This window comes from Falco punctatus, assembly GCF_963210335.1.
Source record: "Falco punctatus genome assembly, chromosome: 4".
Classification (NCBI taxonomy): Eukaryota; Metazoa; Chordata; class Aves; order Falconiformes; family Falconidae; genus Falco; species Falco punctatus.
The window spans coordinates 88,989,368-89,520,363 of NC_137583.1; the positions used below are offsets into that span (position 1 = coordinate 88,989,368).

Here is a 530,996-nt window from a genome sequence, read left to right on the forward strand (position 1 = left end):
CCTAGTCTTCCAAGTGGAAACTATTGACTTCCCTCAGTTTCTCATGCCCCCATATGTTGAACTCTAGTATATTAGTTCTTCACTCTTTCTCACTCTTGTAAAAGCTTGGAAACATTTGTGCCACTGTAGTTATGGTTACTTTCTCAATTAGGAAAAAAGATACGTTCAAGTCACAGCATGTTATTTACATGGACAGAACAAATGTCATTAGTTTTTCGCCCAATTCCAACCACACCTTTCAATGCTAATATTAAAAGTAACTTTTTAGTTCCTACTGTGACTCCTAAAACATACAGGTGATGGTAACAGCAGAAATCAGGTCCAGAAAACTTGATCTATTCTTCTTCATTCTTTTTTCCTAAGAGAAAAATATAAATTCTCCCTTGCACAGGTAAGTTGGAGGATATATATAAGTCTTTGATACAATATTCTTTTTAATATGGTTTGACTCAAAACAAATACATAAGAATTACTTCTGATGAAATCCTATACTGGAATTTTTGCAAATTTTGGAACAACTTCTCCTTATTTTCAATAATTTCTGTAAGCTATGGTTTCTTATTAATTCCTTGTCTTGTTTTATTAGCAGCTTAGCTTACTATTCATTACTACAGAAGTTTTTAAGCTATGGTTTCTTTCTTTTAGAGCTGCAGACAATTTTCTTACATCCATTAAGTAAGCATCAAGTCATGTTACATTGCCATAAGTCCACCAGACCATTATTTTTAAATTGCACTGTGCTTATTCTCAAATATTTTGTATAATCAGGTATCAAAAAATGAAATTAGAGCACTCCAAGAATAATTCTGAAGTCTGTAATTAGTGGTCAGATTCAGCACAAAAATTTACAATGACCTGGACAAATAGACATGACTCAACAATATCCTGCTTGCAGTAATATGAAAAGAATTCAGGGGAAGCCAAGTTTGTGATCCCCTCTGCAGTCACACTTGAGACACGTATGTATGCTTTATCCATTTGGTCGATTCCAAAACCTGCAAATCAATTATTTTACCTCTCATTTCCTTCTAGACAGTGACATTTCCTTCTATACAGTGAATCATGACAGGTTCCACTGTACAGAGCATCATAAAAACCTCCAGCAAAAACAAGAAAGTCACATTCTCTATACTGCTCTGTTTAACAAGCTCATATATGTGTTAAACAATATGGGGTTAAAAATTGAATTAAGCAGTAAACCTCATTTAAACATGCAAGAAGCTAGAATGGAGAAACAAGGTCTGTAAAAAAAGGCCATTTAGATGGAATATGATTATGTATAACCACAGGTCAGTTAGAATGGCATTATACATTTTTTCATAAGGAATAACATTACCTTTCTTTTAAATTTGTAGTTGGGGCAGGGGAATCATCCCACATGATTCAGAACAGAAAAGAAAGGCTCTCACAGACTTTCTAACAGAAGACAAGCCCAGACGAACTTCCTCTGCCAGCTTCTGCTCATTTAGTCCTGTGTCAGTTCTGCAGATCTGCACTAAACTGCCCACTATACCATATTCTGGGAAAAAAATGAAACTGACAGTATCATCTGGCCCCACTCTTTTAACTGAATACCTGCTTTTATGAAGCTGTCTTCATAAGTGCAGTACAGTGATATTTGTGTTAATAAAGACAGATGACAACCATTTCTGTACAAGCTTCTGGGAATCTGAGTTTAAAAAACTCTATCCTACGTTCTCAGGAAGTTTAAAAAAATAAAACTACTAAAGTTAAACAGCTGAAGATGTTAGAATTGTTCTTATGATAATTTTAAGATCTTTTAAAGAGCTTGAAATTTCAAAAACCAGAATAAAATGCCGAAGAAGTTCGATAAGGTGGGAAAGGCTTAGAAAGGAAGACTACAGTCTTAGGTCTAGATTTGTGTCAACATCCCTTAACAGTGGACAACACAAAATGGACAATGGCCCTAGAACAAGCATCCACACCTGCACTAGCTAGAGTATTTATGCCATTTGTGCCATTAATGTATGCCATTTCAAATGTGTACCACATCAAATACTATAAGCTAACTGGTATTGTGAATAAAAACAATAAAGCCGGCACTCCACCTGTTCTTTTTCTCTTGGATGGCCAGCTACTTTTATTGAGAAGCCTTTGAGGTACAGTCCATGTCATGTCCAGATTCAGTGCTTAAAGGAAACACAAGATTGAAGGGAGGTCCATATTTTAAAACAGTTATTTAAGAGATGATACATGATCTACATCAATAATCTCTCTGGAAATGCGGTCACTGTTTAATATGTTGAAAAAGTAGGATGATCAAGACTTCAAGGGTAATGTGTGAAACCAGGTTGCTTTCTCCAAACACCTGGTATTGGAAATTGCTTTCCAAAATCCTGGTATGTTTTAACAGAAAAGTTACATGTGAACCACTAAAACCTCAACTGTGTTACCAAAGCCCATGACAATATAAAGAACCACTATAAAATCTACTTGGAAAAGCATGATTGATGCCATTTTTGTTTATTGTTACCCATTAATTTTATCTAGATTCAAGTATTAAATAGACTTTTCACACAAAATATATTAAATGCAACTGGTAGATGGAAAGTAATATCCACATGTTTCAAATTGCAGCTCTGACCTTGCCAAATGCCAGTCTTACGTCGGATGATGAGAGAAGGTAGGTGAAGGTGAAGAGAGATTTTGATCACACTAAAGTAATTCTGGAACAACCAAAGTCAATGCAGTTATACTGACACATCTGGACGCACAATACATTTGCTTTAAAGGTTTATAAACACTTACTTTGATACAATATAAATTCAGATGTTGCAAACTTTTACTCTTGCATTTCACTGTAAGATCAACATATGTATAATGTGAAGACTGAAGAAATAATTTGCTGCTGTGGGATGTTCAACATTTCATGCTCTACCTTTCACAAAACTCTGTAACTTAAATCAGCTGTTTTGTAAAACCCATCTGCATCCTAGGATAGTGGAGAACTAAAAAACTAAGCTGCAGACTGCTTTGATGGACCAGTTGCAGGCCTTTCAACGTCCTTATAGCAGACACATGGTAGCTCACTGATGAACAGACTGAATATGCTGTGGAATCTTTGTGTTGCTGTTTCAGACTTTGGGGCTATAGGGTTACCTAGCTGCAACATGGCAATGTAATGCTTTCCTTCCCAGGGGTGTTGCAAACTGCATGATATCATTCAGATACAGGCTGATACTCCTGGCTAAGACCATCTGTTTACAAAGTGGGTCGGAAGGTCAAATCTGCTTCTAATATCCTGCTGATTAAATTGTGTTCAAAATGGGAGTTAAATATATTTAGTGCCAACTCTTTATAAGAAAATAGTGTCACCACTTAAATAAAATGTATTCTTTCAATGTTAATACCTTTCACTAATTTTTTCTTAAGTCATTTAGTCTTTAGGAATCAAATATGCTTTTTAAAACAACTCATTACACATTCTGTTAAGAAAATAATAGAAAAAACGCCAAACCGCAACCCTCAAAAAGTCATATATAATTGTATATTCAACGCGAACAGTCAATCAAACCAATGAATGAAAAGACAAACAATACATAAGAAGCACTGGAAGTAGTATTACAATGGATATTCCTTTCTATTCAGAAAGTGAGCAATCAGAATATAGTAAAAGCAACACTAGTCATTTTTAATCATCCCTATTAATTGTAAACTGCTAAGATTTAATTCCTAGGCAAAGTAGTGAACTGAGAATTAACTTTACTACCTCACTATGCATAAGAGCTGTTCTATTTTTGGACTGCCTACTCACATAAAGATATAATCTTTAAAATAATCTCTGACATTTTTATAAGGGAAGAAAGGTGTTTGTATTGGATATTCCCCACTACACGATTTTTTCACACATATAATCTCTATTATAACATCCATGGGGTTTTGTAACTAATTAGGTTCAAAAATTTTCTTTTGTGCTTTCCTAAAAAGTCTCAATTTCAAAGGTATCTATTAGCTCTACCAATTTCAGTGGAAACTGATCTAGCATTCATCTTTTTTTGTTGCTGTTGTTAAATCGGACAAGTGTTTTCAAATAACTAAATGCAGACTGAGAGCCATGTCTTATAAAAAGCCTTATCAAATAGAACAGAATTTTTTTGTTTCCAGTTTCTTTCTGCAACAATGAAGCTTGTAGTCATTCCCCTATTTCCCCTATTTCACTAAAGGCCCACCAACTGCAAACATCGTTAATTTAGGAACATTCCCCAGAACCATTCATAGGTCTACACCTTCAATTAAGGCAGAAGGAAAAATGAAGGCAGCAAAGGAAGGGTGTGTGGAAAGAGGAGGAAAGGGAGAGAAAAAAGGAAGGAAGGGGAAGAAAGCGGGGGGACGGGGACAGGAGATAGGGGCAAAAAGGGAAAGAGAGAAGAACAAAGGGAAAGAGAGAAGAACAAAGAAAAAGCAAAAAGAAACCCAAAAAAAGAAGCTGAGGAAGGCACCAGAAATAACACAGCATTCAGGACATACTGTCCCTGCAATTTACTCTGCCATAAAATGGAGACAATACAACCTGTGTATTCGATGGGACCTTCTGAGGCTCAGTGAGTTAAATGTCTGTCAAGTATCTTTCAGATGTTCAACAAAAGATTCTGTATGGATGAAAAAAGCAGTAACCCACTCGCTGGGTTCACACCATTCCAATCCCTGCTGTTACCTCAGGTGAGCCACTCCTTTCCCAGTTTAGACCTTTGCCTGGCATTACTCCATTCCTGGTGCAGAATCTGGCATTAGAACTTGTTAAGTTTCATGCCATTAATGATTGCCCAATGCTCCAACCTAACTAGATCCGCCTGCAAGGCCACTTGTTGCTCCATAAAGTCAACAGCACTTCCCAGTTTAGTACCATCAGCAAACTTGCTAACGGTGCATTCAGCTTCTGCACTCAGAACATAGATACAAATCTTGAACAGAACTGGCACTAGAACTGAGCCCTGAGGAACAGTGCCGGTGACTGGTCACCAGCTCATTCACTACAACCCTTTGAGCTCTGCCCTTTAGCCAGTTCTTCACCCAGTGCACCACCTGTTCATCTCACAGTTGGACAACTTGTCCAGAAGGATGCTGGGAGGAAAAATATCAAAAGCCTTACCAAAATCCAGAAGTAAATCCAATGCCTTCCCTTCATCCATGAGACAGGTGACCTTATCATAGAAGGATATCAAATCAGTTAAACAGGACTTTCCATTTGTAAACGCGTGTTGACTGTGTCTGATTGTTCTTTAAATGTCTCTCAATAGCACCCAGTATGATTTTCTCCCAAACTATTCCAGATACTGAAGTTAGACTATCAGCTTTGTAGTTTCTTGGGTCTTCCCTCACACCCTTCTTGTTGAAATGCACTATGACAGAAGCTTTTACTTCATTATTAGGATCAAAAATAGCAAACAGTACACTTCTTTAAAAACTTGTTCAAAAGCTGGTTTAAAAATTCTATTCCACATTTGGTCTGTAATTTCTGAGGCTTGTGCTCCTTGCTGAAAAGGGACCCTGGTTTGCCTTTTGCCATGGCCCAGGCATGACTGGATGTCTATTACTGTTAAGATGTCCTTGACACAAATGTTGTGTTTGGAAAACTTGCACATCCGCCAAGTCTGCCTGCCATTGTGTATCTACCTCTGCCACAATCACCTTGTTCCTTTAAAGTGCTTTCTTCCAGCCGTGTATAAGCTGAAAGCACCCTGGCTTGCAAGCCATGGTGCCACATGGTTTCTTGGCAGGCTTTTCCCCACCCCACTTCTTTCCAGTATACTTGTCCCTTGCCAAGAATTTTTCCATATTCATGTGCAAAAGGCAAATTAAATGAAATTATCAAATGCATGCTCAGCCTAAGCAGCTAATTTTATGCACCTTGAAATTTTCACAAGAACTTCAGAGGTTTGTGAATATTCTGGAAATTTTGTTGCAATTTTCCAGATTTGTATTTTGCACGGCTTAGTGAAGCTTCCAGTTACAACTCAGGCCAACTTCCCATCTGACAGCACGCATGGTTGGGCAAGAGCTGTCAGTTATGTGGTTCTAATTCTGCTGTTGTTGTTGTTATTATTGTTGTCAAGAAAACTTTGGAAATTTATACAGAACACATTTCTAGTGTTTTGTTTAATATTCATTCCTCTTTTTTTTTTCTTTTTTGAAGCACAGTCTCTTAAATCATTAGATGATGTTTTCTTAAATCTTCCTGTCAAAGTTAGAAGTTAATATTCAGATATATGAGAGTCAATGTTGTTGTTGGCTGCTGGTTTGCCATCTGGCAACCAGAAAATAGACAAATTTTCCTGAGGATGAAGATCTGATGGAGGCATTCCCACAGTTCAGAACAGAAATAACACAGAATGAAAGATAACCTGTAAAATACGATACAATTTAGTGGAGACAAACTGTTCTGAGTTTATTCTTCCTCAACACCTCCTGGATGCTTTCTCCAGGCACTCCCAGCCACACACTCCACCCCATCAGGAGGACTCCAGGATAACATGGGGCAAAGGGACCAGAATATGTGTCTTTCCTTTTACGTAATTCATAAATACCTAGCCTCCAAATGAGTATATAAAGCTTGTGTTGCATAAATGGAGTATACAGATACCAGCTGGAGTGGGGTATTGAGCACAAGTTACCCCAACTCATTCATTATGAAAACTGTTGAACGCCTTACTAACAAAAAATAATAATAAGAAGAAAAATCATTATATTGAGACACACAAGTAAACAAAGCATGACTGAATGTGATCTTGCTCCAAAAGTAACAACTAAATATTTTGTATACACTAACATTCATAAAGGATGGAATTACTCTGTAACATGCACATTATACATTTAAGTCTTTTACGATTGCCAAAGAAGAAACTTTGCACTGGAAAAATCTTCATTAAACCAAGTTATGCCATTTTTTTCTTTTGTGGCATAAAGAACAGGACAAAATGAGAGCTAGTACTTAACCTTCCCTTAATTAAAACACCATTTTAACTTCCACAATACTGTATCCTCTCGGTGAAGACTACCAACTACCTACATGTTTTGCAACTCCTAGACGATGATAACCCACAGACAATGATGGAAGAGCCACACCTGATGTAGGTTAGCCAACATTAAAAAAAAACCAACCAAAACACAGCAAAAACAGCTGAGATCCACCACAGAAAACTCTTTATCTAAGGTCATCTGCAGCAAATAACCACACTATCATAGCGTCAATGAAAGGTGAGTGAAATTCCAAGTGATTTGTGATTTTGTCCATCGTATTCTATATCAATTACCTGACATTGTAATTACAATAGCAAAAACATCTACTTGGCATAAAGATTTGACAGTTATTAAAGAAGTATTTCAGTGGGACAGCATTGCTTCAGCCTTAAGCCTTACATACAGCCTGTCTGCTTGCCACTTCTTCATTCCTGCTCAGGTGTCAAACAGATCCCTTGTTCTACCATACCTATAATATGTCAGGCCATATTAGTAATTAATCTACAACAAGATATGGAAATCAATTTCTATTTAAAAATAAATAAAAACCTTCAGTTTACAGGTACCAGATACAGCCTGAGAAAGTGCCACAGTGCTGGAAGGACTGGTGTGTGCAAAAAGCTGTTACCATTGACAGAGCTTTGCTCCTTAACCTATCTGTTTACCTGTATGGACATTGCTCCATAACCCAGGTAAATACTATCTTAAAAAAGAACAATCCGTTGTTGGGTTGGCAACTTTCCACAGGCTTGATTAAAACTAAAATCCCCATCTTCCAATCCTTTGCAAATCTAGTTCTCTTAAGTTTAGTGCCCTAATTTATTTGACAGTTTAAGTAATTAATCTCCATCTTTCCACAGACTGTGGAAAAATAAAAGTTCTTTCGTGGAAGAATCTTTACATACCCAACTCCTTAACAGTAATTAAACGAAATTATTTTTTTCAGAATCCAACAGAAAGGTGACTTTCACAATGGACATTATTAAGTATAGAAGTTCCTTTTAAATTAATGTTTCATTTCTAAATATAAAAAAAGTGTTTTTCAAGTTGAAAGAATACTTTTTTACCCTGTATTTTTCCCTGTGCCACCTCTAGCATGGCCCACTGACTATGGAAGATTGCCTAGGATTCAAATTCAGGCACCTAATTTAGAGAATTCTAACATTAAGTAATGTAAATATCACCCTGAAAAATTATCTTTGAGAGAGAATAAGGGTGGGTATTTTGGATATTTCCAAAATATACAGAACTAGATTTTACTTTCCTACCAAGCCACCTACGTAAGAATTGTAATAGGTTCCCTTTTCAATATCAGGAAGGTGCCAGAAATATGTAGTCAGTTTAAAAATCACCACTACAAGTATTTTCATAATTTTTAAGGGAAAAAAATCCTCACTGGAAAATCTGATAGAAGATGTCTAACAATAGCTTTGGAACTAACCGATGAGCCAACGTATTGTTTCAAGGTGCTATAGGGGTATAATCACTAAAGCTGCTTATAGACTTAGATTATCTTCTGAAGAGTAAACAACAGAAACTTCTTTTCTTCACTAATTGTCAATTTACAGCAAGACCTAATTTTGTCATCATCCTAATGGCAAGCCTCAAAAAAGGAAGACATGCCAGTGAAAGTCAGTGAAGCAACATGATGGAAAAGACAGCATATGTGAAAAGCAGATATATATTTTCATAATCCAAGCTGTGTGAAGGTATTAGAAGGTTAGTGCCAATGATTTTGACATCACTGTGTAACCGGGTAATTTTCACCGAAATCAGGTGCATCATAATAACGATTTTACAAACATTCAGAAAAAAAATACATAGAATAATTTTGTCTCCAAATGAAAAAACCAAAATCCTAAAATCAACAGCCATTCTGAATTTATCACCATCTTTATCACAAAATATTTTGATGAATTCTTCAGATAAACTGTATTAAATCCTTTACCTGGTATGAAGTATGGTCAGATTTAATTCTGTTGCCTAAGACAGACAGCACACTAGCATACACATTGTGATAAGGATCACAAGAGAAAATTATTCCAGAACAGATCATCCTTAATATAAAATATTTTTAAAATGCATCTAATTCAACAAGTATTGCTAATAAGAGAACAGAAACCAACCAAAAACATTATGCTGTCTGAAGTTTACCCTCCAGCCTCCAAAACTGCAAAGAATGAAATATTACATTACAACTAACAAGGTTTGCTATAACTATTAATACAGACTGATAATTACAGACTTGTATGATGAACTTTCTTAGGCCGATCTGACAAAGATATCTGTATGTGCCTAAAGACAAGACAGGCTTCCTACAAATAGAAGTATGTATATGTTTTTGCAAGATGTATAAATTTTCTTTTGTTTGGGAGTAGATTTGTGTGGATAACTGGCTAGCTGAAAAAGTTCACGTAGACATAGTCCAGCTGGCTGGACAAAAATGCACATCGCTCTCAGCTTATCTGAAGTAAAGCAAAAATACACTGTCTTTGGCTGTTCTTGTTACACAATAACAGGAAGACCGCGGTGGGAAAAGAATGTTACAGGTGGGAACAGATAAATACAGAAGAGAAACTAGGGGCAGGCTTGGTATTTAGGCGACTAACCAATAATGAGCTTAACTTTTGTAATATGTATGAGCTAATTATAACAAGGCATAAAAGGTGACTGTAAGGTACAATAAACGAAGTCTGCTGATCACTCATATTGAGTGACTGTGTCTTCCCTCCGTCGCAACAGATTTGCACTGTATGAAAGACCAGAAAGGAAAGATTACGTTTAGAAAACAGGGGAAAATTGTTCTCGAAACCATAATAATTGGCTAGTAAATTTAGGATTAAGTATTATTACTGAAAACTAATTCTGACTTAGGAAAAAAAAAAAAAGTCTGGTTCTTAATTTGACCTCATGTCATGTAAATTTTCAGCAATAGATATTTAAATAAAACTTCATGTAAATATTTTCTGCTTAAATTCAGACAAAGCTGAAAACATTCTACTAAGATTATTGTGGGAAGAATCTATTTTAAAACATCTTATTTTAATTAAACAGATTTCTTTTGTGGTTTGAATGGTTTTGTTCCTTCATGAAAGCTAATTAAACAAATCCTAAACAGAAGAAACAAACTGTAGATAACAATTTGCGAAGGAAATCACTATCAGATACCTTCTTCCATAAATATTGCTCATTTTTCTCCACAGAATATAAACCATACCTGAGCAGCCCAAATATTCAATGCCTAGACCTTCTGCCTTATAAAACCAACTTTAAAAGAACAGACATCACTGCTCACATCCATTGAATTTTACTTTCTTGGTCAAAATCAAATGCTTTTCAGAGTAAGGGACTGGGGATGAGAATGTTCTCCAGGAAGAAAAAAAGTGGAGGGGGTGGGGGGTAGGGGAGGGAAGAGAAAGCAAAATATTACTTTATGGGGTTCTTGCAGTTCATGTATTCCCTCAAAACTAAGACAGATTACTTTATTCATTACCTTTACAGAAGAAAACTAAGAATCAAGCAGTATTGCTGACGCAGTAGCGCTCAGCCTATGAGACATTCATACACTGTTGTAAGAAAGGAGTTTATTACATCAAAACTTTCCTTGTATTTTCAGTCACTTGTAGTAAGGCCAATGCTTTACAATATTTATTGGTACATTGCAGAAAAAAAGCCACTCAGAAAACATAGTTGCGACAGCCACCAGTAAATTACTATTTTGTATCATAAAAAAAGAATTATGGAGCAGATGTAGCTATTTATAGTTCAGGGTTTTCTTAAATATTCCAAAGCATTGAGTATCAACTGATCCCAAATTAAAGCCAAAGCATATAGTTACCTGCCTAGATAAGCACTGAACATTTTAAAGTCCACTTCCTATAACCTGCTGCTTAAAATATACTTGCACTACTACAACTCTTCCAGGAAGCTGATGGAATCAGGAATTTCTCACACTAACTGGCTAAGCTGAACATGTCAGACATAGTATTTGAACAAAGGTGAAGATACCTTTTTCAGTGTTTTCCCCATTCGTATTAGAGTGTACATATATAGAGACACACGCATACACACATATATGTTGTCACTTTTATTTTTCCTATTCTTTCTCAAAGTATGAAGGATTAATTTAATTTTCAGAAACAGATTTCAAGTCAAATCAGCCTCAGTCTTAATTCTAGAAACATTTTAAACCCAAACCAGTTTATTTTTCTAACAATTCAATTCCTTCTTTAATGTAATCACGAAAATTGATTTTTCCTCAAGTGTTTTTCACCAAAAGGTTCCAATTTTTCACATAGGCAACTGACACATGGTAAATACTTCAAAACGTCTAACCTTTTATATGCTGGCGGAGTATTAAGACATTTTCAAAATGTTTTCTCCTTCAAGTCCTTTTCCATATCTTCTGTTGAACTTGAACATCCTTAAAAAATAACAAATACAAAACACATGAGAAGTTGGATTGTGAATTTTAACTGAAGTAAAAATGGTTCATTTGAGCAACATCAAAGTTAAATTCTTCACAGCACGGCAGACATCCCTAAATAATAAATGTTGCCCTGGTTTTTAAATCCTCTCTTTCAAGATGTCTTTGGGAAACACTAGCGAAATGTCACAAGTTTTATGGTGATTAAAAATAAACAAAATTGAGCATATACATTATCTGACCACTGTGAGGATTGAGGCTCGTAGATGATGAAATATTCTGGCATCTCACCAGTTTGGGGGTTCAAAACCAGGGGGGAAAAAATCTTCCCAGGTTAGCTTTTGTGCTTAAATAATTTTATGAATACACAGGTATCACTCTTCTAAATTCTTGGTTATGACCTAATATGACCATGTGGAGACCGCTTTGAACACTGGCCTTGCAGCTTAATTCCAAAAGAAGAAATAGATACTAGATTGCTTGCCTATTGCAGTTGGAAAACTTCCGTGCATTGGGCCCAGTACTTCCCTCTTTAGGCCAATGAGGGCTGGCAATACTGAAGAGGTCCAAGACAGAGGCAGGAGTGACTTAGATTCAAGTGAAGAGTGAATCCACTTGGCCTCTGCTAACCATCTCCAGCCATTTGCAGGGGGGCACTGGAAAGCTCTGAAGACAGACCACCTATTTATTACATACGGAAGCCAAAAAAACATTATTTGTCCTTTGGGGGAGAGGGGGCGGGAGGGAGAGGGGGTGGCAAAGCCAAGGACTTTGCAGACAGAGAGAAACTCTGTCAGGGGCCCAGGTCAAAAACAAAAACTCAGAAACACACCCTTTCTATGGTGCCTAGGTTTATTTTACTAATTCAGCCAAAAGAACACACCCCAAAAAGTTTACACAAGCATTCCTCCTACATTTAGATACCTAGCTTCAAAAAGAAAACAAGAGGACAAAACAAAGTAATTTTTGTTGTTGATGCTTATGGGACTTGCCTAGGCTGGCTGCTGCAGAACATATAGCTTTGGTTTCTCACCAAAAGCAAGGGTAGTGTATATTTAAGGTTTTGAGACTAACCATGCCACATTTGTATCTAATTAATTCTTCTCAGGAAAATTCTTCCAATTACTACTCCAAAAATCCTTCTAGATTTAACTCAAACCAGATATAATCTTACATTCTTCTTGTTTGGTGAAAACTACATGTCCTTGTATGTCCCCAGTCTTTTACAGCAATAGCACTGTTCCTCATGATTGTAAGGGGCACAGAAAAACACCACCACTTTGGATGGGAGAAAGAAATGCAGGATTCCAAGGGATGTCCCCCCAAACCTGTCCTCAACACACAGTTTTATACAAAGATGATTACATGTACAATGCCATTCTGGACACATGTTCAGTGTAGCATGAATCTGACATAAAGCTTGATGCAGAAGTTTAAAAACTTTTAAGGATTGTGGCATAATTTGGCAGTATTTGCTTTCACCACAGAATATTTTTAAGGAAGGATCTATTTTTAAATATAGTCTGTGATGTGACATTTGAGGAATACAGGTGAACTCCTTTGATATGCATTAAAACAGCAATAGGCAAAGAAACATAATGAGTAAAACTCATGTTTGCTTTGCTGTGTGGTATTTCTCCCCCTCAAAAATCTTAGTGTATATTTGATAGCAAATTTTTGACTGTGTTTAAAAGATGAAGAATGCTGACAGGATTTTATTAGTTTGGTAAACATGAATGTAGAACAAAAGTGTGTGCTATATTCATTACTGAGAGCGATGTCACTTTTTTAATGGATAATTTTAGTACCTATTGCACCTGGTAAAGGTGTTGACATTCAGAGGCAAGATCCAATGGAAAGAGGCATGTGTCTGTCCTTGCGAAGTTTTTTTTTCCCTACAACGTGTATTTAAGCTGTCCATAAATTGCTTTACTTATGATACTTACCCTGCAGGGTTCTGAAAACTAACACTTTATATAATTAAAATCAACTTTGCACCGACGTTAGCAAATTGCTTCAAGGCAGAATTTTGGTAACATCCAGAATTTAGGAGACGCAAGGACTTTTCTGAAGTATGTGAAAAATAAAGAAGTACGGCATAATTTTTTTCTTACTAATATTCAATTTGAAATATTCCTCAAATTTAGTGAAAATAAATTCTGAAATGCCCCAGTGCATTCACCAATCATGCATGTAAGAAACTTAAGTCATTTGAACTTCCCAGACTAATTCTTTACCCTTCAAAGTGAGGTTATTAATCTGGAAAGATAGAGAAGTTGTAAGGAAATTCTGAATCTTCAGGTTCACACCCCTAACATTCAGGTCAGGTCATACCTTCCCATGGAACACTGACTTAAGCCCCATGTTAAATACAGACAGGTTTAAGAGAGGGCTTAGATGTTTGTGCTTGTGTGGTGAACATTAAAAACTTGCCTCTACTGTATGTATTTGTAGAACTGTTTGAAAAGCCCAGTTCTTAGCTGATAGAAATGTTTCTCCTAACTTTCAAACAGAAAGAAATTACAGTGTTTATGGAAAGTCAACATCTTTTAGTCCCTTGTGAAGCACATTTTCTATTCTCCCATTTATCCATCTCTGCAATAGCTTCAATTTGATATGGTAGATTACACCCAAGTGAGACTTGATCAGTAGGTTTTGAAATGACACCTACCTTCCAGCCCTTACTGGAAATACCTCATGAAATACGTTTGAAGATTTCTGTCTTTTTCATTGTGTGAACAACAGTGAAGTGTGCCATATAGTCAAGTCTTTCCAAGTTATTTCCAATTAATGATCCCTCATCTTACCGTGAACATTCCTGATTCTGTCTACATACATGACTTTTTATGTAAATGCCTCTCAGCTTTGTGAAAAATTGCATTTCAACAGCATACTTCATTTTTTTCTTCAAGATCATTAAAAGAAACAAGCCAAAATGGTTACAAATACCACTCAGTGGAGAACTGCATCATAGATTTCATTAAGCATTCAAAAAAATCTCAATAAACACAGCAAAGCAAATATAATGCAGAATATACCACCAACTTTGCATTCATTCAAGCCTGTTTCAGTGTGTTTAGTAAATTTACAACATTGATGGACCAGCACAAAATGTATGTAAATATATGGAGTAGTAACTATAGTAATCACATGTAATACTTGAAAATGCACTTTTTACCACTTCAGGATCCATTTTTATTATAGGTCATGAAAAAAGAATTCTTGAAAACAAATATCATCAATTGTGTTATGTGTTAGGTCATGTTCTTAAATTTATGCCAACTGAGACAGATACTTTCAAGGACGTGATGGTCAATCCTTTACTCCTTTCCAGGCACAAAGTGTTTGAAAGCTTTGATCCAAGTCAAGTAAGGACAAGTACAGAGAAACAAATGTTACTTTCATAATATATTAAAATCAAATAGCTAATATTCAGCTCTTTTTAGCCTTGTAAGATTATCATGCAAGCTTTCATTGAACCATAAATGTCAGTGTGTTTTACTTTTTTTTTTTTTTTTCATGTCTTCCAGTTATGTAAATTACAGGAAAGGTAAATATCTCAGTCCCAGGTGAACTTTACTAGAAACTTATGAACAAAAAGCAAAAAGATCATTTAACTGGTACAGCTTAGCACGCTGGACTCAGAAGACTAACTTACTATGAAATTTAAAATTTACTGATTATTAAATAAATGGAAATACTAACTGAACATCCTGTACAGTCAAGAAAATGTCATACACAGACTGTCTCCAGGCACTTAAGAGATCTACAGGAAGCCTCTGTAATATTCAGACAGTACTCTAGTCGCATTACAGAATTCTGAACCTAAAAGATTTGAGATTTTTGCCCTAGACCTTCCTAAAGCATTTCTGTAAAAAAATACCAACACTTAATTACAACGAGACAGAGTTATTGCTCAAAATAATTCATCTCTTGCTGGAATTTCTGGCATTATGCCTCTCTCTTTCACAGACTGAACTTTTTTAAAAGGCCTGTTAAGATAAATACATAATCTTAAAAAAAAAAATTTTAAAAAAGTCTTGTCAAACAAACAGCAAGATATATGTCGAATAGTGCAGAAAAATAGACCCATCTCCTACATCCCTTCCCCAACACAGCAGTCTGCGAGCAGCCAAGGATGAGCACAGTTAGTTCATAAGGCTTCCAAACTCCACTCACCCAGCCGAAGGCACATGGGCAAAGACAGAAAGGGGGAGGAGAAGCTGTGTAGAAATAGATAACACTGGGTCTCCTGGTGGGGGGGATGTAAAGCACCCCAAACCAGAACAAATGTAACCTGATAAACAGTAGGAATACTTCTAGATGTTTCCCGTGTGAAAAGGCAGACATCAGTTGAAAGCAGCCTTAGCATTAGGACACAGCAAGCTACTCTGCACCAGTCCTCTTGGCTCAGCTGACAGCGAGCAGCAGCCTACTGACTCCCTTCTTCCTTGTACAGCCTTGTTTTATGATCATTTTACAGAACAGTCCCAAAATATAAGCTCACTCTGATTCTGTCCTGAACTGGGCTGGGAGACTAAAAAAACACGGTTGTCCTTTGGGGCACCCACATCCAACTCCCCTCCCTGGAGAGCCACCATCACCTCACCGTGCCTGCTGCCACGGGGCTGGAGCGCTCTACCCAGGTGCTCCGCTTTACTTATGCTCCCTGCTGCAATTTCAGTACTCGTGATTGTTTAACCTGTCAGTGAGAAGTGCTGGGCTCCAGCTTGGCCATGAAGTTGCTACAGACATAAGCAGTAAGCCTAAGTTACAGACATAGCCAGTTACAATATCTGTAACCAGCATAACCCATTGCATATACAGACAGTATTACAGGCAACCAGAAAGATGTTCTGACCTTACCAACTCACTGCAAACCAACACCACAACAATGAAAACAAAATATTTAAAAAAAACAGAATTCTACATAAAACTATATCTGAAAAATGTTTCACAAGTGTCAGAGTGCAAATGCCTGTGGTCCTGTAACATACAGGCCAAATGGTTTAAAATGGCCTATTGCTAGAAAGAACAAATACCTTGTATCAAAATGCTGCAGTATTCCTCTGTAACTCAATTCTCAAAAGTATTTATTAGCAATAAGTCTAGAAATTACGACAAAAGATCTGTTTAGTGGATGATGTGCATTATAGATGAGCTTACAGACAATATCTTACTCAGAGGAAATCGTTTATAGAAAAACCCACCAAAACAATAAATTAGGTGATTAATCAAATTCAAAAATAGTTATCCTTCCTATCTACTACACAGAACAGTGGAATATATAATATGTACTAGTACTGACTAGAAATATCACTTAACTAAAAAACGATGTTCAAATGGGTCAAATATACCAGTATCCAAGCTTTTTTTTACAAATAGTAAAAAAATTAAAATTACTAATTGAAAGAACTTACTTAGGTCACAAACCAAAGGAAAAATTCTGAATTCTGCTTAGATTAAGTAAAATCAAAGAGAAAGTTCAGCTTCATTAATCAAAAATCAAGCCCAGACTTGCACACAATAACCTATTCAATTAATGTGAGTTATACATATGTGAGGGTACACACACTCATTTACAGTCTTGCCCCTTCTCCAAATATTAAGAAAATGGATTTGAGGAAGATTCTGAGATTAGAAAATTTCTGCAAAGGACATTTAAATTGTGGACCTGCTTTGAATTAATGCAAAAAACTGTGCTGCGGTCTTCTGTCGTAATTTAGTTTGCGCATTAGTGCGGCTGTTTAGTGGTATGTCAAGAGCTGTCAAGACATATGGCAACATATCCTTTTTACTGATTTGGTAAGCCCAAATAAATATTCAATGACCTTCCAATGAATAACTGGTAGCTAAAACTCGATAGATTCATAAATTTGGATAAATCCTGAACATTTTTTGTTTGTTTCTTTTTCAAATCTCTACATCTGGAAACATGGCTGACAACATTTCACAAGAGCTGGTCTTCTCCTGGGATTTCCAGTTCTTTGTGGTTTCCCCAAGCCAAAAATAGACTAAAGAATAACATTTCTGCAAATATTTCAGTATTTCCATTTCCAGGCCTTGTTCAAACCAGGAAGGGCAGAGCTACAAGAAGTTAAATACAATAAACAAATAAAATACAAATGAACTTTTTCAACCATAGAAAAGGTTCAATTTCAGGTTTACGCAAAGGTATAAATTCATTCTGAATCTCCAGTGCTAATTTTCTTATGTCTCCCCGAAAAAGCATGCACCATGCACAAGGTCTACGTTAAGAACTGTGGATGGTTTTTCCACAGCATCAGGTGTTGACTGCACGTTAAATGACGAAGTCGGTTTAAAAATCCTCTAGGCATCTTTCTGCATTTTTTCCCACTCGAAACTAATAAAAATAACACTAAAATCCAAACATAAGTTGCGTTCAAAATGTACATTAGAAATACTGTGAATATATACTGAACAAAAATAAGGGCACTAGAGAACATGTTCTAATGACCAGACGCCTGAAACCTGCAAGAGGAAAAAATACTAAATATGCAAATCCAAAGGAATCAACATCAATAAATTTGCTTACGTCTTTAACACACTAAGAGTTCTGTGCTACAGAGAGGCTTATTTTCTTCCTGAACTCTTAGACTGAAGGAAATATATTTCCTGTTTGGTCTTAGTGGAATATAACAAAAAGTGCTGGCAAGAACTAAGTTATGCCAGGAATTACATCTGTTTAACAGGGCTTTAAGAAGTTGCAGATGCTGAAGCATTTAGTTATTGTATAGCTAGATCTTGGCAGGGGTGTTAAACTTAAGAGGTAAATAAAAACGTAAACTGTGTTAAATTAGCATTTCCTTCACTACCTGATGTATAGGACAGCATTCTATACTTTGCTTTAAAGTCATTTTCCCCAACAGTTTGGAATGTGCTGCAAAGTTTCCTTTCATTCTGATATATTTCTGAAAGGAAGATATGAACGAAAAAAGGTCACTCATGACAAGGTGATATACCAGCAGACCTTTTAAACAAAGGCAGCAATTTTATGTATAGAATTGTGAAGGCCTGGGCTTTTTTGCATTCGTGTCCTTCCCCGACCCACCCACCCCCCAAACAGTCATCTAGATTCACCCCTGTTTTTGGTGAATTTTAGTACTTCATGACATTTCTTCATATGCAGCGACTTCCTCAGTTGTCTTTTTACAAAAAACAAGTCAGTTCAAGCCCTACTTCTGCAAACATCTGTACACACACTTAACTTCAAATGCATCAGTTTCTAAACAGACTCATTCAAATCACTTGGACTCGTCTCAGGCTCGTGGGGAAGTACTTACATAAGTGCTTGCAGGAGCAGAGCTTTATACACTGAAGCATTCTGCACTCTCTTGTGACACATTGTAAATGCAGCCCTGAAAGGAGTTTTGCATGTTGGTTATCTATATGCAAGGACATTTTTCAACACATTAACAAAAGAATTTTAGGAAAAAATACAGATTTATAACTTCATACAACACAGCATATTAATCATAAATATGTAGTAATAATATATTCACAATTAAAATTTTAACATGTCTCTTAAGTTAAGTAGTTGCTGTTTCCTAAAATGTATTTGTAAGTGGTAAAGAAATGAATGAATTAGTCTTTGAGAGAGAACACATCAATTTTCCAGCTAAAATCTGAAATTAGAGACAACATGAATGTTTGGGGGTTTGTTTGTTTTGCGTGTGTGTGTTCCTTTCAGTCAATGAAAGGTGATAAAAATACACAACACACAATAGCTCTGGTATGAAAGCTATTAATCCTGCAGCTGGTACGCAGGGTAGTGTTACATATTATATATTCTCTATTAAGCCGCATGTATTACAACACACCAATGTTACAGTATTCTGGGAAATGCTGGCATAATATGCTAAAGCTCATGTAAATTTCTGTCTACATACAGTACTGTAATTCTGTAATTAATTCTGTACACGTGCACAGAAAATACTACAATAAAAACGAGTGGGTTGTTAACCTACACTGAAGAGAATCACAGTCTATTTGAGAATCGAAAACCTACAGCCTTGACCATCCAAATACCTGTGCTTAGTTAAGGTATTCTAAGGTATTCTACCGTATTTCTTGATTATCAAGTAAAATAAATGGATATCTTCATAAAATGGAGATATAAAGAAACAGACAGTATAGCAAAGATTCATCAGTAACAAAAATGGCACTGTTTCTTTCTATTTGATATAAACATATATACATCTACATTAGATGTTCACAGTAGGAAAAAATGTGATTTCTGGCTGTTTACAACATTGGAAGCTAGGTTTCTGGAGAGGAGAGATAAGATTATTTTTCATATTAACTTTAGGTTTTTTACACTGATCTAAAATACTTTAGACATTACTGTTACTTGTAAAACTAAGTATGCTTCTACAGTCATACCCTGGCAGCATGGAAGACCAACAGCACAATGGGCTGTACGGAGAGGAATGCAGTGAGTAGACTGAAGAAATTGTTTCACTTTACTTAGCACTCAGAATACCTCATCCAGTTTTGCTTCTCCCACTCCCTGTGAAAAGAAGGACGTGATAAACTAGGCCGAGTTCTGCAGAGGACCACCAGGATGGTTGGGGCTGGAGTACTTGCGCTGTGAGAAGATGAGGGACCAGAGCTTGCTCAGCCTGGAGAAGAGACAGCTTCAGGGGAACTTGATCACAGTCCCCCAGTACCTATGGGTAGGTCATCAATGAGACAGGCCCAGGCTCTTTCTGAAGGTGTATCGTAGGAGGATCAAAAACAGAATGGGAAGTTCCTATGTGACACAAGTAGGAATTCACACCATAAAGAGGGTTGCACAGTGAGTAGGTTGCCCAGCAAAGCTGTGCAGTCTCCATCCCTGGAGTTTTAATTTGAGAAAGAAAGTAGACTAGAGACCACCTGAATTATTCTCTAATTCTAAGATATTTGCAGAATATAAAAATCTTAAATTATGCAAGTCTGCATTGTTGAGTAAATGGCTGCAGAAATATAGCAGCAATGATAGTTCAGTAGGGATTTGTCATCAGTATCTATTTACCTATGTAGAGGCAAGTGTCTCACATTTTCAGAGAAAATTATTTACCTCCTCACTTTTTCTGTTCCGGACCAGAATACTTACGGGATTTGGTTCTGTACAGTTAATTTTAATTTGTCATTTCGAAGTCGAAAATACACTTAAAAATCCAGAAATATTGAAGAGGTATAAACTCATTATGAAAAAAAGGACCACAAAGCTGGAGGGGAAGGGAATGAAGAAGGAAAAAAAAATAAAATTTCCAGGGAAAATACAATTTAAAATCTTTTTTTTAATTCAGAACTTTCATCTCTAAAAATATTTATCACTTAGTTACTAGAAGAAACATTTAGAGACTTACATGTTCATTTGCTTATATAATTTGAAAGTTGCTTAAGGGATTGTTTCTTTACTGTTTGTGTTTAAGTAAAATGTTCCCCTCTAGAAGCCTTACGAACCAGCTACAGTTCCTACAAAACATTTTCAGTTGACCACACAATAAAATAGAAGAGTATGTCTTAAGACAGTACAACACAAAAAAAGGGGGGAAGGAAGAGCGACACATCGATGTAACGTCTGTGGAAACACTACATCACTCTCCCGTTTCTGAAAACAGGCTACCTCACACATTGTAAAACTCATCTTAGAGAATTATAATTCAAGCAGAGAGATACAAGATCTTTAAAATATAAAACAGAAGCAACAAAGTGGGGCGGGGCACGGAGTGATGGACACAACAAACAAAGATAGCAGAGATAAGGCAGCATCCTCCACTGCATACAGCTTCGTGCAATGACAAAACGGAAGCAGTCTGAGGAATTTCTTGGGAAAACTAAAGGTCCCATTCCCAGCTGAAATGAAAGCAGGTAGCTCATTGTAGCCAACAGTCCTTTTAACAAGTATCCGAGCCATATATTTGTCTATTTTATAGCACTTTGACATTGCCAAGAAATACCATTGAGTATACTCTGCCACAACAAAGTATGAGTTTTATTAAAGACTGAAGGCTTCACTGCAGAACCTTTCTAAGGTTGTACTTTAACTATATCAAAAAGTGCTTCATTACAGAAGCATCCCAGATGCCACCAAATAAGTCCCCAGCCCCAGCCTGAGCTTCTTCTGTGAGAACTGTCAAAGAACCATCCAGATGTGGCTTTGATTACAGTCCTATATTAAAGTGCATCATTTGGATATGATGAGATCCCAAGCTGAAATTAGATGTTAAGAGTCAGTGTCTGCCTCCACCTTTCTCTAATCCTAGCCAGGACTAAGACCACACTTCCTACAGGATTTGTGACTGTTATTGCACGTCATTCACACTTCCTATTCTATTGAGTATTCCAAATTGTAATGTTCTAGTTTAGTCAATCTCACTGCAGTCCTGGGCAGTTTTCACAGCTGGTCATTCATCCTTAAAATTAACTTCTGTATTAACTGTAGCAAAAGAACCAAATAGTCCTTCCAGAGGATAATTTAAGCCCATGGTGTTAAAAAGGTGGACACTTTGCATTGTGATCGGTTTCTCAGTAGACTATTTTGAAAGCTGATAAACTGTAGTTTTCAACAGGCTCTACAACTCAATAACCATTTCTGCAAATAAAGCACTATAATTTTAAATTTGTTTTAGGAACCAAGTGCTTTACTGCCTAGTTTTGTTACTGTCACTATTACTGCAGACTACAGCCTTGCACAAAAACATGTATGTACCAGGGGTTAGATCATATCCCTTTGCCACAGAAGCACTCCAATTTCAGCCTTACACTTGTGAGCCCTGAAGCAATTAGTGCTCATAAAAGCTTCACACTTCTCTCAGTTAACAAGGTCTTTTCCTACTACTATCAACTTCAAGTCTATTTCTTTGCAGAACTGTGTAATATCCCAACACAATGGGGTGTTTTTTTCCTTTTCAGAGCGTATCACGAACACTTCAGAACACCCAAACAGACCTAGGTAGGCAAAGGGAATTAGGGGAAATAGGCTGGTGTTGTCCCATTCCAAAGCCCACATTTACACACCTGGGATCTCTACACATAAGATGTGGGATACCTGATACAGTCAATTAATATCAGTCAACAGAGAAAGAAATGTGCCTGAAATCATGCCTTTGCAAGGATTATTAATGCCTGTTTACATTCAAAATTCATAATCCTGAATTCATTCCTTAAGGTAGACTCCTAAACCCATGGAAAATTCCTCTATGGAAAACATATATAAAGGAATTCTACTAACCCAATTATTCTCATCCAGTCCTTAAAGGTAGGACCCATTCAAGATCTGGAAGACAACATTCAATTTTCTTATCTGTGTGGCATGTTTTGTTAATGCAAAAGAAAGGAAAAGGCAGGAGATTGTTACATTTAAAATGTCACCTAAAACTAATCCTTAAATCTGAAATTTCACCAGCGTTAGGGAACACTTCAACTCAATTCACATTTTGAACTTAATTTCCTACAGCACAGCTTAGGTGACAGTTAAAGACCTAGGTCTTTGTACTCAACACTCAGATTCTTCTCCAAGGGATATATAATTTTGGGTTTAGTTTATATTAGCTGTTCAATGACTTAGATATGGTGTTAAATACACTCTTAGACAAAATGCAAATACAGACATATTTTGCGGAATGTGTGATGCTAGTAAACCATGATCACTTTCACACTGTGTTATCCTGTATTTTTGTTGTGCATAAAGTCTTCTATTTGCTACTCGTATAAATACTGACATTTTTCTTCAGAATGTTTTTACACTACGTTACCATGTTTGTTTTCCCTTTGTTTCCAATTACAGAAGATTACCAAAGATTACAGAGATACTCTGTCTCACATTTTCTGATTCTTGGACATGTTATCTGTCTCTCAAACATTCCACTTATTCCAGGTCAACAAGATAAACACAATTTCAATGTAATACAGCCAATAAAGTATCTGACTCTAAAATTGTAAAGATCAAACCAGCAGAAAGAGTTTTTGAAGACTCTTATGAAGGCTTTACTAAAACTCAAGTCCAGAGTTGTAAAGGTACCTAGATATCCCAGTTCCCAAAGATGTAGCAACATCAGCATATATTCAGATACCATAACTTAGAAGCCCTGCACAGTCTAAACCAATACGTCTAGTAAATTACCCAGCTGATTTACTTAATGGAAAATACAGGTACAGAAAACACTAAAAAAGTCTAGTGATCTGAAATAATGAGACATCATGTAACAAAAAAACCCCACTTTTAAAAACATGGGTATTAATTTTTTCTTTAAGCCGCATGTGTCGTGTCACATTTAGGGTCACAGTCATGGATTTTCAGATTTTCAGATGATGAAGAGATGCCTCAGTACAATCTGCTTTTTTTTTTTTTTCTTTCTTTTGTATAAAGATGGTTCTAACTTTTTCATAGGGCATGAAATAAATTAATTGAAATTTTTCAGACTCAAGAAATCATGTGTTGAACATTCCCCAAAAGGAATTATAGACAGCCTAATTCAATAAGGGAACGGCATGCCTTAAGACATTTCCTAAAGATCTGAAACAAGCTTTTTTAAATTCCAGGGGAAGCAACTGTGACATTTAAGACCACGGAAAATTATGTCATGCTTTTCTTAGCACCTCAAAGCTAAGGTTTAGTATCTTATACCTAGCTGCCCGACTCCTTTTGCCAGTAACTACAGGTAGTGATGGCCTCCTAAAAGGTTAGAATCTGTGCTGTAAATGAATAAATAAACAGGAATTAGAACTTCTACCATGAGGCTCTGAACCATGTTTAAGCAATTTACTACCCAACTACTAATAACATCTAGCATGGTATCACATGATATGGCTGAATGGCCAGGCCCAACCAGTCATGGTCAGTGGCACAAAGTCTGATAGGAAGCAAGTCACTAGTGGTGTACCTCAGTGATCAGCACTGGGGCCACTAGTGTTTAACATCTTTATTAACGAGCTGGTTGAAGGGACAGAGCACACCCTCAGCAAGTTTGCAGATGACACAAAAGCAGGAAGAGTGGCTGATACACCAAATGGCTGTGGTACCATCCAAAGGGATCTGGACAGGCTGAAGAACTGGGCTGAGAGAAATCTCATGAAGTTCAACAAAGAGAAATGCAAAGTCCCACACCTGAGGAGGAGCAATCCCAGACACCAGCACATGTTGGGGGCTGAACGCTGGAAAGCAGCTCTGCAGAGAAAGTACCTGAGGTTCTGGTGACCTCACGCTGACCATGAGGCAGCAATGCAACATCACGGCCAAGAAGGCCAACAACCTCCTGGTCTGCATTAGGAAAAGCATTCTTTTCCAGGAATGAGAGCTACATTCAGTTAATTAATGAAGATATATCACAGGTACTATTTTGTGGTAGTACTGGCAAGTATTAGAGTAGTGCAATTACCCTCAGTAAAAAGATCAGATATCCAATCTACATAAGGTGATAAAATGCTCCTGAAATCCAACTTTGCAAAGTCATGAATAATCACTTGGAAAACCTTGTGTTTACATGTAACAATAAAACAGAATCCAGAAGTACAAAAGCAACATTTTTAAACCAGTTTCTTTTAATACGTTTTGTAATTTAGAATATTGGTATTACAGTCTAGAATCTAACGCCAACCCTTACTCACACTGGGAAGAGCATTTCCTCTGAATAATGCCAGGAGTCTCTGAAGAACCTTTCAGAAGACAGCTTCTGGAGTACGGTGCTATAGCAGTTAGCACTTGTACCTCAAGGCAGAAGCTTATTTCAAGACTGACAAAACATCTGCAATTATCTCTAATTTTAATTGAATAATTTTCACAATGCCTTTCTTAGGTGCTGCCAAATACTTTGAAATCCAACACACCTCAGTATAAATAGGTTAATTTTCCCCTCGGGAGCCAACAAGCTAATCAACAGAGTAATTCATGAAAAACAGCTGGAAGTCTATATTGGACTTGAATGTTTAAAATAAATTTTGAAACACAGACAAGCCTGATCCAAAAATAATCTTTTAATAATAAAGAATATTTTGTTTGCTACAGTCTACTGACTTTTACCAGAGCTGGGCCTGAGATTGTACATTGTGGTACTCTTGAAAGCTTTACACTGGCTTCCCAAGGACCTCAAAAGAAGAAGTTACTCTGTAGTTATTCCAAGAAGAAATATCCTCCTCGATTTTTTCTTATTCTAAATTAAATTAGTGACATACAACATCATGTTTTCTACCATGCAGCCTACTTTAGTTGGTTTGGACTCCCATGTGACTTCTAAGATTTTCAAATGATGGAAAGCTCTAGAGCAAGTGTCACTGAGTTTCTTTCATATTCCTTGGTCCTACAAATACTCCAGCATAAAGACATTGATTGCACCAATGCCACTTCTGTTTCACCAAAAAATAACAAATGATATTTTAAGAGTACAGCATTCAGAATTTTATTAAGTTGAAAAGATATATGTAAGAAGTCAAACAATAGAATTCAGTAGTGTTAACTACAAATAAAGGCTTATTACTTGCACATCACACAAATACCTCTGTACACCACAGAACATACGTTGCATAGCACACGTTACCTGTATCAACAGTACATTACGGTGCATTGGCAGAAAACGTATTGGAATTTCAAGCAGACAGGGACCTACTTTTTCCAAGCAAATCATGTCTTCCTTTCTCTTATGCAGAATGACCATGGGAGAACAAAGGCTCTGTTAATCTACCAGCCTTTCACACTCACTCTCACAGAAACTTAAGCTCTTTTCTAAAATTAAAAAAGTAAAGGAATGGACTATATATAGGAAAATATCTCCATCCATTTTCTCTCTGATCAGGTTTAAAGTACAACCTAATCCCCTTTTTAGACTAAATAACACCCCTGCAGGTGGACAGCACAATGTCCAGTATCAAAATATACTTAAGAAGAAGTATACAAACTAATGTCCCAAAACCAAACTGTTTTAATTTCAGAAGACAAAAGGAAAGACCAGATGAGCAAAAAAGCTTCATTAAGAAGCTATGCTTCCTGAAACTGTAGCTTGCACTGTGTCAATTCATATATATTTTCTACTTTATAAAAATCCCACCCTTTCTATTCTTCTTCAGTCCTCAACATGCAAATAACTTACCCTTTCAACATATTTCTGCATATAATAGGATAAGGAAGCGTCTCTATGTTTGATACTATACAGACATGCAGGTAATTAGGGAATTTGGTCTCCGAGTACCCCAGACAGAATTATAAGTATCATGCAATGAGTGTACAGAATACTGTATAGTACTGAGAAGGTACGCCATGCTTCCCTTAGCTAATGTGACAGTTTCTTTAAGCAGCCCAACAAGGTTTTGTGTTTGTGGCTATGGCTCTCACAGGGAGCTGTGTGAATACCAGGGATGCTTCTTCAGAACTGATATTCAGACTGATATTTACAATGTAAATGATACTTAACTAATCTACTCCAGTCAGTACCCACCACCTCTGTTCCACTGAGAAAGTGAACTCCCAGCCTACTAAGCTTCTTATATCACCATATGTTATGACTACTCAGCCAAGAGATTATGCTGATAGTATCATATATAACAAATTTCAGATAATTGTGGTAGTATTCCCATATAAATTCTCTGTTTACCTTTACTTCCTCACAACTTCTTCAGCTGCCCTTCCAAAATAATCAAGTTTCTAACTTGGCTGTAGAGAATTTATATGTATTTTTTTAAAACTTCTTGGGTTTTTTTAAGAGAAAGGAGGAGAGTTACCTGGAGAACTGCTATGAATGTAATATACTAGGCTGTAGGTGCTGATTACCTGTAATGAGCGTATCACATTACAGGTTACTAGTATTTTATCCTTTTAACAAAAAATAAATAATATTTTCCTATAAGAAACTGACATTAGTATGGTGGCTAAATAACCATGCTGAGTAACTTAACTGTACAGGAACCTGGAAAACTGCAAAAGCTTGTCTAAGAGGAGAATTTGATTTTGCATCTCCTACACGTTGTAAAACATCAGTTAATCTTCTGGACTCTGAGAAAAGGTGTTCTCATAATATTTCCACTAAGAGCAGATGCACAAAGCCTCATAAATCTTGAGAGTTTATGTTTGTGCCCTTTTTGGCACGAATTTTGAGACCCAAGATAAGCTTTGTGTAAGCATGTAACACTTGTGAGAGCTTATCCAGACTGAACTTCTGAAGCTTATCCATTTCTAATTGTCTCATCAACCCCTTGCTTAAAGGATCAATAAGAGCACAGGATACAGCAACAGCTGCACTCTGAGTATCAGCTGTGTCAGCAGCTTGTTGTTACTATTGTACGGTTTTGATGCAAAGGCTCTGAATATCACAGGGTAAATTTCTCGCCCGTATTGAACTTACTCCCTTGCAGTTTTTTGCATTTCAGTAGCTGAGATGAATTGCAAAAAAATAATTTTAAAAAATGTTATAACTTTTAAGTAGAATAGTCTCTTAAATGATATATAAAAGAAAATACCTACAAAAGTTAAATTAATCCTAGATGATGGTAATGTGCAGGTAAATAGAATACATATGGAGAACTTATGTTTTTCTTCTTTTCTGACATTCCCATCTTCTAATTTTTCTTCATGTCGCTAATCATAAAACCATCCAGGTAGATAACAAGAAGGTCTCTTCCAAACAAAAGAAACCTCACAAAAATAAGGCAATGCAAGATGGTTTCACAGAGTCTAACTTTATCCTGTGGAGGCTGTTTATGTGAAGTCTATGGTCAGTTAAATAACAAAGGCTCCTCCAGAGGGCAAGTGAGATCTCATGTCTGACTTGAGACAGCTGGAAAGCTCTGCTGCTTTGCCAAGCTTCAGCTGCAATGATGAGCTCACAAAGTTCACTGAAAACTCTAGAAGAGTCTAGCTTTTAAAAGTCAGGCTTGCATATGACCCAAATATATGAAGTCTGAATTTTGAAGTGGCACAACTGACTACAATCTTATATGAAGGTGCCATTTACTCTCAAGATTTATGAGGCTTCTCGCATGTTTCTCTTCTATCCTCCCTCAGGCTGCTTAAGAAATAGAAAAATACCTTGCTCTGTAAATTTTCTGTTCTGCTCTCAGGGTAATTCAAGAAGTGAAAATAAAAATTATAAAGGACCGTATGTGTATTAGTTAGTCAAACTGGGTTTTAAAGCTTCAGGGTTCAGATCATGTTTGGGGTGAGAGAGTGAAGATGGGAGTTCTTGTGCCCTGCAAGCAATCTGCCCACCACTAAGTTTTAGCCCTTACTTAATTTGTTTTCTATTTTACTTAACAGTTTTCTTCAATGCAGTTCTTACACAGACTTCCATGAGGAATGGCTGACACCTATAGATTATTTCAAGTCCATTAGGAGTCTTAAAGTAGGATCAGACAGGTGAAATTACACTGTCTGCAACTCCAGAATTTTCCTGAATATTATTAACTGTTTGTTTCATGTTTAGTGCTGAGCAGCCACATCAGAAAGAAACAAATAGGGAAGGGAACTGTTGGGGAATTTTCATGGCACCCCTCAAGGCAAAGTAAGCGTGTTTGTGCTTAAACATAAAAATAAAAAAAAAAAAAAAAAAGAATCAAAGAACAATGAATAGGGCAGAGTCCTACCACAGTATGCAGTTCTACATGGAGCCTGCAAAGATGCATCACAAGCAGATTCCCTATATACACATGCACTACCATCAGTCCCAAGAGCAGCTGCACAGGGCAAGGCAGCCTGGCCCTGGTACCATCCCCCAGCCCAGCTCTGCTGCCCAAAGGTGATCACGGAGCCTGGGCCCCTGAGTGTTCCCATTCCAAGATGGTCTACAAGACAACACAGGGACTGTTTTTTAGCTCACCACCAAGGAAAACATCACTATCTTGCAAGGAGTCTGTTCTGTCCTGGACATTCCTGCTTCCAGCCAGTTTAACCCCTTCTTCCAGTTGGACCTAGTTGTCCTACATGCCACATCATTTCTCTATCACAAATTACCACTGCTAAGCAATTACAGTTAGAATTTCCCCTTGAGAAGTAAATGTTAACCAAGATCTTTTCCTGAACTGAATACACTGTGCACTTCTGGGCTGGGTCTGCCCCTCTTTCTCCCATTCTTTCCCAGTTTTCCCAGTTGCCACCATCCTCCAGTGCCTCTAACCTAGCAGGAATTTGCATTGATTTGCAAGTGTTTTACTTTTCCCCATTTTCCACAAACAAGAGCAAGAAAAAAAAAGCGAGCAAGCCCTCTCTCTAGGCTGCCTGCTCTCCACAAAAGGGGTTAAGCTAATGTGCTGCATATGCTTTTTTTTCCCAAGAGGGGGCTCAAGTACTGAGAACACACAGCTAAAAATTTCACACATCTATCAGTCAGGCTGCAGTGGATCAACTGCTACAATGTCCAATTCATGCCCAGACAGGTGCTGAGTGGTGGCAGGTTTTTAAGCCAGAGAAATGTTTTCCTTGGCACTTAGCCCCACATTCCTAATTCCATCCAGCGTGTTTTCATTTGGGACAGAACAATAACACATTGCACCAAGAAGCCAGACAAGTTAGCCATGAAGGCCTGGCATTTACTAGAAAAGCAAAACAGCTTTATCACATAACCCTGCTAGCAGATCCAGAATGTGGGGGGCAGGGAGGGAAATCTTCTAGCCTGGCTTTGCGTTGACCAGCTTTTTCTAACTACAGAGCCATTGCCTCATTTGTCCTTGCAACGGGTATTTGGGGAGGATAATCAGTACTTATTTCCTCCCATCAGCACACAAACTGCAACATCAACTCAAGTAGCAAGATGTGGAAGAAACATTCGCTGTAGTGAGCCTGCCAAATAGCAGCCAGATGCTGGAAAAGACCTAATTAATTAGTACAGTTGCCCACCCTCTGCTGTGAAGGCAGTATGTACATTCAAAGTGGGTTGTTAACAGAGGTGAGAGAATTACTGGATTCACTGAAATGAAACTTGTCCGCTGGCCTATTCCATGTGCATTAATCTTATCTGTGCTTACAGTTGTGCTTTAAAAAAATCATATAGTCCACAGCGGAAAAACTGTTTAATCACTGCCAGAGCCATGATTAATCTCAACATTTCCAGTTCCCTGTCTTGCGTTTGGTGGTAGGCTTCCTCTCCTGTTTGTGTGAGTTTTCCATTAAAGTTACATCAACATGCAAATACTATGATCCCTCCTGCACACTGTTGAGGCTGGAGAAGACAGAGCTCCTGGAAACAGAACTGGAAACAAATCAAAATCCTGAAGCCTCATTGTCAGTGTGAAGACCATACAGCAGGTTCACCACTAAGGGCTCCTGAATCTAACCCTCATGGCAAAGGCGTTGGCCCACTTGAAGGGAAAGAACTCTTCTGCTTTGCATATGTGCCACCAACTCTATTACTTGTTTCAGCTGCCTAAGGGGCAAGCCTCACCCCCTCCCAAAAAAAGGCACATTCATGACAGCATTTCAGGAGACTCAGGCAAGACAGACATCATGTCTGAAATAAAAAGTTTCTAGTCTATGCTGTTGCCATAGCTCGCTAGTGGAAATTCATTAAGTCTGACTACTTTTATTGTATGCCAGGGTGCAGGAAACAGCACCAAGTTTTAAAAACGACCTCATATACTTTCTGAAAAGAAAGGCTCAAAATTGGAGAATACGCGCTAGTGACACAAAAACAATTAACTTCAGAGTCGATGAGGTTTATTAAACATGCATAGCAGCATTTTAATTAACAAAAGAAGTTAAAATCAAAACATTGAAGAACAAACTGCAGTGTAACCTAATATCTGTAATCTACAGGAAGGAAGCAGAATAAAGGTGTGGGGAGGAAATGGAAAATGGCTTTGCGTTCAGCACAGAGAGGTGCCAAGTAATCAAATGAAGATCTTTTGTCTTAAAAAAATCTATAAAACTGAAGAATATGAACTCAAACTGGTACAATTTTGCCTCTTAGACTGATGTCAAGAAAGAACAGCAAGCCCAGTGCTGCCTCTCACTGGGCAAGCAACATCAGTTCTGTACCATTCTGTGAACTATAGCAGTGACCCAGAATCTTGCTCACTTGCTCTGTTGCCTTCCATCCCACCACAGAAGTGATATTTACTGTGACATTTCAAAGCCTGCATTCTCTTTTCTCAAACTAGTGCCAGTACAGCTCCCACTTGTTACTGCAGAGTGCTTCTCCTTGACATGCCTTTCCTATGGAGTTAATCTGTTGAACTCTTTGCTTTATCTGTGCCAAAAATATTCTACAACACAACAAAACAGCACCTTCTAAGTATTGCAAAAACATTTGTCTGTCAAAAGAGCATAGCATAACTGCCTGGGAATTAATGCAATAGGCTGAAAATATTTTTCCACTCATAGGAATCTTTTCCAGCCCAAGCATCAATATAAAAGACTACTTCCTTCTCTTCCACTCTCCGCCTGTCCCAAAAAAAGCATCTGATCAAATCTGGACTAGAAAATATAAATGTCCCATAGGTTTACTGAGCCCATAACCAGTTTCTGCAGCTAACTATGAAGCCACCAAAATGTTTCTGAAAATCTGTTAGATGAACAACTTCATCTTGAATCAAGGGCCTTGTCTGATACACAGTTAGCATCCAGCTTAGTCCTACCTGCAGCAAATGCTCATCTCCGTGGTCATGCTAAATACAGAATAAAAGCAGTAAGAACTTCACTGCGTTAATATTGCTTAGTCATGGAATGAAATACAACTTGCTTGCTCTCAATGTAAAGGCCTTTTAAGAAAACGAACAGTGAGCATACAGGAAAGAAGGAACTAACAGTGTCTTTAGGAGGTTATACAGAATCATAAAATTATTGAGACATTTCAGTTGAAAAAGACCTTTAAGATCATTGAATTCAACTGTAAAACTAACACTGCCATGTCCCTAAGTGCCACATCTACACATCTTTTAAATGTCTCATGGGATGGTGACTCAAACACTTCCCTAGGCAGTCTGTTCCAGTGCTTGATCACCTGTTCAGTGATGACTTTTTCTAATATCCAATCTAAATATCTCCTGGTGCAACTTGAGGCCATTTCCTCTCATCCTATCTATTGCTACTTGGGAAAAAAAGATGGACACCCACCCTGTTATAGCCTCCTTTCAGGTAGTTTTAGAGAATGAAAAGGTCTCCCCTGAGTCTCCTTTTCTCCAGACTAAGTAACCCCAGTTCCCTCAGCCATTCCTCATCAGACTTGTGCTCTAGTCTAGACTCTTCCCCAACTTTGTTGCCTGTTTCTGGACACACTCCAGCACCTCAATTTCCATCCTGTAGTGAGGGGCCCAAAACTGAACAAAGGATTCAAGGTGCAGCCTCACGAGCACCAAGTCCTACCGGCCACACCATTTCTGATACAAGCCAGGATGCTGTTGGCTGCCTTGGCCACCTAGGCATACTGCTGGCTCATGTTCAGCCGACCATCAACCAGGATCCCCAGGTCCTTTCCCACCAGGCAGCTTTCCAGCTGCTCTTCCTCAAGCCTGTAGTGTTGCATGGTGTCATTGTGACCAAGGGCAGGACCTGGATATTTTCCTTTCCATAGCCCACACCTTTCTTCATAAAGTATTACAAACTTAGCCTTTACTGCATCATGTATGCAACACATACGCTAAAAATATAGGTCCAAATCATACGTTTTATACACCAATTTCAAATTTTCTAGCTTGCATCTAGGGATTTGAGATCATCTATAATCAGAAAACTGTGTCTTATTATGAAGCCACTTTTCAGGATAACCAAAAGGAAAAAAAAAAATCATTTCCACAGCAACTCTGGATGATTTTCAACTACAGAGAGCCAAAAAAAGCTTTGGGTCAGAAAGTTCTTGCAAGCAGCAACAAGGGCCAGAAAAAAGTTCAAAAAGGCTGAAAAAAATTTGGAAAATTAGCTGACAGTTTTAAAGAGATTCAGCAGGACCAAATGTTTGGATTTAAGGCTCAAAATACAAATAAATTATTTTCTGTTTAAAAGATCAGTCTTGGAAGAAAACTCTTTAGAAGTTTAGGTTCTACTATATCTTTTATGGTTCAATATATCATTCTGCTAGAGGCAGAATTCATACTGCAGACTATATCATGATTTCCAACAGCATAACTAGCAAGACTTCCATATGACTTCTCTCAGACTTTTCTTCCAGAGACATAAATGGACCCCACTACGCCCTAGACATAATTTCCATTAAACAGCTCTTTTAAATCCTGGAGGAACGTCAAGACTTTAAGACTTCCAGCCTCCTGCACTTAAGGCAACTTATTTCTCCCTTTGACTCTTTTTTAAATCAGTATTAAAAAGGAAATCAAATTATTTCTCTTTCTCTGTAAGCAACACTTCTGCAATGAGGTCTCAATGCCAAAGTATGAAGCACCAGGAGGGCACCGGACAACTTTTATGTATTGGGAGAAAAAGCTCTACTTTCTGTCCATCCCTCCACAATCCAGAATGGGCAAACAGTAAATGGGCTGGGGAAAGTGACAAACAGAAAAGCACAACAGCAGAAGGTGCTGAGCAGGGCTGGCTCATGTATTTTGCAACCGACTTTGAGTTTTGAATTGTGTTCTCCACTGAAGCAGAAAAAACTTTTGAATGTTTTCACCAAGAGAATTGCATCAAATGTTTATGTTATGACAAAATAACGTTCTTTGATTGAAGTACATTTTGCCAGAAATGTTTCTATTGGCTCAATATGAATTGGTATTGGCAGTAAGAGAAAATAACAACATAAATTATTTTTCTTCAGGAGCAAGCAAGGAGCAGGGCAAAAACTATCACTCTCTGAATCATGAAATTCACCCCTCAGGGCTCCTTCTGGGAAATTTAACTAATAGAGGAAGTAAAGATTCAATTTACTTCCACATGTACAAAATTTCAGAGTTATATGTTATCCTCAGAGTTACACATTATCCAAATTAAAACATAATCATCACACCATTTATGTCCCAAATGTTTGCATTCATAAGACCTTAATACATCTCACAGTCACCTACTAATAAGACTTTCACTACAAAAGGGAATCGTTGGGTTAATTTAGGTTATTGAATAGGTCAAAAATGTCAGTTGAATCTGCAGTTAGCACCCTAAGCCTTAAAAATCTTTATTTCTTTTGATGTTGGAACATACAGCAATTTGACGCCAGCGTCTGAAAATATCCTATTTGCAAAACACATCTTCCCTTAAAAACAAAGAATATGAAGTGTTTAGTCCTAATGGTCAGATTACTTGTGCAATGGGTTGAGTGATATGATAGTACTTTATAAAAAATTGTCACTTCAACTTAAAATAAATAGAGTCAAGCCTAGAACATTATTACATAACTAAGTTTACTCAGCTTCTAGCAAAAAATTACAGATACACTGGCAGCCTCCCTAATAATGAGTATATTTTCTCTATTTCCATTTACATCTAAGGAAAGGCAGAGGGATCATCCCACAGAAGGAAAGGATGTTTGAGAACTATCAAATTATTTGGGAAAATATATTATTTCAGGACTCAATAACATTTACATTAGAATAAGGAATAATGAACTCAAATATTCTATTCTTTGTGAAGCTATTTTGTATTAATCTAATTGGAAAAAAAAAAAAAAAAGGAATTAAGCCTTCCTGCTGGAAAGTAACAAAGCTATGCAATTTACTCACAACAGTTTCCCAACTAAACTTCAAATTTTTTGCCCAAAGCTATCTAAGAGCGCAAACAGTAACAGCATGTCTCAAACTAAATTCCCATCCTTCCTATGTGAAAGAGATGTCAAGACATAATTTTATCATTCATAGCCAGACAGCATGAGGCGTTGTAGGAAACAGCGCTTTTGTGGTAGGACATTCATTGTCTATCAGCAAGCAGGAAATACATCAGGAGTTTCCTTTCTGCTGATACTTTAAAATGAACTAAATAGAAAAAAGTGGTAAGTTTAATTCCCACAGAACTTTGCCAAGTCTTCCCAACAGGACGCAATTCATACATATGAGTTCTGCCTCTTGGGCTCTTTGGCAGCTTGCTGCATCTCAGTTGTGATGCCTCAACTGTCCCCATGCCCCACCCTGGCTGTGGCTTTGTGCTATTTGGGGAGCTCCTACCAACTATATGGAGCCTCAGGGGCTGGGAAAAGGTACATATGGTTTCCCTTTGCCCTCAAATTCTTTTTCTGGCACATGCAACTTCATGCTTTAGTCTGTGTGACAGAGAGGACCTTGCTAAACCTCTACCACTAGCAAGCCTACTGTTGAATTTACAAGATGCAGTTATTTATGATGGCAAACACGAGAATGCAATGACATAACTGAAGGCACAGAGTGGAGAGCTGGAGCTCATAGGTAACTAAAACAACATAGAAACTCATCTACTATTAGTGAATGGTTTTGTGCTTGTAGCTTACTTTGGGCAAGAGGTCTATAGTGACTTAACAACATAAAAATGCACGTGTTTCTATAAGAGGATTTTTCAAATGTCCTTCAACAGATTAGGCATATAGTTTCCACTGAAATTAAAGTGAATTAGATTCCTAACCTTGTTTGGTACTTCTGAATCCCATACACGACTAGCTGGTACTTACCAGTTTTGAAAATACGAGCATGGAGAATAGTTTGAATTCCCCTGTGGTTCTCCTTTAAATCAACAGCTACTCCATTGCCCTACTTAGCTTTTTCTTCAGTAACATACAACAAATCATAGTATCTTTGTTATTCTACATTTCCAGCTTGAAATTGGAAGAGCATAGCCATAGAAAGAAAGGCTTACTTAGAAGTTTCTGGCACCCTTGCAATGATTATAGTACTTATTTCACATGTATTTCTTTAAGGTGCATGCAATTTTATTTTTTTTCCCAGAAGAAAACTGTTCAGAGTCACTTTTTTTCTTATGAATGACAGGAAAAATGTTGTATATTGGCTTTCTTATTAGCTTTAATTTTCTTATTATGCAAAAACAACACTCTCAAACAAGTCCTATTTTGTAATTCTTTTAATCAATATATGTTTCTGAAAGACACGCAGTTAAGACCAAGCATTTCTTTACCATTTTTCTAGTGCCATTAAGCTACTTATTACCCTATTGAAATAACAAAAATATTTCTGCATTAAGTGCTGAATTTTTATTCCTCCTAGATCAATCAGCATGTATGCTGGAGAAAAAAAATAACAAAACAATAACATTTACTTGTCATTTGATAGTTTTAGTTCAATGTAACAACCACACAAGTGAGAGATAAGTTAAGAATTGAGCCATGCTATTGATCTGAGGCAGTTTAAGATACGTACAGAGTGAAGGGAAGAAAAAAATGAGAGAGAGACTGACTGACTGTTCCTGGAATTGTGGGAGTACTGTAGTATTGTCTCAGGCTGATTTAAATTTATCCAGAATTCTACAGTAATTAATATCAGATTAATTATTCTTATTCATAGACTGTTTATTGAACAGTGAGTAGATATGACATTATCATATAGGAAGTGGCTTCCTTTCAGATGATGCTCTTAATATTTTGTTTTACAGTGCTGCCACAGTCTATTTGGATCTCTGCAATTCACAGGACAATGCACTCTGTGATTTCAACTTTACTTCATGAGTTCATTAAGAAATACAACAAACACATGATAGACAGGGGGTCTTTGCATGTGAATTCACCTATGCACCATTCAAGTCAAAGTTTTGTAACTTGTAACATGTAACTCTTCATATCATGCACTTTCACCATTCAAGTCATAGGGTTTCATAACTTGTAACCCATAACTCTTAGTATTGAGCACTCATGAGGGAAACAAAAAAAGAATTATTTACCTAGCCAATGGTTACAGTGCTGCCTTCCACCTCTGCCATGGTGCAAGTGTCCCCTCAGTCGCACCAGGAAGCATGAAAGCCTCAGGAGTCCAGCTGATGTTGGAGCTGCTTCAACAAATGTAAGCTGGCATTTTATACCTTCCAGCTTGGAGGAATGGTCTGTACCATTTCCATAAATTAGTGGATTCTGACAAAACTGCCAGAGAAAACATAATTTCTGCAGGAGGCAACTGCCTAATGGCCCTTCAGCTCTGCTGGTCACCTGTCCCGTCTGTGTGGGGCTCTGGCTTTGACCTAGTGGCACTGGCCCCAGCATACATCAGCCCTTAGCACGAGCTGTGCTGGCCAAAATGTGAGCAGGAATTGAGTGAACAGTCACAAGCACTCAACAGCTTTGCGTTCAGGCCATGCAGTCACTGTGGGGAAGGAGCAAGCCAACTGGAAATACCTTATAACCAGGCAGAAAACTTTACTACAAAGAGCAACTGAATCAGCAAGGTGGTAGAGTAGACTTTAAATGTTTGGTATCCTGCTTTACCTTCTTGTTGGGTCTAAAGGGCAAAAAGGAACCCAGCCCTTTTCTGGGGAGAGAAGGGGGTTTGAATAGTATTTAATCCAGCTTTTGCTTCATTGCTTTTGTGAAACATGCAAGCTATAATTCCTCACAGACTCCACAGAAGAACCTAAAATGAATGTATTCTCAGATTTTCAGTTAGCAGCTTTAAGGAATAGATCATTGAGCTCTAAGGGTTTTCTTACAAGTAAAAGTTGTAGTGGTTCTAAAAAATAAAGGAAGTTTAACTTGGTTAAAAAATTTGTCTCCTTGTCTTTCATTTTCTCTAAACAGCAGGAAGATTTCAGTCAGACCTAGTAATTACAGGAGAATCAGGATGTTAAAATTAGAATGCTGTAATAAAGGAAACACATGAAACACTATCTATATATATGTAGTGTAATATGTCTTTTAAAGCAGGAATTAGAATCAATTACTTCTGTGATGGATGTGGTTACTACTAGGATGAATATGCTTCATTAAAGCACCCAAACAGCAAGTAAATTCCATATTTTGCTGTATTCAAATGTACAGTTTCTGATTGCATAACCACAGAGCCCACTACTAGACATGTACATAGTAGTTGTGTAAGTTGGGTATACTGTAACCAGTTACAAACCTTACATCCTTGTCAAATGTTGCATGGTAGCACATCTAAATTTGGGGCAATCCAGTTCAGCTGTAGCCAATTCTCAGCTATCCTACAGAAACACTGACAACACAACTGTAGGACCAAGAATCTGTGTTCCAACATACTAAGGCATTTTTCTGGGAAAAGTCTTTGTCTTCTCCATTTGTTCCATGGCTTCCTCAACTTCTATTCTCGTAACTACCAAGACATCCCACACATTATATAGCTAAGCACCTTCCCTTGCTCAGTTTTAAACAAATATGTCCGATCAGAAGTTTGGACAAAATATTGTTATTAAAATACACATGGTGAAAGACTGGTGTTAATCATGTCTACCACATCCATTTAGGATTTGAGCTTGTATACATAATTCCATAAATCTATGCCTTGATAGCCCTGTTTCTGAAACAGGCTTCAAAATGTTTTTTCCTAGGTCAGATCCTAGTACCTGGATTCAATCTAGATAATACTTACTCAAGCTCAGCCTCATTTGGCCTGTTTTGGGACAAATCCAGAAAAGAATGTGAGATTCTGGCTTTTAATTTTAAGTCATCTAACAGTCGTCAAGGTTTGGTTTTTCAAAATAGTGTAAAATTCCATAAAAGGAACAATCACTTATTGGAATTTAGGCACATAATTCTCTTTGGCTTCTCTGGAAGTCAGGGCCTTGAACATATTTTAATTATTTTTAAAATAATAACAATAAATATGGCTGCAATTATTTCTTCATTAATACCTGGCTTAAGCCAGAATCTACATGTTACTCACATATGGTAAAGTAAACAAGAAAATCTTTTCAACGGGCTTTTTTTCTTGTTTAAATATGCTAACCAAATAGCTTAGTTTTGTCAACTTGGAATAATCTATTGTAGTAAAACTATTGTTTTCATGAATCACAACTGCTCTAAACACAGATCTGTGTTTTTGTTATAAAATTAATTAGACAGAAAGCCAAATACCTGGAAAATACATAAACTATGTGACCTCTGTTCCCTGTGACCCACTGTCCCACGTACCTAATGCACAAACAGCTCCATGCTGTTGAGGCATTTGCCTTAACTACTCACACTTCATACAGCAATACAAGCAGTCACATGACATAACATGTGGTCATGTGGCATGGTCCAATGCAGCAATTAAGCTGGAAATATGTTCAATTAAATCTCTGAAAACTTTCTGCGCAGTGCTTTCATTCACAGGATGAGAGAAACACAGCACAGTGAAGCTTTGACTGAAAGTCAAAGCTAACTGGAGCCACAGCAAACCCACAACTCACAGAGCAGTTCTGCATTGAAACATGGTCACCAAACAATAGGACTTTCTTGGCCAGCAGATCAAGCTGATCACTCTATAGATGAAAGCATATTAGTAAATTCTGTAGCCAAAAAGAAATACATGCACACTTTCAATTCTGCATATAGGCAGAGCACATGTACTTGATCCCTTTGAACACAGAAGGAAAATTGATGGGTGAATCAGGTGACATGCTTGGAATAGTAAGTACTTTCGATACTATTGAAAACTGTGCTAAATTCCCCGTTCTGCCTCAGCTGTTCACTGTGACCTCCAAACAAGTTACTTTGATTATTTCTACCTGTGAGATTAAAAGCAGAAGAAAGTGTGCTATGCATGGCATGAAGAGTTCACTTCCCACTCATTCTGCTTGTTGTGCTCCGCAAAAACAGGGTATCTGTGTGCACCCAGCACTGCTGGCTTCCACACAGCCCTCTGCCCAGCCTTTGCAGTGGGAGCAGGCCTGTAAATATGGTCCTTAAATTTCCAAAAGTCTTCCTGAATATAGTGCATGCCTGTATGGAAATGATCCAGGGGACAGACTGGCCTGTCAAAATCAAAATTCTTCATAACAGGCTCAGACCCATTGGCCCAAATCATTCTGTACAAATACCTTTTGGCTTTTTACATTTCAGGCCCAGCATAAGTGAAATATTCCCACATAGTCATGAAAAATATTTTTTTTTCCTCCTCAGGATGTACACAGGTTGTTATTCCGCCTCACCAATGACCGACAGAATTCTGGACTAAGTTTCTGTGGTGGAATCTGCACTATATGTGGTGTAGCACAAGCCAGGAAGACTGCTGCTTAGATTCTAAGACTTGATGTACATGGAATGTCATTAGGGAAAAAAAAGATCCTTTCTTTTTACAGAAGAATCACAGAATTCTACAGTAGCATTCTTTAGAGAGTTACCTCTCAGAATTCAGCTACTGTGGGAGAGCCCCTGAAAAACATCATCTACTATAATGCAAATATTGGCATGAGATATATGGGGAAGAATTTTAGGTGGGAAAATGCCTACAGGCCTGACAGGGGTGAAAAAAATAAACAAAATATTCTGAGGCAGAAGAAAAGTGTTTGAGCACTGATTTGTCCAAATTAAGGGCTGTCCTGTGCTTAGTCCTGCATGGAGACACATGGAGGGAGGGGTACTGGAAGGACCAGCTTTCCCTGTTAAGAGGGGTTTGATTAGTATTCTTTAGTAGTGTTTAGCAATATTAATTGGAATATTTTATATGTTTAATATTACTTAGTAATTAAAAAATACCACAGACATCAGGGTGGTCTAGCATCAAAAGTGGCTCCAATACACCAGGATTACAGCTGCAGCCCCTGCCTGTCCTGTTTCTATACAGGCCAGCATGGCCTACTGGGCAAACCAGAGACAGGCCTCTGCTCCAGTGGAGGAGTACCACTCCGGTACTCTAATCACCCAGCGGCATTCGGAATTTGCAGACTAGAGTGTCCTTATGGCTCTACAGCACACCAGTGTTAGAGGCTTCCAGCTCCTTATTCAGCGTGGTAAAGCAGAGAGAATGCCGGCACAACAGTCTAGCCAATTTGTATATTTTTTATCTTGCTGATTCGTCATTTTTTTAAAAATTAAGTTCCTTAAGGGAAATTAAGAAAAAAGATTTTTTTGGGAATTTAATTTTAAATAGACCTCAAAAGCACAGGCTACATCTGCCTTATTACTGGCTTCTGAAGCTGAGAAGGAAAAAAAAACCCAAACAACTTACAACCTGAACCTACTAAGCACCCCATAAATCTTTGAAAATATTTGCATGAAAATTTTCTCTAAAACTTTGTATAGGTCTGATTTCTATAAATTTTAACCAATTTGGTTGATTTTTAGTACAAACAGATTCAGAAATATAAAGCTGTATTTTCAATCAAAACGGGTGTGACCTGACAAACCAGAAAAATCCAAGCAGACAAAGGATATGCTTTTTCCATTAGAAATATTCAAAGTCTGGTCTGATTAACTTGTAACTGTGTTTGCTAAAAAACTTCATAGTCAGCCTAGCTGGATCCATCTGATGAGCCTGTAAATTGAAATGCTGGAGAAGGCCACATACATTTCTGATTTCACAGTGAATACTGGGTAGGAGTCTACAGAAATCACACACACACAAAAAACAGATGAAAAAATGTAAAGGGAATAAAGATAAGTCTTCAATAACTGGCATTTCCTTTAGGATAGGGAAGTAGTAGTGTTATTAAGGTAGAAATTCAATACTGTTACAAGCAATGTATTCTAAAATCCAGCAATGTGGAAAACAATGTATTGTTGCATTTTCTTTTTTTTTAATATATTTTTATATGAAGGGAAGTGAGAGAAAATACTATGGTTGCTCATGTCACGTTTTGTGAATCATTTAAAAAAATGCTCTGAAATATCAGGCTGTGACAACATTTTGATACCTAAGTAAGCACAGTAGGTTTTGGCTTTGATAAATAGAAAAAATGCTTTCATGTTTAGAATAGAATACAGCAGCTCTTATTAGTCATTAAAATTTCCTTGAGGTTGTGTAGGAAGTAAGGTCTTAAATGTGATATTCAGAATATTTCTAACATGAGGAAGGTACAGCATCAGTATTCAGGAGTTCAGCTTTATATTTCCTGGAATTCTTAAAAGTCCAGCACAGAACAGTTGTGCAATGACTCAGTGTACTAGGAACTAGAACAGAGAAAATACGACACATGATTATACATCTGGGACTATATTTCACACCAGTGAAAGGCTAAGAAAATGTGTACTTCCAGATACTAGCATGCTAAGCAAGTAAAGTAGGCAACATTCACACAGAAAGTAAACTGTGAGTTGGGTAAAGATGACTCACTTGGCAGAATCCTGGATAACGTCGCTTCAGAATAATTCTGAAGATAGAGGTATCTTTCTATCACATGGAATATCTAAAACAGTGAAGCAGATATGTAAAAGAAGTCTCCTCAAAATGTTAACACTGTAAAAAAGAAATCTCTGCATATTAATGTGATGCTGGTGAGACATTTTAGCAGAAGTTATTTGTCCATGTAAGTTTTAGATATACAGAATAAATCCCTACATTTCTAGGATTCTTAAGCTATTCAAATGATAACATGAACTTTCTCATTTTGCAATGAAAAACACAAGTACTAGAAACTGTAAGCTGGGGTGTAACAAAATTACTTTCCTTTCCATTCTGCCTCAACCAGTGGCTTTGAAAGTATTCACAAATATTAAGCCCAGGGCTTAACTTCAATAAACCATGTAGCTCTTTGTTTTGCTATATCAGAATTTCAGTGAAGTAAGGCAGATTTGTCAAAAACGCTTAAGGATACACAAACCCCATTGATTTTGGCACTTGGAAGTTATGTACTAAAATCCTTTAGATGCTTTTGAAATCCATACCTTCAAGGCAACAGACTTCTGTTCCTTCTGTCCTCCCTTCCCTTAATATATCCATCAAAGCCAAAAGTAAGCTATTTCTAATGTGCTGCAGTGGGTGGGAGACATTCTAATATAAATGTCTGACAGCTTTTACCTCATTCCATCATTTCAATGAAGTTTCTTTAATACACAGGTAGAAAAATTTATTTTAAAACATATTACTTTTTTATCTTGGCAGGTATCTGAACCACACACAAAAATAAAATACTGGCAATTGTTCTGGAAGAAACAGCACTATGGGATGAGATGTCTACTACCTACAGGAGCTGCCATCATAATTTTCAGCTCACTTTATGTGAGTTTTCAGCAAGGTAAAAATGAAGGATTTTTAAGCATCATTCCCCTTTAGTAGCAGCGTAAATGTAGAGTGAATTTGCTAGCCTTTTAAAACTTCCCATTCACTTATTGCTAACAAATGTTATTTTTTCCTTTCCTATTATTTTAACTTGATTACAGTTATTCCAAACTTACAATAATGTGATTGAGTGTAGAAGCTGATGACCACAGAACACGGCCAATTTGCTAACCAAGATGTATCCAACTGTAGTTTACACCACACTTTCTGTCTATGCTCATCTCAGCTGAGCAAGAGCAGACATTGTGCGAGGTTGGATTTGGCACAGAATCACATAGCTTTTTTTGCTTGAGGAGGCAACAGAGTGGCATAAATTGTAAAAACTAGCCATGGTGTGGAAGCACTGACTTCGATCGCAGAAATTCCAGTCTTCTGTTACAGACTTCATATGAAGCATTGGGAAGTTCATATGATCTCTTTTAAGTCTTTCCTCTGAAATCAAATTAAACAGGTCTTAAAATCCACGAGTCCTCTGCTTTCTTCCATACCACTCCAGGAAAAAAGAAAATCAGCCAGAGCCTGGGGACAATGAAACTGGAACTACCTTAAAGCTTTCCCTTATCCTTTACCAGTAGTACAAAAGTTCTTAAGTTCAGAGGTTGAGCATTGTCACAGCACAAACAAAACTAGCAGGCTGCAACAAGGCTTTACTGTGGGTCAGATTTTACTATCCATACTGTCTCTCCTTCCTACAGAAACCAGATCACACACCTTTCTAGGCTAGATCCAGCTTCTTCACTCTCCAGGCTTCTCCTCCATCCAACCTCCCTCTCCCACACTCAGTGCTCACTTAACCACTTAGCAGGAACAAGCTACAGCTGCACATCATCCATGACAATCAACCCACTGCCTCCAAAGCAAGACCACAGGCTGCATATTATCAATGTCAATCAACCCACTGCCTTCACTCCTCTACAGAGCACTTTTTTTTTTTTTTTATTTTTAATAGTGTATTTTAGATTTTCCATTTCAGCCAGAAAGGAATATCTGAATACCACAAGAAAGGCTATTCTTGTATAAGTTTCCAACTCAGTTAAAGCTAGGGAATACTGAAAGGCTCATGACAAATCTTTTTGTCCATAAATTTCCTACACAATTTCCATATCAAAAAAAATCTAATGAGTTTGCTTTAATTTAGAATTAATAGCCCTACTTGTCTAAAAGAATCTCCAACCCTCCAGGCAACTCAAAGTAAGCCAGAGCTTAAAAGGTAGACTTGTACTATCACTAACTAGCTAATTAACAACTTCCTGTACATCCCTGTTGGATGTTGACCTCACAAACAGATGTTTATCTTTTTTATAGAAAGACTGCAGAAGTTAGCATGATGTCCTGTTCCCTACTACCGTTTTTTGGGGGTCTTCAAAGTAATGTGCTGTTTCCTCTTTCTTCAAAACTTTAACAAGGTATTCCCCAACTGTTCCAGTAGCCAAACTTTCTGAACAGTTTAGCTTCAATACTTTGTTTTCCTGTAAGCACAGTACACAGGTGGGCAAAGTTAAAAATAAAAAATTGAAACAGCCAGCTAAATCTGAAGTGGATTAACAGGACCTTGAAAAGCCCTGCAGAAAGAACTGATCAAATTACCTTGGCTGGATGGAGCATCAAGGTAAAAATGTGTGTGTGTACACATACACACACCTGGGAACAGGAGAAATTATTTATTCCAAGTATAGAGGGAGTATCCTGTAGCAGATTCAATTAATTTACTTAATAGGCCTGATAGTGTTGGCAATTTATAGCACTTGGCACGTATCATTCTGGGATCAATACTGCAAGTCATGTGTAGCCCAGCTGCATTTCCTTAAATTTTATCCCTTCTATGAGCTTTTCTATCACTATGAAACCTGTCCTCCAACTGGTTAAGAAGGCAATATGACAGCCGATTGCAAAAGCAACCAGATATTTTATTGTCCGTCTGGAAAAGGAAAGATCAGAAGCTTTTCAAAAGGTGTGTGTACTAATGGGCGCATCTACTTTACTCTGCTGCCATTCTAGTTTAGAGAAAAAAATCTTGTTCCAAAGCTTTATCAATTTTATCATCTGTTCAGAATGTGGTTCCTATAATTCCTGTAGCATCTAATTATATCTGCAATGTATTTTGTTTCTTTTGCATAAAAGCTGGTGTACTGCAAATGCATTAACTGGTAAGATTTTATTTTTAACGAATTTCCCAACACCTCCAAGCTCTTATCCTAAAATATCTTGCTATCTAAATCCTCAGATTTCCATTTATTTTGTTCTTGGAAAAAAGAAATACTTTTTAAAAACCTAACAAGACTGTAAGTACAGAAAAGAAATAAAATGTATCAGAGACCACGGAGAAGTAGGGCCATGCAAACAAGTAGGAAATAGACACTCACTATAAAGAAATTAAAAGAATATGGTCAGTGTACTGAGAACTTTTGTTGAAATCCTGTATGTACATTATCACAGATATTATATCTTTGGGTCCATCTACTGGCCTTCTGTCTTATTACAACTTTAGACTGGAGTATCTTACAGGATGGCAAATGATTTTTTAGTCAATGAGTATGTATGTTAGTGATCTCAGAACAAGGCGATGTAGTTGAACCATCGTTTCTGGGTTGCCTTTGAGAGACGTCCTGACACAAACTCCAGTTCACACAAGTACTACATATATAAGATTTCTTGAAAACATTCTCTAAATGGAGTGTACTGAATTAACTTTGTCATAAATATCCTTGCAGTTACTGTTCTATGCTACTAGGATCTGACAGTGGCACTGCAGCCCATTATCCCTATCTCACTTTTTCCTTAAATATATGAACCTCCGTAGGTTTTATGCCCATCCATTTAAGTCTATCCTAAACACATAAAGCATTACGATTTTCAACCCATTCACAATTTATGAATGCTTCCTAATCTTCTAATGGAAGCACAGACTCTTTTATAATAAACAAAAGCTGACTGACAAGCAACCGTCTGTTGTCTGTCATGTTAGAACTCAGAAGTTCTAGAGAGATCCATTCACTACCAGGTGAAAACCAGAACTTCTGTCTTACATGGAGACGAAGCAACACAGGCCACGGAAACAACTGCTACAGACCACCTACCCTTGACTAGAACTAAAGAAATTAGCTGACCCTATCTTATCCCTCTTATTGTTTGAACTTTTCAGAACAGTCAGCTTTTCTGAAATGGAAGTGCCTATTTAAATACGCATACATATGTTTTAAACTAGCTAATACATGTAATAACTGTAGTGGTGGTGTTCCACACTGTATTGGGTTTACATGCAAGATTTTGGTAGAGGGGAGGCTGCAGGGGCAAAACCTGTGAGAAGATGCCAGAAGCTGCTCCTGTCTTGGAGGGAGCCAGTTCTAGCCAGCGCCAAGGTGGACCCACAGCTGGCCAAAGCTGAGTCAGTCAGTGATGCTGACAGTGATAACATATTTAAGAAAGAGCAGAAAAGCTGCCAACAGCAGTTGATGGAGAAAGGAATGAGACTGTGTGAGAGCAGCAGCCCTGCAGCCCCCCAGGTCAGTGCAGGAGTGGGCAGGAGGGGCTCCAGGTGCTGGAGCAGAGATTCCCCGGCAGCCCGTTGGGAAGCCTGTGGTGAGGCAGGCTGTGCCCCCAGCCCACGGAGGTCTACAGCAGAGCAGATATCCAGCTGCAGCCTGGAGAGCACCCCACACCAGAGTAGGTGGTCATGCCCTGAAGGAAGCTGCAGCCCATAGAGAACCCACACTGGGGCAAGCTCCTGGGAGGAGCTGCATCCCATGGACAGGAGCCCACACAGAAGCAGGTTTCCTGGCAGGACGTGTGGCCCCATGGGGTAGTTCATGCCTGAAGGACTCTACCCCATGCAAAAGACCATGCTAGATAAGTTCTTGAAGAACTGCAGCCCATGGGAGGACCAACATTGGAGAACTTGATTAAGGACTCCACACTGTAGCAGAGGAAGAACATGAGGAGGAAGGAGCGGTAGAGACAAAACTTTACGAACTGACCACAACCCCCAGTTCCACTCCTCTGCACCACCTGGGGCGGTGGGGATAGAGAAGTGAGGAGTGAATTTCAGCCTGGAAAAAGGGGGGGAAGGTGTTCTTGGGTTTGTTCCTCTATCTCATTACCTTACTCTGGCAATAAATTAAATTAATTTCCCCAAGTCGAGTCTCCTTTGCCCATGACAGTAGTTGTTAAGTGATCTCCCTGTCCTTATCTTGACCCATGAGCGTTCATTGCATTTTCTCCCCCTGTCCTCTCGAGGAGGTGGAGTAGTAAACTGGGCAGCTGGCAGCTAGCCACACTTACCCGGCCACACACAGCTTCCAGCCTGGCCCAATAACCAGATTAAAAACCAAATGAGGACTGCAATTGCGTGCTTTTTGCTGAACCTCTTAAGCTGAATCTAAAGCTAATTAAAGGTAAATTATGTCCAGTGGCTATGTATTCCACATCTCAGCCACACCTTTGATTTAGTAGGTAGACAAATAGCAGAAAACCAGCATGTACTGCAAACCATGCGGCAGGGATGCAGAAATAGCAAAACATCAATTGAGAATGTCCACCTGGTAGGAAGGGAAGCCAAGAGCTCTTGCAATGGTGACTTTGGCAACAACGTCTTCATAAGGACTGCTGAGCTTCTGCATCAGACATGTGACATTATTAAATTGCAATTTCTAATTGATACACAGTACTTAATATATCATGGCTCTAGTTTTGACGTATAAAATTTACCACCTAGAGAAATGTATCATCACTCTTGAATTCATGGGAGTCAAACAAGTATGAGTATTCCTGCACTGGCATTATCTTGTGCCAGGAGCTTTATGGCTTGTGTCATAAAGTGAGTGGCAAAAGCTGGATGCTGCCATTTTGAGTGCAGGCATGTAGTTACAAGAACTCACCCTTCAAGAGGAAATCAGAATACCTTCCTAATTACCAGTCAGCACATTTAATGGAAAACCTTTTAAATGAACTATTTATGCATAATTTGGGACATTCCTAGCAGTCATAACCTTGTTATATAAAGCATAATGAAAATTTTCTCTACATATTTCAGGGCACAAACAGAAAGCAACGTTTTTCCTCCACCATTTTGGCCAATTAAAGTATGTTATTCTAAGAAGCAGGCCAAGTTCTCTCAAGATTTTATATTTTAAGCATAAAAACCTGAATGGTTTTTTTCCATTTTTTTTTCTCCTCTAAGTTTTAGTCATCAAAAGAAAAAATCCTAATGACTAATGACAAGTCTTTCTCTGCAGGAACATGATAAATAAAGATATTCTCTTGAAAAGCAATACTTAGTTTAGAAAACACAAGAGTACTGTTTAGAAACACTTTTACAACACTACTTGGTGATGCAGGAAACTGTTAAGATATCACAAGATTCTAGACAACCGTTTAAAATGTAGACCAGTGTCTTTTGTCCTTGTAACAAGTTCTTTCCAGTCTATACATCTAAATCTGTACGATGGCAATGGTAGTAGATATTCTGTGTGGTTTGAAAGTCACATATGACGATGCAGTACAAAATGTCCCAGCAGCTCCAGCTCAGACCATCTGCAAAAGTCAACGAGAGGAACTCAAGCACTAAAACTGGGGTACTGGTTATCATTGTGATGGAGTTAGTTTTCTTCATAGTAGCTCATATGGTGCTGTGTTCTGGATTTGTGACCAAAACAGTGTTAATAACACATGCGTGTTTTAGTTACTGCTGAGAAGTGCTTACAGAGCATCCAGGACTTTGTTTCTCACAGTGCCCTGCCAGCGAGTAGGCTGGGTGTACACAAGAGGTTGGAAAGGGACACAGGACAGCTGACCCCAACTGACCAAAGGGATATCCCATACCATATGGTGTTGTGCTCAGCAATAAAAGCTGGGGGGAAATAAGAAGGAAGGGGGGGATATTTGGAGTTATGGAGTCTGTCTTCCCGAGTAACCATTACGCATGATGAAGCCCTGCTTTCCTAGCAATGGCTAAATACCTGGCTGTTGATGGGAAGTACTGAATTAACTGCTTAGCTTGTTCTGCTTGCACATGCAGCTTTTGCTTTACCTATTAGGATGTCTTTATCTCAAGTCATAGTGTTTCCCCACTTTTACATTTCTGATTCTCTCCCTTATCCCACTGCAGGGGAGGGAGGGAGCAGCTGTGTGGGGCTTAACTGCCTGCTGGGGTTAACCCGTAACAGCTAGGCCAGCAACGTGGAACACCCAAACCAATGCATGTTGTGCCTCAGGCATGTACTCTAATAAGTTTATTATACACAGTCCTGAAACAATGTACCATTTCTCTAGTTTGGATGTTCTGGGACTCCATTACCTTGTGTAAGTATAAGCGTGCTCGAAGAGATGAAACAATATCACGAAGATGCAGATTTGCTGTATCTTACATGCCTAACACATTTTGATGCTTAATTCTCATGCTTAACTCTCAGTGGGAGTTAAGAAGCTTTTGTAGATCTGGGCCTAGAGGATCAGGAGCTATACATAATGGCAAAACAGGCTCAACTGAGGTATGCTGAAAAAGCAGTCTAAAATTTACACTATTTCTTTTACTGTATGGTCATAGAGATAGATCTTCAGTCTTTAAGGCTATAAATCAGCTTTCATAGTCACTGATCATCCTAAAAAAAAAAGAATACACTAATATCTACCTGTCAATAGACCATATTTATTTGATTCTATTCTTCCTAAATATTCAAGGCAGAGAAGTCCATGTGGAACCAGTATGTAAACATTAATGACATTAATGAGAATAATTGTAAATTTAAAAATCATGGATAAACTCTTTCCTCCCTTTCTGTTTGTTATCCTGCATGAAGGCAAAGTCCTATTTCCTACTAGATACTGCAAATTTAAATATTCACACAGTAAATGCTTCCCCTCCCAAATATACAGTACACATAGTCTGAGTGAAAGGTCCCTTGGTAATGATGACATTCTGTGACATTCCAACAGGGAATTAGGCTTTCCATGTACAGCCTAAGGCATCATTTGTGTGCATTTTGTGCTATACATGGATCCTAATTTAATACATGTTTGCCTAAATTAGGTGTTGTAGTCTGCAACTTAGACTCTAATAGCGTTCAGGCTAAAGCAGCATTCTTGTTTTCTGATCAAAAATTCCTGCTCTTTTTCCAAGAAATCTCACATAGTAGAAGGTTCTTCCAGCTACATGCCATTAATGTAACTTGACTACTCACCTAACCCAGTTAAAGCGTAATGTCCAAAGGCAGGCAAAACAGAAACAGTCTCTAGCAAAGATACTGTATAATTTTCTTCTATTCTATGTGTATCTTCTATGATTATTAAGAAACCTGTATACAATACATACCTCTCCTTGCTTCCTTCCTGCTTGCTGGCTGTTAGCTACTACGCTTCTACTCTGTGGGTCAGAATAAACAAGCCAGTCAAGATTTATCCATTTTATCCTGCCAGTCACCCTACAGGCTTTCAAATGCACCTGTATCTGATGCAGGTGGCAAGATGTTGGCAGCAGGAGGGCTGCTAGGGTCTGCCCTGGGTCACGGCCAGCTCCAGCCAGACCCACCATGGGCCAAAGCTGAATCCACCAGCAAAGTTTGTGGCACATCTGTAAAAATATATGTAAGAAAAGACAGAAAACACCACAGAGAGAGAGGAAGAGGGAACAAAAAAGGAAGAGTGAGAAACAGTAGAGGGTACGGCAAGGTCAGAGAGAGAGGAGCAGGAGGAAGAGGTACTCCAGGTGCCAGAACAGTGCCCTGTGGACCATGGAGGACCTGCACCAGCGCAGCTAGTCACCGCAGTCTGTGGACAACCCCGTGCTAGAGCAGAGGGGTATTCCTGAAGGAATCACAGCTGTGTAGAGCCCACACTACAGCAGACTTTCCAGACAGGAACTGCAGCCTGTGGAACTGTTATGGACCTACTGCAACCCCTCATTCCTCATCCCCCTGTGCCACTTGTGATGGGGGGTAGTGGGAGACTAGACTGAAAAAGCAAACTTGCATTAGGGAAATGGGGAAGAAGAGGTGTTATTTTCATGCCTGTCTTTGTTTCCCACTATCAAATTAGTGATTACATGTTTATTATGGCACCAATTAATTTAATTACTGCCCAGGACAAGCCTGTTTTGCCCACAGCCGTTGCTGGTTAGCAATCTCCCTGTCTTTACCTCAACCTACAAGCTTTCTTGCTCCTGCTTGTCCTATTTGCTCCCCCCACCCTGAGGAATCAGGGATGAGCAAGCAGCTGGGTGGGAGTTTGGCTGTTAGCTGAGGCTACACCACAACATGCAGTTATAAGCATAGTTAGCTTCACTGTGATGTTTACAAACCATCTTCCGCTGCTCCTAGTAAGAGGGAGTCACACTGGGCTAATCTGTACTAAAGGTTTCCATCTTTAGTCATCATTATACTCACATCTCTGAAATATAAATAAATAACTAAATAAACCCCACAACAAGAATAGTCTACCCAGCCTGAACGTGAGGCTCCTTTGCATGCACTGGTGGTGCTACGTGGATACAACAGCTCACAGTCTGATACCTAGAAATTGTTAGCTAAAGCGACAGAAAGATGTTTTTCCCTCTCTCAGTTCACCAGCTTAAAATCCAGTACCTTCCCAGCTAAGATGTGCAAAAGCTGTAAAATTCTTTTAGCCCAAGTATTTTGCTGTCCTACTCTTTTTTTATATATTTTTCCCCCCCATGGCATCACAGTCTTTATCAGCATTAGCAAGTAATACAGCACAGTAACAGCAGGTTTGTACAGCACTGTAGTTAGTGCTGAGGACTCCCTGTCCACAGCGCATGATTTTAGGGGATTTACTGTGGAGTAGCTTTAGTTTGGCCACCTAGACTGAGCACCAGTCAGGGTTAGAGTACATTAGGTGCGCTTCTGGAGCACATTTTCTGATATAGCTTTACAGGGCAGGGTGGGGTTGGGTGGGGAAGAGTGGGGGAGCAGTAGTTCATATACTCCAAAACAGTTTCAGGATATAAACCAAAATATTTTAAGTGGTGGCAACTGGGAGATGAATTGCATTCTTGATGCAAACTTAAACACTAGTGTGGATGTTAGTTATTCAAACTGAAAAGGAGTTCCAAGAAAAGAAAAGAAAAAAAGAAAGAAAAAAACCAAACAAAAAAAAAACCTGCAGCAAAATAGGAATGCTGCTCTATTTCTTTTTATGCAATTCCACCAAAGTTAACTTTATGAAATATGTAATATAAGGTACATTAACAAATCCTTTCTTTTTCATTCTTTACCACATGCGCTACATCATACTGGATGCTCAAAGTCACAAAGCCCAGTGTGTGTTGTAGTTTCGGTCCCTTCTATTCCCTGGCATAACCAAGCTCCCCAAGATGGGTAAGTAGTTATCTGGGTAACATGATGTCTCAAAAATAACTATTTTTCTACGATAGGCAATTAAGGCAAATGTTAAAATATCATCTCTATTATTTAAATAATTATTATATGTTTTAAAGGATATATAAGATTTGTCTTTGGATTTCTTTCTGGATGGCTTATTCCTCCTATAACCTAGTATTACTGATTTCACTAAATATTTTCCAACCACAGTCATTCAGGCAAAGAAAAAATAAATACCTATATTATGCAGTAAGCTGAAATAATGGACATCCTGTACTCAAAGTAAAGGGGACACTTAGGAGCACAACTGTTTCTTCTTTCAGAAAAATTTACCATTTCATTGCTTACAGAAGATTAGTATAGCCATTATACACCAAAATATACTATAGTATCCATAATTTGCGTGTGTCAACAGATGTGTTACACAAAAGCCTGCAAAGATAATTAGTGTATTTCCGAAAACATCTTACCTTGGAGTCACTGGCAGGCCTGGGAACCATAGCTTTAAACAAATGTGAACTACATTTGTGGAGTTTAAATAACAAATCATTTTATTTTTGGCTTTTGCAACATAGCCACTAAGTAAAATTTAGCATCTGTAAATGGCCTCTGTGTCCTAGTGAATGGACTCAAGTTAAGGAGGGGAGCTTTATGGTTGGCCCCTCTCCAGAGTCTGAGGCTTCAGGATACATTCCTGGGATTTGCTGTCCGTGAACTCTTTTTTGCTCTGACTAGGTAGTTCTCTGTTAGAATTCATGGCAGCAAATCAATGTCCTTTTCATATTACTTGCTCTGCTTTCTTAACCTCTTAGAGCTCAAAACCCAGAGAGGCCATATTTCATTCCAGCTATATATCATACTGGTAATTTCCCGTTGATTAACAAATATGCTATTAATGTTTACTAGTGGTCCTACCCTAATCCTTATATGCATTCCTGACTTCCTGCCTGGCAGAGATGGCAGTGTGATCTGTCCAGGGAGTAGACCAGACATGTGCTCCTGGGTCAGCTAACTTGGCAACTTTAAGGCATAAATACAGGAAGGTAAAAATAGCATCATGCTGGGAAAACTCTAAGAAAAATGTTTTAACACACCTTCTTTAGGAATTGGTTGGAGAAGAGAAAGGATGAGGGCAGAGGAATTATGATGAACCTTTCTTACTTTTCCTTCTCTGGTCTTTCAGCAGAATATGAGGTGTCAACCACAAATTCAGCAACACGGTGGTAGTGCTGCACCTAGGTTTTGTCCTCTGAAATAACACGTACAAATGTGTGACTCGACCACCTGAACAACAAGCTGTATTGCTGTTGTCAGCGCTGCTTGACACTTGGTTGGGAGACTGCAGACCTTGAAACTGTTAGGACTCGATTCTAATGAGTGCGTTATGAACCCTCCATGCCTTAATCACACAGGGGAGCGTGGCAGACACAATTCCTGCTAAAAGGCCTCCACTTGCCCTGCAGAAGCTAATGCTTTTGCTGCAGAAATCCCAGTTCCCAGCAGGTCAGCCAAGGTGGCAGCCATGCACACTCATCTCTGTAGGCACCCATGCACTATTACTTAACACAGAATATGAAGATCACTGAAGAATCAGGGGTTTATGCTGCCCAAGTTGCTTTCAGAATGAGAAATATGAAGCCACAAAGCAGCATGTAAACTTTTAAACTGACTAAAAGCATGAATAACTGGCAGAGCAAAAAAACAAAGCAGCAGTTCAGGATGGCTTCCTAAAATTATGTGAGATCTTGTCACTCTTTGTTAGTTCAAACACTTCTAGTCATTCTAAATTAAGACTGTGTCTCAGATTACTGATGTGACAAGTGGCTGCATTTTGAAGTCAATTTGAAACACTAACACACCAGGGCCACTTAAAAAAAAGTTCAAGTTTATGTACCCGATAGCATAAGATCCTCCTGGCTGACAGTGGGAAAAAAAGGGTCTGAACTCCCACTCACATGAAAATGATAGGGCTGGCTCTTGACATAGAACAAATTACAGAGTTTTGATAAAATGCATGTATGTGTGAAAATGTAAGGGCTAGAATAATCCAAGGAAGTTTAGATTACTTTTTTGAGTTACTGTTTGTAATTTGCACCTAGTGTCCGTGTTTAAAAAAAGTTCATAGCAACTCAGTCTTTATACTGTCTTGAGGAGACTTTGTAATTCATTTTTCTTTTGCACACCCAAATTTTCAAGGAGCAAGAGAAAATATTCATATTGTGGAGAATGTAGCATGAACTTTTCCAGTATTTAATTATGTGATTAAAACAAACAAACAAAAAAATCACTGATGCATTCAAACATACAGAATTGGAAGTTAATCAAAACATTACCATGAGTAGAGCAATCAGTTGAAGCATTCAGTCAAAACCTACAAATTAACACTCACCCAGAGCCTTCCTGCAGCATGCAAATGCTAAATAAGGAAACCAAAGTCATGCAGACCTTTCAGTCTTTGTATTCTATGGAGCATCATGTACTAAGTCTCACAGAGGCAAAGGAAAGCACTCTCCCTAGGTTAAGTTACATGAGGTGGAAGAGCAAGACAAGAAGGCAGCAAGTAGGAGGCTGCTGCCTCCCACAGAGCCTCACCAGGCATTCTTAATTGCAACTCATTCCTGTACTTTTCTCCAGAAAACAAAAAAGTTGCAGCACAGATACCCAGACCGGAGAGAACATGAAAGCTGAAGGTGATGCTGCTAGGAAAAAAAAAAAAAAAAAAAAAACCAAATACTGGGAAAATGAGGTTCATGCACTACATGTGAAACTTAAAAGATTTTACTTAGGATTCACTAACAGAAAACCTTGCATATCCATGTTTGTGCTGCTCTATCTAGCCTAGCGTACAAGTACTGTAAGAAGTTAATTTTTTTTTCTACGTATTACAGCCTTTCTTCTGGATGAGTTGAGCAAGACAGAGGTTTAAAGGAAGGAACACAGATGTTTTAACATGTCACAGTAGCATGAGAATATGGCATACATTATTTTTCCACAAGATACAGCTGCATAGCTTCATAACCTCCCAATTAAATTAGGGGTCAACCAGCCTCTAAGAGCTATGACTTCCAGAAGCTTGAAAAAGATTACAATGCTCAATAGACAAAGTCAGTGCAACTAAAATATTGTCAGCTGCTTCTTTAACAAAAGACTGATAGAAGACCATGATTTGAAGCATGTACTACTCAGCTGTGATCTGCCATTCAGAGTAGCAGTGATTTGTCTAAAGACACTTAGTTTTCAAGTGCTATATAAGGAATTCCAGGTATTTGCTGTTATTCCAGTTAATTTGCCTTCCCCAAATCAATAAGCCACAGGTTTGGATTACTGTACTGTGGAAACAGCTAAAAGGAGAATGGATCGTTATCACAATGGTTTTGTGGGGCTGTTGCAAACAAGTGTTCAGTAAGGAACAGCACCTCTGACAGACAAGATAAAATCTAGATGAAGCAAAGACCATTTTCCTCTGACTCATTGACTGTTGCTTTTTTCTGTTGTGCCCCATGCTCCTAGCTGCTCTCTTGTGGCTTGCCAATATCAGTACAGTCACTTTTCCTGATTTTCCAGTTGTTTTTGAATGGGGGAGGGAGGTGGAGGTGCACTTGTTGTGGCTTCCAGGTCAGAGTAAACAGGCTTCCTCTTTCACTTTCTGCATTAGAAGTCACAGAGCTAGTTCTCTTTTGATTTTGAAAGCAATTAGTTCCCCGCTTATTCTTGTTGCTTTCACCATAATGAAGTTTTGGTGTTTTGTTTGTAATCAAAGCTGCATCCCTTATTAACCTGCTCTAAACTGGGTTAGCTATTCACATCTGAAAGTAAAAGTATTCACATCTACCTCCATCATGTATCACCATCTATCAGCAATATGCCAGCTTTCTCTACATCTCATCACAGCTTCCTTATTTTAATGTGAGGTGATCACAAAGGAAAAAGTGATTTTTCAGCTAAATGGTGCTAGTCTCTGAAGCAGAACCTCAAACAAATCTGTACATTACAGCCAACATAAGAAAATGGAAGAGCAGATCTTTGGGTCATAAGTTCTACAGATGGCTTCTTCTGTTACGAGCTGCAGCTTTTCAACATGTATTAGGTTTCCTGGCTCTACACCACTGGAATTATCATATATGAAAATGCCTCAATAGGACATAAGTTCACCAAAACATTCCCCTCCACACCCAGCTAGCATCGCACCCATCTAGGATAGGTTTGTCCATAGGCAACCATTAAGACAAGCACTAAGAGTGCTTTTGGCCTGGAGGGAACATAGTGTTCTTGCCCTCTGCGTCTTTCAGTGTTTCTATCCAGTTTCTGCCCCTCCTGTAGTTTCATGCAGATAATGGGGGAATTCTTGCATCCATGGGATTCTCTGATTTTGAAAGCCTAAGCCATTTCAAATTCCAGGTATGTAAAGGAAATTTCCACTACAGTGATGTAGTGCTTTGTTACCATCAAAGGCACCAGCCCATACCACCTTAGCTCCATCTGGACACTCAAAAGCAAAGGCTGAAACATCCTTGCAGTGTGCTGTCCCTGTGCGTTATTGGAAACCGGTTGATTAGAAGTTACTTGAATCAAGCAGATGTAGCTTAAAGATGTAAATACACCAATTAAAACATAGCACCCAAACATCACCAGTCTTCTAAAGTTATTCTCAGAAACCATAGCTTCCCATATATCATAGACGCTTCTCAGCTTGTTATCGTCATCAGGGCATTTGTGGTTCATTTATGTTTTTCTTCCTGCACTTAACAGTAAAAATTCATAGCTTTCAGCTTCTAAATTCAGAAAGTAAAAAACAATTGCAAAGGCAACTGAGTGCACTTTAGCAAGCACGGCTCCTTTTTCCGTCCTTTAATGTTTTTGCCATAAGCACAGGTGCCTCAGGTACCCAACAACATACTGCCTCTGCTTCATACACTGTCAAACCTTCACCTACTTTCTCCAGCACCAACTAGAAACGTTAAAGATGGCTGAGGTAAAATAAATAATAATTTTTCTATAGGACACTGACCAGACAAGGTTTTTGTTTAAAAAAGAAAGGAAGCATATACAAAAATAGTTTAAAAGCTATTGTCAGGTGACCATTCATCAAAGCGACCTTGCTCAAACTGGTTCATCTCAGAATGGTTTCATGGCTGTGAATCACCACCCATGCCCCTTCCAGATTAAGAACTGCCTCTTCTTTCTACAATGCTTTCCATCTTTCTGAAGGCTTTTTCTTCACTTATGTAAGGATTGACACTGGAAAAATCCTTGTAAGATTCTTTATGAATGAGTGACACCTGCTGGATAAAATAGGCTTTAAAAAAAATTATCTCTGGAATTCCATAATCTTACTACTCTAGAAAACTGAACTTAAGAACAGCCACAACTTCCTTTAATAAACAAAAAAACTCAAACAAACCATTGTATCCACCTTCAAAGTCTTCAGTCAAACCAAGCTAAGTTTGTGTGAAAAATAAATGAGCCACCACAACAGTGATATTCTTGGTTTTCTGTCTGGAAGAGTATTCTACAGAAAACTGAGCAAAGACAGGAATTACATTTCCTGCAGAAGTTCAAAGTCTTCAAATACAGTTTCATTTCAGTTTTAGACTTTTTTTCAAATTACTGTTGGAGAGCCTTATCTCAAGTGCATGGTGGGGTGGGGTGGGATACCATGGAAGAGAGGCAGTAGTGAGAGAGGCAGTAGTGGCTTTCAGCTAGGGTCTGCTTACTTGAATTTATTTTAAAGGAGTGCACATATCCAATCAGGAAAAAAGGAAAAAAAAGGAAAAAAAGGAAAAAAAGGAAAAAAAAAGGAAAAAAAGGAAAAAGAAAAGGAAAAGGAAAAGGAAAAGAGATAAAACACAGAGGGAGAAGAAAGGAAGAAAGAAAAAGGCAGCAGTTCAATTCTGCAAAGAACTTCCCACCAGTGCCTACGGTCGTGGGAAGTCAGCAAAGTCTTTCTGAACTCCACCAAGTTCCATTGGAACCCCCCTCAAATCAGTCTGAACTTCTTTCTGGAAATTACTTCCAGAATCAGGATGCTCCCACAGCAATAACACACATCAAAAGAGGGTTTTATTAATATGACATCCATATGTCTAGCCCAAAGCAGTAGATGTACCCTTTACACAACTCTTATTAGTAGATGCTAATAGTGATACTACAACTGGTAAGCAACAAAGCTGTTCTCTGGAAAGTTTAGATAAAGGTTAAAAAAAATTAATTCTCTTTATTTCCTTTTAATTGCCAAAGTAAGCCAGAAGAAACAGAGTCAGACAGCTAGTGCCAAGAAATACCAATTAGAAACATAAAATGGAATTAACCGCAAGGAGCAGCTAGATCACCAACTATAGAATATATGGATAAAGTCTTTAGCTGGAATAAATCTGTTATTACTTCTGTAAACATTACTTCTACTCCCGTCTGCCTTCGTTACACCTTCTCACACTAGAACAAGTTGGAGAGTGGTGTGATAATATTCAGTCCCCCAGGAAGATACACAGCATATTCATACCATGCCTCAAGCCATTTGATGGCTGCTTTACACAGAAATTCCTAACCTTTGTTTGAGTGCATCAGGGCTTTTGTAGTACTTATACAGTCCTTCCTAGTAATGTCACGAGTAAACCACATCTTTCAAGTAATTTATTCCTGGAAAAATATGACAATCCTTGCAAGCAGAATTGTATGGGACTAGGCATATCAATAAAACAAATCAGTCCAATCACACAGTAACTATAGTTGATTGTCTGAAGCTCTTTGATTGATGCTCAGAAAAAAATCCATGTATATAATATACACTATGTCATTATTCATGAGGCACAGTACAAACTCTTGTGTACCAAAGCAAATCTAAAAATCGTTATGACTGAGTTCTGTTATGCACATTAAATGTTTCTTTATCTCTATGGCTTTTTATTAGTATTAAGTTGTACTTTTTGGAGCTATTACTTGGCCCTGCTATGTTCACTAAGATGCAGCTGCAGTTTAAGCATTTCTCAGTGAACACTGGGAGAGGGAACAGAAAGAGAGAACAAATGAGGAGGTCACCCCTCCACTCCTGCACAGCATGTTTCAAGATCAGCCCAGTGCCTCTAGTTCAGCTGCTTTGCATGCAAGAATTGAGTGAAGCTGCACTAACAGCTGGGTAAGTGAGGCTAGCTGCAGGCAACCCACCCTGAAAGTAACAAAAACAGCAAGTGGGTCTCCAACCTAAAGCTCAGAGCTCAAACCCAGATTTAATATATAACACTGCACAAAGTATAAATTGAGAAGGTTACACACATTTTAAGTAACTAAAAAAAATTGAACATAAATTCTTTCAAAGTTTTCACTTCTATTTCTTTGTAACATGACCAGAGTTAAATAAACCAAAGTTTATTTTCACATTAGTCTTGAACATCGTTTAAAAAAATGACAGTAATGACAACTGTACTGATGAAACCTTCCAATACATTTACACTAGTTGTTAATCACAGTCAGTATATTAGCAAGATACCAAGGGTGTAATACTTCAGACATCTTCACCAGTATCACCCAGTAAGGGTCTAAGAGATAATGTGTTTGGATGCATTCATTGAAAATAACTTCCTTCAGGTATTTTTCAGAATCACACAATTATGAAGGTTGGAAGGGATATCTAGAGGTCACTTAAACTCATGTCCTGCTCGAAGCAGGTTGCTCAAGGCCCTGTTCTATCGATTTTTTATTACCTCCAAAGATGAAGATACTACAGCCTCACTGGGCAACCTGCTACAGTGTTAGACCACCATCATGGTGATTTTTTTTTTCTTTCTGATTGAAATTGTCCATGATGCAGCTTGTATCTGCTGTTTCTTGTACTATCAACATCCACCTTTGAGAATAATCTGGCTTTATTTTCTCTACATGATTCAACAGGGAGGTATAGACGCCAATAAAATCTACCTTTAGCCTTCTCTTCTAAAGGCTGAAGGGACTCTGATCTCTCAACCTCTGCTCTTACGCCCCTCCACCACATGCTGGCATCCATCCAGTGGGCTTGCTCCAGTATGTCACTGCCTGTCTTGTGGCCCAGCTTTCGGAGAAGCACTTCCCTCAAGTCAAGGGCACATCACTGGCTCGTTCAACTTGTTTTCCACCAATATCCCCAGTCCTCAAAGCCTCTTTCCAGCTGCCTGCTCTGTACTAGCATATAGGATTACTCCATCCCAGGCACAGGACTTTGTTCTCCTTTACTGAAAAAACTCAAATCTGTGTTAGCTGTCTCTCTTTGCTTCATCGAGCAAGTAGTAATGTCATTCTGTATCCCCATAGTAACAAAATAACTATCTTTATAAAGCATACTTTGCTGTCCTAACTTCTTTAATGAACATGGTGGTGGGAACTTCAACGAGAAGAAAAATATCTTTCTATTACCACTTCAGAAAGGGTCTTTTAATCACTATCATTTGGTAAGATTCTGGGAATAGACTCTTTCACTGCCCAACACCATCTAAAGTGGTAATAGTCATGAAAAGATACACCTGTAATGAGAAGCCACATTTATTTTCTATTAAATCATGACAATGCTACAGTTAAAATACATAAGCCCAGCCATAGAGCTGTTCATACAAGGAGACAACAACCCTTTTTCTAGGTCTCTGGTCTACAACCCTGAGAATTTACCACGGAGGACTATTTGCCAAACTACTGGACTGAACCTCCACACCCATGTTAGAAAACAATCAAAACCCAGCCACACCACATACTACATGAAGAAGGCAAAAACTTGTGAGGCATAAGCCAAAGTGCCCTTTCAAGACCCCCTACACTTTGAGTGAGAACACATTCACCTTACAATGCAGAGAGAGAAGGAAACAAACTTGCAGTACTTTGGTGTCCAGGTCCAAAGTAAATATGTAAGACCCAAAAGAGGAAGATCTGGAAAAATATAGCCTCTAACAGGCATTGATTTTGTTTAATCCATCTCCCATATGGGGTGCAGTTAAGAAGTCAGCTCTTGCACCTATATGCAACGTGGCAGTAATCTAACTACTAGTTTTACATCTGGAGCTGGGAACTTCCCTACCAAAGTACTATACAGGAATACAGTTCTCGTTAAGAGTCACACAGCAACCAATATTTAAGATGTTGATGGTAACTTTACTTAAATAAAATTATAGTCTAACTAATTAGAAATAAAGCTATATAAAGTCTTCTCTCTGTACTTTTCATTTCTCAGCAGAAAGACATGCTAGAACTAATTCAGTTACAATCACGGAACATTCATTCATGAGAACAAGTCACAAAGAACATTCTCTTTCTCAGAAAACAGCCTTCCCCAGTGAGTCAGTACACTTCTTTCATCCCCTCCCTTTTGTTTCCCCCACCACACACACAAAAGCCAGGTTGACATTCAGCAGTTTCGTGCTTCATCTTGTGGCTACCCAAAACCAGTGGTATTTCCTACACCACCACCACCCCATGCCCCTTATCTAATCCAGTGAAGAAATCAGCAGTCTCTTAACAATTTCAGACCAACATAATCTGCCAGTAGTTGCATTCTATATAAAGTTATAACAGTCAAAACTTTAGAGCATTTGCTTCTAAACAGGGTCAGTTCAGTCTTACTCCTGCCTCGAGTCAACTGATACAAACACTTGGAAATGCTTCAGGCTACAGTGTTCATTCCTTTTTCTAATAGCAGAAAATACTGGTTTAGAGTTTTAAACTATAATGATGTTATAGTATGTCAAACTTAACTAATGGTTAAATCCAAACACCATGCAAGACAATAAAAAACCAACAACGAACCAAAAAATGAAAGGCAGTTTTCCAGTCTTTCCATGTGTACTCTAAAAAGTTTTCACAACAGAAAGCTGAGTTACAACGTTCTCACACATGTTTCATAAGCTGCATTTATTTTTAAAAAATAGATTAAAAAAAAACAACAAAAAACCACACCAAAAGAATTCCTCACATAAAAATCCCCCACCCAACAACCCAAACACCTTCTGCTGATCATAAAATATCAGGTCAGATCCCAGGATTGAATACCTCACAGAGGTATTCAAATTATTTAAACCATAATCCAAGGTTCCAACACCTGCACCAACTTTGCCTTTAAAGCCACAAGGACCTTGAACCACACGCAACAGCCAGGTCAACCCTGCTAAACACCATGAGTGGGATGAAACTCTGCCACAGCTCAACATTCATCCTGCAGGGTCTAGAGAAAAAGGGACAAAGCAAAACTGCTCCTTCCCCAGGCTGTTCCTGTGCTTCCCTGGCCAATGAGGAATTCCACCAGGCAGGAATCCTCCCCTCCTTTGTCAATCTAACACCTGAGCCCAGAAGCTCAAAGGAGGAAGGCAGCTTGCTCCATTAGCTTAAAAAAAAAAAAAAAAAAAAAAAGTGTTGGGCAGAAGCTTGGAGATCACACAGACAATTGCTGTGTGATGCTGATGAGCCCAGCATCCCCAAATACCATTCCTTGGCATGACAAGTTCTAGGATTCTGTAGTATGACCATGTAGCCCAAAGCCGTAACTATACGCTACTAGAGCAAGAGAGCAGGAAAAAAATCAAGAGAACCAATGTTTTCCTTACTGCTCTGACAATGAACTGCAAAGGCATATCTCTTAGCATGTCACTTTTCCCTCCCATGAACCATTTCAAGTAGAAATATACATACGAAGAAACGGAGAAAACCTACTCTGCATCTAAAATCTGAATCAAAACTTCTGGTCTCAAATATTCTAGGATTCTAAACCGTGTCACTAGAATGGATATACCCCTTTCCTTATCCATTTTTCCTTATCTATGTGTTTTGTAATTCCACCTGTAATGGAATTAAACCAAGAATATAGTAGAGGACATTTCAAAAAAATCCTGTTTTCATACCATTTGCAGTATGAACTGTCACTTGCAGAGTTCAAGTTGCATATAAAAGGTGTTTGGAGGCTCATACAAAGCATCAGACTTTTAGGGGGATCAAGGATTAATAAAACCTGATCATGCATTAATAAAACAGTTGTTAATACTCGATATTTTCCGAAATTCACTCACAGAAAATTACTACTAAGCAATTTGATTCAGAATATCTGAAGACATCTATTTTTAAGAGTAAGTACTGTTTGTATTGGCTATTTTAAAACTTGCAAACCTTTAATTAGTCTTGTTAAATTAGTGCTTATTTGTTTGCAGATACTAAAATTAAACTTTATGCTTTTTTTTGAAACAAAGCCCTTCACAACATCGGTTCTAAGCCAAACAGATAAACAAAAAAGTTCTCTGGTGGGGTTTTTCAGAAAAAAATACAAAGTATTAAACTTCTTAATTCACATTTAGGCATACGGCTGTCTTCAGTGGAGATTACTGCCTTCTCACTGCTGGCTGGAAGATGTTTACAAAAGTTCTTCCCTCTGTCCACAGGCTATTATGCAGGTTTTTAATGTACAAATCATTCATACATAACATTGCAAATCTTCATTGATTATACTATTCAAAAAATGTCATGATGCCAGTTGATCAGAGTTCATGTCCAAAGCAGACAAGTAATATTACAGTATTTTGCATAAATGAAAGATGTTAACAGGAAAAATATTATGCAATAGCTGTTTTTTCACATAACTTTCCATAGCCTCCTCTCTTGTTTCTAGAAGGGTATAGTACGGCTAGAAAGGCGGCAAGTACGACCCAAACCTTCCACATTAGAGACTGAACTCTGACTTTAAAAAGAGGTGACAAAAGGAGTAAAGTAAATCTGTAAAGTATGAATAGTAGACATGTTTAGACAAGTGTTTTCTCCATCCTTCACGTCTAAGGTTTGTTGATTAAAACTATCAGATACCAGTTACACAGCATCAAAAGACTATTTTCCATTTTTTAAGTGAGTAACTAAACTGCTAAATTTACTGCCTCTGGATATTGTGTGTCACAGGCATTTAGAGACGGTTTAAACAAAAATATTAAATACAAATTCACCGTTAAACCCATCAAAGACCATTGAGCACAAAGGTACAGGTGGAAACTCTGGCACTGAGATGTCCTCCACCACAGTGCAGAATGCTGACAGGCCATACTAGGGATTATTATTCTACTTGAATGTTACGCTTTCCCTAAGTATCTACTACTAGTCACAGTCAGAGGCAGAATCCTGGGTTATACAGACATTTCTTCTGAGCCAGAGGCATTTTTTTTAAGTAGCAGATTTCCCCCAGATCAGATATTTCAGAAAAGCTGAAATAACTTTTTACCTGTTTTTTTCCCCCTTCCTTTCCTAATTTCAGACTGGTTCTATTTAAGTTATATCATTGCAACAGAACTTTGCTTTTCAGGACAGATGTGTAATCCCTAGTAAATGCGTGGGGGTCTTGGAGTCAACCAGGGAGTTCTGTCTGCTCATCAAATAATTCCAAGACATAGGAACAATCCCACCCTACTCATTGTGAATGTCAAAGCTGATACAGTAACACAGCTCTGCACACAGCTCAGCTGAAGATCCTGGCTTTAGGGATATCTTAGGTTTCAACTGCATCCACGACATTTCTGATGACAAACTTCAAAGGCTCAGTACTACAGCAAGCACAGTAAACATACCAAATGGGCTGGCCTCTTCTTGTCTGTGTTACTTCACTTCTTATTCATCTCAGAGCTTAGATGGCAGGAAAAGTGATCAAATCTAATTATTTTTTTTGGGGGGGTGGGGGTAATTGCCTAAAAGAAAGTGTGAACTCCTTGTTCCCCAAATATGGTGGAGATCAGCTCCCAAATCTCTGTTCTGCATTGACTTTCCTCAAGAGCAGGGGCGGCTGCTACAGTCATAAAGGGAAAAAGTACATCTCCTGTACAGGCACTTCCTGCAGTTCCTTCTGGAAGAAATATGTGCCGTTATTAAACCACGTACAGCACGCTAGGTTTTTCCAAAGACCAAACCTAACCCCAGTTGGCTTCAAGGAGCTTCAGAGGTAAAACAGCTTCAGCTTTTGGGAGCTGATAAAGATGGCACCGATGACACATAACAAGCACACCAAATCACATCTGCAATACCGATCTCTCCTAAAAGGCAGTGACATCACATTTTGTGTCAATTTTTCAGTGGAATTAGTTCTGACAAGAAGACAAATGGTAAAGGTTCTACCACAACAATATAATCTATACAAGAAACTCTCATCATTGGAAAAAAGAAATCACCCTGAGATAACAAATTTTATCCCTGGCCTATTTCTAATGAGGAACAAGCATAAGAATTATCTATAACTAAAGATCAGCAAAAGACAGCATGAGGCTACCCATCCTGTTAGTTGTTAAGACACAATGCACACTTTTTGGAATCTACAAAATAGCCAAAAGGCAACAGGGCTGTTTGTTCTGCCCGCTAGCTGGGAAGGAGAGGCTTGACAGCTAAGCAGCAAAAACATAGCTCCGAGGCAGCTGACTGTCCACCATTTGGGCAAGTGTCCAGACCAGAACTGCTTTCCCTGTCAATGGAACAGAATTAAAGTTGTTTTAGAAAATACAGAGATTTTCTTGGAGGGAGAAGTAGAAGAGAGATGTCAGAGGGTTGGGGGGATCAGGAGAGGTGAAGCCTGATACCAGTAAATTGAAATCTTTAGAAGTATGATCCTTTGCTTCTAGTAGGCTCCAGCTGCCTGCCACCCGCCGTAAAATGGAAATTGAAGAAAGCCATGACATTTGCAAGCAGACAAAATCAGAGTGATATTTGTGACAAAAAAAAAAAAATTACCAAAATTAACCATGAAGTGATTAATCACAAATGAGTTAACCTTACAGCAGGATTTTCATTGCTACATTCTAACTATTTCTACGCCTCCAACATTAAAGTAATTGATCATTTCTGTTTCAAACATTTCATGTCAGATAATAAACAAAAATATTACTCATTTTATGTAAAAGAATTCCTAAAGAATGTGAAGTGACATCTCCTTTGATGTTAAGAGATAAATTTTAATGCTGCAGGTTTTTTCAAAAGTCGAGGGACTTTTACTAAACCAAGTCCCTCAAAAATCTGCTGGATACCAGCTGTAGAACTACACTTTATGGTCAAATCACCAAAGAAGAGCAACGGGTGGTACAGGAGAGGGTTTATCCCAGTCCCATTCCATATAACCAAAGGCAATGGCAGCTGCATCCAGCAATCTCTTCCACCTTCACCCCAGCAACTCTTTAAGAGATCATCCTATTATTTTTAGCCATGTGAACTGTGCTGTATGCATACAACCCTTTAAACTTTGTAGAAGTTTAGAACAGCTGCCTTGAAATTGAAGCTTTTTTATGATGTCTTCTATTTATAGATAGTCTGTGAATGTTTATGCAATGGATTTTGACAGTCTGTTTTGTCAAACAGCCACCACAGGAATATTCCTTGCTGCTGGAATGATAGCCAAACACTGAAAGGAGCAACAGGAGCAACACAGATATTGCAATCTCTTTGCTGATTTGTGTACCTTCCCAAATCTGTCACATTATTTCTATCCTTGAGCTTTTCCTATTTCTCTTCTTCCATGAAATTAAAATGTCATCTAGTTCCAACAACTTACTTGGACTCACTTAGTTGTGTGCTACATCTGACAGAAAAGATCCACTATAATATTTGACCAATTCTAGCTCATCTTCTGAGTTTGTTTAAAAAGGATCATCATAAAAAATGCGTAGCTTTTAGAAAGAATGGAGCATTTCAATAGTTTCAATTGGAAAATGTGGAATGGAAAAAGATGAATTACTGTAGCTTTCACCTTTAAGCAAGTTGAGACCAACTGTTTTATATGGCAATGATTCATCTGCTGCTAACACAGCATCTATGTAGGTGAATTTATGCAGAAAATAAAAATACCTCAACCAGCCATAAGCACTTATTTGTAAGCTCTTTATCATTCACATTTAGATTACTTAACCAGTTTCTTCAAGGAAGAGAAAGGGCATCTTTGATGTTCATTTTCAGCTGTCTGGCCTGAACAGATGTGGAAAGGGTTTCCTAAGCTAAGTTTTGACCATTTACTAATGGTCTTTGAACCTGCTGGGGAAAAAAAAAAAAAAAAGAAAAAGCAAGAGGGTTATTAAAATGAGCAGATGTATAACACGTCTAACAGATTTAAGCCACCAAGCTGACAGATGCTGTAGCTGCATCCCTGAGACCACTAACATCTCAGAGTCGGTTTGAAGTTTGGAGATTTGCCAGAGCTTCTTGCTTTGGCTTAGGACCTGCAGCCTGAATAGTTCAAAGCAAAGTGTTCATCAGCCTGTTACTTTTAGAATAACTATACCTAGAAGAGTGTCTTTCACAGAGTAGTTTACAGCAACCCGAGACTATAAAATTGGAGGGGAGGGGAAGAGGGCAGGAGAACTGAGAAAAAGATGTGCTGTAATACTGAAGCAAAGTTCAGCTTCTATGAAAACCACCCTCCTGCTGCAGTTTGCTTCTGCTTACGTTTCCTTTCTGTTCTGCACATACACACCAACCACGTGGCAGTAATCAGAGATGTGCGAACCCTAAAACTTACTCCTTACCTAATCCTTACCAAAGGACTCAATGTTCTTCTTTAATTGGGTCAAATTACATTTGCTAGCCATCTTCTCATCACAGAAATACTATGCAGAAGGGATCTGGAGGTAAATCTTGCAGCCTTAGCAAGAGAAACAAAGTCCTGGAGGATACCCAAATAGGATACCCAAGAGGAGAGGGCTTTGGAAACAGTTCTTTGATAGTGAATATGAACCGGGCATAGCCCAGGTGGATTCAAAGTAGATTATAGACAAAGATCATTTTTTTCTAATTATAGAAAGAGGGAAAAAAGACTATCTAAGGCCATCAAAGTCTCCAGAACATAGAAAGACCCAAAGTAAGCAAAGGAAGTGGGAAAGGGGGTAGGAGAGAAGGATTTTACCCCACCACCGCTGTGCTTCTCCCCCCTACTGATGGGAGGGTAGGGGGAATTGAATGTAATAGGAAAATGAATGATATAAATTTAATACAATTTTTCAAATAAACAAGATATATGGACAAAATTATATGATGTTGTCCATTTCACTGTTGGGGTGAACCCTGAATTTTTTTTCTATATGTTAAGTAGCTTTGTAAAGCTCTGACCAGTAAAAGGGCACAGGAACCACAAAAACCAGAAAGCTTTGCTATCCCCTAGGCTCAGCTCCCAGAGTGTTATCAAAGGAAGAAGCAAACTTGTTTCTAACTCTTTGTAACCAGGGTTATTATCACTGCAGACAAGGTTAGGGTTAACTGGTCTAAGAAGAAGGCATTGTCTTTTGTATATTGACAGACTGTAGCAAATGGTATGGTCAAACTTTCCTGTATATCCCTGGGTTTTGTGTCTTTGGGTGAAATTGCCTGATTATAATGTGAAAACGACACCTTCACACACAACCTAAGCTACCCCCCTCCTCTTGAAACCCCCTACACAGGGAGCATGGGTACACAGATTATGAAGTACTGTAGCTTTAAATGAAGGTGAGAATGCAATTAACCAATGAATTTAATGAGATTAGTGAAGGGGCCTGTACTAGTGTAGTTTGAAGTGTATAAACATGTTGTAAATTTGTAATCAGTGTACTAGCTTTGTAGACTATCACTTAGCACCCTTTTCCACGCAAAACTGGAATAAACAAATATCTGGACTCAGTGTGTTGATTGGCTTATTGCACACCAGGTACAGAACCCTGACCTCAGAGACAACAAAAGGACAGTACATTTGGTACAAGCCAGGAGAGGAATAAAAAGAGGTCATAACTATAGATCTCGCACAGCCCACTGCCTCTTTGCAGAGCAAGACCTTCCAGGTACACTCTCCATGTAACAACTCAACAACTTTTATTAGAGTCACAGCAAACCCTGCACTGCCTTCCCTTGGTCTCTAGGTTGAAGGTCTTCCCTTCCAGCAAGTTACTGGTTACTTTTGCTGCTCCCAGTTCACCACAGCCCTCCCAGGCCCCTGGATCCCTGACGACTATGGTCACCCTTGCTGGCGCCAACTCAAACTCATGAAGGAACTCAGTTCCCCTTCAAACTGCTCTCAGGCACAACCTTCCCAGACCATCCAGACAACAACCAGAGCACAGCAAAGAGGCAGCTCTCTTCCTGACTGCCCACCCCACCTCCCAGAGAGAGACCACAAAACAGACCCATGAACAGAACAAACCTCCATCTGTCCTATCCACATATACAGCATTAACAGCCAATTAACCTTTGTGGAGTAAAAGTAGTTTATCAGTAGAACACACTGGCTCATTAACCCTAAGCTGCCAATGAACATGCTCATGCATAACCCAATACCTTCAGTACAAGCCGAGACAGATAAGATTTCTTCCCTAAAAGACTGACCACCTGTCAATGAGCCTCAGTGTAAACCTTAAATTCTTATCTGAACCTTTTTTTTTTTTTAATATTTCCCTCACAATTTTTACCCATGTAACTATAAACTTCTTATCATTGCCATTTTATCTGTGCTATGTAATGAATGAACATGGAACAATGAACATGAAACTGGTGAGTTACTAAACAAATACAAAAGCCTTATTTCTGTAGGGCTAGTTCCTTGAACTCTCTCATCTCATGTCGTGTCTGAAGACTCAATGTACAATGAAAACTCTTAACACACCAGTAGCCAGTGATTATGGTCAGTTCTTACTTCTTAGCCTTGCAGAATGCCATCTCAGACAAGGGAGGAGAAGGACATAAAGTTTGACAAGTAGTGTCATCTGAAGTGTGTCCACAGTATGAGGAAGCATACTGAAGCCCATAAATACACTTAGGAAAACTTAAGATATCTTAACACAAGTTACTGAATGAAGGCTACAGCTTCAAGCTATGCAGGGAACAAATCCAACTCACTGCTACTAAACCGGGGTGGGAAAGTCCTGCTCACACTGCCCATTCTCACCTATCTCAGTCATCTAGGCATTCCCCACTCCCTCCAAAGTGCTGCTCATTGCATCTCTCCCTATGTTGCTAATGTAGCAAGGATTACCGCTCCAATTACATAGGAAATTACCTGGTTAGTAACACTGGAATCAAGACCAGCCAGCAGGAGAGAGCAATTAGGCAGGAGTAGGATGTCTGTGAATCCGAATTCATAATAATAGCAGCAAGCCATGACTTGCATACTGTTCTGGAAGCTATTTCTACTGCTACCCATATAAACACAGGCTCAAATAGCCCCATATACACTGTGCTTACACTTTTGGATAACACCACAGGCATGCCCTTGGGCTTCCCACGTTGGTGTGGAGTGAGTGATGTTTCCTCACAAGAGTTCCTACAGGTGGAAGTCACCCAGTTCTGGACCCAAATGAACTTTAAAGTATAAGTCTGCAGACAGCTCTTTGCTTTATGCCTTTCTTACCTTTTTCCCCAGGCTGATATATACATCAGTTTACCCTCCCAAAATGTACTGGAATTTATCCAACAAGTGGCTTTAACTGCCACTTGTTACTTATGCCACAAGCAGGTCACAAACAAAGGAAGCTTCTCTTGAATCAGTCCATCATACACAAATGCTTGAGTGACAGGAGAACAATGTACCACTTGTAGGGTAATTAAATCAAGATTTGTGTTTACTTGTTTTATAAGTCATATAAACGCTTTCATTAAAATTTATTTTGGCCAAGCATTAAAGTTTGACAAAGCTACCGTGTCTTTTAAACAGCATTAATGTGAATTACAGCTACATAATTGCTGAAGCTGGCTCAAACTCAGTTTGAATTTCAGCTTCAGAACTCCAAAAGAAGCTTGCTGTCCACAAAACCCTGAGCAATCTTGATGTTCATATAGCATTCTATATGCCAATATTTAGTGAATTTTTACTCATAAATTTCCTGTGAAACCCAAGGGTCCTCCTTTACCATTACATGGGGGATGGAGGCTAACAGATACAGTATGAAAAGATGCACCAGGCTAAAATATGATATAAAATCTGGGAGATGTGCTCTCCTCTTCACTGAAGGCAGCAGAAACACCAGAGATATTGCCAGCTCATTAACTACATTGACAACACGATGGAGCCCCCAGTCAGCTGAAGCTTCAAGGCAGACCTGCTTGGGCCTTTCCTACAGCAAGCTGCTGAAAAAGGACTAGACAGTTTATAATCTAAAAAAAACCCCATGCTCCATTAGTATATCAAATAGGTGTTTTGGTTTAAATGAGGAAGAATAAAACCTCAGTGTTTAAGACAATAAGATATATGAAAGGCTTAAACATAACTCAATTATCTTCCTATAGTTGCAGTCAACAAAGCATGGTACTATGTGACCCCTAGAAAGGTGTTTCTAGGTACAAGTCCTGACTATTCACTCTTCTCTTTACAGCAGACTGTCAGGTTTTCCACATAAGTAGGGGGCTGGAGCTCCCTCCTGTAAATCTTGAGCACTCTACATCATGCAGGCTTGTGAACCTCCTCTCCCAGAGCATGGCCTCCCAAGACAGAACAACGAGCTCCATTTTCCTCCGGGAAAGTCTGCCTAACCTCCTTCTTCTGCAGAAATACTGCCCAAATGGAGAACCAAGCAAAGCCAACGTACAGCTCATTGAACTATAATTTACCATTCTTGGTGGTGCAAGTGGCTACACAACTAAGTGTCAGAATGTCATTGCAGGCCTTCAGGGCCTTACTCCATATGAAAGAAGATTTTATAGTCATTGAAATGTAATAAACACAGGTTCTTAGACTGCATTTAGGATCTGGATAAAATCTGTGTCAGAGATTCCCAAACCATGTTTGTTTCACAATAAGATGACTAAGGCAGTAGTTGTGGTTCCCACCTTTCTCTCAAACCTCTTGTGATACAACAAACTGTATACCATAATATTCCTATAATTAACCACACTAAGGAAATCCTACTCTTTGCATCAATGAACGCTTTCTGGTCCTAAAAAAAATTATAAATTCACGTTTCCTCAGAATCATAGACAACTTGATTGTTGCAATATTTCTCAAATGACACGTATATTTGAACTGAAGAGAAATAGATTCATTTGTTCAATGCAAATATTCATACAGACATCATTTTAAGAAAAACAGTTACTATTTTGAAACTAAGCAAACAAAAAAGTCTTTCATCTATCCTGGCTGTTTTTGAGATGTGTGGACAGTCTTATATTCAATTAAAAAGGTAGGAAAATATGGACATTTCCTACCTGTATTGAGTAGAATCAAAAGTCATCTAGAAAAGTTTATATCAACAGAAGATACAGAGGGAAAAAAAACCCTGTAGTTCTATACATAAGAAAACAACTAGCAACAGCAAAATTATTACTGACGGTGCTGCTACATGTGCAGGGGCTTCTCAGCTAGATGAAGACTGTCAACACAGTCAGCTGATGGCAACTGAAATGTTAAAAGAAAACCTGAATGTTGTTTACAAAAGAAAAAGGGTTACTTCAGAAGTCAGTGGATATTACTCCATGCTGGGAAAAAAGAAATGGCCAGAATTTTAAACATGATAACTGCTTCGCTCTAGCTCCAGTGCTGGTTCTGGCCAAATCATTTGAGGAACCCCTGGGAGTGAAAAATAAGGTATTAAGACACGTTGAAAAAATTTGGGGCATGACCTTGAAGGGTGGAAACTCAGCTGGGTTGTTGCTTTTACTACCATCAGGGTTCAGTAGGATTTGCATATACTTCAGGATGTTTGCAGACATTATTTACAAGGACTTATGTAAGCTGTGTTGTGGTATTAATCACACAGATAATTTGTGTGAAGCAACTATCAAATATATTTATGCATTTAGTTAACCTTTGTTCCTGTGAAGTCAATAAGTCACAGACTTCAATAGGAACAGTTACATCATGAAATAGTTTTTTTAATCATTTAAGAGATCTATTTTAAATGGAATATCATGACGGTATTAAGAAAGTAAAGTAACCATTGTTTACTTCTTTTTCTTCTATCCTAACAACCTGAAAACAGGTATGGGGAAAAAAAAAACCAAACCAGTCTGTAGTATATGAATGCATCTGTTCTCAGTTATGATGGTTTGCATGTCCTGATGGAGACATTACGACTGCATTTTTATAGTGTGAACATGTCACTGCTGTTGTGTAGCTTTGCACAATAACAGCAACATTTACCACTTTCCTAAATAAATTTGCCATGGCGTGTTAGCACACTCCAGTGAGATAGTGACTTTACAATTTTACAATTACTTGTAAAACCATTTATTTGTAGACACAGACAATGGATGCAGACAGTCCCAGCCCATGCCCTTGGACTTGACCCAGGCATTAGGCCCCATTTGTGACATTACGATTTGATGCTGAGAATTCTGTAAACACTTCCATCAACTAGCTGATGCGCCAGAGGAGATTTGGGCAAAACATGATTCAATTTTGCCTTCAGCTGGAGTTTATTCTCTTTCGCAGATACCACTAAATCATACAGACATATTTGCCCTTAGAAACTAGCAAAAATACATTGCTTGAGGAATCAAAAATTCTCAGCCACTCCTTCCTCTGCAGAAAACTGCATGAATTTAACACTGCTAAGCATGCTTCTACTCAACAATTACACAGTCACACGTAGAATCATAGAATCATTTAGGTTGGAAAAGACCCTTAAGACCATCAAGTCCAACCAACTAACCTAACGCTACCAAGGCCACCACTAAACCATGTCCTTAAGTGCCACATTTACACATATTTCAAATACCTCCAGGGATGGTGACCTAACCACTTCCCTGGGCAGCCTGTTGCAATGCTTGACATTCACAAGAACTTCTTTACCATACAAAATGATCTGCCAAATAATACCTGTTCTGAGAAAGTCTCTTTAATTGAAGCAAAAAATTTATCTGCATCACAGAACATGACACCGTACTAGGATTCCCAAATGAATGCCAGTTAAGTAGCCATTAAAAACAAGGTTAATAAGCCCAGTAATATATCACATTGACATGTTTATTTACCTACTAAAATCCAGGCTGGCATCTCTGCCTTGCACAGCACTGTGCCTCACAGAAATATCAGGTGTTTTGCCACCTTCTCTAACATCTCTACCACAGTGCTGCAAGACAGCTGAAAATAGAGGTGATACAGGGCAAAGGTGGGAAACATTTCCTGAGGCAGCAAAGGAAAGAGAAACCTTTAACTGCCACCGACACAGGCAGAACAAGCTCTCACAAAAATGTCTTTTTTTCAACCTTTTCCAAAACTAAGCAGTTGCTGTTACACATACCTAAGCTAAAATCCACAGGCTGGCTCTGGAGCAGGTTGCTCCTGCCAGATGTACTCCTGCTGCAGCAGAAGCACAGGTAGAGGAAAAGATAAGAATGGAGGGAATTTGCTGAGGAGGAAAGATGGAGGTGTAATTCTTTGGGGTCTAGAGACAGGGAAATGATACGGGTGTTGGGAGCTGCGGGAGTAAAAGCATTTAGGAAAAAGTGTTACTGGCTCCTTGGCTGCAAGAGACACTGACAGGCTGTGCTTACAAGGGAACATTCCCTAAATAAATTACAGATGCATATGTTATTCCTAGTTCTGTAATATTGTAAATTTAGCTGCCCTTACATTTGAAAAATACACAGATGGTATTTGACTGTGTGTCAGAAATCATTTTCATGAGTTTATAAAAATTGCAGGTGTTCCCAGGCATGTGAGGTAGGGAGAATATAGCGCAGAGGAGAGCAGACATCTTCCCTTGGAAGCACCTTTCCCTTTGTTTCTTGGGAAAGAAATAGAAAACTAAAATTCAAAAGGGATCAGTAAGGCAGTAAAGAGCATTGGTTATCCCTGTTTAGAAGACAGGGGAGAGTAGCTAGCAGCTGAACCCCAAAAGCAGAGGAAAGGAATATCCTAAGAGTAGATTTACACTCATTTGGAGAAAAGTATCATGGAATTTTATGCAGGTTATGAATTCCTTAGTCCAGTTTATGGCTTTACTCTAATTTCCATTTTCAAGTTTTCCCACATACCTAACCTGAATCTTCCTTGCTGCAATTTCATTCTACTAGTAGTCGTCCAATTCACCATGGTCTTGAAATTCCTTTCTCTTTGCACAAGATCTTTGCATGCATTAAGACTATTTTTCACTCCTGTGAATGCTTCAGTAAACCGGTGGTCATCCTTGTTGCTCTTCTCAGAACTGTTACCAACAGGGTAAGGGCTGCACCCTTCTTGAAACATGGGAAGTCAAAGCAGAAACAAACTGGAACCAAGAGATAGGAATTATCTAATTATAATGGGATATTTTTTTCAGATATTTTCAGATATAAAAATATTCAGATAAAAATATTTTAATGGTTACTTGCAGTAGCCCTGAATGTTAGATTTTTGTTACAGATCTTTATCTCCACATTTTACCGGATTAGTCTTCATTCCATCAATAGTACCCTCAGCAAAACTGTAAACATTCATAATTTTAGCTCTAACACCAAAGAAAAGACTGGTGTTCACTGTGGGGAAAAACTCCTATGTTTTACTTTTTATAAGGCTCCCTAAAGGACTGTTACATCTGAGTACTGTTTGCTAATCCAGCACCATCTTTCCAATTCAAGAATTCAAAAAACTTTCTAATTCCAGACTTCAAATCTTAACATGTACAAAGGTTGCTATCATAACTCAGCTGGTCTAGTATTATTAATTCTTGCAGTACAGCCTGCAAACAGAACAAGTCAGTGGATTTATATAAACATGCTTGAAAACAGGGAGGTTGGAAACCTATAAATCAATTAGTTAATGATCGTGAGTAAATTGTTCCCAACATGCAGTGAATTTTGAGCTGTTTCATCTTAACTACCACGTTGCCAAGTAGAGATGCCAACACAAGGGTCTTGGCATAGCTTTCACACAATTATTGGTCCTCATTTTGGCCTTAGAGCCAGTAAAGATCTATTAAAGTCTTTTTTTTTCCATCCCTTTTTTCACTACCCACACATCAAGAAAATCACCATATTTCCTGGACTTACTGTACACTAACATTCTCATTTCTTACCAAATACTCCATTTCATATCCATTTTTTAAGAATCATGCAACGTATGGAATCTCTTCTCGTAGCTATTGTTTGTCATAACTATTGAACAAAAAATGCAGCTCTTCATTTCTTCAACACACTTCAATTGCTCAATCCTGTTGAAACTTACTTAATGTCAGAATCTAACTGTGTAAGTACAATAAACTGCTAGCTGGAAAGCATTTACACTGTCTTTATCCCACCTAGAAGTGTCATTGATACCTTCACACCTCTCTTTTCCTAAATAAGCTTACAGTACACTCAGCTGCAGAGCTAACTGAAATAAGAGACTCCGCTACAACTGGAATACAAGTTATGAATGTTATTCTGGTAGGACTGCTACTATTAGGTATATGAATACCCAGGGGGCTCCAACCAATTAATGAGATGCCATTAGGATAGCCACAGTAGAAAATCATAGAAGATTCAATGGGTTTATTATTCATATATATAAGGCCAGCAAAGAGTGAGAAGTCAAATGTCAGAGGTTATAAATAACGTCAGCGGTGTTGCCAGAAATAAAAAACAGACTCCTGCCTACACTGTAACCTGCACTGAATCCTTTAAAAAACATATGAATCGCAATACAAGGTTGGATTTGGGAAAAGATTGATCTAGTATCTCATAATTATAAAATGATCGTATCATGTGTTTCAAAAGGAAGGTTTGCTAAAGAAGTTTGAATTGAGTTTTCTAACGAAGCCATCCACACCAAAGTATCATCACCTTTCATGTCATTACAATTATCACAATCTACAGGGAACATTTATACTATTGAACTTGGGTGACTAAATTAACATCTTCAAAAAAGGCTGCGCTGTATTTATTCAGACCAAAAAATGTATTCTACTCAGGAGTAATTTAAGTACCAAAATGGAAATATTTCCTAAGGCTTTTCCTCTCTTCATCTATGTAAAAGCATGCGTTTCCTGAGCTTTAACAACAGTTACCAGAAGGTAGTGCTCAAATTACAAGTTCTCTCTTTATAGAAATAATACATAAATCAGTAAACAGCTATTTCTGCATTTTCCTTGAAAAAAAAAATAATACTGGTGTATCTTTTTTAAGGAGTAACAATGCTGTTTCAGAGTCTTCTACTACCAAATGGACATCAGTCAGTAAAAACCCATTTCTACAAGGTCAATTGCCCCAAAAATTCATCTGTGAAAATTAAACTGAAAATAGGCAGCATCTTTTAGCAATGATTTTTAGATATTATACTCCTAAAAAATACAGCTCTGTATAAAATCAGCACAAGACTCTTTACAACTACAATACTTTGGGTAGAGGAGAAGTTGAGTTAAGATTTTATGAGGATACCTGGGACATCTTCACACAGCATGGTTTTTTAAATGCTTGCCAGTTTGTACAAGGTCATTCCAAAGGGAAAAAGAAGAAATGCTCCCAAGTATTTTTAGAAACCTTTAGGGATCAGTTGTATCTGTCACAGGGAGTTTAGTTCTGTCCAGGTGGGAGAACTCCAGAAGACAGAGTAATCATTTCTACTCCCTTGTTTCAATTAGATGAAGGAATTTTACTGTGAAAGCCCAAGAACTGTGTTCAGCTCATCACACTGCCTCACAGGAGCGTGCTACAAGCAAGTGCAAGAGCAACTTGGGCTCCATTCTTTCTCAAGCAACCCATTGACACCAGAATCAAGCATCTCCTTTCATTTACATTTACCTCAGATAAATTTGCCTAAATGTAAATGAAATAAAGCTACATCAAAGTAAGCCTAATTTGAAGCCAAAGCTAATACAAATGGTAAGAGTTACAAGCAAAACAGAAAACACAGATTTCTTAATCACATTTTACATTTTACAATGTGTCTCCAAGTCATCTAATATGCCCAGTGACTTATCATTCAGATTCCTTTCTTCAGTAATACATTATACATAAAATAGGGCTTTGATTTGAAGGTGACTGGACAAGGACTGATTTTTTGGTTAAAGTACTTAATTAGGGCTAAGAAGATGACCATTTGTTTTCAACTCCTCAGAAAACTGTGGGCAAGTCATGTAACTTCTAAAAACTCATATAATAACAACTTTACATCAAGATAGACTCACTGGAAAAGATCAATATTTTGGCCGGTGTTCCAGTAAATCATTCATTCTAGTCTAATTTTTTTTGGTTGTGTACTCAGAAACTCAGTCCTGTCCAGAAATTTCAATTACATCCAAGGCCAGAGGTCTGGACCCTGTGATCCCTCACAAAGGGCATCTTGAGTCAAAAAATATGTGCCGATGTCAAAAAAATTACTATGTGAAACCCCGTTTTCTACTGGAATCCCACTAGTGGCTATGTGTAAGTAAACAACTTGTGAAGGAGAGCAGGAGAAAAGCAATAGAGGCACAGAGGCTTCAAGGACTTCTCAGTAGCCCAGAAAGTCAATCACAGCCTGTATAGAAGTGATGGGTGAATTTGCATCTGCTTTCAGTACGATTACAGCTCCACTGTCTGCCTCATGACTTGCAATTCTACTGAATGACTCTGTATCTTTGAGGGAAGCCCAAAGGTACGTGCACAGAGCGGCACCAGAGGTCCAAAGCTTCTTTTTCCGAATACCTCATTTACAGTATGCAATTATTTAGCTTCCAAGCTACTCTAAGATTAACCGATCACTACCACTTTAACAACAGTTGCTTAATAATATAGCATCTGTTGAAGCTAGCACAAAGCATGCAGGTTTTAGAATATTTTTTTTCTTTTCAATCTAACATTTGGTGGGTTCCTAGGTTTGTTTTGTACACTGTAAACCAGGTTGCACCTCAGTTTGAAATGCAACAGAGAAAGGACATTTACTGATACTGATAGTTTGAATGAGATTCACATGTACCAGATTTATCTCAGTGCTCCATGTCATCTCTCACCTGATGTGAGCAAAATGGTTATTTCTTCAGCCATATTTACCTTGGTTTGCAAGCTCCCCACTCCCTGCTGCTCATCAGATCACCAGCAAAAGAAGAAAGCATCTCCACATATCATAACTGCCTCTGCTTCTTGCTATTTCCATGCCTATCATTGCACTTGAAATCCAATGACAGCACGTAGAGACTTCTGGACAAAGGTTTTAATTATCAACATCCTAAAACAATTGCAGACTCAATCCAATGCAACAGGGCATTCTGAGAATTCAAAAAAATAAACTGTAGTAGCATTTTTACATCTAACAATGACATTAATCTGTCATTCAGCACTTTCACACCTAACAATGACATTAACCTACAAGTCAGCATTTTCCCTGTCCTTCAAAGCCTATTAGTGAACAAGTCACTTTCTTCTCTCAGGTAAAGTCAGACTTCTTCAAATTTGCAGGTGGGAGTGTGTCACTGCAGAACAAGTTCCAAGTATGTGGAATTGCTGTCTCTACAAAGCTGCAGTCATGAGGAAATACTATTTTCTCTCTAGGCTTGCATAGTTTTTGGCAGTCAGAGTCATCAGCACACCCGGGGGTGGGGGGGGTGGGGGTGAAGTAGATATCAATTTGATACAAGAAAGAAGTTAAATAGTGTTTTGGCATCGGTGAAGCCATGTGCTAGTGAGTCTGTTCATTATAAAACAGAGAATATTTCCCCATGGGTGAAAGGAAATTAAAAATAATGTAGAAAAATTCCTCAGCAGCAAGCAAAAAATATGTACTTCATTACTCTGCAGCTTCTTGAAGGAATCTCTACTTCAAGCTACTTAACCTTGCTACAAATACCCTGGCTTTCAAATACAGCTTGACGCTTAGCTCCTCTTCAAATCGAGATGAAACTCTAAGTCTCAGCTTCAGTTCTCATCTCTGTCTACACTAACCCCACATGTCTCTTATTTCAGTATTCTGCCAATATTTTATAGTATTAAATAAAGCGATCAGACACAACAGTTATTCTGTCCCAGTGAGTCGAAAATATGTCTGTACTGAAGACCACAGTATAATGTGAATCATCCGATATAACTTTAAAGAAGTCAGTACAGGTAGCAATCCTAATTCATCCTATATAAAAGTTTATTTGCCACAGTCAGGCTTCTTTTAATATGTAGGGTTAGCTCTAAATGAGCCAAGTCAGATACACCCACTCCAAGCTGCCACGTACATTAAAGACTCAGTTTTGCTGCGTTCCAGCAGCCCCAGTGTGGCGCACAGCCAAGCCCCCAGGTCCAGCACAGAGGGAAAAATGCTGCCCGGCAGTGAGGGGGGAGGAAATAGTGTGAGAAAAAGCCCTTAAATTAGTTTTCCCAAAGTCAAGTCTGTTTTGCCCCATGATGGTACTTGGTATGTGATCTCCTGGTCTCCACCTAGACCTGCAGGCTTTTTTATCTGATTTTCCCTCATGTCCTGTTGACGAGGGTGAGCTTAAGAGCAGCTGGGTGGGGGGTTAGCAGCCAGTCCGTGTCAACTCACCACAAATACCCATTGGAAGGCTTAAGCATCTAATAAAGTGATTATTTATTAAAAAGCCAGTGCTAGAATGACATACAAATAGAAACAGACCAACAGGTATAAATAACATGATGCCAGGGTTGCTAACAGAACTATTTGTTTTTTAAATGACAGCTTTTAAAACAAAAGTAGCAAAAGGTAGAAACTATTGAAGTAAAAGGAAAGGGAAGCGTGCTATCAGTCTTCAGACTAAGAGGAGGACTGATGCCAACAATTACCAAATCATAAGATTAATTGGGGAACCCATATTAGAAAGGAAAGTCATTCTTTTGTACCATGCTCCACAGAGACACAGGTGCAACTATATCCACACTCAGTCAGATTAGAAGAAAAATGCCTTATGTGACACTAATGTCTTCCAGGTTCCTGACAACATAGCTGTTACATTTGTGCTTCAAGAACTGTGATCAGGAAGAATATATGTACAAGATTGTAGAGAAAAAAAGGTGGTGTGACAAAAGATAACTGATTTTCTTTTAAAATTCAGTATCTGAGGCAAGATCACACTGTGTAACTTGTCGAACTAATTCATATCGGCTTGGATATAAATGCTAACAACCAAACACATTGCAAACTAACTGAAGCAAAGCAAGAAAGCTCCGGATCTGTAGAAGTGCAGTACACAGGTAGCTACTAGCCAGCCCTATTGCACTTGTTCTGTAATAACCAGGAGGAAGAGTTAACTATCATATTCTTAAATGAAGCTGCTGTGCAGACAAGCAAACATTGCAAAACCAGAATGAAGAAATCACCTGTGGTAAAAATGGGCAGAAAATAATCCACTTATATGGAAACACAAATTACTTCTTCTGGGAAGGGAAAATGATACAGTTTTAATTGGGAAGAAGAAACCTGAAAAGGGAAGTGACAGGGCAGGGGCGGGGGGAACCAACAGAAAAACACAGAGCTGAATTATGTGAAGAGCATCCCTAAGCCTCTGGTCAAAAGTGACAACTTAAATGTCCTATGCGCCATGCAGATGAGTACAGAAAGACCAGTTCCAGCCCCAGGAGGTTTGCAGTTGATTTGTCAGGCAGGCAGATGGGCATAAACAAAGAAATGTCAGTGAGCTGGGAAAACTATGTAATAATAAGAGTTTAGCGTAAAAACAGCTACATCTGTATTAGATCTGCTTGGTAGAGGAGATGTGAAGTGCCAACAATAAACAATCCATTTTGGGGATGCCTGCTCCACTTTAGGTCACAGAGCAGGTCAGCAGGTAGTCCCACTGTATATCTCAACTGAAAAAGTAATTTGCCGAACAATAGGAAAGGACAAGTAAACCCCAATAGCTAAAATGTTTTCACTTCCTAGCATTTTGGAAGGAAACAATAAACATCCCCCAGCTAAGATTTATAGCAGACACTTCATACACTATTAAAAAAGAAATGTGATTCATTCTTCGCTGGCAACAGGGTAGATGTGAAGTCCCATAGCAATTTATATTAACTTTATTGCATATTTCCACTTTTTTAGAGTGGAAATGTTGTTTACTACTAATACATTTATTCTCTTCCACTAGTGTTTTTTTTGGTGTACTATTTTACTGGAGGTACCACAAATTAAAAATTAAAAACACATTACTCTCTGTATAGCCTAATGAATTTTCCTCCTCCTTTCCAAAACAGCAGAAACTCCTTCACCATTAGTTCTTCTGATCACTCTGAATTATTTGTTCATGACTTCACTAGTGCCTGTTGGCACTTGCTGTTTTAATCGCTACAAACGAGGCTGCCAGTGTTCTATCCCAGGGAACATTAGCCTTTATATGTGCAGCTACTGACCCTTCAATGCGAGGTCAAGTCTCAGATTCATGTATCAAAAACAAGCCAGTGCTGGCCTAGTCTCACCCTTATTTTTGCAACAGGAGATCACTGACTTCTGACTCATTTATCAGCTGCTGAAGCTTTGTTTGTTTGTTTTTCCTTTTATTGTACCAAATGCTTCTTAGATGTCTGCAAACTTTGTTTTTGTTTTGCTTATGTTTTTCTGGAAATGTGTTTTCCTACAGAGGTTTCTGAAGCTGTTGTCATCTCTTCTTTCCCAGACCTTCGTGTTTTGGGACACAAAATTCAAGTAGTGACCTGTCTACTGCCAGAGGTAGGATATCACGTTATGTGTAGCACAGGCGAAAAATATCTCAAGAACCACAGATTTCTAAGAACTCCAGTCACTTATTCCAGGAATAATATTGCTGGTGTACACCATGCTGAAGCCGTGACTGCTGGGTGTGATATTTGTTCACATATGCTCACAGCATGGACAGCAGTTCCACAAGTTGTACTTCATTAGATCCAGCCAGTTTGCCCACTTACTAAGTCATATTTTATGGATTGTATCTGGCATAACTACCCCTTGAAAAGCCACTGTCCCACATTTGTTTCATGCCTGAAGTCAGTTAGACCTGAAGACAGCTCTCTGTAACATCCCAGTGTACCAACTAGTACTCACTAACAAAAGGCTCTTCTACAGGAGAAAAGGAATGGTGGCTCAGTGACCCCAACAAAGACAGAAGTAGATTTAAAAGAAAAAATATCAGATATTCACTTGCTTAGTGTTACAAAAGCAGTGACTGAAAATTGGTTTGTTAACTCATGAATCAACAGTATCACCATGCAAGACACACTTGTGTGATGGATTGATTCAAATGCATACTGATCCCAGAGAAGGGGAAAGCTGTAATCTCTTCTTTCTGTTCTGTGATCCTTGTTCCTCCCAACTATGCCTTATACTCTGGGAACATCTGCACGATATAGCTGTGTTTTCTGAAGTGCTAAGCAATACGTTATGGACTTTATCTCCCTTAGGCTGATCCCTGAGATTAACCATTCCAAACTTACAAAGTCTGCCACCGTACCTGATAACCAAAGCCCTCTAAATAATGCAGTGATCTTATTTTCATGACAGACTTTTATAATAAACAAAATTTGATTATTTCTTAAATTCGTGGACAGGGGAAGGAAACCCAAGGAGAGTGCTGTGTTACCCAGGAAGTTTATGGCAGAGCTTAAAGTTTAAGCCCGGCTTTCTGCCAAGCCGCTGTTCTGAGCCTGAACCCCATAGGCATCCTTTCAGCTTCCCATTTATAGTCAAAAATATAGTCTATTTACATACTTAGCATTTATAATAGTTGAGCTTGATTCCAGCCACAGTTCTCTCCTGCTATGCTGCCATGACCACACAAACAGGGACAAAATGTTTCTGTTAGATTAAGCCAAATTAAGGAACGCTCAAGTATCAGTGACTGTGCTTCTGGCTTGCTCCAGTGGACTCTGGCTGTGTGGCAAGGTGAAACCACATCTGCTCGATTTTCTTCAGCACACAAACGCCTCCCCCACCTGTTCTGAAGAGACAGAAAGTGACACGTGCTCATCAGGTACAATGTGCTCTAATGCCTTATTGTGCAATTGGAGATTTCTAAAAAGGTTGCCACAACTCTTTTCCTGTCCTATTCATTTATTCACACAGGATTGTAGATGATCCTTGTGGCAAAGCATTCTTTAAACACTAATTTAAAGCAGCAGCAGCCAGGTCTGTTCAGCTACCTGAGGTATGAGTAGGGGAAAAGTATGGAGTAGTATTTACTGAAGAAAATAAGGCAAAAAGCCAAATGACTCAGGACTGGAATTACACAAGGCAGGCAAGGCACTTCATGCTACGTAGCAGTCCACCACCAAGAACAGAGAACACTATGACCACGTGGGAGGTAAAACTACACGTTGCAGTATGGTGGTTGGGGAGTACCTAACCCTGACAAACACCTCAAGATTTCTACTTTTTTGCACTTTCAGAATATCCTCATAAATGAAATGAAACGTAACACATGTCTTTAGGAACAGAAACTGTCCCTTCCCTCTCTGAAACTGAGAGCTTGCTCCCACATTTGAAAGGAAAAAGTGAACTATGAGAAATCTTTCTGATAATGGGGAAAATCCCTCATTTCCAAATTGCTTTTTCCCTGTAACCAAATTCCACATAGAGGCCATCATAGGAATAACATGACAGCCAATTGCTCGCATGAGAGAACTCTTTGCAGGAGTTTTGCCTGGACTCAGAAGTTCCCATGTCTTTCATCTACTGCCATTGATCTGATTAGCTCTTTCTTTTTATCTCAAATTCGAATGCTATCAAACCCATGGAAGCAAGTAGTAAGAAAGGTAGGGGCGGTTGCGGGGAGAGGGTTGCCTTCTTGGGTTCATTTAAAATATTCCTTATTGTTTTCAAAATATTTTTATAAGGGTAACTTTCTAGAGAATCATCTGTAAAAAAACCACTACTGCTCTCCTAAGTGCTTCAGACTGCTAACTGCCAGAAAGTGAGGGTGGAACAAGAGGAGTTCAGCTGGCAGAAATATGTGCCATGGAAAAAAACATTTTCAGGAAAACACTAAACTTACGGGGTTTTTTTAAGTTTAGTTCACTTTTTGATTTTTGGAAAAGTAGTCAGCACTATTTTTCATTCTTTGACCCATTTGTAGCACCCTGGAAAGATATATTCTGTGTGCTCAACCAGACTTTTGGAAAAATGAAGAAGCTGATCCCTCAAAAATCTACACCCAGTTGAGATTGCTTATATTAAAATAAAAGACTTCAGATGTTTTCAGCTCACATTGGCCTATACACTGGTAGCAGCCGCATGCATGTAACGGAAGGGGTAACCTGGAGGGCAGAGCCCCGCACACACGTTCAAGACGCCAGAAGTTTGTTTACACTGAAACGCTACAAAGGGACACCAGGAATTAATTTTGGGATCCCTAGCTGCTTCACCACGGTGCTGTATGTGGATATTCTCAGGCCTTTGACAAATATTTGCCAGTGAATTAAAATGGCTGGCTAAATCTCTTATTGATGGCAGGTACCTGTCAGGCCCCGGACTGTTGTCAAACCCAAAAACACTTCAGCACAAAGCATTAAGCCTACCCAGCAGTTAAGACATTACCCTGGTTAGCTGGGCTCCTCCAGTCCAGGAGTGGGGCTGCAAAGGGGTGGGATGTCTGTGACTTTGGGGCAGCAAAGTGCAGTGGCAGATGGGATCTGTGGGAGGTCAAGAGCAGTAGTAACTTCAGGGGATTAGCGAGCATGCTGATAACTCACCCTCTGACCTACTGAAGTAACTTCCCAGCATCGACAGCACAAAAATTCCACCTATGACAGAACCAAACCTGCTTCATGCCTCAGCTAACCCTCTGTTGAAAAGAGAGAATGTGATTCTAACTTAGTAGGATACTCTAAGGATAATTCCAGTAATATTTGGGTAAATCTATGATAAGTGATCAAGAACCAGTGGATAAATCTGGAAGGGACCTCAGGAGGTCATGTAGCTAACTTAAGCCATGGGATAGGTAATCTTAGTGCATAGGTAATTTAATGACCTGACTTTAAGAGCATGCAGCTATGAGCCTAAGATGGCAATATGACAAGTTAACTTACTTCTGAATTCTGACACAGTCATTAAAAACTTCTAAAAGCTCAGTAGTATGTATTGCCTTCTAATTTCAAACTTGGTTTCATCACTTGACAAAAAGCAGAGTGAAACATAGGCTGCACTCACAGGAACAATGGGAAGCTTCTAGTAACTTCATAGTTAGCATCAGGAAACCACCTACCTTAAATCTCACTTTTCCTGACTTCCCACAAGTTATTAAAAAAAAAAAGAAAAAAAAAAAAAGACTCTTATCTGAAATACTGCATGCGTGGAATTCTGAAAACAAAACCAAAAAAAAACCACAACAAAAAGAGAAAGAAAAAAATAAAACTAAACTGCCTGTCTCAAGGGAAGTAAATTATACAGCCTTCACTCTGAAATCCTTGACATCTCTTAAAAGACATTTTGGAAGAACTGGGAGAAGATTCAAGGTATGTTCTTGATAGGTGCAAGTAACTCAAGGACTTTTTTCTGCCTGACCTAATCAGCTTTCTCTTTAACATGGGGGTCTAGTGCTTGCAATCAGTCATCATTAATGTAATATTTTTAGGCATCTACAGAATACTTTATTTAAAACATACTCTAAATAATTATAGTGCTCACAGCATCACTTAAGTTAGTATTTGACACTTCTGCCTAGTGATAGCCTCCAACCTCATACAAAGGATAAGAAGACTGAATCATCTCTGGCATGGTATAAATTATTTTGTGTCTGTATGGGGAAGAGTATTAACTTTGAAAAATAACCTAACCTTGACAATTCAAAGTGCCTTCTAGGACAGCTAGATACTATGTTCTCCATATAAAACTGTATTCAAGAAATACAGTTTTTTAGACCTATGGGAATATTATAAATCTCTGAAAGACCAAATTCCTAAAGAAAGACTCAGTGGGACTTGCTGAAGCAAGGTCAGGATAAAATACAAACCTTCATCCTGTAAGAACATTACTTCAGTGACCTCAGTCAAGATATTCTTCGTCCTAAGACTTTCCATTTAAGACCAGCTATACCACACAGTCAAAAGTAAAGCATCAGTACTGCAAAATGCTGGGCTTCATGCCAGGTATGTGAAAAAATAAGGACTATATGGACCTATTGCTAACACACAGAAAGAAATTTTATTTGTATACAAGAATTTGAATTACTAGCATCTACAGAGTCTTTTATGTGCATTAGTTCTCATGCTGCACTAAAAGAGAAAGCTATGAAAAACAATGAAAAGAACAGACTGAAGAAAAAAGAAAAGAGAAGGTAGGTTCAACAGAGCACAGTGCATGAGAAAACAAGCATTTCTCTCATCTAACAGATCTTGGAAATGCATTAAACTGGTCCAATTTGGTAGTTCTCTCTTTTTTTCCTCCAGTCCTTTTACATTTGCAAGCAATCAGAAATAAATCAAAGATTTCCCTTTGGTTATGATTATCTTCTTTGATAAATTTTTTGAGAGAAAAAAGCAGAACCGCTGTGGAGGAGAATGTTTGTAATATAGATGTGCCTTTGCACATGGAATGAAGATGAGCAGGTCCAGATTTTCAAAAGCATGTAGGTGTCTGTGTATAGGCTGACATCTCTTCAAAGCCATCTAAAGAGTCAAAAATTTATGACATGATTTTATATAAAGAGCTATGAAAGATAACTTTTTGGCAGGTAAGTTTCAGACTTGTTGTTTCCTTTCTCTCCTCCCTCTCTGCACTCCCCCACCTTTGTCCCCCCTTATCTGAACACGCAATCTTTTCTAGAGCTGGCTTTAGGCTATGGCTGACTCTGAATGGCATACATGGTATCATGTTAGACTCGTGAAAGACACAGCCAATGACAAAAATTAAAATTAATTTCATTATATTTCAAAATAGCAACCTGAAGATAGACATTTCTGTTTTCACATGCACCCACTTACATGCTTTTCAGGACAGAATATTATTGTTTCATTGAATATTTTTTAACAATTTTTCAACTGGCTGTTGGCCAGAGATAAATCTGGAATAAATAAGTTTATTGTATTTTATACTTATTAGCCAAACAATTTGTGATCCCCATAAATAATGACACCTCTGTTTTACATTATGAAATCAGTATTTCAATTACAAGATTTGGTTTTTCTGGAAGAGAAAATATAAAACTGTATTCAGCTTTGTCTGAGATTTTCAAATATGAAAATATCTGAAATGTTATTAATCGTAGTGAAGATCTTATTTTCTTTACCTACTTAAAACTACTTTCATCAGAATTTCATAATTGCAGCAAACAGAACCTAAAAGATTTATCTGATTAAATCTATCAACTTGTAGTCCCTCAAAAGCAGTATTTTTATGGTTTTAAATACTCTAGAGAGACTAAATTATATTCCCTTAAATTTAAGAAATAATATCTTAAAAGTCTCTAAATTAAGTTTAACTCCACAAAACCAAAATTAAAGTTTGGACTTATTTGGAGTCACTGGATCAAACCCTTGGGACAAAATTTATCTGTGCTGGAGTTCATACATGAATGAATTACATTATCAGAATAAGTTCATTCTACTCAAACTCCATAGCTTCTCCTAACCTGATCATCAACATTTGGCTAATGCTAAAAGACCTAAATCTCTGCCTTTGCAGTAATTCTCAAGAGCTTTTCTAATTTTAAAATAATAATAATAATAGAATCAATAAAAACATTTTTACTTGTGTGACAGCAGCGCATTTGTAACCATTAGTGAAAAAGTACATAGAGTTACTGCCTCATCTGAGGAAATATAGCTGTTATCTCACAATCTATCCTAGAAAACCCTGAGCACCCTTCCACTTCTGTTTGTACTTTAGACCCAGTTTATGGCATTCGTAGGATAAATTAAGTTCTTCTGAGCATTATAAGCAGACCTCCTTCATTGTCAAGAGTTTCCTTTACCCTAACTAAAAACTCAAGTTAAACATCTAACATTTACTTTCTGTAGTCCATATCACCATAACATCTCTGATATATCTGAAACTCACTCTCTTCCATTTTCTTGCTTCTTCCTTTTTCTTTAGCAATATAATCATACAGTATGATACAGCCTCTCCTTTTCCAAGGAAATTCACATTTAATGTGACTTATTCAAAACCTTCTTCTTACTCATTCCTAAAGTCACAGAGAGTATATATCCACTGATACTATTTTTCCAGTTTATTTGTGTACTTCTCATATTTTACTTTCTATCACCTACAGTAAGCTAAAAACACTCTTAAAATCTTGCCGGACTCCTTACAATATAGTTGTTTCTTCAGCTTTAGCATAGGTGACAACCACTCTCATTGTCTTGAAAACCTTGTCCTACCTTGATTTTTGGCTGCTCTCATTATCTCTTTCTTTCATGCGATCTTTGCAGGATTTTCTCATTCACCTTCATCTTCTCACCCAGACTTCAAGAGAATGCCATTAGTTCAATTCTATCGCCTTTCCAGATCGCAGCCCTAAAAGGATCCATATTAGTTCATTGATTTCTGTGACATCTCCAACAACAGCTGAACACAGAAAATAAATAAATAATAGGATAAAGGAGAATAATAAAGAACAAAGAAGGATATTTTAACCAGTTTCTCTTCAGCCATTTGCAACTTAAGGAGCTAGACATCTTTCCTGTGCATTTAGTAGCCTTCAGTGGATTTCTGTGGTGTATAATCATCTTGACGCCCATATAACCTTTAGACATAGGACACTGTCTATGTGTGTCACTGTGAGTGCAAGAATTTCCACAGCTTAACTGTATATTGCCCCAAGAATTACCACCTTCTCTTTGCCTTGAACCTGCCACCTCCTAGTGTCCTGTTATGCCTGAATTCTTGATTACAGCCTCATCCAACACAATCAATCCCTTTCCAAGCCACTAGTGATTTTTTAACATGTCTATCCTATCCTTTCTCATGTGTTTTCCAGGATGAAGCATACTAACTCAGTTGTCTCTTTAAAAGGAAAGTACCCATAGTGACTTACTGGCATAAGCAAATAATTGTCATTTTACTACTCACCTGCTTTTCTAGGTGATTTTTAAGCACACTGTAGAAAAGAGGTTCCTATAGAAGTGTACTGTCATTTTGACCTTGCTAATAAACTTCGGTAAAAATTATTAAATGTGCACAATCTGCACATAACTCTCCTCTAACCATCAGGCTGGTGAAGACTGTCATCTTGCACCACTACATTGTACCACTCTATTCTCCAGCCTTGACAAAAACAGGCTTACACAGCTTAAATTCACTTAGACATTGACTCTCAGAGTCCACATTCTTCCCTGGCCATCCCTTATTCTTTCTCCTTCCCTGCTGTACCAAAGAGAAGCCATCCTTCACTACCCATATCATCTCTCATTCCATTACAGTGGGTTAATTCCCTGGTCGGGGAGGCCAGTGAAGCCTTCATCACTTTTTCTGGGCGAAGCAGCTGCAAATAAACACAGTAAACCAATCTTAAACATTTTCTTTTTCCTTTATACCTTGAAAAATAACCTACAGCCAACCTTCAACATAAATTGTGAACCAACAGTCTAGATCTCACAGCCTATTATGTTGTCTATGATCTTGCTCTATTGGTTTCCTGCTTTACCCCGTGAACCCCTTTACATCTGCTCTCGCATACTCTTGGACAATTGTTTTGCAAAATGCAAAGCCTAGATAACAGGTTCCTAATCCACAGCTGAAATTCCTTGGCACCAGAAGCCCTATCCACAAAGATATTTATAAACCTAACTTTCCAGTGACATCAGAGGGGAGAAAGGCAACTAAGTATTTTTATGTTCTGAACTCATTGAAATAACATTAAAAGAAGCAGTTTAATATTTTTTTTGTATCATTGAAGTACTTTCAGCCCTATTTAATAAAGACAGATTGAGTTTACATATCAAAATACAGCTTGTTTTTATTGTTTGCCAGTATGTGCACGACACACAAATCTTTATATATCATTTACAATTTTGGCTATGTTAATATCAACCAGCTGATGAACCTTAAGCAGGGACAACATTTAAAATCTGTGTTCTGCCAAATACCCACATGAATTGCACACAGCATAAATACATAAAACAGCTGAACCATCTGAAGAGAGTTCAAAGTTCTCCAGAGGACCCCTATTGCCCTCCATCAGTCTCAAGACCCTGCTGTTTAGAAACACGAAGTGCTGGCGCTCATTGTGATGTTTGGTTTTAAAGATTTTATCTGTTTGACTCACTGACAGTGCCTGGTCGGTGCTGTCATCCCCAGCCACGAGGGACTTAGACCAAAGGATAACCATATATATCTTTTAAAGCGGTCTTGGATTTTTCTCCACTTTACAGATTTTTGTGTCTAGTCCTAAAGTTTAAACTCTATTATTTGTATCACTTGAAAAGCTTGCCTAGCCAACCTACTTTTGCTTCATTTCCTTGGTGTTCTCCATCCTGCACATAACAGCAGCTAAGCAGTGAAACATGCTATTTTACCTCTGCCATATTTTGCTGCATGTCAGAGGTCATGAACTCAAATACTTGCACTGTTTGGAACTAACATAAGTCTTCTTCCACCCACTCATACTAATATACCCACCAGTATTTACTGTCCTTCATGTCTCGTTCTTCCCCTTTTAAAGGATATTGCATTGTTTATTTTTATTATCTTTGGAGCTACAACTTTGTAATGAACTCATGGACTTGGACAGCATGCTAGATTAACAGTATTGATAGTATTTTTCACAGAAACAGGAAATTCTAGCTTTGGTGATTTGTAAGTTTTCTTAACTGGCATCAGAAGTAACTCCTCTTAACAAAAGTACTTTCACTTCATAATTAATCATTTGCAAGCTGGTTTTGGGTTTGGTTTTTTTGTTTGGTTGGTTGGTTTTTTGCTAATATATTGCTACAGTTCATACTTTGACAGTAAGTAACCACATCTGCAACAAGTTTTTCACAACAGGATTTATTCTTCCTCTGAAGAACTTCACTTTTGAAAGGCTGTGTTTTCAATCTCTCAGGTTTATCCAGAAGCATTTATCAGATCTGTTTTCTATCTTTGTCTGCTTCAGACCTGTTTTTTTATCTTTGCCATATTTCATTTATGTGGTTCTATTACTGTTCAGTCGATCCTGTTTATAAAATGTAACTTCATTCTTTGGGTCCTTACCTTGAAATGCACATATTGCAACAAGTCATCAAATTTTCTTCTTAGCTTCTTCATAAACGCAGTGGAAAGATAAGGAGTAACTGAACTCCAGGGGCAAAGCAAATAATATTGTATTACCTGCCACATGCACTGACCAGCCAAATTAGGACAAGAGATAAGCAAACCTTTTTATTACATGACGTAAACAGCAAGAGAGGAGACACACAGGTGAAGCCCCAGAAAACTCCAACTTGTACTTGGCATGGTGGGGGGTAAGCCAGCCTTTCCTTGGGGCTGCGCCTGAGGCTTTTTCTTCCTGCTCTGGCACATCAAGAAGAACGAGTATATTTTCTGTAATTTTTATATCTTTTAAATGAATCACAGCTGGATATGCCCTACAACACACAAGTCTTTAAAATATATACACATCACCTCAATAACTGTAAGTTAGTACGTACTTCATAGAATCCCTTCTATTGATGCTTTTCATTGCTGTGTCCAAAACACACGACCATTTAGTTTTTCTCACCATGCACGTACAATGCTTGTTTCTCCCAAGCTAACTTTGTATTAACAGCATCTGAGTGATAACCCTGAGTTTAAAGACTTCTTTTGAAGCAATCAGATGGGAAACAGGTTGTTTCCCTTTCCAGTACATCTTCTACTGCCACCATCATGTGCTAAATATCTTGGGGTATTTATTTACAACACAGCCAGGACCAATTTTTATTCAAATGTTTAACAAGGAATATGGCAAAACATATCCTAATGTCACCTCAGGAAAAAAAAATAAATATCTGTGTTGCTGCGGTCTTGACTTAGAGAAGTATCAGGTAGTTTGTTAAGAAGTGCTGAGCTCCCAGGAGAGCTAAAGCCTGTCTCAGCCCTCAGCAAGCCTCAGCCACAACATTCCCCTCTGTACACACAGGCCAAGGAATATTGCAGTGGAGTAGGCTGCAACCTATTTTTTCACATTGTTCTTCCTAAAAGCAGGAGTATACAGCAAGGTTCAGGATCATCAGTTCCACACTGTGCAAAGGCACCATCAGTCAGCACCAGCTCTGACCTAATTAATTCAGAGTAGCTGTGGATGACAGCCATACAGAAAAGGAACTGAGTCTTCAAGCTCTATTCTTAAAGGTACTTAGACACCAAAAGATATAGATACAGGCTCAAGTAAATATCTAGATACCGTTAAAAAATATTTTATACTTAAATAACACTTCAATTTTGTCTGTTTCTCAGTATGTTCTTATCCTTCCTCTTCTCCCTTCCCTATCACACACTTCCACACCCACTTACCTGTGGTGACTGAGGCACAGACTTTGCAAAGATTGTGAAGCAAAGACATTTATTGTTAGTTAGTTACAACTTTTCTAAGTTCATACTCTGTACGGGCACTACTAAAAGCCTTATTATTGGTCAAACTCTGCTGTCCACATGCCCAGCCGCTGTTCACTATAGGCTACTCTCAGCTGTTCACTCTGTTCCCTTATCTTCTAAAGGTGAGATCACATGCCTCCTTAGTTTCTGTCTCATCCAGGTCTCTTCTCATACTTCCCTCAAAGTTACATACCCTTGCTGCAGGATCACAGCCACACATCATCAAAGCAAGGCCACAGCTACACATTATCAATGTCAAAACAACTCACTGTCTCCGTTCCCTACACTTATCTTCGGTGCACTGCCCTTAGGATGCATGCTCATGTGGCTGGCATGCACAGTTTAAGTAGATTTAGAGGCATCTGAGGGGCACAGAGGGAAGACACCCCAGGTGCAGCCTGTACATGTGTTGGCATCTTTCCTCCTGCACAAAATCATTTCACCTGATTTCTGTTCTCACCTGACCGCCCACTGCCTTCCTACTTCTCATTCACCTTTCTCCATAGAAGCTTAACTCCCTTTTTAAACAAATCCACTCATCATCCCTAGCCCTTTACATGTTATGGTGGTACACCTGCTGCTTTACAGGGTAGGTTGTGTCTGCCTGTCAGAGTGCATGTGTGGTTGCCTTCTCCTGTACCACACAGAGGAAAGGGTAAAATGCCTCCTCTGCTTCACCCAAGTTATAGTGAGTTTGTAGGCTGGTTATGAGGCCAGGCTCACTAATCAGGGGTAGCACTTTGCACAATGTAGCCCTCTTTTGACTGTCCCTGCACAGTCCTGTGATAAAATTACATCATTTTTCACACTGTTGTATGCCCCAGATTTTTCCTATGCACAAACCTGGGACAAGACACATATTGCTGGTTGTGAGGGCACCAGAAACACGCTCCACGTACTCACACAAGCACCATGTTCCCTGGGGCAGGTTAGCAAAGAGTGTTGCCGCCCAGTGCTCTCTGCTGCTGGAGGTGAGGTGCAGGGGGAGGGTCTCCAGGTGGTGGGGCATGGGACTCAGTGCTGTGACAGCAACTGGGAGAGAAAGGGAAGCATCAGCAGTCACCACAGCAGTGACATGTCATCTGCTCCCAAAGTTTTCCACTGCTATGCCTCCCCAAACCTAGACTTCTGGTAGGGAACAAACAGCCAGAAATAACTCCTTCCCCGCCCTTCCCTGGTGTCGCTGCCAGCCAAGTGAGGCAGCAGAGCCCTTGTCTGGGCCTGCAGGCAGCCCTTATGCTAACACGTATGTGAGCTGTTTAAATCAACAATTAGAAGGCACAGGCAATATGGAGCAATGCAATAGGCTTTCATGTCCTGCAGAGACTTGCCTTTTGTGTCCACCATGAGGAAACTGGAAATTCAATTGAACAGACTACTATAAGAGCCTACATCCACCATAGAAATTAGTTTCTTTAATAGATTGTAAAAGACTAAACCCCCGAAGATAAAATGAAAATATCTCTTAATTTCCTCCAAAGGGTTTCTCACATCTTTCACTGGAGCATTACGCTTCAGTCAGGCATGAGGGTGCATTTAGATAGGTAGGGAACATAAAGGAGCTTATTTAATCCAGTATCACAGGTCTTCATGTCCTTCTGGATTTTTCTTGGATATATGTAACTGGTAACAAAGTTTAAATAAAATATTGCAATATTGTAAGCATCGTCTGAGATGAAATTATGATCCGTACTATGTTAATAATGCAACGGGATGGTGAACATGATGTTACAGCATGGGTGGTGCTGTCCAGAAATCACTGTGTTTCCACTACTCGTCTGCTCAGTGGCAGTGGCAATGCCAGCGTGGTGGCAGCGAGACCATCCCAGGCCACAAGTGACCGGGTCAAGGTGCCATCCCTGTGGTTGTGTTCCATCTCCGAAGGGAAAACATTGCTAACAGAAAGACAAAAGCTCATTTTGCTCACACGTCATGAAGGGGTGGGTGGGGGGAAGGAATTTAGCCTTTTACAGGGTAGAAGGGGTGCCCATAATGAAATGGGGGTGGTATTTGGTTTTTATGGGGTACTTTTGCCTCACTGGTAGAAGCAAGCAGATGCACAAGATTTTGGTTATCAGTGTGGGGAAAAAACAGGTACCTGCTCTGCCATAGTCACCTGAGACAAGGAAGGAAGTGGGCGGGTGGGACTGGGCCGTAGGCATGTTCATTAAGGATGGAGCTGGCATTCTCCATCACAAAAGGGTAATAAAGCCATTCTGCTCACGGGGTAACCAGACTGAACAGGAAGGAGACTCACTCTTGATATCACATCATTTCAGCTTTCAACAGACATGGGGCATGAGGGTAGTAAACTCGGAGAAGCTCGTCGTGGTTTAACCCCAGCTGGCAACCCAGCACCATGCAGCTGCTTGCTCACTCACCCTCACCCAGAGGAATGCGGAGAAGAATCAGAAAGGAATGCAAAATTTAAGGGTTGAGATAAGAACAATTTAAAAGGTAAAGCAAGAGCTGCGAACCCAAGCAAAGCAAAGCAAGGAATTCATTCACTGCTTCCCATGGGCAGGCAGGTGTTCGGCCAAACCCAGGAAAGCAGGGCTCCATCACACGTAATGGTTACTCAGGAAGACAAGTGCCATATAATGCCAAATATCACCTCCTTCCTTCTTCTTCCCCCAGTTTATATACTCAGCATGACGTCATACGGTATAGAATATCCCTTTGGCTAGTTTGGGTCACCTGTCCTGTCTGTGTCCCCTCTGTTTCCCGTGCCCCTGCAGCCCTCTGGCTGGCAGGGCCCAAGGAACCGAAAAGCCATTGACTTAAAATAAACTTTACCCAGCAACAACTAAAAGCATGTGTGCTATCAACGTTGTTCTCACACCAAATCCAAAACACAGCACTGCACCAGCTACCAAGAAGAAAATTACCTCTATCCCAGCTGAAACCAGGACAAAGCTGCAGAAGGAAATTCATGCCATTTTGTCTGAGCTGGATTACATATCTTATGAACACCAGTGGGTCTTGCTTAGTATTTGTGTATAAAGCCAAAAGCATGAAAAGGCCAACATGGATGAGATGGAAAAAGTCCATGACTACATGGGTCTCCCAAACTGGAAATCTGGTATTTCTATTGAAGCTGTAATGCACTAGCACCAAAATTTAATTCTCCAACAGTAACTGTGCAACTGAAAATCTCTCCCACCATACATTAGCAGAGACTGGTAAGTATGATAGTGAAAGCTAGAGGGGTGGATGCAGGACAAAGGTAGATAATAAGAGACTGTTATATAAAAGTTTTATATAAATCAGCTCACTACTTTGAAACAAAAAACTCAGAAATTAAGGTTTTTATGAAAATTTGAAGCACAGCCCTAGCCACGTATGAGTTGGGCACCTGGGGAGCTGTTGTTTAGTCTTTGTATGTTAAGGCAAACCCACTATTTTCACCGTGACTGCAGCCAACCCTGAGCACTCAGTGGCTATTTTTCAACTGAAATCATTACAAAAGACCCATGTCACAGACTTGTCCCTGTCACATACTGCATCAGTAGAAGTATTTGTATCTGAAACCAAGGTTATTTGGGTCCTGATATCTTCACGGGCTCCTAGGTCAGCTCTCCATGAGTTACTTCACCTCCTCCTTGACATTTACCTTGCAGCCTGAACACTGCTTTCAGAAACACTGTGTTGGCTTTATTGCTGTCTTGCTTCTGATATATGTCCCTAAAATTGATGTTCATACAGACAAGAATGTTTCAACACACAGCTAAGAACAAATTGTATCTTTCCCAGGCCATTGTGGAAGAAACAATGAAAGTGAGATATTTCCCCCCCTGGCAATTCTAATTAATTTATTACACTGACATGCCACATTTACCATTCTTCTTTAATTACAAAGTTGACATAAACATCCCATGACGCCACATCTGTGCTGATATATACTGTATATTGTATGCAATTCTTTCTTTGTGCAAATAAGAGGGAGAAGGAATTAATCACTGTGACAAATTGTCAGAATAGCATTTTCAAAAAGATGAAGTAGTTACCTTGCATGTGTGTGTGTGTGAATCCACTTCAAAAGTTTGCCAAGCAAAGACAAAGCTGAGCAGCTTTAATTAAAGTACCTTTTATTGGCTTCCCCGTGGTAATGCCCGGAAGCCCTTGTCTGGGGCTGCTCTCCACCCTCCCAGCACTGCACTCATTTCTAATGAGGTGCTCCCACACCACAGCCCATGTTCTCACAGCTGCTTCCAAGCGACCTTGGAAGGAGCCAGAAGGTCCTAGTGCCACTGTGCATACAGCATCGGGGGCACACAACCCTTGCAAAACCAACGTTGCTCTTTCAGAGAAATTATTGTAATGAACTTTTGTTATTACGGCCAACTTAATCAGCTGCAAGACTGTTAGAGCAGTGGAGGAGATTGGCATTGGAAAGTAATATAACAGGACATGTGACTTTGTTGCAGGGTGTTGCTTGTTTCTTTGCTTGTTTGTACTTTGCTATTATTATAAGCAGTTCATCTGTTCTGGTGTCTGATAAATTACACCTGATATGCAATCCTGGGGAAGAGCATCATTCAAAGAATGCATTCAGCATTACTTTAGCTAAATCAAATGTTCTAGGCCAAACCTGCATACTCGCAGATCTTCAGTGGATCTCAGCCAGTTTATATGCACCTGAGTATTTGACCCAGTTAAAAGCTGGATTGATACCATATTCAGTGTTCTTGGCCCAGTGCAAAGCACATTTGCACAGAACTATCACTTATCTTGTAAAACAGTATTTCTGGGGAAAAGAGAGGATGCAACTAAATTAATTTTAAGAAGCTAGGAGGCATTATACCTTCTGTTTACAAGTAACCAGAAAGACCAACTCTGTTACTTAAAAAAAAGAAACCTTTGACAATCATAATACTAGCCATAAATAATGCCGACCCAGTTCATACTAAAAGATGAAAGCTGATATTCCTCACAATTGCATTTTACTCGCTGTTGTACAACTGTAAAACCTTCTCTCGGAAACATTATATGTTTGTGTGAGTCCTCTAGACCCTTCACTTTATCACAGAATTCCTTCCTCTGTATACAGGAAGGGGAAATTCAAGCAAAAAAGCAAAATATAAAGTATCACTTGTGCAATGTTTTATAAAACAAAACTACTCATTATCAAAATATAATTTTGAATGACAACAATCTTCCTATTATTTAGTGCTTTTCTCTTACACCTCTTAGTCACCTCTTTGGGAAAAAAAGCAAGGGCAGGATTTTCGTATCTGTTGTCATCTCACTGCCTTTTTATTGAAACTCCTCAGCTTCTGCTATATCCCTTTGAAAATTAGATTTTCAGCTCCATATTCAAGATGGAACAGCCAACTCTCTAATTCCGTAAGGGCTGTATAATTCCTTCTTCGCACTGCTTTACAGACTGCCATTTCTGATTGCCGTTGTACATTGAGCAGCGCCTTCCCCTGACCTGCCTGCAGTGTGCCACAACTGTGAGCGCTCCAACAACATTTGCTGCCTGCCCAAAACTGGTCAGCTAAAACTTTCCTCTGGAGGTTGTTACAACTTCATTTCTGCATTGAATTTAACCTACTACTGGAGAAAACACTGCAGGCTAATGGCTGTAACCCCGTCCTTCCATTAGGCACACATGAGTGAAAACTCAATATGAAAAGTAAATATGATCATTTTCCATTATTTTCTTTGCCATTGCATTGTAACTAATTTCACAAACTGGATGGTATTTATGTAAACCCTTAACATTTCCTAGAAAAATGTACAAATTAAGTAGATCATTTTCTTGTGGCTTACACTCCCAATATATTTGATTTTAGCTCCCTTTCAAGAGAAAGAGTTTAATAAACATACATATATGTTGATACCACTTCTAAGCTGAAATGGACAGTTGGTTTTGAGATTATTAACTCTTAACTTTTAGACAGAATAGGAAAAGAAAAATACTTTGTTACCGATAAGAACCAGTTCAGGCTGCTTGATGCAGCTCATAATCTTTTAGTCAAGTCTTCACAAAGAAATGTCCATACTGTTGCAAAAAATGATTGTTTAATAACTTTGAAGACATATTTTTTAAAGCTCTCAAGAAAAAGAACTATTAAATCAGTCCAAGTAGTTTTCATCATCTTCAAAACAGTCTACTAATATACACCTTTTAAAAAGCAGCCCAGTTAGCAGATAGATGTCTTTTCTATAAGCAAGCTGCACCAAAGAATTTACTTAATGTACATAAGAGAAGAGTGATGCTCAGTAGCAATGTTACAAAACAGAAACCTTTTACACCAAAATTTTCCTGCAAATACATATATGTGCTGCTGTAGCCTTTTTGTTATTTGTTAAGGTATGATCCATTGTCCCCTGAAGGGAAGGGAAATACTTCCACCGCAGTCCGAACTGGAAAGCAGGGTTTGGGAAAAACGCCTGCCACCACACGGAATGGGAAACACTGGAACAGTTCCAGCTGCAGAAGCTGCACAGCCTGGCTGTCAAAGGAGCATCCGCTGATTATCCCACCACTGGGCAAGTTTTCTGGGGCAGAAACAACAGGGCTATTCAAGCAGCAATTAGATGCACTTCCCCAGAAAGGTCTAGAAGAAAAGGGATGTAATCACTAAGGTGGCAGCTTGCCAAATTGCCTTTTGGATCCCAACGCTTGTTCCTATGCTGCTTCTGGAAGAAAAAGCAAGGCACTTAGGGATGGGCCTATGCAGAATACAGAGACGATCTTTTGTTTCACTATCTAGAGCAAGCATTAGAATTGTGCATTTGATCCTCATAGGATATATAAAAAAGCACAAACATTAGCAAAGTTGGCCATCAGCAGGTAAATGTCCTTTTCTCGTCGGGAAGGCTGAACTGCACATAATGCAAGAAAGGTTGGATGGAGGAAAATGAACCCTGGGTGAAGGGTATGAGTCTCTCAAAGGGGCAAAGTATTTCAAGAAAAAGGTCGCATCCAGTGCCAGCAGACCTGTGTCAATCTGCCAAGCTGCTGCAGGCCAGAGGACCACACTAAGTGCTTTTTAAACTCTATTGACCTCCATTCTAGAACAAACCCAAGTCAGCCAAAGTTTCCTGGTAGGGACACCAGCTGTAACATCTCATCTAAACACCCGGATCACTGGCTATGGCTTCCAGCCATGTGTGGTCTTTTTATAAAGTTTTATTGGCATAAAAAACTTCTAGTAATAGTGCATTGGCCTGTACAGTCTTTGGAAATTATTTATTAAACTATTCTAAAAGTTATACAAAATACTATTTCTAGCTTCTTGTAGCTGATGACATGATGTCGAGACTCAGGCTTCTACACAGGGCTGAGTAACTATAGAAGAAAGCCATGTGGCTTCATGGAGCTGCCTGGCAGATGAGTAGCTCATCCAGCAAACTACAGTAATTCTCCTCCAACTGGGAGCTCAGCACAGGATGAAGAAAACAAAGTTCAAATCCAGGAGAGGATTAGGAAAATATCCTCTACAGATATTTCCATGTGTTTAATAGAAAAGGAGAACAAAACGAGGCAGGCTTGAAGTGGATCCGTAAGGGTCTATTACAAAGATTAATAGAAGCTAAGTTATTTTAACTTAAAACATGTGTATGGCAGTGTAAATATATAAAAATGAATCCAGCTTATGAGGCACTGTTGGACAGCTGCAGCTGAGGAGAGTTTTTAGATGTGCATTGTGCAGCAATGCACTGAGCAAAGTAAATTCTCTCCTGGTGCAACTGCCCTCCTGTATCGCTGCTCCTGGGTGAACGGAGGGCCGCAAGGGTCTGGCTAACACGCTCTCGCCTGCAGGCAAATAATCAGTTGCAAGTACTCACTTGCAACCAGGACATCTGACAGCTTTTCATAAGGGTATCTCCAGATCATGTATTTCCCAGGTTTGGCCTTTGCAAGATTCAGAGAGTTACGAAATGGCTGCCGCAAGCGCTGTCAGCAGTGACAGGAGCACGTACTGCTAGGAAATAAGGTCGTTTAGGCTTCTGACAGAGTTCATATTTTTCAATTAGACTTGCAGTAAGAATTGATCAGAATGAATTCTAGGACAGTTCAAAGTGTAGGATTTAAGTGACATTGATCGTTCTGATCATCAAATCTGATTACCTGCTGTGCTCTGTCGGGGACTTGCAGCATCTGCAAAATTTCTTTTGGAGAGGTCAGTAAGAAACGTTACGTAGTAACTGCACTGGTTTTCTCCTTAAATTTAAATCACAGATTGTACAGACATCTTCCATGAGAGAGCCATAAAAATTGTAGGGATGTGGCTCAGGCTACATTGCCCTGCTAGAGTTTTCTAGACGTGACAAAGCTGGAAAGGCTCCACTCGTGCACCTACATTTACGCTCTGCATCTCTCTCCACAGATGAAAGGAATTAGTGACAGTAATTACAGTGCTGAGGACTCACTGTTGAGATACTGTCTCCCTATTTCTTTTGAGAAAAGCAGCAAAAGTAAGGCAGATGTTGGATTCTTCACAGAGCATTTCTCTGCTTTTCACAAGCTTGCTGTACAGGGCAGAGGTGAGGAAGAAAAATGTCTATGCTAGCCACAAGCAATTTTCTACATTTGTAAATTCAATGAAATTCGAATAAATCAAAATATTCACTCTGGCCCATGTAGGTAGGAACAACACACATTAGCAGGGAGCAATCCAACCTCAAAAGCCTTGAGCAGATGCCAGCTTTATAAATTTCCCACCTATTTCTCTAATTGCTGTATTTAGATGCCACCATTGTAAACTCATTGGAAGTGGTAACTGATAAAAGAAAGAAGCTGTATGCAAGTATAGTCAAAGTTTCCAGTTTGACACATAAGAAGAGACAACTCTAAAACATGAGAGTTCGAACAGGTGGTTATAAAGGCCTACTCACAGGACTGGGAGCGGCCCTTGCACCTCCTTCATTTCGGCATGAATGTACTAAGAAGGTCTTCTATTTCTCTTCATAATCCAAGAGTCTTATCGGTTTGGGATGTTCTTATGGAAAAGAAATAAAACCAAAACCAAAACAGACAAACAAAAAACCCCAACAAACCATGCCACAAAATCCTTAAGGGACAAAGCAAAAAACCCTTGCCTAGGGAACACCCATTAACAGCCCATTTGACTCCATCTCACCTAAGCCTTAGGGCCCTGTAGTTTTGATCCTCCAAACAGTGTTGAAAACAAACAAACAAACAAACATGGTTTTTTCCATTTTAATTACACATGGAATATGCAAGTTAATAATCGGCCTCTAATAGTACAACAGAACACAATTTTCCTTCAAACACTATGAGGCACTTCAGAATGACAGCACAGAATCACAGAATAGCTCAAGGTGGAAGGGACCCATAAGGATCATCGAGTCCAACTCCTTGCTCCTTGAAGGAATAGATTACCTCTGAAAGAGAAAAACCTGTGCACAAATTCTGCTAGAAATTCACTTACTAGGTCTTATTTACTAAATGACTGTAAAATCCATTCCAAAATGAGGTATACCAACATCTTTCAGGAAAAAAAACATCTATATATCAGGGTGTGCTGACAAAGAATCAGTTGCAGTCCAGGGTAGAGGCAAGTAATACAGCAGGAAAGAGCGTTATCCTCCCTCACCCAACGTTCTTCACATTCCCCTGTGGGAACTTCTAGGTTTGACTTTGAGGAGCTGGAAGGAGGTGCAGTGAGCTAGCACAGGGGCCACAGTGGGAGCGTGGGGGTACAACCTCCAGGAGAAGGGCACCAAGAGCTCAGGGTCCTCTCCAGTAGGTTTCTACACCCCATTTAGACACTCTTCATCGCCCACCAAAACCACCTCTGTCATTTCCTGCATTTTCAAAACCAAGTGGCAGCATTCAGTTTAAACACAATGGCTTCAATTTTAGAATACAAGAATGCTGAACAACTTATGCTCCTCAAAAGGACCGTCTCCTCCGAGGATACTTGCAGACACAACATGCCCCTGTTTTCTGTGGAAAAAGAAGCGTAGGAATCATTGCGCAATTACTGTGTGCAATCTTAACTAGCTGAACGGCACCTAGAAAAGTCTTGTTTAAAGAGAATTACAGCTTTACACCCCCAAGCAGTCTCAGGCACTGTGCAATCGTGCCATCTGCTGGGCAGAAATTTGTAGCTACCAGCAAAAACTTCTGAAGAACCTGGGCAATACGTTGGAAAGCAAACTGCAGCCCTGCAACTGAATTGTTACAACTGCCACTGCTGGAAATGGAGGTGAAAGGGTGAGACTGCTGGTCCCTAAGAGACACCCAGTCAACCAGCCTGAGCCTGCTGCCGAGCCTTTCTTCATGGCTGGTTAATTCCAAAGGCTAAGAGAGGGCCCCTAAACAACAATCACTGGTTTTAAAACGCCTAACTACAATTCCAAGTACAGCTGAGCATAAATAGTAAATTAAATGCAAAAATTTTCCCAAGAAAGGTTCAGTTTCCACCCCAGCCATCCTCTTCCTACCGTGTTCTCTCAGCAACAATAAAAACAGATTCTCCTGAGGAAATGAGCTGAAATAAACTTGGGCACAGAAGTAATTTGATGGCCATTGGGACTGTCAAGGGCTCTGAAGTTAAGGTTTGGGTTTGGCTCTGTCATCACCTTGTGTAGCCAGACTCCTTAAATTTTCTAGGCTTTTATTTCCCTACATTTTAGTATACACAAAAATATACTACAGCTCATACATGTGTATATACAAAAAATACAACACAATTAGTCCATGCATGACAACTTCCATTCTGGAAGTCTTTGGTTAGCATTTTGGTCATATATGAAAATCAAACTCTGTATACAAGTTAGGTAAAATGACTTCCACTCTCTTCAGAGATCTGGTTAAATGACACCAACCTTTTCCCTACAATCAGAAATCATCACATCAGTCAGCAAGAAACACGCGGGAGGTAACAGCACCCACTGGCTTTCCATTCTCCTGAAGCTCCTGGCCATTCTCCCCGCTACCCAGGCTCTCCACTGAAAAGACCAGCACTCACCACTTAACTCCTGAATCTCCGTTTTGCTTGCATTAAAACACGCAGTTTCTGACACTCAAGCTCCTGTGAGTTAGTATGCTGTGTCATTTCTATAAGAGCAGAAGTTCTGCTCAGAAACGATAAATTCTAATGAAAAGGACGAAGCGATTACAGCAAAAATGACAAACTGAGCTGGACTATCAGATACCTGATGTGTTCTTGTCTGTGAGAATGCAGGAAAATAAATTAATCACATCCTCTAAGATCTCCTCTTTACAAAAAATTTTTTCTCTATGTCACATGTCCCTGAAACAGCAGCTCCTCTCTATTCTCACCCCTTTTCTTCTACCAAGCTGTAACAAAAATTCTCCATTCCTCTGGAAAACTTATAGCTGTCACCCAGTAGTGGTACCCTCAGTGTCGCATTGCTACGCACCAATGAGCATGGCACTGATGGAGGATCTAAAGTACAATCAGCTACTGACTGCAGCGAGGAAGTTTAAGTGTAGTTTTGAATGAGACATTGGAATCTGCCCACAGCAGAAATAAGCTTACTAGGCAATGCGTATGGTGCTTAACAGGTAAGTATACAGACATCCATATCCGTATATAGATTTAATATTACTATGTGCCTATAAGATTGCTGATATGGCAGCAAAGTGATACATTAAAATGGATTCTCCTTGGCATTGTGAAACTTCTATAAAAGATATATACACACACACATATAAGTAAAACTATGTTAATGTATATGCACATGTATTAAAGGCATTCAGCTGTCTTTCCATTATATATTCAAGCAAGCCAACAAAATTTATATCTATACCTTTACCACACAAATGCTTTCTACAGGGTTACATGCATCTCTCATGCAGGGAACCTCTACTTTACATTGGCAATAAGAGATACCAGGAATGGCAACAGAGATGCCTGTAGCATGCCTTCAAAGAGCTGACAGTCAGACAAATAGAGATAAGCAGATTTGGTTATAGAAAATAAAAGCAATCTATTTCCTGGTTTATATACACATTAGCTTTCTTGCTCCACAACAAAAGAATCACAGAGGAGATGATTGCAAAGCTATGACGGCGTTTAAGTTCACACCTTTGCCTAGGCCAACGTAACCATTCAGTAGAGGGGACTCCAAGGAAGACGCAAGTGAACTTCACAGTTTTAGAACTGGGAATCATAGAACAGCCCAGGTTGGAAGGGGCCTTGAAAGATCATCTGGTCCAACCTTTTGTGGGAAAGGAAGCCTATATGAGATTGTCAGGTACCCTGTCCAATCCATCTTGAAACTCTACCACATCCCTGGGAAAGTTGTTCTGGTTTACTCCCTTCCCAGATAGGAATAAGAAAAAAATTTATTTAATTTATTTTTCTAAAAAATAGGCATGTGTTTATGCCAGCCTAGCAATGCCTAAAGCATAGCCATCCCATCCACCGCCACAGCAGTCTACAGCCCTAGCATTGGGGTTCACCTTATGCTACAAGCAACCTCGACGCAAACAGGAATCATGCAGTCTTGTGAGCCTCTCCTGAGCATGGAAAAACCCCAAAGGACTAAAATGTTTCCATTTCTCCAAACTGTGCATCATTCGAAAGCAATCTTGTCCCCAGTTCACACAGCATCCTGAGTGCCGTGACGAACTAATGCAGGCTGCTTAGGATGGGAGGGGGGGGGAAAGATTAATTCCTTCATTTGTTTTCTTCCCTTTTCTTGCAGGTACTTACTAGCAACCTCTTAGTCCTCTAATTTCTAGCCCAACCTAGGCAGTCCATCCCAATAGCCTCTCTCTTCCTGAATTTAATAGGCAACCTTTCTGCAGGAGGGAGACAGGTCAGCTCCCTCTGCCCCAAACAGGCAAGGTGACCAACAGCAAACCACCTTTAAGGGTTTAGCTAGGTCCTCCTCCTCATCCCTTGCCTCTTGCAGTTATCTGGGTTTTTTTTACTCTCCCTGCCTCACTCAGGTACCCAGGGCCTGCAGCTTTACAGCTCCCTAGTTCCAAAACACTTCCCTAGCTCTCCTGATGGCAAGAAGTATGTCCCACAGCCAGCAGGGTTGGCCACCACTGCTGGAGCCCTTGGGACCACTGCACCGCCACATTACTGAGGGCCTTTTGCTGAACAAACAACTTGGCATTACCTGTTGCCTTCCACCTGGCAGGCAGTGGCAGGACACGCTGTCTTTCGTGCCTCCCCACGCGGGCTGGAGGCTGATTTGGTGGGTGTGGGAAGGCAGGCAAGGCAGGCAAGGCGCAGATCCTGTCCCATTCTGCACAGCAGCTAGCTGCCCTGCACAGTGGCTGAGCATGCAGCAACACGCAGCACACGGGGACAGTGCTCTCACTGTTGGACAACACCATAGTACCGATAAATGATACCCTTCTCCTAAAATGGCCCGTCCCCCTGAACAAGCTCTGCCTTCAAACAAGAACTGTCGTGCTGACGGTGCAAGGCTGTGCTCTGGGGGCTGCCCAGCACCTCCCCCTCTCTGCCACCCAGTGATGTGCTTACATGAGGGCTGCACGCCCAGGTCCCCTCTCTCCCAGGTGCCAGCCCAAGCACTGGTGGGGTCCTTGCCTGAATGGCAAGGGGGGCAGCATGAATGCTAGGATGCAAGTTAGTAAACTTCCAAGGGCAGACAGAGCCGACAGCCCCTGGGGACAGCCTCAGAAACACACAGTGTCACCCAGCCTGACTCCGGCACTGTGTTTATCCAAACTATCCAAAACTGCATTGCGAAAGAACATGTGGACATCCCATAAACACGTTTGCGTACAGCCAGGCAAGAATGTAAGTGACACCGTGTTAGATTATCAGAGGTATAACGCAGCACATTGATCTATCTGGTATAATTAACTACCTGCATATTTCTAAATACGTCCCATGAGCTGTGCATTTGCCATTGACAATTCCTACTGATTGTAAAAGTCAGATGATTCTTTCAGTGTTATCTAATACAGGAACTGATTCAGCAAAGCAATTAAATTTGCTTATTATTGATGATTCTCTCTCCACACAGCAAAGCACTGAATCAGATGCTTCACAGCATTACCAATCCATGCATAGAACTTAACATGAACAAGGTTGTAGAATTGTTGGTATTTTAATTTAAAACCCAGCTGCTGGACTCTTGTATTTATGAAGAACTACTCTGGTTTTGTTTTTCCCCACGTAAGTGTATTTCCAGACTTCATAATCAGAGATAAGTAAACATTAAATGCTAATATTCCAAAGGCAATTGTTTGGGTTTTTTTTTAAGAAGTGTGATCTCAAAAGAAATCTGACAATAGTAGTTCTAAGAAAATGCTTTTTCTGTTCTTAAACATTAAGATATACAGCTAAGCACGACAGATCTCCTCATAGCAGATCTCCAGACTTTGATACAGTCTGAAGCTTAGCAGAGAAAGAAGCCCCAACCTTTCAGTGCCTCTAACAATCAGATTTGGAAAGAGGACATACCAGCAGTCATTGGTTTGGCTAAATAGTCTTTTTGTAATACCCAATTTCACTGTGTGTCCAGCATTTAAAAATTATCAAGGTTCAAATACTGATCAGTTTTAAAAAAAAATCATTACAGAGTACCTTTAGATATGTTTTATGCATATGCTGTTGCTGGATCCTGTAGTGCTGGTACCAAGAGGTTTTTCACTGAAAATCAGAAAGCTACAACACTTCTTTTGAACAAGAGGGAAAAGTAAACTACTAACAATTCCAGGTCTTGAAGCCTTAAAAAACACCACAACCAACAAATGACGGGCAACTCTTCAGATAACTCCGAGAGGCTCAGGAGCACTAAGGCTTTGCTGTGGAGAAATGTGAGTTTTCAGCAGTGTAACGGCATTTATGTGGCTTACTTGTGGTCAGCAGAATCTGGCCCATTCTGATGGCACCCAGGTGGCAAAGCACTTTACAACAGACTGGGTATCTCACCAGCACTTCGGGTTTTGAAGGTGTAGCGTGGCGGGGAGGGTTGAGTTCTCTTTTTGTTGGTAAGTTACACTATGAAAAATAAAACAGCTGACTGGAGAGCGAACACAATAGCTGCTGCATTCCAACCGCAGAAGTCCTGCAGTGTACTACAGCTCAATAACCAGCTACATGCTGTATGGAACGTTCACCGGCAGATGGAAGTGAAGTGCATCTTTTGATTCATTGCTTACAGCCAAATTCCAAGAGAACTGAAAGGTCTTTTATGCTGTTCTGGAAAAGTGGAAGGAAAAAATGAATTATAAAAAAAAAAAAACAAAACAAAACAGACTCCCATCATCATGTGAAATGCTGTGAAGGAGAAAATACTACTTTATCAACAAAAAATGTATATAAATATGAACTCTGAGGTCATCAAAGCACTTTTGAGTTCTAGCCACAAAAGAGGAACAACAAGGCAATATTCAATCCTGAACAGGCAAAATATGATCATGTTCCAATTTTTTACTTGCATATTTCATGCATATATGGGAATGGAATATTTCATTTGGAAGACACCTACAGCAATCATCTAGTCCAAGTGCCTGACCACTTCAGGGCTGACCACTAGTTAAAGCACACTGTTAAGGACACTGTCCAAATGCCTGTTAAACACGAACCAGCATGGGGCATCAACCTCCTCTCCAGGAAGCCTGTTCCAGCATTTGACCAGCCTCTCAGTAAAGAAATGCTTCCTAACTTCAAGTCTGAAACTCCCATGACTCAGCCTTGAGCCATTCCCACACACCCTGGCGCTGGGTACCGGCAGGAGGAGCTCAGCCCCTCCCTCTCCATGTCCCCTCCTCAGGGAGCTGTAGAGAGTGATGGGATCGCCCCTCAGCCTCCTCTTCTCCAAACTAGACAAACAATCCTTAGCTGCTCCTCATAGGACATGCCTTCCAGGCCTTTCACCAGCTTTATTGCCCTCCTCTGCACACATTCAAGGACCTTCACAACCTTCTTCAATGGCAGGACCCAGAACTGCACAGAATAATCAAGGTAAGGCCACCCAACACTGAATACAGCGGGATAATCACCTCTTTTGACGGGCTGGTGTGGCTGTCAGATGCACCCCGGGATGCAGTTTGCCCTCTTGGCTGCCAGGGCTCACTGCTGAACCATACTGAGCCTGCTGCCAACCAGCACCCCCAGATTCCTTGCTGCAGGGCTGCTCTCCAGCCACTCCTCTCCCAGTCTACCCTTGACTCCAACAGTATTTCATCCCAGGTGCAGAATCCAGCATTTGGACTTATTAAATTTCAGCTCTTTAATCACTGCCCAATGCTCCCATCTATCCAGATCCCTCTGCAAGGCATCTTGTCCCTCAAAAGAGTCAACAGCACCTCCCAGTTTGGTGTCACCAGCAAACTTGCTAACAGCACATTCAACTCCTTGATCCAGATCATTGGTAACTACATCGAAAAGAACCAGCCCTGGAACTGAACCATGGGGAACAGTGCTGGTGACCACAGCCAGATGTAGCCCCAATTGCTACAACCCCCTGAGTGCTTTCCTCCAGCCCCCACCCCCAGCACATCACAAACCTGCTTCTCCCATGTCTGGCCAACTTGTTCGGAAGGATGCTGGGAGGGACAGTAACAAAAGCTTTTCTAAAATCCAGAAAAATTACAATTACATTCACTGCCTCCCCTTCACCCACCAGGCAGGGGACCTCACCACAGAAAGATACCAAATAAGTCAGGTTCACAGAGGGCAAGCCCTGGCTATGTTGGCTGTGCCTGGTGATCTCATTATTCTTTAAATGCCTTTCAGTAGGACCCAGTATAACCTTCTCCCTAATATTTCCAGGAACTGAGGTTAGACTCGCAGGGCTGTAGTTCCCTGGGTCTTCCTCATAGTCTTCTTGTAAACTGGAATGACAGTGACTGGCTGCCAGCAGGGACCTCCCCACACTCCCAAGGCCTTCGGTAGATGATGGAGAGGTGTCCTGTCATAACATCTGCCAGCTCCTCAGTGCTCGGGGATGAATCCCATCTAACCCCACAGACTTGTGAACATTCAGCTGATACAGCTGGTCCATTACAGTTTCAGTGTCCACAAAGGGAAAGTCACTGTTACCACACCCATGGTCCTCCAAATCAGGGGACCAGGCAGTCCAAGGTCTGTCAGTATTATTAAAGCCTGAGGCAAAAAAAAGGTGTTGAATGCCTCTGCTTTTTCTTCAACCCTATTAGTCAGGTGACCATCTTCAACAAGTTTTCTTTGGACCTTCTTTTGTTATTAACACACTTCAAAAAACCCTTCTTGTTATCTGACACAACACTGGACAGTTTCAACTCCAAGCTCTGACCTTTCATGTCTCCCTGCAAATGCACACCACAGCTCTGGAAGCTTCCTGAGAAGCCTGATCTTGCTTCCAGAGATCATACACTTGTTTTTTCCTCTTGATGTCCGCAAGGAGTTCCCTGTTCAGCCAAGCTCATCTCCTGCCCTGCTCTACAACACAATGGAATTGTCTGCCTCTTTGCTTCTAGAGGGTGGTTCTTAAAGATAGACCAGCACTTGTGGACTCCTAAAGCCTTCAAAAGCAGAGTCTCAGGATACTCTGCTAAATAGCTCCCTGAATAGCTTGAAGTTTGCTTTCCTGAAGTCCAGCAGCTCTGCTGTCCTTTTTTCTCATTACACTGAAAATTTTAAACTCAGCCATGTCATGATCACTGTGGCCAAGACAGCCACCTACCATCACATCTCCCACAAATCCTTCTCTGTTCACACACATAGCAAGACTAGGAGGGCACCTTTCCTAGTTGGCTCGCTGGGCACTTGTGGCAAGAAGTTATCTCCTACAGACTTCAAGAATTTCTGAGACCTGCTTGTCACAGCAGTGACATTGATGTCTGGGAAGCTGAAATCTCCCATAAGAGCAAGAGCTGCTGATCCATAAATTTCTCCTAATCTCCTATAGAATAATTAATCACTGCTTACGTCCTGGCTGGGTGATCAGTAGTAGACATCCACTACAACATCTCCTTTATTTTCCATCCCCCTAATCCTCACCCAGAGGCTCTCAACCATATCATCACTAACTGTAAGGGTTGTACAACCAAGTTTCTCCCTTACATATAGCATGACACCTCCACCTCGCCTGCCCTGCCTATCACTCCTGAACAACGTGTAGCCCTCCATCCTGGCACTCCAATCATGGGACTCATTCCACCAAGTCTCACTAATAACAATGATATCACAGCTCTGGGAACAAAACACTCCTAGTTCATCCTGTTGCTTTCTCATGCTGTGTGTGTTGGTGCACAAGCATTTCAGTTACTCTTCTGAGCCTTCCATGCCTCCTGGAGCAGTGTAAATGTTCCCACCAGCATTGCCACCCTCAGGCCCTGCCAATCCTTGTCTTGCCTGCAATCCTGTTGGTATCTCCCTCCCTCACAGATTGTAGTTTAAAGCTCTCTCAATCCGTATTGCCAGCCTATACCCAAAGACGCATTTTCCCCAGCAGGATAGATTGATCCCATCAGGCCCCAGCATACCTTGTGTCTGGAAAGCTCTTCCATGGTTTAAAATCCCAAAGTTTTGGTGGAGGCACCAATCCTGGAGCCAGGTCTCGATACCCTGGACTCACCTTGTTTCTTCCAAAGTCTCTCCCCAATACTGGAAGGATTGAGGAAAACACTACCTGTGCTCCCAAATTTTTTAGCATTCTTCCCAGGGTGCTGAAATAACTTTTCACCGACCTCAGACTTTTGTTGCAACATCATTAGTACTGACCTAAGAGAGCAGGAGTGGACAGCAGTCTGAAGGTTGTACTAGGCTCTTCAGTCTTGTGGTAACGTCCCTAATTCAGCCCCAGGGAAGCAGCAAACCTCCTGAAAAGAAGGTCCGGTCTGCAAATGGGTGTTTCCATTCTGCACAGGAGGGAATGGCCAAAGACTGTAACTCACTGTTGTTTCTTCTGGGTGCTGGTCATAATGCAGGTTTTGTTGCAAGGGGCTGGTGTCTCTGACCGACCTTGGCAAAACTACTTGCACAGGTTCCTCCTCTTTCTCATTGTGCTGTTCACCTCCCATGCTCAGGCCTCATACACCAGTTCTGTAAGGGTATCTTAGAGGGTAAGGAGGTGTTCCTCTTAATGCTCCATGCTGTGACCTTCTTCTACTCCTCCTTATCCACTGTGGCGCTGCCTCCCTCCTGGGACAGAGCAGACCCAGGACCTGCCTCTATAGTGGCCATGCTGCGTGGGCTTGCACTCATACATAGCAGAGCACAGCTCCAACCCACCACTCTCTCTCTCAGAGTCTCTAATACCCCCCAGCCTGCCCACCCCCTCCTGTGCTCAGCCACCCAGCAGAGCAATTCATCAGCCTCACCACACCTCCCACAGGCTTGCTTACAATCACTTCCCACCTCTAGGAATATCCCTTTGCACATCCCACAGATGGAAACTTGGGTGGCCGCATGCCTGAACAGGAGCTCTGCCGGTGTGGCTCCATTGGCTGTACCAGGTGCTAGAAGCTCAGGTGAAGCAGAGGACACTGTTTTTTTGCTGGGTTATTAACTGAGAAGCAGAAAAACTGAGTAGCAGCTCCCCAGCAGCTGCTCAGGCATCCTTCTCCATGGGTTGCATCACTACAGCTCTTTGGCTGCACCACTCCAGCAGCTGACGGTAAGTCAGATCAGGAGACAACAAGAAAAAAAAAATAAAATCAGCGCTGCTTCTGTTGAGTTTTCTTGATTGTAAATATTTGACATAAGAGCATGCAGAATGGGAATTCCTTGTCATCATGAGCAGAAATCCCAGGGACAGCTTGAAATTCAGAGTGATCCCCCCAGATACTCTCCAGGAACACTCAGGCCCAGGGCAGAGTTTACAGAGATGTGAAGCAGAAACAAACCAAGTTCCTTTATATTTAATACAGCCCTATAAACAATGCTACTGACTCCTCACAATGTTATCAAAGGTCTCACAGCACCTTGCCTTGTGTTCCCATAAAGGTCCCAGAGTTGGCTAATTACATGAGAACCTAAGCTATCAGTTTTAAAAATAAGCATGTTTCTAACCCTGAAGGGCTCCTGAAGATCCAATGCCAAAAAACAAAACAAAACAAAACAAAAAACAAAACACCTGAACAAACACCACAAAGCAACTTCTGGAACATCTTCCTCATTTCTTGCAGCTTTGTAGTTTTCCAGTTCTCAAGGTCAGCGGTTTTTGTCAACAATGGAAGTCTAATGTTTTCCTTAATGATCTGTTTGTATCTAGATCTTTCACAGTCTTTTCAAAAGTATTTTCAATTTATTCCTATATTACTGCTATTATGTCAACCTAAATGTAAAGCAAATGCAAGCTTTAAGCCACCCATACTTTTACTAGGGTAGAAATAAGAACCAGCCATGTTGATGGTAATAAAAAAAAAAAAAATAGTTAAATCCCACCTTCCTTTTCACCACCGCTCACTTTCCAAAACCCCTGTGCCTAGTTCTGTAGCCTCCTCCTTTCCAAGGCTCAAGTTCACCTGTTTTTCCACAGCATATCGTACTGCCACCTCCCTCCCTAAGCATGTTGCTCCTTCTCGCTCAGCACAGCCAAAAGGACCTGGTGGATAGTGGCCGAGGTTCTACACAGGTTTAAGGGCACAAAGCCCCATAAGCCCACCCACTCAACACCACTGGTGGCAGCTTGGTTTCAAAGCAGGGTGCTCAGGACTCTGGCAAGCCTCAGGAAGAAGACCAAGACCTTCCCTGGTGAAGCTTTGAGCCATTGGTGGTGCCCAGACTTGCTTGTGTCTGTATCCTTTCAGGGTGGGTGCTCAGCCAGGGTATCCAACACTGATGCAGAGCCTAGTCTTGGGAAAAGCCTGGACCTCAACTGAAAGATCAGATGTGTGTGGAGGGTGTGTTGATCATGGACACAATGCTGCAGTATTAGTGCTCTGGGCTACTGCCTCTCTAATGCCTCACTCCCTCTGCTCTGGCATTAATGCAGCAGGAAACCCAAGCTCCTTGTCTCTCCCTTTTTCCTTTTTGTCATGAAAGAGCCTTCTGCTTTTTAGCATCCTCCTGCACTGGGTCAGGGAGCCTGTATGTCCCTGCCCAACACCCATTGCTGCATAGCCCTTCTTAGCCAGCTCCAACCACCCGAGAGTCCTGCCAGGCCTCAGAAAGGGCAAAAACCAGCAAATCCATTTTCCTGGATTTCCATTCATGGAAATGTATCTGGAAATACTGTGCAAGCTGGATTTTTCAGAAAGAAAGTTTAAATAAACTGTTTCTCCTATTCCTGAGCCAAGCAGCATACACACACATGTTCACTTGGACTGTTATGAGTGAACTTTAAGAGTGTTAAAACCATGACTGTTTAAATCCCATCATCCTTAAACAGCTCTGGAATCTACCCAGCACGTACAAACAGAAGCACGAACGGCTCCAGAAATACCAAGTCAGCCTCCGCTACCACCACTAAGCATAGGAGGAATGGCTAAAGACAGACTAAGGTCCTGATTTTTCAGACGCACACCCCCTACAACTTTACGACCACCTCAGAAATTACGAGAACAATTCATACATTTAACACAGAATGAATGTTTACAGGCCTGCTACTCAAGGCATTTGCCAACAACACCTAGCATGTCTAGTTTATAGACAAGAACTTGGGACTGGATTTTTCCATGCAGGAATCTACAGTTTTATACACGATTACTCATGTCCCCTAAAAATAAAATAATAAAATCACCAGTCTTGGAGACACTACGTGGTTTCTTTTTTACAGTGACTCTAGACATTTCAAACTCACGTGGGATTTTTCTCTCTCCAGCATTTTCTAAAAGTCTTACCTAAGACATCTCAGCAACACATTGCTTTAGTCTGAAAGCACACGCGCACATACACAAACCCACCGAGAACACAGTCCTTGCAAAAGACCTTTGTGCGTACAGGAGAACATACACGTGGACTGCACATCACTCAGCCAACTGGATGGAGGTTCAGGCATGAACCTAAAGGTATCCCAAATCTAACAAATTTATGGGGCAGGCAAAATTCTGAGCTCTTCAATGAGTTATTCTAACAAAATGAGGCACAGGAATCCTAAATTATTGTGAGATGTGACTAAATATTACCATGGCAGAGACACAAACCATGTTTGTTCCAGTTCTGAGGAACAGATACGGGTGGTTCTAAGTAACCCAGAACCATTAAAATCAAATAGAAAATCTGGATGTTCTCCAACTAACTAGACAATGCGAGATCAAATATATATTTGACAGGAACAAATTCACGTCCACAAGTCTCAGTGCACATCTATACCCTGCACTGCCGGTCACTACACGGTCAATGCCACCTTTTGGGGACTTTTAGGCAACTGCCTTCTGAGGAAACAGACTGCGACATGTTAAGCCAGGTTTCCTCATAGAAATCCTTCACTATGAAAGCCAGACTTCCAAGTGCTATTTCAAATGCCTGGCACTTGTGATGGAAAGAGACTAAAGTGCTCAAAAGCTGTCCAGGTGCTCCCACAAAGACACTTACTGGGCTCCCATCCAGCAGTTACTTTCGGGGTGGTTGTCCTTTGCCACGTGGAGTAAAAGCGTGCTGGTATCTGAGAGTATGGCTGTGGGTTTGCTGCAGCACTCAGTTATAACAATGCATTATAACCATTTTCTTACGCAGGGAGAAGTTTGTGTGCTGGGAAGCTTCCCGCTGAGGTCCGAGGGCCTCCTCTCATCACTGGCATGCCCTAGGTACGAACAGATATCACCCGCTTCTGTGGGACGTTCATGTCAGCTTGTGAACCAAAAGGCTGGGAACCTTCAGTGTACAAATCAACATAGTCCTCTTTATTTTTACAGCTGGATTATTCTACTGCAGTAAATACAAGCATACAAATTTCCTGGACCAATTCCACCCTACATTTTGATTCCCCATCCATAGTTTAGTTCCCTGTCTAAGTTTGCTTCCTTGTATTTTCTTTCACACCTGCCTTACAAAGGAATCACGACTCTATAGAATACAGGTGGCAACAGGAGTAAGCCCAGAAGTCAGATTTAATTAGGTGGGATTTGAATAGCTGTAGATTAAGAAAAATATTTGAGGACAGTAGGTACACAATAAGAAGAAAAAAGTCATTGTGACGTAAAAAGCTAATTCTGCTTTCTCAAGAACTCTTGAACAAAATGTTAGAAGATTTTTACAATGATTGAAATGTACTTTAATGTTTTTAAAGGCTTTTTTTTTTTAAAGGTTGTGCAGGAATTTGGGGTGAATCCATTTTCAAGACTGCTTACATTACTGGGAGGGCACAAGCAGTTGGTTACAACCTAGAGCAGTTTCCACGTAACACTGCCAAAATTGCATACCCAAGAAATCTTTATGGGGCAAAGCATCAGTTGTTTGTGGATCATAGAACCATGGAATCGTTTGGGTTGGAAGGGACCTTAAAGATCATTTGTTCCCACCCCCCCTGCCATGGGCAGGGACACCTCCCACTTAACCAGGTTGCTCCAAGCCCCATCCAACTTGGAACACTTTCAGGGATGGGGCATCCACAGCTTCTCTGCGCAACCTGGTCAGTGTCTCACCACCCTTCCCATAAGAAGTTTCTTCCTTATATCCAACCTAAATCAGAAGTGCAAAATCCTGCACCTGGTGAGGAACAACCCTACACTCCAGTGTATGCTCGAGGCCACCCAGCTGGAAAGCAGCTTTGGAGATGACCTGGGGGTCCTGGTGGGCACCCGGTTGAACATGAGCCAGCTATGTGCACTTGCAGCAGAGAAGCCTACCAGTATCCCAGGCTGTGTTAAACCAAGTATTGCCAGCAGGTCAAAGGAGATGATCCTTGCACTCAACCCAGCACTGGTGAGGCTGCACCTGGAGTGCTGTGTCTGGATTTGGGCTCCCCAGCGCAAGAGAGACATGGACACACTGGCGACAGTTCAGTGAAGGACCAAAAGATGATGAAGGGACTGGAGCATCTTCTCCGTTGAGGAAAGGCTGAGAGTGCTGGGACTGCTCAACGTGGAGAAGGCTCAGGGGCATCATACCAGTGTCTGTAAACAGCTGAAGGGAGGGTGCAAAGAGGACAGAGCCAGGCTCCTTTCAGTGGTGCCCAGGGCCAGGACCAGAGGCAGTGGGCATAAACAGAAACACAGGAGGCTCCCACCAAATGTCAGTGCTGTGTTTTTTCACCATGAGGGTGATGGAGCGCCAGCACAGGCTGCCCTGGGAGACTGTGGAGTCTCCACCCTTGGAGGTACTCAGAAGCCGTCCAGAATTGGTCCTGGGCAACTGGCTCTAGGTGGCCCTGCCCGAGCAGGGAGGCTGGACCAGATGAGCTCCAGAGGCCCCTTCAACCTCAACCACTCTGTGATTCCGCAAATATTAAAACATTAAAACTTTTACAAATATTTGTGCTGCATACAAGACCCTGAACATCTTTTCAAAGGAAGGAAACAGGCCTGGTTTGCTCCCCCTTGCAGCAACACGTAATGCAAATCCCTTCTCGGTAATTCAGAAAGATCCTTAAATTCCCTCACAGCTCCCCTCTGCCCTCTTGGTTGCCTGCCAGCCTTGCTAGGTCTCCTGCAACCTTCCTGTTTCTGATTTCAGCTTTTGAGAACTTCTTCAGCTACTTGCCCTTGTGACTTCCTCTGCGCACACCACCCGATGTAGTTTACACTGTCGTAACCCTTGTGCTAGGTGTCAGCAGCAGCAGAGAAGGGATTTACTCTGCCTATCTAGCGTGCCAAATTGTCTTGTTCCAAGTTTTCTAACATAAATATTTAAAAAAAACCACAAGGCAGCAGCTTGTACCCCTTTTAAAGAGCCTGGCTGTTCACTTCAGGGTCCCTCCAAAGAAATGATTTCATTGACAAAGAGTAAAAAAGAACAGGCCTCCGCAGCCTTTCAAAGACAAAAACGTAAGGGCTGAGTGCCGACTTGTTTAGCCTTGCCAAAGGAAGACTGAAGGACACAAGGGGGGGTCAGATCTCTTGCTATAAATACCTCAGGGAGAAAACAGTTATTCACGCTCAGAGACAATGCTGGCATAAGAACAACTGCATATAAACTAGCTATGAATGCGTTTAGGATGAATACTGAAAGCAGATCTTAATCCAGCAGAGCAGAGACCCCAGAGCAGCCTTTGAAGGCGCGCAGCAGCAGCGGCACACATGCGTGCAGTGGCATCCCCGCTCAGAGGCAAGAGTTTAACAGGAGTCTTGACTCCAACACAGAAGATCCATTTTACTGTTGCACCCTTGTCATCTGTTCTGCATTGTAATTCATTCCAATAAAAGATGAATGCTTCCCGTGAGTAACTCCACTGCGTGTTACGCCCAAGCATAAAGCTCACGGTGGCCTGTAGTGATGAATGACAGTCAAGCACACTGACTGAAAAACTCCCGCCAGCCTACGCCTCATAGAAAAGGCATCAGCATGACGTACCAGAGTTTATCAGCCTTGGGAATAATCCTGATAAAAGCATGTATATAACTCAACCTTTAAAACGTGGCTGACGCACAGCTCTTGTGCTTGGCGAGCTATTTCAGCTGGGGGTTAGATTTTTCACCCCCCTCATGCTCCTCTGGAAGTTTTCCCAATGTAGTCACAGTGGAGGCACAGTTAAATGGGTACAGACATCTCAGAAGATGACATCATGTATTCTCCCTTTTTACACTGAAATACGCAATGCAGGTCAAAGGCACTTCTCCACCATCGTAAGTGCAAACGAACTACAAAAATCATATGCTGTAACTACACTTGAACCACTAACAGGGACTCGTGATGTCAAGCTCTTGAAAGAAATCTTTAGGAAACAAAACTAAGACCCTGTTTCAGTACGCAACCCCTTCTTACTTCACCAAGAATGTTTTACTCATCAGCTGGTTTCGGATGTCAGCAGGTAACCTTCTTTCAGAACAGACTGCCCCGTAACATGGTGCTTTGAAATTTCACATTCATAATTTTATTAAAATCTGAATAGAGGCGATATCTGAAAAGCAGAGAAAATGACTATACAAAGAATTTATAGAACATTCATTTACACACTGGAGACCTTTTGACGCTTCTTTACAGTTTCAAGAAAAAGGCAAAAATATTCACTAGTAGGTAAACCCAAGGAGGAAACATTAAATTTTTAATGATACTGCTGGATACACAGAAACCATTTAATTAAAAACATGGCTTTTAGCATTTTTGTAGTTTAACACTGTACGATTATAGTAGTACATTTACTAAGCAAGTTAATAGGAGTGTGGCTAAATACAGGTGTCAATTTGCTGTCATTAGTTATGAAATTGCATATACACATCTACCAAAAACCTTGAAAGTGCTGTATTAACTATTTAGTCTTGTATTTGCCATGAATGCAAGTTACGCGAATATCTTTGCTACATACACTACATAATAGTACATACCGAACTATTTCGCTTTGTGCATTTTTTAATCCATTAAAAAGCAAAAGCACGTGGCAATATACCATCCAAAGGAATGCATAATAGAAAACCTCCCTTAGAAACAGGGCAACTTCTTTTTTCCCCACTTACCAAGTACAGCTACACTCCCCGGAAACACCACCGGGAGCATCAGCGTGGAATTCCTTATGCTCTTGAATTCAGCAGGCCTTGAGAAAGCACAAGGAATAAAAAATAAGGCCCTCAATGGAAATGATAATACACAGGGAAAAAAACCCACTTTATTTTCAGCCCAAAGGCTAACACTTGGTGTCTAACAAGACACACTTAAATTTAAGTATCATCTACAGAAGTGAAAAAATAGAGTAAAAAAATTCCTCCTCGTTTCAATGTTTACAAGGCATCAGATTTAAATCTAATTGAGAATTAAATCTAGCTGAGCTGTCAGCTGAAGAAGTTCACTAGGCCCCAACTGGCTGACTAGATTAGGCAACTGGGTCCTTGGTGTACCAAAGTAGTATGAAAAGGAAACTTGTCCTTTCAAAAGGATCAAAGCTCCTGAAAGTGAAGAACTGCATTCTTTTTTGGATGGTACATAAACACCATTTAAGTAGCACACCTTTGTGTCAGAAGAACAGAATTATTTGGTACAGATCAGAGGCACTTGCCTTTGTTGCTTCAACGGTAGCTACGACACTTTGGATTGCTTCACCCTTCTACACACATCCCATGCCCACCACTACTAACACACCACCTCCTGGTTCAAACAAATTAAACTTCAAATCTTTCTTCTCTCCCCCTCCTTCCCTCCGCCTTCCTTTTAAAAAGCATAAAGTCATTTATACAAAATTCAGTTACACAAATAATTTGGTAGTGCTTTGGCTATGCACTGATCAAGGCTTCTATGGTCCTACTACTTGAGGAAATAGGAAGAGAGCTATTAAGAAAAAACAGATCATAATTTACACAGGACAAATGTTGTACAAATTGGCGGAACCTTCTGCCCATATAGCCAAACCACAGTTTCCCACTGCATTTAACCATTATTTAGTAAAAGTGGATAAAAGGATTAAATCCTACAAGTGGGTACAGTTAATCGAGTGCCGCACGCATCAACATGCCAAATGCAGCCTGTCATTTCATTCTTCAGGGTATTAATATAATGATGACAGTCACACATCAAAGAAACAGAGGCAATGAAACTTTTCAGCACCATCACGCTGAAGTTGCTTTATTACCCTCAGCTCTGATGCGGGGCTCCGGTACTGCTCTTTTTGGAGTGCACCGGAATTACACAGCAGACCTCAGTGGTTTACTGTCCTCGTGAAAGTTCCCACTGTCACCTACTTTATCAATTTTCTGTAAAGCTAACTAGCACTTTGTTACGCAATTAAAATACTCACGTGTTTAGAAAGATACAGCAATATGTACAAAAGTGACGACTGTAGAAATCATGACATAAATGCTTTCAAGAAATGGGACAGAATAACAAAATAAATTCCATTCCCTTTTGGATCTCCTGACTCGAAGAATTATTAAAAAATAACATTATAAACCAAGAATAGTTCCTAGAGATAAAAAATAGCCAAAAATTCCCCCCAAAATCCAATAAAATGGGGGCCAAAAGAATCCACAAATACAATTATGTATTAGGTAGGGGAACAAATGTAACTACCAAAGCAGTATTGCAGAGATGGGAAATGGGAAGTTATCTTGGTGCTGTAAGACAAAAGTCAAAACATGAGACTCTATTGTCTATAGCAAGGCACAGGGTATACACATTTTTACTTAGGCAAAACAGTACCAAAGAGGCAAAGCTCAACAATGGTCTAGTTTAAGAATATCCGTATGACATATCAAGATCTGAGATCCACTATAAATAATCTGGTGCAGGTAAAAATATATAAATTATAAAATTTTCTTCTTTGCTTTTCCCTCATTTTTATCCTGTAATTACTAAAATACAGATTCTTCCCTGCTTAGTTCTCTGTATAAAAAAATAGTAATACAAAAAACCCCAGTTACAGAACAGACTTCCACACAGCCTTTTTTGTTCTGCCACCTCTCCCATTTTTTACACTAAAACAGCCCAGCCCTCTTAACGCTAAATACAGAGCAATCTCCCTGAATATTCCACATTGCCACTCCTTTCTTATCAGAAATCAACTTGCACAAACCTTCTCTTCACATACATCTTCCCCTTCCTCCACTCAGCTCCCATCACCGATCACATGAAGATGAAGGGAAGAGCAAATAGTCTTCCTCAGACCATCGTTCTCTTAAGAGCATGTTTGCAAGGCCTACAGCTACCATTGATGCAACTACAGCAAGTGTCTTTGCAGAGGTTATACAAAACATTTTCTGCACAAAAAAGTAGCGCAGCCTATTGAGTATTTCTGCTCCAATAAATGATGAGAAACAGCATGTGAAAATATATTAGAAACCTTCAGGAGAAAAGTTTTCCATTTATGCTTCATTCAGGTACGAGCTACATGGGTTTGGGTGGCATCCAGCTGCTTTCCCTTTGTCCTTTGATGTAAAACCCAAAGAAATAATGCTTTGTGAAGTCAGAGGCATCTTCAAAGAAAAGGCTGAACTCTTCCAAACACAATGTGGGTCGCCCGTCCTCTGCTTTCCTTCTTGGGAACGACAAGGTTCAGACCCTGCTGCTGAATAGGCTTTCTGCCTCTCACAGTGCCTTCCTTCAGTGAGGAGCTCCGAGCCAAGGATGGAAAGGCATCAGATCTTCTTCTGGGAACCGATCATGACCTTTGATACAAAGTTCACAATGGCGCTGGCAGGCTGCTCCGGATCGTGCTCTGCGAACAGGTGGCACACGTTGTCTGTGGCACTGCCTTGCTTCCTGGCCACAAACCCGAACACTCTGCAAAGGCAACAATCGCAGCAGATCAGAGAACAGACAACACATGCATTGCCTCGGTGCATAAAGCGAACAAAGACACTGCAGAAACCCAAAGCACAAACTGTCAGGCTTCATCTGTCCTGACGGACAAAGGTCCTGCAGGACCGCTGCAGGCAGCGGTCCAGAGGCAGCAACCAGCTCCAGGGCTCCCAAGTGGCTCAGGACAGTCAGAATCAGGGCAGGGGACCATCGCCTTCCTCCTGCTCTTGTCCAGACTGCATCCTGCGCTGGCGGTCAGAGACATGCTGCTGATGCTGGGGGTGTATTTAATCTGCTTCAGTGCTGCTGTTCTCTTACCTGCCCTGGCAAAGGGGGTGGTGTGAAGGGACAGAGCACTGCAAACAGGACTTAAGCCATCTATTGCTGCTCCTTTCCAGAAACCAGTGCCTGGGCTGTCTGTTTAGCTTTTTTTTTTTCTTTTGGTGAAAGTGGGACAACAATGTTTGCCTTCAACAGAAAATGCTTTGCAACCCACTGGTAATTACGTATTTTTGCCACACACTACCACACACCAGCATGACTAGGAGTGTTTTCACTTACGTGCCGTGTGAGGGAATTCTGGGGTTTTTTTTAGATCTATCAGTCTAAGTGAGACAAATAAGCTTGTGTTAGTGTTACTGGACAAGCAGAACAACAAAACTGAGTAGCAAATGGCTCTGTTTTCAGCTCTGTCTTTAGTCAAATCCCAGACCTGCAAACGAAATAAACCACACTAGCTCTGGCTCCAGACATCCCACCATCGCAGAGTCAGGCCCTGACTTAGAGGTGCACGTGAAGTAACCAAATTCTAATTACAGTGGGCAGAGAGACTTTTGTCTCTGGACAGCTGCTTTCCCTCCTACATCTCTGACAAAGATCATTTAGAACACTAAGAAAGTGATCACTGCAATGATATTCCTAAAACATTCAGTTAAAAGAGACCCAGACAGGTGTCCACTTACTTTGCAGAAAGGCCATCTTTCATCCACCTTGTCGTCCATTAAGAAAGCAGTTAAAAAAAAAAAAAAAAAAAAAGGCAGGGGAGAACATGACACGGGACGGGGGGGACAGAGAAATAAAAATGAAACCTATGTTAGTATTTTTTGTAGAACAACAATGCAAACAACATATTAGAAATACTGTTTGTCTTCCTTACTTTCTGTCCTGTGGATCCAAAGCACAGAAAATAACCGTGTTGACTGGATAATGTCGCCGAAAAAAGAGTCTGAATAGGAAGAAACGTTAAAACAAGTTTTAGGTACAGTTAACACGCTTAAAATTTTAAACAATAAACAGATCTGAAAAAGAAAATATATTTCTTCTAAATTAAAAAATAAAGATACGTATTTTTTGCTGTCTCCAAATGACTTTGAAAGCCACCTGAACCGCTCCAACCAAATAAAATCTATAATTAGAATAGCAACGTCAAGTTTTTGATCCAAAAGAAAACTGACCCTTGAGCTAAGAAAAAGACCGACAAATACAAAATGTACTTTTGCTAAAAACTGGCCTTCTGATTAGATACTACATGTGAGCGGGAAGTGCAACTTCTTGGAAACTTGCGAATAATCTGATTGTATCGTTTCAAAATATAAGCACTCCTAGGCATTATAATTTAAGGTTTTGCCCTTGATCTGCTATAAATGCTTGTAGATCCCACAGAATTAAAACGTCAGTCACTTTTTTTTTTTTTTTAACCTATAATGACTTCCCGTTGTTCTTCCTTTGTTATTGTCAGTTTTCATATCTAAAGACTTTGTGGCAGCCTTAAAAGCATTCAGTACAAAGTAAATATAAAATAACTTTTTATCACAGCATTTTACAGGTTATCCAAAGCACTATTTCAAATGCCAGAGATACACAGTGGTTACTGAGGTCAGCTCTCTTCAGTGGTACTGGTGAAAGAGACTGTGAAGGCAAATTATTTCACTGAATAGGTTGCACATCAAATGCTGGCAAAGCCATTCCTTTCCCTTTTTTATGAGAAATAACAACAATGAAAAAAATGCCATGGCAAGGTGACCTCCCCCAGGTCAAAGCTGCCATGCGGAAGTGATGTCCACACCTTAGAACCTTCATTCTCCAGCACTGCAGACAGCTGACCCTGCCACCATCATTCTTTACAGACAATTGCATTGACCTCAGAGACAGAGGCTGCAGAATCTCACCAGGAAAATCAAATCAACCACAGCCAAGACTTGTTGGGGACACAGCCGGATAGTCTCTTCCCACCCCTCTTTTGCTTACTTTCTTTGGTTATCTGTCAACGTGATTCCCTGTGCAGACACCTTGAAATGGACAACGGTTGAGATGGGGGAAGGATCCTGCATCAGCGTCAGGCTCAAGGCTTTCTGTACCGCCTGGTAGCCCGTGAGGGACTCCATCTCCACCGAATTCAGGTACCACACGTTACACGCTGTAATGGAAGAGCGGAAAGACTTTCACAGATCATTACCCGACAGCAAGCAAAGGGGTATCTTCTGAACAAAACCAAGTAAAACGTAGATTTTCCACCTTTGTAAAGCAAACAGGGAATACTGCCAGCAAACTACCAAACCTTCTACGTGTGCCCCACCTTGTCCCACTGCTGCTTCATAGTTTGGAATTTTGGAGGTCATAGGCCTTCTGCCATCTCTTTGCTTTTAACACCTTTGTATTTAAGCCACTGTCTGTATTTATCCATTACCTACAGATCCTGAAATTTAAATAAAGAGAAGACAGCAGCAGAAAGACAGGCCGCTCATAGGTACTACTACAGCAGAGGCATTCCCGAGGGGAAGGAATGAGGACATCTTGCTTTTAAGTTCAATTACAGCAGCCAGTAAGAAAATACACATTTTTTGCAGCTTATGTTCACACATTCTACACTTCCAAATGGTATTTAAACTATATTCAAAGGAAACCATTCACTTGTTTGGCACACCAAGAACATTTTCACCCTGCAAAGAATTGAGGGATGCTGCAAAGCTCAGTTCTCATTAATTCCATAGTGTTTTGTATGTTCAGTGATTTTAGGGCAAGCAAAACAACTTCCACATTGAAAAAAATTACTGACTTGTGTATTTTTAGGTCTGTTCTTTACCATGCACTTATTTCTAAAAGCCCTACTTCTCTCCTAGAGATACCAGTAACTTCTGAAGTACGTCCATTAAAATAAAAGCTCATTGGTTTCTAAAGCTACCAAACAGTTGAATGTTTTCACCTGGTCTCATATCAAATCTGCAGCGAGCACTAGGAAAAGAAATACTAATATTATACAGCGTTATATAGTAGCACTATAGCACTGTATGCTACTACTACATGGAAACAGTGCCATGTAACATTATACAGTATTAATTACTATTATTATATAGTATTAATAGAATTATTCACATGCTTAAATACTTTTGGACTGTGGTACAAAGTCAAATTTACCAGCAGATCAAGAACGTTTTTGAAAAGCCCTCTTAAGTCTTATTCTACAGCACAGGCAAGAATGATTAAACACATCCGTAGAGAAACACTGGTACCAACAGACTTTGTGTTTTGGTAAAAACATTTGTGTAGCTATCCAGGACAGAATTTACAATTCTGGCAGTTGACACATGCAGATTACCATGCTAATATTTCATTTCTTTAGCAGTTTAGCTTGGCTTGCCAACCTTGCTATAAAAGCAAAGATTAAACTAAATCTAAGAGCTTCTCTTTTCACACGGCTGTTCTGTACTCTGACTAAAGCTTTCTCCTATGACTGTCTACATAAAACGCTCAGCTAGACATCAGCATTTTCAAACCAACGAAGTGATCATACCGTTAAAGACTGCATAAGCCTAAAATTGATTCCCGCATGATGGTCAGCCCAGTAATTTCAGGCTCTGAAGTCTGTCAGTGAAAGAAGGGATCCAGAGGTCCGATTTGCTTGATTTCTAAGCGTAAAATTTCCCAAACATATTGGCTCATTGGTGTGATATAAGCTCTGTTTGAATCAATTACTATACAATCCATGCAGAGAGGGACTTAAGACTACCAATGGCAAGTTCAACGAGGCCCTTCATTGCTCAACAGCTTTCTGTCATGTCTATTCCAAATTGTAAATAACATTCCCAACTGTAAGCTCTCCTCTTCTCACACCATTGCTGGGTATGCTTGGTACAGACCCAAAGCTCTTCATGCCTGCCATATTTCAGTCACACTCCTCGCCACTTCTGAGACCCAGATGAAGGGTTTCCCTCCCTCCTCTGCCACATGTTGCACTGGTGTCGACACACCACGCTCAGGCTTTGTTTCCCAACACAACAGCCAAGCAGTTTGCCTAGACTGCCCTCAACGTGACAGTTCAAAAGCAAGGCACCAAATACAGTAGATCCTCTTTCTTCTGTAGCACAAAAAATAATAAACGGAACCTTTTTCAAGAAGTGCTGGAAAGTGCAAAAATGCCAGCTTAAAAAGGAGATTACAGGAAAAAGGAAACTGAGAATGGCTGAAAGATTTCTCATTTAAGAACATCATGCATGGTCTGATGGGGTAGCAAATGACAGCGATGCCACAGAAACACAGTCAAGGCTAGAACAAAAGGAGAACATCTGTGCCCCGTGCAGTGCAGCTGCCCTGTCTTCCACAGGTGGCACTTGGTAGTCACATCCACGCTCCCACCAACACCTACACAACGTGGCCACTGAGTAAATCCTGCTGCTTTTAGCCTGGCAATGTGCTCTGTTCAGGATGCTTAGTTCCTTGGCTGTATTATTGGAAACAGACAGGAAGAACCAGGATTTATTTTGGGCAGAAAGTTTTGCCACCAAGCAGAAGAGTTAACAAAGCAAGGTTTCTTCTAGGGAAAAGCCACTTATCTGTATTGTTTCTAGTCTTCAGTTGTCACTCTCTAGGAAGCAAAGAATTTCTGGGCAGCTTGTGCATTTAGATTTGACTGGAAACGCACATTAGGTTTTTCAGACAGCTATAAAAACAATAATTCCAGGAAAAGACAGCCTCATTTTTTTGCTTGTGCAGTAGGATAAGGGTAGGGTAAAGCAGGGCAGCGAAAAAGTGCATCTGCTTTAACTAAACTGCTGGCACTCACATAAGCTCAGATAGTTGGCAAAGAAACAATTTACATGCTTCAGGTCTGCACTTCAGTGTTGAACTCCACAACCTGAATGTCTCTATGACCTTGCTTAAAACCAAAACCCACAAGAATAACAAAAGGAGAAAACAAAAAAACTACTAAGATCCCCAAATGATCCATGATGTGACAGCTCCCACAAGGAGTTAACTGACTACTGCCCCAGCTGAATTAAGCATTCTTTTTCTTTGAAAAGCACTGCCTGAGCAAGGAGAAACCCAGAAAAGATATCACATGCCCCTTTTGCTGGGTTTTCAAGAGGGTAAGTTCTAAAAAAATTCATTCTCCTTCTTTGGGTTCCCCCCCCCATTGGGCACAACCACCACCAGCACGGGCAGACAGAAAGGCCAACACTGCGCTCACTCCTGGCACAGCCTCACAGAGGCTTGCCAATGCCTCAGCCACACATGCCTGCTTGATTACAGCACTCAAAGTGGTACTTCAGATTCCTTTTTTTGCTGCACAAGCAAGAGGCAACACTCTCTCTCCTCCACAGCTGCTCAGCTTGGCAGCTGCCCCCTTCACAAATGCCCCCAAACGGGTGAGGGCAACGAGGCAGCATCCTCCCAAAGGTGCGCTTGGCCACAACCCTGGTGCTTGTGGCTCCAGCGACAGGCTGAACTCAAAGAGTGAAATGCAGTGCAGGCAGAGAGATCCTGGGGAGAATTCACAGCGCAGCCTGAAGCCCAGGCACCACAGACAGGATCCCCCGGGAACGCCCACTGCACAGGGGAATGACACAGCAGCTGCATTTCTGCTAAGCCCAGCCTTAAGATTACGAAGGGGTACTCGGCGCTCCACGGCCAGTAACGGTGGGTTGGGACACCAGCACGGTTTTTCAGACAGGCTGTTTCACTAGCTGTCTCTGGGTCAGCTGCACATAAACAAAGCAGAAGAGAAGCAGAACACGTCTCTACACCTGCACGGGTACTGCAGTATGCATAAGAACCCATAAACCAGCATCCAATGTAAAAGACACTCGTCATTTCCTAACAACATGTAGCATGAAGTGAAGCACAGGGCAATGTTCTTTAATGTTTGGGTTTGGGGTTTTTTTTCAGATCAATGGGACAGTAAGCATTTTCCAGCGGTATTGTTGACCCCTACACTGAGAATGTACCCCTACGGAACACTTCCCTTAGTTGCCTTTTGCAGACCTCGGAAATCGTTCACGAACCTCTGCAACCACAGTTTGAAAATATCTTCTTTAAGTCCATCAGTTCTGAAAGCAACGTCACAGCTCAAAAATTGCTGTGTTTGCAGCAACCTATGCATACGTCACATTCTCACTGCAGACACAACAGGAAAGCAAACACAAGGTTGTGGAACTTAGAAGCTGGTTGCAGAAAACAGAAAGAACTTGGTACGTATCCTCACAGTGCCCTTTACACTTCTACACAGCACTGTAAATTTAAACTGCTCCCTTTAAACATCCTTCAGTCCAGTCTAAGCTTCAGCTTCATCCTGCCTGTAAGGTACAAAATTCGGTGGCAGTCAAATACAAAGAAAAAGTTTAACAGACCTGCACCCTGTTTGAGAAGCTCCGCTGCCGAGTTTGCAGCAGTTTGTGGGGAAGTTTCTGCTATCTCCTCCAAGGGATCTGTAAACAGAAAACACTGTCCATGTCTTGTTTGGACTTGAACTGACAAATCAATGCACATTGTCAAGCATGAGCTTAGCTTTTGTAATTGCGATCTCATCTACTGGACAACCCTTAGCCAGAAACACTGAACAACCCTGTATCTGCAACTATAGTAATTCATGTGAGTTTTGTGCTGCATCAGTTTTTTGGCTGCCAGCATGGCAGGAGGGATGCTCAGCCTTTATTTACTGACAGTAAAGGACATAACTACATAGCATAGGCTGCAGGGACACACGTGATGTGACATTAAAATAATACCAATAGCTATATTCCCTCATCACAGCCTCAAAATTTTTTAAATAGTGCGATTTTAATTATCTCATTTAATTTGCATAATTAAAACTAATTTAGTCACAAAGACTCTGTGTTTCTACGATAAAATGAATTAATTGTATTTTGATTCAGAAGGTGACAACATAATCCTTCTTTCCTCATGTAGGAAATGAACATCTGAACTATTAAGACAGCAGCGGAATGTTTGCCCCCCAGTCTTCTGTTAAAACTAGTGAGAAATCTCTCCGTTGGTATGTTATTTCAGTTATATAAATGCACATAAAAAGATGTCACTTACTGCTCTGTTTAACGCAATGCATGCTGTCTTTGAATACACTTGAATGAGGAAGAGAGCAGTCACATGGCTCGTGACACCATTCACACATTTAGAGTTATCCATACACTTTAAATACTCCACCCACTGCATCCAGAATCATTAACCACAGAAGAGAAGATCACCTTAAAATGTGTGATGGTACCGGATGAAAAACATAAATCCAAAATAAAATTTCACTGTGGTATGTTTATTTAGGACCTGGCAAATGTTTCAGCCCTGCACCTCTGCCAGAACAGAAGGAGCTTTCCATTTTAGGTGAGGAGGATAAGGAGAACAAGCCCACCTACCACCCTGTTTTCCCATATAAAGATATCCCTGGTCACATCCACCATAGCATGTTTTGGGGCTAAAATGGTTTCATTAATGTATTTGTGTAATTCAAATGCTATGTCTGAACACTGACATATGGCCTTTAACAAAAGTTTAAAGAGTTCAGTAGAAAACCACAAGAATGTTTAACATTTCAATAATACATCTGATGTTAACTTCATGTGGGAGAACAACAGACGACTGAACTACGGAGCAAGCATAGTTGCGTTTGCTGTTGTCTTGCGAGTGGTTCATTAAATCACCATAACCAAAATTAGAATTACAGTCCCACAACACAACACAGGCTGTTTCATCGTTTACTTCAACGTTTTGACCTGTGCAAGCTGCTATTTCCTTGCTGCCCGTGTCACGCTCAGGGCACCTTCTGTTCTTTACCTACTTGCCTTCCCTAAAGCCCTTCTGCAACCCAGACCTGAACATGCAGTTACATCTAACGACACATCACATCTGAGAAGTACTTTTGTCTTCCTACATGCTAGATTACCGCGCAGATTTCCGTGACACATACATGTTTATGACTGGAATATCACAGTACTAGGCTGCTCGCAACTACCCCTTGGGTAAGAGCTGTCGGCAGTACTGAAGAACCACTTTTAAAAGACAGCTTCCTTCCCTGTGTGTTGGCTTAGATCTCAACTTGTGACGTGTTCACCTGCCTTTGGACACTGGCACTCTGGAGCAGAGCTTGACTGCATTCTATCTCTACTGTACTTTAACAGCATACCTCTGTCTGGGATGAGGAGCTTGCAGGGTAGTGCCAGTGGGGTGATGGAATGCTGATACACCAGAGCTGTCAAACTCCCTGTGGTCAGGAGAAGAACAAGACACGCACAATTAACTTGGTGGACAACAAGAATGCTTAACAGTTATGTTGGCTCCAACTATTTTGCAGAATAAGAGGCCTCCCCGTCCTGCCCTTTAAAAACAAACAAACAAACAAAAAAAAAAAACCCCAAAACTCTTGGCACCTAAGACAAGACTCTCTTCAGTCAATTTTAGCATATTCATGTTTCCCAGCACTGTCTCAGTTGGAGGTACTTGAACTCATTAATCACAGTCATACGCTCCCTTTCCTGGCTTAAACCCTAACCTAAATGGCTTTGCTTCAAATGGGAGAAAAGCACAAAAATGACAAGAACAGTAATACATGGAAGTCAGTAAATTTCTTTCAATGCTCTTATCTTATGCTACATTAGATGTAGTAAAATCTTACGAAGATGGTAACAGTACAAGGGGTCAATGCTATGTAATGAGGCAGAGAAAGAGTGAGTTCTGCCTCTTAGACACCTAGTCTCCACTCTCCACTGCTTTGCCTACATACACCTCTATTTTGTGAAAGTATAAATGATGGTCTAGAAAAAACCTCCTCCACTCAATGTAGCAGTGATATATGTAGCATCCTCTATTAAATTTTTCTTCTTTTCTATTCAAAGCCACTTTTGTCATTCGGACTTGGCTTAATTAAAATAATTAAACACTAGTCATCCTTGACATTAGCATGAGAGACTATACTCTAAGGAGTGAGAGGAAGGCGCAACGTTCATCAGTCTGTCCGTACAAAAAGCCATTCTTTGGTCCCCTTTACTAATATTGAACATCACAAGCCCATGCTTGAAAAAAAATTACAGTTCAACCAAAACCACCTCATTTTTACAGCCCACCAAAAATTTCTCTGGAATGGCAAGATGACCCAATTCTGCAAGGGTCTTACAGAAACTCCAAATCTGATACTATTAGTCCCTCACTATCTTACCCCCCCAAGTGTGACAGTGCCTGCCCACCCACTTTGTGAAGCAGTTTTGAGGCTGTACACATTGAAAGATTAAGAGATGCTCAAACTAAAGATTACTAGGGCTATGTATGTGCTGTAAACAGGTACTTCAAGATCAAGGTAGGACTGGGCTAAAAATTCTGATTTGCAATAGGTCTCATGTCAAATGGACAAAATTCAATCCACCTTCAAATAGGATTTGTCCTTTCCCACTTGTTTATTTCATGGTAGCTGTCCCTTTCCTCGGTGTGTTGGGTGCCAGGCACCGCCCGCTCCAGCAGCCCCACTGAGCTACAGGTGGGATGCCTCCGGGAAAGCCTAAGAAAGGGCAAAAAAGGCTGCACAAGGACAAGGAGGGAACAAAAAGGGTGAGACCCAGCAAAGGACACACCACAGTCAGGAAGAGTCTGGGGGGAAGCAGTGAAGTTGAGCTTGGGAAAAGGGGAAGGAAAAGTGTTATTTTAGTGTTTGTCTCTCACTACCTGAATATCGATTCTAATCGGCAAAAAATTAAATTAATTTTCCTGAAGTTGAGTCTCTTTTGCCCATGGCAGTAACAGCTTAGCAACCTCCCTGTCTTTATCTTAACTCAAGGCTTTTCCCATCCTGTTTGCCCCTCCTGCCCCACTGAAGAGGGAAAATGAGTGAGCAGCTAGGTAGGTGTCTGGCTGCTTGCCCCAACAGGTAATGTGCTTTCACCCTAGCACATCAGGGTGGCTACTGCCACATAAAGTACTTTGTGAACTTCCCATCCCAGTGTCATTTTAGCCATTGTACATACACTTGGTCACTGCATCTGTGCCAGAGTGCCCTACACATATACTTAAGGTAAACGTGTACAAAGCTCCTGTAACCTCAGAATGGGTTCCTACAGAAATCATCAGCACTTGAGCAAAGCATTCCCTCATTTGCACTCCATCCAAGTCTATAAAACAGCTCTGGCAAACGCATTTTCCGTGTCCCTGTGATGCACAGTACTTACCAAAATACGGTTCATTTGGGCATCCTTTCAAGCGTACCCCCTTGTGAGTGCACTCAATCAGAAAATGCCTTACAAGTTCATTTGACAAATCTCCAACTGTGTTGAAAAAGAAAAAGAAAGCTCATGAAGAGAAGCAATAAACAGACAATAGTCTCACAAATTAGCAGGTCTTTATGAAGCAGTTTTCCACATTACCACCAAATGTTTTATATACAGCACGCAAAGAATACATTAGATCTGCTCTGCTGCAAGGTTACAAGCTGCAGTAAAAAGGCCATTTTGCAAAAAACCTCCACAAGAATATAGCTTGCTTTAGACAACCATAGGAAAAGGTTTTGTAATCATAAGGGACTGATATCCAAATATACACTTGTGTCCTAAAGGTCTAAGCATGGTCCCAATGACAGACAGGAACAGAAATTTGGAAAAGAAATGGTCAGAAATTCTGATGCACTTGCCCATGAGTAGAACTTGTATCCAATGTGACAAGGAAGTAAAAGTATGATAAAATACTCAGATTCCTAGTGACAGCTCTGCTCACAGTCCAGATTAAACCAATGGAAGATATAGCCACACAAAGGTAATGATGCCAAGTCTCTCAATAAATTTGTAAGTTTTAAAATGTTTGCAGTTTTAACTAAGTCTTTGCTCCATAACAATTACATGAAACACTCAGGTTTCACTAGACTTTTAAAGCCAGTTTTTATCTCTTAGGAGTCTAGGACACACTGAAATTGTTAAATTGGATGGAATGAGGAAATTCAAATTTCAAGAGGCATATAAAAATCCCCTTGAGATTTAGCATTCTTCTACACATATACATATATATAATTACACATATGCACACATATAATTAAGACAACTTCATTACTTCTTGATAGACTGGTTCACAGTATTTCACACCTGTCTACAAACTTAATCTCTCTCCAAGTAATTAAAGGGTTATTTCATAGCGAGGGGACAAAGCTACCCAACCATTCAAACCTGAACAAAAGAGCCACAAACACAAATGCTCCCTTTGATCCATCAGTCACAGTCCAGCAAACACGAGACATCAAGGGTTGACTTTCAGGCTCACACAGAGGAGCACATTACTCTGGACAGCAGAAACTTCTCTGCAAGCGTATATTGCAAAGATCACCTTTTCAAACAGCTCACTGTTGGCCACTATGCTCTCACAGTACTAAAAATAAACGACTACAATGCATGTGGGAAGGGGAAGCCAGGAACAAGAAATCCTGCAGGAGACTGAACAAATTTGTGCCTTCTGGGATGAAACGATAGGAACTAAAAAAGCTAAATATCACACAGCGAGACACTAAGGAATGCAACAGTCCCTTACTACAAATTTCTCTTGACTACTACCTGCCTGTGATACAGCTAACGTGAACTGGCTGTTAAAGGCTAGCAGAGCTTGAACTTACATGTCTTCCTGGACTTCACTGGTCTGGTGACAAAAAAAAAATTACTAAAAACACCTACAGCCACTCTCCATTTACCCCTTCGTTGCTGCTATCACCACTCCAGTGCACCCTGGTCTTCATTAAATCAGACATTGCATTGGTTCTGCTGATGTTTCTTGGCAAGAAAAAGATGGATTACATGGCAAAGTTTTATTAGAAATTTTCTCAAGATACAAGGTTAAGCATATAGAATTTGAGAGTGTTACTGTAGTCAAGGTGGACTGCTAATCTTGCCCCAGAGTAAGCATGAAATCTTAAAAAAAAACCAAAACCACCACAAACATACAGCAGCCGACCAACCAACCAACCCCGCAGAGACCCACACTTCCATAGCCATGCCACCGGGAATCACAGCTTTCCTGCCATCTCAGTGGCTTACCTCGCCAGCCAGCAAGTACTAATGAAATATAATAAGCTTTGTAAAAGGAAAACAGCAGCAATGGAAACCACCCCGCCACCCTTGCAGTGGCACAAATGGAGCCAAGAACACCAGAGATACTGGCTGCTGAGTTTCCACACATTGATGAATGCTTTCTGTTCTTCCCATTTTACCTTTCACAACGACCAGGCACCAGTTATAAACACGGAACCACTGGAGCTGGGAGAGAGATGTATTCCATCACTTCTTTTAAACAGCTATCATCTTACCTTAGGCAACCACCTCAGATTTACATCTAAAACGTAGAACTGTCTCAAAACAAAACCTTGGAGCCAAAAACATTCAACCTTCCAGCCATGCTTTACATGGTGGTATGTGGATCAGATGCAGACTTGTGATTGCTAGGGAAGACTCATTACTGAGGCGGCACTGGTATTCTATTAGGTTAATAAGGTCGAATACACACACAGCCATAATGAGCGCACATTTACAAGCCATGGAGAACCCATAAAGTACAAGGGACACCCAGTCTCATTTAACAAGGTATGAAAAGGACCCTGTATCTCAAGTTCCACTTACTGGAAGAGGGGAGGTTCCTTCAGATTACTACCCAGTAAATAAGGACTTCCTACTACATACAGCTTGGCAAGTAATAGACAGAAGGCATACAGTACCTTTCTTGTTTAACTGTAGCACAGAAGGAGGTGGTGTAGCAACTTTCATGGCCAGTCCATAGGCTCCGCGGAAAGAATGGCTGTCTCGAACAATGAATGACCCAGGTTCCTTGTCCTTGAGAACAGCAATGGCTGCAAGGGATTCAGGGGGAGAGAGAGAAACACAGTTCCAGAGCAATGCACGCACCCAGAAAGTACAGAAGTGCAAATCTATAAGCAATAGGAGACTAAAGGAAATGAAATCTTTTTCTCTGTCCCCACTGACATAGAACAGAATACAATCAAGCATATTTGGGGGATGTGAGTGGACACATCTTGTGCAAATCTTGCAGATACTTATCAATGAGAAGCCTGAAGTACAGATCCCCACTGATTTTCACACTGAGAACGGGGTGCAGGTCCCACCAGGTTTCCTACAGCCAACGCAAGACCAAGCTGATTCTTGCTTACATTTTGTCAAGTTGTCAGAAGCATGACAGAAAGCACAGCCCTCTGTAATTCCCAGGCTCACTAGACAGCACTGTTTTTCTTTTCCTATGCAGCTTCAACAGGCGGAGCAGATCCATTTTCATCCACCACCAAGTTTCTGACCCTGCAACGCAGTCTTACTCCCTTACTAGTTTTAAAGGAAGGCAAGGAATGTAAGAGAATATTTGCTCTTACACAATCCAAGCACTGGAAATACTTTACATTCAATAATTTACATATTCTTTGATGTCTCCTGGAAGTGTGACCTGAAGTCCTCCACAGGAGGAACCACTTGCAGGGAAAATGCTTTTGCTCTGCATGAGGCTGCTACAGACTTTGAAATCTAGTAGCCCAAAATCTTAAACTCACATTAAAAGAAGACAAAATGTTAATCTAATGACATATCTTAATAAAATCCTATTACTTTGCTTAGCCCTCACTCCACTCCCCACCCCCCAATTTTTTGGAAATACTTGTGTTTGTTTCCAGGATTTCTAACAACCAGCAAGACTTCCGAGAAACCCTGGAAAAAGCCCAGATTTGATCCTTCAGTCCTTAGCTGTCTGTATATATAGAACATGGGAATTATGCATATGGGGCATGAAGCCATAATTTGCAAGGCCTGACCAATGATTACATTGTAAACACATACACACACGTTTTTTTCCATGAAATTAAAAAAAACCCTAGTAGTAACAGAATATCAGGAAAATGCAGACGTGTCTCTTCTGTTTAAGTGAGTAAAGCAAATGTGTATATATTCTGTTCCGTTCATGTGTCAGATGGTGAAAACTATTTTCACAATAAATTGTCATGTGCTGTGAGAATGAATACATTAACCCCTGCAATTCAGCAATACTCACGCAACACTTCTAAATCCATAGGGGGACAGTAATCATATGCTACAGGAGCAGACCATTAAGCACAGGAAAAAAGAACAAGTGCTCCCCCTCCTCAGCAACAGTATCTTAAAACACTTTATTCAAAAGGAATTTTATGAGGTAGGGTGAAAAGAGACATACTAAAAGGTTGGGAAGACTTTCTTTCCATTTGTTCAGGCAGCTTCCTTTACAATCCACTCCCCTCTCTGGACTCGCATCAAGTCAGGAAATTATTTTTTGCACATTTAAAGACTCAGTTCTCATTATGGCTGGGGGGCAGACAAGGAAAAGGGGACTGGCCTGAACGGATCAGTAAAACATCATCCAGAGATGAATTAATGATCTGTTTTCTTTATCCCCTGGGCTCATATTTATCACTACACTGTAAGAGGCATCCTCCGCATTTGAGGAACTATGAACTAGACAGATATAGCAATTCATCATCTGCCAACAGCAGAAGGTTGTTTTGCTTTAGTGTCAACTTCCTTCCCAATGAAGAACTAATTTGTCATTTTTCCTTTTTGACAACCGCATTTTAAGAATCCTGGTTTCATATCCTGCCATAACTCATTAAATATAATTCAGTATAGCTGAATATGACAATACGGACACAAGGACCATCAGACCAATCACATTTGCAAAGCGCCCAGTGTGCTTTATTTACACATCGTTGCAGGGGCAAGGTTTAAGTTCGCATGTACTGTTCACACATACATGGTAAAACCTTTCTCCATCTCATTTAATAACAAGTCTATGTACAGATGTACTACATCTGTATTGTACATCATAAAGACGTTGCTCCATGGGAGTGTTATTTCCTGACCTGTAAGACATAATGTATGTCACTTGCAGCTGAAAATAAAATTCAGGCTATAGCAAGACTGGCAGATGATGATGCTTTTATAATGGCTTCTAGCTAATGAAGTATTGTCTGATACTTAGCATCACTCAGCCTATCGCATTGCAGTGAAACACGCGTGGCTGAGATCATGCCAGAGCAGCACACTTGTACTCAAAAACATTTCTGAGAGCACAGATGTTTGGTATCACATCACGCCTATTTGTCATTCCAAAACCTGGAGCTTTTCAGTAAAGTACATTTGCTGCAACTACCACTGGCAGATTTAAATTACTTTGTAGTTAGTTCACTTAGGATAGCAATTTGTCTAATTAACAGAGTATTTTTTAAGGACAACTTGACTGCCCTCCACTCTCAAATTCAGCCTTTGGACAAAAGAAATTAAGTGAGGTTGTCTGTAGCCCTTCCAGGTTTTATATTTCTTCTTGTACATCTTTTAGATATACAGTATGCATCAAAAAAATTGAAGGAAAATTCACCAAACCAACCAGCCATTCTGTGAACAGATATGCCAGAGTATCAGTTGAGTTGATGTACCTTGTTCTCTTGAAATATCTGGCTTATACCAGAACTTGGATGTGTCCTGGACAAATTTTACTGTCACATGTTTATCAGCTGTGTTTTCTGTGAAATGAAAGCGGAAAAAAATAGGTCAAGAAAGTTCTTAAATACAAAAGCATTTATTTTCTTTCCGACTTCCTATCACCTTAATTATTCAAAAACTCATGATTAGAACAACCTAAGAGACACTCTGAGGCGTTTTTAGAACCAGCAAATACAATACTGTACACGAAGATTCTGAAAGCATTCTTGAAGTTGCATTTTGCAAAACTCATAAAATATGAAAAACTCTTTACATTTATAAAGGCATATTAATAACAAACGTCTCAGTGGGGTCCAGTGAATACACATCTACCTTTTTAACTATTCTTGACACAAGTCTAGAAAGGTCCAGAAAGAAGCCAGCCCTTATTAAAAGAACTCAGACCTCAGACTCCGCAGGGCTCCCTTGTGGTCTGGCAGTTCAGAAGGGAGGCTACCCTCAGCTGGCACCTGCGGGAGCGCAGAAAGGATTCTGCAGCCTCGCTCTCCCAGTAACACACCCAAAGCCAGTGAAACTGGCGCCACTTACTGCAAACATTCAAGTCCTCTCTGCCATTTTCACTCCATTGCATTTCCCCTCCCCTCCCCACTTTTAAAATCCCCTGAATGCTTTTTATAAACTCATATAAAATCTGACGTATTTTGCATTTCTCTGATGCAGAACCCACCTGGCGCTGGAGAAGCACTTAACATTTTTGAGAAATCTGGGAGGACGTTTGGGAAGGGGATGCTGATGGTGCTCCCGCTGTGGGGGCTCGAGAAGCCGCTCGAAGAAGGTGACACGGAGGCAAAGGAACGGTCTCCTTCGGAGGACCGCTTTTTCTCTGGGAGAGGTGGCTGAGCATGCAGGTGCTGCTGAACCACACTGTTCTGGCTATTGTGTCCAGAGGCCACCGTAAGAAAGTTCTGCGTCAAAAAGCCATTGTCCTCAGCATGTGCCACTGATGAGCCCGCGGTTTTAGGAGAGATTCTAGCATTGGCAGGGAAAGCAGCTTGTTTCTCCTCTCGGGGGGAGCTACTGCCCCTGCTGCTCCCGCTGTTGCTCAGGTAGACCCGGGCATTGCTGCTCACAGCGGGTTCTTGCTGTGGCTCTGCTGGTGAATTCTCCAGGCTGCTCAGGGTGACGACTTGCAGTCCTGGAGTTTGGAAATGAGACAAGAGAGAGACATCTTGCACGGCGTTTGAAAATTCAGAGGGCACAAGGTAACCTCCCGGCGGCCTGCTGTTTCCTATGGAAAGCTGGAGCGATGGGGAAGCTTTAGGGCTGCTCTCGAGCCAAGGGCGTTCCGTTGCAGAAGAGCTGTCAAAAAGTCAAAAAAATGGAACACAACAATAAAACAACAGCCACATCGTTCCCTTCACACGTCACTGTACAAGCCCTACGACAGCGATCACGGAAAGCAAGGGATCACCTCACCCAGGACAATCCCCAAGGTGTGTGACCACAGGCTGGAGCTGGTGAAAGCTGGGCCAAGGGGTCACCAGCCCCACCTTCAGCACAGGTCAATACCGTCTGCTTCATCACCCCCCACCCAGCCATGCTGATCAGACAGCTTCTGAGTTTTGTACTGTAAACCCAGCCACCAAATTAATCACAGCTGTTAAATACCCCTCCTTCCCCCTGTCTGAGGAGGGTTACTGTGAGTATGAATCAACTCAGTGAGGCTGTTCATGGCCCTGCCGCACGTACAGTGGTCCTGCAGGTCTCTACATGCTGAGCTCAAGTGCTACCTGGAAAAGAGCAGCAGGAGGCAAGAATCTCTGAAGGCAAGGCTGCCACCAAAGGCAGAGGTTTATGGAAGAAAACTGACACTGCCACGGTGGTCCCTACGATGCAGCCTCTTAAAAGAAATGGGCTAAGCAGTAGTTGCGCATGGTTGCACAAGAAATTAGTAATTACGTTGCGAACACACAGTTCGCAAGACCCAACTCCTGGACCAGGTAAGTCCATTTAAATACAATTTATATTAAAAAAGGAAGGAGGCAGTTAATTTATTTGATGACAGAATCGTTCTGATTGATAGAACTAAATAATTCGACAGCTAACATTAGATTTTTCTACTAGCCATTCCACCTGCTCAAGTGAAGAGTAACAAATACCCTTCCAACAAGATAAACTAAGCTTCTGATGAAACAATCCAAGAAAAAATTAAATTGTTTCCTTGCTTCTAAAAGTGAAACACCCTCAGACTGTAGCTGAAAAACACGACCAGCAATATCAGATGTAGAGAGAACAAACTCATTGTGAGATGCAAAGGAAGAACTGATATAAGATACATAAAAAGAAGAAAGCATTTTTATTTAAAAGGGAACCATGGAAATGGATACCAGTAAATTTGGACAGATCAAAGTAGAAGGACCATAAAGAAATGGAAGGGAAACAAACGGAAGACTGACATCATCGCAAGAAAAAAAAACTACAGCTGTAGGTATCTGCTAGATTAAATAAAAAATGACGACAACAACCAAAAAATTTAAAAATAAGTGAACAGAATTTTCTAGATAAAGTTTAAAGTAGGAATGCAAACTTGGTAATGACTGGATTGCCTGACAAGCTTTTAATTCATATCCACTTACAATGAAATGTTAAACTTGCCTCCTCCTCAGAAAATACTAACATACTTTGTTCAGTCTCATGATTCACAAAACGAAAACATTTTTTCACAGTCCAAGTACTGGTTGAAAATGAGATCAATTAGATGGGAAGATAAATAAAAGATAAATAGGTATCAACATACTCAAAGTCCTCACTGAGAGTCTGACACACCAACCAACAGCCTTCCAAACACTCACTGTGAAAAAGGAGCCAACTATCCCAGGATAAGAACAGGATAAACAGCTACAAAGGAACGTTGTTGCAGAGTGATGGAGAGGGAAACCTCATCAGCTGTTAACACATCACCTCCTATCGATTACGTATTTACAGGGCACAGCTAATGGCTGACCATTCCCTGTCATGGCCTTCTGACCCTTCTGACAGTAACCTGAGGCTCCTTGGTGGTTTGCTGTGTTTCCTGCTATTTCTCACCTTATACTGTAAGCTCCTTTGGACCGTTTTGTAAATTTACACTATTCAAGCTCTGGTCCAGAGCCCTATGTGTTTGCCACAATAAAAACATGAAATAATAAAATCTCTCAGCCTGCTGAGCAGTTGAAAGCAAGTCAACTAAAGTCAACTATTCACTACCAAAAAGAAATCTTCCGGCATTTTACTGACCAGAAACACACGTACAGCAGCGAGAAGAGTGCTCCCTCCCTTTCATATACAACTTCCTCCAATTTGAAATGTCATGAAATGCTTTTCAGTAAGGCATCAGAGAAGCTGGTAAAGCACACAGGGAAATACATATGAGCTTGTGCTAGTATGTAGTAAAGTAACCAAACTATAAATTCCTATTTATTTTTGTATTCCTGTTTATCTTCCAAGCTAATTGTGTCCCTGACATATAAATAACATCTGTCTACGCAGCAAATTCCAGCTGGTGGACAACAACATCATTTTAAGTCACAACCAAACTCAAGGTCCTTGGACAAATGCTCTGCAATGAAGATGCAGGCGTAACATCTTGGCTGGAAACTGTGGTTACGAGAAGTACGCAGCAAGGTAAGAGAATTTTTTCCTACCTTTCTCCCCCTGGGATAGGGCTGTTACTTGTCACAGTACACGAAGATGCAAAACAGCGCTGAAAGGAAGGATCCGCCTGCATGCTGGCCCTCAGCAAAGCCGGGTTAGTGCCCACAGCACTGTCAGACATCACCATGGAGTGGTTAATGGCTTCCGTGTAACTTCGAGACTCTACAGCAAAGGAAACAAAGTAAAAGGCAAGTTAAAAAAAACAATTCACATTTTTGCAGACTTTGTACTGAAAGAGATGTTTGTAAAACAATCTGGTTTTCTCTTAATAGGACTATAAAGAGCAAGTTTTATTTGTTTGAGCAGTAACATTTCATTTCACAACATCACGCTGACTGCTGAAAACATCCAGCAGCACAAACGGCAGAGGGAATAAAGATTACAGAATTGCACCACTCAGGCTGTTTGATCAGCTCTCCAGGGCACATTCTCTAGCCCTAAGGATGCGAACAGACCCGTCCGTTCCAAGTCGTTTTGCATTCCACAGTCCACAGCGTTAATTGGATACATCCAGTCAAGTGTCCTATGTGACCATACACACCAGCAGCATGCCCACAAGCACCAAAGTAACAGCAACTGCAGTATTAATTCAGCCCACTGCTGAATGGGGCAGGGAACCTGGTGGAAAATGATGTGGAAAACACTGACTTACTCAGAACCTTCCTCAGAACCTTCTTCACCTCAGTCTTTACCAGTAAGACAGGCCTTTGCAATCTCAAGCCTCTGAGACCACAGGAAAAATCTGGATCAAGGAAGTCTTAACCTCCGTGGAGGAGGACCAAGCAAAGGAGCACCTAAACAAACTGGACATATGTAAGTCCATTGGGGCTTGACAGGTTGCACCCACAAGAGCCTAGGGAGCTGGCTGATACCACTGCCAGGCCCCTCTTGATAATCTTTAAAAGGTCACAGTGACTGGGAGAGATGGCTGAAGACTGGGAAGCTGCAAGCATCACCCCTACCTTCAAAAAAACATTAAGTGTGATTTGGGGACCTGCTGGCTTGCCTAGCCCAACCTCAGTCTCTGGGAAGGCGATGGAGCAACTAACCCTGGAAAGCATTTCCAAACACATGAAGATGACTGAGCATTGTCAGCATGGATTTACAAAGGGGAAATCACACATATCTGCCCTGATAGCCTTCTTCAGTGAACCGACTAGCTTGGTGGCTAAGGGAAGAGCAGTGGATGTTGCTTATCTTGACTTTAGTAAGGCTTTTACCATGATCTCCCGTAACATCCTCATAAACAAGCTGACAAAGCATGGGTTAGATAAGCAAACAGAGAGGTGGACACAAAACTGGCTGAAATGAGGCTTGTGATGAGCTGCACCAAGCCCACTAAGACGCATGTCACCAGCATTATAGCCCAGCGGCTGGTACTGGGGCCAATACTGTTCAACACCTTCATTAGCAACCTGGATCATGGGATAAAGTTTCATCAGCATGTTTGCAGAAAACTGAGGAGCGAGTGCTAAACTAGATGATGGTGCTGCCATTTAGAAGTGGGAGAAATGCACCAAGAGGAACCTCAAGAAGTTCAACAAGGGGAAATGCAAACTCCTGCACCTGGGAAGGAGTCATTCCAGGCACTGACTGGCTGGAAGACAACTCTGTAGACAAGGACCTGGGGGTCCTGGGGAACAGCAAGCTGCCCATGAGCCAGCAACGCACCCTCATGTCAAAGGCAGTCAACAGTATCCCAGGCTGCATCAGAATGAATGTTACGAGCAGATCAAGGGAGATGAGCCTTCCTCTCCGCTTAGCACTAGTGAGGCCACATAGGGAGCTCCGTGCCCATTCCTGGTCTCCCCAGTACAGGAGATACATGGACTCGCTTAAGCAAGGCCAGCACAAGGCCATGAAGATGCCTAGAGTATCACTGGGACCGGAGCATCTTTCCTAGAAGCAGGGGCTGAGAGCGCTGGGACTGTTCAGCCTGGAGAAGAGAAGGCTCAGGGGGATGTTACCACTGTGAATAAAAACCCGATGGGAGGGAAGGAAGATGAGTGAGCCTGTCTTCTCTCACTCTTCTGCTCACATGAGGAGAAAAGGACAGACCTGGGGCTGAAAGGCAGCTGAGCAGCACGGGCTTTAGTTTACCAGTGCAGCTACAGATTTCAAGTGTGACTTTGTTCACACTGATACAAGAATTATTTACTTTTAAAAAAAGAGGGGGTAAAATAAAAGTAAATATTTATAGGGAAAAACAAGAAAGAATTTGAAAACCAGAGGATGTTAGCTAAATCCTTACAAAAAGTTAACAAAACATGGCCTTGGGAGAAGGAATAGACAACCTAAGGTTATGAGACAAACAGAAAATTACCTGAACTCTGTGTGAACTATCCTAATTAGCACACTAAAAGACCCACTCTCCAGCAAAGAGAGCCCCCTACTAACAAAGCCCCCTCCCCACAGAACATGCAAGGTGAAAAAAATACCTTTAAATGAAAAAAAGTACCGTTCAATGGAGATGAGGCTTCTAAGAACCGGTGAGAATTCAGTGTGTCTAAAGGTAATGGTAAACAACTGTTCAAAGTGTATGAGAAGTTTCCCCGTGTGCTAAGAGGGGTGTGGATTTACCACCTAGCACCCAGCTCAGGCGGGCTTGCGATCAATGGCATCAGTGGATCTGGGGTGGAACCCAGATTTGGGATCACACCAAGGCACAGAGAAAGAAGTAAAGCAACTGTAAACTTTTCTAATAGCTTGCAAATAGCAGCAGATGGTTTCTACATTGATTCAGGTCTGACCTATGTTCAGCTTAACTATACTGGACATAAGTAGTATGGGATATAGTTCAAACGGATGCGTTTGGGTGAGGAATAATGTTGATGATATTACTGAAGAGCTTTACACAGGAACAGTTTTAATCCCCTTCTTTACAGGTACATTTTAATAACCAGTCAAGCTCTAATGAGGATTACATTTAATTATTCTGGTATAGTCTAAAACGATTCACATATGCCCAGGTTCAAGGGCACCATTCTCAGTGGCCACAGGGCACATGCCGGCGCCCCTGACCCGCTTTGGACACCCAAACAGTTCCACTGACCTCAACACTTGCAGGACTGCAACCCAGTAAGACGGTCACAGATGAAACAATCTCTAGTTACTGTCTCCTGAGTAGATGTACTTCAGAAGGTTGTGGGAAAAAAAAAAGCACAAGAAAGTTCCAGAACAATTCCAGTCCTACAAAGAGTTAGGATCACGTTGATGCATCTTTTCCATATGGAAATCTTTCTAATGTAAAAAGGAGGAAGCTTCCCTACTCCTCCTGTTGAGTGTCACTGAAACAAGTCTAAATAAATCTCTTCAACTCAGGGCAGAGTCTAGCTCTGTTGTTATTTGGATGAGGAGGGTGCAAGGTACTTAAAAGAAATGCCTGAGATAAGAAAATCTGCAAATCAGTGCCCTGCCCTGACTGAAAACCATCTGAATTCCTCACATAGCACACATACTGCACAGAGCAAACACCTAACTGGATGAGGGAAACACTTCTAGAAAACTGCAAGACTGTGTTTTAACTATCCCCATTACTTTTAATGGCAGCCACCCCAGTCATAAAAGAACTTGAAGGAAATACTGCAGAAACATGTGCAGTGTGGAAGAGCTTGAGAAATCTGAAATCTGATATGTATGTAACAGATCAGATTTATTGCAGTCATTCTCATACTGGTGCAAACACAGTCAAGAACAAGCTGGCTGCATAAAGCCATATTCCTACTGAAGCCAGTGGTGCTGTTCAAGCAAATATTGACTGCTTACCTAAGCGTTACAAAGACTGATGTCAAGCCTTGAGCAATTATTTCAATATTCAATATAGTAGTATTACCTTGATTTACTGAGAAAAAGCTGATGAGTTGAAGGTGGGTTGGTCAAACTGATGTTGTACCTCTAAAGATTACCAGAGCACCCCCCAGACACACAGCCTTCACCAGGCTAGAAGCAGATGAATCTACCGAGAGTAGCATCTGTATGACAAAATATCCCAAGTGCAACAGACATCTCACTTGTGCACATCAACCTGCAGGTGCTTCCCAATGATACCACAGGCTGAGATGGCTGCTGCTGTATGTGAGAGATTAACGTGCTCCCTGCAGGCACAGGAATGACAACCACAAACTTAACTCCATATGCTTGCTTGGTTTTGTGCCTCTGTGCCTGCTTCCCCTGATACTGACTCTATATAGAGGAGTCACCGGACTCCAGTTAGCAAGAACCTGGGGGCTGGAAGGGGAGTGGCACTCCTCCCAGAAAGATTCTTCTCCCACTCTAATGGGATCTCAGCTACACACATAAGAGCTGATTTAAAGCTTTTACACACCAGTCAGTTCTCCTTCTCCCACCAGTAACAGCACTTGCTTGAAGAAATGGACCAAGCCATGATCCTTGCCCATTTCAGGCCTCGGACTATGCTGTCACCTTTAAAGCACCAAACGCTGCCTGGAGAAGGACCGCTGGCCATGCTCACAGATACAGCATTTCTTTTTACACCCAATTTTCACAGGTGTAAATACTGAACTAAGAGTGAAAAGATGTTGGCAGCCAGGCAGGTAACCTGCAGAAAGAACACAAACTCTCTACAACTCTTCCCAGGCTGGAAACAAGTATATCTGAAGGGCACTTCCCATGAAAGCAGCTTTGTTTATATTTCAATTAAAAACAAGCTTGCTGAATATTTCAGCTATGTCCTCTCTATTGTCTGATGCAGAGCCCACACTCACGGGTCAGCTGTTAACCCTTTATCGCACAGAATCATTAGTTCAGTGCAATCTCACAGCTTCTACAGGATTTTTGTAGGCATGGTACAAACCCCCCCGGGCACGTTTGCTGGGAAGCATCAGTGCTGCGTGATGTGATGTGCTGCGGCCCCTCCGACATCTACACCATTGTGTCTGTAAGAGCACTGACAACGTAACAAGCGCAGCTCCCTAACAAAACCAGGGTCACTCACATTCATGTCTCTTCACACATCCAGGTCAGACCTGCAGATCTACATTTACTATCACTGATCATCAGCTTCACAGGCAGAAGCTAACAGAGGAAATGGACTTTGCTCAACACACTACTGAAAAGTGACATTTAGAAAAAACCCCAAACATTACTGTGCCCACATGCAAGGCAGAAAAATACCCAGTTCACTCTTCTGCTGTCCCACTTGGCAGCAAAAGGACAAATACTTGTAAGAGTTGCAAGCTTCTTTCAGATGTAAGCAGAAGCTCCTGGATGTGTCCAGGACACAGCCACACAAAGGAAGATGTTATAGATTAACCTGTATTCTAATCCACTAAATCTGTTAAAGCCAAAAAGGAACCCTGAAAAACAATCCACTGTTTGGAGACAACGGTCCAACAATGATGGCAGGGAAATGAAAGGAGCAGCTGTGCCACTATCATACCTTACATTTTAGCAGCTTCTCATACATTTCCATCTTTGCAGTCCTTTTTGCGAGGTGATAGCTAACCTGCCCTGCACAAGCTTGAGAAGTCCTGTCCAGACCCTCAGTTACATCTTTTGGGGAAAGGGAGCTCTCAGTCACCGTCCCGCTCCCACAGCCCTCAGCTGAGCACCCCCAAAACTATCTCAAGGCAGCCTAAAAGCTGGATGGACCCAGAAAAGCATCCTGCTCTAAAGTAACCCAAAGTAACCAAGCCACGGCCAGCCCTAAAGAGCAGCAGAAGGATCAGAAGCTTTGTGCAATACTTTTACATTTTAGTCTGTTCCTTGATCCATCCTTTGACGGCTTCAGCAATGATGAAAAAAAACAGCCTAACGAAAGACCTGCAAGAATAGTGGCTGTGAAACACCCCTCGACCCAACACTCTCATTCAGGGGTCCCTCTGCTTCACCTCTCGCTGTTCACACCAACAGCTGATGAGCCCATTCCTTTACACAGATTTCCTGACAAACTCATCTACAAAGAGAGAACTGAAGGCACCTGGGAATGTAATGAATGAGCATTCGGTATCTTCCATACACCACGGAAGTATTTTATTTGTTTTGGATGGTTGCACTCCACTAAGGACTTGATACTTCTCATTCTCCCAGAGCTCCCCTTGCACCCGTCCTACCAGACAAGCACTCTCAAGACCTTCCTCCCTTTGAAACGTCTCTGTAGAAAGGCACGCAGTACTCCACAGCATCCACCAGAAACTCCACGGCACTTTGCAGCTTGGCATCCGGCTGGCTCCAGCCACCATCTGGAGTGTCCATTGCTGCCAACGTGAACTCCACCACAGCCCCGAGTTGTTCATCTCTCCCTCCCACACCTAGGGAACTGTAGAAGTTTCTAGGACAATAGTCTTTGCTGATACAACTTTATATTATCTGGGAGACCAAGGGTCAAAAGATGGCCACTTCCCTTTTCCAGTATTAAATTTCATTAGTCATTAAGCAAGTTACTCCGCCACTGACCTGCAGGTCTTGCAGAAGATTTAGGCTCAACTCAGAGCTGAGACATTACATGTACAAGGAAATGCAGAGCAAGGACCGAAGAAAACTCTAGCCTTCAGTATTACGCATTAGAACAACCTATCTAGAGACACAGTGGATGGCTCCATGGCTTGAAGTGTATCAATAAGACAGAAAGTACCAGATTAAGATCTTATGCACATTTTATGAGAGAGGTTTGTTTAGGTATGTTTCTTTCCATATCTTAAAATCTACAAAAGGCAAAAAGTGAGGAAAGCTTTATCAGGGGAACAATCAATGAAAGCAAAACCAGTGACAAGCAAAGTACACAGCTAATGACACTAAGCTGGCACAATTTTAGTTCTTCTAAGACATTTTGCCAATATTTCAGCAATGGAAATGTTGACAGATTAGTTGGGAAACCACAATTTCTAAGAAAAAACTGGAGCAAGGAAGAGAGCTTCAGTGGAAGAGAGGTACTGGTGTGCAGCATCTAGCAGCAGCCAACGGGACCGGATGAAGTGCGAAGGTGTGCACCATTCCCACGGCACAGAGCAAGCACAGAGCAGCCCAGGCTTCTGCTACTATGTAGAGCCAGAAACCCTGGAAACAGCGAATTCATGACAAAAGGATTTGGCTTGCTGGAAAGAGAGTCCCTCCAGCAGCTGACAGAGTGCCAACAACAGAATTAGCACTGGCGAAGCTAAGGAGCTCCTTAGCAACCTCCACAGAGCTGGCTGGGCAGGCCAGGACTCAGACCCCTGCGTGGGGAGAATGGAGACAGCCAGGCGGCTTGCTTGAACGCTTCACAAACCAACACCTCTCCAAGCCCATCAGCACTGCGAGGTTCTCATGGCGAAGCCGGCTTCCCCCACACTCGCTCTTCTGCTCTTCCAAACACTAAGGTGCCAAAATTAGTAAGAGAGACTGAGATCATGCCAAAACCCTCTCTCGTTTTCATCAGTCTGCAAACTACTGACTTTACTGAAACTTTGACCTTTTATACTTGCTGTATTTGGCTTTCAAATTCACAAAAATACAGCCAACCAAGTGACGCCCTTCCATGAAACCCATCACCTTTGGTCCCGCTGTTCCCTTCCATAGAATATGTGGAAACCAATGAAAGATGCTTAAGGTCTTGGCTTTTTTTCATCTCAGCTGCCAGGGAAGGGGGTAATTTTATTCTCTCTTGCACAGCAGATGCTAGCCTTTCCAGCGCAAGTCATTCCACCTCGCACTCAGGGCTAAATTCCCCCAAACTGTTGCTGCTAGCCAGCCTGCACCACTATTCCTTAATTTCTCAAAGAGCTCTGAGAACAACAGTCCATTCATTGTATTGCTGTTCCTTTTGGCTGAGAAGAGTTAAAACACAGGTAAGCTGACCCAAGCCATACACACTGAAAGCAAAACCCCTAACACCACCAGGCAGCAAAAAAAAAACACCTTCCTGTGCACTGTCCTCAAAAAAAAAATTAATTGCTTCAAGCTTTTCACATTTCTTGTAAGATATTTTAGAAAACAGGTATTCCAAGTGACAGCTTGTAGATGGAGACAACAACCATCATCGTTTGCTTGCTGTCATTCCAGCAATCTCCCAAAAAAAACCCTGCAGCAACCCAATGCTAAACCAGCACCCTGTCATTCGCCCCCCCCCCCCCCCCCGCAGTCACCCAGCTGTATGAAGTCTCCACTGCCACAGAGCTCTGAGGAAGCATGAAAATCTGCACCAATTTATTTACAAGTATATTTTATAAATAAATAGGATTTTATACTCTAAGATTAGCCAGCTATTTTTACTGGCTTTCGTTACAGCAACGGAAGCTCTGCTTTTCCCAGCATTTCTTCAGAACTCTAATTTATTTAGCAAAAATAAATAATCCTAAAATACTAACACAGTTTTACTAACACAGTCTTTATCTTCTTTTCATGATTTTGCTTTTTACTTCACTTTAAACAGCAAAACGAAGGTATGCCAACTAAAGACCCTGTTTTGCTCAGGTTAACTCTTCCTCCCTCAACTGGGTATTACCAATTCGTAAGAAAATTTTCTTAAGAAAATATGAGAACTTAAAATAATGGTTTATGTCCATACAAATGATTCTGCTTCACTGAACCACACTGAAACCTTACCAGACATTTCTCACTAGAAATCAAAAAGAGCCTCGTCACTGCAGGCAGTGCAATACAAAGAGGTTAACCAGGGCTGTGGTGGAACCTCCATCAGGAGGGGGCTTCCCAACGCAGGCAGAGCAAGGTCCATTACTTGTCACAGTCCTGAGTCACAGGCTGGGCTGCACACCCCCAGAGCTGCTTCCCAAACACCATTTCCATCTTTCCATGCTAACACTAATTTCATCACACAGAAGCGTCTAAGACAGCAACCTCTAAACTTTCTTCGTTGCATAGCCCATCAGTAAGAAATTTTTGAACACGTGTCCCCCATACATGTGTATTTAAGTTATAATGGTTTCTTCCCACATGTCAATGGACTATCCTGTGCACCACCTGGGGTGCATACATCCCACTTGGGTGACCACTAGTCTAACACACTGACAGAAAAAAGGGCATGCAGCTAAGGGGTAAAAAGAGGGGGGTTTAATTTTGGCATTTTTTTGTTAGGTTTTCTTTCTATAGATGGAACAGGCAGTTTACCTGTTGGCCTGGAATCTGCTGTTTTATGCACATCCACAAACTCTTCTCCACAACTGCCTACCTTCTTTCAGAAAGAGAACCGTGTCATAAGCCAAAATCATGTACCATCAACACGGGGCACCCGCCATCCCACCAACAGTGAACAGGTGTAACAGTTTTTTTTTCACGCTTGTGAAGAAAAGGACAAAATTCCTATTGCTCAGAGATTCTGCTAATGCCTGTTTCAGTGGATCAGCTCTCTTTGCAAGTAACCACGTAGTCGGGCTGAAGCTGGAGAAGCTGTGAGGACGATGACTCTAGCATCCTCACACTGACCTAGGAAGGTCAGCTTCAGCGGCTTCATTACAGAACACCAGGAAGGGTCTTGGTAGAGTATGCATAACGTGCTTGGCTCTTCCAGAAAACACAACAACCTGGTGGCTGAGGAGCCGGGAAATAAAACGACGGATCTGAAGAGGTGGTAAAGCACTTCTCAGAGGTGTTTATTTGGTAGAAGAAATAACACATTCAATAGTCAGAACCCAAACTGCTAGCAAATAACAGTCAACTGCACTGCAGTACTGAAGGTTTCTAACTTCATGTGGTTACTGTGTGCATTCAGAAAGCATTTGCTGTGTTTTGGGAACCTCTCAAATGTATTTAGGATTTAAAAAAATAAAAAATTTTCTTGCCTTATGCCTAAATAGGGCTGTAAATGATCCATGTAGCCCCTTGAGGAAACACCCCAGGCACAGCAGCCCTCCCCAGCAAAGCACTGGGTGTGCAAGGCAGGCGCTCCACCGTTCCCATGGGAGATTCCTGCTGGCAAGATGCATGACAAGAGTGGGCGCACACTGGGACATTGCTGTGTTCCGGCAACTTCTAGCTCCTGTAACAGCCCACAGAGGCTCCTGCCAGTTAAAAACAAATGCAGCCTCTGAAGCTATGCCAGGGGTCAGCTTATCCCCAGGCAACCCTAGGATCAGGGAATTAATTGCACTTACCCTCTGCCCCCGTCTGCACAGGGATAAGCATCAAAAGGATGATTTACAAGACCACACTTTCCTCCATCCACAGCCCCTGCCCTGAAGATCTTACTATCTGGCTTCTTTTCTACTGAGGAAATACCCGTCCCACTGACTGAGCCTTACGCCATTTCACAGATGCCTGGTATCACACACTCATTCAAAACGACCAAAACACAACTAAGTCATATTTGCTGAATAGGATTTGCAATACAGCATCTTCAAAGCAGTAAAATCCTTATCACGCCTTTCTGAAGGGCTTCCTTATACCGATTTGTTTTATTTTCCCAAATAATACCAGGGAAAAAAACAACAAAGAAACTTCCCCAGGGATTGGAGCAATGAGTTGCACATGTCTTCTCATGTATTTTAAAAGATCTTGCAGATGCTCTGCTATTGACTTTAAGCATAGCTTTGCTGTCTTAGGAATGCAAATCAGCTGCGGAGGCATCTCCTCAAGCCATCCGGGTCACATGCAAACATAAAATGTAACATTTATTAAAACATTCTTTTAGAAGAGAGCCACTGTCGGTCTGTAACGCATCAACAAGAGCACTACTGTTCAGTCTTTCAGTACAGCAGATCATTCAGTGATGAACAAAACCAAATCCAACAAAACAATTATAATCTAATTATTAACATGCCCACAACCAGGTTTTCACAACAAATTAGTTAAGTGGCTTTAGAGACAACCAATTCCATTTTTATTGTGGTTTATCTCATCCTGGAATTTCATATATTCCCACTGCTGAATACAACAATTTTCACCAAGTTATAAACTAAACTGCAATAGTTTTAGAGGGGGGAAAAAAGCCACTGGGAATCAGAAGTGTGTAAATTAGTACCTTCAAAATGAACGGTAATACTTTTTCAGGCAGAATGCCCTGAAACACCAAGCACCTTTGGAGAAAGGAAATTTTCTCTCTCAAAAAGAGGACGGAACGTCCGCCCTTCACGCTGCTTGGTATTGCAACTGCTTGAGCATGGGAGATGCAGGTCCAAGTTGCCTGTCCCAAACTGGAAAATGCAACTCACGTCTCCTGACAGTTCCACTGCAAAGCCAAAGCCACGGGGGCAAGGGGGGCAAGCTGGAGCAAATCCTGAGCAAACGAAGGCAGCACTGAGCCCGGGGCTGACGTTCCAGCAGTCATGGACAGCAAGCACTCAGGACTCCCAAGTGAAATCTCCAACGTCATGGTATGATCCCATCTACTTTTCCCAGAGTGAGCAGAGCAGCCTGAGCTCTCTTGCCCTGCCTCAGCTCAGTTCCCAGGTGCCGGCAGGGTGGCGGGGAGGCCCAGCTGCCGGCATGCAGGAGGGCTGGAAGCCACCAAGGCAGTGCTTGGGCTGCCACTGACCAATCTCACTTCCACCTCACTTCGGTCTGGCCCTCCAACTGCCAGACCCCCCGCCCAAACGTGACCCTCGTGCCAGACTGGCGCTGTGGCTGCGAGCGGCACCGCTGCTACTGCCAGGCCAGGCACGGAGCTTTGCTCTTAACCACCTGGAATTAAACCAGGTAAACCCAAACGCAGCTCCGTTTATCTTCAGCGTTGTTCAGCATCACGCAGCCAGCCTGCGGAGCGCAGCTACGGCGTGTTCTTCATCTGTCTCTTGGGAATCATGACCCGGCGGGTCCCTGCTTCGGGCTGTGGCTCCCAGACCAGCACCCGCTGCCGGCACCGGGCTGCGCACTGCGCCCTGCCCCGGCTGCGCCTGCCTGCGCCCGATTTTGGTGCAAAATTCAGATCTGAAGTAAGAAAGCGAGAATAGGTGACCGGACGGGAGCCGCTCTCCGGCACCAGGGCCGCAGCCACCGCTCGGCTCACCAGTGAGCAAGCAGGGAAACGACGCGATATTCCTCCCTCAGGGAAGGCCGAGTGTTTGACGAAGTCTGTTTGTCACGCTTTGGGAAGGAGGTGTGACGCCTGCCTCGCATCCCCCACAGCTCCTCGCGGGAGGAGAGCGCAGCAGCCCCGGCACAGCCCGCGGCACCACCCGCCGAAAGCCGCGGCTCCCCCTCGGCGGAACCGGGCCTGCCCCGGCCCCGCTGTCCCGCCGGCCCGCTGCCCCCGCCGCCCCGGCGCCGACCGCAAAAAGTACCAACAGCGGGCAGCCGCGGGCCGGCACAGGCGCCCGCCCGGCATCGCCCCGCCCTCGCCTTCCCCGCTCCTCGCCGCGCAGCCGGACGCGCGCAAACGGCGCGCAGCCACTCAAGCGCAAGATCCGCGAAACAATTACAGAAAACGCACAAAAAAAAAACCGAAAAAACAGCGCGAGCGGGCGCGCAGGCCTCCGGGAGCCTACCTATGGACGCCTACCTACGGAAGCCATACGGGCACCTCGCTCCTGCAGCGCGGCCTGAGAGAAATCTTTGTTGGCTCCGGGCGCCGCGCACGGAAGCCCAGCAGCCCCGCGGGCCGCCCCGGGGCTCGGCACCGGCCCTCCCGCCGCACAGCCCCCCGCAGCCCCAGCCCCGCCCACTCGCAGCCCCAGCCCCCCCGAAGCCCCGCCTCCCCTCGCAGTCCCGGCCCCGCCCTCCCCGCAGCCCCGCCTCCCCCTGCAGCCGCAGCCCCTGCCCCGGCCCCGCCCCCGCCCGGCGCCTGCCACTCGTCTCCAGCGCGGCAGCCGCAGCGCTGGGGTGGCGATTTTTGTTGTGGGGTTTTTTTTTTGTTTGTTTGGGTGGGAAGTTCTTTGTGGTTTGGGGTGGGATTTTTTTGTTTGTTTTTGTTTTGTTTTGGGTTTGGGTTTTCTTGCTGTGTTTTTTGGGGGGCTTTTTTGTAGGTTTTTTTTGTGGGTTTGTTTTTTTTTTGTTTTGTGCTTTCTGGGGCTTCTTTTGCTTTTTTTGTTTGGTTTGGTTTTCTTTGCTTTTTTCGTGGTGTTTTTTTTTGCTTTCATTTACGTTTTTTCTTGAGTTTTTGTTTGCTTTCATTTTTGTTCTTTCTTGGTTTTTTGTTTGTTTTCAGTTTTGTTTATTTGTTTGTTTGTTTGGGGTTTTGTTTTTTTGCTTTGTTCTTTTGGTATTTTTTGGTTTGCTTTGTTGTGGGGTTTTTTTTTGGGGGGGTGAGTGTTTTGTTAGAGGATTTTAGGGGGTTTTGTTTCTTTGGGGTTGTTTGGGTTTGAAGCAGACGCAGCGCCGTTTCTGCCGGCGCCTTCCAGGACACCGAACCAAGAGGTGACTGAAGCGATTTCTGCACCGTGGCCAAAAGCCCAGCGGCCCCGCGGGCGCAGCGCTCCGGGCCGGGGCTGACTCGCTCCCCGGCTCCTTCCCCCACGTGTGAGCCGCTCCGGCCCCGCCCCGGCCCCGCTCAGCGCGGCTCGGCAAGGCGAGCGGAGCCGCCGGGGCGCGCAGCGCGCTCTCCCCTCAGACCGTCCCCCGCGCCCCAGGGCACCGGGCTCTCCCCGCCGGTGGCTGCAGGAAATGGCTCGATGCGGCCAGAAACCAACGGGCCCGTTTAACTCTTTCCTGTCAGACTGTCAGAGTCCCAGCGGCAAACTGCCGCAGTCCGGAACGCGTCCGGTAGCGCTCAGCTACACCGAGCGGAGGACTGGCAAACGGACCAGAATTTCGCTTTCTCCACAGAACAAAAGCTAAACTAAATCATACTATTCCTCAATAACAATATTCGCTCCTGCCACCGGTTCTCGCCATAGCCGCTGCTCCCACCGAGCCGTTCCACAGCGGCTGCGCCCAGAGCGCCCCCGCCGCGATGCACCGCGGCCCTCCGGTGAGCCCAGGGGACAGCCCGGCCCCGCGGCGCGACAGCCAGCGCTGCCACCGCGGGCTCCCGTGCGTTTACTGCACAGTCACACTTTCCCTTTGCTTTGGGTGCTTCCTGGCAGAGACACATGCAGTCGAACCCGGTCTTCAAATGCCTATAAACAACAGTTATTAGAGAAAATTGCTCGGCACAGAAAGCGCTCCTGGCTTGGTATAAAAAGCACTGTAATCACAGGAAAGCTTTGGATGTCCTGTTTCCTTCCTGACTTCCAAGTGCTGAGAGCTTCCTTGTTCGGCCACTGATGCCTGCTAAATGTGAAGAGGCCAACGAGTGCAACACTGAACACAGGTCTGCAGTACCACGGGCAGGCTGGGTTCCACGGGAAAGGGCTCATTTCCAAAATAACGTATGAATGTAATGCAAGCAGAAACCAGGCAACAAAAATCTTCGATATACTTGAGAGGTTTGTCAACGCTTTATCAGATTCACCCTTTGTTAAGAGAGTTGTTATTTCCTCCCTGAAGCTTTCTAACAATCAGGTTCGATTTTACTCAGGGGGCCGTTCGCCATGACATCTCTCTGCCACCAACACTTGTAATGACAAAACAAAAGGTGCTTGACAGAAAAACTTGCCTTTTGTCAGTTCTGTCACAAGCTCAAAGTTTCAACCAGCTGAGATGAGATCCAGGGAAGGAAAATAAAATAAAACTACAAAAACCTGAAACTATAAAGCCAGGAGATATAAAGGGCTAGACTGAAATGTTCCTGCATAGCAAAATCCAGGAGTAAGAAGTTAGGAAGGGGAGGGGGGTGTTGGATGCCTCAGGTGAGGAGCTGGTTGGGGTTAGGTGAATGCAATTTGTGAGCTAATGCCACCCCCAAAGAGAAGGTCTGTTATCTGGGAAGGAGAATGGGTTTCATGGCTGTGCCAGGCATGGCACAGAGGCAAGGACCAGATCCTCCATCCCCGCCTGGGTGGTCGTATTCCCTCACATTGCCAGACCTGTGTGCAGCTCTCCTAGACCAAGTGCACAAGATTCCCACTTTCAGTAGAACCATCACATGATGTCTCATCAAAGTAGCTTAAAATGCAGGGCTTGAATCATAGCATGCATCCTCCTCCAACAGCAAACCCTGTGGGAGGGTGCCTAGCCGAGGCCCTCAGGAGCAAATTCAGCAAACCCCACAATCCACAAAGGCATGGCATACAGCGCCCTGCTTCCCCCACGCGTGACAACAATGTGAGAGTCAACCTCAAGTGACGGTGTGTTTGAGATTTTCTCTACTAGGTGCCTGAATACGAATGGCTTCATGAGAGAACATGCCCAACACAGGTTTAGAAAAACACAAGACTAATTTTAGTTTTCTGTTTTTCTGAAAGAAGGAATAAACATGAAGAGAATTAACAGAGGGGAGAACAGCATGTTGAAAGAAAACCACAGACCAATATGGCCTTTGGACTGTAAACACCACAGTGGGACTGAATACCTATCTCCTCTACGTCCTTACTCATCATCGGCAGGTCCATAATTCTGAAATTACAGGACATCTTTGACTTGTGGATGCAGCAGACACCCAGGCACCCAAACCCAGGATCATTTTAAGACTTTAAGTTTTGAAAAGCTGTGCTCCCAGCTGTACTTCAGTTTTTTGGAGCTTTCTTCTCCATCAGCCTTCCATCAGACTACATGGATTACCCTGTCACATCACAGGCATTAAGGTTGTTTCATGTAACCATAGCAAGGGAAGTAGTTGTTCCCATGAATTTTTGGTAATTTAAGGTTTTCCAGACAAAAAGACGAGTAGCATCTCAAAAATGCATGCTGCCCACGTGCACTGCTAACTAGCATCAACAGGTACATGCAAGAACAGCCCCCACCTGCCAGGCTGCTCACCCAGTCCGGTGCTTCTGTTCAACTGCCAATGACGTTCTGCCACTGGCCTACCTGTTCCATCTTCAGAACAAACAACAATTAGTCTTACGCACACTAAGACTGCTTCTCAGCTTCAGGTTCTCTTTTTAATACATATGCAACATATTACTCATATACACTTCAATGAATACATGCATAGTTATTTGGCCAAACAGCAGATTCATGTGGGGAAACGCATGACTTTTTTTTCCCCCACTGAAAGGGAAAAATAGAAACCAAACTCTCTAAAACTTAGTGCTTCAGAAACTCTCAAGTAATCAGTTTTTCACTGGTTCTTAAAGAGGGGGAAAAAAAAAGAAAAAAAAACAACCAAAATCAACGCCCTCCCAGCGTATTACCAGGGTGTATTTCAAGTTTAACTGAAGAGGCACATCTGCTATTGGACCATGATTGAAAGTTACAACACTGAAGGTTTATAAAAACACAGGTTCTCCTGTGTAATCATTTGATTGTATAAATAATTTTTTTTCTCATTTACAAGCTCAGAATTACACTGTTTATTGCCTGAATTTTAGAAATTATAAGCTCTCATGGATAAGCAGTGAAAATAACAAAAAACTGTGTTCAGCACCATTGGAAATGCCATCATCTTTCCAGCTACAAGGCATATATTCCAAATACAATCAGTTATCTTGGCAGGTCAATATAAAACCCCCTTAAATAAATAAATACAACGTAGTGCTACTGCTTTCTCTCAAGAAAGAAAGCCTTGGGACTGGAGCTGCAGTGAGGCTGGAGCTACAGAGTGGCACTTGCAGATGTGCTGCTGCCAGACAGAATGCACAGCCTCGGGGCACTAGCCTGGATTTGCCATGGAATGGATGGGAAATGCAAGCTTAGGAAGAATCACCTTCATTTGGTCACCTAAGGCTAGGTTACAAACACCACACAAGGGGTGCTTTATGCTAACATGACAATTCCAGACCAGAGGAGTATTTTTACAGAAGTTTCACACCTACAGACCTGCAGTATTCTAACAGAGCTCGCCTGTTACCCTGCACCCTGTTCACGAGACTTCCTCCAAATCAGGCTTCAGATCTGCGTACAAGTTTTCCTCCTGTGAGAAGCCTGCTCTACCCATGATTCCAACTTCTATCACATAGTAACGTGTATGAACTAAGCAAAAAAAAAAGAAATTTGGCTCAAAAGCACCACAGTTTTCAAACTTGCATAGGAAAGCCCGGCTCAAGCCCTGCTGATAATCACACAGGAGAGGGAGATGACCTTGGACCTCTCCCGTAACATATGGGTACTCTCAGTGGCTATTAAATTCACATGGAAAAAGCTCTTCCTCCTGCTAAATGTGATTTACAAAACACCCAGGTTCAGCTGGTGCAAAATGGAGAAGAGAATCGTGCTTACAAATGCCACTGGCTTTAACAGCGTGACTGTGCAGACCTGGCAAGACCTGAGAGGTCACACGTAATGTCACTGCACTAAAGTCACAATATTTACTTTGCTGGCTGCAATGCTGAACTGAACAGCCCTCAGCATGGGCAGGAGGAGGACAGGAGGATTCCTCAGCCTGTAAAGTGCCGGAGATGGGACCGTCAGTGCTAACACTCCCTTGCTCTGGTACTCTCTCCCAGCGACCCCTGGGCCTTTTACCCTGACCTGCTTCTCCTCTCAGACTAGCTCAACAAGTTTCCAAAATGCATTAATTTCCTGAGTGACACCTGGAAACAGTTCTTTGACAGGCAGGTTTTTACGAGTCTCACAGTGCATCTATGTGGTGAGCTGACTCTGGTGCTTAGCAATGATCCAAACAGACTGGCTAGTGTGCTCCCTGACAGAGCAAAAATTGCAATGAAATTTCTAGAACCAATACTGCATACAGAGGACATATTTTGAACATATTCAGCATTCCTTGTTTTGTTTTCTTAAACTTTGTCTTCTTTTTCAAACATCCTTTATAATAAATTCATTGCCAGAATATTTGTAGCAATTGAACACAGGCAGGCAGAGTTTTCAAATTGCTAGGCTGCTACTCAGACAGAAATAAATGGCAAGGTAAAAGAAATGAGATCTAAGCACAGCAGAAACATTTTCTTTAACATTATACTTTGCTGTTTCATACGATGTTGGAGCTTGACCTCATAACTTGAAGGGACGTGTGCAGTATGAGGTCCCTCTTACTTACACAGGTCCCAGCTTCCATGAAAATGGGCAGTTTATGTATATGTTATGCATAGCCTAGAGGTTTTATCAAGGCTCTGAGTATGTCATCTTTCAACTAGGCAACAAATCAGTCTGCAGAAAATTACAACCAGCAGGGACCCTTTAGAAGCCCTGAACTGAAAGGTATGAATAATAGACTCTCTTTTGACCTGATATGAAAGCATTGAAATAACAACAATGAAAAAAGCAAGCCACAACTGATGTGTATTCTCAAGTTATTTTTAAAATACTCCCACTGTTCTCCAGAACAATAAGTATTTTGCTAATTTTTGGCTAACATTTCGCTGTGACCAAGTGTGGAATGAAGCTATAATCTAATGCAACCCACCTTAGGAAACTAGGAGCTGCATCTGTTCTCTATGCTCCATTCAGAGGGGTCCTTGAGTGCTCAGGAAAAACAAACCTTTTCAGTTTTTTGACATCATTTATACCAATTTTTGCATTAAAACATTTAAAAAAAAATTAACACAATATAAACTTTAGGGTCATTTATAGGATTCAACTTTCTGATACTGGTGGGTAAATGTATGCAAATGAAAGCTCAGCTTGGCTCCAGTAATTAAAGACATCTGAATGAATGTTCCCTTAACCCTCTTCTCAATTTCATTAAACTTGTTCCCTACTTACCTTCAAAGAAAAAACAATGTAAACAAAAATCTGAATATAATAAAAGATTAATAAGAATTCACAAAGTTTTTCAGGCTTTTTGAAAGTGATAAAACTTGCATGGTACAATTTCATCTTCTCAGAAAGAAGTCCATATAATCTTTCTATTATAATTTTTATTTCCCAGAGTTTATCTGGTACACAGATCAATTCAAGGATCCCAACGACTATCCCACAGATCCAGAACATCTCACCTACAGCATTACCTTATCTTCATGGTTGTTTTATAACCTCCCAACAAATAATTTCATTTTCATTTACTTTATTCTTGAAGCTCTCTGGACAAATCCTCGAAACAGTGTGAGAGCACTGACACAAGCTGAGAATATTCAGAAAAACCAGTGACAACTGTGGGCACAAACTAGCAGTGCGCCTGAAATACTCAAGATTGCTTCACATTGCTTTTCATTAAATGCTATAGATGCAGTACTTGTCAGACTTCATTTTATTTACACACTGTTTAGAGTTTGTGCTTTTAACACAGTGTTTGATGAAGGACTGGGGAAAAAAAAAAAACCAACAACCAACCCAAAATCCAAGAATCTATCCTGCTTTCTTTACTAGTTCTTCTTAACATACCTTCATCACATCCCCCAGCGCCAGCCACAGCAACTCCACTCCTCCCCAGCTTCCTTCCTGCTGTTTCTCCCCCAACACACACACACACACACACACACAGAGACAGAGACAGACACACACGCACGCCGAGGTTTTCTCCTCTCCAGGAATTCTCTCCAAGTACTAAGTTGGTGCCAAACCTCCTGGGAATGGAGGGGAAGAAATTCAGCATACCTGCAGCCCCTCAGGAATCCTAAAGTCACTTGGGAAAAAAGTATACACATACAAGAGAAAACTCATGTATCAGGTTTTCAGAGCAGGGCATGGTGGAAGAGGGCAGAAGGCAAAATGAAACAAAAGCAAACTGACGGTTCCAAAGGCTATTAAAGGATTTGTGTGATTTTTCAAGGCTTTTTGAAAATAAGTAAGCCATGTGCAGACAATAAGGGTTAATGTTAAATCCAATACTTATATAAGAATTGTTAATTGTTTATTGTAAGCGTCTGTTGGGTTAAATACCTATGTGGTTCAACAAATACAACAAAATGAAGCACCATTTCATCTATGTACAGAGGAAACTATCAATGAGCATCTCCCAGAACACACAATTGTTTTTGCGAAATGTTGAACAGAGAGAAAAAGGGAGAAAGCACACAAGCGAGCACTCACCATACAAACTGGGTGCAATTTACTATGACAGCAAGTATCTTAAGCAAAACTTCATTTTTGCCGAGAACAGGAATATACTGAAAGTGATACTCCAAAAACTTGGTACCCATCACTTGATAAACATCTCCACTTCTCAGAATGAACCAAGTGACTCTGCATTCCCTAGCATACTGATTTTTTTGCTTTCTGAAATGTCAGAAAAGCAGGGGGCCACTTATTTTATCCAAGTTGTTACTGTAACTCATCAGTACATTTAGTACATCTATTAGTAGCTTATTTGTGTGCTTCAGTTGTGAACGCTGACAGTGCACAGCAAACACAGATTAACACGTCACAAGCTTTTTTGTGTCATTTTGAAACGTTGCTAAATTCTCAAATTGCCCACATATTTCTAACAGCTATTTCCAATTACAAGAGTTCACTGGTCCATCTCATGTTTATTTTGCAGTCACCACTGAAGCATTTCATAACATAAATGTGTTAAGACAAAATGCACAAAGCTCAGGACCTACCCCTGCAATTTTCTCTTATATTTTGGGGGGTTTTCCCCTTCAAATGTTTTGTTATGCAGGAAAACCACACAGACGCAGTGTGCTTTATAATTTGTTGAAAGTGCCACAAGGTTTGAGGTCATTCTGTCATACACTGTGAGTAAATTCTACGCTTGTGGGCCACCTGTTAAAAAGCATCTGTCCTAAATATGAAGCCTTACTTTGGTGGCAGGCGCTTCCATCGCTGCAGTACAGCCCCGCCACGTCGGGCACTCAAGGCTACTGATGGCCAGGCAGGCTTTGGAGAGCTCAGGAGCCCCTGCAATGTGGGCTTTGAAAACAGAATCAAAGCCTTAATATTGTGTGGCCGTCAACTGCCAAGATACGCAGCGAGGAGCTTCCAGTGGACCGTAAGGCAAAGCACAAAGGTGTTGCTGCTCGTTCCAGGCTTTCTCAGTTAATAACTCTTTCGAACAAAGGCAGTCATCTCATTTTAAGTTCACAGTGTTTTAAAAAGTGAGTCAAGTCCAGACGAAGAGTAGACAGCCTGGATCAAAGTGAGGTGCCCCAAAATAAGGGGATGAAGTCTACAGGGTGAGTCTTCTTGAAGGAGAACCTACCAGCAATTAATTGCTTTAATGGTGTTAGTGTGGGATCGAGGAGCAGTCGGATCTGTTGAGCTACCATTGATGGAAGACTTGTAACATATAAGAGACTTTAATGTCCAGAGCTAAAAACTTTATTGCACATGAATTCCTACAGGACAGCATTTTCTTCGCAAGATCTACCATTCTTTTAACATAGTTCAACATCTGACTTGAGGATAAAATGAGTCGTTTCTACATTTAGGGTCCTCACCACTCATTCTCCTGTGAGAAAAGTTAATTCACGTCTGGTATTTTATGCAGAAGGCTCCACACTAACTGTTCAGCAGTGTCTTGGTTCAAGCGGATAATGCAGACAGCGCTAACTGGCCTCGGAGAGGGCTGTTACCTTCCCCTTTTTAGAGGGACAGGCTCAATTCTTGTATTTCCTTATCAGTCAGCACTTTCCCCGCACAGAATGAAAAGTCATCCAGTAAAACCAAGAAAAAAAAAGATCAACATGAATACTTTCAGAGGAGGTGAAACACACGGCATAAACCAGAAGTTTTTTCAAATCAGTAAGTGATTCATTCTCCAATGCAGTTTTAACGGGGCGGGACACAGCTTAAAGCTCACCCTGATCAGCAGTCGCAGTGTTTCCACCCAGATGGAAATCCTGCTCCAAAAGTGAATGTGGGAAGAAAAGGAGACAGTGACTAACTTCACTGAACATCTCTTCAATGTAACAGCTAAAGCACCTAACCATCCTTTTTTTTTTTTTTTTTTTTTAGATCCCACAGAATTACAGAGCAGATGCACACAGAATTGCATGTGCACTAGAACATGTGTTCTGCTAGTTCCTGAAGTCAACATATTTTCCATGCCCATCTGTAGCACGTGAATTTGTCTCGTGCTCAACCTGTAGGTCACACCAAACTGTGCCCCTTGCAGAAATTTAGCTCATGGGGCCTTAGGAACATTTTACCATGAAATACCTTTGTCTTGCCATAAGCACCGGATTAAAAAAAAATTTGATTCTGTCATCAGATATGACATTGGCTACAAATCAAAATATATTCATGTTCTGGAATATTTTGCCAGACTACAATATCCAAAACCAATGCAAGACAGGGTATACTATAGACAATGAGCTTTCTTACGAAAACTCAGTAACAAGAATGGCATCTTTTACCAGCTTCAACATATCAGCCAAAGATATCAGCAAAACCACTGCTTCTTCATCACATACCAGCTTCCATGGACTTGGCACTCCCTAGCTTTTTATATTCAGGTATGTATATTTGTATTCTTTACTCCTTTGAATCAATAGCATGTTCGAGTTTTTAATGAGTGGCTAAAATATATACGGATTTTGTGAAATTTTATGTAGAAATATGTAACATGGCTATAAAGAAAAATGGTCGACATTTAGCTAGCTAAATAGATTAATCTTGAAATAATTTCATTCTTATTTCTAAGCCAGAGAATAAAGCTTTCGTAAGTTAATCCATGTGCACTGGGAGAATACCTCTCTTGAAAATCTTAGCCAAACTGAGCGGGGGAGCTCAATTAAAGCTGATTAACAAACAGCTCAGTGGTAGACACTTAAACTGCAAGTATTTTGGTTGGCATCTCTCACTAAAATCAGGCATAATCTACAAGTATTTCAATGTATTTTCAGTTTCAGTTTGGTTCTTCTGTTACAACATACTTTCCACCATTCGGATTGATGAAAATTAAATTGAACCGTTAATCTATTCGGCACGCAAGATGGAACATTATTACCTGTGCTGTGAATTTGGATTACCAGACCGAAATCGCTGATAGCAAGCGTTGCTTCTTTCTCTGCTGGCCAGACAAGATACAAATTTTCCACATTTGTATTTTAAAGGAATGTTAAGAACTGTTTTGTTATCAGTGGCGCAAAAGGGAACGAGGTCTGTGACAGTAACAACCTGAAAATACATCCTGTCATTTCCAAATTCTGTGCAGTAAAAAGTTTGTATATAAAGGTGAGTTTTACTGAGCTGAATGTGTCAATAACAGTAACCCAGAAAGAAAAAGCCTGGCACATTATATTGAGTTCAGTGTTTACAATGGCCAAGAAGTGGCCTCCGAACATTTAGGGCTCTGTTCTACCGCATTCCACATGCTCCTTCTGGAAGCCTGACTAAGTTCACATCAGTCAACTCCCAACAGTAGAACTGAGCCCTGTTCTACTCGTGCCTGAAGCCCATTACTGAGGCTTCATACACACTAGTAAATTGTGTGTTTTCTCATAACTAAGAAACACTATCTGTTTCATCATAAAATATTGTAGAGACGAGCAGTGCCTTTAGCCACAAGATGAACGTGTGAAAGTCAGTTTCAAGACTATGAAAAACATAACACAAGCCATATCTAGGTGCCTTGTAGTAAACATCATACATTTCTGGTCTCTATTTGTATATTTTTATTGCTTATTTATAGTGCCAAAGTTTAAAACAAGCAAACAAAAAACCACAAAACTAACAAAAGAAAAACAAAGCAACCGCAAAACAACTCAGACCCAAAATCACAACAGCAGCAAAAACCAAAATGCCCCCTTGTTTCCAGGAGGACAGAGCTTGTGATAACCATTGACCAAAGTGGATGCACTGATGTTCTAAGCAAATACCCTGAGATGCCTGGAAAATGTCCATACCTATCTCTTGCTTTGGATATGTATACCTTATACAAAGAGTTAAGGGGAGAAGAGAAAGGCAGGTATAAATAAATATTGTATGAAAATTTCTCATACTGTGGAGAAAATTTTTGCACATCATACACTGGTAATTTTTCAGTCTCACAAATCAGTATCCCTTTTATTCTCTACACTACTAACCCTCCCGATACACAGAAAGCATTTTCAGTTCAGAACCTTGACTATTTTTATCGTACAATTAAGCAGTATGTTTCATTTCCCTTGCAACTCAGTGACTGGAAAAAATTACAATCCTGGAACAAATACGCAATTACAACAGTATAAAATTATGATCAGTAATAGAATTATGCAGTAATGAGACTATCTGTTAGGCTGTCCTTTTGCCTTTGGAGAGACTTATGAAACACTCATTGCCCTTCCTGGGAGCTGTAACAGAGTCAGCCTGTTAGTCAGGGGGGGGGGGGATGTAGGACTACAATGTGCCCGCCACATAAAAACAGAGCCTGCAGGAGAAACACCATGGAAATAACGCCACTGTCTGATCTTGAAGAGTTCCATGACAGCACGAGGAGAAAAGACAACCTTCTTACAACATTTAGAAAAGATGCAACTCGTACACAACACAAGCTTGCCCATGGAGTGTGGTATCTAGGCTGAGCCCCACGGTGGGTATGAAAAGACAAGCCCTTATGCAGGCTTGAAGGCTCTGCGATCCCTCACACAACAGCAGTGGTGTCATCCCGCCGTACGTGCTGCTTGACCTACGCAAGTTTACTCAGGCTGGTCAGAAAAGATGGAAAATCAGGGCACCATGTCTTCTCTTTGCCAGTACATGGATAAAGGATTACAGACAATCTTCCCTTGTTCCAAGGACCCCTGCCTTCTGCTGCAAGACAGCGCCTGTCTGTGAAGTCAGGTCCTCTGCAAAGCTCCGTTTATGCCCTGGCCAGAGCTGAAGATGGGGCAAGTCCTTGCGTCCAGCCCGAGGGGGAGAGTGGCTGCCATGGTCAGCCAGAGTTCAGTCCTCTCGCAAAGAGCTCCCGATGGTTTCTTTGTTCCTTCCATATACAAAGGGAATTCAAGTAGTTGTATGCAGTCTAAGACAAGAGAGCCTTTATAAGCTTCAAAATGGCCTACAAATAGTGCTTCTGTTCCTTGGCTGATGCGTGGGACTCTCCTGCAGGACATACAACGGCTATTGTGTTACCCTGAGAACCAAAATACAGCTCTATCTGGAGCCTGCTTTTTGGTGGCTATTTGTAAAACTAGCCAATTTACAGACTGCTCAAGCTTGTCTTAAGAAACAAGGTGTCTTTCAAAAGATAATTCAGAATGAACTCTGTGGGTGATGTGTTACTTGAAAGCGATGTTAACGCAAGAAGGGCAATGAAACCACAGCAGCCAGCAGTCACTGGAGCAGCAGTGCTGATGCAGCAGTGCTGGATGCCTGAACACAGGCTCAGGAAACTTGCTCCCACCTGAGAAAGAACAAGGTTCTGGAAGGGAATCCTGCTTTTCCTAGTTGGCATAGACAGGACGTCTTAAAAGAAACATATGGGGAGAAAGAAGAGGCATGGCATAGCTAATGCAGACAGATACATGGACTATTTTCCATAACAAAGTGGTTTCATCTGGAATGAAAATCTAAGATTTCCAGGGCTAGCAAGAGCACCATTTTACACAGGGTTTCGTCAGGCTTCAGTGAAGATAGTGCCTTTCACATCAATAAAGAAAGAATCAGAATTGGATGCATTCAAGATACAAGGTACAGAGTTTACAACAAGAGTAACTTACAAAAGAACAGATAATTTTATCATTTCATACATAAAGACTGGATGACATTGTAATTCTTGAACACAGAATACACAAAACCATATTGTTCTTTTAAGATTTATACTTTATAGAACATTACAGTAGTTCTGCCTTGATATGATAAGGGGTAACTGTGCTTAAAGCTATTCCCTACAGAAGAGTGGGGGCGCAAGGATAAGGCAGTAATTATCGTGGTAACTGGTAGCTCTGTGTTACAGCATCCTAACTGCTAACCTGGAATGCCGAAAAGCAGCAAAGCTGAGATGCAGAACAAACCAATTTTGAATTCATGGGTGATCTGAACTGAGACAAAAGGCACAATATCTTAATGGCAGAAATTAAGACTCCAGAGTCCATGACTCCAAAGGCCTCAATTTGTTGAGAATCTCTGGCTCAGTCAGTACGTTTCCGTACTTTTATGAAAATAAAACCCATGAAAGCACTTAAAGGAAGAGCAAAGCTGCAAAGAAAACTACTAAAAATTGGGGATGTAGTATTTTTTTGCAAATAAGACTCGCCTTTGTCGCACGTGCATTAGAGCAGCCTCAGCCACGGGGACAGCTACTTCTGCTCGCTTCGGATTCTTGGCCTCATTCAACACAGAAAACACCATGCTCTTGCTCTGGCCGTGAGTTAGGGATTGGCAGCAAAAGTAATGAGAAGACTTCTTGCCAAAGTCAGAAGACACAGAAGCAAGTAAATACGGCAGACAGATACTTATTGTAGATGCAGGCAATAAATAAAGTAGAATAGTGAAGGGGAAAAAAGAGAAAATAAAAAAAAACGCACATACCAAGTAGGATTCTAATACTGTCTCTGGCAATAGAAGTTTCTGTGCTCTGGTGAGAAAGTGACCCAGCTAACATTTCTTAGAGATGCTCACTAATGGGGCATTGCATGTTCTCTAGCTGACCCACCTCATACACCTTTAACCTTCATGTCAAAGCACATTATGTTTGCAGCTAAAAACAAATCCATGGGGAGCTGAGCACTCAACCTGTAGCCTTCAGTAGACCCTGAGCATCATTTTTAAAGGGGCATTCAAAGGGCAAATCACCTGGTTTGGTCTAAGCTAGAGTATTATTTTCAGTGTCTCATTAACTGAGTATCTAAACCCATTATTTGAGAGATGACAGCATTTGGAATTAAGCAGGAGAATCACCGACAAAACAGAGAGAAATACACCAAAAGCCAAAAAACTTTCCAGGGCAAGTCCTAACTCTTAGCAACAGGTATAGAAGCCATTTAACAACAAAGCATTCAGTAGATTAACTCAATGTAAGCAACTCGTAATTGATTTGCTGAGGCTGCCCTCAGGAGGATATCTACCGCTAATTGTTTAAGAGTTGAGAGAGTAAAGGGCAAAGCCACAGCAACTGAACCATAAAGAGATGTCTTGACCTGGGTAGAAGATTGCTTTATTACTAAAGATAATTTTATTCTGTGTTGATTGCTTTTGGTAACTGCTAAATGAGGTAAATTAAATGGGAAGAGTGTTTTTCCAAGTTAAAAATACAGCACACTAGCTATTGCATCAAAATCCACCGTCAAATTTATTGGAAACTACTATCAAGATCCTGCCTAAGACAATGATAGCCTAAGCAATAAAACTATATATATGCACATAAATTAATGCCTGAATATCCTCTAATGTGTACAATTTAAATGAAAGTCTGTGATTTTTATTTGGGTTGTAAATAAACTATGTTGGCTTCCTTTTATGTCCAGCATTTTCTGAGGCAGTCAAGCAAAACACCTTTTTTTTTTTTTTAATTTAATGTTTTAAAATAATTTTGCACAGAAAAAGTGACATCTAACAATACTTCACTGCTATTTTTAGCAGCAAAGAGTTACGGCCTCAAAGAAGAATCCTTTATTAATAAAATTTATAGCTAGATCACTTTAAATCTTTAACCATGTAATCATCTATTACCAACTACTCTTCCACAGTTCTGCATTTACATACTGTATTGTGGCAAAAAACCCTTCCAGAACATTTCACTCCTTTGATTAAGAATCTCCTTGACTTGAGCATAGCTACTGCCCAGCTCTACTGTCAGCTTCACTTGCCTGGAAAGAACGGCAACATGCACATCACCTTTCTTCCCTCTGATGAAGGTAAAACCTACTAAAAATAATAAGGAACTCAATTCTCCTGACAGTACTATTTTGATATTATCAAATACCAGCAGCAAGATCATGGAACACTGAAACCATGCACACACACATGCAGACAGCGTGACCAGGATAGCCTCAAACACCGAATTGCATTTCCTCTTACTGCAGTGACGCAACTGCCTCATTGCTCCGCACCAGTTCTGGACACTGAACATGAACACGAGGTGCCCTGTTGGCAACTAATGGCATTAGATCTTTCTTGGATAATTCTTCATTGTTTACTACTTTTTGATACAACTAAAGCAGTACTGCTAAACTCTATTTCTCCAACTTGCACAAGTCTAAATTCATCAGGTATATGTCCTGTTTATAAACGAATAACCATGTTGGTGTTAGCTGCCTTCGTACACAGATCAGTTTCAAATTATTTAAGAAGCAGAGTTATCTTACCAGGACTGGTTCTGTATAGCTCAGGTGGGCTGCTGACCTTTTGGCTGGAAGGAATCCGCTGATGGTATAGTGGAGGTGTTTTTACTAAGAGAGAAGGAAAAGCACAATTCCTCTTCAGTAACAGCTAAGATGTTAATAGTGCTATTAAAATAAATAAATAGAGACAGGCCTTACCATATGATGTCTCTGGTGACAGGGGAAAAGCTGGTGTAGACGGAACAGCTTCATTTCCATTTTTTGTGGGGGAGAAGATTCCTCCATCTATTTCATCTTGGTAACGTGCAACAGTCATCTAGAAAGGGCACAAAAAAGCAAAATTACAGTGAGATAATTCCCACTTCACCCTACAACACGGTGGGATATTTTTCATCAGACTACAGAAGGTTTCATATAATCTGATCCACTGTTCCAGCAGAAAGATCTTGGAACACTGAAAACATGCAAACATGCAAGAGAGGACAAGAGCAGGACAACCTTAAACATGGAGCTGCGTTTCTGAGGTGACTACAGTCATTTGTTCTTATTGCCACGATGCAACTGTTCAGTGGCTTCACATTGATCTTGGACACTTAACATGGGCTCCTTGCTGGCCATTCACTTCAATAAATAGTTCCTGAAAAAAATCTTCATTGTTTACCTCCTTCATCTCTCCCGCAGGAATGGGTGATGCTGGATTTACAGCTTGGTCAGCAGCAGGGGACTTCATCCATCCACACCTGCCGTACGACGCCTGCCCAGGGACATCGTTGTCGTACTGCCCGACACTTAACTTTCTGATCCTTCCCCCCGCTGCATCCTCACCTTGCGTACCTGTTGCTGAAAACAAACAAGGTAAACTGATTAATAAACATTATTATTTTTTTTTAGTTAGAGCTGTTAAAACAAGCTTATCTCTTTTGCCTTCAGTGATTCCCTTCAAGAATGCTCATGAAACAACGGGTTTCATAACCGATTTACAAAGCCAGGCAGGGGAACCAGTTATATGTAGTCAGTCTCGCTGGCCCAAGCTGGACCGGACCCGCGGGACACCAGGTGCCAGCCTGCTGATGCTGGGTTTGGCTGAGCTCGCCCCGTGCCAGCGGCGCAGCCTGTCGGCAGGGGGCGCTGCGGGCAGCCAGATGGAACTCATCCCCATCCCCATCGCACAGCAGCTCGGCTCCAAACCCACTGCTGCTCTCCAGGGCTGCATTTCCCCCCCAAAGCCAGCTTCTTTAGAGCTAACACTGACCCCGGCCCTTATAAACCCAGCTGAATACTGTACACCTCCTGTGACACACATGGCAATCACACTTAATCACAAAAATCGGGTTATTAGATACACACAGGAACTGTAATCTTTTGGAGGAACAGAGCACAAGAGTAAGCTGAGCTAGCAGAAAAAAACGGGATATTCAAGGGCATAAAGTACTATTTCTTTCCAAAGTCACTCTTAAGACAGTATCATTAATACAGCTTTAGAATTAGCAAGACTTTACACTTTTTGCCATCCACTCCCACCAGCAGGCACTTGCAAAACATTCCTGAGCAATTGCTTTTTCCACCCTTCTTCATATGTCAACAACCAGGATCCCTGAGTAGTCCTTACTGTGCAGCCACAGGACACTACAAGAACAGCCGTACACATGTAGCAACTTTTCAGATACTCCTCTGAGAGTTTTTACTGTCTATACATGCAAAAAGATCTTTGAGAATTAGCTATTTCTCTTAAAAGACCTGAGGATTTCTAAAAGCACTTATTTTTCTGGCTTGGTGTCATTTAAACACTTACTAATCATTTCGAACTGTTAAGCACGTGTTTTCTACACACCCTAATGCCAGAGCCGTAACAGCAGGAGTCCAATCCGTGCCCTTCATCTAAACCAGCAGGTGAGCTGACCCAGATCCCCTGGATGCTGAAGGCAACGGTGTGCGCCTCCCGCACACGTCCCCTGCCCAGCCCAGGTTGCTGGCAGGACCCCAGCTGTACCATCTGGCCTGCAGCCCACACGTCTGTATTACATGTAAAACAGACATGGCACCTTGGTTATGTAGCTGAATTACCAAGCGTCAATGCATAAACAGGTTTCTGTATAGCAGAACAGGTTTTTTTCCCAGGATTAAAACAGACAGGGATTTCAGACTAAAATCCATGGCGATTTTACATTGACATACATATGCAGCAACCTGAACAACTTGCCAGGAGGTAGTGGCTGATTCTAAAAATATTAATAAGCCTCTTAACCAAACTACAGAATTAGACACTTTAAAAAATCCAGCTCTGCTACTATCAAAGCCAGTGTGACAGTAACTACTACTAAAGCCAGTAAGTAAATAAAACCCTGCTAGTTTTTTAATTTTGAAATTTTGAAAATTCCATCATCAGGGTAAAACTTCAGGGTCCAAATTTAGCTAGTTATTTATTTTCAAGTCAATATAAATATACCTAGCATATCTTCAAAAAGACACAGCTGAGATTCTGGGTTTATGGTACAACTTTGAAAACTAAAATACTTTTGAAGCACCCATATTTTAAACACTTACTTAACCTTCTTTCTCCTGACTAGAAACTTTATGTGTGGTATTTCAGGTGGAAAGAGTATCTTCTGACATTACCACAAGCAAACTATATGCATCAAACAAGATCTTCGAATCCAGAAAAGGCCATGAAATCACAAACATCTTCGAAAACTCTGAAGTGATGCTAAAAAGTCATGAAGATTTCTACTGAAATGGAAAGACACTTAGGAAGGCAGGCAAGAGTTCACACTAGTCCAGAATTTACCGATTTTTTGCATTGGAATTCTTTTTTATTTCTCATTTCTGTAAAGAAAAATGAGTGGGAATCACCACGCAGAGCCCCAGCCTTCGAAAAGACCGTGTGAGTTCGGGCACTGGTGGTCCCACCGCTCCTGGCAGCAGGAGCCAGGGCACCACGGGAGAATTTCACTCCATTTCCAGCCAGGTCATTAAGGCACGGGCAGTTCCCTTCGGAACACGCCTCTCCTAACACAGCCACACAGACCACTGCATGAGAGAGATGCCCACCCTTCAGATGAGTCAAAACAGGCCTGAAAATTTAGCACAGTTTTTACTCATCACGCTAATGAGAGGGCCTTGTCATCAGTGAAGTCCTTTTTGGTAGGGCACGTAGCGATAGGATGAGGGGGAATGGCTTTACAGTGAAAGAGGGCAGATTTAGATCAGGTATTAGGAAGAATTTACTTCCCTGTGAGGGCGGTGAGGCGCTGGCACAGGCTGCCCAGAGCAGCTGTGGGTGCCCCATCCCTGGCAGTGCCCAAGGCCAGGCTGGACGGGGCTGGGAGCAGCCTGGGCTGGTGGGAGGTGTCCCTGCCCGGGGCAGGGGGGGCAGGAACTAGGCTATCTTTAAGGTCCCTTCCACACAAACTATTCTATGACATTGATACACTCCATGTCATTAGCGTTCATACACTCGTGAAGCTTGTAACTTCCACAGAGTTAATATAGTCCTCAGAAAGCTGCAAGCAGGTACCTCCGGGCAACTGGACACCTTCCTCAGACTGGAAGTGCTTTACCTACCAGATTCCCAGCAGATGCTGGATGGCAGTGGGGAGAAGTTGAGCTGATATACTGCAGTAAAGCTTAAAGCAAATCACTTGAATCTCAGAGATTAAAACTAAGTGAAGAAGTCAGCAACAGACAACTTTTACTTAGTTTATTAGTTTTGCGAATGTACTTCAGAGGTGCCTCACAATGTAACAGATGTTTATAGTTATTAATTTAAAACAGGGGTCCTCAAACTTTTTAACCCGGGGGCCGGCGCGCGGATGAAGTGTCAGGCAGTCACCTGCGGCTGCTTGGCCTCCCCCCCCCCCCCAACCCCTGGCAGGGGTGTCTGTAAACACCAGGGGCCAGATTGAGGACCCTGGGGGGCCGTATCTGGCCCGCGGGCCGTAGTTTGAGGACCCCTGATTTAAAAGGTGCCTTTTACAGTTAGGAGCCAAGACTTCTTAGATGTCACATCATTTATTTTGTTCTTGTAGTGTAACTTAAAGTTTTGGCAGAGCTTTATAAACATCTCGCACATTTATTTCTTCCAAAGCATTTTTTGCATGCTCTTATTTCTCTCTTTTCCCTTGTGAATCACATTATTTTTTTTTTCCCCTGAAGAAGAAATAGCAACGTTTCAGCAGATTGGCATCAGAAGAGCATCAGGCATTCATCTCGTCAGATGGTTATCACCATGCCAATGCTACAGCTAACAGAAGCACGACCAGCAGCTAAAGGTTAATCTCTGGTTTCTTTAGCTGCTTAGCTTTCCTGGAGTACTACTGAGAGGTATTTGTAACTATTAGAAAGAAAACAACACTAAGCTAAAAATCCTGTCTGCAGTGGCATGTCAACAGCAGTGCTCCATCTTGTACCTTAGTGGTCCCGGCTCAACTTCAAACACTATTACGTTAACTCCTCACATGTTACACATGTTTGTATTTACCAAGTGCATCAGGCACACTACTAGAAAGGTCCACGGTTACTTTCAGTTACCACAACAAGTAGTGTGATGATGCTTATGTGTTTCCACTGGACTCACAGCTTGTGGGCTAGCCTCAAAACCAGCTTTACATGAGAGCGGGGCAAGCACAGAGTACGTGGCTGGACTCTCTGGGAAGAACTTTTCTGGTGAAAAGCTGGACCGACAGCCATTCTGCCCATTATGGAAGTCCTTATCACTTGGAAATTAGAATAACTGGTCTTTTCCAAAACGCAGCACAGTCCATTGAAGACTTTCCCTTAACTTCTACCTAGTTTGTATCACAGCCAACCGCACAAATTACAGTCAAACTAGAAAACCCTTACAACAGGTATTTATAAAACCAAGTTTTTAAGAAAGTTTCACCATCTTGTTGTTTACTCCTCTGTAAGAGGTTCTATATCCCATTATAACTTTATGCTTGAAGAGGTGCAGTCACCTTTGAAGGTTTCAATATTCCTTCAGGCCACTTAACTGCCCTTCTACTCCTCCGCATTGTTTTTCATGCTAGAGGGTTTTTTTTCTTTTTAAACAAATGCAATGTATTATAGAAAAGACTTACAGAAACCCTCTAAATAAACTTATTCACACTAGTTTGGGGGGGGGGGGGGGGGGATTATAATGCATTAAATCACAACAGTAAAAAAATGCTTCAGAGTCTCTAGACTCACAGGTTATCCTTATCACTACCAACAAGAGTAAAAACCATAAGTTATTTATCCCTTGAATAACCTGCAGGCTCCATAATGTACTTCAAATTACCAAAGCTGAATAGAATAGAACGGAATAGACTATTTCAGTTGGAAGAGACCGACAGCAATCATCTAGTCCAAATGCCTGACCACTTCTTTAAATGCCTTTCAGTAGGACCCAGTATAACCTTCTCCCTAATATTTCCAGGAACTGAGGTTAGACTCGCAGGGCTGTAGTTCCCTGGGTCTTCCTCATAGTCTTGTAGACTGGAATGACAGTGACTGGCTGGGGTCCTGTCATAACATCTGCCAGCTCCTCAGTGCTCTGGGATGAATCCTGCTTTTTCTTCATCCCTATTAGTCAGGTGACCATCTTTAAATATCGGTGCAATGAGAGACTAGGCCTATTATACCCATTTCTATAAATGAGCTTAAGGACTTAATTTACAAGGACTTGGTTTACCTTTACAAAACTGCATGGTTTTCTGCTTCGAAATGCATCTAAATGGTATTTCAAAATAATCTATACATTTCAGAATACCGATATCATTAGACTAGTTTGAAACTCTAAAAAGTAAAATTAACTTTGCATTTATCCTTACAACCCAAAAGGCATGGCAGCTAAGGAGGGCATGAACAGGAAAAATGCAGGAACCTTACAGTAAGTGATAAAAATCTTTTTTATGGTTGTCTCTGTGGAATGAACAAACAGTTCACATTAAGGGGGGGGGGGGGAAGGTAAGAAACTCCCTTGTATTCCTATTCCATCAGAAACAAAGCCATCATAAGCCAAGGTTTTACAGTTTAGGTAACTCTCCTTGATTTGCAGTGGCCACTCACTAGTCAAATGCCTTTAAATTCAGTCTCAAGAAAACAAAGGCATGTTGGGTCCCTAATTTTCCCAAATTTCTATCTTTTTTAACTTCTTCTTTAACAGCACTTACCCTATACATTGCACAACTAGAAGCCACTCTTCACAACAGTGATACCATTGATAATATAGCCAAAATGATAATACCCAAAAGATCATCTCTGTAAAAAATATTTTTTAGAAATGAATTGTTCAAGCAGTACCTGATTTTATGTTTCATCTAATCCATCTATACACAGTTCACCACTACATTAAGCTCACTGGTTCATAATTTCAGGTCATCCCACCTTCAGAGGGCTAAAAGGTAGTTGTCATTTCAGAAAGTGAATCTCCTAACAGGATCGAAGACACTGAGCTTCACAACATGGAAGAAGACTGATGTGAAAAAACACAGCCTGAGCCACGCATTTCAGAAGCTCCACCACCTCCTTTGTTTTCAAGTGGTCATCTTAGATTTGGTTACTGAAAGATAATGGTCCAGTTTGCCTTTCAACAAAAATCTATACATGACTTCTCAGCTAGTCTGAAAGGTCATTGGAATGCCCAGTATTGCCAGCAATCCTGAATCGAAATGCCTTACTGTTTTGAAGCGTGAGCTCCACCAAAGCTACACGCAAGGACCTTCACATCCTTCTTCACTGGTGGGACCCAGAACTGCACTTGATACTCAAGGCGAGGCTGCACCAGTGCTAAACACAGCAGGATAACAACCTCATAAAGCAGTGTTATTTGACAACAGTGCCTTCAGTCAACTGCAGAGCAGTTTAGACAATGCCAGATGATAACAAATCACCAAGACTTAACAAACTAGAGCCATTAATTGTAATTTTTTCACATTTGAATGTAAGATCAAACACATTTTCATTTAGAGTATGTTTTGGAAATGAGCACAGATCTACATCAGTTTCAATGCTTAATGAAAATGTGTTAGACTGTCAGATTTTATTTGTAATTTTGTAACTAAATGGGTAATAAAAGCTTGTGCATATATGACATTTTGCTTTTCTAATCAAAAGGTGTTATCAAGCTTTGAATCTAATACTATTAACATCACATTGGGCATAACAAGTTTGAAAAATACTACCACATTGAAACTCTGGAAAGCAAGAACTGCTGCCATCAAAAGGGAAGAAATCAATTATTCAGATTTTGAAAGATACTAATCTTAAAAAGTCCTGTGCTGAAATTTTCTGACAGGTTGCAAACAGAGGGAATTGTTATGGCATGGCAATACGGTTGTCAGAAACTGTAAAACTAATTTTAACCACTTCAATCATCAACAGTTACAGTTAAGATCATCTTCTCCGGATAAAGCTTAAGCAACATTAGCTATTATTTCACAAATAGCTTCTCATTTAGTTATCTTCATTTATTCCCCAGCAGGATTTTTGGCACGCTGAATTCATTTCAACACTATCCCCTTCACAAGAGACAAAACGTAGCATTTATATATTCAAGAAAATCTGACAAGTATCTACGCAAGCCACATGTATATGGTTTCTTCAAACCACCTGTGGTTTGCAAGGAAAACTTACTAGGATGTATGTTTAATCAATCGACCGACCAACAGAACTTAACAGACACTGTAATTAAGAAGATAATACCTACAACAAGTAACAGACTCTGCAGACAGACAATTGGGAACTCATCGCTGTGTACAAGCACGTTACACAGTGGAGTGCAGAGGGGAACAGAGCATATGTACTGCAAGCGAGCTTCTCGCCGTAGCTTCCACCTTGGGAAAAAGCCAGCACAATGCAAGAGGCTCTACCAATTCAACCCACCGAGCGACACAACTCCGGGTTCCCTTGAGAAGGGTGCAGCGAGAGCTCCCCGGGGCTGTTTTTCCAGTGCCCCTTTCACAGCACCCAGCACAGCCATGAAGGCTCAAACAAGGCTCTGGGGAGAATCGGGTCAACATTGCAGAAGCTCCCAGTGCCGCTGCCTACACAGCTGTTGACAAAGACCTGCGTAACCCTGAGTACCCGTTTCTGTGAAAAACGGGGATTCAATCTGACAGGAACCTTAACAATTCGTCAAGAAAAAAAATATCCGTAAGCTAACTTCTAAAAGAAAAGCCTTCACGGACTGCCCCACGTACTAAAATGTTACCACAACACTATCCAAATCAAAAGTGACTCTCTCCTCTGGCACCATTTATCTTCTAGAAAGTTCAAGATTTTTGCAGAAGGCATTTAACCATCAAGCTTGCAAGACAGCTTTATGCTTAAACAAAAGCAAATCTGTTTTAAGAATTTAGAATCAGTGTTACAATCACAAATTTAAAGGAAAAATAACATCTTCCAAGATAGCAAGACAAAACTTGAGCTAAACATAGTTGTGGTGGGAAAAGGACAAACAAACGTATACCCGGACAAAACAAAATTATGTGTTTCTGATGCAAGTGCTAACAGAGTATCTTGTTAGGCTCAAATGTTGAGATTCACAGCGCTACAGGAACACTGGCCCAAAGGGATTAATCAGAACAGAAGCCAACTGAGCTGTGTCTGCAATACCTTCAGTGCCTCAGTCTTTCTGAAAGGTAGTAGTGCAATTGCAGCCTGAAAAATCAATTTGTTCTTGAAAAAAAATGCCCCACGTTTAGCAGTGGTTCACCTGCAAACTATTCTTTTTTCCCCCATCTAGAATGGCCAGCAGACGAGCAGTCCAAACTCCTTATAACCCATAAGCCTAACAAGCAAACGAAAAGGTCTAAACTCTACCCCCAAACCCAAGCAGGCCATTAAACTCGTCCACATAGGACACGGCAGCTCTGCAGGCCTGGCCGCGTTGGCTGCTTAGGCTTTTCACACCGTGCCAGCCCTGGGCAGCAAGCCCGTGGCAAAACACAGAGGGGTATCTCCAAACATGTACCGAGGTGTCCTAAGGATGCTACACTCACGCCCCCATCCTGGCAGTCACAGGACTGAAAAAAATCTGTACATGACAAATTGATTAAAAGTTATTGCACTGCTAAATGTTAACTAAAATTCCATTTTTAACTTTACCTTAAAAACTAATGTAACTACATTTAGCTTTGTTTAAAAGACAGACTCTAATTAAAACTCTCCTAACATCAAAAGCTCAGTTTTTAACTTTAGTTTAGCTGAAAACTCCATTTAAATTTACTGTTAACCACTGTAAAATTAACTCCAAGTCAGGTACTGAAATCTTCCTGTGTGACGGAAACAACGACAGGTTTTGTAGTGTACTGTTACTACGTGCAAGTAAGGCACATGAGGACTTGGGCAAGCTTTGCTCTCCCTCCCGTCACTTTACAACTTATTTCAGACAGACTGGGTTTGCTGTCCCACAGAACACCACAGAGTGAATGGGAACATCTGGAACAGTTCAATGCTTTTAAAAATTACTATTTAATAAAGGTATGCAAAAAGGATTTCTTCCTCTTCTCCCTTGTCTGCGGATACACTGTAGCATGATTTATGATACTGTAATTTGGATCATCTTCAAAGATTTATTTTCGATAGAGGATAGATCTCTGAAGATGTTCCAGACACTTGTAATCAGATGTTTAGCCACCTCATTTTTATTCATTTTACAGGTTGGGATTTTTTTGAGGGAGGGAAGATGGCTTTGTTTAATGCTTAATTCTTCACTGCACTGATAAAACTGTATGAACTCCACACAAAACATAAGGCTGTGGGAGTCATGTGTCTGTGTTCTCTCCACCACATCAGGTGGCCTAAGGATGTTTTAAGACAATATTTTCAAATACAGTAACTCATGCATGAAGAAGAATTATAATTAGCTGAAAGCAACAATATAATTTTAACCTTATGGAAAATACAGAACCTCTGTAAATGCTGGCCTGTTCGGACAGACACACACCTCTTGGTCACAGCGATGGGAACAGGCTGCACCAAATGTCGAATACACGTGTGCATGTGCTTTGCCTTAGTTTGACTGCTTCATTCTTCAACTGCTTCTAACATTTTTCTGAAAATGTAAACTTCAACACTTTAAGAGTGAAAAGGTGAGGAGCGGGGATGAGACATGGCTGACAGTAAGACAGTAATAGTAGGTCTTACTCAAAGTGGGTAGAAGTCTTTCTATCCTCTATGTTTATTAACAGATTCTCGCTTTTACTGTTTTCCAAGTAAAAGCAAAACATGGTTTTAGCTTTCCTTCTCTACCCAATAAGCATAGGCTTTGTGATAAAAGATGGCTGGTTTGAGGAAATACGTCTTACAAATGATCTTTGCTAGTAAACCCAGGTTATGTGTTATTAAGCCTGAAAGAACAGACGTAGAGGGAAGTAAAGGGGGAACATAAAGCTGCAGAGAAAAGCCTGCATACACATGAAAATCTCAAGCTACAAACTTTCCTGTATTTAAAATCAAGCGCTACTGCAGCACTGTGTTATCAGTAAATGGCAGCTTCATCTGCTACCAGCAAAAGAATGGGAAATCTTAATATACTGTGCACCGATTCACCTCCGACAGGCAACACACATAGTGCTGAAGGAGAAAAGACATTGTCAGCCACTGTGCTACATGGTCCATATAACACAACCTAGAGCAAAAAGGAATTCAAGGCTCACTGTCTGCTTCTTCCTGTTCTCCAAAACACTGAGCACTTAACCCAAGGCATAATTTTGGACAGAACCTAGAACTCTATTGCATGGGCAGTCAGTGCTTTGTGCCATGTTAGCCTACGTCGAGTGTACACGTGTGTGAAATCCCCTAGGAAGAAGTGTGACAGGAGAGGTAGGTGCCTACCCGTCCATTGGTGCAGAAACACAAGCAAAGAGAGGTAAGAACCACCACAGCGTACATCCCAGCCAGGACACACAGCTTTCGTTCTTACACTCGTTCTTTCAGCTTTGCAGGGCACTGGGAACACGTGCCTGCCTTCTTAAGGCAAGGCCTTCCGCCCACGCAGGCAGGTTACCAGGTAAGCCCACCACCCGCCCCTCACCTCGCAGCCAGGCACAGGCACAAGTGCACCACGGCAATCCCACTCATCCCCAGCACCGTGTGCACGCTCGCCCTGAGTACCCCTGCCGTCCCTCCAGCCCCGAGCCCCTCAGCCCTGCTCTGCCAGCCCCTCCATCGCCAGCCAGGTCACCCTCCTGACATACGTGTTGCCTCATGGAGTGTTGAAGTCACCGGGTGCAGAGCTCCCCCTAAAACCTGCCTGTGTGAGACCAACCATTGCTCACCAGTGAAGGACCCCTGCTTTGGTTATCCCTTACCCATGGCCACCTCCTCAGCCCCACAACAACCGGCACTGGTCTGCCTATAGGTTCCACCTCTCACGCTGCATAGTTCCAACAGCTCATTAACTGCCTTGGAGAATCTCCTGCTTATCCTCATTCTACGAGCCTACTCCAGGGTAAACCGCACCAGCAGGCCGGTGCTCTGTTACCACAAACTGACAATGAACGATGACACACTGTTGTTCTTTTAAGGGATTATTTAGCTTATATTATAAGGTTTTCTTTTCTTTCTAATACAGCATGTATTTTAGCCTTTCACTGCAAGTATGCTGAGTACTTCAGCTTTACTACACATGTACACGCTTGTGCAGGGGAATGGAGACAAACTGAACTGATGCTTCAGCTGTGCACTGTGGAGAGAAAGCAACATTAACGTCTGAAGAGGAACTTTCCATGACATTACACATAATTCGTTCCCACACCTGTAGGGAATAGGCTTTTGACTTTAACAAACCACAATGAGTTATGTTTTTATCCAATTTACTGTTTAACGCTTAACCCCAGTGAGTACAGAGGGTATTTGTTGCTAGTTATTAATCCCAGTACTGACTCACTAATTCGCAATAGGAGTATGAAGACAACAGACTTTTTAAGCGCTTGGGTCTGTTCACTGACACTCTGAGCATCTGACAGACCTGCATACCCCTAGGGCCGCTTTCTCCACCTCTCCCCACACAGACACCGCACACCTATGGTCCCCAAAGGCAAGCAAACCGTCAACAATGTTTGAAAAAAGAAGGGAACTAACAAAGAGTATTTCCTTATTTCTTGAACTTTAGGCTTGCTGCTTCTTTTCCCAACCACAGTCAACATAGACTAATTCTGCTGTTTCAATTTATCTACATATGTTCTCATACAGCTGAGGCCTGGGAAATGGTAGGGGCTTTGCAAACAGCAGGTTACTTTGCCAGTGTTCTGTTACCTGCCCTAGCAGAGTATCATAATGTTTGGACTACGCTTCTGGATTTACTCCTTTGAAGTGCCAGGCAGAGTTTGAAAGAACCTGTATCAGAACATCTGCGTTTTATGCTCAGAACTATGACCATCATCTGGATTCAGATGAGACATGAAACGATACTCCTACTCCTGTTGCTTCCATCTGACCATCCCAATTCCCAATCTTTCCTCGCAGCTAGAATGCTCCCTTTCCAACAGATGATGTAGAGGGGAAAACATTCCAGGTCTTCCTCATTCTTAACATTCATTCAGTCAAACTGCTTTTTCCCCTTGTTCTCTGTGCACACCACGCGTAAATGATTCTGTATACTGTAGCAGCGCAAGTCTAGATATGTAAATAAATAAACCCTGCAGCATTTGGAACATCAGTATGTGCTGGTGACCTCCTAATCTCAAGCAGGGGTGGCAGCACGCCACATATACGTATTGTTTTACCTTTGGAACCACGGGTTTAAAACCACAGTTTTAAAATCAAGCTCTTACTAGTTCTCTGGGACCAGTCTGCTGCATTTGAATTGCATTAGACTCAACATAAAATTGCACTGTTAATCACAATTAACATACCCAAAGGGTTCAAAGGGCAGGCAAGGAGCTCAACACATCTAAACTTGCTGCTTATCACTCAAGAGCAAGGCACATGACCTTCACACAAAGGAAACTTCTCAAGACACTATCTACATTAACCACAAGTAGTGTTTTCTCTAAAGACCTTTAGGGCACTCAAATGTACTCAGATGCCTAAAGGTCCTGACTAAATTAAAATACCTAAATCCTTACTATTCCAGCTCTCTGCATCTTCTACCAGAAGGTGCCATCCTCTGAAGTAGTAGTTGCTGAAAATGATGGTGCTTTAGCTTACACCCCCAGAAGTGTAAACTAATAATGCCTCCCCACACCCCACCAAATGACCCATTCAGTTTTGCTGCCTTTGATGCAATGGACTGTAACTTCTCAACAAGAACCACCACAAACAGATTCCAGCTGGGAATGTCCAACACAGTTTTATACTAGCACCCTGTTTCAAAGAGACTACTAAGGCTAGAAGATGCTAACAAGCTAAACAACACTGGCAGCACAAGGCCCTGAAAAATGGATGGTAATATGAAGAGAAAGCACTTTAAGGGCTAGACTTTTAAAGGATATTTTCCTAAACATAAATATCCTAAGTCACTAGAAATATTATTAGAATGAGGCCCATAAATCTCAATGGCATAAGCCAAGACTAGAGGCCAACATAAGCCTCCAGTCATGCATCCTATATTCTGGATTCCACATGTTTTAGGGTCTCTACAGTGCTTAAATTCTAGACACAGTTCATTCATTTTGGGCCTTAAAAAAGCAAGGGTAACTCTTTACTCGCCACCTTCCTCCTCAAGTCTCATGCCAATGAAAGGCTCTGGGAGAACTTCAAAAGAATCTGGCTTCAGGACAGTAAAAGTGTGAATGGAGTAAGTACTTCCTCCAAGAAAAAAATTAAGAAAAGACTTAAAAGACCCAAACACCAGTTGATTCATTCCCTGACTCTCCCTTAAATAATCAGCTTTCTTGCCAGACAAGGTATGCCCAGTATGCCGAAATAAAATGTTTACAAAGTATCAGATGGCACTCCTGCTGCAAGCTCCTGATTAAAATGAAAAGCGTGTTGGGGATCTCACCAATATCCGTAAACAGCTGAAGGGAGGGCGAAGAGGACAGAGCCAGGCTCTCTTCAGTGGTGCCCAGTGCCAGGACCACAGGCAGTGGGCACAAACTGAAACACAGGAGGTTCCTTCCGAACATCAGCAAACAACTTTGTTGCTGCGAGGGTGACTGAGCACTGGCACAGGTTGCCCAGACTGGTGGCTGTAGATAGGAGATAGTCAAAAGCCATCTGGACATGGATCTGGGCAACTGGCTGCAGGTGGCCCTGCCTGAGCAGGGGCGCTGGATCAGATAACCCTCAGAGATCCTTTCCAACCTCAACCACTCTGTGATTTCAGTAGAAATGTGAGTGTTGCTTTGGAGCAGAGGGAGAGGATATGCGGAAAAAAATCAAACGTCAGAAACAGAGATGCTGTTGATCCCAATTAGCACTTTCAGCATAAAAATTGTGCTCACCACCTCCCTTTCAGAGACATAGACCTTTATGTCTAAACACATCCATTGAAGAGGTCTTTTACAGACTTGAATTGGAAGTGAATTCAGAATCAGTACACAAAGTTGTGTTTGAAGTTCAGTATGATATAAACATCCTGTAAGGATGTTCAGTATTTCTGAGAGAGAGGTTTAGAAAATAAATGGAAAAAATATCAACCCTACTTTTCCCTTGCGCAGGCTGATGAAGCACTGCCTTGCCACAGGCAAGGGCATCACAACAAGTGAAGGAGCTTCCTGACTTTTAAACTCTTCCCTCTTTCATACTGTGCCCTGTCGCCTCCCTAGAATTACCCAGGATTCTAAATGCTGATTGTATATTCATATTTAATTCCAAATTAATCACTTTCTTCAAAACAAATCCTCTTCCAGAACACGCCCCAAGGACTGATATTCCCACCAGCTGTCATCAGGGCAGGAAGCTTACCTGCGTTACCAGACGTTACAAATGGAAGGGAACTGACAGCGACTCCTACTTCCTTTGGGAGATGACCAGAATTTGTGAGAAAAATTCAAACATCTCTTTTCACATTCACACGTTTAAATACAGAATTGTAAAACATGCCTTATTCTAAACAACAATTTTATCACTTTCACTAGCTTTACTGTATACCAAAGAGAAGAGTTCTCTCCTGCTGGAAAAATCTCATTTTCAATTTGTTCATCAACTAATCATTTGGAAAGAATTGAGAGAATTACAAACTAATGCATTTAATCCTGTAAGAGCCATGAAACATGAAACCATGTATTAAAAACAGACAGTGAGGCAGCTCACATATATTCATCATGGATTTCTGGATTTCTTTAGTCCTCAGTTACCCTCCTCAACACATAATGGTGATTTCACCTTCTCTGTAAGAATCACCATCCTCAGTCACGTTAAGCCAGCACATTAATGGAAACCACACACTAGTTAGGCACAGTCGTCATCAAAGGGCTTGGCACACCCAACTGGGCTGGAGCTGAAGCAGCTCTTTTGTGTCCCCTGAGGCAACAGACACGCGTGCTGGCATGCTGGCCGACACAGGCTCAAATCCTGGAGACGCGAGCAAGTCTTTCACCGGACCAAGACTGGAGGCAGGGAAAAGAAAGAGAGGAAGAGGGAAGGGAGGGAAGGAAGGGAAAGGGATACATTCTGCCAGAGGAATTAGACCACACAGAATTTTCAAACATGACAGAATAGCAAGAGCTTGTTTTCCACAAATTTTAGCTACAGCATTAATGAAAGGTTTCAGTGGACTTGGGAAAAGACAGACTACTAACCCTTTTGCAAAGCTGCTAGTTCTAGTAGCATTACTCAGGCAATACAGTCAGCAAGTGTTTGCTGCTTATTTAATTGATTTCTGCAATCACATCAAAGCCAGAGATAAGAGGCAAGCACTGTGAGTTCTGAATTTTTAACCAGAAAAATAGTTTCAGAAAGAGTATGTTTGAAAATACTTTGCCGGCAAAGCTCACATTATTTATGAGCATGCTGCACAGAAACGTAATGCTGGTAGCATTACACTAAGTTTGAAGATAAAATTGCAGAGCTTTTTCTCCTACTTTTAAGTGGTAACCATGAAAATTAAATTGTAACAATAAAAAGCATATAATCATAAATCGCAAGTCATTTCACTACAGATGCCTTCTAAAAATGTCTCAATGTAGGAATTTTGTTCCCTTAACATGCGAACTTACAACAGCCAAAAATCCCAACTGATGATCTGTAACAGGTAAGAATTTGCTGAACAGTACATTTTTCAAGCAAAAAAACAAGTGCCTGCAAAATTTACTTATTTTACATTAGTTGGATTCCATAATTTCTTGGACGGTTATGTAATGAGGGTATCACAAACTAATCCCTTGATGATCATCCTGGAAGTGGTAAGTCATGGCCTGAGGTCCTGCTGTACCATACGCAGAATACACAAGTGCTAGGAAAAGCATTATTTCAGAAAGCATTACAGCAGCTTACCATGCCAGGCAGGATTCCTCTTTGTGACCTCCAATTTGTCATGGAAGCCAGGACTCCTGCCATGCCCTTCCACTTCTACATCAAGGCTGGTGAAGCCATTTACTTGATTTCTGTCCCTGGTGACAGCGTTAATGCGGGTCGGGATAGGTTCAAATGTAGGGTCTAACTCCAAGATCAGCCTGTTCAGTTGTTCAATGGACTGATCTATATCCAACGTTGGAGAAGCTGCCAAGTCTCCCACATTCTGTCCTTGATCCAGACTGTTTGTGTCCCTCTGAGGCACTGGCCTTGACTGAAAACCCTCCGCACTGGTAAGTTCTGCTGCTTCTGCAGCACCTGACACGCTTCCTAGACCTCTCTGCACAGCATCTCTGCTGCTGGAGCCACGTGTTGGTGTGTCCGGGACTCGGGACTGGCTCTGGACACTGCCTGAATTCTCCACAGTGTTATGAATGCCAACCCTCATTTCATTCTCTGGGGTAAAACCATACTGGTGAGCAGTGACCATCTGCTGCTGGCGTACCCAGGTCTGAGTAGAGTAGTTACTTGGGCCGTAGGCTTGAGGCTGGGATGAGACAGAAGGATTCCGCTGCAATTGCCGAGCTGACTTTGCCTCAGTGCTTCCAAACGATCTCTCGTAGAGGGGATCCACACCAATGCCCAGGTCTGGGGCAAAAGTGTTGTGATGCTCTTCCCCAGCATTACTTCCAAAGCCGTCTGAAAGAAGCGAGTTCTGACTGCTCTTGTGGCAGCTGAAGTTCCCCAGGTGGGTGGAATGCTGCCCTTCTGAGGAAGACAAAGTCCCAATGCTGTCCACGCTGTGAAGGTCATGATTAGGCATTTCGTCATCCAAAATATCAGTCTCCCTGTCTTTCAGTTTGGTGTCTCCATTCACATGAACTTGAGCTGGCACGATGTGGTGAGTCCCACTGTACTTGGTTCGAGCATCAGTCATATCCTTGGTGGTGTTGACAGAATCCTCCAGACCGAAGCCACTAAGTAGCTGGTCCAGTTCTGCCTTCTCCTGGGGGCTCAGAGCCCGTTTGACTCCTGGCACAAGGCGCTCCTCAGTCTTGTCTGTCCTGATGGAAGCTGTCGAGTGGCCTGAATCACTGCTGACAGACAGAGTGTGATCACTGTGATCAGGACTGCCGGTCATGGGAACACCCTGAGCAACACCAGGGATACTGCTGTCTGAATAGCTCTTCTTCCTCACTTTCGCATACAGACTGCCATCAATGGGACCTTGGGTGTGCAGCACTGTGAAGAGATAAGTAACAAGGAAAGGGAGAGAAAAGGGCAAGGCATTATATAAGGTGGCGTTGTCCCACACGACAGAAATACTGCTATCAGTAATGGTATTATCTCAGCAAAACTAAATTGGCTCTACAAACACAGCACCAACCAATGGCATTACCTTCTTCCGTTCTGCATTTCAATTTATAATTTTCTTGATGGAAATATCACACGCCATTCATAGCTCAAGACCAAATACCCTTCCTCTCTTTTTATGCTGTTTCAAATGCATGTTTATGACTCCATGAACTCTTCATACTAATTCGAACACTTACACTATTACAATGCTAGACATTTGAGAGGCTGCCACCACGCATTTCATCCCGAGCAAGAACAGTAGGAACCTACCAGCAATACTCGCCTTGAACACCTATTGCGCAATCAGTTCATCCATTTCTACTTGATGGGCTCTAACTACACTGCAAAGAATCATTTACTCCTTTTTTTGGTGGTACAAGATACAAAACAGACTTTCAATCAGAGCTGCAGTCCTTGGAACATAAGTAAGGCCTCCTCACAAAAGACACGCATGAGGAAATGTTAAGACTATGAAATTTCTGCATCTGTGTGGAGGATCTGGTATGCGCTTTGCTTTTCAGTTTTAATAAGCAAGGTCATAATCCCTTACAAATCAGAATGTAACTCCTTCAAGAATCAGAATGTAACTCCTTCCCCAGCAGTGATGGGAAGATCCTAACTATTTCTGATCCCTGAGGTACTGACTCAACTAAAGTTTATGAATAACCATTCATAATAAATATGGGCTAGAACTTTCTGTTTGGAACATCTTTGGAAAATACCACACTTCCGCAGGAAAACGCAACTTCTAAGTTTACTAAGGCTGGGTGTTGAGAACATACACGCTCCTGCTGCCAGCCGCACGAGCACAGCTTGCCACGCATCACTGACACCAGCTACGCGCGGAGGAGCTGGGTGAGCCCAGCTTTACCTTCCCACAGCCCCGTGAACTCCCGTGGGGGGCTTCACTGAGATGAATGTATCGCTTTTGATCACAGAACTGTTACTGGCATCCATGAACCTTCTCGCCATCTTGAGGCAAGCATCCTGTATTTTTTAACCTGATACACTGATTTTCTTTCATGCTGCAGCCACCAGCTCATCTTAGTTACTTCTTTTCAATAACCAACAAAAGTGAATGTGAAGCATGCAGCAGAGAGAAGAGATCATAGCTAGAGACTAAAATCTCTGCCTTGGAACTGTCTCCTCCGTACATACCTCTACCTGTTTTATCACATATGTAATATTTTAGACATTATGCTTTACTGCTAACAGGAACACATAAAATATATACTGAACAGTTACACATACAAAATACATATATAAAGGATAACTGTTGAAAAAAAAAAAAAATCTCTTTTTTGCTGACCAGAAAAAAAACCACAACTTGAGCAGATTTTGTTTTTTTAACATATGATCAGGAAGTAAAAAATCCATTTCAGTTAAAAGTTCTACAGCGAGAATAATCTCTTTCCTGTTATTTCATACTACCAACACTAGCAATGGATAAAATCACAAAACACTGTATACGCTGATATCTCCCTGGAACATTTTAAAAGCTCAAGAGTTTATTCAAATCCAGCTTGTTTTACCCAAACCACTTTTTCCTCCCTCTGCATGTCAGGGCTTTCTAAAGCTCTCCTTGACACTACAGACCAAGGAGAAAAAAACGAAGCTGAGAGAGGCACATTCTTACTCTTTATTAGACTTGTTCATCCAACTACACCCCACACCACACAGTTTACACCAGCCTGAGGCAGAGCGTGGCTGCTGGGCTCATACCCAGTGCTGAAGATGAAAATAATTATTTGTTTCTTATGAAAAGCTTTAGGAGTAAAGCTTGCCAAGCCAAGACAGTAAGGTGAGTGGTTCTACTTTCACAAGATGCAATGCTCATTTACCAAAACATTTATATTAAGCAGAAGTTTCTGAACAACTTTCCCTACCCATAGTTTGAGAATTGTTTGATAATAAGAAAAGTAGACCACAACAATTTAGGAACACGCAGATTTTTGTCAAAGGTAACCAACAGCTTAGCCTACACCTGTGGCAGTTCCAGAGCCGAAAGAACCATGGAGAGCCCAACACATTTCGACGTCAACTCTACCACACATTTTAAAAAGATACTTAAAATGGCATCGTGATCATGAAGCTTCTGAACTAGAAAGCTTTCCTAGGCTTTAGAAAAAACATTATTCAGAAGTTGTACTCATGATGGCAATGAATTCATCGGTTTATAATGGCAAGAAAAGTGGTCTGGCTGGAAAAAGCCTTCATTATGGGACACACTGCCAAGTTTCCATCAGTTAAAATACTTACACACTGGAGGTTATATGATAGGTTTAATAGATTTTAGCTGCTAATTAAAGGACAACTTTTTACCTTTTAAGGCCTAGGTACTATTACTTTTCTGATGTTGATTTTGAAAACAGCACATGCAAAAGACCAAAATACTCCTTTTCAGAACAAGCAATCAGGCTAGGGAAAAAAGAAAGCAGTTCCCCTTGCCGTAGAATTTCTCTGTGGGCAAACTGTTAGAAGTCTGTTGAGGTTTATGAGGTGTAAACCCCATGGTGAAAAGAGCTGCTATGCATGAGGGTTGAAAGTCTGTGTACAGTTATTAAAAAAGAGTATTCATGAAAAAAATACCATATCTAAGGAAAATACAGCCAATTGACAGCATCTCAACCTCCTCCATGCTGCGATTTCTCCTAAGCTCTCATTACTGCTAGGACAATGAAGCACGCTTGGCACTTCATGTGGAATTATGAATACAGTTACCACAATAAATTGCAAAATAAAAATAAAAGTAAAAAAAAAAAACAAAACCCAAAAACCAAACAAAATCCCAAACATCACAGAGTAACTATTAGGTTTTTTGGGTTTTTTACTTTTCTGTGTGCTTAATTTGCAGTTTAGAAACTAGACAAGAAAACAATACAAAACTGCTTTGTTTGGAATAGTTGAACATCCTGATACAAAATACGCTTGAAGAGGTTATAGGTCTGAGCTGGAACGCAGTGAAGTCAACACAGGACTAGTGCACTTAACCATGAGGAAGTGTTCGTGCTGCCTTTCCTGTTACCCAGAGCCAGGTGCCATGATCCGCCAGACATGCCAGCCAGCCATCACTACCTCACACCAGGTGAAACACCCTAGTATGCAGATTTGGTTTGCCATACAGAAACAAGAAGTACAAAAGCTGTCAAATTCTCAAGTGCAGCCACAGGAGCAATGGAAAGCCTGTGTGTATCTCGCCCCAGCAGCCCCCCTGCACCAGCACACAGGGCTGCCCAAGCACCGCGGCCAGAGCATGGCCAGGACAGTGGGCAGGCTGCCAGCAGGCTGCCGACCCCAGGGTCTCACACGTCTGCGCTCTGTAAGCTCCAGAGATAACCCTGTGCAACACTTCTCCCACTAATAGAAAATTATCCAATTTATTCTGCGCTTCCCAGAATTCTGAGCAACTGCACACCATCTGGGGGTCTCCCATCTGTGAGCTGTACAGCTTCTATTCTGAATAAGAGACACAAGTTCAGCTTACCAGCAGCATCCCTACTTAACAAAACAGAAAAAAACCACCCAGAAAATGAAATTTAAACAAGAAACCTACAGTCACATAAGTGGATTATGAATCTCAAGAATTGTTCATCTCCCCTCTTTATGTTTCCACTCAAAACAACGAAAGCTTTTCTAGAAAGGTGTTGGGGTTGGGGGGGGTTAAGTATCTGTATACACTATTTCTACATGCAAATTGGAGAACATGCAAAGAGAATTCCTTAATATATATTTAATGGTGTTAAGAATTAGCACCATTGGATATAAATACAAAACCAGCTTTCAGCAGGAAAAGGATGGGGTTTTGGTTGCTTATGACTTTTGTTTGCTGTTTACCTATGAAGTATGCAAAGCAGAGCACACAAATGCTTCCTTCCCTTGGACTTTGGATTGGCTACAACAGCTTTACAACATTCAGGAGATTGTTGGGGTTTTGTTTTGTGTTTTTCAAATTCGGAACAACTGACATTTCTTAGAGACTGTTCCTTTTCACACTGCATTTACCTGTTGGTACAAATCTTGGACTTAAACTACATCAGGATTCTGAAATATCTTTTGAAGTATATTAAAAGAATCTTTTTTTCTGAAAAATGCAGAAGTTGAATAGCTGTCTCAACTCTCAAATGATCCCATTGCTGGCTAAGACATTTAATTAATCACTACCAAATCCCAGTTTCCATCTGAGCTACAGCTACTAGTGAACACTAAGAAGAGATTGTAGAAAGCTTCATGTTTCTCTGAAGAGTTGGTGTTAACTGGTAAGCATCAAGGAAGGGTGTAGGAATGTTTTAGACAAGTAAAGGCTAGAGGAATTTCTTCCTCCCCTAACTTGTCATGTAGGTGAATGAAAATGTCTTTTTTGCAAACAGAGCTTTTCAAAAATCCTTAAAAATACAGATCTCTATTACACTGAAGAATGGCACCTGTACTCAGTAGAAGCCTGATTGATAAATACTACTGGGAACAACAGTCCTTCTGGGACTTCTCATAGGGTTTGGCTCAGGGTGGCCCAACACAAAATTCGGCTAGAACAGAGGCAGCAAATTTGAGACAGAAAGGTGTGTGGCTAGGAGAGGAAAGCTTACCACCCCCACAAGTCTCTGCACAGAAACATCTCGTTCTCACGGGGAAACTCAGCAAATCCACTCTGAACCTTCGGCAGGAGTAACCATGGCTTTGCTATAGTATGGCCCCTGTTAAAAATAAAATCTCTGAAATCTGAGATTCTCCTACAATGACTAGAACTACTTTGTATAAGCAACTGACTGTGAGCTTTCTGGGCTTCCCAGTTACTACCTGTGCTAACGAACGGCACAGCCCTGTCAAAACTGAACACTGCGGCAGAAGGGATGATGTCCACCTGCTAGCACCTCTGTGAAATATTTTGGCACCATAAAACTGGCAGCTAGGTTTTGTGGCATTCCATGTTTCACCCTGTTACCTGAGAATTGCTGGTATGTGGAATACCAGTGGACTAAAAAGCCTGAACAACCCTGGACATAAGCACAGTCTTATTCAGCATCAGCCTAACTGTTCATACAACAAGCCTAGGAACACCACCTATTAACAGGAACTTCAAAATGAAAGGAACTAACAGCTTGATATATTTTATACCCCTGGCAATATTATCTGATAAATGGAGATTATGAAAATCAGAAGGAAATGCATATACCTGAGAGGAGAACCAAGTACTCAACTGGACTACATAAGCAAACAATTTACCAGGAGTCCCAGTCCTGCACAAACTCTTTGGAAAAAAAAAAAAAAAAAAAAAAAAAAAAAAGTTAGCACCAAGCTATATAAAAAAGGCATTTAAGCTGCACCAAGAGAATGTAATCATAAAGCATGGGATCTAGATGTCCTACTGAAGTACCCATAGCTGAAAATACAGTCCGCTGGCAAGCTTCACAAATCCCTAAGGCAATTTCTGAAAGCACCGGCGACCCAAACAGAGGTCGTGGCGGTCACAAGGAGGCTGGTGAGCCCAACAGACACTACTTGGGATATTTATGCTAGAACTGGGGAATCGTATTATGTTATCTGTCTATGAGTGAAGCAAGAACCGGAAATGTCTGGGACCCGCTGACTTTTGGCTGTGAACTTCACGGTCAGTACACCACCGCTCAACCTCACAAGAAAGCACCTGCCACTGGGGGATGAAACCATTTACTTGCATCTAGACCATTTTGCTCCAGTAAGCAACTGCATGTTTAGAAACCTCAGAGTCACCAAAAAAATTACCATTCTGCATCATAAACAGCTAGAAAAGTATGAGACTCACAGCTAAAAAAAAATGCACCTGCTCCTGAGGAACCTGCATATTTCAACTTCCAGCTCCTGATCATAAAAAACCCAATTTATACTGCACATAGCAAACAAATTATTTTCAAATTTGCACAGTTGTAGCAAAGCATTCTTAGGTTAATTTTTTTCAAATTTTTATTTAATTATGACAAGCACCTACATGTAATTATCCAGTAACAATTTAAAAAATATTCTGATGTGTGATGCTGAATAGCATTAGGAATTCAGTTTTACCTCAGACTTGCATAAGATTCGTCACTGCAAATCCAGTGGAAAGAATACAACTTAGTTGATGTGAAAAAAAAAAATAAATCAACTCTACCTAGAATTTTTTCCCCTCCTAACTTGGTTTAAAAAGAATATGAAATGCAGTATGAGGCAAAAATCACAATTTTATTTTAAAATATAGCATTTCTGCCAGGGGAGAACTAAATACACAGCATCACACTCTGCAGACAGTCAGTCCTTACAGAGCACATGTATACATCACGCAGTTTCACACAAATGTTACACTGGGCAGCCTGAGATACGTTTCTGAACCACAGTAACCCAGAGGATACTTTAGATATGACTTATTTTAAATGGAAACACCCACCACAAATAGATCTCCAATGACTCAATGATATCATAGTTAGAGAACACGCAAACAGTCAAAAGAAATATAAAGTACATGTATGTACACTATGTTTTTATATATAAGCTCTCTATATAACTATACATATATGAAAACTGTATACATAAAAACCCACCTATGTAGATGTGGTTTATTTGTTCTTAAAACCAGGACAAATTAACAACTCAAATGCTATAAACCTTCCAAACACATGGTTTCAAAGTTGTTGTTCTCATTTTAGGTACCATCTTAATTTCATATTCTGCGTTTTTCACACTCACATATTTGGAACACCTCTGCGCTAGGACTTTTGGACTTCACTTTGCTCTTTCCCACATTTCCTCCCCAAATGCGATAACCAGCTTCACTGCGAAAGCGAAGCTACGCATACAGACAAGGGGACATTTTTGATCGAAGAAAATGAGAAAACTTATTAGAAATGCAAAACGTTATTCTGTGCACCCTGCTAAGGAACTGTACTGCAGAGGTCTCCTGCGCTCCATACCCCACCCCGATGTGCAGCTCCGTCCTGCTGTCACTTTTTCCGAGGAAGCAACACTCTCTAAAAGGCGGGAGTAACGCAGCTGTCAAAAGCCCAGGGAAGCTCGCAACAGGGGAGACCAAAGTAATGCTGGAATTTAGTTATCCAGAGGGCAGGGGCCCGATTTCTTTCAGCCTGACCTCCCTTCCCAGGATCTGTTCCAGCTCCCCAAGCTGCCCAGGCTGAAGCCCAACAGAATTCCCACCCTGAATCTGAATTACGCACTCCCCCCACTACCAGGGGCTCTCTTACAAAGGAAAGCCTCAGAGCAAAGGCTATGCATGTATTTTCGCTCCCATACATAATACACAAAGAGGAACTTATATAAAAATTTCCAGCTGAAATACCAGCACATACCAAATTCAGTGGCTTCCTTCCAAGTCGCTGTTTCCTGGCACTTCCCTCCTCGAAATCCAAACACCCAAAGGCAGGCTCGAGAGTTAAAAAGAGGTTTCAGTCTTTCAGCCTTTTGACTTGTCCCCACAGCTACTCCCTGTCCATTCACCGCTTGTGAAAACACATACAAATGCAAGCCAGCTAGGTAAACACCAACACACCGATCCAGCAAGAGCCGTCCTGACCCACTCCACCTGAACAAAAAGGAGGTTGCAAATACACAAACCTTTGCACACTGTACCCTTGTTCATGTTACAGCAGGAAACATTACAGGAGATGTGGATTATTTTTGTTCAACCTCATAAATAAATATTTCTACCTTCAGGCAAACCTGGACAAGTCCAGAGCTGCATTCCTTCAAAGTTAAATCTTTTTATGTGTGCTTCTCTTTTCCTTTCTCCCTCTCTGACAAATACAGGCCCTCATTCCTTGCGAACTCTTCCCACAGAATTCCTATAAAATCCATACCAAGATATATGTGGTTTGTATTTCCAGCTCTTGAACCACTACAAAGCTTCTTACCTCTTTATTAAGCACAATCAGGAACTTTCTGCAATAGTCAATCACTGGCTCATTTAAATCAACTAATGTTCTTTAAGCAAAGCCCTGCACACAGGAAAGCCCGAGTTTGGGCAAACACCCCAGCTTCAACAGGCAAGAAATGTCCCTGCTGCTGTTTGAGCTGCTCCGGCTCCTGGAGGTAAATGGGCTTCCCAAAGGAGCACCAGCCTGACAGCCAGAAAAAGCAAATGAAAATGTAAACAGGAGGGAGGAGCCTGCGGGGACAATCAGGTTCAATGAAACCTGAACTCCTGGAGCCAAGAAGGAGTGGAAATGTGTTGGCTGAAGTAGGTAATTCAGTCTACAAGGTATTTCTTTACAGTGGGTCTTTCTCAGTCTGTTTCAATATCCAAATGGAGCCAAGCAAGCTCCTGCTCCCACATTGCTCAGCCACATGCTGACAATCGCTTGCTTTTGCCATCTTTTTCCCAAAACAACCAGCCTTTAGAAAATTGTGTTCTGGCACACCGATCAGGTCAGACATTTGCATCCACGCTGTCAAGAATTTGTACGTATCGGAGTTCTCAGGGAAGGAAAGCCGCCTGGAAATCTTGAGGCAATAACACTTACTTTTACGTAGCAGCTGCTGCTTGCAAGCTCCCACAGCCCAGCAGGGTCGGAGTCCTCTGCTCTGGCATGAATCAGCCCGGAGGGGGACTAAGCCTGTCAGTTCCTCCTTCAGTAACAGCTGTATCCCACCCCACGGCAGCCCGCAAAGTTCTGCTCTAAACATTATTGCAAGCATACGCAGGCATCACCCCCAGCCAGCCACATCCCGAGATAACAGCCATTTTCTGTTTCAGGAGCTGTCAACACTTCAACGACTTCTCAGCTGAACAAAGGATAAAAGCAGCTCTTGCATCGCAAAATACATGTACCTGGTTGTTGGTTATGAAAGAGTTGGATGTTAGGTTCAAACCCAGTTCAGAAGGTACACACTCTTCTGTTAAGAGTGTCACTGCTCTTGCAAATCAGTAACTGGCTGCATGTGAAACCAGGCAGGACTTGGAGAAAAGACGCCAACCACACAGCACATGCTATGCCGGCAGTACCTTCCCAGAGGCAGAGAACTGGCTTTCTCCTCTGGGACCATGCAGAATTGCTTCTGAGCTGGAAACTTCCAGCATCTGCCTCCAAGATATGGAAAAAACCAACAAGATATATTCAAAATTCTTGATGCAAACCGATGAGTCTCACTGAAGATGCAAATTTAGGTTTGGCCTCCCTATGTTTTGGTTCTCAGTGAGTTAAAAATGCCAGCTGTGTTCCTTGCCTCAAATTACAGGCTGCTTCTGCTCCTTCACAAGCCCGCCTGCACACGCATTCCGGGGGTCTGCGACTGTAAGCGCTAGGCATGCTTGAACACAGGCTGAGGCTCAACCCTGATGCCTGCACTAGCTAAATTACCAGAAGACACCCAGACAAGGTAATAGCAGCTCTGCATAAGTTAACTTACCCTATGGATATTTTACCTGCAACAGATTCATTCTGACAGATCTCCATGATTAAAATTTTATTGTTCTACATAGCCTTAGTGGTGCTTCACACAATCATTGCAAGAATGCTTTGGGAACTCAAGCAAGATGAGTGTAACCACTGGTTAAACCCATCCATGGATGGGGTTAGAAAGATGTTCTTAAGCCGTGTCACTCAACCAGTTTTGCTGACGCTCCCGCTGCTATCAGTTCCTGGCTTTCAGGGACACTCCATCCTGCAGCGCCGGGAACTCCTGGTTGCGCGCACATTCACACAGCTGAAGACCATCGGCTGACTGGGTGTGCGAACCTGGTCCAGGTCAGGCATGGATCACCTAAATTCTGTAAGCTACGCTACTATACATACCCCTTCAAAGCTTCTGTGCTGACTGTTGTGAGTACAGATGAAATCTGGTCTAGCACAGAGCGGCAGAGAAGGGTCACCCAAATGAACTGATCACAATGAAGCGATCACAAGTTTTGGAGAGAAGATACGGCCCTGCACTGTGAATCCGCATCATCTCAGACTTCTTCATTGCCCAACTGCAGTGCTTTCTACAATTTGGAGACCTCAAACTGCATTTAGTGCAACTCCCAAACTGTGATATAAAAAGTAGGTCCTGATTTGGTAAATTGTTTCAAGGCCGCAAGATTGATTCCTAGTTCATAAACATTTATGTGGCAATCCTTTAGTACATTTTTAGAGGGTTTTCAGAGATTTATAATTTGAGGATAACAAAATGGACTGGAAAGAAAGGAGAAAGGTATGAAGTCATCTTCTACCACTGTTTTTCCTTCCCTAACTATCCAAGACATTCAAGCAGCTGCTGATGTTCATGGATGTATTCCATTTTAAAGAACCAGTTTTCCAACATGAAATAGCAGTAGCTAAGCCATCAGGAAGCAGTTCTGTTTGCTATGCTGCTCTGCATAGAGTCTCTGACTCCAACTGAAAAATAAAAGAGGCTGAAGAAAACAAGGCATGTATCACAAAACCAGAAAGCAGACAAGCACTGAAAGGAAAGCAGCTGGAGGTGGGGGTGCTGTTAGCAACATGCTGTATGAGCAAGACCCTCAGGCTCACATGAGGTCCTTAAACCTCAAATCTTTTGAGAAGCAAAAGAGAGGGCATGCAAGACCCCACAGGATCTTTATGCTGTGCAAATGCTGATGTGTATTTCCCAGCCATTCAAATGGATCACATGTGTAGTTCAATGATTTTACAAGTACTCTGGAGTAAGAAAAACATGCTTCCAAAAGCACAGCTGTCCTGCACGGAACACAGGCAGAGCCAGCCAGCACAAACTCACGTTTAGAACACTACTGTAATATACTGTCCCACTTTTGCCCACCTGCAATCAAAAGAAAAGCACCGTGATCCCAGCACAAAGAATTGATGCTTCCAGCAAGAATTTTTTACGGTCATTAAATGGGAAGCAGCAGAAAAACACTGATGACTCTACGTGGTTGCTGAAAACCGTATAGGACCATGATAAAAAAAGAAAGGGCTTAAAAGGGCTGCATGAAAGGTCAACATAATGAATTTACTCTTTCTGTTGAGTATGGAATGTGTAATTTAACAGTATTACCATTATTAATAAAATTGCTCTGCCACTCAGTGGCACTTTCACTAAACTGATCAGCAAGTATTTCTAAACAAGCCCACGTATTGGAGAGGGAAGCTAAGGGACAGGTACACTTAGCAGAGTGCTTTCATTTCCTAACTTACTAATTAAACTTCAAAAGTTTTGCACAAGGATTCAAGAGACTTGTGGCTTATTTTCAGGTATTAGAGCAATAGAAGTAATGTATTGTAACCTTATAGGATAATAATTAAAGAATTTACCTTACTCAAAAAGAGTATTTGAAGATAATCAACACTCGCTCAACACAAGCATATACTAACATAATAAAGTATGTAGTTCTGTGTAGAGTAATGAAGCTGGGTTAATTAACATTGATAATACACAGCTGTGGGCTGGCTGCAGGGGGAATGAGCTGGCTGATGTGGGTGAGGTGCAGGTGTGGCTGGTTCTGTTAAGGGGTTGGGCAGCCAATGAAGAGAGAGGAGGGAGAAGCAGAGAGAAGAGATAGTGTGCCCTGGATGAGGAGAGACATGGAGAAGGCAGCAGAGGGACTGTATGAAGAGTATGTTGGTATGAGATGGTAAAAAGACCTTGTTGCAGCTTGATAGTTTGGAGAGTGCTGTGACAATTGGTGCCCTGTGTGAGGCCCTTCAGATTATGAGACTGAGCGTAATGAGCGGTGACAGCAGTGATGGCTGTGCTGGGGGATGTTTGAAGTTTTGAACAGTGATGGCAGTGCTCAATGTAGCGAAGACAGGCGGGGATAGCCTGCGATCCAGATCACGTTGAGATAGGCGGGAAGAGCCTGGGGGATCTGGATCAGACACTGGTAAAGGTGAGCGGTTGGGATCAAAGAGAAGGAAGCCTGACTGCCGTGGAGTTAAAGAGACTGAGGGTAATAATGGGCGATAGCGGCAAAGTACATGGCCAGACGTGGCAGCAGCCCGCAGCGGTGGTGGGTTCGGCTGGACAGCAGTGATGGCTGTGCCGGGTGAAGGTGCGGGAGCAGTGCGGTGCTGCAGACGGCTCCCGCCATTGCTGCTGCTGCTCGGCCTGGTGGTATTCTTGCCGGCGTTTCTGTGCTCGTTGAAGGTGTCTCCACTTGTAGAAGAAATGGGCGACCACAAGGATGTTAAGAAGTTTTTCAGGACACTGGATGATGTGTTAGTGCTGTATTCTAGATCTGCCGCTGCTGAAAGCTCATACAAGTTACTGTCCAGCGTGACCCAAGAGGTGAAAGGACGAGGTACTATAAGTGCATCAGAACCCCCCTTCTGAGGAAAAAAAAAATCCCAGATGCTAAGAAAGAAGAAAAGATGATCAACCTGCAGAAGATGAAAAGCCCAAGATAAAAGTGAAGAAAGAATATGAGTATGAGTTCAGGGACAAGTTGTCTGAACTGTATGAAAAGTTTATTTGTAACAAGTTTGTGATGGTTGGTAAAAACATGAGGTATGAAATGTTAAAAAGAGGGAAATTGTAGAGGAATTATAGAGGACTGTATGAAAAGTTTATTTGTAAAAAGGTTGTAATGATTGTTAAAAACATAAGGTATGAAATGTTTATTTTTTTAAAAAAGGGGGAATTGTAGAGGAATTAAGCTGGGTTAATTAGCATCATAATATACAACTGTGGGGGGCTGGCTGCAGGGGGAATGAGCTGGCTGATGTAGATAAGGTGCAGCTGTGGCTGGTTCTGTTAAGGGGTTGGGCAGCCAAAGAAGAAAGAGGAGGGAGAAGCAGAGAGAAGAGAGGGAACCCATGCCCTGGATGAGGAGAGACGAGGAGAAGGCAGCAGAGGGACTGGCATGAAGATTATGTTGGTATGAGATGGTAAAAAGACCTTGTTGCAGCTTGATAGTTTGGAGAGTGCTGCAACACACAATGAGACCTTGAAATCAGAAGTTGTGGGAGTCAGCAGGGCCCGTCTTTCATTCTGCCCTTTTCTGAAGTCAAGGGAAAAAAAACCCACCAGGCACATCTATGAAGTGGTTGTGTAAGTATTAACACCACTTTGGAAACATGGAAGGCAGGGGAAACCCTCTCACTTTATCTTCCTATGGTCCACTAAAGAAAACCACTATTTGTAGAAGATGCTTGCTGCAGAAACCTTCCCAGGAAGACACCTCACTGCCTCAGTACCTCTGTACGTGGCAAAAACTAACACGTTTCATTAACCAGTGTGCCAGACTCAACCAGACAGCTGCAGGACCACCTCCACAGTAAGGCATGCCCAACTTGCTGGAACAGCTCTCCTTCAAAAACTAACACTGATTATGGAACAAGGCATTCCCAACCAAAACCATAATGTTTTGCACAAGCTGTTAGCAGAAACCCATCAGGCCCTCCTGACCCACAGGACACACCTGCCAAGGGGGAGGGGAGGGTGAACACTGTACCATGGCATCATCAGTCTTCTTGTGATGGGAGTGGTAGTGGCTACCTGAACAGGGACCGGAAGAGAGTCACTGACAAGGCACCTAGCTGAAAAAGGCAAGGTGCATGATGTTAAAGGACCAGCAAAATGGGCAGTAATTACACTCAAACTCAGGAAAAGTCAGAACACTCTGATTACTTCAGGCATTTACCAGAAGAAGGATTGCTACTGCTTCATGGTGGCCTAAAAACCCCAAGAAACTCCAACCACTCTCATATGAGGCCTGTCTTTTGTTTTGTAAGTCTTCCCAGAGATTTGCCATTTAGGGGTTATAATGAATTTGGTATCATGAATCACCAGTTTATTCATGCAAATGCATTCATTTAAGAGACAGCACGAACCCTCACACCAGGTGCAAATGGCACCATGACTGGTGATGCTCTCTGTGCCCATTTTCACTGGCTGCTGGACTGAACCCTCCTACAGAGAGCGTGGAGCACGAGGCAGCTCTTTGTATGTGTGCTCAGGGGCCAGCACAGAGAGTGGACTTAAACCCTTCTCTTTCTGGTCTTGGGCAAGTCGCAGAAGAAACAAGCACCAGATCCCAACTTACACTAAGGCTTTTTTAGTTTGTTTCTTCCAGTTACACTTTCAATCTCTGATGCCGCCATGCTAATTTTACTCCCAAGCAAGTCAGGTGTTACAGGAATAAAAGCTCTCCAACACCCACAGCATCATGAAGGGGTTTTTTTCCATATCTAATGAAGCTAAACAGGTGGGATACCCTATGGCCTTCACAAGAGGGACGAAGAGTTGTTCAAGAGGCAGGTGCAGGGAAGGCACACTGGAGGAGGTTTGCCTTTCATACCAAGGCCATGAGCAGACTGTAAAATTAGGCAAAGAGGCTTCTCCTGTGCTATGTGCATGTGGAAGGAGATACCGATTTGGATGTTAGTGTTTAAAATAACAATGTTAACAACCATAGGCTGTAGCTGACACGACTGAGAAACAGGCACATGCTCAAAGGTTAATGCAAGCCTGCTCAGGAACCCAAATGAGCTGAGCGAAGAAGACTGGCTTGAAAAAGCATTACATGGCCTGAAGTAACGGCCCCCAGGCAATATGAAAAGAACGTGGGAAGGAAAAGAGAGAACGCTAGCCATGGTCACATCTGTTACCTTCCTCTGAGTTTCTACTGTCGGAATCCTTCTGTGCTGAAGAAAGAGGGTTTTTGCACATCTCATAAAAACAGAACCGCAAAAGATACCTGAATGTACCCTGAAAGTCTACTAAACCCTTCAAATTCCACCCTGTGGTCTCTGGGTACAAAAGTGTAATGAAGGCCTTTGACAAAGGGCTGGTGAATAACAGCACTGCCTGTTACTGAGACAGGACAGAAAGCAATTGGAGGACATTAAAAAGGTCTTGGGGCTTCGGGTTTTGCTTGGGTTTTTTGGGGAAAGCAAATAACTGCCTCTGCAACAGCTTTTAAAGTATTTGACATGTGCAACCTGTGCTTCCAATAAACCTGGGCACTGTTAGAGACCCTGATGATAGGGTGAATGGAGGCCAGTGTGGCCAGGAAGGGAAACAACAGGCAGTCAGAGGCAGGAGGCTAATGGAAAAAAACAGAGGCCATGGGACAGAGTAAATGCCTAGGGAATCCTGCTTCTAACCTGTTCTTGTTTTCAGATGTAAGGCTTCCAATATTTATCTTAGGTATAACCATGTCTCACTGGCACTTAGCATTTTGATTTTTTTCTGGTTTTATCTGAGATAAATATAAACTCAGCAGAACTGACAAATGGGACCTAGCAGAATCAATGTCCCAATGCACTGAGTAAAATGCACATCATTCTTCAATTCAGACACTGCTTCATTGATACACCCCTGTGTTTGGGTAAAAGGAAAAAAAATATTTTTCAATAGAACACAGCAGGCCAAGTTCTGGAGCTGAGCTTAGCACTTAAGTAAACACTCAAGACTCTCAAAAAGGTGTTCAGTGTATCTTAAAGGATGGTCTTTAAAAGTGAGCCAAAAAAAGGTCACTTTGAATCAGTAAATCCTTTGAAAGTCTTGGCCCCTGACTGCACTTCACTGTTGGCTCCTAACTGACCTATCCAAAAATACTCGAATACTTTTTCTTTGGATAACAAAAAAGACACCAAACCACAAACCAACCCCCAAAAAACCACCAACCCCACCACCACCAAACCAAACCAACACACACACACCCCCAAAAAAAAAAAAACCACAAAGCCAAACATGAAAATACAAGATTACAGTCCAGAGCAGTATTAGCTAATCAAGAACTATCTTGAAAACACCTGCATAAACTTATTATTTAGTCCCTAACATATTGAGTTAAAGAAAAATATTTAAGCCACATTTAATGCTGTGTTAAATTAATTAATGCTGTATTAAAGGAGGAGGAGAGAGAGAATTACCTATTGCTGCACAAGTAGAAATGAAACCTTGTAATCCTGTGCTTGCATTCAATATTACTGACATACAAAAGAAACCATTTTATTTTAATTCTTCCTCCAGCTCATTGTGAGCCTCATGATTAGGAAGTCCAACCAGATTAAAATTTTATATATATATATATATATATATATATATTAAAAAAAGAACATACAAAATTTCAAGAAATAGAAGGCATAACTTTCCTCAGAGAAAACCAGTTCAAAGCTGACACTCCAAGGCATTTCAGATACTGTTTCAAGCTGGCAGCATTTTACAGGGTAAATTTCTCTATCTTCTGTAGATGTCTCTATTTTCATTGTCAGAGAGAAAGAAGGGAAATTCTTTCAGGACACCTTGTCATCCCTACCTTCTAACAAATCTCTCTTTGTCTCGAAGAGTACTGCATCCAGCTGGTGACTAAAAGCTGCAATTACCATTTATTCGCTACCAATTTATCCTTCAGCTTCACTCACCAGAAATGGCATCAGACCTGCTGTTTTCTTTGGTAGGCATCTGCATTCCTGTTAAGGTACCAAAGCCAAGTAGTTTTGCCTCAGCCCTTGAGTTTTGCAATACTGAAGGGGCCCTCTGGGAAAAAAAGTGTTTAACTACATGAGGGGGCACCTCCCTATTGAATAGCTATTTACTTTGGGTTGAAGAGGAGAAAAAATTTCAATAAAAGTCAAACATCCCATCTAATCACATGACATGGGTGCATACCAGAATGTTGGTTATTGCCTACCTGGAAACATTTCTCAGATACTTTCCTTTATGAAAAGAAAAAGAGCAGGAGCAAACCAGTTTATAAATATTTAGCAATTTTTGACTGATTGGTGTTGATTACAGTTACAAAAGACTAGAAAATTTGTAAAGCAACCCTCTCGAGATACAGGAATTTGGATTCATTCAGCTCTATCCCTATTTGGTTTGAATTAAAAACATCCTTTTGTTTCCCAGGTTACTACTTTTCTAATTAACAAACACTGTTAAGCAAGCAAATGCACACTTTGCTAGAAAACAAACAGCAAGGTGCTGTTGAGAAAGATTAAGTTCCTGCCTTGTAAAGACTTGCTGAAAGTCCTTCTTTTGCTATTTCAACCAATTTCTAACATGTGCACATGTTCTTTGCTTTCCACAGATTGTAGCGCTGGCAGACAAAAGACTACAGAGGGATTTAGTGGTTGTTAACAGAAGTGAAATGTCTTAAAATGGAACACTGAACAAGAACCAGGTGCATTTCTGTTGCCAATCCACTGAATTCAGTAAAACTACAAGTGCCATTTTAGCCAACTATAACCTTTGATGTTTACCAGTTGTCTTTGTTAAAAAAAAACAACCATGCACAACAAAACCAATCCTGTATCTCGGCTAACTGAATGCTATACACACAAATGGCAGCACAGCATCCCAGTCACACACATCCCATACTCATTGTCTTAAGATAGAGTTGTTCCTTCATGATAGATTCACCATCTCTCTGGAAGAATCTTAGTGTGCTATCAGGATATTGAGAATAAAACTGAGATGAAGCAGTTATAGGCATTGCAAAAGGAACAGCAACATTCATCTTTTCCTCCAGTTATTCACGTTCTTCTATCAAAATGTTTCTACTCTTTGGCAGTACATTTAATTTTTATTTTAATATCTCTGATTTTATTTGCAGAACACCTGAGAGCCCAGGCTTGTACCAGGATCCACCGGTGGGTTCCACGCAAACGGATGGTTCCTATCCAAAAGGAGACTTGAATTTTTCAGCAGGAGGGAAGCATTCATTTACAATAGTATCTCTTACTGTGCCAAGTAATCATCCTGAAAATTGTCGAGAACCAAAAAACACCACCTCAACAAAAGACAAGTCAACCCTTTTCCACTTACCTCTCTTCCCTCAGGGGGAGCATGGGCGTGTGGGGTGTCAAAACTTTGTCATTTGGTATTTGAGAGAGAGAAAAATTAGTAAGTATAAAGCATATGAAAAGTTTTTCAGGAAGTGGGAAGGGATTACTTCTTTCTTTCAACTTTATGATCCCATAGAAAATACTTTATCCTTATTTATCACTACTCCCTATCTCCCTGCCCTAAATGCCATAATTACAAGCAGTAATTGTTTTTACTAGTTTTTAAGGATAATAATAGCTAAACCCAGCATTAGTTTACTCCATCACTTAATTTCAACTACTCCCAAAATACCATGATGAACAATCCCAATCCCCAAATCAGTCCAAACACAAAGGAGAGGTATATGATCTTAGCAATCAAAAGGAAGAGAGTGAAGCCCAGCTGAAGTATGTGAGCTACAATATCCAAGTTTTAAATTGAGACACACAATTATCAAGAGGAATTGGGACACATTTAAATCTCTTCACATAACAGAAGATACCACACATTTGTGGCCACAGGTGGTATCTCTTTGTGGCCAACTTGCTATTTTGCAGCAAATTAGCAACCTTTTGTAAATCCATACACATCTATTGTATGGTAAGTGATGCCTGAAGGCAAAAAACCACCAACAACACAGTACTCAGCAAGATCAAAAGTCATTTCTGTTCCTTCCTGCCCACAAAACACACACACAAGACTCGAAGAGTACCATGACTTCAAAACCACAAGAAAACCAATGGGAACCATCTCAGACTTCTACATGGCAGGAGGAAGACCTTCTCATTCTTGTGGTTCCGAATCCCACGCCTGAATGCATACTTCTAATCCAGAGTAACAGAAGTCCCTCTGCTAATGCACTGCTCAAGGCGGAGGAGGTCTGATACAAACTTAGAATTAGAAACTTAATAAAGTCTTCAGACTATTATGGGGGACTGTTAGTGCAGTCTACAAGAGACACTTCCCAAGGGATCTGAAGAGAAACATCATTGATGAGAAGAAATTAAAATAATTTATTGCTTTCCAATTGTCAAAATTCCTATATTGTTAAGATTGAGGGATAAAGAACTAAATCCAGAGAGCAAACCATCCAAAGCCTGGCTATAATCAACACAAATGTGTACGACCTTACTACCATCAAAGGGCTCAAGATCATTTAAAAGGCAACTGCTGCTGTCTGTAATGCTCTATCATGCCAACAAACCAAGATACTTTGGGTACATCTTTCTTCTATCGTGCCCTTTCATCTTTTGTTCTTTTGGTAACAAGGCCAAATAGGTGTAGGATTTCAAAAGGGACATACTGTTCTCTTGTTCATTTCTAATTTTTCATTTTAACACATCAGCTTGGAAACAGCCATTCCCCACACATATACCTACAAAGCAAATCCTGTTCTCTTCACAAAGCTCTGCCATAGCCTTCCTGGCCACCTTCATCTGCAGTTTCACAGGCACACATTTTTGAAATGAACAAAACAGTGTATAACTGGAATACAAGAATCATGTGTCACTCTCACGTCTCATATTATTCCTACTGAAATTCCTGTGGGAAAACAGGTACAAGTAAAACTGTGAAGATCAGTCCCTACATAAAGCTAGGAGTTTACCTTCACATGGAGTGGGTCTGAAACAGGCACCCTGTCTGAGACCTCCCGGCATCTTAAACATACCATCACTGTTATGCAGACTTCCAAATGCACCCCATTTTGTAGCTTAATCTTTTCTGAGGTACAGAAAAGATTCTCTCACTGCCTTCAGGACTGTAGCTAAAGGCTTCAGAAACCAAGGTTTCTGACTTTGCTCACTTTCTGGATGTGAAATCAGCATCTCCTCTTAGTGGTCTCTCACCTATGGTCAAAACTAGGACTCAACACATCTTTGTAATGTAAAAGCACAACACTGAAACGCTGTACAGACTATAAGAGAAGTCCATCCTGCTGTTTATAAATCCTACATAAATGAAGACCTACGCAAATTATGTTTACCTCAGGCAGCATACTAAGCTTACCTTTGTGTTCAGTACAGATCTCACCCTTAGGAGAAAAATGTAGCTGTCCCCTGTGTATGTGCTTTAGCCCCTCCTGACCTTTTGTCCAACCTACGCAGGAGCAAATGCTCTGCCTGCAGGTCAGTTGTTGGGCATCACAGGGTAAAACCCTGCCTCCTAAATGTTTGCTTCAGAAAAGAATATCTGGATACATCGCACGTTCTTATGGTATATTCCCTAGCTTCAGCTCTAGGGATTTCTCTGCAGATGAACAATAAACTTCTCAAGGGCTATCCTAATCATATTTATGTTGTATCTCAGGTACTTAAAATATACCATGCACGCAAATTACACACATAAACTCTTATTTAGTCTCACAATTGAAGCCCTGAACATCAGGAGAACATGCTTGTGAGTGGTTTGCGATCAAGTCTTCTACAAGACGTGAGCAGTGAACAGTGCTGTGTCTGCCAACAGTGTGTTGTCCACACATTTATATCAGCTTTCAATTTCCCATATTGATTCAGTTACCTACAGTGTGACACATTACAATGGGAAGGTCAAATCCACCTATCCAATCAATCTCAGCAATTAAAAACATTTGATATCAATGCATTGCTTGCTGAAGGTTATGTATATACAAAGGACAGGGAAAAGGATGGGGGGGGGGAAGGAAAGGAAGCAAATGATATGGAAACATTCTGGGTAGAAACTGAGATCTTCTTCAGCCAAGATTCAGTCTCACAGATGTTATTCCTTCTAAAAGACACTGTACAGTCTCATGCAACTATAAAACCTCTGATGACTCCCTTCGGAGTGCTCTAACTGCCCCATGTAAACGAGCCAAATGACTGTTCTCTTTCCACCTTCTATTTTCCCCTAGTTTTCTGCAGATTGGAGTCTGCTGTGGATGAGAAAATACTCACAAGAGTGATGCAGTGGAAAAAAAGTCAAGCTCCCACTATGCCTCTGCCCCTAAAACCCTCACCAATGTAGTCATTAGATGGTCAATGCCAAATTCAGATTATAAAAATCAATGGAAACTGAGCCTAGAGAGTGGCTAATTAAGTACCCTAGCTCTGCCTCTCTCTCATTTCGTAACAGGAGAGTTGTAAAAACAAGAACTTTGGCATCCATTCAGTACCTTCTCTCATGTTTTTACTTGCAACAACGTCAGGCTTGCATGCGCACCAAGGTGTACAGACACAGGTGTGACATTCTCAGTCCTCACAGGAAAACTACACACATTAAAAGCACAACATTCACTCAAGCAAAGAATTTGAAGACAGCTACTGGAGGCTTTCACCCTGTGCACGTATCAGCAGATTACAGAAGAGAAAAGTCTAAGAAATAAAGAGCAAGTCGGAAACAAGTACATTTATGAGGAGAAACAGGCAAATACACACATTCTTTGCTGTTTGTTTATCTGTAACTTCGCAGCCTGGTGCGCCTCCTGCAACACTCCAGATAACATAGTAATAAGTACTGAAGGCTACAAACTCACCACATCATTTTGTTGATCTTAAAATTATTTATTAGTATTCCAACTAAAAGCCTTAGTGAAAAAAAAAAAACCCAAACCACTAAAATGTAACTCGTATCAACCAGTTGCATCTCTGTCTAATTCAGTGCATTGACAAGAATCTCTCTCAAATGCAGCTTTCTTGCCAATAGAGCCACTGAAGTTAAACAGGGAAAGGTTGACAGCCACTTAACACAGCAACAAAGTGGCATTAGGTTCAAACAAATGAGGTCTCCTTCCTCCCTTTTGAACACTGTGACACAGATGCAAAATGTTTTGCCGTGGTCTTGTGTAAGGGGAACTACTCACCTTCCCCATCAGGGCTCACATTTTCATAGGAATCCCAGCGTATTAGTGGGTCTGAGGTATTGTAGTCAACTGTCACTCTATGGTCATTCTGAAGGTGTTCACATCCTAAAAAAATAAACGTCTGTTTGAGACCAAACATTATCATAGCCACATTGGTAATGGTATACGCACACATATGTACGTGGCCTTCTGACAGAAGCTTGCTCCCCAGACTACAACACCATATTCTGAAGTGGAAGCAGCAGCAAAAGGGGAAGAAAGATTATATAAATCAGCTAAAAAAAAGCTTAATCTATGTTTCATGACAGAAGGTACAAGCAGAGAATTTGATCTTGAGCTTCGTGGTTATGCCGTGGCTCTGGAAACGGATCAGCCCCCAGGCACAGCTCCGGCAGCTGATCCCCACTCAGCCCCGTAGGCGGGCACGATAAAACAGATAGCTGTTCAGAATGAAACCACAAGGATCTACACTGAGATGGTACAAAAGGAATGCTAAAAGAAGAGTTTGCTACAGATTATCATTCCGATACCAGCACAATTTATCACTGAAGATGAAAGGAGAGCTGAAAACCACCACTCTGTGTCCCTCCCAGTTCCCCCAGGTGCCAAGGGTGCCGTGCCAGCCATTCTCCAGCTCCTGGCAGAACCCCCGCTGGGCACCTTGCCTTCTACATGTTTGCCCGCGCTTCAGCAGGCTCTGCCAAAGACACCTGGAACTTTCAGCAGTAACCCACGATTTTCTGTCCTTAATGAGGTGTAAGATAATATTCAGCTTTTAAATGTATACCATGAGCAATTTAGGTGTGGTTCGGTGATTCAAAAGCGCAAAGCACAGGCATCAAGGACTCATGACCTTGGACTTGGCTTTGACACCAACACAAATTGGCTATCTGCCTTTGCTCTTCTCTCTGGACTAGGCAACAGAGAATCCTCAATTATCAACTCTTTGGCTGTGTCTGGAGAAGCAAGTCCTCTTGCAAACTGGTGTCAAGCAGCAGAACATTATGCACATGCTGTGACTTTTAAAACAAGGATAGTTAAAATTAGAAGGACAAGAATGCTATGGTCCTGTACCTTTATATGCTGGCAGAAAAAACACCACCTGTAGAGACTTTCTGTGATGTCATTTGTCACAAGGCAGATTCATAAAGTTTGTTACCTAAACTTTTAGGTGTCTCATCACCTCCAGCAAGTGCATTCTTTCCTAAAATCTGTATCAAAAGTTGCTTATTTTCTAGAATACTGTGTCCAGTTTTGAGCTACATAATACAAGAAAGATATGAATCAAGTGAAGCAAGTTCAGGGCAGGGTGACCAGGGTGGTTGAGATGGGAGGACTTGCCCTTTGAGGGAAGACTGAGGGACCAGGGCTTCTTCATCCTGGGGGGAGCTGGCAGCAGGTCCCCAAAGGCCACGGAGGAGACAGAGCCAGGTGGGGAAGCAGGGTAGAAGGACAACAAGGAACAGGCATGAACTGTATCTAGAGAAGTTTAGAGTCAATCTAAGAAAAAAATAAATGCACTGCGAGGGCAGTCAGGCACGGGAACAGCCCGCCCATAGGGGCTGGGAAGTCGCCAGCCGTGGAGGATTTCAAGATTTGAATGGACAAAGCTCTGGACAAGCTGAGCTGAGCTCATGGCCCGCCCTGCCTTCAGCAGGGGGATGACTAGAGATACTCCGCAGCTCTTCTATGATTCTATAATACTTTCAGATGCGGGAAAATAATTTTGCAGAAATTGTAAATAAATACTTCAAGGTGAACTCTTTTTCCTAGCCCGTTAATCCCTTAGATAGCAATTCAATACAAACTTCCAATCACTTAGAACTGCTAAAAACACCCCTCTGATTTGCCATCTAAGGAAGGGAAACTTGAAACAATTTTGATCCTTTTTCAGACATGTCAGCTGGCCTCTCTTCAAGCATTTCCTATCCAGAAATGTTTAGAACAAGCTGGACAAATTTATTTATAAAATCTTTTTTCTTAAATGGCCTTCCAACAGGCTAAGTGAGATCTTCATGTTTAGCTGGACAGAATCCAGCTGCTCACTGGCTGCTACTACAAGTTTCTAAGTGATCAAACTGGTGAGGAAAAAAACCCAAGGAAAACACACAATTCGCAGGACACTGGAAGTATGTATGAGAAAGACAGTTAACAGTATTTGGTTTTCATTCAGTCTCATGCAGAATCCATACTTTTTGGGACACTGTAAAATGAGTAAGAACCCATGTATTAACAGAATCAAACTACAATATTAAGCACAACCTTAAGTTCTTATTGCAGGTTGTGATTACCTATGATCTTAGCCACATTACCACAGAATTCTAGAGGCATACAGGATATACCTTACAAGGCAACTTCAAAGAAGACTCATTTCCAACAAAACTATAAATGTGCTAAACTGAAGACAGTCCAGACTTCACCACTGCAAATATCATCAGTTATGGACAACATTGAAAAAAGGTTATGGGATAGGCCACTGCTGCCACTTGTGCCAGACCAAGCTACCTATACTATGCATTGTTTTACACAGATGCTTTCTACTAGTCATCACCAACTGTTCCGATATAGTTTTAAACTGAAATCTGATCACTCCTCTGCTCCTGTAAATACAGCCTTCGTTCAATTTTTCAAAGTGAAACCAGTAACTTTATTACATTTTGAACAGTAAAGTTGGATTTCTGATCTACAAGAGAAGTGGAATGAAAGAGGAAAATAGGATATATTTTTTTAAAAAATTTACATTTCAGTGCATCTTATTTTCAAACTAAGAGCATTTTTTCTTCTGTATACTCACCTTGAATTTTCTCTGGTGTTCCTGAAAACACTAATTCCACTTTGCCATAATCAGGGAAACGGTCATCTGAAAACGAAGGATAGTATTTCAGCAAGCTATCTCCCAGGAGAGCAGTTCAAAGGCACTCAGAAATCAGGATTCTCTACAACTATTAATACATGTACCCTCCTCACTCTTCTCACTTGTGGTTTAGCGATTTGCTTCTAAAAGAGCCACATCCTTTGCCCCACACATCTCCAGAAAAGACCACATAAGCATCAGCTGGAGGTCTTTTACTTCCAAGAACAGTCCAAAGCAGAAAAGACATACAGTTCCCAAACCTCTCTCTAGACAGACATGGCTGGCTTTGGCTTTTAAGAAAAACACACCTAGGAGCAAACTACAATTGTTCTCTATTTAGGCTGAATTGCAGTACTTTGACCACAAAACTTTTGTGTAGCCATATGTTGCAGGAAAATATGTTTGATTTTAGTTTGCCAGTAACATAAGGTGAAGGAGTTACAATCCTGCATACAAACATCAAAATAAAACTGAATCAATAATTTGGAAAATACAAAGATTAGCCCAGCACATTTTCAAATGTGTCTGAAAACTTTGCCTCTATTTTTGTACATTCTGAGGCATATTAAATGATCTCCATACCCAGGCAGACTAGGTCACAAACACAATATCAGACTTTATGACTGTTTTCCTTAGCCAAAAAAGGGATCCACTCAGCCCACCTTATTTCCTGTGATGGTGACTAATAGAGTCACCATTTCAAATAAGAATCTGTTGTTTTTACAAATGTGAGAGGATGCAATAAGGACTACATAGGAGTATCTGAGTGATTTTGACAAATTAACTCACTTGAAGAGCTTTTCTTCTCCTTAGGGGTTTACCTATGTTACGTGATATGAGTTAACTAACACAAAGCAGTGTCCCTTTCCCTGAAAATAAGGATAGAAAAAAACCAATCAAGAATCCTTTTCAAAATGGGTCCTGAAGATGATCATCGCATGCACGGGCACACACATACACCCCCGCACACAGCCGCATCCAGCCAGCTACAAAGGCAAGTACCTTTGTTGGCATTGTCCAAATCCTCTTTGCCAAAAACCAGGCCATGTCCTTGAATGGCTCCAGTGTGAAACTGAAGGCGAAAAACCACGTCACGAGTAGCTGACCGGTATTTTTTGTGATAACACTTGAGCTAGAAAGACAGAGAAACACATCAGGAAGTAATTTCTCACAAATCTGAACAAATGCGTCTGTATGCATGAGTTAGTAAGTAAAGCAGCCACAGTGCAATTTGCTGCAGACATCCCTGATGTTGTAACAGGCAGGGTATGTATTATTCAACCCTTTAAAACTATACAGGCCCAAGGCAAGATAGTTCTGGATGTGTAAAAATAGTAATTACTATTTTCATCGCTGTCAGTCACCAATCAGTAGATTATGATTCAGAAGTGCAACATCTGCCAGTACAACGTTGGAATGCTGACTTGTGTCCGTAATTCTTCATGGTACCAAATTAATGTAAAACTGAATTATAGCACATCCATTTCAAAATAACTGAAGAATATGCAGAGCCTTTAGAAGCCAGCCTGCAAAGCTGATTATACCTACTTTAGGACTTTTTAAAAACCTACTCTAGTGATGATAGAATCTTGGTTTATGCTACTGTGGGCAGTTGGTAGTAGTTTTTATACCACAGCTAGAACAACACAGAACTCTCTGAAATTAACATCTAGTCCTACTTTCTAATACCATCTTCCCTTAGGCTAGACCTAAAGATATTCTACCTGTTAATTCTCTGAGTCTGCTGTAATACAACGTCACTCAGCATTCTTAGAGGAACACATAAAAATATTGGTAACACCTTAGTCACAGGGCTGAAAATGTTATGATATTATCCTGATGATATCGGGATTTTATGATAAAGCAGATGTTACTGAAATGCATTAAGACGACAACAAATACCACCTTTTTTCTTAAGACAGATGAAGAAAAGTGTCTTAGAAAAGACTGAATAACTGAACAGCAAATAGTTATTCAAACTGAATACAATAAAGACATAGGGGTTTAAGAGGGATGCTTATGAAAACTGGGATTAAAACAGTTACGAAATTCTTCTCACTACAGGATTTGAAAAAACTAACATAAGCTGTTGCTGTCTACCTTTCGTTACAGGAGTAACTCCTCAATGCCTTAAATTCCTAAGTTAATCAGCGCTGACACATGGCACATAGGACAATTTCTGAAATACTTCAGCCCATATATAAGAGATGTTTTTTTTCACGTATTCTCTACGCAAACCTTATATTTCTAACCCTTTATAAAGGCTAGGAGATTCACTATGCAAGTAAGCATTATTTTATCTGCAAGTGAGGATTTGGGGTTGGTTGGTTGTTTTTCAGAAGAGAATTCCCTACAGCACAGTGGTAATACCAAGTGAAATACTATTTGCTTCTTATTTTAAACAACGCTTTACACTCACTAAAATTAACATAGCATACAAAACCCTGCCTACTAGCAGGAGCTATCTCCTTTTAGTCCAACACAACTATCAGCGTCATTCTGCTAGAACCACGGCCATAAGTTAGTCCCTTAGGTTACCAAAACAAAGGTAGGAGAAACAGTTAAGACTGCTTGAATCAAGAATAAATAAATGCTCGTTCTCCACTATGTCCAGCAACCCTATGTAAAGGCAAAACATCATCATAAAGGATGAAAACTTCAAGTTTGCCCAGGAATGAAAAATGGACAGAAATGGGATTAAGAGAACCCCTGATGAGAGATATTAGAACTAACCTGCTCCAAAACCTATACTTGGCCTGAAAGTAACTGTTTACATTTAATTATATTATTTGAGCAAAAAGAAGCTCAAAAAGAATTAAGAGCTTCTTTAAGGTTATGTACATTCCTCCACAATTTAATGTTAAAACATTAACTTTAGCTGTTTTAAACAATCACGTCATTTTTACATGTGGCTCAAACATGAGAGTTTCTGAAGATGCAGAAGACTAAATCCCTGAACAACACTTTTTATCCTCCAACTTTGGCAACAGTTCTGGCTTTGCACAGTTGCTGGATTTACACAGAATCTACTGTCTTTTGCATAATTGTGTTTATAAAACCAGTGTATCTGGGTCAGTTCAGAAAACTACATAGCACCTGCTTCTTTCCACTTTGCAATTCAAAGTAACAGCCTTGAATAATTTTAACTCAGCGTATCATAAACAACTTACACAAAATTGTCATTGTTTATTAAAATCTGGCCAATACCCAGAATACTGAAAACATCTCTCAGTGCCCAGTACACATAACAAGCTTTCAAGGAAGCCTTAGCTTAATTTTGAATTCAGTCTCCACTACGTTCTGATGCCATACCCAAGAATTACTGCAAGCCACTGTAATGTGCTGGGCAATACTCTGTGCATTTACAGATCTCAATGCAGCTTTTCAAGGGCTGTGGCTGTGCTCCATCACCACGTGTTACTCACATTGTGTTAACAAATTCTCTGAACTTCAGACAAGCAAGTCTTTTAAGTCTGTCTTTTTTTTAAACCCATGCACTTTAAGGGGTTAAACTTCATGGAGTTGGAGGTGGAGCATTCTACATATTTTTCTTTTTCCTGAAACCACTGATGTTTTTACTTAGACATATGTTAAAAGACAATATACTTTGAATTAAGAAATTCAAAGTGCTGAAGCTGCTAACTAGCAGCACCAGGCCTCAGCCCTTGTACAGCCCTAACCCAAGGCTGGTTTAAAACCCAGTCCAGTTAATCAGCTGGAGAATAGAGAAGCAATGGATGATCGATTTATATACACAGATGCTCTCAGAAACACAGATGGCTTTAGAAAAATTAATATAGATGAATAGGAACTGCTTGTTCAAAAAGTACATGTGCTTGAAGGATTATGTGAGTTCAAGCAAGTGGAAAGAAGACCACAATCCGAAGGGGACCTTGAAACTGAGGCAGAGACTGGAACCAGAATGGATGAATCAACTGGGACAGGGTCAGGTGATGGATTTGCAGAATTGACAAGAATTTAGGAGGAAACTCCTAAAAACTTTGGACATTGACTAATGATTTGGTAAGTGTATACAAGCTGTGCTGCATCCTTTTGTTCTCGGCCACTCACTGAGGTGGTGGCCCTACTCTGAGCTGTGATTAAAGCAAGCCTAGTGGTACCCACAACTGTGTGAATTTCTCCTTTAACACATAGTAAAAAATTATTCCAAACTGAAGTCTTTTGTTTAGGAAACATTACCATGCTGAATAAGATGCTGGCTTGCTCAGAAGAATTACCTCCAATAATAGCTTGGGATTAATGAAGTTGATCTCTTTTTAAATGATGCAAGTATTACTGAAAAGCTATGTGTCCATTTTTCATCTTAAACACACATTTGAGATACCGAATTGGTCTCAGACTGATTTCTTTTCTGAGCTATTCCACTTCCTTAGGCACCATCAGTCCTCTGATGAGCTAACAAATCTTCCTGAATCTGAAACTGTCCCAAGCATCCAAAGTATACCAATTTCTAACAGTATATTTAGCAAAAAAATTCTCCATTTTTCAGTGAAAGAAAGAACGAACAACACACTAAACTGAATGGAAAGGGGAAGTAGGAAAGGCAGAAGAAGGATAATAAAAAAGATTATTTCAGAAGGTAGAAAAAACCAGAACCCTGACACCAAGAACCTCTTACACTGAGGTCCAACATTTCTCAAAGTAGTACATAAAAGAAAAAAGCATCACGAAACCTAGTAGCAACAGACCAGGGATATTTTCTGACAGTACTTCTCCCCACCATTCATTCCACACGTTCTTCTGTTCCCTTAGTTTAACAAATTGAAAGGCACACCAACTATCTTTCTTTACCTTTTCTGTGCATAACAGTGCATGACAAGAGAGAAAGCTGAGGTATTTAAAATGCTAGTGCAGCAATTCAACCAGAGTCATGCTCTGCACACAGAGAATTACATGCCCTGTATTAACACATATAAACTGCTTTCTAAATACTGCATGTGCTTGTAGAATCAAAAAGCTTTCATTTGGTATCACGCCTTTTTGAGTTCCAAACCAATTCAGAATTAGTTAGGTATTTTCTTTACAGCATATAGTTTTACGATTGTACACGTTGCCTGCCAAATTATAGGACACTGGTATTTTAATGCCAAGTTACAAATACTCCCCAAAGCAATTTTCTTAAAGAAAACAGCGCCACAGGCCTTACCGCACTTGGTGATGCTACGAAATGAGAATGCTGACAGCAATTGTTTCAGCTCCTAAAAACCTTCTAGTTTGATGAGAGGATGACTAAATTAACTTAATAACCTGTTTTGGAGTACATCTGCAACCATTTGCTCAATGTATTTTTTTTACAAGAACACAAAACAGGTCAGAGACTATAAACTAAATGGCACAGTACTCTATTTTCATTCCATACAATTAAACTTACCATAATATCTCCCTTCAAAAGCTGGGCAGGGTCTATAGCAATGCAGATTCGGCTTTGATTTTCTGGCCCTACGCTACTTAACAGGAGAGAAAAGAAAAATAAAATATATGGTTTAAAGAAACAAAAAGCAAAAAAAGACTATGAAATTCTGCAATTATGAGAATTAAAACCTGGATTCAAACAAAACTGAAAATGCTCATGACTTACTATATTCCAGATGTATAAACTGGTTGCATAGCCTGGTATAACTTCAGGAAAGGCCGGCAAGCTGAAAAGAAGTCAACAGAAAAGAACATTTTGGAATTATTTTCCTTTATCTGAATAATACAACTAGGAAGCTTAATGCACTGAGCAAAGTGGCACAATGTTGGCTGTCAAAATATCCTTCCAAGTAAAACTGGTTTTGACAGATTCATTTTCCCCCCCAAAAAAAAGTATCTGATTATATTTTATGAAAATGTCACTTTTCCCTGATCTTCAGACTACTAGTGAATTGGACAGGAGGGGATTTGAAAGTATTCCGGTAATGAAAGAAAAAGGGAACCCTTTGCTCCTTATTAAATGTCTGTCTTCCTTCCTTCCCACTTTTTCTGCAGGAAAACAAAATTATTAAGGGAAGACAGACAATAGCCAAAACAAAACAAAAAACCCCACCCCAAACCAAGACAAAAAGCATTTTCAAAATTAAATAGAATATTTGATCTATGGTTTTGTTTCAAAACTAGTAAGTCCCTTAAATTTCCTGCTAGGCAAACAATACTTTGTCCTTACAGAAATAGTTATTTTACACATAAAACCAAACTAAACACCAATGACAATGGAGCACTCCAAATCCATGACAATGACATTTCTAAAGACAGGTGCTATTGAATTATCGGATTATAAAAATTCAGTTATACTCCTTTACTATGCTCTAGCACGGTATCTTGGTTTAGCATTTAAATCCTAAAGCCACTTATTATAGCAGGCCACCCTAGAAGCTCAACATATCCAAATGGCTTTCCTACAGGAAATCCAATCAGGAAACAGAAAAGAGATTAAGTTTATGATTATGTTTCCTAAACAAGAAGGAAATGACTGTGAGATCTCACCACGTTCCCAGCTCCTTTTCAGGGACCAGGACCACAGCTGTTCAGAAACTAGACAGACCTGAATAGCACCAATGCCTCATTTAACAAAGTATTTCACCTGCTGTAATTTTTACTTTTAGGATATTTCTCTTCTCCTGATTCTTCTACTGGGAATATTTAGACCGGTATCAAGGAGCACTAACTCTACTTTGAGATTCATGGAGGCTTTCTAGAAAGCTCCAAAATGAAGACTTTGAGCCTACACTTGGATAGGAAAAGTTAGGTAATTTACCTCCACCAGCATCGAAGCTTGGGATGCCGTGAAGGATAACATAGTGCAGAAAAAGAGGGGTTGCATTCATTTTCACAGATCCAGATAGAAGGCCACTTAAGAATTGCACGTATCTAAAAACACAAAATTTAACTGAATTAAATAAAAACAGTAATATCAGGGAAAAAACAACCATATCGGGGAAATACATTCTTTACACATTAATACTTCTAGGTCACGGGTAAGTGAATAGCATTGCGACATTACACGTAACTCCAAAAGAAGAGTCTTCAAAAAACAGCATGAAAAGACACTTCAGTTTACCACTTTATTAAATCCATGGCTGCTACATTGCTATCATTACCTTAGTTATTTACATCACTATTCTAATAAAGACAGGAACCAGAAGAGACAGTAATGTCAGTTGTTCCGACATACATTCCCAGTTGCTCCTGAACGTCTCCATTGGCTTTCACAGCTGCGTGACGTGGGTCCCACTGCCTTACAGCAAGTTGCATGTCATTAAAACAAGAGCAAGAAGTGCCCTTGTCAAAATCTTAGCATTAAGGCCTGCGCAGGCAAGTAACATCTTCACAATGAAAAGTTACCTCATTCAGCACCAAACAGAGGAAAACTACTATAGCAACATGAAAATCATTTTATTTCTGCTATTTCATCCCTGGTCTGGTCACAAGCTGATGAGTAAATGCATGCAAGGGAACATCACTGCAGTGTGTGTTAAACAAATTCCTCCTGTCTCCTTAAAGAAGCTGGGGAAAACATCCTCCTTTAGTTTTTCTGCTGGTTTTGAGTCCCTTTTCTTCCACACTCATGACATGTCCTTCATTTAAGTTCACTCTCTGGAATGTACAGAAAGAAGAATATCACCTCTTTTTCCCCCTTTACACGGGGGCTCACTGACCCACCCCTGACTGCATGCCCCCAGTAACACCACAACTAAAGGCATCCTGCCCAAGAACGGCAGCTTTACTGCACCAGACAGAGGCTGTAGTGGCTTAAAATAGGTTTCATTTTTGTAGGCAGCTAGCAAAGCTCACTTTATTTTGAAACGCTAAGAAAAGACATCTGCTCTTTGGTTTCCTCCTTCCATTTTTCTGAAAATATTTGGTACATCAGAAGCACAAAGATACACATTGTCCCACCTACGTGACAAAACAGTGTGGTAAAACACTTTGTCAGTGACCTCTCAGGCTGAACAATTTCTCTCTATCACTACCTGTTTTTAATTACTCCAAAAATCTGGCTGAAGTTTGGAACCCCTTTCTCCAGGCAGTGCATTTAAGAGGCTTATAGGCAGCTGGCTTATTTTTGAGAAGCGCGTTCAAAGACTTCAAATCCTGAAGGTTTATGAGAAATTTTTAACAATGAAGGGTATCTGCACTTCTTACTCATGCAAACCTTCTCAAATAAGCAGTTGAAGAATTTTCCATTCTAAGTATTGTCAGAATGGATTCAGAATGGCAGATCTGGTCTCTAGTTGCTTTTCTTGCCGCTCTTCCAGCATCCAGCTGGCAATGGGGAAAAGCTAAGCGATATTTTCAGGATTGATGCATTTAATGGCCTCCATTTCTTTTTTTTTTTCCTGGACAAAACTTAGTGGAGAAAAAATTTCAAAATACAAGTAAATGGGTTTATTTTCAAATTTTATCATTCTGATATTTACCTAAACTGGATTTTAACAAGGACATCACTACTTAATTATCCAAGAGTAGATTCAGAGGGAAAGCACATTAAAAAGGTGTTCAGGCCACCAGCTGATCAAAATGGCATCAAAAAAGGATTATAAACTTGCCCATAAATATTACAGAGTTGGTTCTCCTTTCTCTACAATAGGATTAGTAGCCACTGCCAGGCCAGGCAAAGGTAGGAAAGGCCAGGCTCAGGAGAACGGTTCTGACAGACAGTTGGAAAACCTCCTCTGTCCTCACGGGGAGTGACACTCCCAAGCCCCTGTGTGCAGGCGGGTCTGGAAGACGGTACGGGCAGCTCAAGTTCAAGTCCTGCTGAGCAATGGCGCTAACTCCATCAGTCAGGAGGTGAACTGCATCTCCGAGGCTTCCCCTGCGCCCCACCTCCCAGAAGAATGAAGCAAGTCTCCATCCAGAGGGTAGGAAAGCCGGATACCACCATTTACACCTACTTCATCTCCAGCTTTAGGGCTCACGTGCAGATCACCTAAGTGAGTAGCTGCTGAAGCTTCTGTCAACACGGCTGTAAAAACTGCCCTGATGCACAGGCCCAGGGGCTGCAGCGAGTGTCCCTGGCTCACATGGGCCTATGCTGGCTGCATAAGGCTACTGCACAGGAGGGCTCAGAGCTTCTATTTCCTTTTGATCCTGTGCTTCACACTTCTCTCTCTGGCAGGCATCACTCTCAAATCGTTATAATAAAAGTGCAATACACACATGCAGGCATAAAACTGAAATAAAAAGAGAGGTCAGTAAAGTTCTAGTTATGAAAAGTTTATTTCAAGTCTAATGAAATGCTGTGTTACTATTTTTCAAGTGAAAGAGAGGTGTGAAGGTCACCAAATGGGTTCAAGAAGTAACCAAAAAGGGTTTGTTATTTAGAGATTAACAGAGCCAAATGCCTTATTGCTCATTGCTACTACATATTTTTCTAGTTTAATTACTAGCAAAACCTTATCCTTTAAACAACTTCCTAAAAACCTACTGTAATTAAAGCCAATTAAGCTGAAAACAAACAGTAATTATTAGATCTAACCCTGTTGATATTTTTTGTTTCTAAAAGAAGATTCACCTCTATCACAATTACTTGTCTGATGGGTATCAATCTCTTTTAGTACTGAATCTTTCATTACCTCTCATCAAAATGAGGTAAATAGCAACCCCCAGGACTATTCATTTTCCAAACTGCTTACTTGAGTCCCAACTCAACCTTATGCATGCAGACAGACGGCAAAGGTAAGAAATCCAGAGAGCCAGAATGAGTAATGCATGCTTCGACAAACACGTACTCTCAGGGATGTGGGGCAGACACATAACCTGTAGTTCCTCCAACCAGGTGGTAATATGTTCTTTATCGCACACTAATCAACACACATTCCATACACATCACTTATGCCACAAAAAAAATGAGTTTATTACTATTGGAACAATCAAGAAATAGATTGTGACATCTCTTTTTGTTAACAAACAATGCAGTAAGAACACACATCTGTAACAGTGCGGTACAAAAGGCCTTATCTATCTTGGGCTACGTGCAGGAACTGAAGGAGAGATCCCATCAATCAAGGAACATTAATATAGGATAAAGTGCTGAGAGTTCAGGAATCACTGGAGATTCTTGTGGGAAGAGCCTTCACATAACAGAGGAGGGAGTAAGGGATAGGGGCAGATGATAACAATGACATTTCTTATTGGCATGAATTAGGAACAAATTAAATACCTTCTTTGGGATGGCTGCATTAAAGCCGAAACTTTATCATCAAAGAATTTCTTCATAGCAAATCTGTCTAGAGCTTGATCAGCACTGTCAAAACAGAGACACAGATACCATGTTATTCCAGTTCAGGGTTATCTTGGAAATTCAGCAGGTTACTGCTTGAAATATGCCAAAATATTTGGAAGGAAAAAGAAGGAAAGGAAGAAAAAGAAAATAAAGGAGCACCTAACTAGGAACTCTGGCACTTACAAGTCAGACAAGAACTTTTTTTCCACTGATACCTTCTCATTCCACACCTTGAGGCAGTTTCCTTCCTGAGGCAAAGCACCTACTCCCTTATTCAATTAAATGAATTGCGTATTTCCAATGTGAATATCTCAAAGTCGTAATGCAATAAACTTTAGCAAAGCCAAGCAGCTCAGGCTCCAAAAGAAGGACACTTGCCATAATTTCCTGAGAGTGCCACTGGGGAGCTATCTCTGTGAAATACAAATGTATTCTCTTTTTAAGAAGGAAGCAGCAACATTACGGAGATAAAAGCCACTGCCAAGCTCTAACCATAGTACAGTACATGAGGTGCAAAGGATGCCGGACCGGAGGATCATTTAAGCAGTCAAACAATACACTTAGCCTTTGTTTCTTGTACCCTGAGCCACCAAAGGAGAGAATGTTTAAAATAAAAGTGTCAATCTTTTGAAAAAGAAACATTTTGCATCAGACAACCACAAACTCAGCAAATGCACAATTGAGAGCAACATATTCAGAAAAATACATTTCCTTCCATTCTCTATCCAGAATGGCTCTGATTAGGTTTTCTGCCTGTGTGCGAAGAAAGGCAAGAGGGTACAGAAAAAAGAAAGGGCCAAAAATCAGTATCAATTTAATCACATATGCCAAGTAACATGCTATGCTGGTTCTGTTGTATCTGTACCAGATAAAACAATGTGTCTCTAACAGATGTAGCTGACTGTGTTAATTAACATCAGGACAGAAAAAAAACATAAGTTTCAAATGAATGACACTCTGGAATCTCTATTTTTAAAGTCCACTTTTAGTTCAGCCTAAGTGAGTTCCGAGGCAAAAAAGCCTTGCGAAGTAAAGATATGCATATCAGGCTAAAAAAGGAATTTATACCTATTCCAAAAATGAATCAGGAGTTACTGATTGTCTTGACAGGGTGCCAGACAAGGCTAAGTCACAGCTTTCCTTCATGGATGTTAAAGATCACATCATGTGTGCTTAGAATATCCTCAATGCAAAAATTCTCTTCTTCACCTAATCTTTCATATGTCTTCACACATCTTCCCCACACTACCACCCCGAATTTAGGCAACCCACTTGTAGCTGGCCAAAGACTGCTAGTACTTTACTTGTTAAAACAGAGTTTGCCAACTATTACAAAGAGCTCTGTTTTCCCTCGTTAAATTTAATGCCACATTATTCCTTCCCAGATGAGAAACACAGATACTTATAACAAATAACTAAAAGGGAATTGCATCATAAGGCTTTTTCACTAAGCCTAGGTTTTTTGGCATGTGCATACAGACAATTAGGAACTTTATTGAGCATGAACATCCTCGAAGTCTTCCCAGTCCCATTTCTGACACGGCCGCCAGCACCCTCAACAGCAGCACCTGCAGTAATTTCTGCTCCTAAGAAGTTGCCATGCACCACTTCCAGAGTCTTGATAATGCCAAGAATACAGAAAACCTCGCTGGAAAACTTCCCCAACCTCATTCTTACACAGAAAAGGTCAGGTTTGGATAGGAGCTGACAGATACCCAGAAGTTTAAAGGAGGCCTTCCAAACTCAGTCCTCCCCTGCAACCTCACTATAGGAATCCTGAATGTGTTTGGGGGAAAAGATGACACCTTTCATCATCACTGGGCTTTACAGTCACACCCAGGTGTTGTTCTATTATGGTATTACTACAATGCATTTACAGCCAGGTACCACCTTTAAGGATGACACAAAATTGCAACATTGAAATCACAACACAGTGCTGTACTATCCTCACATGACAGGTTTTTGTCATTCACAATACTTCTTAACAAAATATAAAATTGTGGCAATCGCTTTTCCAATTACTACTTGAAGACAGATGTATTTATTTTTTCAGCACACATTGGGGTGTATTATGCACTTGATTTCCTACTCTACAATTACCTGTCCACCACGCTTACCAGAGCAAACATCAGATTATTTTCGGAGATTCTGGTTTTACTGAAATCCATGAGTAACTTGCCACCAGCCTATAGGGATTGCAGACTTCATCCACTACTAGTATTCAATCAAATCTATTACTGACAGACTGGTGTGAATTCAGAACCAAATTTGATTTAACTATGACCTTTACAGTGAATTCTTATTTTAATACATTTATATATGTATATATAAAAGAGATCAAGGGAAAATAATCTGATTAAAAACCAAACCCCCCAAAATCTATCACATTTCATTCCTTTGAGACCATTTATCAAATTTTATCTTTGTTGAAAAATGGTCAATTGTCATAATTTGAGCACTCTAAAACAATTAAAACCAAGTAATCAGACACCTATTGTTAGAACAGACTTCAAGATAAAGTCTAGATTATTTCTTCAACTGCATTCTGTACCTGGATCAATGTCTATGAATTCCCTATTCAGATATTACTTCCAGATTCTAATACCTATTTTCCTTAAGTACTTTTGAATCAATGAGAAACTATTCCTGAAGGATGTGGCAGACAAATGGGTTTAATAGAATAAAGATGGTACCATTATATACAAATGTTTTCTTGCACACTTCTTCATTCACTTCAGAAGACCCTTTAGAGATTTTTCCTGCAGAATCATTGAATATCTCAGATGAGAAGGGACCTTAGGGTGTCTTCCCCCTAGTCCAACCTCCTGCTGAAAGCAGGACTACAGGAAAACTGTCATGAAAGCCATGTGTTTTAAGACATGCTTCCAGGCTCATTGAGAAGAAAACCTGAAAAATCTTAACTGACAAACAGTACTGCAATTAAAATGCATCTTTTTCTGATGCTTCCTTAATTGTAAAAGGACACCTAATACGCATTATTCACAACTTACCTTGCAGAAACATTGGTGAAGTGCATATATGACGATATGACAACGCCTATCCTTCCTTTTCCTCCCTGTATTAGCAAAAAGGAGATGATAACTTATCTATTTGTTACATTATTAGGCATTATATTGACCCATACTAAACAGAACTTATAAGACAAGATATTCAGAGATTCCTTTTGCTCATGCATCTCCTGTGCTGTTGGAAAGGTGGTAATGAGGGGAAGCAGCTTCTCTGTCTATACAAGCTGGCTGACAAGTGACATAAAAAACACTAGGTAGGATTTCTATGTTGCGTGCCTGTCAAGTCGTACTGACCGAGAGGAAATTATTTTAAAACAAAAATAAAAATCTTGATCAGTAGTAGAAATATTATATCAACTATTATAATTTTACATTATTTCTTCCAGAGATCGTTCACAGTAAGTCTAAACGATGTTGCAATTCTTGGCACAAAATGCTATAAAATACCTATTTTAGAAAGCATATGAGTTTCCAACAGGTTCAGGCATTTTTACCTCCCCAGCACTTGAGACTTATAACAACTCTTTTTCTACGGATAATCTAAAAAATGTTCCAAAGTCTTATTAAATATCTACATGACACAGATTTGGTACAATTTACCAAGCAGTAGTTCTCACAGATTTCAAAACCGTTTCAGTGTCTCAGCTGATATAAGTTGCTCTATTTATATTTGTGGTTGGAAACTTTAAAGTAGTTATTGAAAGGCATTAATCAACAATATGCCTTACCAATTTGTATATAGAATACCTAGGAATACTTTGCCACCTTTTCTTTTGTCCCATGTATGGGTCATTCTCCTGGCTGCAGTCCTGCAGCTGCTAAGAACTCAGCCCTGTCTCACACGAGCACGGCATTTTGCCTGCGAGCAGTTCAGGAGTGCGGACTACACAATCTGACTCAAAGACAAGTTTTGGTCCCATTATCACCCTCATTCTGTTTAGAGTAGCGTCTGCCAGCAATACAGATTTGCCGCAAGTGTCACCAGCACAGCTACCAACTCTGTTCTACATTCGTTTTGTCTGTGTCTAATTAAGGCTTGTCCTTACTTCTTTTTATCACGAGCAAGCAAGGAGAAGTAACACTGGGCAACGGCAGCTTTGCTGGAAGGCACTGCAACACTGCTGGTGGGCAGGACCTGCCAGTAGCACCCAGGAGGTACCCAACACCCTCATTTCCTACAACCACACAACAGTCTAAATGGATGATCCATGAGATGTCGCATATCCTTATCCAACAACAAAACCCATGAATGTCACAGAACATGAAAAGCTTCTACAGAGTTTGTTATTGAGCTGGAAAAACCTCAATACGCTTACAGAAGTAGGACTGACCTTCAGAGGAAGCGAACTAATGTCACTGCACGTGATACCCAGAGCAGAGGCTAGAACCTTGCGTACCATAAAAAGCAATCTGTAACAAGCATGCAAGGTCAGCGGATTTAAGCTTACTTAAATCAACTGCAGATTTGGCACGCTGTTTCCATCACCGAAAACAGATCAAACTTCAGTTGTTTTTATTTTTTAAAATGAGTAAGAATAAAGGACAAGGTTTTTGAGAATGAACACAAACGGATAGGTGATGTGCATGCACAGAGCTCACTTACTCTGCAGTGGATCACCACCACGTGCTGAAGGTCACTGTTCAGCCAGGACTCCATAGCCTTGCAGATGGTGCACACCTTATTGAGAGGTGGAGCATGGAGATCAGGCCACCCCACATCCATAATCTGCAATTAAATAAATAACATTCACAAGAGATGCCTCGACTCTAATACATCATCTTAAAATTTGGCTTCAAATAATTGTGATGGTGAAGAGCCTCCACGTTTTTTTTCTAACCCCAGAAAATCATGTCATTCAAATGCCATCATGTAACTAAACTATGCTTAAGGGGAAAGAAGGGGATTTATATGTTGGGTTTTTTTAAAGATACTGGTACTTTTATAAAAACAAACAACTCCCTCTGCAAGTGACATCATTTCTGAAGATCCTGATTTCTTGAAGAATTTTCTATTGGAAATTCAGGTATTTTATAATGGTAAAATATTCAGAATGTCAAAATTAGGACAAAGAATGTTAGCTGGTCTGGTCCAGTATTTTGTGGTTGTTTTTATTTAATGTACAATTTATTTCTTTCATGTGCCACAGATCGACATTTCAAAATTTTGTTATTATTTTCTGTGCAACTTTAGTCGCTATATAATAATGTTTACTCAACCTATTACTATTATAGGCGTACTTAACCCTAACAAAACCACTAACCATGAACAACTTAAACCTTTCATGATCAATAAAGAATTCAAAAGGTCAAAATTAAGAGTTCTTTTAATACTTCCCTCAGATAGAGTATATCTCTGCTGCTATAAATATACATCTGTGCTACCCTGGCCTTATAATAGCTGCTGAAGAGTACCTGCATATCATTTTTTAAAACAAACGAACACAAGAGCTGGTGAGGAAGAACAAAAGACAGACATCACCAGCGCCCGTCCTTAGGTCTCTGCTGTGCAGGGAAGCAACAATGGCACATAGAACAAAAGGAGAGTCCAGATCTGAACTGAGTTCACCAGCTTCAGCTACCAGACTGCACGTTACAGCACGTAACCCCTAGCATCCTCCAACTGCACAAAGAAAGTACACTTGGAGTAAAATTCGCATCACTCAAAGGGAGTTTTCCAGTGGTCACGACAGGCTTCAGGTTCTGGGTGCAAAGTCTAAGAAAACAAAGGAGCAGTGACATAAAGCGCTGACCTAATGGACACAACACAGTGCTGGGGAAGGAAAAAAGAAAAAGGGATGCGCATGGGATTTTCTGTTGTCTTCCAGAAGTTGCTCCCTTACTCTGTCTATCTCACACACATAGCTTCAGGGCTTATCAGGCCATTTAAGTTGAACTTAACACTGGAGAGGCACGCTATGGAAGACAACCAGTACCTTTGGGTTAAGCTTGGCGAGGTCATATCTCTTTTCAGAGAGGTTTAACACCTGTTCAGAAAGAAAGAAAAAATACCAACCATCAAGACTTCATAATTTATGTAGTAAATAGCTGTATTTGAAACACATGAAAATTAGCAGAAACTACAGTGTTGAGACTTCAGGATTGCCTACTGTTTTAGTAAACTAAATTAACGTGAAGTCAAGTAGCACTAGCAAATGTATTTTAGGTATTCAGTTAATACATGCTAAAACTGAAGATGAAACTAAATGCACATTTTGAAAAAGGACAATTAAAATTCTGCTGTGTTTCATTTATTTCACATGGCTTTATTTTAGTCGGAGGTATACTGAGAGACCTGGGCACACGCAAAATAACTGCACAGCATGAGATTTAATACAGAAAAGTCTGGGAGGGTGCTACGGTCTGAAATGTTTGAATTTGAGTGCCTGGTGAGAAAACATTGGTCTTTCCAAACTTCACAGGGTAGATATGGCATAACTGTTTAACTACAGCTTAGCCTGTGAGATCTTGAGCTCTTCTGTCAACCCAGCAGTTGGCGATCACGCACTCAGTGCTTCACAAGGAACAGTTAAAGAGACAGACTGCTAAATGAACATAAATAAAAATAAAGCAGCCTATACAAGTATATCTGACTTCCATTAGTAAGTACTTCAAATCGGTAGCAATCAATAACAAAAAGGTGAAATATCAATGCTCAACAACTGAAGCGATGCTATTGAGGCAGATTCTCTTTCATGGCCTGGCTATTTCACACCACAATGAGTGTATAGATGTGTATAGATGACATTCACAATCATTTTAACCATCTCACTGCACTGCCAGAACGAGATAAACAGACTGTAAATATGAGAGAGAGGTCAAGAGGTCCATTATACAGTTTACTACTACCCAAGGTCAATTTAAGAACCCTTTTCTGAGGTGTATCATCATGTTTGGCAGTATTCAGCACTCTCAGCAGCAGCCAAGACACGAACAGGCTGAAGAAACAACATCATTTTGCTTCTACAAGCTGGTGCCGGCTGCTCACTGATGTGTTACTTAAGTTGAATATGAAACCCCAACACAGCGGAAGCAGGAAGACATTATAGCATGTTTAGGAAAAAGTACATTTTCTGAACAAGAAATTCATCCAAAGGAGGAAGAAATCCCCGAATTAACAAAGTACCCAAGAAACAGGTTCTGTTTCAAGCTGCCTAAGGTTCTGGAATCACACATGACATCAAGCATAAAGGATGTACACCACTCATTAACCTCAAAACCCCAAAGAAAGCATAGAACATCTTTATATGATTAGGAACATGGTCTTTACTCCAAGATATTGTTTGCATTTTAAATAGATTACTGATGAAAAGCTAAAGAGCAATCAAAAATTCATGTGTGCGATGACTGTATTATTTGGGATCAGAAAGATATATCAACATTTCCAATTAAGACTACAGTCATCCTTCCAGAAATACCAACTGTAATTTAACAGGAATGAAACCACAAGTGTTTTATACAACTGACTCACAAAAAATTCTGTAATTTTCTATCAGTCTTAATATTTACAAAACATTTTAGTGGATAGTTGTATTTCTCAGTACAGGATTCTTAAAATCAGTGTTAAAAATATGTTAAGAGATCAATTACCTAAAATTTTACACACACACAAAAGTGCTATTTGGTGAGAAGTCTTTTTTATTCATCTTTCTTCTTGTATTTGTATGTAAGATTAGTTTAAAATTCCAGTGTCCCCAGACAGAGCCCTGTTCATGACAGGTATTTGTCACTGCTGGATCACATACTGAACTCAAAGGCGCTGCTGCACCCAAGCCCCTGTCAAGCTACAGAGACCAAACTGAGATACCCCAGGAGTCCTATCAGCTCAGAATACACACCAGAAGGTACAGAAACCAACATTTCACATACAACAACAAAACAAGAGGTCACCAAAGTCTTTGAAGAGAAGTGAAGCATATACTATGAACAGATGTCACTGTGCGTTGGTTGTGGCTGGGACAGTGTTAATTTTCCTCGCAGCAGCTACTACGGGGCTATGTTTTGGATCTGTGCTGGGAACAGCGTTGATAAGGCAGAGATGTTTTCATTACTGCTGAGGGTGCCTGCACAGAGCCGAGGGCTGTTCTGCCTCTCACCCCACCCGCAGCGAGCAGGCTGGGGGGCACAAGGGGCTGGGAGGGGCACGGCTGGGACAGCTGCCCCCAGCAGACCCATGCATAGGGTCTGTTGCATAGGACACCATGCTCAGCACAAAGCTGGGGGAAGAAGAGGGAAGGGGGTGACATTCAGAGTGATGGCGTTTGCCTTCCCAAGCCCCCGCTGGGCATGCGGGAGCCCTGCTGCCCGGGGGTCTGAGCCCCTCGTGCCCATGGGAGGCGGTGGGTGAACCCCCCCTTTTGCCGTGCTGTGCGCGCGGCTCTTGCTTTACCCATTAAACTGTCTTTATCTCAGCCCACGGGTTTTCCCACCTTTACTCTTCTGATTCTCTCCCCATCCCACTGGGGGGGAGAGAGCGAGTGGCTGCGTGGGGCTTAGCTGCCAGCTGGGGTTAACCCATGACACAGGTGAAGATTAACTCCATCCTTTTTAGCCCCTTTTTGGCATATCCTAACCTACCCATTCTGGTACAAGAAAGGCGCATTACCCTTTAGTTCTATGAAACTTAAAATGATTTTGCCCTAAATTTTACAGCTTCATCTAATGAATAAAAATGAACTAAGCTAAGCGGGGAAAAAGAAACACTTCCCCCTCATACAGAGCAGAGAAAAAACGTCCCCCTTCCCATATGATTTAATACTGAACTGGGAAGTAGCTTTTACTATTAAGATAATATTAGTTCTCTCACTCTGCTGAATGTTAAGCAACACCATAGAACAAAAATAAGGAGACCTTTTAACTGGAGAAAGAAACTCTTGTGAAGGTACTAAAGGGTCTTGGATTTGGTCGGCTTCTTCGTCAGATGACCAGAAATAGAAAATCCCATACCAAAGAACAGAAACAAATAGCATGTAGCTGACAATTTTGGAAAGCAAAACATGAACTGTGCTCACACAACAGAAAGTACTGACTGGGAATGATTCACCAGTCTACAGCCCATTCCATTAAGGAGAACAGGCTGGGAAAGCAGGCAGGCAAAACCCTTCTACCAGGTGACAGCAAACTCCTAGCTGAAAACAATGGTAGCCTTGTGTTGAATAAAGAGCAGGGCAAAGAGGAAGGTGGCCAAAACAAGACATAAGCTAAAATTAACAAATAGTTCCAACCAGTAAAGTGACAGCAACACACCAGTGTTACCTCATAATTTATACACGCAGGACCAAGAAAATGCACAGCAGTGATATTAATCTAACCCAGTAACAAATATGAATATGCTAAGACTGCAGCGTAACCACTGAAATATAAATATATAAATTGTAGCAGTGGCTTTGGGGGTTTGTCTCACTTTTTCAAAAGAACTGACCATGAATTTAGACAATTAGCAGTATTTACTGTCAGATTCTTTACACCTTTGACATAAATGAGTTACTGTTCATCAGCTGCTGTGTACACCCCTGTGTAGATACCTCTCTAGCTATTTTAGAATAGTTTACTCCACAAAAAACTTTATTAGCTTTTGGTCACTGTGGATACAAAAATGTAGTTGGAGCACACTAATACAGCAGCAGACAGGAGTACGGTAACTTGCTCATTTATTACCACTCTAAATCAGTATCAAGAGAACTGCTTTGTCAACTGTAAGCAATAAACACTGCAATAAAACCTGTTCAAGACACCAAAAAAAACATACATATTTATCTATTTCAAACAAAAAAACATTCAGTTTTAGGAAATGAACACAAAATCAGAAGTCTACAGACAAGCTTATCATGGATTGCTTTTAGTCAAAAGCTCAAAATATCTGAATGACTGTGCATTATGCCGCTCTACAAGTGCAATGCATGGCAAAAGTTTGAGTCAAAATAGCATGACAAATACATTCTTGATGAAGCTGATCAAAACAGCAACATAATGGTGAGTTTATTTTTGCAAACTGGATTTTTCAATTGACAGCAACTGTGCCATTTACACTGCTTTTTGCTGTCTGACAGATGTTTTCACTGTTTGTATTTGGAAAGTACCAGCATAAAACAGCACTCACTTGGAATGGAGCCTTTGAATTGTGCAACAACATATGCATTCCTTTGTAACCAATAGACAATTTTATTAGGAAATAAAAGGCCATTTCAGTCTATCCTTTAAGCCTCCTTACTTATGAAAGGTTTGGGGTTTCAAATAAACTTTTATTGCAGAAAGAATCCATCAAAGAGAATGTGCTGCACAAAAGTAAACGTATCAATGCACTACTGTGTCTCGGCCACCTTAAAAACTACTTTATTAACAGATGTATTATAGAATATTTCATATCTCTCGTTTCTTTCTTTTCTCTAATCCAGTGATTCTGGGAATCCATGATTAATATCAAACAATAATAAGCATGAAAGAGAGTGGCCTCCAGATGCTCCAGGGGAGGTTTAGATCAGACACGAGGAAACATGTCTTCACTGAAAGGGTTGTCAAGCATTGGAACAGGCTACCCAGGGAAGCTGAGTCACCGCCCCTGGAGGTATTTAAAAGACATGTAGATGTGGCACTTAGGGACATGTGTTAGTGGCAGACAGGGCAGTGTTAGGTTAACAGTTGAACTCTATGATATTAAGTGTCTTTTCCAACCTAAATTGTTCTATTTTGTGATTGAAAAAGTCTTTTGCTACATTTGACATAAAAGTTTGCTTGTTGTAACAGCCAATTTCTAAAAGCTATCAGCTTTCTAAGAACAGGCTTTTACAACTCTGCATGAATGAATTTTGACATATCGTTGGATTCTTTCGGAGTAACATCATCTTTTAATTTCTCAACATAACGTGACTTCCCTCTTGCTGACTAAGCCACACACATAAAACCAGAATAAACTGATGGTAGTACTACACAGGTACTACAAAAATTCATTTTTGAAGTTTTTTGTCTGTTGGAGAAAAGTCACATTTCTTCTAGGAACCAAAGTCTTCTGGGAAACTTTTTACTTTTTTTTAGGACAACAAAGCAGAGAAAAACTCACTGCAAGCTCTGGATAGACTTCCATCTCTCTATTAAGGACTCTAGTCTTAGACTGTCAAAGTATAATCCTCTACTGTTAGGGGAAATGTGATACTTAAAGAGTTTTTGTTCATACTCTTCATAACAAAGCCTCAAACAGGCAACAACTCAATGCTTTGGGTGCACCATTCCTCCTTCTCTGTCCTCACCATCAACTATAGTAGCAACAACTTAACATATATAAAAATCCAGAGGGAGAACAGCTAAGAAATGACAAATGCTGATTTGCAGTATACATTCTGCTAACTGAGACCCTGACCCAATGAAAGAGTAAAACTTCTTATCAACCTCAGCAGCACTGCTCACTTGCATACTTCTCTTGGGGTGGGGGTCGGGGGGGGGGGTGGGGGGGGGAGGGGTGGCTGCTGCTATACACATGCCTCTTGAGCAGACCGGTCTTTGAAACACAAGAAACAAATGATAGTTTAAAAATGAGCTCTCTGGATCTACAGCGTAGCTGTGGTTTGCCAGGTTATCTGACAAATTTACAGAAACTCATTTGGAGCAGATGGCATCAAACCCCCTTTTGACCAAGCCAGCCAATTTCCAAAGTACTCATTAGACTATAAATTAATAAATAGAACAGAGATAAAACAAACCCCAAAAGACCCTACGGTTCTAAACTTTGACAGAGAAACTGACTGCAATCGCACATAGAGTGACGGCACCCTAAACAAGGCTCACCATATACCAGATTTTTGTAATACAAACAGGTATTCAGTGAGATTTAACTGGACTGAGACTACAAGCTTATTTCATAAATACCAAAACACTGCTGTCACATGGCAAAGGCCATGGAGAACAGGCAAATTTGAACCAGTAAAGCTTTACATACAGGTCACCTTCAAACTGTTACTGTCTTGTGCCTTACAAGATACCAGCGCCTGATAGGAGGGGAGTCAAGGGCAAGAAGAAAGCAGCATCCTGAGGGCATCAGACCACATTACAAGTACTACAAGTGCAACTTGAGGACAACAGCTGCTTCATAATGCTTCTATGACACCTCAGTTTGTGAGCAAAAGATAAATGTATTTAAATCATTAGGTGGAATCTCTCCAGAAACTAAATTTCCACCTCAAGTCAAGTACATGCCCCCGAAGCCACAGATTTCCTTATAATAGTTCACACATGCTACCTAAAAAGACAATAGAAGACAAAAGTAAATAAAATATCGTCCCTGTTTTAAATTCACCTTCACAGAACAAGCTGAGACAATACATGCCACAGAGTTTAGATGCATTAGCCAGAAAAGAGCACAGGAGATTAACAGATTGCATCATCATTTAAAAAAAAATTTGCACACGGAGCTCATTATATATTTGCTTACAGTCCCTACAGAAAATCAAACAGCAGAGAAAAAAATGCATCTAAATCAAGTTAATAAGAAAGAGCTGGACAAAACACACAAACAGCAACCCTACTTTTGCATGTTGTTTCACAATATAGAGACAGCTGTGACGATGAGAGACCATCAGATACCCAGTTGAGGACCCAGATGTAGCCGCTGCTAGACAAAAGAACACACTCCACATTGTAGGGTACGTACCTTTCAAAACCTGCTTTGGACAATGAAAATAGTTTAATTATTCTACAGCATTTGATTACGTGCTATCACAACAGTGACTGCAGTGCCACCAGCAGAAAAGTGCTTTTAGTACTTAGTGCTTAGAACACTACTGAAAATCTTTCTCTTGCTTGCAAAGCTGTAAAGGTGGACCAAAGAGGTTTTAGATGAGTGACTTTCAGTTTGTAATGGTATATGTGGACCTACAAGTGGTCTTTCTGCAGGACAGAAAATGATGTATCACAAAACACTGATCCTACACGTACCAAGTAATTATCCCCATGTTTGGATTTGAGCATTCGAGTTACATCTTGTAGATTGTGAAGGTATGTTTCCTCAGAAGAGCTAGCAGGAAAGGATACAGCAATGATCCGCTCTGTGATGTAAGTGAGGTCAAGTTCATAGCCTTCCTCCATAATGTGATCAAAGTCTGCACTTCTGTGAAGAAATTAGATGTGGCAGTTCAGAGCATAGCAGCTGAGAACAAATATAGCATATTAATGAGAAGAAACTGCAACTTCGACTCACAGAGTCAAACATCTGATGTTTCCAGTATTTTCATTACAATTGCAACTTATTAAATGCCTACAGAGCTCAAATTATTCAGTTCAGTACACAAATGGAGTTAGCCAAACAGGGTTGTCCACATTAAAACTATAGTGAAAAAGCTCTGCAACCAATAATGTAGCAAGGCAGTAAAACTAGTGCAACAAATCTGGGAGTTAAATAAAAACCATATAGGTACTTATGTCTCCACAAATCTTTTTGGTAGAATTCTGCAAATGCTTTACAAATTGGTAGATTCATCAGTGACCTGTAAAACACTGTAGATAGATATCATCTTGATATCTGCTCTGAGTAGCACTGAAGCGAATCCAAAACCAGTCCCCAAACTGCAACAGACACCAATGTAATGCAATTAATCTCACAGGTTAGTCTACAGATACTGACTTGCCTTTCTTTCCCAGGCTGAGAGCACAGCCAGGCACCTTACCTTATCCTCCTTAACAGAATAATCAGAGGATACAGCCATGAAGTTAAAAGCTCAGCAAACATGCCCAGTTGCTTTCTCAGACAGGGATTGTAAAAATGGTCCTTGCACAGCAGGACATGTCTTGCAGAAGACTGAATTCACAGAAATCACAGCCACAACTAACAACACTCAAACCCACCACAGCATTATGTGACACTACTACACAAAATATAGAAGAAATACTTGCCGTGATCCTTTGTCACAACTGAAAGAGGAGTCCTTCGAAGCACTGCTGGAATTCTGGAAGAAAGCAAGCAGAGCAGCAAATCAAGTACCTTCCTTGCTGATGTCAATGATCCTGCCTTTTCTCCTCATTTATTATGTCCATACTTGTGCAAAACCACACCAACAATAGGATAAGAGGACCATTGCTTTATGTTTTGAGTGCAAACATTGTGGTTATAGCCAGGTTATGGCCAGCTATTAATATGGACTTACTACTACCTTTTCCAGCTCACTACTGCCAGAGAAGGACTGGTTGCCTTTTGTGCTCTCCTTAATAACTGCATTAGGATTAGGAAAACATTTATGGACTTCTGAGAAGAGGGAGCTTCAATTTCTGTATAAACCTGCAAAAGTTAAGTTCCTCTCAAGTGACTTTCTTAGGACAACATTGAAAAAATATACCAAATTTATTCCAGTATTAGAGTCCTGGGAGTTTGAACAGAAACCTGAGCTGCAATGGTTTCCCTTTATGAGACCTTCACATGTGTCCTTTGTAGCTCCATTTGTTTGGTAATAATAACAGTGCATTAAAAAGTGTCAAAATGTTCTCCCCCCGAGCCTTCGTAATAGAATTTTTCTCCCCCCATTTTAGCTGTCTCAGAATTAAGCTCCAATGTGACAGTCACCCAAGCTCTCTGAGTAGCAGAGAGAAACAGAGACATCTAGAGGGGTCAGTATTCCTTCCTTCCAGGATGATTTTCGGAAAAACAAAGCTATTACTATACTAACGTTAAATACAACTACATAAAAATATTTACTTTACATTTAGATATATCTATACAGAAAATCAGAAGTTCAATTTCATATCATGTATCATTAACTCTGTAAGAGAAGTAGTATTCAGTTGTCTTCCCGCCCTGAATTTATACCTACTACACAGAAAAATGCACAGAAAAGCTTATTTAGATGAAGGGTAAGAGCTGGAAAGCCACTAAACCCTACCTATTTTGGCTACACACACAACAAAGGTTTCCAAACCAAATAAATGGTGTTTGAATGCAAGAGGCCTTACAACTAGAACTTTCCATACAGTGCTGCTGTATATCCAAATCTGGGAACAGCTAGGACACATATAAGCATGCAAGTGACATGTTTTCTTCCAAAATTTCTGGAAATTAGTTTTTCTGGCAACTGTGAAAGCGCATCTGATGGCATAAGGTGACCCTCCCTGCGGTGCTTGGTCCCAGTTACACTAGCTCCTGTCTTAGACAACAGAAAACGAGGAAACTTAACGAAGTTTTCAGCTTCTTTTTACTCAATTCTGTCTTAGGATTTTAAAGGCTGTAGGTAATACACCATGCATGCCAAAACAAGTAAACACCTAATAACTGAAATTCAAGACAAAGCTTTCAGCATGTTTTGGTTTCATAACCAGAAGGCAATTAGCAGAACATGCCTCTCTCTCCACTTCCTTAGCCCCTGTGTGTCACACAGATGTAGCCATTCCGTAAAGAGTACTTCCAGCATTTTTAATATGTTTTATGACTAAACCTCCCTGTAACCTGAATAATCAGTCACTTAGAGGCTTCCTCTGGTAAGAAAATACATGATGAAATCATTCTCTCTTGCCCACTGCTGTAGCATATATACTAGCATATAACATAGTAGCACACAGTATATAAACATATGAACAACAACATAATGCAAACCACTGTCAGAAAAAAACACTTGTGAGATCTGTATTTGCTGCATGCTTGCCACGTCACCTACTGACATGCATGGTACTATAGACCATTTCCTGCTCTGCGTACAAAAAGGGATAATCCTAACAATTTCCACAATTCAACAGCTGGTACAACTTCAAATTTAAATTACCACTGCTGTTTGAAAAGGCATTTTATTCAAGTAGCCACCTCACCTGGTTGTCACGTTTCATTGCAAGGTCTCAAATAGCTGCAAGACTCTGCAGTTTGTCATTACAGGTACACTTTTATACAAATTCTGGACAGCTCTCGAAATCAAGAGAGCCCTACCATCTTCAGAAGATGCTTTGATTCAGACCATGAAACTTCCCATTGCCTATGTACGGTGCATCGAACAACTAAATTTTACTTAATCCGTCATAAGGTTAAGATCACCTTGTACATTATATGTTGACTACGGTCAATGACTTGTTGGCAAATGGACTGTCAAGGACACACCTCCGTTTCTCTGCATGTTCTCCAGATCATAGTCACTTCTTCCTCTCTTCCATGGCTTAATTATCTTGTATCTAGATGTATTCTTTTTTTCTTCGGTTTTCCTTTTTACTTCTTGGTTTGTTTTTTTTATCAGTTATCAATGACTACACCACTAACTTTTCTCCTCACAGTTAAAATAGTCAGCAAAATCCAACAAAGACACTATCCATGAATTACTACAGAGGCAAAAGGGTTACTGAAAGAAGCTTCTTAAAGGTTTGAGGAAACGTTTTTTTGAGGTTTGAGGAAACATACCATATGCAACACACCCCTAGGATGTGTTCTCAAACACACGAATAAGCTGTTACAGCATTTCTCACAACAGGCCATCTGTAAACTGGAGCTGTATCTTATCATGCTTCTGTCTGAATTCAGGTTTAATAGTCAATTAAAACCAATCTTCAACTTCTGTAACTGCCTCTCTTTCTTATTTGTTTTTCCCCCAACATTTCTGTGCAGTATCAGGGTCATTTCACTGGTAAGAAGGGATTCTTCTGCTTCTGAACCAAACCATACACACCTACCAGCAGAATACGAGTTTCATCAGGCCCTGTATTTAACAGCACAGGACAGACTATCCATAAAGGCAAATTATCTCCATCCAAGTAAAAAACCAAATCTGCCATTTTCTGCCTCCTTGCACACAGGAGGGACAATGGCAAAACATTTGGCTGGTCTTCCAAGACAGCAAACGCCACCTGGGATCTCCCAGGGTGGACAATTACACAGAAAAACTTGCCAAACAAGACAGGATTTTCATTTCCTATCAATCAACAGCAGGAAAGAAGATGAAGGGGAATGAAAAATAATGGCTCAAAACAGGGTATTTAACCACAGCTGGCTAAAAATTCAGAGTTGTAACTAGGTTACATGCAGCAGAACTAGCATTTGACTTGTTGCCAGTAGGACAGACCACCCTGAGATTACTCTTCATTGAGCTTCTCCCCACAATTCCTGTTCCCCTGCTTCCCCAGGACTACCTGGCAATGCAGATAGCGTAACCAGTCAGTTGAGGAAGAGTTTTGAAAACAGAAAACACCTCCCATTTACCCACTCATTCAGTTTTAAGGATTTTTTTATATCCCAAACAACAGATCAATCCCAAACAAACAGATCAATCCCAAAACAGTAACAGATAAATGTTACCCCCCTATGTAAAAAGTGCAAAGAGCCTTTTGGTCAGACAAACTTAGCTGCAGTTGCAGGAAAGCCAGCAGGGGGAAGCAATTGCTTCTCAAAAGACATCGGCCTCCTCTCCAGCCACAGAACGATATTAATAAGCGAATTCGTTGTATCCAAGGCACTACGTCACTGCCCTTTTCCAGTGAAAACTCAAGCCATACAACTCCTTCCTTTGGCATCCTCCTTACTGCTGCTTTCACCATCTTCGGCTCCTGCATCTAGTCCACACTGCACAGCTTGCTATTCCAACTTTCTCAAAAACACAGTCCTCAGATGAGACCACCCCAGAGCCCAGCACAGCCTAGACATGATTCAGAAGCTAAGAAACAGGCCCATATTTAATTCGACATAATTTTCACCAGGTCATAATAGTTATGAGAAGGTAAGGTTCCCAGCACAGCCTGCGGGTGATGGCAGCAGAGGAAGTGGGCGAGACAGCGATTAAAGCATAGCTCGGACAATACAGGCTTTTGAGTCCTATTTATTCACCTTCCCCTGACAGCAAAGAGGGTGAACCTGCCTGTGGATTGCCTGGTCTGCCTCACACTGCAAGCTTGTGCTGCCCCAGGCAGCAGGCTGCATCTCAGACCTTTGCAATCTCCCTCCCAGCCTCTCCACAGCTTCAGAGCAAAACCATGACATGAGGTATAGTACCAGCCACCTTGCACAGTGTGGCACTGGGGTGGCATTGAGACGCACCTTCTGCACTAGTCCAGAAACAGAAGGAATAAGAAATAACCTCTCTGCTAAGCCTTCATCCCCTCACCTATGACGACAGGCTGCCTGTCGAGGAAAGAAACAGGGACAATCAAGTGAAAAATAATGCCTGTAAAAATAAATAAATAACAAAAAAATTAAATCATATTTGTAAAAAAATCTATCTCAGCGAGATTATCAGCCTCAATCTTTGCAAGAACCAACTAAAGGAACTTGGGTTCTGGCTGTCAGGCTTACATACTCCACAGGCTAAAGTCCTCTGTAGCAGAACTTCAGAGACCAGAAAGATCACAGAAGAGGACAAAGGGTGAAGGGAGATCAGCTTTGCCCCAGATAAATTTATGCGCATTTTATCAGTACACTGATTTACTATCTTTCATATAATATCTCTGGGAAAAAAAAATATAAAAAACTTAGTATGTAAACTGCTAGTTTCCAAAGCCAAAGTAAAAATAGACATGTGGGCTACACATGGTCTTAGAAATACCAGGTGGGTTAATGACTCACCCCTTTCAAAACTAGAATCAAAGTCAGACTAAGGAAGCCAAACAAAAAGACATTCAGTAGCCTTTCCCAAGGCCCCATTCCTGGCACTGAACCATGATATAAAAATACAGTATCTGCTTAAAAGGGATCTCAACAGAATTTAAGAGCTACTGGTTTCAAGGACTGAGTTGTTTTAAACAGCTGAGACACCTGTACATCAACTGTATGCTCCCCTGAAGAACTGCACTTCTGAAAACTCACAGCTGCAGGGTATGACACGCACTCACGATGCTCAGCTCTTTCTCTCCTGGGCTTCTTGGGTGGGAGCATTAGTAAGTGTCAGGATCAATGAGTAGAAACTACAACTATCTGAAATGTAAATCAGCGAGTAATCTGTGACTTAACAGTATCAGGACATACTCCTAAAGAACGACATCTATCTATTTGGGATATAAATATTTAATTTGTGCCTATTCTTAATGTTGATATAAGCATCAGAAAACTTGATTAGCTATCTGTCAAAATTACATGCATTTCACACAGCTTTTAATTAGCTTATGAAATTTTATTACACACAATTGTCCACCATTCAAACAGCCACAAATAAGAATATGAATAGAAAGACTGATCAGTGGGAGACCCGAATGCATTTTAACCAAATTTGTAATGGTATTTTCATTCCCCAAGCCACGTAGAGGAATCAGAAGAAATTCTCTAACCTATTCTAAGGCACAGTGTAACATTTCTATACACTCTGTGGTACTGCAGAAAAGACAGGACAATGAACTACACTGATCGTTGGACCGCGCCACCACAATAACTCCCACTGACAGAGTAGCTGCTTTTAGAAGCTGCAATGAAACACATGTTTGGATATCTTGGATGAGAACCAAAATTTGCATAATCTTTTGGCCTCTGGCTTTAGAATGATTCCTAATGCGGAAAACAAAGATTCATGCCTTGTGAATACAAATGGGTCTGTTACCGTGTATCTATTCTTGCAGTAAATATTTTTCAAAAAAATTAATTTAAAAATTCTTCTTGGGAGCTGACTCTCTGCAGAAGAGATTTACCAGTATTTCTACTGCAAACAGCTATTTGTTTGGCCATACATTTTATTTTTGTTTTGTAAGAATGAACTGTTCCCATGTAGTGCAACAGCAAGAGTCCAGACAAATGTCCCCCTCACAAGTAGCGGCGTCTGCAGAAGTTACAAATTCCAGCTTGCTGTCTCTGCCAAAAACTCCCCTGGCTCTTCGCTGCTAGCAAAGCTGCTCCCACAGTTCTTCCCTACAGCACTTCAGCCAAGACGAGCCAGGCTCCCCCACACAAGTTTATGTGCGGCTTCATACTCCAGCGCATCTTTATTAAGTCTGTGGGGCACATACGGACCTTCCAGCTACCACTCTGCCAGGGCAACGAGGAGCTAACCCAGGTGCAAAGATCACCTTCCTGCTCACTCCAATTCAGCAAAGCAGACCTGCTCACAGCTTGAAAGCTCATGGTACAGCTGGGTCTTCTAGCCATTCTTTTATCTTCTTCTAAAAAACTGGAATTTGTAACAGAGAGAAGGCACATAGCAGATTTTTGCTACAACGAGCTCTTTAGGAGAGAATACTGGATGCATATAAAGTCCAATTCAAGTGAGAATGAATCACAATTGATGTTTTACTTCACATACAATTTTACAGATACACATGTTCCCATTTGGAAAATCGTAATACTTCTGAAGCCTTAGTCCTACCGTGTCTCAAGACTACAGGTTCACCAAGCCTTGCGACGCTAGCACCCAGCCCTCAGCTACACTTAAGTGCTGCTAAGTGTTTCTTGCACACCCAGACCAGGTGCACAAGCTCCCTGGGTAAACGAAGTCATGTCAACATTCGAATAACTGTGTTCCACTGCAAACCTATGGGGAAACTTACTACAGCCGTATTTAAGTATTACCACGTTAAGTGAGGAGTTTACCTCAACTGACTAAAATAATACATGTGCTCCAGCTCCAGTTGTAGCAAAGTTTCATAATTACTCCAGAGCTTTGAAACGGCTTCCTGGATGAGTACTACCCATGGGCAATGTTGTTCAGCACAACAGAGTGCAAAGGTTTCTGCATTAATTTGCACCTACCATGTTATGAGCATCTGTGGAAGTCCTGCAGAGCACAACCCAGCAGCACCTAATGCAAAGCTCCTGTATGTCTGTGCTCTACCGCCTCACTCTGTAAAAAGATACAGCAATGTCCACAGCAGAAAGAAAAAACATAGTGTCAGAGGGAAAGACTTCAGAAGCAATCTCCCAAGTTTCTCTCTGACCTACTTAAGATGCCAAGAGATCAAAACTGAAGCAAACTTTCACCACAAATTTAGCACCCCATTAACTAACAGAAAATTCTGTGCACGTAATTCTTGGACAGAAAGTGGCAGAATCACACCTGCCAACCTTCAGTTGAAACAAGAAGCCTCATTTATTTCTTTTTAATATGTTAATCTTACAAATAAAGTATGATTCCAGTCCACAGGGGCATGAGAAAGGCCTCTAAAATGTAAGAAAATGCACTTCTGACTTCCCAAGAAAGAAAGTGTTATCCGTGCCTCAGAACTATCCCAAACGTTAGAATTAATCTAACAAAATTTTGGATATTCAAGCCAAATTATCTTTGTTGATGTTTACATAGCTTTCCTATAAAGCAGTAAGGGCTGATATTAGAAATACTCCATTAATAGTCATGTTGCTAGGAGAAATTAAGAAAGCTTTTCTTTAGTGGACCAGATGTCATGGAGCAAGGTGCAAAGGAGATAGAAGAGAGAAGAAATCCCAGAGCCAAAAAAGGGTCAGGCTGGTTAAAGCAGTCTCCTTCAATTCAGTTAATAAATCAAAAGAAGCGTGCCACAAATTTAGAAGGAAGAAACGGCAGGAAGACAAGAGACACACCTGCCCTCAGCACCACCCTGCCAGGATGTGTGCTGCAGTCATGGGTCACAGAACTGGAGCTGCAGACCCTCACCCGAGCAATGGCTGCACCTAGCCCCACTGCCCGGAGACAGCACTTAAAATGCCCCCAGCCCTGCAGCTTTACACCTCCTCTTTTCCCAATGGGAATAGGTGTTCCTACCACTGTGTTTCAGTTGGAAACATTCTTCTATATCCCAGTGACCCCCCGGCCCCTCACCGACGTCACCCTTTGCACCTGGGGTATACTGGTCCATAGAAAATAACTACCAAAAGTTTCAGGAAAGTTGATAATGGTCAAATTAATAACCAATGCAAAAGATACAGGACAACAGGCAGAGCTGAAAAAGCACTGCTTGCCATTAAGGCTGCAAAACAGCTGTGCATGAACCTCCGCATGTACAGCAAACACCCAAAAACATATGACCTGGGCTTGTGTAATAAGCAACCAGCACAAACAGAACCCTCTGAAGTATTCAGATACAACAACAAAGCTCAAACCTTCCAACAATAGAAAATGATCTGCAATTATTTGCCTCACAATGTATCTCATTATTTTGCTTCACATTTGTTACGCTAGAAGCAGCTGTCAAAATCAATTATTCACATGCAGATAACTAAGAAGTTTGCCCTTTTCTGACTTTTTTATTTTAGTTAATTTGTCCAGTTAAGGAAGAGTGAAATGAAGGGAGAAATAAACTTGTCACCAGACATTTTAGCTGATGTCAATATAAAATACACTCTAGCAACTTAGAAATAGGTATAATTTTACTGGAACAGTGTGGATAATAGCACGGATCCAACCACAGAGATGGCCTCGCTTGTACAAAAATACTTACTGACACCCCAAGTAAACAAACTATACCTGCTAATACAAATGCAACCTCTGTGATGGTCTGCTTTTATGGGTAGTCAAGAATCAGAACTCTTCACACCCTGCACTGAGCAGCACCAGCAGAAGCCTGCAGCACTAAACCACCGACGATAGTGCAAAACAAATGCAACACACACAAGACCAACACTGTGAAATAGATGCTCACCTATCATGATAGAGAGCTGTTCTTGAATTGAACGGCAGGTTAGTGAAGACCACAGGCATCTTGCAAGTCCCTCCCTCTGCCCCTTTTCAGATGTTAACTTCATCTTTACAGCAGTGAATCACATACCTGCAACACAGTTGCCTACTAACAGATACTTAACTATAGGCATCTCCCATGATTTATTTAAAAATGCAAGAAACTTGACATCTCTGATAAAAGGCAACTGCAAAGAACTTCAAGAAATCTCTTCTTCGTCTTACTTCTTTCACAGAAATTGTGCTGAAACTCAAAGTGTAAGTGCTATCAGCATTGAAATGTGCAATACTTCCCGTTTGCAAAAATTTCTACATCACTTAGAAGACTGGGTTCTACTGCACTTCGATAAATGTATTTAATACTACTTGTACCAGTAGTACTACAGTAGCAATTCTAAAGGGTTGCAAAGGGGCATTTAATCGGTTTTGTAAACAACATGGCACAGTAACTTGAGCAAATAAAGGCTAAAAGATCAACTGCATATTGACCACACTACAAGAATATTCTTTCTGCTGAAAAAAATAATCTCTTGCATTTCTGAACTCCTCTGAATACAATCAGTCTATGAAGTTCTTAATATTTCTCTTCGCTTCTTCCCTGCTTGATTCAGAAATAAGGATCACAGAGTTCAGTTCATTGTTCCTGGATAAACTCAGGAGGGGACACACACTAATTATCCTAAACAAAGGATTAATCACACAGTATAGAAACTAAAGCACGTGCTTTGAAAACAGCTAGCAATGAATGCTTTGTGAAGATGCAATAAAAATAAGCAGCCACAAACAGGAAAATAAATCAGGCCAAGTTAAGGAAAAAAAAAAGAAATAAAATGGAATTACTTACAGTTCTGGTTACATGATTTTTGACAGCCTCAGAGTTATTAGCCTACAAAAGGAGAAAAGTTAACAAAAGTTACTTTTGTTTTCCAGATAGTTTAACTACATTCTAAGAAATCCCCTCCTCGTATATACACACAACAATCAAAATAAATAATTCAGATGTACATATACATTCTACATCGTTAATAACCAAACTATCAAACAGATTCAGAAAACAAACTGCTTTTACACTATCTCCTGCATATCCAGGTCTTGTAAAGCAGCGTTCAGCTACTCAGGGTGCTTACTCCAAGTTACAATATACACGGGGATGTATGCTGTTAACCATCTACCATTCCCTTTTGCATTTTTTCCCCAATCTCTCATGTTACGCTTTTTCATGAAAACAGACAATTATGTGGGTATTGACAAAATGAACTGCCTAGGACTTTCTTTAAGCACTGTGTAAAATCTCTGTTCAAGGCTTTAAAACATGCTAAATTGTATGTGTGGAGGCTTAAAATAAACCCTGTAAAAGAAATGAGTCAATCCATTACTATAAAAAGCTAACATGAATAACCAGAAGCACAACCTTCCATCAGTACATGCTTTATTGATGACCACAATCAGTGTGAAATCAAGGTAAAATAACGGGAAAGAACAGTGGTGAAACTAGTAAAAATATAAAAGCCCTCAAAATGTTTGCTTAAGACTTCAACAAAGTTAAAATTTGGCATTTCACAAGAGAAGATACCCTGAATTAAGTATTTTACTATTTGGAATTATAATGAGAGAATAACAGAAATATGTCACCTTGAAAAGCACTCAAAATGAGAAAACTAAGTCACACTAGAACAAAGTCAGTGCTGGTTAGGAAAGACCACAACAAACTCCTGCTCCACAAGTCTGCGAAGAACCCTTTCTGCAAAGAGCAATACATAGCATCCAACTGCGTAAAACCACTGCTTCAAAAGACAATTTCAAATTCTGTGCAGAAATCAACAAGGTTTTGCTCAGAAGAAATTAAAGCTAAATTGTAGCAAGGTACATTGCTGATGTAGGAACAGTGTTATCATTACCCTGCCGAATGCAAAATCATTTCACAGTCTGGAAAATCTTGCCTGCAAATTCTATAGAGAAAAAGAATCACTGAAATATACCCACCACTGAAATATAGACACCTTTGGAACAAAACATAACAGCTGTTAAAACAGCACTCTGCAATACTTTGCAAGAGCTTAGGATGAGACGTGCAAACCTTACGCAAATCAAACTTAATATTTATCTTGTACATTTAAAACAAACTAAAAGGGGCAGAAAAGTAACACATAAAAATGCAGTGAAACATGTTTTGTCTCTTCATAATTTTCACTGGCACACTACCACATGCAGACTGACAGGTAAGAGAGTAACTCGTATTGAGCCTTACTTCTTCAGAAAGCACATTCAAAGGAGGGAAAAAATCGCAGGAAACTGCTTTCTGATTGTGGGGACCAGACCATCTTCAAATGGCACAGTCACTAATACAAAACCCCAGCTCTCCCTGTTGAATTGCTTTGCTGAGCACAGCTGGATTCTCCTGCAACTTCAACACTGTGCAGTAACTCACAACCTGGAAAGTGTTAAAAAATAACAACTTAAAAAAAAAAAAAAAAAAAGCTAAAGCAGCACATACACACACAGGAACAGTGTTTGCCCAAACCAAGAATACCAGCCTCTGCCCAAGACAGGTTATGGGCACCCCAAGACACTCACATGGCCACACAACTTCTCCACCTTGCAGACACCTGCAGTGGTACAACTGCAAACATGAGCCCAAAGCCTGCTGTGGGAAAGACACTTTGAACTAGAGATGCAGCTTTATAACTGTCACCTTTTTTTGGTAGGTTACTGAGATTCAGATACACTTGAGTAGCACATCTCAACTCAAAACCCAGTTACAGATTCTCAGAGTGCACATTACAGTAGCAACACCTTGCTTAATTCAATGAGCACCCCCCAGATTTACTAGGGCATACATCCTGCACAAACCATAAGCCTTACAACAGGAGTTAACTGTGAGCCAATCTCACAAGAAAAGGTTTTGAGGTTGTTTTATTTTTTGTTTAATAACTTGACTCTGCTTGTCAGCTATCAAATCTCCACAGTGCTAAACATACAAACCTGTCAGTCAGAAGAACTAATATATAAACTCATGCTATTAATTCAACCCAGAAACCCTAAATTGACTGAAACTTCCAAGTTCTCAGCAGATTAAAGATGATATATAAGACAAACACCTGTATCGTTATAACCTTAGTTACTACTATTTCATGTCTTAAGATGCTCATGGCTACTTAGCAGGAATACACAAATCTGTAGACAAAAAGGCAAAATACAATTTTTTGATTCCCTTGGAGGTTGCCGCACAGAAAGACTTTGCGGGCTCCACAAACACAGCTCTTGGGAAAACATGCCACCTGTCTTGCTCTTCCCCAGAAAGTTCATGCGCAAGCTGAGCTCAGCACCTACCCTTCCAGAACAACTAAGCAGCCTGTATGTGTTACTGCATATAGAACAGAGACATAAATGAGGTTTACACCTAATGGCTGCCAGTTCAAAAGGATTTTTTCCATGTATTTCTCAGTTTAGCACTGGACTGGTGTAGTCTGAAAGTTTTTGAGCATAACTAATAGATAGAACAAGAAGCAAAAATATCCTCTTTCCTCATTCTTTGTTAGTGTTTTGAACTTGCTCTTTGGCTTGTCCAGCCCCTACTTGAAATGCCTTATATTCTCTCACTCAGCTGGAAGCAATAGCTCTCTCCCTCCACCTTACTACAGAGAGGGAACACAGAGTGCTAGAAGCAGCGGGCTTGACATAACTATATCAACTGGCAGGATGACTCTGTGCCCTTTTTCTTCTGATTTAATGGGAAGAGTGCTTAAATGAGTTGTGGTGACAAAACCATCCCAGGTAAATACAAGTCTTTGTGTAACGTGTGTGTGTGTGCACACACACACACGTATATACACATACACACAGTAAGCAGATGCCAGCATCTAATCCCATTCTTTCAAAACTGGGCCACCTAAGGATGTACACTCAAGTCTCTGCATGGCTTTAAAATGGTTGTCCCCAAGCCAAATACTGCTACTCTTGCTGCTTATTCATCAACTCTAGGAAGAAAATTACAAATAAAATTCTTCAGCTGCTAACTAATGTGGTACGCTCGTTTAAGATATGGAAGATCCAGCTTCAAGTCTCTGGACATAAATGAAGGGGGGCTTTGAAAGTATATTCTAATATCCAAGCTAAAGATCTTAATCAAGACTATCAGCCACATTAAGACAAAAGAGCTACATCTCAAATTTCTAAAGGGTTTAGCGAAAGCTTGACATTTCTTCTTGGAACATCATCATTACTTTCTACTTTAGCATGGGGTGACCACTCTAAGGTACAGCTGTGCCAGTCAAATCTTACTTTAAGTCCCGAAAGAGAAAAAGAAAAAGAGATGGCAAAGGAACCAGGATGACCTAAGTCTATGGGACATTCAGGAGAAAAAAAGTAAAGCAAACCAAAAAATGTTAACCAGGACAGCGAAACTGATCTTGCCAACTCCATAACAGAACTGTCCTCCCTCCCTCCTTCTACAGCGACATCAAACCCCCTCGCTTCGTGCCCACTGTTTCCACTTCCCAACTTCTCTCCCACTCCTCTCTCCCAGCTGGAAGACACATTGCCATAGGCAAAGGACCTGCTACCTCATACGGAAAACACCAATGCACATTACAATATCCCACCACATGTCATTTTGGGGGTGTTTTTTCCCAATACTACCTGTAAAAGCATAAGAAATGCTACTATTCTCCAGGGGGAAGCTGTCACCTGTATTACTAGAATCACTTTCCCAGTGTAAAACTCAAAATCAGAGAGAAGAGGAGATTAGATGCCTCTCACATCTCATTAGCCCCATGTGCAGCCATTATACTTTGACCCAATATAACGTACTGAACGCTGTGATGAAAGTATATTGCAGCTAACGTGTTACTTGTGCACCTCACCAATCACAGCATTTCAAGAATATCAAACACAGCAAAACATTCTCTGCCCCCCCGTAAAGCCAGTTCAAAGGATATTAGATCCACATGGTTAGAAATAAAAACCATTTTGCTATGGCTTAAGGAAAAAATCATTCCAAAAAAATTGTACTACCTCCCCCTCCTGCCATCACAGGACAAAACTATGCAGATTCCTGCCAACAGTCCCCTAAAAAATCCTCTCTGAACTAAAACTAAAGCCATTAAAGCATAAGATAAAATTGTAGTTACTTCAAAAAAAAAAAAGAAAAGGTTATATTCCTTTTAGTAAGCACAAAAGGAATACACATCAGCCCTTAAATGAATGCGAGAGGAAATGCACTACTCCCTCCCTTCATTAAAGACACAGCTTCTCCACCTCTGTTAACATTTTGCTAATTAGTAGGGCTACCTTGCCCTGAAAGCTTCTCATTTGGGTTCCACTTTAAAGAACCTAAAACCCAACAAACTCCAGCTTCCCTCCCTTCCTCCCCCACATCTACCAGGTAATGCTGTGACATCTCTGCAAGAACCAGACCTGAGCTTCAACCTCTCTCGCTCCAGCATTTAATGACATTCAGCAAGAAGAAGCAAAAGCAAGTTCACACATAACACTCCTGTTGAACACGCCTTGATACTCAGGTGCAAGTACTAAATTCTTGAAGCAATGTGAAAAACATTACCCTACAGCAAATTAAACCAGCATGATTGCTGAAATGACAGTGAGCTAAAACTGAACGGGATGCTATGTGATTGGTTTCTGACTGAAGATTAGTTTCCACTATTATATGTCAGACAAAACATCAGAACTTAGAACCTAAGGAATGGTATTTGCTTCACAGTTCTGCCAGAAAAGAGGCATCCACATGGATAACTGTGCTTATGACAATGAATACTGGCTATAAGAAAAGCCAATTAAATTAACACTAAAGGATTTGAAAGGATTTGTCTTTTCCTTTTGAAAGACAGGTGCCAGTCCTCCACAACACTGTGATACCTTGTGCTACAGTTCTGTGGTTTGTGTTTTGTTGTTTTTTTTTTTTTAATATTTGGCTGGAAAACACTACAGAGATGCGACTGGTACTGTCCTTTCCTTTTACACATTCTTCCATTGAGAAAGCCTTTTCAAAGACTAACTAAAAGCACATTCAGAAGGGACATAAGATCTGTCACTCTCAAGATAAGCTATGAACGAATGGAAAATACATGCATAAAAGCAGAAAAAACCTACCCTGAAGTGTGTATGTCCCTTTTCCAGTGTGAGCTGTCAAGCAGAATCTATGTAAGCCCATTTCCTTAGTAAAGTCAAACATATACAAGAAGTGTCCATGCAAAGTAAAAACTAAGGATACCAAGGAGCCTGAAACACGGGTAATTTCCCTTTAGCTAAAAGAAAGCTGGGAAGGCCGAAGGCAGCGTGAGACATCTTGCAAGGACGTCATGTCACTGGGCTTAGCTGTTGTATAGCAAATCGTGTCCTGCTGCTGAAAAGCAGGCATTTCTGCCTGTGACAGTGCCGCGCTCGGGGAGAGGTTGGGAGAACATAAACCAACAGGCAGGCAAACCTGGCTGCGGAGCTCCCAAACCGCTCCCTCCCATGGATCCCCCACTGCCACAGAACGGTTTTGTTCCAAGAAAGCCTGATTTTCATTTCATTTGGGATGAATGTCAGGGACTGAACACTGCATTATAACAAAAATTCATATTTAAGCTTCTACAAAATTGTTTAGTTCTCTAATATTCCTAGAAACTACATGAGCCCTCTCTCCTGGAAAATACAATGACTAGCTATTGAATTTGGCATATGCCGCGCTGCTTAATTCAGGATCACCACATTCCATTAATTTGGGGGAGTGGGGTATCCACACTCACACTGTTTGATTATCTTGTCCCTTTTACAGCTAAGTTGGGGACATTCATGAACAAGGCACTGACTGCTTCAAAATCATGTTCCCAAACCCCTACTCTGCAGACCTCTGAGGTCCATAGCTTACTCTAGTAAGCACTTGGAACATAAAAACAAAAAACAAACCCCACAGAAATGCATTATATAGGGGCCCACATCAACCCCCTTCTGGGGATCGGCAAATCTGAAAAAGGTTGAAAAATTAACCATGTCAAGTGTTTCAATTCAGGCTGCAGCTCACAGGTTTTGTCAAGAAGGTGTCTTGTGCTTCTGCAATCAAGGGCACTAGGGGAATGCGGCACCAACAAATCAAGAAGTCAAGAAAAAGAGGAATCATGAAGCTGGGAAAAGAGAAAGGAAGGGAAAAGCATAGATCAAAATTTATTAGAGCAAAACTGAAGAGGAAAAAAGTGTTAGCTTAAAAAAGTTTCAAGCCACCTTTGCTTCCCCATCATTCAGGAAAGCTGTATGAACCAGATGTGGAGAAGCATCATCCCCATAAAGGTTTTTCCAAAGCCCACAGACTTCTTCACATAGAGACACGGGCACTATGGTTCTGGATGGCGACAAAGCAGGAACTGAACCAGCAGACACAAACCTCCACTGGACCCCGCCCTGCTTCACAAACACCACGGGGCCCAGCCCAGCCCCGCTGACTTTCCCTCCCCACCAGGTGCAGGCATGCTGGCCGGGCGGCGCGGCCTGGCACTGCCGCTCTGCTAGGACTGAGGGAAGGAGGCGGGAAAGATCCTAGCAATGCTCCAGGATCCCAGGGAGGTCTGGTTGGCTTTCTGTACCCTTCACCTCCACCAAATCGTGCTTGCTACGTGCAGATAACAACACTTGCTATGTGCACATCTCACAGGTCCTGTGAGCTAAAGTTTGGATGCAGCATATGGGGGGAAAAGTAAGTCCCCATAAATAATGGAACTGGGCCTTTCCCTAGTTTTCCGTAAGATTTACATTCTTTGAATAAGGAAGGAAAAACCCAGAAATTAACTGGCCATTAGTCAGGGAAAATTTATTACAAATCAAACCCACTTGCTGCAGTTTTCCAGCAAAGCTTTTACCGATCTAAGCCGGACAGCCAACATGGCAGCTAGCAGAGCAGAACCACTGTGGCCTGGCAGCTCCCAGCTCCCCACGGCCACCGCCCAAGGGCACTTGGAGGTCACACCTGATCAACCCAAGTTAACAATCCTACATCTTCTAGGACTGAGGCCCCACTTAAAAATGAAACTGGAGAATGCAATCCGTCACCCGCACGCTCAGGCCTTTCCCAGCAGCACAAACGGCCTCAGATTTCTCAGAAAATCTCATGCGGGCTCACAGTAAAAACAGGCTGGCTGTGCTCCCTGGGAACAACAGGCGGCCTCACATTTTTTTCTGGGAAGATGCATTTAAAAAATAAATGAATGCATAAAAAATAAATGAATGCAGCAAGGATAAAAACTCATGTTGTTGTATCCACTGATCTTTCTCAGCCAAAGCTGCTGGGGAGGACTGCAGTCACCGGGCACTATAGAGACAAAAAAAAAAAAAAAAAAAAAAAGGAAGGGGAGAGTTTTTGCTTAAAAGGACTAATTTTTTTTCAAATGCTGATACAGTACTGAATTTTCTTAAGGTTTTCGGTTCTCTTCCTCTCTTCCCCCATATACACCTGGGTTTTTTTCTTTGTACCATAATACATTTTCACAAAAATTCACTTTTAGTTTCTTTTGAGAAAATGCTGTATGCATGAAGGTATGTGTTAACTACCAGAGAAACAAGGAGATATGCAATAAGGATGAGACCACTGAGACTCCACTACTTGCTTCTTCAGCAATTTTTTCAAGGTATTCTCCCATTCCTTTAAAAAAAAAATCACCAAAAACATAAACATCCCAAAAAAACCTACCTACACAAAAACCACCCTTTTCTTGCACAGCCAGTTTTATTCTGTTCACCTCCTCTTTTGAGACAGGCCAGAGCACAGTCTGCCGCACTGTTCAAAATCAGGTTTTGCATTTTTTAGGAGGGGCCTGACTGTGAAAGTCTGATTTTTCTCTTCACAAGCAGAAAAGAGGCTTGCATACTTAAGGAAAACAGAGCTAAGCAAACCAAAAAAAACAGAACCCCTGCCACCCCCCTTCCCAGTTTCTACCAAAATAATTAAACTTCCATCCAACACTTGGCAAAACAGCTAAACAAAATTCAGTTTGAAGTGATGTTACAATAAAGCATAAGTAGCTGGGTAAGTCTGCACTTAATCTTTCTGCATTAGAGATATATAATCTTTATAAATATTATAAAGAGTTTATATTTTACATATATATAACATACATATAATCTTTATAACAACTGGTTGTGAAATGTGGTATTTAGATGACAACACTACAGATATGCAGAATTCCTTAGTAACTAGCTGGAGAAAAAAAAAAAAAAAAGAGGGGAAAAAAGGGGGGGGGTGTGGAGCAGAAGAAGAAGGGTTAAAAAGGTTAAGTCCAAAATTTCCCTGGTAAAGATCACTACTTAACTGTGCCTTAAAACTGACAAGTCATGCAGTGAGAAGGGCCATTCAACTGATGGAGTAATTTTAAGATAAGAATCCATGTATGCTAAGAGGTTTGGGCCTTCATGCCACATTTCATTACCACAAGACACTTGGTGGGATACATGTGCAAGCCTCTGAGGAATTAATTTCCTTTATTCTTTTTCAAAAATACATGATCATGAAGGACGGGGAAAAAAAAATAATCAGTGGAGACAAACTTACTGCCTTCTTGAAGCATCTTAAACCACCCTAGAATACTTCATAGCATCTAAACATAAACTCAAAAATACCGTCCTTCCATTGGCTTTCCCTGTATTTTATTTTTATCTTTTTAAAGTAATAGATGAAATGAAAAGTGTTTGGAACTTTAAGGTTAGGGAGCTTTAAACCTTCTTTTCTTTTTGCAGTGCTAGAAAAAAAGACTTGTTTAAGAAAAATGTGTGTACTTGTTAGTAAATTTTTCCTTAATTAAAAATGTTGTTTTAAAAAAAAGTAATTGAAAAACTTTCAAAAAAAGATCCAACAATTCCAGAAAAGGCTGTTTAAACAGACTTGGCATCTTTGATTTTTATGAAATTTTAGGAGAACTGTTACATAAGCTAAGTCAGCTCTTTAGATTAAAAAAAAAAAAAAAACAAAAAACAACAAAAAAACCCAACCAACAGTGACCATAGCACTTTTTCACCCTTTTTATTTCTTTTTTAAAAACTTTGGGTCACGCTGTACACCTCTGCAATGAAAGTCCATTGCCACTACTAACCCACTGCCTATTCGTGAAATAAAACAAAGTGCACCGGAATAGGTCACGTTTGTTCAACATTTGACTTGAATTAACAGAACTGGACTAACAACATCCCCCTTTCGCCGACCAGAGGAATGTGCATGACAACATAAAGTAAGCAGTATTAGAACACTTCACAGCAGCTGGTTTATATAGCACCTGAAACGCCAAACAGCTGCATTGCATTGATCTATGAAGATCCTGATGTCATTACGCAGCTCCAATATACACAGCTCATCAGAAATGGGAAGAAAAGGCCTCTTTGGAAACAGACATCCAAGCTGAAAATAATCAATAAAAACCACATTCTGAAGAAAAAGAGCATCTGTGAGTTTCGTCAGGCTTCAACAGCCTTCAGCAAACATGCCACTGAGAGTTTAACTACAGTTCTTGCTGTAAGCCACATTAAGGAGAGCAACCATTATATTGGCTAAATATATGTAGCACTAATTTAGAGCAGGCATATGCATCGTTTATTCACATCAGAACTGGAAGGCTGGAATTCCTTGGCTGGAATGAATGGGGATAAATCCATAGTTCAGCAGCAAATTGCAATGCAACGAAGTTTTGATTAATTGGAATAGAGTACTGCCGTCCTTATTATTTAAAGATCCCAACTACTCGCTCTTGATCTTCTCAGTATTTTACACTCAAAATGACTGTAAAAGAAACTGCTTACAGCTAATATGGTCATAGCTTATCCTTCTTCAGAACAACATAACTCTTCATTGAACAGCTAAAATTTATTTGGGCACAAGGCAGACTCCCAATCTGAAAGTGTAACCACATTTCACAGCAAAAGCAAAAAAAATTGCTCAGCCTCACTCTCAATAATAACATATTACACAGTATGTAGTGAAAGTATTTCACCTACAGCTTTCCCTGCAAGAAATTTAAATTAAAATCTACCCTTTCTTCTGCCTAAAACTAGTAAATGTTTTATTCAGGGACTGAGTATATCTCTGGCTACATCCCTGCTAGTGAACTAAAACAGGTTAGGCCACTTCTGCCAGCCACACTGCCCAGATCACCCGCATTGCCCCATGTTCACAGTTCACATAAACCAAGTTCAACCCGAATTATTAACGGCAATGACTGGTACCATATCCCACAGGTTGCTGTATGCTTAAAATTGTTGCTGAATGACAAATTTTCCATGTCAGAATCCATATGCAGGTTGCATGCACAACACACAAGAAACAGCAACCACGGTTGCCAGTCTGCATCTAATACTGTGAGCTGCAGATGTAAGGAAGGGTTTATTTTCTATTTATGATTTTAGCAGTAATGCCATAGAGGATCCTCAGACTCTGACGTGATTTAATTCATAAAATTACTGGGTCAAAATTAGGAGAGACCTCCCACAAGTTGATATTCACATTCCTCCTAATAACGTGAACCACAGATTTAGGATTCCAGCCTTTCTTTTAAAGGACAATGATTAAGAAAAGCATGAACCAACACATCCATAGCACTTTTTGACTTCTGTCGTTCATATTAGGCAAGTAGCATTACCTGCATTTTTCCAGCAGGGAATCAAGACACAGAAATATGCAAAGTATCTTGGCCAATTGCTGTCACAAGGCAGGAGCGAGATGCAGGATGCCCAGTTGCCAGTGGCTGCATCACATATGTAAATACATAGGGCTCTCAGCTGACACTTGGGCATCAGCTGTTGCCTGATTAGTTCTAGTAATGGCACTAGCACGTGGTAGTGCTGGTTCAATAAATAGCTGTTGCATCCCATCCTCCAGGCCTTATTCATATTACCCTTACAGCTGAAATAACCAAACTCAGTCATGCAAGCCAGAAAAGCCTTATCATTTTCCTATCATGAGGAAGCATGGGTTAGCTTCCTCTCTTCCCCCAGCAACAAAAAAGAACAGGCCCCAACCAAATAGTCTGCTATCCATATTTCCAAACTGAAATAAGACATCAGTATGTTGAAATAATTAATGTCTTCTTTTGTTACTTAAAACACACAAACAAAAGCAGATAAGGTAATACAGACAACAGCACATGGTTGTGGCATCACAGGCAGGTCATCCTGTCCCGTTTAAGGAGAATCTAAACCGGCAGAAAACATTTCACCCAGTTAATCTTTAGCCTTGAAAAATGCTCAATAAAACAACCAGACTCCTGCATGGGACAGGACACTAACAAGCTTCAAGAACAGACCCTTGATTTGCCAAGCCCTCACAGGGGAAAGGTGATGGCACGGTACTGAAGTAACAAAAGATTATTGGAGGCTACACGAATAACTTAATCTATAACCTAATAAAACCTGATGGATATCAGTAGTGCCAAAATCACTTACCAGTTCGTAGTTGCTTGGAAAAAAGCAGGGTGTCACCACCTGGAATAAAACACAATAACAAAATAAGAGAAAAAAGATACTTCCTTTGGAGCTGACCCAATCCCATTGACTGAGCTCCCTCAAATACTCCAAAATCCAGGCAAATGGGCACCAACCAGACCAGGTGCAGAATCCGAGTGTCCTCAGCTGCATTACTTTCTCTCAGCCCCCTGAAAAGTTTGCATTAGCTCAGTGCTAACTTGGTGCCTTGCACACATGCTGTCATCAATGGAGCCAGCTGAAGAGTAATGCCTTCCCTCAGGTCACATATGCAGGGAAATGTGGAGGGCTTTCTTCCCTCCTCCAGCCTTTGCAGCCTTCTCATATCAACTCAGTTTTAGTTTAATAAATAAGTATTCTGCTTTTCATGTACTCTAGGACTTCAGCAGTTCCTAACACCTTATCCTTGTTCTGGCTTTTTTAATGGGGTGTAGGCTGAGCAGAGAAAGCAGAACAGATACTCCGTGGACTCACATAATTTCAGAGGCTTGGCTTCACGTTAAAACGCTTCCTATGGAGAACATGTTCTGGATGCATCACACCAAAAAAAAAACAAAAAAACACAAAACCAACCAACAAAAACCACTCTTGTTTGACTATTCAAAACTAAAACACAAGAAAGCCAAGGAAAGCATGACTAACTCAGATTACCCGACGATCTAGGGAAAAGCAAGCGTTAGCTGCAGGCGCCCTCGGACCTCACACAGCCAAGTCAAAAGACTGTGGTTCATCAATTTACACCACTCAGCTGAGCCCCAGTAAGTCATCATACACGCTCACTTTAACAAGCACTTTGAGGCTAACCCCAGTGAAAACTCCTTTCATTTAACGCGTTCACCTTCACAATTACGGCTCTCCAGGATGGACTCGCCTCTCAGCCAACAGAGCAGAGCCAGGAACTCAGCAGCAACACCTGGACTACAAAGGTGTTTTCTCTCAGGTCCCACTGGTGAGCTGTCCCACCAGCTCTCAAGCCATGGCTCAGAGTGTGTTACTGAGTAGGAGGGGCCTGATGCATCATTTATAAGCGTTAGAGTAATAAAAAGAAGATGCCATCCATGCAACAGAGCAAGCAGAAAGAACAAAAAGAAACCTCAGTCCTGCAGGCAGCCCAAAGAGACAGACCCGATTACACCAGGACAGCCTGCTCTGGTCTTACCTCCGAGGAACAGTTCTTAACCACCAGCAAGGAAGGGATGGCATTTGCCTTCATAATTGCTTGTGAAAGGCATGTAACTGATTCTCAACACTTCTTAAAACACAAAGGACTTACTAAAAAAAAAAGGTAAATAAAAGTAGCAGCACTTTGATTTTCCACTCCCAGCCTCCCCATGATCTCCACACTATCCCTGAGAAACACAGGACAGAGAGGAGCTGTGGAGGTTGGTCTGCTGCACCCTTGGGCTCCTCAGCAGGATTAGCAAGTCCAGGGTCTTAATACGCCACATTTCTGCAGCTCATTTCATGACTGCCTCTCATGATTCACTAGCCTACCCAACCAAACATCCGTACTAAACACATGGAAGATGTTAACTAAGCTGTCATGATAGCACTCCCGCTGCTGAAAGCGAAGACATCTGCCTCTGTGAGCCCTCGCCCAACACAGCATGTAAAACTTCAGATGCCACCTTCAATTACGACCACCAATTCTCCTTTCAAGCCAAAGTGGCAAACCACCAGGCAGAGCAGTTTGGAGCACTAAAATCCAGCTTTTGCTAGTGTTCTCATTAGCAATGCGTAAGGTTAAAATAGATAAAAACTGAAATTTCAACTATTACTTTCCTTTCTCTGCCTACACTAGAAAGAGAAAGAATTAATGGAAACCCCAAAGGAGCTTGCAGGCTGGCTGGGTAGTGCAGTGGAAAAGCAGAGATGAACTGATATTACATGCTCACATAATTAATAATCAGAAACACTATAAAATAATTGTCATCACTGGAGCACATCAATATCACCTCTGCTCTCTCCATTCCCTCCACTATTAAAAATCCTCGAGGAATCAAGCATCTCCTTTCCCCTTGGCTAACCAAAACACAACCCTGCAGTAACCTCCTCAATAATTACAGCTGACTCACTGCCTAAGAAATAAGAAAAATCCTCTTTATTCTGACACAAGAGCACTAGGGACATCCACGGGAAAAGAACTTCGGCAAAGAATTACGGATTTTTTTGGCAGATCTGTGGCATTTTATTCAGTCAACTCACACACGCTCAGGGCTGTAAGATGATGAGAGCTAATGTTAACGGTTAGCACTTCCTTGTTTTTTTTCTTCTCTGAGCTTCACTCTGCCTACAACAGCTATACGGAGCAACCTGACTTTACAGATAGGCTCCATCTTGCCCTGGTTGTGGGTCTTTCACACTTTCTTTTTACAAAGATCAACACTGGTGTTAGATGGTGCTGTTCTAGGACTACCAAAAAGTTCCATAAGACCCCTTCTGGTATGAACTGCAATCCCTGGTGACCACTTATTGCTGTGTTGAACCGTCACTGAACCGCAGAGCACTGAAAATGCATCACACAGCCAAAGATCTGGGTGCACTGCTACTGTTTTTGAGCTACAAAACTCAATGCAAGACACACTGAATCATCCAAGGTGCATTGACTTTTTTTTTCACTGACTCCATATACACAAAGAGCGTATTTCTTCCCAAATAAAGGAAAACAGTCAAGGTCTCTATGTATCCTAATTTCAGGTCTCACAAGCAGCTGCAGCAAATTCTTCCACTGTTAATCTAGACGCAGGTTAAAAGCAAAAGAGCTGACGTGTTCACAGATAACAGAGGTTGTCACAAGGTCTAGGCAACCTCAGCTGAGGATATGAGTGGCTCCAACTCTTTTTTTCCTGGTTTGCAAAGGTCTGAGACATACTAAAAAAATAAAAATCAGCATTTAGAAAAGAAGTATAGAGCTGGAAAGCAAGACCGCAGGGCTTCAATCCAGTATCAATACAGATACAAAATGGACTATAAATATCTCATTCATCAGTTGAAAAAGTTATGCATATTGTGTACCAGCCACGCTAAACAATAAATGTCAGGACTTTTCTGATTCTCCAAATAAGCTGCAGCTGATCTTAAAAAAAATAAAAAAAATCAACAACAACAAAAAACCCAAACCAAACCAAAAAAAAATGAATACAAAACCAAAACCGACATTTGTAATCACCTAGTTTGTCAGCTTTTCTTTATTCTTTTAAGAAATACACTGGATATGCAATAGTGTAGTACTTCACAGTTCCATACAACCAAGGTGCATTTAGCTTTCGTACTCCTGCAAATTCATGTATTAACAACCAGTATCAGAATATGGACATGTCTTGCCTGATTTTCAAAACTAGTTACATTTTCAGCACCTGACTCATACACATACATGCATATAGACGTATTAGGCTACCCACAAATAACCAAGCAAATACTGGAAAAACAAACTACCTGTTCTTGTATACACAGTTAATACAGAAACACTTTCCTGGTGGGATACTTCCTGAATAGAGCCTTAGTTTGGAAAACTCCCGTATTGATGGAAAAAAAAATTAAATAATTACTTTGATGAAGAATTCTGTCTCCAATGAATCTGCAGGTAGTTTTCCTTCGTACTACTGTAACACCAGCCACACCAGTTAATGAGTAACCAACCAACTCCAGATAAATGTTAACTCAAACAAGACAAAATGTCAACAAATTTCAGGATATCTGGCACTAAGGAAATAAAATGTGTCCCCGCTTGCTGTAACAGACACGACAGTGCCCCTCACTGCTGCACAACAGGTCATTTTCTGGCATATCCCATATTTATATTTCAAGGCTTTTTTTCACTCCCAGGTGCATCTTTCATTTTTACCTTCCTTCCTTTTTATTTTCTTTTTGCAAGAAGTAGGTTATCATCCACTGGAAGAAACATCTTCAAAGAACGAGCCAGTTATTCCCAAAGGTGCATTTCAAAGTCCAAATATCGAACACTATCGTATCGCTTTTGCAAAAGCAATTTAACAATTTGGCTATACTGAATTACTTTCTTCCAAGGAACAGTTTTATCAAGTAAGAAACGCTGGCATGCATGCCACAGGTTACGTGTAACACAAAGGATGTGCAAGGGGAGGATTCTTCATCAAATATATACATGACCTGCTAAAAAACAGTTTGTTCTAGTTCACTAATTATCACGTTACAAAATTGATGAGAAAGGGGAAAGAGAGCAGCAAGATGAAGCCACTGATACCCTCCAAATCACGTGCAGTTACAGTGATGTTAGGAGACCTTGTGACTGTTGCATAAATGACTGTCAGGAGCCCAAATGGTAAGCTCATGGAAATACTTAATATGTGTCTTTACATACACATTTTTCTTTCCCCAGGTTTTTGTTTGTTTGGTTGGTTTGGTTTTAAACACACACACCTATTTATTTAAAACTACAGCTTTGGAGTTAAGCCCTGAAAACGTAAGAAATTTCTCTGCTTAATTTTCTTCTTTTGACATGCCTGTCAGTGATCATCCCCTTCTTGATAGGACAAGGAGGAATGGTTTTAAACTGAAAGAGGGCAGATTTAGATTACATATTAGGAAGTGAGGATGGCGAGGCTCTGGCACAGGTTGCCCAGAGTAGCTGTAGGTGCCCCATCCCTGTCAGTGTCCAAGGACAGGCTGCCCGTGGCAGGGGGTTGGAACTGGATGATCTTTAAGGTCCCTTCCAATCCAAACCATTCTATGATTCTATGATCTTCCAACCCACCCCACAAAATGCTCAAATCATAAATCCCCTTACTCACTAAGGAAACAAACTAAAGGACATTAAGTGCAGCATCTCTTAAAGTAACTCTGTGCTTTCAAAGATACAACTTGCAAGATGACTAAATAAAAAAATTGTAAATCCAAATTCTAGAAAAAAAAGGGACATTATTGGGATATTAACTTGGGATTAAAAAGTTACACAACTTCTATTTAATAATAATAATTAAAAAAACAACCAAAAGCACCACCACCACATCTCTAGTTGTGTGATCTAACTCAGTATCTAACTCAGACTTTTGTCCTGGAGATTAAGCAAAGCACCCTGAGCATTTCATGCTAGAGAGAATAGCTATAAAGCGTGCCCCAAACCCACTGTATTTTCCTCTTCAAATTAAGCATGTTTTGACACATTGAAAACAGCAGCCTTAAAGGAAGATCTACCAAACACAGCAGAAAATGAACGAGCACTTTGCAGTCACTACAATGTTTTAATTAACAAGATATAACTGTGTTCCCACAAAGAAAACAAAGGGGGGAAAAAAGTAATAGATACAAACCAACACTGTGATTCAGTGCACCTATACACCATTTCCACTCTCACTTCAGAACAACAAATTCTTTTGCCCTAGGGAAACAACCCTCCTACTTGACTAATGTAAAGCAGTTCTGAAGTTAAGTTTCTAAGAAACAAAAAGATTGCATTGTAAATTGCAAAGACAACTACACCTGAAAAACTGTTCATGGGCTTCGTTCATGATTATCAATAAAATGCAAAGATTTATTCACATATAATGCTGTCATAGAGTGTGCAGAAGCCAAGAAACAACAGAAGAGCTTCCTAACACATTACATTTTTTCTCTCCTCTCATTCTGTGATAAAGCTGCTACAGGGAACAACAGAACAATTCGAAACCACATTCCAACAGTGACATTTTGGCGCCCTTTTATTAATGTCTCAACTTCAGTATTTTTTGTTTGCTGAAATAATGCTAACACTATATGGACCCACCTCAACGAGATGGAAAGAGGATCAGCAGAACCTTGAGGAACCCTCTATGTGTTTCTTGGAAAAAAAACCATGAGTAACTGAGTACTGTAACATCTAAGCCATGTTCCTACAGGCCTAACCCGTGCACAGCTCTTTTCTGTCTACTAGTGATTATGCCTTATGAAACAAAGTCTGAAATTAGCACCTGAAATGGAAAGTTACATACCTTCAGGAGGGACTTAAAAATTTAGAGTAGTTATTTACATACAAATCCCTGTTTCCCAGACAAAGCCACAAAGCTGTTTCAAACAAAGCTGCTGAAGGAAAATAAACCTTTCACAATTAACTAGGAATGCAGCCATCCCCAGATACAGAAATGTATTGTTCACGTATCTTTGCCACCTCGAAGTCTGGCTTTCTTCATGCTGTGATATTTGATCTTGCAGAGTCACAGTTTCAACCTGTGTTGTAAAAGTTGTTCTCCAGCGCTCTGAAGAACAAATATACGGCAAGACATTTGCCACATAGGTTATGGGGGAGAAGGGTAAACTGAAGAACTTCTTCAAAACTCCAGTGAAACAGAAGATCCCTAGAATCAAAAATGGATTGTTATCTCTCCTGATAACCATAAACCAGTAATCAGAGGTGAAGTCCTCTTCTTTATCAGGTCACTGGATTTGCTCCAAAAGAGTTCAGAAGCAAAGGACAAGAAACTCACTCAGAAGAACCTGGATGTCGCTAAGAGGTTAAACCATACCAGCAGGAGCCCCAAGATCCTAAAACTAGACTTCTACCGGGCTTTGCACCACCCCTTTGCACTGTGGTCTGGTTTGACAGCCTGAACTGTATGTAAATGGAGCGCTGGCTCCTGTCCCTCCTCAATTAATCTGTTTAACCACAGGTTTATAAAGTAGGTTGAAAGGATTTGATGCTAAATAAGTGTAAACACATAGTATCTTTGCTCAAAGTATCTCATTTTGCTGCTGCTTTAAAGAACAGTTAAAAAAAAATAATCCTAATTTGGCAATTGCATACATCTTTGCAAGAACTGACTTCTGCTTTCTTTGGGTCAGATCTGACCTCTCCAAGCTTAATTAGCTACACATTCCTTGGCAAACTATGTTATCCTTTCAGGATTCCAGGCTTATTTATTTTGGTGTAATCCCCATGAGAAAACACGCTTCATTTGCAAATTGAAACAAATCTCGCAGGGTTACCAGACAGGGAGGCCCTAGCAAGCAATGGCGGCACAGTTCCCCGGACATATGCCTCTCCCAAAGGAACACGCTACCAGCAAGGACTGCATTTGCTCAAGGCAACAAGCTGTGCACCAGACCTGCTGAACCTCAGAACTGCCGACCTTTAACATACATACATATATATATATATATATATATGTTGGTGTGATTTCTCTGGGTTTCAGTCTGCTTCCAACAGCTGAGCAACAGTATAAGAGCTAGAGACATTATGGTTCCCAAGATAGCATGAAAGCAATATTTAAACAATAAACTTAGGTTAAAATAGGGGGGAGTGATCTTTTTTCCTTAATATACATTATAGAGAAGAGGGCAATGTGGTGAAGGAAGAGGGCTCCAGAAGACAGCAATGACAGTCTCTTCCGCTCAACATCACAGAAAGATACAAAGGCAGAAGTCACCTCAGACCTGTTGGTAAAAGAATTAGTTGCGGGGATGGGGGTGTTTGATTTTTATTTCCCTAGAGTTGAAAACCATCCATCTGCAGGATGATTCTCTGCAACTCACTAAGGCCAGTTTAATGTATAAATTTGTTAAATAACAAGAAGGAAAGGAAAGATAGCTCTTTGAATGAGGCCACCCGAAGGTACATACAACAGTCCAGCACAGGCTGGGTTTCAGCCTGTGATAGAAGGTCTGCAAGAGTCATGTCCAAGAGGCTGAATGACCTCTCCAGCAGGAACTTCACCGAAATCCTTGGGGAAAACCGTTGGGAGTACACTGCTCAGCATGTCACAGGAGGCCGAAGTAGCCCAAAGGGTTGAGAACCACGGCAGATCCACACACACACACACTTTCCCGCCAAAATGTATTCTCATGCTGTAAAGACAGGGTCCATCTATAAGGCCCTAGTTCGCCTATTTTTGAGATTGAGAGCACTTTGTTGGAGGCTGACATGAAGGCACTGGAAGCACCTGAGTATTACAGTGTTTCTGACTTTCTTACATCACAATCTTGATTTTTCATAGCCCTATGGTCATTTTAACAAATTTCGCTTCTCTCAAAATATATTAAAACAAAGCCTTAAACATATATATTCTAAATATACCTTCAAATTTTGTGCTATTCAGGAAAGAGATAATGCAGCAAAAGGGTACAGAATGTTCTCCCTACGACAGACTTAAATACATATTTAATCAAAACTAGCTCTCCCAAACAGGCAGCTTTCACTAAGACTGAACTTGCTTTATTATGCTTTAACTGTGGGAGGTATTTTAAATGTTTTCTTCAGCAAGACAGAATAAGACAAGGGAAGCAGCCTTTTAGAAATAATCACTAGTAAAATGCTATGAAGTGTTATCACAAAAGTTGTAAAAGCAAATCCTAGAGTAGCTTAGACATTTCAGTTTGCTGATATAAAACAGTTAGGACTTCTGGGATAAGAGCTCAACCTTTGAAACACATAGTACTCGTTCTCATTCTACATTTCCACAAAATTGTGGCTATTCATGATGATGTCTGTAACTCCATTTTCATTCTTCAATCAAATCAGCAAGGCAGCTCCTTGCAATCTGAGGCTGGGGTAACTCCAACTTTTTGAGATGCAATACTGCAAGACAGAATTCAACCAGCTCGTAGGAGTGTACACTCTTCATCAAAACACCCAGCAAAAGCAATATAGTATGACACAGCATCGGCACAAAATGCTACATGTAATTGGGACATTTTGCCTGCTAGCCAATTACAGCCACTGTTGATGTTCCCAGTACCCTTCAAGATGTTGCTATTGCCTTTAGCTGTAGCAGTGGATGCAAAAGCAGTGTGTCTGGTGTAAAAGCTGAGAGCATCATGTATAGTAAGGGTAAACAACTTTCTATACCAGTAACTCTCAAATAAAGGAGTGGTATATTCTTGTAAGCTACTTGACTCCCATTTCAGAGATGCATGTGGCATAAGCTATATGATGTGGCCTAAAAGAGCATTCCAAGAAGTAGCAGTGCTGGATGCATCATTCCCAGGTTCTTTGCCCCCATTTTAAAAGGATGATAAACGCCTTTCTACCTCTTTTCAAAAAATAAGCTACATGGCAAGTCTGTGTGACATCTCCTGTATCTATACAGGAAGGATCAGAGCTAGCCAGAGAACAGCTGGACCAGTAAAGAAGTCCTCCCCAAAATCACCCAGAACAGGACAGGGCATGGGAGTTAAAACAAACAAAAAAACCCCAGCTCTCATAAAACATCTTAAGATTTTCCAGTGGAAAGTTCACATCTGTCATGAAAACATAACTTATCCATATTTTGGTGGCGAATAAAGAAAAGCAGAAATTGTTTTGTTTCCTTCCCTCACTATCATCATCTTATCCTCTTTTCCCCTTGCCAACAGATTTATTTTTAAAAGAAAATCAGCAAGGAAACAAACAAACCTTGGAGTTGTACATGTACCAGCTGGGTCTTGCACAACACTGTCAGTTATCTGAAACAGTAAGTCCAAATGAGCGTTCTTATCTAAAAACACTAGCATACTTTAAAGTACTTTTTCATTTTTGGAAAGCTCCAGCAAATTAACTGTCAAATACACAACACTCCAGCACAGCACTTCTGCTACTTAAACAACGCAAGGTTTATGCCCATAAAAAGCAATTTCAAGCCCTCACAACCCTCAAAGCCTTACAGTTCTGGTTGAATCCGAAGGCTTATTCATTGCACAGTTCACTACAATGTTATATCTAACAGAGGGCAGAATATTCTGCAGACAGGAGGGTCTCCAACATACTGCTTCTGGTTACAATTAGGTTACAATCAGGAAAAATCAGACTACCCCTTTGGGCTGTCAGTTACAGAACTCATACAGTAATCCCTCGGATTTTTGTTCTAGCCCGATGCATGCATGGTAATGTAACATGCTAAACACTGCTTATAAAGAAAAAAAATCCCCAAATTCTTCAACCTCATTCAGTGTGTTCAGATGTATGGATTCCCACAAAAATGGGTCAACCACAGAGGTTCGATCACATAGTTGTCTCCTGGAAATAACATGATAAGTTTTAAGTCCTTGATTCCCTCTGCCCAAAATCTGAGAGGGTTAAGGAGAACCCATACTGAAATTATAAATAATAATTAAAAAAAAAAAAACACACACACAAACAACAACACAAAAAACCCACCACCAAATCAAAACCAAACTCACATGAACCCATTTGAGCAGCAAAGTCACCACTATTTGGTTCACTGCTGGTCATGCTAGTTTTAATCCACACTTTCCACAGTGCCATATTAACAAAGGTGTAAAAAGGTGGCAGTGTTTTGCTGATCTCAGAGCAAATCTTTTCCAGGTTTCTCAATGATTTTTAAAACTAAAAGAGCTTTACTTCAAAATCACTTAAAAATAACAATGAAATGATTGGCAAACCTCAGGCATTCAGGCAAAAAGCTTGTGGTATTCTGTTTGTGTCTCTTCCCCCCAAAACTGACTTTGTTTTTCTGAGAAAGCGTGACATGTTATCTGTAGAGCCTGAAATGCAACTGAGTATTAAGTACAAAACAAGGATAGAAAGTTCAAGAGAAACACTGTGTTTAAACTGCCACTACCAAAGTAGCAGCCAGCTCTTTAAAAAGTAATACACATTTTGACATCTTGCAAGTCTGGCTCCTGTTCTAATTTTGTGCTGTTTCAAACATTCAGAGGAATTCTTTCCACCCTTTTGAATATGCACGCTGAATTCCCTCAGTAGCAAGCTGATGCAGCCTGCAAATGGGGAAAACAAGAATTATCACCCTCAAAAGAGAGGTGATACTAGCAACAGCTTGAGAAATGGTGATATCCATGATATAGTTGCTTCCCTTTCCAAACTGACCAAGTGTCACTGAACATACTGGGCCAACCTTCACACCCATTTCAGTGCAGTAACAGCACAAGCAGTCCAGAGCAGACATTAGCAGGAACACAGTAACCTTGGAAACCACAGCGAATACTTTATTTGAAGAGAAAGTGCCTCATCACCACTCTGAAGAGTCCAGCCCACTGATTACTCACTTCTGCTCTCAGTCTCTTCCCCGGTTCACCTTCCTAATGGAACTGGTAATCTAACAAGATCAACTAGTGTGCATTTATATTATATTCAGGCTGGCTGGGTGTTGGGTATTTTTCCCCCCAGTCCTCTTGCCTGGGGCTACAAGTCAAAATTCTTTCTGACAGTGCCACTGGAAGCCTGGAGAGGTGCTCCTTTACATACTTTTACTCCGTAGCCCTGAACAGTAGGCACTGTCCCACGGTCGAGACACAGCATGCACTGCACACCGAGTGAGAAGTCACCACCCTCCTGCTCACACAACTCCAGCGCAACACACAGGAGCCAGACGGGAAGAACTTGTAAACAGAAAGCCTTCTCTCATACCCTTCTTAAACAAAAACAAATCAAAGAAAGCAAAGTCTGCACATATGAGTTTAAGATTTAAACTAAACTCCTGATACAGGAGGCATAAAAGTAAAAACAGGAGCAGAGAGGAAAATGTGTAAAACAAAATCAGGCTCAGTATTCTTAAAAGAGGACTAATAAAATATTTGGGGGGGGGGGATGGAGTTTTGTGGGTTTTTTTTTCATCTGGACATTATTTACACAAGTAGGAAAACATGAAACTAATCCACAATTACCAATTAAACACAGTTTTGGTTATTGTATGACCAACAAGAACGCACTGTCCGTAACTCAATTCTGAACAGTTAATTGAGCTGTTCAAAAGATGGACCAGGGTGCACTGATGTTAAATTCAGTTAAAGGTGAACTTCTTACAGACCTCAGGGGACGTCCCAGTTACAATGAATTCCAGTGCATCCATCAGACCTCTGCTTACAGACAGGCCAGATTTGAGGGGGGGCAGGGGAGAGGTACCTCACGTAGTTGCCTTGTTTGCACATGTGTGCATGTTACAAAGACAAACACATATGAGAGGGAACATGAGCATGTGTATCTGTCAGCCACTTGGTGGGAACTACTACATTTGACAGCATTTCAGGAGTCCAAACTACATTTCAGGATGGTAAATGAAGCCACAGCCCATGTGACTTGCCTTGCAGCTCTTGGCAAGGATGATACACTGCGTGCCACCGCTTTGCCTCAACCTTACACAAAAGGCAGAAGGATCTTTCCTTCTTGCTCCAAAAAACACACAAGGAAAATTGTCGTAGGGCAGTGCACCGTATACTTCTCTCCCAAGTACCCATCCCACTGATTCTCTCAGCAGGGTAAAGCATGTGCCCTGGTGGCCCCCCAGAGCCCGAGTTTAGCCCCCCAGCCCCAATGGGGCTGCCCCAAGCATGCACCAGGCTCCTTCGCAAACCACTCCAAAAAGTGACGCAAGTCACTAGAGCCTTTTGAGAGCCAATACAGCTTGCGCTTTAAATGTCCAAACTGAAAATACCTGACCAAGATCAGGCTAAGTATACAAATATATATGGATAGGAAGTTCTTTATTTTCACAGTACAAGTCAGACATGCAACCCAGGACTAAAATGAACTATCACTCCTCACTAATTTTGATTGCTGTGATTACTGCCATTCTCCATTCTAAAGTGTTGGTAGTCACGGGTTTTGCAGTCATTCAAGTTAAATTTTTTATATATTTCCATGCATTTTTCTGTAACCATGTTCATATTTTCTAGCCTGTTAAAGAGACTAAGAAAAAAAAAGATTAGGGTATCCAAGAGCCTATGGGTCTGGGGGCAGCAGGGAGCCTTCCTTCAATCCTCTTCAATCAGCAGCAGCTTAAACAGCTTAAAGAAAGAACAGGGTCAAGGGAAGAATTACAGTCTCTCAAAATGCCTAGAAAAAAAAGCATTAGAAAAAACATACCCTTTAAGAAAAGTAGCAGGACAAGGTGTCACGTCTGAGTTTACACATAATTAAAACAATTCTGGTGGCTTTATAAGTGACAAAATGCTAAAAAACATATATCTGTTACTTCTCTACAAAAAATAAAAGAATTTGAAAGTAACAAAGCATTTGATCAACCTTTACGAGCATTCTAGTGGTACACTACAGCTCAAAAAGTAAGTCTAAACAAGGATTTTGGACCATTAATATAAAATTCTGAAGTTCTGGTTAAATCTGCAGTCCACTGAGATTTAAGACAGCTTCTTGAAAGGTGAAGACAAAAGTATGCTGAATCAAACCAATATATACATAAATTAATCTTACTGGAACTGGAAAAAGCCACAGAAGCATCTGCCTAGGATACTGGTTTCTTCAAAACATCATTTCAGACTAGCAAAGAATCAAACATTATTATATAAAGAAAATGCCTTTTTGGCTTAAGCATAGTAAAAATATCTTCCAGGTTGAGTTAAGGACACATACAATGTTCACTAGGCAAAGGCATAAAGCAGGATCACACCTGATTCAGCAGAAGACCTCAGCAAATACTTAAGCTTTTTTGTAAGAGCTTGTAAGAGAATTTAAGCATTTGCTTCCAAACTTTATAAAATCAAGTCACTTTTCAAGAGGGAGAATTAGCATATAAGAAACAGGTCAAGAAAATATGGTCAAGCGGTTTGCGCTCCCGCTTTCAGCCTTCCCACAGGACAGGAGACAGAAACTGGTTTCCAAATTCCCAGACTTCAGAGCACAAAGTTTGGCTAGAGTCACAAGATGATGCTTTGCAATGCCCCAGCCCTACACCACATACCTAACTGACAGAGCAGAAGAGGAGGGAAAACAGTATCCCAGGGCAAAGAGCTAAGTGAAAGACTTGTGGTCGGACAAACCAGCATTCCTACAGCACACACAGACACACATACCCCGAAACAAAGGGGACAAGCTCCCAGAGCAAAATGCAAAGCAAAGCCCTGGGGCATTAGACATGCTGTAGTTTCAGAAACCTCAGGGAACACTACTTAGATATGTACATCTGAACAAATAGCCACACAGAAACATTTCCAAGTTAAACACACACGGGGTGAGGCCATACAAGATAGTAATTACCTAAATGAACTGGGATTGGTACAGGAAAACAAAATTCTTTCAGAATTCATTCTTAGGATGTTTTTCAGAGTGAAAACAAAAGTGTTCCCTTTAGAGAGTGTTTTAAAATACAGTACATACAGGAATAGCAAACACTTTCCTCTGGAGTGGTTTCCTGTCCCCATCACCACTTTAAATTAAAAAAGCATGGATGACTAAAGAAAAATATTTACAGTAAATTGAGACACTTTTATATGCTGGTACAACACAACAATTTGAAAGTTTGCCTTTAGTTCTAAATAAGCGTGCTGCAAAACCAAGCATATTACAATAGCTTAATCTATGCAAGGTCAATGACAAGTCTGTGAGGGCTTCCCATGGTCACAAGAGGCATCACTATGGTCCAGCAAGTTACCACCACCCCAGTACCACTCAAGCAGGGCAGCATTTTTAGGCTCTTTCTCTATCAACATGCCGAAAAGTATGGGTCATCAGGCCTCCTTGATGAGCACACATATATGTCAGCAGGATACCAGCTCACTATGAGTATGTACAGCCAGAATACTGGAAAGGTCACATTACAGATACAACCACGTGTCTTTTATTTGCACGCAGCAAGTTTCTGAGGCCAGAGCACCAGAGCTGTCCCAGCTCAGCACAGCCCACGCACAGCACACTGATGGGCGCAAAAGAGATACATCAAGCAGCTCGCTGGCAAAGCAGCTGCCCCCAGAGGCTGCACCAACAGCAATGCTTCGCCAGTGCCCAGCACACACCGAGATCCCTGGTGTCGCGTTGGGAGGGATGCAGCAGACCGTTTCATGAATAGGTTATGAGAGTTCACAGAGGCTACGAGAGTTTAGGGGTGTCTTTCAGAGCAGACTGACCAACCAGCCCCTTTATGGCACAGCCCGCATAGAGCTCTATCGCCCAGGTCACGATTAGATCACTTCAGTCCTGAGTAATCTCACTGCTTTTCATCTGATCAGACATGCCTGGGAGACTTGTTCACATATTCGTTGCTCTCTGCGTGAAATACTGCTTCCTGACATCTGTTCTGAATTTGCAGATTCTTAATTTCTATTAATTCATCCCTGTAGCCACACACCTGCCCTCCCCTCCAGGGCTAAATTGCAAACAGTAACCTGACAGAGATGGATATCTCTCTTCAGGTCTTACACCCTAACATACACTATGTTCACTTTTTTGTTTGTTTTTCTTTCCATAGACAATTCCAAGACAGCTGAGTTTGAACTTTTGGTGATTTTATTTTTTGGGTAACTTTCTTTACAGCTCATCCAGTTTTCACACTGGTATCCATCCACACTGTCTAGTGGATTAATGCTATATAATCTCAAATGTTACAGTCTTTCTGCAACTGATATAATGGCACCAAACACAACAGCCTAAATTGGTGCAAGCTAATCTCTGCTTCTTTTCTTTTGTAACTTCAGATTTTCTTCCAGTTGTGCCCTAGGTTTTGAAACATTACTAAAATGCTTGCCTGCATTTCTGATTTTGTACCCGCTGTTATGTCAGGGGCAACTGGAACACCCCCACAGAACTGATTCAGGGTTTGTCCTACGCAGCAGCAGCCAACATCCCAAACAATTCCAAAATGTGAGTCTTCCTCCATTTGTACCTTCTGATCAAATTCAGAGTCCACTTTATTTCCAGGTCTGCATAAACTTTACGTTCACGTGTGATTTATATAACAAGAAATTGTTGTTTTTCAGTTGCAAGCATACTAGTGGTAATGGCTTAACAAACTCCTGAAAACCTGCATTGTAGCACTGCCAGAGCAAAGCCTGAGCTGTGGTTTTTACCTAAACATATTTATGACATTATCTATTTTGGTATGGGGCTTTATGGCTAGACTTGCATCTAATAATGCTTTTATGAACACTCATGACCCCAGTAGTCTTTCAAGTAATGCCTGACTGTGCTGGTGCATTATTCTTTTCCAAAATGACTACAGGATCTCAAGTGCAACGATCTTTGCTCTCATGCACACTCTTTTCACGTGACTGTCAGCTGACTAACTGCTGACACAGTTTGTCTTGGGGGATCTTTAACTAATGCAAAAAGTTACTCCCCATAAGCTGTGGACACGGTAGTTTGATATCAAACACAGGGAGCAATACTTGTCTTGAAGGTAAAATACATTTCAGGGAGAAGAGGTAAATTGCGAATCAGCTGGAGTCCATGAAACTCTTTCCACATGTGAATCTGAATTCAGTGCGTATGATTATGGGTTCGGGTATCCTCAAGGTTGCCTGCAACATCCTTAGGTGGTCTTATTATATTCTCAGTCCATCTTAAAAAATACTAGAATCATTCCTGCTTTAAACTAGTAACCAAATGAAAATACAGAGGCTGTTTTAAGCAATAAAGGCAAAATTCAGATCTGAATCAAGATGAATGATGTAACAAGATTATACGCAACATTGCTGTAAGCCTCATATAAGTAGCCAGAAAAGACTCAGAGAAATTCTGAGTTTAAGCTACTTGATGGCTTACTACTCTGAAAATCAGAAAAAAATCCCTTGTAATAAATAATTGATTATTAAATTTGGTGTTGTTCCCATACCTTATTTTCCCATCTTCTGTAATACATGCTAGTATTTCTTCTCAATTATTTTAAAACCATAAAATATACCAGTGCCTTGATGACAGTTATGCTACTATATACTTTTGGCACTCCATATATTAGTCTTTTCAACACTCAACAACCAAATGCCAGAGAGCATGAATAGTTGAAATATAGTTTCTCAGTTTTAACATAAGGCAACGTATGAAATTATTTGCCTACAAAGCAAGTTTAAATAATTTCTTACCACAGTCTCCAGCATCATTTACATACCATCACTTCTGGAAACTTTAGATCTATGTAGCACCTACCCAAGCAAATCTACAAGCTACCAACTTTATCAACAAACCAGATTCTTCCCCATGGAAGCTGGTAGAATTCCATACCACAAGTGCTATTTGGAACACAATCAATAACATCCTCTGGTCTAAGAACAAGTACTTCTTTCTACTGAACTGTTTCCCTTCTACTTCTAGACCACCATTATATAGTATTAGAAATAATTTTTGAGTGTATATAGTTGATGAAAACCTTCAAAAGGTATTACCTTACTTGGAAACTTAATTACCACTGCATGTACTTTATTATCTTATTCAATGAAAAAACAAAATTCCACAATTATACAGCATACCACATACACAGGGATTTTCACATGTGCAAGTACCATTTTCACTCAAAATGGGAGATGCTCAGCCAACTGACACTTGGATTTACTAGAATTTCCCCAAATGACCTGACAAATCTCCAAGTCCTTCACCAAGCAGAGATTGTCCTCTTGAATTTAGTTCTATTTCTTGGAAGCACTGAAACAAACAAACCCTTGCACAAGGCCAAACATCAAGTCAACAATACAGTTAGGAGGACTAGATCTGTGGTCTCCAGAAGCTCAGTGCTCTAGCTATAAAAAATAGTGCTGTCTTCACAGATAGCAAGTACTAATCTAAAGTTTTAGTTAAAAGCAAGGAATATTATTGCATACAGGTGGTTCTGGTAAAACAAAGCCCTCTGAGGCTCCTAGATTTAGGAGCCCCATCGCTCTGCGAACATCTTTGATTTACACAAATCGAGGGATGGGAAAATTTGAAGTTGTGTGAGACCATGGAGGTACTGATCTCACCAGGGACCCAGAGAATTTAGAAACTAACAAAAATCTAGCAGTGAAACTGAACTGGATAAATTAATAATATATTTATAGTTTTCATAATCCAGTGCCAAAAGTTTCCCTTTAAATCTCAGTTGCTATAAATATTTTTAGATATGTGTGTGTATACATATATACACCTTATTCACTCAGACACATTTTTTTCTTTTCTGTAGAACTGTGTCATTTGTCTTTTACCCACTTAACCGTCTGTTTTCAACTTTAAATAGGTCCTCCTGCGGGACAAATGAAAAACTCAACCACTAGTGCAGATGTTTTGACTTGCATAGGGACCCATTTTTTTTTATTAATAGCAAGAAAAATAACCCAGAAAAAATATTTTTTTAACAGCTAGGCATCTGATTTAAGAATCATCTTACTCTGAATTAGTTGATACACTAGTCTCAACTTCAACTACATGTGGATCAACAGCAAGGGAGGCAAATAAATATGCTTACCTTTTCTTCACATTTCCTGTGGCAGGCATACTTGCAAACTAAAACAAAAGCAAATAAAATATATGAGTAAAAGAGTGGGTGGATTCTCCCCTCCTTTTCTTTAGATCAGCTATCTACTAGAGATCTGGTCAAACTCAAGCTTGTATATATCAAAGTATTTACATACTTCAAAAACAAACAAACAAAAAAAACCCCTAAGACGACATGCATTTAGTTTTTACCCATTCCTGAAAGATTAGTTAATTACAGCAGTCTTATCAGATTTGTGCATTCCATCAGCTTATGATAACACATGTCTGGTTACATGGCTGATTATCTTGACACCTACCTACGTGCACTGGAAGTGTTACCACCCAAACAGAGTAAAATCAAACTGTTCCCAGCATAACCTGTGAATCTCAGTCGTACCAGCAGTTCCAGAGACCTAAGAAAAGCAGGGGGACTTCATGCCCACAAGAGACCATGACTGTTCAGACTATAATTTCTGACTACAGTCTACACGGTGTTGGAAAGATTACTTCCAAGAAGTAAGCACTTTCTTTTAAATTCCTGCTGACCTACGAGCAGGAAGGGATGAATTGTACCAGCAAGTTTAGATTCAGCAAACAGCAATTAAAAAGTGGCCAGATGAGCAGCGATGTCACTATCACGTAACAGCATTAATAGCTAGACTCCGACACAGGCCGGGCTTAATAGATTTTTCCATTTATATGCACTTTCTTCTTTACTCCGAAATGTGCTTTATTTCCATGCAATGTCTATCCTTTGGGTTACTGTCAGCCAAATTGCATTTAAAAATTAATTTTAAACATATAAATATATATATTTTTTTAAATTAAGTTTCAGGAAAAATTTACTTATTCCATCTCCAACATCAGTAAGCTGCAGAATACCACAGAGGTTTAACTCGAAGATTAACTAGGGCCTAACCTTAGACCACTGAAGCTGAAAGCCATGCTCATTTCTCGGCACTTCTACCAAGAGAAAGATACTCTACAGCCCGATCCAGCAGGGAAGATACAACTCCCCAGATGTGAGGTCAGTAAATACATGACCACGCCCATTTCAGATTCAAGTGCATCAACTGCTGAATGAAAAAAAAAACGTGCTCCAGTCACTTCTCAGGGGAAAAAAGAAAGCAAGGCTTAGTGGCCCATTTTCTTTGGCAATCTTGTAAGTACTACCTTCACTTGTTTTCCCCAGGTACAAATTAGGAATGAGTTCTTTGTTCATAGTTCTTCACGGGATCAAGATTCTTTTTTCTAAGAAGTTATTAGTGTCCACACAAATACCCTGCTCTATCAGCACTGACAACAATCAATAACCACATACCACTTACAGACACTATCAATCTTAAAGCAAATGGAAGACGGCTTTTAATCCATGAGGAAAATTCATTTGCTTGCAATACAGCATGGGGGATGCCTAAATTCATTAAGTAATTCCATGCACCGAAACCGTGTATTTAGCAGAATCCATATTTTAAATCAGCATAATTAGCTTTGACTTTGCAAAAGCCTAACAGATGCTCTAAAAATATGCATGCATACGATCTGCTTACTCTATAACCTACTTTGAGCTCTCCTGCAAAATGGTTAAAATAAAAAAAAAAAAAAACTAAAAAAAACTATTAAAAAAAAAAGAGAAAGACACACAATCATAAAAAGTAAAGGTTAAAACAGTAAACCTGTCAGGCAGCCCTGGTATTACAGACAAGGTTCTCATCTTCTTTACTGACACTTAAGCCTAGATTTCTGGGAGGCAACATGAAATACAAACCAAAAAGAGACTTCATTCCATAACAACCTCCATGATTTTGCTACTGGCTCATGCAAAATCAAATCACAAATGTCACCGATACACAAAATCCTTATTAGAGACGTAGGTAACAGTAAATGCAGCCATTGTGTTTTCCCGGTTTCCATGTCATGAAAAGCCAGTTTACTGCTCTTGTGTAACACAACAGTGCTGTCTTTGCTGGGAAGAGACCTCTGGAGTCAGGTGTGAGTTTAGCCTGGATAGCATCGAGACCAATGCTGCAGCATCCCATTCAAACTCTACGCAACACAGAAATAAGGCGCACAACTCCATACATCACTAAAGGCAGAACACTTCATGGACAAAGCTCTGCTGTATTTGTCAGACTCAAAGGAAACAAAGACTAAAGCCTCAAGAGGTAATTAGTCACATACGCATCAGGCAAAGCTCTCTGACTGAAAACAAACCATGTACTTTTGCAGGTATTTAAATCTCTAACATTCTGAGGATACAGTTGGTGATTCATTCATAAAGACATCTTAGCTCCTCCTCAGCATCCAGAAATACCCTATTCATACCTAAATCCACCACTTTCATGGATTAGACCGAGTTAAGTCATTACCTTCTCTCCCTTACTGTCTAATAAAGCTGATTATAATAAAACTGGATAGAAATAAGCGCTCTGAAATGAGATCACTGGCTCTCCAGATGCTGGGAGCAAACAAAGCATCCCTTTGTAGTCAGGAGCAGAGAGGGGATTCTGCCCCGTCCCTCCTGGGTGAATGCTGAAGTGCTGACTGCACACATTACTCCCAAGCGGCACGGCCCAGCACGGGAACAGATCCCCAAGCAGAACAGACCAAAACACCAAGTCACTTCTCTTGGCAGGGCAGAGTTGCACTAGTCGAGCAAACCTCTGCCCAGAAAAACAAAACTGAGAATGGCTGAACCCATTTTGACAGGTGGTTCTTGGCATTTACCAGGTGCTCAAGTGTTCAAAGCACTTCACACCACCTATGTATGTCCCACACAGGTACAGCAAGCATCACAAGTTTTCATTTGCTGGTAAGGTAACCTTTTTATGTATATAAGCACCTATTTCAGTATGTGTGTGCGTATAAACATTTACAAATTTGTGTACACATCTATATAATGCACATGTACACATGTATACACACTCTAAAAACCACAGGAGTCCCACTTGCAGTAAACATACAACCACTTGCTATAATAAACTGAGGGAAAAAAAAGGCAAAAAAATAAAAAGGCTGTTAGCATAGAATGCTGCTTAGGAGTTAACAACTGATTGGAAGGAAGTATACCTTGGATCACTAACCTGCAGCCAATTTTCAATCTCTACATAATAATTACTACCAACAATTTTAACGCTAGTGTGGTGAAGTCATAAAAACATACTTAGAGGTTGTTTTTAAAGTACAACAGAGTTAAGTCAGAGTAATTTGTCCTTCTATTTTCTTGTCTTGTCTATTTCCTGCACCCTCCATCCAGAAGGGAGGGGGGAAAAATAGAGAAAATATATATATATACACACACACAATCATCAGCATTTGAAAGAAAGGTGTCAAGATACCATGAATTGGGTATAAGGAAGAAAGCAGGCACATGTAGAAAGAGTGAATGGAGTAAGGGCTGTGGTGCAGCAGCTACAACTCTCCCAGCATGTGAGCACAGAAGGAGTGGAGATAAGCACTGCTGCCTTTCCAGGCACAACCTTTCACAATGAAATTCATACGGTTTTCTCCACTACAGCTGCTGACATCAGGAACAGTGAGAGATCCCTTCACCAACACCAGCAATTGAACTACTCGCGCACAGAGAAAAATCAGTCTGCTTGGAATTTCATTCCTCAAAATTCATCTTGCCACAGCTAACGCTACTGCATCTCCAGACTATCCCACCCGGATTGCTGCACCTCTCAGCCCAAGGCGGGTTTTATCTCAGCCTAAGCATTTACAGTACTCACAAAGAGATGGATTACCTCAATCATTAGATTGCCAGAGAGGCTGAATCACGTCTCAGTGTGCCAGCTGTTTTTATGGTAAGCCTTGTATAGTCGAGAGACACACTTTCAGAAAATTTCTAAGGCCAAAAGGGCTGTATTACACCACAGTTGTGCAAACCGTGTCTTTTTTAGCGCAACAAATATGCAATGCAAAAACACACAGCATAACTAAGCAAACACACTGCACATCAGCTGTTGGAAAGTAACATGCAACTTACAGTTAAAAGACCTCAACAAGCAGCTTCCACCGAATGCCGGCATTCTTCAGGCAAAGCTTACAAGCGAAACAGCACTCAGCTCTTTTCCGGACTACAGCCCAAGTGTATTTGAATTTTAAAATGTGCCTGCAACACAGTCCGGAGGACTTAATCAATGTCACACTCAGCAAGGCTACTTCAGTTCTTCAACTGAACAGCTGAATGTCTGCATCCCACACATCAGCTCACATCAAATACCAGACTTTCCAAATTTGTGTTTAAGGATTCTGGCATCAGTTCCAAGAACAACTGTCCCGAGCTGGCTGGCGATGAAATGGAGGCCAAGCCATATTTAGTCAATTTACTACACTTCAAAACAGTTCTTAAACAATAGCTCTGAAAAAACATGTTTTTAAAAGGGGAGAAAGAAGAAGAAAAAAAAACCAAACCCAGACATTTCTCTGCATCAAAATGAAGATGTGTTAACTTCTGCAAGTTAATAATACTGCTGCCAAGGTAAAGACAGACAGATAAGCATAGTGATTCATATTTTTCAGACATAGGCTCCCAAATTTTTATGACATGAAAAGTTCCGCTTCCTATATTCATGCGTGTAGGATGCTCTCTGAAAACCAGTAGCGATATATTTACAGAGTAAGAAAGTACTTCTGCAAACTAACCACAGAATGATTTATGGTTTACCAGGAAAAAAAGCTTAAGTTTTCCTCTGTGTGGTAAGGGCTACTCACCTTGTCACATCTTAGCGCTTAATGGACACACAGTATGGCCGTATATATTCCACACAAGCATTCTGTCAGACTGTATAGGCAGTGAATATTAAAACATGACCAGTCTATAAAGACCTCCTCACATTTAACCACAGCTTTGATTCCCCATGGTGGGTTTTTGCATGTTTGTTTTTAAGCAACTCTACGTATGGCAAGGGTACAAACAAGACAATGCAGAAATCCTCTTGGGGCAGAAACAGGCATATAAATAGAGAATCTAAAAGATCTAACTTACTTTACTACCTTACTAATCTCTAAAAAAGATCACTTGCCCCAAAAGTATATACTATACAGCTCCTGATACTAATTTTTACCCTCCTGGTGACAAATAATAAATTAGGACCCCGAGCCACAGGCCTAACTGTTGGAAGGTGCTTGCTTTGCCCCAGCATCTCCAGCTCAGCTTCCCCAGACAGACACATGCTACTAAAGCTATTTTTTGACAGTCATGGAAGAGTCCATGATGATCCACAACAAAAATCTTAAACCAAGTATATAAAAAGACTTGTGTAATTAAGACTTTTGTTTTTATAGTTCCCAATTTCAGCCTTCTCTCTGAATAGCAGGGGAAGGTGGGTGTCCACGTCACAGGAGGGATACAGCCCGGCTGTTTCAGTAGCCGGGATATTGATGCCACTACTGAGCAACGTCTCCCCCCCCCGCAATAAATGCCTCGCACAGAACCCCAGGTCTGCCACTGGCTCTGAAGAAAAGGCATTTTTCCTTTTCTCATAAACCAAATCAAGATGTTTTAACAAATGCACTGCAACGCCACCACAACAGGCTCTTTTCCAGGCAGAGCTTGATATAGAAAGACACCCATAATATGATGTCCCCAAAGGAGAGAACTGTGCAACTTGCTGGCCATTTAGATTTTGACGAGGGATTGGTAACATCGTGATAAGATTATTACAAAAAACTCTCACCAACACACACAGACACATGCTTTTCCGCTGACCTGTTCCTACCAGCTCTGCAACGATTCAACTCAAGATAAAGATCCAAAATGAAAGTGGTATGAAAAACAGACACATGGAAATTATTAACTGCAGCATTAAAAATAAGATGGTATGCAGTTTTGCACGGGGCAGAGATACCTTTGGGTGGGGGAAAGAGTCCTCTGGCTGGAAATATTGGGCTTCAGCTTCAAAAGTGAACACTTCTATTTTTAAGAAGTTAAGAGTCACATGCCAAAAATGTTGCAAGCCTAACAGCCCCGCTACAGCAACAACATCTGCTGGTGCATTTCCTGTGCCTCAAACATTTTCCTAGATTTTCTTTTGTTCTTTTTTCCGTATTCAGCCAACCATTGTCTCTTCATCTGAACACTGCTCCCAGCATTTCATGACAAGGACTGCAAACATTGTTTTTGAAGATGAAGGCTAAAAGACAGTTATGGGAAATTTATGCAAAGCTTCAGCATTTTTTAGTTGGGGTGGCTATACAGTGAAGAGTGTTGTGAATGAGCTTTCCCACAGATGAAATATTCCACTTGCTGTTGCTAACAGCAGCAGTGGAAAAACCTTCATTAAGACAAAAAAATTCTAGCACTAATGCTGCAATAGTATGTCTGTTCTTTCTTTCCTCCCACCTTTCCATCTTGTAGAAAGAATCCTGGCCACCAAGGGTGGTGGGGTTTATTTGCTTGGGGGGGGTTGTTTCAGTTTTTGTGGTTTGTTTTTGGGGGTTGGGTTTTTGGGTTGGTGTTTTGTTTTGTTTTGTTTGGGGTTGTTTTGTTGTTTGGTTTTTTTTTTGGGGGGGGCAGCCACGAGTGTTTTGGGGAAATTTTTTCTCCTGTGGCATTTATAGTCTGACTTTATCACTTTAACTGCATCCTGCAAACTCCTGGGTGGTGTGTTTGTTTAGTTTTGTTTGATTTCCCATAGATGCTGCTACAAAGGCAGAACATCAGCGTAGTGAAAATGTTTTCACATTTTTAAAAATAAAGTACTCATACAGTAACTTTTTCCCATCTTTTTAAGCTACACTTGCACATCAGGTAGGAAATAATTAAGCCTTAATCCAGTTCAGAACCAAGGTTATTTTTAGCCCTCCTCCCTCCAGATGAACAGATAACCCCAGGTTGCAGCATTTAATCTGCAAAACCATTTTCAACCAGACTATGGTTTACTGTAGCCAGCAACCCACATGAAAACTGAAAAAAAAAAATAATAATTAAAAAAAAATCTGGACTGCCTCCAGGTTTTTCTAGCAGCTGCATACAGCACAAGAACTGTAAAATCTCAAAACACTGTATGCCTCTGATGGATCTTGAAAACATATCCTGCATAAATTAGACTAGGAGCAAGGATCACAGAAAAATAAGAGATTGGCTTAAAATGGGCAGTCTTCAAAATAAGAAAGCTGATGTTGTTAAAAACTTTATTTATTAAGTGGATAAGACCTAGTGGGCCTGGAAATTTTGATTTACAGCTCATTCTTAAGCTCCTACAGAAAACGTTCAGTGAGAAAAACCTTCACCAGAATAGAAAGCAACACAGGCTACGCAAAGGAGGTCATCAACATGACCCTTCAAGTACTATACAGTTGTAGGCATGTTTTCCAAGAGTATTTTTTAAACCTCATTAATGACAAGATTGGGGACTCTCAGCTGACAACTCCCCCTCTTACCTACTTACAGGGTTCAGATCCTGAATGTGACTAAATAGAGTTCTCCCTGTAGCCCCACTCAGTTTCTTGAAGCTTCCTCACGTGGTCAGAACAAACCCTTCAGCATTATTTAAAACAGATTTCTTCACCCATCTCTTATTTAAACTTTATCTTCCTATACATATTTCTGTCTCCCATGGTAGTTCTCCCCCCTGCCTTGTTTTGAAGCCAGTTAGAAGTGTGAGGTTTTAGCCAAATGCATCGAGATTTACTTTGAGTTTCCTTTCCCCACATGGCATATCAAGTTCATCACACTCGCATGATACATTCTATGATGGTAGCATTTCATTTCAGTGTTTTGAGTTAAGAGTGGATAATTCTAACATCAATTTACCCTTAGGAATTTTGGGTTCTCCTCAAGTGGGCTAAGTTTATGAAATTGCAGGTATAACAGATCACATAGCAGTCATTGGTTTTCCTGGAAAAAAACACCGGGGAGGCCACAGGGGATCACAGTCACTCCACGCTTTTTTTTTTTTTTCCTCTTTTTAATTTATTAGCTGTAATGAATAGAAGCTGCAACTTTTTAGAAATCTTAGTAGCCTGAACTTTAAAATACATTTTGTAACTACAGATCAAATTCTGGTGTGATTAAGCCAGTCCTTATGAGGTACACAAATAGGGAACTCATGCGTTCACTACAACTTTCCGAAACATCATTTAGTATCTGTGACGCAGCTTGGCTGCTATGAACATTAAACATCCCACTAGAGGTTTTTGCCTTGTGTATTTCTTATTTTTAAATTTGTAGGAAGTTACCTTAGAGATATCTGCCAAAATTCCTCCCCCAGTTCCCACTGGGGTAGCAACATGCCAAAGGATTTCAATTTTACAGCTTCTCTCAGCTCCAGAGAGGGTTGTGTTCAGCTAGGATACTTACGTACCACTTGCATAATGTCTACTAATTACAGTGGCTTCTTCTGTATCTCTCTAAGCTCCAGTTAAGGCTTTATTCATCCTTCCCTTTCATGTCTTTGCTGCTGTTATGCACATCGCTTCCGTGTTTCGCTATCTAAGCTCTGCACTGAAATATGAATGCATAGCTTGTACAGCTGTGTTAATTAGAGCACATTTTACTAATCCAGTGGAAGCTGCTATTTACTGTGTGCACCTTTTGTCTAGAGAAGAGGGGCTGACCTTCCCAGGCTTCTTGGTGCCACAGATGGGCTGCAGTCCACGTTTCTCTTTCCAGCCTCTTCCTCCCCAGAACAGTACACTCTGTGTCACTCATGTCCAGGTCAATATCCACCCATTTCTGAGGGATTCCTAAAAAGGCTTCTCTGCCACCACTAGATCCTCCACATGCAGCCTCCCTTCGATATCCTCCCAGATGCCTTTCACAAACAAGGCTGACAGTCAAATGAGGGTTTATAGCAGAGCCTGGGTCTCTACCTAACCCAGCCTTGCTTGGGCATTCTGTAATCCCTTGTCCTTGGGGTTCACAGGTGCTACAAAATATTAATCTGCTCTAGGGACAACAACAGACTCCACTCCTTGTCCCACAGCCTGCACATCCTAGTTTACATTCAGTTGTCTGTCTGTCATATCATCAAATGTTGGTCAGCACTGAAAACACACAGTACCAGCAGAAAGAAATTCTAGGTCTCATTTGCTCACAAGTTCATATACTCTTTTAAATATGGTTATGTTATAGCTAGGTTGAAATTACAGTCAGTATGTATCTTATATACAATGTACTACAAGATCAATACAGGAACAGATCTCATAATACACCCATATAAGTGCCTAGTAATACAGGATCTTATTTCACAAGGATCACTCCATGGAAACCAGGGTGACACAAACACCCCTACCCCACAAATACACACTACGTGCTTCGCCATTTAGAGGCAACTGTAATGCCACTGGCCCAAGCATGATACAAATTCCTTCGGCATTTCTAGCTTTCTAGTTTGTCCGCCAGAACTGTGACCACAGACATGCTTTGCACATTATTAAGATACTACTTATGTTATTACTGAACTTAGCACTTACTGATAGAGTACATAAAACCACCTGCTATCATAGAAGATTAAATATGCATATATTTACACACAAAGTATACACAAACAAGCCTTAAGAACAGTTTGTCAGCTCCAAGTGAGCCTCAATATACAAACATATTTTGTCTTGCCAGCAGCAATGAACACAATTAAATACAGAGAACTCTTTGTATCAGTTAACTCCAACTAACCCAAAATGAGACGTTAAGTGAGCAGAAGCACAATCACAAACAAGTAGGTGAATTTCAAAGGAAAATATCAAACCTCTTTAAGAAGAGATCTAGCTCCGACTGTCTTCAAATCCTGATCTATGATCTGTAAGCAGCTAGAAGCTCTCTATTAAACACAGATACTGCAATTTGATGAGGAAATGTACTTTCTACTATCACTTCATGCTCCATACTCGAGGGAACAGTTCGGTACTTACTCTAAGCCAATCAACACTTGCATGAGACCATATGTTAACATGACCTACAAGACAGAAGTTATTATACAATTACTTTTAAGAAGGTGAATTGTATCTTTTATTACACTCAGCTTGCACACAATACCACGGTGTTTCTCTGCTCACAATATAGCTAACAGTACCTGCCAATTAAACGTAACACCTCTTTGGCTAGCATTTATACATGGTTCAAATAGCAGGAAGAAAACAAAACTCAGATCTAGTCAAACCCAACAAGGAAAAAAGCCTTAAATAGTAAAAAAAATTAGGAACTGAAATTCTACAAGCATTCCTACTGGAACTGCTCTGACACATATTCCCAAAACCAACACTTTCATGGGTAGGTTAGATTAACAAAAAGATAACCCAGTTCATTCCAACTCCCATTAATTGCTTTAAGTTCAAAACCTAACTCATGGAATGCTTTGTACTGCATGCAAAGCCTCACCAGCAGCACCTAAACATAACAACTTAATCATCAGCTGGAGGGAGGGGCATTTCACCACCAGAAATGTATAAAGTATTTCAGTTCTTTATGCTTATTTCACTCACCAGTGCTCTAAGAGCTAGGAAATAATGCTGCATTATTTAGAAATACTTTAATCTCCCAGATCTGGTCTCCAGTTTTTAAATTGTCAGATAAGTACTCTCTAGAGATCGGGAAGAGTCAGAGCATCTAAAAAGCTATGTGTTCTACACTTACAGTCCTTTGGTCACAACACAACAAAGATAAATGATAATTTTAAAAAGCAAACAAAGAAAGTAAAATAGAAATAAAGAATTTCACATTTTTCATATATGAAATATAAAAGAAATACAATAAAATAGAAATTCACAAGGATGACAGCTTGTTTACAAATGAAATAAGATACTGAATATTCAGTATCTAGGGTAAGTAGCTTCAAAAAGCAAAAAAAAAAAAGTTTAAAAAGTAACACTGCAACCCTTTGGCTAACCATGTAATTGTGCCTGCTGAGGATGTATACCTGCTTAGCCCTGAATTCAATTGAACTGTGCTGCAGGGAAGATCAAGCCAGAGCTCAAAAGCATTCCAGTTTGAGGCAGTGCCGAAGAGACACGGGGAGTCGTGTGGTCCTGGGCTTACTGCAGAACGTGCAGGTAGTGCAGAAATCTATCCACAGCTGTTCGTCCTTTCTTCGGAATGAGAAGCCACATCCAGAGACAGAGCCCAGCTACAAACACGCTGACCAGGCAGGAAGGCAGCCAGGAGCCTCACCTTCTGCAAACTTGCCTTTCCTTCTTGCTACTGTTTTTGCAGAGCTTCTTAAAAATAAATTCACATGGTTTACTGAGGTGGACCGAAGTATACAAGGACAAAGGGACATCACCGTTCAAGCGTACCTTTCAGTCAATTACTCAGTTTTCATAGAAAGCTTTTAGGCACTGCGTTCAGACCTGGCTACCAGCAAAGGACACGTTTTGCAAGACAGGGTCAAACGCCACCCCCTCAAAATGACTGCCACATACTAATGGAAACTTATCTAACTAACACAACACCCAGTCTTGGGGTGGTGCGTTTTTTTTCTTACAACAAGTAGATGATTCATTGCTAGATAAACAGCAAATACCACATAGTGACCAATCCGGAGCCTTTCCCTTCCTCTCATTTCTCTTGACACGTAACTTTCCTTTAACTGATAAGATATTATAGTCTAGAAGGAACCTGCAGTCTGTACAAAGAGCTATTATTTTCTGAAGAGAAACTGTTAAAAAGCAAGATTTTCTCATTAATACACAAAGGAACTTTATTTCTTCTTAACTGAAGGCTTTTCTTCTCCCTCCCCTCCCCCTAATGCCAACTTGCTCGCTTCCACTCAGCACCATCAGGCAGAATCTACCAGAAGTAACCACACCAGGATTTGGCTCTGAAACAGCTGGTTTATTTTTCTTCATATTAACAGAGTTTCACAGTACTAGGGTACACTTAAAGTACTGCAGTGCTGGCAAGGGAACAGACAACTTTTAGTTCTAGGTTTCCCAAAACTCTGCTTTATAAAACCCATGCTGTAAGTTAAAATACAAATGGGTTCTTATTTAACTGAAACTACTTGGAGCCATCACTTCACTCTGTGCAACTCCTGGTGCTCCCATCCTACAGGTAAGTATCAAACAAAGTAAGTATCAAAGTGTACCACAGCAAAGGATGGTGGGTCTGCCTGGTGCTCTCATCAACAAAAGGGGCTATGTGATGCTATCAAGGGGCTCCCTCTGAAAACTGCACCCAGAAGCCTAGATAAAATGACCCCAGCCAGACTTAGACAGGGACACATGCATCACTGCCATGAATGTGTTGGTTTGGGGAGTGTGTTGGAGGGATCCCAGGAGGAGTGACTGTAGAATTTCAGTTCCTCAGTTTTTGTTTTTCCTGAAAGCTTTTTCCTAGATGGTTTGAATATAAGTGAGTTTTGCTTTCTTCCTGATACTTTGAACCATGCATAAACGCTAGCCAAAGAGACGTTAAATTACATCGGCACGCACTGTTAGTTTCTGTATTTGAACCAAAGTTATTACACGCTGGGGAAAAAGGAAAAGTTGCTCAAATTCATCCTAACCTCTGACCTGTTCACAAGAGACACAATACAGCTCTTGGCACCTTTGGTAGGTATGCACACTGAGACAGCTTTGGTGAATTTAAGACTTCCAGCTCTGGGCTGTGAGAACTTAAATCCAGAGCAAACTGGCAAACAATTGTTTCTATTCCCACTCCCAAGGCCTTTCCCTTTAAAGTACTGATTCTCTCCTGGTACGGTGCTTTTTACACTGAATAAGATCAAGAGGGTCTTCAGGCAGCTCCTTCACTAGGCTTCCTTCCAACAATACTATTTCTGCTAAGCTGAAATCAACTAAACCCCAAGAACTTTGGAACCAGCCTCCAGAAGGACAGGCAGAAGAAATATGTTAAAGAAATACATATACAACTACCACTCCTATGATGATAACTGTAATGCTGAACAGGTGAAGTATTTTACATTTAATTGTTCATCTGGAAAGTCTGCACCTTAGCTCAGGAAATGGCCACGTTTCTCTCACATCCACATCTCCCACCTCCCTCCCAAATCCTCAGAAGGATCCTAATGTGTTCAAAGAATATGGGAGGGAGGAGGTGGAAGAAAGAGATCCATCTAGAGCTGGGAAGTGCTGCAAACACCTCTAAGTGAAAACAGCAACTACACTTCAGGTGAGACAATAAGATTATCTCACTAGGAGGTAAACCACGCATGTGGCAAATAAAGAAACTGTTTTATTAACATGGAGTAACAGGAGTTGAACATTAACCACGCTAAACCAGTACAGGGAATCAAAACCCCTGTTCCTGGACAACTCACATAAAGGACCAATTGAGCTTTCCCAAGGTTTAATTCCACCACAGGTATCCCACAGAGAAGAGGCAAGCATGCTCAGTTCTACCCAGCAAGGGAGAGGAGAGGGGGAGAACAGCAGCCAGAAGCAGGCAGCAACGCCAGAGGCAGCTGAATCTCTGCAGTCTCTGCATCCAGGACAATCTCTTTATTGTTTCTGTGAGTGATTAGACCAAAGTACTAAGGATTAGACAGAGCATAACACAACTGGAAAAAGTAAATAAATCGATGACTGCTCTTGTGAAGTTTTGCAAATTAATGCAGAGAAAACCTTCATGCCTCAGTGGACGAGGGTCACACAAATCCTCATTTGGAGACTGAATTCCAGAGGCATCTGTCACCCACTGTGCACACATCCCTCACACACTCCTCAGAGAGCCTCCACAGGCACTGCCTTATTCTGGAACCTGCCTGAATAGCACAGTAATAAAAGCACATCATTATACAAGCCCAATTACCTACTACAGCACCCCATTCCCTGACAAAAGCTGGGAACATGATTGTATAAAGGAAGGAAATAAACTGAGGTAACATTTATACTTACTCCAGGAAGAATCCCAGAAACATGGATTCTTTGAAACTTTAATATAAAGTTAATTTCCTTTACACAGCAAGAAAGTAAGCAGCAGATCATACATTACTCACCTCTGCAGGAAACGCCTTGGCTATCAATTACTTCTTTGCAGATCCCACAAATTTTGGATTTCTTAAAAGACTTGGTTTTGAAGATGTGAGACCTCGAAGCTGTTTCTTGAGGCTGGAAGCAAGGGGAATAACATCAGACCTTCCCTCAGCTTCTGAGTCATAATTTTAAGTAAAACATAGACAATTTTAAATCAAATACCAAGCAGTAGTGTGTCAGTAGTACAACAGTAGTATGTCAAAGTGCTTTTGCTCACTTGTCCTCTCATCCTCACTTAATAACATAAACTTTCCAGTCTGAAGTGTGGGAAGCAACAGAGTGTGAGGAACCCCTTGCATATCAGGACACAGACACTGCAAGACATTTTACATCATAACTTCAGAATTCAGTCTATCACTTACCTTTTAAGAGAAAATACAGAATAATTTTTATGATACGAACCAACAACATTCTGACCTAAGGTCCCATCTACATAAAAACTTGCATTGGTTCAGCTTAAACTAGTTAAAAATTACGTAAATAATGTTCTATCACAGTAGCCAATTTAACTCATCTGGTGCAGAAGACAGCTTGGGCTTTTAATTTAATAAATCAAAAGTATCCATGCAAGTTCACTTTGGTACAGATCACAAACTCTAAAAATCACTTTTGCTTCTTTCCTGCGTAAGAAAAGCACAATAGTTCAGTATTTCCACAGAGTATCACAGTAACTGAAATATCATGTTAAAACATAACGCAGTAATGAAATTTCTAACTGGGGACAGAACTGCAAAAGTCAATACCATATATGCGATGGTTATTATACGGCTTCTGTAACTTAGGAAACACAACAAAGAGGGCTACCAAAAGCCTATGACAGAGTCAGTATCTCCTCTGGAAGGGTCTATCAACCTTCACTTTCATTGGCTGATTTTTTGGAAATACCAGTTACCTATGCAAAACCAAAAATATATTTCACCAGACCATGAAATTCCCCAAATGATTCTTCATATTTGTCATTTTAATTTCACATTTATCGTCCTTAAATTCAGTAGCGCAAAGGGGCTCGCATTCAACACCGACACTGGCACTGAGCTCCAGCGGCACGGGCAGCCAGCAGCAGAACGCCACCCCGCTGGCAGCCAGGCCAGACCCCCCCACACTGGGCTCCCACCCCACACCTGACCAGAAAGCCCACCGGCGTGGTGCAATGCCCAAGCCTATGGCAATAAGGTAACACGGGGCTTCTTTGTCGCTTTGAGCAATTCAGCCCGTGGCTTTAGGCAGAACATTTACCATCTCCAAAAACATCTACAGCACAGCTGCTCGGCGGGCACAAAGACAGCCATAAAAATAGATGTCACCTTCCAAGCACTGCCTCCACAATGACCTACCTGGAACTCCAGAGGAGCCCCGAGTTGCACAAAGGGCTGCTACTGCCCACCCTGGGTGGGTCAGGGTGCTCACCCATGGGGATGCAGTGTCAGCCTGATCTTAAGAATAGCTTCGGGAAATATTGTTGGTCTTACCCACAGTGTAAAGCCAAGATAATTAATACACTTCCAGAAACACCACTGCAGAAAATACTGAGGCTGAAGGAATCAGACTCAGACTGGACTATCAGGAAAATCTTTCCACCAGTGAAGTGTATTAATGAGAGAAATTAGTGAGAGAAATAGTAGAATAGCCCATGTTCTTGAAAGGCTGGAGCAGGGGATGAAATACTTGAGAAATAAATTTGCATTGTAATTACAATGCTTCATTAGACACTTCCATCACTCACTGTAGCAGCCAAAGTCACAAATTCCCCCGTATCCCCCACTGCTGACATCTGCATCATGCTAATTCAAGTTAAATCAAAAGATATCAACGTGAAACACAATTCTGACAAAAATAAACCATAAAGAAAAGGAACAGCTGAACTCCAGCATTATGTATGAACATATCTGTTGGCAAACAGATAAAATTTATGATTTTTGAAAAATCTCTGTCCTGATTGGGGGGGTTTGTGTTTGAAAACACAGGAGATGTTTTTGAAGAGATAAGAGGTCAGGGAAGAAGGAAAAGTGTCATTACATCCAGGTAACTTCACTAATCTTCACCAATCTGATGTGAGGAGGTTCTGTACCATCATGGGTTCAGGCATCATGCCCAAGAGCTGAGAGTCCCTCATCTCCACAGCTCCCTTCTATGTAAAAAAAAAATAATTAAAAACTCAGGAATGCCATCATCCGCACTGGTTGCTGAGTTTCTCTGCTTTGTAGATATACAGACAAAAGAACAGAATTCTCATTTCAGATTTTATCCACTCTTCTTCCCTGCAGTTTTCTAATTCTGCATAAAGTTTACATGACAGGTCTGCAACTCTCTTGGAAAAGGACAGCTTTGCAGAGCTTGCAGTTTTGAAGAAATTCACGGACACTTCACAGAAAGCTTATTCTGTATCTAGGCCTGCTTCCCCTTGTTTCCTGCCTCCCAAACACTTATATGCCAGCTTTTACACTTGCACTGTTCCAAAGCAAGACAACTGTCATGAGAACTCACTGTTTAGATAATGGAGTTTAGTATAAGTAGGTCTTGACATTAATTGATCAACTAGTCAATCTCTCCATTTCATTTTTAATGTAAAGATCAAGTAAAGTAATTTTCCTCTGTGGCATTTTGGAAATATTCTGCAATGCAGCCTTTGCATCTGAAGTTTTAAAATGTGCATTTTTTGTTCCCTGTTGTTCATTTTAAGTACATTCCACTGCGGACTTTCCAAGCAATTCAGTTAAGCAGTTCATTTAGAAGACTGAGTACTCACAGCCGTTTATACAAGAACTCTACTAAAATATACTGTGAAACCTAGAGAAGTCTAGACCAAGGTTTCTTTGTTGTCACTTGGTACAGCTTTTGTGGTTCTCCACTAAGAAAGATGCCAAGAAGAGGAACAGAGAGTATGCATGAGAGAGGGAACAGGCAAAGAGAGAAAGGATGAGACAGGAGGGGGGGACGAGATGAGAGAGAAAGGGAGGGAAGTAAAAGAAAGGAGAAGGGGAAAAAAAAAAAAAAAAAAAAAAGGAGAGCAACCACAGCAGGCAGCAAGCAACGCTACTAGACTGCTTTCATGAGGCTCAAGACTGGCACCTAAACAGCGTGTGATTGTTAGGAGCCAAAACTGGAAGAAAACAGCGCAGAACCACAGGTTACAGACTGAGTTTTTGCCTGAGGAAGAGGCTGTAATTACGTCTGGTCTCAACTGCTAGTATTATGAAATTCTTGTTTACCACAAAGGAAATATTTTTGCCCATGCTGTGCTCTCCATGGCACACAGACATCTAGTGGAGCTGAAAGTTTATCCCAGACTTGGATCAGTGTAACACAACAGACCCTGAAGTTTTACATGGGCATCCTCAGGTAAGATGAATTTCAAATACTCCTCATCACCCAGCATTTTCGTTATGTAGCAACATACTGATCACCATCAGATAAAAAATTCACAGCAACTCTGCCAAAGGCTTTTGAGATACATAACGTTCTGAGAAAAGCAGCTTACACAAAAAACACTCTCCAGATTTAAGTAAAGCCAATACAGACTAAAGCACTCAAGATACCCAACTTGGATTTTGGCAACATTGATAATGCAGTTCCTCACCAGCAGAGACTTAATGCTGGTTTGTTACACCTATGCAAGAGACGTTTACATTATTTCCAAATACCATACTACATCAGGAACATACCTGTTTCTAACATGTAAACCACAACTGTGATAACAGTATATTCTTTAAAAAGATGGTCACAAGGCTTATATCTTTTATCAAAGAATCAAGAAAATATTGTAAAATTAAACCTGTGTAAATAATCTTCAAGAAAAGTGTATAGCTATAGTCACATACATACCCAATTAAAAAAAAAAAAAATCAAAATTAGCTGACTATTTATAAATATATCTTTATACTTCTACAGAATCTGTTCCTCCAAAGTCATCCTGATAGTGACTAAATGATACTTACGTGGAAATGCAAGTCTCAATAAAAATAGTTAGACTTTTAAAATTAAATCATTAATTCCAGATGTTACCTCATGTGGAGTAAAAAAAAAGCCAAAAACTGTTTGTACATTATTTCTCTATTTCCAAAACTTCTAACAACCCATGTCATATACTCCAGCCAAGAAAAAATTATAAACATACATGCAAGGCCCCATAAACCTTCCTTATGTCAGAGTCTACTCTGGCTGAATTTTACATGGCCCATAAAAACCCTCTGAGCACAGCAGCAAAATCACATAAAGCAAAGACAGGTTTTGTTCACATCCCATCCGTGGTCATGCAAATAGGTTCTCTTTTCCCAGTCCTCTCTCTAAATGACTTATCCAGCAACACTGCAATTTCCTGGGACTCCCTTTGTGCATTCTTCCACTCTCCAAGGTAGCTTTAAATCCACGGGCTGATATAATGCTCATAGCTATTATTCTAAATACATGGAGGGAGAGGGTAGCAGTGTATTAGCAGAATGGTTATTTCATCACCTTTTACAGGCTAGGGAAATACCCATAGGGGATGTCCAAGAGAAAGCTCAAACAAGGGATAACTGAAAGCAGTCTTCATGAGAAGGCCAAACCCCAGTTAAAAAACATTTGCAAAACTAAGTTATATACCTTTTTCTATAAGATTGCTCTGAAAATAAATCACATGACTAAAGAAAAAGCAGCACTGCTAGCTGAGGGGAATGCCAGCCCACTCACCCTCTTTCAGCCCTTTCTGTTATGGTTACTCGTGATTACTTCTGTCACCTCTTCACTTCCTCTCCTCCCATCTCTTACACAAAGTCTGCACAGCAAAAGCCCCATGGATTTCTGCACAATTACTTAGAGCTCCCATGAAGAAATGAAAGAATAAAATCCCACCAGGTTACCTGCAGTTCCCCACAACCAGCATTGCTGAAGCATGTACTGATGAGACAGGACTGCCCAGAATACATCAGTTAGTATTACTGACAACAACATACTTCAGAGCTTTTCTCTTCCCTCCTCATACTAAAGAGCATTTTTAACTTTCCTACTCCTCAACCAGTGTTCCACATTTGCTGCATGCTTCACTTCCAGGAAAATATTTAAGAGTGCCTACCATGCATACAGGCCAAGTAATAGGATATTATCCATCTACCCTCTAAAATGGCTTTCAGAACAAGCTAACCAAAACTTTGTAGTAAAAGCAGCTATGAAAAAAGTCTCACTCATACAAGGACAAAATGAACACACAATGAAGGATCTTCCAGAAATAGCTACACCGTAACACATGAGACTCTCTGCAGCTCTTCCATATAAGAGTAATTTCTTGGAAAACGTACTGTTGCTTCAAAAGCAGCACAGTATTTTATCCAATGACAATAACTGAACATTATCACAAATATTTAAGTGCATACACAACTACCAACAGTGAATACATACATTTTGCAGAACCCATGCTACGTGACAAGAACACAAGACAGTGGCATAAAAAATGAAAAACACCCAAGGGTTTTTACACAGACTGAAATAAGGCATTTCTGGCTGTTTTGCTCACATTCAGAGATTACTGCTATAGCGACAGACATAGCACAAATATATATATATATTTACACACACTCTAAACAAATAGCTAGTTATACTGCTATTGCTATCATTTACTATTACAAAATAACTTCAGAGTGATTGCAAAGACAAGAGAGTATTTGTTAGACAAGCCATTTACTCCCGATTCATTCAAGGCACTTCACAGAAAGAGAAACAAGCAGCCCAAGCTAGAGAAGAGAGATCTGACTTCAGCCCCTGCAGCCGGATCTGGTGATACCTCTCCCAGCAGTCTGCTCCTGACTTGTGGCTCAAGTGAGGGCACACAGAGATGTCGGTGAGGAAAAAAATGTCTCATGGAACCAGCTGAGTAAAGTTCATGTCAAGAGGAAAAATAAAACCTATGAGGTACAAAATTGCCTTACTGCATGAGCTTAAGGGGCCAAAGAATAATAGAAAATGACAGAAAACAGAGTATTTTCCCCCCCTTATTTAAAACATTTGGTGCTATAATCTCAAGCGGTAGAAGCCTTTGTAGTTTCTTATGACAAAAGAAAGCAGGGGTCTTCATTGTTTTAATAAGATACTCTGCCTAGGTACTAGGGTTTCAAAGCTATATGTTTCTCTAAAAACTAAAAAGGCAGTTTCTGTCCCAGTGACATACAGGACTTGCACAGATCTAAAGACAGAGACCAGTTATGTGCAAAGCACCTACACTCAAGGTTTACTCAGTGCAACAACAGCCAATTGTGGAAAATACAGCTCAAAACCACAAGGTATGCACAACGTCCATCTCAACCACCCAAGCTCTCATCACTGCCTCAAAGGCAGGCACTATTCCAACAGAGCAAGTCAGTCCTGCTCCTCCCATGTCCTGCTCCGTCCATGCCCCTGCTGTACCAGCGATGCTGGAAGGTCCATCCCTGACCCATCCTCTTAAAATCTGGTAAAGCACCTGTTTTCCACTAGTTTTGTCAAACTGCTTTGAACACTGTTGGTACTGTCTACCCCCAACTTTCTGTGGCAGCAAGTTCCAAAAGGTCATACTCCCCATTGTTTCAAGTACCTTCATTTGTTCATTTTAAAGTAAATTCCCATCAGCTGTGACACTTTGTTAAAGTGTCTGCACTGTGGGACTGCATGACTATTTCTGCCTAGTTCAACCTATCCACCATCTTTATGTTTTTGTAAAACCTTTATCATATTCCCCTTAAAGTTTCCATTTCCCAGGATGAAGAGTCCCAGACTTCTCAGTCTCTTCCCAAAAAGCAGCTGTTCCATCCCCTGGACCATTCTGGTCATCCCTTTCCGGACATGCTCTCGTTCTACCATATGCTGAGACCTGATACATAATGCTTCAAAGTTTCAAGTTAACAATTAAAAAGAAAAGATCTCGGGTGTCTAGATCTAGATTTCAAGGCATAGCTGCTCCCAGTTCCAGCTGCCAGAAAAAAACACATCTGTCATGAGCTGTAAGCAAACTTGTACTGGCTCTCACACACAAAGCTTTTCACCTTAACTCTCTCACTTACAGCTCTGAACTAAAAAGTTGAAAGCCAGATAGACACAAGGCAGTGCAAGATGCGACAGAGAAGTAGCAACACACTTAGCCTGCCACAAGGCTCTGGAATGGGGGTCTGCAGCCTCAGTCACCCTACCAAGGGTAGGATGGGAGCCGTGACATAACAGCAACTTCCTTGCACTCTAACAAGAGACAGGATCTATGCCTCATGTGCTGGTCTTTCATACCACCTAACATTTACATTTGTCATTTGTGGACGGTTCACCTTGGAGGAGGTCCATCATCTAGATCATCAACTGCATGTGCCCTCTTGCAAGTTTTAAATTCTTGAGACAAAGCGGTATCAGCCACAGGATACAGATGTAATAATAAAAGAGTAAAGCGTTTGCAAAAGACTCATCAACAGGTAAATCTCTCTCCCCACTTTAAAGTTTGAGGCTGGCTACCTCAAACAACATACAGGAACTTTTTCATACCTGCTGTTTTCCCAGACAGTTTCAAGTTCTTCCCCTTATGATCTGGCTGAGATTTCAGTCCATAAAAAAACCATGTCCAGGTCTGTCTAGAGGTGGGTAACACCTGCTGTAGAAAAACAGCACCCAAGTGGGTCTGAATGCACACTCATTAGCATCCCAACACTCCTTCCAGCAGGATGCAGGCAGAGCAGCACACCTGCTGCAGCAAGGTGAGGTGGCTGCCTTTCTCTGGCCAAATCCTTACTGCTCTCCTTCATCCAAACCCCCCTAGGAATCCATTCCCTGCAGAGAGCAATGGTTCATCCCCTCTCCTCCCAGCAGGAACACACAGAGGAGCCTGCAGTCCACTCCTCACCCATAATGTAAAATAGCAGCAGCTCTCATACTTTTCCATTTCATCAGTTCTCTGCATTTCTGTCTCAACACCTTCATTTCTCCACTGCACATGAATCTGCATTGGTGGAAAAGCAATTAGGAGACAGCTGGAAAGTCCACTAAAACAATCGTTACTCCAGACACTGGAAAACTTGTCGTCCTCATCTCGCTGGAAGACAGGCACTTTGTTCTGTGTGGGAAAACACTGTACAAAGGAAATGCCTGAAAGCAGCAAAGGACTATGTGCATCATGAAAGCTCAATGTTTGTCAATGGCTTTTTTCTTTTTTTGTTAAATGAACTGGCCTTGACATCTCTGAGGCTACAGCGCTGCTTTTATTACATGAAGACTGGAACTCCCACATATTCAGAGCCAGACATCTGAAGACTAGAATTCACGTCTTTAAATAACAGGGGGGAATAGGCTATTTCTGAATATACCTGGTTACCCTCAGTTCACAGGAAAAAAAAAAGTTGAAGGGCATAACAAAAGTAAAAATTCAGAGAGATCAGTTGTCTACCCCTGAAATACCAACAGTTAAATTTTACCGTTTTTTTAAAATCATCTTCACCTGGAACCTCTAATCAAACCTCTTCCCACTGCAGATGAATTCTTGCAGATATACAGAAACATCAAGCAAAGTACATGCTTCTGTGCATATTTCCTTCCACTGTCTGGATAGTCCCTAATGAGCCTGTTTACAAAAGCAGGAGATGCACAAAGGACTGCAGTGATGTACAACCAAAGCCTCCTATGACATGATGCACTTAGTTATAAGGCCAAATACCAAAAAGCTACCAAAAGCCATGTATTGTAGTAAACAATTTCTGGCATGAAAAGAAAGAATTATATGAAAAAAAAAAAAAAAAGACCAGGAAAGTTACAAAAATCTGCAAAGCAAGTGGAGAAAGGGAGAGAAGAAGCAAAAGAAGAGGTCAGACCCAGATCAGATCAAATACGGACAGCAGCTGTTGTTTGCCAGAACACTGATCAGGAAAAACAGCTGAGAGGGATGAAAGCGTACATCAGTAGATCAGTCACTGAGAAATGGAAGAAATATTAATAATATTAACACAGTGAATAATTTCAGTAAATCCATACAGGCTAATTTTGCTACACAGCATGAGCTTTCCCTCTTACCCTCACAATCCTGCTTGAGGCAGGCGTGCTACACTAACACATATTCAATTTGGCATTTTTAAGTCCATGCAGGTACTCTGTTGTCACTACCTTCCAAATACACCTTTCTTTCCCTGGCCCATCCTCCAGAGAGAGCCAGCATCCAGGCTAGAAATACACAGAAGTAAGCTGCTAGTTGCACACTTCTCATACACCTGTGTTTAGCAGCTGCTCTACTAAGGAGGCACACACACTGAAAGTGCATCTGTCAGGGAAGTTACCAGTCATCAGTCAGGCTCTGCCTTCTGCAACATCACTACGTTACATCTTCAAGTAGTAGAAATTAACATGCTTTCCAAGTCTGTGTGGAAGTCTCATTAAAGGCAATGCAGCAGGATGGAAAACTGGCAAACTCAGTCCTGTTCCCTCCTTTCCACACACACATCCTTACTTAACCACTCCACTTCAACCCTATCAGCATGGCTCTTGCAACCTACTGACACAGTAAAACGACCACATGAAGCCTACCTGGCCATTGTGCTTTGAAAGGCTAGAGTTACACTAAGCAGGGAACACACTGAAGACCAGCACCTGTGGCTGGAACATCCTCCCTCAATTCCTATGCTCCCCACCCCAAAGTCTGTACTTCAATGTATTCCCCTTGGCCAGAAGCAATGGGATTACAAACGCTCCTGGTTCAGTATGCAAACAGCTCTAGTTAACCATGCAATCCCATACAGATGACTACCTGCACAAATGATAGCAACTGGTATAGAATGCAGCACTCTCTTGTATCCTTAACTATTTCCTCATTTTATAAAGTTATCTTACTTCATGTAGTTCAAACTGTTCCAAACAGTAATCTAAAACAGTATCTTTTGTGTAACATCTTAAAATAGGCACAGGTTTTGCACTTCATTAAACCTCAGGATCCAAAATCTTTTGCTTACAAAATTTTGTATTTGATGATTTAAGAAGCGAGGGAGAACCCAATATGAACGTAAAGATCTTCATTGTGCACTTTTGGGTAGCTCTTCATTTCTTTCATAACATCTAGTTTCACTTTTTTGCTGCTATTTTACTGAAGCTTTACCATTTCTTTCTGTCAAGTTATAATCAAATATTTTCAGAAACAGAAGCAAAGTAATACTACACAGACTTCTACAAAAGTTTTTATAGGATAATGTAAGTGCCACTCCAAAATTCAAAAATGTTTATTCAACAATCCTGCTCCACAATGTAATTTCATTACTTTTCGGACAGCAGACAACTTGTGGTTAACCATTTATTTCATATTTTCCTGGTGTTCCTTTGTGGTCTTGTCAGGCGAGACTACGGAAACACAAGCTGATGAAAAACACTATTTCCAACCGTTGATTTTGCATACCTTCTATATATTTTCCTCAGATATTACAAGATTAGTTCTACTGACTGTTCTCTCAAAGTCTTTATTGTGTGGTAACAGCATACTAAATCATAAAATCTCAGTCATATTCCCTTATTGCTACTAACCACAGATGATATTGTACAGAGTCCATGCTCACCTAAGCCCTAACAGGCAAATCTGAGGAAACTCTGAGAGTTCAAAGGCTAGTACTAGGTAGGTTTTTACTTTTACTGAAGAACGTGAACCACAGACACAAACAAAAAGCAAGAAAAAAAAAACACTCCAAGCAACAGTACCAAAACTTCCTGGTTAAAACTGTAATTCGTATGACAATAAAATTTTTATGATGCACAAGTATTTAAAAAAACATTAAGGAAGAAACAAGGTTAGCCTGATGGCAACAGATAGATCGCTCACTGCTGCAAACAGAAAAATAAGGCTCCTCTTCTGATCTTTGCACTGCCTCCAGCTCTAACCATCTTTCCCATCTCTGGTACCCAGATCAGAACCATGTAAACCAGGCTCTGGCAGATAGGCCTACCATAAGACGCAGTCACACTTTTCCACACAGAAAGAGAAAGTGCTTGCCATGTCAGATTCAAACTTTGCCTTTATTTGAGAGAGGAACTCACAGTAAATGTATTAATTATATAGCATTCAGTTCTGATGTTCAGCCTGCACCTCTGAGAATAAGAAAAATCCAACAGCAAAGCATGCCATGTTACAGTAAAAGAATGAGTCTACAGCAAGCTAGTAATCATAATTATACCTACTTCTGCTGAACTGCAGATTTTTATTCCTACAAAATTTTGAATCAAGTTACCCTTACCTCCACCTTATTATTGTAACCATTTTCAAAGTCACTTCAGCTACAGCCTGGAGATAGGAAAATACCCTTGCCTGCCTGTCCGAATGGTCTCCACCTTTCTGATGAGCTATTCCCATTCAAACATTAACCTCTAGAAGGAATATGAGAAAATAGCCAGCTTGACAAATGACATCAATTCCGGTCACCGACTCGTACAGGCTGCTGCTAACGGGGAGGCCTGTGTGCTCCCACTCAGCCAGGAAAGGATTTGTTGCTACCAGCCTGAGGCTTGGAGCTACAATTCCTCTCCTCTGTCATGTGGATGAACCAGGATAATACAAAATGGCTTAAGCACAAGGATCACATTCAGCTGCAAGATCTAAAGCGCTTGTGGAAATGGAAATCAAACACAATAGACATTTATAAAGTTATTATACAGTGCCTGCTCTGTAGCTGATTAACTTGCTCACTCACCCAAGGACGAATAGTTGAACTATTACATTGAGAAAAACAATTACATAAAATGCAACTATTACTCAACTCAACCAACCTGCTCGTTCCTTGTAGCTCAAAATAAGTACGCACTTTCAAGCTCCAAATGACTACCCTAGTTATTTCCCTGGCACTAAAATCATGATCTCTTATCACAGTGAGTTAAGAAAAACTCACTAAAATGTATGTTGACCTTTACTTTCATGCTCCTTTTTAAATGCCCAAAGAATCCACTTGAAACCCTAAATTCTTCCTTTGAACGATCAAGAAGCTCCACAAACCTATACTCTTCCTATCAAATACTCTCCAATCTTGCCAGTATCACTTCATCAGCGTTCTTCCATTTCCATTCCCATTTGTTGTACCAAGGGTACTCTCATATTAGCACACTGAGAAAGAACTCTGCTCTCTCCCCATTCCCTCAAAACAATGCCAGTTGCCTTTAAGGTCTTCACAATTTTTACTCCCTTGTAGCTTAGGTTTCTTTTCTTGCACTTTCAGAGGACATAATTCATTATCACAAGTTACTGCTCCCTCTGCCCCAACGAAAAAAAAGAAAACATTCCTAGAACAGAATCTTCAAATAAAGCAGATTTCTAGATCACAGCAATTTAAAAAAGTGACAGTCCCATGGTACACTTCCCAAAACCTAAAATAATTTCACGGGAATCTACAACAAAATAGAAGTGAAACTAGACAACACTCATTTGAAAGGCTTATGCTGTTTCTGACATCCAATCATTCCAGTATGTCCTTCATTATTACAGCACACATCATGTAGCCTAGAAATATTGCTACTGAAATCAAAGAAAACTTCTGAAGTATCTTCACTACCTGGACATGATTGATTGCAGGTCTGCTGACAAAGCAGGTCTGTTGACAAGGCAGGTCTGTTGGCTGGTATTTTTATAAATGTTGTGAGGAGAAAACATAAATACTCTTTTTTCAAGACTTGAGGTGAATCTCTCAATGTTTATTAATGCAGAAGGGATAATCTTTCAGAAGAAAGCTACCAAGTCTCAGTCTAACCAAAAATACTAGTCAGTAGGTATTCACCACTCAGCAGATTTCACTCAAAACGCCTGGACGGTCAGTTTTTTACTCTTTCAAGATCTCTGAGCTGGCAAAGCAGGCTTCTTTACAAGCAGCAAGTCATTTGGCAAAACCAAGCAACTAGGAGAGTAAACAGTGATACCACAGCACCAGGCAAATACAACGTGCAAGCATCCAGTTAGTGATTCAAGAATTGTATGGTGGCTTTTTAATATTATATGATTTTCTCCATATAGTGCAGTTCAGGGCAGGAAAATCTGTACAATTTTCAGTCTGCTTTTGTTGTTCAACCTGACAGTATATATCAGTGTAGCCCTTTCTCTCTCCTTTACAGCAAATGTATAATTTCCAAATGAGAACCTGTTTTCCCACAAACACATAAAACCTTACTGATCAAACCACAGTCAGAACATAACACCGTTCTCCCAGGCAAGAGAGTACACAAGAGAAAGGGAACAAGAGAAAGAGCTGCCTCTTGCTAACATTCTTTCAGCAAAAATTTATAATCCCTTAATTTTGCCATTCAAACAAACCTGATGCCTCCAGCCATAAAAAGCCTAGTGTCTGTATGCTTGTTTTATTTGTTAATTTTCATTACACACAAGGCTTTAAGGCAATAAAATTGTTTACAGGCTGCAACCCTCAGCAGCAGAGAAACCACAAGGAATTCACAGATGTGATTATCTTCTTCCAAGTTAAAATCATTATTTCAGAAACATCAGCATATAAAATGGGTTGAATTGCTGAGGAATGAACATACCTTGGTTTGTCCACCAGCCAACTCTCCAGACGAACTGTTGTCAGCCTGGTTTAAACAAAGGGTTGCTTTAATTAGTGAAATATTACTAACTGACAGGGCAAATTCCAAAAATACTTCACTACAATTAGAAACCTTTTCCTCCCCCATTAAAACAATTTTTAAATAGCATTTAACCCCTATGTGGCCACATGGGTGTGCTATAAGTATACCCATTTCTCCTCTGTACATCAAACAATGGTTAAATAAGCAAAAAACTTTTTTTCCCAAAGCATCTGAAAAATCTTCCCAATATTATTACCAGAGGATCAAGACAACATTTCATTTCAGTCCTGCTTCAGATCCCACTGGGACTGAATCTCTTCCAGTCTAGCTCTGCTTTGAGCTTAACTGGGGGAGAGGGGCGAGGCATAAAGGAAAGCAAACAAGTGTTCAAACCAATTTTCAGTTCAGGTTAAATTCAATTCACAGCTTATTACTATACCGACTGTAGTTGTCATCTTCCCCTTGCTGCAATTAATTTTCCACCTTTTCACTTTCTAGAAGTGGTTCATTTATTCTTTCACCACCTTGAGCAACCCAACAGGCCACAGTTCAGCATGTGCCCATGAGACTCCAACCCATCCCCACACAGCCACCAGCACGTAGTGTTTACACATGGTAGGGACTTTAACAGTGGAAATCAAAATTTACTGCTGACAGAACAGGTAGTAAGACATCAATACCAGTGCAGATCTTTTTAGACAAAGAAATATCATTTTGCAAGTAAATAAAGGGTAGAGCTTAGTATTTTTTTTTCTTAGAACAAGTGAATAAAATCCTTTAAAGTTAAGCCAAACCAAACTCTAGGTTTTAGTAACCTGAACTACTGTAGTCTATACACTAAAGCACAACAAATGAATCTTTTCCATGCAAAACATGTGCATATACACAAGATATTAATTGTGTAATACACGTACAACAACACACAGATGCCCTTTTTGTTCTCACTGCTTGCATGTGCAGACAGATGCCTTCAGACTAAATAAAATGTCTTGTCATAATGACATTTTGCAGAAAATTTAAGACATTTCTGTTACTCTGCCTCTTTGGAGGATGGCTGTGTTTTTAACTGTCTCTCTGTAACTGAATGTAGTCACAGAGGCATCCTCCATGACAAGGTGAGGACTGCTCATAGACTTCTTGGTTTATGTGAGGTATTCCCCAAACATAAGGCTCCCTGAACCAAGATTAAGATTTGATTTGTGCAACTCTGTGCTCCAGAGACCCCAGGAAAGGCGATTCTGCAAGTTCACATAAGTGAAAAATTCTTGCAGAATCACACCACCTGGAATTTACTCTTACACTTAGAGGTGTCCAACTCATGCCATTATTTAAGCAGCCATGACTTCAAGCATTACAGTCAACACGAGCTTGTATAGCTTAAAACTTACAGCAGTGCTTACATCATGACCTATGCTATGACTTCACTGTTGACTGATCTATCTAAATCTAGAAGCAAATACTTCCACAGAAACAACATGCAATCATCCTTCAAGGATCTCCAAAGATCCTCAACTACTAAGTCCCAAAATCTAACACAGTTCTCAAAGTCATTTTTGCAGCTATTACATAGTTAATTTTCTTCCACTCACTGAACTTGCTTTAGTCATCAGCTTCCTTTATTCAAGAGACATTTGTTAAGAAAGCAATTCAATCATTAGGAACCACTTAATACTCCTGTAAAACAGTGGGATTTGTGGATTATTTTTTTTTAACACTGCAGTATCACCTATGAAGGTCAAATGCAAGACCTCTCAGACATTTTAAAAAAAAAAAATAAATAAAAAAAACCCACCAAACATGCTTTACTTGGTTTACTCAAATTTAGCCTCAATTACACAAACTCCTGCCAGCACAGGCCCAGCCACCAGCAGGTCACAAAAAGTCACCTTGACTTTAGGGGGATTAAATCACCCCCAGAGTTGCTTTGAAAAAGGCTTCTGTGAGGTAGGTGAGAAGAGCCCTTGTACTCTTTCATGAGGACCCCAAAGCAGCCAGAGTGAGCCACCAACTACAAAAGCAGAGAGATAAGGGAATAGTGTTGCATGTAATCAAAACTGAGGAATGACTGCAATTATTCAACCTGGAACGTGGCCAGACCCCTTGGTCAATCACACATGAACAAAATTCTGTGAGACATTAAAATAATCAGACGGAACTGCAACACTCCAAGCCAAAGCAAGCCCCTAAAAATCTTTAAATGTATGTATAAGCAACACAGGAGAAAATGCCACTAAATAAATACTATAAGCTAATGCCAGGACTCTGTCTGTTACGTGCTGCTATTTTCAATCTTTAAAAAAAAAATAAAAGCTTCACTTGTGGCATGATATACCCTCACAGAGATGAAAAATTCCAAACAACACTTGCACATACTCAAACCTTTCCAAAGTGTCTTCTGGGGTGGGGGAAGAGGTAGGAGATCAAATATCTCTGTAACCTGACCAGTGCTACTTTACCTGCAGGATAAGCACCTAGGCAGAATTCTGAGAAAATCCATTGGGAAGAAAATCCTGATACTTTTGGAAAATCTTGAATTAAAAGAGCAACTTGAGAGAAGGCAGGGCAATAAGAGTTCAACAGAACACAAGTTTAACAATCTTTAAAGAAGTCTGATTAAGAAACAGCATAATATTTGATATTGCCAAACCCTTGCCTGCTTTCAGGTCACAAATATATGCAATTGTTCCTACTGGTATTTAAGATGTCTGAAGTTGTAATAAACAAGAAAACCTGATGATATTGTGACCGTGCTTAACTATTGTGGATTATCGATGAAGAAAAGTTTCCTAAACTCACTGAGGCTTCTATACAGTCCACATCCTACAGACAACCACCCTGTTATACCCTGAGGCACAGAAGAGGCTGACAGCGCTACTGAGCAATTTTACTTCCCTCATCCTGCAGAAGATGTGGTGTTCTGGAGGCAAACACAGATGGATTAGCAGTGAATTCTTCAAGACTCATACCTTAAATAGGAGTTGCGTAGCCCTGCTTCCCATCTACATTTTTCTTGCATTCTCTCTATCTAGTCTGGAACTCCAGCTCAGCAGACAGAGAAATGTCTTCCTGCAGGCAAGAATGAACAATCTCTCCCCAATTACAGAGCCATGTGTGGGCTATGAGCAATTTTCCAAACATAAAAGGAAGGAGGGAATTTGCTATCCATATATTAACAAGCTAAAACAAGCCAACCTGCAGATGGAAAGGATCAAAGTGTCTGTTTGAGTCACTTCAAAATTAATCCCCTCCAGGAATGTTCACCACCTTCCCCCCCGCCCCCCAAGCCCCAACACACACACACACTACGTCCCCCCAGTTCCTCCCAGAGTAAAAAGTCAAGCTCAAAGAATGCAATCTCTTTTAGATTAATATGATACTCCCCGTAATACACACACCCTCCTTGTCTCTTTGAAAGACTGTTCTTCCCCCTTCCCCCTCAATACCCAGACATGCACATGCATTAGCTGAGAGACAATTCTATCCCCATTGTCTATCAAATGTGATACTATGCTTCATCAGAAAGATTCCCTACAGGTCCAGGTTGGAAATGGCACCTGCACCACACAGAGACAGGACTGTCCTTTCCCAACGCTAAAAAGAGCAAAAGTAATATTAATTATCTGTAATACAGATTCTTTGAAGCAAATTTGCTTTGTAAACAGGAAAAAGTGAACGTGAGAAGCTAAAGATATTAGGAAAAGCAAATATATGCATTATGACAGGTAGTTCTTCCACTGTGTGCAGGATATTATTCACATGTAGTCTGCCACCGCTCAACTGTATTTTACACAATACCTTAGATATCAAAAGGTTATCTGGGATGTCAAACTCATCTACATCTTTCACTTAGGCAAGCTGAAAACTATCATGATTTGGAAAGGGCCTGGGGGGTTGAGGGTGGGGGAATATCCTTTTTCTGTTAAACTATGGATAAAAAAAGCTACATTCTTCCCATAAAAGCCTGAAGAAGCTCAGTGTTAGTATAAAAGGCCCAGTTTTGTTCCTACAGAAGCAGAAAAATTCCCATTTTTTGCAAAAAGTGTTAGAAACAGGAAACCTAGCAGCTGATGGGGCTGGTAAAAGCTACAGCAGTAACATTAATAGAGCCAGTTCTCACCACATCTGAACACTGGCCAGAGTAAGGAGGCAATGCTGCTGGGAGTTCACAAGCAAATCTATCCTGCTATCACCCACGTTACCACATACAGAATGATGTGGCTCACCGACAAGCACCATCAGTTGCTGCAACAACTCATGAAACACCACAAGTTGTGCCAGGCAGCGTTATGAGGAAGTGATGGACTGGGAACAGGGGCTTTACTTCCAAATCCCACCCGCTAAATCCATCCTTGCGCTTTGAAGTCCTCTCATTTCATTACTGCTCACAAGTTTGCCACTGACACCTTTGTGCAGAGGCTATACACAAAATTAGATAAAATGGAGCTAAGACACAAACCATTCCAGCTACCATTCCGCCATTTGGATCCTGGTGATGACAAAAGCTCCCTGTCTCACCCACAGGGCTCTGGGGAAACGTGGGCAAATGGCTTCAGTTTTCCATGCAGCTAAGCACCACCTCTAAAAGGGAGATACCAGTTTTTATAAGGCTGGGATGGCACACGGCTAAGTAACTTTGAGAAGGAACATAAACTGTCCAGATGCCATAGTAACGTATAATACAACATAAGGAAAGGAAGGCAAATATAGTTGTGCATGAACATACTTGAAATGTCAGCAGTAATCCAGTTTCGCTACACTTATAAAAGAAAGATAGCAATAAAGGAGGTACTCAGAGGACTGGTTTCTAAAACTATGGCACATATTTGGAAGCACTGTTGTGTATATGAACACCAGAATTAATAGAAGAAAAGGTCTAGGGGTTTTGTTCATTTGGTGTTTTGGGGTCTTGGGAGTTTTTTTGGTGAGCTATTATCTTTCTCTTTCCCCTTTAGAAAGTCATTTGGTTAGGTAACAAATTTGTATATAACTACTCATCATTAGTCAGTAATCTTGTGACAACATGGGTAACTAATAGAATAAAGCACACCTTAAAAAAAAATTATTCAACTACAAATAATGAAGAGAAATACAAAAGGCATCTATACCAGGAGGTGAAGTATAGACCATATAGCCAAATAATATGCTATTCTTCAGAGTATCCTACTTAAGTCTGTATGTGTAAAGTTCATCTGTCATTGCCCCTCTCCCCTTTTATTCATTGCACATACATCACCCTAAAAACTAAAGCTTGATTCCTAGCAAGAGACAACCAGAAGAGCCAAAACACAACCAAGAAACACTCTTTTTACTCCTGAAGTACAGAACAGTCTGGGTTAAATGGCACATAACTCAAGTCTTCCAATTCTTAATCTCCATCAACAACACAAAGGCATGTCACATGTAGTAGACTCTGTGGCCCCAAAGTGATCAACCACTGCATTTTACAGGAACTCTACATTCAAACATATGCAGGTTGAAAATACCAACCCAGAAATGCTCTCTCCTGTCTTCTCTAGGCCTTTTCATACTGCCTTTCAGCAGGACTATTTTAATTTTTCTTCTGCTTTCCCACTGACCACCTCTCTCTTGAATACAGGTTTTTTTGTTGAACGTGGCTCAGCAATCATTATGATACTCTAGGAAACCGTGTGTGCCTCTAGGCAACATGCCTAAATCTGCAAAATCCTCAGCTTGTATTCTTGTAACATAAGAACATCAGTTGAATTCATGCTTTTCCCAATCATTCAATTTCTTCATTAACTAATGGATTCACCTACATCTGAAATACTTCATTATATCAGTCATATCGCACTTAAGTTGTGCTCAACCTTCATGTACACTTTTCTTTTAGGACGTGCGGGAGAACTTCAGTTCTGAAATAAAGTCAGAGTTAGCTGAAATTCCCAAATCTATTAGCACATACAGCAGATTTCATGGCCATGGTAAACAAATAAAAAGTGCTGCCCAATCTGGTGTCATTAAGAAATAAACGAGGCAAGCTCACTACTCTTCTGAGAGCTGTCAAAAGATAGTTAATGACTCATAGGAAAACCTTGACTTGCTCTACACACATGCTTCATTTCCCTCACCACTTCAAGTACAACGAAGTGAGAAATTCTGCGGTGCTTGAACACTCCTACTCTATTTTTGAAGTGTTTTTCCCTTTCAGCTCTACAGGTCTTCAGAGCACTTATTCATTAGGGAACAACTACAGATAACTGTAACAGCACCTGCATGGGTAAGCCTAAGCAAGAGAACCAAACCACCCAAAAACGTTAATACAGGCAATGATCCCTCTACAAGCAAACCTGTAGAAGCATTCATTTCCTTGAAAGACTCAAAGGCAAAAGAAATTGTTCTAGGATGCCCAGGAAAGACATGCACGATACTCTGAATAAAAGCTGAAAGCAAAGGAATACGACTCAAAGCTCAGAAGGACCATAGAGAAAGAGAAAATTATTTTCTCACTGGCAAGGGTCTGATTCTCAAGAGCTACAAGGCCCTCCAAAGCTCTCATTTCTTCCTAAACCCCAAGCTTTAAAGGCAGTACGAGGGCTTGCTGCCTGTGAAGAGCTTGCCCACCCCTGCCAGCTGCACTGCCCAGCTCCCCACGCAGTCCACTGCAACAGCACCCACCCCGGAGCAGCAACAGGCATCGCTGTGCAGGGGGCACCTGAGAACCTGAGGTTGTTTTGCAAGAGGTGGGAACAATTATCGCCTCCTCAATGGCAAACAATGGATCCCAGTGAGGCTCAGCATCAAACTGTCTCACTGCATATCATTTTACATTTCAAGCTACCTTACTGATGACAATATCAGCATGAGTCAGTGACATGGGGAACAAACATGTAAAGTCTGCTTTGCTTGAATTTCAGTCCTGTGCTCCAAGAATTACTTACCACATTCTTTAAATACAAAATAAAACCCAATCAAAAAAATATGTTAAAAGGCAGAAAAGCCATTACTTATGTTTCGTATCAGCTCAGCATAACCATGTTTTCTATCAAGCAGAATAATTATATTTTCATAAAAATCTCACACCTGCAGAGAACACATTTTCACTTAAAAGCACACAGATAAGGCACTAGCCAGCTCAACTGGGTGTTCATATGAAGTACTAATTGTTAAACTAGGGATGACAAGGTGCCTTCCCCTCCTCAAATGAGCACAAGCCATTAAAAAACAGTTCTCAGAGATGCTTCTGATTATTTATCAGTTCCTTCTGGCAACACATTTCTTTAACCACATGAACACTGACTATGCTGATACTGTTATCTTAAACTAGACTATGAATCAAGTTCCAGTCCTGGTTTTCCCCAGAAGTACTGTTCTGTACTTGCAGAGTTGAGATGTCACAATTGAACACAGCCACTCTTTCTCCAATTAGTTCCCAAATTTTCTTTCTTGGAGCAGCACACCGTCTCCTGCAGGCCATAATCAAAGCTGGGGTGCCTTACAACCTAGTGCCTTTTCAGGAAAGGTCAGCTTGCTGACACGCTTTATACCCCTAAAGTACAAAAAGAATGGCTATTACCTCTTCAGGACAGAACAAGCATCTGCATTTCAAAATAAAACTTAGAGTAACGACACACAGACACACAGGAAACAGTCAAAGTATTTCAGTTACATAGAAACAAAAAGTCAAAACTGCATTTCTAAAAATTATCATTTTCTCTTCACACAGCAGTGAGCAGGGATTTGACAAAAGAATACTCAGAACAAAAGCCAAAATATTTTGGCATTCTGCCCTTGTGCTTCCTGGGGGATGGAGTTCTAGCTGGCTTCTGGCGTAATTCCCCTAGAGATTAGTATCTTTAGCAAGAACTACAAATCCCAAAACTTCAGTTCCAATGATAAACTCACTGTGCTTTCACAACTTGGAGAGAAGTCCAGCACTTACCAAGAAAAAAAAATAAATTAAAAAATCACAAATGAAGCATAGCCCACGAAGCAGCACAGAAGTAAAAGCAAAATACTAGATTGAAAACACAAAAATTTTAGAGCCTCAAACGGCAAGAACTCTATGGAAGAAGGCTGTTTCCAGCAAGAATTAAACCTGTTTCTTCCCCTGCCCTATCATCAAGCATCATGAAACACATACATGATTTAATATAGACAAACAATTCTTAACATAAGATTAAAGCCTACACACAGAATCACAGAATGGTCAGGGCTGGAAGGGACCTCTGGAGACCATCTAGTCCAACCCCAAGTATGCTTTTGTACAGCGGACAGACAAAGAAGTGGCAGGATAGCTCCAAAATACTTCCAAGTAACCACGGTATATAAAACAGAAAGAAATAAGACAAGTAAAGGAATATTGGCATCCATAAAAATACTGAAAATAAAAAGCTCTCCAGATAATGCCGAACAGCTGGAGTCAGGCTACAGCAAGGCCACTGCTGCATTATCTGCTGAACCGGAACACTTGCAAGGTTACAAAAAGAAGAAAACATGGAAGTCTTTTTGAAAACGACTATAAAATCATTGCCAGTCACTTCTTTCCAGAGTCATAACTTATAAAGTGGAAGAGCCTTGCCAGTATTTACTTGTCACATTTTACTTGCAGATTGAAGATGCACTTCTAACGCAGGTGTATTACTGATATTTGAAAAATACAATTTTGCTTTCAACAAACCATAATCAAAGAGCAAGAGCAGCTAAGATACAAAAGCAGTTTCTTAGATGCTTATAAACACACAAAATGCTCAAGAAAATCCAGTATTTGAACCAGGAGAAAGCAGAGAGGAATTTTAACAAGACTAATAACAGTCTCAGTGTTTTGACTGAAACCTACTAATCTAAAAATTTATTACTTAAAATCCAGTCTACTACTAAAAATCTACATCCTCCCCCTGATTTTGATCTTAAACACCCTAATCTATTGAAACCATCACTGGAAATGCCAGGCTTCCCAGAAGCGGCAGTAATAAGTCATAAATTGTGCTTGAATTCTCATCTTCCAAATCAAGTCCATCTCAGCTGAAAATAATTCTGAAGGCTGAGAGTTGCTGGTAACGGCAATAATAAGTGAATGACTGCAAAAAAGATAGCACACCTCAGGAAAGGCTTATTTTTAATTAGTGAGATATCTTGTGTTCGTAAGGAAGTGTTTTCACAAGTTTTTCAAACACAAATTAAAGTGATTACATACTAAAATCAGCAGCAATGAATTTAACCATAGACCTAGCCAGGTTCCAGGCTCTCACTTCTTGACCACAGCAACAGGCTGTGTGTTTATGAACTAAAAATCAGATAACAACTCCTTCATCAAAACCAAAGGGAATAGGCTGTTACCGAAATCCAGGCAGCTAAAGTTTCTTCACACATATAATTAAAAAAGGTAAATTACCATAACCTGGCAGAAGTACAATGTCAACAATTCGTAAGAAATTACATTTGGATTGCAAACACTACAGAAAGGCTCAGATACACCAGGTAAACAAAACCTAACACATATGTTCAGGAAATCACATGGTCCCAGATGTACAAGAACACAATACCCACAAAGATGTTCTTTGCTCTCGTAGTTAGAATTTCCAGGACACCAATTGCTAGGAAAGCATCCTGTAACAAGCTGCTGCATCCTGTAACAAACCGCTATCACCTATTAATCCTTAAAGCCAGACAAAATGAAAGCTTGGATGCATGCAAGTTGTGTTTTCATGACTAATTCCTTTACAATTTGGGGAGAACTCATAGAAGGCTGTGGAACACAGATCACATCTTCCTCTTCACTAGCCCCAGGAAGGGCAGAAAACAAGGACACCCACAACATGGCACAGAGCCTGGCCCTGCTAGAGCTAGGCATTACAAGCCACTCCACCTCCAAAAGAAACCTCTAATGGAATAATCCGTTAGCTTGTGGTTGGTATCCAAGACCCAGGAACACTGGAGCCACAGCTGGCTATGGCACCTCTCAAGTCTCTCCCGGTACAGCAGTTCCACTCCACATTATAGCACGGAAGCAGGGAGTCTGCACACACAGCATACGGAGGGAAGACCACAGGACCTCTGAGCCAGGACCCACCCCTGTGATGTGGAAGGCTCAGCTTCAAGACCCTGCTCTCCTTTGTTTCCATACTGCAGGTGAGGGCCCCAAACAGTGCTACAGCATCTGACTTGTTCCTGACTCTGTGAATACTGGATTATTTACTACAATAGTCTAGTCTCAGATCCCAAAGCCAACCTTTCCCCCCTCCCTCCGTCCCAGTGGGATGCCCTCAGTTCCTCCAACTACCAACTTTTCTGCCCAATAGCAACAAGTCATCTCTGCTGGCCACTACAAACCCAGCCACTGTCCTGAATCAGGAGGACTTACCGCGAGCCAGCACAGAGGACTGAGCTACCAACACTGCAGCGGCCAGAGGACAGGAAGAAGAGGAGGCAGCCACTCCGCAAGGACAAGAAGCAACAGCAGCAACCTGACACTGACCAGCAGGCTGTAAGGAGGTGCAGAACATAGCACACAGCTGTCTGGCCCTTCTCATCCCCTCCAGAGAAAAAGTGGCAAGCCAGATGGAAGTGTCCCCTGGGCGACTTTCAGCTGCACCCACCTGCTGAATTACTAAAACAGAGATACAGAAACCTGAGGGGCAGGGAGGGGAAAGCCTCAAAATACATTAATTGGGATGAATACGGGTGATTAGGACATAAAAGTGTCCTAAGTTAGCAATCAAAAAGACTTGCAAAAACTGAAGTTCTTGTCTGAGGTATTTTCATGCTGAAAGACAGAAGGTGCAACGTGCTTTATTGTTTTACTGGTGCAAAGAAACACTGCTAGAGAAAGTATTTTTGCAGAGACCCTCATATCCAACAAGACAATATTATGCAAATGTAAATAGCCCTCATCACAATACACACTAGTGGCTTCTTTTTTCACCTTACCCTCTCAAGTAAGTTTTGGTAGTACTGGCGCAGAAAAGTGGCAAGTATAGAAAGACCTATGGAAGAAGGAAGTCAACCCATTTTACTTCAACTAAGACAACAGCTGTAAATACACTTTTATTGACCAGCAGGAATATGCTTACAAAGCATATTGGTTTTGATGTCTCCAAAATATGAGAAATGGTAGGCAAGGGACAAGAGGGCAGGATGGTATGCTGAAAGTTTTACATATGGTCTACTGATTTTTTTTCAACACCAGGAAGAAATACAAATGCACTTCCACTGCAAGATTCTACAGTTTACCCAAATAAAATTATCTCCTTCAAGGAAAAAAAAAATACAGCATTTTAATTGGAAGTAAAAACATATGTCTGCAGGTTAAGGTCATCATCACTCACTTTTTCACTCTGTCCACAAGCACACAGCAGTGGGAAGCAGGGGAAAATGACCTCAACTCCACATTTTTTTATTCGTTTCTGTGGTTAAGACTTAAAAGATATCCCCACCACCTTTGTCTTTCAGTAAATCAACATCAGCCTTAAGATTAGGCAAAAAAGCTAAGCTCTGGAAGTGCCTCCAGAACATGTAAACCTAATAGACTGCTCTCCAAACACAACCATTCTCTTTCTCATTCCCCCAAATCACAATTAAGTACATTCCTAAATGGATTAACATCCTCTTTCTGCCATCCCCAAAGCTAAGAGAGTGTCTATGTAGCTTAAGGAACTACAGAGACATAACAGCATCTTCCCTTCCTCTGTCTCCAAGGCTGCTGAATTTCCTCAGATCTTTCCCAGTGGCATGTACTGGAAGCAGGCTGCACCAACACACCTGTCCACTAGATTACTGCAAATCAATCTGTCACTTTATGCCTCAAGCAATTCATTATCTCAATTCTGTTATCACACAGGTCTGTACCCGCAGGGTAATTAGATAGTAGCGTGGGCAAGGGGGGGGGGGGGGGGGGAGAAAAGAAAAGAACAACAACAAAAAAAAAAAAACAGATGAACATTTAGTCCCTGTGAGGCAAGGCAGTGTTAATTTCCTATCACTGGCAGATCACTACAACAGACCCTGCAGGCTATGGAAATTCTGCCTTAATATATCAAGCACAGCACAGCTATACCCCCCTCCTGAACTTTAATAAGTCCTGAGTGTGCAAGTCCAGTTATATTCTTAAATTATACAAAAAAAAATTAGCAACTTTAAAAGCACAGTTATACTGTGAAATATATGAATACAGGAGACTACCAAATCCAGTGGGGGGTGGGAAAGAGAGAGGGGGCGCTTACACGCACAATGTACGTTACCGTTATCATCACAGACTCTCCCACACTGCCATAAAGATAGTTTAAATGTAAGAAAACCCCCTCCCTCGTTTATCAGCTGTAGCTTATTATGTTCATTCTGCCATTCCAAGCACAGGGCTAAAGGATTAATTTTAAAAGCCAAAACAAGTACAACGAAGTAGGTTCCTGTCAAGAGGGCCAGGAGTGCACCAAGAAGCAGGGCAGCAGCCTGCTCTCTCCCCAGGTGTGAAACACCAGCTTCCAGGCTGGTTTTCTGAAACTCAGTTTTCATTCATCATCAAATGGCAGGCTGTACTTTGGAGACATTGGCCTGGCAAAACCTTAATAGCTTTGACATTTCCAGGATGGTTGCTTCCCCCTACCTTATCCTCTACCCCTCATGAAAATAATTTGCTGCTGAACACCTGCAAATACTTACATGCAAATCCCTGTTACAGACCACTGTGTAAGAAACAAGCATGGACCAAAGTGACTTTCAGAGAGGCTGTACCTGGCTTGCTCCCCTTCCAGCCACAAAGATACTAAGGCCTGGAGAAGGGGGGTGGGGGGAGGGAAGACACCAAACCCAAAAACTAAACCAAACCACAACCCAAAATAACCCCAAGCCCCCCCAAAAAATACCCCACACCAACCAAAAACAAGGCTGAACCACTAATTGCCCCCCATCTCTCCTATCACACACATCTTCCTCCATGACCGGCATCTCCCTCAAGAGGGATTTTCCATGAGAAGGTTCTTCAGCAGCAGCTCAGGTGTGCAGTTGATACAGAGACTCTGGTTCTGATTTGGCACCTTCTGGTTACCTTCAGCCCTGCATTCAAGCCCCCTGTATGGCAGGCAGAGGAGCTCAAGTTAACTTGACCTGCAAAGGTGGCTCTTTTCTAGGCTTCACTTCTGTGCTGCTGGTCAGTCTGAGCCCACCAATCCACCGTAGGGATGAAAAAGCCTGACATTTCTGAGCAGTAAACAACAGGAATTGCTCCACTGTGTCATTTCACTCCAGCAATACATTTCCGTTCTTAAACCATCAAGGTGAGGTAAACTAGTACCTTACTTAACGACTGGATAAACACTTCCACTGTGATCTTCCCAACTTTACTCAATGACTCAGCAGTCCGAATTAGTAATCAGACTACCCGTGCAATATTTTAGCTTGCACTTAAAGGGCAAAAGTGTGGCAAAGCCACTACCTAGAGTCATACATAGCATTTTTCACACAATGACCAATGCTAATGTACAAGCTGTGTCAATACCTCTGGTTTTTCTCCACCCAAATAAATAAAGCTGTACACTTTTGACAAGGTTTATGAAGCTGATGGATAAGACACATTCAGCACTCATTACTACATCAGGAACTGTACATTCTCAACAGCTACTCAGTAAGGATGGAGAGATTGTTCCAGCATGCAAATGAGTTAACAATTTGATTCTTAACTGGCAGCCAGAAAAACACAACTAGAAATTCTCACTATGAATAAAACAGGACTCTAAGCCCTAAAATTAAATGCCTAACCAACCATCATGATTCTTGTAGTATGCTTAGTGACTTCTGCATTAATTTCCCTGTATTGTAAATGTTTGACCACATTTGGTTTTCCTTCATTACACCTGTTCTGCAATTTTAGCACTGCTTGCTGTTTTGGTTACCACCTCTGTTTTTGTTAAAGAGTATGTTTAGCAGACACACAGGTAATTACACTAATAATGTTTTACTCAAATAACCCTCACTGATCTCTCCAAAATACCACCTCGTTGTAGTCATTTCCAGAGAAAGAAAGTTGGACACAAGAGAGATGAAGAAACTCTCCATCGGTTTTGTCAGACACAAAAGAAATTGCTGTAGTCTGCCAAACTTCTGCACCATTCCACCACCATCTCAGTGGTGCCACATCTTCTGCCAGCCACAGAGCTGACAGTCAAGAGAGAGATAAACCTGAGGGATGGACTCACATGCCACTGCAAGCAGCACAGCCAGAGAAAGAACCCACAATAGGGATTATTATTTTTTTTCCTATGTTCCAGCTATAAATATTTTCTGCATGACCAGGAAACAAGAGCAGACCAAAGAAGGTAATGCCAATGGTAACGATATCCCAAAATACCACAGCTGCTCAGTAAAACAAAGTGTGAACTGCAAAAGGGTATTTGGATTAAATCAGAGATTGCAAGGAACACTTGATTAAACCACTCTAGGCCCGCTGCCCTCTCTAAATAAGCGCTCCCTGTGGCACACATACATCTATGCTAAAATGAAACGGGATTGTTTTCATTTAACTCATGGAAAACTCTGGGAAATGCAGCACTGATTCATGAGCACCTGTACTTCCAACAAATTAAAGAACTAATTAAGCTTCCCAATAAACAGTCAAAGTATCAACTTATTTAGAACAAACCAAAAAAAAACCCTTTTGACTATATAGGATGAGAACCCCGCTGCTTCCAATACTTCAGAGGTTCCATTTCACAGCTTCAAAGTCATCAAGAACTTCATTAGTTTTAGCAAAAGCCCCACTTGGCCTTCTAGACAATAAACCTGACTAACTAGCTGTAGCAGTTTCTTTTAAAAATTAGCCAGCTTAAGACACCTGTGATCAGCCACAGTGTTGAGCAGTGTTCGGAAGTTTCCTATCAAATATCTCAAAAAATAGACCCAAAGCTTCCTTTCTACAGCTACAGTCCTTGTGGCTCCCGCCACTGTTTCATTCCATACCTAGTAAAATGTAAACACTGCTGTTACAAATGTAATGACTACCACCAGGTGCTTCCCAACACAAAAAAAATAAATATAGTATTTAACATGTAAACAGCACTCTTGAAACCCCAAAAAAAAGGAGAGGCGAGGACAGAAAAAAAAAAAGGGGGGGGGAAGAGGAGGGAAAAAAGGGAGGGAAAAAGGGGAGGGGGGGAAGACGAGGGGAAAAGAAGGAGGTAAAAAAAAAAAAAGAGGAGGAGAATAAAAAAAGGAGCGGAAGGGTGTAAAAAAAAAAGGGGGAATAGGGTAAAAGGAGGAGGGGAGGGGGGTGTCCGGAAAGGGGGGGGGGGGGGGAGGGGGGATGTCCAGAAAAGGGGGGGAGGGAGGGTCAGAAAAGAGCGGGAGGGTCAAAAAGTGAGGAGAAAGGTAAAAATAAGGATCGGGGGGGGCGGGGGAAGCGTCAGGTCCCAGAGAGCGCAGCAGTTACCACCTGCCCCCCGCCTAGCAGCGAGACCCCGCGGCCCGGGCCCGGCCCGCACCGGCTGTAGCCCCCGGCGGGCACCGGGACAGCGGCGCGTGCTCCCGACAGCGCCGCCTCAGCCCGCGCCGGCCCTGCGCCTTGCGCGGCGGGAGCGGCGGGGCGCAGAGCCCCTGCCCGGCCGCGGCAGTACGGCAGCGCCCTCCCGGCCCGCCGCCATCCCGGCCCCCCCCGGCCACCGCGGCCGGCCCCCGGCAGGCCAGGCCCCGGGGGGCGGCTCGGGCCCGCCGCCGCGCACAGCGCCCCTCCCCGCCCTGCCGCGGCCCGGAGCGCGGCCCCTCAGCCCCCGTGGCACGGCGGCCCGCCCGCGGCTGGTCTCCCTCCTCCGCCCCGCCGGGAACAAAGCCCCGTGCCGCCAGGCTTACCTTGCTGCCCCGGCTCGGCGGGCAGGGCGGCTTGGCGGGGAGCGGCGGCAGCGATCGCCCTCCCCCAGCGCCGCGCACACTTGGCTTTATTTCCTACGGTCCCTCCCGCCGGGGAGAAACCTCCCGCGCCGCGGCGGAGGCTGCGAGGAGGCGGGGAAGAGGCGAGCGCAGCGCCGCCGGCCCGGGGGCTCGGGGGGGAGGGGGGGTGGTGCGCGGGGCAGCGCCGGGCTCTCCCTGCGGCCGCCATGCCGGGCCCGCTACTTGCCGCGCCGCGGGGCAGGCCCGGCCCCACTCGGCGGGCGGGCGGGGGTCCCCGGCCCGAGGAGAGCTCCGCCGCTCCGCAAGGCTTCGCCCAGCCCGTGCCCGGCGGCGCGGAGCCGCAGCAGCCCTTGTCCTCGGCGGGCCGGCCGGCCATGCTGCAGGGCGACGGGGCCTGCCCCGGGCCCGGGCCCTCCGCGCCGCACCCCCGGTGGCGGGGCGATCCCCCGAGCCCGCGGATCCCCCGTGCACGCGTGTTCGTGCAAGTGCCGTTCCCGACCGCGCTGGCATTCCTGCTGCCGGCACGCCGGGAGGTGCCTCCCTTGGGGTAGCTCAGGAAAGGGCAGCCCCGCACCGGGAGCGCTGAGGGATCCACGAACCGGGCACCGGGAACATGTGGGATCCGCAAAGTGGGCACCGGGAGCACTGCGGGATCCGCGAACCGGGCACCGGGAGCGCTGCTGGAGCCACAAAGCAGGCACCGGCCTCTCCCTGCGGGCTCACCGCTGCTGCCACTCACGGAACGGGGTCACTCGCGTGATACAGAAGCCAGCCAAGGAGCAGGGCAGGAGGGAACCACGGCAGCCCTGTCCTTTTTGCTTTGGGAAGCGTGGGTCTCATCCCAGCTGCAAGAAGTCAGAGTTCGTGTCTGTCCTGTGATGAAGAATTTCATCCCCAAAGTTAGCCTGAAACTTAGATTAAACCTGAGGCTTATCCCTTGCATTAAAAAACAAAAAAAAAAAACAAACCCCAAACATATTCACTGAAGCAAAGCAGCATTTAATTAATAGGATTGAGATTCCTAACCCAGATCACACTATCAGCTGATAGCTGGGGCCTCGCCTGAGAGGTGGATGCATATTGCTAGAGACAAAGGAAAGGATTTGAGCATCCCTCTTCTGACAGAGGCCCCATGTAAATGGGGTGTCCACTGACGTGACCTCTTTGTAGCCTGATGGAGGAAACAAGCTCATGGAAGTGAACCCTAAGCAGGAATAGATACCTTACTCTTATTACTCTTAAAGGCAAGATTTACAGCCAGCCCATTCTAGCACTAGGCATTTCCCCCTGCCTTAGGCAATACAGTGGTTAATATTTGTGAATCCTTTGCACAGAGGAGAAAGGACCCTCAAGAAACAGAGATCTCTAGAGAACCCAGAGCTGGGCTTCAGAGCTCAAACCTAAGGTCTGCTCTTTGCAATTCTTGCTATTACTGGAACAGGCAGGCCGGTGACTATACATATGGAAGGCGATGCCATTCAAATAGAGACATGACTTACTAAGAGACAGCAACATAACAAACACTGAGTGAGCAAAAGACAAACTAGGTCCCAGACATGCTTAATGTCTCACTTGGACAAGACTACATTGTATTGCTAGGAAGACCCCAGCATATTTAGAACCCAGACATAATCAAAATCCTTTATTCATCATCACATCTTAAATCTCTTCTCTCCCTTTGTGCCAGGCAGAGAAGAGGAACATGTGTTACAAACCTTTTAGACATGTACATCTCACTGTTCCCTGAGACAGTTTCTCTTCCTGCTGGATCAATGCCATCCTCATGACCCCGTTGTACAGCTCACATTTAAACAATACCTAACATGTCCCTAAATCAAGCCAAGAGACTCTGGGAAAAGGATCAAGCTCTTAATCAGCAGTGCACAGGGGTACACAATCACCACCTTCAAAGCCTCATGACATTTGGTGTTTTTCTTAAAAGTCCCATCGCGTGGATCACATGATTACCTGAAAATGTCACCCACAAAACAAACAAAAAAAAATTACAATCAGCTTCCAGCTTTCAAGCAAAAGTTTGAAAACTTGAACCCCAGGGGAAGAAGGGCAGAAATTACTGTATTTTTTAAAACTGATCATGTGATTTAGCACTCTGACACGATTTTGAAACGCTTGCACTTTGGCAATACTTTTTATATATGCAGATAACAGCTTGCAGATACACATATTTTTACACATAAACGACACTACCCAACGGAAAGAAGTATTTATTTTTTGCATACCACCTGCAATACAGTGTGAAGACTCAGCGTCAGCAAGTTTGGTGTGTACGGTTACTGCCCCAGTGTCAGCTCGTGTTCTTTACATTTTATAACACATAGCATTGACAAAAATCTCTTCTTATATGTTTACATCCCTAATTCTCATCTCTATATCCTGAATGCCTCCCCTCCTCGCTCTTCCTGGGAATAAGGAAGAATAGGAAGGGAAAGAGAAAATATGCGTCTGTGTTTTAAAGAGCGTTAAATGTAATTGAACCTGCTTAGAGGTAATCAATGACCAAGTTAAACTTTCATCTCACTTATGCACTCACTGAATCAAGGAATCTGCTGTGTGAAGGGAGTTGCTACGGTAACCTGCTAATCAAAATAGTCTTGCTTTCTACTTTAATGACACCACAAACACTTTTAAAAATTCCAAAGAATGGAATAAGAGGAGTAATGGTAGTGACTTACACCTTTTACATGCTGGGGGTCACTTGCCCCTGATTTTGCATGGTACTTTGTTTGTACTGGTTTCTACAGAAGCACCTAAGTTTGAGTAATGTATCAGTCAAATAAAGCTTTTAAATTGGAACAAAGAGGGACATCGCTGAGCTGAAACTCACCATCCACACTTACCAGCAACCAACAACTCTGAGAGTTACACAGAAATCAGGGCAGAGAAAAATGGTTTTCAGTCCTATCTACCTGTTGCTATTCTGCGTAAATAACACAAATCCAAACCAAAACAGTATTCTTTCATGTGCATAAAATACATACAGTGATGATGCGCTATGTTTAGATCCACTCATAAGGCATACAGATGCACGTCAAGTCTTTATTAAGACCTAAGCAGGCCACTTAATACAAATCATAGTCTGACTTCAGCATCAGAGATCACAACATAACAATTTCTTTACAACTACTTAAAACCATGTAACATAAACAGTAGCAAAAGAATTTACAGCATTTCATAAATGTCTCCCCAGCAGCTCTTTATTCTGGCACCAACACTGACCTCTGCATCCCACTCTGCACTCAGGGCTCACCGTTCTTCATGCAACACTTACTTAGCTGCAATACAATTTTACCTTTCCTTGCTAAGGCGTCTTCCCAAGGTAACAAAGATAGGCAGTAAAGTTTTATCTTTCTGCTACAGTATTTAATGGAAAAGTTGTAAAACAAGTACAGTACTTAGGGGTGGGGGGGGGACCTACGAAAAACTCCAGATGATAATATAAGAGAATATTCAATGGATCAGCCCTGATTCTCTTAAATCTGACATAAAGCAAAACAACCAGTTCCCTTAGGAGAAAATAAAATGGTTCAGGGATTATTATGCTAAAACAAAAGTACTCGGAACCTCAGAGTACTGCCAAAATGTGCATTAGTTTCCCACATAAGCAGTTTACCAAGTTTTCTTCCAGGGGCACTTTTCTATGCATCTGCAAGTTAGTCAACTCCCGGAACCTACTGCTCTGTTTTGGAGAAGATTGCTAGGAAGCTATCTTACTCAGATGACAGCTTCATCCTAACAAAAGACAGTGAGAAACAATTTCAAACTTAGCCTGAACTTTAGATCTGAAAATTATTTCCATAGGCAGTCAGTGCAGAAAAAAAAAAAAACCAAACAAAAAAACAAAAAACCAAAAGGCACAAATTAACAGTGCTTACATTTTTATTCATAACAAGGAAAGAGCAGAGTTCTCCAGCAACTAGGTTTTTTTTTTCTTTCCTTTTCAATAAACCAGATCCTTATAGCTGCAGTGCTGTACAAGTAATAATCATCTCATTCATATACTGTTTACAGAACTGCCCCTGCATATGTCAGCCTTGGGCATTAACCACATTTTCATATATTTTCAAGGTACCACACCAGCTGCCCATATTTAACCCTGTGTTCTAGGAATCAACCCACACAACCTATTTTCCATCATTAACTTACTGGTACCGAATATGGTATCATCTATGGTCTAAAAGCTCACTTTAAATCTGCTGACTGATCACAAACGCACTCATGGTCATGTTATGGGTGCCACAATGAAACATCAATCTACATTAACCTTCCAAAACATTTAATTGGTACAAACCCAAAAGAGAAATACAAATCTCTCTAAAACATATGAATAACTTCAGTCCATACCTACAGTGTGGCTGCAGAAAACTCTATCATTCATTTGCTTCTCATTTGGTACTCTGAATGAACAAGAATCTTGCACAATATTTACAACATTTTCTCCTTGTACTAAATTACCACATTTTCCTAATAAATGCATTTTTGCAGCATTATCAGTTTGCAAGGCAGAAGTAAAGGCATGTCTACATCGCCCACTACAGGATAATATAGGCATGCTGAAAATAACCATAAAAAGGAAAGCTAGTACTATGCAGTTTTAAGGTAGGCTTAGTTATATTCAGATACAATTAACACTGTGTAATTCTTCTCATCCAATACTTAATGCCCTGTGATACAACAAAAGATGCCTGGTACTTAACATTATCCAATAAACATTTTGCTATTCTCCTGTTTCCTAGAACTGTTCCTCCTTTTTGTTTTTCTTGAAAGAACAAAAAAAGCATTAAGAAGAAACTTAATGAGAAACTCTGCAACTGGTAAATTAAAAAGTGAAATTGTGAAGACTGCAGAAAAGCCTCTAATGCATTGTATAACTCATGCTTTGTATAACATATACTAGCACTACTATAGTCCAGAAGAAAACCCAGCTCCAGAAGATGCTTTCAACACAAGTCTGGTAGTACTGAATGAGTGAAGTCAGGTGTTACTTGATACAGAGAAAACTGGTAGGAAAGAGAACTAAATGAAAAGTAAAACAGTTGCTGCTTTTTACTCAGAACTCAATCAGTTCCTCTCACATGACTTGAACAGAAGTTCCACACATAGAGATCAGTTGCACAATTCTTAAACTCTTGTAATGGGAGGCAAAATGAATCAAATGTCATGTATTTGACTCAGTGCAACGTGACTGGAAATTTAGTGCAGAGCATACAAAAATTGCTGCAACTGGCTACACAAAGTTCAAGAAACAGAGAACCAAGAGCATGATGTCGTAACATGCCTTATCAAACCTCAGTGCATAGCTTCTTGTGTATTCTAAGCACTGCCTCTTTTTTTTTTTGGTGGCATGGCAGCTTCAAAATTATTACATTCTCCTCCTCCTCCACCACCTCCCTTCTTCACACAGTGAAACAGGAGCCAACTCAGAACAACATGTAGAGGACTTTTACTTTTGAGAGCTCTGAGACAGAATCTGCTGTACATCTTGTGTGCCTCTGAGCAACATTACTATGTATATACATAGTATAAGTATATATAATTATAATAATTATTATACATAAAATAACTATTAGTGGAGATGGGTGGATTTCCTTAAAGCAAACAAGAAAGCCTGTGCATAGCATCCTACCTCCCAGATAAGGTCCAGTTGTATCAGTTACCAATTATCAGTGAAGCCATACAATACCTTGTAGGTAAGTAGCCACAAGTTTAACATGTCTATTTAGACCCTTCACGGACTGCAGGTTAGCCACCACTGTTTTCTAGAATACAGAGCCAGAGAATTGGCTTTTCAGGCATTAATCTGAAAATAAGATTCTTTAGATAAGGGTAGATAAACCCACACTCCTTCAATACTGTAAACAGGAAATTTATTTAACCAAGAGTTTCCTTATAATTATCCCTTCTAGAGCATACTATGCGATGTGTTTGTAATACGTAAAACCAATGGCTGTGCCCCAAGCAGCCTAAATCTTTGTCCAGTGACTCCACTACCGCCTGGCTCCTTTTTACAGCCCTACATAACAACTCCAGCTGAAGGAAGTTTCCTCAGCTTTCATTATAATGTCAGCTGTACAAAAGCATTGAGGAATTGAATGGCTCGTCTATCATTCACTTAGATTATAGGGCTGGTAGTTACTCTCCTCAGGGAATATGATGTCTTCTTTCTAATTCACAATGACATAATTCAAAGAAGAGGTCCCAAGAAGTGGAACCTAACCTGTAAACACACATTATGAAAGGGAGGTGCAAAAAGACCAAATTTTCCATAAAATATCTCCCTGTGAGTTGACAAATGCCTGCCTCCAGGGTCCAGGCACCAAACCCTGTTTCTTACTCCTCTATCGCTTCCCGTCCACACTCCACAGTTTATAAATCAAAGCAGTACTTTCCTCCCTGCTTTGAATCATATGGGGAGAGGAGAAGACATCATTGCAGAGTCTGGCATGGACTTATGTTGTCTGATGACTTCAGGAGAGTTGTAACCCAACTGTAGTCACAATGAATTAGGAAAATATCTCCAATTAGCTATAACAAAACAGAACAGAAGAACAGCATTACTCTGTGAGCAAGAGACACAGATAAGCCTATTGCATCTTCCCAGGACTTCCATTCAATTCCGCAAGTCAAACCAAAACCATGAGAGTTGAATGAGAAGGAGGAAAAGCTTTAGCACAACAGCAATTGTAAAGCACAGGGAATCATATTAGCTACTTGTGCAATACTGAATCACTGCACAGTACCAGCCAAGAAAAAAATTAAAGTAGAAAACAAAAAATTCATTGAAATCTGTTGTAGGGATGGAGAATGTTTTGACAATTTCACATCATCTTTGGTACTCATATTGTCTCATTGTACTCAATGAAGACAAAACCCCACCTTCCTACCATTCAGCATTCCCAGTAGGAGTTTCTGAAAAATTGCTTTCTGCCCACCTGTTAGGTCATGGCACTCTTACACAAGCAGGCACAAAGATGCTGCTTACAGCAAGCGGCAGCCAGCACTGGCATGAGCTGTTGCTAGGGTCTATTCAGGTACCAGGGAAAGCCCTGAATTCCTTGGGCAGAGCTTGGGAACCACTAACTGGTGCTGCCCCACACTTTTAGCTTACTTAGACTGACACAGCTTCCCAGTGCTCTTAGTTTGCACATGGCCTCTTCTGCCACTACAACCTGTCAAACATGAGCCACACACATAGAATGACTCTTCTGCCAGGAGGTCTCCACCACCACCAAGGCTTTGTCAGCAGGGCTCCATCCCCAGCTGACATGGCTGCGTGCGCCAGGCCAACTCTACAATGTCACAACATAGAGTGAGACAAAATTCTGAGACTAACTTCCACTTTATTCATAACCTTCATTTCAATTCCTTTTCTTTGCTGTCTATTTTGTAAGCTTGGAAATTTCACATTTTCCAGCTTTTATCCAGAACCAGGAACTTTCCTCATAATAAAGAAAACTGAGATTAATGTATTATTTACTTACCTCCAGAAAATGGACTTTATAAAAACACCAAACTCTTGCAAGAGTCATGATACAATGAACAGTACAACTAAGCACATCCACTTTCTGAAAGCCACAGGCAGAACAAAATGTTGCCCAGAACCACAGAAAGCTGCTATGGGCAAAGCATATATACTTGTGCCCTATGTCAGCAAATTTCATGCAGAATAGCTGATGTGTATCAAATTTACAGACCACCAATCCTCTTGATCTTGCATTATTCCACAAGCAGCACCAGTGCAATGATCGAGGTACAGTGCTTTTCTCTCTTCAGTACAGAGGACAGAACTAAGCCTAAAATAAGGGACGTTATCGCACACTCAAATTTCTTGTGCAATACAGGAATTTCTCTTTCACAGACAAATGCACAGTGGTAGCCTAACTGCACGACTCTTATTTTTGTGACTGCTCTTTCCAAGGCTTTTCCCCTACTGACACTCTCAGCCCCAGTGCTTAATGTGCTCAGTGGAGGAGAGAGGGTCTAGAAAAGGAAACTTGGTGGGCTTCTAAGGTTCTATTTTAAACATCCCCCATTTTGAGTACAAATCTCAAACAACCTGAAACACACCAAAGGCTGTGTTTTGAGATCACAGTGTTGTGTTCATAACTTCACAGACCATCTGAAGCCAATTATCAGGCCACCATGATGCACCCTAGGAGTAAGTTACAATATGAACAGCAAACATGCCTTAAGGTATGTTAGAGTCAGCACCTTAAGCTTCAAGAGGACTGGATATCACATCTGGATAACTTATCTGAGTGAACATAACTAAGAAAGCATGGTTCTTTGGCTCATCAGAAGAGAGCCTCTCACTACTGGCTCAGCAACAAGGCAGCCATTGACCTTTAACAATTTATTCGTCTTTTTGCCTGGGGATAAATTGTGGGCATGTATTTATACACATACAGAGACACATACTTATAATCCTTGTACCATTTAACCAGATTACACAAAAAAAAATGTTCCCAGAGGGAAACAAGATAAAACCACAACATTTACTGTTTGCAAATGTGGCCACAGAAACCTCAAGTGTGCACACCATGCCACCTTAACTCTTGTGCCCTGAGGAATTTGGCTAACTACTGCTCTGTGATTTATAGGGACAGGAGTGGAGATCTCATGTTCAACATTTGGTAATGATATATCTGAAACTAAACTCAAGTAAAGAAAGGGAAGGCCCTTGTCCAAAGAAAGGCTACTTACTTTTCCTTGGTTTAGATCCCAGGGCCAGGTTTAATCAGCAGTGCAAGTGGAAGTACCCTGCTACCGTTCTGCCCAGGTACTTCCAATAGCAGAGGTTACTGAATAGAGAGACCACCATCAGAGACCACTCAACTCCCTACCATCACAGACTCAGTCCATTCTACCTCATTTGACAGTTTTTGTGAAATTTCAGCATTTTGATGAAATAGCTGAAACACCAAAAATGCTAAATAAGCAGTCTGGGTTTTGAATAATGACCCAAACCAGACACATGTTCAGTTAGAGCTGTGTTAAGGTTACAGCTTATTTTGCATAGATCACACAACAGTACTGATCAGTTAACAGCATTTGCTCACAGCTAATGCCTAGTTGCATGAAAAGGGGGGAGTGGGGGTAAGAGTTTGTCACAATACCAGTGATCTGAGGTAGAATTAAATCCATGTCTTTATTATTATATCCAAAGCATCTTGCCATTTTTCAGTTAGTTATCACCGAATGTGATATACAGTGAAGTAGACTGACTTTACAACTACATTCGACAAATTTTCCTCGTGTAATACTTAACCATGCCCAGGTCTGCTAAGTCCCACCCTGCCAGCCACTGCTTTCGCCATACAAAGAATAAGAGGAACTTCTCTACATACTCATTTTAGCACTAAAATACTGCCCAAAATTTTGGAGATAGGCATTTTGGTCCCTTTTTCAGAACATCCTTTATATCAATACAGAAATCGGGGGACCATGTAAAAAACTACTTTGGAGGGACTGACTAATTAAGGTTTAATAGTGCTATGGTTTGACATAAGGTCACCCAACAGGAACTCTTTCATTTCTAGTGGAACTCCCTATTATACTTTTTGTCCTTTCCACCAGAAATACTTCTTGGGATCAATACTGATCTTTGTTTCTTCTGCATTTTACTATGTCTCCTTTCTATATGGAACCTTTTTATTATCTTCAGCTTTAATCACCACATACGTAGCTGCTATTAGAGATGATGTATATGGCGCCTGCTTTACTTTTGGTGGTGACCAGCTTTTTGTCATTTAGGAACGTGCCCATCCTTTAGCCAAACAGCACAGTTCACCCTAACTGGGATCCACTCCTGGCTTCCTCCTGCCCTGCAAGGCCAGTAACCCTCAGAACCTGGGGTGCCTTTCTGCTGCTAGAGTATTTGCACATAAACTCTGGGTAGCACATAAAGCAGGATTACATTAGTTTCTGTCTATTTATTTTGGGTTTACATCTACCATTTTACTTAGCTCAGGCCCTTATATTTCCATAAATGCATCTGCATAGTCATTTTTAACCAACCCCCTTTGCTAAGTTTGTAATTTTCTTCTCTTAATACCATTTTTAGCACTATCTCCAGATTATCAGATTTCATATTTAATTCAGATCTATTTAAATTCATATTTAATGTATATCAATTGTGATTTTTATCAATAAGGCTAACTCCTGTTTAGTCTGGGGTGTTTTGTAGATAAATCATAGTTTACAAAACCTTTTTGTCACTGTTTAGAGGAAAGAATCTAGCAAAAGTAACAAACTAACAGATTAGAAACTTCCCTGAACACAAATATCTTTCCTCAGTTCCAGTCTTTACAATGGTTTAAATAATTTGCACACATTTTGATGACATTTTGGTTCTGAAATAATTATGCCACCTCTTTTTGGACTTCAGCATCCACAGTGCTGTGGGCAGACAGCTATGACACTGCCAGCAGGGTCAGGGTGTCCCAGAGTTGGTGACACCTTCCACAGCTCCATAGGCATCGATTAAATGTATGCGACTTGTGGATAGTTAAGACACACTACTGCATACCTTAAACAACCTACTTCCACTCAGCTCATGATCACATACACCATGCTCCCTTTCATTTCAATCCCCAGGGAAAGACAGTGCCTAGGGCTTCACTGTGCTACAGGACAACAAAATTGCTGTGAATAAAGACTGAGAGGAAGGAAAAGAATATAAAATTACACACACAGATAAAACATCCATCACTTTTCTTATTCTATTTACACGAATATCCTTCTCATCAAGAAAACCTGAAGCTATAAATAACAAAATAAAGAAAGGAGTACCAACCTGTAATAAAAAAAAAGCATGTCCTTGCAGCATGGATGTAGCTGCTGACATCTGGAATGATCTGGAATGCGCAGTGAGCCTGAGTGGCTGGCTGTGTCTCCAGGGGTTACATGGGACACCACTGGCAATATACCAGTGACTGCTATACAAAGGACACAACCAACAGTGTGTCGTGTCAAAGCATTCACTTGCTTAGTATGGTGGAAATGCACATAATTATGGCTGATGCCTGAGAAAAGAACCTCCTTAAACAGATTTATCACAATGACTCTGGCCCTTCTCTTCCAATAAGGTCATTCAGATGTTTAACCAAATCATCCTGATTTCTGAGGCTATACCGAGTATTTTGATGTGAGAGTTTTCAGTCTCTATCTCAAGCTTGCCAGGCCACAGCTTTCTTCTCCCTGAGGGATACATGGGTCAAACGCCACCTGCCTCAACAAGTGAATCTTTTATAACCAGCTAGAACTGTTAAAATCAGAGTAAAATTACTTGCAGTTTTATAATGAGATAAAGATTCACATAGCACTTTTGCCTGTAACCTGGATATCCTTTATTAAAAAATGTTTAACAGCAATAAAGGTTTAATTATTGTGGAAGAGGGTGTAAATGTGTTGAATTTATATATATACCTTTTAGAAAGCACCTCTCAGTGGCATCAGAACTGCCTGTTATTATTAAACATGCCTATTACAGAGCATCCTCATGCAGTGAAGATTGCCGTATTTTCCTGACGTGGCCATGGCTGGAGCTGTTCATCTGTTCCCAGAAGCCTTCCAGCTTACTATAAAACACGAGTTTGTTTAATGCTTGTGACAAGCTGAAGGTTCACAGCAAGCTGTAGTGTGAGAGGCAGAAGATCCTAAACACTTTAACTGCAAGAAAACAGGCCACAGTGGTCTTGCACAATGCATTTGTCTTTTTCTTTTCTTTTTAGCCTCATTTCATAACTATTACTTGTGAGTACAAAAATCACCTTGCTTCAGAACTCTGTTTTAGTGTCTTCTCTAGTTTTTAAGCCCAGAAACTTCAATCCTGAGTAGTTCCTTGAAGTTCCCTAAAACTAGCAGTTTGCTGGAGGATGCAAACTGTACTGATGCTTCCACCAAAAGAACACCATCATGAAAGCACATCCTTGCTCACAGAAGGGTACACTCAGTAGACTAACCTCAAGATACTTAAGCACAGGAAAACCGATTTAATTAACTTTGCTGCTTATAGACTCAAGAACAGCTTGGGTTGGAAGGGACCTTAAAGACCATCTAGTTCCAACCCTCTCCCTTCCCCTAGACCAGGTTGCTGAAAGCCCCGTCCAGCCTGGCCTTGGGCACTGCCAGGGATGGAGCATCCACAGCTGCTCTGGGCAGCCTGTGCCCGCGCCTCGCCGCCCTCACAGGGAAGTAAATTCTTCCTAGTGTCTAATTTAAATCTCCCTTCTTTCAATATAAAGCCATTTCCCCTTGTCCTATTGATATGTGCCCTTGTAAAAAGTCCCTCTCCAGCTTTCTTGTTGGCCCCTTTAGGTATTGGAAGGTGCTATATGGTTTCCCTGCAGCCTTCTCTTCTCCAGACTGAACAACCCCAGCTCTCTCAGCCCGTCTCCATAGGAGCATCCTCTGAGCATCCTTGTGGCCTCCTGTGCACTCACTCCAACAGGTCCATGTTTTTCTTACGTTGGGGGCCCCAGAGCTGGACACAGTGCTGCAGGTGGGGGTCTCATGACAGCAGAGCAGTGGGGGAGAATCCCCTCCCTCAACCTGCTGGCCACACTTGCTTTGATGCAGCTCAGGATTCAGTTGGATTTCTGGGCTGCAAGCGCACACTGCTGGGCGATGCTGAGCTTCTCATCCACCACTACCCCCGTCTTTCTCCTCAACACTGCTCTCAGTCCATTCTCCGCCCAGCCTGTGTTTGTGCTTGGGATCACCCTGACCCATGTGCAGGACCTTGCACTTGGCCTTGCTGAACTTCATGAGGTTTACACAGCCCCACCTGCCAAGCCTGTCAAGGTCCCTCCGGATGGCATCCCTTCCCTCCAGTAAGGCAACCGCACCACACAGCCTGGTGGTATTGGCATACGTACTGATGGTGCACTCAATCCCAGTGTCCACACCACCAACAAAGACAATAAACAGTGCTGGTCCCAATACCAACCTCTGAGGAACACCACTCGACACTGATGTCCACTTCAAGCCAATGACCATAACTCTCTCATTGCAACCATCTGCCAATTCCTTATCCAGAGAGCAGTGCCTCCATCCAATCCATATCTCTCCAATTTAGAGATGAGGCTGTCATGCAGGACAGTGTCAAACGCTTGCACAAATCCAGGCAGGTGATGTCAGTTCCACCAATGCTGTAACCCTGTCATAGAAGTCCACCAAATTTGTCAGGCATGATTTTTCCTTAGTGAAGTCATGCTGGCTGTCACCAATCACCTCCTTATTTTCCACATGCCTTAACATAGTTTCCATGAGGATCTGCTCCATGATGTTGCCAGGCACCAAGGTGAGGTCTTCCCTTTTTAAAAACTGAGGTTATGTTTACCCTTTTCCAGTCAGTGGGAATTTCACCAGACTGCCACAACTTCTCAAACATGATGGACAGTGGCTTAGCAACTTCATCCGTGAGTTTCCTCAGGACCCACGATGCCATAAGGTCCCATGGACTTGTGCACCTTTGGGTTCCTTAGATGTTCTTCAACCTGATCTTCTCCAACAGTGTCAGTTCTTCATTCTCCCAGTCCCTGCCTTTGCCTTCTGTGATGGGCATGTGGCTGGAGCACTTGCTGGTAAACACTAAAGCAAAGAAGTTGTTGAGTACCTCAGCCTTCCCCTATCCCAAGTAACGAGCTCTCCCGTTTTCTTCTGGAGAGGGCCCATGTCTTCCCTAGTCTTCGTTTTATCATCAACTTACCTACAGAAGCTTTTCTTGTTGCCTTTGATGTCCCTGGTCAGATTCTATCAGGGCTTTAGCTTTTCTCACTTGATCCCTGGCTTCTCAGACAATTTCTCTGTTCTCCCAGGCTCCTGTCCTTGCTTCCACCCTCTGTAGGCTTCTTTTTCGTGTTTGAGTTCAGGAGCTACTTGTTCATCCATGCAGCCTCCTGGCATTTTTGCCTGACTTCCTCTTTGTTGGGATGTATCGCTCCTGAACTTGGAGCGGGTGATGCTTGAATATTAACAGGCTTTCTTGGGGCCCTCTTCCCCTCCATGGGCTTTATCTCATGGTATTCTACCAAGCAGATCCCAGAAGAAGCTGAAGCCTGCTCTCGTGAAGTCCAGGGCAGTGAGCCTGCTGTGCGCCCTCCTCGCTGCCCTAAGGATCTTGAACTCCACCATTTCATGATTACTGCAGCCAAGGCTGACCTGGAGTTTCACATTCCTCACCAGCCCCTCCTTGTTGGTAAGAACATGGTCCAGCACAGCATCTCTTCTCTTTGGCTCCTCTGTCACTTGGAGAAGGAAGTCATCATCAATGGATTCCAGGAACCTCCTGGATTGCCTATGCCCTGCTGCGTTGTCCTTCCAACAGATACCAGCGTAGTTGAAATTCCCCATGATGACAAGGGCTTATGAACATCTACCTGTCTATAGAGGGCATCATCCACTTGGTCTTCCTGATCAGGTGGCTGTAGGAGACCCCCACTACAACGTCACCTGCCCCTGCCTTCCCTTTAATCCTGACCCATCAGCTCTCAGGCAGCTTCTCATCCATCACCAGGCAGAGATCCATGCATCCAGCTGGTTAACTGACATAGAGGGCAACGCCCCCTCCTCATCTCCCCTGCCTGTATCCTTCCATCCCAACACTCCAGTCATAGGAGTCATCCCACCACATCTCCATGATGCCAATAACCTTGCTGGACAGCTCTAACTTCTCTTATTTATTCCCCGTGCTAGGTGCATTTCCATAGAGGCATTTAAGGTGGGCCCCGATGAAGCCAACTTACTGGCTGGAGTGACTAGATTTGTGCTGCTCTTCAGGTTCTCTCCTGCTGCCCTGCCATTCCTCTCCAGGCTCTGGGCATCGCTTGCTGGCACCGGCATCAGACTAGTAGGAGTGGGATAGCCTGAGGTTCCCTTTCCCTGCAACTTAAGTTAAAGGCCCTCTGCACTAGCTTGGCAAGCCTGTGACCGAAGATGCTCTCCCCCTTCTCTGACAGATAGCCCCACCAGCCCCCAGTAGACCAGGTTTCTCAAAGCAAGTCCCATGGTCTAAGTAGCTGGACCCTTGGTTGTGGCACCAGTCCTGTAACCATATGTTGATTCACCAGACTCAACAGATCCTTCCCTTTGACCGGGAGGATTGATGAAAAAAATACCTTCACCAGAGAGTCCCTTACCAGGGCTCTGTAATCCTTCTCGATACTCCTCAGACTGCTCCTGGCTGTGTCACTGGTGCCAGTGTGAAACAACAGCAGTGGATAACAGCCAGTGGGCTGTACAAGGCTTGGCAGTCTCTTGGTGACGTCCCCGATACAAGCCCCCAGCAAGCAGCACACCGCTCTAGAGAGCACATCACATCAGCAAGTGGGTGCCTCTACCTCTCAGAAGAGAGTCACCTACTACTATCACCCATTGTCTTAGTTATGCTGGTTGTTACACCAGGAGCAGGTCAGGCTGCCCTGCTCAGGGTCTCTCCTGGTGTGATGGTGTCTCCTCTTCAGTCTGCAGAGCAGTGAAGCAGTTTCTGCAAGGGCATCTCCAGCGCTGGGGGGGAAGTCTCTTCCTCCTGCAGGTCCTTGCTGTTCCAAGCTTCCCTTCTTCTGCATTATTGCCCCCCCCCCCCCCTTCTGTGTGTGCCTTTGGGGGAGATTTTGGCTTTTGGGCCATAGACTGTGGGTCCACCACAAACTGTGCTTGGAACCAGCTACCAAACTCCTTCTCACCTCCCTGACGCTACACAGCCTTTTCCCCAGCTCCTGCAGCTCCACCACCCACTGCCGGAGGGCCTCTGCCTGCACAGCTTCTGCAGGCAGGTCCACTGCCTGTCCCTGCCCCAGGAGAGGGGTCCAGACACATCCTGCGGCTGGAGACCTGCACTGCAGCCTCTCCCTTCAACAGCTGCATCCAGGAGCATCGGCCACCGCCAGGGTGGGTGGTGCAGCCCCCCAGCCAGAGACACAGCCTGGGATCTCACGTGAGCACGCACGATTCTGCTTTGAGGGTCAGGTAGGATGATGTTGCAATTTCAAATGTCCAAATCAGTTTTCCTTACATGGGGCACCAATTGTCACAGCTCAAGTGAGTGACAAAAGGCTTTAACATTGGCCAGATTTTACTGTCTATACTATTTCTCCATTCTTCCAAGGCCAGACCACACTGCTCCTTGTCTCCGCTACATCCAGGCTCTTCCTTATCCAGGCTCTTCCTTCTCCAGGCCCCTCCTCCATCCAGCCCCCTCTCCTACACTCCTCAGGGCTATTTAGCCACTTTGCAGGAACGAGCTACAGCTGCACATCATCCATGTCAATCAACCCACTGCCTTCACTCCTCTACAGTATATTATCAATGTCCATCAACCTGCTGCCTTCACTTCCCTACAGTATGAGGGCCCCTGACCTGTGCAGATGGTCACAGAGCACTGCCCACCCGCTGGGTTATGTGGACTTCAAGTCTCTCCACTGGGCCAGTGGAATGGCCCTCCAGTGCCATGCCCTACTTACCCGTCCTGGCCGCTGGTGCTCCCCAGGGCTGCCCTTTGTGGGAGCAGCGGGGTGGCTGCCGTTACCCCCAGCCCTGCCCACACCTCGTCAGCTGCTCTTGCAGCTGTTCTCCTATGAGCTGCCGGCTGCTGGCGGGTCTCCACACTCCCCTGGGGTCTTCCCAGCTTAGGAAACCCATGGAACTCTCTGGCACCGAAGCTGGTCGCCTTGGCGAGTAATTTAAAGAAATGTTTGTTTTAAATGCACTTGCTAGTTCTCTCTCCCTTTCCCAGACCAAAGGGCGTTCATTTCATTGCCTCTTCACAACCCAAACTGCAGCAAAGAAACACAAGCTTCAGCATCTACAGCACAAAAGAGAAAAGCAGCATTTGCCAGAGCTGAATTCAAACTTAACATTGTCCTTGGGTGATAAGAGGGACACGCATCAACAGAACAGTTCTGCCTTTCACAAACCTGCCAAAAGCTTGGCCTCTGCCTGCCCCCTCCCTCCCGCCAGCTGGCAGGTACCACGGCAAGGCCTCACCAGTCACCCCATCCCTGGCCACAAAGGGGTCCCCTTCGCTCCCCCTCCCTCCTGAGGCAGGACAGCAAACTGGGGCAGCAAAGTCCAACGATTGAACTCTGTGCTATTGAAAACTCTCCCGTTCTCTTTTTCTTCTTCAGTGTTCTAAGCAGAAGTTAGCATTAAACAGCATGAAGGGAATCTTCACCGCCTATGTTTGTGTGTTGAGTTGACCAAGACCCGCATCACGTTACAACCACACCTGAGGGAGGAGAAGCTTTTCTGTCTCTCATTCATCTCCTCCAGATTACAAAAATGCCATTTGAGACAAAATTCTCTGTCAGTGATGAACATGCCACCTAACATTTTGCGGCTCCTTCTCTAGTGCAAGGAGAATGGAGGACCAGACTCCCAGGAAGCTACAAAATGAACAATGGCAGAGACGTACAGAAACCAGCTGATGGAGAGCAGTGGATGGAGACTAATTTGCCTGGGGTCAAGCAATGGCTGTAGCAGCCCAAGGGAGAGGAGGGAAGGGGCCCTGGCATTAATGGCAGTGTGTCAGGACTCCTTCAGGCTGCAGAACAGAGGCTTGGAAAATATCACATTTACTGTGTAACAGTCAGCTTGGCAGCTGACACAACTTAGAAGGTAGCTTGCTTGCAAGTTAAAAGTCAGCAGGAAAGCAAGCTGGAAGGACGAATAAAGTTGGCATGCAACACCGAGTATCGCTGTGCTCACCAGCCACCCTGAGGCACCTCACTGCCACCCCGCAGTGCCGCCTGGATCACCTGTATGGCTCCCGGAGTGCCAGGGATGGAGCCAGGCTCATTGGCAGGCTGCACCTGAGCCCAGCAGCCAGCCTGCAGAGCTGTGTGAGGAAGGAGCACCTGGTATAGCAAAAGCAGGGTCTCTTAAGGAGTCGCAGTTACCAGAGATGTTCCTCTTTCCAGAAGCATTTATACAATTCCTGTTCAGGTTTTGGTCTGATAGATCCCAGGCTTTCTCTTTTAGGCACTTCAGTTTTCAGCAGAGAAACCATCAAGTTAAATAAATACACACTTTTCAGGTTACTAATTTATTTATGCCAGCTACAGCTCACCGAGATGCTGCCTATAGGCCTAAGGAAAAGCTGCCCGCAGTGTTTCTTGGTGGTTGAGTTTGGGGCTTAGTTTTGCTTACTTTTGGGTTCTTTGCATGGGCATCCTTAATACTGCCATTTCCCGATTTACATAACCATTACCTTAAATACAGGGGGGTTGTATAGGATTGTGTTATGGCTTTATTCTTTCATTTTACAACAAATTAAAAAAAAAGTAAATAAAATAAATAAATGGTTAAATAAATAATCAAATAAATAAATTCAATCAATCAAACAAGCAAATAAATAAATAAAATCGACTAACAAACCAAATCAGATAAATAAATAAATAAATACACAAGCACCCTAAAAATACAGCTAAAAAAGTATGTAAAAGGATATACAGGGAAACAAGAGGCAGTGATGTTTAATTAGGGAAAGGGAAAAGGATGAACTAATAGAAAAAACAGGCCAAGTTCAGAAGCTGTTCATGGTAACCTCTATGAAACCATGTGAAAATATAAATACTAGAATACAACTAAAAAGAGAGCGGGCTTAATTAGTCCTAGAATGAGAAGGAGGAAACAGCTCTTTGATCTAAAAAAAGCCAAAAATACAAAACCCCCCCAAAACAGTAATAACAAAAAAACCCAAAACAAAACAAACCCCAAAAATCAAAAACAAACCAAAAACAAAACAAAAAAACCCAAGCACACCCCCGCTCCCCGCCGGCTCCTGAGCGCCCCCCCGCGGCCGCCGCCCCCCGGCCGCCAGTGCGGCCAACAGCTGGTAATTAACGGCAACCCATTGCTGACCGATTTGTGCCCCCGCCCGGCTGAGATGCTCAGGCAGCGGCGTGATGCCGCCCGAGCAGCAAAGCCCCGCGTCACGCTTCGGCGGGGGTGCTGCCCGGGGGGTGCTAGCCAGAGGGATGCCGGCCCGGGGGGTGTCGGCCCGGGGGGTGCCGGCCCGGGGGCTGCTGCCCGGCGGGTGCCGGCCGGGGGGTTGCCGGCCGCGAGGCTGGGCGCACCGGGCCCACGGGCTGTGGCGGCAGCGCGCAGCCAGGCGTGTCCCGCTGTCCCGAGTGCGCAGCCCCCGCAGGGCACGCGCAGCCCCCGCAGGGCCCGGCCCCTGGGCAGCCCGTTCCCGTTGCTGCACAGAGGAGCGCCAATGTCTAATCCCGGGGCCGCACACGCCAGTGTCGCTCTTCCCTATGTAACCCCCTGCCTGCCTGCTCCACCCTTTCATTTCCCACACGCGGGCTCTATACCCTTCTGCTTTTGGTGTCCGAACGTTTCACACGCCCGCAGTAACCACACCGCTGGCACAGCCAAGGCCAACATCACCACATCCTCCTGGCTTCCCAGTACGAAGGTACCCAGCGGCAATCGAACCTGACCCCTGCGGTGGCTCACAGCGCCCAGGACCACCTGCAGCACTGCAGCAAAATTACTTAGATGTTTCCTAGCACGTCCCTACTGAGAGGCTCAAGACTTTTTCAGCGAAGCAGAAGAAAAGTTCCTAATACTTTACTTTGAAACAGCAGGGACTGAGAAACACCTGCCCTTACAGACACACATGTAAATGTGGCAGAAGTGTGTGTGCGCGTGTGTGAGAAATTCTTAATTTCTCCCCTCAAAAAACAATTAGCAATGTTTTTTCCATAAGCATCCCAGCTTTATGCAACTGAGTTCAAAGCAATGCTTTCCTCTTCTCAACTGAAGACAAACCCGTCGCTTTCAGTGCTGCTAGGTAAGTAATTAGCAGTCAGGTGACAAAGAAACATACAAAGATCCTTTAATTCACATTGAGTAACAGTAACTAAGGCTTATAGTCTCAGTCATGGGAATTGAAGTTTTGGGAGATCATAATCGCAGGTGTGGAGACCAGGGAGACTGGGATAGCTTATTAGCAATTAATTTTCTTAGGTAATCACAATCTTCTTTTTCTCTCTCTCTCTTTTTTTTTTTTTTCTTTTTTTTTTGTAATCTCCATTCTAAGGTGCTATGCTCAGAGACCCTTCCTACAGTTACATTTTACACCCTCACAACTTGGCAAGACCTCTAAAAAGCTATTAGACTTGGCTCTTTAATGGTCTAAAAAGCACACACAAACAAATGACTGTTGTATTCTTTACACACAGGTGAAAAGAAAGCATAAATGTCAAGCCAGGTTACTTTGACCTAAACAATTTTTCCTTCTCTCTTGTAAGGGTGCTCACCTACAGCTCCATCCTGATCCCACAAGGACACCAAGATCTAAGCAAGCCACATCTTTTACAGTTTTTAAAACACAAATATCCAACTCTAATATAGTAAATAGAAATCATTTTACCAGATGTCAGCCTTTAAGTTAAACTGTCTGAGCTCCCTCTGTAGTCAGCAAACAGCAGTAGCCAAGCTTAACATAGGTTGAATAAATCATCTTCTGGGATACCGAAGCAGGAAGCCTAGGTTCTTAATAGCCTAGATACATAACTTTTAGATAAATATTAACATAAGCCAATACATACATATTACAGAAATTCATGCAGCTTGTGGTAAGTTATCTCTTCTTGGGTTTTCATCCTTTGCTCCCTCTCCCTGTCTCTTGCCCACCCCATCTCTAATTTCCTCAGCTAGTTTTGTTTCACTTCTCATCCACTTTTCTTTGCAGCTCTTGCTTTCGTACCCAGTTCTGGTCCTTCCTGCTCAGGATCTCCTTTGCTCTCTCCCTTCCTTTCTAATCTACACATTCACTCCTGCCTCCTGCTTCAGAGTCATCCCTACTCTACCCTCTCTCTTTATTCCTCTCTCCCAGTTGCCAAAGCTTTAAGGTCAAGAAAGTGATCAAGTAGCAACTTTGTTACACAGATGGGGTAGGAAGAAAGCAGAGTGGGGACAGAAGTATCTGTTAAATATCAGTTTCTCCTCCTGTCGAGAGCCAAAAAGAGACTCAGGACTGAGCCTGCCTGCACAGCTACCAATCAGTAATTTAATCAGTAAAATCCTTTGCTTGACATAACACTGATCCTTCACCAAATCTAATATAGGTGCAATTAGAGAAGGCATGTGGCTTTGGATGTGTTCTGTTTGTTCTCTAACTCTTGATGCCAAAAGACCCTGAGTAAACATAAAATGTCTGCTTCACTGGCATCTGCATAAACCTTGTTTATGTAAGTCTGGCATGGCTGGGTGGACCAACAATCAAAATTGTGCATTTCAGGAGGGCACCAGATATCAGCTTGCAGGCAGATCAGGAAGTCAGGAATAAGATACTCTTCCTGTAGTAACCCAGAGACTACAGTTAACAACAGCTGAAAAGGAAGGAAATGATTAAATATTTTTTTCATTAAAAAATCCAAGTCTGCTGTAGTAAGCAGGATGTAATTTTAAAGTAAAAAAAAAAAAAGTTATAATAAAAATTAATTAGAAATGGAACAGAATTTGTTTATTCCTTCTGATTTATGAATGTATTGTACTTCAGGGTCTTTTTTTTTGTTTTGTCTTCCCCCACAATACAAATTAAACTCTTAAAACAGGAACAGCCAACCTTCCGGTAAATGGTTACAGTTTCAGTGAAACTTTACTCAGGATCTCCAGAATCAGTTTCAGAGGGATCTCATCTAACTTCCCATAGCAACTCATTTGTACATGACCACAAGCAATCCCATAGCAAACAGCATGTGCATTGCTGGGGGGGAAGAGAAAGCCTGAACAGGAGGAAGAAGGTGGCAATGGGACTAATTTTCCTTTGTTTTTCTCTGACAAAACTGTCATGGCCAAGCATTAGATCTAATTAAAGCATACAAGAAGACTTCAGTATAGGTTTCCATGGATTTCCCTTCACCTACCAGTGCCACGGGGTTTGGTTAGGGCAGATCACGCTGTATGCAAATGCTGGGGAACTAACACAGCCTTGAGTGGCCCTATACTGCCGTAACTCTGATGTTCCCTTTTCTTTTGGTAATTAGCCTTAATTATGATAGATTAAGCACGAGCTGAAGCATTAGAAAACATACTGTGGAACTCTTCTCAGGATTCATTTGCCTTCACCCACTTGCCCAGAAGCCAGTCTTTCTCAGGCTTCACTTGCTCTGTTTTTACCTGGCGCTTTCCAGTACTAGACGGGGGGATGTTGAAGGGGCTCACAACTCCCCAGCCCCCCATGCTACATCCATCTGGAATTTGAGGGGGGAAGGGGAGCAAACAAACAAAAAATATGATTTCTGTGTCACGTAGTGAGAGGCCACAGCATATATAAGAGTGTCCTAGGTGCACATATGCATGGTAGTTCCAAACAGCCCCACACGGACCCATCTGGTGGCGGCACTTCCCACTCTGCCCTGGTGCTGGACCAGTGCTGGCTGGACTGGCTGGCTGACGCTGCCACCGCCCGCCACCCCAGTTCCATAAGGAAAGCACAGCGTTCCCAACCCACACCTCCCACCCAGCACTGGGAAGTTTTCACCGCCCTAGAGCATGCTGCAGATGGGTACCACAGGTATTCAGCCATACCCCTCAGATCAGCAGCAGCAGCAGCTATCGGAAGGGCAAGGAGCAATTATGGAAAGGCCTTTTCTAAGGAAAGGTCTGGGGCTGATGTTCTCGCTCTAGCAACCCAAGCAGATATTTGGGGCAGTCAGGATTTCCCTCCCTTGATCTTCATACTTATCTTCTAGACAGTTTTGACAGAGGCTAAAAACATAGAATAATTCCCATCTCCTTGAAAATTATTTTTGCACCTTTATAAACGCCTCTCCTTTCAGATGGTCATAACACTAGAAGAACGCATGCAACGTGCTGAGGCAGAAAAAGCCAGGGGGCAAAAGCCAGAGCACTTCTTTGCTGATGCCAATTTTTCAGCTCCCAAGGACAGTGCTTCAAGAACACACAATCCATGCACTCAACACCACCAAACTGCTGTCCCAGATTTTTTAAATCTGTCAGAAAGCAAGACGTGATGTTCCCTTTTGCACTTTTTGCAACTGACAGCACCGTATAATTTCAAAAGCCCTGAACTCTCTTCCCGGTCAGCACCACAGCAAAAGCCCGTGAGCCTCACACCATCTATACAGAATGAAAACATGTCCCTGCAAACTTACTTCTGGGTGCACTCTGCCAACTATGTTTGCAACCTATCATTTCTGCTGCGTCCTGAGAGTTGCATGTATCTGATGCTGTAATTACCAACCCTCTCCTCTTCCTGCCCTTTCCATCGGCTGTCTCAGATGCCACCCATTCGGCTCAGAGGCAGCCTCTCTCCACAGCAAGGTTTCCGTTTTTCCCACACTCTGTACAGTTTTTAACTGTGAGAACTGGGCTTGCAAGTATTCCACAGCTCACGATGTTTTGTCCCAGCTAAGTATTTTCATATGTGATTCAAAAGAAAATCAAAACCGGTTATAATCCCATATGTCGATTTGTACCTTGCCCTAAAGTCATTTGCTTCTCTTGTGTAGGTTTTTGCATGACATCTTTCCAGTCAGTAGAAAGAGGTCAATCAGTGGAAGTCAGAGTAAGTGCATCTCAAAATATACATAATCCAGCGGCCCATGAAACTATACTATAGTTGATACTTCGAGCTGTTCTTCCAGTCACCATAACATCATGGCCAGGATGCACAGTGACACCGGGTACGGTATTTTTCCTCAATCCCCAGTCTCTGTGTGCCTTGGAGGAACGTACGGCATGACTTCAGCCAAAGCAAGCTCCCTCTTAGGCAAAAAGGTCCTGTAAGAACTTCCAACCCACATAAGCAAAGACTGTACCCCAAAGTCATTCCACTAGTGATTTAGACACCACCAGATCTATTTGGTTTAGCCATCCTAAAGCGACATGCTGCAAAAATGACAAAGAGAGCACTCAGTGAGCCCAGCCCTCTCCAGCGGCAAGGCAGCTTTTTAGAAGGACTTTTTGGGAACATGGTTTTGGATATTGGCACCCCAGCTCCTTAAGCTAAATACCTGAGGTTTGACAGTTAGTCGACAAGTCTCTCCAAAAGAGTAGGCTAGAAGATGAGCAAGGTGGGCAGATGAAGTATTAACTGATGCTGCAAGCATCATTTTAATCTGCAGGTCACACAGATAAAGAAAGTTCTTCTCACCTGGTGGGACCAGGAGACGGATAGATGGGTTTCGAAATTATTATCGTTATTATCAACAACAACCGCAGCAAGAACAGCGACAACTCACCATGTAAAAGGTACTTGGATTTCTAGTTCATTGCATCCCCAGCACCAACACATAGCGTCTACAGGTTCTCCTGTCACTTCATTTAAGTGTAAGATATAAAATCCAACATCCTGATGCTGGATGTTGATGCTGAGGTTTCAGATCTATAAGTCAGTATAGACATTATACACCACACTATTTGGGATATACTCTAGAAAACAAATAGCTAAGCTAAATCTAGGACACATGTAAGTAAGAATATAAGCTCAATGCAAAGATCTCCCTTCACCACTGAGTGACACCTCCGTTTTTTGTCACTACCAAAAACTACAATCTCTACTACTCTTGCATTAGTCCATCAGCCTCTGCCTTTTTTTCATGCAAAGGACTGAGACAGCACAGAAAAAGGACACAATATGAGGCTAAACCAGGTCCCTATAAGGACTCTGTTATTCTGCAGTTGTTCTTGTCTACACTGAATCTCTGAACCATCTCAACATTTTCATTTATTTAGTTTCCAGAAAAGAAAAGAAAGAAAAACAACTCAGGGAAAAAACTAATAACCCATCTTATTAACAAAGTAGTTAACACTTTACTGGCCCTCCTTTCCTAAGTAATTTGATTTTTCCTCAATCCATTAAGAACTTATCTTCAATGGCAGCATGATGAAGTAAATAATCACTATGTATCTTGCTGAACACCCTGAACATTTCTGCAGCTCCTGCACTCTGTTAGATCAGTATTTAGTCTACAAGAAAGAGAATACATGAAAAATAGCTTACACAGAGCAGGCAAAAGTCATGTGGAGGGCAAAAAAGCACAGCTTTTAAGAACTGTTAGAATTATTTATATATTAAATATTTTTTCAGCATGACCTTTTGTGTTTTCCTTTTACAATGCAGCTTACAGCAAAATTATCCCACTTCAAATAAGAAAATAGTATTAATATTTGGATAAGTGAGATTTAACTATAAATTCCTCTGCATTCCAGAATCCAATTACCCCCTCAGCTAAAACGACAGCACAAGGGGTGGAGCGGGGGTGGGAAACCCCCTTTGTAATAACATTTCTAAATTTTACCTTATATAATGAGAGCAGTCAGATTTCTTAGCATCTAGGAGAATACGATCCACAGTTCAATGTACAGCTTGCAAGTTTGGTTTTTTTTAAATCTGCAAGTATTTTCAGAAGAATGCTTTCAATGCACTCTGATTTTCATAGAGTTTAAGGTCACAATATGAAAGTGATTAGAAGTGTAAGTCTTCCAGTGACACCAGTAATATTTTTCAGCTTTCCATTTTTAGGATTTCTTGGCAAGGCTTCCTCTCCCATCCTGGCTTCCAGTTTCTGTATAATGGCCCAAACTGCCAACAGGATTTTAGAGGACAAATGCCTTGTGGCAGGTTTTTTCTGACTTATTACAGGAAGAGCAAAATGTGGTTCTCCCCCCCGCCGTTAGCCAAAAACAGAGGTTCAAAGAATTTTCAAGAATCCAGCAGCCAGCAGCCCATTCATCTGTGTCAAATCCCTGTGAACTGATGCTTATTCAAGTCGGGATCCCAGATTCATACCACAAACTCCTAACTCAAATCTTTCTTCTCAGTAAACATAGCCTGAAAACGCACTTTTCGTATTTGCTCTGTTCGTGTTGACAGGTATAAGCCAGGTTTTAGTCTGCAGTCACATCCAAGGTACAGCAGTGTCGAAGGCAGTAATTCAATTAAGTAGATCTTTAGCGTTAAAAAGTTACGGTGATAATTAATTGAAATACTGAAGATAGCACTGGAATGCAACTGTGGTAGTATTAAGGATTCTTGCTATTTATTTATTCCTTGCTTTTACTTTTTGTAACAAAGTATAATTATGTACTTTTCTTAATGAAAATTTCTACAGTATGTGGAAGCAACAGAGAGAATATGAATATTATTAAAGACACAGTGTATTTCATAACAGCTACCCCTTTAAAACATTTTGTACACAATCCTGTAGCAAGGTTAATCATTCTCATCCTGTTTTCTCGTTCTCACCATGTTTCAGCAAAAAGCGGAGATTATATTTTCAAACCTGGCGAGCCAGTCCTTTACAACTAACTTTATCTGAGTTGGAATTCAGAGGAGTTTATAGCAATTTAAACTGAAAACACTGTTCTCTGGTGAGTTCCACATGATTCCTTTTTCCATCTAATGCCCTCTGACACTGCTGAAACCTGTTCAGGTTTGCTCAGTTTTTGAATGACATCCCACTGCTGTCACACTGACGACTTCCACAGTGCTGCAAAACCCGAGCAGAAGCATTGCTGGAATCCCTGTCAGAGCTGCCTAGGGCTCAGCTGCTGCCCTCCTCGAAGAGCCTCTGCTTCCCAAGATGGGGCCATCCACAACGAAACCAAGCACTCTGTTCTGTCCGATTCATTCTACATCCGGCCTTTCAGGATGGATCGCAAGGGAGAAATAAGATGAATAAGGAAAACATCTTTTTGCTTTTAAAACCGTGTTCTTCCATTTCTCCTTTTATGGGTGTTCAGTGCATTCATTGATCACAGCTGACAGATTAAAAACAAGCTCCTTTTTCTGTGGGGAACACTGTAAAGTGTCACGGTTTGGTGACACAGAGGCTACCCCATCGCTCTTTTTGAGGATTCTATCAGTGTTCCTCTTGTCTGGACCCTCACAGCTTAAAGAGTCTTCCTGCTCCTGGTGTAAATGCATTCCTAAACAGGAATTCTTCCCAAATGAGGGAGAGGAAAGGAAAAACACCCCCTTACTGTTCTGACATGGTTCCACAGTGAAGAACAGTACAGCTCTTGCCTTCACATTGCTGGTTTTAAGACACTGCAGCCCACAAACCCTAAAATCCTGCAAGTTTTGTTCGGTTTGAGCCAACAGGTTCTCTTCCCTTCCCAGGCAGGGACACACTTGATGCAGTTTAAACTACTCAGAAGTGAATGGGAAATCAGTTAGGGCTGACTCAGGGAAAAGTTATGGGCCAAGTGTCTCTCACAGGCCGTTAACAAAAGACACACATTTGTGTCAGGAGTTACTGTGATCCTCAGCTTCCTCCTGCTTGGGCAAGTTACAGCCACAGGAACCTCAGGGCACCAGACTGGCCACCAGACCTCCCTCTGCATGACTTCAGCCCTCCTGGAGTTAGCACTGCCCCTGGTGCCACAGCACTGGAAAGCCAAGCGCTATACTTACAATCATTATTTTCACGTGAATATAGTTCTTCTTACAGTGCCCATCAAAACCACTCAGGCACAAAGTAGCACTTTTCCCCATTCAAGCACAAAGGCAAGAAAAACTGTTCCAAATACCTTAAAGACAGGCTAAAAATACAACCCTTTGTTTAACTGCCCACCAAAATGACAGCTGTATGAAATCCAGGTCGAAATCCCCCGGTTAAACTCACTCCTTTTCTGTACCGTCCTTCTTTCTGTCTCACACCAGCAAGCATGTGCACGCACCCATGCCTAGGTGTGGTGCCACTCTGCATACACCAAAACGGAGCCTTGGAGCACTGCCTGCACGACCACAAGACGCTCAGCCCATTGCTGAAGCACCACACTGAATACACGCATTGAAAACCCATGAACTGACATTGCAATAAATCTCCAGAGAGCCTTCATAAATCGTATGGGGAGCCTTCAAGGACAAAGACCCAAATGGTTTTAATTTCCCTCTAAGCGATAGCCATAGTTAATACCAGATTTGGCAGGAAGCAGGCATTCCACGCCCGTTGGGCTTAGACGGACATGAAAAAGAGTTTATGTTTGACATTTGCTTTAAAAACATAATTAAAACCTTTTGCTCTTTCAAGTCCCAAACTTGCATTAGTTTCTGAGAGTCCATTACTTTAAAAAACCATTTGTTGGCTCTGATTGCTTGGACAACTGACAAAAAAGCATTAGGAGAGGGCTCTCCGTTAGTGTTCTGTAGCTGGATCACAAAGAACAGGGAGCAACAGAAACAAGATGCTGAACAGCACATTCACTCTCTGTCCCCCTTACAGCTGTTTTTGATAAATAACAAGTGGCTTACGACATCAAGCTCTGATTCATCACTGGCAGCTCTCCAGCAATTAACAGAAAGGAAAGAATACACAGAATTTCCACATATCACCCCAATTCTCTCCACGTCTTTTGTCCCTGAATGTCACATACAGTTGTCTGCCTGGTGCCGCGGTGGCACAGCCGACAGGCCCGGCAGGTATTGCTGACAGTGGAGATGCACCCAAGAGCAACAGCCCATTTTCCAACAGCCGTGCTCCACGCTCCTGCCAGACACGTAACGGAGGGCTAATGCCTCCACAGGGTTGGAGGCGCTGGGGTAGGTCAGAGCTGGGAAGGTTTGTGGATGACCATCTTCTCAGGGCAGAAGGTACAAAAGGCCCACGGCCAGCTAGCTGTGAGAACAGCAGTCTCACAGAGCTCTTGCAGGTCCCACAGTCAAAAACAAACCAACCTGGCCCCTCCGTCCCGAAATCTGTGTGGGAACCAAAACCATGCGTCTTGCTTTGTGTGTCACAGCTCCTGAAAAAACGCCTGACCCCACACCATGTGTAAGGCAGTGTACATAAAACCATCATTCGACTGTTAAAAATCACAAGGAAAGGAACCATTCTGGGCTGTGCCCTAGAACCATCATGATCATGACTTATTGCTTCATTATTACTATTGATTCATTACTTGAAATTAATCCACCACCAGTTTAGCCATGTGGTCAAATACATTCTGGGGTTCACAAGAAACTTGATATGCATAGCAGTGTGGGCATTCACACGTGCACTCATGCGTACACATGCAGATTATGCATTTTGTAAAAATATATGTATTAATTGTATTAAAAAGCTAAACTCCTGCCACAGAAGCTGCTCATATTCATACCCAGGGAGTAAAGGTACAATTAGGTTTATCATTATAACTTAAGTGTCCAAGAAGTGACAGAAAATCCCAGCTTTGGTGACTACAAAGGGGATCTGGGACATAAGTAACTTTTCTTAAAGCCCACAGGGTCCAAAAGGGTTTTAGAAAACAGTAAGTCACCTCAGGATGACTCTTGCATTATCAGCCCTCCTTATGTTACCGCCGGCTGAAGTTGGAAGCCAAAAAAAGATGGGGATGGAACAGGGGTTGGCCCTTCCCCAGACAGGGAGTAACTTCCATGACCAGCTGGACTGGGGCCAGTGGGAAGATCTACAAACCAAGTACAACGGCATGACAAATCTGTGGATTAACAGCAGCACTGTCAGGGAACAAGGCATGTCAAAGCTGGTCATCACATGGGATTTGGGAATGAACTCTGTTTTCAAAAGCCCATTCAGAAATACCAGACTGAACCACCTCCTGACCATCATGAAGTGGTCATCCTTGCCGTAGCGAGCTCCTGAAGTTTGATAAGAGTCCCTACAAGAAAATGTACTGTATGGCTGATAACAAATACGAATCTCAAAGACTCTGACTTCTTTCTTTCGTTTTATGTATGTGCTATAGAATGAAACAGGCCAGGAATGAACGAGAGCGCCTGCTCACCTCAGTTAGCTCTAGCTTCATTCAGTTTTTTCTCTGCAAATCTGGAACAGCTCTGATAAACAACAGTGGCAGTTGACTCTCTAAAAACATTTCACATCTACGTTATTTGTGATAGCTGAAAAAGTGATTCACGCCCTTAATCCAGAAGGGGAAATCCACAAGGCAGCAGTATTTGGGTTTAATTGCAAAGACCTTTATAAGAATAAAACAAAGAGCCAGAAACCCATTATTGCAGAAAGCAGTATTGACCGATGGCTCGAGCAGAGATAAACTAAAGTAAGAAGATCTGTTACAGGCTGTGTTACCGAGTTATTTTGGTTCAGTGTCTTTTCACTTTTCCATGTATTTCATTACAGCCAACAAGTGTTGTCTTGTGACAGTGGAAAAAATACAAAATTGGAATCAAAAAGATCACTTAAAAATTCCCATACTTCTTACAAGTGACAACAGAGGTTGTCATTAGCTTAATTTGAAAAAGAACCTCTAGGACTTTACATACAAGATTTATTTTGGATATGCTACTAATTTTGAAGGTAGGGGCATTCTCAATGATCACCTAAACAAACAGAACTTTTAATCAACGTAATTGTTTCAGACATAAAGCAGAAAGGTGTACATATACATTTCAGGTGATGCTTATGCTTATTCTTGCTGTCCTTCCGTGGTAATAAAATTTGCACTGTGCCTTCTAGGTCAAACTTCCTTTCCCCACTTGATCTTACAACTGGCAGGTCATTCAACAAGAAAACAGGGTTTCATAAATACAGCCCATAGTAATTCTCCAAGAAAAATGAGCTACCAGTTAAGCAGAATAATAATTTCTGACTCAGAAACTGGTAAGATCGTAGGGCAGAGGCTGCACAGAACACCAGACAACAAATGCAAGAAAACCTGGACTATTTTAATGCTTTTTTTCTAAAGACAAAAACATTATTCGAGTCCTAAATGGGTGAGCTACCAAACAGCATCTTGTAATGCCTTCAGCTGTCACAAAGCAAAGTCAGACTCCTCTCCCCACCATCTTGCAAGGAACTACAGAGGGCACATACTAGGACAAAAATAATCCCAACCCCTCATGCTGAGAAACACCTAGCATACATTCAGCACTGGGACATGCTTACTTTTTACATTCCCACTGTGTTTACTTGAACTGGCATGGCAAAATTGTCTCTAGCAAGACAAATCTAACCCCACTTATTTTGGCTCTTTAGGCATTAAAACCAGAGCAGGCTGGAAGGAAAAAGGAAGCAAAAGGCTAGCGCACTGCTGTCTTCTCTTCATCTGTTTTCATGAGAAGGCCACTTCACTTTTTTTTTTTTTTTTTTTTTTTTTTGGGGGGGGGGCGGGGGGGAGGGTGTTGGCGTTTACCATGTGGAAGGGAAAGGTTTTTCCCAGAAGCGATCAATCGCAGACAGTGGCGGGTCACATAAAATGAATTCATGACATTAAGGTAGCTGTGACATCCAGTCGCTGGGACTCGGCCTTGCCACGTACTGTGCGCTATAGCCCCTTTTTTAATGGTCAAACCTAGATAGTGGGAATTCACATAAATAAAGCAGGAGTGCAGCACATCAGCTCACAGGTTTCTTGCAGGCTCTTAGCTGGCTTCTCACCTGACTCTCCTTTTCCTCCCTTGGTCCCTCTGACACACATCTCCCCAACCCAGCACACACACAGGAAGGTCAACGCAAAGAATACTGTTAACTACCACTCACAGACGGATGGAAAAGCCCCCTGAAATCTAATTTTCATTTTCAGCAGGGTATTTGTATTTGAACTGCCAGGGCACCATACCCTGTACAAGTTATTTTCTGGGTAAAGGGTATCTTCACTTGCCTGGAGGTTTTGAGGGGTCATTACCAGCTTTGTATGAGACTGAATCAGGATTCTTAAACCTTAATTATGGGGTTTCTGTTGCACCTGTAGTCTCTTACCATGCTGTAAGAGATCCACGAAGAGCTGGGTTCAGCACCGAAAGCCTTGTTGCTGTAAGAGCCATAGAATCAGATCCCAGTTCAGCAGCTGCAGGTATTTAAGCCAGGGCCTATAACACACACACAACCGAGCACGTTCAAGGATGAAATATTAGGGCTAAACAAGTGAAAATCTGTACCAGGATACATCACAGATACAGTTTCACACCCAAGCATCATGTGATCTACGTACCCACATCACCAGGAAAAGGAGGGCAGTGGGCAAGCAAGCTGGTTTTGTAAAGGTTTCCAAGAGGATGCGACAAAACAAAATGAAATACCAAGTAGTTATCTCTTCGGAGGAAAATATAAGAGGGCATTCTTATTGTTCTGTTTGGGGAGGAGGGGGAAATATATCATGGCCAGCACTAGGTCACTAGGGTATTAAACATTCCTCAGCTTTAATTCAGTAAAGTATCTGAAGTCATCTTTAAGATTCATTTTCAATTTCTAGACCTGTCAAGATCACACAAGCCTTTAAGAATTTATTGTACAGGAACAGGCTTAAGGAACTGCTTGATGTTCAAGTGCTTTGTGGAATGCAGAACCCTGCTGCTGGAGCTAAGTGCATGTTCAACCACGGCAGGCTCATGAGGATTCCTCAACCTCTCACAGGAGTAGAGCAGAGTGGAGGAGGAATGGAAATGCTGCTGACATTTCACTGTTTCAGGAGAGAGGTCAGTTGCTGCTCAGGCACCAGTGCTACTCCAGCATTTATTAAAATCAGCAGGAGCTCTCGCTGCTGCTGGGGGACCATGGGGTCTGCATCAGCCCTGAGGTCAGGAGGAAGGACCAGCTGGAATGAAGGAGAAACAGGAAAAGGGGTATGAATCTTATTCCACAGATCGTAACAGGACTCACATGTTTTGAAAAACAATTATGATAATTTAATCATTGGTTTGGATGATTAAACAATGTGTATCAGCAATGGAATTGTGATCTGAGCCGTTTGTGTAAAGAAACGGCTTTATGAAATGGTGGGGTGACTGAAACTATTTAATCTCTTTGCTTTTAACCAGCTAAATTTGAAGCAGATTGTACCTACTTATATTCAACACATTTGTTTCTCCCTTGCTTTTCTCCGAGACTTTTATTCTAACAGTTTTCTGGATAACCAAAGACTGTCCAAGATCCAGGAAACTTCCCTATTTAGACAAACAAACCACCAGAACCAACAATGTACTTTCTTTCAGAATAACACAATTTAACACTGGTAGTGTGTGGGAAGAAACAATTCTGAAATTATAAAGCAAAAGCAATGCTCAAACCCACAAACTCTAAAAAAATTGTTTTCTATTGTAAGTTTCATGGGAAAGTTGTACATCTTAGGGGACATCACTTGAGCCATTTGGGGAACTTCCTCTTTCCTAATATTCACTTAATATTCTTTTGGAAGGAAAAAGTGTTTTAAATCCTTCTTTTCTTATCAGTTCCTCTAAAAAATTATTTTTGTTAAGTTTTGTAGCTGCATTTATTTTTCTAAAAATAAGCAAATAATTTTTTTTTTAACTTCCCTCTTCCTTAAAACCACTATAAAACTGGATTAAAATGACTGAAAATGCTCCAGCCTATTTTCCACAGGACTGATCGCAGCTGTCAGACAGAAGGCAGGATACCAAAGTGAAGATGTAATTCCTTTCCATAACAGCCATTATGTTCAGCGCACTTCACCTGCCTGAGACCCATTCGAAACTGAACTGACACAGCAGCTAACATTTCTTGAGGTTTTTGAAAAGCTTCTTCCTTTCCTTGCTCATTAAAAATGTGACAGGAAACTTGCGCTTAAGGAACCAGATATTGTGCTGAAGACCTCGAAAAGACCTGCAGTTGCACACCGTTGCTGTATTAACAGTATTGGGCTGGGTTCCTCTGCCCCTCACTTCTCACGTACCAAATAACGTTAGCAACAGGGATAGCGTCACAGGAATTAACTTGACTGGTTAAATAATAGTGGAGTGGGAACAAGGCACATAGTCTGATTTCCCGCTTACCTACGGTGACAAAAACAATGCTGCTTTCCTCCAGAATGTATTAATTAGATGAAGGAACACATTTAGTAAAAAAAGTGGGACTGGCCCACAGGGCTGATCAGTTTCTTGACCAGGATTTGACTAACAGTGCCTCCACGGGTTGAGGCTTCTACAGTCGTCATCACCTTGGCCTGCCATCTGCACAGAGGACCTAGCACCGGTAAAAGGAAATAAAATTTATTCTTAAAGATTCTTGGTTTATTCTGACTTTTCTGTTGCATAACACAGTACGAGGAAACGATGCTAAAGCCTTCTGAGCTCGTGGGTGCTTTGGGCCAATGCTGCTATTCGCTTAGTACTCAATCCCGAAACCCTTTAAAAAAAAATATCTTTTTTCCTGGAAGAACTACTTTTCATCTGTACTAGTAAGTTATCAGTAGCAGAAGCAAGAACATTCCCGCAGGGAGATGATGGACTGCGTAGTATCAGCGACTACCCTCTGATGCAGAGTAGCATCCTCACTTTTGCACAACTTCACCCAGAGTAGAGCTACTCAGACACAACACGGAAGCTTGCTGTAGACAGAAGGCAGCACAAAGACCCATTTGGACCATCCTTTTTCCTTGCTTTGCACAAGTGACAACTCCTGACTTAAAAAGTAGTGTGTTTCAGTGGAAAAGCATTACACTGAGGACCAAGAATCCTGAAGTCTTTTGTGTATTTGCCAAGCAGCTCTGAAAAAAATTACTTACTTTGCGCTTCGGTTTTCACTATTGCTTTTTTGCTTGCTGATAGAAGAGAGCAGGATTGATATTCTCTTGAAAAAGAAAAAAGGTATCTCAGCAACGCAAAGCACAGGTGGTTTTTATCATAAAACATTATGAGCTGTAAAGACACCAGTCCTTGAATTGAAATCATCTGAAACTATGGGCAAACAAGTTCCTATCTCCCACACCCAACTTCCAAGAAAAAAAGAAAAAAAAATCCCAGGAATTGCTCCTCTAAGAAGTCTGACCGCACTACAGATTGCTCAGGGAGTCTGACCTTCCTTACAGTACTATAAACAAAGAAAAAGACATCTAAAGATGTGGCTAAAAAGTAAAGATTTAAAGACTGAGTTTTCCGGTGCTCAGGAAGGTTCGCCAATAGCAAGGGAGCCAGGGCTGGTGCCTGCACTCAGTCCCACCTCCAGCCCAGGCCGAACCGGGGGTCCAACAGTCACCGCCCCAGCAGCTGCCCCCCCACCTCCCCCGAAAGCTGATAAATCACTTGAGGACAAAGCCTACCTCAAAACCTTAATTGCAAACCTGTGGCATTAGTGCCAGTTTTCAGTTAGCTGAAAAGTTACAGTTTACAGCTGAAAATGGATGGTTAGTCCATTGATTCCGAGAGAAAGATATGTGTCTTGTGTAATCCCACTAGAAAAACCTACCCCTCCCCTTGAAAATACAAAACCAACCAACCCCCTCACTCTTTACAACTCCTAGAGTCAAATTCATGCTATTTCCCCCTCAACTTTGTGTAGAGACCTTCTGGCATATTCTGAGGCAGAATGTCTAATAATACAATTATTTCAACTACCCACTGGTAGAAATTCAGACGGTCTGTTGTATAGTTATATATCTTCCTGCTGGAAGAGAAAGATCAATAGAAATTCAACAATATAGAAAGCTAATATTTTAAGCTGTTGCTTGTTGCCTCCTTTTTCATGTTCCAGATGTAAAATGAAGCCACTGATGTTAATACATCCTGCCCACATGTTTTCTGTTCCATAATAGCAGCATAAATTGCAGCCGATGCCAGCTTTGTAGACTACTCCATCATTTGAACTCATTTTATAACCATTTTTTTGAGAATTACTGGCCCAGCTTCCCCTATCACTCATACTAATTTAAAACTGATGAAATGCAATTGGTTTCAGAGAAGAAACTCTGGATTTATACTAATACATAGTAAGAGAAGAATACAGACCATCCATTTCACGGAACTCAGTACAAGGGGGGTGAAGCTCTGCTCAGCCCCAGCAGTCCCTGCTGTATCCCTACAGACTGCTGTGAAGGAAACGGCCACATTTCTTTATCTCCTGGCTCAGTGTTACCCTCTCCCTGTCCTTTTAAGTGTCACAGAAAGAGGAGTTTAACATCATTCAGCTTGTTCTCCTGCTCCTGAGTTCAACACTTAGGCTCACTTGACCCTTTCAAATATCTTAACAGAGAAAAGGAAGAATCAAGAAGAAACTTGGGAGTAAAATCTAGCTCAAAAGGAGTTATTCCTAAAGCAGCACTGACAACATACGTTAGCTGGAGAGCAGCAGGCTCCCAATGCACAGCAAAAAAAGCAGGAACAAGAGTGTGGTGGGGCAGGACTGTCACGGTGAGCTGGTACCACAGCAGCGTGACGCTGTTTCTGAGCAACAGGGTTACCCATCCCTAACCAAGTCCCAGTAATGTAAGCGCTGGCATGAAAAACAGAAAAAGGCATGGCTTTTGCTCCCAAAGGCATACAGCATGGAACGTTTTCTTAACATGTTTCAAGAGCATCCAGCAAAACTGGGGTCCTGGTGCCAACTGAGGCACTATGCAGTGACCAGCAGGGAATGTCCCCTTGAGTAAAGCACGCTCCACTGAGATTCTAAAATCAGGCTCACGGTGCTGGAGCTAAGAGTTGCTAGAGAACTGATATTCATCAATCTCTTAAAAAAAAAAAAAAAAAAAGCAAGCTTGTTAAGTAATTTTTCTTTCCATGGTAACATTATGAACTTCAGGTTTAATATTGTGCCTAAGGTCACAGACTAAAGTTTCTTTGGCAAGAGATCACTGGAGATCATTGTATATGCCTTCAAATGGAGTAGCACTCCTAATTCTGAAAGAAGGCAAAAATGTCAACCTTTTAAATGAGTCACTTGTCTACAACAGAACACTGGCCACCCTACACCTCAGAGGAAAGCAATTCTGGCAGGAAAACATACTCAGATACTTCCCTGGCAGCTTTTTATAATAAAATGGTCATTTGAAGCTGCTCGGTTTGAAACGTTAGATACAGGAGCGATGGCGGTGCTTTCAGAGCTCGGGTGCCCACGAGAGGTCAAAGGGAGCTGGAAACCAGTATTTAACGTGCACAGCCACAGTTTACCACATGTGTGGTGCATTATTATTCATGAATTTCTAGGAAACCAATCCTAAAAGGTTTCAGCAGGAACAGTATGTTTTCAGAAGGATTTGAGACGCGGGAGGCTGCCCGCTGAAGCAGGCGGGAGGCTGCTGTAGCGTGCCGAAGCCCAGGCAGCAGAAACATCTCAACAGATGCTTGAAATTAGTTTAAATCCGTTGCTGAAGCAAAGCTTTCGGAGTAACCCAGAAGGAAGTGCGTGGGGCAGAGCAAGCGCAGGGGGCTGCCAGCAAACTGGGGGGCGGCCGGAGGGTGTGCGGGGTGCCGAGTCCCCCTGGGGAGCCTGCTGGTGCCGCCTACCCTCCTGGCAGCTCCTCTGCCTTTACCCGCAGTCAGAAAGTAAAAATAAAATTTAAAAAAAGGGGGTGAGTAGGTGGGGGGTGGGTTTAAAGCAGAATTAGTTCAAGTTGAGCAAACTCTCACAGCGCTGCAAAGCTGCCGACCCACCCGCACCGCGGGCGTTTTAGGGACCCCCCCAACAACACCAAAAGCGACACAGGGGCACGTCCCCGGACAGCCGGGGGTGTCCGAGCAGCGCGGGGGGCGCAGCCTCCCCGCCCCCGCCCCCTCCCCCACCCCCACGTACCTGAGCTCCGCGGGCGGGGGGGCCCGGCAGGCTGGCCCTGCCGCCCATGGAGGGGGCTCGGCCCCCCCTCGCCTCCAGCGCGGCCGCGGGGCCGGGGGCGCCGTCGGGTGTCCGGGGCTGCTGCGGCGGGGCGATCGGGGCCGGGCGATCGGGGCCGGGCGACGGGGCCGGACGCGCCGTCCGCAGCCGGGGCCGCCGAGCCCCCCCGCCCGGAGGGAGGGGTTCTGGCTGGCGGAGCGCAGCGGCTGCGGGAGCGGCTGCACCACCGGCCCGCAGACCGGCCCGCAGAACCCCCCGCAGAGCCGCTCGCTGCGCTCAGGAGAAACGCGAGCTCTGCAGCCGCCTGGCGCTGACGGCACCCAAGCGCCTGGGGGATTTAAAGCCGACACCAGAGTTGCTTTCGAAACGGTTTCAGAAGGGGAAAACCTACAGGAATTCCCTGCTGCTGCGTGTAACCGGCCCGCCTGTGCCCGTTCATTAGTTCCCTTTAGTTTTTAACAGAACCTGTTTTCCCTGCCCACGGAAGGACACAGGGATGTGAGGGCACACAGGGACCCGAGGGACATGTAAAGGACGTGAGGGACATGCAGGAATGTGGGGGACAGACAGGGATGTGGGGGACATGCAGGGACGTGAGGAACACCCAGGGATGTGGGCAACAAGCAGGGATGTGGGGGACACTCAGGGATGTGAGGGACAAACAAGGATGCAGGCAGGGGACACGCAGGAACACAAGGGCCACGCAGGGATGTGAGGGACACACAGGGATGCAAGGGCAATGCAGGGGTACGAGGGCCACGCAGGGATGCGGGGACACGCAGGGCCACACGGGGGTGCGGAGGGCGGGCAGGGCAGGCGTGGGGGGGGCGCACGGCACGGCAGGCTCAGGGACAGGAGCTCTGCACTCCCCCAGCACTGGCACCCGCTGTCCCCAGTCGATCTCGGCTGTGGAGCCGCGCTGCATTTCTACACAGCGTAGTTCTCAGCTCTCCAGCCGTGGGAGAGGCAGAGCCCCCCTGCTGTGTGCGGTGAAGGTCGCGCTGGCCACCTCTAGCTCCCACCAGCACCTACGGGCATAACTCCTGCCGCTGCCATGAAGGGATCATGGGCAGAACCTTCCAGCTGTCTTCTCATGGGGTCTCCAGGTTCCCTCCGCCGCAAAAAAAGGATGCAGTACGGATCAGCCTTCCCTGACCCTGCGAGTCCTGAGAAGTTCAAGATGCATTTCCCTCACTGTCATGCTGTAAAAGCCGCCTGTCACCCAACAGCAGGGGTCATTACTGATTCCCAAACACTTGCACGTCCAGTGGGGGCATCTTAAAATAGATTCGGAGGAACAGCGTCCGCCAGTTCTGGTTTTCCTCAAGGAGCAGAAGAGATGAGAAATCGTTCCTGAACATTTGTTTTGGGGTAACAGCTGGCACATTATGATTTAGGTCAAAACAGTATGACTTATAAGAGATTATAAAAGCTAAAAAAGAAAATGTGTTAAATGGTTTTAACACTATTATTATTTATTTGCACTATTTGGACATTCTAATTGAGTACTGGGGCCCCATTATGCCAGACACTCGACTTCAAGTGATTTAAAGTCGTTTTACTCCATAAAATGAGTTGATCTTGCACATGAAGGAGTTCAGCTACACAGTGAGCAGCCTGCCTGGGGACACCCCGGAGCTGCCAGCCGAGTGCCACTGCAGACACCTTCCCGTGTTTCTCCCCCTGCCCTCCCTTGCCTGGATTCTGTGTTCAAAGAGCCTAAATGCACAAACGAGTTATTTCTGCAGGATGAGGAATAGATTAAGGGAGAAAGTGTTGTTGTGCAGGAAGAGCTGTTCTTAGGTGACTTGAAGGTCTGATATTGTCATGCCAGCTTTTCTCTGAGAAGTCACAAATCACGACTGATGAGCGTGTGTGAAATAGCCCAAAGTGACTGGAGTCATATGATGTGACTATGTGTGTGAAGGTGACTTTTACGAGTTAGTTAAAAGTGACCTTCCCAACTAGCAGTTGTGCTGGCTCATCCACTCCAAGGGGAGCTTGGTTGGTCCTTGTCGGCTGGTCCACAAACAAAGGGCAGAAAGAGGAGAGAACTGAAGTCAGTAGTGTTACTTTGACAGTGTAAGAATGGCTGTTGTCAGGTTTGCAATCCCCCTGCAGAAACGAAATGGTATAAATGGGGAAATGTCAACCCTTTCTGAAAGACTTTTCACTGTTCTACCTTACTGGAGTGATGGCTTCCATTGCTTTGGTGCTTTGACCCTACTCCTAATTCCTGTCATCTTCTAAATACGACTCGGTACATGTGAAAGGGTTTGCAAAGCATAACTTATCAAGCCAATGTTTTGTATGGCTCTGCTGCTTGTTCTGGTATTTGGGAGAAAAAAAAAAGAACAAAAAACCAAACCACCAGTATTTGTTTTCTCAAAACCGAAGTGGAATCAAGAATTAGAAGGGGACAGAGAGTCCCGCTGCTGGTAGGTAACTCAGGTTATAGCTTTCTTGCCTAGTGCAACCAATTCGCTTTGTATATAGATTCTTCAAAGGTGGCCAGGCAGCTAACCTCGCCAAAGAGATCACAGAACTTCCTTACAACTGTAACAGAGGTAAAGAAGAGCACTGTGGGACTCAAATGCCAAGCTCCCCTCTGGATTAGTCCTTGGCTCTGGTGCCTGCATGCAAAAATATTCAGTGGTTATTTGTTCATAATTAGAAGGGGATTTTATCTGTGGGTTCCACAAGGTGGTGACCCTGTCCTTGATGTGGCCAATGCTCTCAGCTTTCATTAATTGGTATACCACAAACCTGATCCAGTGCAGCATCTGCAATAAAAAGGGTGTCTTTTCAAAGAAAGCAGTAAATGTGTCTTTATTCATAAGAGGGGCAGGCAAGCATTAACGACCCGTCATTATTGAAGTAAATAGGAACAGAAGAGTTTCCTTAACTGTTCGGTCCCCTTCCTACTTCCTCCACTGTTGTTAGTAGTTAGAAAAGATGGGTTTCAGCCTTGCCACTAGCAAAACGAGGGGGAGCTTGCGGGGGTGGGGGACACACACCAAGGAGCGTGGGGAAAGAAGTAACAAAAAATGCACAGATGTGTAGTGATTTCAAATTAACTAACTGTGGCTAAGGCATAGATCACTTCCTAGAGAATAATGACCACAGCCTGAGGCAAAGTTGTATTAGCATCAAGTCTGCCATTAACTCTCCAGGAAATGCACCAGTCTGGAGTCATTAATGAAATTATAACCAGTTACGTGGTGGAAGAGGGATTAGTCAGGCAAGAGGAACATTTTCCTTGTGGTGCCATAATTTTTACTGAGCAGCACAAAAATTGTATTCATTTCATGACCCTGCTTCTGTGTTGGAACATCTACAGAGAAAAAAAAATGATTGCACGCTAGTTATTTAAAATTCTTTCAAAAGCTCGGGGAATTTTTAGCATTGTTGCAGTGGAAACAGGAGCAGCTCCTAAATCTTGCACATGTTGTCAGGGTTGTGCAATTTTCAGCCTTCTGTTCTTCAAATACTTCTTATGCTTCCCTCTGTACTGAACAGTTTTGTTATTCCAGTGTATGACTGCCAAAAGACTCCCATTAGCCTTAGCAGTATGTGTTAACAGGCTGTTTCTTATTATTCAGATTATCTGGACATAACAAAAATTATGTTTTTAGAGGAAAAATGGCAGCCAGCTCATTCCGCTTGGGTGGACAAAAAAAAAATTAAATAGGATAGATAGATCTATGCCAGTTTTGAACAGAACTCAATCAACAGTGTTTTATGACAGCAATAAGATATTGTGTTTAATGCATAGTGCTTCAAACAGCACAATCTAAGAGCCAAGTAAAAATGGGAAGGAATGTGCTCTTCTGTAACAGTTCATATTTTTCAAAGCCTGCACAAACAGTACTGCTTTTCGGTAAGGCGTTTAGAGGTAGTGTCCCATTCTGCAGACTGAAGAAACTGTACTCTCTTCTGGAGGAGGTGAAATGGCACCTCAGCTATGCAGAGCAGTACCTAGATGCTCTGACACCAGTGAAATGACAGTGATGTACAGGTGTCAGTCACAAGTCCTGAGTCTGATAACTGTGCAAGAGCAGCACTGCTGTAAATTATTTTTCCAAAACATTGTGCTGGTTTTGTTTTTTTCCTGAGAAGGACTGCGAGCATCCAGAGTTGAGGGGAAAATTAAGTTTATCAGGTTTAATATTTCCAGAGTGAATTCCACACTCAGTATAATAATCATTAAATAATAACCTATTACAGAATCACAGAGCGGTTAAGATTGGAAAGAACCTCTGGAGGTCATCTGGTCCAACCTTCTTGATCAACGAGGGCCACCTAGCACCAGTTGCCCAGGACCACATCCAGACAGCTTTTTAGTATCTCCAAGGATGGAGATTCCACCACCACTCTGGGCAACCTGTGCCAGCGCTCGGTCTCCCTTGCAGCAAAGGGAGCGTTTCCTGATGTTCAGAGGGAACCTCCTGTGTGTTCCCGCTGCCTCTGGTCCTGGCACTGGGCGCCACTGAACACAGCCTGGCTCCGTCCCCTTTGCACCCTCCCTTCAGCTGTTCCTAGCCATGGGCAGCATCAGCCCTGAGCCTTCTCTTCTCCAGCCTGAACAGTCCCAGCACTCTCAGCCTTTCCTCAATGGAGACACACTCCAGTCCCTTCATCATCTTTGTGGCCCTTCACTGGACTCACGCCAGTATGCTCATTTCTCTTCTCTACTGGGGATCTCAGACCCGGACACAGGACTCCAGGGATACTGGTAGGCTCCTCTGCTGCAAGTGCGCGTCGCTGGCTCATGTTCAACCTGGTGTCCACCAGGACCCCCAGGTCCTTTTCTGCCACACTGCTTCCCAGCTGGGTGGCCCCCAGCACACACTGGTGCGTGGGGTTGTTCCTCACCGGGGGCGGGACTTTGCACTTCTCCGCGCTGAACCTCCCCAGGTTTCTGTCAGCCCATTTCTCCAGCCTGTCAAGCTCACGCTGGGTGGCAACGTGCCCCTCTGGCCCACCAGCCACTCCTCCCAACTTCATCATGGGCAAACTCGCTGCGGGTGCATTCTGTCCCGTTGTGCAGATCGCTAATGGAGGTGTTAATGGGACTGGGCCCAGTACTAACTCCTGGGGTACACTGCTACTTTCCAGCCTCCAACTAGACTTTGTGCCGCTCACCAGCACCCTTAGGTCCTGACCATTGAGGCAGTTTTCAATCCACCTCACTGTCTGCTCATCCAGCCCCTGCAGCAATAGCTCAAGGAGCGATGGGGCTGTTATGGGACACAGTGTCCCAGCCCTTACTGAAGGTCAAGTAGACCCTAGCCACTGCTCTCCTCTCATCTACCAGGTGCATCAGTTCATTGTAGAAACTTATCAGGTTGGTCAAGCATGATTTCCCCTTGGTGAAGCAATGCTGACTACTCTTAAGAAGTTTCTTGTCTTTCCTGTGCCTGGAAAGTTTCCAGGATGAGCTGCTCCATCATCTTCCCAGGGATCAAGGTAAGGCTGACCAGCCTGTAGTTCCCCAGCTCCCCCTTCCTGCCTGTCTTGAAGGTAGGAGTAACATTTTCTTTCCTTCAGTCTTCAGGCACTTCTCTCAGCTGCCATGATTAGGCAAAGATGATGGAGATTGGCCTTGCAATGACATCTGCCAGCTCACTCGGCACTCCTGAGTGCTTCCCATCAGGGCCCATGGATTTATCTCAACACAAGTTACTATGCATTACTCCAGCTGGCTCTGGTACCAGCATTTTATGCTGATAGCAGCAAAGAGCTCTGCTGTGGCGAGGTTGATACCTTGGCTACCCTCATCAGGTTCCAGACCTGAATACAGCATGAGTATGACGGAATGAGTATGGTGGAATAAAATAAGCCTGAATCTCATCTTGATCCACATACTGGTGAACTGTACATTAAAGGCAGAAATGGAAAGTTCCCCAAGACAAGCATAGCCTCTTTACATTGTCAAAATTCTTCCACTTCTTTAGTTGCTCTAATAAGTATTGTTATTATTGAGATACTTTTAAAAACTGTTCTGAGCTTTGCTTAGAAAAGAACTGTGTGAACATAATTCCCATCAAGAACTATGAACTGAATCTCCACGACCCACTTACCCAAGACCTGTAACTTCCCTGGGTCACAACCTGAGACCAGCACATGCAAATTAATTCCTGTGGGTTGTTTTGGAGAAAGACCTGAACCACCTTCACATGTCAAACAGAAACACTCTGGCCGTTCCCTGCTTTCTATCCACTACCTCCATTAACCTCTCCTTTTGAAACCCCCAAAATAAGACCTAACCAAAAGAATTTCCCCCCCGAAGGGGCCGGCGTTAAAAGGCTTCAGAAAAGGTGTCATTTATCGCATTCTGCTATTCAGCAGCAGGAACACCCCCTCTTCTGCCCTGCCATTTGATTATGGAGGAAACACTGATCTTTCACCCCAAGCCAAAAATGTGGGAGGTCGAGAAAGGACAGACAGATGTGGCAGACTTAACAGCTCCACCACGTCTGGGAAACATAATGAAAAGACACGTGTTTTATAATCCCGGTATATGTGCCTGCAAAGATTAAAAAGAAAAGAGGGTTATGCTAAAGCATTTAAACTGCTCCCCTATAGTGATGGCCTTACCTCTCCCACCCCAAATAAAGCCTCACCCTGAAAGTAAATAAGCTAAGAGTATCAGTTTTTGTCCAAAGTCGCTTTACAGTGGGACTCGCAGCAGAGAGAGAAAGGCAAACCTCTGCAGAAATGAAGACTATCATGAGAGTCTTTCAGGTTTTGTGTTTGTTCTTAAATCAGTTTAGCTATTCATGAAAAGTAAGAACACATACTTAAAATTTGCTTTGTTATAATGATGAAAACATTAGCCAAAAGCTTTGGTGGTACCTTGAAAAGAAAAGAAAGCTAAAAAAGACCAAACATGTTACATAACTCTGCTGGATTTCCAAGAAAAACACACAGCCATGCAACAGACAGTTAATGTCTGCAAAATTCCAGATTTTTTTTAAAATGCCCTCTGGGGCCAATTTAATATTTTCCAGACCCTTCCCCCTCCCACCCCGGCTACTAAAAAACAGCAGTGAAATACCAGGAAATGGTCCTCAGCTGTGGTAATTTTTTCATTTGCCTGGTGTCCAAGCTTTTGAACTGTTCCCCAGCCCTTCTGCCCCAGCCTTCTGGTGCTTTTGGCATTCCAGGAGCAGGCAGGTGACTTGGGCTTGCTCTCTGCCAGGCTTCTGCTACTCACAGCCAAGCCTGGTTCTGCAGGCTGCCTTCAGGAAAAAAAAATCATGGATACGCACAAAAAACCCACATGCAAAGAGCTGCTCTGCAGAACCCCTTTGCAAGGTTGTCTCCCCACCCCTAAACATATCATCAAACCCACCCTTTCTCCTAAGTGTATGATTAAAAACACCCTTTCCAAAGACACTTTGCTTGCTTACACCAAAGGAAAAAAAAAAAAGCTGTGTTTGATACGTTTATCCTGTTATTTTTAAAGAACAAATATTTGGTTCTGCTTGAAGGTATTTAGCTTTTATAGTATCCCATGGGTTATTGGACAGGTGATGATATGCAGGTCCAGAGCAGCACCGCTAATTGAATCTTACAAATGTATGAGAGTAAATACACAAGAGGATGGAGAAAAAAGTGAGCTTTCAAAGTAAAGCAAAAGTGGCTTTTAATGGACAAAGTATATGCATTATACTGCATGCCCCAAACTGCAAGCGTTCACACGTGCCTGATGCTGCTCCTGAAGCCGGTCCCAGTGTGAGCAACCCCGGTGTGTAGCTGTGTGTGTATTCCCGTCTCCTTTTCAGAGCTGGCAGGCAGGCTGCTTGGTAGGGACAGCAGAAAAGCCACAAAAGATGGGGGCTGATTAACTGAAAGATGCAACCTCAGCCTTTGAAAGTCACTGTTCCGCCACTCTCCGTCACCCTGGAGTACAGCAGCAAGTCTGTCTGTGTTTCTCTTTCTTGTCACCGATCCCCTCTCTAAAGTGACAAGGCAAGAGGCCGGGAGGGCCCTTGCCCTTTGCACACTTTGGTGTCTTCAAGTGAATCCCAGCTTGATGCCAAGTTTTCACCTCTGTCTTTCACCTCCCTGGAAAGAGAGATGGAGGCAAGAGAGCCTAACCCATGCCAGACCAGAGAGTGTGCACTCGTCACCTCCATCAGCTTGTTCTGGATCCTCAAGCCACACAATACTCTGCCTGCACAGACGAACTAGTTTTTACATGAATGCACATGTTCTGGCTCAAGGGATAGAACTTCTGCCCTCTCCAATTTTACCCTTGTTTGTTCCCATCTTTGTAGTTGTAGATCCTTGTAGATGTAGATCCCATCATCTAAGTCCCTTCGACTCACGCAAACCAAAGTGGTTGTGTTCTCTGTTCCTATCATCTGTACGCTCCTGAATTCCCCCAGATCTCTTGACTGCCAAATGCAAGGTCAAAAAGCTTCCATTTCAGACGCAAAAACTCAAAAGTCAATTGACCTAAGGGTGTCAGGAGAGGCTATCGCAGGCCAGGTTAAGGACGGATGTGCCGAGCTGAATGCAGTCCATATCTCTTAGCTGCTTCAACTTTAATAAATTCCTAGTGCAGCCAAAATGTTAGAAACAAGTTTTGCAGAAAGATCAGGAAAACAAATGGGGCTATGCTTTGAAGTCATAAAACCAAGCCCCCAGCCCCATTCCCCCATCATCCTAGTACTGCAAAAATCTCAAAACAGATCTGTGTAACTGCAGCCTGGGGCATTTACTCACACTACTAAAGCAGCAATGTCAATATTTCTTTAGTTACTTTATTCCCAACTACTCCATTACAATTTCTAGGACATACTCAAATTTCTATTCAATAAAAGTTAAGTCATTATTTCCTCTGCTTGGACACTGTCAAGTAGCAAACTGCTTAGGCTTTTTGTACATGCTAGAAGTATACGAGTAACCTATCAGACTCTGTGAAGAATGAGTTTTCTGTCTCATGCAGGCTATCTATAATTTCTACATTTGTCTGAATTCCAAATAAAAAAACCCCAACAAACTACCATGCTCAAAAAATGCGCATGAGAAAAAAGCCACATTTTTATATATGCATCTTGGGGATGAGTCTCAAAGTATGATTTTTTTCAGCAAAAACAAACACTGTCTCTTGGGTTTGATTTTTTAATACCTAATGGTAAAGTCAATGAAAGTGAAAAGTATATCCAAAAATAAGAAGCTAAAATGTTGAACTAAAAAAAAGTCCAAAGTCAGAACCGTAGTTCCCAAATCGAAATTCCAAAGAAAACTGCCTACTTCTATTAAGCATTTGATTTAAAATGTAACCATATGTCCTCACACAGCAGAATTTTGTCAAAGTTTTACCTTCTAACTTTTTGGAGAGCATTTTATCATCTTTAAATTTCATGGGTAAAGACTGATTAAAGAACATTGATTACAGGGAAACTACATTTTTGCAGCCAGGCTATGTCTAGATCTAAAACAAAGAAGTAATTAAGACTTTGAAAGCTTTAACGTTTTTTTCCCCAGCTGGTCTAAGACATAGGGACTAATTTTGTTGAATGCCACTGCAATCTGAGAAGCAATAGAGTTATTTGCGAGGGTCCATACAAATTCCTTAATGCACCTAATTTTACTATGGCAAGCTTCACATTAGGGGGTCACATTCTGCATCCCTTGTTCCCCCAAAAGCTCGTTGAAGTTTCCCTGCAAAGCTGAATGACCAGATTCTCAGAATGTTTAGATATCTGGTTGAGTGCAAATAGTAAGGAACATATGGAAGTGAGTTTGTATTTCTTTGTTCAGTTGTCATCAAAGATAGATTGGGGTCAACCACCTAAGACTTATGTTCATTCCAATGGTTAACACAGACTGTGTTTTTCCTGCATGTCTGTATTTAAACAGTGTCAAAAGAATTGAAGAAGGTAATAAAGCCACTAAGTCTGCAGAAAATAGCCTTGATGCATCTCTTCTTACAGTATCTTCTGAAAATGTGTTTGGAAAGTAGTAAAACAATTATAGTAAACAAAAAGATTAATTGTGAAAGATGAGAAAAAAGTATTTTAAAGTATTCTGTTTCCTTTTCAATGGTTGGCCAGTTCAGTTTTATTAGGGGCTGTAAGTAGATACTTGTAAAACTTATACCACGAAGCAGGGCTTAGACCTTCCAAAAAGTGGACCACTGGTTAAAATGTCTAGCTCTAACCATCTCTGATTTTTGCGTTGAAACTGTCTAGTTTCATTTCCTCTTTTGTGAAGGTGACATCACACTGCAGTATCTTTCACACAGTAAATACAGTTAAGCTGAATTAATCAGTGTTTCCACAACACTTGGGAAACACCAAATGAAAAAAAATACTCTGTGAAAACAAGAATTATTTATTTTTACTGATCCATTAAGATGCATCTTTATGGGTCTTAAAGTAGTTTTTAAATCTGTGTAGCCCAAGCGAAGTGGAGAGGGGATGAGGGGAAGGAGGTTCAAAGGCTTTCTTTTTTGCTAGTTTCTTATACCTTCAGACCTCAGTCCTCCTACTATTAGTGTCTGTAAATGTCAGCGTATATACTTATGAACTAAAGCTTCTGTGGACACATCAACAGAAGAGGATGCTGGCTAGTGTACTGTTTGGCAGCGTAAAGATGAACCTAGTTCACATGGTTACATGCCTTCAGTGACTGAAAAAGTTATTTTCTATGTGTGTACTTTACAGGTTTGGGGAGGGGGTGGGAGCACATCCATTTTTAAACACATACACAGCTACTGACAAAGGAGGAGGTTAGTGCATTTGGCATGTCCCTAGTGGATGGCAGCAAGGAATAAATGGGTCAAAGCAGCAGCAGAACAAATTGATGCCAGTCGTTAGGGCAAGTTTTCTACTGATAAGGATACCCTGGACTGGACTAGATTGTCAGGGAAAGGGAAGCTACCGGAAATCTTTAGAAACACATCAGATCAAGAAGCAGGGCCCAGGTAGTCCTGCCTGGAGGCAGAGGGTGACCCACAGAGAGGACCTCTGTCTTTGCCATGTTATTTCCTATTGCAGGTTGCACAAAATGCTTCTTCAGGTAGTACTAGAAAGATGTGACATACGGAATATGCCCTCCCCACAGAATTATCTTTGTCTTTGTAAGGATTACACAATCCAGTTCTCCCACTTCAGGTCTGGACATAAAAAGGCAAAGGTGTGTTCTTCATAAAATCTGAGGATGAGACATGCCGTTAAGACTATGAACTTCAGTTAGGTCATCACAAGATAAACTGGGCATCCTTCACTGTGTAGAGATTGTTTATTGTGTGGTTTGGCTGAGCATTCCACTTAACTCCCACCCCAAACCACTGAACCAAAAAGCAGAAGGTGAATGTCCTGTAGACAAAATATACTCAGCAAAGCATGCCAAGACCTAGATTTTTCCCCACTGGAAAAGTAATATATTACTGAGATTTTTTTCATCTCAGTTCCTGTCCTATGAGCTACTCTAAATAGCCTTTAACATTCACTGCGCTCTTCTCTCTTGGCAGCTTTGGAATCAGAAAAGAGATTTTTTGGCACATCAGTACAGAAAGTATGTAAATATAGTGGGACCGAACAATACATTAGTCATTTGGGGGCAACCATATAAAGGGTAATGCAGCACCCTGGGGGAAGAATGGTAAACACAAGCAAAGAGTGCAGGAAAAGAACAACAACCCAGAGGAAAACGATATAACTTGTGTGATTTTCTCTTTCCTTCCTTTCTACTTTGTTCTTAGACATGTGTAGTGTGTGCTGAAGAAGTGAGGGAGGACATCTGGCCTCTGCAGAAAGCCACCGCCATATCTGTGCAATAGTGAAGGCTTCCTTGGAGCCCAGGTGATAGCAATTCTGGCTGCTGCCCGTACTGTAATATGCATACTGGAATACACAGGATAATAAACCCCTCTCCTGCTGTGTCTTCAGCAGAGGTTAAATCCGTTCCAGTGCAAAAGATAAAAAGCAGACAGCAGAGGCTTAAAGAACCCATCTGCCAACACTCAAGATACACCTACACAAGATGTGAGACCTTCTGGTTTATAAAAATGACCATGTCATCTGGTCTTCTGTTGGAATGCAATTTCCAGCAGGTCACAGGAAGAATCTCATTTTGCAGATGCATGGCAGTACCGGATCTGCGCTGCAATACTATCATCAACAAAATTTACTTGCAGACCTTTTGTTCTTCACAAAGAGCTAAGATGTACGGCTACATGCGCCAGACCACACACAGGCAGTACCAGCAGAAACATTCCTCCCTTTGCTCCCAGAACCAGAATGAGCGAAAACAAGTTATAAAAGATTCATGTGAAACGTGGCAATGAATTTGGAGAGGAAAAAATATAGGCGATTATAGCCATTCATAAAAGAATGATGCACTGTTGCAAGAATATCTTGGAGCCCAATGAAAGCACCAGTGTTATTTTGTCGGATTCTTCAGGCCAAACTAAAGCTGTCACTTTTGCCTTTTTAGTACACAAAAGCACAGATATCCCAAAGGCCTGAGTCTTAACCATAGAAAGTTTTAATAATAAATGGCATACTTGTGTTCATCTGTATAAATGCTTTGCAAGGTCAGATCTCAAAGGAAGCAAATAAAGAGTACGTACCATAATAGAAACAGAGTGTGTAAGAACAGCGGTCATCAAACTATGTGAAAATTCATTGTTGCTTTTTAAATAACTTGTGGAGGGGGGATTAAGACCAGGACAGGACCTTACGCTTATAAGCAGCTGTTCTTAATTTGCAAGAAACTGTAAACGGTTTTTAATCTCCTAAGCAAAACAAGAGGTAGTGGGGGTTTAAGTACTCAAAGCAATGTGTGTTCTTGCTTTTCTCCACACGTTTAGATATTATCTTTCCTAAGTGAAACCATCAACCTTTTCCATCCGAAGTGAAACCTCCGTGGGATTCTCCAGCAGGGAGGACAAGATCCCTAAGCTCTGCCATTTGCCTCCTGCATGGCAGATCTCAGTGTCGTTCTGGGAACCCCTCGCCATCCTGGCTGGGACTGGGTCTGGAAGTTGCATACAAGAAAACCAGGAGGGGAAAAGGAGATGCAGTTCCCCTACTTTGCCATATAGAAATTAACGATGGAAAAATACAGCATCCTATGGCTTGAACGGAAGCCAAGGGGCTGTGGTCATAGGGAACAGCATTCTTCTACATGGTAAGGAGGAAAGGAACAAAGTTCCCACAGGTCATGAGCATTCATTTAGCATACCAGGTAAGCAGAGCTGCATTTAGCATCACCCACAGACAGCTTGCTTTGATTTTTTTAAATGCAGTTTCTTCCCCTGAAGATTAAATTGGAAGTTACACTTTCATAATTTTTCCATGAGTAATATCAGAAGCTGACAGTACCTGCTATGCCTTTGCTAGCACAGATGATGTTAACATGAATGGAAAATGAAGTTATCTAAGGCATAGCCGCTTGCTGTCAGAGACTCAGTTTGTACAATCTTACTCTCATGCCTGAAAAAGTCACGTTATTGGGTTAACATTCTTGAAGAACATGAAAGTGGAATCCTGCCCTTTTTAAGTTATGGATAGTGCAAGGCATATATAAGTACCTAAACAGAATGACAGAAATCTAAATGCAGCAAGCTTTTTTCAGGAGGCACTTTTCTCGTAGCCACACATTATCGATCCCGTGCATTAGGATGATGACCAAGCAGCAGGTCAGAATGATGGCTGGCAGTGCCAGGCACCAGCCTGACCCTGCTGAGCAGCCAGCCCTCAACAGCTTACAATACAAACTACCAAAGAGAGGAGACATGGCGTAAAGGGTGGGATAAAAAAGCATGATTATGGCAGCAAACTTTTGTTAGTGGTTACTTAAGATGGATTTAGCTAGTAGATTAAAGGTCAGTCAAAATGACTGCATAAAAAAGTGTTTTCCCACTATCATACCTAACTTACTTAACCACTACATTTCTCCATCCACTTTTTTTTTTTAATACTTGAATAAATACATCCAAAATTGTTGCAAAATGTTGTTTGAAAAGCATCTAAAATAAAAGATCGTGTCATGTCAAAATTTGGCACAGCAAATCCAACCCTGTCACATTGAAAAAACATACTTTTGTGCATCTGGAAGTTTTGGTTGGGCACTTTTTTTGGGGTGCTTCTTTCAAATGCAAGACAAACTTGCACTTAAAACGAGATTCCCATTGTGTCCTCTTTGATGAGGAAACTAGGTACGTACAATTGGCCTCAGCCCATCGGCCCAGCGGGCCCAGACCCCTCTGCAGAGGGATCCGTCCAGCACATCAACACTCCCACTCAACACGGTGTCGTCTGCAAACTGACTGAGAGTGCGATCCATCCCCTCCTGCAGATCATTGATGAAGATATTGAACAGGATGGGCCCCAGCACATAGCCCTGGGGACACCACTTGTGACCAGCACCGGCGGGATGTGACTCCATTCCCCACCATGCTTCAGGCTTGCTCAAAAACAGAGCTGTTTCTGTTACCTTTCTTACTTCTATGAATCAGCCCCAGTTTCTTGCTTTCAGTAAATGCTTTGTTTTTCTGTCTTTATTAATATTCCCTCCCAGCTTAATGATTTACTGCTGGCAGATGTATGCACTTGTGTCTGAGCTTTTAGCCCCCTAGACACTGAGACTTAGGCTAATGTGTTTGCTTTGCACTTGCCATCGATCACAACCCATGCAAAGTTGGTTATCCCAGCTCAGCTGAAAGGCAAGGCTTTGGTTCAACAACTATATTGCAACCGTATGGCTCAGCCCTCTGTAAATGTGTAGTAGGTGGTATGGGCTTGACCTGGACAATAAAGGCTTCCAGGCAATACATCTTGGAGTTTCTTATGCAAAGAGAAACAGATTGCTCCCGAATTCTTCAGAACAAGCTCCAAGCCTGGGAGCCAACCAAGTAACCCAAGGACTGTAAGAGCTAGTTTCATGTTCACTTTCAACTATTTATCTGTTTTATTTTCTATTAACATAACCAGGCAGAGGCTATTACAAGATGAACCAGATCAATCAAGATGGGTTAGTAACAGGTAATACATACAAATACTCAAGAAGGATGTCAAGAAGACCTTATGTAATGCCCCAGTGCCAGCATTAAGGGTTCTGGCAGGTGCCTGCAAAGAACTCTGGAAAAAAAATCTGCACTGGAGTCTCCAATCAGCTAATCAACTAATTCTGTGGGCCCTGGCATGAGTGTGCCCCACTGAGGGACCCGCACCGCTCCCCCAGCTTGGAGGACCTAGCCCTTCTCTTTTTGCCTGTGGGAGGGAAAGGGTAAGTGGCACATCCCTGTCCCATTTTCAAATTAAATGTCTGCATTTTATTTTCTTTGGGGGTGGGGGTGGGGCGGTGGGGGTGGTGTATCTCAACATGCTCTAGATAGCTGTGTTTAGGCAGATGAATCACATCCTCGGAAGCTGTCACTGTCCAATGGCAGTCCTTCAGCCCCACTGTGGGGCTGGTCTCTAGCCCTGTTTTCCACACGTCATTTCACAAAGTGGGCAGTTCCTGCAGGTGATAGTACACTCTTCTGAAGCTTTTTCACATTATGATTTACTTAACACATGCATCTCCTTAATTTAAGTACCAAATTAAAACTAGTTTAAAATATTTTAAACATTTGTATCTGTATCTGTATTCAGAATCTAATGTTTATGGGAGAGGACTGTCCTTTCCTTATGTACAAACAAATTGCATAGGACAGTAATTTCTCACTGGAACTTTGAAGTCTTTGTAAGATCTAAGAAAAAAAAAGTGAATAGATACTGTTACAAATTCATCCAGTTTATGTATTTGCAATGGGGTCTTTGGGTAAAACACCTATTTTGCTCAAGTGTGAAGCTGACCTATTTCCACTGGTTTTCTGCCTAAGATTATTTGGCTTCTTTTACTTAAGCAAATGGAAAAAATACTGAAAAAATACCTAGAAATTACAGCTAAAAGTCTTTCATCCAGTTGTCTACAGAAACAAATAATTTCAGGGAGGATAAGGTAAGTCCCATATAATCAGGGTCTATTTTATAACCCAAACTAAAGTTTTTAAAGCTATACAGACTACACTAAATTAGAATCTGACATTTAATAAGAAGCCATAAAGGCTAATTAATGTCAGACCTTAATGGTTTTTTTCAACACTTTTTGTCTTTTAAGAAGAACAAGACCACCCATCCAGATGGCACTCAAGCACTTGAAAGAATAGTTGTAGTTTCTTCAGTACAAATAAATAGGAAGAACATAAAAGCTAATTCAGAAAAGGATAATTAAATGATTAAAAGCAGGTCTAAGCTTCTATACAACAAAACTGAAAGGGTTAAGGGACAAGAATCTTATCCAGATAAATGGGTGATAAAACCACCAGTGCCTGTGCTGAAATGCTCCCAATCTTGCACAATTTTCCCATTTGACTACTCCTGCTAATGCCAGTGTTAAAGCAGAGATCTGATCAGAACTCTTAAACTACTGCTTTGCCTTCTTGCAAGTTAATTAGAAACAAAGGCTACTTCCAGTCACCTATGTCATGGTATTTACCTTATTTTTATTCTTCTTGCACTGTAAACTAGGAAGTTTTTCAGAAACTTGTAAAAACATGCCACACTGAGGTTAAGACGTAGCCAGCCTGTATGGAGTCAGATGAAGCTAAGCTTCCACATCCTGTTTCCTAGGTTTACTTAACAAACAATGGCCTATGGAAAAACAGGGTAGAGCTGGGAGTGGTGCCGTCTGTCTCATACTAGAAGAAAATGTGGCTCAGTGGCCATGTATCCTTGCCTGACATGAGGGTTGTAAAAGTCATGTCATGCACAGCTGGGAAACTAGAGCTGAGGGGAGCTGAGTGACCCTAACACAGCTGCTGCTGGACAAGAGGTTTGAGGCACACAGAATTTCTTTAACTTCTTCAAAGCACAGGGCTGTTCTAAAACACTTGAAAGGTCTCTCGCAAGTGGTTACAATTTTTTCCTGTAAGTTCTCAGTATCCTAATATATTAAGAACAAGTTTTATATAGGGTAGGGATATCAATACAAGACAGAGGGCACATCAGAAATTTTCTGCTGGATTACTTCCTGATAGAAAAAGTGTATTTTACCTTTGCTGGTTTTATCCAGTGCTTGGAATAAAGTATTTTGCTTTAGACCAATTTGGCCTTAAGCGAAATATTTCTCCTTAGTGACTGTTTTATTTCATGCTATTTCAGTGTTAAACTGCATTACTTTGTGCTGATGTGTTGGCACAGAGGAATTGTGCTTCAGCTGCCCACTTCTTCAGCCCTCTCTTGGCCTGGGCACTGGGGTCCACTAAGAATCTCCTATGAGCCGCAAGAATTCAGCAGTAGGTTCATTCCCAACCAGCAAGTTTTACTGCTTGGATTTTTCTAAGACCAAAGGTCATACATAACTTGCCAGTCTTGTCCAAAATTCTGTGCTGAGATTTTGTGGTTGGAAACACATACTGCAAAGTCCACTGAGCAGTCAAGATCACCAATACATTCTCTTTAAACCAGTGAACTATTGCTTTTCCCATTTTCTTCAGTTGATGCTGCAGCAAAGCCAATAAACTTCTTATAATAAAAATGTTACTTCTCTACTTTCCCTACTTCTCTACTCAAACTTCTCTGCTTTCACCTATTTTTCATTAAAAATAGTTTCAAGACAAATGCTTTCTCCACAGGCATTTAGTACTGCTCTAGCTCTGGTCCAGATGAAGTCAAGAGGAGTTTTTTACTACTGATTTCCACAACAGCAGAGTTATGCCAACAATGAATACATTTGACCACTCATTTGTTACAAAAATAAGCCGTTAATTTTTAAGAATCTGTGTCTGAAGATTAGAAAGAGTTGAAAGCATTGAATTTTATAAATGGGCCAGTTTGCTTCAAGCATTTCATCTGGTTTTATTTTCTTCTTGCAATGCCAGTTAAAACCAGTCTTTTCCCTTTCCAAGTTACTGCTTAGAAGGACGCAGACAGTCAGAAGGAAATCTCTGGGCAGTTATCCTGGCTACAGCCAGTCACAACAGCAGCACAAGGGGTATAACAGCTGGGACCTCACAAGCTCATCAAGATCTGGTTGAGACACCGACCCTCTATATTGACACACTGTGATACAACATGTAGGATCTTTTCGAATCAGCAAGCAGCACCATTTCCCCAGCACTCCTCAGTGTTCCCATGAGGCAGCACAACTTTTGTGTGTCCTAAATACTCCTCTAGTCTCAAAATACTTTTTTTGACTATCACTACCAAACCATGCACTTTCCACTTCCCAGACAAAGGAAATAGTGCATGATTCATCCCAAAAAGATGGAACCATCGGTGGTGGAGAAGTGGTTTGGAATAATCCTTTCAGCACCGTGAGTGCCTTGGTTTCTCTCTCCTAAACTGGTTTACGTTGCATTTAGCAAACATGCAGGCAGAGCAATCAAGGAAGGGGGAGAATCTTCAGAAAAACCAAAGGCAAGACAGTAAAGCAGAAATAGTACTAAAATCTTTAAAGGGACTTTAGCAGCATTCACATGTATTTTAGCCACTCTGCTGACTCAGGGTACAAGACTAGACATCAAGGAAAGCCTTTGGTGTGCTACAGGGATGCACAGATCTCAGCAAATTTGCTTCAAACCACATTAAAATCTGCACCATTTTCCAAGGGTTCATCACCTTGCTCTGATTGTTGAGCAGCCTGCTTTTGCCATTTGGCATCCTTGCATAATTAATGTGTTTTCTATCTAGTCGCATTATGCAAGCTCCTGACGGGTCATTCAATAAGATCATCATTCTAATTCATAATGGCTATTTCAGGCTATGAGATGCCATTTCTTATTAGTCATCAGTGATAAATATCCATTTGAAGCGAAGGTTGTATACCATACAAGGTACCATTGCTAGAGTTCCCGTCTGTCCACTTAGAGGGAAATGAACTGGAAGAATAAATCTTTCGACCAATGTTACAGCTGTTTATAAATTCCATGGGAGACGGTCACACTTGTAGACTGAAGTTCATCATTAAGATGAATGCTCAGCAGAACAGCCTAAGATGTCCAAGAGCTCGGTTCAGACTAGTCCCTTGGCCTTTTCTGTGTATCTCATGACAAATGAAGACAAAAGGAACTCGGCCATTAAAAATGTTTCATAAAGCAGGGCAAGTGCCTCATCCTATACTGCACGCATTTTAAAGCAACGTATGAAATGTGGCAGGTCTCTTCTGGAGAGCTGCTGCCTTCCGCATGCACGTTAAAAGATCATATGCTACAGTACCTCTTGCACATTAAAACACATCAGCATTTCCCCTGGTTTTTGAAGGGAACATTCCTGTTTTGTTTTGTGAACATTCCACTCTGAATCCAACTACTACTAAAGGTGTAAGGAGAGTTGTTATTATTTAGTTATTCCAAAAAAAGAATAAGTAGCAAAGACTCCTTGAACTTTAAATGCTATAACAGAAAAATTAAACCACACTGCTGTTGAAAACACTGAAAGGCACAATCCTGACTTTATCTGAGATTTTATTCAAGTGAAATGTTACCTTTTATCAGCTTTTCCTTGGACTTAAGGGACACTGAAAAGAGGCAGGCATTAATGTTTTTTCTTTTGGTTTTAAATAACCTCCAATATATCCTGCTACTACTGCCCTCTCAAACCCTTCTGCCCCCTTTCTCTCTGTCTTCACAGATCAGCCAGGCTTTTGACAGACCAGGCTTGTCCTGTCCTGTCCAAAAACTGTAAATACTTCCAGGAAAATGGAATAGGAAATGTTTAAGTGCAATGTGAAAAGTCAAAACATTGATACCCAAAATACAAATTTATTTCCCAGTCATCTTACATGTAGATGAAATAAAAGATTGAAGTGTGTGATGGCTTCAAAACCAAATCTTAAAGCTACGCCTTAAGCAAAGTACGTATGGCTGGGTCTGGACTTTTCCTGCTCATTGTCATCAAATGTGGGGTTTACATATTTTGAGGAGCTCTAATGACTCATGGAGCTCTAATGGGCCAGAAGGCTCACCTACACTGGCACGCTGCTGCTCCGGCTGCTGTGGGCTCCGGCATCAGGTAAGCTCTCATTTTAGGGAGTCACCACTGGGGTAGCACAGCCTTTCAGCAGATACCTTCTCTTACGTGTTGGTTGCAGATGCTGCCTTGGCTTCAGAAAACCTAGTAGTACGCCTGGAAGGGCAGTTACACTGCTTGAAAGTCCACCCACTGGCAAGGCTTTTGTTCAAAACAAACTCAAAGAGCCTGCCTAGGGTTGTGACTAAATAAACACTTGAAACGACCTGTCAGCCCACCAGATACTGCCTTTCCAGCAGAGTGAAAGTTATTTTAATACCAAACATGTAGGAGATGACCAGAGCAAGAGATAGGAGTCACGTTTACAATGCTGAAAGGAAGCTCAGAAAGGGCACCCTAGCGCTCTGGGGCAGGACGTACGAGCGGTGGCTGTTTCTCACTAAACCCCTTCAGAAATGCTCACCAAGAGCACAGAAAAGAGCCCCCTATCCTGTACTTCTGCCCCAACCCTCTGTAAGGTTGCCAAATGCAATCATCCACCCTGGCAAAGAACAAACCTATGGGAATAGTTATCACATTAAATAATAAGTAAAAGTTCTCATTAAGGGTTCATGACATTTATGCACTAAACCAAAACAACAGGAGTGAAATATAATGGGATACAGCCAGATCTCTTCATGCATCTTTTATCAAAATAGATTTGTTAAGGAAAAACCCCATTCTGATATGAAGTCTTTAGTTATGTCTGTGACTGTCAATAGACAGAAAACATCATGATGTCTTTCCAGAACACTCTTTAAATTAGAGAAGGAGCAAAGCAAGTGGGACTGTGAATGTGGGTCTGCATAAAGTAAATTACATGCGTGGATTGGAAAATAATTAAATAGAGGAAAGGATGCAGAGAAGAATAGTCATTATTCCCATATGATCTAAAGCCCAATGTGGATACAAGAACGCACAGGGAGCCTCTGGCAGAGCCAGGGCACAAACCCACAGCGTATAACTGCCAGCACTTGAACCACAGGCTCATTCTTCATCATTAAATATTTTCTGCCAAGACTTCAACTGTCCCTATTACATCCCAGTTAAGCCATAAACTTGCATACAACAGCATGGCTTGGGTTTCGGATCCTTTCCCATAAATCTGAACATTTTTATGGCAGGCACCAGAATGATATAATTGCCTGTGTTTAAGCTAGACACCTCTTTCCTCAGGTTCAGGCCTATGGCAGACAAAAGAACTCATTCTTCACCAGAAAAACATTTATTTTTCCTAACAGAAGGACCCTGTATTTAGAACTCTTTCACAAGAGGCAGGGGGCTTCTCTTCTTTCGGAAAGAAATTTGTTCAGATTTAATTAAAAGAAAAAGCATCAGCTTTGTCAAATAGTTTTCTTGTGGCAAGTATCAAGATATAGTAGTAAAGAAATATGTTAATGACATTTTAACTGAGTGCTAGCACTATGGAAAGATAGAAATATGGATATATTGAGAGAAAAAAAGGCTTTTTTTGTCTCTTTAGATGTGTTATAAAGTCGGTTTTAGGTCTGTGGTTTGGGATTTTTTTTTTCCACAACTAAACCCCCATCTACTAATTTATTTGGGTGAGTTGCTTTTAAAAGATTTCTTAATTTCTTCCAGGTATTAACATATTTTTTTCAAGCATTTTAAGTTAGGAAATTATTTACTTCTTTCAAGGTGTTTAATGGCATTTCCTCCAGACAGCTCTGACCAGGTGCCTGATCTGCAACTGCTCTTCATAAGAGCTACTGTTCTCTTCAAAAGGAGTTTTGAAAAGAGCTCAGATCACAGTTTCATAGTTCTTTTAAAAACTGGGCTGGTGTCTACATCTAGTACTGGCTTCCTACACTGGGTAAACCACCAGTGCTTTGGCAGGACAGGGTTCATGAGGATTAAAGCCATGACTCCACTGAAATCAATGACAAAGCCCACAGTGGGCTTCAGCAAAGCCAGGATTTTGCTGCGGGTAAATATTAATGTAATTGGGTTGCACTGCCTGGTGGTACCTTATGTCAAATCTTCCATAAATTATAGACGCCTTTATGTTTATTCCCATACCACTGGGAGATCCATTGGGCCTGTTGACTGAGGTGTACCACAGCGTGGAGTCACGGTGTGGGCTTGGCTCACAGCCACAACAGCAGGCACACTGTCCCCTGCCAGCTCTGGGAGACTGCTGCCTGGGCATGAGCTCCAAGTTCTCCAGCATCCTACACCAAGTCAAGCTGCTTAGAGCAGCTGAATGTTCATTTGTTACATCGTTTGGCATCTTACTAATTCTGTATAGGAAAAGCTGAAAAGGAAACTTTGCTCAAATGCATATAGGATAGCATCTCATGTTTCATTTCCCATACTGGAAGCATTTCCAGCAGTGTGTAACCTTGGAGAGGCTCACCTGTGCTTATTTTCTTTTCTTTGGGTTCCTAACACAAGTTTTAGAACAGGTTAGGTTCACACTGCAAACTGGTGGTTTAACGGATACAGAGCGCCAGAGGGAATCCCAGGACACAGCTCAAACGCGGTGCCTCACCGCAAAGGGAATACACAACAATGGTACCGTTTTACTGTTGTCGTAACACTAGAGTTATCATATTCTTTGTGTTCCTGACTTTAAAGTCTTGGTGAGCAGGAATTTAAGGAAAAAAGGAAAAGAAAAAAAAAAAGAAAAAAAAGGAATGTTTGGAGACAGCTCTTGGCTTCTTGGATTTGCATTTCATAGGAAATACATTTTATTTTATTCTAAAATTAAACAGATTAGTGTGCCATGGTTTCTGGAGAAACTAATGCTATGAAATAGAGTTTCTTCTGATTAAGGGCAGTGAAAGAATTCACATAATAAAGTTGTTTAGCACGATGCTTTATAGGTGAACTGATGTCAGTAAGTAACAGGAGCCTCTTAAGATAATAAAAGAGCAAAACCTCACACGTCTGCCCTAGGATACTTTAATCTTCACTCAGTTTGCCTCAAACCTTGACATCCCTTATTATCAGTTATTAGCTTTGCCAAATGAAAAATTATCAGTGTCACCTCATTAGCAGAAAAAAGAAGAGCATTTTTGCTAATGCCAATCACTCTTCATTGAGAAACCTACCATTTGGGAAACAGGTTTTGCTCTTCCCATCCACCTGTGATCCTCCCCTGCAGTGGGTCTAATATGGGTGGTGGTTCACAGCCTGCCTGGAAAGACAGACAGCATCTTCACAACAAGCTAAACCTCATGTATCTGTTCAAGTAATCACTCGCACTGTGATGAACCACCTCTTAGAGCAGACTCCACTGAACAGAAATGCCACGTATAGGTTAGCAAGACCCAGGCACAGACAGTAATTGTACATAAAGCCCTCTCTCATGTGCTCTCCATCCTAAATATACTATAGCCAAGTGCAGGAAGAAAAAGGAGTTTGTAAAGATGAAAATAAATTTTCTCCTAGGAACAAATTTTATTTATTTGAATTAAACTTTCTGAAAGACAACTGTGAAGGTGGTTGGCAGTAAAGAAACAAGGAACTCTGCCAAATACAAGGACTGAAGCATGACTGAAAAGTAAAAGCCTACAGCAAGCAACAGAAGTCACAATATTCAGGGAAGGGTGCAGAAAAATGACTAGAGAACAAGATGAAGGTGAAGGGAAAAAAAGTGAGTTTGTTAGATGAATTGTATTTGTGCCGTTTTGACAACACTTTGTAGAAAGAAAGCGATGTTTAATCAAATCAGAACAAGAAAGGATTTAATGATGTCATACAATAGAGAAAAAGGTCAATTGTGGACAAGCAACAGCTGAACAGAAACCTGGCTCTGGGACACGCAGGAATGACTGTGCTGTCCCTGGAGTCTTCGTGAGCAGTGCCACACTGTCTCCCACGTGGGCAAGGGGCTTCTCTGCTCCGCTGGAGCTGGCCCTGGGCCCCTCTGTGTGCAAACACAGCTTGGCCGTATTGGTGGCACCACAGCTCCTGGTACCTCCCTGCCTGCGGAAGCACCGCATGCCCAGCCCTGCAGCTGTTTCACTCACTGCAGAGTCAAGTTGTGATAATTATTATTTATAGCAATGAAGAGCAGTGAAGAGCTCTTTTGCTGTAATTACAGAAGCTACTAATAAGATAATTGCATTCCAGGTATTCTAGGAAAGATAAGAAATTCACTTTTCTTTGATGGGGCATGTTTAAATATCTGTATTTTCTTAAACTTGAGCAAACAGGATCTGGAAAAAAAGCCAGGGCAAATATGTACAAAAGCCTCTTCTCCACACCAAGTGTCAGGCTCACAGGGAAATGCTTCAGGGCCCTAGCATGCAGAGCAGAAGATTGCCCTGTCTGGCCTTCTACTGACAGACTGAGACTCCATGCATTAGTTTCCTTTTCTTCTGAAGAAGATCTAAAGCATTTTGCCAATTAACGATGATAAAACACCGCAGGGGATCATTTAGGGCAAGACACCGGAGCAGCTAATTACGATGGGGATTATCCTCTCCTGTGAGATAAAATGGTAGTAACTAATAAGTGGCCAGATTAATCAGACACGCTGGACTTGGAAAGGGCAGGAATGCACAGTGAAGTACGGGTCTGTGAGTAAGAGTGAGATTTGGGAGCAGCAGGAGTCTGGGCACTCTGTCGGTGGGGCCACCCTTCCAAGCACCACTCCGTGTGTAGGTGGGTGCTGGCAGGGGAAGCCTTCGCTGGCACTGGCAGTGAAAAGTGCAAGCCTGAAGCCAGCCTGATGCCTCATTTATCGTCCACATTTGTGGAAGGACTTGAAACACTGACTAGCTACACTAATTGCAATGGTCAAGATTCATTAATCCCTTAATTACCATCTTTTCTTAATTCTGCAATGTTTATTTTAAGGTAACCTGATTGTTCTGTTTTGTGAAATACTTTCATTTTAGTTTCCAAGCCTGTGACTGCTTTAGGAATACTCACTTCTTAATCAATTGTATATCTCTCTGTATCAAAATCAGAACAGGGAGAGAAACGATGCAGTTGCCCATGGCTAGTAAGCTTTGCTAATAGCAATACATTGACTTCCTTTCATTACCTCTGTTTTAAAGCTGTGGTATTTTCTCTAGCCCTGTCACTAAACAGTTACAAGGCCTTACAGTAATAAGGCTTAAAACAGCAGACTTTAAAATTATTACCCTACCTATATACCACCATTCTAAAAGCCAGGAAAACCTGCGTCTTCTTTTAGCCATGTATTCCTGTAAGGCCCCTGAAAGGTCCCTGTTTCGGTAAATATTTAAATCATGGGAAGAAAACTGAGAAAGCTGAGAGCCCTGCAGCTAGAAGCTATATGTCTTCTTTTTCCTGAGGTCACACACAGTTCTGGACAAGGCAGTCCTTCCTTGAAGGGAACTTTTACAGTTCCTTAAGATAACTGATTCTGTGCTTGCTCTATGAAGAGTGGTATAACTCTTTATACATAATATATACATATATATACATAAACTGAGATGTCATTGAATCTCATCGAATTGCCTTAACACTGTTCTGTGCCTGGCTTGCACAATCCCCTAGAAAACTTCAAATGCCTTCAATAAGAGGTGTCTGGAAAAGAAAAAAAAAAAAAAAAAACAGCATAGATTTGTAGTGCTGACTATCTGGAGCTGTGATGAACCTGTTAAGAAAATAAAAACAAGCAGATCTTTTGATTTCCTTACAGATACGTATACGAAATGCCTTATCCCGGCTGATACATCAGGGGAGAAGCAGCCTTTCCTTGGAAGGCAGCAGGTGTAGAAGCGTGTCTGTGCCCTGTGTAGGGAAGGGGGGTCCTGCTTCAAAACAGCTGAGAAAGATGATGCTACAACAGATCTTGGCACTCTGAAACGATGTATTTGCTCTGACAGAAAGATGCTGCGCACACGTTATGCAACAAAGCTAAAACAACACTCAGCTTGTTCAGCTTAGAAGTTGGATTTTTAAAAATGTGTTTTCCTTCCTCTAGTGCATTAGGATTTAATTTCTGATATCCTTTCCAGAATTATATTTTTTACAAAGTCTTCTAATACAAGATGAATTGTCCCTCCTTCGCCATATTTGCAGTATCTATAGTAAGTCTATGTGTATATATCACTTCCTCATACAATCAAATGTTTAAACAAGTGTCAAGCTCATGAATATAGGCCTGCAAGGCTTTCAAGAAGATGCCTGACTACTTCAAAGTCACCCATTTATCATAATGCTACTTCATGTTGCCATATTTCTTCTGTTTGTGGGGTTTTTTTTGAGGCTGGGGGGGGGGGGTCAGTTGATTTTGGGTTAACTTTTTGCTTTTTTTTTTGTTAAACTGTTGCCTGTGCTGCCTGATCTCCATAAAAGGAGACCCATGAGAAGCATTAAATAGCTTTGCAGTGCCTCACGGCTGGGTAACCCTCCCAGAGCTCCAGACTTCCTGAAATGGAACACTTTCCAGGTTGCGAAGTGCTGCGTTTTGCTTCAGCTCACTATAACAGAAGCCCTGAAAAGGAAGTTACGGAGCACAAAACCCTCTCTTCCCTCTGGTCAGGTGCTGTACCTAGTGACTGAGGGAGGGATTTTTTTATATATAAGCATTCAATTTACCTTCTATATTTCATTTAGGTGGTAATAGCCAGTAAACGCATCCAATCAACAAATTAGTAATACCAGAAATGTTGGGGGTGTGGGGGGGGTGTAGTTACATTAGTAAATGCAGCCAGAGAGATTTCTATGGCAAAATTTCCATCTAGAGTCCCAGACCCAGTCAGTCACTAACCTGACTGTTCACAGCAAGTCCTCCTCACTTCTCCTCCAGTATTTATGCGCCATGTAATATTCAGCCAGATTTTGCTGAATTTGATTTCTAAGCAAGGAAAATCAGATCAGTACTCCTCAATTTAATAAAACCTATGTCTTCCTCTTCTATTGGAACAGGCAGAGGAAAAACAACGTCTTGTTCTTTTAATCCATTCTCCTATTACAATGTAAACATTTTTTGCCTTCTCCTCCATGTATCTGTATTGTTATCCATCACCAACTGCCCTTTCCTGTCCTCTCCAAATCCCTTTCATGGTAAATGAAACCAGAAGCATTTTTCAACCCTGAAAATTGGACCTCTGCCTTAACTAAACATTCTCTTTATTAGCTGAGGCTTCTAAATTACATCTTTGGGCCATTATGTGTGACCTTTGGGGAACTCCAGTGCATAAACTATACCTCTTTATATTAGCAGCCAGATGAAGAGCTGACATTCTCCCAGTGTCTCTGCACACATTTATCAGTCACGTGTTGCCACGCAGCAAAGTGTTCTCATTCTATTGCCATGTATCCTGACATTGTTGAGGGCCTTCTTAGCAAATGAACTACTCCATGCAATGTTTGGTCATGCAAAGAAGCATGTGTTTTAGTACAAGTTATAAAAAGTGTCTTGCTTTTTTTTTTTCCTCTGTATCTTTTGCCATGCAAACTAAAGCCTATGGCAAGGATGTAAATACTTGTGTGTGCTGAGAAGGAAGGTACTGAAATAAAGATAAATATGGTGGAATTTTGGGGTAAGAGTATTCCTTTGCACTACAGGTACTCAGAGTACTATTTAAGTGTTGGGAATTGTGTTTCTTCCACTGTTTTTCCCTTACCTTTGGAAACTTTAGCACATAACTAAATGTTTTGGTTTTGGCTGGGACAGAGTTAATTTTCTTCATAGTAGCTAGTATGGGGCTATGTTTTGGATCTGTGCTGGGAACAGCGTTGATAAGGCAGAGATGTTTTCATTACTGCTGAGGGTGCCTGCACAGAGCCGAGGGCTGTTCTGCCTCTCACCCCACCCGCAGCGAGCAGGCTGGGGGGCACAAGGGGCTGGGAGGGGCACGGCTGGGACAGCTGCCCCCAGCAGACCCATGCATAGGGTCTGTTGCATAGGACACCATGCTCAGCACAAAGCTGGGGGAAGAAGAGGGAAGGGGGGGACATTCAGAGTGATGGTGTTTGCCTTCCCAAGCCCCCGCTGGGCATGCGGGAGCCCTGCTGCCCGGGGGTCTGAGCCCCTCGTGCCCATGGGAGGCGGTGGGTGAACCCCCCCTTTTGCCGTGCTGTGCGCGCGGCTCTTGCTTTACCCATTAAACTGTCTTTATCTCAACCCACGGGTTTTCCCACCTTTACTCTTCCGATTCTCAACCCCATCCCACCGTCGAGGAGCAAGTGACCAGCTGTTTGGAGCTTAGTTGCCGGCTGGGGTTAAACCACAACACTAAATTTGGAGGAAGCACACAAGGAATTATTTTTGGAATGTTCTTTCTAATGATGAAAAGTATTTCTGCTTTAATGACTCCTCTTTTCAGTCCAAGTTCACTTTAATCCTACTGCATTGAAATCAAAACCCTGAGTTGTAATACAGGCACTGTTTTTTAATTCCTGGGCAAAATATTCACTTAGGCTGGCTCAAGGACAGTTAGATTTGAGAGAGGAACATCTGGTCCTTTAGCATGACTAAATCAAATAGGAGACACAGGTAAACAGGTAGTAGTTTACTAGGTGGTAACTATGGTCTAAACTCTAATTGCTAACTTAATTAGAAAAAAAAAAAGGCTGATCTACCCTTGCAGCTAATTAATGCCTGATTGGCTACATTCTGAGAAAGTGATGATCAATACTACATGATGACCATATGATGTCGTCTCTCCAAACCAGACAACATCCCCTAACCTCAAGCACCTTCTCAGCAGAGCCCAAGGATAAGAGTGGCATGGAGTTGTGTACCCTATAGAGAGTGCACAGAGGGACACCCAAAAGAGGGACATCCCCTCTCGCTGCACTGTGAGCCAGGGGGATAGAAGCAGGCACAGGACCCTTGGCCCACACAGCCGTCATGTTGACGCTTCTCAGGGAATTTTGCACTATCATTGGCAAGTTTCATTTTCATTTCAAAACTACCATTTTCAAAGACTAACGCTGGAGGAAAGCACTGTGTTAAAATGCTGTACCTCAGTCCGCCACATTCCAGCATGCATGCCACCTGAGCCACCCCAGCCCAGCAGCACGGAGGGGACGCCCCTGCTGCTCACAGGTCTTCATGGTCCCATCCCAGGCCAGATTATGGTCTGAGACTAAATGCAGGAAGTATTAAAAAAGTCCATAGATACCAAAAGTAAAGTATCAAACCTGTTGCATTCATCCTGCCTTTCTTGAGGCAAGTTGCTTCATTCACCTTACAGCATTTACCAGTAGGCGTAAAGACTACAGGGCAAAATAGGATGGATTCAGCATTTTTCTGGATCTCCAGTGGTCATTTACACTTGGCAGTACAAGGCATATGGAATAATGAGGCACAACTGTTTCTGGAAATTAATTCTGTGCTTTTTCTTTTAAAATTTATCTGAAGCTCATTATATTGAACTAAGTATGGAAACCAAATCAGTGAGAGCTACCGTAAATCTTTCTAGACAGGACTAGTATTTGAGCCAAATATCAACAGCTTATATGGTTTCATTTTTCCTGATGTATTTTTAGAGCTATCTATTTATTACCACATTTTCTCTTCTATTCACTGAAGACCATGACTTTAATGTGTCAGGCACCTGACCAAAGGGTACCTTCCATACTACAGATGTTCTCTGAGAGAAAGGACATGGAGGAACTCTAGTCTGGGCTGTGGAAGAAGGTGAGTGTTTGACTTCTGCACCTACAGCTACATTTGGAAAACTATGAAATGGGTGCTCCAGCGACACATTGCACCTCAGGATGACTGTGAGAAAGAAGGGATTTAAATTTCAGCTTCTTGCAAACACCATTTGTCTTTGGAGGCTGATTTCTCAAGGAACATGGAAATGCATTCTCAGTTATTATGACCTGGCTGCTTACAAAGAACAGCACTTCTAGACGTGTTTCCTAGCTGCTCTCCTTTTGGCTTGCCATCATCTTGAACATGGTTAAACTTTACCATGGAAAGGTTTCAGATGAGACAACAGAATATTTATTCTTACACAAAAATCGCCCAGGAAGACACAGATACTCAAATGCACACAGCTGAGGTCCCTGGTACAGCTTCAACCAGTAAATGCAATATATGGCAGGGAGAGATGGAGGCTCTGACAGCCGCCTTTTTATGCCCTGAAGCAGCCAGAATTTTCCACACAAAGTATTTACTGCAGTGGCCTCTGCGTTTAAAGCCAAGGAGAAAGCCAGACTGAGGGGGTGGCAAGGTGCCACATGTTCAGGTGCCCAGTCGGCTGGGTTGAGACAGTCCCTTCTCTGTCGGTATCTGATGCCTTGAGAGATCTCCCTCTGCCCATCCTCCTCCTGTGGCATCTTTCCATTTAGCCTGCACTTAGAAAGGTAATTGACATCTGCATCTTAATCTATCCCCAGCCTTTCTGCAACATAAGGTTGGAAATTACATCAAACAGTGCCTTCCACTTCCCACTTGTTCCCATGTATGGTGGAAACCCTAAGGGGATATCAAAGCAGATTTAAACACATTGAATAAAAATTAGCCAGACCACTGCTTGCCAAAGTCACAGAAGAAAACAAAATAAAATACATACATTTAGAAAATGGTTAAAAGGACAGTTAGAACTGCCAGTATTCCATCTCCTAAGAAAAAGGTGACACATAGAGATCCCTACATACACTCGTATCTCTTCATACGCGGCCCAACTTACTAATGCCTACCATATTGCATCTTTGCACAGTGTGCAACATGAAACTTAGAAAGGATTAAATATACCAGATATATCTGTAAGAAGAAAAGATCTTAAAAATTTAGGCAAAAATTAAATTTCAAAGTATTATTACCGCCACTTATTGCAACAGCATATTAAATTTGCCAGGGAAACATTGAGTTACTCACTGTGTATGCACAAACTGAAAAACAGACCTTGCTCTTTACAATGTAGTCTAAGGACATTTTTTAAAAGCCAACATAGTGAATGGCACAAACAAGTATATTATTGAAAGGACAGTTATGGAATATGATGGATGACAGATGTTGATTTCTGCTGTGTTGCAGACATTTTCCACCAGTCACATTGAAAAGAAATTGTGTCAGCATTATATTTGATCAAAAAGCCATGAAACAATGAATGATTAATGGTGTTTCATTCCATAAGAAAAAAAAAAAAAAGGGTTACTTTGACATTAACTCAGCATAAAAACATTTTTCTGCCTTCTACAGAAACATTTCTCAAGACTTTCACTTTGGTTTTTTACTTTGCTTTTGTTATAAATCCTGTGATAACTAGTTCCTCATTTTCCTTTCTGTAAAACTTCAGAATGTAATAGAAAGTGATATCTTTTTATAGATTTTTATTTAACATGTCTAGAATTTAATAAAAAATTTGATCCCTGCTCTCACATTCAATAGGCTGGTTCAAAAAAATCCCAACACATAAGATAGTCTCTATCCTTAAGTTTATAAAATTCTGCTGGTTCTATCACTATGACATTCTATAAGTTTTGTTCATATATTCTAGATTAAGGTCTTCCAAAACCTCCCAGAATCCATCTGGAAAAGGAATGTAATGAAAATTACCAGGCTTAATTTATATTTTGCTTTCGTTTTGCTGGATTCAATAACATCCCAATCATAAAGAGTGAGAAAGAAATAAAATGACAGAACTCAGATGTGACTGAGAACCAAGTTGTTTTACTGTACTGTCGTACTATGGTTGGAAAACATTAACTGGTTAGACAAGAATTTATGGAAGTTTTTAATGGACATCAGCCACATAACCATGATTTGTTAGTGTTAAACATATGGGAAAATATGAAAATCAATGATGTCTTAACTGAAGAGCATGAATTTTGCCCTAGCATGACAGAACTGAGATTATAAACTGACAGTAATCCCTATCGTTTATGATTGCATATCGAAGCCTGGAGTACGGTACAAAACTTCTGGGAAAGGGAAAAAGAAAAAATTAAAATGAAAGAAAGAAAGGAAAAGAAGAGGATGGTGCAGGTAGTTTTGGGATGAGATAGAGAGAGGGAGTTGTGGATAACATCAGAGGCATGGGGAATGGCTGATGGGCAGGTGGGGAGGTGCAGGAGGTAGCTCCTTTTCTTGGTAACACCATGCATGGTCCAGGCATTTAGTTTCTGTGTTCTTTGCATCCCTAAAGCAGAAGACTGGAAACATCAGCACTGGTAGGAGCCTTGAGCACCCAGCTACAGGCAGTGAAGGCCAGCTATGTGGCTTGGAGGTTTGTGAGCATGCAGTCCCCTAGCACTTGTGCCATGAATGAGCTCTTCTGAATTTCTGAAAGCTTTACACTGTCAAGATCCAATTACGTCTAATTAGAGAGCACCTTGGTGCCTGCAGTACCACTGCACTGGCACAAGAAATGACACCTGTAAAAGTGGTTACAGAACTGAAAGCGGTAAACACAGCAGGAACTGCCGAGCTGCGCTTGGAGCCTAGATCGTTAATGCCCTGAAAAAGCATCTGAGTGTACACCTTGTGGTTTTTTAAGCACTGCTTTTTCTAACCCCTGTTAATTAGAATCTGGTTCTCCCCCAAGGGAAAGGGGGAAATGTGACTAGTAAAGATAGGCAGCATCTGTAATCACCAGGGGAAACCCTCACACTGCAGCTCAGCCTGCCCATCTCGAAAAACTGGCCCCATAACACGTGGCACAGAAATGCTTTGGGACAGGCACTGAGGAAGGATGAGAGGGCCACCATTCATGCAAAGATATTTACTGCTTTCCTGAGATTTTGTCTTCCAGAAAACTTATTTGGAGTAAAAGAACAACATTCTGCTTCTGCTTTCTGAAGTGACAGTATAGATACGGAACTAAAAATAGTATTCCAGTGATTAAAAAAAGCCACTTAGGTTTCCTTAAGCATAGTTACAAGCTCATCTCTCTCCCCTGTTTAGCAAAACATTCAAATAGTAGAAGGACTTGAAGACTGTGTTTATATTTTCAGTATTTGAGCCTTGGCTATCAGCTTTCCTTTCACGCAACACTTCAGCAAGACATGGTACCACATCCCAGTGAAGCCAGGCCTGTTTCTGTGAATCTGGCCTGCTGATGCAAGTGGTTTTAAGGATAGGAAGGGAATAATAATGGTAAGAAATAGCCATAGAAAATGGAGATCAAGCACAACTGTGCATTGAACGCGTTCATATGGAAACAGGGGCTGTGCAGGATATATCTAGTAGTTGTAGAGTGCTTTCTGAAACGTAACCCTAGCCTCGGAGTGCAATGTAAAGGTCAGACACAGCCACAATATCACCACCAGGCAGGTAAAATTACAGAAGTAGCAGCCCCCCTACCTTCCCTGCCAGAGTAAATGTGACCTTTGGTCAAGCTCTGAGGTTAGCCTTTCAAAATCAATTGGAAGTCCGTTGTTAACTGCAGGAGCCAGGCTTTCACCCTGGTCCCAGCCCAGTGAGTACAGGTCTAGGGGCAGCCTTCACGCTCCCCTCGAAACACAGGGTTATTTCAGTGCATGAAGGTCTCCTTCATTCTACTAGACAATAAGAAAACAAAAATAAACACCAACACCTCCTCCAGTTCAGAATTTCTTGAGCTAATTTGTACCCCTTATCATCAGTGGGATGCATCCCACTTCCCTCTAACACTGGGCTCTATAGCTGCCGCCGAAGCATAAACTTTATTGTAGGGAAGGAAAAAGGGACCAGTTTGTTCAGCCTGAATACCACCCTCTGAACAGAGAACACCCAACAGACTGCTCAAAGCAAATACTACCGAGAAATCCACAAAATATAACACTGCTAGAGCTGTGGCCAGTGGTTTGGTCTGGATCCCTCCCTCACACAGAGAAAGGGCGCTGGCAGCTGCATGTACTCAGTCAAGGCCCCGGGAGCCTGGAATGCATTCTTTTCCCTTGGTTCAAAATAACCTCAATTTGATGTACTTCAGGCATGCTGCAAAAGCTATTTGTTTGATTAAGCGGGGTGGGAGCACTGGGCGTTTGGAGGCAAGAAGCTCTTCTGGAATGTTTCTCTTTTTCGTGCCAGCTGGCTGAGGGAAGCTCCTATGTCCATGTAGTCACTGAAAGCTTCTTGCTGCCAAATTAATTCGTCTGTAGGATGCTTCAGAACAAATCTCAAGACACACAGGGGCCTGGCATAGATCTCTTTTAATGCAGGGATGAAGAAATAAATCCAGTTTGCAAAAGAAGTTTTTAAGCAATTCTAATCAGAAGACAAATTTTAAAAGATCATAGACGATTGCTGGCAAAGCAAAGAAATCAATGATTAAATATTATAACTAAAAACTTGCAGTGAAGCTTCCAAAACTATTTTATTGTGTCAAAAAATGGTAAAGAGATGAACTGGCACTGTGGAGGTTTGAAATCCAAACTGAGAGGGAAGAAGGATTGTGAGGATCTCCTTCAAGTCATTGCGCTGCTTAGCAGGCCCACGGTTTGCTCCCCTCTGCCCTAGAATTTGCTCTTTGAGGCCGGCAACTTTTACTGCATCTCATACGTCCCATGGGGCAGGGGGATACAGGCAGAGCTCCACACCCTTGGGACTGTACAGACGGACTCGCCACTCCTGCCAAGAGGGAAGGCAAGCCTTGGGATTAGGACAGACAATAGCTGGGACAAAGCTGAACAAACAAAGCTTCTCTGCTCCATTTTCTAGTCTTTCACTAGCAGTGGGGATTTTTTTTTAACCACCAGGGTCCTCTGTGTGGAAAAGCAGCAGTTAATTATTCCACATTCAGATGTGCCAACTAATAGTAAAACACATAAGCAAAAGCAGTGGTTTTGGATAGCGCTTTTTATCATTGCTGCTTTTCAAAAGCCTGAGGTGTGTGCCCTTGGTTTTGTTTCTGCTCAGAACATAAACAGCAGTTTTACAGAGAAAGGAGTGTAGATAGAGACTAGAAGAGAAACTGCTCTGACAGCGCGTTGCAAAGGAGATGCAGGGCCGTTCCAAAGAGCCAAAGCCTTCATGCAGGTCATTTGACCTCCTAAAGATCCTCTGACATCTTCTAAATTTGTGTGAAGAATGATTTCCTGGGCAATTGCAAGGAAATTGCAGGAGACACTTGCCGAGATGATCGGCTTTCCAGCAGGGGTGGTCTGCAGCAGTCTCATCCCCACCTGCCCTTCCCAGCAGCGCAGTGGGTGCTCATCTCAGAGCGAAAGCTGGTGTTTCTGCAGCAACAGCCCCCAAGATGTCCCATGCTTCCACTCAGTCAGCACTGCTATTTATTGAGCACATACACATAATTATACATGATCCATTTTTGAGTCAAGTAAAGGCAGCCCGTCCACCTGAGCCACGCCAGTGGTTAATGCCTTTTGGCAGGACAGATAACGTCATAATGACAAGTCCCTTGTTGTCCCTGCACACTATTAGCACCCTTTTCAGTCCCTGTCAGCTCTTCCCACCATGGGGAAACAACATTCCTCCCTGCACTGGCCACAGGCAATCCTGGATCCCACCTAATAGATAGATAGAAAAGATCATTTTATTTACAATTAATTAATACCATTAGAATTCGCTAAGATCTTACAACAGTCCACAACCACCTTACAACCAAGTGTGCTATGCCTGCTGAAGCAAAGAGCGCCTGGCTGGAAGGAGATAGTGGTGTAGATGCAGTGCAAGCCTCGGCTTGCAGTGAGCGTCCAGGCCGTCCTCCAGAGACATAAGCAGGTGCCTGTGAAAGATGCAAGCAGGTCAAGGATCTGTCCCCCCAAGTGGCAGAATTACAGGAGACAGTGAGAAGGCTGCGTGGTGTTAGAGGGGCAGAAGAAGAGATAGATGAGTGGTTTCACAACCACTTTGTTATAGGTGATGCTACTCGGAACAAAGCATCATGCACCCCGGTGACCCACAAGATCAGGACCCCACTTCACTTTCCACCTTCCTGCATAACAACAAGGAACAAAAACAACATCCTAACAGCTGAACACACCTATGAGCAAGCTCTGCAGGGAGAAAGCCTACAGCAACACACATTAGAAACCACAAAAAGAAACAATGAGTGCTCGCAGAGGGTGACTCTCTGCTAAGGGGCACCAAGGCACTCATCTGTTGGCCCAACAGAGAACCACATGAAGTTTGCTGCCTTCAAGGTGCTAAGGTCTGGGATGATAATATGAGAATGCCACAACTTGTTAGAAACAGACTGTTATCCATTGCCCTTTCATGTGGGCACAGATGACAGAGCAAGCCAGAACCCAGGGGTTCTGGGGCAGGATCAAGCAAGGCTACAAAACTCTGGGGTGTGATTGAAAGGGATTGGTGCCTACATTCTCTTTTCCTCTACTTTACCAGTTAGAGGAAAGACTGCAGGTAGGAACAGCCACACCATGCAAATCAACACTTGGCTACGTGGCTATTGCTGTTGCCAGGGTTTTGGCCTTCATGGCTGTCGGACACTCATTATGACTATAACCCACTAAGGAGAGACAGGATTCACCTGACTACAAAGGGCAAAAAAATCTTTGCCAACAGGCTAGGAAACTTGGTGAAGTGAGCTTTAAATGGACAAGCCTTGGGGGAAGGGGTCCACAGTGGTGACATATGTGAAGTTGAATGCAACAGGGTAAAAAGCCAAGCAAACCAGAGCAGCAATGAATGCTCTTTAGCTACCCCAGGACGTGTAGGGGATGAAGATCCACATGGTAGCAAACACGCAAGGGTTGTTGATGCGTTAGAAACCATGGGAGTACCTGAGAACAGTCACATAGGAACTACGGCTTCGCCCCTAAAAAAGGTGGCAGGGCCAATAGCCCATCTGTGGTGCATCTGCACCGGTGCATACAGCATGGGCAACAAACAGGAGGAGTTGGAAGCCATTGTGTAGCTGGAAAACTATGATATAATTGCAATCACAGAAACACATTGGGTTGACTCACACAACTGGAGTACTGCAATGGGTGGCTATAAACTCTTCAGAAGGGATAGGCAAGGAAGGAGAGATGGTGGGGTAGCGCTACGTGTTAGGAAATTAAATGGTCAAGTGTTTATGGGTACAAATCAGGGGAAAGGCCAACAAGGCAGGTATCATGGTGGGAGTCTGTTATAGACCACCCAACCAGAATGAAGAGGCAGAGGAAATATTCTATAGGAAGCTGGGAAAAGTTACTATTGCTAGCCCTTGTTCCCATGGATCTTTCAACTTATGATATGCTTGCTGGAAATACAACACAGTGGAGAAGAAGCAAGCTAGGGGGTTTCTGGAGCGTGTGGAAGATAATCTCCTGACACAGCTGGTCAGTGAGCCAGCTAGGGAAGGCACCAGCTGGACCTGTTGTTTGTGAACAGACAAGGACTTGTGGGTGATGTGATGGTTGGAGGCCACCTTGGGGACAGCAATCATGAAGTGGTAGAGTTTTTGATTCTCAGGGAAGTAGGGAGGGTGGTTGGCAGAACTGTGACCTTGGACTTCCCGAGGGCAGACTTCAGCCAATTTAGAGATTTGGTTGACGAAGTCCCTTGGGTGCCAGTCCTGAAGGGCAAAGAAGTCCAGGAAGGCTGGACAGTCTTCAAGAGGGAAATCTTAAAGGTGCAGGAGCATGTGCCAAAAGGTGAGCCAGTGGGGAAGACTGGCCTGGCTGAACAGAGAGCTTTGGCTGGAACGCAGGAAAAAAGGAGAGTTTATAACCTTGGGAAGAAGGGACAGGCAACTCCGGAGGACTACAAAGATGTCATGAGAACTTAATTTGGCTACTGCAGTAAAAAAAAATTTAAATGTTTCTATAAATACATTAGCAAAAAAAGGAAGGCTAAGGAAAATCTCCATCTTTTACTGATGCAGGGAGGAAACAGTGACAAAGGATGAAGAAAAGGCTGAGGTACTTAATGCCTTCTTTGCCTCAGTCTTTAACGCTAAGACCAATTGTTGTCAGGGTACCCAGCCCCCTGAGCTGGAAGACAGGGACAGGGAGCAGAATGAAGCCCCCATAATCCAACAGGAAATGGTCAGTGACCTGCTACACCACTTAGACACACACAAGTCTATGAAGCCAGATGGGATCCACCCAAGGGTGCTGAGGGAGCTGGTGGAGATTTAACAGCAGTCCTGGCTAACCAGGGAGGTCCCAGTTGCCTGGAGGTTGGCCATTGTGATGCCCATCTACAAGAAGGGCCAGAAGAAGCAAGGGAAGGTTATGGAGCAGATCATCCTGAATGCTGTCACTTGGCACAGACAGGGCAAGCAGGTCATCAGGCCCAGCCAGCATGGGTTTATGAAGGGCACTTCACTGAACTTCTATGACCAGGTGACCCACTTACTGGATGAGGGAAAGGCTGTGGGTGATAGTTGCAATTTGACTTAAGATAGACAACAAATATTGATATAACGCATGTCAATTAGTTGTCAACAGCTCACCTCTCACAGTGTCTGTCATGGGTCACAGGCGCTCCCACTTGTCTCAGCTGCACTGGGCTCCAAGTACAACAACTGGTGCCCAACTCAGTCAGCCTCACACAGGGCACCAATTGCTGCAGCACAAACAAGCTATCAGGCTGCAATAAGGCTTTTGCTATTGGTCAGAATCTACTGGCCCATACTGTCTCTCCTTCCTCCAGAGATCATACCATACTGACCCTCCTCTGTCAGGGCTATTTAACTACTTAGCAGGAACAAGCTGCAGCTGCACATCATCCATGTCAATCAACCCACTGCCTTTGAGCAAGGCCACAGCTGCACGTTATCAATGTCAATCAGCCCACTGCCTTCACTCCTCTACAGGTGAGGGAAAGGCTCTGGGTGGTGTCTACCTGGACTTTAGCAAAGCCTTTGACACCATCTCCCACAGCATCTCCTGGAGAAACTGGCTGCTCATGGCTGGGCCAGGGGTGCTCTGCGCTGGGTAAAAAACTGGCTGGATGGCCGAGCCCAGAGAGCGGTGGGGAATGGAGTCACATCCCGCCGGTGCTGGTCACAAGTGGTGTCCCCAGGGCTCCGTGCTGGGGCCAGTCCTGTTCAATATCTTCATCAATGATCTGCAGGAGGGGATGGATCGCACTCTCAGCCAGTTCGCAGATGACACCGTGTTGAGTGGGAGTGTTGATCTGCTGGACGGATCCCTCTGCAGAGGGGTCTGGGCCCGCTGGGCCGATGGGCTGAGGCCAATTGTATGAGATTCTGTTGCATCTGTTGGGCTCAGTGCCAGTCCTGCCTGTGGGTCACACCACAGGGGGCTGGGAGCTGCCTGGCGGGGAAGGGCCTGGGGGGGTGGCTGACGGCCACCTAGGCATGAGCCAGCACTGTGCCCAGGTGGCCGAGGCAGCCAACAGCAGCCTGGCTTGTCTCAGAAACTGTGTGGCCAGCAGGGCCAGGGCAGTGATGGTCCCCCTGTGCCCGGCACTGGTGAGGTCACACCTCGAGCCCTGGGTTCAGTGTTGGGCCCCTCACAAGAGGGACACTGAGGGGCTGGAGCATGTCCAGAGCCTGGCAGAGGGCTCGGGAAGGGGCTGGGGCACCAGCCTGATTGGGGGCAGCTGAGGGCACTGGGGGGGCTCAGCCTGGAGAGGAGAAGGCTGAGGGGAGATTTTACCACTTTCTACAGCTGCCTGAAAGGAGGGTGTAGGCAGGTGGTGGCTGGTCTCTTTTCCCACATAGCAAGTGACAGGAAGAAAGGAAATGGCCTCAAGTTGCACCAGGGGAGGGTTACATTGGGTGTGAGGAAAAATTTCTTCCCTGCAAGGGTGGTCAGGTATCGGAACAGGCTGCCCAGGGCGGTGATGGAGTCACCATCCCTGGAGGGATTTAAAGGACGTGTAGATCTGGCACTTAGGGACATGGGTTAGTGGTGGGCTTGGCAGTGTTGGGTTAATGGTTGGACTCAGTGATCATAAGGATCTTTTCCAACTTAAATGACTCTATGATTCTATGAATTGTGGTAGGGCTTGAAGACCAGTTAATAGAAATTTTAAAAAATAATAAAATTTAGAAGAGAGTGAAATTATTATATAGGTGGACAAAACAGGCCTTACAGCTTCTGGCTGGAATGCTTCTGTGCAGCACACCAGATCGTATTTTTTTTTAAGAGCACTAGTCATTCTCTATGTTAGCACATCTATGCCTGAAAGCTTAATGCATCAGTTTATCTTTGTCACATCAGAGATTGGCATCCAACAGGCTGACTGTCAGATTTAAGCCTATCCCAGGTTCAGCAGATAAATAAATTGCTTGTCTTGCTACTGATTTTGATCTGAAAATCATTAATGGCTATATTTCTCCACCCAGAGAAGCTCCAGTTTGCAAGAGAGCGATGCAAACCCCCTTGTACAAAAGGATGACCCTGCAGTCATTATTTGCTCTTCTTCAAACTAGGTCATCTTTTCAGTTGGATTCACTATGTTGTAGCAATATCAATGTCCTCAAGTTTTATTTCAGATGTTCAGTTTCATAGTCACCCATAGTTCTCGTTTTCCTGGTGATTCTCACTTAATCTTACTATATCTTCCATGCTGACAATTGCAGAACATACTGTTACCGCACTTTAACTGAGCAAAGGGGTACATGAAGTTTATTATCAAGACACAATAGAAGAAGGAAACTCTGAAACAGTTTTAGCATTAATCTCTTTTTGATAATAGGAGCAGTCAATATGGGGAAACAGTACTACTGTTCTTAAATTTTAAAGAAAAAAAAACCCAAACCAAAACACAAGATATGGAAGCACTGGCTTACCATCTTTTTCTTTATCTCTACATGAAAAAAAGTTGGTTTGTTCTATCTGCTTTTTCAAAGTTACTCAAGATCTTTTCCTAGAGTCCTACAGATCACAAACATCCTTTTTTTTTCAAAGAGTTAGCAAAAGGATCACATAAATCCCACCAAGAGTTCAAGAGAATCACTGGCAGTCACGGTATCACCATGATGGGATCAACATAATCAAAAGGGCAGGGTCATGAAGAACTTCGAGTTCTGGGAACAACTTAAGTTCTGTGACTTAACAAAGACAGGAAAGACTTTAGAGGATAACGGGTGCAGTGATAAGAAAGGATTACTATTCGTATTTACAGCAAAATATCCAGGGAGAACAGGGCTTCCCTCTGGAACATGATGTGGCTGACAGATTCAGCAATTCTACCTGTAACAGGATTGTCCTTTTTGAACTTCCAACAGTTCCTGCCAATTATGGCTTTTTTGTTGATGTTATTTTTAATGATGGGCAAGCAGCTGTAATTAAAAAGTAAACTTTAAGTTCTGTTGCAGAAGCCATGCAAAGCCAGTTTGTTACTCAAGCTGCACTGAAGACCTTTTGTAAAGGCACTATTCTGAGGGACTCTTGCAAAGAGGGAAATTAGCCATGGACAGGAACCCAGTATTAAAATCACCTTAATTACAGCATGAAAACCTGCGCTTTTAAAGACTTACCAATTTATGGCTTTAGGAATGACTTGTTTGAAGTAAGTCATGCCTCCCACTGACCTCTCTTCGAGGCTTTAATAAGGCATTACAGCGAGGTAAGAATTATCCCCATTAGCCTGCCTGGTTCATAACCACATTGTTAAATTTCAGAGAATACATTGACCTTAGCACAAAACCCAACAGGAGGCAGCTATGCAGGTACCTGCAAACTGAGTGCCGGATCCAATATATGCATTTATAATAGCACATTACATGTACATTATTACATGTAAAATTATGATTTTTAGGAACACCTCCTTTGTCCCAAAATGAGGCAGCAGCTGAGACGGTGGATAAATAAACACCCAGGCAATAACAGCTGCACCAATTCAAAATGCTAGTTTCCTGAAATAAAAGGGCACAAAGGCCTCAGGAGGCTACATCAGACCAAGTACGGTGCATGCTGCAATTTGAGACACCTTCTTAAAAATACAGTTGAATTTTGGAAAGTAAATAAAAATGCTGTGGGATTTCATGTTCATGATTGGAACAGTGATTTTATCCTGCATGTGCACAGTTTGTAACTGAAGAACCGCCTTTCGCAGTGCCAAGCCTTATAAATTCAACATCACTTATTCTCATGCATCACTGAATAGTTTTCTTTTTCGCAGTATATCCCATTGAAGCAAGACTGAAGTTCAGTTGCTGTCGTTGGGTTTACACATGTGCAGCTAGCCACAGCAATTGTAGTGAGGATATCAAAGAATATAGTGGACTCCAGCACCTGCTTTCTTAAGTGCACAACTCAAGTAGTACTAAAAAAGTCAAGAAGTTACCACAAAATGTTGTTATTAACATGAAGAGTCTTGAGCCAAGAAGTCAGGAGGTGCCATAGAAATGGAAAAGAAATGCAAAAGAAATTTAATCACAGGCTGCAGCCGTTACGCCTTGCGAGCCTTTAAGTGGGGACAGCCAGGCATCCCAGGAAGGGTCCTGGGAAATGCCAAAGCTTCCCTGAGGAGACACAACCCACATGCCTTTGAATCTAATTCTGAATGTAATTTTTATTAAACAAAATAATGAAGCATCTCAGAACATGTTTGCACACTTGCATGCAAAAGGATTAATGAGGTTGTGTTTAAAAAAAATGTTGATTCAGGAAACCCACCATCAATTTGTAAAATAATGACAACAGATGGACACAGTCCTCTACAACAAAAAAAATGTGGTTTTTTTTCCCTCCCGAGTCCTCTCTGTTACAAGCCATTTTTGGGTATTTTGAGTGCCATGGGCCGTTTTTTATGCTTCTTTTATTATTACCGATGAGGTCATTCCCATAATATGTAAAGAAAAAGCTTGCCTCACACCTCACATAACAAACTAGCTTTAGCAGGACTGTTCATTTGATGAATAAGAGAAGTAATAGTGAATGGCCACCTATGCTAGTTAAGCACTGAGTCTTTGCTAGTGAAATTGTGTGGTCACCAAGGAACTGCAAAGACTGAAGTTTTGCCCCAAGATACACCCCATCAGTAGGTGGAAATGTACAGCTGATTTTTCTGAAGGATAAAGAAATGGAAGCTTATGTTACTGTGTTTAAGTAACTTTTGACATCAACATGGAAAATATCCTAGAAAACTCCTATGCATTTCAATACTAGAATGAGATTGGCTATAAACGATAGTCTGCATAACATTAAAGGCAAAAAGTGTGACTATTTTCACAAACCTCAAACCCCAGCGTTAGCAGGGCTCATCAGAGTGTGCACGAGAATGAATAAATGTAACAGACCTAGAAGAATTCATTATGTAGTCCATAAAATCTCAATCTGAAAATTTAATTCTTGTATTGTTACTTTTTTCCAAATAGTAACATTTATTTCTAATATCTTTTTTTTAATTAATATCAAGTAAGAAGACTTTAGAAGGGAAACCTTAACCTAGCAGCATTGTGGACAGTGAAATTCACTGTTTAGACCTTCAAAATGTTTCATGAAGATGATGCTAGCAGCATAATTTCTCAGAAAACTCAAATTAATGTACAACTTTATTTTCCAAAATAGCATCAAGAATAAAATCTTGTTCAGATTCAGGGTAAAACTCCACTGACCTTTAAAGGTATGAGCTGGAGAAGTGAGGAGCAGAAAAAGTTGCTATTGGCTTTTTGAGCTGGGATACAAATACATATGCTTTCCACCTGCTGTACTGGGAGCTGTGAATACACGCTTTGAACTCACAGCTTTTCTGTCTGATGGACAAAGAGGAGAGCTCTAGCATCCTTTAAGGTGTATCGCACACTTTCTGGAACATAGATATCTGATGCTTGTTTTTAAAATAAATATAAGTTGATGTATCATGAGCCACCTCTAATTCAACCGCTGTCACTTCTTTTTTTCATTAGCACGTGATCATTTTAATTAGGAGTGCAGCAGAGGAGTCACTATCTTGGATGAAGACCCTGTTGTATTAGAAACTAAACAGGCGGAGAGGAAAAAGATTGAAGAAATACACAAAAATTATATTAGTCAAAACATCATTAGCTCCAAAAAATGTAGCTTTTTTAAAAAATACACTATGATTTCTCTTAAGTCCATACCTACCCTAATTCACAGAACACATTGTTCAGATGGTACCTTATTCCATAGAAATTTTCCAAAGAGCTCATTCCACAAGTCTGGCATCTACCTGCACTTTATCCTTACAGCACATGAGATCCCTCTCACATTATTTTTCTAATTTTTTATCAGAAAAAGTAAGATGGGAAATTTGCGAGTTACCATCCCAGGCATGGTGCTCCAAAGCATTCCCTGGAGTTGCACAGTGAAATACTTGTGCAGCTCATGGAAACACATTGTCTCACCACCATTCAAAGTGGGCAGAGGCAGGTTTACATTATGTGTCATTCATTTAAGGATAGGGTACACTTTTTGAGCGGAGTATTCAATAGATTATATAAATCCACTCATGCCAGGGACTTTGCTTCAAGATGCCAACATTTTAAGCAATAAACTTAATACCTGCACAAAATCAAAGCTTTAGTTGCAGGCATGGATGCTCATGGAGCATTTCTAATTCAGAAATAGTTACCCTTAGAAATAATAATTAAAAAAATAATTAATTAAAAAGGATTCTGTATTTTGTTGTAATGAGTCATTTCCTTATAACAAATATTATTGATTATAACAGCAGTGGAGTTGGCAGGTTTGGAGTGCAGAAACTGTGCACAGTACTGCGTTATATAAAGATTTGTTCCTATAAATCAGAATACGTCATATATATTCATACTTCATATGAACAGCTATGTATTCCTAGAATACATGTATCTCTGAAATGTCACCAGCTCTGTTTTTAATCATAATAACTTCTAAGCATCCTGTTTAGTTAGATGTGTGAATGATGCTTACTCTTAGAAAGGAGAAAAAGCAGAGAGAAAAATTGAATCTGTGCTGTACAGAGTAATATTTTATTTAACTTTTAGGTGAAAACCAAAGAAACATACCCAAAATACACCCAGAAAACCGCCCGTGTAACAATTTATTTTTATTTTCTGTAAGAGGGTTACCAGCAGATGGAATATCAGGCAAGGAGAGAAACTGCTGTAATAGTTTAAGACTACTAATTTTAATTAAGACATAGTGTGCATATGCCCATGTACAACTCACCATAAGGTGACATAACTATAAATACCATTTAAAAAACTCTGTAAAGACAAACACACATCCTATATGTGTTATACACATACTCATACGCACATGGAAGGTATTCCAGTGATGCGACTCCAGTTGCAGGCGTTGCCTTCAGCATTTGTTTCCTAATACCCTGCACTTTAAAAGCTGAAGCGAGAATAAACTTCAAGAAAGGGTGTAAAGCCTCGTATTCTAAATTACTGAAGAAAATGGTTGCCCCGTTTCTCCCCACTCCAGAAGGTGACCGTGGGCTAGAGAGGGCAGGAGGGGCTGTGCGAGGGGAGGATGCTGCGGTGCCCCCGCACGCCCCACCAGGCTGGCGTGCACCTCGGGGACGAGCAGCGTCGCTTAAAGGGCTGCTCCGACAAGATTCTCCCAATAAAACCCTACCAGCGAGCCACAGAGCCTTCTGAGGACACAGTGGCTGGCAGAGAACGAACCAGAGCCCCTTCCTCGCTCCGCACCGCCTTCTGCCCCCGCAGCTGTCTCCGCAGGCACAGGACCCGCAGCGAGCGGCACCGCGCCGCAGCGTCGTCGCCTTTCGCAGCAGCAGCCCAGGCGCGCCCCGCAGGCCTGCGGGAGGGGGCTCGGCGGGGGGCTCGGGGCGCGGCGTGACGGCCCGTCGCTCGGGGGCTGGGGGGCGAGGGCGCGGGGGGCGCAGCCCGCAGCAGGCTGAACCCCAGCGGTGCCCCCGCTGCCTAGGGGCCGCGGCGCGGCGGGACTTCCCCCCCCCGCCCCGTACCTACGGCGGGACACCCCCGTACCTGCGGCGGGACACACACACACACACCCCGTACCTGCGGCGGGACCCCCCCGTACCTGCGGCGGGCTCGGCTCCGGTGGGACGCGGCTGCTGCTCCTTCCGCAGCACGGGAAGCCACCCCCTCGCATCTTCTCCCGGGGTCCTCGCAAGCAGGGCTGCGCTGGGGGCTGGAGGAAAGCCCACCCTTCCAGCGCGGCGCCCTAGCCCATTCTGAGCCGGGGGGGCAGCGGCCTCGCCTTCTGCTGGCTGGCCAGGGGCTGCCGGGCCCCCAGCCCCCCAGCCCAACCCGCCCTGCCCAGGGATTGGCCGGCTCCCGGGGCTCCCGGGGACATTCCACATGTCACCGCGCATTTCCCACATGCCGCCGAGCATCCTCTGGCCGGCGGGACCCCACGCCTGCCCTGCGCGGCTGCCCCCCTTTTCCCCCCCCGCCCCCCCCCGCGGGCGGCTGCCCCCCACGGCTCCACCCCAGCACCCCTGCTACTTACATGAGGCAAAGGGGCTTAAAATTTAGGGTTTACTTTCCTACTGGTGATATTACTTTTCAAGAAGCCTGCATTTACTCATTGTTTTCTGGAAAACAGTAGGAAAAAAATGTGAAAGACGAGCTGTGCTTGCTTTCTATACTGGGGATATTATACTGTGATTTGTGTAAGATTTTGCCAGATTTTTATGGTTTTCACAGTCAATATCTGCTAGTTTTGTGTGCGCTGGGTTTCAGGCACACATATACGGCACGCAGAAGTACTTCGTTTTTCAGCAGAGCACTGAAGAATGCACGTGGGGTGTGCATAAACAAGAGCATCGTAAACACCCTGCTGAAGCCCCTTCTCAGAGGAGGCTGTCATGGCAGCAGCGAACTTTTTCCTTTACCTTTTCCTACCTTTCAGATTTCCTCAGGAAATGCAAGTTGCAGCATTCTGGCTGGCAGTCCTTCATGGCCTCACCGAAAAACCTTGAACTTGCTGTGAATGGAATGGAGCTTACCTAGGAGCTTTGGTTACAGCTGTGCCACTGCGGCCAGAGAACCCGCCAGGAGCTGCACAAATGCCATTGCCACTTTCAGAGTGCAGGAACCACAGCATACACCGTAAGAAGCCTCATGGACCATGAGAGACTGCACCATGAAGTCTGTTATAAGCAGTGAAACAAATAGCTAATGTGATCTCCATTTAACAGTGCCTGGGGTTTGGACGGGCATCAGAACTTCACAGAGGATCTCTTGCTTTAGGCTGTTATGTAGAAATGACTGCTTCAACATCCAGTTCAAAATTAAGAGATGAAGACCTCATCTGGAAAAAAAAAAAGTGACAGTTTGTATATTTTTCATAAATGAACCAGTAAACTAAACATGTTTCCCCTTTATTTTAAAGTGGCACCAGTATATAAGTCCCTTGAAAGGTGGCATTCAGAGTTTTCCAATTCCATAGAGAAGTTTGCAGCTCAAGCAATTACATGCATGTCACAGCATGTGCATCTCTGCCATTTTATACAAGGGCCACAGGATGGTACACGTACATTTACAAAGCTCCTCTCAGGATGTGTTGGTTACCCCACCTCAGAGCAGCTGGCTCACAATCAGCCTTAAGGATAAAATTCAGAGTCCCAGATCCTGCTCTTGTGATGCCTGAGCATATAAATTTGACGGATTAGTGAAACTGCTGTGGGGTCATTCTCTAAATTAATGCCAGGCAACCTGAAGGTGGTATTTGCTGGGCTGACATCAAATGGCTCCGTTCAGAGCAGTTGCAGACCAAGGGGGTCAGTCTGAGGCTACCCATGTTAATCAGCATTATTCATGCTCTAGCTGATTACTGATATTAAATAGATTTGTTCTAACTCAAATGCCTGCATGGAGGACATGCTAAGAGCTGAGTTGTGACTTCCCTCCGGTGGATGTTGGAGGAATCCTCAGGGCTGGGAAGGTAGATCCTGTGTTTCAGACTGTCAGAATCTGAGCTCAGCACCTCTAAAGCTGTGCTCAGGTGAGTTGATTTCATTGGAGTTTGCTGCCCGGTTTATTTAGTTTAAATCCCAGTAGGCACCTAAATGCCTTTATGAATACGGCCACGTGGTGCAAAGGCCCCTTGTTATCCTGTGATGTCTTTATACTGAACAACCTGTTGCTCACTCAGGAATCACAGCAAAACAAATGTGACTAACATACCATGTCATCTAAGAAAGACTAGGCACTCTGTTCCTGAAAAGAGCATGCTTAGCATTATTCACGAGGCACAAACACGAGGTCAGCAGTTGTATGCATGTGTACTTCCTGCGTTTTTAATTTCAGACTCTAATTTGGGTATCTGCTTAAGATAAAAGTGGCTTCTCTTAGAAAGAATAGATTGGGCAAAATATGTAAAAATAGAGTCAGGGGAAAAGAACCTTGCATTTTTAACTGGACAGAATACAGATAAAAGGACAGTTACAGATAAAAGAAAAGCATGGCATAGCTTTTAAAAAACTATTATTTTAAAAACTGATCCTTCTAAATTAAATATACTGCATATTTGTATGTCTCTGCTTATTATTTAAAATTCTTGTTGCCATGAAATATAAAATGAAGTGCTTAGGATGAGAGACGCGCTCTGTGAAGGAATGATAAACATACTAGTACTTCTAGACAGTTTAGTGCACTTTTAGAGAATTCACACACTCTGGCTTCTTGGAGAAGAAAATGAGGATGTATTACGGTATGTGAAAAAAAATCTATCATCCCTAGAAAACAACAGAAAAAATTAATTTAAGTGGAGCTAAATTTAAGACCTTTTCCTGAAACTATTTAGTGTGGCAAAGCTGCAGTGCCCCTAAAGCCATGTATATTGCATAACAGACTAGAAAGATATTATTTTTGTATTAGTTCTTGAGCAACAGGAAAGATGAAACTACTAAACTCTGAACACCTGTGGAGAGTTTTTAAAGTGCTAAAGAGGAAAAGAGAATCCAGATTTCTTCTCTGAATGAATGACATTTAAAGAAGAGAGAAAATGCACAAAATAAATTGATAGTACTTTCTAGGGGTACTTCAGAAAGCAAGCACGCTGTCTTTTCTGTTTTCCAGTGGACAGTGGAAGGATCAAGTTGGGTTTTTTTATTTCCTACCCTAATTTTAAGTAATTTGGATTTATGGTAGGAGAAAGAAGCTTGGCCTCCCACCCTCCTCAGCAAATTTTGAGGTAAGAGACCTTCAGTGCTTGAGCATTGGAGACAGACTATTACTGTGTCGTTTTCTCCACTGAAGTACATGAGATGCTCACTAAAGACTCACATGTAGGGTTAGACAAACTGTCAGCTGCTGTAATTATAGTAGCTATAAAGTGCAAGGAAAGCTAATCATATGCACTTTGGAAACCACAAGATATCCTGTTCTTTCCTGCAATGATTAGACAAATGCACAATGCTACAAAAAAATTACTTGGTCTCCCTGCAAATGGAATCTCATGAGAACGGTAAGTTCAAAACCTTGAGAACAACAGGGAGAGAAGGAGCTCAGGAAGATGGTTTTGAAGTGGCCAGGCTATGTGCCAGAAATCAAAATATATAGAGAGCAATAATCTTACATAAGGAACTGTAAAAACTGCCTCGTTTTGAGAAACAGCAGCTAATACACAGAAAAGAATAATGAAAAGCAAGCCCTTACAAAATGCCTGAAGCTGCTTTCCTAGGTCATCTTTAAGGGGACAATCACAGAAAATAGCCATGAAACACATCTTTTAAGAAGATAAACCTGCATTAATGGCAATTAATAGAGACCAAAGAATTTAAAAAAAAATCTTCAGAAAGGGTCACTTCTGTGTTTTATAAATTTTCCCCCTCTGAACTCATGTATGGATACTGCTACACATTATTCAGTTATATTTTTTTATTGCCTGGCTTTTCATATAGTTCAATAAAGTTTTTGTTGGTGATGCATTTTATTGGCATGTGTGTTTGTTTTAATATGTGGCTAAACCAGGTTAGGTGGGGGTGGGTTGGGAGCTTGCAGTCATCGTGAATGTGCTATGTTGGAGTGTTCAACTCCCAAACACCAATTAACACCAGAGGGAATCCAAGTTAGAACTCATCAGAATGCAGCTTTTTCGAGCATTGTTATAACTCGAACTGAGAAAAGAGAGGAACCTTAAACTATTCCTAGGAAGCTGTTCATTTGTCAAAACCAGTGCTTCCAGTTTGGCAGTAATTCCCGAACACTGAGATGAATCTAGCACAGGGGCAGAGAACAGATACGTAAAATGATATCCTGCCTAAGCACTGTAGTTAGCTTTCCTAAGTCAGACTGAAGCTGGCTAGATCAACCTTTGGCATATGTGTGGAGTTAGAATAGAATAGAATAGAAGGAATGGAATGGAATAGAGTAGAATAGAACAGAACAGAATAGAAGCACTGGAATCATGCATGTTCATTTAGTCCAACTGTCTGACAACTTCAGGGCTGATGAAAACTCAAGAGATTATTATTAAGAGCATTCTTCAAATGTCCCTTAAATGCTGACAGGCATGAGACATCAGCCTCCTCTCCAGGAAGCCTGTTCCAGGGTTTGGTCACCCTCTCAGTAAAGACATATTTCCTCGCGTCATGTGTGAACCTTTCTCATGGAGGCAGCTTCAAGCCATTCCCACACACCCTGGCGCTGGGTACCGGCAGGAGGAGCTCAGCCCCTCCCTCTCCATGTCCCCTCCTCAGGGAGCTGTAGAGAGCGATGGGATCGCCCCTCAGCCTCCCCCTCTCCAAACTGGACAAACCTGCAGTCCTCAAATGCTCCTTACAGGACGTGCCTTCCAGCCCCTTCCCCAGCTTCATTGCCCTCCCCTGGACGTATTCGAGTACCTTAACATCATTTCTAACGGTAGGGCCCAATTTATGGGATAGCATGTGTTGCCCTACAGTATGGGAATGCAATTAGTACAGCTATAGCAAATTATTTCAGGATGTGTTGCATCAGCATATGCATTTTCTTGTGGGGCCCTTTGCAAAGAGGAAAGCATGGTCTTAAAATGCCCTGGCTATCAGTGCATTTTCAAGTGTAACTCAATGCATAGATTTAGCTTATAGACTCCATGTCATTTCAAATTGAGTCCAACTACCTAACCACTCCAGGGCTGACCAGAAGTTAAATCATATTGTTAAGACCATTCTCCAAAGGCCTCTTAAACACTGACAAGACTGGGAGATGACCACCTTTCTAGGAAGCTTTTTCCAGTATTCATTGTATTTATTCTATGATCTACTATCTTTCCTGAATGCAATTTGGAAATTCACACACAGTTCTTGGGATACTGAAATTAATTTTTTATGCTAATGAATAACTGGATAAGACTGAAAGGCAAGCCTTTCTCCTATAACTGTGTGCAATAACCAATAGACTGTTCCAAGCAGCAGTTAATAGCACCCTCTGGAAGCTGAAATGGCTTCTGGAAGGACTGCTTAGTTAGAGCCTGCTTGCAGATGTATGATGCAGAATCACCTTCCCTCCAACAGCACCAAGTAAGAAATAGACGGCAGAAGCATCTAACTGTGGAAAGAGGTAGCCTGAAGACTTGTTCAGACAGCTGCACCTCCTTGAAGCTAACTTAATGCATGTGTACCAGGAAGAAGGACAATTTACGATTTAGTTCTTCATTTAGCATTTTGTGTTGGTTGAGCTTCCTGTACAGTATAATCTTAAACATGTTTACCATTCTCAGGTTGACTCAACTTCATCTGTTACACAGGAAGTCTTTTTGCATTCCCACTCAGCAAAAGTTCCACTACTTTGTGTAATGGAAGTTATGTGGGAGGTATGTTGCTGGAGCATGCAGGATCAGTGCATCTGCTCAGTGTGTTACTCTGTTACCAGTCTAAACTTTGGAACAAAGTCAGAACCTTAATTAAATTACATCAAATGATATCAAATGATATCAAATGCATGCCATGAATTAGAATGGGATACAGGAATTCAGGTTTGTTCTCGGTTATCACAAACAATGCTTGTTACATGCCACTTGCTAATATTTACAACCAGCAGCAGCTTTGTAAAAGCATGGAAGAAGACTAGTGTGAGACGATGCTGATAAATCATCTGAATCTTCTTGGACATCACTACTAGTGCACTTACCTCTGTTTCCACAAGGGGAAAAAAAAAAGGAAAAAAAAAAAAAAAGGAGAGTTAAAAGGGATTATTTTCTACTCAATTGGGAAGGGAAGCAGTTGCATATGTGGAGGAGAGAAAAATAATTAACAGCAACACTTTTCCTGCTAGAAATTGCCATTTGATGCTGGCTCAGGGTACACTACTTTGGGAGAAGCAGCTAGTTATAGAGTTGCTCCCTTCTTGGTGACGCTTGGACATCCTGGGATGTCCCCATAGGAGTCTGAAGATCAGCAGGAAAGGCAGTGGGGCAAAGGAAGAGCTGTGGAAGACAAATCTCTTGATTAAGTGGTCAAAAGGATATTGACAGGCTTGATTCATTTGTAGCCAGACATGGAATCTCAAGACAGACCACAAGCTGGAATGGAAACACGAAAAGTAGTCAAAGCAAAAAGGGGATAGTTTGGTAAGTCTTCAAAAGTGCAGAGGTGTTTTTTACCTCACTTCTTCTGTGCAAGTTTGAGTGCCCAGTAACCATTTACAGTTGAGACAGGTTCAGAATTGAATACTTACACTCTAAAATGAAAACATGCTGGAGTCAATGATTTCTGTTCAGCCTCATACATTCAAGGGGAATGCAGACAAAACTGGCAGTTGGGTTTTGAACACCCATAATATATGTGAATTTCAAGTACCTCTAATATGTATGGATTCCTATTTTGTCTTCACAGTGCAACTAACCCTTTAATTATACATACTAATTTTATTTTAATTGTTACTAGATTTTTTATGTATTATATAATTATTTTAGTATGTGTATTTTTTTGCATTAGATATGTAACACACTCCTTTCCACAAACCATTTGGCATGAATGGTCTTTCAGACAATTGCTTGCTTATTTTCTGTGAAGTAGGGACATGGAAAAGTTCTGCATCTGTAAGAATCTGTGCTGCTCCCTGTGTCAAAAAGCTCCTCTCTTTACACCTAGAGAACAGACCAAGATTCTGGCTGCAGACTTTCAACAATGTCCTAGCGATGTTCTTCTACCTTTCCAAACTTGCCTATTTCCTCGATTCTTTTTCCTCTCTGAAATTCAGGTTGTTTCAGCTGTCTATGTGCATCAGCATAGAGATGCCATACTGTTTCTGTTGATTCTCATTCAGTTTCATAGAATCATAGAAACATTTAGGTTTGAATAGACCCTTAAGATCATCAAGTCAAACCATTAACCTAACAGTTAACATTAAGCCGCCACTAAATCATGTCTTTAAGTGCCACACCTACAGGTCTTTTAAATACCCCCAGGGATGGCAACTCAGCCACTTCCCTGGCAGCCTGTTCCAATGCTTGACAACCCTTTCATGACTGCTAAGTTTAAATACTCCCCATACAGTTGCATGAAAAGTCTGTCTGTATAAGCAGTCATTTCAAGCACTAACAACACTTGTGTACATAGCTAATATGCATTGTCTGATATTGAGTTTGGCTGGTGCAAAAATGCCAAAACCAGGAAAGGTTCTCTGCAGTGATCATCCACTGTTCATCTTCTAATAACTTCAAGTATTAATGCTGAGGTCTTTTTCTTGCTTATTTATATAAAATGCATGCTCCTGTTACTGTACTCCATCACTTGCGATGCAGTAATTTCAGAGAGTCTTTTTAGGGATCACTAATGAGACAGATGTATTAGCACTTTACACTTCTGGCAGAGCCTACAGAGCCAGTCAACCCTGCTTTGACCAGGAGTTTTGAATACTCCTTGTGTTCATGTGGAGTTAGATGTTGCACATGAGTCCAGGACTCCTGGGGTTTAAGCTTGCAGTGGCACGGAAACTTTTTTGTGTGCATGCAAGGCATTTTTGAGTTTGAAATAATGTAAGATGCCAGTCCTAAAATCTACTGGGAAATTCAATGGTTCCTTCATTGAGGCTATCAAACGGCCTCATTTCACCACAATCACGGTATGCTGGCTGCCTGTACTCCACAAGGCTGCTTTCTTTAACACTAGCATCCACACTGCTCTTCTCACCTTCTGTTGCTTGAGTAACCTAGAGGATATTCAAAGATATGGTTTACTTATTTATTGAAAGGAGAGCTTCCAGGCAGGAAAAGCTGTCTAAGAGCCAAAGTTAAGTAAGGATAGGGTATTCAGTCTGCACTGCCCACCTTTATGGGACAGGTGGAGACAGAAGGATTTCAAGTGACACCTCTACCACTTTTAAAAATCAAGATATATAAATAGGTGCAGGTAGCCAATCAAATATAAATCAAGTACCTTCCCTAGATGTATTGGAATGAACTGAGCAGTGGGGAAGGAAATACACTCTTTGTATGGTATTATATGTTGCACCTCCCTATACCAGTCTCATTGATAGCACTCCTACATTCTATTTAAATTCTTATGTAGCACTTTTTTGTTCTCTTTTTATTCTGTTCCTACTAATATCCACCACAAATGGAATTCCTTTGCTGGCTTTCAGGATTGCACCCATCCTAATCTCCTTTCCTTTCCAACAGCTGTTTTTCAAAGCTTCTTATAGTCCCTGAAAATACTGAAATGCTTTACTGGCCTTGGTGGGGCCAGTGGCTGCCCATGGCCTCCCTCCAGCTTGATCTTTGTGGTGACATGCTCAGGCCAGGCCTCAGCCTGGAGAACATGACAGGGAGAGACCTGAGGGATGTTTAGGAGAGCTGGAGTCTTATCATATCAGAGGATATGTCTTTAAAATCCAAACAGGAGGAGCTTTTCAGGCAAAAGTAATTTAGCTGAAGGACAAACATGCTGAAGTCTTAATCCCTCTTTCATCCTATGCTTAAACCTATGTTAGTCCTGAGTTTAAGATCGTGCCATCATTAGTTAATTGCTCAGATTACATTTGTCTCTACAGGCGATGAAAGTGACTCAAGTAAGATGCAGAATACAAGAGGAAATAAAGATTAGTACGACTTGCAGTTAACATATACAACAACGCACAAACATATATAATTAACTTCAAACTGGATGCCATTTTACTTTACCTAACTTTCTGCTATAAAGGGCATGACTCAGGCTGCCTACACGTATTTAGTCACATGCTTTGTGCATTTAGAAAATATATATTAAGGATTGGATCTGATTTAGCCAGCTAAAGAGACAGGCTACATCGTGTACGTAAATGTACACATACTTTAAAGCAGGTTTTCCACCCTTTATTAGACAAACAGGGAAAAAGTCATTGTAATGAAGCTGCACCTTTCGTACGAGGCTACGGTGATGCCTGGGGAGTCAGAGTGCCCCAGCTGCCCAAGGGACTGGGGTGCCAAATCACACGGCCACCCAGCGGGGACCTCAGTGTCACTGGCTCCACCTTTTGGACAAAGTATGATTGTATTGTTCTATCTCTGAATGTGGAATTGGTCAATTGATGTATTTATTAGCATTAGTAGTATACTAACATTTAGTATACTAATTGATAATTTTAAAACAATAATTAGAACATCAAGATAATAGAGGTATAGTAGTGTTTATATACTATAACTAAATCCAGAGCAGTAAAAACTCTTACAGAAATTGCTGGTATACTTTTTTCTCCCCCTCTGGCGAAGTGGCCAATTTTTGCATTAGATCCTTTCTGTTAAATTATTGTGATTGGCTATATGCAATGGATCGTTAGGCTGTCATCATGAAAATACTTAAGAATGCACATAGCTGTACTGCTATGACATCATTTGATTTAATAACATTCATGAAGTGATTTAAAATAGTCTTGGTACCAGATTGACTATTTCTGACACTATTTTTTCCATTGCCTATTAAAAATACTGAGCTAAAAAGACAATTTTAATAGAAAAACTACAATGAGAACTCCTCTAGTTCTATAGTTTAACCTTAATTATAGGTGCACAGAAAAGCAGGCATTGTTCTTAACTCTTTCCCGTGCCTCATTTCTGTGAAGCCAGCAGCCACCGGCTGCTTGTCCAGGATAGCATGTGTGCCGAGGCTTGCCCTGCCTGCTGCTGGGGGGACACTGCGCTCAGGGGGGCTGTTGATCTTCCCAGCCCATCACACAAGCCCAGCACAAGTTCATTTGCTGCTGTGCCCCAAGGTACTGCCTTAGCTGTGGACAGGACACCTCTTCATCTGAACCCTCTTTGCTTCCCTGGGCACCAGCCATGAACTGAGGCTGTCAATAAACACAACCCCTGCGCACCCATTGCAGCGGGTTTCACATGGCTATCAAAGGGGATACCACCCCCTTTGGTCAGCCAGTTTATTTAAAAAAAAAAAACCACAAAAAACAACAAACCTGCATTAGCTGGAGCAGCTGAAACAGTAAGCCTTGTCGTGTACAGTCTTGGTGAGTAGGTAGGTGTTGGTGCTCTCACTCAAACAGCTTTGCCCGGAGTTCTGGCAGAAAACAATGGCATTGCTCTTGGGAGTAACATCGTTCGCTGGCACAGTTAGATCTGGAAGATGTTCTTTGTTCATTTATTTAGGCTTTTGATGAATTAACCTCTCGGTGTTAATGAGTGTTCCTCTCAGTGGAGATTTAATGTTGAAACATAGTGAAGATTTAATGACATTGCTCCCAAGGGCTCTAGGCCAATGGCTACATACGGACTTTGCAAGCTGTGCTGTTGCTTCCTGACTCTCACAGTTTCTTTTGCCTATTTTGCTTTGCAGGTAAGCGGTGGATCCCCACTCATTCATGGAATTAAAATGTCTGCTATTACCACAACAAGCAACGTGTAGTGCAGGAACCATTCTGATGCCCCCACCATGGCCACATGCTGCAGGGAGTAGTGCTCCCCTGGCTGGGAGCCCACAGACTTTAGCATGCAGTACCATGGACCTCGAACGGGAAAGCACTGCCCCCGGACGCTTAAAGGAGTGGAACAACAAATGCTCGAACATCTCAAATTGCCTCAGGAGTTCACTGGTGTGTGCCACAGCCAGCAACTGTGTGGGGAGGCTGAGAAGGGCACAGAAGATAGAAGGAGCCTAGCTGCAAGTGTACTAACTCCAGCCCTTCAGTCACCGAGGTCACCGGAAAGTGTGGTTTTGGTACTGAAAAGGGGGGTTTCCAGCCATCTTCTGGAAGCCAAAAGCGCCCCGCCCCCAGGGAGACAAGACATGACATTTAGCACCAGGCAGTCACAATAAGGCAATGGGTACAAGGGGAAGCACAGCCTGTTAAGCAAGACCATGTCTAGCTGAGATTCCACATTTTAGACTCATCTCATGCCTAAACAGAAAAAAAGTGACTGTTCTGTGGTATGCAACTGTTGATGAATTGCAGGGAACTTTGGAGGGCAGGAGCATTGGCTGGCTAGAAAAAAAAACAGAAATCTTTTGTGATGAACCCTGTTCCTGGAAAGGATGCCTGCAGAGGTCCTCACCAGGGGTGAGGGGATGGCCTCAGTGATTCTGGGGTCCCTGTCCATACACCTCTGCCTGGGCTCACAAAAAAAAACCACAAAGGAAAAAAACCAGGCAGCTGCTAGAAAAGATACAGCTGCCATTTAAATAGATGCAGGATGCTTTTGGCTGACTGAAAACATCCTTGTAATGCCCCATCATTTAAAGATCTCTATAAAGCAAAGAGTCACATAACTCTGGCTGGGTTATAATTATAATATTTTATCTATAATCATTATACTATGATGAATGATCATATCCAAACTATCAGCATTTCTGCCAGGAAAGAGTTTGGCAGGCTGAATTTTGCACTTAGAAAGTTATGGAATTGATATAAGTCCTTATAGCATGTTGTAAAAATGTTGCCACTGAGTCAGAAATTTTTCTTTGTTTAAAAACCTCATAAAATAAATTTTAGCACTGTACCAATACTTCAACAGGAATAAAAATAATTTGCTGTGATTTAGGAAAACATGTTGCATTCCTGTATCCAAATACTCAAAGACTGCTCTGTAACTGTGTGATAAGAGCTCTCCTTGTCTTCACTGGCAAAGGCGAAATGGTCTCGGGGTGGCTCGGCCCAGGTCTAGCATGAGAAGCACTGCCACGCTTGTCTGAGAGGATTAATATTTGAATGCGACATGGTTTAAGGACATTTACTGTTTTCTCCTTATAACGTAAAAAAGTAGAAGCAGCAAGGGAATCTCTATTACACACATGCACAAATTACGCTCCTGCAAGAGGCAGGCTATAGTGTGAAGGCACTTTTCCTGCTCTGTCTTAGCAATGTAACAGCTTTCTGGGATGCTGTTGTTTCACAGCATATTCATTCTAGCACATAGCCCTAGTATTACTTTATTTCATTGCTAATATATTTTTGTAAGACAAAATCCCTACTTTAGAAGCCCCTATTCTTTTTCTCTGAAACTACATGTAAAGGCAGCACTTTCAAATGAAGGAGGAGGGGTTGGGATGCTGACATGAATTAAAAACATATGCATAAGGAAATGAGTGATTGGAATTAACTGAGTTTCCCCTCCATTGCCTACCCTGCTTCTCTCATCTAGGTTCCTGTGAACCCAACCAACTTGCTCTTTGAAATGGTTTGTGAAAAGGTCAGTGACCCGCTGCTCCCCTTAAACACACAAGTCTATGGGACTGCATGGGATCCACCTGAGGGAGGTGGCAGAAGTGTTCACCAAGCTACCTTCCACCATTTATCAGCAGTCCTGGCTAATTGGGGAGGTCCCAATTGCCTGGAGGTTGTCTAATGTTACACCCATCTACAAGAAGGGCAGGAACGGGGATCTGGGGAACTACAGGCACCTCAGTGCTAGGGAAGGTTATGGAGAGATTATCCTGAATGCCATCACTTGACACAGACAAGACAAGCAGCTCATCAGGCCCAGCCAGCATGGGTTTAGGAAAGGCAGGTCCTGCTTGGCTAACACAATCTCCTCCTCTGACCAGGTGACCTGCTTAGTGGGTGAGCATTGCATTTTGGGTCCAAGCCAGTTTGCCTCACATGAGGCATCAATTGTCACAGCACAAGCAACCTAGCAAAAAGGCTTTACCGTTAGTCAGATTCTACTGTCCAAGCTGTTTCTCCATCCTCCTAAGGCCAGACCACCCTCCTCCTTGTGTCTGTTACACTGGGGTTTCCTCCTCCTCCAGGCTCCTCATTCATACAGGTTCTCCCTTCATCCAGGACTATTTAACCACTTTGTGGGGGCGAGCTACAGCTGCACATCATCCATGTCAATCAGCCCACTGCCTTCACTCCTCTACAGGTGAGGGAAAGGCTCTGGGTGGTGTCTACCTGGACTTTAGCAAAGCCTTTGACACCATCTCCCACAGCATCTCCTGGAGAAACTGGCTGCTCGTGGCTGGGCCGGGGGTGCTCTGCGCTGGGTAAAAAACTGGCTGGATGGCCGAGCCCAGAGAGCGGTGGGGAATGGAGTCAGATCCCGCCGGTGCCGGTCACAAGCAGTGTCCCCAGGGCTCCGTGCTGGGGCCAGTCCTGTTTAGTATCTTTACTGACAACCTGGACAAGGGGATTGAACGCATCAGTTTGTGGGCGACGGCGAGCTGGGGGGGAGTGTGGATGTGCTGGGGGGCAGAGGGCTCTGCAGGGGCGTCTGGGCACGCCGGGCCCATGGGCCAAGGCCAAGTGATCGAGGTGCAACACGGCTCTGTGCCGGGCCCTGTCTGGGGGGCACCGCAGCCCCCGGCAGCTGTGGGCTGGGGCAGGGGGCTGGGGAGCTGCCCAGCAGGGAAGGCCTGGGGCGGGGGTGGCTGACAGGTGGATGGGCATGGGCCAGCAGTGTGCCCGGGTGACCAACAGCATCACGGCTCGTATGAGAAACCGTGTGGCCAGCAGGGCCACGGCAGTGATCGGCCCCCTGCACTGGGCGCTGGTGAGGCTGCACTGTGTTCAGTTTTGGCCCCTCACTGCAAGAAGGACACTGAGGGGCTGGAGCACGTTCAGAGACGGGCAACAGGGCTGGGGAACAAGGCTGGGGAGGTGCTCAGGGGAGAGCTGGGGCTGTGTAGCCTGGAAGGGAGGGGGCTCAGGGGGCACCTGATCACTCCCTACAGCTGCCTGACAGGAGCTATAGGCAGATGGGGTTGGTCTCTGCTCCCAGGTCACAAGCACCTGCACAAGAGGAAACAGCCTCAAGTTGCACCGGGGGAGGTTTAGATTGGATATGAGGAAAAAATTCTTCACTGCAAGGGTGGTCAGTTATTGGAACAGGCTGCCCAGGGAGGGGGCTGAGTCACCATCCCTGGAGGCGTTTATAAAACATGTAGATGAGGTGTTTAGGGACACAGTTTAGTGGTGGGCTTGGCAGTTCTGGGTTAAACGGTTGGACTTGAAGATCTCAAAGGTCTTTTCCAACCTAAATGATTCTGTGATTCTAAATATCGATTGCATCTCCCTGGCATCATGCTTCACAGAGAGAGAGCACTTAATTGAGTGCTCATGAGATAGCATGGAAAAGAGCAAGGAAAGTGTGCATTTCCTATCACATCTGGGATGCATATCTGCTATGCCGCCTGTCATCAGCAGGATATGTCTTCAGAACAACTTCACATCTCCTGCTTTAGAGACTTGTCCCACAGTCAGCCTGGTCACCTTGGTTTGGTGACTGCTGCTTTCTAACCCCGGTTCTGCTTCCCTTTTTCTCTGCCTGCCCCGTAACTTGGCTATCAGGTCACTGGGCCATTCTCACAGCCACCCAAATGTTCAGGAGTACCTCTATGGGCAGATCAGGCAGGAGGAGAATATTAAGCTGTTTTCTCTTCTAATGTGAAACCAGGACTTTCTGTTCACAAACACAGATTAGAAAGTAAAGTGAGATTTTAAAGGAGGAGAAAAAGCCATGTTGTCACGTAGCATTATGAAGTTGGCAAGCCGTTCCAAGAGCGGCCAGTGTTGCAGAACAGGGTGCAGGTTGCCCTGACGGCTGCTGCTGCAGGTACAGACAACCGAGTGTCTGCTAGCATTGCGTGCACCAGGACCAAGCACGTCTTGGGCAGTAAGGCAGCATTATTTCAAAGGCAGAAACACCCTTTCCGGTACTTCACCTTGCCGCGTACAGCTACCCCCAGCTGCAAACTCTGTAATGTAGATCAGGCTTGGGGGATGGTGGGAGGAATACAGGGACACAAAGGAAAATACCACAAGGTTTCATTACCAGATAATCTCAGCATACGGCTTAAAAATCTCCCTTCACTTCAGTCCCCGTGATGGAGAAATAAAGGTAATTTTGACATGGTGTCAGAAGAAGGAGTTAGATGAAATACAGTGCAATGTGCAGAGGGCATAACAGACATTGAATTAAATTACTGTGATAGTATGACCTGAAAGTAATCAAACAACCTGAGAAACCAAGGAAAATGTGGAGAGAAAATGGTAGAAGAAAGCAGAAAAATATTCACCTCTAAAAATAAATACACGTATGTAGTATGATTCTTGAGCACGAGCCATTTGGAAACCAGCCAGGGTTACACAGATGTGCCTGTGGTACGCTGACACTAGCACTGTTTCGCTCCACGTGGCACCCAAAAGCAACTTGGCTCTAAAACTTTCATTCCCACACCATTTCACACTGCTCTCCTCCCGTAAATCAGCAGCGGGGTGGTGTTCCACTCAGTTAAATCTCCACGCCATTAGAAATATTTCTTATCTTTAGAATGGAAAATACCGTGGCATAGTCTAATACCACACCATGGTAACTTACTACTGGTTGTATTAATGTGCCTCTCTGGGCCCTCCGCCAGAGAGCAGAGCTCCTTTGTTTAAGGTGCTGTATAAACACAGCAGCAGCAACCCTTGCTTCAGGGATCCGCTGATCCATGCTGACTCCCGGAGGAGTAATGACTGCTGCTGCGCCTTGGTATTTCTCTCTTCCTTTTGCCTGCTCATGTCCAGCATGTTTCAAAGAAAAGCTACTGCAAAATAAAATAAGTTATTTGTAGTGTCATATTGGAAAAAAAAAAAAAGAGAGAGAGAAACCGATCTGATGCACTCTGCCTGTGACATACACACATACTTGATTTCAAGATAGTCAGTCCTATTGATGTGCTATCATATAATAATTGTATAATATCACATAATAAAACCAGTAAATACTCCTTAAAAAGAATAGGTAAAGGGTTTACAGGTAGAAAAATAATTACTCTTAACAGCATCATAACCCAGACTGGTTTGCAGGAATAGCTCACTCTCAGAATGAGATGTAGGTGGTTGTAAGCAGTTCTTGTTATTTCTTGAACAGGATGATTCAATTAAGGTGGAAAAACAAAGTAGCTGTTGTAGCTGAGTCATTACAACACTACTTTTGTCCCTTTTTTCTTGGGTTAATCCGCAGTACAGTGTCCTCACCTGGAAGAATAGAGTTACCAGTACATGAAATATCACCTTCATTACACTTCAGAAAAAACTCTCACAGTAGGCCTTTCGTAGAACAAAATGTTATTCCCAGGTGTGTTATTAACTGGAGGGAGACTGTGGTGGCTCCACATGTATTTTAGGGGGTCCATGTCCATAACTGGACTCTTACATTATTTTCGTAATACAAAGTTTTACATGTTTTAATTTAATTTACACATTCCCATTGTATTTGTGCTAGTTTTATTTTAATGATGATAATAATAGCTAGTTAAATGTGTAGCTCATGAAAAGAGGAAAAGTAAAGTTTCAGAGTTCAAAATCTTAAGCCCTTTCCCTTTGGGTACTTTGCCTCTTCCTCCCCCTTCTTACAACTTCGGAAAACACCACACTAAGACAGAGCCTGTGTTGAAGCAGATGAAGCCACCAGGTTCCCCGAGTGCCTTCAGTTCATCAGATGTGACAAGTTCAGCAAAGCATAGGGACCTCGATATTAAAATTGTGTCACTCCCTATTTTCTGACAAAAGTGACAGAAGCTGGGCCAATTATTTATTATTATTCTGTCCTTAAGCAGTCATTTTGTACACAAGCTTATTGAATTTCTACATGCTTCCAGCAGAGACCAACCTACATGGCTTGTGCAAGCGGTTCACACAAACAGTCAGTGAGGGAGCTGAGCCTGTTAGCAAGCACTTTAATAATTAACAGACCCCAGAAACAAAGCCTTTTTTTCCTCCTGCTGCTGTCTGCTGCGAGCAGCCCTGGCAGCCTCTCAGGTTACTTTGGCTGCAGTGAATTCTCTGCCCTGCACTCCAGCTGGAGTGAGGGGGAAGGCAGATGTTGTCTGCTGGGCCCCCCATCCACCTCCATGGGAAAAAAGCATTTCAGGAAATGTGCAGTGGGTGTGCATGGCCAGGGGCTGGTAGCGGGGGGCACAGGGGTGGCTTCTATAAGAAGATGCTAGAAGCTTCCCCCATGCCCAATGGAGCCAATGCCAGCGACTCCAAAGGGGACCCACTGCTGGCCAAGGCTGAGGCCATCAGCCACAGTGGCAGCACCTTGGGGATAACATATTTAAGAAGGGCGGAAAAAAATCTGTGCCACAAAATTCCAGTGGAATGGAAGAGTGAGACTGTGCAAGAGCAGCAGCTCTGCAGGCCCCCAGGTCAGTGCAGGAGGAGGCAGGAGGGGCTCCAGGCCTGCAGCAGAGGTTCCCCCACAGCCTGTGGGCAAGACACCCCACCCCAGCCCAACCCCAGCCCAGGGAGAGTTCCCCGCCAGGGCAGGGGGATGCCCGAAGGAGCTGTGACTGATGGGCAGCCCAGGCTGGGGCAGGGCTGGTGCCTGGGGGGCTGTGCCCTTTGGAAGGGACCCACATTGAGCCGCTCATGAAGAACTGCAGCCCACGGGAAGGACTTGTGTTGGAGAAGGTTATGGAGGACTGTCTCCCATGGGAGGGACCCACACCGGGGCAGGGCAGCATGTGAGGAGGCAGGAGTGGCAGACAGTGTGTGAGGAACTGACCGTAACCCCCATTCCCTGTCCCCTGCCCGCTCGGGGGGAGGAGGGAGAGAAACGTGGCGTGAAGTTGAGCCTGGGAAGAAGGTAGGTGTGGCCGGAAGGTGTTTTTTAAGTTTTGATTTTTAGTTCTCATTATCCTACTCTGATTTGAATGGCAATAAATTACACTAATTTCCCCAAGCTGAGTCTGGTTTGCCCATGACGGTACCTGCTGCGCGACCTCCCTGCCCTCATCGCAAACCATGAGCCTGGCATTATATATTCTCTCCCCTCTCTGGCCAAGGAGGGGAGTGGTAGAGTGGCTTTGGTGGGCACCTGGCATCCAACCAAGGTTAAACCATCACAAAATGGAAAAAAGAAAGAAAGAGGAAAAAGAAAAAAAAGAAAGAAACACCTGTGGCGACAGCTGAACTATTGGGGTATTTTTAAAGGTTCAGAATGTGGAGTAGGCTTTAAGAGGTTAATCACAGTCCTTGTTATTTTTTCCAGTGCAAATGCAAGAAGACTCACATTTAAGGATATCTTCATAATCCTCCTTGAGAGAGACAGCTAACATTTATATTTTTACAATTGAGTACTTAAACTATATTCAGATTTCTCAATAACAGAAGTCTTCTGGCATGCCAGTCCCATGATACCTCTCAGATTAGTGCTGGAGAGGTGACTAATTTTGCTATTCCATAGCAGTTAGTATGTGACCTGGAATTGAAATTTGAGCCTTTGTTTTGCAGATTTTTGTCTTTAGTCTTCTCAACAGGGAGATAAATGGCTATATTTCTGTCTCTTTTCCTCAGAGTGAACTGCCAAGCTACTAAATGCATCAATATGCATCTACTGAGATCATCCAATCCAAAATTCCAGATACTATAAATGATGTGGATAACTCTAACCCAAGGTATTTTAGACAAGCCACCATTTATCTGTTAATGGTCATGTCTGTCTGTTAATGGAAAGGATCAAACAAAACAAGAACACCTATTAACCCAAGGCCTAGCACTTCTAAATATTATGCCTCATGGGTCCCATGTAATAATCAAGGATGTGGAAAGCAAAGGAAGGGGTTTACACAATTTATCTGGTGCACCACTCAGGCATGGATTCCACTGTCTACAGTGGCATTTGTAGTCGATAAATACACATAGTGATACTGATGAAAAAAAGGAGTAATGAATTTCCATTCTGAATCTCTCGTAAAAATTCAACCCTTATGTTACGCTTTGTTGTGATGCCATGACATTTCAAAGGAGCAGGTGGCACAAACTACGTGTTTGTGAATACTTGACTGTTCCAAGGCAATGTAGAAGTCCAGCCTTGCTCCAACTGCAGGTTGGCATTCCACACCCTTTTTTTTTCTCATGCTTCCCTAGCACACATCGTCAAACCTCAAAAAAAAGGACCCGTTTTAACTGTTGTCCCCCTTAAGTAAGGCTGTGCTATGCTTTTGGAGTAAAAGTTCTGCAGAATCAGCATTTCCCTTATTTATATCGAGTTTCTCAATAGAATTGCTCTCACCTAAATGAGGTAAGGCTTTGACGTTCAGAATGAAATGCAACTGCTGCACCATTGGTGAGTGCTGTGGAAGAGGCTGCAGCAAACTCTGCCACAGCTGCTGTGGTTCTGTGCCACCCAGAGGTAAAAACACGACGTGATCTTGCTGCTAACCACGAATATGCTCTGTAGCTGGCAGTGTAAGAAAATGGGATTACTCTGTCTCAAAGCTGAGCCTGCTTTTTTAAAACTGTGGGTCCAGAATCACACTGGTTTTACTTATTGACCTGGAGTTAATTCAGCAATGTCAGTAATATTGACTGGAGTGAAGCTGCCATGCAGAAAAGTGCAAGACACAATAAAATAAAACTAAGTTACTGTATATTACAAAATATTTGGTTTTGAAGTGAGGGAAAGTTTCTGACTGGGAATGGACTTGCTCTTCGCATTTGTCTTTAGAGCCTCTGCGGAGCTCTGGAGAGCCCTGCCACCTCACTGCCGCAACAGCCACCCAGGGTGTCTGCCCAAGGTCACGTCTGTCCGGCTTTTCTCCTGCCACTGCTGAGCCAGGTCAGATGATGATGACAACATCCAGACCTTTCACTGGCACTCTCCCACCATGTCACCCCTGTTTTGAAAGTTGAATAGTGATGATGGGCTGTGTACTCAGGATACCTTCTCACAAAGAAAACATCCTGCTTTCTCACTTCCACTCGACACTGCAGTTTGCAAAGCCTTTCTGGAGGCACAGAGCAAACAGCAAGGTTTGGGTTTTTAGAGCAAACACTCAGTGAAAAGGGAAGGATGTTATTCCAGGGACAATCCACTGCCAACCCAGCAGTGCTTGTATTAACCCCCGAAGCTTTTCAGGGAAAACTGTTCCGTTGCATACTCTGTATGCCTATTAATTTTACCTCCGTGGGTATTCATGTAAAGATATTGCTCCTCTTCAGTTTGCCTCCGTCCTTGATGCTGCCCTCTAGGCCTGCCATGTCCCGTAGACCTGCCACTGTGCAGTGGCGGTGCCAGCCTGTATCACACATGAGCTTTGCAGCATGGCAATAGGAGTGGTTGTACCTCAGCCACCATCCCTGAAGACCTTCTACTTTGATCTTCTATCCAAACCGCTCTGCTAATGTCAGACCTGTTCGCTTCAAGGTAGGAAAGGCAACATGGGCAAGTAAAGAGTGCAAACAGCTCTACTGAAGCAAATGGCTTATCAAAGAGGAATGAAAACAATATTTGCACTTAAATGAGTTAGAGTTCAAAGGGAAAACAGTTATGAGCAATGTCAGCTGCTGTGCTTTGAAGCACAGAGTGATCCTCAAGTAATGGCAAGAGCTGCCTTTCCCCAGCAGCCTGTTGTTCTGAGCAGGTGCATGGTGAAGGGAAAGAAAGTGATTTACTGTGTGACTGCAAAATGCATCAGCTCTGAGCAAGGTGGGGAGGTTCTGCAGGTTTGCTCCATCCGTATTTTGTAAGACTGACTTCATCAGTCTTATAACCAGATCCAGTGCTTCTTAAAGATTTGGAGACACTTCATCAATAGCTTGAGTTTTCCACCTTACCTCCCCACACTGGCAACCAAAATATTAAATAAGTATTTATTTTGATGATCGACTCGTTTAATTTTTTTCCCTCCCCAGCCTCCCTTTTCCATCCCCTCTCCTTGTCTTTCTCTCTCTCTTTCTTCGACTTCAACTTTTCTTTCCCTCCTGTGGGAAAGCAAGAATGATATAGTGAATATTACATGTAATCTGGGGGTGTGTGAGACTCACAGGTACCTTTACCTCACAAGTTCATGAGCACTTATGCTTCCTGAGAATCAGAGTAGCAGAAAGAGGCAGCTCTAGGCAGCTCCATTCATCTCAGGAGTATTCAGGCTGGGCTGACTGGATGCTTTCCATCTGCCTGGGAAATTCTGGTACTAAGTAAAATCCAGCTTGTGTGGCAGAGCCAGTCTATCAGCTGAAGACTGAGGTGCCAGCCGCTTTTGGGAAAATTACGTGAAAAACCATCCATGACTAACTATACTGCTTTATTTTTAAAGATAAACATTTGTACGAAGATGAACTGTTGTAATCTAGCCTGGAGACCCATGGAGGCTCGACTATTACCCGTATTTGCCAGCTCTGGCCAACTCCCACCCTGGAAGGAGAGGCAGTGTCTGTAAGTAGCACCCTTTGTGCTTTCAGGAAAAGCCACTGAAACTTCAGAGCAAGATGAAAAGCGGAGGACAGATGCTCCTGGGAAAGCCTTGGTGTGTACTGAACTCTGTGATGAATCTGCCAGAGCAGTTTAACCTCCATCCAGGGCAGGAAAGGAATCCTGAGATCAAATGGTTTGGAAGCTGGGGGGAGTGTTTACTGTTATCTCTGAATAAAGATAAGAATGTAAAATGAAACATAGTTTTACTATTTCTTGCCAGCATATGGATCTCATGCTAGCTTTTCATAGAATCGTAGAATCATCTAGTTTGGAAAAGACCTTTCAGACCATCAGGTCTGACCGTTAACCCTGGCCTGCCAAGCCCACCACTAACCCACATCCTTGAGCACCGCATCTAGGTTTTATAAACGCCTCCAGGGATGGTGACTCAGCCTGTTCCAGTGCTTGACCACCCTTGCAGTGAAGAAATTTTTCCTCATACCCAAAGTAAACCTCCCTTGGTGCAGCTTGAGACAGTTTCCTCTTGTCCTGTCCCTTCTTACCTGGGAAAAGAGACCGACTCCCCATCCCTGCCTGCAGCCCCCTGTCAGGCAGATGGAGAGAGCAATAAGGTCCCCCCCGAGTCTTCTTTTTTCCAGACTAAACTCCAGATTTGTCACTCTCTCTGGTATGATTTTCCATCATAGCTTGTCTTGGAAAACTATCTGCTTCACCCCAGAGTATAAAGAATACTGAAAATAATGCATCTTTTCAAAGCAGTATTATTAAACTTCCTTTCACAGCAGTTTACCAGCCTAGTATCCAACCAGTATCGCTCTTCTGCCCTCCAAGGAACTTGCAAATGTTTTTTTAACAGCTTTTCAGCTTTTGATTGTTGGCCCACACTGTGACCAGGGTGTACATTGCAAAATATGGCTATTTTGGTTGTGTCATTTCAGATAGCGTCATGTACAAGGCACAGACAGAAGCTGTTGCCAACTAGAATCACTGCTGCCGAAGAGAGCTGAATTGCTGTGCGGTGGGTCTTTCTACCTGCTCCAGCACTACAGCGATAACAGAGGTAGGAGACATTCCACCTGACTTGCCACCAGTCAGCTGGATCATAACTTGCAGGAGAAGATATTGGCCCAAATATTTTCCTGACTAGTCCAGTCTTAGGGTCTGAAGCATGGGTTGCTTTCTGGGTTTTTCTCACCAAGCTTGACCATTTCTCAACTTTCCCATGCTCTTGGAACTGGTGGGGGAGTGGATCAGAAGGTTTCCTGGAAGGGGATTCATTCATTTTGCCAGTTCATCCCATAGTTGTTGTCTACACACCAGGCTTGAGGGAAAACTTGCTTTCAGTTCCCTGGCAAGAGGTCCCAGAGACCCTGACTAGGGCTATCACGGCTCTGCCACAGCACATGCCATTAGGCAATTGCTCAAGGGCAACCATGCACAGACACCATTTGGGGAATTGTAACAAAATAAAGTATAAGGCATATAATTTGGAAACATTACTCAGGAATCATTATTCCTGCAATAGCCAGTTTTCACTTACTCTCCTCAATTCCACACTTTTTCCCTCAGCGATGCTGGCTGAAAAACAATACCTAGGCACAAATGAAACAATGCAATAAAGTCCTATTAAAAAAAAATCACTATACTCTTTGCCAAACTCAACAACATCACTGACTTCAGCATAGTAGAGCCTTTCCTCTTCTGTTGGTCTGATTTTATCATACTTTAATGTCCCTTTGTTTCCTGAGGAGTCCTGCACACCAGCTTGAAACATCTTAGGAAACAGGGCCAGAAGAGACTTCAGGAGTTTACTCAGTCTGTCTGCAAACCTCATGATACACCACTACACCGATGCCATTTTGGAGAGGTGATTTCCTAAGTAGTTTTTGAGATTTTTAATTGATGAAAGTTTAACATCTGCTCTAGGTAATTTATTTCAATGCTTCGTCACCCTTACAGCTACTAAGCACGTTTTCTAATGTCACAACTGGGGCACCCAAGTGTTATATCAAGAAATAAACAAATGGGCAATTCCTAAGTAAAAAGTGTTTTTTTCTCTATCCTATATGAGTATGGTTACCAAACAAGCACTGAAGAGAAAGAAATATTTATTTTTACTGCTGTGTCTTGTAAATGTATCTCACTGTAAAGCACGATCTCTAGAGAAAGTAACAGTTTGGTCCAGCCACTTTCAAACTGTGCTAGAAGCAGTCAAAGCTGTCAGTTACTCAGTGTTTTCACAGGTGAGTACTTCATGAGAAAACAAGGGCTTGGTGCATTGTGATCTAACACATTTCTCAACCACCTCTGTAAATACACATGCTCTGAGACAAGCACTTTCCAGCTAAGCCCTCCAGGCATTCCGGGCAGGACAACAGCACCTCAAAACGTCTCAGTTAGACGCACATGCCCCTGTGCAGCTGCACATTTCCAAATAAAAGGCAAATCCAACTTTTCGGCCACAAGTACCACAGTTTAAACAACAACCCTCAAAGGGTGGATTTAGTTAGCAAGGCAGGAACACAAGCATCAACCTTCAGGATTATAACAGGCACATAATAGCTTAAATAATTATGACATCATGGCAAAAGGTCACATAAAATTATAGCACTGCCAAGACAACAGTGCCCTTGGGATTTGTTCACCAGATGTGGAAATCAGACAGCAATGGAAGAAGATTATTGCCATCTGAGAAGTTGAGACATTGCTATTAGCCTGTCCTGCATGCTGCTGAAAGAGCAAAAGGGCAAGAACAGCCTAGAGTGCTCAATTCAGCAATAAGTGATGGCAGATTGAGTTTTGCAGTCACCACTCTTCCCATGTGTTGCAGGAACACAATCAAGATGAACAGTTGCAGCTACTCAAGGTGTGAAAATGTCTCTGTACTACAGGCCCAATTGTGAATGCATTAATGCAAATATTTTGAAAAGGGAAAAAGGCCGGTCTGATACAACTTATAGTTTAATTCATGCATGGCGTTATAGCGAGCTTCCTATGTCAGCTTAAGCAATAAGTAAACTTATGATTTAAAGAAGAATCCAGCCTGTAACTTCATTTAAATAATCTCTTCTTTTTGCTTGCTCCCATTTTATTATCTGACTACTCTATACTCCAAGAGGAACACAGAATGATGTGTGAGTTACCCCATGGGTAACTTCTTTCATTTGGTTTTCGGTAAAGAGGCACTTGAAACTGTACGTAACTAGTGCTGACACATTCACATGCATGAAAAGCAGGAATTGGGATGGGCTGAGTAAAAAAGAAAGTTAAAGGCTTCTCTGATCTGTCTCGTGGTTGTTTTCATCTCAGTTCATGATTCCAAAAGCTTGTATTTGCATTAACTGAGTTTTAAATTTAATATTTTACCGCAGTCATTTCAAGCACGGCTATGATACTGGGGCGTGCTGTTGTTTAATTACAAAAAAAGTCTTTGCTTCTCACTGGCACGGCTATATCCTGTGTCCATATTGCATATCACGTACGGAGAGATTACCACCATGACAGTCACTGGCAGATCTGGATTTTATATACATCTATTTCCAAAAAATAATTACAAAAGGCTACCTCTCTTACTTTAAATCCATAATTGACTGCACTAACTTGCACAAAACCTCTATTTAATATTTACTTTTGCTGTGACTGTACTTCCTTAGCTTTGTCTGCAGATAAAAGTTCTCTTCACACTTACACAGTCCTAAAGAGTAAATTGCCTAATGGCCAGGTGAATGTTTTTTCCTCTGTCAGGTACTAGATGTTGCTGCTAGGGAAGACCTATTTAGTGTTTCAGCTAATACTTGAGTTCGCCATATATTTAATGTATACTTTATGTATTTTCACATGGATAACTTGCAGCCCTTTAAAAATACCATTTCTTGAAGACAAGTAGCCACATATGTAACTTGCTCCAGCTGTAAGGCTGTCCTGGAAGAGGCAGCTGTGGCCTCCCTAGCAATCCTAGGAGACCGGTGAAGTGGAGGCAGAGGAGAGTTGAAGACAGGGCAAATGGTGGATTTATAGAGGACCAAAGCTCAGGAGATACAGGAGCACTCCTCTGCAAAAGAGGGTCCCCTGAGTAAGCTCCCCCTTAATATATATAATGCGTATTTATAAACTTGCCCACCATTGGTGAAAAAACTGTTTGTTTTTAATGTAAGGAAACAACGTCCATGAAAACACAGCCATTAGTCTGACAACACAACCAACAGATATCTTCATTCTCTGGTTGAGGCTTTGTCAATTTCTTTTGAATGCTTTCTCTGTTGCAGTTGTAGGCTAAAGCCTACTTCTCAGTCTTTTCCAGTTTATCTGGAACACAGTTCAATTTTTTTTATAAAACAAATCAAGCACTTGTTAATACACTTGGATAATTACCTCTTAGCAGTAAAGACTTCTTTCATCCCATGTTCATAAGGATACAGCTATGACCATCCTCCTTGTAAACAGTACATTCAGTATGCTGATGTGGTTTAACACCATGGCTTAAGTGTCAAGACTGCTAATACTTCAAATTGCAATTTACAAACTGCCTTTAATTTTTACCAAGGTTTACATTTCTGGAATGATGAATTTCATATTTTACATCTCCTCAGACTAATCCTTCCTGAAAAATTTCTGCAATTTTTGAGAACTAGAGGGGGAAAATCACATTCTTCAACTGTTAAAAACCACCTTCTCTATAGGCCCTCTCTGAAGCAAGCAAACAAAAAATGTCTTGTACGTGCCTTTTATAACCCTTATGGGAAAAAACAAAAAGAAGCTTGAATATTGTCAGTTTGCCATATTGGACAATATAGACAACACAGACATCCATACAGACTGGATTTTGTAATCTTGGTAATGCTGTTGTAACTTAATTTTGTGCACCTATTTTTGCATGTGCAAAGAAAAAGAAGAATGAAAAGAAAAAAAGCAAATGAAAAAAAAAAGAAAAAGGAAAATAAAAAAGAAAAGGAAAAATAAATGTAAAAAAGAGAAAAAGTTTTTTTGGTGAATAGCACAAGGAAATACAAACACAGAACGTATTCTAAATCAATAGTTTTAAAGTGTTGGTGGAGGGTGAGTTGCTTTTCCTCTATGCTACTGTGCTGAAAAGTCCTCTTTCAGAACATTAATAATCCGATTTATTTCACTATTAGTGTTTCGGTGGATATGATGTTCTTGGGTGGGCAAGGAAGAGAAAGGGGTATTCAAAATGGTATCACTGGTTCCCGTGGTTTCCTCTGCCAGGTAAAGGGCCATTTCTAGCCACCTGGCTTTATATTTAACCTGTGCGGATCACAAGGCAAGTTTGTCTTTAGACCACCTTTTTGCAAAGCAGAAGGGAATTTCTATACTCTTTTCTTCCAGAGATCTGCAAGACTAAATTACCTTCAGAAAAATAAACTTCAGATGTTCCTTTGGATGGAGGCTGTGCTCATGTCAGTGCCTTGCTCTGCAACGGTTGCTGTCACAGTCAGGCAAATAGCTGATGCCAAAGTCATGGTACCCTGAACAGTAATTACTCGTGGGGTTTTTCATGCTTCCAACCTTTGTTTTACCAGAAGAAGGTAACTACAGGCACAATTTCTTTTAAAAACATTCAAATCCCTCTAACTTCCCAACTTCCTTCGAGCTGCTGAGGGAGAGGGGAAGATAAGCTGTCAGGGTGTGCAAAAATTGATAAGCCACAGTGATACATTAGCCCACACGCACACCCACCCCACCCCCTGCCGCTGGTAACAGCATGCTTTATCCTGAACCAAGAAGATGGTGTTATCTGCCAGAAATATTTTACAGAATTGACTTACGCTTGCTTTGGCCAAATGATGGTTGACTCTAAACAAAAAAAATTCAAAGAACTCTTCAAATGTGTTATATTTTTCTTCAGAAATAAATGGGAAATAAAGTGGGAGCAAATTATTTCTTTGCTGATGGGCACCAATGATTTGACAATTTATGCAAAATGTACCGCAATTTTTTTCTGTAGTAGTAGTATTTTAATGAAGAAAGCACAGAAATTTCAAAATCTGTAAATATAATTGACAGTTACAATGGATCTAGATGCTGAATGCTTTTAGGATCTCCCCAGAGCTCTTTAGAACGTAAAATTGAAGTCACAGATTCGATGCAGGCACACTTTCCTTTTTTTATACATGAACACCCTCAAAGGAGAGAGCTGATAATAGGTGCTCAATCTCACAAGTGCTTTTGATACTGCCAGAATAAGTAATAAAAATAATAATTTAATAACACATGTTTTGTATTAATTAAAACTATCATTAATGTTAGCCCTCCAAACACTAGAAAGCTTCAAATCAAGCTACCGGTCTGAGGATTCCCAGAGGATAGATTCCCAAATCTCTCTCAGGCTGGCCCAAAGGGTGGAGTCCAACTGGAAAGAACTTTGTGAAAGTTAATAAAGTTCACTGAGACCAGCAGTAATATCTAAGACCAACAGCCAATAATGCCCATGTAAGTACAACATTCTCACCACATCTTGTCTTCCAAATAAACAGGTGTGAATTGGCTAGAACAAGACATCCTGAGAGGTGGCTTTAGACACTATAATCAGGATCACGCCATTAAGTATGGTGCAGCTGGTATATGACAAACATCACAGCACAGGAAGAAATTGTCCGTTAACATCAACATTTCAGAAACGATTCCCCTCCTTTCTGATGGAAAGCATGCCTGCAGAACTGAGCATGGAAGCAATTTCCTTCAGAGGTGCTGCCCTGCTACGGAGCTTGCGGCACCGAGAGCCCGCAGCAAGCCTGCGCTGTGAGCCACCAAGGGCGCCCGAGCCTACGACTACCAGAGCAGACAGGGTGGGCCAGTAGGAGCACATCTGCACATCTGGACAGTGCCACAGCTGGTCTGGAGAATCTGGCACACTCACTGTCTGGTTTTTCATAGGTTGCATTTGGGGCCAGGGGATTACACCCACGCTTGGACTGTGGCAGGTATCTACCTTTCCTCCAGGAGAAGGGTCTGGGTGCTCATGGCAACCTACCACCTGTACCAATACCTCGTCCTTACTGGTTCCATCTGGGTGGAAGATCAGACATCACGGGGGATTTCTCTGTGAACACACTGACTTTAACTCCGAGGCGAGCGCCCACCATCCTGGCAGAGACCTAGAGCACCTCCCTGGCCTTTGGACTTACAAGCCAGGTGCAGACTGGGAAGAGGAGACTTCTAATCCAAATGAGACAGGGATAAAGGAGTTTGTTCTTCTTCTTAATAAGCAGCACAGAATTTCCTGGACTAAACCAAATTAGTAAAGAGATTTCCATATGGAGATGGTGCTGTGCTTTGTCCACATTATTCTAACAGTCAAATTAAATGTTTAAAGTCAGAAACTTGTCTGAGGACTATGCAAAAAAGATTTACGCTTTCTTTCTGCAACAGGACAGTGTTCTTCAGGGTGCAGCCTGTTGCAAGAGAACTCCTACCTTTTTGAGTGTTTTAGCTACTACCAGGATCTTTCCAGTGGTGCCCAGCAACAGGATAAGGGGCAATGGACACAAACTGAACCACAAGAAGTTCCTTCTGAATAGGAGAAAAAAATTCTTTACCTTGAGGGTGATGGAGCAGTGCAAGAGGCTGCCCAGAGAGGCTGTGGAGTCTCCTCCCCTGGACACATTCAAAACCCACCAGGGCACAAGTTTACAACAAACTAGGTGACCTTGCTTTAGCAGGGGTTTGGACTAGATAGTCTCCAGAGGTCCCTCCCAACCCTGACCATTCCGTGGTTCTGTGATTCTGTTGCTGTTCTTCCTATGAGACAGAATAGGAACAGGTGTTGCTGCCAAAAAATTTAAAGTAGTTTTTCCTAATCTGTCTTGAACCTGTTCTACTTGTTTCTGCTTTACTGAACTGACACTGAGAGCCACAAAAACATTTCTGCATCTGTGGACAGCATTCCTTCTGCCTACCCTCATATTTTTGGTTCTTAGCCCTTCTTCACCTGTAAACAGCTAACCTGCTTTGAGAGAGGGCTTCTAATATTCGAGTATATTACTACCCACTTCAGGAACACAGTGCAACAACACTTATCATCCCTAACAGTCGTAAACATCCTGCGGATTGCCTCTGTGGAAAAGCCATTTATGAATTAGTCCGTCTGGATGGAGGTTAAGCTACAAGACTGAGTTAGCTGGGAAAGCCTGCCTCCGCCATCACCGGGTCTGCCGGAGGGAACGCTGCCTGCCCTCCCGCATGATTTTGGGAAGAAGCAGACTTTCAGCCTCCAAAACTAGCAACGACAGCCTCCTGTGCCGAGGACTAAACCCCGTATCAAGGGGCAGGCTGTATAAAGGACTTCAGTGTTGTGGTCCAAGTGACACCACAGCTGTAGGGCACTGGCAGACAGCTTCAAGGACCCCCCAGCAAGCTCAGTCACAAATATGGCAAAGCTGTTGGTAATGACAGTGTGCCTCAGAGTTTGGAAGGGTATCATGTAGTTTGTGGCTTTTGCCCGAATGCCTGCCACATCTGCAAGGAGGGATATTGTTACACTGTTAAAAAAGAAATTAGGTATTCCTGAAAGGTTCCTTAATAAAAGGAAAAAAAATATCTCTGTAATCAACTAGCGAAAGTAAATCTGGTACTTACTCTATTTCAGATCCTGAAAACTGGCTGGAAAAGGCATGGGATTTCTGTTTCATAAATGTATTAATAGAACAATTTTAATGTTTTAGCATATCCATTTGACTGTCCATGCCTGGATGTGGCTTCCTCGGAATGTGGCCCCAAATCTAACAGAATCTGTGCATTCATGGAGTTTATTACCCAGCACAGAGATTTTGTTCTGTCTTCAGAGGCTTTTAGATTGTTTGACAGTCCCTTGCAGAAAAAGAAAATAATCTTTTAATCTCTTTGTCTACTTCAGCCCCAAACATCAGCTCCAGCGCATGCCCAACTTCAGAAGATGCAGTCAACATTGGCATCTGGAGGTCTCATTCTGCTGGCTTGTGGCAACAGCTTTGTCCTGTGGGTCACTGCCACCAGTCAGCAAAGCCTTGGGTACCTTCATCAACATCATTTAGACTTCAGACAAAAAACAGTTGGTAAAGATCATCATGGTGACAAGTAACATAAGGCGCTCCCCTTGTTTCTTTCTTGTTTAGGATGGTTTAAAAGAGTTCCATAGTCTTTCTTAATTCTGGGCATCCATTAAGAAAATATTTTAGCACAGTTAGGATGTTGCAAGTGAAAAGGCAGATAAATTATTAATATTTTCACAGAATCTGGCTCTACTAGCAAATTTCAATAAGGGCTGAGGATCCGAGACATGCTATTAAAGTCAGGGAGACACACATGAATTAGAGCAGGCTTTATATCAGCCCTTTAACGCACACCAAATATTTAAAATAAGATGTTCAGTTTCTCAAGAGTGCATTCTTCATATGCCAAGTATACGACTAGTTGCCCCACAGAACAATTTTAACAATACCATTCCCACACCCACACTTATCTGGCAGTAACATGTGCCTTGTGTTACTTCAAGCCTGAGAGGCTGAAAGCAAAAGTGGTCTGACTTAAAACAAAAAAGCCCAACCTTGTTCTCTGCTGATGGTCTGAGCAAATGGTGTCTGTCAGCTTCTCAGTAACAGAAACCAGATGCAGAATGGCCATCCAGTCCTGTAAGTTTGCCCCTAATTTATGCTGCAGAAATTACATTAAAAGAAATTTCTGGAATTGTTTAAAGATGATGTAATTGCCATCCAAACACAGGTTATAACTCTTCATTACTGTTATTCCTGCTAATGCAATCATTCTTGGGTGGCTGCGTGGATGCATCAGACATAATAAAACACAGTAGAAATAGCTGTTTTCCTGAAATACTTCAGCAGCTGTTACAAACTTAGTGTCTTTTGAACAAAAGGATTAGGTCATGGAAAGAACGGAAACTAATTTTCCAGGCCTTTCTAAGGCTTTAGATCTTTGAGGAGAAGCTGGACCGCTCTGGCAACAGCACACTACAGATAAAAAGGGCATTTGCTTGGGTAGGAATAGAAATCAAAAAGGGTTACTAATACTTGAAGCCCATTGGACAAGGTCAAGATTTTCCCTTCAAATATATACAATAAAATTCTATCAAAAACAAGGTATAAAAATAGAAGTTTTAATTCTGACAGACTGGATCTTTGGGGGAACTGCTCCTTAAAAAACATTTGACACCCTCCACCAGAAGGAAGCCTCTGTGCCGCCGGGTGGACAAGAAGGTACAGGCAGGTTTCAGTAAACACGTGAGACCTACAGCAGCTTAAACAGGGCATCAGGGGCGAGCGAAGGCAGGAAAATACCATTTTGCCAAGGAAAGGTGTAGAACGGCAGTACTCCTTCAGGAACGGTTTGCAATTCCCCATGGCCAAGGACCTGTGGCCTTAGGAAGAATCATAATTTGCCTAAGAGACAGATGTCTGATGAAGGCAGAGAGGACTCCAAAATCAGCCCTAAAATGATTTGTTAGTGACAGATAAGCAATTGGTATGTGAAAAACTAAGAAAGAAAGAAAAAGAAAAAAAAAAGAGAGGTTGCAGTAAAACATTAATTGCTACAGATACACAGCTCACAAGCTGCTATCTTTTAGAGAGAGTCTTTCAAGGCATCCGTTCAATCTCTTCAAATATAAGACATGTTTAACACAAAGACCTTTGGCTACATTCCTGCCCAAGGAAGGCGCCGGCTGTGATTTTAAGGCACTTGCACACTGCTGTATCTGCCTGGGAAGACCTCAGTGTAACTAAGAACAAGTAGGTGTTGATTCTGCAACAAGAATACCCTAAAACCTGAGCTGAAATAAGCTTACCTATAAAATCTTTTGGTCAGCCAGTCCTGTTTTTTCAGGACTACATAATAACCCTAAGCTGATATTTCTTCCATTGGAGAGCATACAGGGGAACAGTGTGGAATGTTTTATCACTTATGGGCAATATTTCACGCTTCTAACAAGTTTGTGTGTACATATCTATTTTAGGTTTTATGACATCCTAAACCATTCAGTATTCATTAAATGAACAGTAGCTTTTTATTGATACCAGTAGAATGAATTTGTTGAAATGTGGAAACGATCAGCCCATTGAAGCGGTCATATCATTTTTGAAGCAGGTGGTCGTTCTGATGCAAAACACAATGTGCATTTTAAGGAAAGGAGAACAAATTTACAGGAAATTTGGATTCAGGCTTGGCTGTTTCCATTGGAAGGGACATTGCTGCTTCTTTGTGATAGCTGTGTTTATAAAATCCCAGCCAGTCCCCACTAGCCTACCCGCTCTGCCCCCACCACTGATTTAGCACTTATACAGAGCTTGCATTTCTGTAATGAAAATAACCACATTAAGATATATTGAATTTCCCTATAGAAACAAGATCTACTTAAAAGGTAAACAAAAAAGTATAATCAGTTTAACTTCTGTAGTATAAATGCTCCAGTGCAGTTAGCCAGACACTGAATAGCCTTTCATTCTAAAGCTCCTTAATCATCACTATACCATATAATAAGATCATATTCTCAGGTTTTGGCTGTATCTGGGTATTCCCCATAGGCTTGTATGGAAGCAGACCTACAGGAACATGAACTAAATCCTCCTTCCCTTCTGCATCTTTAGTGAATCTAGGTACTTTCTGTTTATTGTATGTTAATGTTTTATAAATAGCGAGTTCTAATGCCTTCCAGCTTTCTGGGGTCTAAATGCTCAAGACCGAGTCTCTCCAAGAGGTTTGCATCGCTTGAGCACACATCATGGCCTGGCATGAAAATCACAGGGTGAGCCCCTAGAGCCCGTGTTAAACTGCGGGTCTGACTGGACACTCCACCAGCCTCACAGTGCCCGAAAAAACTCCAAGTTCGTACAGCCCCCAGCGGAATCTCATGGACTGCTTGTTACCTGCTGTTTCTCAGGACAGTAGGAACTCCTTTCATCTCTCTTCTAACTTCATACTGCTTTTTTTCATAACATAAAGGGTCACAGATGATGCTTTAAGCAGTCTGAGCAGGCAACACTGCAGCGAGGCAGGATAAGGGATATAACTCACCTGATCTGACTGAACAGGAGGCAACGAAGGTTAAAACCAGCTTCAGAGAGGTGGGGAATGGACTGATGAGTGACCACAACCACTGGGCAAAAAGAAAGGCCACAGGAACTTATGGTGAGAGTGATGTCCATTTACCCACACCAGCTGTTCCTGCTGACATACATGCACGTTTGCATTTTTGATCCCACATTTCCCCACAGTCACTTGTTGAAGCTCTGTTGAGGTACCCCAGGTGACAAAGCACCTTGTGATCTTAACTGGTGAAGACTTTACCTCCTAAAAGCTTCTATTGCTGTTAACTGCCTGAGAGAAAATACTGCTCTGTAACTGTCAAATTCCCAACCAGGAGCATTAAAGAAAAGCACCAACTCACTCTGGATCTCAGCCTAGATAGCCTAAGAGGCTCTGGAGTGAGGCTTCTGCTTTAACCCATCGTTTTCATAAGAGGGATGTGGCACTGACCTAAGAACTTCTGCATCTGAATGTCACATTTGCAGCTCCTGAGTTCTCTTGAGATCTGACCTTCACCCCATTTACACATTTCAAGTAGATTCACAGGGCTTAATGAAAATGTAGGAGCATTTATGTCTGCGGAAATGAAATGTGTTTTTTTTTTAAATAAATGAATGTATTTAAATAAATTGTGAAAATATTTTCACAAGAAAAAAAACAAGCAGGAAAAAGAATCAAGGACAATGAAAGGCAGGCAGTGAAGACAGAAGTATAATCAACTGTTTTACATGACAGCATAAAATAAAAGGTCCTCTTTTTTACTTTTGCAGATTATTTTTTTTCAGTTTCAGATTCTGAGTTTCTTTTTCAGTTTGGAAAAGTTCCTGTGAATACTTCTTCCCATAATACCCTCTAAGATAACCTGATGCTGCTTTTCCCTTATTCAGTAACGATGCTGAGCTTGTTTCCCTACTTCTCTTAAGTACCACCGAAAGCAATGCTTGCCTACATATTAGAAATCTGGGAGAAGCCTGCAATTCTGAACTGTTGGTTGCAGGAGTAATAATTGTTAATTATGGTCAAAGGTCACTGAAGATGTTCTATTAAGTGCGGCAGCTGTTTGAAGCTGACTGGAGTGCACCTCTCATGCCAGGGTGGGAGGGATAACGGATGGGGCATTGTTATATGCTATGTTAATCTGGTTACAAGCTCTATCAAGTCTTGGCTTTGTCTCCTTGATTTTGAAAAACATTCATGATACAGCAGGCAAACATGCCAGGCAAATGTAACCTGGCATCCAGTGTTCTGCCAAGGCAGTCTGGAGTGTAGGTGATAGGTTTTGACAGGCTGACCAGACATGAAGAAAAGGAGAAACTCTCCTTTTCCTCTATTTGAGTCAGTTCACGCATTCCTTGCTTCAGTTTATCAATGCACAGAGAAGAAAGAGGCAGGCAGACAGTTCTGCTGTAGCTTTCCTATTCTTCATTCTGCTTTCAGAAGAAGAAATCTTCTGTGCTTGGCCCCTTACCTGCAGAAATACAGTAATTGCCACACACCTCTAAGACCTCTAACCTATTCCTTTAGCAACTGAGTAGGCTCCTTCCCCAGCAGTGTCTTTCACTCCTGGCCTAGGAGATTAAAACTTGCACTCCACTACGCCCAGGTTATTGAGAACCACCTACGTCAACACAGTAATAAATGCCTTGGCACTGCCCACTCTGAAGACATCCCTGATTTGCCATGAGCCAGGGTCGGGGGCTGTGAGACAAGGCAGGGTTCTCCAGCATCTCAAGATACACTCACAAAATCTGGCAAAGTCAGGGTCTAAAACTCATCTCAAGTTATTTGAGTTCTCTCAAAGTAGTTTATCCCAAGGGAGAGATGAGATATAATTGAGCTGTTCTGGCACCATGTCCTGTGCTTAGTCTTCTAGTTAGCAATAGCTCATTTTCATTGTATTTTTCATATTTTTTTTTTTCACAAAGTCTTTGACCGTATCTAAATGAAGTGGATTTTAGATTATATAAAGAAATTCCAGTGCCTTTACCTCTCTCACACCAATCTCAACATAACTACGCCATAGGTCTAATCCTGCAAACCTCAACAGGAGAAAGGGAAACGTACCAACACACAAGATAATTCCTACCAATAAAACACATCTCCATCTATTGAGTGTGTTCAGGACTCTGGTTTCTAAGGGTTACTGATTGCATTTAACAACTTTCTGCTGCAGCAGCATATAGTTAAGTAAATTTCTCAGCTTTATTACTTCACAACTTAAAATATCAGTATTTCTGTTTTACATATAGAAATATTTTTGAACTAATTGCTCAGCCCAGAAAAGGCTGAAAATCCAGATAAAGACAGGGTAGTGTAAAAGGGCTGTAATAAAAAAAAGCACAGGCTGGTCATCAACCAAAATAAAATCCATAAAGTGCAGACAATGTCACTTTATTTAAGAACACGTGTTAAATTAAAGTGCAGATCTCTTGACGTCAGTATTACTGTATTTGTTGATTTCTGTCAAGCCATTCAGACTGATGCTTTTTTGAAAGTCTACTTCATTTCATATTCATATTGTTTATATTGTTTCTCTTGACAAGACATGCAAAATAATTGGAACATGGGAAGCAGGAAGTAAATAATAAACTTTAAAAATGAACTAAACTCCAGGACATTCAACCCTCTGCTGGGTTTTAAGCTTTTGTCCCCTGGGAAAATGCTCTAATCCATAACACTTTACTAGTGAATATCAGTTAAAATCGTTCAGTTAGTTCGGGATATGATTTCATCACCATTCACGATAGCTTCAGGTATCAAACACAGCCAAAAGGTAGGTGTACTTATGATAGCCCATTCAGCTGAACTGACATCTTTATCACAGGGTTAGTTAAGTAGTTAACTAACAAGAAAAAACAATACCTAGATCGTGTTATAGGGGGGAGCTCTGACAAAACTGCTCATTTGTATGTCATCACCTCATTTGATCTTTACTCAGTGAATTATAGAAAAATTCCTGGTCTGGCCTCAATGGCAAGGCATTTGAACATTTCACTAGAAATACACTGATGTAGATACAGACACCTTAAGCTGCACTATGGTGGAAATAAACTACCACTAGGAGAAGACCAGTTTTCTGATTAATTTTATTAGGATGACGTACCTCACTCTAAGTAGCACATGTGTATTTCAGAGTACTGCCTCAAATCATCCCTGGCTTCTTGTCTTGTGCAGTCCTGTGCAGAGTTTCATCTTGCCCTTGAAGTCCAAACACTACCTGATTATTTTTAAGAAAAAATAGAAGCTTTAGTGAAATTAGGTGATCAGCTGTGCATCATAAAGTCATCACAGACTTTCTTCTGGAACTGGGAGGGGAAACAGTTACCATTCTGGTGTCTAATCCTCAGATCTGCACCAGATCTTTGCTAGCATGAATTGAGGATAAAGGATGATACACATTCTAAGCCAGTCTGCGAATATACTTAAGGAATTGCTGTTCAGAGAAAGGGTATGGTGTTCTACAGCATTAGGGAAGTTTTTCTGTCATATTATTTTTACAATGGGACATCTACTTTTCATGCTGAAGACATCTTCCTTCCTGCTATATCAAAACAAAGCATTATTTGGAAGAATACTTTCATATTAGAAAAGGCATTGAAAAAGCTTGGAGAAATTATGCTTCAAAAGATTTGTTTTCCTGGATACACACAATACAGCCTCTGCACTGATCAGGAACTGATCTTGCCCATCAGCAGTGTAGTTGATGGCACAGAGCTTACTGGACTCTTTATGCCAAAGTAGCTGTTTATCTTTACTAAAAAATAAAAATACTTTTTAGATATGTCTCCTGAAATCAGTAGAAGTAATTTGGTGGAAAACTGCCAGCTGCCTACATAGGATCAGATTCCATATGCTCTCTCATCTTGCTAATGATTTTCATTCTTAGCATATAAATGCCTCATGAATAACAGTGAAAAAAGCATTTTTCTCTCTGAAGTGGTAGTCTTTGTTCACAATACGATTATAAATACTTTTGGTTTCGTGGTAACAACAGTTGATAACTCTTGGTAGCAGAGATTAAGATAGTTACACTGGGGCAAAAAGTTTGTTCATAATTACAAATCAGGAAAAGAAAATATTAAAAGCAATTGACAGTAGTCTTGATGAATAGGACTGCCTGCCAGCCAATACAGTTCTCACAGTCGCTGGGGGGAGTTCTGTTACTGATTTGAATGGGAACAGGATCGAACCCACATTCAGACAGAAGCAATGCAGTAAGCTCTCATTATCTCCATTCCAACAGTATTCTGGATGTTTAGCCCAAAAGGCAGTTTATTGTGAATAAAAGAAATATATGGGAATGATAAAAAATGGAAGTTTTATCCATAAAAAAAAAAAAATCACAAAAGGCAGCATTGTCAAAGGTAAATAATTACTTTCAAGCACCTCGAAAATATGAAGTTAAGAAGGAAGATACATCTGGCTTTTACCATTAGGGAAATGCAAGCCCAATTATGTGGTACAAGAATCATTTTATAGTGCAAAATAAGTGAGGAAACTGTTCACTTCACAATCAGATGCCTTCTATTTCTAAAGAAAAATCAGCTTGTAGCTTTAAACCTTGTGTGGAAAACATGTGCTTAAACCATCAAACACTTTCCATTTTTTCTGAATGAGTATCTAACATGAAAATGGAACTCAAAGTCAGTGGGATGTTGCTGAGGGATGCTAAAGCCTGGATCCTCCACAGAAATAAATAAGCACATCCTAGTGAAACCGGGGGAACATGCTACCTGCATGGCTAAATTACATTCCGGAAATCTTCCTGGATAAAAGTCAAAACTATCTTTGTTGTGAGGCTGTTACCTTGACAAGTTCATGTCTCTGGTTGAATCAACACTGCAGGTGTAGGGGGGAGCAGGAGAACTGCACGTCAGGATGCAACCGCTCCCTCGTGTCCCGGTTCCCTCTCACAGCACCCAGGCAGGCGGGCAGGAGTCTGTGGTGAACCCCCGCGCCGTGTCACTTCGGGACGACAGGGAGGCATCAAGGCCTGCAGCGCTGGCCATGGAAAGCCTCTGCCCTAGAGTACAACCTCAGCCCCTGCAGGTTACATTTGATGGGAAAGCTTGTCAGCCTTCAGAACTATGCAGCCGCAGGCTGCAATGCCCAGAACTGTCGCATTTAAATTGCTGCGTTCTGTGAGAGTCTTTAAAACGTGGACATGAAGAAAAAGTTACAATTTAGAAAAAAAACAGCTACGACTTGGGAAATGCATTACTCTAAGCTTTGCAGACTGTGCTGTAAACTAGTACATAAAACCTAAAGATGTCAATTACGTGATTTCATGTGAGAGGTTATCGGTCACTACATCTCACATTTAACCTCCCAAGACAGAGAGCGGAATTATGAATTGCATCCATTCTTGCAGATAATTCTCAGCAAAGATAGCAGACCACAGTGATGGAGCATGCTTTCAAGGTACTAACTGTGATACAGCCTTCATCGCAGCTCTAGAAAGAAAAGGCATACCTAGGGGCAAGGAGACACAGTCAGAGGGTTCTTGCATCTTGTTCATCTGCAGCTGCTGAAATGTTTACAAAAGCCCATTTAACCAGGTACAAATCTGAGATAGCCCAAGAACCCTAAATATCTTCAAGGGATCAGAACGTTGCTTTCATCCTGGGATTAGCAAAACACAATAGGTTTTTCAATTTCCTTCTCTCTCCGAGGTCTGTGGTCCATGCAGCACAGTCCCCTTCACTCCCCTTGCAGGGGATTCAGCCTTCCCCACCACCATGGCTCTGTTTTCTTCCATCCTCCCTCAAAGGCTGAGATCCTCAATGGATGTAAATCAAAGTCATCTTACTCATGTCTGAGGGACTGTGCCACCTTGCAACAGCTGATGGTCCAACCCACCTTGCTTCCCAAAAATAAGCTGCTTCTGAAATAAAATTTCAAACTTTGGTGCGATTACGCTTTTAGTAACTGTGTTAACCATTATTAACAGATGCTTTTTGCAAACCTAAGCACATTCACATGGCAGCTGGAACATATAGATTAGGGGTTTCTTGATGCAGAGTACACTCCTTGAGGAAAATTCACCAGAATGTTAAATAGCTACTCTCAACCTGTTCAACAGAGCAATCAAAAATTAGATGGTTTTGGCCAGTCGTGGCTATTGATATATAGGGGCAAATCAAGAGAGATGTTCAAAGACCTTCCTCCTCGTTTTCCTCCTGCACATGGGGGTGTGGGTAGGTGCAGAAAATGTAAGCAGACAGCTAGCTACAGATCACTATTCCAGATCAGCAGCCAATCCATCAGATTTTCGGATAGGAAATGTGCAGGAAAAGAATAAAATTAAAGTAGTTACTTTATGAAAAACATCCAAACTTAGCAGCATGTGGTGAAAATGGTAGCCAAGAAAATTAATTACCTCAGTCACATTTCCACACTCTCTACTGCACTTCTTTTTATTGTGTGGAACGAGCAAGAAAGGTGGAACATAATCACAGTGTTTTTCCTGATAGGTCCAGAATGATGCCATTACACTGAATTTCTTAACTTCTGTGATGCCCATAACAGGACATTCCTACTTGAAATGCCATTTGCATTACGGCTGCATAACTTCAAAAGAAAGAAGAATGGGTAAGTAGGAATATTTTAGATACTAAGGAATAAGTCGTTTAAGTCAGCCTTTCTACTGCTTTAACTCCTTTACTTTATGCTTAGCAGATAATTTGGCTTCTTTGACAAGTTAACAGTGAGGTTTGGAACGAGGAGTTTCTGCTATAGAGAATTAATTATACTAATGAGCACTTCAGTCTCCTATCAGTTGACTTCTTCGTCATAACAGTTAGCCAGAAAACATCCTAAACCAGGCACAGATCCTGACTTCCCAAATTATTGCAAATATTTTGGGTGATACATTTAAGCACTTAACAGAGACATTTAAGTGAAGAGTGTGGACGCCCTTGGTGTATGTTTTGGTAGTCAACCACCAATTAATAGAAACTGACAATTCCATTTCTTAACAGACTTGCAATTTTAAATTTCATCTATAACAGGTGTGGGGTTTGGGTTTTTTTAAATAATGGTTAAGTGGCACTGTAAATAATTACATACATAACAAGTAAAACCAGACTGAACATCAGGGAAAGACTTAAGCCTATGTTTTTACCTAGTGTTTTTCACAAAATTTAGCTTTATAATGTTATAGCACATTCCACACCAAAACCTACCAGATATACAATAACAAACTGTGAAGAAATCTGTTGGAAAGATACGCTCCTTCCTGGGAAAAAACACAACACTGTCTGAAGGCACTGTGCTATGCAGTCACAGAATTGTATGGGACCATCAACCTTCAAATAAACAAGCAAAGGCTCCAGTAAACAGAGAGAAGAATTTCTCATTAACAAAACCAAAATGGACTGAGTGCTTTTTTTTGGAATGAAAATTAAAGACAGATGTGAAGTGCCCACGAGAAAGCTTCAAAATCATCCACTGAGGTGAACAACGTTGGCTGGAGTGAAAAATGGACTTTGTAAAACACAAAGTAACTTCAGAAATGTTCAATATGAGAAGTGCTGACTGATTGGTGAGTTCTATTCAGCTATTTCACATATCTTCAAGATGAACACTTCCCTCTTCTGGGAAGATATGGCAGATGACTTAAGAAGCCTACAGACTGTTGGGGAACATGGCAGGGAAATCGTTAGTCTTTTAGAAACACTACACTTCCAGTCAGTCTTTAAATAAGGCATTACATAAACTTATTTATGTAAGGCAATTGAATATTGATTAAAACCAAACAGGTCAAAATTCCAGGCTCAGGAGTAGAAATCTCCCCCAATGTTCCCTACTTCCATAAAAGCTTCAGAGCCCCTCTCCAGGGTGGGAATGCCAGTGGTGCTCCGGCAGCTTCCTGATGCCACCGGACCTGCTCCAGACAAGGCACTCACCAGCAGGTTCTGCCCTCAGTGTTACAGCTCACTGGGTGATCCAAGTCCAACATGTGCCTTTTGGGTTTTCTGGACTAACAGGAGAAACACAATCACCCTGTGCACGCCTCCGAGATGAGAGAAGGCAGCAGTTTTAGTTTGTTGCATTTTGCATGAATGGGAATAAACAGTTTCTGTACGTTCATCACAAGAAAATTCAAAGTTCTGGGAAAACAGTTTTAGGCACAAAAGGTCAGACAATTCACTTCTGTCCCTAACAAAAACTTTGCATAAAAAATTTGAAGTGGAAATGTTACAAATCTGATATTCTACAGAGATCTGCAACAGCTGCAGTACCTTACAGGAGGGTAGTGCAGACTCTGTACTGCCCCTTCCTACTCACTTGAGGCTCATTAACTAAAACTCCCATTATATAGACAGACAGACACACACGTCATAGCTTCCCTTTCTGGTAAGAAGTTTTGCTCTGGGAAAGAAGATATGCACAATGAACCTGACCCATAACGGAGAAAAAGATCAGAGGCAGCAAAAGCGCACATATTTTACAATTTTCAAAAACAAAATAGCTGGCATTTCAGATATTCCTATTTATAATTTTCAAAATCACAACTGACAATCTAACTTTTAATCCAAAAGTATTTTTCATGGAAATTTCTGTATGCATATTTTTAACTGCTAAGTGCTATTTTAGACAGTAGTTTCAATGTTCAGGTTTCTATACTTCTAGAATTAAGACCTCAGCCAGTAACGTATCTACTACTGACACAGAGAACCAGGGAAAAGTTTCGCTCCCCACAAGAAACTGCGACCCGGCATGCACCTCCACTCTCCTTTTTTTTCTGTCATCTTTTAAAAGACAGATTCTTCAGAGCACAAATAAATTAGGGCTTCTCTTCTGATTAAAAAACATGTAGGCACAGCTTTTTGTGTGAGGTTCTCCAGACATTAACTCTCACAGTTTTGAGACCTTTTTCTCCAGTACACTCCTGGCGATCAGAGCTCTATCACAAAACCATGCACACAGGTATTACTTGAGTGTTTTTCTAGAGACACACATCAAGAACAATCTGATTAATTTACAAGCTTAAATGGGAAGAAATAAGCCAGGGATAAGAAAAGTAAGGTAGGATAAGCTATATAATTACTAAAGTAGTAATTACCATGTGGTTTACCTGCTGCATGTTTTCTACCTTGATGAAATAGGCATTGACAATACACCGATTAATGATACTTACAGCATATGAACACTATAAATGTAAACTATGCAGCAGAAAAAAGTAAGTTAAATCCAGGAGAAGTGTAAAAAAAATCCCCAATTCTAAAGCCAATATTTAACTTGTTAGAATTACTGCATTTCCAGACAAAACAAACCCCAGTGTCTATCATTAGGTGCTTGATCCTGTGAATTGCCAGTTGGTTCCTGGGAGACACTAAACACCAGGAGAATCCATAAACTGTGGAATCCAAGTATAAAACTGAAGCTCCTAGTTTGAAGGAAACTGAGGTGGGGACAACAAATTTCCTCAGAATGTGCCCAGTGTACTTCAGATACCCCATTTTTTAACCACTGCTTGGTGTCAGAGTGTGCTGTACAGACAATGCCTGCAGGTATCACAGTGTTTAGTGCACAGAACACCAAGCCATTTACCGAACATTTACTTACCACATGAAGGGCATCATTTTGATCAAATTAAGAAATCAGAGGCAGGTTAGCCTTTATAAACGAAAAGACAATAAACAAAAGCTGTCATTACTCTCATTAAAACTTTTAAGTGAATGGAGATGACAGAAAAATCAAATTAAGACCACAAGTATAAATAAATCTTGTTTCTGAAACCATGACAATTACCTGTGGAAAGAACTGATATGGTAAATACTGACATTATAATTATGATAGACATTTCAGCTTTCAGAAACCAGGTAGAAAAAGTAGAAATAGGAGACACAAAGTGCTAAAGAAAAGGAGATACCAGAATGTGAAAGTGAGGGAAATCTATTATTTTTTCACAAAGATTTTTTTTCTTCCAATTAGTTATGCTGCTACTGCATATAGTGCCAAAAAAAAAAAAAAAAATCTGATAAAGGAACTCTTGGAGTTCTCCCAGGGCAAGGACAGTTCATCAGACATCAACCCCATCCCTGGGTGTAAGGCAAATGAAGAAGAAGCAATGGAAGAGAGCAGCACCAAATTACAGCACCAGACCATAAATTATCTCCTTTTTTTTATAACTTAGATGGTATAAATTACTAAGTTTTAAACATTTCCTCTGCTGGCTTGGTCCTGCTAGCATAAATCAGGTTCTAACAGCCACTTCCTTCCATTGTCTAAGAAAAGATTTACCGCATTAAAAAATTCAGCAGCACTGTTGAAGTCCAGTCCCCGCAAACCTTCCATTAAAGGGTTCTTGTTGGTTTTGTATAACATGTGTAACACCAGCAGTAGGAAGATGAAATTCACCCCCTCATCCTACCTCATTGCATGACAAGGTTCTCTAATTTAACGATAAGCAAATTGTGAATATTCATCCCCACTGCGTCACCATAGTACAGCACAAAGTAACACAACCTCCCAGATGTACAAAGCTGCAGGGCTTTTCAACACGTTGGTGCTGGATCTCCCAGTATGGACATATTGGCATAACGCTGGACATACAGCAGATTTCTTTCCACATCTATCAGATTTTCTCCTTTGCATTATAGCAACAATCTCCTATACCTTAGTAAATGAGATAAAATTCTTCCATGTATTTTCTTATTCTTGCAAAAGCTCTTTAAAAAAGTGACATCATCATCTGGTAATATTCCTTCAGTCAGGTCTGAATGTGTGGTTTACACTTCAAAACCAAGGGAAATTATGTCAAAGACGACGCTGAACTTCCATGCTGAAGTATTTTAGTACCTTGTTTGGCAAAACATTCAGCCTGGCACCAAATTCATCCTTAATTTGAGGTGTTCCTTAAGTCTCATTAAAATCTGTGGACTTCCCAAGCGTGTGCTTGGACTGGGATAGAAAACAGAACGTGTTGCAGTCCCTTGAAAAAGCAGCAGCCTACAGAACCAGATCACCCACTCACCTGTTGTAGAGATGTTTTGAGCCTGAGTGCGTCGGTAGTGCACAGGGAGGGATCCCCTCTCCCTACCTCAAGCCTCCTGTGGCTGTGATCCGATTGAGCGCCGGGTCTGCACACGATGACATTTCAGTGACGGCAGTGCAGGGCAGCCAAACAGAAGCCATTTGTCAGCTAGCCTAGCTGTGAGAAAGTGAGTTTGTGTCAAAGAAAAATCCAAATGAATAGGGTCTTTGCAGCCTCCTCTCTCCTCTCTGCAAATACCTTCATCCCCTGCAACTCACAGGCTATCACAGAATGAAGGAAATAAATTTTTGTGGTCAGCTTTTACTAAAATATTGGCAACTGCACCAGCACACACTATACTTGCAGGAGTTAATCACTCCTCTTCCCTCTAAGGGGCCTATCTTCCATCTGCCTTCACTATCTTCTGCGCTGTCACAGTACTTAAGGGCACATCTGCCCATCCGATGCAAACTGTAATTTCTCATGGAAGCTTACTGGGTTTCACCTGTGGAGACTTCAGCCTTAGAGTCAGACTGTGAATTTGCAAACAAGGGGAAATGTTCAAAGGCTTGGAAGGGAAGCTCACTGACAGAAACCATCCTGGAGGCACTCTGGTGTGATACAGAGCAAGTTCAAACCCCCTTGCCTATCTCCCAGAGACAGAGAGACTAGAAGGCAGATGGGAAAGGATCACTGTAATGATTCTCGATCTCTTAATAATCCAAAAACAACACAGAAATTGCCTTTAACAGCCTCAGTTACAGACGCAGGACACTGCTTTCCTATCGTCTGGCTGACTCGAGCACTGAAGCTGCGGCCAAGTTTTTGGTCAATGCTCCCATCCCTGCCTGGAGGGCTGGAGCTCAGATGCCTACGTTCCATGAGGCAGGCCTAAAAGATACAGTTCTGAGGATCACTTCTGGAAAGGCTTGAGTCAGCATGGCTCTATGGTGGAGATTTAATGAACCATAACAGTCTTCCTTATCTCTGCTTCTTTAAAGGTAAACATTTGAACTTCCCAAATATGGGTTGCCTCCCAAAAAAAGGATCTTTTTCAAACTAGAATGAAGCAAAGATCATGTCGCATGGGCTCCGTGTCGCCTACTCCTACATGATTGAATGCATCCCTCTCATCCAAAATGCCCTCCTGAGTCTCTGGCTCCATCAATCTGAATGACCTCTAAGGAGACAAGCTGGGCAGCATCAGTACACACCTCCTGAAAACGAGCACATCACCGAGTCCCAGCCCCCAAAAGGAAGCACTGCCCCAGAGTAGTGGAAAAACCTTTGGTAACCATCAACCTGCTTGCTCTTGTTGGGCACGCTGCCCTGGGCCTGAGTCAGGTCCTCTCCAATTTTTTGCCTACAAAAACTGCCGCAAGGATTAGTTTTGCTCTAGAGGAACTCTGTGCCCTCCGTTATGTTAATATGTGGTCTTGTGATGAAGCCACACAGGCTCACAGACACCACAAATCAAATAGCCGCCATCGGCAGGGTAGAAGCCAAGCCTAATCCAAACAAAACCCCATGCCAATGGCATGTCGATGTTTGTGTCTTCATCAGAAATGCCAGCGCCTTCTGGAAATTCAAATGTTGTGACTGGTATTTGGGATTTATTTTCAGCTTCCAAAAGAAATGTCACAAAGGAGATCTGTGAGAAGGGTTCCCGTGCCATGAGGCAGATCACCTCGACCTGAATTACGGAAAGCTTCACAGAGCCCTATTTTTCAGCTGGCATAAATTGGCGTCACTACGGATTACAAATGAATTAAGCTGATTTATGGCAGCTGAAAGCTGGGCACTATAAACTAACAGGTATTTATGAGCTGCTCAAAAGTCTAAGACCTGTGTACAAATTCTTCCATAATATTTTTGAGAATTAGAGGTAATTTTTTCAGTTCCTAGCTTGCTTCTATGTTTTTGAAGAAGTGATAAATTCACCAAAGTGACAGTGGTAAGTAAAATTTTTCTAGCATTGCTAACATTGACAGTTATTTTGAGTAAAACAAAGGCTAAAGTTGTTCCTGGTTCTTGCCACACATTATACAAGTGCCAGCCCATGACCAGATACCACTTAAAATACCTTAAGATCTGAGTGTGATTTAACTTTTGCTTGTATAAGACAATTTTTTGTCTGTTTTAATTTTTGGAAAAGGCTCCTGGCATTTGAACGATTACATTTAGTAACCCACAGTTTCTATTGCTGGAAATCTATCTGACTCTTGAATACCAAAATAAATTACTGAGAGCTCCAGCTTGGCATCTTCCATAGTTACATGACATGACAAAACACGATACAAGCTCACAGAATGCAGCCTTTAAATCTGTCAAGTGTAAGAAAAACCAACTAATTAGCCAACAACTCGGTACAAAATGTAAAGAAGTCCAAGATTCCTTTAGTGAACTGCAATAAATTGTCTTCAGATTGTCATCAATAGTACATCACAAAGTGAGAGATTAATTAGTTACTAATTCACTATGAGTTGAACATACCTGTCCTCCCACCTAAGGACAGGAGAGCCAGACATTCATGGCACCAGCCCACACACATTCACCGTCTGTTTCCCTGACCATTCCCTGAGCGTGTGCATGAATAAAGATGTCCCCAAGGAAATACCTGGGAGGTGAAGGCTACAATTCAGATTTAGGCCTCTATCAGAGAAGCCAAATGCACTAGAAATCCTTCGTGCATTTATTCGCCACATATTGAACCCAGCTGTTTAGTACAAATATTCTTGTTCTACAGATGAAGCACTGAGGCACAGAGAGGGCTGAGCAGAGGTCCCATAAGCTCTTTAGCCACCCATCTCCGCTGAGCTCAGCATCTCGCAGGGTCTGGGCCTAAATGATTTGACCTGGGTCATTCATGATGCGTGCTCTAGAAACAATATTTCTTTCATAGCTTGCAAAGTTTAAACAATTCCAGCCTTACATTTAGACACTGGCAACCTGCCCACCTGAAAAATGTAATTTATGAAAGACTATTAAAAAATCACACCCTCTCACAAGTGTTAACTGAGGTGCACGGCTTTTTCCTCCCTTTATTTTTGTAAGAGAGTAGAGTAATACATTTTTGCACAGCTCTTTAGCTCCCTCTATTGTTTTCTTTCTCTAATCAAAATTTCACTCTTAATTGCTGTGGCATTAAAAAAAAATACATGCAAAGTCTTTTATAAAGCAGCATAAAAACAAGGATCAGTAATACAGTAGTGGGTAATCAGAAAGCAAGAAAACCAAGAGGTTATAGGCAAGTTTCTATACCAATTCACTGACACACAAAAACGCTTTCTCAAAGGCAGAGAGATTTTTGCTACCCACTTCAGCAAAGAGTTGAGCCCATGACTGCAGTTTTCTCTAATAAGACCTGCGTAGTTATAAAGACAGAGAAAGTTATTTCTAAAGGCTGCAGAATTTAACCTTATAAATGTAAACTGGAAACCAAACCACATAATATTATACAACTATACACAATGTGAAACAGGTCTAAAGATTTGTTGTGTTCTCAAATGCTGACCTTGCAAGACGTCTGTTTTGGATGGTTACAAAAAGCGCCAAATTGATGCACCTTGTTAGTTACTCAGCTGGATACACGTTGTTATTGCTTCAAGGGAGGGGGGTGTCAAAAAGCCCATACACACTCAAAGCAAGATTTAACTTTGAACTGGACAAAGTCTGTCTGCATGTGAAGAAATACAATTGATACAAGAATCTTCCAGAAATTCCTTAACTCTCTGAAGCTGCTCAAGAACAATTTTTGTGGCTGCCACTTAAAATGCTTGTTCCAACTGAATTCACAAGCTTGCCATCATTCTCTGAATTACACCCATTACCTTCTAACTGAAGAATATAACCAAATATTAAAGTGGCACATGTACATTTGAACAGATCAAAAATGTAGAACATGACAAAGTTTCATTCAAGATAAAGAGCAAAAAAATCAAACCCAGCAGTCATGGGGCCTGAGCTCTTTAACAACTACTGTGACTCAATGCGAAGATTTAAAAGTTGTTTGGGGCCAGGTAGACTTCAAAGCGGAGGTGAATTTCAAAGCAATTACATCTGAAAAATCAGGAGCAAGTCCAAAGCAATGTAACATAAATTCCTCCTGGGCTTTCTCAACAGGGCAGAAGACTTGCCAGGGACTTGCTTGTGTAAGGCTGCTCCACAGTATCAGCTCATGCCAGAACAAGACAGATGAGGTCGGATGTGAGGGATGGAGAGTATCTTGTGGTCCCAGGGACAGATGGTGGGACAAGGCCAACATCTTGTCTAATTCCCCTGTCTTATATTTAGAATTTATTTACCCTTTGGCATTTCAAGTTTGTCTCCTCTCGTTACCTAACCTTGACAGAATCTTGGGTGTTCCAAAACAGAGTAAATTTGATTAAATGTTAAGTACTGCTAAATGTCAGACCACAACAGATACTGCAGCATCTGAACTTAAACTCTGTTTAGCCAGGAGTGGGATAGCATCTGAAATGGCAGAACAACTAATTTTCTGCGTTAACTCTGCAGCACCAGAATGAAATAACTGTTAATGAAAGTTACTATTTTTCATTACTACCTAGCAGCTGGTGGTTGGTTCAGAGTTTTACATTCTCACCCTCTTCAATGCTCCTCTAAGTCATACTTTGAAAAAAAGGATGAAAAGAATATAAGATAGCAGAGTTTGATAGTGTATCAAAATGGACAGTTAATATTTATACATAAAGATTTCTTGAAAATCAAGGCCTGCAATAGGAAAGTAATACAGTGTCTGATACAAAATGGGTGAGGATATTGTAAGGTAATATTTAATGGTAATAGTGAAGGATTTCCACTAGTTTTCAAAAGATCAATAGATAGGTCAATATTAGAAGCTTCTGTAAAAAAACGTTTCTGTGCTCCATAAATGGCTTCAAATTTGCACTGCACACAGAACAACTGTTTTGATGAATGTTTCGGGACAATAGTGTGATTTAAATATAGCTCAAATGGCAATCACACTACTCTGCAATGAATCCAAAGAATTACAGCCAATCCAGCCATTCTACTGCAAAAAGGAAGCAAAACTAGCAGTTCAGCAATATCACCATTTCTCCTATTTGCCTCCTGTTTTGAACATTAGCTATATCTGCACCAGGTTTTCAGGCTCTTTGATTGCAATAAATGAGTAGAGACTCCTTAGAAAAAAAATAAAAATCATTAATATTTAATGACACTTTGTTGTTGGACAGATCCTCCACTGTCTTGTAACACTAACTTTCTGAGAAACATAGCTGCCATGACACCCATTTCATCCAACTAAAAGTGAATTGGGGAAAGAAGTAATGGCTCTTTTTTAATTCATCCCTTGAAAACAAACATTGCGTAACCTGGGAAGAGCCTCACCAGAAAACACAGCAAGACTGTTCCTTCCATTGGGTGGGAAGCACCTGTGATGGAGGGTGGGGTGCCCTACCATGGCTAGGTGCTGCCAGCCCACCCGCCTGCCTTCGATTTGCAGCAGGATACCCCTTACCACCACATCACGCACCGCTCTCCTGAGTCTGGGGGCTAAGTAAGGTACACTCTGTCTTCCCTCCTCTGTGCCAGAGAATTGTAGAGGAATGAAGGTGGGTTAATTAACATTGATAATATACAGCTGTGGGCTGGCTTCAGGGGCGGTGCACTGGCTGATGTGGATAATGTGCAGCTGTGGCTGGTTCCTGTTAAGTAGTTAAATAGCTCTAAGGGGTATGGAAGAGGAGCAGCTAATGAAGAGACACCTGGAAGAAGCAGAGGTGAGAATGTGTGCATGCGTGCCCTGGATGTAGGAGAAACAAGGAGAGGCCACAGGAGAAGAAGGGGAGCCTAGATGAGGAGAGGCTGGCTGGAAGAGGAGCCTGGAGAAAGAGGAATCTGGATGCAGCAGAAGCAAGAAGCAGGGTGGTCTGGCCTGAAGAGGATGAAGAAACAGCACAGACAGTCAATGAACTCTTGAAAGCTGGTGGGGGGTTGGTGGCTGTACCAGGTATAAGGCACAGGAACTACTTATGGAAGCTAACCTGGTACGTGATGGTAAAAGCCTTGTTGCAGCTGGCTAGTTTTGCTAGTGCTGTGACACCAGAGGACACACTCCCTTCTGCAGGCCAGGCACAGAAGAGTGGCTGTCAACTCCCCCTTGAACTCAAGCACTCTTCCAGCACATTTCCCTCGTGCCAGTTCCAGCACATCCCAAGATTCATGGGCTGAGGTCTAGCATGTCCTGCTCTGCAGGCACACCAAGGCACTAATCCCCCGCTGACAGCAGGCAAAGACACCACAACGCAGCAAGAACCCCACAATGGGGTGGGATGACTCTTCTGTGGGTGGGATATACACATCACGCTGCGTGCCGCTCAGAGGCCTGTTTGAAGCTGCGTGATCCAGTGTTGCCAGCATCTAAAGGGATGCAAGGTTCTCTATACTAGCCTCTCTTTCTTTACAGTGTTACCTTTAATAAACAGTATTTTAAGTGATTATTTACAGTTTCCAAGTTCCTTTTTCACTGCATCGTAACAAACTAGCACCTTCTGGTACAAAACTGATTAAGAGGACAGGAGAGCTAGAATATTGTAAAAGAACTGAGCAATTGGAAAGTCCAGAATTGGATGAAATTTGAACAGAACATCAGCCAAATAGAGAGCACCGTTCCCTTAGGAAGCAGAACCAAAATACATCAATGTCATGTAGGAACTTGTCTGTTTAAAATGACATAAAAAGCAGAAGCTTGCAGCTTCAGGGGTGCTAATGTAACAGATGCTGGATTAAAATTAAGGTACAAACTACCAGTAAACGTACAAAACGTATGTACGTAACCTTGTGTACTACATACTCACATTCAGGAGCAACTACTCCAAGTATGTACCAGCACAAACAGTCAACAGCATCACCTTCAGCCACAGTGTAAAAAAATGTATCATACCCTGTTTAGAAAACATTAAGGTAGCACAGGCATAAAAGTGGCTTCAATAAACATCTTGTGGTATAGAGGAAGCGTTTTCTCACCAAGAAGAGGGGGAAAAATAAATCCTGCCTCAGTGAAATGAAAATTGTCAGCAGAGGAACATACACACATGGTAGACACGCTGAAGCCACAGATCAGAGGAGGGCCCTAAGAAGAGGATGGCAAAGCCCCTCAGAGATGAACAAGGTTCAGAGGGAATCCGAGGAGCTTGTGATGTAGCTGTTCAGAGTAACGTAAGTTAGCACAGAGGTACAGCAGCTTCCCTCTCGTCCCTCAGTGCCTGCCTCCATCCTCTCACCAGGCCATTAACTAAGAACACATGGGGTTGGCTCTTTAATTAATCTGGAATTAAGGAATCTGCTAGGTTTTACAAAACAGGCACAGAAGCACCCAGAATCAGTTCCCCAGCTCCAAAGAAAGAAAAGTTCCTCAGCGTACAAACTGAGGGAGGACCTGGGAAGCAGGGAGTAGCAGGTGTTGTATAGGGGTGGCTGAGAAGCCTCTTCAGGATGACTTTTCAGAATGTAAATCACTTGTACTATTTGACAAACTACTCCAATCGCACAGCTTTCCTAGAGACCTGAACTCGGTGATTCAGGCTAGCAGAGGTTAATGCTTTTTCTCCACATGCTTATCTGAAGTCTTGGGTCTGTTTGCAAGTAATAAAACAATACACAGGAACATCATGCCTGTTCTTCAGATTTTTCTAGTATGCAGCCACAAAACAATGTTTTAAAGCCACTTCTCTTGGCAAGACTGCTCTTAATTTTACTTACAGCTGCATGGCAAACTGGTATTTTTCACCACTCCCTCCAAGAAAAGTTCCACATCAGGATCCCAAATCCCTCACCAGTACAAAAAGCTTCCATTCCAGATTACTGCTCCGCTAAATACCTGCCTTCTACTGCATTACTATTTAAACTGACATAGGAGGTCAGAAAGCTAGAAATCTCTCCAGAAGCGTAACTAAGTGATAGCTCATCTCAAACACAAATAGCAGGGTAACTAGAAAACTTATGTCAAGTTTTCTGCTTTCAAGATTTTCTGCCATTGGAGGCAGAAAGCTTGTCTGATTGCTTCCCAAGAACACAATACTGAGGCCCCCAAACCCATGGCTTCACTTGTCTGATGCTCAGTGCTGCATGACCCCAAGTCAGTACAAGCAGCAAATGCCTTCCTGACTGTAACACATGCTCATGTCACACCTCATTTTCTTTTCTGACAAAGCAAAACCACTCAGCCTGATAACCCACAAGCTGAACATCCCAAACACTCAAATAAATATTCCTAGCAAAGGAGAAAAGAAAAACCCCTCTTGCCCTTTCTGGAGGTGGAGTTAACGTACAAGCAGCACCATTACGGTGATGAACACTCAAACCTGAATTCTGCAGACCTAGTTACTCAACAGCCCCAGTGTCAACTGGTCCAAAACAACAGAATAAAGCACACATTTGAATTGTTTGATTGTATCTTAACATTTATGAATTGAAGAACAGTGATCCTTTTTCCCTGCCCCATCTTACAGAGAGGTACAGTAAGACTTACAGAGCCAAGAAGTCTATAATAAAAAAGTCAGAAATTTATATATAAACCAAAAATGTAACACCTGCAGAATTCTCTTCCCCCCTCCCAATGCAGCTGTTGTCTCAATCACGTAATACTAAATGACTTCTAACCTTTGCCAATTAGGTTATGCAATGTCAGAGGACATGCAGCTCACTTGTTTGAAGGAATGGTGTTAGACACCGATCTCAAAAGAAAATTTGAGGTCGTTATTTACCTGACATATTTAGGTGTGATGCCCAGTCCCTGTGCTTGGCCCTCCAGCCCAGACAGCAATGTCCTTTTACATATTCTTTAAGTCTAGAGCACGCTTCTCCACCAAACATCATTATCCCACTTCCATTCTGGCAATATTTTTTTACACATTAAAGTAAACCTATGTGGCTCAGAAACCCAAATAAAATCTCTTTGGTTTTTGGTCTTATTTAATAAGGAGGCAGAAATGGGACTACAGCTTGAAAAGTATATGATCCACATCAATATGAATGTATTTGCACTGAACTGATTATACTGCCTGCCAACAGCAAGTTGTCAAATTTTGAATCCATAATACAGATGCTAAATTTGTCAAGAGGTATTTCCACAAAACATTCTCCAAAATTAACAGATACATTGAGGAAGGCACCCAGTGATCAACTGGGATCAGGCACATGAAGTACAGAATGACTTGGGACACATAGTAACAGGCACACTTGGATCCAACAAATGTGATTCCAAATTGAAATACAATTCCTACCACTCACCACTGCCACTATCCATTACCACAGTGGATGTGTAGCAGAGTCTTATAAAAAAAAAGGCACTCTCTTAAAAATGGAGGGGGGAAAATCCTCTCTTCTCCCTGGTTTTGATTTTTAGGTCTAACAAGGAACTTGAAGAAGTCAGTGACGTCATATACTTTTCAGTAGCCTTTAGTGGGGGTTTCAGTGTGTATGCTATTCATGTGAAAGAATGTGTTCACTAAATAATGCTTACCTAAACCGCAGACCTGTGCCTGCACACTTTTGGGAGCTGGTATCCCACTGACTCATCAAGGAAGAAGTTGATTGCTCTGGACAACAGTTGAAGTAGAATTAGGCCAAACACATCACAGAATTTAGTCTTACCCCTTGCTTAACCATGTAAGTCCTTCATCCAGTGTACTCTGTAGACAGTAGGTGATAAATAAGCACAAATTATCTATGGTTGGAGTAAAATTAAGTTTGTTGAAGAGCATGTATACACCTGTGTGCATACAGCAGGAGTACACACGATAAAACAGAAGAACAGAGCTGGCACCAGAGAGCCCACTGAAGGAAGGGCCAGGACTAGCCAGTGGCTCCCGCTTACCTACACCCTCAAAGAACTTTCAGAGGGAGCTTCGCAGACAGCTACAAGAACACAACTGTATACACTCACTTGCAGGCATTAATACCCACTTTCAGAATACCACAATTAAAAATTAGAAACAGAAAAATTGCTCCCCAAACCTCAATGCCTCTTGGGGGGAAAAATGAAAACAAAACAGCAACACTTCTGACCGCAACAAGACTTGTTGTCTAGCGGAAACTCTCAGTCCTGCTTGGCAGCAAATTCATTATTTCTAAACCAAGAAGTTTCACAACATATTCAAAACCCAGTGAAACACCAAAGCCTATATGGAACGTGGCTGAATAACAATCATACACAGAGTAAGGAGGAAAAGACCTCAGGAGATAACCAGAAGCAGAAGCAGTGGCAGTACTCCTGTCAGTAAGTCTTGGTCATACTCTCGGCTGCTCAGCGTTGGAGCCTAGATGACATCTCGCCATGTCTGACACCATAATAACACAGGTTGTACAATACTTTCCATCTGGAAAGGGGAAAAAATGTGATCCAGAGATAACTTGCTCTTTATTTCACATCAACTGCTGTGTTCACACATGTCCTCATACGATACTCGTTCTGTACATAGATAGAGACCTTCAACACCCACATCAACAACGTAACTTAGACTGTTTCTCTCATCCTTTCAGGGAAAGAGCTAAACACATCCATTCAAGCACTGAGAGAACTACTGTTCTACTGTACTATGCTGGAGCAAGTCAGATCAAAAGATACAACCAGGTACAAAAAGACACAGCTAAGCTGTTGGTGCTCCTTAGCAGCTTTTACACCCAGTTACACGCTGACAGCCACAGGAAGTTCCTCTGCCTCAGACACATTTCTGCTGCACAACATGCAGCAGCATCAATTCCATGTAATCACTGCTGCAACAGAAGTCAATCCCATACCTCTTCAGGAGGCCTGTGCATACCTTCCAAGGCAAATACCAATCTGTCAGCCCTCCAGACTGCTCTCCTGCTACATGGAGGTATGACAGCTTGTTTGGAGACCTCTTAACTTGGAGCTGGATTGTACAACACTGAACACACCTAGCAGCAGCTCCAGAGGTCAATTCTACCTTTATGGTTGTCGATGAGGAAGAAAAAAACCCAAAAACTACATTGCCTTCCCCACAGCTCAAAGCATCCCAAAAGCACATAAAAATATCAGCTTTGCTCCCCATAACGCTCAGATATGCCAGCTCCTCAGCATTGTGTCTTTCATAGCATGTAACTCTTCACAAAAAATGCCTTCTGGATGAGGAGGTATTTTGAATAGTTTTATAAATATGGAAATAATGTCCATCGGATGGCTGCATCTAACAACATATCACATGAGAGTACTCTGGCAGCTCATGAAAGTTTCCAGACTTAATGGAAAAGGCCTCGGGCTGGAAAGTGACCAAGATTCCAAAACATTCAGGCAAGTGCTGGAATAAAATACTGCAGTGAAACATCCTCATGAAGCAAGATGAAGTGGACAATTCTTTTGCTTACAATATCTGTAAAGAGAAAAAAACCCAACAAATCCAGCTTAAAATGGGAAAAAATACTTTAGTATTACATTTACAGAACACCATCATAATACAATGCTTCTACCAGTGCTGACAAAAGGATGACTAGACATATCACCCTGTAATATTTAAGTCCTTGAGGGCCTATGAAGCATTACTAAAGAGTCTATGAAAGCTGATACCAAAAAGGAAATATGTAATGTATAGGCCTATAATGCTATACCCATCATTTAAATCTTCCATGGTGTCCTGGTTTTGGCTGGGATTGAGCTAGTTTTCTTCTTAGTAGCTGGTGCAGTGCTGTGTTTTGGCTCTGGTGTGACCTATGTTGACAGCACACTGATGTTTCTAGTTGTTGCTGGGTAATTTTTACACGAAGTCAAGGGCTTTCCAGTTTCTCAGGCCCTGCCAGCGAGAGGGCTGGAGGGGCCCAGGAAATTGGGAGGGCACACAGCCAGGGCATCTCACCCAAACTAGCCAAAGGGCTATTCCATACCATGGGACTCATGCTTGGTATATAAACTGGCAGGGGGAGGGTTGGCTGGGGTGGGCTGATCGCTGCTCAGGGTCTGGCTGGGCATCGGTCAGCAGGTGGTGAGCAACTGTATTGTGCATCACTTGTTTTCTTCCTTCCCTTTGAACTTCATTCCTCTCCCCTTCTCCCTCCTTTTCATTATAACTGTATTATTATTGTTTTGGTTTATTCCAATTTTTAAATTGTTTTATCTCCACCCTCGAGTTTTACACTCCTATCTGATTCTCCTCCTTATCCTTCTGGGTGAGGGGGTAGTACGTGGTATTTAATTATTGGCTGGGGTTAAACCATGACACATGGGAAATTCTTAGCGTCTGCACTACACCATAATACACAGACGTTCATAGGAAAAGCATACAGAGTTAGCAAAACATGATATAAAACCCTGCACAGGGTTCTGCCAGAAAGAACATATTTTTATGATTAGAAACAGTAGATGCATAAAAAGCATTTGGTATTAAAATCAGCTTGGTGCTGAATGTAAGAAAGCATCTGAAAAAAAACCAACTAAAACAAACATGTCAGTAAATATCAGTTTCTCTGCTAGAAACCAGGGGCTTTGTTTTAAGACTTTTAAAAAATATAATACCTCAAAATAATAATAAAAATAGTAGCTTCAAAACAATGACAACAAGAAGACACCCATGATTAGTCTGAGTATTCAACTTGATATGTATAAAAGGGCCTGGCTTAAATACTTTTTTTATATTTTTTTTCTTCTCCAAACACTTGAGGCCTGAAGCTTACAGCCTAAAAGTAAAATATTAAAAGTCCTCCACATTTCAAAGAGACGAAACAGAGTATGTGCTGTTCTGCTGTGACAACAAGTATGGCAAACATCCCTCCTTAACAGGAGCTTGCAAGCAGAGCTGTTGAACTTACTGCACAATGCTTTTGTGGGATTGACCTGCTGTCCAGCAAGCAGCTGCTGCAGCTTCCTGATGTCTATGCGTGCTTCAGCCATGCTTTCCAGATCTCTGTCTTGAGCAGAATCTTGACATTCATCCACTGATGCTAAAAGCATGAGAACATAACACAATCAAAACAGCAGGAGTTTCGAGACCCATAAGGATGCACCTGATAATCACTGAACAGCTGGTACTCAAATGGGCTGTTTTTCAGAAACTGCAGTGCCCAGTTTTCCTACCAAGTTCTCAAGGATACTGGAAGAGGTTCCCCCACAAACATGAAACAGCCATGGGCCACTTTTCTTTTTAAGATTTCATTTAAAGACTTTAAAGTACTTGAAATTTTTTTTAAGGACTAACAAGGTAAGTACTGTTACCAGCATCACACCTAAGTAGTAAGATCAGACAGACACAAGAGGCAACAGAGAAACTCACCCCAGGGAGGATTTCCCAAGTCTTTAAAATGTGTTGTTACAGATACTAAGTCAGTTTCTATTTTCAAGTTCATTTCTCCACTCAAGTTTGCTTCAATCACCTGCAATACAATCAAACTCAACTTTAGGCAAGCCACTTTCACACTGCAAAATTACAGAATAGAGTGCAGTCAAATACATGCTTCCAGAAGCACATCAGTGCCTTCACAGCTCAACTGTACTTTTTGAACAGGGTTTGAATATTTAAGCATTCAGTTAAAAAAATGCATTTCTCATCCTTCCTGTGTGAATTATCCCAGGCTAACCTCCCTGAAATGATAAGAAGAAAGAAAATCAATTGCTATCCAGTAATTTTACAACAAGTACTGGCTTTGGGAAGTTCATGTGCTGAGGAAAAGACTTTAGAAGAAAGAGCCTGAAGCCGGAGAAATGCAACGTTTCCTGCTTTTCTACAAACAGAAAGGCACCTAGACAGTCCACATGACACACACAGAAAATAGGATGCACCAAGAGGCGACCTGCAGTTGCAGAGTTGCTTTCAAAGATTTACAACCAGAAAATAACTGCATCAGAACAGTACTCCAAGTAGAACTTTGACCTGCTAAAAATCCTGGAAAAGGGCTGAGAGCTTTCAAATTCCATCCTGACAAAGTGTCCAACCAAGGACTGTATATGACCTCACACAAATCCCAAGCAGATCAGAGGATTCCTGAAGCACATCCAAGCACTTCACTTCTGTGATTAGAATTCTCAGTAATTTTAAAAAGAGGTTCATATCAGAACTAGAATCTCCTGTAGAACGGAGATGCCCACAGATGAATGCTCCCAAACAATGGCAAGTACTATGTGAAAGAGCTTCTAAGCTGTTTTTGCAGCACTGATCTTGAGCAGTTTTACTACCAGGATGCATCTAGCACAAAAATTTAACTGTGACATGATATTTTTGTTCTTTAGTAATGGGAAAGCATGTAGAAGATGCATGTTGTCTGCATCCTCCCTCAGAGCTATAAAGCTATTTCACAGATTTATTTATTTTCCTGCTTTGGAGCAGGAGGTAAGGTACTTCGGAAGGTGGGTAAGCCCAGTGTTAACACGCTATCTCTTCTGAGTGTTGCTGAACACCAAAGTACAATCCAATCACACAGCTATCCTGCATGAGAAGAGATCTTCAACTCTGGAAACAAAGCAGTGATACTGTACTTAGTTGTGTGCAAGCACTTCCACTGAGGACATGGGAGAAGGAAAAAGACAGAAAAAACAAAAACTCCGTAACAGCAACAAAGCAGAAGAGTTTGAAGTGCTTAGTCTCGTATTTGCAGGATGGCTGTCATTTGCAAAACTGCCAGAAACCCAGGGTAATCACTCAACTCTTCCAAGACTTGGAAGACTGAGAGTGTCTCAGTGTTTACAGAAAATTTCCCATTAATCAAAACTGGTATGAACAGCCCCCAAAACAAACTATTCCAAAGCTCTATGCTTACTTACTAACTCTCATGTCAGTCAATCCTGGTGACTGTGAGCAACAACTACTAAGAAAAAACCAAACCCCTTTTCTGGCCAAGTACATAGGGCTTCTTTCAATGGAAGGCCCACCAGCACTCCAGAAATCCAGCACAGACTGGAAACCCGCTATGTCAGAGTCTAAAGCACAGGCTGATATCCAGGAGCTATTAGCAGGATTCCCTTTGAACTCCACCTCAAGTTTACCTGAAGTTCATTCACACAGACATCTAACACAAGATTCCATAGCATTTCTTTAATGGAATCACCTGTGAAGTCTCCAGCTAGCGATTTCTTACCAGCTATGAAGACTGGCTTGTGGATTCAGTACAAAGAGCACCACTTTTCTGGGAAGCCCAGGACAAGCTCTCCAGTGTAAATCCTAAAATAAACCCCATCATTCTCTTCAGCACTTACAGTCTTCACGTGCCTTTAGTTCAATGTCTGACCCTTCCCAAAACAAGGTACAATATGGGGGGATGAGTCTGGGCAACAGGGCAACATCCTAAGTCCAAGATAAAATAAGGTCTGTAGGACGCACACCTGAAGTACCTTAACTTACAACAGAATTGCTGAGATTCTTCATTCTCTCCACAACAGTCTTCATTGTTTTCAGCACTGGTAGGTAAATACTGACCTAGAAAGATGTAAGAACTGCATTCACACAAATATTTCATATGTGATTGGAACACGATGCATTTATTTCTCCCTTCAATTCTATCTTATTTTGGACTCTGCTATCTATTGAGTGTAGGAAGCACAATATTTAATTGAAATCAGTGAACGTCTCGGGAACAGAGGAACTCTTTCCCATTATACCAGCAGGTCACCTCTCTAGTAATTGCTAGCCCAAGTCTGTGATCAAAATAGACAGGTTTTGGCAGATCAGATTCTCACATGAACCTACATCTGTGTTACTGAGCAGTTAATAGTTACTATAGCCAAAGAGAAAAGAACATGATTCCCATGGTACTGTAATTATATCTGGTATTGCATCAGTGTAAATCTGAAATAAAATACATCAAGTTTCTACAGAGTCATGTGTCTCCAGAATTTAAATACTCTTAGTTATAGCAGTAAGAGACATCTATAACCTCAAACAGGAGCAAATCTGCACAAAGACCTTTCCTTGCAACTCCACTAAAAGTCAAAAATTACGTAGAAAGCATATATATATATATAAATCAGGGGAAAACATATGACTGTGGCAGGTAGGCCATGAATTTCAGAAAGATCAGATTATTTGGGCCACTTGATACCTAACCAGCTGAAACAACCTAAACCTGTGTTAGGTTTGGAGATGCTCCTACCTAAAGCCATGCAAGTCCTTTGCTCCTCTCTTCCTCCACCTTGAATATCACAGCAACAACAACTGGTAGCCACCTGCTCTGTTTCCACAGGTTCTGGACTCTCTTAAAAAAAGAGTCCAGATGGAAGCCATGTCCCATCCCCCTCCAGACCTCTAGCCTCCAACCTTCACTCTTTCCTTTCACTTTCTCTCCAAAACCCACCAGCAGTACACTTTGCAGCAACAGCATTTCACTTGCAACCTCCCCTTTCTGTAGGGAATATAAAAACGGAAGCTTACATCAAAGTCTGGCACATTGGGCTCCCTGAAGTCATTCCATAATCTTCTGGGAATAACCCCCACAGGAATGTCATGTGTCACAATCCTACTGCTGCTTGATAAAGATGGCTTGAGGGAGAGAAAGGATGTTCTTTCAGTTAAGAACAGTACTTGAATTCCAGATTCAAATTTTTCAGATCCACTCTGGGAAATACTGGAACTGAGTGCCTCAGACACTCAGTTCCAGTTTTCCATTGCTTCCTACTGGACCACTATTAAGCAGACTTCCCTTTTGAATAAGGAAGTGGTTGTGAGGTATCAGCCATTAGTATTTATAAGCTATCCTTAGCTGAAGAGGTGTTAACAACAAAAAAAATTTGGAAGAATGCAGTTTGAAACAGAAAGGCAGGACAAAAGCAGAACAAAGAGCCAAACACTACACTGAAACCTCCTTCACCTAATAGCTTCAATGAGACGGCAATAATCTGCAGATGATTTAGAGAATGAAGGAGTGGAGAAAAGCAGACATTAGAATAAGGTGCTTCAATCACAGAGGTTTCATTCTTCCTCCATCTCTTTGTTGCTTTTTGGAAAATACAAAGCTGGTTCTGTGTGCTACCAACCATGAGGGCCAGAAAGGCTAGTGAAATGAAAAACAGCATGATTTTTCTTTATCTAGTTTTCTAGAATAACATCAAAGACTACTAAAGCTTTTATCTGATCTTAGGAAAAGCACTTAATTTTCAAGAGCTTTTTTCTTAATAATGAAGATAAAATCATGGTTGCACTTACTAATTCCACAGCAACTCTGAGACAGGGACAGTGTTTGTTAGTTAACTTGATCTTCACTGTCTTCGCACTTTGGGCAGTTTTTAATGCTCTCGACAGGTTCTCAGGCACCACCTCTAAATAGATTTCATTGTGTTCTGGAGCTACACCTTCCATCTGAAATTCATCGAAGAAATTCCCCTACAATTTTTGAAAATTGGGAGATACAAGAAAGCAAATGAAGGGGGGAGGAAAAAAAAAAAAAAAAGAAACAGGCAGAGGGGCAAGTTTCACTTGACAGGTGAAAACTGATAGACCTTAAGCTTAGACCTGCGTGCACACAATGGGCAGCTTTCCCCTGCCTGGCACCACCTGCAGGAAGCAAGACAGGCCGCAGGAGCAGGAAGGCCCGTTGCTCGAGGCTAATCCTATTCATTGCAAGTCCTGCCCCAACACCCCTCAGTCCCCAAAACTGGGGGTACGGCCGGTGAGTTACGCTCTCCTGTTGCAGTGCAGTGCAGCGCAGCACCCGCAGCACCCGCAGCAGCAGGAGGCTGCACCACTGCCAGGCACCCAGCACAGCGCGGGGCCGAGCGGCCGGGCCTGGCGAACCCCAGGGCCGGGCCCCGCAGCGCCCCGCAGCCCAGACCCAACAGCCTATTCACGACCTACCGGCCCTGCCCGGCCTTACCTGGCACAGCTCGCACCACATGCCGACGCCGCCATTCGCGACCTTATCGGAGAGGATGAAGTACAGCTTGCCGGCGGTGAGGCGCAGGGTGCAGGCCTTGGCTAACTTGGCGATGGTGTTAACGACACCTGACAGGGGTGGGGGGTGCGTTATGGCGGGCACCGCTTCACACAGCTCATCCCAGCGGGGCGGGGAGAAACGTTCCGTCTCTCAGAAAGCAGCTGGCACCGCCGCGGGGCACCGCCGCGGGGCACCGCACACCCCGCGGGGGAGGAAACGCCTCCCGCCGCCAAAGGCCTCTGGCCCTGCGGCCCCCGCCGCCATTCCAATTCCCTCCCCCGGGGGGGGGCCGGCCGCCCGCCGAGGCACGGCCACCCCCCAGCCCGCTCGGCCCCAGCCCCGGCACACTCACGGCTGAAGTGGTTGAGGCAGGCGAGATCCACGATCTTAGCCCGGAATCGCATGGCGCCGCCGCACCACCCACTGCGGCCGGGGCGGGCCGGGGCGGGCCGGGGGCGGGCACCGCGCAACCCCGGGCGGGAGCCGCCGTGGCGGCCAGGGGCGGGCCGGGAGCTGGGCGGGGAGATGCTGGAAGAGAGAGGAAGATCCTGAAAATGAAGAGAAGTTCTTAGAAATCGGGCAGATTCATGCAAGCAAATGCTGGCGGACACCCGGGGTCCCTTGGCTGGCAATGCCAGTGACCGCTAGCACGGAACCAAGCACAGCTTTCTGCCTGACCTTCCTAGGCCAGCAGCAGTGTCTCTGCTACGAAGGGAACTCAGGACCTCGTAATAGACTCTGGGAGGAAAGGGGCGAGTGGTGTGAGAAGGAATGTGTGAAGCGATCAAGCAGGTTAAGAGCTCCGATCTTGGTTTTTCTTAAATGAACACCAATGTCCTGATCCACCAGGAGCTGTCATTTACTCTGTCTCACCTTTGCACCTCATGGGCTGCGTTACCTCACCAGTACAGCGCAGCAGCCTGCCCCTCTCCTGACTGCCCTGTGCCCTATAGCCTTAGATGGACAGCCTCTCCTGAGAACTTGGTGTCACAGGGTTCTACAAGAAGCTTACTTTGCTGCTCTGACTACTCCTGCTTTTGCTGGTTTTGATCATGCCCTAGCAACCTGTGAAGCTACCTGAGGCCTAAGTGGTGACTGCTCTCTTCATAGCGGGCAAGCAGAGCTGTGGGTCCTGAAAGCTCCATAAAGAATGGGTCAATTGCCTGTGAAGGACTCAGCAGCTTAGGCAGCGAGGAAATGCTCACCAAGTCCTGGAGCTCTCACTCCAGGCTGATGGAAGAAGTTAGGGCTGAAATCTTGGTCCTTGGCCTTCCCACACCCCTCATCATGGAGAAGGTTTGGAAGACCACTTCCTATTAATGGGGGTGAGGGGTGGAAGTATGCTTGGCAGAGGGTGCAGAACTTCTGTCTCTAGAAGGCCACAATGAGGGCTCTCTGCAAGCAGCTGTACTGCTAGGACTCCACCTTTTCTGCAAAGCTGTTCAGATGGATGATTCCCTCTGAAATCTCATTACCCTAGCTCTGAGTGGCTGGAGAGACACTCGTGATGTAGCTGGTTGCTATGTGCCTACCCAGGAAGGTTAGAGTTCTTCTAAGAGTGGCACCAAGCCCTCTTGCTGAGGAAGCCTGGTGTGGGGCATCATCAGGACAGTGCTGGAGGACTGTGCCAAAGGGCCATGCCACAGGAGCACTCTTCTGTTAGAGTTCAGAAAGACCTAGGAAAAACTTCAAGTCATGAATCTCAGAATATTCTGTTGAATACTAGAATGCTTAAAATTTATCTGCAACATTTAGTAAGTGTTTGAAGAGAACTGGTGAATCAGACTTTCTTTCTGTACCTAAAGAAAATAAAAACATTTGGTTTTCCTGGAAAGATTTAAGCTCATCTTACAAAATACTCTACCAGCCATCTCCATGGGGATTGGAGAGGTGGTCTTGAGCCCGAATGCAAGTATTAGAGTTTCTCCCTGAATGATTGCTTCAAGTATACTGCATTACCCACAACATACCCTAACTGTCCTTGGTTTTAGGACTCATTAGAGAATGTTTCACTGGTGATTAGTCTGCTCAAATTGTGCTCTTTTCTGTAACTGTTTTTGGCACTCTCAGCCTCTGTGTTCCAAACACTGCTGGTCTCCTGGTTTTGGCTGGGATAGACTTAATTTTCTTTTCAGTCACTGGTATAATGCTGTGTTTTGGATTTGGTGTGAGAATAATATTTATAATACAGTGACGTTTTTAGTTGTTGCTGGGTAACATTTATACTAAGGCAAGGACTTTTCAGGCCCTTCCAGTGAGAGGGCTGGAGGGGCACAAGAAATTGGGAGGCGACACAGCCAGGGCATCTCACCCAAACCAGCCAAAGGGCTATTCCATACCATGGGATGTTATAATCAGTATACGATCTGTGGGGGGAGGGTTGGCCAGGGCGGGCCAACCGTTGCTCAGGGACTGGCTGGGCATCAGTCAGCAGGTGGTGAGCAGTTATATTTGGCATCACTTGCTATTTTTTTTCCTTTTGAATTTCATTCCTCTTTCCCTCTCTCTCTCCTTTTTATTACAAATATGTGGTGGTTATTATTATATTTATTTTTATTTCAGTTATTAAACTGTTCTTGTCTCAACCCACAGGTTTTACCTTTTTCCTGATTCCCCTCCTCATCCCACCGGGGCGGGGGGGAGGGAAGTGAGCAGGGAGCTGCATGGTGCTTAGTTGACACCTGGACATGTTCACACCTCTTGATGACTTAACTGGTTGTCTGCATAATTCGGCTCTCTATTCTCTTGTTTGGGTCAAAAGATTGGTTACATTTTACCTACTTGTTCTAAAACAAAAAGTAATTAAAGTTCATAGGCTTATGCTAACAGTTACCCTAACTAGGCTTAACTCATGCGAGCTGCTATGCAGTATGATAGAGAAAATACCTGTTGTAAGACCTAAAGAAATGAATTTGTTTTAAAATGTTCAAAGATATTTTTTTCTTTAAAATAACAGTCTGTTTAATTTTTATTACTTTGATGACCCTTCAGGATATAAAAAATGTAGACATAGATTGCTTGATTTTTCTTAGATATTTGGATCTTATATCATCCCAAGATGATATTCATGGCACTCACCTGCCACTCAAGTTATTGAGCCCAGCACAGACAAAAAGTCAACAGCCTTGTTGTGATTTGCTTTATAATGAAAGAAATAGCCACAAAGGTCAAGGGTAGGTAGGATGAACTTTAGACTACTTGTCTGGAAAATGAACTGATCTAACTAGTCAATGTGATTACAAATACTTGATAATACTCTTAGAAATTTGCATTTTTTTCCTGCAGCTCTAGGGGCACAACACACTTATGCAGAGGTGACACCTAGTCCGTCAAGTGCCATATTTGTATCTATAGCACAAAACAGCTTGAAATTTCTTTTCAAATATAGGAGGTGTGGCAAAAATACTGAATGTGAATAAAATAAAGCCGGTATATATGGTTCTTTGACAGACAGACCTCTATTTTTTTCATTAAATACTGTTCCATTAGCTTTTTGTTTTGTAAATTAAATGTGGTATGGAAGTTATCCCACAAACCAGGTAGATTCACTGCATCTTTCACACTTCCACCACACTTTGCAGTTCAACACACTTTCCATCTTTCACATGCACACAGACTGCTTTTTGTAAAATGCTTGCTGTATGCAGGTTAAGTGGGATCTGTGGAATGAAGGATGATGTAATCCCTTTACAGTTGTGACATCCTAATATACAATGGATCACAACAGGGTTAACAGATCCACACTGCTTGCCTTTTCTGCCTTTGACTATTTATTGTACAGTCTCCTGAGAAAACTGAAAGCAAATTTGTTCTCTGGGTTATTTTCTAGATGTGGCCTGTTGGTTAACAATGCTTTATTACCTCTCAAGGTTAAGCCTCAACAAGAGGATAAACTTTACATATACAGACAATTGCCATTATTTGCTCTAAATAACAAAGAATGGAGAATTTACAATCTTAGGTATCAGAAATAAATTACTATATGCTATATATACACCCAAAAGCCTGCCAAGAAAGGCTTTGTATCGCTCTGTACTCCCATCAGTACCGGCTGACGGGTGTTCCAAAGTAAACACAGGCTCTGCCTCGGGGTTCCCGGGTAAGAGAACTTTGTTGCTGTAGCTGTAGCAAGGAGGCAGAGCGACAGAAGTTCAGCTCTCCATCCACACTGGCTACTACTGGAGTAGTAGGGCAGGTGCACATTTACAGCTCTGGAAGAAGCCTGCCCTGGCAGAGCCATGCCTGCACAGTGGGAAGCTTTGCCACGGCAGGTGCACCCCTCTGGGTGGGACGCAGCACCCTGTGGCGTTGCCCAGCCTGGCCCCCGCGCTGGCAGCACTGCTGCACCCTTGGCCACTTTTGGGCCCACCGAGTCCTGCTGCCACATGTTTACCTGTTGCAATCAAACCCAATTTCTCCAGCAGTGTTGGCTCAGTTAATACATTTTTTCAATTGTTTTCCATTTTTAAATTATTTATTTACATAATAAATTAATTACACATGCACATGAAATCACGAGTTCTATGTTTTTCTGCCCATCAGAATAACTTAAAGTACACTCATTCAGGGAAGAAGGCATTCACGCTGCTTAGCTGTGGGAATCTGACTTTCTTGATGGAGAGACAAAGAAAGCAAAAGAAAAATCTGAAAATATTAACCCTGAGAACCAGAGGGATGCTGGCAGGATGAGCATAGCACCACGGAAAAGGATCAGTACTGGGAAGGGCTCTTTGTGCAACGCTTTTGACTCTACTGTTGAGGCCTTTTCACATTAATTTGAGCTATGAGTAGGTATTATTGTAACTGATCGAGTACACTAATTGTTTGGCTTGCACAGGCTGTAAGAGCTGACCCCAGCCTGCTGAAGCTGGGCTCTGAGTATGTCTGTGGCACTGAACTGAGGAGGTGGTAAGATAGCTTTAAGGTTTCTTTGACTGTTAGGGAAAACTTCACCATTTTTTACATGAGTTGAAAATGACCCCTGTTTTTATCTAGATTTTAAGGTTAATCAGTGTTTCCAATTTGAAACTGGACACTGGATGAAACACACCTTTCTCATACACTTTGTTTCAAAGTTATTAGGAAAACCCCTATGTTCAGTGGTACTTTGAGCAAGAAATTAGTAAGTACAAGGTAAGCCTACACAGGCCACAAACCAGTTCTCAGATTCCAAATACATTCTTTAAAACATTTTTTATGATATGGTTATTGGATCCATTGTGGTGCATCACAAATAAAAAAAAAAGGATAGTAACTTAAATATGGGAAAACATAGAAAGTGAAAAAGAAATGAAGAATAAATCACAACATACAGTTTCTTATTGATGAGGTAAGAGAACTTCAAGCTTTATTTTTTATCATCTTCTACACAGAACTGAAATTGAATTAGTTTTGAATATATGGACAATCACAAGAAGCTGCTTTGAGTTAAATAATTTTACCTAAAAAAAGTTTTCTATTTTATTAAAATAACATTACCTTCAGAATCCTCAGGGAGGCAGCACTTGCTCCTCTTTGTACCTTCACGGCTAAGTCATTCCCATACATTTTCAATTCTTGGACCTTGTCTATGTGCTGCCTACATGCTGTTTTATTTTCGGGCTTTAATATACTGTGAATCACATAAAACCTCTGGTGGGAGAAATCCTACCAGCTTGCAGAGAAAATCTACCAAATCAGAAAATAATATGCCAGATCTACAGACAGGCTGATAGTGTAAGAGGCATCCATCTCTGTATTTGTGCTCATGTTTGTTATAAAGAAGGGGTATATGGAGGTCCAAAGAGATTCAGAAATTACATTAACACATGTAGAAATCTTGTCTTCAGGCAGAGATTTGCTGTTGGGCCAATATTCCAGCAGTGTAATGAAGCTGCCTGCTAATATCACATCACAGCTGAAGCAGGGAGCAATTACACAATCCCAGAAGAGCCCTAACTGAACAGAATACATTTGTCCCCAGCATGCTGAGATTTTAAAAAACCAAACCAAACCAAACCAGTTATTTCCTCTGCAATCAACAGAGAATCCACCATCATCGACAGCTCTCTGGAGCCAGGCTCATGGCTGTGTATGAAGCCCAAGGAGATAGGTTGCACCAAGTACCAAGCTGTCTCCTGCTTGATGTTTAAACCATGTCTGGATTCATTCTCTCCCAGCCAAAGCATGCCAACAAAATGCAGGTTTTATCGGGAAGGCCCAGGCCATTTTCTGCAGCAGACATTTAGACATCCCCAGGGCGATGTGGCAGCACAAGGAATTGCAGCCACCTAGGACCAAAATTCAAAATAATATCAACCCAGGCCATCTGCATAAATATATCCCTTATTTTCTTTCTGGCTCCCATTAAGCACCTATTTGCTTCATTACGCTCCAGAATGTTCTTTGAAAAAATTCAATAAAGTGGGTTGCATTGGGTACAGTAGATGGGCTCAGAACACCCAAAAGCATTAACATTTCATGGATCTAGAAAACCTTGAACAATTAAACAAGGTTCAGAATTTTGCAGTTGGAGACCTCAGCCTGCTCAGCCTGGTAACACTGGTGTTACAAAGCCTGCCTCTGAAGAAACACTTTCTCCATAGTCTGAGAGCTTTTTGATAGCAGTCTCCAGCTTTTCTTGAAAAGTTAGGGAGGGTTGGAAGAATGTGAAGCTGTATGGTGATATTCCAATGCGATTTAACCATGTAATTTCATCTCCTTGAAAACATATCTGGTTTCGCTTTGTACATGCAATTTCATCAGTTAAAATGGAGAGCAGAGCATGTAATTTCATTAGTCATTTCAAACAGGAAAACCTGTGACTGCTTTGGCTTTTTTAAAGTGTCTGCTTCAGCAATTCTTTTTGTTCACTGCAGGCAGGTGAAAGCAGAAGCTAGGAAAGACATTACATCAGTTTTAGAGGGTTTGATAAAATAACTAGAACTTAATTTTAATTAATCTGAGGTTCAGACCTTTCTTTTTTATCAAGACAAACCAAGAACGAATTCACACCAGAAAAGATTTGCTACTATACCTAGAAAAGTAGAATCATCCCGGAAAATAATCGCATAACAGGCCAACAAAAAACAGTAGCTTAGCTCAAAGATGCTGCCTTTTGTAGAAAAAGAGTTAAAAGGTATCAATAAAACATATAACTTCTAAAAGCATATATAAAAGCTATCTATGTCCCAAATTAGTATTCCAGCAAAGGACTGTATGTCTGAGCGTACAGTGGAATGACTCTGCCAATACAGCATGCTGGGATACAGACACTAAGAAAAGAACTTCTAGTATAAAGGCAGCTATAGAAGTAAAATACATCGATCTGATTTTTCCTAGAATAATTTAATCCAGGATCCTGTTCATCTACACACAAAGACATAGAAGTTAAACTGCTCCCCAGTATTTACAACAGGCTTCTCTTTCTGGAGTACATCTGTCAAATACCTGATAACACAGCTATGAAGTCAGAAGCCTGTAGTACGGAACTGTCCCCAATAAATAAATGATTGCACGTGTCTACTGCTTCCTTTTATTTGGGTGGGGAGAAGCACTAGGGCTGAGTATTTTAACCTGAGATCTGTTCTAACAGCTAGCATTTTGTCTCAAAGGGCCCGAGATTGCTGACATTCATCTCTTAGCAGTTGAGGCGGCTTTTCATGTCTTGGTTTAGGAATAGAAGGCGGCACGGAGCAAGTGAAAACCTGAACATTCTCTGATACACATCGTTTGGGACAGGCTACATGGTCAATGTTCATGTGAGAACACAAGAAAGCAAAAAATCTACAAATACTGATAGAAACCTCAGAATCCCTGTTTTAATGGACCAAGTATTTTACACAAAATAGGATTTTAGTATTTGGAATATGTACGTGGATGAGAAATTTACTTATGCAATTTCTAATTAATGAGGATTATACAGTTAAAACTTTACATATGATGAAAATAGCTATACTTTCGTCACCTATTTCTGGACAGCAACATTTTACAGCTCTTTAAATACTGTAAATTTGACAGTGTGTGTGGGAGGTACAAGTGTTTTTATATGAGTGATTAGTGTTTAACAGGTATTAACTATTCTGCTTTTGCTTATTCATATGCAGTTTGATTGGACAGTATTGAGTAACAACAGAATTAAAATCAAGCTCACATTCCAGTACATGAAAAAAATACTCAGTCATATTAGTAGAACAGAAGATTTTTTCATGTAAATGGCTTTGTGGGTGGTTTTGTTTATTTTTTAGTTTCTAAATGACTATAGCTGTAGATTTTTGGTCATAGAAAACTCTGGTATTTCCCCAGAAAATTTCATGTACTTCAAATGTCAGTGTTTTATAGAAATTCTAAAGGCAACATGATTTTCTGTTTTGACCTTTTTATGATCAAAAAAGGAGAAGAGGCTGACACCACATTAAAGGCCTGGCAGAGTCTGGGTCCCGCTACAATGAGAATCCGTGTTAGCAAAGCTCGCCTCTTCATATGGTTACAACCAGGGGGTGGAAAGAGAAGTTTTCAATGGATTTTTAAGACTAACTCACTAGCCCCCAGGGTATACCAGAAAATTCTGGAGAGATGCAACATACCCTCTTTCCAGTGGCCAGAACTGCAGTGTTATGGGCAGCTCATTCAGTGAAATGACCTCATAGGTAATTTCCTCCTGCCCCCCGCCCCAGCAGCATTTATATAAGCTAGAAACAACGGTTAAGTGCTATTTAAGACCAACAAGGACACAATGGAGTTTGCTTCTTTTATTACGAAAGATACAAAAACACAGAGTGTAGTGAAGCTATCATTAGAAATGTGAACTTTTTTTGAACCAACATTCTATTTACATACACAAAATTCCCCAACTGGAACAACATCAAATGTGAGACACATTATCAGAATATACCATATACACAAGTTCAGAGATTTAATATCTCTGTTACTCTATACATGATTGTTACACAAGAAGTCAATTCCTACCTGTCTTACACAACTATTTTAAATTAAGTTTATGAGGACTACTCAAGAAGAATCTGGGCAAAGTTCTGCTGTTTGAATGGTTACTTTATAAATACAGTACAAAATCACAGAGCTGGCTTTTCAGCCAGGCTCAATCTTCTGTGGTGTCAAACAGTCCATGCTCCAAATTGATGGGAGTAAAATAATGGAAACTATTATTTATTTTTATTGACATCAAACCAGAAATACCTCAGGCATCACAAATGTACTGGTTTTCAGATCACTGATCAGCTATTAGGAAAAGCAAGTCTTTTTATTTATTTTTTTAAAACTCTTCCCTCAAACAGAAAAGCCAATTAAAATACTTGAGCTTACTTTGTGTGAGCAGACATTCTGTTAAAAGAATAAAAGAGGACACACCACTTTGTATTGTTTTTAACTGGAACCAACTACTGCTTAGTAAAATAAGGCACTTCTTCCTTTAGATCAGTCCACTTCCCTACATTTTAGTTTATCTCCATTTTACACAGACAGGTGATTTCAGCTATGCCACTTGTGACAGCAGAAGGGATGTTGTTAAGAACTGTTGCTCTCCAAGCATGGATGGTCTCAACAATACCTTCTGGATTGCTTGCACCCAAGTCACACAGTGAATATACGGCTGCCAGCTGCACACCCCAGGGAACACCTGCGAAAAGTTAACACAAACCAGCTTATAGATGCTTTGATATGCAATAAAATGGTGTTGGGAAACCTGAATCTAAAGAAACTATCAGTTCAAGAACTGGAATTAAAATACATCAGCAACAGGGATGCCTAAAACCAGAAAGAAGAGAGATGACAACCTGCACGCAAATTGCCCAACATCTGATTTTATACTAGCCCTTTCCAGTTCTCTAAATTCAGCAGGTTTTCAGTATTCAAAGGGCATAAAAGATCTGAGCATGTAGTCATTTTACTCCAATTAAGGGTGATCAGACTTTCATGAAGTCAGGTTTACACAGTCTGAAATAGAGACAGACATATAGCACTCGCTCGGAAGAACTTGAGATTGCAAGGAAAAGCAGCTATACAAATGGTTCAAAACAGCTCCCTAACATCAGCCAATGCTTCACTGCAAAATGTACTTAACATCCAGAATAACTGAGCAATATAAATCTCTGCTGCCCTAATTGCCTTGCATTGTCTCAGCCAGGAATTTGGGCTTCTTGCAACCCTCTCCCAATACAACGATCCTGCTAGGAGCAAGCTTTGGCATGAGCTGCTTAGGTAACAAATTAGCTATTACTGTTCAAGTGAAGATGGCCCTTTAAGTTCTCTGAGGCTGATGTGCTGTCACATGCAGTGTAATTCCAAGGTGGCTGAAACTCTCTCAGAATTGTTCTGCGTCTCAAACAGAAGGTAATACACATGCTTCATTAACTTTGGAAGAGAACGGGACTCGAACTGAAACCTGTTTGTACTGTTATGCACCAACAGAGCGCTGCACAAGCAGGCTGTTTTGGCGAGTGTGTCTCATTTTGTGCATGTTCTCCTTACAGAACAGAAGGCAAAACTTCACACTGCAGATGTTACAGTAAAGTTCCTCTAAATAAACATTACCTTCATCTTTTGCATGCCGTACAAACAGTCCAATTACAGAACTGACATTCTTCACCGCAGCAAGACATCCTTCCTTCAAACCTATTTGGCCCAATCGACCTGAAACAAAAAAAGGTTACTACATAGTAACGTTTAGACAGTCAACTTCCTAATTTTCAGACTTGCCGACTGTCTGTTGAAGCATCTTAAATCACAAAAACTAGTCATTCTTGTTACCATGTTGTCTTGGGAACAAGAACTGTCCTGTTCCTTTTGTGACTAAAGGCCCCAAGCCATTTTTCGTCAGATTGAGCCAACCTCCTGCAGGTTTACAATTTCCAAGTATAAAACTCTCAAAGAACCCAATTTCTGTTTAGCAAACAGTATTATATAGCCTACATACTGAAAAGATCTATTGAACTTTTCTATTTACCTTGAATGCCATCTAGATCCCAAATAAATGAAATCTAACTTAAAATTGCAGGAAGAGGTATTATGTTGCACATAAAACCTTATTTTATACACTTTGCTATAAAGTATATGTAGCTACAGATATCTTCATTTTAAATACATGAAACATGTTGGTATTTGTTATTGTGAAATCAGAGTAACATCTCTCAAAAATTAAGTACATACTTTCTGCAGGCTGACAAACAGAAAATATCTCCATAGGACTATAAAAGTTTGGCTTTTAAGGTAAAATTTTTGAAGAAAGTGGAGACAAAAAAAAAAAAAAAAAAAAAAGAGGGCAAAAAATACTCCAATTCACTTTCCAGGCAGGCTGACGCTTTCAAAGAACATACTTACACAAAGCAGAAGTTCAACAAGAATTTGGATTACGTACCAATTAGCCTGAGTGTCAATGCTATAACACTATCAGGAACGGATTGAGCAGTTTCATGCCCCTTTCTCTTTTTTATCCATTTATCCATGGATGGCCAAAGCACTTTGCTGTGGAAGACAAATTAATTTGACAATCTGGTACTGCATGAAGGGGTGGTACAGTATTCGTACCATAATGAATGCAAATAGTTCCCTTGTTTACCATGTATTCCCATAGCTCCACTTGCACCTTTAATTCACCTTCTAGGGAAACTCTTTACTATTCCAAGCATCCACAAATCTGAACAATGTAAAGGTTTTAAACCCAAGTAATGAAAGGTAAATTTCTGGTGCAATCACTCCTCTTCAGAATAGTATTGCTGCTCATCTTTCGTTCATTTCCCTGCAACGTTCTGCACCTCTACCTAAAGTCAAGAACTTACTCCGCTGACTTTATAGATGTATATGAAAACACATTACTTTTAAATGTCATGCTGAGATGTTATGCCATCTTCTTATATGACTGAAAATTCACAGTTTGCATGTTACAAGTAGGAACTGATGCTTGTTTTTAAATCTGAAAGAACCCAATAAGACTTTTTTAATCCTCAAAATGATGTTAATAAATCTAGTTAACCCGTTACCAGCAAAACTCCACACTATCAACTCTGTATGGCTTAGTTAAAACGACATACCTTTCACTGAAGCTAATATGTATTCATTTCAAAAGTATGTCACCAAAAATAACCCCCTATTTGAAAGCATGGAACTTGTATAAAAGACTTGATGATGATCATACATTATTTGCATTTACTTTATACTCAACAATACGTTATGTCATAGTTACACACATGCCGTACTTTTGCAAATTATACTTGTTTATGTAACCTCTGCATAAAAAATGGGGGCTGCCAGAGCAGTGTCAGTATCAAAATGAAGTCTTTCAAACCACGTTAATTGTGGTAGCAGTCCATGCGCTGGATTACAGGATTCAAAGAAAATTCAATACATTGAACCTCAGTATTATAATTATTTTAGAATTAAAATCAGACTGAAACTGGTATAGTACACTAATAGTCACATTTCACTTTCAGCGCTGAAGGAGAGCTATTTACACATCAAAAGTTCCACCCTCATTTTCTAGTGATGGTGGGGAAGGGAATTCAACAGTTAAATCCAGAGGAAGACAACCAATCATTTTGCTTTGTTGACTAACAACCCACCTGAACATTTTCCACAATTGTCCACATATACCTATTTTAAAGCAATTCTTTATTAGAACAGTTCAAACACTGTTAATTTCTTGGACCGGTACCATAACATGCTGTATTTCCTCATTGATCGCTCATTCTGTCTTAAAATAAGGCACACAAACACATTTGTCTAGGTCTCATCAGATTAAAACGTCCTCATTTCTATGTTTCTATGCAATGGTTTACTATATTAAAAGCTAAGTCACAATGTCTCAAATTTGAAAGAAAAAACCAAACAAACGAAAAAACCCCGATACAAAAACAAAGCACAAAAAAACTACACATGAAAACATGTGAAAGAACTGCTTGCCATCATACCTTATAACATTGTCATGTGTCCAGTCCCACTTCAGGTGGGAGCAGAGTAGATCAACAGCAAATACATACTGCCAAGCATCTTCACTCAGATCTTCTCCATATTGCTCACTTAGCTGGAATTCTATTTTTGGACATGACTGCATTTCTAAAAGCAGGTTTGAGACCATAATACCAGCATCTAAAGAGGAACTCTGGAATTTTAGAAGGTGATTATCTTAATGCATGAAAAGTTACCAACCCAGAAACAAACTTTTTACATATATTTGATTATGACTGTCCACAGTATCTTACACCATAAATTCAACTTCAGGTTTGACTTAACACAAACAAAAGGAGTACATAAACCAAAATCTTCATGTAATCAGTATTTTTCTTGAGTAAAAGGAGAATTTGAAAAAAAACCAACCAAGCAATAAAACTCACAAACCCTCCCCCTTCTCTCCTCTCAGGCACCCTCTTCTTGCCTCCTACAATTTGATGATTTTTTTTTTTTACCTCATTCATTGATCTCAGTGAAGCTTGAATGTCAGAGAAGTGTTTTCCAGTGCAAGAAGATTAGACTAATCCTGCTCACTTTGTAAGTTGGTTTTGGTTTGGGGGTTTTTTTAATTATTTTCTGATGCTGAAATCTGTTACTGTTTGTTGTTCATTAAGGGCTAATTTCCAAGCAAGTACTCCAATAGCTGAGGTAGTAATAACTGAAAGCATGTCATGTGAAACAATTCTGTTAATTAAATAGCTAGGACAAGCAAGAAAGTTTAAAAACAAACATCCTTTCAGTATCTGAACTACTACAAAAAAGTCTAGGCTCATCACATACACACTGTGAGTGCTTAGCGTATCTTCTCCGTACAAAAGCTCGTATAATTGGCAAGTGCTGCAACTCTGCAAGTCACTGAAACGGCATAATTTGACCAAGAAATAAAATACCCATCCGACATGAGCTTTACTTGCACAAGTAGAATAATTGTCTCAAAAAATTATATGTATGACAGACTGTCGACCACAATCCACTTGAAATTTGTCCCTGTATTTCCACTTAAGTAGAGTACATCTTACAGATAGGATGATGTCATCTGCTATCATCAATATAGAAATTCCTGAGATCCTTCTCTCTAGCTGCAGCAGCTCTCATATTTCATAAGGATCCATAAAGAAGGTAGGCACTGTGTATGCACAGAATTAGTATTTCCAGGAACATTTACTGAGACATACATGCAACTGTCAGCATGGGACTGAAAGCTGTAACCTAATAGAATGAAGAATACAAATTCTTTGCTAAATGGGATTGCATTAAGCTTATGTGAAGAATGTACCCTCTGAATACCAGAGCTTAGTGCTACATCACAACTGTGATGTAATCCAAAGAAACATATACAAATCCATGCATTCTTAACTCACTCCACTCCACTAAATCAGGAGGTTTAGAGGGGCTGTAATTCCAGTGGTAACATACTAAATTCAGGGCTGGTTTTGAATCTAAAACAAAATTTTTAAAAAATCATCATGCTTCTTCCAGTGGGTGCACCACCTAAAGCCCATGCTGACAGCAGTAAGCCTAGCTGCAGTCCCCAAGGCAGCGGTGGAACAGCACGTTTGGATGGGGAATAGGTGATCTATGAAACACAATGATTTTGTTCACTTGGTATTTACAGAACTATAGCATTTCTACCAGGCAAGCCTGGCGCTGGTACGCAGTTTTCAAAACTCCTGGGGCCCAAGCCTTCAAGCAAATCACAAGCCTGCTACACACATGCCTCCTCCAGAAGCAAAGTACCCCCAGCTTTCCATTTGCATGATGTAAATTTGCTCCCACCGACATTGTGTGTCTCAATTTTTCCTCTTCGCAACATCCTTTTCAGGATGGCAGTATGTGCCTGCTGAAAACCGACAGAAATTAAATGACTCATCCAAGGGCTCAAAGACTTGAAGTCAAATTTCAGAAGTCCTTAACACCACACTGGTCATCCTTCTTCTGCCATCACTACACTTTTGTACTGATGATGCCAATTGCTTATGAAATTAATAGGCTGATTATTGTTTTTTGGTGATAGATGGGTATTTACAATCTACCTCGCAGAAAGATCATGAGTAAAAAGAGACAGGCTCATCCTGAAATTAACTATAATAAATAATTAAGTATTACACAGAGACAAACCCAATACATATTGAAAAACCCCAACAACAACAAACCACCTCAAAGAACCTCAAAGTCACAGTTTCATAGAGGGACAGAATTCCCTAGTCCAAGAACATGCCAGTCAAAGTTTAAAAACTGTTGACTTTTCATGTTTAATAGAGGGATTAGCATTTAACAGGGAAAACCAGAAAAGTGTTGTATTCTAGCAGGGTCTAGACAACCCGAGGGCAAAGGCCTGAAGCAACACTGGTTGTGGAACTGTAACCGACGCCATGGCAGGGTCACAGGGTACCTCCACACCCTCCCCCAGTATGCTGCTTGGTTTGATTCGGCCAGCAAAGCAACCACTGCAGACACAAGCTGCCACGGAACACAAGAGCAGACATTACCTGTTCCCAGCTGAGATAAGCGCTCATACAGGCCAGCATCTCGCTGCTTGCACTCTGCCTGACAACTAATTGCATAGCTTTGTTAATTGCACCTTGGAAGACAAATATGTCAGACCATATGTTTGTGATAAATAAAATCATTTTTTCGGCGTCTGGAAAGTCTAAGAAGAAAAAAAACAGAACAAAGTAAATTTTTAACATTTTAAAAAAAAAGAAAGATACTTGGGCATTAAAAGCTAGTACGCGCTTCAGCAGGTTAACTGGGAAAGAAGGCATAGAAGTCACATAATGACTGCAGCCCAGGGAAGGGGAGTCATACTAGCACATCTCAGTCCTGAGATTAAATAAGAAAAAAAGGCTCAAGAAAAAAAAAATAAAATCACCACTTCAGCTACCACCCCCATTGTAATTTCATTCTTTTTTTGTAAGGAAAAAAAAATGAGCAGGCTTCATTGGACTTCAGTGTGCAACAACAGTGCAAAAGGACCTATTATTTTGCATTTTGAGGTTGGTCCCCCCCTTCATCCTTCTTACTGCACTTTAGTTCACTAAGTAGAGTGGTCTTGGAGCACTGAAACTGGATTCTTTTAGGATGAAATTAAACTGGAAGATGCACTCCAGAAGCCTACCTAATATACTCTAGCCACAAACAAGCACTCTGATCCCTGGATCAAACCAGTGGTAGTCCAAAAGAAAAAAATACTCCCGAGATGTGTAATAATGTGAAAATCAGGTCTTCAGCAAAAATCCACAGTGCTCGCTAACACTTTGCACCCGTACAAGCACGAAATCCACATGAAAAAAAATAAACTTTGCTAAGAACTTTCACACAAATAAAGTATGAAAACTGATGTCGCTTAGCGATTTTCCCAGACTCTGTCAGGGAAATTATATGTTATACAAGTTGTAAGTGAGCGCGTAAGAATGATGCACGTCAAAATTTTTATTTCCACAGACATTAAAAAAGTGAAACCTCATCCATTACATTAATTCCAGTATCTGACAACTACATGTCCAGAACTATATGAGTAAGAGAGGAGAGTTCCAGGCCATCAAAGGGAAGCTAACAGTCCCTTCTGAACACCAAAGCAGAGATCTTCACAGCAAAAGTAATTACGATAAAACATGAGTGTGTAGACTGCAAGCACTAACAAGTAAATTGGAATAAGCGAGAAGTAGATACAGCTTCTGTGCATGAAATGCAATACTGCAATACATATGCCTGAAATACTACTTCCACTATAAAAAGCTACAAAAAACAACAAAAACTGAAAAGCTACGTGTCTTCCCTCTTCAATTCAGCATAACTTCTACATTTTTAGAAAGACCTTAAGAACTAGACAACATATGAGAATACATCAAATCAAGAAGCTTTAATGGATTCACTGAGCATAAAGAATTCACAGAGTTCCACCCAGTCTCCTGGATGGACCTTCTCTGCTTTGAAACCCCTTGTCACGTAAGAATGAACTTTTTTTTTTGTCAGAACAAGGACTGTTGCTAAACTGGAGTTATCTACATGCTGCAACTTGAATTGCCCGCCGATGAATTTGGAATGCTTGAGACTCACCCAGTGATGAGTAAGAGTTAAAGGGGCATCAAAAGAAGACAAGTTAAAAAAAAAAAAAAGGAGGGGAACAGAGGAGGGGTAAAAGGAAAAATAACAAAAGAAAGATAACAATTTAGTCATTTAAGTCAGAATATGTGAAAGAAGAACAGAACAAAAAAGGACAGACAAGAAGAGAACAGATGACAAGTCTAACGCAGTGGTACTGACTCTATAGTCAATTTGGCAATTGTGTAGCTAGCACATCTCTCATGCTTCATGTTGGCATAATTCTAATAGGAATTAATATATGAAATTACATGAAAAAGAAAACCCTAAAAAGAATGCATTGTAATCAAACAAAAATAAACATATTTTAACAAAACTCAAACAACCCTTAAGGTGTATTTACAGCTATTCACACTCAAAATATAACAATAAAAGCACAGGACAACCACAACAGGAATTTATGCAGTTTGAAGTATAAAACAGAAAATCATTCAACAAAAATCTGCATTTACGTACTGAATTTTGGATCTTACCCAAAAAAAAGAAGGAAAAAAAGGGGAATGTTTAACATGTGCAAGAGCTCACAAAAAGACAGAGTACCGAGGTACTGCAAATGAAAGGCTTAACCATTAATTTAGACTAAGAGAAAGTACCTGACAAGTAATAGTTTGTGACATGGTGCAGCACTGAAACTATTAGCATGAAAAAAGTGAAAGAAGAGTTATGATGGACTACATGAAGGACAGAAAAACAGCTAAGAAAACAGAAATTCCAAAAAGAACCCAGGAAAAAAAACCCCAAACAAACAAAAATATTGCAATCCAACAAAAAGAAGATAATTAAGAACAAAATAAAATCCCAATCCTTAATAAGATAAAAAAAAAAGAAAAAAAAACAGGGATGTTATATAGAAAACAACCAACCACTAAGTGAAGCAAGCAAAAGTTGTAGCATTTTGCTCCTCAGTGCTCTTGAATTTTAAATTTCAAACACAGATACCAATACACTGTTTTGAGCCCTGGACAGCTTGGTATTTTCAAACCAAGCGAAGTCCTTCCAGAACTAAGACAGACTCTTAATTTAGCACAGCGATAGTATGTATGTATGTATTACCTTTGCTACTGGGGCGGGGGGGAACGATGACACGGTGAGAAAGGGAACCAAAATGAAAAAAAAAACCTCACAACCAAGGAGGACTTTAGATAATGGGAAGTAATAAAACTTTAAGGAGGACACGTTGTACAAATGCACTGGTTTTGATCAAGGTATTCTCCAACTCCTGACACTATTTTAAGCCAATACATGTTTTTAAATCACACTTGCTTTATGAATCAGTGCCTACTCAACTAAAATAAAAAAATGCTACTAAAAGAAAGTACAAAATTCCCTGGAATCACATTATCATTTTGGAGATTGCAAGGCAAAAACTGAAAGCACAGAGAATCCTAAATAAAATATTTATTTGGAAAAATTAGTAGACTACTAAGACCCCAGGTCTGGGGACCAAACCCAGGACCAAACTGACACAGACATATGGAGGAACTGTGAGATGGGAAATTTTTCTACAGTAGTCTATACTTCTGCACTACAGAAAAAAGTTCCAAGGAAAATATCCCTTTTACAGCATTTTTGTTTGTTTTTATAAACATAATCATTCTGCAACACTACAGCAAAGATACATGGTATATTTAAGATATGAGACCACTACGCCATACTATACCTTCTTTAAGTAGGCTATAGCAGAAAAGGCGGGCTCTTTCCATATCTCCCAGCTGTCGACAAATTCCTGTATAGACTCGACACAGAGCCTGATTGAAATTGTAGTTCGTGGCATTCTTCTGAGCCTTGAGTTTATTGAGAATAGCATGCAGCAAGGACTCTGCTAAATGCTATAAGGCACAAAATGTATTGTTAGCCTACTATAGACTTGAGAATATTTGGTAACATTATAATAGTATGACAAGTAAAAACCCCTACTATCTTATTTGCAAGCATGCTGTTTGCATACATGTAAAAATGCAGAAAAGTAAATCAGAGGCAACCAGCAAAAGAAAAAGAGTGAGGAACAACCTCCCAGAATAAACATGTCTTAAATAGATGCAGAATAGGGCTACTATTACTTAAAAATAAATTGTTTAGTTATGTGATGAAACACTATCTTCCTCAAACAAAAAGTGAGGAGAGCAATAACGACAGGTAGAGGAACCCCGGTAACATAACCGGAGCAAACGGAGCGCTGACTTGGCTGACCCAGAGCTGCTATAGGAGGACACACAGCCCATTGTCCAGGTAAGCCTTAAGAGATGAGCCCACAGCAGCCTCTCCCCAGATCACTTTACACAATGCAGGAGGTGGGGAGGGGGTGTTACTCTCTACAGTAACATGAGACTCAATATGAGATGCAAGGAAGGAGAATATTGCGACTGTACAAGACTTAGTATAGGATGTTTAGAGGGTGGGCTAAATGTGGGGAACAGAACGAGAGGCTCAGAAGCCAGGTGCTGGGGAGGCTACAGATTTAGACTGGGTACCTGCAGATACTGGGGAGCCTGAGTGTTGGCCTCATGAGGAACCAGAAGGTCCAAGCCAGCTACCTGAAAGACCGGGGATCTGAGGGTCAGATGCAGGTAAAGCCATAGCTCTGGACCAGCTACTGGAGAGATGCGTGTGTGCTTCTGTGTCTGCAAGTATGTCGGTGCTTGAGACAAGTGGGGAGAACAGCAGTCACGTACTGGATATACTGAGTATCTGATGTTAGCTACTGGAGGGATCCATACAGTCTGCCTATATGTATGTATGTATTTTCCACTACCAGGCTTTCACCCTGATCAGCCAGAGAAGGAAACAAGATGACGTGTGCGTTGCATGTATGTGTACCTCTGAGGAGTATGTACTCAGTACGTACTCAGCCTTGCTACTGGCTGGACCTGGAAACATAAAGCTGCTGCAGCCTTCCTTCTTGTTACAGGGAGTTACAGATTTGGCAACTCCTAACAAAGATGACCTGACAACTTGGAAGCAACTTTTGCAGAGAACCTAATTACATTCAAGAACTGACACGGCAAAATGATATCATGCATCAGCTGGTGAACTGCTCTGTTACAGACAACTTTTCTATGAGAAAGATGGCAATTTAAGACAGATTTTTCAACCCGGATTCTAAGCAAGTTCTCAGAAACAAATTAATGTAAGATTTTTCCAATACAATTCATTGGAACAACCTGATGTAGAATAATAAAGGGAAACATGGAATGAAAGGGTATGTCACTATTGTATATACAATGTCGTTTACCGTAATTGAAAAAATAAAAAAAGGTAATCGAACTTCGCACTTTTAGAGGAAATCATTCTACAATTGTAAATACTATCAACTACAAGGAAATGATGCAAAAGTAAAGTGGTTTACACACACATCAGGAAAGCAAACATATTCACAAACGCAGCTTGGCATCTTGGACACACCACTGAATCGTAATTTCTTGTGAAGTTCTATGTCTTCTCGAGTTATACAAGTTTAGATGTGTGATAACCTTTCAAGACTACCCTCCTGCACTACAGACTGCCTGAACAATTGAGAGTTCAAAGACTCATACTCTTTTCATCTGAAATCATTGTTACAACACAAAATCAAAAGTTATGCTACTTACCTTGTTTTTAATACCAAATTCATAGACAACTTCTTTCTCTTCATCTCTCATTATTGGAATCTTTGAGATATTACCAGCATACATATGACCTTTAATAACTGGTAACAAGTCAAAACAGGATTCAGCAATCTTCTTCAATGCCAAAGACACTTCCTGGCAGTCAGGATCAATAGCATTCTTTACTGGTAGTGATGCTTCAACACTGGAACTCTGTGCTGAATCACTGATTTCACAGCTTTTGTCATGGAAAGCCTCCTGCACCTCAGAGGTTGTATTTTTAGTATTTCCAATAGCAGCAATATCACTGGGCTCCAGCTTTGGTGGTTCACTGTCCAACCTCAGTCTCTTTGCACTTCTTGGCATAGACACTGGCAACAAGGTCCGTTTTTCAAGCTGATGTGATGAGCTTGAAAACAATTGCTGATTTTGCATATCTTTGTCTTGATCTTTGCCACTATCGGATTTTAAATTGCTCCCAGTTTTCACAAAAGCAGTTGATGTAGACGCAATTTCTTTGAACCCACCGATCTGAGCCACAGATCCTGGCAGACTTTGGCTGTCTGAAAAAGCACATCGGTTAAGCTGAATATTGCCTTTCAGTATGTTTAATGTCCTTGCTCTGGCAGACAGCTCAGGATACATAGTGTCCAAAATTTTCACAGAGTTCTCCTGAGGAGCACCTGGAGCAGTACTGTCAGCTGCCAATAGAGGTAATCTTCCTGGGACAGGAAGGGCATGCTTTGGAATAGAAGTACAAAACTTCAAAGGTGAGGAGTGAATCCTTCGACCTACTGCCATTTCTGAGGGTGAGGGAGGAGAAAATAAAAGAGCAGATTTTACTGTTGGAGTATCTGTTAATGGAGACATGAGAGGAGGAACAGGAGTTTCACGTAGTGGGGATATCAGGTCCTCAAGAGGGGAAAGCAAAGAGGCTCGACCAGCAGAGGACATCACTGGGGACATGGTACATGCTTTTGGAGGAGTAGCAATCAAAGGCAGTAGCAAGGGGGGCAGAGGAGGCCCCATCTCTTGCCTGATTTTATTTATAGTCTCACTTGAGCATTTTGTTGGCACAGAAGTATCAGCATTTGCAAGAACTGGCTGAGTTGGTTTATCTTTGAGAGTCTTTATTCTTCTTTTACCTTGAAACAGCCTCTTGGATAGCTTGGCATGCATCACCTGGGCAGCCGTCTTGGTGGAAACAGTCAAGATTTCAGATGGTTCTTGCTTTTTGCGCTTCAATTTATTGCTCTCTTTGAGAGCAACATCCACACAAGACTCTGTCTCCAACACACAGAGCTTCTCAAATACTGGTTTTTGTGGCTCAGAAGGCTGCCTAACTGTCTGACAACTGCCCTCTACAACGGATACGTCTGGATTTGGGAAATACTTGACAAAAAATGTTTTTGTACTGCTACCATCTAGGATAACATCAGTGTTGTTTTCTCCTCTATTGCAATCAGTGCAAGTCTGATTATGCTCTTCAGACATGGTGACCTGCGTATCAACATCGTGTAGTAGACTCTGCTCCATATTTGACTCAAGTTTTTCATAATAATTTTCTTCTAAGGAACTGCCAAGTGCTAACATTCCTGTATTTAGTTTACTGGTTTTTATACCCAGTCTGCTAGTTTTTGAGAAACTGGTTAGCTTGTGGCATAGTGGCGATCTATTTTTTGAAGCATTTTGCATCACAGGGTTTTCTTTTGATGTCCCAGTTTTTAACAGATTTTCCACACCATCATTGATGCATTCAGCTCTGTTAGAGTCTACCATGCAATTGTAAGCACCCTCATTATTTTCAGAGGTTACTAACAGACACTCACTTTTCGAAGAGGCCAAGTCTCCCTCCCCAACACCACTCAATAACTCATTTGCAGTATCTGGAGAGCTATTAGTTTCACGGTGTGTATCCACATCCACCACAGAGTCTGCTCTTAGATGGCTAACTGCCAAGGCATCTCCTGGGTGCGTTGTTGAAGGAAGTTCACATACTTGGTCATCACCATCAACAACTGCACCAGTTTCCAGAGCACCCACTGCAATTCTCCTGGAAGCTCTCAGTTCCTTTCTGAACACAGGAACACATTCAGAACATTTTGCACATCTAACTTTTTGTATAGAACAGTCTTTCTCTTCAGATTCATTGCTCTGCTCTGACATATCAAAATAATTTTTAGACCTTTTTATGGCATTTTTCCCAGCTGCCTCAAAACTACTCAGTTCTTTGCTTTCTACCCTGGCTGTTGGCGAACCAGTTCTAGAAGGATCTGTTGTAACCTCCCACATAGAAGTCCTGCATCCTGATTCTTGACAATCAAACTTTCGGAGAAGAGAAATATTCTTATTACAAGAATCTGCATCCAGGATCTGTGATTTGACAGATGCCTGAGGTCCTTTATCTACTGGCTGTTCCTCCTCATCTAAAATTTTCACTTCATTTTTGTGTATGTATCCCCTCTCAGAGCAGTCCAGTTCTTTGCACATGTCTTTTTCAGCAGACAGGATCTCATCACCCTCTTCCAAGCTTTCTGAAGAACAGTTAAATGCACTACCTGCAACACAATTTTTGTCCCCTTTGCTTTCCCATGTACAGGAAAAAGCATCCTTTTCCATGAAATTAGTTTTAGCAAAACTGACAACTTTCTGAAGACTGAAATTTAGATCAGGAGGCATTGTGGATTCCAAGCCAATTCCCAATTGCACAGAAGAATCTGTTTCTTCAGCATTTATACAGTCCAACTCCAAGTCCCCTTGAGAAGAAAAAGCCAGGTCACTATTAAAATCCATTTCTGAAGCAGGCTGGCAGATGATCTCTGAACTGCTATTTTTCTTCACAACATTCTCCTCCCAGTTAAACGAACTGGAACAAGTCTCAGTCAACAATTCTTTACTTTGTTTATTTAATTCCCCTTTTATTTCATCACATTTAACATTTTCAGTTACCAAGAACTGATTCAGAGGTTTTGCATACTGTGCCTGAGCTACTAAGACAGATTCAATGGTATCCACTCTTTCTAACAGCTCACTGCTTTCCTCTCCAAAATGTTCTGGATTAACTTTGAATTCAGTCTGAGATTCAAACACTCCCAAGTCTTGAGATTTGGACAACCCATGTTCCAATGTACTACACAGGTTTTCAGGTTGTTTTATTTCACCTTTTATTTCTGTCAAATCTAACACAGAGGATTCACACTTAGCTACACTGCTTTCTGTATCAATAATGCCTGCCATCTTCGGTAGCACAAGTATACTTCCCAAGTCTGATTTCCCCTGCAGTAAATTACTAACATTTTCTTCCTGGTGTGGTTTGCCTTTTAAATATACCTCCTCCTTTATATCTACTAATTCTCCATTTTCTACACTATGGCGTAGCTCTGATGGTTCAGCTATTTCTAGAACACTTTCTCTGTTAAATTTCATGGCTAGTTCAGTCGTCTCGGGTCTGGTTATAGTAATGTCTTCCGTTCTGAGCTGTTCATCCTCCTTTGGAAAGGCTGACAAAGCAGCCCCCTCCATACCTTCACTTTTGTCTATATCATCCATACTCAGTAAATTTCTGATTCCTTCTATAGCAGATACAGATAAGTAATGTTTAGAAACCTTAACAGTCTCTGGTTTGCGTTCTCTGTCCGCTTCATCTTTTACTGTCTGTACACATTGCTTCTCCAGTATCTCTTCATTGTCACGGTTTAATTCAGAGGACTGAGAGTGTGCAGAGATCTCAACAGCTCCAGCGTCTGCCTCAGTCTCTATAATTATTCTCTCCCCAGTGTGCTGCATCATTAGTTCTTTAGGACACTTCACTTCAGGGAAGGATTTTGAACTACTGAAATCAGACAATACATTTTCAGACAGTTCTCTCTCGTTATTTGCCTCTACAGAGAGTCCTTTCACCTCTATTGCAGCTGTTATTTCCTCTCCAATTATCACTTGTTCTATGTCTTCCCCTACATCACTTGCCATGTTAGTCACTTGGATTACGTTTTTTGATTCATTTTCAACCACTTCATTCTGTATCAACACATCAGATTGCTCCTCAGAATCTTCATTTTGAAGCATAATACATTGCTCAGATGGCAAATGAGCAACATTTTGGGGAACAGAAACTGCCTTGGGAGTTTCTCTCTCTCTTGATAATCTATCTCTTTCTGATTTCGTTAATTCACCATGCTTTTCATGTGATTTTTCATAAGCAACAGCTCTAATTAAGATTACATTCTCCTCTGTTTGCTCTGCTTCACTACATTTTTCCATCTGATTCTGAGGCTTGAAACTGTTTAACATAAAATCAGCTGAAGAACAACCCTTTTCACTGTGCGTGTCCTCACTATCTCCTTTCTGTTCTTTGATGGCTTCCGATTCATGTGCTGTTGCATCAGTTAGTTCTCTCTTCTCAGTTTCTATATTATCAGAATTCTCCAAGCAATCTTTGTTAGTTTCCATGTTTGTAATTAAAGTAGCAACTTCAGCTTGCTTTGTTTCAGCATCTCTCTCCTCCTTGCTTGACATCTTTGGACCAATATGAACATTCTTTTCATTCCAACTTAGGCTATGTGAGATTTCTGCATCAAGGCCATGCTCACATGATTTGCTCTGTTTGCTGCACTCCTCGTTGAGGCTGAACACATCACAACTCTGATCTTGGTCATCTTGTAAAATATCCTCCACTGCAGAAGCACCGCAATCAACTTCTTCATCACTGGAACCTGTGATTTCTCCAAACAATATATCCTTTAACAAAAAACACCAAGTTAATATTCCAAAGCCTGGTATCAGTTTTAAGATCTATTTCTCTAAAAAAATACACTGGTGGCCCTGATATGCAGTAGTTTTGAGAGATTAAGGCTGAACAGAATTATATCCTTCTCCATCACTGTTCTTCATAGCAAATGGAACGTACCTCTGCAAAAAGGCAGAGACATCATTACCTACCTACTTGCATTCTAATATTACTGGAAAACAACACTTAAGTAGGTTCCCCTTGACTTCCAAGCTGTGGAATTTTGCTGTGAAAGCCATACTTGTACCTAACAGGAGTTGGGATTGTAAATCTGCAATACTGGGAAAAGAAATTAGGACAGCAGTTGAAACATGGTTTTCTTGATTTTAAATATACTTCTGAAAATGATGTTCCATCCCTTCCACAGGCAGTATGCTAGAAGGTAAAAAAGTATCCATATGGATCTCCACAGTCACACAGAGACCCTTCCAGTGCATGAGTAACTAATACTGATACTCAAAAAAATAAAGAAGCCCAGGGATATCAAATAATTATTTTTTCAGTAATTATACGACCAAGTTAGTGCCAAATCAGACACAACCTGAAACTCACCTGTGTAGTTACTGGTGAAAGCTGTACTGGAGAAAGCAAAGCAGGGAGAGGCCTGGCCCAATTCAAAATATCCATCACATTTCCACCCAGGCCCTTCTGCTCCTGATCGGATAAGTCTGAACTGCTGTGTGCTCCATCTGTCTGTGTTATCACATCTACAGTTTTATCCTCACCACCGTGCAGACATTCTTCACTAGTCCTGTTCTCAACACAGTCACCTCCAAAAGGCTCAGTACCTGCTTGAAGTTGCATGGCTGTTACAGAATTTTGCTTTCCAGCACTTTCCAGTGAAGAATACCAAGGTAGCGTTTTGCCATCACACTTCCTGATCTTTTGGTGGATTTGTACAGTTTCTAAGACACAAAAATATTGTTAAGAATCTTCTTACCCCTCCCATTTTTCTTTATAGAGACAATATATCATAGTAATAAGAATGCATTACCATCTTTTCAAGGAATGTTCCCACAGCAATAAGGAGCAGTTAATGCCACTTTCAGAAATCTTTTCCTTACAGAGATCAGATGTTGCTATTCACAAACAAATCTCTATTTCATTTAAAAAGTATACGTATGTGCAAAAGGCTCCCCTGCAAACCATTTTCTGATTTGGATCATTAAAACTATTCTTCCCAGTTTTTCTTATCAGGAAGGGTTATACTGAGTAAACTGAAGGTCTGTACAGCTCAATAATGTATTTCAGTTTTAGCCCAGTAACTGATATTAAGGAAAAGCAGGACAAGCATGCAGTGTCATTCCCCACTCAGGCTATAATCCTCAGCTTTGAGCCCACAGCTGCCCGTGCAGGCCAGTTACAATTATACCCTGCCATAAACACAATAAGGGAGTTCTTAGCTATATTCCTAGTGTTATGATTTAATATGCATACACTTTTAAAGTTTTAGTTCTTTAAACTTCAATAGTGAGTCTAATCATACAAGATTTTGTCTTTAATGATGTGACTTAAGTTGAACCCTTAAAAAACCTCTGCAACACACCTATGCACAAAGGAGTTTGAACCCCTAAGACAATGACAGATACTGAGCAGCTGCAACCCTTTCAAGATAATGTCAACTGTGCCAGTTTTACACAGTTATCCTAGCAGCAAGAAAGCATGTCCAAATGCTCTGTGTGATTCTCTGCATTGTACTTTTGTTTTGATCCTTTTCAAATCACACTCTTTATTATTACACAGTAACCTATTTCTTATGCATGCAGGCAAAACACATTACCCCAAGAAAGTCTAAACAGTAGAGATAAAGATTTAAAATATTGATTATAATTGTGCTAGACACTTTCAACAGCAAGAAGACAGCCCAGTTTTCTGAAATTCAAATTCCACGATTTTAAAAAAATAAAAGATGACCTCCAATAAAACAGGAGAAATAAACAATCCCGAAACTCCAGTGTTCCAGGAACTAGAACCTACTCTTTAGTATTTCCAATTCTTATATGACATTTCTACGTGTGATCTTCTTCATAGTGCTAACACTATTGGACAGAGAATCAGCAGTATTCAAGCCAGAGATCAAGCCTATTCTGTGTACACCCAAGTACCATCCCACCGTACAAAGAACAGCACACACACAAAATGGTTCTGAACAGAGGATGTATTGATTTAACTGGCACAACTGGCATTCCATTGGAAAAATAAAAAAGAATAGTGTGCTTCATTACCGCTGTCAGTGTTCTTCCACTACTAGAACTCAGAGAGATACTCCTGAAGCAGCATCAATGGTAGTATCAGATTTTAAAATACTAGTTTAAATTGATAGGTGAAAATGACCTCCCAGAGATCTGTCTCCCAATAACCTTCAAGCACATTCTGGTATGCTGGCTCCACTAAAGGAGTTAGTAGGAAAACTGATCAAAACCCTTATTTCTAAGATCCATCTCAGTCACTTCACACAGCAGCTCCATGTCAAAATCTCAATTGTTGCAACGAACAGTAGGAGGAAGGAGAAACTGTTCAGCCTAAAGAGCTTTACCACCTCATTTTCCCCAAAGATAAGTAAGCTCTGGTATATCCTTTGGTCAAAGCAGTATCCTACAAGTTTTAAGATTCCACACTGTTTTATAAAGCTATTTACAAGCTACAGTTACATAGAGCTTCCAGGATGTTCTACATTTTGTCATGAAAAACCTGGATTCCTTTTATAGTTTGAGTCTCATTAGACCATCTAAGGGAAAAGGAGATCCTTCACAAGCAAAAAAAAAAAAAAAAAAAAAAAAAAAAAGGAAAATCCAGAAAGTGGTTATTAAAATTTTTTCATGCTCCTTTGTGCCAAACAATTCTAAGCTCAGAACTTTCTCCCCACTGAAGTGGGCAGAAACATTCAGTTTCATATTTTGCCCCTTGAAGAACTTCAATTAGACAATTGGAAAGTTTACTTTGCATGGTGAACTACACAATAGTTACCAGGAACTTTAAATCCTATCTGTATTCTCAAGATCAGTCATGCACCTATATGGAGCCCAAGAATACTGATACACACCATCCACTGAATAGTTCCCTCTGACATCAAAGATGTAATTTCTGAATAACAAAGAGATTCTTCACCCTTCTCTCCTCATCCCTTTCCACCTCAGCCCCTGGTTTAAATTTCTTTAGGAATGACATGCTTTTCTCATGGTTACCCCTTTATCTGCAGGAAGAGCTGTCATAGCAATTTTCAAAGGTTCACAATAGGGTAAACTCTGTAGGAAACAGCCACCTCTTGGTACCACAGAGTGAACTTCAGGTTCAGGAAAAGTCCTACTGATATCAAGCCCTTCTCATTGGAAGGGTCCTCTCAAAGATTGTATTCCACAGACAAATTTTACTTTATCCAGGGAATCATACTCTTTTTCATTATGTCACTTACTGAAATGATTAAGTTTTGTCCTCAGATCTACAGCCTGGAATCTAGTCTGCATAGCTTCAGAAGGTTAAGATCACTCTGATCTGAAAACACCATCAAAATCTACCACACACTACCATGAAATTCTTTCTTGATGAAGAATGGATAAAGGACAGCAGAGATAAACAAGCAATCCAATGTAACATCAGTTGCCTTGGTACTCAACACATTGAATTTTACAACTCAAATATTTGCTCTTGATTGTCCACATTGCAGGGCAATTCACCTTTGCAAAACAATGTCCTCTTCTCTCTCCATCCTAAACAACAAATGAACTTTGTGAAACAAGTCTTGGTTTTTACTCTCAAATAGAAAGACCAGATGAAGATGATGAATATATTATCAAAATAATTAATCTAGCCATAAAACCTCTTCTGGCTTACAGCAAAACGTCACCACTATCAGCACAGTGACTGTAAATGCCTGGCAGTAGCAACTGCACGCTTCCCAAGGACAAACAACAATATTTCTCTGAGGAAAAATCCCTCCACAGTAAGCTTCTAATGCCCTGCTGACTAACCCCAATTTTTTAACCTGTTTCCAATTTTGTGAGTTTCAGGGTGTCTTATACACTAGCTACATGTTCTTTAAAGCTACAGACAGTATTCTGTTTTTTGAGACAGCAAACCCACACATCCTATCGTATGAAACAAATAATTAGGGTGAATATTGCATACATGAAACTAATTGCGCAATGTTACACTATCTAAAAAGATGTTATCTTGAGAGATTTTCATATGGTCTTAAAGGCCGAAGTCTGCTTCTTAGATCACTCACACCCTATGGACTTTAATCTCAGGACCACAAAATGTATACAGATCCCTAGGGATTCAGTCTTATCTTTGTGTTTTACATGTAATGCCACTGCCTTGTATCTCCTTTTGTCTGGTACTAAAGCAGGCACCATGGGACCTCCAGTGTGCTCCTTTCCATCCCTCCCTACATGCAGCTTCTCCCCTGTCCTGGATCCCCAAACGAGAAAGAAGATCAGATAAGATGGGTATAGCTCTGTAGTAGGTCAGATTTAGCTCAGAACTCCGTTATACATGCTACTTGAAGAGGCTCAGCTCCTCCCAGACATGGTCTTCCCATCTTTCCTCATCTCCTCTCACCATAACACTGCATACGAACAGTGCATACTGGAGAATCCAAATTACTAAAACATTCAGCACTGGTCTGCAAGATTCTTCAAATGCTTCTTCACGTGCCTGTTCACAATGTAGGTGACTTTATGCTCAAATCAAATGGGAAACAGTTTCCCAAGTCTAAAAAAACAAGCAATGTCTTATTAACCTTAGATTATGGTCTAAGGTTATTGGTCTGATGGTCAACTGCACGTTCAGACAACTTTATTACTGGCAGATTTTGTAACAATACTATCAAGACCAAGCAAAAATGTTTTTAAATTGTTTGGCAAAACCTCGTTGTCCTATGAGGCTTTCTCAATGGCACATTTCTTGGAAAAAGCGTGAATGGAAAGCCTGATGAGTCTTCCAGTTTCCATACATGGACATGTTCTTCAAGAAAGCCATTCAAAGCGATATCAACCTTGGTGCAACAGAGAAAGCACTGATTATAACGCAGAGCTTTGTATATTTTAGAGCACACTTGAGTGTACTAAGGAATCAAAGATCTTCCTGAAAGGCTAGATCCAGGCAGACAGATGAACTGACATTCTCTGGAAAAGAAGCTTCAGTAATACTACCATCAAGCTGATTTGCTCTCTAAGATGAAACCATTATAACATGGCACAAGAAATTAGGGCAAACTCATTAAGATCCTTTTTATTCCTAGAAGATTGTATCTGTAAATATAAGCATTTCACTATTAGGAATCCAAGGTAATGGCTACTTTCATGAGAGGCAGAACAACAAGCTGGCTGCCCTAGGCTTAAAGAGGGGAAAAAACCAAACCCAAAGCAACAGAACATAAAAGATATTTCTCAGATATCTAGCCACTCCAACAAAAGCAAAAGAGGGGCTGACTAGAAGGGACCGTTACGGATAGTTGCTTCCTTTTGTGAAAAGAGTACTGCAGTTTCCTTGACGAGATGTGAATAGGAAAGATGGGACAGGACTCCTGGCATCTAAAGTTCCCCTTGTGGTGGGTGGGAAGGGGATGACACTAGAACCCGATACCCCTGAAATCACCTGTATTTCAAACTCTTCAGTTTCTTGTGCTTGTTCTTGTCATTTGATTGACCCTTGATCAAAAAATCAAATTCAGAATCTCAGGGGACAACTGTCTAGCTCTGTTTTGGAGCTGATGCCACAGATCTTCTGCATCTGGTGGGAGTGAGGCTGATAAACTGGCTTATGAGACAGTCCTTATATCTTGGCACCTCTTAAGTGGATTCCACTGAACACAAACTGCATCTAGATTTATTGGGATCTACACCAGTAGCAAACTGTCAGACTTAACAGGGTGGGCAGAGAGGACAACAATTCACCGTCAAAGCTTTTTATAAAGCAGGGTGCTTATCCCAGAGAGTATCTCTACAGTCCAAGTTACAGAAAAGCAAAGCAGCAGAGAAAATAAAACAAAAAAGCAAGATTAATAGGCACACTCTGGAGAGACAAACACATATATACTAATGCAGTTTCAAGGCACCTATTACTCTTGAGGGCAGAAGGAAAATGACATGTTATGTGAAGTTAAAGCAGTTCAAGTTTGGTGCAAATGTGCAGGTAGGTAAGTACTCAGATTATTTTTTATTATTATACTGAATATCACATTACACAATTAAAGGTATTACCAAATTATATGGTTTGTTTCTCTGTATCATGAATATGAAAATTAATACACCTTTATTATTGTTAAGGCAAGTACGAATGAAGAAAATGGTGGTAACAGCTTCTTAAACTTTACAATCCAACTAGGTTACCATGTGTTTGTTTCAGACTAAAAAAGAGCACTTGCATCCTGTAATTCACATTATATACCGCAGACTTTATAATGATATAATTAAAGTATAAACATGAGAGGTGAGTTCTGACTACTTAAAAATAGTCAAAGTAGCTGATCGTAAAAGAATTTGATTTCTCAATTACAACAGCAGATTACAACAGCTTTTATTCAGAAGAGCATTCCAGTTTACTTGGCTGTTCAAATTAATATTTCCAATGATTTTAAAATAAACTAATCACACATGTATTTGATCAGGCAATCACCCAGGGAAGTGCTCAAGTCTGACAAAAAAGTGTTACACAAACAGTACCCAACCTAATATCATCCCAGAAAGACTCAGTTAATGCACTTGCATATTAATAAAGTCACATTTACTGGAACCTACCTTCTGTAACAGTCAGTCTTCTTTTTTCAGGCCACGCCTTATCCTGAACAGAAGCTGAAAAAATGTACCTATGTTTATTTTTGTCAGAAAGAGAGACAGTTTCAAGAAAATTTCAAGACTTTGCATGCCATCTCACCCAAGACAGGATAATTTTCCTGATTCTCTCTTTTTCCTGTTGCACTATCAATGCACATCCAGAGTTCTTCTAACAAAAGCTTTATTTTTCCTGTTGAAATAAATACCTTTGTAAGTTGAGGAAATTGAGCTAAGAATTTATGCTTCTTTATTTTTACTCAGAACACAGATAAAATACAACAAAATACAAAACACCTGCAACAAAAATTAAGACAAGGGACATAGGGGCATTTTAGCTTCAGAGAAAGAAATGCTAGATGCCATTGAGGGAATGGATCCTGTATTAGCCATAGCCACACAGCACACTGAAGGAACAGCTGCAGAATGCTTCAGCTTTTCCTTTCTATAGTGAGGGTAGCAAAAAGTTTTAGCAGCCCCTAGAGTAAAATGTAAAAGCACATTTGAAGGTAGCATTAGTGAAATTAAACAGTTTTCTAAAACAACTCAGGTGACATGAACATAAATGGGGGAGGAAATCTTCTAGGAACAAAGTATTTATAGCATGCTCTTTCTTAATGCCCACTCAGTAGTAACTCATCTTAGTCTTACCATGGAGAAATGGCATGTTAAATGTATTAATTAACAGGCCACAACATTAGTAGACATTGTCTGGTGGTGCCAAACAACCTAGTTCCAGAACCAGAAGGGCAAGTCAAGAGGGAGAAACACACCAAAAACTCAACAAAATACACAAGCACCTCACCTACTTAAGCTAAAACCATCATCAGATCCAACAATAGGAACTGAGACTATTGGTTTTGTGCCAATTCCATAAGTCAAAGACCAAAGCAAACTGCTAATATTTTATGAAGACACAAATTAAAAAAAACACCACACATAAGAGGAAGACTTGCCAAATTTTGCATGACAGCTATTAACAACACTAACAATTTCTCATTGGTAATAAAGACTTGCTGCTATTTGAAGCTCTGATTAGAGCTAAGATCTTAATTTTCCAGTTTTGTCATTCATTAAAAATCAAAACATGAAATTGGGTACCAATAATCCAAAAGGCAGTACAAATATGTCAAGACACACAAGAACTGACATGGTCTACCTTTTTCAGAAAGGTTTAATTTTGGCAACAAACTTCATATACAAATATTACAAAGCAAGAAATAAAAGAGGGAAGTTCTTCTGCCTGAAAACTGCCTTCAGAATTTCAAAAAAATTCAAAAGCAATACTAGTATTTTAGAAGACTGCAAAAATGCAAAAAATAAATTTGCTTAAAAGTTTGGTCTCAGCACTTTAGAGGAAGTTTAGGAGTTTGCTGCATTACACAGATTCAGATAATTTGCAGCAGGTATTTTAGATCATTAGGGAAAAAAGCCAAGAAGATAAGAAACATCTATACATCCTAGACTTCCACTTGATTTACAAAGCCTCTAACAGAAATTACAGCAGATTACATGCCTATCTTGTGTCTTTTGCCTTGCATGCTTCCTCGATAATTTCAATGAACTTCAAAGACAACAGGATTGTTTGTACTTTTCTCAGTGTTTGCATTCTGTTTTACAATTGCATATCAATTGACTTCACATACGCATGGGGTAGACTATTAATTTTAATGAACCAAGTATTTTCCTTACTGCAAAACTGAAAATAGTCATCTATTACATTAGTCCTTCATCAGGACTTCAATTATTTGTATCATCCACATCTGCTCTTACAGCGCTTCTGTCAGTATCCTGTTTCCAAAGATGTAACTCAGTAAGAGTTGCAATAAATCCGTAATGGTTGGTTCTGGCACAGAGAATGGTCTGGCAAAAAAATCTTACCTTTGTCTATATCTGCTGTAAGATCTTGACTTGAACTCTGGGTCTCTGCATGCTTAACTATTAAAAAGAGGAGAGGCGGGAAAGAAAATGTTTAAATGGAACAATATCACATATAAATCTGAAGCCAATCAAAGGTGAACACTTACCTTTTCTGAACTTCTCTTTAAGTACACCATCAAGTTTTCCCTGTTGAAATAAAACATTTTTAATCTTTCATGCCATACATAGTTTGTAGAGTATCTAGTCTTAATTGCCATAAAATCTAAACTGTTCCAAAGGTTGTGCTTCAGTTGGAAAATCTTCATCTCTTAGGGTGAATTGCTATGTTTAGTTACTCAATATCCCCATCAACTGTAATTTTACTGTTTCAGTATCTCTGTTCCTAGTAGCTTCCTTTTTTCCCCTCCAGAAATACTAAAAGAAGTTTCATCCAAAAGACCAGGAAAGTCTTACTTGTGCCTTCTTTAGCTCCTTTTCAAGCCTCTTCTTTTCAGTTTTCAGTTGTCTGAAGTCCTGAGTATGCTTTGTTGCAGCCTCTTCAGAAAGAGAACAAAAATTCAAGTTAGAAACTACAATACGAGACACAATTAATTTAAGTAGTGTTGGTCAGCAGTTTGTAAATCAAATTACCGGGGGGGAAAAAAAAGCTAGTGTGAAGTAGAAATCTGTTGAAGTTATATTTTGGCTCGGTAAGACAACTCCTCATGAATTTAAGGATGTCATCTTCCACTGCATAATTACTGTTCTGAGCTACTGAAATACATTTATTACTTTTCTCACTTACTTGTGAGAAGGAAAAGTGGGTCACTTTGTAATGATACTGCACTGTAGAACAATATACACCAAGTGAAAAAAGGGAAAAAAATTAAGAATGAGGGATAATGGTTTTTTCATGTGTTTTATTCTCTTATTTAAAAGAGGACTGTGGTTCAAAGATGAAAACATCTTGGCCAACTGCATTAGAAAGATGTAGATAGCACTCACGACTAATGAACAGAGAAAAGCACATTATATCTTGATGTCTAACAGACAACTAGGAACAGTGCAGATGTGTGGGAATAAAGTACAGGCTAGGTAAGTGAGGATTGATGGTGAGGTTCCTAGGGAAATTCTCAAGTGAGAGAAATACTTAAGAGAACTCCTGAGAGATTAGCTTGGTGACTTACACACAGGCAGAGGCAGTAGAGAAAAGAAATGGAACTTGCCTGCTGATCAGATCACGTCACAGAAGAAAGCATATAAAAAGAAAGAGCATAAAAAAGGCAGTTCACTTGGTAGCTGGCCAAAAAACAATCCTGGGAAAAATTCAGATTGACAAAAGATACCAGGCTAAAATACGGGGTCTGGGATATTTAGTGAACACAGGAAAGAACAAAACAGATAAACTAGTCACTCAGATTGGACCTAGTGCAAACTATCTCACAGTATTTTATTCTAGCTGTGCCAGAATTCAAGTTTTTGGAGGCAAGAGGGTATAAAAACCTTGCTGCTACACTAATGGAACTCCAAGATGCTCATCAAAATAAACACCCTGTACCTGTACTTTAAAATAGGATTTGGGAGGGTTCTAAAACTAAGATACAAGTCACTTAGTTTGTTGTACTTTAAACTGTGGTAAACACAGCCGTAAGTGTGCCATGAATAAAAATATTTGCCTTGCCAACTGACGGTACAGCAAGCTAAGTATCAGAATGCTTTACACACATCCACCCTCTACCAGCAAAACAAGCAAACAGTGCCATGAGGCACATGCTTTATCTCTACTTAAAAACAAAACCAACCAACCAAAACCCAATTGCCAGAACAGTTAAAAATCAGAAAACCATGTCAGGATCACTACATGTTTAAATACGATTATGAACATGACTAAAATAATCCTGCCGATGTTACTAGAACACTGGAGCACATGCCCTATGAAAAAAGGCTCACTGAACTAGACTTAGCTTGAGAGGGGAAAAAAACAACAACAAAAAAACCACCTTAAAAGGGCTCCAAGAACAGCCTTCTTGCACCTACAAAGAGGTATCAAGAATATGGAATGAGACTATTCAGTGGTGCATGATGGGAGGACAAGAGACATCAGGCATAAATTGAAACAAGAGTTTCCAACAGGTTGTAAGGAAAAGCTCTTTCATCACGAAGACAATCATGCAGTGAATCAGGGTGCCTGTACAGGCTGGGCAGACTCCATCCTTTGAGATTTTAATGACTAGAAGTTCCCTTCCAGCTTAATTTATGCCATGTGCCTAAGATACTCAACAGAAAACATTCTGCAGGAGGGCTGATTTAATTCAGTGACTAAAGCAGCACACATAGTACTGCCCTGCCTTGCACCTTGGAGCCTCAAAAAGTTGCAATTACTTCTTTGATAAAAAAGGAAGCAAGAGATGGAGTAGGACAACAGCACAGTAATGGAACATAGAAAGTCACCTTCAAGTTTCTTCACTTTTGTTTCCAGTTTCTTTCTCCTGTTAAAAAAAAAAAAAAGAAAGAAAGAAAAAAAGACATTAATACATCATTTTTGTATAGAATTATGTTGCAAGGGGGGAAAAAAAGTCCAGCCATTTCAGAGAAAACACACGTCCTACACCCAGGACCTGAGAGACCAACATGTCCCTGACGTTAAGAAGTTGTACCAGTGGCATGTTGCTGACATTCTCATACAAACAGCTGTACTTGTTACAGAGACAGGCTTTGCCCTTAAGAGTCAGTCCACTAATCCAGGTACATAAACATATCTTCAGCTACAACTTGGGAGCTACAAACACAGCCTGAGAAAACTGGCTTCTGCACTTCTACGATGTAATGCAGACAGGTTAGTTTTACTCCTTAATAACAATTAAGCCTTGCTTTCAATCAATAACACCTAAGCAATGAGATAATCAGGAATAGTCTTTAAGATCACTTGTATACCACAGCCTTTTGTTCAGAATATCCAGGTATTTAATTAAAGCCAAACCAAAACAAAGAAATTATGCATTCTGAACAATATTGACTTCAGCATTTCCAACCCTACCTTTTATATAAAACATAAACAGAACTGGAAAAATAAATTTAAAAAAAGTAAACACTTCTATATTTTTCCTTCTGTTAAATCCCAGTATCTCAGAATCAAGTTTTTAAACCCTTGTGATAACTAGAGGACTCTGTCCTGACAAACACAAGCTACCAATGATCACTTTCATGAAGAAAAGGTGTTCATCCATTCCCCATATTAAAACTTGTATAATGGGATTGAGATTTGCAGCCTAAGCCTTTCTGGATGTGCAAGCTTTAATCATGAATTTAGATATTAACTGGAATACATTTGAAAACCCAATCAGAAACAGAATGATTGACCACCTTTGGCATGTTCAGTAGTCAAAGTGTTTATACTATAAAGTCACAGACAAATGCTCTTGGGCCTTCTCAGCCTGAACAGGTTCATACTTTATACTCAGATGATGGTTTTCACAGTCAAGCCATAGGTGAGGATTTCAGAAAAATACCTTCATAACATAGCTTTGCAGAATAAAAAAACAAAAAGGGTGGTGGGGGTGTCCTTCAAAAAGTAGCAGGTTAACAAACTCCTGTTTCTCTGCAGATTATCTTCTGACCAATGCACAGAAGTACTGCATCTGCAATGGACACTGGAAGCAAGGAGAGGTGACAGGACAGGACTACAAAGTTGTTGTTTGCCACTGTAGGGAGAAGATTCATCCAGCCAAAGCTCAATTAGAGTTCAAACTGGGCAGTACTCTGAAGGACAACAAAAAGGGCTTCTTAAAATGTTAACAGCAAAAGGAGGACCAGAGATAACATTGGACCATTACTTGATGAGGTCAGGCGCCTAACAAATAAGGACGTAGACAAAGCAGAGATATTTAAATTAAATAAAATGCATTCTTCACCTCTGTCTTTAACATTGATGATAGGCCCCGTGACCCCCTGGATCCTTGTGTCGGAAGACTGTGACTGGGCGGACGATAAAACTCCCAGCCAACTCTTGAACTTGTTCAAGATTTGCTGGTCCAGCTGGATGCACGTCAGTCTATGGGGCCTGACGGGATTCATTCCAGCGTACCAAAAACACTGGCTGACGTTATCACAAGACCTCTCTCCTCTATTTTTCAATGGTCTTGGGAGCCTGGAGAGGTCCCAGTTGACTGGAAGCTGGCAAACATCCCAGTTTTCATGAAGGGTAAGAAGAAAGACCCTGGTAATTACAGGTCTGTTAGTCTCAACTCCATTGCCAGGTAAAATTATGGAGAAGGTTATTCTAGGAGTTACCAAAAAACATTTGAGAGACAACGCAGTCACTGATCACAGCCTGCATGCGTTCACAAGGGGAAAGTCCTGTTGCTAGACAAGTCCGTAACACACTGGGTAAGAAACTGGCTGACAGGTCACGCTCAAAGAGTTACAGTAAATGGGGTTACGTACTGCTGGTGGCCAGTCACCTGTGGGGTTCCCCAGGGCTCAATTTTAAGGGCCAGTGAATAATCTAGACACAGGACTCAAACGCGTACATTAAGTAAGTTCACCAATGACATGAAATTAGGAGTTGCAGACTCTCTTGAGAGCAGAGAGGCCTTACAGAGAGATCTGGATAGACTAAAGAGCTGTGCAATCACCAACCATAGGGAGCAAGTGCCAGATTCTCCACCTGTGACAGGATAATCCTGGTTATGTTGTACAAATTGGGGGATGACAGGCTGGAGAGCAGCCCTGTGGAAAGAGATGTCAGGGTTTGGGTCAGTGGCAAGTTGACTATGAGTCAGGTAAGGCAGCCAAAAGGGGCAACCACATCCTGGGGCGCATCAAGCACAGCAATAAGAGGGGACTGTCCCACTGCACTCGTGCAGCCCCACCTCAAGTACTGCGTGCAGTTTTGGGCACCTCAATATAAGGACATCAAACTATTACAAGTGTGTCCAGAGAAGGGCAACCAAGATGGTGAAAGGCTTTGAGGGCAGGACTTCTGAGGAGCACCTGAGGTCACTTGGCTTGTTGAACTTGGAGAAGAGAAGGCTGAGGGGTGACCTCATCACAGTCTACAACTTTCTGAAATGGGCAGCGGAGAGAGAGGTGCTGATCTCCTCTGTGACCAGCAACAGGACACAAGGAAATGGAATTAAGTGGCATCAGGGGAAGTTCAGACTGGACATTAGAGAAAAGCCACCGAGAGGCTGGTCGGTCCCTCTTCTCCCTCTTCCCTTGGGAGCCTAACAGAGTTTCCTGAACAGCTGAATGATGCTCTTAGTCATATGGCTTGGTTTTAGATAGTCCTGCAAGGAGCAGGGCTCAATGATCCTTACAGGTCCCTTTCAGCTCAAGACTGAAATTCCATGATACAAACAACTATAAATCTGAACAACCAGACAGCCAATAAATGCCAACATTTATCGCTGCAATGAAAATATCAGACAGACAAAACAGTTACTTTTACAGGTGCAGTAGTATGCTGATTTCATCAATACACACAATTACATTAAGAAAGAGGTAGATGTTAAATCCTGTAATTCACAAAATAGCAAGGTTTGTAGATGACGCATTTGGACAGAACTCCTCCTACACTACACAAATCAAGCTCCTATCTGGGCTTTAAGATGCGTGCACAACTGCAGCTGGCAGAAAGCTATGCTAACAGATGTTGCATTCAGAAGCAGAATACATACAATATTATACTCGACCCAAACTACAAGAACCACCATGTGCTTGTATTTGTAATACACAAAAGTTGAAAAATACAAATAGAAACAACAGTTGTGTCCCATATTTATTTCATCCTTAGAGAGCATGTGATCTTTTAATTATAATGAGCACCCTTACATCTGGAACAGTCTATGTTTTGAGTACTTCTTTCAAAGTTTGTCTGCAGGAGCGATTTCATACCTAAAACCTTCTTCACAGGGGACGATGCACATTTGTCTCAAGTTACCACACTGCTTGTAAGCTCAGAGTCGGGGATTTGCCATCCTTGTAAATACCCAAAACTCAACGAGACAGGGTGCTGAGCAACCTACTTTTGACGCTGGCTCCGAATGGCAGACTGGACCAAAGGACCTGAGAGATAATTTTTGACCTAAATTATTTTACAGTAACTGTAGATTAACATTCATTTTTATCAATGATTCAATACAATTCTGCTTCTGAAGAAGCTCAGCTCTATTACCAAACTCTTGTGACCTCACGCTTAAATTCACCTCAAAGATGTACAAAATAACGGTAGCATCACAGAACGGCTGAGGTCGGAAGGGACCTCTGGAAGTCATCTTGTCCAACCCACGCTGCTCAGGCAGGGCCATCTAGAGCCAGTTGCCCTGGACCATGCCTGGACAGTTTCTGAGTTGTCTCCGAGGGTGGAGACTCCACAATCTCCTTGGGCAACCTGTGCCAGCGCTCGGTCTCCCTTGCAGCAAAGGGAGCGTTTCCTGATGTTCAGAGGGAACCTCCTGTGTGTTCCCGCTGCCTCTGGTCCTGGCACTGGGCGCCACTGAACACAGCCTGGCTCCGTCCCCTTTGCACCCTCCCTTCAGCTGTTCCTAGCCATGGGCAGCATCAGCCCTGAGCCTTCTCTTCTCCAGCCTGAACAGTCCCAGCACTCTCAGCCTTTCCTCAACGGAGACACGCTCCAGTCCCTTTGTCATCTTTGTGGCCCTTCACTGGACTCACCCCAGTATGCTCATTTCTCTCTTCTACTGGGGAGCCCAGACCCGGACACAGGACTCCAGGGATACCGGTAGGCTCCTCTGCTGCAAGTGCGCGTCGCTGCCTCATGTTCAACCTGGTGTCCACCAGGACCCCCAGGTCCTTTTCTGCCACACTGCTTCCCAGCTGGGTGGCCCCCAGCACACACTGGTGCGTGGGGTTGTTCCTCACCGGGGGCGGGACTTTGCACTTCTCCGCGCTGAACCTCCCCAGGTTTCTGTCAGCCCATTTCTCCAGCCTGTCAAGCTCACGCTGGGTGGCAACGTGCCCCTCTGGCCCACCAGCCACTCCTCCCAACTTCATCATGGGCAAACTCGCTGCGGGTGCATTCTGTCCCGTTGTGCAGATCGCTAATGGAGGTGTTAAACCTGGCTGGTTGCAGTGTACAGCCCTCCTCCTCCCCCGCCAGGGTACACTGCTAGTTACCGGCCTCTAGCCAGACTCTGCGCCACTCGTCAGCACCCTTCGGTCCCGGCCATTGAGGCAGTTTTCAATCCGCCTCACTGTCTGCTCATCCAGCCCCTGCAGCAATAGCTCGGGGGCCTGAGGCAAGTGGGAGACAGCGTCCCAGCCCTTACTGAAGGTCCAGCAGACCCTAGCCACTGCTCTCCCCTCATCTACCAGGTGTGACACCTCATCACAGAAGCCTATCAAGTTGGTGAAGCCATGCTGTCCTCCTGAGGAGTTTCTTGTCCTTCCTGTATCGGGAAGTGTGTTCCAGGGTGAGCTGCCCCATCACTCCCCCAGGGACTGAGATGAGGCTGACAACCTGTAGATCCCCAGCTCCTCCTTCTTTGAGATATGAGTGACAGATAGGAGACAGGCGATGTATCTACATTGACACACACAGTATATTGCCAGCACATTAAGGTGGCCAGTTCCCTCACGATGCCGTTACCCATGGGGTAGCTGCTCCCTGATGCTCTCAGGATGATCTGCTAAAAATTTCTTTAAGCTCACAGCACACAAGAGTACCTATACGTGAAATAAGTGCAGTCTGGCTGAAGTGACAACAATGCTGGTCTGCTTGTACAGTCTTTTGGATAATAGTGGCTTGCTGCTGTGCTTGTGAGGACCACTATGTTTCAAAAGTCATGCGAAGATACTATGGTATTTGAGAGATGCTTCAGTCCCTTGATCATCTCCATGGCCCTTCACTGGACACTCTCCAGTATGCCGCCCATCTCTCTCTTATATGGAGCAGCCCAGAAATGGACACAGTACTCTAGGTGTGACCTCACCAGTGCTGGGTAGAGGGGAACAATCACCTCCCTCAACCTGCTAGTAACACCAAAATAGCTTAGGAATGTCAAAGTTAAAAATTATAGTCAATTCACAAGGAAGGAAGGAAAGAAGGTGTCATCCACTGGGTTGTGTGCTGGAACACATTAGAAGTAAAAGCTGACTACAAAAAACTGCAAAAAGGTCTTAGAATTCCAAGCAACTAGAGAGCAATCACTGGTGATGATAAATGCAAAGTGATATACACAGAAAAATAACCAGAGTTACAAACTCACAACACCCAGCTGTATATTAGCTGGTTCTCTCGAGAGCCTAAATACCTTTCCATGCAATACCAAGAAGTCACAGTTCCCCGATAAAGGTGATTTAGAGGGTAAGAGCATAACAGAGTTAAAAAGCAATTAGACAAATTCATTCAAGAGTCCATCAAGAGCTGTAAGACATAACACACACATGCTCCAGGCAAGGAAGCCTTTAAGTGGCTGGTTACTGGAAGAACAGGCTTTGGGAGTTATCAAGCCACAGCTTCACAACATTCTGTACTATGGCAGCAAAAATGGCTCCTGCATTTTCAGTGCCAAATCCATCCTGCCCATTTCCAAACATGGTGCACACTTCCAGGCTTGCTGAACTGTTTCTTTAAAACTGATTATTTTAAGGACTGATTTTAACTGCAGATCACTTTGGCACTATCATCTTCACATTGGCCCCACAGACTTACCAGCAAAACAGAAATGGACAGCAATAACAAAAAGCCAGAACTAAGAACCACTTAAAACTGGAGAAACTATAGCTTCTTCTCCAGTCTAATCCTGTTCTTAAAAACCTTCACTAAACAACCACCAAAAGCCACTTCAAGACAGGATAATAATTAAACTACTATTACCTTCCAGAGTGTTTGCTACAAAATTTAAGACCATTCTTCCAACAGCTGCCTGTTCTAAGAACCCACAAGCATAAAAAATTTAGCAAAATGGAAAGCATATCTATGTAAAGTACAAGACCAAGTTCTGGAACTGGGGAAAAGAAAGGTTGTAGTAAAAGAAGCATCACTCACACAGCATCACTGTTTACTATTTCTTCTTTAATTTTAACATATTCTAGTTGACTCTCCCGATAAATCTTCAGAGAACTCTGTGGAGAAGGAAAGCACAGTTAAAATATCTCCTTACTGAATGTAAACAAAAAGAAAAAAGAAGGTACCCACTTTACCTACTCTAATGAAAATAGTGCATAGCCAAAGAAGTGTATTCAGTGAGAAAACAAGTTATAAAAGTCAGGTTATTCTTCTTTAAAGGGAAAAGTTGTAACAAGCAACTAAATCTGTATCTGTCTTTTGAGTATGTGCCTCCAACACCTGTCTGGATAGGAACGCAAAGCTGAAGTCAAAAGTACAACTAGTATACATGATACATACAAATCCTGCTTTTTCTGAAAAAGTGCCATCAGGACACCAGCTAACGCTCACAGAGAAGATTTTAAAAACAGTTCTAAGAAGAAAAAAACAGGTACAGTGATAAGACAAAGGCTGATATCCTACCATACACTGGCATGAAAAAAATACAAGAAAGAGAGTGAGGTTTGGGGGTTTTTTTACAGAAATAATAGTAATGTCTAGAAAATACATATATTTAGGCAATTTGAATAGTCAAAAGTTCTTCTTCTGTAGACTAAATCTCAGCTAAGGGACGAGAGAGAAATTAGGAATAAACTCAAGTAGCTAATAACGTAGAAGCATATGTTGAAAACCGTAACAGAAGCAAAATCCTGTTCTGCACAGACCCTCTTTACATCTTTTTAATAATAAAAGTTATAGAGAGTTTAGTAATGTAATAAGAGAAAACCAAAGGAATTTTAATATATGTCCTTCCTTCCTAAATAAGGAAATAAAATTCAAATAATCTGACCACAAAAATCATAGGAACTACAAAAGCCTGAACTTTTTGCCTATCTGAAACCTGCTGCTGTTTAATTAATTTCACCTAAAACCAGAGCTGCCTGTCCCAATGAGCTGGAAATAACTGGGCTCATTAAAGCCTACTTCATTAAAATAAGCATTAAATACATAAAGTTCCTTCAGCAGAAAAAGTTCAAGTTATTTAAACCTTTTTAACAAGCCCACCTTTTTCTCTTCCAACTCTGCTTTCAAGGAACCCAACTCTTCCTGGCATTTTTCCAGAGGCAGGATTTTCTGTAGCATCTGCTCCACTTGGCAACGAAGAGCAGAGATCTCTCTGAAACAGGAAATGTAATTGGGGGGAGAAGTTGCCAAAAAACACGGGTGCTTTCGAACTCAATGTTCTGATCCTTCAGGCAAGTGCCTTCAGTATTTTGCTCTTCCCAATGGAAAAGTTACTTGATAGATACCCAAAGGCTTTTAAGAGTCTAAACGTTCTCATTTTTCCATCCAACATTTGACATTCAAAGAAAATTCAAGATCTGATTTAAAAACATTAAACTGAGCCTGCAGCTAGATGCAAGCAGATGGCATGTGCCAGACAAGAAGCGCTGCCCTGCTGCCTACACTGAAGTGCCAGAATAAGCGTCTCTACATAGGTAGCGCTGTGAAATAAGAGCAGAGTCCAACTGCTGGATTTTTCAGCAGGGAGGTTGGACTCCATAAAGATTATATAATGCCTCTTCCTCTATAATTAAGCCGAGTAAGCAAGGGCACACAGCCATTACTCAAAGGCAAAATGCTTCATACAAATATGGCTGCCCCGAATACGCTCACATTTAACCACCACCAAAAGATGAGCTCTGCATTTCTACTTGGTCACTTTAGACTCTTATGTAAGACAGGACCAGGAGAGAATTTCACAGAGGTATTGCAGAAGGAAGACAGATTTCTCTCCTCATCAAGGGTACCTTTGCTAGCTACGGCCTAGGAAGCATGGTAAAAGAAAGGACCATATTAAAAGCTCAGCCTAGGGCTGTTGCTGTTACAATGTCAGACTCCTAAACTGCCCAAGACACAGAGAACATAGCATCTTTAGTTAACAGTTTAAATCAAACATACCGTTCAGCAAATTGAAGCTGTAATCTCTTGTTAAGGTAGAAATCAAAAACAGTTTATCAAACATTAAGTATACTTCAATCCAATTGCCACTCACAAAGAAACATCCAATAAACACTTCCACCCAAAAAACACAGGCCTTGCAGAACTGTTTAATCCAAACATTTCAATACATTTGAAATGAATAAGCAGAGAGGGCTTCTTCTGTTACATGAAAATAACTTGAATCATTCTCAGCAATGCAGATCTCAGGTAGTCCATATGAAGACATATACCAGATGCAGCTGGATCTTAAGTGGATAGTTTTAATACCTAAGTCCTATTTTCTTTACAAAGCCTATCCAGTCTGTTCCTTACTAGAGGCTTCATCTCTTAACTTAAGCATTAAACAAAAAGCTTCAAGCCCTCTTATACTAATTCTTTAAGAACACTAACAGAAAAGGATATCAGTGCATTTCTGTTGATACTCTGTCAGCAAACGACTGCAAGGGAAAAAAAAAAGACATTACTAATTTTCTAACTTGATTTTGATGACCAGGTCTTAGAATACCTTTCCTTTTGCTTTATAGATAAATACAGAAAGTGTAAGATTGGTTTGCATTTTCTGATGGTAATTAAACAAAGAGTTACATTGACTAAGTCATTCAAACCCCAAATCAGGTGGCTTTAAAATAAATAAATAAACAAACCCCAAAAAACAACTAGCAATTACATGAATTCATAGCCATTAACTATTTGCAACTACAAAAAAAAAACCAAAACACACCAACAAAAATCAACAACATTATTTAGGTAAAGAACATAATATACATATAATCTAAAAATATATATATAAGCACAAAATCACGTCCTAGTTCCCAAACTTAGGAAGGAATACACATAAATGTAAGAAAATTAGTTCAAAAAACCCTAAAAGGCTTTAATCTTTACAGTATTCTCCTAACAGCCCTAAGAGGGTAATACTTATTCTGATCCAAGGTGCACAGTGGGCCACAAGACAGGACCAAGGGAAGTTAGTCGCTCCTCAAGTGTTATGATTTTTAAGAACGGAGAAGAGAAAGGGCAAGAAAGAGAAATACTGTGACATTAGGGCAATACAGAGGGCTGTGTTACTTTCTCTTGTGACACTTCAGAGTAATCAAGTAAGGCAAAAAAGAAGGGCTGAGCTGCATGCAAGTAGTTGGAGAGGTAATTCCCACAAGAAATGTATGCACTGGCAGACAGAAGAGGGACCCAAAGTCTGGAGGCAGGAAAAGCAGAACTTATGGACACAGAGTAAAGGAGCTTTGAAGAAAAGGGTCCCAGTTAAGACACTGAGGGCTCTTGTAAATACTTTTTGGAAACCAGAATGCAGGACTGGAATTTAGATTCACTAAAGCCAGATTGACACATATGCAGGAAAGGATGCCGAGAAATAAACCATTATAATTAGGAGACATAGTAAGGCTATTAGGCCATAGTGTGGAGGTGTATGTAACATATCTCCATACAAGCATATGTTGATGGCTCTTGAGAAGTGGAAGCAATTACAGAAAAGAAAGCAAACCATGAGAATTTTATTGTTCTGACTGATGTTTAACCTCACTTTTCGCATTCTGGTATTTAACCTCAAGAGCATTTCACATTGTAATGCTCAGACTAAATTCTGTTGGAAAGGTTTGTATACACCTGTGCTCAACTTTTAGTTCTCATACTGTATTCTTCACAACAGATAAAATGAAGTCTCTTCCAAAAGCTGCTTCTCCTAGTGTATATATAAGCTACTATAGCTATAGAAAATAGCCCTGGTTTACTACATTTAGGGCAAAAAGTCTGGATTTAGGGCCTGTTCATGAAGAAATTACTTTCATTTTGAGAATTATTTAGTTTTGTGCATTAACAAATATCTATATCCCACAGGGCATATTTGCTGCATTGCTTTAAGAGCAATAAAAAGCAAACTAATCAGCCAAAAAAAAAAAAAAAACAACCAAACCCCAAACACGGGTACAATTGTACTTACTCTCCATCAATCATTTTTTGCTTCAGTGCAATTAATGCGGCTACATATTCATTTATATTCTGTAAGGAAGAGTCTCAAGTTGGTAAAGAAGTTTCACCCCAAAACTCAATACTATATACACCATAAAAAAAATCCTAAACTGACTGCTGGTGTTCTACGTAACACAATAACCTGTCTCCTTTTGTTCCGTTCTCTTAGTGAACAAGTTATTAACTCACCACAAATATATTCATACAAATACATACAGAAAATGCAGGCTCCACAAGGAAGTATGTGTACTTATATGAGGCTTTACCACAAAAACTATTTAAACTTCGACTCAGCAGTAGTTCATATACTAAAATCCCCATAACTATTTTTTTTTCCTCAAAATCAAATTAAGCTTTGGCAGAGCGTTACCGATAAACGGCACCTAGCGCAGGTTTTCCGGGCTCTCAATCCATACTCATGCTAAACACACTCCTGCAAGCTGCCAGCAAGGGCCTGCCCCGCAGTGGAAGGGGACACGGGCACCGGCGGGGAACCGGGACACGGGCAGCGCCCCAGCCTTGCGCTACAGAACTCTCTGCTCGCCCAAGGGCGCCGGGGGGAGGCGGCCCCCAGACGCTTCTTCCCCGGCGCCGAAGCCGGTGCGAAAGGATACGCCCACCAGCGCACTGGCCGATCGCTCTAGCCACGCCGCGGAGACTCCGCCGGCTAAAGCTGACCGCTGCCGCTGCTTTCACAGAGCCTGCCTGCCGCGTTCGCTATCCAGCCTCCCGCCGCGCCGGCGGCGGCACCCAGCGCTCCCCCCCTCGCAGCGACCCGGCGGAGCCCCACGGCCGCGTCCTTAAGCCGACACCCCGCCTCGGGCAGGCGCTCCGGCGCCAAGGGGCGGCGGCCCGCCGCTACCTGCTGGAGAACACCGCAGTTCGCGCAGGCCGCGGAGGCTGCAGTCCCGGCCGGCGGCGGCGGTGTCTCTCCAGGCATCATAGTGCCGGCCCCGCCGCCGGGCAGTGCGCAGCGCAGCGCACGCGTCCCGCCGCCCGGCCCCGCCGCGCCGCGCCGCCGCCTCAGGAAGGGCCCCTCCGCGCGGGCGGCCACGCCGCCGCCTGACAAGCGGCAGCGGGCAAGGCGGCGAGAGGCGCTCTGTGCAGAGGCCCAGCGCCCGGTGAACGCCGCCGCGGCCCACTACAGGGAGCGAGTGCTCCCGCTGTGCCGCGCTCTTCCATTAGGACTATTATTATTTTCTTTTTATGCGCGGGCACTTCTGCGGGCGCAGGGCGGCCGTGGCGCAGGCGCAGGCCGGGGTAGCGCCTCTACCTGACAGCCCAGAGGCGGTTCTTCACTTGGAGGCGTGCCCGCTCCCTGGGGCCACATCGCACGGGAGCTTTTCTTTTCACCGAAGCATTCCTAAAGAGATTTTTCCAGGGCGATATTTAGCATCGCATGTCACCGCCATGGCTGCCCGCCTGTGCCGCTGGCACGGAGCGGCCCTGCAGACGGCGGGCTGGGAGCGGGCTGCCCCCGCTGGGCCGTGCCTGCGGCGCCGGAGGAACGGCAGTTGAGGGGACAGCTGCTGACGCTGGGTGACTGATGTTGCATGATTAATAACAATGAATAGTACTTTTGTTGCCCGAACGCCCGGATTCCCGAACCCTGGTTTGGTTTTTAACTCTTATGTTACACGAGCATGTGCACAAGGTTTAGGTGAAGCTGACCCACCCTCTCCTCTCAAAGCATCAAAACTGATGAACGAAGGGACTTCCAGTCAAGGCAGGCAGCCTTGGGAAACAAAGAACAGATCGGGAGAAGCACACCGTTATCGTTATCTAAATTATGCAGAAAGAAGCCTCCAAGGGAGAAAGTTCTGGCCCCAAGAGAAGACAAGCTGATAAGGTGTTGCAACCCACAGAAAATTAGTTGAAAGTAGGACAAAGGTAATTGTGGTAATGGGAGATCGTGACCTCCAACTCAAATAGCGCCCCTGAAAGAGGGCAAACCCCCGCTTGGGGAGCATGTGGAGTTGGTAAAAAACCTCCCCTAGTGCTGTCTGAGGGTGCGCTCTAATTTGCATTAGAAGTGAGAAACTTGTAGCCAGTCCTGTGTGTGAATGAAAGTGAATATTTAATGCACTATGAATATGCAAGTGCTCTACTGTATATAATGTGTGCCCTCGAGTAGCTTGGTGTGCATGGTAGGAGGGAAAAAACCCCGTGCACCCAGCTCTGCGATCAACCCCTGTTGGCTTTCTAAGCCATCATTTGGTTTGGAGTTTTTTCTGGCTATGCTTTTCGGTAATGGTTTGACTTTAAGGCAAATTAGAGCGAATGAGTTATTAAGGGTAAATTCAGGTTACAAGCACTTTGGGCAGCCTGTTAAGCACTTCCTTAAGCTCTGCAAATGCTTTTGTTCAGAAAAGGAACTTTCCAAAGGAAGCACCTCCACGTGATGGATGGGCTGGTAGGAAGCCCGTCACAAGCAATGGGCTCAGCAAAAGTAGGGAAAGGGTTATTCTGGCAGGGGGACATTGCGACCACCAGCTCAAGGAACTCCCTGATTCAAAAGGAAGTGGAGATTGAGCATGTGGGATAATTCACATAGGAAGTGGGAGAATTGCTTAACAAATAGGAAACTGATTTTTAAGTAATGCAAGAGTTGTGTTAACTTGTAACCAATGAAGGCTGATGGCTTTGTTGAAACCTATAAACAGTGTAAAGGTGTGGCAATAAGGGAGCTAAGAATTTGTGGGTAACCACCTGGCTCCCTCCTTTGTGCAAACTAGAATAAAATAATAGAATACCTCAAGTTGGTGTGTAAATTGGTGCTGCACACCAGGCAACGAACCTGCCTGTGGAACAGCGTTACTGTCGAGGCACGATCCCATCCCATTATCTCCAAAGCAATCATTCACAGGATAGATGGTTGCATACTGTATGATTTAGCTTGTGGGTTTTGTTTTGGTTGTGTTTTTTTTTCTATTCAGCTCATGCTGTTGGACTTCTAAAATTTATTTTTAAGTTACTAACTTTTTTATTTTTATTAATTTCATATTTTTGTATACATTACTATATATAATTTATAACTGTTATTCATTTATAAATTAATCTAAAGTATTAAATTTACTCTTTATTTACTCTTTGTAACATTACTGCTGGTTCCACAACTTCTAGTCTATCTGAAACTTTCTCTCGCTCACAGTTTATTCAGGTACTTCAGATTGTTTTTTCACTCATGCCTTTGTAGCAGTTTGTACATATTCCCCAGGGGAGTCACTATTCATCCCTACATCTGGGGAGCCATGTTCAGTCTTCCTTCTCACTAACAGTAGTGTGTACAGCTGCAAAGTTAACTGGATGTTGATGAAGACATTGAAACTTGTAAGTGCTCTGATCAAATAGAGTTATTTCAGGCTTTCTCAGTCTTTCTACTTTGAGTGCTTTACAATATAACAAAATACTCATTAGAGCAGGATAGAGTTTAAATGACAGTGTCAGTGGAATGAATCACTCCCTCTGCAGGGAGTAAATTTCCCATGTGAAGTGCCCTTCCTAGGGAATGGAGCTGAGGGCTACTTGTTTTAGATTTGGGAGTTTGGGGCCATGGTTAGGTCAGGTAACAGGGAACTTTATTAGGTGAGATATTTAAGGGCAGGGTTCTACAGAAAGAAACCATGCTTTCTCAAAAAAGAAGTGAATAGGTAAGATGCTTTCAGAAGAGTGCAGTGTTTCTTGTGACTATTTGTGCCTAAGTGAAAATGTTACCATAATTCTGTTTTAACATTGAAGACACCCAAATTTTCTAGTTGTTTTTACTTCTTCTATAAAAGCTCATAAGTTTCAATGCTTCAGGCTCTGAATACATGCAGAACTAGGCAAGTAAACTTAGGAAAAATTGCCATTTTATTTTTTATGTTAAGTTCCCATTCCTTGACAAGAAAATACTTTAAAGCTCTGTTTTAACATACCCTACATAGACAAGTTGTTACAACCATTTCTTCAAAAATAAAGAGATTTTTAAAATTTAAAACAAAGAGTATGAAATAATTGTAAACTATATGTTTGGGGATTTTTAATTGCACTTAACTTGATTAGGCCAAGAAGACGACAGATGGAAGGTCTTGGAGTTTCAAAGTTTTGGTCCATTATATCTCAAGTCATGAGCATATCACAGTTCAGAGGATGCATGGGGATGGGAGGGCACTAAGAAGGGATATAAAAGAGGAGGGTTATAAATCTGGAATTTAAAAAAACCATGAGTTTGACAGTAGAGTTATGCAGACTAAGATATGTGTGCCATGAGGTCCAAGTCACAGAGACATTGGTCTCTTTTGTTGGTGATAAACCAGAAAATTAGCCACTGTTGATAACTCTGAATCTGCTTTTTGCTGAATGGGGCTATTTGAAAAGAATGAAATAATGCCTTCAGGGTTATTGTATTTATATAGCAGAACTGAAATAGCCAGCATCACATATATATGATTTCTTTACTGTTGCTTATAAAGACATCATAAACTGTACCTCCTGTTTCTCATTAAGATCATACAGAATCAGATGCTGATGTTCCCAAAGAAGTTCTGTGCCAACAACACTCAGGTGGTCATTTGCAGCACAAAAGTGTCATCCCCTCACCACCAGTAACTGAAGGCAATATTGATGATAGGTGCAATTAGAGAGGCTCTGCAGAGGAAATGAAGATACCTAACCATAGTCACAGCTTGTCAACACAACAGCAACGTGGTCTCTGACAGTCTCAGCTTTATAGCAGAAAAGTTTATTAACTATAGTAAGTGTGAAAGAAGCTTGTATTTATCCAGTACTGTGGCAGTGTATTTGGAAGAAAAGGGACATGTGGCCTATCAAAAGTCACTCTTGCTTTAGCAGCTTGACATGATTAAAGGCTTTGCCCGCTCAGCAAGGCCGCAAGGTTGTGTGAGAAAGACACCGAGAATAAAGAAAACAGGATCTTTGGCAGTCGAACAGGCAGAAAAACAGGAGCTGAGTTTGGAGCTGATAACTGCAAGAATGTCAACGATTTTAAAGATGGGACTAACCACTTGTATGCTTTTAACCAATTAATATCTGTATAGCAGCGTGTGAAGAGTGTATGTAACCAATAGAACTAAGGTGTGACGTCTGTATGAATATTAACATTGTATATAACCTTGCAGAAACTTCAGTAAAGTGGCTTCAACTAGGATCATATTGATATGTCGTTGAGTCCGTGATTTTGCTCCTGCAATTGGCTCCCGAACCCTTACATTTTCATATCGAAAACGACGTGAAGATGACATTGAGGAGTTGCAGGAGGGCCTGACTGGAAGACCGACCAGCTGGACTGGTACAGGGGAGTCGGAGGATGGCTCAGAGAAAGTTTCTGCAGCAGATCAGCCAGCGAGGTGAGCCGGAGGGAGAGAGGAGAAATGGGAAATAATTTAACTAAAGAAGAAGAAGCAGTTGTTAAACAACTCCAACATATTCTCTCTAAAAGACCAATTAAATATGATGAATCTCACTTAAAGTGACTACTTGAATGGACTAAAGAAAGAAATTTATTAGCTGGAGTAGGAGCGGCTTTTGAACTATGTACTTGGGAAGCAATTGGAGCTGCTCTGTGGGATGATATCAGTGATGGGTCTAAAGAAGCAAAGGGGTTAGCGACCCTTTGGAAGCTGATTAAATTAACCTTACAAGAAATGAAGGCAGAAAGAACAGCTGCCTCATTGGCATTTGTTGCTTTGTCTCCAAATGCTGGAGCTCATCCAAAAACTGCAAATGGAGGAATTAGTATTTTTGATGCTGTAGATCCGCCTTCATGGGTGCCAGCAGTTGCTCTGCAAGGATTGCATCAATTCTTGCCTGCTACTGCGTACAGACCAAAAGAACAGCAACCCTCCACATTTGACCATAAGGCTGAGGCTACTAGTGACAAGCTAACCGATAAGTCTGTATCACAATTGACTTTAGAAGCTGCAAAATTATTACATGAAAATAAGGTGGCAGAAAAGACTCTGTCTCCACCACCCACCCACCACCACCAGAACCTGTAATCCAATTAGAGAAGGCGGCTGACGGAGAAGGATATAAAGATGATAACGTGACTGGTGGTGCAGTCTCATCTTTGTATCCTCCTTTGACGCAAGCAACACCACCTACACCAGATGAACTTAATAATAAGACAGATTATTTAGAAGATCAAGTATGACAGATGAAAGAAAAATTAGAAAAATTAGAAACTACTCATCAGGAGCAACCTATCCTTGTATCCTTGTCTACATGCACCAACTCACGTGCCTGGGCCAGTTATGATACAGATGCCTAAACCATCTGTGCCAGAGCTAGATTATAGTGATCCCCGACATAAATGGCGGGGAATAATAAGAGATGCTTTAATTGAAGGTGAAATCATTCAAACACCTGTGCCTTCTCCAGTTGTTGTTGCACTGGGTGGTAATACTCAGAATAACTAGTGGGCTCCACTTGACTGGAAAATTTTAAAGGAAGCAAAGAATGCTATAGCACAGTATGGGTTGAAATCATCTTACACTGATGCTGTTCTGTCACATCTTTTCTCAGGAATGTTATTAGTGCCAGGAGATATTAAGTTTATTGCAAAGACGTTGTTATCACCGGTACAACAGGTTCACTTTTCCCATCATTGGCAAGAACTCTGTGCTGCCGCTGATACTGAAAATCACGATCGACAGCAGGGGAACCCGTTGCATCAGGCTACTGCACAAATGCTAATGGAAACGGGTCCATTTGCTGACACTGCCTGGCAGGCTCGTTCTGCGGTAGAAGTATTACAACAAGCTCAAGATTTGGCTTTCAGAGCAATGAAAAGCGTGCCTGAAAGTGGTAAAACTAGCCCACCGTATAGCACTGTTCAACAAAGGGAAAATTAACCATATATGCAATTTGTCAATAGATTAACCCATGCGCTAGATAGATTAACCCAGATCTGTCAGCTGATGTGAAAGAGAAACACTTACAATCTTTGGCTTTTGAGAATGCTAATCCTAGAACTAAGAGAATATTATGTACATTACCAAAGGGTGCTTCTTTGGCAGCTATGTTGGAAGCTTGTGATAGAATTGGTGGTCCAGAAGAAAACGCAGCCCTCATGGCTTCTGCTTTCTCAGCTGCTGTCCGGCCTCTCATTCAAAACAAAAAGGGGAACAGAAATTCTACTTGTTTTAATTGTGGAAAAGTAGGTCATGTTAAATCACAATGTACACTTAGAAGACGAGGTAGAAATGTTAAATCGAATGTTAAAACAAATAATGCAGGGGCTACATTTGCAGGACCTTGTAATCGATGTGGAAAAGCTGGGCATAAAGTAGCAGAATGCCGATCAAAGTTCAGTATTACTGGACAAGCTCTGGGAAACTTCCAGCAGACATAAATGTAGGTGTTTGGACTGTGTCCCCACCGCAACAACAAGCAGTGCTGGAGTGAACGTGGCAACATTGTGTCAATTATATGTGGCTTGGGCTTTAAACCCAATTAGAACAAACTATCCAGAATTATTAATTTATCACTATATGGATGATATCTTGGTAGCTGATAACGATATGTCCACTACAACAATTTTATCAGAATTACAATTTTATCTGGACAGTTCTGATCTTAAAATAGCCCCAGAAAAGGTTCAAAAAACAAAACCTTGGAATTACTTGGGTTGGGTTATTACCTCAGCTCAAGTAAAACCCCGAAAGATTGCAATAAAAACAGAGATATCCACATTGGCAGATGCTCAAAAATTGATTGGGGATACCCAGTGGATTAGAAAATTGATTTGGGATACCCAGTGGATTAGAAATCTTTCTGTAATTTCAAATGAAGATTTGGCACCATTGTTGCCATTATTGTCATCTAGTACAAATGCCGAGGAAGAAAATTAACAGAAATTCAGCAAAAGACTTTAGATCATATTGGACAGAAAATAGTTAATTTGGCAGCAGCTCATTATGATCCTGATTTGCAAATACAATTAATCATAGTCAATGGAGAAAAATCTAGTAACCACCCTTTTGCTCTTTTGGCTCAATGGGATAAAATTGTAACAACCCTTTGAAAATCTTGGAATGGATATTTTTATCATTTCAGCCCAGAAAGTCTATTGTGACTCGAATGGAATTAATTGCTCAACTTACTATGAAAGGTCACTCCAGACTAGTAGAAATGTCTGGTATAGAGCCACAGGCTAGTCCAAGCATATTTAGAATGGGCTATAGAACATTCCGTAGATTTGCAATTAGCTTCACAAGGCTAGGCTGGTCAGATAATAAACACTTATCCTTCACATAAGTTGTTTTCCTTTTTGCGTGGTAACCTACTTGAAAACATCCCTGTATGATCTGAAGTACCAGTCAAAAGACTTACAGTTTTCACAGACGCTGGTAAAAATAGCAAGCGTGCAGCAATTACATGGAAAGAGGGTGACGCCTGGAAAGATCACATGATTCCTGGAACACTGTCAGATTCTTTACAGATGTTAGAATTGAGAGCTGTAGCTTGGTTTTTTCTCATTGGCCCACCACTGCTTTAAATATTGTTTCTGATTCCCTATATGTCGTTGGAGCAGTACAGCGATTGGAACATGCAGTATCAAAGGAACTAACTAATGCTGTTTTATCTGCTTTATTTCAGAATTTGTTAATGCTGTTAAATCAATGTACAAGTGCATATTTTATTACACATATCAGGAGTCATTCTGGAATTACATCAGGTTTAGCAGAAGGCAATGATCAAGCTGACATGCTAGCAGCCCCTGTGTGGAGTGCCCCCCCCCGTGAACTGCTTTGAACAAGCACACCAATCACATGCATTTTTTCACCAGAGTGCAAAAATGCTGTCGCATCGATTCGGCATAACGCATTCAGATGCCACAGGTATTGTACAATTCTGTCCTGTCAGCAATTTGGTTTTGGAATTGGCCTTGGGGTAAATCCACGTGGTCTACAGCCATTGCAATTGTGGCAAATTGATGTCACTTAGATAGTAGAATTCAGCAGACTAAAATACGTGCATGTCACAGTTGATACCTTTTCTTCCCTTATATGGGTCACTCCTCTCATAAGTAAGACAGCAAAAGATGTTAAAAAACATCTACGTGGATGTTTCGCAGTTATGGGTGTTCCACAGTGTATTAAAACGGATAACGGTCCAGCATATGTTTCACATTTCTTTGCTCAACTTTGTCAGCTTTGGGGTATCCGCCACGAAACAAGTATTCCAAATTAGCCTACTGGTCAGGCCATCATTGAACATGCACATCAAGTTTTAAAAAGCTTACTCGCAAAACAAAAAACGGGGGAAATGGGTCTATCCCTGCAATAACATATTTGGAAAGTTTTATACGTCATTAATTTTTTGCGCTTAGCAGGTACAGCAGAAAATCCACCCATAGTTGTTCACGGAAAAGCATTAAGCAGTGATTTATCAACAGTAAATACTAAAAGAGTCAAAGTAATGTATAAAGATAAACACTGGTCAGTGGACAGGTCTGGCAGAAGTACAATTAACCGGGAGAGGATATATGTGTATCATTACAGATTCTGGACCAAAGTGGATTCTGGGTCGTTGGTTAAAACCATGGAAATTACCTGCCATTGATGGGAGGAACACAACAATAAACGACACAGGAGATTTGGCTGACAATAAGAGCCAGTAATCATCTTTGTCCAGTCTGCCGCCGGTGTAGTTTGTATATAATCTGTCATCATACATTTTGTGGTAAAAATATAATCTATTATAACAGATCTCCAGAGATATATTTCACTAAGATTAAGTCCATATTGTGTTAGATGTGATCATACTAACATTTTTTAAGTAATCCAAAAAAGATATTTTTTGTGTTAGGACTCATAGATTTGTAAGGATTTAAAATGAGAATTGTTGTTATTTTATGGGGACTGTGCTTGCTGTTTAAGTATGTAGATATGATAGAACAAACACATAGGTTATTTAAGAATATGCAAATGTATGGGTTACTCTTGCTAATGCTACTGGCCAAGGCACTATCTGTTTATCTATGTCAACTCCAGAAGATCCCTTTCGTACTTGTCTAATAGGGGTTCCAACTTTTGACCCAAACCAATTTAAAGGATGGGTCAGCAAAAGTGAAATTCTAAACAAAGCTGAAGTTATTGCCTTTACTAAATTGACCTGGCCCCACTCAATGCTATTAAAAAATTGGCAGACATTGAAAGAAGGGTTTCCACAACTTGAAGATGCTATGCAGGCTGCACTTATTATTCAACATCTGAATGTTTCTATGATACCACCTCAAGAGTTAGATCTTTTAAGATCTCTGAAATGTAACCAATCCTGCATCAAGTTTGGGAATAGAGAGGCGTTATTTGACAACTTTCTTCAAAAGGTATTGAAAAAAGGGCCATTATTGACAAACCCCAACCAAAGTTTTTTGGGTAACCCCTAGGGAGCACTGGTATAGAAATACTAGCTATACTGTAACAGAGGGTTATGGGTCAATCTTACGGCATCATCACAACCCCAAGCATTGCTCGAAGGGTTGTTTCTGATTTATGGCGATAGAGCATGGCCTGGAATCCTGGCTAAGGCTCTGGGAGGGCCTTGTTATTTAGGCAAGTTAACTATATTTGCTCCTACTCAAAGACAAGTATTAAATCAAACCCTGTGGAATAATAACAAATCAGTGCACAGGAAAAAATAAGCAGTATGGCAACTGAGTGAAAACTGCAATGACAAAATTCAACTTCGGAACACTCCGAGTGGTTTCTTCCGTGTTTATACCATGGGTTGCTGCTGGCAAAGCACTCAGCAATATACAAATGTTGGGATGTTGGGCTGCTAAACAGCTTAACCTGATGTCAGATATTTTGAAAAGTGTATTGGTAGATTTGGATAGCGTAAGGCATGCTACCTTACAAAACTGTGCAGCCATTGACTTTATTGTTAGCACATGGGCACAGATGTGAAGGTTTTAAAGGTATGTGTTGTATGAACCTGTCTGATCACTCAGTTTCAATTCATAAGCAATTAGAACCATTAAGAGCAAACATGAAGAAACTCACTGTAACAGATGGAGGGCTGGACCAATGGCTCAAGGGTTGGGGAATTAATGGATGGTTATTAGATTTGGTTAAACAAGGTGTAAAAATTTTAATTATTATTTTGGTTTCGATGCTTTTGATTCCTTGTATTTTTAAATGTATCTATGGAATAATGGAAAAGGCTTATTAAACATGTTTTGGTAGTCCAAGAAGAAAAAGGGGGAATTGTGGCAATGTATTTGGAAGAAAAGGGACATGTGGCCTATCGAAAGTCACTCTTGCTTTAGCAGCTTGACATGATTAAAGGCTTTGCCCGCTCAGCAAACAGGAAAACAGGAGCTGAGTTGGGAGCTGATAACCGCAGGAATGTCAACAATTTTAAAGATGGGACTAACCACTTGTATGCTTTTAACCAATTAATATCTGTGTAGCAGCGTGTGAAGAGTGTATGTAACCAATAGAATTAAGGCATGATGCATGTACAGATACAAAAATTGTATATAACCTTGCAGAAACTTCAGTAAAGTGGCTTCAACTAGGATCATGTTGATATGTCGTTGAGTCCGTTATTTCACTCCTGAACAGCACGATAGTTTCATTTCCACATACTGCCCAGAGAGCTCTTGCATAAACAAAGACTTAAAGGACTGGGTGATTTTTGAGGTGTCAATGGATTTAGTGTTTGAAAAATCCTAACACAATCTCCAGCTGGGACAAACTTAAGGCTGATTTTCATCGTTGGTGTATTAATTGAAGAAATTATTACTGAATGTCACTGCTTATGAATACCACTTTTTGTTACATTAGTGAAGAGCTCTGAACATCTATTTTCTTAAGAAAGTGCATAAGTGCTGAAGGAAAGCAGTAGAGAAGTACTGCCATTTACATAAAATCGGTATGTGAACTAGCAGAATGCAGCAGCCAGAAATACCTCCTGCTAGCCAGAAATAGCAGTCAAGGGTTAGAACATCATTATGTGCAAATCAAAACCAGAAAAATCTGCATGTTGGATTTCAAGCACCTCTGACTCAAAGCTGCTTCACTGTTAGAGGGCAGCTGCTCACAGAGGGCGGCAGTCCTGAAGGGCAGAGAAGTCCAGGAAGGCTGACATTCTTCTAGAAGGAAATAAAGGCACAGGAGCAGGACATTTCCATGTGCTGCAACAAAAGGTAGCAGGAACAAGACCAGCCTGGCTGAACAGAGAGCATTGGCTGGAACTCAGGAAAACAAGGAGAGTTTGTGACCTTTGGAAGAAGGGGCAGGCAACTCAGGAGGATTACAAGGATGCTGTGACGCTATGCAGCGAGAAAATCAGGCCAGAGCCCAACTAGAACTTAACCTGGCTACTGCCATAAAAGACAATAAAAACAATTCTATAAATATATTAACAACAGGAATGCTAAGGAGAATCTCCATCCTTTATTGGATGTGGTGGGAAGAAACATAGTAACAAAAGATGAGGAAAAGCCTGAGTACTTAATACTGCCTTTGTCTCAGTCGATAATAGTAAAACCAACTGTTTGAGTACCCAGCCCCCTGAGCTGGAAGACAGGGATGAAGAATGAAACCCCCATAATCCAAGGAGAAGTGGTCAGCAACCTGCTGCACCACTTAGACATACACAAGCTTATGGAGCTGGATGAGGGTCACCCAAAAGTACTGAGGGAGCTGGTGGAAATGCTCACCAAGCCACCTTCATTTAACAGCAGTCCTGGCTAACCAGGGAGGTCCCAGTTGCCTGGAGGTTAGCCAATATGATGCCCATCTACAAGAAGGGTCAGAAGGAGCAAGGGAAGGTTATGGAGCAGATCATCCTGAATGCCATCACTTGGCACATAGAGGACAAGCAGGTCATAAGGCCCAGCCAACACAGGCTTAGGAAAAGCAGGTCCTGCTTGACTAACATGAGCTCCTTCTCTGACCAGGTGACCTGCTTAATAGGTAAGCATTGCATTTTGAGTCTAAACCAGTTTGCCTCACACAGGGCACCAATTGTCACAGCACAAGCAACCTAGCAAAAAAGTCCTTACTGTTAGTCAGATTCTACTGTTCAAGCTGTTTCTCCATCTTCCTGAGACCAGACCACCCTCCTCCTCATGTCTGCTACATTGGGGTTACCTCCTCCAGGCTCCTCATTCATGCAAATCCTCTATTCATCCAGAACCTCCCTCTCCTATACTCCTCAGGGCTATTTAACCACTTTGTGGGGATGAGCTACAGCTGCACATCCTCCAGGTCAATCAACCCACTGCCTTTGAGCAAGGCCACAGCTGCACGTTATCAATGTCAATCAGCCCACTGCCTTCACTCCTCTACAGGTGAGGGAAAGGCTCTGGGTGGTGTCTACCTGAACTTTAGCAAAGCCTTTGACACCATCTCCCACAGCATCTCCTGAAGAAACTGGCTGCTTGTGACTGGGCTGTGTGCTGTGCGCTGGGTAAAACACATGCTGGGTGGCCAAGCCTGAAGCGTGGTGGGGAATGGAGTCACATCCCGCTGGTGCCCATCACACGGGGTGTTCCCAGGGCTCCATGCTGGGGCCTGTCCTGTTTAATATCTTCATCAATGATCTGGAGGATAGGATCGAGCACACCCTCAGTCAGTTTACAGATGACACCGTGTTGAGTGGGAGTGTTGATCTGCTGGAAGGATCCCTGTGCAGAGGTGTCTAGGCAGGCAAACAAATAGGATCCCACTTTTCTTGTTGCCTAAACTCCCGGATTCCCGAACCCTGGTTTGGTTTTTAACTGTTATGTTACACGAGCATGTGCACAAGGTTTAGGTAAAGCTGACCCACCCTCTCCTCTCAAAGCATCAAAACTGATGAACGAAGGGACTTCCAGTCAAGGCAGGCAGCCTTGGGAAACAGAACAGATCGGGAGAAGCACACCGTTATCGTTATCTAAATTATGCAGAAAGAAGCCTCCAAGGGAGAAAGTTCTGGCCCCAAGAGGAGACAAGCTGATAAGGTGTTGCAACCCACAGAAAATTAGTTGAAAGTAGGACAAAGGTAATTGTGGTAATGGGAGATCGTGACCTCCAACTCAAATAGCGCCCCTGAAAGAGGGCAAACCCCCGCTTGGGGAGCATGTGGAGTTGGTAAAAAACCTCCCCTAGTGCTGTCTGAGGGTGCGCTCTAATTTGCATTAGAAGTGAGAAACTTGTAGCCAGTCCTGTGTGTGAATGAAAGTGAATATTTAATGCACTATGAATATGCAAGTGCTCTACTGTATATAATGTGTGCCCTCGAGTAGCTTGGTGTGCATGGTAGGAGGGAAAAAACCCCGTGCACCCAGTGCTGCATTTGGTTTGAGAGTTTTCCTGGCTATGCTTTTTGGTAACATCCTCACTAAAGAGGCAACACTTTGGGATGGAAGTGCAGTCTTCACTTTTTCTTACTTACTATCCCCAGTACCCTGGGATGCAATAATAATAAGGAAAGAACTCATTTAACACAGACTTGAAACAGCTCTTTCATTTAGATATTAGCAGACAAGGATATTGTTATTTTATTATTGTAAATATTACACAGCACCTTAGGAAAAAAATAGGTTGCAAGGGACTTCTGAAGGTCTGTCACCCAACCTGCTCAAAGTGGATTTAACTACAGGTTAAACCAGGTTGCTCAAGGCCCTGTCTAAGTGATTTTTTAAAATCTCCAAGGATCGCACCATTTCCCTAGCCAACCTTTTTAACTGTTCCAAGAGTGAAGAATCTTTTCCTCATCTTCAGTTGGATTTGTAGTAGTTTCAGCTTGAGTCTGTTGCTTTTTGTTTAGCTGTGCATCTCAGAGAAGAGCTTGGCTTAGTTTTCCCTGTAAATTTGATACAAGAATTATTAACTGTAAAAAAGTAAAAGGGGTAGGAGGGGAGTAAATAACTATAGTGAAATACAAGAAAGAATTTGAAAACCAGAAAATGTTCATTAAATCCTTATGGTTAACAAAACATGGCCTTGAGAGAAGGGACAGACACCATAAATTGGTCAGGCTGGGGCTTAACAAGGTAAACTCAAGGAGAACCAAATAAGACCAAACAGAAAATTAATTGAACTATGTGTGAACTGTTCTAATTAGCACACTAAAAGACCCACCCTCCAGTGAAACAGAACAAGGTCTTAAAAAGATTGGTCAGGATGAGTTTGATACAATGCTCTGGGTTATGCTCTGTTTGTGTTGAGAAAGGAGTGTACTCATGTACTCTGAATAATTAGAAAAGGTTCCACTGCAGATGTTGAAGGAATGTACCACTGACAATGTTAAAGGAATGTGCTCTGAATAATTAGGAAAGATAAGGTGGGTACCTGAAGGAGATTAGGAGACCGTAAATCAGAAAATTGTTGAACAAAGAAAATTGAAAGGTTTATTCCACCTAGATCCCACCTATTATGAATGGAATGATTGCGTGTCAAAATCAAATGAATATGTATGTAAAGATGTAACCTCTCACAAAAACTGTATAAAATACCCAACTTTTCACTGAAAACTTCGGAGCTAGTTTGTCTGGTGCGAAACGGCTAGCTCCCCAACGTTGCACGAAATAAATACCTTTGCTGCTTAAAGACAAAATTGGTCTTTGAGCAGTTACTCTGTGCCGTTTTGGCATCGCCAGAAGGAAGCCCCCTACTAACAAAGCCCCCTCCCCACAAGAACGTGCCCAGTGCAAGAAAAACCTTTAGATGAAAAAAAGTACCTTTAAATTGAGAAGAGGTTTCTAAGAACCGGTAAGAATTCAGTGTGACTAAACGTCATTGTAAACAGTTGGTCAAAGAGGTTTCACCATGTGTTCAGAGGGGTGCCAGCTTTGTGGATTTACCACCTAGCACCCATCTCTGCACAGATGCGCAATAAAGAAATACTTCAGGTCTCGGTGAAGAGCCCGGATTTGCGTAACAAACCCACTTAGGTATTTGAAGATAGCAGTCAGATATCTCCTTTAGTCTTCCCTCAGGTGGAAGAACCCAGTTCCCTCAGCCTCTCCCTGTATGTATTATGGGGCCGCTGGTGGCCCGTTCCTCCAACCTGCTGAGGTCAATCCGCATGACCAGCCTGCCTTTGAGCATAGCCTGTGCTCCCTGCGATTTCATGTCATATGCAGACTTACTCAGGGTCCTGACCTCCCCTTTTTCCAGGTCATCGGTGAAGATGTCAGTGTCAGCCTCAGTGCTGACCCTTAAGAAATGCTATTAATTAGACTGCTAGCTAGACCATCACTGGCAATTTGCCTTTTGGCTATCTGGTATATCCAGACCTAGGTTCTTCCTATTTTTTTCTCTCTTTCTGTCCCTTGTTCTCTATACAGATATGTACCCACACACACATTCTGCAGAATTACGAGTTTCTGTTACATAAATTGACAGTAAAGGAACTTGAGACAGATTATGCTATTTTTTGCTCTTCTGAATGGTTCTGTTTTCACCTACTTTTTCAGATTTTTCCTCTATTGTAAGACAAATCCAGACACACCAGTTGAATGGTATGCTCAGCATTGCAGATTCATTTGCTGGGTTATCACTGCATAGTATTCAGAGTCCTGACAATAAATAAATAGGAGTTTTTTTCAGGTGAGTGAACTGCAGAACACAAAAAGCATCTGTTTCCTATAGTCTCATGGACCCTATGTAGGAATCTGAGTGAGTCAGCTCCTAGTTCTGGGTCAAAATGATGTGTCCTGTTCTTATTTCCCTTCTCAGGCTTTCTCCTTCTTTACCCTATTTTCTGAGTGCTCCGTGCATATTTCTTCAGTACTGCCATATCTCTTTTTTAGATTTTTTTTTCCCTCACTGATTTGTCAGATGTTCAAAGCAGCTCTGTTGCCATAGGCTGCTCATCAATTCAGAGGTACAGTTTCTTCTGATTATGAAAATAAATCTGAGAGGGGCTTTGGTTCTTTGTTCTGTTACCATGACATCAAAGGTCTTTTTTTGTATCATTCCTGAAGTATCGTTCTTAGTGCTTCTTCTCAGTATTGGGAGAACATCCAGGTGGTAAATTATCTGGCATGGTCCTCCTGTATACTTTTACTTCATGCAGTGAATTCTTTTACTTGTTTGCCTCTGATATTTGAATGGTAAGTGGTAGAGGAAGGAAGAAGAGCATACTGGTTATGAGGATCTGTTTGAAATCCACCATATTTAAATTTTAAGACCTGTCTTTAAAAAAAAAAAAAAAAGCTTTAACTTATGGTAGTAAATTAGGTGACACAACATCGGTAGAATCCTCTTGTATACTTTTCCTTGAAATTACATAATGTAGGAAAGGTTGGAAATCACAGGGATGTGACTAGTCAGTGCTTACAGATCCACTGCATGTCAGCTGTACATACGACAGATGCCTGTGGAGCAAGTGCCTTGTGTTCTGGTTAGAAGTGTAGTTAACTGAGAAATATATGCACGGTAAGCCTGTTGTCTCACAAACGGAGTGGGTTACCGGGTGTGCAGGGAGCCAATCTCACACATAGGGCCAAGATACCATTTATCACAAGCCTGTGCAGAGCCGGGTGCTAGGTGGTAATCCACAAAGCTAACACCCCTCCGAACACACTGTGAAACTTTCCATACACTTTGAACAATTGTTTACAGTGATGTTTAGTCACACTGAATTCTCACTGGTTCTTAAAAGCCTCTTCTCCATTTAAAGGTACTTTTTTAATCTAAAGTGTTTTTTTCCACTCTGCAGACCATGTCCCAGGAGAACTGCCAAGCACCAGCCAATACTCATCTTTTGTAACCCCTTTTGATCTTGTCTGGTTGAGTTATGAGTGGGGGGGTAGGACTGTGTTGGAGCTGTGTGAACAGATCTCCAACTTGCAAGTAAGCATCAAGCAGCTGGCGTGGCTGGATGACTTCACAGTGGGAAACCAAAGCAAGCAAAGCGTGGGGTCTGCTGTGTAAACATACAGATGCTGTTAGCATGGGCAAATGCTACCAATAGGAAGCTGGTGAGCCTCTCACCTTTGGAGAAAGGTACTGTAACACTGGAGGCACTGGTCCAGGATTTGATTGATGTTAAGTCTGATGACTTGTCTGGGAGATGGTACAAGAAGGAGAGGTGGGTTTGCACTTGGGGAAGGCCCATAAGGTCCTTTAAAAATCTGGCTGTTAAACGGATCCCTTGCTCACTAATTATGCTGTCTGGAAGGCCTTGGCATCATAAAATGAGCTATAGAAAGGCAAGGCTGTCTGTGAGGTTATGGGCAACTCTCTGAGGGGTATCGAGTAAACTACGTTGGTGAACAGGTCCACAGCCACTACGACCACTGCATTCCACTCTAAGGGGGGCAGGTCTGCTATTAAATCCATACACACAGACAGCCAAGGCTATTTGACAGCAGGGGGGAGCTGTTAAGAGACCCTGTGATCTTCTGGTGCAAACACAGCTGTTGTGGGCCTGGACATAGTCAGCCACATCTCCCTGTCCTGTGGGCCACCAAGTAATCAGGTACTGCATCATCCAGCAGTACCTGTGTCTGGGAGCAGGAAGATGATGGCACCGGCAGAAGACTTGTGTCTGCAGTGGGCCCCGTAGGATGTACAGCTGCCTGCCGTGGCACTGACAACCATCCCGTTCTTGCAGGCTGAGTGCCATTGAGATGCTGTGTTAAGTTCAGGCTACTTCCAGTGGCCAGGAAAAATTCTGCAGTGAATTCATCCTCTGCCATAGATGTAATGAAATGCCTTGGAGAAACAGGGTTGGGGTGCATGCAGAAGGTTTGCCTCTGAATCTGAATCTTCTTTCCATGACAATGCATCTGCCTTGCTGTTCTGCTTTCCTGGACATAATGTGAAAGTGAAGGGAAAACATGTAAAGGAGGCAAGATGGAAGCAGAAACGCTTCACCCATTGACACTATTCCATGTTGATAGTTGGTCAGCAACACTGTTGGGGTTTTTTGCCCTCTCAAGGAACCGCTGCCATTCCTCAAAGATAGCTTTGGTTGACAAGACAGTCCTTATCCAGATTCTAATCTGGATAAGAGATAAGAATTATCTCTAATTCTTATCAACAGGGAGGAGATGCTAAGAGAAAAAAGGGTGGTGCTTCTTTGCAAGGCCGACTTTCTGGGAGAGGATGGTCACTGTGGCTTGGTTTGAGGCATCTACTTCTGCAACTTAAGGGCAGCTGGGATCTGGGTAGGGTGGGTGAATGCCCATTTCATTTTCTCAAAATCCATTTGTGCTACAGACATCCATCGAAAGCAAGCCTACTTCAGGCAAGTGCTCCTGTAGGAACCACAATACTAGCAAACAAACCCTTCATGAATTGTCGATAGATG

The 530,996-nt window shown here is 41.6% G+C and overlaps 3 protein-coding genes across 18 annotated transcripts; all 3 read right to left on the minus strand.

Annotated features, from left to right (window-relative positions):
* Positions 1–119,783: 119,783 nt before the first annotated feature.
* TNS3 (tensin 3) lies at positions 119,784–402,477 on the minus strand. Of its 12 annotated transcripts, none has more exons than XM_080382101.1 (33): positions 402,344–402,476; positions 303,244–303,288; positions 289,740–289,851; positions 275,831–275,868; positions 257,730–257,768; positions 246,160–246,201; positions 236,689–236,741; positions 235,735–235,906; positions 228,747–228,797; positions 227,417–227,539; positions 225,796–225,860; positions 222,722–222,805; positions 219,314–219,426; positions 218,159–218,219; positions 217,952–218,027; positions 213,562–213,691; positions 212,500–212,565; positions 209,706–209,810; positions 186,824–188,083; positions 171,123–171,301; positions 170,660–170,777; positions 170,486–170,569; positions 142,544–142,715; positions 139,588–140,219; positions 138,854–138,940; positions 136,109–136,240; positions 133,593–133,688; positions 131,564–131,641; positions 129,780–129,857; positions 125,404–125,572; positions 124,313–124,381; positions 124,119–124,145; positions 119,784–123,138 (listed from the first exon to the last, which is right to left on the minus strand). In XM_080382101.1, exons 1-33 carry the CDS (start codon positions 402,413–402,415, stop codon positions 122,994–122,996), a joined length of 4,773 nt encoding a protein of 1,590 aa, XP_080238227.1. In that variant the 5' UTR covers positions 402,416–402,476; the 3' UTR covers positions 119,784–122,993. The 12 variants fall into 12 exon arrangements, with proteins under 12 accessions (XP_080238227.1, XP_080238231.1, XP_080238236.1 ...); XM_080382105.1 differs by having other exon boundaries at positions 217,952–218,024; positions 402,344–402,475; XM_080382110.1 differs by lacking the exon at positions 402,344–402,476 and adding an exon at positions 379,687–379,731.
* A 54,746-nt stretch (positions 402,478–457,223) lies between these two features.
* HUS1 (HUS1 checkpoint clamp component) lies at positions 457,224–465,218 on the minus strand. Its single transcript, XM_080382138.1, has 8 exons — positions 465,043–465,218; positions 464,631–464,758; positions 463,964–464,140; positions 463,193–463,300; positions 462,167–462,241; positions 460,106–460,205; positions 459,645–459,776; positions 457,224–458,215 (listed from the first exon to the last, which is right to left on the minus strand). The coding sequence occupies exons 1-8, from the start codon at positions 465,092–465,094 to the stop codon at positions 458,133–458,135; spliced, it is 855 nt and encodes a 284-aa protein (XP_080238264.1). The 5' UTR covers positions 465,095–465,218; the 3' UTR covers positions 457,224–458,132.
* An 8,186-nt stretch (positions 465,219–473,404) lies between these two features.
* On the minus strand, positions 473,405–512,777 carry ICE1 (interactor of little elongation complex ELL subunit 1). 5 transcript variants are annotated; one of them, XM_080382097.1, is made up of 22 exons: positions 512,599–512,772; positions 511,708–511,766; positions 510,152–510,187; positions 509,709–509,726; positions 508,812–508,923; positions 507,747–507,823; positions 501,188–501,225; positions 499,211–499,293; positions 498,904–498,943; positions 498,758–498,814; positions 496,980–497,069; positions 496,844–496,897; positions 490,656–491,008; positions 489,425–490,054; positions 485,321–489,391; positions 484,205–484,267; positions 483,394–483,562; positions 480,119–480,279; positions 477,590–477,780; positions 476,041–476,147; positions 475,218–475,316; positions 473,405–474,303 (listed from the first exon to the last, which is right to left on the minus strand). In XM_080382097.1, the coding sequence occupies exons 1-22, from the start codon at positions 512,677–512,679 to the stop codon at positions 474,122–474,124; spliced, it is 6,771 nt and encodes a 2,256-aa protein (XP_080238223.1). In that variant the 5' UTR covers positions 512,680–512,772; the 3' UTR covers positions 473,405–474,121. The 5 variants fall into 5 exon arrangements, with proteins under 5 accessions (XP_080238223.1, XP_080238222.1, XP_080238224.1 ...); XM_080382096.1 differs by having other exon boundaries at positions 485,321–490,054; XM_080382098.1 differs by lacking the exon at positions 484,205–484,267 and having other exon boundaries at positions 485,321–490,054; positions 512,599–512,771.
* Between the last annotated feature and the right edge of the window lie 18,219 nt (positions 512,778–530,996).

What these genes read in the sequence shown, in the direction of transcription:
- TNS3 (XM_080382101.1), bottom strand. Translation starts at nt 402,415, where the DNA reads ATGCGAGGGGGTGGCTTCCCGTGCTGCGGAAGGAGCAGCAGCCGCGTC. An exon ending in AAAATCATGTAACCAGAACT is followed by an intron (nt 236,742 to 246,159) that starts GTAAGTAATTCC and finishes GCTTTCTTCCAG; the next exon opens with AATTCCAGCAGTGCTTCGAA. An exon ending in GAGGAATCCTGCCTGGCATG is followed by an intron (nt 171,302 to 186,823) that starts GTAAGCTGCTGT and finishes GTTTGTTTTCAG; the next exon opens with CAACAGGTACGCAAGGTGAG.
- HUS1 (XM_080382138.1), bottom strand. Translation starts at nt 465,094, where the DNA reads ATGCGATTCCGGGCTAAGATCGTGGATCTCGCCTGCCTCAACCACTTC. An exon ending in TCAGAGTTGCTGTGGAATTA is followed by an intron (nt 463,301 to 463,963) that starts GTAAGTGCAACC and finishes CTCTCCCTCAAG; the next exon opens with CCATCTTTATCAAGCAGCAG. An exon ending in AGAATCTCAGCAATTCTGTT is followed by an intron (nt 460,206 to 462,166) that starts GTAAGTTAAGGT and finishes ATTGTATTGCAG; the next exon opens with GTGATTGAAGCAAACTTGAG.
- ICE1 (XM_080382096.1), bottom strand. Translation starts at nt 512,679, where the DNA reads ATGATGCCTGGAGAGACACCGCCGCCGCCGGCCGGGACTGCAGCCTCC. An exon ending in AAGACTGACTGTTACAGAAG is followed by an intron (nt 491,009 to 496,843) that starts GTAGGTTCCAGT and finishes TTTGTGTCTTAG; the next exon opens with AAACTGTACAAATCCACCAA. An exon ending in TTTCACCAGTAACTACACAG is followed by an intron (nt 490,055 to 490,655) that starts GTGAGTTTCAGG and finishes TTTTTGTTAAAG; the next exon opens with GATATATTGTTTGGAGAAAT.